Below are 490,604 nucleotides of genomic sequence, written 5' to 3' on the forward strand. Positions count from 1 at the left end.
GCTGGGCTGGGCTCTACATGGGCAAGGTTGATGCCCACAAGATAGAGTTGGCTACTGCAGCCCCGGCACTGGAGGGCACACGAGCTCTCTGCATGTTACAGAGTTCGGGTCTCAACGGTGCGTTGAATGCTGCATCGGCCGGGGGCCCCCATGGCTCTTGGATCACCAGCGATGTGCTACAAACTCAGCGGGCAGAAACACGGGTCCCGGTTGCGTGGTCAATTATGGTTTGGGCCGCTTTTGATAAAACTTGGCGCCGTTCATCTTTTCTAGATCTCTTCGAACTTCCTGCAGCATCCACTTTTATGTGTATTTAGTTCGTGATTTTCTTCCCACCCCTGGTAACACACGGTTTCGTCTGCAGATGTCGTGAACATGTCGACACCATCATCCAGCGCCCCGGATGGCTCGGACGTCTTCTCTAAGGAGTCGCAGAGCGGCACAGTGATCATTGTCTCCGCAGTCTTGACCGGCCTCTCGACTGTTGTGGTCCTGCTGCGGCTCTACACTCGCCAATTCATCCTCAACACGGCTGGTGCAGACGACTGGACGATGGGCCTCGCCCAGCTGTTGAGCATAGCGGCGGGAACCTCGACTATGCTAGGTGCGGGAAACGTATCTCTTTGTGGTTCATGAATAGATCTAATGAGGAACTCAGAGGCACATTACGGCCTTGGTCGCCACATAGGAACGCTAAGCCAGGAAAATATCGTTAGATCTTCAGAAGTACGGGACCCAAATGTCTACAGCTTCCCATAGTTACATCGCCTTTGGCTAATGCGTTACACAGTGCCTCTTCGGTACTATCTTCAGCTACAACTTTGGCATGAACGTCATCAAGGTTTCCTTCCTTCTGCAATACCGCCGTATCTTTCCGAGCCACGGCCTCAAGGTTGTCTGCCTCTGGGGCCTGGTATTTGTTGGGTTTTGGACAGTCATTCAAGGCGTTCTCCTCACTATAACCTGCATTCCTCTGGCAACAATTCAGCCCAGTACCGCATCGTGGTGTCTCAACACCCTCCACATATGGGAGTTCACATCGGCTGTGGGCCTCGTTACCGACTTTGCCATTTTTCTGCTTCCAATGCCGAGTATATGGAAACTGCCAATATCCTCACGACAGAGGATAGTCCTATTCGCCATTTTCGGTCTTGGGTTTTTGTAAGTGTAAAGGATCTCCTGTGCGTTTTGCGTCGCATTTAACTGCGATTTCTGATTCGCCGAGCAGTGTGTGCATAGTGTCGATAATCCGCATCCCCACTCTCCGAGCAGCATCGATGGCAACAGACCCGACATGGAACAACGTATCAGCCGGCCTCTGGACACTGACCGAGCTCAATGTTGCTATTCTATGCTCCAGCCTACCGGTCCTGAGGCCACTAGTCTTCAAGTCATCCGGGCGCGGCAGCAAGAAGACGATCACGGGCGACGCCGCGAAGAACCCCTCCAAGCAAAATTCAAGGGGCGACGCGTTGGAGCTGACGACAACGTCGCGGAGGAAGACGACGAGGTCGGTGATATCGGGGCCTAATGAGAGCTCGGACGAATTGGTGCATAGCACCATCGACGAGATGATATATGGGACCGGCGAGCCTGGGAGCAGAGCCGGGGCGGGTTATAATACTGCAGTTCTCACGGATGATAACGCAGCGGAGTTGGGGCAGGGGCAACAAGTCAAGACTTGGGTTTACAGCGACAAAAGGGATGGTTGATTGGAGGGTGTTGCTGGAACACCTATTAATGACTTCAGCTTTAGTTCCCGTACAGCTAATTCCAGCGCTTCCTTCCCAGCAAAGATTCAGACAGTTCCGGTTCGTGGCGTAGCAATGTTTCGCTACGAATCGACTAGTCTTCCGAACGCCTCGCTAGTTTTCTGGCTTTTTAACCGGATTCACCCACGGTATCTTGCCTTCAAATGGCTCCTCGCCTTCCACAAAGTCCAGACACAGAGCCTTGCTGATCGAAGGCGAGCCCTTGAACTTCATGAGAAGCTTGTTGAAATTGGGAATGGCGGGGATCACATATTGGTCCACAAGCCAGTACGTCGTGTTCGGCCAGGCACATAACCTGGTCAAGTGTGCTGAGAATTTGTAATCGTCCAGGACCCCCTCCCTGCGGGCATCTTGGTACCGGTAGAACAGCGCACCCAGGTCGGTCTCACTGGGCGCGACGTCCTTGTCGCTGGGCTCGAGCAGGCGGTGTAGCTCGTTCACGAGCGCGACGATGTCCTGCAGGGCATTGTTAAATCCGAGCCCGGCGTTTGGCGTAAATTTGTGGCAGGCATCGCCGGCGAGGACGATGCGGCCGCCGCTCCAGTGCTTCAGGATCCCCTCCTCGAGGTTCGCCATGCCGGCGCTCGTCCTGTGGGGGAAGACGTCCTGGACCTTGAGGCGGTCGCCGATCTTCATGTCGGCGTGCTTGGCGGCGAACTCCTCCATGTCCTCCTCGGTGAACGCCACCCGCTCCGTGGTCGGCGTATCGAGCTTCTCGTAGACGAACAGCCAAGCGCGGTGGTGGGCGTTCAGCATCTGGAGGGAGGCTTTGTTGCCGTGAGTGATACAGTGGTCGCCGGGTGCGTATTCCCAACGCCTCGGGAATGAGCACCACATGGTCTTGTACAGATGCTGGAAGGGCTCGGTGTCGTTGACGTCGGCGTCTGGGGATTTCTCCAGGGCCAGTTCCCGCATGAGCCTCCTTGTCTGGCTGTGCACTCCATCGGCACCGAGGACGATGGACCCTTCGTAGGTTGATCCATCGGCACAAGTGACGACTACACCGTCATCCGTGTCCTCAATGTTCTCAAGTTTCTTGCCCGTGTGGATTCGCCCCTTGTCCTCTTCGCTGAGACCATCATGAATGGCTCCGATAAGCTCTGCTCGGTGAAACATGAACGAGTACGAGCCGTGGCTGAGCAATTTTAGTTAGCCAATGCTTGTCGACCATGTCCACTTAGGGTAGCACGCACTTCTCTCTTATCGTATGCGTGTGCCAGCTTTCCATATACATGCCCAGGGTCGTGTAGTCTGCCCAGCGCAGAACCTCGTGGCCTATGTTTTGCAGCTTCTCCAGGAGCCCGAATTGGGCAAATACCCGCATGTTGTACGGGAACAAAACAAGAGACGCCCCGACATCCTCGACAATCTGCGGCCTTCGCTCAAGCACGACGAAATCGATCCCTGCCTTTGACAGCGCATGGGCTGCTGTCAAGCCCGTGGGGCCGGCCCCTATGATGATTACTTTGAAGTCCGACATGGAGGCTAGTTGGTGATGTGAGGGAAATGTGGTGGCGTGAGGCCCAGGAATCCGTAGGAAGATGCCAGTTAATAGGGGCCCATAGAGCTTTTAACGCACAGATATCGTGCCGTGGACCCGACGGAGTGGATGAGGCTTGTCCTCCTGGCTCCACATGTCACCAAAAGGATTGTGGATCAGGCCACAAGTCATCTCAGGGTTTGGTCCCAGACAGAGCGTCGCGGCCCATCATTTATGATCCGACGCCTCGACCTACAAAAATGGGCAGGCAAGGAGTAAAAAGAGATAAGGCGGCGATACCGGAAATACATGCAGAAAATTTCTCTAGACAATTGAGCCATCGCATAAGTTTGCATGTACCCAATGAAGGTATTGAGATGAGCCCGCTCATCTCTGCCAAATCCGACGCACATACACTTCCACACTAAGACCGACCTTCATAATCTCAAAGGCCCACGATTGTGGCTGAGCGAGGTGAATTCAGTAACGGGTCCAAAGAAGTCTCTTGCATCAGGGGTATTTGCATGTGAACAAGGAGCAGCGGTCAATCTGGCCAGCGTGTTGCGGGTAAAACGCGGGACAAAAGCGCACGCAGATCGAGACAATCACAGCGGCCAATTGAGCTCTGGCCATCCCTCGGGCATCTCCCAAGGCTGCAGCTTGTGGCTTTCGACTGCAAATGCGTTTCCGCTATTGACCTTTGAACAGGAAAGCCAGCCCTGCAGAGATTCTGACCTTCGGACTTTGGTATTCCTTCTTGTCAACCATAAAAGTGGCAATGCCTTTGTAAAGTTTTGTCTTGTAAGAAGAAATGGTGCTCAAGCCATTGGAGGTGATTATGCCAGCGACTCGAAGCGGGAAGACTCCACAGAATGGGCAATTTTATGCACCATTGTTTCCATGTGTACCGTTTCACTTGTGCCCCTCAAAAGCTTTCGCATCGGTAGTCATGTATTGAGTGTACGAAACTGACTTGGGCAACCCTGATGCAGGTATAAAAAGTGTTGGATAATACCACCTGACTTGTGATTCTTGCAATGGTGGGCTCAGCCTCATTCGTGATTCCATTTTCTGTCTGACCACAGACTGGGAAGACATGTTCAACGATGCATACAGTTTAGTACTGCCATTTATCCACCAGAAGGGAATGCGGGTTTATTGACACCGATTTACGAGGGCCTTGTTCGACGCAGCCATTCATGAGGATTGACGACTCGAGAAATGCGCAAGGTTAGATTTGTCTGATGTAATTATGCAGACTGTAGATACCTTTGCTTGACTTTACCAGTGAATCTCCGGTGCAGGGGCCATTGTCACAAAAATCCATCCGAAAGTGAAAGTAAATTCGTGCAGGTTTTGCCCGCTCGCAACGGTCTCGCAGTTGCATTGTTCCGCATTTCCACGTTCTGACCTGAAGGTACCTGCCTGTCTCCGAGGGAGCTCTCAAATACGTCTTCCCGCTCAGTGGTATGCCTAGAGGAGGTTGCCAGGAGAAAGAGAGTGCTATTGGGTGCCAGAAACGCTCTTGAATTTCTCTCCGATTCGGAATACTTCCCAATGTCGAATGATAATTTACTGATGATAATTTACCGACACACTGTGATCCAAGTTGTCCCCAGATCGGTGTGATCGAATCCTGGGTTGAAGTTTGGGAGGCGTGCCAGATAGTTCCTGCATATCTGCATGCTTGCGTCAGCTTCTGTCGAGTTTCAAACATTGGAGTGGCTCGTCTTACATAAATGGCTGACACACGCTGCAAGATGTGAAAAGGGGATGAGATCTGTGCCCATTGATGTGTGTCGTTTGTACCGATAACTTCAAATTAAAATTTGCACAGAAGATTCTCTTCAGGGTGTCAGAGCGTTCTGTCACAAAATATAGGTTAGCCAGTGTACTGCACACTGGCAGTTGTTTTGCGCGTCACACGTTCCTATTACGTCCATGTTCCCACCGCCGTGGCGATTATGCCCGAAGGCCTCCTTCACTATGCAACACGTCTCAGGAATTGTTCCCGGTTGCGAAGAGATGGAAAAACTGGAGGTAAGATGCCTTTCATCTACAAGGGTTGGTACGGCTGAAGTACTAGCTCATCTAGTGGAAGGAAAAGCCACCTTGAAAACCACCACACAGCTACATACCGCATTCTCCTTGTATTCAAAGGCTTTGTAGCCACAATACATTCTCAAAGTCTGAGGTGTGGCTGATGCACCTCAGCTGCAAAGGGAGTCTGTTGCCATTCTCCTCTGCAAATACCACACGACGTCCAAAAACGACAGTAGCTAGATATGAATCTCGGAACGATCTCAACAGTACCGACTCCTGGTCTTCTTCCTTTTGTCTCTAGCCTTTGCCGACAGATTTTGGGAGTCTGTCATGGACTCGACTGGTCTTCATTACTCCTCTGTTCGTAGGACTGGCCATGAAGATGACTGTTCATTACTGTTCTTGATCCGATGGTCATAGGTCAAACCTAAGTCCAACCAGGTCAGTCGAGGCGATAAAAGATCAAGCTTGAATCGTTCAATCGTCGGTTACCGCGAAATAACAATTCCGTAAATCGAAGGAAGGCGGCGAGGGGCTGCCGTGACGTTTCACCGCAGTAGGTCCGTGGAGCGTCAACTCGCTTCTTTATTCCAACTCCGGCCAGAGTTCTCAGATGCAGCGCCCGCTACCCATACCTACCTATTTTGGTATGCGCCTCGGAGAAATTCTGAGCGTGTTTGGCGTCCATCGGAAAGAGATCCGTCCGTCGTGACAAGTTCTCGTGGTCATCATAAGTCATCATGCTCATGGGAGCGGGACAGAGTCGCTTCCTTCCGCCAGGGTTACACCGGGAGCAAGTAATGGCAGGGAAGCTGCGTAAGAAGATGGATGGGACGGTTCGGCCGTTGGCTGTCAGCTGGTGGAATCGACACCGCTCTGTGGTTGACACATAGCGTCAGCCTTGGTAGGCACCGGTGACCGCCTCGCTCGGGTGTCAGGTGCCGCAGATAAAGGCAAGCTGGTCGAAAATTCGGCAGGATGTTGGCAGTCGTCGCTTGATCAAACACACGACTCCCGCCGCGTCATGGGTGTCGTGTTGCTCAAGTTGCTCGGGGGGTGGCCTATTTGGGCTAGAGGTGGGAGGACCAGCTGGGCAGCGTGCCTTTTAGGCATGGGCGGCGACGCTAGGAGTCAACGTCGTTCTAGTGCAGGGGAAGGTTGAAACACGGTGACAGCGTGTGGGGAGCCAATGAATGTGGTGAGTGGTGAGAGGTGTTTGGCTGGTGGTGTTCCCTGCTTTGTTTGACACGCACCGGTTGACAAGCTGCAGGGGGAACTGCAAGGGGCGAGCCCCACTTACAGCCACACCCCTGCTACCCGCTGGGCGGCTCTGAGCCAACCAAGCTTGGACCAGAGCTTCCATCTTAGACACACCCTATCGACAGCAAGCTCTTGGGCTCGAATGCAAACCATTGCATTGTGGATTGAGAGCCATTGTTTGTGGTTTTTGCATGGGTTGACGTCGCTCTTTGTCCGTGTCTCCTATTCACCCATTCACCAGCCAGTCAGTCGCACAACCAAGGCACCCACTGATCTGGATTGTTCTCTGTGTCGCCTCGATTTCTTCGATTCTTTTCCCCATATTTAATCCCTACACCTCGCACCCATCTCTTGGCATTCCCTTCTCGTCGTTCTCTCGTCGATCGTCAAGACATAACATCAGCGACAGCTGCCTTTCTCTCAACCCAGAGCCATAGCTCGGTTTTTTTTTTCGTTCGGTTCGCGTTTTCATCGTCAGTGTCGGCGACCCTTTGCCAAGAGGCCGGAACTCTTCTCTTCTACCTTCCCCGTTGTCCATTCTCCATTCTCCATTCTCCATTCTCCGTTCTCCGTTCTCCGTTCTTCTCTTTCGACAGCGACACTCTTTTCCAAATTCGTCAAAATGTCTTCTCCGTCCGGCCGCAGTTCTGCGAGAATGATCGCCCTCCTGGTCGCCGTGATGGCCGCCGCCGTCGAGCCCCACATGATCATGGCGACTCCCAAGCCGTATGGCAACCCCGACAACTCTCCTCTGACTTCAAGCAACTACCCCTGCAAGGTCACTAGCGACCCGGCCACTTTCTACAAGACCGATGGTATCATCGACCAGAACACCATGGTCGCTGGTGAGAACCAGACCCTGTCCTTTACTGTAAGTAATGGCCCCAATATGAACACTCTTTCTTCTCGCGTTCGAGGCAGTCACGCGTCTTGTTCACCTTGGTCCCCTACCATCATACCCCATTGAAAAGTAAATATGTAGCTAACTTGAGAAAAGGGTTCTGCCGTCCACGGAGGAGGTTCTTGTCAGCTGGCCATTACTTCTGACATGCAGCCATCTGCGGAGACCTCTTGGAGGGTCCTGATGAGCATCGAATCCGGCTGTCCGTCCAAGGACGGCAGCGGTCCTAGCACCTATGACTATACGATACCAGCCGATCTGACTCCGGGGCAATACAGCTTCGCCTGGACCTGGTAAGTCGTTCACTTTTGTAACCCCCCCTGATAAAATTGGAATCTTACGACAGAATGCTAACCACCTACCTCGTAGGATCTCCAAGCTGGCAGGTCAGCCCGAGTACATGAACTGTGCCCCCATCACCGTCACCGCTGCCAAGGCCAAGCGCGACAACGAGGGTGTCTCCCTGCTCCCCCGAGATGATTCCTACCCGGAGCTCTTCGTAGGCAACCTCGCCGACATCAACTCTTGCAAGTCCACGCCAAGCACAGACCCCGAGTATCCCGACCCAGGAACGAACGTCGAAAAGCTAGGCGCGTCCCCTTCTTTTGCATCAATCTCGGGCAGCGGTTGCGTCCCCAAGGGACTGAAAGAAGGCGCTGGCTCCCTCCCTACTGCTACCGCCGGAAACTCGGGCGGGGCTGCAACGGGAAACACCCAGGCCGCGAGCGCGAGCGCGACCCCTTCCTCAGCCGCCGGGCAGCAGAGCTCCAGCGCCGGTGCCGGGTCTCCCTCAGGCGGCGTCTTTGCGACCACTGGCGGTGGAGCCGCGGGTAGTGCGGCCTCGCCCACCACGCTGGTGACCAGCACCTCACCCCCTCGAGCGAGCTCCGTCTATGTTAGCCCCGTGACGCCCGCCCCGGTGGCATCCTCGACCTCGTCCTCGGACGACTACAGCTCTGCGACCGACTCCGCTTCCGTATCTGCGCCTCCCGCCGCTACCGACTCATCTTCTGCTTCCGCGCCTGCGTCCACCTCGGCAGAGACATCAGCGGCCGCGCCCTCGACAACCAAGCCCGCCCCGTCCGCGACCCTCTCCCCCACGGGCGGCGGCTCGGGCTCGGGCGGCAACTCGACCGGCTCGGACGGCGGCTCCTCCTCCGGCAAGTCGGGCCCCTGCACGTCCGAGGGCATGTTCAACTGCATCGGCACACAGTACCAGCAGTGCGCGTCCGGCGCGTGGACCGCGATGAAGGCCCTGCCCGGCGGCACGACCTGCCAACAGGGCGAGTCGGAGAACCTATGGGCGCGCGACACCACTCGCCCCAACCGTGTGCGCAAGCTGCGCTGGGGTGGCAAGCGGTGGATGACCCAGGGCGTTTAAATTCCGTGGCTGGTAGTCAGGAAAGTCTCGTCGGTGGATAGTTCATAGGGCTGCATGTAGATAGCAACCGAGGCACGGGACGTTTACGGTAGTCGGTGTTTGCCCGGGTAGATAAGGTCCCTTTAGACATTCGCCGGTCGGTGTCTTTTCCTTGTTCATAATTTGATTCTGGCGTTTCGGCCCGGAAGGAATGGACCTGGCATGATAAAGGAAGAATCGATACCCCTTTTGAACAACTCGTGAAACCTGGTATTAGTTGGACACATCCCAGTGATGTTATGCTCTGCACATCTTTGACAGGTGTTTCTTCATGAACGCCTCAGCATGGCTTCCTCATTTTAGTCACATCCAAACTCATGGACCTCAGACTACTGACACAAGATCCGCCGAAAATGTAATTTTTCCGGAAAGATCGAATCAGGTCCGAACATAGGAGATAATTTTTTTCGAATCATATTCTTCGCATGATGTTGTCTGCCATCGTGTCATCCCTGTTGTCTCTATCGTGGGCAGGCAATTGTCTGCGGTCTGGCACGAATACCGACCTTCCGCATTCATCAGATTGAACTGACTGCTGACAACTCAGAAACTGGGGAATTTCCCTGAAAGATACCCAAATGGAGGTACTGGTATACGAGAAGGGTTACATTGTGTATGCAGAGTTCAGGCGGTACATCTGAGCTCCGCCAAATCACCCGGCTGTCTGGTCTCGTCTACACACCGCATCATCCGCCTATTGGACAAAGACAGGGGCATTGAACTTGCCCGCTTCTTTCTCCCTTGACTGTGTTTGACAGTCTGGTAAGCTTGGCAATTCAGTATATGGAAGGATCGTCAAGGCCGAAGCCTCAAGTGCTGATGTGGATCACCAATAAACCGAGTGTGACCCCTCTGGCGATGGCAGTTAACAGGTAGCCAAACATCCTGTATGCGCGAGACACCAAAGATTGTGCTGACGCAACCAACTTCCCCGCCTCATATAAGCTGTGCAACGCGAATGCTGACATGCGGGCCAAGATACTCGCAGGTTGTATTGATGGTTGTCAGGTAGCAGGCGAGTTTGGCCCAAAGCTAAGCATGCCGACGTCGTACAGATTCAACACATAGAATCGGATGTACCTCGGTGTCCAGCATGTATATATGCCGGCAAGTTGTACATGCCTGGGTCAGAAATTTTGCTGTTGCTCTGGCAAAGATTCCATGGCATTGTAGAAGTGGATTCCCAAAGATATTAAAGATGGACGCCCAAAACGGAAAACATGCATCAGTCGCTGAAGAGAAGGCAACAAGTCAAGGGCTTGAGCAGTGGCTCACAGCAACCACTGGACATGAGATCGTTTCAGATACCACCAGTCTCAGTGACAAAGATGAAGCTTTCGAATTCTTGCAGAACAATCCCCGGCGCGAGGAACTATTGGCAGAAGGCCAAGCTATACTCAATGACCCCATCAAGTATAGGAGACTCCTCCGCAAGATCGACTTCACCATCATACCCCTCTTGGCACTCACGTATTTTCTGCAAGCACTGGACAAGACAACACTCGAGGTAAGCCCCTCTTCAGAGCCCGAAATCAAGTGTCTAGTACCTTACATTCTAATAGTACACCGCGGTAATGGGCATCCGCGAGGACACCCACCTAGTAGGGCAGCAATACTCCTATCTAGGCATGTTCTTCTGGGCTGGCTACCTCGCCCTCGAGCTCCCCACTCAGTTGATGGCACAACACATCTCCCGGCTTGGCCTGTACCTAGGGGTCAACATCATCCTGTGGGGTATTGCTGTCGCCTGCCACGCCGCGTGCAATACTTTTGCTGGGTTGGCTGTGTGCCGCAGCTTGCTGGGCGCATTCGAGTCCTGCGTCGCACCAATCCTTGTGTTCATTGTTGCTATGGTACGCTGCCTATACTTGCTGTTATACTTGCCCTAGAAATCACACTCACGAGATTTCAGTGGTATAAAAAGGCAGAGCAGGGCCGAAGAGTGTCATGGCACCACGTCATGGCCAATTTCAGCATGATGGTGGGAGGCTCCGTATCCTACGGTGTTTCCTTCATCGAGAGCAGGTTTGCGGTGTGGAGGATTTTCTATCTCGTCATTGGGCTTCTGACCATCTGTTCCGGCGTGATCATATGCCTGTTCCTACCGGATTCTCCAGTCAGGGCGAGACGCTTTACCGAGGCTGAAAAGGCGGCTGTCTTGCTGCGGATCAGGGACAACCAAAGTGGCACCCAGAATGCGAAGATCAAGAAGCCGCAGGTCGTCGAGGCTCTGAAGGATGGCCGTGTCCTCCTGGTCGGCTTCGCCACGCTTCTCATTGCCATACCTGGTGGAGGTCTAAGTACATGTAAGTGAACGTTGTGAACGTTTTGCGCTTGTCCGTGTTCTCTATGCCATTATAAATGTAGAGAAAATATGTCCATCAACATTCGTCACCTGACGAACACTTTTTGTTCGACAAGTGCTAACTCTTATTCTCACAGTTGGCACTATTCTCACAGTATCTTTTGGTTATACTCATCAGCAAGCATTGATCTTCGCAGTTCCAATGGGAGCCATCGGTTTGTGTGTCGTTCTCCTAAACGGATATCTGTCCGACAAGGTACGTGAACACATGTCGCCCCATTGCCACAAATATGGCTACACAAAACTGCTGCTATTAATTACCACACAATTGAGCCTTTCTGTGGACGAGATCAAGCCTTGGTGACGTGCGATTGAAAGGAAACAAGCAGTTTCCCCTCTCTCTCGCATTCCCTTTGAAGTCTCTCCCGGCACATACTCCAGCGTCACTGCTAACTTTGAGCTCTATTCGAAGTTTAATGACCGATCAACGCAAGTCTCCCCACTTCATCAAATTCTCCTTTGCACAAATTGATCTTTCTAATATCATGAAACAGACTCATCATTGGATGCGCGCTTCCCGCAATAATGTCAGCCAGTCTCATGATCGGATTTGACCCAAACGGTGTCCCTCTGAATAAGCCAGGGCTGCTTGCCGCAAGACTTATTGGCGTCACTGCTAACTGCACTCTGCCGATCCTGCTCTCTTGGAATGCCTCGTAAGGCCCGCCCACCGTGTTCAGACTGATTGGGAACTTGAAATGCTAACCAACCAATGCCCAGGAACATTGCTGGTCACACAAAGAAGGTTACGGCAAATGTTCTGACTCTCATGCTTTGGGCCACTGGTGTGAGTTTCCCACTCTATATGCTTGTTTTGTTTCTATCGGCCGCCATGTATTAACGAAACTCCCAGAATATCCTCGGCACTCAAGCATTCAGGGCGACAGAAGCACCTGCATATACATCAGGGAAGATCACCATAATCGCATGCCTGTCAGCGACGTGCTTTGTCGTTCTGCTTCTGAGACACTGGAACAACCATCTCAACAGAAAGAACACCAAGATGGTGGCGGGGCTTTCGGAGGTTGAGAGCGAAGACTTGCGTGCCAAGCTGGCATTTGCCGATGCTTCTGATCGCCAGAACCCGTTCTTTGTTTACACACGGTAGGTTCATGTCAGATCAATAATCGAGCTCTAGTTCGGAGTTGCGAGCATCATTTGCACTGGCGCAACGTCATAAGTCTTGACGACGGACGTTGGGGAAGGACTGGCAAGACTCAGTGATGGTAGCGTGAAGAGATCGTATAATGACATCAGAAAATACGAGCCATCAGGGGCCAGGCCTGTCCAATCTGCTACCAAATTACATGCACACATAGATCTGTCGATGGGGGCATGGAGTGCCCAAGTCAAATCAGCAATGGCGATTGTTTATTGACCTTGAATGCCGAAAGCACGCAACTTTGTGAGTGTAGAAAAGAATAAATTCGAGCCAAACAAGACACTGTTGTTGACATTTCTCAAAGGCGACAGGTCCCCAGTAGAGCTAAAGACGACGTATGTTCCTCCCTCCGCTGCTGATCGAGTCGACCGCGGCCTGGATTGCGGCACGGTAGTCTGAGCCCGTGTAGACTGTGCTTGAGCCCCTGCCAGTGGTGGCAGTGAAGGAGCTGCCTGAACCAGTTACTCTAGCATCGGGAGTACCGGAGCCACATTGAGCGTGGACGAGGGAGATCAGTGCGAGGACTGCCGTAAGGATGAGGAACCGAGCCATGGTGATGTTGTCTTTGCGTCCCTTGAAGTGGAAGACTCAAACTGGGGTGGTCTTTCTGCCCCATATCGAGGAGCTGAATCGCTGAAGACAAGATCTTATATATACATTCAGCCAGATGTAGACCGCTACGGTGTATCCGCGTACTACAACGTGGGGCGCCACCCACAGCCAAGAACTTCTACAGAATTATTGTAGGATAAACTATCTATGCCGGAACCGATGATCCGTAGCCTGCCATTGACGTTCTGTGGCCAAGCATTCGTACCGGATTTCTATTGTTTGACTTCGGTGTAAACCAAACCTGCAACGTCCGCCTCGCCCAAGCAACTCCACCGCCAAGGAGCTTCGTGTTGGGTGTCCAGCCGCTCTTATATACTTGATGCTCGCTAATCGGGACAGGTCACCCCGGACAGGTCACCCCGGACAGGTCACCTCGTCGGGCGACTATCCTTGCATCTCCGCTAGCTCGTGTTGGCACTGCTAATGCTCGGAGCGCGTATTTTAAAAATACTGACCGATCACAGGTGGAGTTTTAACTCAAATACATACCGTTGCCTTTCGCTGTCCAAAAGTGAATCTACAACTGCTCTGTTCGGTAAGACGTTGCATACTACAGTTGAGCTTTTGCGCTGTGCTCTGCACGTCTTGCATGCTTCGGTACTAGCTGTTGCAGAAGCCGGCAGTGAGGTGCATCGAGGAGATGCCAAGCGCGGGATAAGCTCTCCTCCCCTGAAATACCTACTAGTAGTAGGCGAAAGCCAAGACAAAAGTCAAATGAAGCTCACTTGACTCGGATGGCCTAACATCGGCTCCGTGCCTCCTTTGTCTAGACACCGCGATGTGGCGTTTTGATCTGCGTCTAGACACAAGACACACATGGGCACGTTCATGATATCTTCTGGTCCATCGTCTCGACCATGACGCCAAGTGCTCGGAATATCGTCCCGAAGTACGAGGCCCACATCTCTAGCTTTCTGTTCTCTATGATCTAGATCTTCGCTATCATCCTGGCAACCCCTTTTTGACATGCCATCAACAGACTCATGTCAAGGTGAGCTAGGTCCTCTGGATTGCGTCAGCTTTAAACAGGTGGGGCATGTCCAAAATTGGCGTAACATCAGCGTAGTCAGTAATGGTGAAATCCATCTTCTCTAAGTCTGTAACGTACTGATTACGAGCCCGTAGCTTTAGCTTCTGTCTCTGAGTATACAAAGAGCCGTTCGACAAAGAATGATGCAAGTTACTCTCCGGTTGAAGCCCAGACCAGAGCAGGGGGAGAGCAGGAGCAGGAGGAGAGCAAGGGCAGGGGGAGTATGAGCAGAACCTGAGGGTGAGAGACAGCCACGCAAAGCCAGAGCTACCTCGTGTTCAGGGCAATATTCAATGCCGGTCTGATGGGAAGACTTGAATCAATCTTCTACCAGATAAGATTGTAGTTACAGTCAGGGCGGGCTTGCGGAAAGTCTTCATAGTACTAGCTTTTGCTTCCCACCGCATGATATCAGTTTCGTTCACGTAATAGACAACTCCGTCCGCATGAAAACAAGTGGCTCATGATTTGAAGTCCTGGAAATGAGTATAGAGAAGGAAGGGGGAGAAATTCACAACGCTTCCTTCCCAAGAATTTCCTTAGCCCGATCAAGCTCAGCATCCCCACCATCCTGCTCATACTCTCAGACGTCCATTGTGATCGACCATCCCTTCACTTTTGATCCAGGTTTGAGGCATGAGTCAAAGTCATAAAGTCCAGAATCAAATTCACCGCAGTTCCCAAAATTGTCGTTCAGCAGATTCGAATGTGAGGAATACATATTGCAGCCGCCAACCGTTTCCAAGACGCACTCCCTCTCCATGTCCAACTTCCGCAGGCGAAAGTTGGCCAAACAGGTACCAGTGTCTATGGACCTGGGAATGAAATAAGAGGTCACGACTGTGGTAGAAGGATGACCACCTCTGTCTCAGACATTGGCTGAACTATACGACGAACACTTTGGGTCACCCAACTCTATGGACTATGGGCTGCCCGCCCGCGCAATACTCATTAAGCTGACACCAATTAAAAGAATTCCTTTGAGAGACACTTCATACTCTGTACTTTCTGACGGGACATTGAAGATTATAGGATCAGAGAGCTGAATTGTGGGAAAAAAGGTTCGAAGGTGCCCAGCGAATTCCGTTGCTAGACGATACTCAGGGGTCTCCGAGGGTCACAGGATCAGAGGACTAGATTGCCACAGAGCAATAACGACCTAGTTGCAAGATTCCATAAAGGAGGACATTGGAAGTTGGAGGAGAGGAGAATACTTTGTTTTGCTTATGATATAATGTGAAGGCAGTGTACTGAGCGGGATAAGAGAAGCCGCTGGGTCGACAAGCTCTGTCTGATTTAAGGAGATCGCTAATTGGGCCTACTATGGTGGTAGACTGACACGTTGTCTAGTAAGGTGATGCTGTCAACAGCGCAGCGAGACTGGCCGGTGTGCCCTTAGCTCCGTCATCGATGGCACCGCTCGACACGGGCCAACAATTAGATCATGGCACCATGTGTTTTGATTATGATTTACTCGAGTCCCTTGCTTGATTGGATATTTTGCTTCTTCGACGACGTCATGCTAACAGGACAGTTGTATGCAAGTACTCGGATCCACAGCTAGATAGGGGGGACGATCCTCGCCAACGTTCTATGACCGTATGGGATACTACCCGGGAGTTTACCATGCTCACAGAACTGTGCAGTAAGCATAGAGGGCGATAATATTCATAAATCTTTATACAGGGAGGCTGACGAGTCAACTAGATATACGTACACATGATTGGGGCAAGTGAGACAGGCACAGAAGGACACGGCACGGAAAGCCGGGCATTCCAGGCATTTGGGGCAGGTGCACAACCACGGGTCTAATAGACAAGGCACTCGGCCTACTTGGCGGGTACTGCACAGCCCCCTCCGAATATGGGTGAGATTGTAAGAATTACCATTGCAAGCCGCAGTCCAAGCCCGTCCCAAGGAGGCCCCAGAGCCCCCAAGCGACAGTCGTGCCAGGTTCCCGCGCTATCGTGCATCTGATAACCCCGCCGAGATCTTGGCTGGCCACACGCCGCCAACCAGCGAGGCGCAAGAGGCTCAACAACCCAGTCGGCCAAGCCGCCCGCGTGATCTCTCGTTGGGTCGCCATGCCGTTCAAGACCGCTCGACAAGTGCAAGAAGCGGGGTGCCGCTTGCGGGTGGCCCAAGGCGATGCCTACGGAATGGGGCCAGCCCTATAAAGCACCGGGCCGTCCACGTTGTTCGCGCGGGTGGGAGAAGGAGTCCCGCCTCCGGCTGTACGGTCAAAACGTCTTGACGACGACAGACTCCTACACGTGAATGGGCAACGAAGACACTGCAGTCGAGGGGCAAACTGAGCCCCCTATATGTGGCTTCAAGGGGCCTCCATCAATCCAACCTGCCGAACCAGATTCGGACAAGTCGACCGTCTGCACAAAGACCCCGTCGATTTCAGAGTTCTCTGCTGATTCCGCCCACGTCTTCGGGGCGGCCCAGATCTGTGGATACCTCAACACTGACATCAAGTGAGCGCAACGCCCACTTTCCGTGCATGCATGTGGCACAGCCCAAGCGTGCTGCATGCCTCCATAACCACAGTGTTGAACTGACATGTTGCCTCCAGCGATGGCCTCACCGGTGCCGAAGCTGCAGCTCGCCTACAGCAGAATGGCCCGAACAAGGTTGAGGGAGCTAAGGGGATATCGCTTTGGACGATTCTGCTAAGGCAGGTGTCCAACTCCCTGACCCTCGTCCTCGTTATCACGGCAGTCCTGTCGTTCGCCATCAATGACCACATTGAAGGGGCGATCATCTGCGCGGTCATCTTGCTCAACATTGTCGTAGGGTGAGCAACACATGGCATCTTGACCTGGCTCAATGAGAACAAACACGCGGGTCCCCGTGCAGACTGACAGAACATGGCGGCAGATTCATCCAAGACTACCGCGCAGAGCAAACCATCCAGGCGCTCTATGCCCTTTCTGCACCAACCTGTAAGGTCATCCGAGATGGCCAGATAGAAACCATCAAGGCGGAAGGCCTCGTCGTCGGGGACATCGTGCTGCTCAACGTGGGCGATGTCATCCCGGCAGACCTCCGCCTAGGTGACAGCATTAATCTCTCTGCCGATGAGGCCCTCCTGACCGGCGAGTCCCTGCCCATCAGCAAGCATGCTGACAGGGTCCTTGCCGACCAGGACGTGCCTCTCGGGGACCGTGTCAACATGGCCTACTCGGCAAGCACAATAACACGCGGCCGAGCCACTGGTATCGTCACTGCCGTCGGCATGGCTACGGAGGTCGGCAAGATTGCCGGCCTGCTGAGACAGGCCAAGAAGAGCTCCGAAGGGAAGGAGGGCATCGCGAAAATGACCCACCTGACCAAGGAAAAGATCCGCGTGCTCCTCGGGCTCGACGGCACCCCCCTCCAGGTGTCGTTGAGCAAGTTCGCCTTGCTGTTGTTCGCCCTCGCCATCACGCTTGCCATCATTGTCTTCTCGGTCAGCCGTTTCAACGTCGACGATGAGGTCCTCATCTACGGTATCTGTGTCGCAGTAGCTGTAATCCCAGAGTCCCTGATCGCCGTCCTGACCATCTCCACCGCGCTCGGCACCAAGGCCATGGCCAAGGGCAACGTGATTGTCCGCAAATTGGCTGCGCTGGAAGCGGTGGGCGGCGTGACGAACATTTGTTCCGACAAGACGGGCACGCTGACGCAGGGCAAGATGCTGGCCAAACGAGTCTGGCTGGCAGATGGCACCGAGGTCTCGGTCCGCGAAACCACGCATCCCTTCGACCCGAGCAGCGGCACTGTCCAGTACAACGGGAACGAGCTGGCCCCGGCCAAGATGAAAGTCACAGGCCGGGAGGCGGCTAACCTTAGAGGGCTCCTGGAAACAGTTGCGCTCTGCAACAACGCTGCAGTCACGCAGCGAGAGACGTGGACCGCCCTTGGCGAGCCCACCGAGATCGCCCTGCAGGTGCTGGCCATGCGCTTCGGAATGGGCAAGCCAGATCTGCTGTCCGACGAGAAGACGACCCTGGTCTCCGAGTTCCCGTTCGATTCGACCTGCAAGAGAATGACAGTCGTCTACGACACCGGCGACCAGGAGGGCCTCCTCACCGCGTACACCAAGGGTGCCGTAGAGGCGATCCTGCCACTTCTCCAGATCACCGACGCCAGGCAGCGCGAGATCTCCGCCATGGCAGACACTCTGGCCGCCGAGGGCCTCCGCGTTCTTTGCGTCGCCAAGCGGGCCGCCACGCCGACGGAGCTGTCGAAGCGCGAGACGGCCGAGGCGCAGCTCGACTTCGTCGGCCTGGTAGGGCTCTACGACCCGCCGCGCGTGGAGAGCGCCCCCGCGGTGCTCAAGTGCCAGCGGGCGGGCATCACGGTGCACATGCTGACGGGCGACCACGTCAAGACGGCGACCGCGATCGCGAGGGAGGTCGGCATCCTGCCCCCCGCGGCGGCCGGCGCGCCGGTCGACCCGCAGGCCATCATGCAGGCGAGCGCGTTCGACGCCCTCAGCAACGCGCAGGTCGACGCCATGGACAGGCTGCCGCTGGTCCTGGCCAGGTGCAGCCCGTCGACAAAGGTGCGCATGGTCGAGGCCATGCACCGCCGCCGTGCGTTCTGCGTCATGACTGGCGACGGTGTGAATGACTCCCCCGCGCTCAAGAAGTCTGATGTTGGCATAGCCATGGGCATGAATGGGAGTGATGTCGCCAAGGAGGCGGCTGATATGGTGCTGACTGACGACAATTTTGCCTCGATCGTCACGGCGGTCGAGGAAGGCCGGAGGCTGTTCGACAATATTCAGAAGGTAAGACCAGACGTGTTCCACCCCAGACCCCGTGCGCCTCCATTTGACTGACCATGCGCACACACACAGTTCCTCCTCCACCTCCTCATATCCAATATCGCCCAAGTAATCCTCCTCCTAGTAGGCCTCGCCTTCCGCGACGCCTCAGGCGCCTCCGTCTTCCCTCTCTCCCCAATCGAGATCCTCTGGGCCAACCTCGTAACCTCGTCCTTCCTCGCCCTGGGCCTGGGGCTGGAGGAAGCCCAGCCGGACGTGATGCAGCGGGCGCCGCACGACCTGCGCGTCGGCGTGTTCACGCGCGAGCTCATCGTCGACAAGTTCGTCTACGGCACGGCCATGGGCCTCATCTGCCTGGGCGTCTTCGCGACGGTCGCGTTCGGCGGCGTGTCTCAGGCCGGGTATACCCTCGGCGACGGCTGCAACGCGGGCTACAACGGCTCGTGCGACGTCGTCTTCCGCGCCCGCGCCGCCACCTACGCCGTCCTCACGTTCCTGCTGCTCGTCACCGCGTGGGAGGCCAAGCACTTCACCCGCAGCCTGTTCGACATGCACCCGGAGAAGTACCGCGGCCCGCTGTCCGTCTTCAAGACCGTCTGGGCCAACCAGTTCCTCTTCTGGGCGGCTGTGGCCGGCTTCGTGCTGACGTTCCCGCTGGTGTACCTGCCTGTGATCAATGAAGTCGTCTTCAAGCACATGGGCATCGGCTGGGAGTGGGGCATTGTCGCGGCTGGAATCGTGGTCTACTTGTGTGTGGTGGAGAGTTGGAAGGCTGTGAAGCGTAGATTCGGCATTGGTAGTGTCAGGAAGACAGTCGACGGGTTCGGAGCAGCCAGTGACGACGGGAGTGTCGTCTAAGTGCTTCGGTACACACTCGTCTGCCGGTGTCTGGCAGGAGTGACAGTGGTGTTGGGTTCAACAATGGGGAGATGAAACATGGTGGAAGCTCATTCAACATGAGGTTCAATACTTGTGTGTTTTGTTTGGATGTATTTCCAGCCTGTCTTTCCCTTGGAACATTAAAGCAGGGACCACTTCCCGCGTCCACTCTTTTGGGATCGTCGTGGTAATCGGTCATTTGGGCATCACGTCAAATACGTAAACGATTATCCGGTTACATGAATTCTATTACTGTCTATGTCTACGTTCTAAATCTTTCTGTCGACCTGGTATCATGCTGCCGTCTCTATCATCCCTCATCAACTCCATAAAAAAAGACCCCATTCCAGAACGCCGATCAAAATGCAAGATCAACTGCTTAAAGAAGTGCGGATGACCCGTATTTGTCCGAAGCGGAACCTCGTCCCACATCTGAACGTGAAAGAATCGGCTTGTTGTATCAACCTTCAGTCGATGAGATGATTTGCATGGTCGCTTCACTCCCCAGGACCGCACTTGCCCACACCCTCTACTCCCTTTGGGCTGCCAATGTCAAATCTCTTTTACTTCCTCATTTTCATGTGTGAGACCTCTATGGTGCCGGGCCGGTGGCCAAAGGCGGCGCCGCACTGTTCCGAGTGGTCCCGAGCACCGCGCCAGCCTCGACACCCTCTGCCTTCTTGATCTGGTTCTCCTCGTCACTAGTCCCAGCAGCAGTCTTGTCGTCATCGTCGCCAGCGTATGCGTACTTGCTCCTGGCGCGAATCCTGGCGCCGTACTTCCAGAACAGGAACGGGATGCCGCAGCAGGCCAGGGCCATGAAGAAGAGGATCATGCTGGCCCACTGGTAGCCGCAGCCGGCGTACATCTGCTGCGTGAAGAGCACGACGGCGGCGCCCCAGAAGCTGCGGATGAAGGTCTTGGCCGCGAGGGCGGACGCCGCCTGGTGCTGGTACGAGTCGACGAGGTAGTTGTTGGCGGCGTTGTACAGGAAGATGAAGCCGAACCCGACCCAGAAGCCGCCGAAGGCAGGGCCGAACCAGTGCAAGCGCGGGTATGACGTCCAGGCGAAGATGATCAGGCCCAGGGGGATGAACCAGCAGGAGCACATCATCGGGATGAGTCGGTACTCGGCTGGAGGGCTGCCGTTGAAGCGTTGAGAGATCTTCAGGTAGTGCTTATTCACGATCGGGGCGCCGGCTGCTGAAGCGATGACACCGAGGGCCAGTGGGATCTATAATTTGGATCCGTGTCAGTGGTCTGGAGACGGACATAGAATAATGAATAAGTGGGGAAGTAGGTAAGACTTACAAACATCAGACCCGTGCTGCCTGCGCTCCATCCTTTACCCTCCTGGTAAATGATAGGGAATGCCACGAAGAACATGTACAACAATCCGTACAGTACAGACATGTATAGGGAGATGAGGAACACAATCAGCTCTCCAAAGAGCAACTGCAGAGGTCGAACCAGGAAGATGACCAATCTCTCCGTGAATGGCCTCACATCGAGATCCTGCTCAGTGACATGTTCGTTGCTGCCAGTCTCCTTGCGTAGCTTCTTAGCGCGACGGGCAAGGATTGTCGGCGCATACGTCTCGGGCACAGTGAAGGTAATCAGAATCCACACCACGAAGGCGAAGATGAGCTGAATCCAGTACAGCCAGCGCCAGCCCGTCGCATCAGACAGGTAACCACCGATGAGGGGTCCAATAGCAGGGCCGATGAAGGGTGCGGCGGAGAAGGCGGCCATGGGTACACCCCGCTCCTCGTTCTTCCACAGGTCGGCCAGCGTGCCGCCCACGAGGGTCATGGGCGCGGAGAAGGCGATGCCGTCGATGGCGCGGCAGACGAGCAGCGTACCGATATTCTTGGCCACGGCGCAGGGGATGATGAAAACGACGGCGATGAGCAGGGTGGACCCGTAGATGATCCTCCGGCCGTAGATCTCCGAAAGGGGTGCGAAGACGACGGGGCCGACACCGAAGCCAATGACGAAGAGGGTGATGGTGAGGAGCGCGACCTCCTCGCTGACACCGAATGATTCCTCGACACCGATCAGGTCGGCCGTCACGACGGACGAGGCGAACGCGACGACGAAGCAAGTGATGGCGACAACCATGGTGCAATACCATTTGTATGCTTTGCTCCAGTTCTTGGGGTTCTCCGGGTCACCTGGAGTGAAGGTGACCAGCTTGTATTGCGTCTTTGCCCGAAGGCTCGCGCACCACAGGGCCCTTGATTTCTCCCGATTGGTGTTCGGTAGTGTACTCATCGAAGTTGGCATCTTGGGAGAGGGTACGGTAAGGGAGAGAGTCGGGGTCGAGATTCGGATCACGACGGGTCTCCTTGGTGGACTGCCGCGTGAGCTGACGGTTCAGGGAACCGGATCGCCGAAGGCCAGAGCTGCGGCGGTTATGGTTTGACTTGATGGGTGCAAAGCCCACGCCAGCACTATCTTCGCTGTCGGTGCCACTGCCTGCCATGGTTGGGCTGGAGGACCGGGGTGGTATTTGGGATTCTTGACTTGAAGGTGGTGAAGCCATTATTGTATATAATATGAAATACAAGGAAAAGAGAGACCCAAAGGAATTAAAACATGCACGACAATATCAAAACATAAACAAAACCATTTAACAGATAAGGGAAGTCACTTATATATAAATGCAAAGGCCAAAACATGACGACCAGAGCGGCTCGCGCTTCGACTGAGAGCTCGCGGCGCGAGCATACAGTTTAAGTGGGTCCTGGGATGGGAATGCCTTCAGCCCATCGAGTTCCCACGCCGAACCCGGGATGCACGAACCCTAGATTGGAGCATGAACCATATGTACAACGCATCATGATTGGTTACTCTTGTGCTTTGGCCACTTGAAGAGACAGCAGGAGCCTGTAAAAGATGAGGATCGGCCCACGGTCGGAGCTTATGACGGGAGGGTTGAGAGCTTCACCTGTGATCAGGGATTTTCCACACGGCAGCAGGGATTCTTGGCAGGACCTGCGGGCCCTTGATCACCTCTCAGAATGCTCCAGAGAGGTTCTTCTGCAGCCTTGGTGATCATTCGAACATTGTGCCCTCATTTGGACGGTTCAAGAACGACAAACTGCTTCACTATGATACTTTGACCACGGTGACGAAAGTGTGAGAACACAGAGACGTCGGTGATGTGACAAGTGGCGGCCGTCGAGGCCCGGGATCGACGCCGACCTTCCGTCCGTCCGCTGCCGAGTCGACCCGGAAGGGGCCGCATAGGGCTTGTTAGCGCCAGAAGCTTATTTGGGGAGGGTCTTGAGCATGGTGAACCACGAGGCAGTGGGGCAGGCAGGCGGCGTCTGGAGTCTGGATTGGGCCCATTCCTGGAAAGATGGGCCTTGTGGACAGCAGTCGTCAGACTGTCGTGAAGCTTCTCGCCATTTCGGGTTGATTTCTTCGCAGATTGCAAGTTGCCGGTGGAACCCCAGGGGAAAAGTCTTAAAATCTTTGAAATTGCTTGAGATGCTCGTTGTCATTGCCCACAGTTCTCCTTTTCTGAGTCTCGATCCATACACTTCGGCGGGTTGCTCAACATGCTATGCTGACAGGTTTCGAGGGATGGACGTGTTCGCCGGCGCAACGAGGCAGCGTCCGCCAGGCGTAGCAGTGTCCAAAACGCAGGATGTCTAGTCCATGGCGTTCTGTCTGTGTGCCAAGCTGCCAAGCTGCCAAGACGACAGGGGAGGGAGACTGATAAAGACTGAGGTCGTCCTCGCCTCGAGCAAGAGCCTCCAAAAGACGCGAGGCCGCTATCTGGCCCGTTGGCTCGGACGGCCATGTCTAGCATCATCCTGCAGGCTGCAGTTCCCACGAGATTTTTAGTGGGGGCCTCGTCCGAAACCACCGGGGGTCATCAACCTTCAGGTATCGCGATCGCGACTGAATCATATACATCGCCACTGACGTTTTGGTCTGCCCGGTCGAAAGAAAGCCACTGATGAGAGCATCCAGCACTGCCAACCCGGACTGCGAGGAATGGATTCCTCGCAACAAGTAACGTGTTCCTGGGCCGAGTGAGGAATGGCAGGCCAGGCCAGGCCAGGCGCAGGCCAATGGCGTGATAAAGCCGACGTCCGCGTTGGAAGCCACGAGACGGGAAGCGAAGAGCCGCATCCAACGACACGGCCAATCCAGATCAATCCCAATCCAACCAGGGGCACATGCTCGCAGATCGAGCCGACAGCGCCAATTGGGAAGCGTACTTTACATGTGTGCGCGACGCTGACGTCACACACCTCTCCCAGTCTCCCAATCTGCCAGTCTTGTCGTCGTATGCGTCCTGCATCTGTGCAGATGCAGATCGTGCACAACTGCAGTCCGACTGTACAACGCAGGATTGGACAGGCACAGGGTGTGACACGCGTCTCGGTCCAGTCCAAGAGACTGGGCACTCGGCCATGTCGTCTCTTTGCTGGGCCGTGATGGACTGGATCTGGACGGCTTGATCGGGTGGGTCAGCGCCCAGGGCCGCCGTCGAAACATGGTGGTAGTACGGCAAGACAGTCTCATACAAAGGACGAACAGCTGCCAGCTAATGATGCGCAGCCGCAGCTGGGCTGGCTGGGCTGTGCACCTGGGCGGCTTGGGGGCTTCCCTGGGCGGTGTTGCAGCCGGGATGCTGGAGACGGGATGATCGAGGCCGAGAAGAGGTCTGAATGAGTCGGCCTCCTTTGGATGACGGGGGAGTTTCAGCGACACCACACAAAGAGCAGCGAGTAGCACATGCATCCATCCATCCGTTCGTATTCAGTTCCTGATGCGCTGGCACGCTGCCGTGTGGTCAATCTTGGAAGGTGGAGCTGTGCACTGCCAAACCCCCCAGGGCCAAGTCCAATGCATCCGAGGTCACAGATTGGATTTCAGATGCGCAATCATCAGTCTCGACCAGAGCGGACCAGACTCTTTGCTGTTTACGAGACAAGGCAGACACGTTCTAGGCACTTGCTGGTGTGCTCCTTCCCTCCCAAAAAGACCTCCGCCACCATTTTCATCTCATATATGTGGGTCTTGCAAATCCCACGCTGACTAGACTGCAGGGGCCAGACACCTCGAGCTCAGCAGCAGCAATCAACCAGCAACTTGCGTATCCAGTCAATACAATCAATTGGTCCCCCCATCTGCGTTGCCCTTTTTCCAGTCCCTTTCTCTCTCTATCTCGTGTCACCGTCTGTCGTACATTCATCAACTTCGTGCCATCCTCGGTCCAGTCTACAGTGAATCACTCGACATCGCCTCTGGACCCTCGCCCCTGACCAATCTTGCGACGCCACAGCGACCAAACCAGCTCCACCAGACAGCCTTCCAGTCCTCACTGTGCACATTGCAGTACCATCGTCTAGAAGATCAACACCACAGCACACTCGCCCAACATGCAGATCACAACCTTCTTCACCACCGCCGCGATCTCTATCGCCTCGGCTGCCGCCCAGTCGGCCACCACCACCGGCTCCGCACCGACCTCGACCTCCAGCGGCGGCGATCTGAATAGCATCGTTAGCCAGGTGCCCCAGTGTGCCCTTACCTGCCTCGACTCCACCGCGACCAGCATCGGCTGCAGCGCCTCCGACCTCACCTGCCTGTGCTCTAAGTCCGACCAGCTGATCTCCTCAATCGGCCCCTGCATCCTCCTCCAGAGCCAGTGCTCCTCAGAGGAGCAGAGTCGTAAGTGCCCCACCGAAACCACTCGTTACCCCCGGCCCGTGTGCCCCTGAAAACCCCCCTTTCCCACTTCAGGGTTTCGGGAGTATAATATCACATACAGCATATTGTACCTACAGCTGTAATGGACCAAGCTAACCTGGCCCTCGCCCCTGCTACAGAAATCCAATCCGTCGCAGGCAATCTGTGCAGCGACGTCGGCTCCGCCAACTCGGCCGAGCTCGCCTCCGCGTCCAACGCCATCAACTCCGCGCTGGCGACCGGAACGACAGGCACTGGCACCGCAGCCGCGGGCAGCACCGCCACCAGCGCGAGCGGAAACGCCGCCGCCCGGACGGACTCGCCCCTCGCCAACATGGGAGCTATGGGCGCCGCTGCCGCGCTTGCTGTGCTTGCTCTCTAGGTGGGAGTATACTGGGTTCTGTGAGCCTTTCTTTCTGCGCAGGGGATGGACGAATGATTGAAGGCCTTTCGGCGTTTTGGGTTGATGGCAGGATGGATGTGTGTCATGTCACCACAAAAGAAGGATACGGACATACAGGGTTGGCGTTCGCGGCTTGCTTGTTTGATATCTCCCATGATGGACTTGCGTCTGACAGTAGGCTAGAGGTTAGGGCACATTTGGCAGGAGACTGCACATCCCACGGCAGCCCTGACGGGCTCATTGAGCTTGATTGATGAGAAATTGATATTTTTCATGAGAACAACAATCCGGCCCTGGGCAATCTGACGCGTCCAGTGACTGGGAAGAATGATGACGACTTCCTCATTAGGCTCTAGTGATCCAACCCGCACGGGGGTATCGTTATCGAAGACGCAAGCTGGATGACGAGGGGCAAAAGACAAACAACCGGCAGCAAACTGAATTCTCCGTATTCTCCGTACAGCTATCCACAACCCTTTCAAAACGCGACCCACCCAAGCAGGCCGGCCCCCAGCGCAACAACCAGCGCAACCCTGGAAGAGCCACCGTCCCCGAAAGCCGCACCCTCCGACGCGGTCGTAGTCGCCGAGGCCGACGCCCCCGTGCCGGTACCGGTGGCGGTGCCAGCGCCGCCCGAGACGCCCGTCGGCTCGCTGGGGTGCAGCGCCGAGGTGGTCGTCGACTCGGAGCTGAGACTGCTGTCTGTCGTCGTCGACGCGGTTTCGGTGGCGGTGGAGGTGTCCGTGACGGAGGTGGACGTGAAGGTCAGGATCGGGCCGCCAGGGTTGGTGTTGCTCACGGTCAGGGAGAGCGAGTCGGTCGTCAGTGGCTCCGAGACGGCTTTTGCCTGGACTGCGACGGCGGCTGACGGGGCGAGGAGGAGGGGTAGGAGGTAGCTGAGGGGCTTCATTTTGGGGTAATTGGCAAGACAGTCAATCGGCTGTATGTATTTGATCAATGTAGTGAGATATGATTGTCGATAGCTAGGCGAGCTCTTGGCGCTGTTTTTTTTTGGTGTTCGCCGAATGGAGACAAGAAGGACTTGGCAACAAAAGAGCCCCAGCGGCTGAGACCTACACGCCTTTTTAATAAGGCACACCTTACGCCCTCACGCACGCTTGTGCCCGGGGAGATCGCGAGATGCCCACTGGAGCTGTGTTCCCAGTCTTGGCAGGGATCTTCGAGAGAGGGGACGTCACCCCAGTAGCTGATGATTCTTTTCACTGTCCTCCTTCCGCCTTAGGTACCGACGTTGCACGGTGCGGGGTCATTTGTGTCAAACAGGAACAAGCTTTCCGGGGAAACGCATCGGGGGTGGGCGATTGGCCCTGTGGGGGGTGCGGGTGGTGGCGAGGCGCGGCACTGGGCAAGCAAGCGCCAATCCATTCTCACCTTGCGTAGCTGCTCCGAAGTGCTTTTCAGACAAGCTTGCCCTGGCCCCTGAGTTCATCCTTTCGACCTTCTCCATTGGGTAATAACAGGACATGTCGCGACCTGGCGCTATCCTGACGCTTGCCTGCAAAACAGCCGTTATCTCGCCGCCGCGGTCGATCAGTGGCATCAGTGGCGCTGGCTAGTTCAGACGAGAAGGCTGGCAGGCTGGCAGCAGAGTTGTGGGTATACAATAGACAAGACTGACATTGAAAAAGAATAAATATAACAACACCACTAGCCTTAATCTCGTGAGACTCTTGTCTGCAAAGCAAATAGCGCATAGCTGCACCACCACTTTCGATGATCGTCTTCACTCAACTCTACACATGGCAATGCGCGTGCCTGAGAGAATAATCAGGAGCGCGACCAACAAAAGCCGGGCAACATGGACTCTCTTCATATGGTAATCGTCGAAGTAGGAACTTGTCAGAAAGCTCGTGACACTGTCCACCCGTTTATTTCATTCTGTCCATATTGAGTTGGTCTGTCGAGGCGAGTCTGCTGAGGTTGAGGCTGATGTTGAGATTGAGGCTGAGGCTGAGGTGCAGGTGCAGGTGCAGGTGGAATCAGGAGGCCCTTTGGGTGGGGGAATCAGGAGGCCCTTTGGGTGTGGGGGGGGGGGGGGGACAACGTATTATGCACAAAGCAAAACGGCGTATTCGAATCTCCAATACGCACCCCCTGAAATCGGGCTTTTTGGTGGGAAACGGTTGTGCGTGAGGGGGTGTGTGCGTGAGTGGGTATTCGTACTTATACACAGGAGGCGGAATGTTGACGCAGGCCAAGTCTGCCGACGACGTCAAGCTTGGAGAAAACATCATTATCGTCGGACTCTTCATTCAGATCCTCTTCTTTGGCTTTTTCATGATGGTCGCCCTGGTCTTTCACCGCCGCATATCGAACCGTCCGACGAGGGGGGCCTTGATGATTGTCTCCCCTTGGCAACAACTCATTTATGCCCTGTACCTTTCGAGCGGCTTGATCATGGTACGATCAGTCTATCGTGTGGCAGAGTATGTAATGGGCTCCGATGGAGTGTTGATGTCCAAGGAGTTCTATCTTTACTGTTTGGACGCTCTTCCGATGCTGCTTGTCGCCTTTTCCTACAATTATTTTCACCCGGGCCGCGTCATCAGTAAGGATTCCCAAGATAGGCGTCTCTCTGTTCGAGTCTGGAAGTCCTTGGCGGAAACCATCATTAATAGAGCTGCGAATAGAGCGTACTTGGACAGAGTAAAATTGAAGAGGCAACTCGACTATTCTGTTTTCCTTTGTTCTCTGAAAGACAAGAATGTACATACAAAGCAAAGGATTGCCAATGCCGTATTCCTTTGAAACCTGAAGTCAACTTAGATGTCACGCAGTTTCCGGCCAGGCCGATTTGAGGAATGTTTCGTAGGCAGAGGATGGCTTGTAAATCTCATTTCGATGAGATCAGCCTTAAAATCATAGGAAATTGCCTTGATCTCTACATTGAAGATGAATCCTATAATACACAGCTGCAGAGTGACATATATCACCAGATTGTATGACCTCTCCAGGACTATATTGAGACATACAGTGAGAGCACTACTGCATCATCCAGGGTTCCACGCATGCCCTCACCACTCCCTGAACAACGCTGAATCCAAGTGATTGAGCGTTTCCCCCTGCTGCTCGTGTACTGCAGGCAAGCTTCGCAATCTAGACATTCTTGCTAGGCTGTGCCTCCAACTAAGTAACCCTTCGCCAAGGATCCCTTCCTGGTAATTGCCCTTGTGATGCAAGACCTTGGCTGTGCGACAGGACGCCAAGCCAAGTCCCCGCTCTTCAAATGGCGTCCACGTCCGCTGCATTTTATCCCTAGATTTATCGTGCTCTCCTGCGTGGCACTTCTTGTTCGCGTTGAATGTCTCATAACGCCTCAATTGGGTCGCATCTACCATACAAAGATAATCGTCGCCTCTCTTGGAGACCTTGCCATGATGACCCCTCAGACGGCGCATGTCCATGTCCCACCGAGGGCATCCGACAACGACCATCCTGTTTCAAGGGCCGAGATACAGAACCTTACCGACAGTCTCCGGTCAATGCTGGAAATATCAGAAGATTTTCCTTCTAAAGCCTCTTCTTCTGGTCCTACTGGTCTTCTCACATGTCTGAGGGATCGTCCTACAAAGGCCAACGACTTTAATGCTGAGATTGAGGGCTTGAGCTCCGTCATCAAAAAGGCGAAGTGGGAAGATTGTACGAGGTTCCTTAGCTTTATGTTCTCTTGAAAGGGACCATACTGATTGTGACCAGTTCTCAAGTTCATGACTTTGAAAGAAAAGAAACAGCCATACCCTAGATACCTTTACCGAGCTCATGTTCATGGAAAACTCTTCCCCCGATTCATAGATGGAGGCGACTATTGTGATAGCTTTGGGTCTGACCTACATCGCTGGGTAGAATGGGATGCAGAAACGGAAATTTACTATCCCATGAGCAGTCCAACCGAGCATCTTTTGCTCAAGGAACTTTTTGGGGAGCTGAATGATCACATTAACAAGACCCAAATCAACCTGAAACGAGAGGAATGTGGCGAGGCTTTATTTTTATCTTCGTTCGTCTCCCTGAGTGGAACTTTCGCTGGACAGCGCAGAGAATTTGTCAGGACGGTAGGACGGCCCCTGAAGATCAGATCCCTGGCTTGGCTCTGTTCGAAACCTCGGTGATCCAAGACATCGGCGTCCATATCTGGCGAGTGAAAGACATGCTCACATTCCTCGACAACTCAAAATTGAGTGAAAGTGCCAATATTTCAGCGAAACTCCGGAACTGGGCTAGGAACGCCGACGAATACGTCTGCTGGGAGGTTATACCTCGGGACGCACTACTTGCGTTCGTCTCTTTACCCGATCTGACCCACGATCTGACCAATGGCCGCGAGATGGCTTTTCTAAGAAAAGAATTTGTGAACTCCACTTATTTCGCTGGTTTCAGAAAGTGCTCGTTGGAGAGGCTTTCTCTCGACGAGTATACAAAACGGTTATCAATGTTTCTGTTGAAAATCATCACAAACTTTTCTTCCGGCACACAAATGAAACATTTTGATATGAATAGTTTCATTAATCGTTTTTTGAGGCCCTTTCTTTGGGGCTATGATGTTACTGGTTCGGCTGAGGATCTAGAGAAAAGCTTGCGGTCTATTGGGGCGAAGTATAGCAGGGCTGTCGAGTGAAGTTGGGTCAAGTGTGACTGGACAGAGAGGTCAGAGAGGGCATTTCGAGAAATTGTTAAATTGATAGAATGAGGGAGATCTTGTAATTCTATTTCTCTTCCGATATATCTCAGCCTACATAATGTATCGTCATACCAACAATTGATCTGCCGCGTCAGAAACCCCATGGACTTCAGATGGTCAGTCACTTGCCGCCCCTCTGATCGCCTTATGACGCGTGTAGGGCGACCAAGCTGGGTTAAAGGAAGACAAACGCACGATACGCTGTGGATGTTGCGCACCAGCTGGAATCACTCGATACAATTACCAAGTCACCATATGTACGACCTAGTTTCGGAATTGTCCCTGGCCATAGTATGTCCATTCACTCACGTAAACTGGTGTGCTTCCATTTCCCCCGTTAGCAGTAGAATATACCCCGACCAGTGCACCTACCTCTCTGTCAGTAACGAGGCACTTCAACAAGGCCGTGTCTTTGCCTCACCTGTGAACGTTGTTCTTAAAGAACCAGCAGACATGTGTGCAATGGTCTGTTCCTGGGACTGATACTGGCTGGGAGCAGCTGAAAATGCGTAATGAGTGCCGTTGATTGACTTGATCTGCATGCGTGTTGGCTATTGGCTCCACTCATCGGGGGCAGCAACGAGGGTTTCCCCTATTCTGGTGACCTCGCTCTGACCGTGAAGGCGGAGATATGGCTTCAATGACGAGTTGGATATGGGACCTAATCCTAGGTCGACGTGGTCATCTTGAGAAACATATAATGTGACACCAGCTTCCTCTCCCAGTTCCTTCGGCTGAAAGTCAAAAACTGCTGAGAAGCTAAACAGCGTATCCGTTTGTCGCCGAGCAAGAAAGATTGGGCCCTTCGGCGGTACAGTCCCAGACTGCCCGGTAAGATTTTGGGGGGACGGTATCAGGCGAAGAGTATTCTCATGGCCACTGGGGGACACTGCGTATGAATCATTGTCAGGAAAGCGTTGGTGTATGAAGTGCGCTGGGATCGCCGAGCCAGGGGGGAAATCAACGATATCGGGTGCTGAGACAGGTGCACTGTTTGGAATTGGGCTTGCAATCGGCGCTGGTAGTGACCATCCAGACATGACACCTCGGACTTGAGACGCCACAGGCCAACCCTCGCTCGTCCACGTGACGGGGTATAGGACAGTCTCCCTACCCATTGACACGGCAAAGTTAACCAAATCAGGTCTCATGGCAAACGCCACTCCCCACCAATTACCATTGGCATCCGGGAACAAGTCTGCATGCCCAACCGCCTGAAAATACTCTGTTGTGTTTACGTTGGTAAGAAAAGGATTCGCGTGGTTTGATTCATAGGGACCCATGAGTGTCTTGGACCGAGCAATGGTGGCCATGTGATCCAAATATGTTCCACCCTCCGCGATCACCAAGTAATAGTACCCATCCTTTTTGAATGCACGAGGTCCTTCGGGGGCAACAACACCTGTGCCGTTTCACACAGTTTCTTGCTTGCCGACCTCACCAGTCTCCAGGTTCAAAGGTGCCAGGTCAATACCAGGCCGGATCTGCCAAGGGTGTGAACCAACCACATAGGCTTGTCCGTTGTCGTCCCAGAAGAGGCCTGGGTCGTAGCCATCAAAGTTAAAGTGAGTCGGATCGGACCATGAACTGGAGTCGTAGGGGTTGCCAGTTGTGAATATGACATTGTCCCATCGCGATGTATCCGATATGTTCTTGGCATCATCGACAAGCGTAGTGGTCACGTAGAATGTGTCACCTCGATACCGGATATTAGGTGCCCATATTCCGCTGGTTTGTGCGATTTCCGTAGCGAGCGCTGGGAGCTGAGAGGGCCGGTTGAACACACTGCTTATTAGCGTCCATGTCTGAAGATCCTGCCTGGCGTATATGGGTATGCCAGGAAATGCCAGGAAGGTAGACGTAGCACAGAAAAAGGTTTGATTCCAGGATTCAACGAAGATGCAACTAGGGTCCGAGTGAAAGCCTGGTAGAATCGGATTAGCATACGTAGAATTCGTGGCGCAGACTCGCAAGGCGCACAGAGCCCAAGAGAGTGCCGCGGTCAAATATGGATTCATGGCTGCGGACTTCGAGATGGATTGACAAGCAATCTGCGCCTCTGAAGGACCGTATGATTGGCCTGATATAGGACGATCTAAATCCGAGCCACATGTTCGTCGTTTCTTTTCCGAATGCTGTAAACAAGATTAGCCATCTGCAAAGTTGACAGAATTTGGGATGAACGTCCGCCAATCGTCTGCAGCGCACAAATAAATGCGAAAAATGCGAAGAATGCGAGGATTGCGAATTGTCTCCGGGACTCGGTTGGATACCAACTAGAACTATAAAAGTGGGCCCAGAGGCTGAATGCCGTCCTATGGCATGGCGAACATTACGTCGTACCCTCGTACCGACCCGTATCTGGATCACCATGTCTCGGTGTTCCTGAACCTGACTTTGTTGAGTGGCCCAACCGTGAACACCACTGAGCTGATTTAAATGCAGGCTGATTATGTATCAATCCACTCTTCCATCTTTGGACCTATCCGTCCTCGGCAAACCCTTGTATGATGTGCGCAGTTCGTCTCAGACCACGTCCGGCCACAGAAAGGGCACCTGCATTGATAGGTCGGCGGGGTGAATGACCTTCTTCCGTCTACTCTGTGCCATGTACTCGGGTCCGCTGTAGCGTTGAATTCAAACTATTTTCGGCTTCTTCAAATTGGGACCCATCGCATTTCTGATGAGTAGTCTCTTACAATTATAGCATTTGCAAAGGTGCCCGGGGACATCCAATTCCGACGGGCCGCCGAATGGACCATTGGCGAGAACAAACTGTGACTGTCCAGTTCATCTTGGAGGAACCGGAGTCAGCGATAAAACCAACACGACTCAAGAGGATCAAGTACTTCTGTAACTTGGAACCCAGCCTGTCTCTTCTATTGGCCACCTAATCCAACACCTGTAGCTGTCGTTGAGCCGAGAGTATATGCACTCGATTAGGTGTAAGCCCCAACCTTCCATCCACCACAAAAAGTCTAGACGTCGCATTAGAACGCAAAAGTATGCAAGGATACAGAGAGCTTCGCCATGGCCTTCACCGACCAGAGCTATAAACTCGTTGCTGATTTTGAAGAGCCAAATAAAGATCCCGCGGACCTTGTCGTCGTCCGTCTGGGGCTTTGATTCGGGACCTCCATAAAATATTGCTTAGCTCCTCTTCAAATCATCCATTGCTTGCATCATTGCATCCAATTTCTCCGGCTCATCTTTCAAAGTATCCCGGATGTTCGCCTCGAGCGCTCTCAGAATCTCGTTCTCGAATGTATGCGACATCCAGTATTCATGCATTGCGAAGCCCGTCTCGAACATAGCCGCACGGGGGAACGGCGTATGACATCGATCTCGGTCTCCATGACAGCACGAACACCGCGGAACAGCGTCAACCATTCGGGCAACGCGCCCTGTCTGGTGAGGAGAAAGGTATCCGGCTCTCTCGGCTTCCCAAATGCGAAGTAGTTGGTAATGGTGCTGAATAAGAAGTGCTCCACGCAATTTTCGGCGGTGATTGCCAGGATAAGCCGCGACACCAAACTCACAGCTGCGTTGTGCTGAGAGAGAGCCGCGGCAAGGTAGAAGTCTTTGCGTTCCGGCCTGAATTTGGCCAAATGCAGAGCAGAAAGCGAGAGCAAGCCCTTCAGGACGTACGGCGTGGTGAATCCTATCTGGGGAACATTTACCCGCCAGAAGTTGCGAACCATCGGGTCCGTGGAAAAGGTGAGGCATGCTGACGTTGTGTAATGATGAAGCAACTCAAGGTCGTTGAGTGTGAACTCCCCAGAGGACTCATGGTTGCAGAGACTCATCTGGGTTGAAGAACTTGTTAAGCCCGGGTTGCTTGGTGCCGGAATGATCAAATCACACTAAACGCCATGCTTTACACAGTTCCGGCACGCGGGACGGCCCTCATCGCACTGCCAGCGCGACGTTAGCAGCTCATCCGTCAGTCGCTTGGCTTTAGGCAGGAAGCCGCACTTTGACCTTTCGCTTCTTACAGGTTCGACAACCAGTCTTGGACTTGGGTAGCCTTCTCCGGCTTCCTTCTGCTGGCCGGGGGGATTGCGACATGATGTGAGGCGACAGAAATCTTACCCGGCAGCTGGTTCTGAAGTTTGGGGTCCCTTCGCATTCTTCGCACACGGCTTCAGGTAAGTAAGGAGCCACGTCGGGTTCTCTACGACTGTAGGAGACGACCCGCCTAAAAGATTTCTGTTGTCCCGCAAATTCCCCTCGGGTTACTCGGGTTCAGGGGGCCGAGCCAGGGCGGAGTGTCATTTATCTCGGGCAACCTCGGCTTCGATCGTTGTTGAGCAAGATGTCCGCCACACCACTGTCGAGCTATGGCGAGGTTGATGATGTAATTTAATACTGACCGGGCGACGAGAAACGATTCTCGCCGTCCCTGAAAGGCTCCCGGCATTCTGCATGTGACAGGTCTCTGCGTATCAATAATGCGAGCGACTGCCTTCAACTATTAAAAGAGTGGCTGGTGACAGCCTCTCCTGAGGGTTTGGACATAGAAATGAACATGCACCAAGTTCTTGGATCTTAGCAACGGGCAGGATTAATTTGACAACTGATTGATTGATCACCTCGCAGACTGCAGAATAAGAAGTGCGAGCCTTGGATAGATTGGTCACTCAAAGTGCCATGAGGACAGTGGCGGCTCCGATTGAGTGCAACTCACTTTGAACAGGCGTAGTTCCCGAGTCGATAGATACATTCGATTACATTCCACGGTAAGTGCATGTAACAACATGAAACACTGGGATCCCTATGTGCACTTGTAATAGGTTATGCTCGATTTTGGTTGTTGCTTCGCTCAATTAGCCGGCGTGATGAGCGTCCGCTACCAGACTGGGACAGGTTAATCACGATGCAGTGCTACCTTCGTATTCTATGGCTTGACCTTTTGCGGCATAATTGAGGTTGTTCCATTGGATACCACCTCAGCAGCCTTCTCCCCGCAACATGGTGAATGATCAGGCGCGAGAGGCCAGCTCAAGAGGACTCGGGGGTAATCGATGTGCTTGGGAGATACGGTTGGAATTAACTCGGCATCAAAGGGTGTCGTCATGGAGTGTCCAACTGTCTCTTCGAATTATAGACTCTCAACACCGCCCAACTGCTCACAACGCAGGCCACTCGGTACCGATTTTCTTCGTACTCGGCGTTGTTTTAGGACTTGAAAATCACCCGTTGGTCTACAGCCCCTTGCTATGCACTTTGTTTCATGTCAACACCCTTGGTCCCGTGGTTCAGCTGCCTTGCCTCTGTCTGGTCGGCTACGGGAAACTCCCGTCCGCCAGCAAGGTCTTCAGCTTGTCGTCCAGCCATTCTAAGTCTACCTTGCTCGTCCCTGGCCCACCAGCCCTTTGCATGGATGTCAGCAAGCTTTATGATCGGTCAGCTGCAAGGACAGGTAAGGAGGTTCTCACCAATGCCCCCATATCGAGGGAAACGGAATCAGCTTTCCAACCCCTTCGTTCATGCATTGTACTTCATACTCCGAATCCTCAGGAGGAAAGTACAGGTCGGTCTTGCCGGGCAGGACAAGAGTCTTTGCCTTGATACCCTTCATGGCCAGCTCAAAATCGCCGTTATAGGGTTCTTGTGCTGACGCATCTCCAGCTTGCCACGTGTGAAGCATGACAAGCAAGTTCTCCGGATCTGGAAGTGGCCGTTAGTAAGGAACTTGACCAGCGCAGCAAGTGTTGAACGCGGAAAGACGCACCTTTAGACAACGCCCATGTCTCCCAGAATCTGACCATGAAGTCCTCCAAATCCTTGTACCCAAGTTCCTCGTAGACCCTCTCCCGGTAAAACGCCTGGCTGAACCCCCAGCCAGCATACACCCTCCCCAGGGCCTTCAGGCCCGTCTCCCGCTCCCCAGCCGTCCAGTTCCTGTACCCACCGCCGCCACCCGTCGTCTCCCCGGCGCAGATCCCGCCGGACGCAGCCCCCTTCGCCGCCAGCAGCGCCGTCTTGGCGCCCTCGAGGAACACCTGGTTGTGCAGGCTGGTCTTGGCGCTGCCGCAGAAGGGGACGCCCAGGTCCACGAAGCCGGGGAACTGCGTCAGCCACTGGTACGTCTGGCCCGCGCCCATGCTCCAGCCGAGGACCATGCGGGCGTGGCTCACGCCCAGCCCGTCCGTCACCAGCCGGTGCTGCGCCGTCACGTTGTCGCGGAAGGTGACGTCCGGGAATGGCCTGAGGTCCGGGGGCAGGTGCGGCATGTTGGTCGGGGAGGACGACTGGCCGTTGCCCAGGAGCGCGGGGATGATGATGAAGTACTTGTCCGGGTTGAGTGCCTTGTCACGGCCGATGAGCCATTCGTTATCTGCTATGAGGCCCGAGAACCATGTTGGGTATATTATCGCTGGGTTGGAGGGGGACCCGAATGTCTTGTAGGCGATGAAGGCCTGCGGCAGCACCACGCCGGAGGCGAGGGAAAAGTCCCCTAGCTTGTAAAGCTTGACTTCTGGGTCGGCCATGGTCGACTGGGTGCTTGTCCCTGTAGGCGAGATGTTTGGATTTAGACGGATTTTGATGTGGGAAAATTCTTGCCGAGGCACTGACTTGGACAGTGGTCGGTATTTCTGCGCAACATGATACTCTTGGTCCTCTCACTTATACCGGCTATCAACCCCTGCCGCCACAGATGCGGGGCAGATAAGCAGCAGGTCCGCTAATATTTACATGTCTAGATGGCGGATAGGTCATGCGGCACGACGGAGCGAATGAGATGTTGCCGGCATTACTAGTCGCGGCCCCATTAGGTAAAGAAAGACCCTGCAATGTCTTCATGGCTTCAAAAGCTGTGCTAAGATATGATCAAAGGTACTAAGACAAGGCAAATCTCCGGCTCAAGCGCCAGCAGTGCAACAGTTGATCCTGCAGTGGCATCGTTTGAACAGACACACGCTCCATTGAGCAAACGAGTGCCAAGGTTGGGTGGATCAACAGCAAGTCCCCCGCCGTGTGCCTCCGTTCGGCTATATAATTGTCCCTCAAAAACCTGTTCTCATTCTCCAAGTTGGGTTGCAATGGTAAAGTTGAACAAGTGCTTGAATCGTAGACTTGGTTGAAAGTTTCGCCGCCGCATGCATTCAAGGAATTTCCCGAGGAGCGGTCCAAGTCCGTCTGGGTGTTCCTCGGCAGAACCATTCCCATATTATATCATGAGCCCTCTTGAACACAGTCGCTGCACTCATCTCAATTCTGAAGAAAGATATACATGGGCCACATTTGGAATCCTCTCAGCTCCTGGAAATGTACTTCTTATTCCAGCCTCACAAACATAAAGTACTGCTCATCAGATGATATGCTCCAATACGTTGTGCTGCCGCAAGTCTCAGGGGTCCGTCTATAGTGGTCCCAACGTCTCTCTCTACCTCATGCTTGGAAGGGAAGGACACAAACAAGCGAAAATATATCCTGCGAGAGACGACCGATGCTGTGTATTTCGAAGAGCTTTTGAATAGCTTTCTAATATCGTGGACTTTCAACTTGTCCAATCCGTTTCATGAGTGCAAATAAAAATTTATATAAAGCGGCAATACTGATACTGACGGAACAAAATACTGCAGAGACACTCCAGTCCTTGATTGCAATCTCAATAGGTTTCATTGCCAGGTACACAAGTATTTAAAGAGAGGCTGTCTGGTGATAATGTGTATGCAGCCCTCAATTGCCTCTTCCAAACCACATAGCGCACTAACTCCTACTAGCTTATAATACGAGAGTGAAAGTGAAGATCTGTCTGTTAGCTTTAGCCCTTGGGATTATTGTTTGTACAGTGTCTCATCGAGATTGTGTATCACTTTATAGATTCTGCACTTTTGCTTGAGAAATGGCCGGACTCAGATCAGCGAGTGAAAACGATAATCATAGCTTCCAAGGCATCTTTGAAAACCTTCTTATTACTACTACGTTGCACCAAATGATTTCTTGACAAGTATTTCCTGTTGAAATGGTTGATAGAATATTCGGGGAATCAATGCAATTTGATATAGCTGATATGGACTCGTTCATCTATAAATGGTGTTCAACATCTTCAAATATGCTATCTCAAGACCATGTATACTTCCTAGTTGAACACGATTTCCTCGCAATCTTGTGTCACTTGAGCAGGTTCAGCTGGCCATCACGATTCTGTGATAGGTCAGGGCACTGGTGCAGAATTCGGCTGTGATCGCCGCAGAGAGCCGGGTGTTTGAGAGCTGGGCGCTCCTCCAAACGGATTGGTTGGAGTAGATTTTGCCGAAGCACGCTATTGCTTTTAGGTTTGTCTGATGGGGCATGATACTTTGAGGAGAAAGTATGCAACGTGTGTCACCACTCGAAGGCAATCGGCTGTCAGAGTCCTGAATATGGGATGATCTTCCTGGTTAGCCTGGCAGGTCGATGCTGAATATTGTGCCTTGCATTGAGCTTGGCAGGACTAGCCACAGAGCTTCATGAAGCCACAGGCTCACAAGCAGACAGCTCGGTGTAAGATATGCCCATGATCGTCCGAGCCTATTGTGGCAGGGCGAGATCGTTGAACTGGAAATCCCAATTGGGAATGTTGATGAGAGAGAGTGGGTGGGGCTAAGCCTAGGGCGAGCCTGTGAGTGCCGTTGTTGGTGGGTTGTGGTGTGGTGAAACAAAGGCCATGTCCAGTCTGCCTGGTTCGTCTTATCTCTCTGGCGAGTGGCTTCACCTGGGCTTCACCTGGGCTTCTGAGCTCTAGCAGAGCAGAATGGCACTAGAAGTAGAGTGAGGTGGCGAGTACTGTAAAGAATAGATTAGCCAGACGCAAGTGCAACTGCAGGCACACACACCTGCAGTAGGCTGCTCACACCTTACATCCCTGCAGTCGTTCTTTCCAGGCAGAGGCCAGGGGACAGCTGCCGGGACAGCCCGTGGGTCTGCCTCTTTCAGGTTGGGGAATCCCTGACGCACGTCCACCTGCAAGGAACAGCCTGCCGAAATTGGGGGTCCTTCTATGCTCTGTCCTTCCTGTTCTGGTGTTCAGGTTGAACCTCCATCCTTGCCGGTTGCACTGCAATTTTCCAATTCGTCTTCCTGTACAGGCACAATGTAACATCTAGACTGTGATGACTGGTGGCCAATTTTTCTGGTGACTTGGGTTCAAGGCATGGCTAAAGTTCTTCTCTATTCACGGCCTGAGAATTTTATTCTCTGCCGAATGCCGTCGAGCCTCATATGCATGTAGCCTATTTACGTGTCTGAAGCTCCATCCTTCATCAGTCTGATTGCCCTTGTCAGACCCAGCTGCAACCCCACCAGCGAAGTTTAATTTGTTTTACTGGCTGATTGACTGGGATCGTGGGGGGCTGGAGCAGCCGCGTGGAAGCAAGCCTGGGGGTGAAGAGCGAGAATTTAGATGGGCGTACAAGAGGATGAGAAGCAATAAAAGGAATGCCCAAGCCTGAGCCTGATCCCCAATATGGAAGTGATAGCCTACTGGGAGTTCACCCGTAACTCCCGAACCGTTGGCGCTGCATCTGGGGTCCTGCTGCCGTAGGCACTGGTGCTGGCTCTGGTGCTGATGGCATGGTCAAGAGGAGCCGGCCGATCGTCTGTGCACTCCGGAGATTAATTCACAGACCTGCAGTTGATCCTCTCTTTTCTTCTGCTGGCCTTCTACTGGGCTTCTGCTGTGTTTCTTCTGATGCAGTCTGTGCAAAACAAATCAAAAGAAATGAGATAGGTCAGTCAAGTTGCACCACCGTCCTCCTTTCATTACTCGGGCCAGCAACACCTACACGACCCCGAGAGCTCAGAGCAGCTCAGAACTGACGTTGTCCCGCGAACACCTGCAGACGCGCTCCCGCTCCCGCTCCCGTTCCCGCCGCAACGCCACTCTTCGCCGTTGCTCACCCGTTGCTCACCCGTTGTTCACCACCCGAATCCGTCACCCACCACCCTCGCCGCCTGCTAAGCCTGTGATGCATCCACCCACTGGCTGAGCAGTGCTAGCTAGACTATGGAAGACAACACGCTTCAAGCTGGCAGGAGCGCCCTCCCCCGACCGACCTCCCGACTGCCCATGCCAAGGTCCACGGGCATTCCCACTGCACTTCGACCATCACAATCAAGAGACAACCTGGCTGCCGCACCCGAGATTGTATCCTCCCGTTTGCGCCCCGCTGCTTCTAGGGAACGGCTTGCGCCCCCTGCCTCTGCCTCAGGAATAAGCAATATCACCAATCAACCATCGCCCACAGCCTCCAAGAGCTCAATCTCTTCACGGGGCCTTCCAAGACCTCGTCCGACCTCGAGCCTACCGACCTTCAGCCCCCTTCCCAAGCCTTCAAAGGCTACCGGCAATGGAAATGGTAATGGCAATGGGCTGTCACGGATCCCTCCACCTCGAGATCGCATGGCATCGCTGCCTGAGGATGGTCACTCGCCTCGGGAACCCCACACCTCAAAGCTGCCGGGCCCCGGGCTGAGAAGAAAGTCGTCGGCACAATGGATCCCTGCGTCACAGTCCGCGTCGGCCAGGCAAAGGAGCACTAGTACCTCGACTTTGTCAAATGGTTACGCGTCCAGTGACTCATTCTCCCAGAACAGCCCTATAGACGAGGATAACGGTATTACGGGCGACGACACCATACGGGCCAAGACCTTGAAACCACGGCCGTCATTGGCGGAACGGACGGTACAGACTCTCTCACGGTTGCCCTCGTCACCCGCCTTGAGAGGGAGGACCTCAAATTCGAACTTCTTCGAGCCGGAACCGTCCAGGTCGGCTTCCAGACCTGCTAGCCGCAACTCTCGCCCCGGGTCGAGCCTCAGAAACGACAGCGCAAACCCGGTCAAGCCTCGACCTTCGCTTAGCAGGCCTGGGTCCAGTTCTGGCCCTCTTCAAGACTTGTCGAACCCCTTCAACCCGCAAGTGCCGCCTCTTGACAGTTCGCCGGCGCGTGGACGAGGGCTTGGCACTTTGCGGACACCCTCTACGTCGGGCTTGCGAGAACGCTCGAGATCAAAGATTGCATCTGTACCAGGCTTACAACGGCCTCGTTCGACTACACCGAGTACAGAGGTGCCAGTTCTGGCCCCCGAATCTCCCTTGAATGGGCCCAAAACTTTGTCTACACGGACAATTCAACAAAGGCCTTCTGTGAATGGACTCTTCAAGAAGCCGGCCCTGCCAGCTGCGAAGAAACCGGCATCAATATCCTCAGTTCCTAGCAAAGCCAAGACTGCACCCCTAAAGTCTCCAGCAACCGTGTCAGATCGAAGCACGAACCTGTCTGCTGCATCGACCACCTCAACGAAGTCAACAAGTGTTGGAGGAGACTCGCCGCCGCCTTTCAAAAAGTCGTCGGCAGCACTGCGTGACCAAATTGCCAGGGCCAAAGCGGCTAAGCGTTCAGTAGCAGCCAAGAAGCCGCCGGTAGCAGATGAGCCAGGCCAGGCAGCTGCTTGGGGCGAGTCACCCGTGGTCCCCACGGACGATACATTCGACTTTGGCTTGTCGGACGACCCGTTCAATCTCAATCGTGATGCCAATTCGACCTCCAAGATCGTCAAGTCACGTGTCACAACTGCCAGGTCAAGTGGCAGGCTTAACATTGCGGCCTTGGGCCTGAAAGAGATCCCGAAAGAGGTTTTAGACATGTACAGCTTGGAGTCCATTGGCAAGTATGACGGCAGTTGGGCAGAGAGCGTAGATCTCACGAGATTCGTTGCTGCGGACAACGAGCTGGAGATAATAGATGAGAGTGTGTTTCCGGACATTGACCCCGAGGAGCTGGCAGAAGACGAAGATGCTCAAGGCAGCATCTTCGCTGGGCTCGAGACGCTTGATCTGCATGGGAATGTGCTAATCGCACTGCCTGCTGGGCTGCGACGCCTTACCTTGCTGACGTCGTTGAACCTGGTATGTTATCGCGTGTCATCTTGCTGTGGAATCCTGCTAATGTGGAACAGTCCTCCAATCGCCTTGCCAATAATTGCCTTGAGCCCATATCTCAGGTCATATCCCTGCGAGATGTCAAGCTTGGTGGAAACCTGTTCTGGGGCACTCTCGAACCATGCTTTGGCCGACTTATCAACCTTGAAGTCCTCGACCTGCATGGGAATAGCCTTCAGGCACTTCCCCCCAGTTTTGCTGAGCTGCACCGTCTCCGCGTGCTCAACATCAGCGAAAATAGCTTTGAGTCTTTGCCATTCGATATTCTGTCGGAACTGCCCCTGACGGAGCTGAATGCGCGCAAAAACAAACTTACTGGGACTCTGTTGGACGAGGGGGTGGAGGTACTCCCAGCCTTGCAAAATCTTGATGTCTCATCGAACCAGCTTACAAGTCTTGCTCGGGCGAATACGGTACTTGCCATGCCGGCACTGAGCCAGCTTTGTGTGTCGATGAACCGGCTCCAGGCATTGCCAGACGTCACCTCCTGGTTTGAGCTTATCAACTTGGCCGCCGATGAGAATAATATCAAAGCGTTCCCCGATGGCTTCACAAGCCTGCAGAAGCTGAGGAGTGCCGACTTCTCGAGTAACGATATCAGAACTGTCCCAGCCGAAATTGCTCATATGGACAACTTGAATTTGCTGAGGTTGAGCGGGAACCCCCTCAGAGACAAGAAGTTTGTGTCGGCCACCATCGAAGAGCTCAAAGACGCACTCTCAGCACGGATAGCGCCGCCGCCGACAGACTCGGACGAGTATGACGGCGGCAATGGGCCGATTGCGGAGGCTTTGACCAGCAACGAAGTCAGCCCCTTGGACAATGTGTTTGAGGATGCACATTCGTCGTCTTCTCAAGCAGTCCGTACCCACGGAGAGCACGACGAAGAAAACAGAACCGACACCGATGATTTTGCGACACCGCCGACGTCTTTACCCACTTCCCCTATACGAACACGTTCCGCGCAGAGTTCCGCTCTCGTCTGGCCGGTGAAGGCTGGGGGCGTCCTGGACAGATCCAACACACAATCGTCGTCTCTTCATCCTGTCGCTTGCTCCAAAGTGGCAATGAACAATGTGATCCGTGAGGTACAGCTGCACCACAATCTTTTCACTGCGCTGCCAGAGTCCCTCAGCTTCTTCGTCGACTCGCTGACCATACTTTCGCTGGCTCACAATCAGCTGGTTGGTGAAAGCTACCTCAACGTTGGCGAAGGCCTCGACCTCCCTTCTCTCAAGGAGCTCAACCTGTCGTCAAACCACATCACCGGACTGGCGCCCCTGGTCAACCGCCTCCAAGCGCCCAGCCTTGAGAAGCTTGACGTCAGCGTTAACCGACTCGCGTCGATACCTTCCAGCAGTGATAGGGAGAAGGGAGGCAAGCTCCTGCGGGATGTCTTCCCGAACCTGGCAGTTCTTCTCATCGCGAACAATCACCTTGCGGACCTGGACCCGGAGAGCATCCGAGGCGTCAAGGTCGTAGACGCCTCGAACAACGACATCTCACACCTGAACCCGCGGATCGGACTGCTCGGTGGCGCTGGGGGCCTCGAGAAGCTGATAGTAACTGGCAATCGATTCAGGGTACCAAGATGGAATGTGCTCGACAGGGGCACGGAGGCGACGCTGAGGTTCTTGAGGGGCCGTGTTCCTGTTGCGGACATGGCTGCCTGGAGGGCCGAGAAGGGAATGCCAGTGGACGAGGAGGTCAGCGACGTGGACTGAGCTCCATCAACCTTTCTGAGTGGTGTTCGCCAGTAGCTGAGGCTCAATTTCACTGGATGAGGGCAGTGCTGCTGCTGCTGCTACTCCTTGGACGGATTCTGGATGCGCTACTTTGATTTGCTTTTTTTTTTAATTCCCCTTTTTGCCTTCCTGGCCTTGCTGACACCTTGGCGGAGATACCATATTCATTGCTTATAGCTTGCTGCGGCTGCACGAAAGTGTAGTATCATGATCGGTCGACTGGGGATGCCGGGGAAGCTTCAAGGGATTAAGCTTCGGGCGTACTGTACAAATCAGGGTGAACACAGGCAATAGGTACAAAGAGGCGGTGGGCCGGAAGGAAGGAGTCGCTGGTTTAAGCAAACACTCAATAGGAGGCGGGACGGTAAAGACTAGTACATCATTGTAATCCATTAGGGCTTATCACCGGCACTCAATTATACCACCACAACACATAGTCTAGTCTCACCAGGCCACGCAATCTGAACGCCAGCGCACAAGCACGTGCGCCGACGCCAAGCACGGGCTGGGCCACGTTTTGGCCAGCCCGTGCTCCCGTCATCGCCAATGCATGTGGTCATCCCGAAGATCTCGGGCGCGGCGCAGCCCCCTCCGGTCCCGAGGCGAGCGCACCCGTCCCCGAAGCCGTGTCTTGGCTGAAGCCTGTCTGTCTGTCTCTACGTACCTCTCCAGCTTATTTCTCGCTTGCTCGCGCTTGTTGAGATGCTGAAACGTTGACGGTTGCAGTAGTGCGCTCGGGGTGGCTTGCGGTAGGGCAGAAGTGTTGCAGACTCAGCAGGCCGTGCAGATCGACGGTGAGCTGTCTTGTCATCGTCTGTGCGACTACCTTTACTAGGTTTGGCTCCGAGTTTTGAACGTCAGACTGCGTGCCTGCCCAACCCGGAGCCTCAGCTGCCCGCAACATCCCCAACTGCTTGTCCGACCGGTCGACCCTGTCGGGCCGGTGGTACGCAAGGGGCGTTCAAACCTGGGCGACTGGCTGCATGGGCATGCGTGCTCTGTCGGGCGATGGGCTGGTTACGCAAGTTTAAAACTGATCGGATTGATATGACTTAGTCGTCCCTCTCGCGCCCGTTTTCTTGACAGATTTGGATCTCTTGATTACTTTTCTGCAACTGGAGTATTATTTACTGCTTGTACTACGTGTTCTACTGGAGCTTCATAAAAGCAATATAGATAATGAATAGTGTAACACAGACCGTGTTGGCGATAGGTGAGCCCGGCTCCTCTTGAACAATAACAACCCGCACCAGGAGTCGCAAACTAACAACGAGCCCACCAGCCACGCTCGCCCATCCAGCTCTCGCCCAGTTTGGCGGCTGGGGAGGCGGCGGTTGGAACGGTGGAAATTCCGGCAGCGGGTACTCTGGCTACGGCGGCAGCAGTAGCAGCAGCGATGGCGATGGCGACGGCGACGGCAGCTTTGGGTTTGGATACGGGGCGGGCTTCGACTACAACACGGCCATGCGGCGCCGATCCGCCCACGGTATCGTAGCGACCGCCGCCTTCGTGATCCTGTTCCCGCTCGGGGCAATCCTCCTGCGCATCATCCCGGGCCGGCTGTCCGTGTGGATCCACTTCGTCGTCCAGATCCTCGCCTGGCTGCTCTACATTGCCGGGTTCGCCTTGGGGGTCGTGCTGCTGCGGATGTTGCCATCGGGAGCAGGCCAGAGCCTGGTGAGTGCTTGCCTTGGGGCCTTTGTTTTGGCTGCCTTTTATGGTAAAACGCGGTCGTGTGTTGGGAGGATTCAGGCTGACACAGGACGTTGAAACAGCTGTCGAGCTCGCCAGCCAATGCCCACCCCATCATTGGCATCGTGGTCTTCGCCATGCTCCTGATTCAGCCTCTTTTGGGCTACATTCACCACCGCCAGTTCAAGCGGTACCAGAGGCGCAAGGTGGCCTCCCACCTTCACCTCTGGGACGGCAGGATTGCCATTGTCCTGGGCATTGTCAATGGCGGGCTGGGCCTGAGGCTGGCCGGCGCCAGTGAGACGCTGAAGCTGGCATACACGATTGTCGCAGCCATCACTGGTGGGGCGTGGGTCATTTTGGCCTTGTTGAGTGAGTGCAGGAGAGGTCGAAAGAAAGTCGACACAAGCCGTGGGGAGGAGGCAATTTCGGTCAAGATGATACGGGTCCAAAAATCACCAAGGCACGGTAGCAGTGACTCAGAGAGGTCGAGACATTAAAATGGGACTTGCATGCTTTCTTGGGAAGGAAGAAAGCTTTGTGCCTTGAGCGTGAATGGTGCTTCAGCTTGAACCAAAGGAGTCGGAAGAATTGTGATGTCGGTCCACAAAGAGGGATAATCAACGACGGCCTTTTGCGTTTCAATTTGCCTACGTGTGGAAGTCTTACACAGAGCCCACGAGACTATGACACAGTTTGATCAGGCCTGCACATGCGACTTTGAACAATGTCTGTCTGTGATTAATTCATCAGCAAAGCTCTAGCAACACTTGTCTCACTTACATCTTGTGATGGGAGTTGACCTCAGAAACAGGTTCGAAGCATGCCAGGCTTTCAAATCCCGAGCGACCGTCCGCCTTTTAAATGACTGCTGTCCCGTGCGAAAGGAACAGGTCCAATACCATCTCGCTCTCTGACTCACTTGGACCCCCGGTAACAATCTTCACACCTGACATCCGGCCCAAGAGATCATAGTGAAGCTGTCAAAATGGATTCTCGATACGTAGAGATGACTCGAGATGGAGGACCAACACGGCCATCCACACCAACAGGGCCTTCGTTCGATACCCGTTGGGACGATTCTTCAACCCTGACAGTGAGCCCCGACACGCCGTTGTCACCTGTGGTGATGGCAGACTACTGTGACTTCGAGCAGCCGGATGCCGAGTCTCAGCCGGCCTTCAAACCACAGACCAGATCGTATGAGCTCGATTCCACCCTCCCGTCCCGAAACGTCCCCAATTCGAGTTTCACAGCGTTCCGGCCTGGCGATACTCCTCGAGGCTCTTTCGACAGACCACGCAATCCACGCAACGGGCAGGCTGATAGCCTCCCCAGTCATTCAACGGCTCGTCCGAAGCTGGCCAAAGACGTGGAAGCCACTCCTGCAACAGCAATCCACCATTCAAAGGCCTCGGGCGCGATGAAGAAGAAGAGACGCAGTACCAACAAGGAAACCGGGGATGATCCATTCCTGGGCACAGGAAAACCCATGAGACGCTCAAGCATCAACATTGCCACCACGAGGACGACTGAAAACCCACCCAGTCCCAGTCCTGCGCGCCTGCGGAGCAGCCAGCTCGGCGGCACCCCCGGGCTCCTGAGCCTACACGACGCCCACGACGAGGTCCTCTCGCTCCTCAACACACTAAAGACCACGCACAGGAATCAGACGAAGAACGAGGTGGACGCTGCCCTGGAGGAATTCCAGGAAGACCTGAAGGCGCGGGCCAAAGACAAGAACATCGGAACGGCGGAGTCCAACATCTTGGACCGCGAGGCCGCAAGGATTGGCCGCGCGCGGGACGAGGCGAGCAAGCAGGCCCCAGAGGCTGATGGTGCAGACAGTCTGGGGAAGGATGCAGCGTTCGAAGAGAGCCTTCGCCTGGCACTGGTCAGGCTCATCGAAGATGCGCGAGCCGCGCTGGAGGCTGTTGCTCAGGCGAAGAGCCAGGCTGCGTCTGCCTCACGGGCGACAAGTGGCTACATTCCCTATCGTGCCGGGGAGAATTTTCGCCTAACGGCATTGAATTTTGAGAACCAGACTCTGAGTGGAAAGGTGAAGCGCCTCCAGGCAGAGAAGGAGCAGTGTCTCAGGGAGAACGTGGACCTACAGAGGAGGCTGGATGAGCTCCTGGATGAGGTCAAGGCGCGTCGCCGGGATCAGCCGTTTGAGGCCAAGCTGGGCCCCTGGGGAAAGGACTGGAACATTGATAGCAGGAGAGGTGGCTGAGATGCGTGGCAGGACGGGAGATGAGATTTGTGCAAATGATCTCGCAAGATTGCAGCAACCAAGAGTGGCCTGTGATGGAGGACGATGGTGGCAAAGCAGAGTGGCAGTGTCTGAGCATTGGCAGTGTACGAGGGCAACATTTGAAGGTGGACACCAGGATGGATCAGCAGAGAATACTCTTCGATGGCTACATTTGCTTCGAAAAAAATGCATACATGCAATGATTGCTAGCGTTGAAGAGAAGCAGTTTCTCGGTTAACATAACACGTGAACACACATCTGTTCTTAAGGGTGAAGTTCAGCTTGATACTGTGTATGTTGCTATCGATCGCAACTGAAGATGGACGACGTTAGGGTGCTTACCTCAGCCTCCAAAGACCCCCAAGCACCGGACAGGGGGTTCCCCCATGCCCCACCTTTGGCCGGCGGGCGACCATGCAGCAGCTGATCGTGTCCTCAAAACGACATTCGCCTGAAGTTCGTCCCTAGCCAGCGCATATCACCGCCCTCGCCCATTGACAACCACTCCTCCATTCGCGTCGCTCCTTTCCAAAGCCCACTTTTCCTTTCCAGAGGCAACCATTCAATCCCAAACCACGCGCCCAATCGACCAATAATTCCTCCTTTCAAGCAGCCACCACACATCGACGAACAAGATGACGCGCGCCCAGCAGACCATCTCCATCGCCCTCCTTGTGAGCTCGGTACGTCTTCGCCCACCGCCTCGGTAGCCCACCCGGACACACATATGGACCAGGGACCACCACCAGGCCATAGCCAAGACATGTGTTGCTGGCAAGAGAGACTAATACAAAAACAACAGGCCTACCTAGCCCTCTACCTCAACCTGATCCCCCTCCCCGCCGTCGTCCAGTCCGAGATCGTGCCCATCCTGCCCTTCTGGGCCCTCGTCTCCCTCGGCGCCTACCTGCTCGTCCGCCTCGGCTGGGGTGTCCTGACCTTCAACGACGTCCCCGAGGCGCACGACGAGCTGATGAGCGAAATAGAGGTCGCCAAGGTGGAGCTGCGGAAGCTGGGCGTCACCGTGGATTAAGGGGGACAAGGACAAAAAGGAGGATGCAACGTGGAGAGATCACATCGCACGCGACACCTACTTCCGAGCTGTGGAGCTGTGGTATGGCCCTGGGAATAGGAGCAACTTGGAGTAGCGATATACGAGGCAGGGAAGACGCAGTCCTTTCTGGCGTCTGGGCTCGCACACACCGAGAGATTCAGATGTGCTCCTCGGTCGCAAGTGCATATTAAACATCGCTGATGCTGGGGCAAAATACCTTTGGACGGACGTCACATGTCTGGCTATACCTTCCAAGATACAAAGTAATAATCTTACGAGACGCGCGCGCGTTCTTGCGCTGCGAATCTCGAACTAGCTTCTTGAAGCGACTTGATCCCATGGGATGTGCCACACGATCGTTCGCTGGTCCACGTTCAACCTTAGAGACCCAACGTCGGGTTTACATATGGCCTTCGAACACCATGGACTAAAAACTGCCGTCATACTGCACAACTATAGCAGATACCTCAATTTCAAGACGCTGGCTCGCCCGCCAGCAGAGCAACTACCGTCTTGACGCCCGTCAGCGGGTCCTCGCCGCCTTGTACGAGCCTGTCAAACAACGTGGGTATCCCAGTAATACTTTTGCGATCATCAGACGCTTGCCCTGTCGAGAAGTACATGTGAGTTCAGGTGCTGCATTGAGGAGAATAGGGGCACTTACACTTTCCCGGAACGCCGACCTCCACACCAAGCTTGCTCCTCGCCTCGCCAGTCCAGTCAAATTCGATGCCCCAGCTGACACGCAACTCCGACGACGTCCTGACTCCCTCATCAGCGAGACAGGGAATGCTCAGGTCCATGGTTGACCTGCCCATGTGCGGCAGCAGGTCCGCCTTTGAAAGCAGCATGCCATCAAGGGACCCGCCCGCCGAGTCGGCGGACTCAAAACTGCCACCGACGTCGTCCACTTCTCCCCGCGCTCGCCTCTTCCGCCTCTTCCTCGTCCTCATGACCCTCACAACGTCAGAAAGACCATCTTTGCCCTCCGGCCCGAGCTGTTTCTCCAGCGAGTGCCAGAACTTGGCCCTCTTTAGCGCGACGCGGTACCACTCGCTCATAGCCCACGCAAGGACGCTGATGTTCCGTGTAAGCGCGCTGTGTGGTGGCTTCCAGCTACTGGTGATGTTGTCGATGAACGGCTGAAGTTCCCTTCTAGCGGCCGGGTCGAGCTTGGGCACGGCGAGGGACGACACTGCAAGGGTGCGGGTGTTGACTGTCATTTCCATTCCGGCGACGAAAAGGTCGGGCGGTGTGGCAGATCCGATGCGGATTGAGAGCTTTTTCAGCATGGGCTCTCCATGGTCAGAGGGGGCGGAGATGGTGGTGGACTTCGAGGTGAAGGTTAGGGGCGTAAAGACTTGCAGATAGGGAAGTTCTTCTGCGGCGGACATTGGGATTGGATGGTGCGAGGTGGGAGGTCGCTCCGGTTCTTCCTCCTGTTGTGGTATAGGTGGTGGGAGAAAAGCCGACGAGGACCCGTTGAATCCTAACATCGCTATGGGATTCATCGCTGTCTCCAGCCATTTTGTAGTTGAGTCGGGCTCCTCGTCCATCTGGGCTGGGAGAAGGTGACGGCGAAAGAGATCCAAGACGTCACTGCTGTCCGCGAGTGAAGACACACCCTGGGCTGCGGCTTGATTTTCCCTGGTAGCTAGTTCAAGATCTGCCTCTAGTTGCGCCACCTCGCGCAACAATGCATCGCGCTGTCTCTGCTTTTCCGCGAGCGGGTTAAGTCTTATGCTCCGACGCGGATGTGTTCCCGGCGCAAACTCGCTCGTCGGCTTCTCATCCTGTTCTCTGGATTCCTGTGCCGTGGGCAACTCCTGTTCGACGATTCGTACCGGACTCCCGCGTCTAGCGACGCGAAACACCCTGGGTTTCTGTGACTCTTTCTGCGGTAGGCCATGATTGTCTTGTGAAGCCCCTTTGGACGGTGATTCCTGTCGCGCAAGACGCCCAGCATTTCCCTGGCGACGTCTCTTGGACGGCGTATGATGGATCCCCGACGGTGGAGTGCTAACCACGGGATCGAGATGGTGGGGCGTGGGGGGCAGTTCGGGCTCTTGGGGGACAGCGACAGGCAGCACGCCTGTGTTGAGCGGCGAGCGTTGAAGAGCCCGCCCAATGAAGGGGTTGAACAGGTCTTCCTCGTTCTCGGGCGCGGGAGGTGGTAGCGGTCTTGGTTGCGGCCGACTGGGCGAGCGCCGGGCTGGTTGTGCGCCGAGGGTCGCGCCGCCCGCCCTCCTCACTGGTGATCGCGACCCCGACCTCTCTTGACTCGTGCCGGCGTCGGATGGCGCGCTGTAAGCCGTTGTAGCTGCATCTTGTGGCCGGGAGGTTGGAGACGACGCGGTGCCGTCTCCTTCGGAATGGTGCTCGAGCTGTGCCGTGAGGGCGTTCGAGACGTCGGCGGCGTCGTCATCGGGGGAGTCTGGTTGTGATGCAGGTAGATCCTCGGCTCGGCTCGACGCGATCTGGTGCCTGGGTCCGCTTGACCTCGTGGGGGATTCTGTTGTTGGTTGCAGTTCTGGTGGCTGCTGATGTGGTGGAGGATCTGGCGGGGTGGTGGACTCGACGGGGACAGAAGATGTTGGAGATGTCTTGCGCCTCTTGGGCGCCGATGACTCCATCACTGGACAATTATGCTAGACATGAGATCTTCAGGAACATTATAGCAGGGCTTTGACGCGCTTGAACGGCTGCGACGCGTGTCAATGGGAGATGTCGCAGCTGTTGAGGGTGCTCGGCGCGTGTTTTCGGGAGCTTTCAGGATAGGAATTCCCCAACTGGGTTACTGTTTACTTTGGGGTCAGGATGGGCCCCCACAATCTGCAGAGCTCGGGCCAATAGATCTTGCATCCACCCTGGGCCTGGTCATGTTTTGGGAGAACTTCAAGGACCCATGATGTTGGCTCTCTCGTGGACAAGGTTATTAGAGTGTTATTGAGTTGCGCCTCAATACCATACCTGCTTCAACCACTGGAGCCGATTCTAAATAATGCCAGTGCTGCCGTCGCATGATTGTCGATTCTGTTTGCCTCTACACTCTTCAACCGGGACCACGCTGCGCCTATCTGCTGTCCTACTGCACCGTATTGCTATTCCCGGTTTAGTCCCACCATGACGTTTTGTGCCGGTCGAGAATTTTGAGCTGGGGACTGCTTGGCCCCTGTTTTTTCCTGCTCCTTCTCCCGACTTCACCCCGTCGGCTGCGACAGACTAGATTTGACGACATCCCATTCTTCTCCTGTCTTGCGCACCTTTCACATAGACTACACCGTTGCGCGCATAGATTTCTTTCCTTGCATAACAGTCCTTCTACCACGCTGCTCCCGATCCACAGCAGCCATGTCATCCTCCGTCAGGACAATGCTGTTCAACCCCCGGCCTTTGCGGTCGCTGGTTGCGACAAGTCGAGCCCGTCGCACGTACGCGACTATCCCCACCAAGAACCCAACCCCCTCGCCGCCAAAGGAGGACTCCAACGAGCAGGCGATGCCCATCGGACGCTTTTACGAGGCCATCCTCAACACGCCCCAGCCCATCCCCGACGTCAAGCCCGAGGAGCCCGCCAGCTCTGTCAAGGCCGCCCAGGAGGAGGAGGCCTCCAAGGAGCCAGCCAAGCGTGGTCGCAAGCCCAAGGCAAAGACTGAGCCAGCTGCCACTGCCACTGCCGGCACCACACCCAAGGCCTCACCAGCAGCCAACATCAAGGAGACAGCCAAGGAAGTCGCCGCCAAGACCTCTTCCGCCTCTTCTCCGTCTTCTTCTTCCCCACCCCCTTCGGTAAGAAAACCTGGACCCAAGTGACCTAGCGTCTGTGCCACCAGGGCTCACCAGATTTTCGGCCATAGTAGATAGGGACATCGCCGCCCGTCCCCACGCCGCCCCCGACCCAATCAAGCACAGAGGACAAGGCCAAGGTGATATTCGGGTCGCGCCTGGCCGGCCCGGCCGAGCGCGCAGAGCAGCTAGCGAAGCTGCGCGCGAAGAGCACGGTCATCGCGGGCGTCGTGGTGCCGCCGAAGCCAGAGGAGCCGGATAATTGCTGTATGAGCGGGTGTGTCAACTGCGTCTGGGACCGATACCGCGACGAGATGGAGGACTGGGCGCTTGCGGATGCGGAGGCGACGAGGAAGCTAGCTGCGGAGAGGGAAGCTGACGCAGGGACTGGTGCGGGTGCGGGTGTGAGTGCGGATGCGGATGCGAATTCGGCGAAGCGGCCACCGACGACTTCTGGGACAGATCATATTGCTGTCAGCATGGACGACAACGGGGCCGGATCGGATACCAACTGGGATACTCCACCGGCTTCTTCTTCTCCCAAAATTGCTAAGGACTTTTGGGACGATGATCTGTATAAGAACGTGCCGGTTGGCATCAGGGAATTTATGAAGCAGGAGAAACGATTGAAAGAGAAGCATTCTCGCGAAGGTACTTCAGGGGGTTGATATTATATACCACGCTAATAGATGGTTTTTCAGGGCGAGTTTACATGTGCTATTTCTAGCACGTATATGGCTGGTGTCAGGTCTGCTGTGTGCTTGAATCGAGTTCCCATACCTGGGACGGCCGTCTTTTCTACTTCCCTTTTTCGTGGGTTTCGTCCCGTGTCTGTCATATCCTTCCGTCCTTTGCTGATTCTTCGCTGAATCTTGGAGTGCTGCTGCTGTACCCGACCCATTCGTTAGGCAGCGGAGTGTTCAGGCACACCATTCTCATGGTCAATTTGGACCGAAGACAATGCAAATCGCTCAAGTGACGGGTTACTGGCACTGTGGGTCATGGCAGCCCGGTCAAGATGCGACGAAATGGTCCAAGCTAGACGGTCCGAGTCGGGTTCCGTCCCAAGCATTAAGGATGATGGCCAGTCTAGCATGTTGGTTTTGCGGCAGGTGACTCGATAGCGGAGGATAAACCCCCTACGATAACATGTTCACCAGCTTTTTGAAGGTTGCTGCTGCTGCATGTGATGTCGTCTGTGGCCTAAGTCGTCTAGCATCCAGTGGGCAGTCACGGCTAGCAAAGCAGGATGTCTTGTCGTGACCGTGCATTCTTTTGGCTGGAGGATCTACCATCTCAAGGTCGTGGTGCGAGACGGGCAAGTCTTGGGGCTGTCTCCTGCCCATCGGCTGCCAGGTGAGAGCCATCACGGTGTGCTTTGGCGGCTGGCGATAGGGTATCTATCATGTGACCAGTTCTGGCTCTGGACAGAGCTACCTATCAACTTTTGTTCGGTTGGTCTCGCAGGCTGTGGTGTTCTTTTAGCGGTAAGGCGATCTCGGTCGGACGACCCGGCGTCTGCACTGAAGGGGGGGGGGGGCACGCCCTACCCGTTTCCCTCTCTTTTCTGCCCACCTACCCACCCCAGTGCTTAGGTACCCTCACCTCAACGCTTCTGGGTTTTTTAAGCAGCCGTCTGTCTGCCTCTGTAACCCGGCCCAAGTACCTGTACTCCTCGTCTCTCAGGCACGCAGTGAATGACACGAGAGAGGTCACCGCCGACCTTCCCGTGGCAGTTCCCTCCTTCTCCTTCACTCCCGTGTCACCTCCACACCACCGTCTGGTCTTTGAAACTTTTATCCCCATAACCATTTCACATCTTTCCTCATCCCCTGACCACTACTTTCTCGGACGCATTTATCCTACGAACAGCAGTTAATCAACCTTTCTGTTCGAATTGCGCCCGTTCGCTCGTCGTCCCCGTCCTAATGCTTTGTGGTTTTGCAACTCTCCCAATCGCGACCGAAGGCCCGACTCAATTCCTCTGATTCACGAACCACACAAGTCGCTATGGCTGGCTTGAGTCACAGGCTCTCGCCGCAAAAGGACGGCAACCATTCAAGCCTCAGCATCAACAATATGAGCTCGAGCGACGCCATGACCGATTCTGCGGCGAATCTGGATGTCACAGTCCACCCATTCACCACAGGCAATGACAACCGCGGTCCATCAAGCAGCTCCCGCATTGCGAGCGTATCTACTGTCCAAAGTCCAATTAATGGAGTCTCCAGTCCTAGCATGCCTAGCGATTCAACACATCACGGTAAACACGCGATACCAGACGTCCAACGCGACAATCAACGACCCACGCCAAATCGAATGGCGATCGACTTCATTCTCAACAGCAATCCAACAAGCCTCGACGGCGCTCCAAAGGCTACGGCAGCCAATCGCGACTCCACTGCCCATGTTCATCAGAGCAAATCTAGCACAAGTGGAGGTGAGAAAATGACCGTACTATCCCAGTCTCAATTGACTACTTCGCTTACAGGATTTGCGCAGTTCATCAAACGTCTTCGTGTCCGTGTGATCCGTCAGGTCGGATATTGGGAAATCTCAACATTATCCTCGCGCTACACCGGAAGCAGAACGAGATCAATGAGAAATGGATCAGGGAAATTGAAGCGCGTGGGTCACGCAGGACATCAGCCGACCAATCGATCAAATCGTCAACTGAGCCAATCGACGCATTGATGGAGAAAGATAACATAATCTTACAGACTTTGAGGTCTGAAATTCAGCAAGCGAACAACAGAAGTGCTCAAATCATTCAGCACCAAGAGCAGGCTGCTGAGGCAGAAAAGAAAGCAAAGAGGAAGCCGCTCAAATTCATTACGGATGGAACTGAGTCAGAAGTTTATGGTATTCCAGAGAGCTTCGGCAAGCTCGTCGTCCTAGTCGGTCGGCGGGCAGTCATCATACAAGAGCTACTCAACATTCTTCGTGTTACAAAAGCGTCTGAGAAGTTGAGTCCTTCAATTTGGAACGAATCAAGGCCACGCTGGCTCAGACCGTTGCTCTTTCCCAACGTCAAAGAAGTTGTCCCGACAGGTTGGGTGGAAGATGTTTTCCCTGGCCTTGTCAGACCTTGCGAGAACCTCGATCCACGCATCCCTGGGGTTTACGACGCAGATGGCAACCGCATGCCTGTCGATTCCAATGAGCATATTGGGATTGTACTGAGTCGGATTAGAAACTTGGAAGATGACGATCGCAGAGAGATTCTTCAGAGATGCTACGGCCTCGAAGATACAGAGGTGGAGAATGTCTTGGACGCGAATGAGCATTGCCTCATCCGCATTTACCTTGGTAGGAGCTCCGACGACGACGAGTTGGACTATGCCAGGGACTCTGTCTCGGACTCCATCATGGAAGATGCCACGGAGGAGGCCGCGATTACCATCTTCGACAATGTGAATCTCTCCGGATACCTCGACCATATCATCAACGCCCGCGAAGGGATTGAAGCGAAACACGCGCTGAAAGCCTTTGCGCGAGAGATCGCATTCGGCTACGCCTTACTCCACTGGGGAGCTCGCCTGGATGGTAGGGGAGTAAAATTCCTCTTGGGCTCGTCTCCAACTGGAGTTGGAAAGCGATTGTACATGCTCGACTTCAAGGACTGCCGTCCGATCGGAGAATTGACCGCTCGATGTGTCCTAGATCAGCTTATCCCTGCGGCGTTTGAAAACGATCCATATATTCCGCGGGCTACCACTTGGGGCGACATCAATGAAAAAGTATGGTGCATGAGATCCAGGAAGCGTGTCTTCACTTACAGAAGCCACCAAGCGTGCGCCTGGAAGGCCTTTATGGGGTATTACCTTCAGGCCAGCGCTAAAATCTGGGAGGCCTCTGATCGTGATTTTGACCCTTGTTTGCCCGGAATTTTCATCAAAGAACTCAAGATGGGGTTTTTCGAGCAGGATGCTGAGAGGTATGTGGATGGTGTTTCTGATCGCCACCTCGCGTCAGAGGACGGGACCCATCATCAGACAGAGGGCTATTCTGCGGAGTCTGAGCAGGGAGAAAGCGGCAGCGAACAAGACCCTGAGTATTATGACGATGACGAGGATGACCTGAGCCAGGATGACCAGAGCCAGCTTGACCGTGAGTCCTTTGATAACGACCAGTATGGAGACGACGGGTACGATTCGGATGCAATGGACATCGATGACTCGTCGGAGGGAGAAGAAGACAGCGACGAGGATGACGACGACTACGATGATGTGGACTAGGAGACCCACAATCTGTTCTGGTTCGGCACCCGCGAGCTTACCTTCACCCCCCTCCCGCCCTTGAAACCCATTTTGAAGAAATCAGCACCCGGCGACACTCCCTTGGACACATCACAGAAGCTCGCCAGTGAGTCGGGCAAGCGCAAGGTCACTTTCTTCCATCACCTGCCATCCTACAGATGGGAGAAGCCGGCGAATGCCCCACATTGGAAACGAGCGAGGTCGCGTTCGCCAATCCTCCTGGGATTTCACTAGACCGTCTCGTCAGGACCGGCGTCCGCCGCTCATCGAAAATTTGAAGAAAGAGGCGTTTGGTTTTGAATTGCGATGAAAAGTTCTGGAATTTCACTGGAGCATCTGGTGTCGATGACCAATGTCTAGCCCGAGTTGGAAATTTGCGAAACGATCGGTTCATCCTCCAATTGCGATGCCACTAAGTGGTAAGAAGCTAGCTGAGAGTTTGGATGGACTGCTTGCGGATTGGAAAATGATTCATCACGCCCGAGAAAGCCTCTCAGTCAGACTCGTCGTGGTGGTGAAGGGCCTGGGGTTTCACAGTTGCCTTCCGCCCGTCCAACGATTCTGAGGCAGTATTTCGGTTGCGATCGGGCGTGTCTGTTTTGTGGATGATTTCGTGGATTGGTTTATTTCCTTTGCAGAATCAAGAACGAGAAACCTCTCAATGGTGCTCTTCTGTTGCTGTGTGCTTTTTCTTCGTACTTTTGCTGAAGTCATTCGTGTCTGTTTGTGACTACCGAGGTCATTATGGGACCTGATATTTACTTCACAGAACGAATAACCGAACTAATCACTCTCAGTCAAACGTGCTGTTTGTACTTTAACAATGCAACACTCCAATGCTGCCAATGGAGACATGCCGACATGATACCCACTCGACGCGCCGCACTGTAGGCCGCCCACCGCAGCAAAGTCAACCTGGAAATAGCCTCCGGAGCACAATACACTGGGGGCCCAATGGGAGACCTGATAGTGCTGTACTACCTAGGTACTGTGGAGATAAAACAACCGCGTCCAAGTTTCGGTACTGTATACCAGCACCGGCGCTTGGGGTCAACCTGAGAGCGGTGCGATTCACCCGATGCGGAACCAAGTTCAGCTCGAAGACGCTATGGCTTTCGCCCTGCTGTCAGAAAAGTACGCAACATCACGCTGGACTGAATATGACCACATAATTCTGGGGGGGGGGGGGCAAAGTTCAGAAAATGTTTCTTTAACTCTCTTGTCATTTGATTCTAGGTCAGCAGTGCGACCCGTGAGTCGCCTCTTCAGCTCTGTCTTGTTTTCACCCCTTGCGGTTACCCAATCCCACATCGCTATGCAACCCGTCCCAGGTCCCATGATGGACTATCGCCTTGCTGCGTTCAAAAGCCCATTCAGTTGCTCAAGCAGACTGCCTTCCTCTTATGTATGCTAGCCAATATTTGGTAGAAAAGTTGAACCACGCCTGCCTCAAACGCTTGGTAGCGCCTCGGGAATGACTGGGGGTTTTCAGGAGAATAGGCGCCCATCTATTTCCAAGATAGACGTAAAACAAATATGCGCGCGTCTCGCAGCCGGGTTGGTGGGTGCCGGCTGGCAGGCCGCATATATGGCCCCAGCCGCCAACGTACGTCTGCGCCGTCTCGACCGCTCAGTCGCTCATCGCTCGCTCGCTCGGTCAGCGGGCCTTGTCCTCACGAGGACCCGTTGGCCTGCTTCGCCTTCATCTGCCTAGCAAGCTCGTCGTGCTCCTCGATGTCCTCGGCCTCCCAGGGGTAGCAGATCCACTCGTCGCCGACGGTGCGCGCGGCCAGGTAGCGGCCGCCCCGGATCATGTCGGTGGGGAGGGTTCCCTTCTTTTGCTTGTCCTTGTTCTGTGATTACCCGAACCAAAAGGCTCCCCCGTTAGCCCTTGCCTGCGAGACACAGTAAACGCGCTCGGGTGGGGAGGAGATGTTGGCGACTCACGTGCAGCACAAAGATGCTAAACTCGGTCTTGGCGTGCTCGCCCTCGAGCCCCAGCTTCTGCCTGGCGGCCTCGACGTCCTTCTCCAGCTCCTTGACGGCGTACTCGAGGGTGGTGCGGGTGTCGTCGACCTCGTCGACGATGAGGATCTTCTTGCCTATGAGGTTCTTCATCTCGCCGAGGCTGGTCAGGTCGAGCCACTGGGTGCGGGTGACCTGCTTGCCGGGCTCCTCGACGACGCCGTCCGTGCCGCCGAGGGCCTCGTAGAGCGACAGGCCGATGGCCTGGATGGGGATGTTGGGGCTCCCGGGCTTCTTGAGGAAGGACCGCAGGATGCGCGCGGGCACGTAGCCCCCGCCGCCTATGGCGATCATGAGGTGGGGCTTGAAGTTGTCGAGGATGTGGGAGGCGGACTCCTGACAGAGCTTGTGGACCTGGAAGTGGGAGGCAGACAGGAGTCAGAAACGCGCATCTTGGGGGCGTGTGCGGGTGTGCTCGCGCCGGGGCTCATGGTGGGAGGCACCATTTGGTGCTGGGGTGTTTGGATGTTTTGGTTGGGAGGCGTGCGCCTTGGACGCCTAGGGAGTATACGAGATACACACATCATTGTAGGTGACGTAGAGCTTCTCAACCATGCTGGGCGGTGGGTTGCTGCAGGTAGCGAGCCGTGGTCGAGTCGGGTGTATGCAGATGTCTCGGCCGCGTGCAAATGCAACGGGACGACGTGCGGAGAATAAGCAAAGCGTGTGGGTTGGTGGGTGGGTTGTCGTGCAAAGGGGACGTGCAGCAAGGAGGAACAAGAGACTATGCGATGGAGAGATGGGAGTATGAAAAAGAAACAAGAGGAAGTAGGGAAGGAAATCAACAGCCCAAGAAAATCTCCAGCAACAAAAAAATTCCAAGGGTTCCATCCATCCATCGCCTGGCTCGCTCATGGGAAAATTTGCCTGGCGCCAGTTCCAGTTCCAGCCCAGCCTAGTCAGTCCGCCGCCCAGGTCCGGCTGCTGGGTCTCCAAGCCAAGGCGTCGCGTGGGCAGGTACAGTCCGTTACCCCACGTGTGCTCTTGGGCCTTCATGCACGCAATGCAATGCAAGACTCAGACTCGGTTGAAGAACCCCGCAGCTGAGCAGTCCTGCCTGCCTAGGTAGGTGCCTAGGTACCTAGGTGCCCAGTCTAAGTGGGTGCAGCAGGCGAGTCTCACCAGCCACTACCTGGGTGCCTACCTAGGGAGGCATACTGGCCCGTCCTCTCTTGCGATCAGCAAGCGGTTTCATCTGCTACTGACATGATCCGAGGGGACTCTATGCTTCTTGACGACTTGAAGGAGAGGCCAATCGCCAGCCTGAAATCCATTAAGGTCCTCTAAATCGAGAGCGGCCAGTTATAGTGCTCGTCCATCTCCCGAAGGCCAATCCTCTCACACGCTATCAGCCAGACTCAATGACGGCGGCCAATGGGGCTCTCCTCACACTATTATGCCCGTCTGACCACCTGGGGCCTGGTTCTTTGATCGTCCGTCTCCCCGACATCGTGTATACCCTTGGAAACTTTTCTGTCGGCGACCCTTGGAGCCCTTGAAGCCGCCTTTGCCCACAGGTATCCGCCCACGACCCCACACACCACGGAGGCGGCCGCCCTCCGAACCGTATCGGAAGTCCCCAGCCCAGTCGAGCCCTCCTCGCTCTCGGAGCCGCATTCGCTGTGCGGACCGGGCATTGTGACCCACTCATATCACACACACTTCCGTATCCCAAGTCGCACAAGGGCCCGCCGCGGACAATGGACGGCGAGGACCAGGCCTCCTCCTCCGTCCCGGAGAACCTCAAGTCCCGCCTCCGGGACTCGTACGACGCCATCGCGGAGGAATACACCTCCTGGTCCACAAAGGGCGCCGCCATCCGCCTCTCGTACCTGGACAGGCTCCTCGACCTGCTCTCCCCGTCCCACAGGGACATCCTCGAGGTGGGATGCGGCGCCGGGATCCCCACGACCGAGAAGCTGCTGGCCAATGATCCCCGGTTCCGCATCACCGCCAACGACCTGTCCTCGGCGCAGATCGAGCTGGGGAAGAAGCGCCTGGGACTGGCATGCAGTGGTGATGCGGACCGGGTGACCTGGGTCCAGGGCGACATGATGGACCTTAAATTCCCGGCCGTGGCCTTTGACGTGATCCTCGGCTTCTATTGCATCCAGCACCTACCACGGGATGAGCAGGTTGTCATGATTCGCAAGGTCGCAGCGTGGCTTAGGCCTGGGGGCTACATGCTCTTCAATTTCCCCGCCGAGGAGAGTGAAAATGTGGTCATGACGGGGTGGATGGGTGAGAAAGGCTGGGTCTACCACAGCGGCTGGGACGCTGATAAGTACAGGCAGCTGGTCAGGGAGGCCGGCCTGCAACTAGTCTTGGACGAAGTGAAGCAGGATAATGTCAAAGCAGAGTTCCTGTGGGTTATTGCCAAGAGACCCGAGGCTGGAATAACTTAGCTTTTCGACCTAGATTGTATAGGCTTAATATCTGAGGCGAGATTGCCCCAACTGATTCTAATCCAGTTGAACAGTGAAGATAAAAGGAGAAAAACGCAGAATATTGATCAAGGCCAGCAAATTCTACAGGTAAAATGACGAAGTCTTATTCATTGGGCGAATACGGCCTATAGAGCAAGTCTATGCTTGGGATCTAGCTTGGACAGCCGGTCCTTCAGTCCGCATCAATCCCTCTCATCCTCTATGCCTCCATTCTGCAGCCGATTACTAGAAAAATGCAGTCTAAGTCATTCTGGAAATTTCTAGGAGCTCCTGCTTCCAAAACCTCCCACTATCAGAGACCATTTCGAGGGTGTCGTCACCCTCGTCGTCAATCAGCTGTCCCATACCGAGCTTTTCTTCGGAAGTCCTCAAACGCTGGTCGAGCCAATGAGTTTCATCAATCCGTCGGCCACCGTTCCTCAAGTCAGCGCCCACTACACCTTGCTCATTTTTGCTTGAGAAATTTGGTCCCATCACTGTGGAGACTCGATTTCGAACATCCACCACCCGGAGAGAGCCTGCACAGTATCGCGGATCGGCCCTTCCTGGCCAGCCCCCGGGTCAGACTTGTCTAGGTCCATCCTTTCGCCATTGGAAGTGACGTCTTCATCTTCGTCAGCCTCAAGAGGCGGGATGTTTTCGTTCAGGTTGGCAAACTCACTTTGCATGGCGGGCTTCAACCCGATGGTGAGGGTGTCCTGTGCCCCGTCAGAAGTCCCTGGATTGTGAGAGGTAGTGGCAAGAATGCCGACTGATCCCGCAACCATTGTCGCCTTGTACTCGTGACCGTTATCGTCGACCGAAACAGGGACAGAGGCAAAACCTGCGGGCACTTTGTCCACATCGACGGTAGGATATGCGACGCCTTCCAAGACCGGGTGACGGGCCGCCTTTGCTTTCCCCTTTTCATCCCAGAAGCAAAACGCCGTCAGCCAGCCCGAGAGATAGTCTGTGCCGCTGCCCAACCTGTTCCTGTGCACAATAGTATTCCAGAAATCTAGGGTTTCCGTACTAGACGGATCTGAGAAAGACCGGACCATGCGACGCAAGATTGGCCGAAGCATCGCGGCGAATCGCTTTGGTTCATCCCCAAAAAGGTCCAGCTTGTCGAGCCGACTCAGGATGTTCTCCCAATCTTCCACACAGCCAAGTAGCGTCACGGATGGGAGACCGCAGAAAACCGTCATGGAGTAAGAGAAGTATTTCTGCATGGCGCCCATGAATAATATGGATCCGACTACTCTGTCAGAATCTGTTGTAGTTGAGAACGCAGGCAAGACCCAGTCCTTCAGTTCGGGGTCGAGGACGTTCTCGCCGATTCTGTCGCCCATCTGGACGGCCAGGAAAGCAAAGTCGGCGACATGGTGGACGGCCTTCAGCTCCTTCTTGCCCTCATGGGCGACGAACAAAGACCGCAGGTCTTCGGCGTGCGCGTTGATATAGAAGCTTATCTGCGTCAGGATCGCGAACCAGATATCCTCCGGGCGGATGCACAGGTGGTGATGGTGGCTGTAAGCATGATATGCCGCCCAGACAAAACCGTTTTCGGATGGCGTGATGTGATCATCTCGGAACTGACTGTCGACGAAAGATGATTGCACGAGGCTTTTGCAGCTCCGATGCTGCCTTGGTGCGGCCCCTCGCAAGAGATCCTCGGCTGAAGAGCTCTTGGGCTTGTCCCAAGCTGTGGCGGGATGATCGACAATCCTAAGACGGGCATTTCGATTCTGAACTTGGAGAGCACTGCTGTGTGTAAAAGGGAACTGAGTGCTTGTATGCGTCAATGTGAGCGAGTCACTTCGAGAGAAAGAAACCCGAGAAGGCTTCGAGAACCAATTCAAGTTGTGACATATGAGTTGGTCGCAGTGCTTCACCGGTCGAAATGCAGTTGAACACTTGGGGGTGGCTGTGCACTCATATTTGTAGAAACACTGTCTCTCGTATGGTGACTGTGCAACGTTGATGTGTCTTGGCTTACTTTGCTGCCCAAGTCTCCATGATCCACCTTGATAATCCACGATGCCCCCGGTTGCCTGGACATCGACCGGTTGATGAGTCACCATAAATGATAACACGATGCTAACAAGATCTGCCATACAAATTTCGGAAATGGCCATCGGGGTGGTGGAGACCGTAGCGCATGCATATGTGCCGTATAATTAGTTGGCAGGAAGCTTCAAATCTGACTACGAGTGCAGCCTTCACGAGATATCTTTGAGGGTAACATCTCATATCAGAGATGAGACCCATGTCGAGATCAAAGGTACACATCGAAGCGATAGTTTTAAACTATGTGATCGACCTGCGTCTAGACAAAGCCGCCCTCACCGAGGGATTCTGCCGCCGATGGAGGTCGAGCAATGTTTGTGTCTCCTACGAGTATATCGAGATCTGAAGCCTTCTTTCAAACGCGCACAGCAGAGACTTCGAGCCCGGCTGGATCCATGATTCCGCTCGCTGTCACGTCTGCGGCCTCTGCTGCCTTCTGACGTATGTTTGAAGACAGCGGGGTGGACATTGCCCATCTCAACGCAGCGAGTAGGCCGTTTGTTGTGCTCCCCACCATCGAGGTGGTCACTCGCCTCCCACTGCTGAGACGTGATAGACCATACGAGCTGCAAGGTCCCCTCATAGGTACTCGGACCCGCTGGCTACACGGGGAGGTGAACATCCGCCCGCTGGCTTACTCGGCACAGCTCATTCCCCCGGGTTCCATGCAAGCAAGATGCCAAGGGTGCGGTTCGTGACATTGGAGAAAGATTTCTGTATGTAGATACTCAACGTATCACCCAAGATGATCCCAGTCTACGGGTTAAATCCTAGATCTCCGCCTTCCAGTTAACTTGAATTGCCTGGAAAGATCAGTCCCCGAGGCTTACCGTGGGCGCCAGTGGAGAGGACCTTTCTCATTCTTCTCGGTAACCGTCCTCTTTACATGTAAAACTTGATACTGAATTGATGGTCGCTCTCAACCACAAATTGAAGTTCGCAGTCTTACTGTTCTCAAGCAAGAACTCGTGGGGTCAGTCCGTAAGTCCTCAAATGCAGGAGAATCAAACTATTGGCATTGGGGAAAGTTGTAGCAATGAGTTCCCACTGGCATGTGCACGCTTATTATTTGGGATGAGGATTGTGCATGTGATAGAATACGGCTTTGTTCTACTGCACACCTAGTTCAAGTGGATGCTACTGCACTGGACACCATTCCTTTGTCCTGAGCACAGTCCCTTCCACTGGCTTCTCTGGCAAAGTTCACTGTGACTGAAGCATTTTCAGACCCCATCTTCTCTGCAATATGAAAAGGAAAATGGTTCTAATCTGTAGGCCATATGGAAGCCCGCCATAACGCTTGGACATCTTCCAACTGTCACGGCAGAGCAAAACTTGAAGACGTTCGGTTGCCTCCTCCTCCTTCAGACCCAGACCTTTCCTGGGCATACTCCCATGATGCCTCCTTCTCCGATCCAGTCAACCTCGCGCGGATGACCAGAACCGCCGCCCCGAGTGGACCCATCGCACTTGCTCCGGAAAACATTCGACCCGAAGGCGGCTTCGTGACGGCTCTCAGCAATGCCCCAATCAGCGGCAGCGACGAAACAAAGATCATATACACCCTCCGCCACGGAAACACCCCCCACAACGAGGACTCCCAGACCTGGGGCAAGCCCGTGGCCTGGCGGTACCTATCCGGCCTGGCGAAGAACTTCGACCCGCCAATTACAGCGGACGGGGTCTCCAACACCGATTTGGCCGCCCGATATCTGAGCGAAGCGATGCACGCTGAGGCAGCCCCGCGACCCCTGGCGATCTACTCGTCGCCGCTGCGGCGGTGCATTCAGACGGCTGTGCACATGATTAAGCAGGCCGGTCTGCACTACCCGAGGCCCGATGGCCGTTTGCCTCCTATCACGCTGCACGTCAAGGAAGGTTTACGCGAGTGGATGGGATATGGCCATAATCACCAGTCCGACCACAAGGGAAGCAGGGCAGAGATCCAGGCGCTTGTCGAGCAGCTGAGTTCCGAGCTGGGTATTTATGTCGCCTACGAGTTGGACGTGACGGAGCAGGAGGACTTCCATGACGAAGTCTACATCAATGTGGACCAGCGCGTGCGTGGCGTCCTGGACGACATCTTCAGCAACCCCAACTCGGGAGACTGCGTGATGCTGGTGCTGCACAGCCGCTGCAACAAGTCGTTCCTGCGCGTCATGGGCCACCCGCCAGCGGCTGTCGACAACTTCGAGATGGCAAACTGCGCCGTGCTCCCGTACCGCGTCACCAGGCGCATGTTGGACGACGAAGAGGTCGCTCAGCGTGTGGAGTACGAGTATGACCAGTGGCAAAGGGATCAGAGCGAGGCTGAGGCTAGCAAGAGCGCGAGACACTGGCAGGCCGTCGAGGACGTCAGGGCCTGGGAGAATGACCCGGGATCTTGGCACCGGCTGGAGAGCTTGCGGGACCTTTTGAGATTTTACCAGGGCCACAACGATCCAGCGGCAGGCGATGCCCTTGACTTGCTGGAGGAAGATCTACACCCATCACAGACTTGAGGGAGATACTCCTTTTTCGCAGTTACGGTCGATTGTCATCCTCTTCTCCATCCAGCAGTGGTTTCTCGCTCATGTATCGGAAGAATGCAGGGGGCGTTGTGAGGAGGAAATGGACTTAGAGAGACAAGGCCCAGTGCCTACAAAGCTTAAAAGCTGACGGAGTAAAGCGAGGGCATGGTACAGAATTCCTAGACATAACATCGGACTTGCCTTGAAGCTTTGTCTGATGATTCTCAGATGGAACACCTTGCAAGATACTCAAGACTTGAACTCCCACGGAAACGGTGGGTTACGTGGACACTAATACGAATAAAAGACTACACCTATGCCATTGTTCCTCGCTGGTCCATAAAGCCACCGTCACTTGTTAAAAGCAAGACCAGCATTGGAAATGTTCATATCGACATTATACTTACACTATGGCGGCGTGAACAGAAGTCGGTGAGCTGCGAATACAGCGTTTCATGGCCAGAAATAACTCCCAATCGGCTCATCTTACTCCAGATGAAAGATTTAGAAGGGAAGGCATGATCTTCGTACCCGCAGACATCCCAATCCCAGCCCCAAAAGAACACCAAATGTGAGCCTTTCTCGTCAGTTGCCGTGGTGGCAAACATGAGCCTAAACCCGCCACCGGCCACGCATCACGGAATGACTTGAAGTGATGTTCGAGTCACAAATCAGGAAACGATAGCAAAGAAGCAAAGTACAAAGCAAAGAGAACAGATCAACCAGTGCTCCCACCGCTGCACATTTGTTTCCAGTCAGATCTTTTTGACTCCGACACCCGTCCAATCCGCTGTTCCTCGTCAGGACTAGATGAACTCCACAAGATCCCGGAATTCATCAGTGAACCCTGGCTCAAACCCGTCCCATTCTGGATCCTGTTGCAACTTCATGGACAGATCATCATCCTTCGTGGAAGAGGAGTCAAGTTCCGCTGACTTGCGGACAGCACTCGCGTCAGCATTGTGTGCCAAATGCCTTCCATCTGACACAGGGGGCAGGATGACACTGCCTTCGCCAAAGCTGTCCCTAGGTGGTGGCAGTACACATTTATCTGAGAAGATGTAATTCTCATCTTCGAATTCTTTTGCCTCCGTCGCTGTGTCAGGTCCTTGCTGTAAAGGGGCATGACGCGTGGTGGAGGGCATGGTTGGCGAAGTGAAACCATCGTTTCCCGCCCCACTTGCCATTTCGGAATGATCGGAGGATTGACGCACAACGTTCGCTCGGGATACATCAACATACCTCGCCATGGTTGGCGGAGCGTCTAAGGATGACTCTTCCCAGCTGGATTCATTTTCACGGCCCTCATGCAAGGGGACGTTGGCGAAATTCCCACGCCGCTTCTTTGGGACGCCCATGGTACCCACCAGGGAACTGTGTGGACGGAATGGTTCTTCATTGCACTCATCTGTGGTCACACCGTCAAAGACCGATTCACCTGAAAAGTTGTCGGTACTGTTGCTTTGGGTTTTCAGGAGTTCAGCCTGCAGGGGATTCGTCCTCTCGCCAACATCAAAGCTCCGATCTTTGCCAGTGTCTCTGTTTTCAACTGGCAAGGCGAAATCATCCTGCAACGCATCATCGGAGAGACTTGCGAACAGATTGTCTTCTTTTTCATAAGATCCGTCATTAGTGATGGGTTCCTTGGCTCTGTACAGGCTGCGGTACGAGCTCTGACGATCGTCAACATGAGCGCCTTCGACTTGAGTCAGATCGAACAAGCCATCCCCATCCAAGTCGAAGTCGTCGAGATCCATCAGAGGGCGGTCCTGCCTGTTTGCAGTAGCAGATTCCAGTGGCTCCCGCGTCAAGTTTTGGATGGACGGTCTGCCCTTTGGTATGGTTGTTTTGACTTTCTTGGTCGTTGACTTTGAGGTCAGCTTCGAAGCTGGATCAGCGACGACGATCTCCTTAAGGCCTGCTTTTTCTCTTCAAACTCGGGCCTTTTGGCTTTCTGGGCACATCAAGACCTTCTCGGCAGCACCGATGCGCACAAGCTTTGCCGTTGCCATTTTTCAGCCCGGCATCAGCGCAGCGATGATTGCATTTGAATTTGCCGTTCGGGAGTTGAACCGGCTGCCATGGGATAGTCTCCTTTCCGCTGTCCTGGGAAGATGCAAAATCGTCTTTTTGTTTCGGGCCCCGGTCGTCGATGCGATTCTTCCTGTCTCGATTCATCATAGGCCATTGAAAGTCGACGTCTGAGTCTTCCGAGATGACAAGGCATGCTTCGCTTTGATTCCCTCCCTCTTTTGCGATATCCAACAAGTCATTGTCGCCAATATCATCATCCATCAAGGATGCCGCAGATCTACCAGTCGTTTGCGAAAGCTGTGGTGTTGGCTCCCTCCTTGACGGAAAAGCAGATGCTGGTAGGCCGTGCTCCAATCTTCTGGTGACAACGGTGCCGACGATGTCCTCGCACGCGAAGTAGCAAATGACCTCATCCTTGACGCTGCTGAGATCCACCTCAAATTGCAGAGACAACTTGTGCTCATCCTCCTCCTTGAACTTCTTCATCGAGCCTCTCCACCAATGCGCCAGGACACCCTCCGAGGTTTCGGCCATGAATGTGACAGAAGGAATCTTGCCACGCCATTTTGGCTTCCCTAAAGAATTGGAAAAACCAAGAATAGCATCGATGCGAGCTACGGGCTGCTTGCCCGAGTTGAAAGTCCGTGGAAGCTCTGCCGAAATACGTGCTTCAAGGGTTAGGCGTGGAAAGTGTGCCAACTCATCAGTCATTTTCTTGCCGAATGGGGGATTTCGGCTCAGAATTCTTTCGATGTTGCTGGCGCCAGCTTCTGCCAAATCGTGCACTGTTGTGATGCCAGAAGCAACAAACTTTCGCATGAAAACTGGGCCGAGTTGAGGTACCTGCATTAGTTGCATGGACTTGCCCTCCCAAGCCCTGGCTGCCATGGACCGTGCAAGATCGAGAGCTACCCGACAAGTGACTCCATCTAAATCACTAGCTTTGCATTCAACGACCGCGCGTACGAGGCGGTGCATCCTCTCGAATAGAAGACCCGTGTCCAACGTAATCTGCCTTCGAACAACTTCTGGTACGTCGGCCAAGTCCACACAACCCAAAGCCGCTTGCAGGAGAAGCGACGCCTTGTGTGCCATTGTGTTTACTGTCTCTTTGATTGGGTAAGCGATGAAGGGGTTTTTATTGAGTTCGCGGAACACATCACGTTCGTGTGTTCGCCAGCGAAAATCCCTGAATTCGTCTGCTTCACACACAGCTGTCAACTGCTTTCATCAGCCTCAGTCGAAAGAAAAGTGGCCTGAGAACTTACGACTTGCTCCATTTTGGCTGCTTGAGGGATCTGCAGGATCTTTTGCATAGACTTGAATCGAATGACGTATCTCGACATTGCCCGGCCATAATCAGTTGAATGAAACGTAGCTTCGTCCGTGACAAGCCCGGTCTGTTGCAATTTGGTTATGTCTGTTTCACAAATCTTTTCAAGCCTGTCATCAAGCGGATCGGTGAGGAAACCTGTCTGTTCAAGTTTGTAGTAAGCTGGGTGGCGATGGAGCCGAACAGCCAGAAATGTTCCTTTCAACCACTCCTTTGCCTTCGATACATCCTGAAAGGTACCAAGGTTGATCTCGGAATTTAGGTGCTCGATCAAGTTCTGGTGAAGAGTACTTTCTAGAATCTGCTGACCAGATCCCATGTCTTGATAGTGCTGCTTATTTCGTGCTCTGGTGAGAATCACAGCAACGCCGCTGTTGCCGAATTGTGGCCTGCCGGCACGCCCCAGCATCTGCATGACTTCCAGGTCGCTGAGCTCGGCAATTGAATTCTCTTGATACGAAGTGGTACCTTTGAGCACTACCATGTGGCATGGCAGGTTCAAGCCCATGGCCAGTGTGGAGGTGGAGCAAATGACACTGAGACGGCCATCAAGGAAGGCTTGCTCAACAGCTCGCCTGTCTTGGGTATCGAGACCAGCATGATGAAACGCAACTCCGTACCTCACAATTTCCTGCAGTTCAGGGCTGATAACCGGAATCCGTTTGGTGGGTTCTGACCACGGCCTTGCTTGAGGTTGGCGCTCATTCCACTCCTCAGCCAATTTCTTTGCTGAGCTCTGACAACTCTTACGGGTCTGACAGAACACCAGTATTGGTTTTCGCTGGGAATGTTTGGCGATATGAGGATACAATTGTTCGGTCAAGAAGGTGTCGAACTGGTAATCGTTCGTCCTGCTGTCGAACCCGTACACGAACTTTTGTAGCTTCACAGGACGGAAGTCTTCTCCGAACGTCGCTCGGCGAGCTGGGATCTCTGTTCTGGTGTGATCTCTACCGAGCCATTGGGCAACATCATCAGAATTTGGAACGGTTGCGCTCAGAGCGACGAAGCGGACATTCGCGCCGCGGGTCTTCATGCGGGATACAACCGCCTCAAGGGTTGATCCGCGTGGCTCTTTGAGAAGATGTACCTCGTCGATGAGGAATAGTTCGACCAAGTCAAGCAGCTTGCGATGATCTGACCAGCTTCTGGTGACAGAATCCCATTTCTCTGGGGTTGTAATGATGATTGTGGCCTGGCGGACTCGTCTCATTTCAGCTTGCGAAGTGTCTCCCGTGAGCTCCGCAACTTCAATAGACAAAAGTCCAAATTTCTGTCTCCAGTCATTGGATCTCTCTGTGCAGAGTGCTTTCAGTGGGCATAGGTAGACGACCTTGAAACCTTCGTTCCCTCTCATGTGCGCAAGTCTGCAGATTGCAAGCTCGAGTATTGCTGTCTTTCCGCTGCCAGTTGGCGCTGAAACGACAAGATTGTCGTTCGTCTGATACGCGTCCTGGAAGCATCTCGATTGGACGGCGTTGAAGAGATCATAGGGGTAAATTTCCCGGAATCTGTCTGGGAGGACATCTCGGGGGCTGATCAAGTTGATGCCATTGGCGATGGGAGGCGCATGGGCAAGCTCTAGAGACTGAGAGTTCTTGGCCGACGGTGAAGGAAGGGTAGGCACTCTCAATGATCCTGGAAGGTTTTGTGGCAATTGACGGCGGAGGCCTGCTTCCGCTGCGGGACTTGATGATGGTCCCACGGCTGCTGGGGAAGAGGAACTCGTCGCTGTGATACTATGCGCCGTCGAGCCGGGATTTGCTACGCATACCAAACATTAGCAATCACATTGACAGTTGACAAGAATAACAGCTACTTGCAGTGATGTCGAGGTGCAAATTTCTGCTTCACCAGAAATGATTCCCGAGACTTGGACCTTTGCAATTCCCGGGATGGCTGTCTGGAAGCCTGCAACGACGCCGAGTGACTCGAGGAAGGTGACGCGTTTGTTTGCACCGTCTCATGGAATTTCCACGCGGCAGGCTGAGGCTCCATTGCTGGGGAATAGAGTGTTCGGGTCGGAGCAGCCCTGACATCCGGGTTTGTAAGGCTTGAGGGAAGAGTCAGTCTAGATGACGACATGGTCGGCGCAGTCGAGAACGCAGCTGATGACAAAGAGCTAGATGGTGGAGGTGGAAACCGCTCTGCTGCGAAAGGCAATACAGCCGGTATTGGCGACACATAATAGTCGGATGCCATATATGAGCCTCGCACTTGTGATGGCTCATGGCCTGCTAGAAGTTGACGATCTGCAGATTTGTCAATCTAACATGTCTAACCTTTCCCACAGCCTCTGATAGCAATGAATGTGACTCTAGAGCTTACCAAAATCGTCCAGGTCCATTTCTGTCGGTTGTTGAACTGCCACTTGATGCTGCCAACTATTTGGAAGGGTGCGGTGCTGTGTGTTGCTGCCAGGCGGACCTGCGGCAGACTCGAGGGAAGCTGGCCGTTGGATCATTTCCCGACCAGGTCCAGATAGGATTCCCGCTGGCATTCCCAAATGAGAGGAAGATGCCGTGGGTTGCGTCTGTTGTTGATCTTGCTGCGAAGCAGCAAGCTGTCTCAGCAGTTTTTGGACGTCTGGGCCCAATCCAGATATGTCTTCCGCGGAAAGCCGTAGATTGACCTCGCCTTGGCCATCATGGATGGGGGGCATTCTATTTGCCGACATTATCTTCCATCTATTGCTCACTTTAAGCGTCTTCTGGAGGTGCGTGTAGTCGTAGAACGATGTTGGACTGCTTGCGCACCAGTTTGTACCGCGACTGGATTCCCGCGCACCAAGAACGAGTGGAATACTGGCGGATTGCTTCCTTGCGAACGACGAACGATGCTTCTCTGCACGCGACGTGAAATTGCAATTCAAACAGGAAAAGATAATGACGGCCGAGTCGGCCGAGGCAGCTGTATCGTAATTGAAACGGCGAGAGGATGCAGCTGGCCTGGCCTGCACGGACTGGCAACTGGTCTCGAAGGAGGACAAGGGACTGCGGTCCCACCAGGAAGACCAAGAAAGTCAACTCTTCGAAAAAAAAGGTTGGCTTGAGGTACTTGTCCAAGTCATACACAATGGTAAGTGTTTTACAAGAAGGAATAAGACGGTATGTGCAGTCCTCGATACTCGGTGCCTAAGGAGAGAGCGAAATTGATCGCGGGAGAGACATCAGCAGTCTAGAACGGCCGGAAAGGGGGCGACGAGGTGGCGGATGGCTGCAGGAGTCATTGCTCAAGCTGATAATTCCGAAGTGTCGTGCACTTGATTTCGAAATCAGGCAGCCAGAGGTTCCTGGTCATTGATACTGCTCCGGCCGGCCTCGGAAGGAGACAAGGCGGGAAGGTGCTGCTACGGTGTGGTCGTGAGGAAGGAACGTCACTACCCTAGCTACTCTGACGGTCCTAAAAGGCCTTGCTGACGGTGGGGTCAGTTGACTATCAGAACAAATGCAATGAATTGTGGTAAGTGTTGTCTTGATAGACATCAATTGTAGTGACGGCTCGATCATCTCGCGGCTGGTGTTGTCTAGCCACGTATCTTCCGATGGATGATGGTTCAGTGCTGCCTCTGCCTGTCGCACGACCGAGTGTCTGATTTGCCCTCCACCTCACCTACCCGAATATTCGTCCTTCGAATTGATCTGCCCCTGAGTTTGGAATAGTTGTGAGGTCAGAGTTTGACTGCGCTTATGGTGAAAGGGCGTGAACCTAAGAGATTTCCTGAGTGAGCTCTAGAGGCTTGGCTCGGTTAAACTTGCCCGGCGCACAGAGACACCATGTATCGGGATATGCCAGCAGCCCGGATCCTGAGACCATTCGACCAGACTACAGGCTAGATAACCAAGCCGAGGGTCGAGTTAGCCCTAATGTTACTCACAATGATTGTAATGCCCGGGATGCAGTCCGAGTTTCCATTTTCATAGTCAGCTGCTCCCGGACTGCGGCAGGAGACGACTGGGGTCTGATGATTGCGATTGTTTGTATTCGAAGTGGGCGTATGGCTAACTTTGTGGACGAGTGGCCCCCCATTCACGTGATCCCAGTGACTGCCATACCGACGAGTAGCCACCTGCTAATGCAACCTATCTTGCGATGGATCCGACAGGGCCTCTTCTCTCTTCTTCAGCGCTCGTTCTGACCTGATTCGCTCCTGTGTTTCAAGGTCCCATGTTTTTGCCTGATGTTTCCGGCTTCGTTCAAGTCTCTTCAGCTTTTTCTTCTCAGCTTTGGTCGGAGGAAGTTCCTTCTTTGGTATCTCAGAGTATCCGATTTCCTCCAACTTCTTCAGCCTCTGTTGGTATTTTGGCCCCAATTCAATTGTTATGCTCTTTGACACCAGTAACAGTAGGCAACGTAAAGTAAAGTGTGCATCGTTACCAGCTGAATGGAGGTTGTTATATGTGCATTTGAGTTCTTCAAGAACAGTACGAAGCGACCAACGAAGCTTAGAGGAAAAGACCTGAGAAGTGATTGCCATAGTATCGATAATACCAATTACTGATTTTGGTAAGTCGAAATGTAGGTATTGCAAAACTCGTAGGTCATTTGCAATGTCATGGCCAATAAGGATCGTAGGTCTTGCCTCTGGAATATAGGACTTGATCGTAGAAACTATATCCGAGGAAGATATCTGGGTTGTCTCTCCAAATAAGAACTTGATTGCGGCCGAGCTGAAATATCGTGATTGCGATGGTCCCGTGGCAAAATTGAATGTTGAGATGATGTCTTTTGGGCGAACTGTAGAAAGGTCCTGGGTATCAAGAGTAGCAACGCCGAGTTGAACTGGAATGCTAGGGCCTGAGTCCACGAACTGGCTGGCGTTCTCGAAATCGATAGATACAAACACCACTGGCACGCTCGGGCCGCTTGTAGAATCAGGTGCAGCGTCTGGGAACGGAAGTTCGAAACACTCTCTGGCTAGGCGTAGCCCATCCGGGGCGATGGTGTATGGAGAACGCATATGAAATGTAGCTTGAGAAGCGGTGGAAGTATGCCACAAGTAGAAAGTGGTATCAAATGAGCTACCGGTCGGAGGTCCTTCAGACCTTATCAATAGAAAAACTTTATCGATAAGAAGGTCTTATCGATAAGGGGGCCTGCTGACAGGTTGTGCCCCTTGACAATAGTCGTCGCTGAAGTGTGTGGGATTGGTGGTGCCAGGCGTTGCAAATTGACTGTATGCGAGATGACCGGAAGTTTGTCGATCACGATCGGGTCTTTCTATCGAAGTGTGCCCGTACCTATTCCGCGCTTGTGATTGTTACGACGTGTACCGCAGTCTGAACGCGTGGGTGGATGGGTTGTTGTTGAAGGAGAGAAACCTCGTGGTTGGCGGGGCCGGCTAGGCAGTTGTCTGGGGGCTTACCTAAGCTAGTCCACAGGATCCAGTTGGGATGTAACGTGAATGTATATTGAAGTGCTCGGCAGCCCCTTTTATTAAAAAAAAGAAAAAAATTGGTGACTTGACAGCAGGCTGCAAACAAATCCTTGATGGGAAGATGTGGAGGAATGGTGACAGAACAAAAGAGATGAAAAAAAGAAGAAACGACACCTACGGGATTCGAACCCGTGCGGGCGGGTGATCAACCCACCCACCGGACACACTAGGAGGTCAGCCCACTGCCAGTACCCTGGCTCGTCAAAGGGACGCAGCAAACTGGGTATCTATTTATCGTGACTTGTTCACACTCTTTGTGCCCATTTCCCCCTTTTAACATGCCCAAGATCAGTATACGATCCTAACCGTGGCGGCGAGCCCATGCCCCCTTTTCTTTTCCCGCCCCGTTTTGTTTCGTCCACTCGTAATCGTCCACCATTGTCGGTGGTCCACCATCAGTATTGACGTATAGTAATCTCGATCTCGTCTGTTCGACTCTATTCGTCTCGCGCCTTGCCTCTAGCAGATGGGACCCTCGCGTGGTGTCCCAGAGGCGTCGAGGGTCTAGAAGTCGACAGACCGAGAGACGAAGCGGAATCCATCGGGTTGAGCAACTTCGTGTCCTCCGGTGACTGCAGTCTTGGAGTTGAAGCGATGACTGTCTTCTCGTAGCCGACGATGCTGATAGGTGGGGGCCGGCCGCGCTTCCTGTCAGGGCCACTGTACAGCCAGGTCGAGAAGATCACCAAGGCGGTTCCCAGGATAAACTGCGGGGTGTTAGAGATCTGTCCTGGGTATTCCCCTGGGGGAATCGAAGGTGGGAGGGGGCTGTGGAGGCTGCCTTACCATTGTCGAGACCTGGAAGCCAAAGAACCAGAGGCTGAATATAAAGCTGACCACGATGCTGATGCTTGTAGCGAAGTTCTTGGCGATGTTGTCCGCGTAGTTGATGCAGAGGCTTGTCAATACACCCCCAATGGCCTGGAAGACGATCGCTGTCCAGACGATGGAGTTGTAGCCCTCGAAGAACCCGTGCTTGGCGATGTCGTCTCCGTCCTTCATGATCACCCCGAAGAAAAGGGCAGGAAAGAGGCTGTAGAATGATAGCTGAATGTTCCGCGTCCACACGGAGACAGGCGAGCTCGATTCCTTGAGCACCTTCTCAAAGTACACCCCCGTCAGCCCAGACAGTACGGCTGCAACGAGAACCGCGGACAATCCAAGGGAATAGTTCATCTTGGGGCCCAGGTCAAGGTCTTCCTCAATGCCTTCATATGTGGCTGATCGCTTGTACAGACTTGTCGCGCCTTCGGCAAAACCGTCCACGGCTCTCTTCGAAAGGTGCCGGGCCACATCGACCGCACCACCGGCAGCTTGCCCGAGCTCGTGCATCGATCGCGGGAAGAAGTGGTCGCTGTAGTCGTGGATAGATATATTGAAGGTTCTTTCGGGTCGGTGGGCAAGGAGACAATAGCGACGCCGATGGTGAGGAGGATGACAGCTGTCCAGCGCTTGCCACTAAGGGGTCGGCCGAGGAGGAGAACGGTGAAGACTGCCGTGGTGAGAATCTAGGTCTTGTCAGCTACTTTGCGCCCGCGCGGCCACGTGGGGACTTGCGACGCACCTTCAGCTGGTACAAGACCTGAAAATGTACTGGATCCAGGTTACCCAGAGCCACGTACTGCAGCGTGTTCTCGAAGGTGTACAGTGTTGCCGGGATCGCCAGTTTCCACCCATCGCCGCTGAATGCCGACCGATATATCTGCTCGAAAAGTACTGTGGCAGGAGTTTGGGGCGCAAGGCTCCTCGAGACGTCGTAGAGGGCAAAAGTGGCGGAGATGGCGAGCTTGATGACCTCATTGAGGAAGACTGCCGTGCTGGTGAAGTATCTGTGGTCTCCCGAGGGTTGCATTATCCGACTGTAATGCATGATCTGTGTAGGGAGACATGTTTAGCCAAAGGACGTGTATGCACAACTCCGTTGCCGGTCGCTGTCGGGCTCGGAGCACGAAGGGGCGTAACGCACAAGGATGAGGGCTGAATTTTGGAAGGTCAACTGTAGCAAAGTTCATCAGCATTTGCTCCCAAGCAGATACGGTGCTTGCGGAAGTGCCTGCTCACAGTAATGAGCGATGCCTGCTTCATGGGCACCCCAAAGAGCGTCGGACCCCCCTTCAAGGCGCCTCTGGCCTGGGGGGCATCGAGTAGAGCCATGATGGATCCAGGCAATGATAGGCACTGGGTGGCACGTGCAATGATGATTCGAATTCTGATGTCGTTGTGCAATGCGATCTCTTCGGGTCCTCGCGACAAGAAGGGCGTCTGGGAATGGTAGAGAGGGAACTGGTGGTGAAGAGGCTCAGTCCAAGAGATGTGCCCTGATATTGTGGGCCAGCAGGTGGGCAGGTCGACGTCAAGATCGGCCTTGGAAGGTGGGCAGCGCAGCACAGCTCGAAGCGGCAAAAAAAAGAGAAGAGGGTCCCGTTGTTTGGCCCGACCCTCCAGACCCTTCGACCCCAGGTCCTGATTCCAGATTTGGAGCTGGCAACGGCAGGGCAGAGGCCAGGCAGGGGCCAATGCGGGCTTACCCCTGATCCTACCCAAGGATTTCGACCTCGGGAGATACACCCTTGGCTGCTGATCAGATGTGACCGCAGCAGTTGTGACTTGTGATGGTGGATGGATCGTGTCGCCCCACTGACGGTGTCTGCTCAACCTGAAACTTTCGCAGGAGACAGGACGATATCAAGACACTATATGGCGTTTGTATTATGAACACGGTGAGTGACACAGCTGAGGTCAGGAATGGAAGATTCCAAGGGGCGCTAGCAAGAAACACGTAGCACAGCTCACTGGGCTGGACCTTGACAGGCAAGCATCGATCAAGAGCCGGCCAGTGACTCTAGCAGCGGGACTAGAGCTGATCTGTCGACCATCACGTCAACAGCGGCAGCCGGGCCGCTTGTCACTCCTGATCGATGATGGATTTTGCGGGACAGAGAGGCTGGTGATGCTAAGCAATGAATGAGCCGTCATGGCTGGGCCCAGCCAAGTCGGCAGACGGCCTCTCAGCCCAGCTTGACTTCCACGTAGGATTAGGAAAAGTGCTGCTGCAGAGCAAGGTCAGGTGGCCCAGCAAGGACTGGCGGTTCCCAATCAATCCAATTTCTTCTGCACTTCATTTCAATTCTGCTGGTGGTTGTTTGCTTTTGGCTGCTGTATGACGAAAGAGGCTGCAGGCCCCCAGGGGCAGACTGCATTTGGAGGGCCTCCGTACACCCATGCGCGTCTGAAAAAGTTAACCAGCGTCTGGGGACAGTATCAGAAAGTAGGCACACAGGAGCCGAAAACTGTTAGCCATTCGCGCTAGTCCTATCATGCACGAGTGGATCGCAGGGAACCTCTGCCCTCCTGCCCACCCGTTCAGCCCCAGCCGTGACCACCACCAGCATTTTTACACGAGCCGCTACAATCCAGCCAGCAGCACAACAATCTCGATTGATGTAAAATGCTGAGGCATGACTTCTTTTGGCTTCCTTAGACGCTCCTCATTCCCATTGATTCTAACTCCACCAGCATACGTCCAGAACTGGGACAGCCCGGCCTGGGCTCACCGCAATGTTTTCAAGTCTAAAGGATCGAAGCCGGGTGTCGAACGGCGCGTAGTCCACCATGTAACCACCCTTTTCCCCCTTCTCGGGTCCGGCCAGCGGGCTTAGCCCCAATCGGCACCTCGACCACACCCATAGGAAGGTCATGCGAGCCTCATCATGCACGCCATTCGAGAGACTAGCATTTGCAGTGCGGTACACTACCGAGAGTAGTGGGCCTCTCTCCCGCAGACAAAGGAGTTCATCACGGCATACCCCATCATAGCTCTCAGAATCATCGAGCTCGACCCCCGGGCCAGACGACCAGACGCTGGGCCTCGTCTAGGGGTCTGGCCGATGTCACCCCCTACGTCCGGAGGGAGGCCAGAGCTGGTTGGCCGTCGCCTCTGGCCCTGAAACCTGGCGAGCGCTCCCGTGACCGGGTCCGTCTCACCATGTGCGGGAGATCCACAGCATCCGAGAGGCGGCCTTCACCCACCAACCAGCGCGCCCACCTTCTCGGCGCGGCAGTTTGCGGAGCGCGGAGAATCGCGGCGACCGGAGATGTCGGCGTCCTGTAACCTCGAGATGGCGCAAATTTGGCCCTGGTGCTCGTCTCTTGTGGGTTGAACAGATCGCGAGTTCGAAAAGTGATGAAGCAGGTCAAATGATTTTGGTTCAGCGACCACGTCCAAGAATATTCATTAGCTCTCAGTAACTATCTGGGTCACCCATTCCCCAGTCCCTCTGGTTTGTCTGTGAATCAACATTGCCAGCCATGGTATCTCATCCTCTGTCCTCAACAGGTCGTCATTACTAGCCCCTGGCTATCGTCGAAAACACTGTCCAACTGAAGTCCCGAATCACAGATCCGGCAACTGGTACCCGTCGGTCCCTGGTCCGCCCGTTTGGCTGCATCTAAGCAGCCGTGATGGCACCGTCGAACTGAACGTTGGTCGAGGCGTTTCCAGCCTCAGCCTCGTCCTGGGAGATGTTGTTGTCGAGCTTCTTCTGCTCCTCGGCAAGCTTGTCGGCGACATCCTCTCCTTGCGCGGCCTGAGCCTCCAGCTTCTTGATGGTCGCGGTCAGCTTGAGGACCTTGTTCTTGATCTTGCCGATCTGTTGTCACCGGTGACAATTAGTATCGTTACACTCATTCGGGAATGCGCTTTGTGGCCAGCTAGGACCCGCAGAGTCTACTCACCTGAAGGGAGTCGGCCTCGGCTCCGGTCGCCGCCTCAATGGCAGGGTTGAAAGCCTCCTTCTCAGCATCGTTTGCAACCTGGTTCACCGAGTTGAGGAAGTCGAGATCCGACTGCTCAACCGTGCTCAGGTCGGCAGGGAGGCCAGACAGCGCCTGCTCGGCCTCAGCCTGAGCGTTGCCAGCGGTGCCTCCCGAGATGGAGATGTCGTTGAAGGTGGTGTCAGCGAAGACGGCGCGCTTGCCAATGGGGCTAGCAGAGGCGACGGCGGCCAGGACGGTTGCGAGGATGCTGAAGGACTTCATTTTGAATGAGGGTATTAAAGTTCGTTGTTTTGAAAGATTGGATGGATGGAACAGTGAATGGAAGACTGAAATATCACAGCGCAGCTGGAAGAGAATGGGATGAACGGTGTTCTTGGACTGGTGTGATGATGGATAGGACGAGAACTATGATCCGTCAAGCGAGCGATCACGAGGATCTTATAGAAGCTTCGCAGTCTTGTCGGCCTCGCCCATAATTCTGGGACGACCGATACGAGAGGCTGAGAATTCATGGCGTGCACTGCAGTGGTTGCATACGGAAACAAGATCGGGGGCTGATAGATCTTGGCTGCGAATCCGAGACGAAGTTGAGGCGAACTCACGACAAGGGTAAGGGGGGTAAGGGCAACTCCTCGACTCCTTCAACCTGAAAGCCATTTGCTCGCTTACACGGCTCGGTTGGTCCCGTTCAGTCGTCGGCTCCGACTTCCACATGGAATGCACGCTCAATATGCTTGATTGCAGTTAGCTTTATCCACTAATTCTTGGCGAGTTTGCGGGATCGCATTCTCGTCACCAGATGGTGCACTACTATCGCCATACGGGCGGCATTGGAAAGCCCCAATACTGGCGGTGTTGTTCTGTTCTGAGATCGCCGTCAATGTTTTGGTACAGTCATTTGGGAAACCCGCCCCAGATTTCCCTTGCCGTGGTGATCACTTCATTGAAACCACGAACTTTTTTGTCGCGGAGGGTTCGGAGGCGCGGTACCGAATTATTCGAAGGTGTGGCGTTCAAGCGAGAAAGATCCACATTTAGATATCGTGCTCGACGAGACCGTCCTGTTACAATATGGGGCGCTTGGCTTTGCTTGGCTTTCAAAGTCTCCTAGCCTGTTGAGCCTCAAGCGCCCACTAGAAAGGGATGACATCGCTTGGCGTCTGAACCACTTTTCCCCAGAGCGTAATTCTGGGGCCTCATCCGTTAAAAATCAGGATGATTGGAGGAAACTTTCATGCATGTCAGCCTGCCATGCCCCTCTTTCGGGAAGTATAGCTGCTCTTCACGAAGGCGCGGTTTGGCCCCTGGTTCCAGGCGTAGCTCGGAATATCTCCGCTCAGTTTGGAGCTCTCCTGACATCAGGGCTGTGAGACTGGTAGTGACTGACTTGGCTACACCAGAATGCGCGCGGAAAATTGACCTCGCGTCAGGAGCCGTGGATGTCTTTGAACGAGCCCCTTCGCCTTTTCGGTCGACGATCCGCTTTCCCGACCGAAGGCACTGGCTCCTCCACCAGACACAACCAAGGTCCGAGCTGTTGGCCGTTCCTAGGCTCCATGGCCAAGGGTAAGATATCTGCCGGTGAACTCCTCAGCCGATCCCTGGCGGCTAGGGGAAGTTGCATGTGCTCAAGAATTGCTGCTCGACAGTGTCGTTTCCTGATGCGCTGGACCTCCTTGTGAGAGCAGGCGCCGCAACAATGAGCTGTTCACGCATGGAATCCAGAGGTGTCGGACAGCACATACTGTCATTGGCGGTTACCTCTCTGAACTACAACAGCTCTACCGGCTAGAATTGAAACGTAAGGACTGCCCGTCCCACCCCTAATTGCTGGGTTATATTTATAGCCGGCTGGTCCTCGTGCATGATTGATCCGACACCAGAGGGCTCAAAAGCCACTTTTCCAGGTTCATCTTAAACATTGAGTCCTTAATAAATTAATTCTGAGGAATGTAGCTTTCAACCTTCTGTAGATAGAGCCTGCTTGCCTGGGTACGGTCCTCAGTGAGAAGGACAAGGATGTCCGTAAAAGACTCTCTTGAGTCGCGAAAGCACCCGTCGAGCTCTGCTCTTGTCCAAGACGCGTGACTCTACTAATTCCTTTTCCAAAGGCGGCTCGAACTTAACATTATCCAAGCGAGAATCAAAAGGATGTCGCCAAGACAGTGCCCCGGGCGTCCAAGCCACTCGGACATGTTGCGGTCTCAGGTTCTTACGAAGGACTGCAAAGCTATGGCTTATAAAGTGAAGTCGTCAGTCTTCCTTTTCCGCCCTATGATGAGCTAGTCTGACCATTTACCCACCAAGGTCCTCTGCGCCAGGCAGACCCACACGGCGTGACTTCGGGAAAAGTGAGCTCTGCTAGATGAACTCTATCAGACAGCATCGAGATCTTTCAGCTTATTGCAATGACAAATCCATACCACGGAACTAAGAGATGTGAATGAGTGTCCCTGGCAATACAAGGACAGGTTCAAGTACGGTATAGCAAATGCACAGAGCGCAAAGATCGAAGTGATGGAGTGGAGACCTTGACACCAGCCTTACATTTCGTTTTGGGAGAAAAAGAAAACATGTTCGCTAAAACAGCAGTACGCAGGGGACTCGACGTATTCACAACTAAGAATGCAAGATTCAGCGAGCCAGCTTCACAAGCGAGATATATTAGGTTAGAACATTAATGTTAGGGCTAATTTGAGCCGGTAACGCATTCAGAACACAACTATTTTCCTATCCTCGAACAATCCATCTGCTGGGTGCTGGGTACCCAAGACCTTTCCGAAACGTCGCTCCTTTGCCGCTACTTGGAAGTAACCTCCAACACACCAACTCCTGATATAGTATTCTCATCAGCGGCTTTGACCTTGGTCCCATCAGCAGTGCTCAGCACGACATAGACCTGTCCAGTAGGAGGTAGCAGTCCCTTTGTGGCGTTCCCGGCGGGGATGCAACTAATCTGGTACTGCAAAGTGTCCGAGTCAGCTTAATCCTGAGATTTCGGACAAATAACAAACAGGGTAGGAATTTCTTCAACTTACGTCCTTGCCACCCGGTGCGATTGTCGCAGGCACATAATATGTGTCCAAGCCGGAGTAGAACACGGCGTATACGGGCGTCTTCTCCTGTGCCAACCCAGCACCCTTCGCATTGGCGTACGCACCAGTAAAAGTCACGGGCGACTTGCCCGCTACGTACGCCTTCTTGCTCGGCTGGACTGTCAGTGGCGGGAACGCCTTGAACGGCAGCGCCGGCGTTCCCGGCGCGAAGCCGGTGATGAACCCAGCGGCCAGGCTGTAGACCGCGTTGAAGTCCAGCGGTGTGTCAAACGGCTTGGGGAAGGGTGCTTGGCCAAGGGCATCTCTGACGTAGGACGAGTGACGCGATTCAACAGTCAGGATCGAGCCTGCTGCAGTCAAGTAGGCCTTATTGGCGATAGCCGCTGCCGCACCGAGATATGCAGAAACGCCGACGCCTTCGAGGACTGAGGCAAGCTGCGCAAATGATTTGGCATCCTTGCTGGGGAAGGCAAAAGTGGGCTCCTTGATGGCGGCAGAACCGAGAGCACCTGCGAGGAATGAGACATGTGTCTACGGAGTATCAGCAAAGCACCTAACCTGCAGGGTATTGCAATCTGGGGACTTGGCACAGCGGCGGCTTACCTGTTCATCAAAGTATATCTCCTTCAGGTTCTTATAGAACTCGCGAGAGAACCCAGCCTTGCGGAAGTCGCCTTCGGTGTAGTTCGCTAGACCTTGCTGATAGAACTTTCTCTCGAGATACTCGAGTGTCAAGGCATAGTTGAGGATGGTAACGTCACCTCCTGGAGGCGCATCAAAGTTGGCCCGTGGCTCGAGGGGAGCGGAGACAGAGGGCGATGACAAGGTCGCGAGGACCATGAGCGCTGTGGGGAAGTGCATGATGAATTACTGTGTTGATCTGAACTGCACTACTCTGCAAGTACTATCAAGTAGTTGCTCCGACTCTCCAAGCCCAGTTCCATACCAGAAACGGCGACCTCTTATAGAAAAATGAGCTCGAGGATCAACAGTCAGAGTTCCTCAAGCGAACAGCATGGGACTCTCACGGGACAGGCAGCTTGTCGGGCTCGGATGCAGCGCTATCCAGCTTGTAGCTTCTCCGCAATAGGCATCAATCCGTCATAGAGACTATGATGCCATACAAGGCTACGTTGAACGACAGAAAGTCGAACCACTCATGAAAGGTCTTGGCCGAGGAGTTGCTGAAGTGCGCTTTGCCCCAGGCTTAGCGGCACGGGCGGCTCACACCGCAGGTAATTACATCGCAGACTGAAGGTCATTTCACGGTCATGATCGTCGGAAGCATCACGACGAGCCTCCCATGGATGGAAGCTGATGGCGTTCGTATTTTCTCGTGGCGTGGAGCCAATGCCGGAAGCAACTTCATCCATCAATAGTCAGAACCATACAGATCATAGGCGATCGCTCCCTTTTTAACCAGGAGGGGCGGCAGATGGGTGAAGCTTTCGTGTCGGTACCCAGGCGAAGCTACCAGTGGTGCTTCAGTTGCAAATTTGGACACTTTGTCGGGATCGGCGCACTGCCAATTCTTTCCCTCGTCTTCTTTGACGGGAAAAGAGCTTTAGTTGGAGCTAGCTCTGGGGTACGCACCGGCCTGCTACTCATCCGCCGGATCTGTCACTAGCCGGGTGATTTAGCCTTCCACAACAAGTTCGCGTCCACAAGCAATATGACACGTGCAGATCACCCGCCTATCATCTCACACCCAGCAGGTTGTTGCAGGGTGAGAGAAGTAAGCTGTCTCGTAGCGAATACGTAACAGTGTTGGAGTTACAAATGCATCATGAGAATTTGCAAGTGCATCTGCTTAGTCAGGACAAAGGAAAGTTTCAACGCCTTCAGTGAAAATAGTTGGATGATCTTAGGCCCAGGAATCATCTCTTCATCTGCCGATTTATGTTAAAATTCGAGAATCCTTCGATTCAAGACTTGGCCTAATTGATCCAAAAATGATGATTATGCGCTAGGAAGAAGTGATTGAATATATGGCACGAACTTCTAAAGTTACATCGGACACACTTCCTCCTGAGTAGATGGGAGTATATTCCCTATATTCAAACTGATTTGCTTCCTCGTTATTACAATTTGGTTTATAACAGCTTTGAACACGGTGACAGCCATGTCAGAGGAACTGGATACACAAAGCAAAAAGATTTCACAGCATCTGGCGGCATGTCAATTGCACAAAGGGGATTTAATGTGATGCCGAAGGCAGATTGAACTCTGCAATTGAGAGTCAAGAACGTAGCTTTTCATTTCAACTACTTCTTGCTCTCTACAGATCCCGCATTATTGAGTGAATGAAATGGCTTCTTCAGCTGGGTGATCACAGGCCGAGACTGAACGGAACACTACTCGTGATCGGCCAAATCTCGTGTGCTGAGACCAGTATCGAGCCTGGCTCTTGTTGATCTAACACGTTGAGAGAACTATATCTTTTCGAAGCTTAAAATCCATCTCCTGGTCAGACTAGTGGGAAATGGCAGCTGCAATCGGCGTCGTATCGGGTTTTCGTCTTTTTTCTTACTGGGCTGCCAGGTGGAACTGTCCCATTGCAAGATCTCTTGCGGCAGTCTCGTCTCTTGATAGTGGTAGTCTCCAGCGTGGTGCCACAGCTATCACAATTCCATTCGATGTAGTACCAAAAGCACATGGTGGATTTGCTTCTTCTGAAATAGAGGCTTGTGTTGTATCAGTGAAGTTGAGAGATTCTTCTTTTTCTGAAGACATCTCAGACAACGTGCTTTTTATATCTCTTAATTTGCAGTGTGGTCACATTAGACTGTGATGGAGGAATACCTGGAAACGGTGACACTGGAGAATGACTTGCTCTGATGGACAGATTCACCTGGAACGGTCATTTCAGAATTGTGACTGATGGATTAGTAGCTTTGTATTCACTCGTTACTCCAATTCACATGGGAATAGTGAACTGTTGCACAGTAATACATATAGTAAGGTATGAAGACCTTCTCACGTTACTGAAGTAGTGATTGCTATTGTATTGTTCAACCAGATAAACCTGCGCGTATTACCACAAGCTAGAACTGACACTGTCGTTTATGCCAGTGGGAAAACGTTGAGATAAGACTGCGGCTCCGGCCAAGGCTGGCTTGACTCTCAAATGCCACGAGTCAATTCAGTAGCACGGTTGCTTGATCGGACTCAATGCTTTCGTCCCAAAGATGCCTCATACCATCTTTGGCCATGCAGTAGCCATAGCCTGAACGGTGCATCTCCCAACATGAAGATCAAAACTTCGCAGCACAATTGCTTATCTCTTTCCAGCCAGATAAATTAGGCATCTACAATACTTGTGCCATATAGGTATCCGAGTGTTGTTTTGTGGCGATTTTACCTTAGAGGCAGATGAAACACTGCGCGGCATGTTGAGACCTGCCTTTGTTCCTTTGACGCTTTCGGTTCAATAAGGCTTGGCGCAAATATGCCAAATCCAAGATTGATGCATCCAGAGGCTCTTCACCTTTGCACTTACAGCATTAGGAGTTACAGTCTGCTTCGGCCATTTCCCCATACCATTCAACACACAAAAATGGCGCGGACGATGGTAACCATACCGAAGTCAGACTGGGCAAAAAAAAAGGGCAGCTGCCGCCGCCGAACGGGCGAAAGCAGAAGATGCTCAGTCCAGAGTTCCCAAGAACGGGATCAGCAAGACCAAAGGGCCGAAATCTAAACCTCCTCCCAAGCGCACGATGTACCAGCTTCGGTCAAAGCTCATCAAGAGGCTGGATGGACAAGACCAGGAAGAGCTAGAGCAGCAGCAATCACGACTCCTCCGCCGAGCTTCCATCGCCCTGGCTGAAGACGGGCTCGAGCTCCCGGTCGTTCTCGACGCCGCAGCGGTCACAATGCCCGACCCCGACAAGCCACGACCGACTCACAACATCAAATCGAGAGACGGCCGCCGAGGCCGATTTGCGAAGCGGTATATCAACGCAGCGGAATTCCTCGAACCTGACGAGAACGACGAGTTGGGGTTGTCGGACCGCCACATCCCTCAGATCGGCGCGCGACGGCGGGTCGGCAAGAAGCCCGCAAAAGTACCATTCGGTATCTGGATGGCTTACAAGCAGCTGGATGACTTTGTGTATCGGCACTCGCTGTCGGTGGAAGAAGTTGCCGCTCTTCCCACCGATGACGAGGCGTTTGATTTTCAGGGTGGCGGTGGTGAGGAACCGAGCCTCCCGCCTGGCTTTATTTGGGGCGATGCGAAGAGACTTGTTGACCGACGGCAGTGGGCTGATAGTTGATGACAACTGGAAAATGGGAGGGGGCTGTCAGCCGGACCTACTGAGTTTCCCAAGCAGAGAGAATGACTGAGCAAGGGTTAAACAGTGGTTCACACGTATTTCATCCTGCAACGAGCAAGTAGAGACATTGAATAATACTCAGTCCTCGTGCTGGCAGCGGTGGTCTGGCTAGGACCAAAGTAACTCATCCGAACTCGGCGTCTGTCTGCCAAAAGGCATAGCATTTAGTATTTTCTGTCAGCCTGAGCACGGTGACCTTCGTTTCAATGGCCGTGTAACTAGATAGGCTGGCTGGCCTTCACTGCGAAAGAAAGTTCGTCGATTGACATCGGGTCGAAAATGACACAGCCACGGGATGACTGTCCTGCCATGTGAGACTATCTGGTCCGTGAACAACACCTAGATAGCGCACACTGTAGATTTTGGGTAAAGTGACATTAACTCTTGAATGACTCGCAGAATTGGCTGGTCATTTTACACCAGCGAATGGGCTGGCCTGCTCGAAGGCTCAGTGTCCAAAAGTGGCAGTTAATCTCCTGCCGAGTCGTACTGAACCGACCGATCTGGCAATGCGGAGTAGGCTATTGTCGTAGCACTGTGTCGCCCGGAGTGCTCGTCCACATCCGCACACCGCGAGGGGCACGCCTGCTCCCTTCAAGTAGATATGGACGCCGTCATTCCGAGACCGTTCTTTTGGTGCCTGTTGAACGGCATCGGGCCTAGATGCGACACTGTTCCGATCGTTCGTGATGCGTACTGCTTCGGCTTTAGCTGTCGGCCTCCTGGCGCCCCTCGGAATTGCCTGGCCCCTGTCATTTAATGGCATTATCAAGAAACGCGCGGCAGACTTCACGCCCCTGCGCTTCGCCAGTGATGGGACCTTTCAGATTTCTGTCTTCAACGACCTTCACTATGGCGAGGGTGAGCGAGACCTGGCACCCCGTGTGCGTTGTCTTTCGAGAATGGTTGTTAACAGGCCATGTACACAGGGCAAGGCACGGTCTCCGGCTGGTGGCAGGATTTCCTCTCCGATACGGTTATGAATCTGGTCTTTTTCTACGAGGACCCACAGCTGGTTGTGCTGAATGGCGATCTTCTGACGGGCGAGAATGCCGAGTCCGTCGAGACCGCGACCGACAAATTCGAACAGATCGCGGGCCGCGTTCAGGCCGCCAACCTACCCTGGGCAAGCACATACGGCAACCATGATTCGGACTATTATTTGAGCCGAGATAACTTGTTTGCGAAGGAGAAGACTTATTCAAACAGTCTGACCCAGAACATGCTGGCGGACTCGGCTGCGACTGCTGATGTTGGAGTGACAAACTACTACCTGGAGGTGTTCGGCAGTGACGAGAGTGACAAGACGCCAAAGTTGATCCTCTGGTTCTTCGATAGTCGTGGGGGGTGAGTTACGTTCGCTATCGGGTTGTGTTGCACCACTTGGACGTTGCGCGATTCTTCTGTGCGTAAAAGAACTGACAGCAGCAGAAACTACTTTCAGCAGCAAGACTCAAATGGTCTACCTGTAGGGCAACCCAACTGGGTCGATCCCGCAGTTGCATCGTGGCTCACCACGACTGCCGCCAACATCACGAGCACCTACGGTGTCACGATCCCCTCCCTTGCCTTCGTACACATTCCTGTCCAGGCTTTCCTCAAGTTCCAAAGTGCTGGCGTCGACGCAAATCAAGAACCGGGCATCAACGACGACAACCCGTTGAGCCCGCAGGTACGTTAAATCCGAAACATTTCGAGAACGGGCTACGATCGCGGTTTGCTGACCAGGCTTCTTGTAGGGTGTCGCATCCGGCCAAGGCGGCACCAAGACCGTGTACACCTACTCCAACCAGGACGTGGCGTTCATGCAGGCCCTCCTCGAGCTCGAAGGACTGCAAACGGTGTTCAGCGGTCACGATCATGGCAATGACTGGTGCTTCAAGTGGGATCCTCAGCTCTCGGGAATGACGCTGGCGGGCAACGGTCTCAACCTCTGCTTCGGGCGCAAGAGCGGTCACGGCGGGTATGGCGGTTGGACTCCCGGTGCGCGGCAGGTCAAGGTCGGCCTCGGTAGCGACGGGGCCATCCAGCCGGTTGAAACTTGGATGCGCCAGGAGGGCAGCACGGTCAGCGGTAGGGTGACGTTGAACTCGACGTTCGGGACGGACAGCTATCCAACGGTTGCCAATACGGACTCGTGGGTAAGGTAATCAGGTCCGCGGTGCCGGAGCTGGTGGCCGATGCAAAGTGGTGGACCTGTGTAACGATCCGTCCAATGGAAAGCGTCATGAGCTACACATGGCATCAGTTAGATCGCAAGGGTGTAATCGATGCGCCACGATCTGGCTTGATTCCCGAGAATAGTCGGGCCAAGCCTTGAGCAACCACACCCTTACCACTACTACTGCTTGGGTAAGGTATGCATGCACATATGTCGATGCAAGTTGTTATTTGTTCATTTACAAGCGAATCTATACAAATCTCAGATTCTGAAGAGGAAGTCATCTTATCTAGACTCCACTCCATCTGGCTCTAGTTTATGCTAAAGTAGGACGGGGGAGCCTGACAAACCTTGAGGCTGTTTGAAAATATCAATTGTTTTCCCCAGCAGTTGATCTCCTCCCGGAGTGCGCCGGCAGTCATATCTATCTCGCATTCCCCCTCAACATGGGTCTTTTTCAGCTTATACGCCTCCGCTTGAGTCGACCTTGTTCTTCCTCTGTGAACAGGTGTCCGTGCATGTCTGCGATTCCCGAGTCATCCATTGCGTCCAGTAGTTCGGCATCTACTTGATCGTCTTCTGTTGTTGTCTGAAGACCACCAGTTTTGTTTGCCTCTAGCTGTTCCTGTCGATCGAGGTACTGAAGTGCTAACACAATCCCCGTCTGCTCTTCCCTGGCTCGCTTCATTCCAGCGATAGGCCGCCCCTCGACTTCGTCTATCGCCGAACGGGTATCGTTCCTGAGGTCCTCATTGACAGAGAGAATATTGAGCCAGGTTCGTATGATTCTTTGAACTTTTCGGTCAGAAATCTGCGAATACGCTCGCAAAGCCGCTCGCTGTAGGTTTGTGCTTTCCCGTATCTCACGTCTTACAAGCGGAACTGACGCGAGTGGGCCGCGTTTATTGGGCCTTCCACCAGCCATAGGACCACGAAACAGTTGGATTACCATATCAAGGGCTGTGACCTCGGCGAGAATACGGCCGTACATTGTTTGACATTCCTCTGCCATTTCAGCGAAGCGAAAAGATGTGTCCGTCGCCATATTGTGCTTCATATCTCTCAGCCTTTCCAGGACAAGACTAGCACGCTGGTGAGTAGTCTGCAGAAATTCTCGTAAAATACCAATAGATCTGTAAAGCAAGCTAGGATTATCCACGGTCCTTATCAGGCACTCTGCTGCCAAGCATTGTGAATATCTGACCTCGTATCCAAGAAGGCGATGAACTTCGACGAGATCCTGTCGTAATAAAGTATTCACTCGTTCTGTAAGTTGTTCAAAATTTCTAGCAGAAGTGTCCGATAGGATGCGTCGAAGACCATGGCCAATTGTTTCAAAGTCCCGAGTAATATTCTGACATAAGTCCTGGATCTTTCCATACTTGTGCGGCCATGTCCTTCTTTCGTAATGGAGTCTCAATTTTATTATCTTTAGGCTCGCCGTATCAAAGGTAATTCTTTGTAACCAGTGTAGAAGAAGGTACTGCTGTTGGGCTCGTAGGATATCTGGTGCAGTCTCAAAGAGGAAAATATACACGTGCTTGCTCCTGACAAGAGGAACTATGTAACCATTAGCAGTTGCCTATTACCAATATTATCATTTCGTCGGAACCTGTTGCTGGAAATCGATGGCAAGTAGTGGGTGTTGCTTACTGAGCAAAGATTCGAAATTGTTATATCGACTGGTGAGTGTGGCTTGAAGCGGGTAAGACTGGATGGGGCGGCTTGGTACACTTGTGATCTTCAATGCTTGGTGTCCGTACTTCTTGTGATCATTGTCCCACCACGAAGACTGCAAAAGATGAGCATAGTTCATCACCGGCAATGGCGTCCGTGAATTATACACAGGAGCAGGAGGCGAGAGTAGATACGTGGTATAGGATCCCTGGGCATAATCGGTGTATGATCCCGATTCAACAGCCATCTGACTTTGAAGGTAAACTTGGGGGTGTGACCATGGCCAACCCATTGCTTGCAAAATTGGCATGAAAGAAGATGGATTGCTTGGTAAACGCGGAGTTAAATTAATGTCTGAGCCCCAAAGCTGGCAGTAAAACATCAGTTACTGCAGACTTCAAGGCCAGATGATCACCAAGAAATTTACCTGATTGTCAAAGGCCTTTCCTTCTTCGAGGAAAACCTCATCTCGAAAACTATCTTGCCTTAGTATGTTGTGGCCTCATGCGCTGTATGCTAATCCCCGCAATGACACTTACAAATATTGACTACTAGAGCTCCAACGATGTTGAGAGCCAATAGACTCCTCTCCCAAGTTGATCAAGCACTGTTTCATTCTAGCGGTGACTCTAAGACCGGGAATGTTATCTAAGACCAACGTCGGGTATTGCATCATCTCAGAGTGGGCAACTGCAGGCAAAGGGTCAGTTAGCCCTAGCATAGGCTTGCAAAATTCAAAGGCTTTATATGAGAATACTTCGAGAATTATGAATTATGTATTTGTCGTTACATGAAAATATTGGGACCAGAAAGTAATCAGAGTTGCGGATGATACAACTCACAATTGCAGGCATGCTGACCCCAGCTGTAAGTTAGCAGCGTAGCAAGATACTGGGGTAAAACAAGCACATACAGCGAGTTCGTGAAGGATCACCATTGCTATCTTGACTCGATAGCCGATCTTCTCACTCTCAGTGTACTGATCCACAAGAAGTGGCCAGATGAGGTTCACACTAAGACAAAGACGATATGAGAAGTTGGTTGTGCCCTGGTTCAGTTCCCATATCGCTTTCCCATTGAGCTCTGGAATACTTTCGAAGATAGACCATCTCAACTCTAGTTGAATATAATTGCATTAGCTAGAGATGTCCGATCCTGAGACAACTAGGCAGTCAAGGGTCAAGTGTGCGTACTTCCACCTCGCGTCAAGATCCCCAGGGTCGCTCTAGCAGCCTCAAATCGGAGGTCGTATAGTCGCCTGGCGGAAGCGTACATTTTATTTCGATCCATATCAGGCCACAGCGAGCGGTATTCGCGATAATCAGGTTGTTGCTTCTGTTCGTCGGTACGCCCATCCTTTTCTCGTGGTACCTTGCGCATATGATAGATCGCAGCCAGGAGCATCCTCCAGTGAGGGTGGTTTGACCTGATAACTCTTGAGGCCAGCTTTATGGAGGGTTGCAAGGCGTCCCATAGTTGATCGTTGTCCTGGTCCAACGCGGTTAGATGAAAAGGATTGCCGGGAATCAGTAACAAAATTGCGGATTCTCACCTTCACATCGTATTTACGTTCCGTACCAGCAAGATCGTACCTTAGATCGAAATTACTGTACTTCCCTTTCCAATTGTTTCTTTGTTGGGGAGGCAGCGGCTCTTGCGTCCACTTGTCTCGGTACAATAAGCTGCGAATAGTGAGCCAAACCCACGACTGCTTCGGCAGAGCACAGCACCAACCGATGAATATCGCTTCTTGGCAGGTCTGATACAGGGACATCGAGATCTGGAGAGTATGCGCCCAAATTGATCAACTATATTTGAAGTGTTAATAGAGCACGCCCTAAACTCCATTGTAAAAGCGTGGGCGATGATGTGGGGCTGATATACAAGCGATTAATCTCGACACACCTCTTGAGTCGTATATCCCTCAAACCAGAAAGACTGAAAACCTTGCGTCCACTCCTCAGTAGTCCCTGGGCCCACAGTATCCAGCGACGTAGTGGTTCCGCCAGTGATTGGTGTCAAGCCCGATCTCGACTCCCCGATTGAACCTTTGGGCACGGATGGGTTTATTCCCCATCGCCTGCATTGCATGAATTTGTGTGTCTATAAAAGTTCCAATTTGGATGTTGAGGTTGATATCGAACGTACCGAGTGTAGCTTGTGCGGGTCATGCCCTCGTCGGCCGGTAATATTGCTGGCCGCATGGTCGCCCGCGCATCGCCTCTAGCAGCTCTTATCTTTGTCCCGTCAACTGTGATTTCAAAATTGGGGTCCCACGCTGGACTTGTCCAATACGGTACGAAGCGTTTCCACCAGAACTTGTCCACGTTCGATCTCTCTTTCCACCCCAGCTCTAGAAGTCTTCTTTCGTCCTCGAGGCTCCACGGGCCAGGGAAAATCCGTGAATAATCAGTACATGTTCCGTCAGGTAACTTGTCTTCGTCAAAGGAGACATGGCTCTCTGTGTCAGACGGGTCATCGTCAGCAGGTGCGCCAGGCACAGACATGATGGAAGCACTTGAGGAGCCCTGAGTTTTTCCAATCGCAATGACCGCGCTAAGATTCTGGTGTGTAATAGGTGAGGCTCTAAATCGTCAAATTTGTTTTTAAATTTTGGTTTAACACAAGACGTAATGTTCAAGTTAGCATGAATGGCCCTGTAGACAAAGCGACATTAGGGTTGTTCGAAACAAGGCAGTGAAAAGGCAATGAGACCAATACCGGATGCAGCTCAACGCACGTGGGAGCGGAATAGAGTCCATTCAAAAACATACAACAAAAAGTAATGCGTCATCAAGCATTCGAACTCTCTCATGTCTACCAAGTTCTCAAGCCACCATCTATTGCTGCGGTGCGGTGGCCTACAATAACGCGAAGCGCAACGAGTGGGGGAAATCTATAAATTCTTTGCCTATACCTAGGTACTGAAGGTGTGGTAGAGGTTAGCGCCATGAAATGGGAGTATGGCAAGGGCAATTTCTCGTCAGACATTCTCAAGTGCTGTACCAGTCAGTACCTTGGACCGACATCGTCTTGATGAATTCCGAGTCGCTTGTTCACAGCTTCCTTCTGTCTGAATTACGCCCAGCCTTGACTGTAGGAGCCCCAGACGCCTTCCACGATTCTCGCATTTGTCACTGCGTAGTCCGCTTTCGATAAAGCTCGCACAGTGATACACAACAAGTGGACGAATCCGAAGGCGGTGGTCAGCTCGTGGTCCGCTCGACGGGTAAATGCGACTCCTATGGTGACATGATCAAATCATAGGTCTCGGCAGCAGCGGAAACGGACGTCGGACCGTCTCCCTGTCGCTCTTGCCATGGCCAACATTGGTGCCCGGGGCCAGGGTGATTGGTGTGCTCCCGACCTCGTCGCGGTGATCGGCCCCATGTGAAAGCATTGTGAGGACCAGGCGAGATAATACACTACCTAGTAAGGTATGGTCCGGACGCAGTTCTTGTTTTGACGAAACCTTAGCGACCGTCTTGGTTGGCCTTGGGTGACCAAAGTCCTGCGCAAATACTCAGATGGCGTTGTCAAATCCCTGCACCGCCACATCATACCCAAGTGTCAGCCGGTGGCGATCGGGGAAGCGATCGGCAAAGACGTCAACCTGTGAGGTCATCAGCCACACCCACCTCCACACCTTGGAAGGGCGCTGCAGGGGCCATACAGTATGTCTGCGCCGACATTACATCACTCCCTCCTTGCAGGAGCCTGGTTGTATTTATTCTGAGGGTTGGAAGACGCATTCATATGTTTTGTTTTCTTTCGTTCAGTCGTTCAGTCCCTCATCAACCTCTCATCTGATCAATACGAGACAAATCCATTCCAGTTTACCTCGCCCAAAAAAAAAAAAAAAAAACAATCAACATGTCTGGCCTTCTCGGAAACGACAAGAAGCAGCAGGAGGGTGGCATCGCTGACGGTGCAACCGGTGTAGCGAAGACCGGCACTGGCAGTCAGTCCATCCCAATCTCCGTTTAGCAGCCCCCCTCATTCCTCCGAAAGTCACTGACATTCTGTCACAGTTCTCGGCAACACCCTGTCCGGAGTTACTAATACTGTGGGCGGCGTTGTCGGTATGTCATGATTATTTCCAGTCCTCCCACCAGCGGGGCGAAGATCCCCATTTCCAAATATCACGATGGCTAACCTTTTAATCTACAGGCGGAGCCTCTCGAGGTTTAGGAGAGACTGTCAATGCAGTCACTGGTGATGTGGGCAAGCCCCTAGGTGATGGAGTCTCCAACGTTGGCACCAGTGTCGAGGGTACAGGCCAGGATGTGGCCAAGTCGGCGCGCGACGCCGGCCAGTGGAAGACCAACTAAGTGCTTGGAGGAGTTCTGATTTCCTGTGTGATTTCATCATGGCAGTCCCCCGATTCCCAGGAGAAGACGAAGGATCATCACTTATCAAAGTGCAACGAATGAGATAGATACCCTTAATACAGATTGATTCCATCGATGACCTGAGTGAATCTTCAATCATGCATGTTCCCGTGCTCCGAAATTCGAAAGTGACCGTACAACACTACCGTATCACATCATCCTCCCTCTTGTCGTTCCATGATTTCCTAAAGAAGCTCCCGCTCTTCCTAGACTTCGGTTTTGTAAAGTCCTCTCTCGCAGCCGGCACGTCTAACTTCACCGTTGGTACTCCCCGGGCCTTCCACAACAGCCCTATCAAGCTCGTCAAAACCACAGTCTCTGGATCTGCATCCATGACCCTGCTCGCTGGCAGGAGCAGCACACCCTCGCTGAACGGTTGCACCAGCGACGTTCCTACTCCGACGTTGTGGTAGATGGCCTTGATGCGGTGCTGGTTCTCCGGCTCAACAGCCGATGCGTCTTGGTCAGGCGATGGCAGCTCGACGAGGGTATACCGCAGCGGCCCGTGCTCGACGGGGTGGATCTGCCACTGATACGATGTAGGCGACTCGGTCGATGTGATGGTGAACCATGGGGCTGGGCACGCTTCGGTGGTTGCTGGGGTGGTGATATGGGGAACATTATGAGACATCGTGGCAGTGTGCGCCTCAGCTGATGGTGGTGTCGTGAATTTGAAAACTGCATCCGAATCATTGATAGGTAGTGACCTAAGTTAGTTGAAGAGCAGACAGTCAGTCGCTAGGTTATCTAAATCGGCCTCAAATATGCTTGAGGATACTTGCAGTGTGGTGGCCCCGTGAGTTGCACCTAGGCTTCTCTTCCTCACGTTGATCACCTGCTTTTCAGCAGCATTGTTGAACTCTTCCACATCCACCAAGTACGCAACTTCCGCACCGTCTTTCCCATCCCCTTGAGGCTTCCTCATCAAGCCCAGTGTATATCTCCACTTGTCGCTCCCAATGTTCTCGTCCCGGAGCTTGTCACTATAGCCCTGGGTGAAGTCATAAACCGGTAGCACGCCCTTCATATTGCCGTTGTGCTTAGGAATGTACAGAGCGCGGCATGAACCCACACGCATTTGGTCAGGAGCCGGGACGCCTTCGCGATTCTTGACTTTGGCACCGCCTGTGGCGCCGTACATGTTGGGGGTGAACCGTGGATTTCAGCATGTTCTCCAGCACCGGACATCAATATCAGACCGGTTGCTGAAACAGTGACACTGCCTGCTTTGGAAAGGAAGGATTTCTTCTTCGTCGTCTTTTCGCCTTCCTCTGCCATCATGGTCTGAATGTGGTGTGATGTCGTGAGCGTAGCTTCGGGGCAACATGGGGTGCAATTACAGGTAAAGAGTCCTCAACGGGGTGGAATTCAAGCGCCAACGGGTCTTTTGTGAGTTTATGGCCGTGAATTGAGATGGTTTTGGTAAGTAAGGACATCTCGCATGGGATTCTGCCTTGCGGCAGGTTGGCGGTAACGATGGCGCTATGCCGGAGGCGGAGCACCGGAAGCTCTCTTGGCACAGGAAGACATCGTCTAACATTGAGGAATCACCAGACAGCTTTTCATGCCCCGTCTTACCCGGAATGGAAGTCTGGGACAAAATAGCGTCCTATTGCGATGGCAGTGTAGTCGCAGTCCATCTTCCTTCGCTTGATTTCAGCCCCGCTTGTTACGGCCAAGCCAAAAAGACACAAGCAGCAAATGTTATGTCCCTTTCAATCAAAGCGTATTGCTTAGGTTCCTGCAGGCTTGCCGGACCGGTACCTGAATGTGATTGCAATTTGCAGTAAGTCTCAATTTCCTGCTGCGTCAACCAACACTGTCAACATATTGCTACATTTCTGTCCAAGGCGTGATCCTCAAATTTGAAGTTTAGTCTTGCCATGGTCAAGTCTGGGATGCTTTGAGCCATGGATAGCCAGAACCCTATTGAGTTAATCTATGAACGAAGCCGTGATGCTTTGCTTGCCCGATGCTTCAGCGCTCAATACCTAGGTATCCATGATCATCCACGCAAAGTCACAAGGCTTTTGGTTCCAAATCAAGCTTGGTCTAAGCTACCTGACCATACCCCAGTTCTACTTCTACTATTATTTACCAAAAGGTTGCAGAGAGAAGCTTGATTGCCAGTGAAATATTGTTATTTTTGAGTCTCTTTAAACACCAATCAAGCAGTAAATGCAGTCTCATGATGCCAGCAGCATTAGAGAGAAATGAGCAGGGCGATACAGTATGGGAATTCTGAGTTTTTAGTACCTGCAAATGAGACAAAACTGTTCGTACTTACACCGTCATCTGATCTTTGCTACAGCTCGCCAGACGCCCCTTTTTGTGAATGAAGTTGTAATGCAATTCCGTGCACGTCCAGCACCTGCTTCCCCAGTAAGAGTGTTGCAAGGCTCTTTCCAAGTGAGTATTTAATCACGTGTCGAGGTTTCCTGATCAAGAGCTCTTCGGGGCCCTTCTCATCTTGATGCTCCACGCTAGCCACCACTCCAACATCAACTTTCCCACCCATCTTACACCACCAGAAATTGCAAACAAACAAACATTAAAAAGTAGCAAAAGACATGTCTCACCACTCGCAGAGCCCTCCACCTTCTGCAAACCGGACAGGACTCCCAACCAGAGTGATGACAACAACAGTGATAAATCATCGGAGCAGTATCCCTCGGTAAGTGGCACCTTGACACCCGCTGACGCGAAGTGTGAAAGCTCTGGGTGCTTTCAAGTCTACACTGTTCACAGCAAGACCATGACATGGATGGTTCTACCACGTTCCTGATACGTCAACCCCTCAAACTGCGAATGAAGCTGACCGCATGTAATGCAGTGCCACAGGTGCGACGATGATATCTACCCACCGAATGACGTGCTCCTCACTTGTGGACACACGTGGTGCAAGTTTTGCCTGAAAGACAAAGTCCTTGGCAGCCTTTAGAATCGGAACCGGTGGCCCCCACGTTGTTGCACCCCGTTGTTGCACCCCGATGGGAATCAACATAAGCAATCTGAGATCTAGTCTCGATGCAGGCGTGGTTCAGCGCATGGATGAGACCATAGAGGTGTTTCAGTCAGACAACCCCGTCTTCTGCCATGTTCCTCAGTGCAGCAAGTTCATCCCCGTCAATGCAGGCAGCGACCAAGGCCAGTTCGTTCGCTGCCCGAAGTGCGAAGAGCTTACCTGTGTGGAATGCAAGGCTGCAAAGGACAAACACATCAGGGCACACGAGTGTCCAGATTTGATCTCAAAGGAGGACAAAGAGCTTGTTGATAAGGAGGGTTGGAAGCAGTGCCCGAACAAGAGATGCCAAAACATACTTGAAAAATCTGAAGGCTGCGAAATGATGACATGCATATGCGGCACGATATTTCGCTTTGAGTGTGGTGGTCTGATTGACCATGGGAAATGTGCTTGTCCGCCATCAGCTCAAGGAGATGAAGGCGACAGCATACCTGAAACGGAGGCAAGCATTGAACAGGAGAACTTGGAGCGAAATTCGCATCATGGCAACCCGATTGAAGCCATTCCTGATCCCGAGATCCCAGAGGAATCCAGGCGGCACGGTTTTGATCGTGACAATGAAGGACACCGATGACCTGTACCCCTGAATGACACATAAGATGGACATGAAGGGGGTCACCGAGTTCTTTCATTTGGCATCTGTGTTAATAAGGCCTGCACTGGCAGATGTTCTCACTTGGTGGATTGCAAGGGCTTGGGAGAAAGGATGGCTGGAAGGTCAAAGATGTATGTCAACACGGGGATTCTGCAACGGCACACAGCCTAAGAATTAGCCTTCTAGTGTGCACATTGCATGCTGTAGGACAGCGGAAATAAAAAGAGCGGTAATCTTTCGAACAGGACCTCTTTGGGTCTTTTTTTTTTCAACCATCCCAGCCTGATGTCAGCCGCTGAAACTTTAGAAGCATGAGCAAGGGATACAATATTTGTTGACATCCACATTTCCGTGCTTACTGGACCGTAAATACTCTTCTCCTACGTGTATAAGAATATTCCAATTTTCATCAGAATAATAAGAGCATAACAGCAGTACACTGGCATTGAGTCTGCCCTCAATAGGCCTCAAGATTGCTGTTCTCAGACACGTATAGGTCAGGCACCCATCCAAAGGTTTCTACAGGTAGAATTAGATACGTTTTAGGATCCATTACTAATTGTGTTGAATCAGTCGTCATACATTGTTTGATGCTTCAAAACATCGAAGGAGGAAAACATCTTCCAATGCTGGTTGGACCTGTGAATCCAGCTCCAAGCCCATTGTCCCTTCACGACCGGTAAATCCAAGCACTGAAACCAACGATGGGAACCAATACTGTTGTGATCACGATTGCTGCAGCCTTTTTGAAAGAAGGGCCCAGGAGCCTCATCGTGAGGTCGTTAAACTCCTTCGGTGCATTGCCTCGAGGGTACTGTTGGTCTGGGATTGGCTTGCCAAGATGAGGGCAGATCTGTTCCCATCCAAAACCATTTTCCAACGAGAAATAGCACAGGTTATCCTTCGGAACAAGTCTCTTCACTTGATGAGTCCTACAAATCCTGGTCAGTTCCTGTTTGCTGTAGATATGTCGGGCGGACAATCTTGAGACTCACAGTGCCAAGTAATCATCCTTCATCATTTTCCTGCCCACCGGGTCGCTGGTTTTGCGCTCGTGGTACAGGACACGCAGGAGCATGACATGCAAAGAGAGGTATCTTCGAATAAACAGATCATATGTAGCCATGAGCTTCATCGATATCGCGTCAAGAAGCGGTTCCACGGTTCCCAGGATGTTTGTCACAGAAGTTGCCCACTTGTCGACATCGCGATCGACATGGATGAAGGTCGCGTTGGGGTAAGCTGCAATGATCTCTTCGACGAAGAACGCCGGGATCTCCACAAGTGTCTGGAGTGATTGTCAGTCAATATATCCCGGCCATCGAAAATTTGCCGGGGAGGAGGCCAAACATCGTAGTCAGCAAACCATTTGTCGAACTCTGCTTTGCCGTACGGCTTGCCAACACCAAAATATTTCGCGTTCAGTGCCTCTTCGAAGATTCCCATATGTGCTGTCGATTGAACAACCTCGTACATGTGATACGGTCGATACCCCAGCATCTGGAGGGCTTGGTACAAGGAAAAGGTTCCGGAACTGTATCCTGGTGGTCAGCGGCCTAAACAAGAAAACGACCTGGAACAGCCACTAACCGACTCCTGCTCGTCACGATGACTTTCTTCTCCCGCACATAGGCCGGTTCTGGCAGCAGGTCAATGAGTCGAGACATTGCTCCTGGATCTCGACCCTAGTTGTGATGTGCGATTTCTTAGTTGAGGGCTCGACAGGAGAGCGTCCTTTAGGAACCGTATGATCCACTTAGAGAGCTGTGGTAGGTGCATCAGTAACAAGAAACATGCGATGAAACTGTGTCAGTCTCCGAGATTGGACCTTTATACATTGCGTACTAAAATCCACCGGATGCGCTTTGCTTTCTTAAGGTTGTGGCTGGTGCCTCCGATATCCTATCCTTGACCGCATTACTGATGAGAGGAAGATGGCCGAGACCCGCTGGAACTCAGCTAATCCTTCCCAGAGGCTTTGCTCAGCTTACGCGCTGGTTGGTCAATCCTCCCAACACTCACAGCAGTGCTCCACCGGTGCACACCCTCTCTGCCAGCTGTCAAAGGCCAAGGAAAATTAAAAGGAACGAGACCTATTTTTATGAACCATGCTGTATCTACTACTTCGGCGCTGAGGAACAATCCAAGACTATATAAGCCTGGCGTCGTGAGAATTTGGTGCCAACTGCGGTCCTTGACAATCCGCCAACAACACATTGCGACCCTTGAAACCAATCTCGGGTATCGGCGCTGCTCTCGGACTTGTGCGTCGGATCGGGACCACGCGGGTATCGGTAGACTAGTTCTCAGCATGACCGGACCCTGTAGTGCGGCCGAGGACTTCCTGTTCGTTTGTTCCAATGCAATGTTAGCCTGATGCTGACACAGTTATAGCTTGAATAGCTTCGCACCATTAGCAAAAGAGGTTAGCAGAACCGCCCCATTTAGGAAGAAGGATCACCATATGAGATTCGAATAGGACTAAAACCGATTTACGAGGTGGAAGAATCAAGATTGCGTTCCATGAAGGATCACCCACTACCTTGGAGTCAGCTACACTGCATAAGAACCAGTACTTTGAATACACAGAGAGGGACCGATCTTACTTCAAGCTCAATGTACCGCTCAAGCCAGGGCCAGTCATTGACACTTGATGCCTGCTTAGCCCAGGAATCTGGGCCTCATCCCAGGGCGACCGAGCATATCGTTTTTCCGGAAACACGGACATTCAGCCATCACTGGCGCTTCCGATACCGAAAGTTGCCATTTAGCAAATGACAGCACATTGAGAATTAAGGACCAGGGGGCAGAGAGATGAGAATCAATTTGGTCACAATTTTGGTTCTGGCAAACCCATCCGCTCAGTGTCAAACCCAGGCCAACAGTGCAAGTTCATGCAATTTTCTCGCTTTCCTTACCGGCATTTGATGACTTAGACCTCATTTGCAATCTCAAATCCCATTACATCACTTTCTTGTGCCGTGGACATGATCCACAAACTCCACTATGTCCTGCCAAAGAACGTCGGGCACCTCCAGTGCCGCAAAGTGTCCTCCCTGAAAAGAGTCTATCGTCAGTCATTTTCCGGAGAGAAGGGGCTGTTCAGTAGTATTACCTTGTCGTGTGCCTTGAAAAAGGAAACCTTTCCAGTTGCTTCAGCCCAGCTCTTCGGGACGCTAGCCAGCTCGAGTGGGAACCACGAAGAGCCGAATGGCTTCTTGACCTTGTCCATGCTGCCCGATACGGCACGGTCCTTGGCGGTTGGGCCTGCAAGCTTAATGAGGCGCAAAAATTGTTGTTAGTGCTATGAATATTTCATCATCGGAAAGGGTGTCACCAACCTCGCGGTAGGGATAGATTGAAGATGGGTAGCATCCCGTGAACCAGTACAGGGAGACGTTGCCGAGGATAGTCTCGATGGAAGGTGTCTCGTCCGACCATTCAATCATCTTCTCGCCGATCCTGATGGTAAACCATGTCAGCGCCTCAGTTGCTCCAACGGCGAGCCTCGCAGAGCCCTTGGTTCTCTGGGATGGAAAGAAAATATAATTACCATGCCAACAAGGAAACAGGGCTGGCCCCAACCGCAAAACTAGCCGTGGCCGGCCTGGTGCCATGCAGCATTGCATAGGCCATGCCCGATTCCAAGAACTTTGCACCACGGTCAAGAGCGCGCTGCTCAATCTCCGTGGGCGGGGCGATGCCCTCACCCTGAGGCGGGTTCAACATCAGCATGTTGACGTGGCCGGCTGGAAAGAAGAGAAATGTCAGCTTCCTTGTCTCTTCAAGAAAGGGTTGACCGCTGTGAATAGGCTTCAAGGTGCCATGGGCAACTCACCGATACACTCGTCATACTCCTCCACGACCGTCTTCGTGATCATGGAGCCAATATCGCCTCCTTGGGCGATATACTGCTTGAATCCGAGTTTCACCATCAGCTTGTTCAAGATGCGGGAGGCATCAAACATTGTCATGTTCTTCCTGGTGGAGATTTTGGTGAAACCGTAGCCCGGCACTGAGGGAACGATGAGGTGGTATGGCAGCGACGCCGGGTCAGAAGCGTATTGCTTCTGGACCTTGCTCAGGATGGGCAGGAACTCCAGGAACGAGCCTGGGGCTGTTAGTACGGGCATGTCCGCTGTAGAGCATCTCACCATGGAATGGAGCTTACCAGGCCAGCCGTGACTCAGAAGAAGGGGGGTTGCATCCTTCTTCTGAGAGAACAGGCCCGCAAAGTGGACGTCGTACGTCTCACCGTCGTCCTCTACTGGGACCTTGAAGTTGGGAATGGCGTTGATGCTCTCCTGGTACTTGTGCCTGGACTACTGGTCAGTCTCGCTTCAAAGAACCAACACTGAATTCTCTTGCCAGTCATATGCCTGCCACTGAGAAATGGCATTGGCAACCCAGTCACGGCTGACACCGAAGCGGCCATCTTGTTGGCTGTTCTCCCAGGTGGCTATTGGGAGAGGGCGCTTGAGGAGTGTGTTGAGGGCGTCTATCTCCTCTTTCGGAATAGAGAAGGTGAACGGGACGAGGCCGTCGACCTTGTTCGGGGCTTGGGAGAAGTTGCTCATGATGCTGGTTGAGATTTCAATGATCAAACGAACGAGGTATTGGTGTCGCAGTGGCAGGAGATGTTGATGCCAAAACAAGTGTTGAGCAATAATGCGGGTTGTTGAAATTAGTATTTATGTCCAGGAGCGGGGGGCGGACGTACGGTTTGACTTGGGCTCCGAGCGGTCCGTCACGCTGATCCGCATGTTAATGATGGACACAAGTGAATGGCGGAAGAGGTGGGACTGGTGTAGCTGCTCCACGATTAACTCCGTCTATGCTACAGTATTCACCGGCGGCGTTGCACTGGTCTTCATGCATCAATCCTTCTTCTGCTGGTCTCTCACCTTGGCACTGCTGCAGGCAATTGATACGTGCTAGTGATTTCTGCTTTTCCATGCGGCACAAGCAGACTGCTGGACAGTTCGCTTAACAATGCATAAGTGGAGTCCTTGGTCTAGCATGCCCTTGCAATGTGACGCGTTGCGGAGCACAATCACATTTCCGGACTTAACGCTTGCCTAACCAGTACTTAAGGTTTCGGATCGGTGATGTTAGGAAGCACCGATATACCCGCTGCATGTGTAAATCGCACGCATGTTCACCATTATAAATAATGTCATTAGATACACCATGAGATGAATAACCGTGATTGTCAATATCGTCTCCCTCTCAGATCTATGGATTCGTTATTTCTTGCTTGTTCTGAGACTAAGGTTCAGCCCGGCTTCCTCCAACAGGTACAAGTGAAAATCTGTCCGCCCTTCAAGGGAAAATATTTGCTGCTCTCACACGACATGTGTGCTACTTCACTTGTACGTTTAGTAACTACCTGTGAGGTGTAACATCCAAGTAGCACGGGAGATGTGAATTCGCTGTGTTCTTGACTACGTAGTATTCTGTTTAACTGTTGGAGTCTTCATACAGTATTATTGAAGGGCTGATCAAGAAATTCTAGACTGCAATCACTGTCTTAAGAAACCACCATTTTTTGCTTCGGAGCACTAATCGACATCGCTCATCTTCGTCGAGCTCTCTGTTGGCGCTCTCATGACATACTACCAGACATCATGCGATATATCATCATCATGTATCTCTGAGCATAAGGGGCCCTACGTAGAATCCTCAAGATTGCAGGCTACTGAACAAACTCGCTCAATGTTTATTTGGTCGCATGTTGAAGTGGCTACCATAGTGGCTTAGCTATGAGAGGTCGACTATACTCAGGTAAATATATATTCATTGGGGGGTCGAGCTAGTAAGGCATTGAACTTAGCTTGATGGGAGCACTAGAAGTGAGAGATCGCGTGGTTCTAAGTTCTAGACAGATGCCCTAGGGTGTATCTATATCAAAGAATTTCCTAGAATTTAACTTTTTTGAGGAATGTTTGTGTGCAAATTGCGTGGCTAGTTTGATTCGACTGCATATATCATAATATCAATCATAGTGCACTCGCAAGCAGTAGTGACGAATGCTCAAATTACCACGGGTGCGGTTTGGCACTGGTTTGCGGTTAGAGCATAGTCGCACTGCTTCCAGCCGCACTGGCTTTCATGCATGTGCCGTCCATACCTAGCTTTTCCCAACCAGTCGGGTGTGCTTTCTCTAGCAGTAACAAGTATGTTGCGGGTGAAGCACCGGTCAGCACTCTCAACCTCTTACGTCTTTGTGTCACCCTCCAAGACTCGCACCTGAGGTATGCCCAGACTGACTGCTGTCCTTGATTCCGCAAGTGCGAGCTCTCCCTCATTGAATTTCTTCCCTGTTCTGCCGTCAGACCACGTCCATTCTGCTCACACGGGCAATGCACCCGAGATAGCCGTAACAATATCTACAAAACAGACAATCGTTGTGTAAATAGATCCCTTATCAATCTTCAGCCTCACAGGCAACATTACGCAGTTCTCATCGATCGGGAACAGAATCCTGAGCTCGTGCCGATGCGTAAGGCCAGTAAGGATGTTGGCCGACGACGTGAAGCTGCCGGTTCGAACGACATAAAAAAATTTGAAACTGCCCACAGCGGAGAGGGCAGAGCCTTGCAGGATAATTATTTCAAAGGAGTGCGCCAAGCTCTCAGTTGAGGTCCTCGGTCAGATTGCAAAACTGCGCATAAACGGCCAGGAGTTGCTGCTCAAATTGCGCACATTACGTGTCTCAGCAAAATTTTGGTGCCAGGAGAAAGAAACCGATGAGATGCTAGCGAGCCTCATAGCTTATGAGGCTCGTCTTCGTGCCTGGTGGTTTCCCACAGGTATTTATCAGCATAGCTACGCTTAATCACCAGCCAGAACGACGCGATATTTGCTATCCGGACTGATCTCGACCAAATAAGAAGGGAAGCAAACAGGCTCTAAATGGGTCAATCCATGCTTTCAGGGTGAGAGGCCGAGTTGACTCAAATCATGACAAATCGAATCTCTAGATAACTTGAACGGCTGTGAGATATCCGTCCGCAGAGTTATCCTCGAGGACATTGCTTAGAATTCTCGCACCTACTAAAACGAAACAAGCCAGTTGAAGCGCCATAATCGTGTCCTAGAAGTTTCCATATTTTACTGCGTTTATAGCCGGGAGAATAAGATCAAACTTGCTCACACCAAAACTCCACGCCAAAACTATACGCCAAAACTCTTGAGAAGCTATGCAATAGTACAAAAACGAATTTCCGCGCGTTGCTAGAGATGGGAAGGGGTGTATACTAAATACCTGCCAGTTTTCAGGTTGCTAAGCACGCTGCTCATGTCTTTTCACGACAGGCAGGCAGTGGCAAGTCTCCGGCCTTGAAACACGTCGCATCTCATCCAGAAGCGAGATATGGCCAAAAGAAGCGGGCTGGCGACCAAGAGATGGTCATTGCGAGCCACTATCTCTGGAATACTGGCTCCCAGGCGCAGAAATCGCACGAGGCCTTGTTCCAGACCCTGCTGTTCCATGTTCTTCGGAAGACACCTAAATTCAGCGATGCGTCATTGCCTGTAAAACTTGGTCTCCAACGAACCCTCAGCTTGAGCCAACCGAAAGCACTTGTCAGTAAGCTCCAAGGAGGGGATCTCGAATGCTGCTTCTGCTTCTTCATTGATAGGCTGAACGAGTACCACGGGTGCCGAAGAGGACATCATTCGGGTCATTAAAGACCTGCATACCCTCCAATCAAGATCTGCGTATCCAGCCGTCCATAGTCGGCGTTCTTGGCTGAATGGAATTCAAGCCCACATTCGCTTCGCAAGCAGGACTTCACAGGAGACGACATAAGTGCACATTTTCATGAGAAGGCAGGCACCGATGTCAAGCTCCAGGTAGCCTCGATTAAGGATCCTGAGTGGCTCGACCAGCCGCAGACGGTCGCCGACAGAGCCGAAGGCACTTGGATCTGGGTGCACTTCGTGGTCCGCGACCTCGTGCGAAATATTAGGGACAACAAACCATTCGAACAATTCCACAAGCGGATCGACTCTTATCTGAACAACGCCAAGAAACGGCCTGGTCTCTCCTGGACTGCTGCTTCTGCGGGGCTCACGCGCTACGAGGGAAGATCCTGGGGATCAACCAAGGCACCGCCCACGTGTCAATGTTGCTGCAATCTTCGGTGGGGTGCGTGATCCTGATGTTGATTCAACCACAGGGGGCTGTGCAATGCCTGTGTTCGTACGAAACATCAACACAATACGGCTCTTGCTCATGACCGAAGTTGCTCAATCAACAGGTCTATGAGTCCATTGGTATGCTTTCTACGGCATTTGTCTCAAAATTGGACGAAATGTAATGCGCAATCAAAACAGATCGCCTTGTATATTATTTGTGAGCTGGTCTAGCGTGGAATACATATCTGCATCCAAGACCAAGAGGACCACTTGGGTACAAAGTCAATCGTCGGGTTCGTTCGCAACAAGCCCGGAGAACCTATAACTGCTTCCTCAAGTGGAGGTTGAAAGAGATAGTTCAAAGGTGTCAGGAAGGAAAAGGGAGACATTCTCAATTTCTCGAAGCCACCAAAAATACGAGAACATGAGGCCCGGTTTGCAAGATTGCTAGCTTGGGCGAGATGGTAGTCCATGTAATATGCAAAACAGGGATCAACTCGTCCTTGTTGACAGCGGTCTACATCAATGAATTACGGTAAATGTTTACGTATTCTTCTAAGTGATTATCAGCAAATGTCCTCATCGCCAGAACTGGTGTCTGTGGATCACAGGCGGTTCAGGATTAACAACGCATACACTATGACGCACCCCAGATCGAGGGTCACGGCGGTTTCGCACAAATAACAGGACTGAAACTAAGCAGGCACACTGCGTGAATATTTCCCGCAATTGATGTGAGGTGCCATCTCCAAATCGTAGCCGTTCGCTCGGCACACCTCAACACGTTGTTCAATTTATTTGTTTTGGTTTCGTCACGTTGGTTCTCACCAACCTGCCGAGCGCACTGTTCATCCTGGAGCCCAGTCAGAACTGATATTCCCGCTTGGAATATGCCAACACGGATTCTGCCATTGAAACAGCCGAACCTTAATGCTGCTTCGGTCCTCCTAACCCAATGTGTGGATTTAGCGAGCGCACACTTTCCATTCGTCACTAGCCAAAGGTCTCAGGCAGGCTTGCACAACGGCTGACCACCACAGGGCACCAATTATCCTGGTCTTTCCGAGACTGTCACACTTATTACGTGCTTGCTTCCGAAAAGCTGCGGCAGTTACATTTTGTACTTTACTGAACACTGTGACTGGAAGACGGTAAATTCGGAATGATCTGTTGAAGAGCGTGGTGGGACCCACTTGTTTCCAGAGAGGAACATGCGATCCAAACCTAAGGACTGAAAAACAACTTGTTGTGAAATGTACAAAGTACCACACATTCCCCGGCTTTCCCCCCTCAAAGCAGGGCTAGAATTCCAACGTTACACTTACGAAATAAGGTTAATTCTAGTGTACGGAGTAGAAATGTTCTCGGATGGAGTTTGCACTCTGGGGGGACGGGGAGACACGGGGTAAAAGTCTGGGGATTCAGATCCGATTCCTTCCGAGCCCGACTAGATCCGTTAAACTTCACGTGTTCTGGGGTAGCCAGGGGTCCCTGAGGCCGTGTTAGAGAAAGAATACAACTTTGTAAATTTCGAGAATTTGCGCCAGTGTTGCACTAGGAACGGTAGTGCACGTATGGTCTAGAAAATATTTCTCAGACGAATCCAACGTCCGAGCCTGATCTGCAGCTCTGTCATGCAGTCGAACCCGTGGGCCACGTACTAGAGCCGGAGCAGGGAAGATACCTGATGTGCGCATGCTCAGCGATCACGGTATAGCATGGCACATGAGCCTCTGCTGCCCTCTTTTTTTCTGCAACAATGCTCCCACACTGCTGTAAGAAACTGCCGTTGATTGTCCAAGTGACCTTGGACGATCGTGCCTGATACATCAGAGGCCAGGGGGTGGTTGGCGTTGGTTGACGGGATCCTGCGCTCGTTTCCATCGCGGGAATTGCGGATTCATCTTGGCGTGGTGGTCGCGTCTAATCTTTCCCGACCAGAAGCTGGCCATCCAAGCCATGTAACATGGTCGTAGCCGAGCCGTCGTATCGATCGCTGCTGACTGCAGCACCGCATCGCCTGACCGCGTGGTTGACGAGTGCTTGGCGGCGACCCTATGGCACTACTTCGGACAAAAGTCGTTGCACGAAACGAGATGACGGTTCATTTTCTTTTGATGCGCTGGGCCCAATGGCTGTGGATGCGAAGTGTCATCGCACCGCGGGGACATCAGGCGGGCTAAACTTTGCTTTTATCACAGCGAGGGCTGTCCTATCAATGGGATCTGTCTCTATCTGGGGATGTCGTCAGCCCCGGAAGAGTCAGTCACCTGTTGGGCAGGCTGATGGCTATCAATTACCACAATAATAATAATAAGCCCCAGGGGGTGTCCAAAAAGCCGCACCCGGGATGTGGCAGGCTGCAGATCACGGTTGTCACTTGGCCTCGGCGGGCGGGCGCTATGACGGACAGGGCATATCCTACTGGCTGGTGGCTTGAACAAGCTCTGCGGCTCTCTCGTCTCGCGCCGGCATTTCTGGCGTCGTCGGAAGCTGACGTGGCCAGTAGAAGCAGCACCGCGACGGGAGAAACGGGGGGGGGGGGTGTCGAGCAACACACCATCCGGACACACCGCTGGATGCAGGAGATCCGTAAACGGGATATAAATCATGACTGTTGCATCGCCCCCCAGACAGATCTGGGGCCGCGGCACCGTGACAGCATTGCAGGCCCAGGGAAGGTTGGGGAGGCACCGCGGGCGCCTGGTGGAAGATTAGCTGCTTTCCTGGAAAGTAAGGCCGAGTGACATCGGTCTGTGCTGTGCCACGGATCACCGCGTTCCCAGCAAAAAAAAAAAAGCAAGCTTGGAAACCTGGACATTGCGAGAGCGAGTCCGTCTGCGCAGGTGCCATGGCCGACCGAATGGTTGGCCGACACCGCCCTTGGGCCTCCTCGGCTCGTCTGTCTGTTCGTTGGGCTCTGCGTCACCGGGGGCCCGGTCTGCGGGACGAGGGCGAGGTGATTCTGATGTCAAATGCCTGGGCGTTTACGAGAAGAGAATTGGCAACAAGTGGGCAGTTTTTCTGGTCTGGCGTCGTGGAGTCGCATGCAAGGCCGGGCCGTGGCGGTCGACACCGTCAGACCGTTGGGGCGCGAAACAGGCGAGCATGGGCGCGGCTCGTCGGTCTCGACTTAGGAAATGTGCCGACGGGATTGGTGAGCCCCACCCGGCGGCCAACATCTGCCCTCGCGTGCCCTCGGAGTTTGGCCGACAGTTGCAGGTCGCCTCCCAGGATCTTCCTGCGCGGTTGGGTTCGAATGTTCTCATCCCCCCCCCCCCACAGAATCTAGATGGGAGCCCTTGAGAGTCTGGAGTTCCTCCACCCGGGCGCAACATGCCCCGGGCACAGCGCAGACGGCTGGGCCAACCATGTGCCAGGCGTGATTGCGAAAATGGAGACGGTCCCGGCTGGATGGTGTGGGGAGACAAGCATTGCTTGGCTGCTTGGCCCCGCCGTGCCAAGGTCGCAGACAGCCTCGGGCCCTTTTGGGCGCTTGGAGCCCGCAGAGCCCCTGGCAGGTGGCAGGTGGCAGCCCTTTGGACAGGCAATCCCTATTGTGGGGAGGCGAGACCTGGGGAACTGTTGGTGAGCCCTCGAGGGATTGTCGGCTGGACCTGACTGCTCTGGGGTGGATTCCGCTGACATGTAGCTTGCCTGACCCTGGCTGGCCCCGGCTTGTTGGAAAAATGACGCGGGCATTGCAAGCATTGCAAGCATTGCAAGCATTGCAAGCATTGCAAGCATTGCAACCGAGCTCGGCGGTATTCCTATCCTGCAGCCAACACTAGATAATCACGTATTTACTTGATGAAGCTATCTGTGTACCTATGTACCTGTCTGTATCATGTACAGTACGTACCTGCCTCCCGACGAAGACAGGGCATATTCCCACGATCCACACATGTAGTAGTAGTGTGTACAGTAGCAGCACTCACACGGCAGGGTCCAACAGATCCGATCTCGTGTCATTTGTAGGTGTTTATATAGAGTAGTTCCATCTGCTCCTTCCTCTCGAAAAAGGCCCCCCCCCCCTTCCCTCGGTTATGCCTGGTTTCGCTCCTCGACGCCTCTCCAGTCATCGGCCTCGAAACAAACAACAAAAAGGTTGCTCTTTCCCTTGACTGTCGCAAGGAGCACCACGACTTCAGCCATCTCATCCTCAACCAAACCGGAAGCTTCTACGCTGCGCTTTCGTCTGGTGGGCTGATTGTTTGTTTGTATCCATCTGGCTTTTTTCATCCCTCTTCAGGCCACGCCACAGTTTAAGCATTACGAAGTTTGCAACACCAAGAGAACACACGAGAGCAACAAGTATACCCGCCAATTACCGAAACAAACTACACACAAAACATAAAAAAAAAAAAAAAAAAAGACAACATGGTTCTCGAAAAAGACACAGAGCAGGCCACGAGCCCCGAGACTGCCACGCCCCCTGCGGATGTGGCCAGCTCAGACGGCAGCGCCACCACCGGGCGGCCCGTCAAGTTCATGGGCGCCATGGGCCACAAGCTCACGGTGATGCAGACACTCTTCATCGTGATGCCGTCCTTCATCTGCTTCGGATACAACCAGGCTGGCTTGGGTGGGCTGATCACCATGGAGGACTGGGCCAAGACGTTCCCTCAGATCGACACCATCAACGTCACGGGCAGCGAGAAGAGCGCCCACTCGACGCTTCAGGGCTTCGTCGTCGCAACCTTTGTCATTGGCGCCATGATCGGCGCCCTGTCCTGCTCCTGGTCGGGCGACAAGTTCGGCCGCCGAAATGTTATCTTCGTCGCCGGTGTTGCCTCGCTCATCGGCATCATCCTGGAGGCGACCGCCTTCTCCCTCGCACAGCTCATCGTCGGCCGTATCCTGGTGGGCTTCGGCGTCGGCCAGCTCAGCTCCATCGTCCCCGTCTGGCAGAGTGAGACCGCGGGAGCCAGCAACCGTGGCCGTCACGTCGTCATCGACGGGCTCTTCATCTGCATGGGTTACACTCTCGAGTCGTGGATCAACCTTGGCTTCTTTGAGTTCAAGACCGGCCCCGTCACCTGGCGCCCACCGATCGCCATCGCTGTTGTCTTCTCGGCAGTCATCATTGCTTGCATCTACCTCCTGCCCGAGTCGCCGCGATGGCTCGTGATGAAGAACAGGACCGAGGAGGCCCGCCGTGTCATTGCTGCCTTCAGGGCCAAGCCACTGGATGCCATTGAGGTCCAGACCGAGCTCCAGGGGATCGAATACTCGCTCGAGGAGAAGACCGGACACAAGGTTAAGTTGACCGACATGCTCTCTATGGGAGAGGACAAGCTTCTTTACCGGTTCGGTCTTTGCATGCTGCTGCAATTCTACCAGCAGATGTCGTAAGTATTCCTCGTTTCCAAGACATATAATGTGACACCATGCTGACTTTGACACCTCCCAGGGGTACCAACCTCATCTCTGTGTACGCAACCATCATCTTCCAGTCCAACCTGGGAATGTCCTCGGAGAACGCCCGCGCCCTTACTGGAGGCGCGCTGACCTGGAAGTTCCTGTCGTCCTTCATCGCCTTCTTCACCATCGACCGCCTCGGGCGCCGTGCCGTCTTCATGATCTCTGGAGCGGGCATGTGCGCCTGCATGATTGCCCTGGCCATCACCACGTCCATGGGCTCCGAGAACCAGCCGGCCCAGATCGCCGCCGGTGTCTTCATCTATCTCTTCAACACATTCGTGCCCATCGGCTTCCTCGGCGCCAACTTCCTGTACTGTACCGAGGTTGCGCCCATCCGCCTGCGCATGGCCATGTCTTCCATCTCCACGGCGAACCACTGGCTCTGGTGAGTGCAAAGTCTCCAATCTGCTTTTGTAAACACAGAAACAAAAGAATCCTAACAAATGACATAGGAACTTTGTCATCGTCATGATAACCCCAGTCGCGATTGACACCATCGGGTGGCAGTACTATATCGTTTTTGCCGTCATCGGCTTCTGCATCCCCGTCACCGTGTACTTCTTCTACCCCGAGACGATGGGCCGCAACCTCGAGGAGATCGACATGATGTTCAAGGACTCGCCCTCCATCTGGGCCACCGTCAAGTTCGCAAAGACCAGGCCCATCGGCATGCCGACAGAGTTCGTCCAGGACAAGTCGAAGCACGCTACGGACCATGTCGAATAGACAAGACCTTGCTTGTGCATTGTGGCGTTTTACTTTTTGGGTTGTTTTTTTTTTTTCACATAGAGAGCACACACACGAATGAATGTGGAAAAATTGCATGCGCAGGATAAACAAGTTGGGCCTTTATAAACCAATCTGAGATACCTGACAGGCAGTATGATACACACGATCGGCACGGGCCCACGGGTCAGTCGATGTCCCATAGACAAAAAAGGAATATTTAGAAAGACTACCTTCTTGCCAGACGGTGAAATATCAACGCTTAATCATCCATAACACCATGAACAGACCAAAACACCCCCCTATCCTCGTGACACCCGCGGATTTGCCTCCCACCCCATGCCCGAAATGGCCGACGTCCGAGGATACGGCATCCCGCTCCCCGTGGAGCTCAGCGGGCTCACTTCCTCATTGACGCTCAGCCCGCGGCTCACCCTGGCCACATCCCGCCGCGGAGGCCGTTCTAACCGTCGCCCCTGTCCCAGTCCCTGGCCCTGGTCCTCCGGATCTCGCGCCGGGGCCGGCGTCCACTGCGGCCGGTGGACCTGGACCACGGGGACCTGGTGCGCGTGCCCGCGGTCCTCGTACGGGCTGCCGAGGTCCTCGTAGCCCGGCGCTGGCACCGGCGATGAGACTGGCACTCCGTGGCCTCCAGGGTAGTAATACCCCTGGTTTCCGTGTGAGCGGCCGACAAAGTCCACTTGGCTGTCATCGTACGATGACCATCCACCACCCCAGGCCGCAGTCCGGGTCCCAGCCCACGCGCCAGCGTTCACGCCCGCGCCCCAGTCCGACCTGGACCGGTAGGTCTGCTGCTGGGCGCCTCTCCTGGGGGCGGGATGATGGTCTCTATGATCGGCGGCGGCAGGGGCGAAATCGGCCGCGCTCACGGGGGCCGTCTCCGGGGCGTTGAAGTCAAAGGGCGGCGCCCGCGCGTACCGGAGGCGCCGCTGGCGCCGGTAGACGCACGCCGTGAGGAGCGCGACGGCGAGCACGACGAGCGGGATGGCCAGGCCCAGGCCGAGCTTGGTGGCCAGGGAGGACGTTGCGGCCTCGGGGGAGGGGGACGCGTCTGATGATGCCCCGTCTGGGAAGATGGGAACGACTGTGGGCACTGAGGGTGATATGCTGGCCGATGTTGAGGATGAGGGTGATGATGAGGAAGAGCGGATAAGGGAGGATGCTATGATCGATATGGTTGTTGTCATTGGTGTTTCTGTGGATGGTATGCTTGGACTGGTGATAGTGCCGGGCTGTGAGGTTGTCGCCGACTTCGAGAGCTCCTCCGTGCCGCCCGTAGTCTTCTCCGACCAGTCTCCACTCCATGTCGGCGGCGTCAACGGGGTGGTCAACGGGACCGACTCCACGGATGAGCTAGTCCTCACCCACGAACTATAATGGCCCGTGAACATGTCAGAAGAACCTGCCTCAGTCGATATGACACCCTGAGAAACCGTCTTCGAAGCGTGATGGAGCCGGGCTTGCTTAGGTCTGACCGGATACGAAGTCGTTTTTGAGAAACGGGCTGCCCGCCTGCCGAGAATCATCTGGGTCTCTTCTGCCTCCCCCAGGGTTACCTCGGCGACGTTACTCGAGCAGATGCAGCTTCCCGGCGCGTTACCGCCTGCGCAACAATCCCGCTCCCCTCCGCCGTCACCGACTGGATGACAGCCTGCTCCCCCTGTCGCATCTTCCGAGTCTGGTGACACTTCACGTTAGAAACGACACTTGCTTCGACTCGTCTCCTCCACACCGGGCACGGCGACGCAAAGGCGACACCGGTGGAAGGGGAATACAGCAAGGGGTGGGCAGGTGGTCTTACCCAAGCAGTTGCCGCCGCAGGAATTCCCGTTCCACCGCGGCTCTGTGCAGGCGCCCCTTGAAACTGTGCCTGGAGCCGAATCCGGCTGCCCGAGGGACGACGGGGTCGTCAAGACGCACAAGGCGTTGCCCGAACAGGTGTACCCTGACGGACAGCAAGATGACACGGGCGATTTCACGTCGCATGTGTGATAGCCCTCAGCCTGGTCGCCATTCGCGAAGTAGCAGGGCGCACTCGCCTCGTCGACGACATCCAGAGCAGTCGGGGTGGCCAGGAGGGTGTGAGGTGAAAACTTCATGCCAGAGTAGGCAACCGACCGACCATCTGAGGCCGGTCCAAAAACAAGCAGGTAGATGAGGCCAGGCGCTTGTCCGGAAGAGAGTCGAATGCCAGCTGAATTGGATCCATGACCGCGACCACGGCGTCTCCGAGGATGTGTCCCAAGAGTGGCAAATGCATTCCATATAAATCAGATCTGATTATTAGCCCACTAGGCCACACGCACAAGAAACCCATTTTACACATTATCCAAAGCCAAAAGTGCACGATAAGGGGTCACGGTTGATGTTCTCGACAGGCTGCAGACCAGTCCCGCCGGCCCGCATCCGGCCTCCTCCTCGACCGCGTGCATGGCGCCCCGATTTCCCCATTCCGCGGGTGCGACGTTCGAACCCGGCCGTGCGGCCGGGGCCACGGGCCGGTGTGGGGGATTTCGAGCACTGATGCCTTGGGAGAGAACAACTCGTGCCTGCGCGTGTTACAGCACGCGTTACATTGAGGAATCCGGGCGCCGTGCAGAGGGGGGCTTTTCGCTGGTCCCGGCCATGGCGCACTGTGAGGATTCCGAGAGGCAGCCGTGGAGTCGGTTCTTGTTGACGTATAGATTTGGTCCCTCAAGACCATTCTCCCATGCAATCGACGGAGGATTTCATTCCCTTGGATGATGCAACAGAATGCCAAGTCCCAAGCCTCGCAGGTGAATTCGGTCACATGCATACATACCCAAGCCCCAAAGGTAGCAGACAAAACGATCACAATGACCTTACCCAAGTTGCCCATATCGATGAATTGCCCTTCCCACCCTCGCCGGAAATGCAAGACACATGCCGCGCAATGCACCCAAAGCGCCAGCCAGAAATCCAAACCACCTTCCCAAGTACCCGAACACGCAACTCGATGATCGCAAATGACGTTCTCAACCCTGGTATTATAAGTTCCCACAAAACCGAGCATCACAGCCCATGGGGCCATCGTCGCCCGTCGAAAGCCTTCTCCCTGGCAGCATCCCTGGCAGCCCTCAACTCCCCCGCCAACTTCTGCTCCAGCTTCTCCAAGATCCACTCGGCCTCCTCCTGGCTCCCCATAAGTGGGCTTCGGCTGCCAACCCAACTCCACTGCAACTTCTCGGGCTCATCTCTTGCGCCGCCCTCGGCTCCCTGGCCCTGGTCCTTGCCCTTCCTCTTGCTCCTCGGAACTGCCTTCTTGTGCGTGTCCGCGCTGCTCTCGTCCTCGCCGATGAGCTTCAGGTACCAGGCCCACTCGTGGAAGTCGTACTTGCGTGGGGGCTTGGACTTGAGGTGCTGCGTCACTCGGCTGATTTCGTCAATCAGCAGCAGGTGGTAGTCGTGGGGGTCCATAGGTACGTCTCGGGGGATCTCGGCTGATGTCCGCGGCATGGACACTGCGCGGCTCATCTTGAGGGTTTGTGACCTGATGTCATTCTGATCCCTCTTGCTGTTCAAATTCACAGAGCGCTCTAAGCCGGAGCTGCCGTTCTTGGACGACGATGGACGGCCTGGCGGCTCCTTGAAGCTTAGGTGGCCCTTGCTGGTGGGAGCAGGGACTGGTGTCGTGGATGCACGGCGCATGTCGTACTTGGGTTGATCCGTGTCCTCAGTGGGGGAGCCACCCGCCGTAAGCGGGCCTTGCTTTTCACCCGTGTCTCTACCTTCTTTGCCGTCGGAAAGTGTCTGTGTTCCATCATCACTGACCGGATCTTTCCGTGTGCCGGTGTCAGTGACGTTCTCGGCTCGCCTGTCTAACGACCGCGTAGACTTGTCGCTGGTGCCTTCTTCCTCATCAGTCTCACCGTCATGCTCTTCTGCGAAGCCGAGACCTCCCGGTGGGCTTTCCTCAACATCGCTGTCGTCACCAAAGACTTGACCCAAGGATAATGGCCCTATCATCTCCTTCAAGGCCTTTTTGAACCCTTTCTCGTCTGGTAGAATTGTAACGGTTCCCAGCTTGTCTGTTGCCTCCCGAACGAATTTGACAACGGTGTCGCCCGCGTTGGAAATGAGCACGGTCATGGTAGGCAATGCTAGCAAGGACCAGATGACAAAGAACGACTTCCCGGCGGGCGAGATTGGAGTGACATCACCATATCCAATGGTGGTCAGACTGACGAATGCAAAGTAGAAACCGTCAAAGTAGGTCCACCCTTGGTATCGAAGCTCAGATTGCTGGAAGATTGCAGCACCGACGAGCCAGAGTAGGAGCCATACGGTTGTCGAGATCCCCATGGCCATCCATCGCCTTCGGTGCTCTGCTCGCATCTGTATCTTCCTCATCAGTTCAAACTCTCTCTTCCGGCGCTGGTACTCGGAAAGGCTGGTGGTGCTCCTCTCCGGGTCGTCGTCGTCTCCTTCTTCTGTGACGGGGATGAGTATATCATCTTTGCCACGTCGCACCATCCGCCTTAGTGTTCTTTTGCGCTTCTTCTCCATTAATCTTGCGCTCAATTGGCGCTGGCCACGCTCTAGCACAAGGGACCGGATGGAGCCGACGACCAGACCGAGGCTGATGACGCCAATTAGGGCATAGGGAAAGAGAAGAGCGCGGCCGAGGGGAGTTGCTGCTGAAAAGTCACCAAATCCGACAGTAAAGAGTGTAACGTCGGCCCAATATACAGCATCTAGATACGGCCAGCCTTCGATCGTGGAGAAGACAAGGGCGCCGACGAGGAGGTACATGAGAAACATGATTGTTTGTAGCATAAGTGTGCGCTGGCTATTCGTCAACTGAAAGTCTTTGGAGTAATGGCCCTTCATCGCTCCCCAAAAGGTCACCACCATGAGCGAGGAGCAGACGAAGTAGAGGCAGGCAGCATAGATGCCATAGTAAAAAGCCTGCGACCAGATGTATATATCTTCAGGCTGTTCTACAAGTGGACCAGCGGCTGTTGCGTTGAGTGCCACAAGACAGATGGAGGATATATACCTAGGTCATGTTAGGGGCTTGATGCGTGCTTGGGGCAAAGACACAAAAGTTTCCATGATGGCAGCTCTTACCAGGTGACTATAGTAATTGGCTGTGCTACTGAGAACCTTATCTTCCTGGCCATATTGAGTAGAAGAACCAGATTCGCTATGACGGCCATGGCCACTTGAATCGCATTTATGACGGTGAGCCTTGAGAGGGATATCAGCATCCTCGTACCTAAACGCGACAGAGTGGGTGGGACAACGCACCAGATGGGATCTGTGACAAACTGAGCCTTGTCGAGGTCAGACCCCGGAGGAAACTTCTGCCTCCAGGGTCGGACCAGCGCGCATATGCTGAAGGCATTGGCGACAGGCCCGAGTGTCCCAGCGATGAGTGGAAAAGCGGAGCTGGCGAACCACCACCGGCTGGGATCGAGATGAGCCTCATCGTTGTGGATTGGATCCCCTCCGGACGCTTGCTGCGGCTTGTCCTGCTTTGTTGCCTGTGACTCCTGGCTGTCGAAGGCCTCGACGTGGTCCTCGACCCGGTCACCACTATCGGCCATCATCTTGGCCCCGGGTGTGGCTGTGCGAGCCAGACGCCTTGTCGATCCGTCACGAGGTGGATGTTCTGGTGTGGAGCAAAGGCCTTGTCACCGAGACGACAAGCGACGGCATCACTGTTGGGCGTGCCACACTGGAGGATTCGGCGGGTTGACGGCGAGGGACTGAAAGGGGCGACAGTGTTGGAGGGCCTTAGTCAGTTCCTCTTGGCAGGTTGACGATTTCGAACCTTATTTATGGCAGTGATCCCTGGTTGCATTCTGCAGTGAGCTGTGCGAATGTCACCCGAGAACACAGGAGCAGGAGGTGTGGGAGAGCTGGGTTGAGAAAGTCATTGTCCTTGGGACATGAAGCCCACATGCAGATACGATGGCGCTTCCAGGAAATTGGTAGTCCAGTGACCGAGAAACGGCCCTTATCTTTGTAGCGCAGGAAATGACGTCGATAGCCGGTTCATGCGGAATGGGGAAGCACAACCACCAGCACGTAGTTTAGCTGTTGTTGTTTGGGGTATTTCAGGTGGAGGGCGTTAGCAGTTCGCCATCGCGAAGCACAGGGGGCCCTTGCCCAGCCCCGAGATGCAGGTCAGCTCCTTGACAGCCCAGTGGACTAGCCCTGTCTGGGCCACACAGCTGCAGTGGACCCTCACCAAGATCGTCACCCCACAAAGCTTGTCTTGTCTCTCGGTCGCATCTCGCAGCCTTCAGAGACAACCCTCTCCAGGCCCACGTTTGACTGCATTGCCCCAGCCCGAGCCCGATGTTCCGGACGGCAGCCTCGCAGTCTCGCCGAATTGTCAGCGTATCATAACAAGCCTTGTCGCGCGCTCAAGGCAACACAACATAGACAGCCTCGACGTCAAGAAGGCTCGTCCTGGCTGAAGACGATGCCAGTATGGCCTCCGTCGCCGACGTGTCTCATCAGGTCCTCTCTCAAGGCCGTACGGCTGAACGGATTGAGGTGCCTCAGTAGCACAGCTAGACTTAGGACACCTCACACCGACCACTTCCGGGTCCCTTGCGCCTCGGCTGGCCATGTCATCGTCAGGTCTGCCAGCTTGTTTCTCTCTTTCTTCTCCTCGTGCCTGTCCTCTTCTCGCTCGTCCAACGCTGACATGGTCTCAGCCTCCACAATGTCATGAAACATCCAGTCTCATCCCCTCTGATCATCAACTTGCCGCCTTTTCCGGTCCAAGACATCGACCATGTAGACAGCTACCTGCCCGGCTTCCTACACCGCTTCCCAAGTGCTACTATCCACTACCGGTGGACGAACTCGCAAGAGGACTCCACGCCTCATGTCGAAGCCAACGAGCCCGCCACCGAAGCCGAGTCGGCTGAGCTCTTGTCCAGGTTGACCCCTCTCCACTGGCCTACGCCCATCCATGATACCCTGTTTGCATACGAGTTCCTCATTGAACATTTGTCCCCGCCCCCCGACGAAACCACCGGAAGCAGGTTGCAGCGCCGGCCTGTATATGTCTACGGCTCATATTTAGGTGCCAGCCTGGCTTCCTCGCTGGCCCTGACCGAGTCTCACACACACCAGCCCATGGCTATACGAGGCCTGTTGGCGTTCAATGGAATCTTCAACTGGACTACCCTTCTCCCGGACCACCCCAACAACAAGCTCATGCTGGACGAGCTGCTCGACATAGACAATTTGGATGGGAATGATACAGACATCCGCTTCATGAAAGACCTCATGCCATCACACTTCGACCAGCCCGTCAACCTCTTCGACCCCTTCGCCAGCCCTGTGCTCTTTTTCCACACGGCAGGCATGCTGGTCCCCACGAGCTTCACAGAGCGTTCATCGCCAAACATGCCCCAAGGGTTCATTGACGCCGTGGACCAGCTCTCCGGACTGACCAGCACATCGAGCGCCGAAGACCCGTACGACCAGGCCTACGTCTACTCCGACCCCGAAGACCCGCCGCCGCCGACACCCTACGAGGACATAGAAACAGACCTAGGAATAGACACGGGGACAGAGGACACAAACACAGACACCAGCTCCTCGGCCGACAGCAGCCTCGCGCCCGACCCCAAGCCCCCGCGCAGGGGCTACGTGGCCTTCCCCCCGCGCGCATCCTCCCTGAAAATACCAGACACCCTCCTCATGCACACCACGCCCCCGCCGGGCCCGACGGTCCCGGGCTCCGTCCAGGGTCAGCGGCGGCGCCTGGCGCTGTGGAAGCGGCTCAAGGGCGCCGAGAACAACTTCGGGGCCCAGGCGCTGGGGCTGGCCGGCCTCATGCGCCGCAGCGTCAACCTGTACGAGCTGCGCGAGCGCGCAAAGTGGGACGTCGAGTTCGCCGGCTGGGACACCGAGGCTCTGAGGAGGGTGCAGGTCCACGACGTTGGGGCTGGTGAGAAGGCAGCAGGCGGGTTCGGCCTGGGCGGGCAGGGCGAGGAGATCGCGGCGCGCTGGTTGGGGAGTAGGTTGGGCTGATCCGGGGAGCACATGCGTCGAGATTCCATCACGACGATAGATACTTTCCTTGAGAAGTTAAGCTAGCAGCATGAGCTAATACCTTGTTATGAGGTTAACAGCCTGACCGAAAGCTGAACCCATCCAACTCGTCTGCTCGTCGCACATTGTCGGCTTTTCTGCCACTAAATGAAGAGCATTTATCAAATTCATTTACTCGGCCACATTGCACAACAATCGTAAATTCTAAGCTCAGCGACTTTCTGGGGGTATCGAATGTATATAATTGAAACATCTGTCTGAAGCTGGCTTTCCCCGACAGGGCATCGCAGCAACCACCAAAACCATCCCGTATGATCACTCGATCAGAGATCCATCTTCGTCCATATACATCTCCTCCGTGACATCGCTAGGGGCATCGTCCAGATCAGTGTCCTCGCCGCTACCTTGTTGGCGCCGTTCCGCCGCATCACGCACGTCAGCCGGGCCATCGTGCTTTTGCGCTGTCGCCGCCTCAGCGCTGGCGGTGTCAAGAACAGCTCCATGATCCTCATCTACCTCAGAGCCGCCCGGTCCGGCGTCTTGTTGCACAGCCTCGACGACAGCCTCGCTAGCAGCTGTCACGGCCTCAGTTTCCTCCGTCGGCGGAGGAGGACCCGGCACAGCTGGGTCGATCTCGAAGCCGCCTGGTTCGGCGGCCGGTGATCTTGGGGGTGTGTTGGTGTCGCCGGGCTGTGTTTCCTCCGCTGGTGTCTCCGTGTTCTGCTCGTGTTCCCCATCCTCGTCATCGCTTTCCAGCACGCGTCTCCTTACACGTTGCCTGCGGGGGACATTCCCGTTGTCCTCAGACATCTGCACTGAATAATGTCCGGGACCAGTATCTGTGGCCCTGCCTTTACCCTTGACGTCGACGCTGGAGCCATCAGGCTCGAACCCGCCGGGCTCAAACCCACTTGACTCGAAACCTCCTGGTTCAAATCCACCTGGTTCAAATCCACCTGGCTCAAAGCCACCCGGCTCAAAGCCGCCTGCCTCGAAACTACCGGGCTCAAAGCCACCTGCCTGCTGGTAATCAGGTTCAAATCCCCCAGCATATTGATCCGAATCGTCATCGCCCATCTCCTCATCCACAGGGAAGTCTTCCAAGGGAATGGACTCATCAAATACATCCTCGTCCCCGAAGACGCTCTTCCGGATCCGCAGCCCCCTCAGCAGCCTCTTCCATGTCGCCAGGGCCCTTCGGCTCCTCTTCTCCTCCTCCAGCATCACCTCAAGGTCCTCGAACCCATCAATGACAGCTCTCACGCCCTCCTCCGCCTCGGCAGGTACGACGACACCGTTGTACACAGCCGTGCCCTTCCGGCCCCTCCAGTCAAACCCCATCAGCGCGGGCGCGTAGTCCACGCCCAGGATGTGGGCAGCGTGTCCCGCGCGTGGATGGGAGACATGCGCGCCGCCGGCAGGCACCATGCTAGGCACGTAGAGATCGAGGTTCCCGAACTTGTTCTTTGGGATGCGGCCGGCGACCACGGGCGGCGGGACGTAGAGCGACGTCTGGTCAAAGGTGAAGATCGGTATGCCCTTGGACGGGCTGGGCCCGAGGACAGGGTCGTCGCTGCTGCTGTCGTCCTGATCGTCATCAACTGCCCTCCTGCCCCCTCTCTGGGGCCTTTTCCGCCTTGGCAGGACCTTGACCGGTTCCTCCCCAGGCTTGATCTCCCTGCCCAGGCGGTACCATTTGTCAACGCTCTTCGCGGCGCGTACATCCCGCCGCCGGTAGATCTTTTCCAGGGGGCCTTTGCTGCCCGCTCCGACCGTACCGACGACCGGTGCGTCTGGCGCGAGGACTTCGTGCCGCCGCATGTGCCGTTCGAGCGCATACACGGGATGGTTCTTGAAGTCCGCCACGTTACGCGGCATCGGCTCCCTTGCCTCCATGCCGCTGAGCTCGTTGTTCTCGATCTGATCTAGATCGCTTCGAGCTCCGGGCTGCTTGTAGCGGCGCATGACTTTGCGCCACCACTTCTTCCCATCGTCTTCGGGAACCAACGGTCCATCGACACGCAAGCGTCTTGTTTTGGCATTGTATGCCTTGGCGTATCGTCGCGTCACGTCTTTTCCGGAACCGTCCTCTTCAAAGGCAACAACGTAGCTAAGGCAGTTTCCACGGTCCGCGGCGGGTGGTTCAAGTTTGTTAGCGCGAAACATGGTGTATGTTACGAGGGCATCCACGGGCTGCCATTTTTGATGGGCTGCGTCAAGTACCTCGACCCAGTACACCGGATATTCAGATTCACGGAGGGTTGCAGGTTGCCTCGGTGGGGTTCGGGGCGGGACAGTCGTTGGGGGTGCGGAAATCTCCGGGACGATATATGCGGCAGCGTTTGGATGGCCAAGACGAGCACGAGGGGACGGAATCGCGGCAGATGGAGTTGGCTCTGTTCGTGTAGCCTCAACCCTGGCCGGGGTTGGTCTGGAAGGTGTTTTGGCCTGGCGAGGTTTTGGCAATGTAGGGCCGCCGGTGACAAAGGACAGAGGCTGCAGCGAGCAGACAAGGCGGGTCTCTACGCCAGCAGCCCTCAGCAGCGCGCAAAACAGTTGAGAGCCGACATCTCTCGAGCCGTTCATGCGTTTGGCAGCCTTGCGGAAGTCGGACTTTTCCAGACAAGTATCTATCTCATCAGGGAGTCCATACTGTGGGTTGGGTCAGCATGCCGACTGGAACGCAAATATCACAGACCGTAGAACAGGCACACACACATTTTCCAGCTGCTTCTCGTCTTCGGCCCATAGAGCCCTTCGCAGGCCGATTTCATTGATTGTAAACCTCTGCTGAAACTTCTCCATAATCATCTGCAGGCCTTTTTTGAGGGACTCGGTCCGGCCAAACTGAGTCAAATGCGGCTCTGGATTGAGCCAGTGTACAATCTTGGCCGTGAGTAGAGGCCGTAGGTTTTCCTGCACCACTGGGTCGTTGCACCAGTGATTTCTCTTCTCGACATGTGCTAGCAGACACAGTATGTGTGCTTTATGTATTTCAACACGTTGTTCCTTCTCTTCCTTGGTAATAGGTTTCCTGCGATCCGCGGCGCGCCTCGAGGGAGCCAGGGCCTCCTTGGCCGCAGTGAGGTTGAGCTCAAGCGTCTTCTCTTGTTGTTCAGGAGCCTGATCATTGTTCGCAAAGACTGCACTGAAGTCTACATCCTCGAACTGGGCGTCCTCTTCGGATTCTTCGTCACTCGACTCGCGATAGGTGGTCTGCACGGTCGGCTTGGGTATATCGACATCCTCAAACTCGATGTCTTCGTCGTCGTCGTCTTCGCTCTTAAGCTCTTCGACAATCGACTTGATATTCGCTCGCCCAGTCGGGGAACCGCCGACCACACGTCGATCGGCCTTGTGATCCTGAGACGTGGGGCTTTCTGGGGCAGTCTGTCGACCGGTGCGCCGCCTTTTCAGAGGCCGCTCGGCGTCTTCTGACGTCATGCGGTTGGGCAGGGCCCCAGACTCGCGCAGCATCTGCCTGTAGACGCCAGGGACGAGGGCGTCGCCGTCGGGCTGGTTCATTGATGATCGAGTACTCCTAGTAGTTCGAGGCGATGCGCGGGCCGCTCTCTGCGCAGCTTCGGCTCGGCGGGCGACGCCCGTGGACGCTGCCCCTCGACGTCTAGCCATCGCGTCGGCGCAGGGCGGTTTCGCAGGCCAGAGCAAAGACTTATCAATAGTGATCAATCAACATGGGAGGCAAGCATGAAAAGGATCAGTATAAGAGCGCTCCATGATTGCGCCAGTAAGCAACGGCTCGCTCCATCACGGCCAAGCAGCGATACCGTGTATCGAGTGGAAGGGACGGGCATACATCATCGGCGCGCTTCGCGTCCGCACGTGGGCACCACTTCGATGACAAATCATGCAGGTACATAGGTACTTCCCAATACACCCCATCTACTCTCGAGTCTCAACACTCATTCCAGCAGAAGGGGACCTCTCCTCGGATTGGGAATGAGACGACGTATTTAGACATGTAGAGCCTACTCAATCGAGCCGGAGTTCAGGGTTTGTCCGTCACATCTAGTGGCAGGTACTCGCTTCGTCCAGTCTCACCAAGACTCGCCCCTCTTCGGCTCAACGTCTCCCCACTCTGACCACACGGTCCTTGCCGATGTGCTCTAGGCAATCGCATAAATAGAGGAGGCAAAGGATATCCAGTCTCACCACCCGAGCAGTCTAACTTCATTTGTGCTTCAGGCAGCAGAGTCTCGACCACATATATCTTGGGATAGTCACGACTCACACGAGATTTCTTAGGCTAAAACAACCTAGCCCGACTCTTCTACGTTCACTCTCTCTCAATACCTCGCTTCTACCGAACCATCCAAGTTCGCTACCACAATTCAACATGGTCGTCACAGAGGCAGGATGCAGTATTGTCAAGCCGGGAATTGATGTCATGGATGACAGCACCCCGGAAGGCCAGATTCTGCTGTCGATATGGAAGGGCGTAACTAGCCAGCCGACTGGCCCATACAGGGTGTTCTGGGGCACCGAAGTTGAAAACCCTGCCAATCTCTGGGGTTTCTTCGACTTTGCCTCGGTGGAAGAGCACGAGAAGTTCGCTGAAGAGTAGGTGCCACAGGGCCCGTGCAGATGCCCTGGAGTGCTCGTCGCTGACCATGGGCACCCAGATTTGGAAAGGACATCGTCAAGGATTTCCCCAAGATCCTCGGCGGTCACCATTTCACAAAGCACCTCAACCTGTCACCCTACCCACACACTGCCCTGAGGGCCCCTGTGACCGAGGTCCTCCTGGTCTGGTTGCCGTCGGACATATCGCAGGAGGCCTATGACGCGGCCGCCAAGCAGCTCCAGCAGTTTGCAGACGTCCTCAGCGAGCATCCTGTCATCCAGGCTGTCAACGTCGGCCGGGGCGTTGAGAATGACTTCCCCGTCCGTGATGGCGAAGAGGGCCATGAGGGAAGCCTCCTGAACTTGATGATCGGATGGCCGAGCATTGATGCTCATATGCAGTTCCGAGAGACTGACACATTTAAGAACAACATACACTTGCTAAGGGGAATGGAGGGTGTCATCAAGATGACCATGTTCCACATCAAGAGCCGTGTCATGGAAAATGAGAATAGAAAGGAGTAGGTCGGCGGGAGTAAGAGAGCTCTATAGAATCGGTCACACTACTCATCTTTTCAGTTTCCACGCGTTAAGGATTCCTCAACTAGAGGACTACTATCACAAAGAGCGACTTCGTGTGAATTAAAGGTCTCCATGACCCAGCACACAGCAATTGTTATGCGCTCAGTACCAAGTGATTACCACCCGTCCGAAAGTCCAGCTGCGTTGGTCCACAGGCGATTATAAATCAAATTTGCTCCTTGTCTCGTCCACCTGCGTGACAGCCAAGCTTGTGTTGGTCACTATCTTCTGAAGAAAGCAAGCACCTGCAAAGAAAAGCCTGACTGAGCATGTCGGCACGCAAACGGTGGTCACTTCGACTATCCTGTCAGACACGAAATAGACCTATATAAAGGAGGCTCAAGTCCCGGACTGGTTTCCTGCTTGCTCCCTATCGACAAATTTGACATCCACAAACTTGAAACCAGCAGAATTGATCATACAAGAATCAAACGTATCCTCAAAGACAAACATAATGCCTGGCCAAGAACCCAAAGAGACATCCGAGGTCCCGGAAACGTAAGTCTCCCAGCGACATCTCAGAGCATAGACGTGAGGCTGAATGCTGTAAACAGCCCGCAGACCGACACCGTACCCAAGATAGTCACCAGCGACCATAGTGGAAAGGAGACTGAGAAGAAGGAGAATGAGGAGAAGAAGTGATGAGAAGCTAGGACCTGCAACGATGCTGCGTGGGCGCTGTTGACACTCTCCTGGAGGCGGATGTTGACAGGGGGCTGGGGTCAGGAAACACGAAAGATTTCAGCCAGGCCGACGAAGATGGGCTGGAGTCCCCCCACCAGTTATCATGTCACTGCGGTCTTTTTACGGGCTGATCGAGAGGCTTGTTTTGACGCTACCAATCTGCTACGCATGGCAAGGGTTAAGTGAATAGCAGGATTGTAATGTGACGATAGCGAAGTGACTCAGGCAGCATGCTACCACAATTGACAGGACCATCACTTGAAAGAGGCACTTGCAGTTCGTATGTGAGATTCTCTGATTGACCGAGCCCTGAAGACTCTATGCGAATTGTACAAGGCAAGAATGCCTATTTACACATGATATGTGCAGTTTTAGGTCCTCCCGATCGTGAGAAAGGACATGCCAGCCCCTCTAACGTGCCATAGCTTGCTATCTAGCTCTATCCGAGCAATGCCGTGTGCAATGCCATGCCATATCCATGCAATGTGATCCATGCTCGCCATCATGATGCCGTCTCGTAAAAGTCAACCGCAATGTGTCCGACTCCCTTCCCTATCAGTACATCGTAACCATAATTGTACAACAGCACTCGAGTGCCGTCAGGGTGTGCCCTTTCGCTAGGCTAACCTGCCCTTGCGTCTTCAATGCCACGCATATTACTCGTCTGCAGACGCGATCGTGGGCCCTTGCATGTAGGCAGACCTCTTCGCCCACATGTCTTCTCAAAATTCGATCTCGTCAGTATCGTGCTCGGAACACACTTCGCCGTGCCCATAAATCCCATAAACCAGGCTGACCCATTCATCCAAGGCCTTCGGGCAGATCACATCTCTCTCCCTAATTTCCTTCGCACCTTGCATTACTCGCCCACAGCTATCGCTGCCCAGTCGAGTCACAGCAGAGCTAGAGCTTAGTACGTGGCCCCGACCCAGTCGAGAAGGGCCACCAAGGCCCTCACTGTCCACGCCCCAAACCTGTAAATCCCCACGACCACCGTGACCATCCACATTGCCACCACGACGCTGAACATACAGACCGCAGCGACAGTCGCTCGCAGCGCAAATCCGCAGCTCACGCCGAGGACGCCGCCAAACCGCAGCTCGTCGAATCCGACGGCGCGGGACGCAGCTAGCCCGACTCTCGCAATGCCACGCTGTAGCAGCTCGCGTCTCCGGAGGCGCGTTGCCTTGTTGTCAGCGGTGGTACTGGCGGTACCAGAAGATGTCTTGGGCGCATTTGAAGACGTTGTCGCCCAGGTCGCGGGGCCGCCGACTAGTCAATGTCCACCGCCCACGCCGGAGCTCGACAGGGAGAGCAGCTTCCGGGTTCTTCTTAATCACCTGGTTCAGGCTCTTCTCCATCTTCTCGGCCTCCTTCTTGGCGAGCGTGAACGCCTGCTCCATGTCCTCGACGCTCATCATCGGGAAGTTGGCTAGCGCGCTCGACGACCCGCCCACGTTACCGCTCTTGCCTGCCACCGATGACGCCAGCGACGGCATCGATGGCGTCGCTGTCATGGTGTTCGCCATGCCCGAGAACTCATCTGCCGGGTCGAGCTTCGCCAGGCTTGAGCCCGCAGACTGGCCCGTGAGCTCGGCAGCCAGCGCGGCAGTGGACGATGGCGACCCGGAGGATGCGAAATTGAGAATCAACGGAGCAAGCGAGTTGAGTGCGTTGGTTGCGTTGGCCAGATCCTGCTTGGACAAAGGCGGGGTCTGAGGGGCATTGTTGTTCTGACCTGCGCCAGGTGAAGTGTTGAGGGAATGCTTGGGATCAGTGACGGCCGCGAGCGTGTTCAAATTTGCCGTGCCAAGGTTGAGACGCGGCAGGATCGACTGGTTGATGTTGGCGAGGGCCTCCTCGCGGGTCATCTTCTGCATTGGGTCTGAGACCGCAGGTAGACGCAGACCGTCAGCAGTAGCGGTTCCTGGCCCTTGAGGGAAGTAGCTCGGCGTGCCATTGGCGACGGCGCGACCCTTAACCACGCTGAAGCCGTTGCCGGCTTCGTGACGTGTGTGAACATACGTTGCCGGATCACCGACCTTCGCAGCGAGTTCCGCCAGCAATTCGAGGTAGCGTTGCTCCTCGGCGGCAGTCAGGTTGCGCACGCAGTTGCCGTTGGGTGTAAGCAAAACGCGCGAGCCATCGATAATTTTGTGCACGGGCTTGCCAGAGAGGAGGGCCTGCTGGTCCTCGTCACTAAGCATAGACTTGATCTCGGTCAAGCCATCCTTGGGCACGACAGGCGTGTACTGCTCAGAGCGGTGAGAGGTGCTTGTGATGCCCTTCAAAAGGCCAAGCGCGTCAACATCTGAGATCCAGCCAGCAGATGCGAGCTCATGGAGAATAGCAGCCGGTGGAGGAATCGGCCTGTCTGTCACTGGTTTCGAGACCTCGCCAGTGGAAGAGGCATTACCTTCCTTCCGCCTTGATCGAGGGATCAGCGGCTCTTCCAAGCTCATAGATTCGTTAACGGCCTGGCGATAGGTAGAAACTTTCTCCTCGGCTGCGAGCTTGCCCTCCTTCTCGACGGGCCTTTCTGCTGGGCCAGGTGACTGAGGGCGACTCTCCACTGGCGGGGTCGCGTCCTTGGTCAACGTCTGTGTTTTGGCTGCTTCTTCTGCTTCTTCTTGCGACCAACGATGGGTGCAATCACAACTTCCGGTTCCGGCTTCGTCTGGACTGATATCGCAGCCGCTTCTTTCTTTGTCGCATCTTTCCTCGCTTTGCGTTGCTGACTCTTGGTTGTGTTTCGAACAGCGGCTGAGCCGACTCGCGAAGGACCAGGCGGTGGAGAGTTCGTCCGAGAAGCGGATGCCGATGCTGATAGAATGGACGCCGTATCTGAGACATCTGCACTGCCTGGAGTCTCTGGCCGCTGCAAAGTGCTGAAAGCATGACGGAGAGACACAGGCGCAGCAGCCCCGGCGGACATAGACGGAGGCGTCTCTGCCTTCGGCGTCGAGACAACTCGCAAAGTTTTCGGCACTCGGGTAGCAGGCGAGGATACGGAGACCGAACTTGGCGTTGGCAACGCCGGGAACGCTGATTCGTCCGCTTTCTCCACGGCCGATGTCACAGCGGAGGGAGGATTGGACTTTGCCGCAGCTGCTTTGGTCGCGGCCGCAATATTTAGAACCCCCGGCACAACCTTCCTCTCAGCCTTCCTCTCGACCTTCGGCGCAGATGCAAGCTGGGTGGGAGTCTCGCTTGCAGCAGGTGTTGTAGCAGACTTTGGGGTCTCGGCTTGGACCTTTTTCGCAACCATCGGAGTCTTGATAGAGGGGGCCTTCGCTGGCGCAGGTGTCGAGGTTCGAGACACAGGCTTAGCAGATTCTAAAGCCGGGAAGTCCTCATCCTGAAGCACTGGTTTCTTGCCCTTGGCGGACGTGCTCGCCTGGGAAGCAATCTCCATAGACAAGCCACTGTCGAGGGCGAGTGCCTTGATGTTCTTCTTGGCCTGAGCTCCCGTGGCCGGCTCAGCTCCTTTCTTGCTCGCACTCGCGGAGCCAGCAGCCGAAGCAGGAGATGCAGATGCTGGCTTGAGCGGAACAACAGGGCTAGGGGTGTTGTTGGAGAGCAGGCCCCCAGGTGGGGCAATTGCAGGGCCAACAAGTCCCGGGGGCGCTTGTAGGGGCGTCGCGGTTCGCGGAGGATGACCGTGAGCCATGAAGCCCAAGCCAGGAGGCGGGACGGCCGGAGCTGTGGGCACAACGAACGTCTGGAACGCATCCGCTGTTGCCGAAGTCTCTTCGTCAACCGGATCATCGGACACGAGGGCGTCGACGATGTTGGTGGCGTCGTTCAGGAACGGATCGTCCTCATCTATAAGAGAAGGGCAGTTAGCACATGGCTTCCCCTCTCTGTCTATTCTGAATCATATGGCGGGGTGAGGCAGCGAAAGGAACGCCACAAGGCAGCACGACGACACCCCCAAGAGTAATTATATACAAGAAGGCTCAAGGTTGGTCACGGCTTCCATCTAGGCGATCCCGGCAGGTTCTTGAGAAGCAAGTGAGGCACGTTATTGTTGGCAAAGAAGATTTTCTCTATTATCCCCAGGAATTCATGCCGCATCAGCCCCGGAGTTGTGGACCGGAAACTGGGCACGTGATGTTAACGTACATAGGTGACCTTGAGGAGGACGAGATGGCTTGCCTGACGTAACCCTGAGCTCGAAGTATGTGGAAGTTGTGTGTAGGGTGCCAATCCTGTGAGATAACGCCTTTCGAGGATAGGTCTCCTTGGAGACTGCCTTCAACTCCTCTTGTTTTTTCCAAATGCAACGTGACGCCTTTGCAAATCCCGCCGGCCTGCGACCCGTGAGCGGCCGGCGTTTCGCGATGCTCGCTCAAACTCAGAAAGCAGTCAAAACCGCACTGTCCATGGTCCGTCGTGCTGCCCTGTGCCCGTTCCCTTGCAAGCCGAAAACGCCTGCATTACAAAGCGTACAGAATATCGTTCCAGACATTGAAAGAGGAAAAAGGAAAAGGTTTCGTGCATGACCGAGGCGAAGAGGAAGACGGGAACGTGTCCCGCCTACCAACCCCGATATTGCGGCTGCGAGTTGTACAACATGTTGGGGTTGTACCCACCTTGGGCCTGGCCTCCAAACAGCCCCGATCCGACCCCGGCATTGCTCTGTTGATGATGCTGGATTCTCGCCCTGCAGGATGCTCGGGTCCGCAAGATCTACTAAGCCACTCCCCCCAGAGGAGGAAGTGTTAGCGTGCCTGTGCTTCTTCCCCTTCTTCTTCTGCTTGGCACCGAGATCTTGGTATGCTCCGTTATAGAGCGCTCCCATGAAGCCGGCGGTAGCAGGAGCTGGGGTGGAGGAGGAGGAAGGTGGGTACTGGTTGGGAAATGAAGGAAATATGTACTCACGCTTGTTAGCATCATGGCCCTGGCCGACTCCACCAGCTCGAGTCCTAATCAGATTTTGAAGAACCTCGTTAGAGTCCTTCGCGCCGAATCCAGAGCTGCCAAACGCGTTGCCCTGGCCAAACATGCTCGGGGGTGTTCCCGTGGACTTGAGCCCTGGTGGAGGACCAGGCATAGAGGATGAGGAGTAGTACTGGCCGCTCGGCTGCGAGTGGAAAGTTGAGGGCATCATGGAAGCCTGCTGCTGCGCCATGAGACGAGGGTTCGTAGCAAGCTTCACGGTGTTGGCCGAGGGTTGATTTTCGTTGGCGAAGCTATAGCGCGATGTCTGCCGGCTATGGCCCTGACCCTGTCCCTGGAACAGCGCTGACTGAGAGGCGTTGATACCAGGTGGCATGCTATCCGCAAAGCTGGCTTGCGGGCGCATGTAGGTTTGCTGCTGTGGAGTCAAGGTGCGGTTGCCGATTGTGGCAACGTTGGCTGCACCTTGGGTGAAACTGGAGCCAACATTGGGGCCAAACAAGCCTTCCGTATTGGTACGCTGGATAGGTACCTGGGCGATCGACCGACGCTGCTCAAAAGTATGCGTTTCGCGACTCTGATCGCGCTCCTCCGGCTCACCCCCCAAAGCCAAGCTTCCGCTTTCGGGCTCTCCCTCGGGCTCGAGTGGTTCCACTGGTTCAATTTGCTGTTGCTCTTGCTCTCCATTAAGTTGGCGCTCCTCCTCGTCTCGCATTGCCAGCCGTCGCTCGCCTCCTCGAGGGTCAAATAGAGGCGGTATGGTGTTGTCGGGCGTGACAGGTCGCAGCTTGAGCTCTGCGCCACCCAAGGACTTCAAGATTCCAACAAGTGCGGTATCCCAGGGGTTCTTCGGCTCTGGCGGCTCGGCAACCAGAGAATCATTCGATGCTTCTGCGGCAGGAGGTTCGGGCTGTGCTTCCGGATGCTCCTGGGGCGGCTCTTGAGGCGCAGCTTCCACGGCCTCCACCTCGGTCGCTTCGGTTGTTGCGGGCAACGACATGGACACGGCCGGGCTCGACGCTGCACCGCTGGTTGCATGACTGCCGCGCCGGCTACGCTGCTGTTGGCTGCGGGCCCAGTTCGCTGAGGCTGGCAAAGCCGGAGCATCCCCGCTCTCTGATCCGTCTTTGCTAGAGGTGCGAACCATAGGCTGAGGTACTTGATGCGACTGTGAAGGGGGCCCTTGTTGTCGAGACGCTGACCGTGAAGAGTTGCCGCCGCCATACGGTCTCTGCGTCTGCATGCTATTCAACGACGAAAGATCCTGTCTGGTATAGCTATCTTCCTCGTCGCCGAGTTCGTGCAAAAACATGCATTGACGGTTGTTGCACTGCTCGTATCGAAGCCAAGCGGAACAGTACTTGGTCGTGCCGAGCTGGGCCTTGAGGATTCGTTCGCCGTTCTGGGAGCCGTTGACTGCTTGGATACAGCGCTGGGCATCCTCCTTTTTCTCGAAAGTGACATAGATTCCCAGGGACTGGTTGTGGCCGTCTTGAGTCTTCCGGTTGCTAATCGAAATCTTCTGAATGTTGCCATACTGCCCAAAGAATTGGGGTTGTCGAAGGGTCTTGAGTAGCTCGTCCTCTCGTACGGTAGGGGTCAGGCCGGTGACGTAGACAAGGTTCTTTTGAACGACGCGTATGCCGACCAGGTTCTTGCGCGCATCCTTCTCGGTATCGCGCCTTTGTATCTCTTTTTGGCCTTGTAATTCGGCGCGTTTCTTTTTGCTTGTCTGTTGCCTGGCGCGGAACTCGGCTTGCCTGTGTACTGTCAGTAAAGCACCGTGGTAGGAAAGATGCGCTGTGCGACCAACTCTTCGGCTGTGACGGCCTTGTACTGTATTGTTTTCTCGTCGTAAGGTCGTCGGCAGGCGGGGCAGAGACCGTTTATATTGTTTTTGATGTTGTGAAAGCAGAACTGGCACACCTAGATGCGGAGAAGTTGAGTCAGCCAGAGGAACCCAACGCCGTGAGGACCTGACAGCTAAAGCTCACCTGGTATCCACAGGGACAAGGTCGAAAGTTCTTGTCAGAGAGGTCAAACTCCTCGATGCAGAGAGGGCTAAGGCATGTTAATAAGTGCAAGAAGATGGGCCCAGCTTGGTGGACAGTATCTTGCAGCACAGGTTGGAGGGAAGGGCGAATGGGATGGGATGTCTGGCGAAAAGGTGCTTACCAGGTCTCCTCCTCATCATCGAGGTACTGATCTTGAGGTGCCATGACTGATAATCAGAGCCACAGCAAGTGTTTGGCTGTGTCGATCGTTGCTGGGATTGCAAGACGACGGCGTTGCGCGACGAAAGGGTCGTTTGTAGTGAAGGCGAGGATGCCAGGGCTGTCACAGTGACGAGACAGAACGCAACGCAACTCGGGTAAAGGTCGGCAGGGGGTTGCCTAAGCCAGGTCTCGAGAGGCAGTCCAAATCAGACGATTAAATGCAATGATTAAGACGGGTCAGATGGACCGTGTGTAAATGTCGAGTGTGGCAGCTGCAACGACGCGCCTGGAGAGGAAGAGAGGGAGGGGGCGGGTTGATACTGATGGGATGGCTGATGAAGAGGAAAAGCAGTAGCAGGAAGTTCAGTCGTGGTTGGCATCAAAGCCTTCCACGCCACGGGCCAAGGTGGAAGGAGCACAGACGGTCGGAAGGGCGCTAGTGCCCAGCCAGGACTAGCCTCACCCCAGTTCCAAGGAACCAATGAGCAGGTTGCACCGGAGACGAGAGGCCAGAGTACAGTGTTGTGGCACAGTCCCAGGGGACGGTACGGTGCGGCACGGTACAGTCAGCAACGTTTCGGTGCCCAGCCAGGACCGATCCCCTGCCTGGAAACCGCTGGCTGCTGCAGGAGCGACTCGGCGAACCTGCTGTACTGTACATCCTGCCTCCCTTCTGACGAACAGGTTCCCTACGCCTTTGCAGTAGCCTTCGTAGCTTCGACTATCGAGATTTTAACAGTGGATTTTGTCTTCGTTACCTTAATCCACATCAACGACGCAGCAACAGAGACATTCAACGCCTTGCTGGGTGATACAGTCCAAGCATAGGCCGCACGTGAGAGATCACCTGACTCGCTCGAGCGTCTCTCCGGCTGCAGCGAATTGGCGGCGTTGCTTTAATCATCGCTCCCATTCTCCCAGTCTCGGCCCGTGAACGACATCACCACTCCCCAAGCTCCAGCCAACCCCAGCCCAGCCGCTCGACACCGAGGGGCACATTTGACCAAGCCGGGAAGGTCCTCCAGCCGTCAATTGACCTCCCAACAACCCCCGAACACCGTCCAGAATGGCCAGCAAGCTCTGCAGGAGCCGGGCGTTGGCCCAAGCCCTGCGACCGGCAAAGCCATCCGTCCAGAGCGAAGCTGCTGCTGCGCGATGCTTCTCCGCCACCGCGCGCGCCGGCGTCGGCTCCTACGCCGTCAAGCTCCCCAAAGATGCCAAGAACTTCCGGACAGCAGAACGAGAGAAGCTCGGCTCCCTCGAGGCGCCCATCGTCAACCCTGCCGACAAATACCAGTCCAAGGCCGACAACCTGCACAGATACGGCGCCTGGCTGATGGGCGTCCTGCCCAAGTACATCCAACAGTTCTCCGTCTGGAAGGATGAGTTGACTATCTACATCTCACCGTCCGGCGTCATTCCAGTCTTCTCTTTCCTCAAGTGTATGTCGTCATGCTCAAGTGCTTACTGCTAGTCTGTCGGCGGCGTCGCGGCCCATTGCTAACATTCTCTTCCTTGCCTCTGCAGACAACACCGCCGCCGAGTTCACGCAAGTCAGCGATATCACCGCCGTCGATTTCCCCACGCGAGACCAGCGCTTCGAGGTCGTGTACAATCTGCTCTCGATCCGCCACAACAGCCGGATCCGCGTCAAGACGTATGCCGACGAGGCTTCCCCCGTGCCGTCCATCACGAGCCTGTACGAGGGCGCCAACTGGTACGAGCGCGAGGCATACGATCTTATGGGGGTCTTCTTTGTCGGCCATCCTGATCTGCGGCGCATCATGACCGACTACGGATTCGAGGGTCACCCGCTGAGGAAGGATTTCCCGGTGACGGGATACACGGAGATCCGGTATGACGAGGAGAAGAAGAGAATCGTGACGGAGCCTCTGGAGCTGACACAAGCATTCCGGGACTTTGAGGGCGGCTCGAGCGTGTGGGAGCCGGTGGGGACGGGTATTGACAGAAAGCCCGAGAGCTTCAAGCTCCCGACGCCCAAGCCGGAGGAGAAGAAGGAGGAGCCCAAGAAATAGGCGTTATGCGCAAGGTGGGGTGTACATAACTTGTGTCAATACTATTGCGAGGTTCCTTGGATCAACCGGCCAGAAATAGCATCGGTTTGCTACTTCCTCACGACCGAGCCTACGTCCGGGCTGTTGGAAAATGTGCAGGCCGGTCAGCCTGTTCAGGATCTGCTTAGGCAGTCAACCAAGTTACAGGCCTGTCTATCTTTTCTGAATCGTCGCAGTCTTGTCTTTCCAGGGCTATTTTCACGGATGTGAAAAGGGCCCAGAGGCACTTTCAAGGAGGACTTAGTCCTGTCCCTGGCTCTCCTGTCCCAACATGTGTCTGAGTGTTGACGACCCTCGGGTCTGCTTGAAATACAATCATTTCAGCCCCGCTCTCTTGAGATCGTGCTCCAGGATAGGGACCTAGAACTTTCCGTAGAAATAATGTAATGCTCAGGACGTCAAGATCCATCTTATCTAACCCTACACGTAGCTGCCTTCAGTCTCATGTGTTCTGCAGGGGCTAGAATTGTCTCGTGACGACGACGGATCGTGGGAACAGGTTCGCCTCATCCGGATGACTGTGTCCGACAACTAGGTGACTGCTCCCCGAGCAGGTCTTCAAAGGTAATGCCTGCGCTGCCGCTGGCATAACCAGGTACTGATGCAGTCATGAGGACATGGGTCCTCTGGCTGGCATACATACAATGCATTATCCGAGTAGTGCAAGGTAGTCCCGCGCTCGTGCCCCATTCATCCACCTGCCGCCTTTACCTCGTGCTCGTTAGCCGCTTAACACCATCCGCACCCGTACTTTTCCTCCCTGTTCCTGGCCCAGTCCCAGTCCTAGTCCCTGCTGCTGCTTCCCATCTGCCGTTTCCATTCCCAGTCTCCCACCCGCCACTTTGAGGGCATTCGCCTCAGGCAGAGACACTCGACCACTTCCATCAATTTCGCCCTCCCACCCCGACATTTCATCTCGCATTTTGGCTCGCACGGGCACGGAGACGCCTTTCTTTCATCGTGCTCGACAACCCCGACCACCTGCGACTGGCTTTCCCAACCCCGACTGGAGGGCCATCGGCGGCAACACGCTGGATGACTTTGCCTGGGCCAGCCCTCCCCCACCCTGCGCCTGACTGGTCTTGACTCCGACCCGACAACTCGCTTGGTTGCACTGCACTACGCACTCGTCCCGTCCCAACTCACTTTCACACTCATCCTCAACTCAACCCTCAACCCTCACCCTCACCTTTTCCCCCAACTCAAACCCGCTCGTCTTCTGCTGCCTTGTCAACACACACGCCACACACAGCAGTGAGCCGCACCACATATCTTATGAGGCAGCGCCCTCCCTCGCCCACCATGATGGAGGGTCGAGACTATGCCGAAGACGACGAGGGCCTCTTTCGCTTCGATAACGAGGAAGAAGAGGCTGCCTTTCTCAGCGGCCTGAACGAGGACGAATTGATGGAGCCTCTGACACCGATCGGATCGGCTGAGCCCGTCATCGCCCCAGCCGCACTCCACCACTCCGCCGCCGCCGCCGCATCTGGAAGGCCCCACAATAATAGCAACAACAACAACAACTTCTCCTCTGTCAACGCTTGGCAACACCCGGAGCCTGCGTCGCCGCCGCCCCCGTCTCTGTCGTACTCGCCTTCACCTAGCACTACGCCAGCTACACATTATCACCCTGCAGACCGGCGCCGGCTTTCGTCACGTCGCTCACGACAATCCCAGCTGTCCCATCAGGGCTCAGATCAAAGTCTCGGCCAGCATGCTCACCGCCCACCGACAGTTCCTAAAAGTGTGCACCATGAGGATCTCCAGCAGCTTGACCCTCACACGATGCGCTATGCACATCAACCTCCTGGCCAGTATCAGGTTGATGATGATGGCCTTGCCAGTGATGATGTTGAAGAGCGGACCCACGACCAGGACATGATGACTGAAGATGAGCCTACTAGAGACGAGCTCAGGGAGAACGGCTTCGTCGAAATTGACGCCGACGGTGTCCAAGCCATGTTTAACGGCAACGAGGCGGACCGGGTCACAGCTCAGAAATTTCAGTCCGAGGTTCTGAAAACCATAAAGCAGAACGGCAAGGTGGTCTACATGGTCGGCCAGGCGACCGCTCAGTGGTGGCTGAGTTCAGAGATGCAGAAGCGGCGGAGAGCTGCCGCGCGCCGAATGTTGGACATCGGGGGCGCAGTTGCATCCTCGGCCGGGAACGTCATCATGAACAACACTCCCATCGGCGGAGTCGTGACCACGGTGTCGGATAATGTCACTGCATTCAGAGCTGCGCCATTTCGATACACGATGCAGGGGCTTGGGATCATGAAGAAGGACAGATCTGCAGCTGCGGTCCTCTCACCCACGGCAGCCGATCCCCGTGTGTCGGACAGCGACTTCTTGGGCCCAGGTGACGACAGGCATTTTGCGTCCTCACCTACGATAGTCCAGGATGAGGACGACGACGATATGTTAGGTGTGCTGAATTTTGATGAGGACGAGGACGACATCTAAAAACAATAGGCTCTGGACGACACCATGGCCTTGAAATTGGACCGCACAAGTGCATACTCCTCATCAACCCAGGGAGCTCACTCTGAATCATCGTGCAGCATGGTGGCAGTTCGATTTCACAACCCCCGAATGGCTGTAATGGCAGCCGTCAGCAGACGGAGAGGGGACAACAACCATCGCGAATTTTCCAACACACGTCCTCATAGTCCATCAATCATATGCGTCGGCGTCTTGGTAGGGTTGGCTGGGTCTTCAGCGTTTCGTTTTACTCTCTATTATCTTTGAATTTTCTCTTGAATCACTGACTTGGCAAGGATACCTGGATATGGCAGCCACTTATGTATATGAATGTTCAAACAGCAGCACTGGGACGGACTCTTTGTTTGAGCCGCGCTGCGCTCGGAGGACACAAATGTGCTGACCTTGACTCTGGCGCTACAATTAGACCTGTGGAATGGTTTTCTTTTGGCGCATTGGAAGCATCTGCTGTGATATCATCTAGGGCTAGGATCCAGGACGGGCATCCCTGGGCTTCATGAAGGTGGCTTTTTGATTTGTACGCTGAGTGACTTGAAACCAGCAACAACCCAACCAATGCATACAAGTTCTCAAAATAAATGTCTGAATCATGTTGGTGGATATCTCAGAGGCTTGGCTTGTGCTTCCTACACAGTAGGGTGCACCTGATGTGTGCAAGGTTTCCATCTGAGCCGCCCACGGGATACGAAGCACCGCGACAGCTTCCAGCCGAGTCAATGCGCGCCCCCACGCACCAGCCCACCTCCAGCTGGAGACCCCCCCAAGTTGAGCAGGCCCACTCGCGGAGGTTGTGGGGAGTGGAGAAAACATCACTTCTCCAGACAGCAGCGCACGAACTGGCCAACAAAAGCGAGCTCAATTAAGGAGAGACCGGCCAGTTCTCCACAAGTCAACTGTGATGTACACGCCAACGGATAATCTCCGGGACACATGTGGAAGGAAGCCTGGCAAGCGGGAACGGGCTACTCTGGACTGTCGCCAGCAACTGCAGTGCCTACTTACATGGACCCGCTCCCGGGGCGTCCGGATTCCCGTCTCTTTCGCAAGCCTAGGGCTGTTTAGCTTCCTGTCAAATCGAGGCGAGCTGCAGCTTCGTGGGCCGACCATCGATTGTCGCCCCGAACCCGTCTATAGCCCTCTCCGCCGGTGACTCGACTGCAGGCTCACGGCCGCGATCATGTCGCCGAGTCCAGAGAACGACCTCGGAACACCAAACTCCACTGGTGGTCCGGCACGCTCGTCGAACAAGTCCTCGGCCCGCTCAAGACACGGCTGTCTCACGTGCAAGTAGGCGATCGGAAAACCCGCCGGCGATGGGCCCACAGAGGCAAAGGACCGATCACTGACCATTCGGCAGACGGCGGAAAGTCAAATGCGACGAGCTGAGACCTCGCTGCAGCCACTGCGAGCGTCTCAACCTCGAATGCAAGTGGCCGCTCTCCTTCCCAACCAGCAGCCATAAGCGGCGCTCAAGGCAGAATGCTGGGAGCACCGCAGCCCCAAGCAATGCCGAAGTGTCACGCACTCCCATGCCAGAAATGGAGCCGGCACCCAGCGGGCCACTGTTCCAGACCCCGCCTCTCCATGCCGTCAACCAGCTCTTCGACTACGCCTCCTTCCTGTGGGATTCCGGTACTGGCACGGGTGACATCTGGCAACAGATGAGCCCAGCCGTCACTGCTGGGCAGGGTGTGACGTTCGACGCGCTGGCTCAAAACGGGCATAATCCCGTTGTCCCCGCGGCCACGATCAACTCATCGCCCCAGGCCAGCATCAATGTCTCGATGCAGGGTAGATTGGTACCCAACAGTTATGACAACTCGGAGCCGTCAACAGTTCCAGATACCAGCTGCACCGGCTACGCCGACCAAGACGACCTGCTCGTGCCTTCCGAGACGGTAGCGGTGGAGAACCATCGTCTCATGGATTATTTCGCCCACGCTGTTACGCCTCCCATCCTGGCTGAAGTAGAGACGCAGAAAAACTGGTTTGCTATGCGGCAGGTCTTGGTCGGGATGTCCAACGCATCTCGCATGATACGATGGGCCATCCTGGCCTTCTCTAATCTGATGCTCTGCCGTCGCGATGGGAACTGGCTGGCAAGTCAGCAGAACCACTACGACAACGCCGCCGCCGAGGTGGCAGCGTACGATGAGCACCCGGCTGAGTCATTTCTCAAGCAGAGCATTGACCGTACAAACCTGCTGGCAACCCTATTCTTCCTAAGCTACGTTGACATCCTAGAAGCCAGGATAAAGACTGCTCACACCCATCTCAAGAGGGCCTACAACATCTTCCAGCACGGAGACAAGGCGTCTTTCACCCCGATCGAGAAACAGTTCCTCCTCTGGATACGGCTCCTCGATGGCCGAGCTGTGAGCGCCGGCGGCGACGGCCTCTTCCTCGAGAAAGACGAGGAGCCTCTCCTCGTCGATGTCTCGTCTCCCAACATCCTCAAGACCGCCACCGGCCCCGAGACCAGAGAAGACGAGCTCGCCGACGACGACATTGAGGACACCCTCTTCCAGGTCCTCTACCAGCCGGGTATTCTCTTCTTTCAGAAGGTACAGTCATTTATGGGCAGAATTTCTAAAATCGATCCATGGCACCGGCCCCGCGGCACAGTTGAGGACGAGACGGAGGTTATGAACACGGGGCAGGCAATCGCGGCGGACCTGCGGGCACTATACGAGCAGCGACCACCTTTGATGGATATCGCCGTCGCAGGGCGCCTAACGCCGCCGCACGTCTCCGCACACCTCGCGTCCGTGGTGACGCGGGCCTTCCGCACGTATCTGTCCAACTACTACGCGAGCAAAGTACATCTCCACCGCGTGGCATACAAGGCCTTCCCGCTGACGGCCGAGGCGGGCGACGCGCTCGCGCACATCCGGCGCCTCGCGGGCCTGCTGGCGGAGGGCCTCGACCGCGAGGACGACGCGCTGCCCGTCAACATGCTGTGGCCGCTGCTGATGCTCGGGTCCGAGCAGGAGCCGGACGCGGAGGAGCGCGCGTGGGTCATGAGCCAGATCCTGCGCATGGAGAGGGTCGCGGGCAACGCGAAGATCACGGCGCAGGTGCTGGAGGAGGTCCAGGCGCGGCAGGACGCGGCCAAGGAGAGGGTTGACATCCGGTCCGTCATGCACGCCATCTTCAACCGGTGCTTTGCTATCGTCTAGCATGTTGCTCCTCGGCTGTCTCCGCCTGTCTCCGCCTGTCTCCGCCTGTCTCCGCCTGTCTCCGCCTGTCTCCGCTGTGTCGATTTGCTGTCAGTCCAACCGCGGGCGTCGAGGTCGGCTTATTCAGCACTAGATACCTGACATGGACGGCGTCGTCATGTGCCCAAGAAGCTGCCAACCTCTTATGGAGATATCAAGCCGTCTTGGGCTATAATTAGTTGTTTGTCAGCGAATTGTGCCATCCGCCACTCGATCTACTGAGTTGTAGTCATCTTGGCAATACCCAGATTTGTGCCGGAATTGGAAGTTGATATCACACGGGACCGTCGAGTGGGAAGAATCCTTGGGGCCCTAGCGGCAGTTTCCGTCAACAGGGTCGCGGCCGTGGGATATTAGGCAGTACACTGGCCTGTGAAGATGGTTGCAATCTGTGGTCGCCTCGAACATTGAAGCAATGGGGTTGTGCATTGGCTTCCGTGATTGGCTCCTTTCACGGAACGGTGACCGAGACGCCAGCCTTGGTCACTAGTTGTCTTGCCGGTTGGAACCACCGTTGCCTGCCCACAGGGTGCGCATGAACGTCTGCCTTGCATTAGAGTTCATGTATGAGATCATAGGTGCAGCAATTCTGGCCGCAGGCGCCTCGATCTCATTTAGGTACTTGTCTGGCTAGGTGGGATCGGCAGAACTTTCGCCATATGTCAGGCACAAGTGGCTCGTTGGGCTCACTTCGAGGAGTGACCAGGATGAGCGGATGCTAAGGATTTATTGACCTCACTTTTGGGGTAAGGCCCAACGATTTTCTCTTGAAAACTCACAATGCAAGGCTAATGAGACAAATATGTCCACCGTAGAAGAGGCCTGACGTCTATGTCCTTTACAAGAATGGATCGGCCCACCCGCCGTTCAAATTATAACATCGTATCACTTGTCATTTGCTTGGCGTATTTGGCTAGTTTAATCCTTCACTACATGAGGTGACAAGAATCGTTTCCTTCTGATTGAGGCAGGGGTCCAAGGGGACCGCCGGCAGACTTGGGCAACGGCCGGCCGGCCGGCTTCGAATGCTACCTGTCATCCTGGGGGAGCACAAGCCGTCTGCAGCATATAAAGCATTCGCTTCCTTTTTCCGTCACAAGCAAATACTCAAGAGATTCTCATGCTGTGACTCGCAGAAACGGAGCATTGCGTCTACCCGATCAGCAGGCCTGAATAAACGGCATGGAGTGCTCGAACTCAATTCGTACCAGGACTGGCCCTATTGAGTATAACCTTGTGGAGCATCTCAGAAACTTGGCACCTGTTGGCGTCAGATTGTGCGGAGTCACTGTCCAGGCTTCCTAGTCACGACTGTGGCGTTTGTGGGTTGGAATCTTTGTCACACACGAGCGAACTTGGAATAAAACGAGGCAAAGAGCATTTCGACGCCCGATTTGCAGCACCTGTTTCTCAGCACTTGGACACGACACTCAAGTCCTACGAAGCTCAGTAATGACCGCGGACACAACAATCCAACCCTTGTCTTCGACTAGAGATAGAGCTGAAGACATCACTTTCGCCGTGGAGATCAAGTCCATCGTGCCGCAAAAGCTTAGCAAGACCAACTTTTTGAACGAGGAGATAAGACCATTTGTCCCTCATCGACCGAAAGAGAGCCTGGAGTCCATGACCGAGTCTGAGAAGCAGATCCAAAGGAGCACATACGAAGCGATAGCCACTGCCCTCCATTCCCTCCCCGGAATAAAGGCAACAACATACCATCAAATACAGGGAGATAGACTAGAACGAAGTGACTACTGGAGAACGCATTGGATAGTGTACAAAGCCAACTCTGCCGTTCCAACGTTTGTAAGCTATGAGGAAGGAGACGACGAGCGGCCCTTGATCGACGTGACAGCACCAGACTATAATAAATTTGTGTGGATCCCAGTAGAGTTGTGCTCGCCAAAGCTACGGTGGACCGGAAGGAGAGAGGCAGTAGCCGGCATAGGCTCGGTCTGCAGGACGCTGCAGCACAGCTTCAACACCGTCGCCAACCACTCCACCGAGGTCCACGTCCACGTCGGGCGGCACGACGGGCTCTTCTACTCCCTCAAGAGCATGAAGAAGCTGGCCACGGTGCTGTGGCTGTCCGAGCCCATCCTCCGCGGCCTCAAGGACCCACGGTCCCGCAACTTTGACCACACGTACACGTGGAGCTTCCCCTGGCGACAGCACAGCCGCATCGCGCTGGCCCTGCAGGGCAGGCTGCCGGGCGGGCAGACGCCCGACGACCTCGCCACCGGCCCGGAGGACGAGTTCGACACCTTCCTCGTCAGGACGAACAACGCGCGGCTGACGGGGACCGGCAGCGGCGTCGGCAGCTCGCACGGCGGGGACGACGGCGACACGCTCCGATTCGTCGGGGCGCACCGCCAAGCGCTGCGGGCCATCTGGCGGGCGTCGACGCACGCGGAGCTGGGCAGGATGCTCTGCGGCACGGGCAGGAAGTACCGGCGGCTGGGGTTCAACTTCCACGCGCTGGGGGCCGAGGACGCGCGCGCGAGGGCGAGCCCGCGGACGGTCGAGTTCCGCTTCCTCGAGGGCACCGTCGACGAGGCCGTCGTGTCCGGGTGGGTGCACGTCTGCGTCGCGCTGGCCAAGCTCGCCGCGGACCATATCGAGGACTGGGAGTTCTACGACATGGTCGTGCTGCTGCTGGACATGCCCGCGCACTGGCCGCTCGACGCGCGGTTTGCGGCCATGATGCACGAGCTCGGGGTCTCGAGGGCTGCGTACGAGCCCCTGCGGGCGATCGTGCGGAGGAATTATCCGCCTTCTGGGGCGGCAGAAGAACCATGATGTACAGTAGATACATGTGCATGTTTATCAATGCAGCTAGTTTAATCTCCTAATTCGACATTTACTCACAGTTGCTTCGCAGTGCTAGGCGCTCACATGCGCATCAAAAATCACCCCATGCGGGTTTCCGTTCTTGTCCATATGCATGAATTCCAGAGCCGTGTTGCATGTGCTAATGTATAAGCAAGTTGACCCTTTTGGTCAAGATCACGCGGGGATTTCAACATGCAGCAGGTTTCTCCGGAATGCCGTCCATCAAGCTTTTCCCTTTTCTTGCTTCCTTTTCTTGACCACGTTCCCATCATCGTCCAGCAAGTCGCTCTCACCTTCCAGCCCAGACCACTTTGCAATCCCGTCTCCTTTGAAGTCTACCACTCTCTGGTGGTAGAACATGTGGCATTTAGACTCAAATGCCTTCCTCGCCTCGGGCGTCTCAATGCCCTCGATGAGAGTGGGGTAGAGCAGGATCATGTTCCTCCCCTCGTCCATGATGGGCGTCCGGCAGAAGGCGCACTGCACCTTGCAAGGGAGGTGATGCGTCTGCGTCTTTGCAGTCGGGTCGTACCAGCCCAGGTCGTGATGGCCGTGCGTGAAGTTGATGTCCTTCTTGTGAAAGATGGTGGCCCACTGGAACGGGGCGCCGTGAAGCCGCTGGCACGTGGTGCAGTGACAGTATTTTGAAACCAGGGGCCGCTCACGGCTGAGCTGGTACTTCACGCGCCCGCAGTGGCACCCTCCTCGCCACCTCACGGGGAAGTCTTCGCCGGTTTCGTGGATTTTGTACGGCTCGCGGTGCTTCCACTCGTCCAGGTCGCGGTGGGTGGTCGAGCCGGCTTGGTGCTGGTGTGCCTCACACGCGGGCTGAGGCTCGCTGACCTTTTCCACATGGTCTCCATTCGAAGACATCTTGTGGGTTTGATAATGTCGACAAGCTGCGAACCGGGCGCTTCTCAGTGAAAATGTTGACCGTAGTGGGAGCGCAAGCGTCGCGAGATATCTCATGCTGAAAGTGCAACTTTGCCACAGTTGGCTTTCACAATACTAATGAAGGACCCTGAGAAGACCGCTCCTGCAGCCCTCTTGTGAACCCTTACTTAGACTGGAGTCAGTGACGTTGTGACTTTAGATCGCCCGGGGGACTACTTAGCAACTAATGTATCACCGTTTTGTCGCAGAACGTCTAGACTACGTCACCATTGGCACAGATCAGCGCAGAGACCTCGGACAATTTACTCGGACAACACTGAAATGGATTAAATTGGTATTGAAAAAGAAAGCAAACAAGGACATTATCTGCAATCAAGCAATTGGCATTGTCTGGCGAGTTCATGGCGGCTTGCAGTGAAATATGTACCTCGCCTGGACCTCAACTTTAGCGCCGAGGCTACGGAGACTCGGTAGCACGACAGAGAACGAAAATATTATACATCAAGGGCCTCATTTCATCTGTGACTTCGATCAGGTATATATGAAAAAGGGCATGAGTAGGGAGAGTTAGTGGCATGGGGGTCTTATTTCGAGATTCCTATTAAATCGACATACGATTTGACGGCGTTCTTCCAAGCACGGTGGAGGATTTGTGGCTCCGTGGCGGGAACAGCATAAGGCACAAGGCGTTTGAATTAGCAGTAACTAGTATTTAAGAAATATCCAACCAATCTAACCCAGAATCTCTTCGTGGAAGATCATGCGTACCACGTGGGCTCAGGTACCTCATCAAGGAGCTGGTAGCGTCCCAGTTCTCTATTCTTGTACGACACCGGGTCGTGAAGGGTGTGCGTTCGGATGTCACGCCAGAACCGGTCCAGGCCAACCTTCGTGGCTGTAGCCTTGGCTCCGGTCGCCTCGAAGAGGCCTGACGTGACCTTGAGCCCCGTGTCTGTCGCGACCACCTTGATGCTGGCGACCCACTCGGCGAGCTCGCCGCGTTCACGAGCTGTGACATCGGCCTTGTTTGAGGGGTACTTGGTGTACACAGCGTCTGCAGCTTGACCAGCTTTATCTGCGAGAGCCTCTGCGGCACGGAGATGGGCCAGGAAGTTTCCCTAGGTGGGATGCGTGTCAGCAGATTAATTCAGTGGCGCTGCTTCTTCGAGAGCGGTGGTCTTGCATAGTCGGGCGTTCAAGTGCCGCAGTGAGCAGTGTGCTTGAAAGCATCCCGAGGCAAGCTTGGGAGTGAGTTGCTCCAAGTGCTCAACGGGGCGTTGGAACGAGAAAGGAGAAGGGGACGCACATAGGTAGAGAGAATATAAAACTCATCCGTGGCTTTTTCCTTATTCTGCTCAAAGTGTCAATTCTTGTTCCAACTTTCAGCAGGTGTAATACCGCTGGGGTAGGAATTCACTTACATCCCCACCAAATGGCCAGGCTCGACTGCTTGAGACAGTGTACTTTGAAGCGTACTGAAGTGCACCCAGCGCGATGCCCAAGTAGAAGTTGCTGAACACGAGTTGGATGCTGCCATACAAAATCAGCCGGCGCACTTTCTCTCAAGCTACCTCAGGCCTCATTATTGACTTGGGTTGGAAGAAGCAAACTGGCGAAAGGAATTCCCAGGACTGCTGGGTCGGGGCGCTTAGTCTTCACGTCCCAGCCGAGGGCATCCTCCCATGGGGCAGCCACATCCTCAATCGAGACACCACCGCTTTCGGTCAAGCGAAGACCGACATTGTCCCAGTTGTGAGCGAACTTGATTCCCGCCTGTACAGTTGGTACAATCGCGAAGATGTGGTCCTCGGTCCCTAGCACGCCCTCGAGGACAGTCAAGTCCGAGACAACACCGCCGGTGTTGAAGTGCTTGCGGCCGAAAGTGATCTTGTCGCCGCTGTCTGTGATTCTCAGGTCATTGTCCCTGGGATTCACTGCCCCTCCGATGAAGTAGTTGTTGGAGAGGATGAGCTTCTGCAAGCGATCCGCTTGTTCCAAGCTTCCGACGACATTGGCAGTCGTGCTCCAGAGGAGATGGTATCCGAGGAGCATTCCAATGGAACTAAATATCAAATATTAGTATTTTCTGCATGTTGGGCAGACGTGGTGGCATTTGCAAAGCATTGAACTGACCCGTCAGCTTTTGCGACCTCCCGGATTGCTTTATATCCGACACTCCAGGGCTGCTCGCCACCTCCATACTTCTTTGGGCCGAGGATCTTGGTCAGGCCTGAGTGCTTCAATAGAGATACTTCTGCTCGTGGAGACTTATTCTCCCGTTCACGCGCGCTGGCGTCTTTCTCCAATACAGAGGCTATGTCTTGCGCACGCTTGACCCAACTGTCTGCATCCTGCGGCTGGTCTGCCCATTTGCCGGCGTACTCTTCGTACACGACCGGGTCTGTGGATGGGTAGGTACCGTTTTCGGCCATACTGAGCGTGTACCCTCAAGATAGAGGCCCGAATTGATACAAGATCACAGAGGTGGAATCGGTTGACCTTAATGTCACCAAGAGTGTATGAAAGTCGAGGCTGGCGATTTTGAATTTAAGCGCAGCCGGACTGATCAACAACAAACCAAGGGCAAGTTGAAGTGAGACTCGATGAGATGAAACATGAGCGGACGGCAGGCGCTGGCTTTTACCAAGTTTTGAAGCTGGTGATAGCGCACGATTGTGCATCCTTTCTCCACCCCCGACCCGAATGGTGTGATGGATTGCGCAATCGGGCCCAGGAACGTCGTGTCCTCACCAGCTGCAACTTTCATGTACACTTGATACCGAAGTTCTGGGCCCAGTGATGCGTCCCCCACGTGGTTGCAGCCTAAGGTTCACACTAAGATTTGCACGCAACTTTGACCATGGCGTCAGGTTTGCCAAGGTCGATCGTGCGGAACGGGCAAAAGCGGTGCTCAGGTATCAATACTCGCGGTCGCAGGGGGTCTCGGTTGACAGGCAGTTGTGCGATCGCCAGTGGGTCCATTTGTTGAGGAGTTTGGTGTTGTTCTGCTTACGGGTCTCATGTGAGACTGATGGTCTAGGATCCCTAGTATGATGGCGTGGTACCATGTTTCCTTAAAGGTCCTCAAGGAAGTCAATCCAGAGAACACAAGGTACGAGAATCGGTCACTTTAAGCCCGGATTAAATTAAGGCTCTATAAATTTTGCTCCAGCGCACGTGGCCGCAAACATACAGTGAGGTGCTATTAATATACCTCCAACAATGCGAGTGAGGATCATGCTCCAGTAATGGTAGGCAAGGTGCCCATGGACTGGCTACATTGGGTCATTCCCAAGCAACTTGAATGTCACGCTGACCCCTTTCTCTGAAGGGACTGGCGAGCTTCCTCGACTCCCTCTTCCTATTCTCAGCGAGAAGACAATCTATTTAGAACTCTATAAACTCGAGCAAGACTTGAATATCTCTACGTCCCTCTGGTGACGCTACCTAATGCGTCTATGTTTGCAAGAAGCCTATCTCTTTCCACTTAGCAACATATGACCTCGCTATCTCAGCACTGACCGGCCCTTCCTTAGCCATAATCTCGGAATGCTCCTTTGCATGTTGTGTATCAAGGATCAGTCCCCCACAAGACATGCGCTGGAAGTGGAATTCAAAAAAGTCCACCAGGCGTGCAGCTGGGTTGTCGGTATCAGCCGACAGGGGTGACCGGCGAACGCGCTTAATCCATTCCTTGAATGGAATGATACTGTGTGGGGGTATATCGAGAGCAGCAGCGAGCACTGGCGTCATGGCTTTCCACGGCTGGCCGATGGGGTTATCGATGTGGTAGACGGAATGTGCACCCGCCTTTGGGTCTCCGATCTTGAGGAGGTCGACCATGACACGCGCGCACCTGTCGACGGGAATCCACATGAGCGTCCCGTCCAGATCGGGCCAGACGCGAAGCGCCTGGGCGCTCTTGACAAGGAACGCAAAGTGCTCCACGGGGGTTCCAGAACCCACTCGCGGTCGAGCCCGCGATCTGGCCGGGGCGCGCGACGAAGACGCGAAACAGCTCTGGGTACTGATGCAGCGTCTCGTAGAGCATGCGCTCGCAGGCCCACTTGGCCTCAGGGTAACCTCCCGGCAGCACGCTCGACATGGGGACTCGCTGCTCCAAGGCGCACGGCACGCCCACGTTCCCGACGACGCCGATGGAAGACACGAACTGAAAACCGATCCGGGTTTTGTTGCGGGGGCGGAGGGCCATGCCCCCCGCCAGGCTGAGTAGGTTCCTCAGCGCCTGGAGCTGTGGCTCGAACGCCTTCAGGGGCCGGGTGCCGCTCATCGGCCACGCGTTGTGAATGATGTGGGTGCCGTTCTCTAGCAACCAGTTATACTCCTGAGATGCCAGGCCAAGCTGTGGCCTGGAGGTGTCGGCCTCGAGCACGCGCAGCTTTGCTCGCGCGGAAGGGTACAATTCGATGCCGCGGTAGGAGAAGGCGTCAGCCTGCCGTTCATCAACAGGCTTGCTGCTGGGACGATTGACGCAAACGACCGTTCCAACGCCCTCGTGCTCCACGAGACTTTGCACGATGTGGGCACCGAGACTCCCGGTGGCACCTGTGACCACGACCACGGCAGGACTGTCGCGGGTCGCGGAATCAACTAACTGGCTGCGGGCGGCGTCTAGCTCTGGAGTGGCCCACCCACTCGTATAGAGGGCCACAAGAGCCTCGGCCTCAGCCTCGCGCGCTTTGACATCGCCGCTGTCCAGTCCTATGATATTCCTCACCTCTCCAGGCCCCGTGGCTCCCCCATCATCCTTGGGCAAGCGAGCAGCTTCAGGCGGTCCTGAAGCCAGGGCCATGATAACTTTCTGGAAGGAATTCTCGGGCAAGCTGCCGTCGGTCCAGTCGACATGGCCAAAACCCGCAGAGTGTAGCTCGCGCTCCCAGTGCTCAGCAGTAACAACAGCGTGGTTGCGCCCGTCGTCGAACAGCCACCAGCCCTCAAGTAGGCCGAAGACTAGATCCACGAACGGTACCACCTCAGTCATCTCCAGGATCATGACAAACCCGTCTAGACGTAAAGCCTGACGGATATTACGCGCTGATATAACTAAATCGCGGGTTGCGTGGACGGCGTTACTAGCCAGGATGATATGCTGGCCCTTGTGCTCATCTCTTGGCGGGTTCTCGATATCATGTACTGCAAACCGCATAAATGGGTATTCCTTGCCGAATGAACGCCGAGCGTTTGCGACCATAGATGGGGAGAGATCAGTGAAAGTGTACTCGACGGGAATAGCTAAGGATGCTAGAAAGGGGGCCAGGACCATTGTGGTCCCACCTGTGCCAGCGCCCATCTCGAGGATTTTAAGAGCCTCCTGCTCGTCTGGCCTCCTTCTCTTAATGCGGTCCACCAGACGGCCGATAACATCGCGCATCTGCAAGTAATTCATATAGTTGAAAGTGTGCTCGCAATACATAGCCTGGACAAGCCTGCGGCCTTCAGGCGTGCCGAAGATGACACGGATCCCGTCCGTCTGGCCGCTCATGACGTCGGCCAGGCTCTGTCCGGCGTAGTAAGTCATCCGGTTCGGCACAGCAAATCCAGGTTGTGCGTCGAGCAGTCCCTCGAGTATTTCCTGGCTTGATTGTCGTGGCGTCGCAATGTGCGAGCGCAATAGCTGTCCACTGACAACGTCGTGGTCGATAAGCCGCGCATCTTCCTCGAGGAACCTGTAGACGCACTCTATGAGGCGGCGGTGCTGTGGGAGGAATGCCACGCGCTCGAGCTCCTGGCCCGGGGCAGAGTTACTCAGGGGCATCCCAAGCTTTTCCATCGCCTCGACAACGAGAGCGACGCAGAGGCGGTTGCTGCCTGCGATTTCAGTCTTGTGAAGCGTGTCGAGATGGTGCGCGCGAATGAGCTCATCGGTCAACATCTTGACCTCATGGAAGGACTCCAGGATATCAGATCGGGACAATGTCAGGTTGCTGACGGTGGCGCAAATAGGCTCCACTGCCACCACTGATTTTGGGCTAGGAGTGGCGGGCTTACCGTTGGGAGGCAGGTTTTCCGTGTCTTCCGGAGTGGATACATCAGTGCTCACATTTTCGAGGCGGGATCTGGACTTTGGAACCCCTTCGTCGGCTGAGGAAGAGGATTCGTCGTCTTCATCACTCTCGTCGTCGGTATTGCTACCCATCTTGACGCCATTTCCGGCCCTCTCCAGAGCGTTGGACACGCAAACGACAAACTTGCGAAGGGTCGTGGCCTCCATCTGCTCCGCCTGGTCGATGGTGCACTTGAATACAATGTCAACTTCACGTGCCAGTTCCATGCCCATAAGGGAGTCGATCCCCAGGTCGGCCATCTCCGTATCAAGTGTGAATTCGGTAGCATCTATTCCCGATACGGCCGCTACCAGATCGCGTACTTGATCGGTGATATCCGTCGGCCGTGGTGGTCTCTCCTCGTTGGTGCTGCGTTTCTTCCTTGGAGGCTTGGATGAGACTCCATCAGCCACGTGCCGAGCGCTTGAAACGGGATAACCAGCTGCCATGATCTCATTCGCACTTGCACTGACACTCTTGGTGGCTGCGGTAGCTGGTGCTGAGGCATTCTGCCGTTTGGCCACCTTCAGCAGAACAGACTCGTCCGCCGTCAAGCGCATAAGCATCCTGCTCATGGACTCCTTGCTCACCCGGGAGTACTGTATACCCAGCATGACCTCGTGCATGGTCCCTGTCGCGGCATCAAACACAAACAAATCCGTAGTGAATTCCCTGTCGGACCTGCGGTGGTGCTGCGCAAAGACGTGCCACAGCGCGGGGCCGTTCTCGTGCCCATCCGTTACCGTCTGCACCACTGGTGAGCGCATCGACATCTCGGCCCCTGAGGCGATGTACATGTCGCCGGCTGGCGCGTTGGTCATCAGGTTGACCCACAAGCCACCGACCTGGCTGAACGAATCGCTCAGGGGCACGTCCAGCCAGGTCTGCCCTTGGTGGCGCTTGGCCACGATCCCGGCGCTCTCATTTCCGTGGCCCACCACGGTCCTGACGCCGCGGTACAGCTCCGGGTAGTCAACAATGTCGGCGAAGGCGCGGTACACATTCCGCGACCCACGCAGCACATCAATATCGTCAGCTTGGTCGTTCGCCAGTGCATTGAGCCCTAAGAGCGCCTGGCATCGTGCGTGGCTGACGAGCCGCTGGTACTGCGCGAACTCCTGGGTGAAGGCTGGGTCGCTAAGCGAGCGGAAGTGCAGCCGCCCCTCGACGTGCAGCTGTGTGTCGTTTCCTAAAGAAGAGCTAACGCTGAGCATCTTCAAGCTCCACTGCACCTTTTCCTCGTCAAGCGCGTCCATGTCTATGTAGACAACGCGGGAGTGATTAGCACAAATGGGCGAGTGGTTGACCAGATCACGGACAACAGGGGAGAGACCGGCGGCCCTCCACTCTGGATGCAGGCTAAAGAGCGCCTCGATGGCCATGTCGCTCTCCAGCGTGGCCGGGCAAATGGGCGCCGTTTGGGCGATGATATGGCCTGAGAAATAGTACTGGTACTTTTCCGATGCCGTGTTCACGCGGAATCGCGGTTTCCTGCTTTTCTTGTCACGATATTCGACGAAGCTAAACAGATCCAGGAGACGGGGATCTCGTTGATCTGGAACGACTTTGTAGTCTGTCGCCAGAGCACGGGCTGCCACGATTTCTTCCGCAGCCTTGTTGATCTCCACGCTCGGCGACTTCATTTCGAGCCAGTGGCGGCCCGACTTGTCGAACTGGTAAGGCGGCAGAAGCAGCTGGGCATACTCCTGCGCCTGCCTAGCATGGTGCGGCCAGAATGTGACGCGTAATCCCTGTCTCCACAGACTGATTGTGGCATCGGTTAAAGCGTCCAACCCGCTCTTCTTGCTATTCACGATAGAAATGGCCTGGAAGTGGTGTAAATATGGCGGGCTCGTGGAGAGTTGATCTTGAGCGAGTGCACGCGCCGCCATGACTGTGATGGTCGAAGATGAACCGGCCTCGAGGAAGATAGCTTGCGGGTACCGCTCGGCTAGCCGGTGGACGGCGTGGTCGAAGAAGACCGGCTTGCGCATGTGCGATGACACAAAGTTGCAGTCCAACTCGGAGGCGATACTGCTCTCGGTCGCGTGCTCCAGGTGGATGGCAGGCTTGCAGAACTTCAGCTTCTTGCCGAGATCGCCGAGTCCACCCACGAGCGGATCCACCAGGGCTGAATGGAAAGCATTTGTGACATTGAGATGCTTGTACTTGATGCCTGAGAACTTGGGATCCACAGCCAGCACCTCGGCGGTCACTTCGATGGCTTTGGTCGACCCGGCGAGTGTGAAGCTGGAAGGGCCGTTGTAGCACGCAACAGCGGCTGAGCCGTCGGACAGGCGATTCGACTCTTGCAAGAGTGCCCGTACCAGTGTCGCATCCGCCTCGACTGCCATCATAGCGCCTGGATCTGCACCCCAAGCATCATATACCAATCTGGCCCGACCAGCCACCAACTTGATGGTATCCGCAAGGCTCAGAACGCCAGAAATGCAGAGCGCCGTAATCTCACCGAAACTGTGGCCTACAACGGCTGAAACCTGTCCTTGCAGGCCACAGTCCATCCAGGACTTGGCACAAGCATATTGCATAGCGAAGAGCATAAGTTGCAACTTGACCGTGTCCCGCTGGGGCTCCCGTGAAAATATATCCGGGTAGATGCTACCCAGACCCAGGCCGGCGGACGTGATGGCGGCATCACACTCGGCCAAGTGCCATCGCAAGATGACCACCCTGTCATGGAGGCTGCGGTCTAGCCCCACAAACGTCGACACCTGGCCGCCGAAGCACAGAACGACGGGGCGTCCGGCCTTGGTGGCCACGATCCCTATGGATTCAGCGGTCTCCTTCGTGGCGGATGCCGTCTGCAGCAGCTTGTGCTTTAGATCCGTCAGAGAATCACAGCTAAAGACAAGCCCCTGAGGTAGGGCCCGGTTCGACTGCCGGCTCATTGTGAACGACAAGTCCGCCAGCGTGGCCTCATGGTCGCCACCACGCAGCTGCAGCCACGATGCCAATTTGGCGCTGTACGCAGCAATACTTCTCACATCCAGACCCGTGATCCATAAAGGCAGCCTCGACCATGATCCGTCGGCTTGAATCGTATGCTCCGGTCTTCTGCCTGCCAAATTTGAGGGTGGCTGCATTACCACCATGCTTGCGTTAGACCCGCAGGCGCCATAGTTGTTGATAAGGGCGATCTTGCAATTGTCAAACCAGGGCCGCAGCGACGTCACAATCTCCATCATGTCGTCTGGGTGTGCCTTGATTGCACTGTTGAGCGTTTTGAAGCTTGCCTGGGCTGGAATAAAGCTGTGGCGCATCATCATGATCACCTTGACCAGCGCGATGATTCCTGATGCTCCTTCGGTGTGTCCGACATGACCTGGGCGTCAGATATATCTTTGTCAGTTTACTTCGTACACGGCTAGGGCAATGAGCAAGGAGCTTCACCTTTGACTGAGCCGAATGGCAGCGGCTTGTCACGAATGGGTCCACCTATGGCCGAGCGAATGCTGTCATATTCAGCTGGGTCCCCCACAGGTGTGCCAGTCCCATGCGCCTCGACCAGCGAGATGTCCCTGGCCGTTAAATTGGCCTGCCGTATGACATCTCTGAATAGAAACGAGAGGGAGGGCTCGTTAGGGACAAACAGTGGAGTAATGTTCAGGTTTTGATATACGGCCGTTGCGGGGATAGTTGCTAGAATCGGGTTGCCATCGGCGACGGCATCTGCCATCTTTTTGAGAAAAACAAAGGCCATGCCCTCGGCTCGACAGTAACCGTCGGCCTCATCATCAAACGGCTTGCATTGGCCCGTGTGGCTAATAAAGCTGCCCGCAGCAAGGTTCTGCATCCATAGCATGTTGGTGATGATATTAACACCACCGCACAGCGCCGCAGTGCACTCGCCTGAAAGTAGGTTACGGCATGCCATGTCGATGGCTACTGTTGAGGATGAGCACGCTGTATCAATGGTTATAGAGGGGCCAGTCCAGCCGAAATAGTGCGACAGCCGCCCCACGATGAAGCTTTTAAGCCCCCCGGTCGCTGTGAAGGGTGTGGGCGGGTGGCAAGCTATATTGTGTTCATAATCGACGCCGCAGTTGCCCAGGTACACCCCGACGTTCCATTTGTCCCGGGCAGAGCCCCCAGCGGTGGTTATGCTTTCTCCAAAGTACCCCGACTGCTCAACTGCCTGGTAGGCACCCTCGAGACAGAGCCGGCTCTGTGGATCCATGGCCTGGGACTCACGCGGGCTCTTCTTGAAGAACTTGTGGTCAAAGGCATCCGAGTTTCGCACGAAGTTGGCGTAGAACCTGCGGTCTGGATTGGCATCTGCGTTCTCCCGGTGCAGGATTTCGTGCTGGAGCCTGTCGCGCGTGATGAGCTCATGCTGCGAGTGGCCCATCTTGAGCATGTCCACGAACTCATCCAGGTCGTCCGCACCAGCGACCTTGATTGACATGCCTACTACCGCGATTCTGTCCATTTTGAGGTCAGGATAATTCGAGGTTGCGGTGATTGTGGATCTTGAAGTACCATTAGAAGGCTGTGCGGTCGGCCGAGGCTCGTCTGGATTGACTGTGGACCGCGAAGTGCCATTGGTAGCAGGATGTGCTCCAGTCGGCTGAGGTTCGCCTGGAAGCGATCGCTGCTGATGCTGGTGCTGCTGCACCTCCATATTCAGATGACGCACATGAGGGATACCGGGAGCAGTACTCTTCTCAATGTCCTCCCAATGCTGCTGTCTCGAGCCAAGACGGCGCGCCAATGTGGGCGGGATGCAACGATCCAGTCCGAAAGCCACCAATCGCGCCTCGGCCTTGTCCACGACAATCGTAGACAATGTACCGTACCAGTTGCACTGAAGCATCAGAATCGAGCTCAAGACCACCTTGGTCATATCGCCACGGTCCAACGAGATGGGGACCCCGTCGCCGTGGTTATCATACGTCGGCAGTGCCATCAACGCCGCCTCTGGAAACTGCAGTCCCGGGCTCCGACAGCACAGCTCGACCAGGGAGTTGGTGTGGCGCTTCCGCTCCGGCCCGGGCGCGTGGATGTGGCCCTCGATGCCAATCTCGGCCACCGTGAGCCCTGCCCCCCGGAGTTGGCGCACAAGCGAGGGTGCCGTGCGCTCCGAGGTCGTCACCGTCGCCCGGGCCTTGTCAAACAACACAGAGATATACGCCTCGGGAAACAGCGACGAGACGATACGGGTTAGGTCCTCGTGTTGCTTCCCATCGCGCCACGCGGTCGCGTACGACACTGACTTTCCCTTGCCGAGGCCCTTGTCCCACGCCTCCCGCGCGTCGATCATGGCCCCGATCAGCATGGCTAAGCGCATCGCCACGGCTCCATACTTCTCGAATTCCTGCCGATTGGATGAGCTCGCCACGGCTACGGCCCCGAGTAGGCCCACGCAAAACCCTAGCACCTCGACTCTAGGGCCACGTGACGAGCGTTGCTCCTTCTGCTCCTTCTGCCGGGCCACCAGCTCGGCTTGCAGGTCTTCCTGGCATGACAAGCCTTTGCTGGATCTGTCATGTTGAAGGTAGCGCCAGTACTGGTCGAGTTGGATGGCCACCAACAGCGGGCCAACCACTATGTTGGGCATGCTCTCGTCTTGCCCAGCCTGGTCCGAGCTGCGGTCGAGATGCTTAAGCCACGAACCGAGGTCGGCAAGGTGCTGGCTGCCTGGAATCGTGCTGCCAACCTCGGATATCTCACTGGCCATAATGTCCCAGTAGCCCGGAAGCTCAGCCACCGTGTCATTGATCCACTTTGAATTTGGGCCATCCACCAGTGCCCGCACGAGCTTGTCTAGTGTTCGCTTGGTCTGTGACAATACATGCCCACCGAAGACAAATATTGTCGTTTCTTCGGTCTTAGTTGTCCCGTCCATGCCTGGTACGAATGAGTTTCGAAGGAGGATCTAATATTGGGGGTAAGAGGACATGGGACGAGCAATCAAAGAAACAGGTGATGTTTTGTTCGAGTCAAACCTGAGAGTAAAGTGAGCACAAGTTATACCAAGACGAGTATCAACACGTATCATTTCCAGACAGCACTCTCGCGTTTTCAAGCCTGCCTTATTACCTCTTGTTGGTGGTCGGAGCGGAATCCCTCCTGCATGGGTGGCACGCTCTATCCACGAAGGACGCTTCTTCCACATCGTGTGGATGTGCAAGCGTTCCCAATTCTCTCTTTCACCGTGTGCGTGCCGGTTGTTTCTTGTTCCGACAGGATAAACCTAGCATAGACGGACGTTCTTAGAGGAAAATGCACTTCATCCTACGCTTCGTCAGCGACCAAGCTTCATCTTCCGTATGGGCAACTGCTCATCTGTAAAAAATGACAAGTGACAAGTACAGAACCTCGGCCATCCTTGTTGAGCCGCTGAGGTAACACCATTAGAATCTTTCGCCTGCTATGTCAGCAAGATTACCCCGGCCGCAAATCCAAGATAGGATCTATTATCCAGCTTTACTTCCGTGGAACCCTTCTGGATTGCCTGCAGTCTAGCCATATGGGGATTTAATGTTCCGGTCGCCGGGGACGGGATGGCTAAGCACGAGACTTGCTGAGATCATCCATCTCCGGTTATGCACAATGCATACGCGAAAGGGTGCGATGAGTTCAGTGCTATGTTGTGGGTACAAGACCTGGAAATGAGAAGCGCAGAGACAAGGTCGTCTTGCGAAATTAGTACGACTTCATAGTCACAAACTTCTCAGCGAGCCACCGCACAGGGGATATACGAGGCAAATAACACAGGGAGTTCTACATCTACTTACTTATCTCGTCATCTTGTGCCCAGGTCAGGTTGAGAGATGACTGCCGCGCCAGACGTCAACAAACCGCGCCTGGAGGTGGCCATCGTGGGCGGTGGGATAATTGGTTTAATGACAGCCTTGGGCCTCCTGCGCCGGGGAATGCACGTCAAGATCTACGAGCGAGCTGCAGCGTGGCACGAGATCGGGGCTGGGTTCGGCTTCACGGGGGTCGCGCGCGAGTGCATGCAGCGTCTCGACCCCCGACTCCTCGAGACGCTGAGCGCCATCGCCCAGAAGACGAGCTCCAGCTCGCACACACGGTACTGGGACGCGTTCAACCCGCGGACCAAGCACGAAGCGGCGGACGAGGCAGTCTCGCTGCTGTTCCAGATGCCGGAAAGTAGCCTGAACTTTTGGGGCGCGGTGCGGTCCCATCTCCTGCTGGGAATGGCGGCACTGCTACCCGAGGGCGTAGTGGAGTTTGGGAAGCCGCTCGTGGATTACGAGGATAAGCCTGGAGGGAGTGACGAAGGTGTGGCGCTACGCTTCGCGGATGGGAGCGTTGCCCGTGCCCATGTGCTCATCGGATGCGATGGGATCCACTCGACGACGCGAGAGCTGCTGCTTGGGTCCACCCATCCGGCGGCTCGCCCAATCTTCAGCCATGTCGTGGCCTACCGGACCATGGTGCCGATGGCGGCGGGCATCGCAGCTTTGGGAGAGGACAAGGCCACGAGCGCGTGCATGCACTGCGGGCCAGATGTCAACATGATGTCGTACCCGGTTCGTAAACATACCTGATGTCTACACGTTATTCGGCAGAAGCCAACAGCACGCTACATGTCGCGATAGCTGATGAGTGACGGCGCGCGCAGGTCATGAACGGCGCACTCCTAAACGTGGCCATCTTTGCCCACGAGCCGCGTTACTTCCCCGAAGCAAGCGGTATGACAGCACCGGCCACGCGCGACGAGGTCGAAAGCGCCGTTTCAGCGCTGGGCCCGCACGTGGGTGAGATTGCCAAGCTGTTCCCGGCGGAGATGGTCAAGTGGGGGATCTTCGACATGTACGAGCATCCGGCGCCGACATACGCGCGGGGGCTGGTGTGCATCGCGGGGGACGCGGCGCACGCCAGCAGCCCGCACCAGGGTGTGGGAGCCTGCATGGGCGTGGAGGACGCGCTCGTGCTGTGTGAGGTGCTCGACACGGCACAGACCGAGATTGCTCTGCACGTAGGCGACCGGGAGCACAAGGACGAGGGTCAGGGCCAGGGCAAGGTCGCAGGCGCGCGGCGGCTGACGGTCGAGAGAGCATTGCGTGCCTTCTCTCGGTCGAGGAAGGATCGCAGCCAGTGGCTGGTGAGCAGCTCGCGGGAGATGGGCGACATGTACCAGTGGCGGCTTGGGTCGACGGGCAGGGACCCCGACCGATGCCACTCCAAGCTGGATCAGGCCTCGCGGAAGCTCTGGGATTTCAGTGTTGATGCAATGGTGGCTGGGGCCAAGGAGGACGCCGCTGCCGCTGCCTAGCACCATAGTGTATAGGTAGACAGACGATCTAGACGATGATCCGAGGGACCCTCAACTTTGCAAACGCTCTCACTAATTTAATAACACAAGGATTGCCAGCGAGGCCGTTGGCAGTGCAGTGTCCTTATCATGTCAATCTGCTTATTAATCTGCTTATTAATCTGCTTATTAATAACCAACTTATCTTTATCAGCTTTAACAGCTCGTAATAAGTAATATGATTCCTATTTTTAAAATCTCTTTTATATTTGTTTACGTAAATCTGTAATACTTCTAACTAAACACATTTAATATTTATATAAATTTCAGAGCGGTTTAAGGAGCAGATTTCTTAGTAGAATGGCTAGCAACTGTCTCTTTAAAAGGCGGCCTTTGCAACGCGATCACTGAGGCCCGTTGACTTGGCCTGTTTACTATAGGTTTATCGGAATTAGCAGTGTACGAGATTTTTACGTAGGATCTTTCCTGGCGTATGTGCGGAGTAAAGTTCTTTTAGGGACTCTTAAGACAGAGGAAAAGATGTTCCGTTCCCAAGACAAGAGTATACGGAGTGTTCATTGGTGGTCAAAAGTTCTAGAGCCCCGTGTTATTCATAGTCCGCTTCTGACTGTCGATGGTCGCTCGCTTGAGAGAGTAACTAGGCGGCACGTCGCTTGGAGTGGCCCAAATTGTATAAGTACGATACATGCCAATCCATTTTGCGCATCCCTCCAGAAACAAACCGAAATCTTTAAGAGGTGACTTGGAGAACACAACGCACGAAGTTGACCAGTCTACGGAACTTTCGCCCAGCATGCGTGCTTCCACTATTGCACCCGCTATGCTCGCCACCACGGTCCTGACAGTGGCTAACGACACTAGCTGCGATGTTGAGCCACATCCACCCAGTTTAGCGTATCTCCTCACAGTCTTCGCTACAGAGACACCACCAATAATTATTGGCAACTCTGGATATGGAAACCGGATTTTTATTCCAATCACAGGCGGGTCGTTTTCAGGGCCCAAGCTAGAAGGTAGGTGACTGCGTCATACACATGGTCCATGACAAGCACTTCTGATTGGGGACATAACAGGCAGGGTCATTGGTGCCGGAGGAGACTGGGGCAACTACGATACTACCGGTACCGTTTTCTCTCCCGATGCGAAAATCGTCTTGGAGACCAACGATGGCGCCAATATCCTCATTTCCGGCCGCGGAAGGTCACCGTACATCACATTTGACTTTGAGACGGGCAGCAAGGAATATGGCTGGTTGAACGCAGTTGTTGGCGTTGGATCAATTCAAGTCGGGGACAACAATATTACGGCTCAACTGTTCCAGGTAAGTGAGATCACAATGGATTCGCGGGTGGGTCTGCTGCTGACTTCAGTGACAAAGGTTTTGTGATACAAAGAACGCCATCGGTGTGTGTCAATCTGACATCTCCGAGAGTGGAGGGACACGATATTTGCGCGCTGGGCGTCCTCTCATTATTATTCCTAGATAGATCGGAGGTAAATAGAACTCATAACATACCGCGCGGGACACGCTCGGAAGATTCCCTGGTCGCTTACGGGACCCAATGAGTACCTATGTACTTATTACCAGGATGGGACAATCAAAGTTCCGGGGGGATTTGGGCTGGGCCTCCGGGACTAATACACTCCGATTCCTGCACAAGAGCCTTGAATGTATCGGCCCAACAAATCCTCCGCAAATTCGATTTGGCGGAAGCGATGCCGCTGTCAGCAACGCCACTTGTATACTCTGCAGAAACTCGCAAAACAAACACAATGGCTCCCAGGTCCCAGCCCAACACGAGAATGAATCTGTATATAGTGTGATTTCTAGCCCAGAGAGAGCTCTGCCTCATCAGCACAATCTTCAATCGGCTGACTCAAAACCACATTGTCGTTGCTCTGCTCCCAAATCGTGGCCTGTATTATCACCCAGATCATTTCCAGTCATTATGGGCAATACTACAACCTGTGTAAGACTGCCTCTGACATTGGAAACATGATGAGTATCAAATCTAATCAGACTAACATCCATTCTGGATAGTGCTTTGCCCTTGTGGTTGATTTAGCCAGCAAGATATCTTTTCCTGGAAGCCATGGGTACAATGACTCACTGACTTCGTATTATTCGGCACAGGAGGCTGCCGTGTATCCCTCTTGTATCGTCTCGCCCACCTCATCCATAGATGTGTCAGGAGCTGTTACAACTTTGACAGAGTTGAACTGCAGCTTCGCCATTCGATCTGGCGGTCATTCCACTTGGGCCGGCAATGCCAACATTGCCAATGGTGTCACGATAGACATGCAAGCCTTAGATGCCATCAGCGTCAGCGACGACAGGTCAGTTGTCTCCGTCAGCCCAGGTGCCAGATGGGGCGAGGTTTACAAGGCACTTGCCCCTCACAACCTGATCGTCGCAGGCGGTCGGGTTGGTACTGTGGGGGTCGGAGGGCTCACGCTCGGGGGTGGTATCTCGTCCTTCGGGCCCCGATACGGCTGGACCTGCGACTCGGTGGTCAACTTGGAGCTCGTTCTCGCCAACGGTGCGGTGATCAATGCCAACGAGACGCACCACAAAGACCTGCTACACGCCTTCCGCGGCGGCTCCAACAACTTCGGCGTTGTCACCCGCATAGATTTCCGGGCCCACGAGCAAGGCGACATCTGGGGCGGCGTGGTCAACTACAACTTCGATACAGTGCCCCAACAGCTGGCCGCGTCCTCGGGCCTGGCCTCCGCAGACCCGTACGACGAGTACGCGAACTTGGTCCAGGGCTTTCTCTATGTCACGGGCGCGGGCCGCAGTGTCGTTAACACTCTGCATTATACCAAGGCTTTCGAGTATCCGGATTTTTTTAAGCCCTTTACAGACATCCCTAGAGTGAGCGACACGCTGCGCACAGCGAGCTTTTCCAACTTTGCAGATGAGGGCACAGCCAACAATCCGAATGGGTATCGGTACGTGACCCTCAATTTCTATGATTTTTGTGCACTCCATACACTTGAGACCAGATCGAAGGCTAACGTCGGCCCGGTCTCCTTGGCTTTTCAGATCGCTTCTTGCCACAACTTCGATCGGCTCCAGCCTAGAGATGCTGAGCGCAGCATTCGCGGCATGGAACCACAGTGTTGCATCCTTTGATGGAGTAGTTGGCCTCGCCAGCGAGCTCTTGATCGAGCCCATTCCAAAAATTGCATACCAAGCCGCAGCGCCGAGAACAAACGTCCTCGGCCTCGATGACGAACAAGGAGGCTTGGTGGTCTTGGGTTTGGCCGTGGGGTGGTTGAATGAGGACGACGATACCCTTGTGACTGAAGTCGCACAAGAGATCATTGCCGAAATCGACGCGCAGGCAAAGGAGCTCGGCGAGCACTTTGAATTCAAATATTTGAACTACGCCATGGATTGGCAGGATGTTATTGCAAGCTACGGCGCCGAAAATGTGGCTAAACTGGAGAAAGTCAGCCGGACTTATGATCCAAAGGGAGTATTTCAAAAAAACGTCCCAGGTGGGTTCAAGCTTTTCTAGAATTCAGAAAGTATAGATTATGCAGGCTTCTTGTGAACAAAAATTGTTTTCCGGGGTATGATACGCTTTGATTCGATGTGTTTATTGAAGGCCTCTTAAATTTAAATTTGTCTTTTCAATCGAAACATTCTAAATACCACTTTGAGTATCACAACTTACCAGCGCATGGCTTTTAAACAAACCCTTATAGATTACAGGGATGTATGAGGTGACTGCTTTTATCTGTTCAGTCTCTAGTAATCACCTATTGCAATCTAGTCACCTCGAAATGTACAAGGACTTCAAAGCAGTACCTCCAAATATCTATATGGCGCGTAATGTTCACTACATAGCCCTCGAGCGTCTCATCTTGACGACTGACTGGAAACCTTGTTTTTGCGAAGGCTTCTCACTGCAGAGCATAGCCCTTTCCGAACAGGTTCTCGGGGTCCCACTTAGCCTTGAGTTCTCGTAGCTTCGGCAAGTTCGCCTCGGACCACCAAGCCGCTGGACCCTCGTCGCCAATGGCATAGTTGACATAGATGTGCTCATCAGTGAAGCCGCTGGTGGCATGAAACTTGTCGCGTTGGGACACGGACCAGTCGTCGACGGCAGTCAATAGGGAATCGTCCAGGATGATATTCTCGAGGAGCCTAAGAGCGCCAATGCGTCGTGAATTAGCATACAATTCTTTACTTCATGTGGCTGGAGAAAGAAACGCCACTCACCACCATGCTTGAACGTCTCGCCAGGGGAAAACAGTCGCGTCGTTCGGGGTCTGCAAGTTGACGCCGTTACTGTACCACTGCATGAATGACTGGCCAAAGTAGTAGGGATTGGCCCGGGAGAAGGCCACATAGTCAGCGAAATGGGACTCGAGGGTGTCGGGGTCGGTGCGCCCAACGCCCATCGTGTAGGCAGTGAGCGTGTGGCCTGTCTCACAGACACCCCTTGTGACGGACTGGTAGTACACTTCAACCTGCGTCAAGTTAAGCATCTCCGTCGCGAACGGCTCTAGAGCGGTGAACTGGTCCAGGTACGGCTGTGCCTCGTCGAGGCTACCAATGTACCAGGCCGCCAACCAGATACTGGCCGTGCCGGTCGTGGCATTGTATAGCATGGCGGTTTGCAGCGACAGCTTGGCAGGCAGCACGTCATCGAAGGTCGTAATCAGCTCCCACAGCGATCGGTTCTGGGCCGCCGTGTAATAGAAGTTCGCCTCGGTGACGAACCCCCCGTTGGTCTGGTCGTGCACGGTGTAGGTCGCCTCGGTGACGATGCCAAAGTTCTGGCCCGCGCCGCGGATCCCCCAGAACAGGTCCGCATTCTCGTCCTTGGAAGCCGTCACCGTATCGCCCGAAGCGGTGAGCAGCTCGACGGACTGTAGATTGTCGATCATGAGCCCGTGTAGGCCCATCAGCATGCCGATGCCGCCACCGAGGGTCACACCGATCCCACCTGGGCACCACGAATTTCCTGTTTCTACATTTTTGCCGGGTCAGCAACAAAATATGGCATTTGAGTCGATGCGGCGGGAATTGCATACGTATCTCCTTTCCAGCAGAGAACACCTCAGTCACCATGTCCCCCAAAGTAGCTCCGGGCCCCAGTGTCAAACGGTTGCTGACTGTGTCGACACTGGCCGTGTTGAAGTTTTGGAGGTTGATGTTGAGACCGTCAAACGCGCTGAGGCCAGCTTTGGCTCCGTGTCCGCCATTGGTTGCAATGAAGGGGATATTATTCCTTGCCGCAATTTGCACCTATTTTGGCATCTTTAGCATCATTTCCCCTGTCTTCGGAGAAGCTCTACTAACAATCTGCTTGAGATCGGATACCAGGGCGGGTTTGATTGCGCCAGACCAAGCAGGAGATTCCCAGGTCGACCATCGGGGGCCGACTATGGTCGAAAATTCGGCCTCGTATGACGATGCTATCTCGGTACCAGGTGACACATGAGGGCCGAATAGAGCCTCGAGACTCCGGTTTCCTCCGCAGGATGCATGGGTGGCGGCGGCGTAGGCCAGAGCCAGGACAGGCGAAAGTTGCAATAGCATCATTTCAACTAGTAAAACGGGACGAATGACCACTGAGAAGAAACACGTTCGTGCAACGGATCAAGCCTCCCCAGGAAGGATGGCTGCCGCTTATCGTAAGGACGTAACTCGATTGGAGATCTCTGGCTTGAGTGACTAAATATTTGGGCATGGCGATCGTTGCATTTGCCCACGTCGATCCGGGAAGACTACCACACGTCAGCAGGAACAGCGTGACAAGCCGGCTAATGCATATCATATTCCTGCGGCTCATTACATCCTCCGCCCGCTTATGTCATTCCAGGTTGCACGCAAGGCTAGCCAAAAGTTTAAAGTTCCGGTTGGATGGCGCACATATTTACTTCCACCGGGCCCTATCCTCTGGGTTGCACAGAATTAATTCCGAAATTACGCCCCTCGCCTGATGGAACAGATGTTGGCCGGTAGGAGCTGTAGGCAGGAGACCGGCGCATTTTTATCCCAGTGAATCGGGATTACGGCTCGATGGAAACCAGAATCAGCGCTACAGGGAATTGTTGTAAGTTACAGTTGAATTCCAAAAAAAAAAAAAAACCCAAAAAAAACCTCATTTTCGGACGACGGGCCGGCCTCTCAAATTTTCAAGTCAACAAATTCACGACATTCATTGAGTGTGAGTGCGCTCAAGCTCGGAAGAAACCTTGCACACTTGATTTGCGTGACTGGCCATATCCTTGCACACGAAGTCCTCTTCACGGTTTATAGATCGCTGCTTTCGATTTGCAAGGTTGCCAATTCACAGTCGGATAGTGTAGTAGATATGCCTTCAATTTGTAGCCTCAGTTACCGGAATCACCCTTGAAACAACTGGTCCATCCAGAACCTGCTGGAAGGACCCTGAGTATTCAGGTGCCCCTGCAGAGGCTGAACCTCATTGCTGCCACCGCAGCCCGACACCTCGTTCGGGCTCGGCCGCGAAAGCTCGACCAGGGAGCCCTGTATGCGTGAGCGGAATGCCCGCATGCCCGCCGCGAGCTGCGTGAATACGCCACCGGGCGGGCCTAAGCCTTGTTCGCCCGCGTGGGCCGCCGTCAGTTCGAGCTTCTCAGCGATGCGATCCAGGAGCAACGGAAGGTCGATGACGCTGCGGGCGTGTGCACGGTTGATGCGCGAGTCCTCCAGACCCTCAAGCTGGCTCAGCACCACAACGCAGCCTGCCAGTTGTCCCCACTGCAGGAAGGCGATACCGAGAAAGTCGGACGCCTGGAGGCTCAGCAGGCCCGAGGTGCAGGCGCTGATGGCAAGCACGGATTGCCACATGTATGATAGGTCGCTGTAGCCAGGCGTAGTGGGCTCCTGCATGGGACTGGAGCGGACGGTGGCGGCGTTGGTGGTCTCAGGAGCGTCGAGACGCGAAAGGATCAAGGTGGATGCACGTATGGCCTCTAGAATAAGCAGTTCCACGTAATGGGTGTGCGCTAGCTGAACTATGATTTTCCGAGTTAATTTGGGTCAGCAAATGATCCTGCGTCTGCACAGATAATCGGCGAGACCTTGGCGGGTGGAGTACTCACGCTGGTGATGCCGACAAGACCAGGAGGGTTGTCTACGAAGTTCCTGTAGCTGGCTATGGAGCACCTCAGCATCCGCGAAAATTGTGGCTGCCGATGTTTTTGGTTGGGCGTCATGATTTGGCTGCTGCTGGAGCACTCGACGAAGATGTACAGCCTTGGTGAAGAGCAGCTGGAGGCGGACTTGACAGACTAGGTCTGTGTCAGATGGGCACGCCTTTGCCGTACTTGTGTCATTGAGAATTTTGTCCAATTGCGGCGTCCATGCCAGGGGATCCATATTGCCAAGGTATTCAGAGACGACGGAGCTGAGCACAAAACAGCCCAGCACAGCGCGCTGGGCCTCGGCGGAGGGCTGTGGAGGGCTGAGTGAGCCCCGAGACGCCACGGGAGCCAAAAGGCTGTCCGCGTAGTGGCCGTCAAGGGCGGGCCTGTCGAGTCGCATCTCGCCAACCAGCGACATGCACAACATGACCAGGTGCGAAAGGCTGCCGCGGTTGTGCACGTGATCCCAGCCCCAGGCAACGTAGGTCATGAGGCCCAACAACAAGTCGAGCACGGGGTCGACGCCGCAAGACTGGTTCATGTCAGCGCGCCTCTGCCGCAGAAAAGCGGCCTCGCAAAGGGTTCGTTTCAGCTCGACCGCGCGCGCTTCTTTCTCCTCGGGATATGGCCATGTGACGCAGACAATGGCCTGGAAGAGTAGGGGCCTGTCGCGATGAAGCTGCTCGGCTGTCAGGGTTTGCGCGAGGTATACGACAGGGAAGTGAAGCAGCATGAGCGTGCGGAAGGTGTCGAGACACGCCACATGCACGTCGTCAGTCGGCTCGAGTGAGACAGAAGTGGACACCGGGAGGGGGTTGTGGTGGTTAGGAATTGTTTGCACAGCAACAGAACCGGATAAGACGGTGGTCTCGATTTGCGGCAGGCCATTGCTGTCACGGCCATGATCGACACCAAATTCGACGTCGGTATCGGATTCGGTATTTGCATCGGCAGGCCCAACCAGAATGTGGCTATTCGACGATGGTGAATCGGGCGTGAAGGGGATGTGTCGAGACTGCTCATCGTCGGGAACAAGGTCGTGGCTGCCGTTCCCATCAGCGCGGGCCTTCAAAAGCGAGACAAGAGTGTCGAGTCTGCCCTCCAACTGGGCAAATCGGTCGTCCGAGTCTTGGCTGTTGTTGGCAGCACGCTGGCTGGCAGTTTCGTGCGGGCGACACTGTTTGCTGAGGCGGTTACATCTCTCACAGCCCTTGCCGTCGGATCGACCCACACAGCGGCATTTTGCCTTTACACAGAGCATGCACGCCTGGCCATACTGAGCCGAACGAGGTACAGCCCTTCGTCTCATGGTCCATGCAGATGTTGACGTCAACCGGGATGTGGACGGTGCTCAACAAGTCAAGTCAGGTGGGCTGGAGCCTGGGAGGATGTTGCGGATGGAGTAGTCTACAAAGCCGCAGCTAGTCCGCCGTCCGCCGTCAGCTGCTGGACAAAGGAGTCAGCCAGCCTCTCGCTGATGGGCGCACAAAATTTGTCAGCAACTTACATTGCATGTCGTATTCCTTGCTGTTCAGCTAGTCGGTCGCCGGAGGAATGGAGGGGATGGAGGGGCAGTCACACAGGCTCGGTGTCTTGTCTCAGATTAAAATAACGTGGTCTTATTATTCTCTGATAATAATAAATAAATCATTAAGACAATTTCTATATTACTACTAAGGAGTTTCAAAGGAAATTATATTATTATAATATCTAAAATAAAATAAAACAAACTAGAGAAATCTAAAAAAAGTTAAAAATAATGAATAAAAAAATTTAAAAAATAAAAATATTAATAACCTTTATTTATTAATATATTTAAATTAAATTTTAATTAATTTAATATTCTTAAAATATATAAGTTTTAAAATATATTAATATTTAGAAAGTAATATAAATTATTAAGGTATGTGTTAAATGTAGTGTAGGGAACATTATGTTAATGATAAGTGGCACGGACATACATAGTGACGTATGGGAGATAGCATTTCAGATAGCTGTACCTAATGTAAGTTCTAACAATAAACTTATACGCCAACCAAAGGGACTCCAAGCAACCCATGGCCCTAAACGATGTCCACAGAGGGACGCCTTATGCGTTCCTGGTCTTTTGCAATTCTGCGACCTTGGCCAACTCTCCAGAGACCTTGAGAAAACCGTCAAGGGCCATGTTCTTTGTTCATTATGGTCAGTCAGATATCCTCCAAGTTCAATGCCATTGTGGACAAAACTTACAAATATCGACTGTGGCAACCACTTCGACGCCCAGCGGTTCATTCCAGCATCCTTACCCACCCATATCTCCCCCGTCGTTCCCTTGGTGATCTCCCCCACCACCTTAAGGCCATATGTCCTCGTGTCGGGGGCGCCCTCCTGGAGGCGGCCGTCGGCGAGGCGCTCAAGGTAGTCATGGATTACGTAATAACGTGACTGTTCGGGGATCTTGGGCTTGGGAATGTTGTCGAAGGCCGGGGTCTTAACACTGGTTGTGACGAGTGTCAGGGTCCGGACGCCCAGGGGCTCGAGCTCACGGGCCCAGATGCCACTTGCCATGGTCAAGGCAGCTTTGGAGCTGTTGTACATGCCTGTGAGTGGAGAACACAAATCTCGTCAGTTTGATGCTTCTAGGTTGCAGATAGTTACGGGGCAGGAAAGTAGACACATCATTGCTGGACTGACTTCCGAAAGGCATCGGCACATAGCCAGCAGCAGACGACTGGTTGACAATGTAGCCCTTGGCCTCAATGATTAGAGGAATGAAGGCCTGGATCATTGCCAGCGGAGCGAAGAAATTGAGGTCGAAAAGCTTGCGGCCGTTCTCAATGTCGATATCCAGGGCGGGCAAGATGAAGTTTTGGCCGCTGTTGTTGACGAGGACATCAAGTCGACCGCCAGTCTCTTTGGTCACACTCTTGACTGCGGCGGCGATGGATTCCGAGGACAGCACGTCGAGTGTCAGGGGCGTGACATGAGATACATTGTTGAGACTTGCAGGAAGTTTTGCTGGGTTCCGTAGAGTTGCGAAAACGTGATATCCCTTTTCCCGGAAAACTTCGGCCAGACCCGCACCGATGCCTCCGGCCGAACAGCCGGTAACGAGGGCAAATTTCTTGAGGGGAGACATTGTATAATTTCGTGTATCGTCTCTGCGTGGTCTCTATGAGGCTTGGTGCCGTAATTGAGAAGCTAGGCGAGCTTGATATAAGCTCCAACACTAATAAAGCAGTCTGTTGGAGTTTGGGATTTGGCACCACTGATTCGAGCAGGGGGCCGCGACGGAAGCAATGAGATTCGAGTTGCATAGCACATCGTCTCTGAACGGAATTCAAATCCGCTCCTGCATATGCAACCGCTGTTCTTCATGGCGGTACAAAGAGGCGGGCGCACGCTATGCTTCAAGCGGTTCACAGTGAAAGCTTGGCGTAAGACGGAATGTCTCGCACGGTCACTCTCCGTTCAGGGCGACGGGCCAACATCATCCCATGGATACTCCCAGTAAGACATATTGCAGTGCCAAGAGATTATCGCCGACTTGCGGGATGCCGTTCGTAACCAACCAACGCGGAGGATTTGAATCGCCGAGGCGCAGGCTGAAATGGATTTCTCCGCCGACCGGTGCGATCCAGAGACCAGGAGAGGAGATCCCAGGTCCAGCTACAACAACACATCAACGCACGCCGGCCGCCTTAGTATACGCCTATGCTTTGTCGAATTTCCCAGTGACGTCTAACTTTCTAGGCTTACGGTCGTGGCACGAGGCTCGTAGGTATTATGTTGTCATTGGCTATGCAAGATTTCAATCCTAACCCTTGTCCTTGGATCTCGGATCCTACTGGGTGTATGACAATGTGTACTGTCTGAAGCGAAATGCTACCTGACCTGCAAATTGAATTTATCTTGCATACACTTATAGATTTAGGTTATAATAGCTTTCATGCTGATCTTTATACTTAGCTTGCTTGGCAAGACTGGTTGGCTGATTCTATACTGGCTTTCACCTATTGTATCATCCCTTAGCGTCGAAAAGTTAGACTCATCTGCCGTGACTCATTTTCAACATTTCGAAGCTACCTCTAGGATGGCTTCTGTCGTTTTATTCCTAGGTATTTGAGTAGCAGTATGGCGGCGTAATACGCTACAAAGGAACACCGTAACCTATGGAGTAAAGACCTTCAAAGAACTGAATGAAATTTTGAATCTGCTGATGCAACTGTCGATGTGAGAAAACCAGGAAGCAATGGAGAGAACATATACGACTCAATGTCTTCTCAAATTCTAGTCTGAATATTGGAGTGCGAATTATTGCTTCAACAGCGACCAACATATAGTGTCCTCGCAGCAAAACACTTCCAAAGTCAACAGTGAAATCCCTCAAGCGATATACTAATAACTGTTCAGATATCATACATCTAGAGTCTCATATTTAATCTTAATACTTGAGATCTTCAAACTGTCTATCAATGGTTGCCTTTGCTTATCATCGCATATCAATGCCAAGTCTCGTCTAAAGTCGAGCAAATGTCAAATGCCAGGCTGTTCACATCCCGCAGGTCTCTGAGCAGTTGGAGTAGGACCTCGGCTCCAGGCTGACCGTCACTGACAACAGTCTGGGTATTCAGATATGCCAAAGCAGAACCAAGCAAATTGGGCAAGAAAGGGTGAGCCTTGAAGCGGCTGAGCGAGGGCGATGCCTTGACGAGGCGCGCCATCTCAAGGGCGGCACGAGAGGCGTGCTGCTCGTACACCAGCACAACACCCCTGGTGCTGTGCTGATGCTCGGCCGCCTGCCAAGGCATCTGGAGCAACGTGGTGCCGAGATAGACGATGGCGCTGTGCGCCAGCATTCGGGTGAAGAAGAGCATTGGGTCGCGCTCGACAGTAGGGGCTGCGGGTATCTGTGCGAGTGTAGCCACGCGGCGCTCGACGGCTGAGGCCAGCCGTTCGTGGCGGGCCCAGACTCCACGTGGCTCCTTGCCACTCTCCTTGCAAGACGCCCGACGATGGGCCATACAGCGGCCGTGGAGCGTGACGAGTACAACGCACTCGGCAAAGGGTGACAGCGTGGTCGATACGCCTTTGGTCAGGGCTTCGGAGAGAAAGTCGGTGCTGATCGGCTGGCTGTTCTGGAAGTTGACTTCAGGGGCCGGAAGACGTGTGCTGACCTGGGAAAATGAGTTATTATACTAATCAACCTCCATAATGGGTTTTCGCGGTAGATGAACATGCCATATCTTCATATAGAGTCAGTGGCTGCTCTTTGCGCCAAGACAGAAAGTAATCGAGGTTGTAGGCCACCCAAAACGTGCGCCTCCTCTCCTCCGAGACAGCGAAGCTATCATCCTGATTGGCATTCGGTCTTTTGAGCGCACAAAAGTTCTGCTCATTCGCATCCATTTCGTACAGCCGCGCCATTTGGACAAGGCGGAACGCGCGGCCGGACGTCAGCATGGCCTGTGACTCGTTCATCCGCAAGGACTCATAATGGGCCAGCAGCAGCCAAGCTTGGATGTACTCAATTTGTACGTTGTCTGGATATTTTGATGATTTCTGCATGGATTCTTGAAGCAGGCAGCATGTCTGAGAATAGAGCATGTTGAAGATGCTGCGGTAATGGGCCGACATGGCTGCTGCTAAGGTGCGCATTGCTGACCGAAGGCACTCCTGCGCGTGCGAGATGTTGTCCTGACTTGCCCAGGAAAAATAGCGTTGTTCATTCACCATAGGACAGATGTCATGGGCCCTATCGAAATATAAATCGTCCCTGAAGGGGCTCATTTTGGTCAGCACATTTGATCATAAAGTCCGAAAATTGGGTACGGTGGAAATCAGCGCACAAGTCAACCAGCATTAGATCTGAAATCTCAGAGTTACTACACGTTGAGGCTGTGCTCCCTTCCCCGAGGTCAACGAGATCCTCTGTTAATACACCTGCTGACGGTACGCCGCAAGCCCCGTGATCCAGCCTTCCACTTGCTGGAAGGATCGCACCATCGACATTCAAGTTTGCCGTGGGGGCTGGCCAGTCAAAGTGTGACTCCGTCGGCTCCGCCATTCGTGTCATAAAGGTTTCAGAAGCCATGTTAATATCTGCATAGAACGAGTGGTCAAGTCCAAGTCCAGTGACTGAAGATCCATGCGGGCTCGGCAAGGCTGGCACTGCTGGCACGGCGACATCGACATCAGTTGGTGACACTGACACAGCCCGGGCACTCGACTCGGCCTCCTTCCTGCTTATTTCCCACTCAAGAGCCGCTATTGTGGCAACACTCCGTCAGCAACACCAGAAATACACGTATACACACCGTATGACGTAGCCCAGGTCTCCCAGGCCCCCGGGAGCGGGCCAACACACCGAGGTGTAGAGAACGGAGAATTTGTGGGAAGAAAGTTCCAGCTCGCGCGTATCAAGGCATATAGTACTCACCGATTCGTGATCTCATGATTTGGAGTTGGCCCTTTTTGGGACCTCTTGGGGGTCTCTGGTACACGGTGATGCAGGTCACATCGTTCTCTTCGCAAGAGCCGCAACGCGGCTGTTGGCGATCGCACCGGGCTTTGCGTCGTCGGCATTCTTCGCATGCGAAACCAGAAGGCTTCAGACTTTGTGTCGCTGGCATTGGAATCATTGCCCGACGAGGCGGTGGTGTAATAATACTCAAGTTATCTTGATTTGCGGATGAATCAGGATCTGACGGTAGACAGGTGTCGAACCAAGATTCCTAAAATCGCATTAACATGATGTGACCTATGTTTATATATGCACCCAAGCATTTGTGGATTCTCGATTATTTTCATTGTCATTTGTAACGGGAAAACGTTCCAACCCTTCTCGATCATGCCATTTTCCACCATTTACCGACAAGGAAGGCTTGCATCTGCGCTCTGATCTGCATATAGCCACATCCGGAAGTCGCGTCATGAACATTACCGCGGAGAAACATCTGGACTGGTCTCCTCGTAGCTCCACGCCTCGGTTGCGTTAAGGATTTCAAGGATCCAGCCACAACATTTGAAACGTTGCCACAGTAAAAGGACCTCACCGGCCCTGCTCTCGCCACCCCCCACCCCCATCTTCCCAGCGTCTGAGTCTTCTTGAATGCATTTTCGCGGCACACAGCTTCTTCGGCTACCACCAGCAGCAAAATCGGGGATTACGCCCAGCAGCCACTGAGCGGGGGTGTTTCCATTTCAGGTAATAAAAAGCCGGAAAGGAGTCTGGCTGTCTGCCCGTGGCGTAGAAGTAAGGCTCTCGGCCCGTCCTGTAAGCGCTATTAAATTAGAGCTGCGGCTGTTGGGCAGCCACACTCGGCTTAACCGGCTCCTTCAGGACGCCCCAACTCTAATGTTAAGTACACCGCTAAGATTCTGAAATACCTGTTCTCTTAATCAGCAGAAACGGTACCGAGATCCTGAAAAGCTACACCGTATTTTGAAAACTGAAATATTGTTTGGATTGAAGTAATATTTTGAGATTATAAAAGGCGAGAGGGGGTGGAAAGCGCCCTAGGAGCCCAGAGGGCTTTAGAGGGTGCAGAGGGTGCAGAGGGTGCAGAGGGTGCAGAGGGTGCAAAGCACAGTAGAAGAACTAAGGGAAACAAGAAGCTTAGTTCTCTTGGCAATTTGCTGAGGACAAGATATACTAGGTAGGCGATCTGGGTGGGTCGGCCGTGGCTGGATGATGGGGTTCGTAGGTGGTGGATGCACTTAGCCCTTCGAGGTGGTGTGTAGGCAGATGGGACGAAGAATGATCTCCGATGGTTCCAATGAGTGAAAACATTTAGCATGAGACGTGCGGAACCCCCAGAAGAAGAGAAAGGAAACGGCCCACTGCAATGGCCGGGGGCCTGAGCGTTTCAAAACATCACTGGCATGTATTTAATATTTCTACATGCGTAGATACTACATTGTGCAGAGATGATTTGTGCCACTGTGCCTTCACCCTTGGTGTTTTTTTTTTTTTTTTTTTTTTTTTCTTTCCTTCTGTCCTTCAGACTCGCCAATATGCGCGAGCGGGTTTGGATTCCGCACATGGGCCGACGGTCGGCTTGTCTTTGAAGCCGTGCCCACACGCCCAATTTCACGGTGCAACATTCCGTTCACATTCCGTATGTACCTCAAAAAAATCCCGAGACATCCCGTGGATGCCTTACAGAACTCAGCCAGTTACATGTAAACATCCGGTCTTTGCGGACAAGAGCCCTTCAGCCTTTACCCAAGGGCCAAAGCTATGTCGGATTGAACCTGAGAGTTTCAACAATCTTTTAAGCCCAGCATCGATTGATCGTCCGACTCACTCGGTGTTCTTGATGCCTTGGGTAATAAGATCGAGCATACAACAAGCCGCAGCACGAGTTGAGGGCAACCATCATGAGCGAGACGCGAGCCCCCAGGAGGAGTGGAAACCCGGCCGAAGACGTGGAAAAGAACGCCGGAGATCCAAAGCAAAGTGATCAAAACGGCGAGACCGAAGACTACGAGAGGCACTATGTGACCGGCATTGCAAGATGGCTCATTCTTGGCCCCGTGACTCTGACCTACTTCACCTTTTTCCTCGACCTAGCCGTCTTGTCCACGGCAGCACCTGCAATCACGACTGAATTTAACTCCTTGATAGATATTGGGTGGTAAGTTAGCCTCGCCCTGCCAGAACTGCCTCTTACATCAAGCTCATCCTGCCTTATTGCTTACCGGGATATTGAAATACAGGTATGGAGGTGCATACCAGCTTGGCAGTGCAGCTTTCCAGCCTGTAGGTGGCTTTCAGAGCTCGTGAAATACTGCCTGTTGCACCTAATATTGAGATTATTTCCGAAACGATCACACAGACTCTTCTGAGACAAGCTTGAAATAGAGCCTGGAACCACATATGCCTCGCAAAGGTTTGACTGACTCTGGATGTTGTAGATGACCGGAAAGCTTTTTCGTTACTTCTCAATCAAGGTGAGTGGGCCTTCTTAAACTTCAACCCCAAGGCCATGGGCGGAAGCTTCCAGACAGAATGGTCAAGTACGAGATGTACAATTGCTGACCAAAAAATATAGTGGACATTTCTCTCTTTCTTCTTCGTCTTTGTCGTTGGATCTGCCATATGCGGAGCCGCTCAATCGTCGTCGATGTTCATCGTCGGACGCGCCATCGCAGGCGTGGGATCTTCGGGCATCGGCAATGGAGCATTGACCATCATCTCGGCCATCCTGCCACCTCGGGCGCAGGCACAGGCCATGGGTGTCAACATGGGTCTCGGCCAGCTGGGACTCGCACTGGGGCCAATTGTTGGCGGTTTGTTCACCGAGTACACCACTTGGAGGTGGTGCTTTTACGTCAATCTCCCTATCGGCGCCGTCGTAGGCGTACTGTTGCTGCTCTTCAAGATTCCCGAGCCGGCACCCAAGCCATCAGCGCGTCAGGTCCTGAAGACAGCCATCAAGTCCCTAGATTTGCCCGGGTTCGCACTCATCGGCCCGGCGGCTATCATGTTCCTCCTAGGTATCCAGTATGGTGGCAACGAGTACCCCTGGAACAGCGCGACCGTCATCGGGCTCATGGTTGGGGGGCTGGTCACTTTCGTCTTGTTCCTGGTGCACGAGTACCGCACGGGAGACGAAGCCATGGTGCCGTTCGCCATGCTCAAGCACCGCATCATCTGGTCTGCCGCAGGCAACATGTTCTTCCTACTAGCCACCGTCCTCGTGGCCGACTTCTACCTCGCCATCTACTTTCAGGCTATACACGATGATACGCCCCTCATGAGCGGTGTACATATGCTGCCGACAACCTTAGCCATAGTAATGTTTACCATGATTTCCGGAACTGCGAGTAGGTGTTCTTCCCCATCCTCATCATGGTCCCCTTCACTAACCAGAATGGCGTAACCATAGTCGAGGCATTTGGGTACTACCTTCCTTGGGTTCTCTCGGGAGCTGCGATCTCAGCCATTGGGTACGGTTTGTTTTCCTTGCTGAGTGCCACAACGACTACAGCCCAGTGGATCGGGTACCAGGTCCTTTACGGTGTTGGGGGTGGCTCCATGGCTGCAGGCGTAAGTGACACCTCTCTTGCTCGGATCTTCAATTACGCGTCGTTGACACGTTTTCTTGTTTTTCGCACATGATAGGCCTTCATAGCCGTACAAAACTGCGTCCCAGCGACCCAGATCTCGACCGCAATGTCAATTGTCCTCTTCTGCCAGAATATTGGTGCAGCCGTGGCGCTGCCCGCCGCGAACGCCATCTTCAGCAACACCCTGCGTAGCCAGCTTCAGGACAGAAGAGGAGAGATCGGAATCGACCCCGAGGTCATCATCGACGCCGGTGTTCGCGGTATCCGTGATTTTGTGCGGAGTCAAGAGCTTGCTGCTACGTTGGAAGCCTACAGCGAGAGCATCGATGCTGTAATGTATCTTGGCATCGCTGTTGCCATTGCCGCGTTTGCTTTCGGCTGGGGTCTGGGTTTCAAGGATATTCGAAAGGAGAAGAAGCTTCAGGAGTTACGATCGTCGGACTCGGATGACTGGTGAGCATATTGGCGAGTTTCTCTGTGCGACGATTTGCTTTGCAGTTCAGTCACCACAAAGACCAGAAGCAGAGAGATTTGGTTGTTTGTCGAAGAAGAAGGCGGCTTATGGAAATTAGACTGTAGTATCATCACAAAGCTTATATGATAAGAGTATTCAACATATTAATGTAACGACACCAGACAATCCCAATCATTGGGTACTCTGGTGTCTCGATATTTTCCTCCATCTTGGTCCATTTTCCTTGAAGTCGCCAAGCAATTGCTCATCAGCTACACACAGCAGCCAGCTATACATACTCTTCCCACAGCCTATGCATCAGTAGATACATTAAGCGAACCATTGATATATAGACTAACCTTGTAAGTCCAGTTTGAGTTGAAATCGAGAATAGACTGAAATTATATATTGTGCCTGGGTTTTGCATCGGAGAGTTATATTCCCTGTCGAATGAAACCTCTCGTAGTGATTACTGAAAACATTTAAAACCATATCCATGCGAAGACCTTGGTTGAGACTGTAGATGGAAGAGGATGATGGGTAATGTAATATACGTATTTCTTGATTATAAAATATGGATAGCTGTATTAATTCAACCAAATGTGTGTGTGTGTGTGTGTGTAAATAAGCTCTCGCTACCAAAGAATCAACAACATAGTTCAACGAGAGAACCCAGATGTCGTTTTATTATTGTTCACATTCAGGAAAGGAACAAGACCACAGCTCTCAAAGACTCGATGTTGGCCAAGTAAAACATCGGGTGACTACAGCTAAAGTGAAACAACAATCTTTTGTGCCGACACACCCTTCATCTGGATATCCATCGCCTCCTGAATCTTTTCCAAGCCTGTGCCAACGACCACCGGGTCTGGAGCCGGCACATGCTGGCCCTCGGCCAACGCCCGTGGCAGGTACTCCTTATAGATGCGTGCCACATGCCCCTCGGGCTCTGCTGCATCTTTGAGGTCGATGAATTGGACCTTGACCCCTGTTATGCGCGACGCAAAAGCTTGTTTAAGAATCTTCCATAGCATGCTGATTATGAGGAACACCTTACCGGTCAAGGTCTGCAGCTTGTCTCCCAGGGGCGACCCGCCCGCCATGGCGACGAACTTGTGCGTCGTGTTCTTGTGGCGCGTCATGACGAGGGTGCACACCTCCACAGCGCCGTCGCCGATGGCGTAAGCCCCAGCCAGCGAGCGGCCCTCGAGCGCGACGAGAACATCAGCAGCCAGCGTCTTGCTGTTGTAGTCGAAGACTTGGGCAGCTCCGAGTTTCTTCACAAAGTCAAAGTTCTTGGGAGAGCTAGTAGACAACACCTCGTAGCCCGCGGCGACAGCGAGCTGGATCGCGTTGGCGCCGACGCTGGAGGAACCACCCGTGATTATGACCGCCCGGGGAGCCGACTTTCTGCTGGTGCTAATTGACGGCACATTCGGCATGTCGAGAGCGAGAAAGCTGGGGTGGAAGAGGCCGTACACGGCCGTGGAGAGCGTGAGAGGCATGACGCAGGCCTGCTCGTAGCTGATATGATCGGGCAGCGGTGAGGCCATGTGCTCACGGATGAGGGTGTACCGCTGGAATGCACCCTCGGCCGCATTTCCCGAGACCGGGGCGATGGCGAGGGCGGCAGCAACAACTCGGTCGTTGACTTTGAAGCGCTGGACCCCTGGGCCAACCTCGGTAACTGTTCCAGCTACATCGCCGCCGAGGACGAAAGGGTATTTGATGTAACCCAGCAGGATGTCGCCCAGGATCTGTTTCTGCCAGTCGATGGGGTTGATGGCCACCGCGGCGTTCTTGACCACTATCTCGCCTGGCCCGGGAGCAGTGTAGGGGGCCGGGCCGACCTCGAGAGGCTTGACCTGCTTGGCAGGGAGCCAAGCTGCCTCATTTTTAGGGTGATCGTTGTCGCTCATGTTTGTCGTTGTGTTGAGTTGAGACGGAGAGACAGCATTGGTGATGTGCCTCCTAGCGTTGCCAGATACCGGACAACTCAGGGTGAAAACAAGGATAAAATGAGCCGCTGTGGATGGTAGTGTTGACTTAGAGGTGAAGCCTCTGACACAGAAAAGAACAAAGCAAAACACCGACGGGTGATGCAGTGAAACAATGAAGCAACGCCTACGAATAACTCGATGCCTCCATACCAGTTTCCGGTCCGGAGTATTCTCGCAAGTCGTACTGCACAAGTCTGTAAGTAACCCATGGTAAGTAATTGAGCTACGCATGCAGTGTCCTTTTGACGTACGGTAAGTCCGGAATGTGAATGCCGTTCAACCCTCAGTGCCTCCTAGTCCCGGCCCCCAATTTCGTACCAAAATGACAAGTAACAAATGCACAATGGAGACATTCTTGTACTACAGTACATCGGGCATAGATACGAATTGTGCCTCAACTAGACCAACAGCTCCAGGCACTAGTGATCCCTCTGTCACACTGGTACGGTGACATGTACACCGGAAGTCGCCTGGCTTAGGTCATTTGCTTTTCCTGCAAGTACCTGCAAACGTGAGGACAGGCTTTTCAAAGGGCCCCTCCCCACAGCATTGCATGTGGCAGGATTAGAATGTGTCCGGGGTGATTTTGACGGAAGTTCCATCTTCCGGCATTCATGTCCGCGCGTCTTCTATCATCCTACCCATCTATCAAGTCAGCAAGCTCGGTTCGAGTCGGCCTTTCTTCCCATTAGGGGCACGGATTTGCACCCAGGGGTGAAGCATGTCTGAGAGCGAGGCTAAGGTGGCACGAGACCGCGAGATGCCTTTGAGATTGTCCTCTCAATTCAGCCCGGAGCCTTTTCGACAAAACCTAATGCTTACCGGCAACTGCAATGATGCGGATCAGGCTGCAAGTCGGGAGGCTGTTCACAAAGCATCATCTCGTCTAGCATCCTGAATATATCTGTAGATCAATATGAGTTCTATGAGGAGCATGTCTCGCACCATGACCCAATTCCCATGCGTGGTCTTTTCGCCTTTGGAGATTGATATCATTACTGTCAGCTCTTGATAAGTGATCGAATTCACAGCAAGACCAGCTAAATTGTATTCAAATTCATCGAGTTGTTAATCACCACGATGGGAAGCTTAAGCAATGAGCCAACAAGTGAGCCCATAGCCATCGTCGGACTGAGCTGCAAGCTTGCCGGCAGCGCTCGCAGCCCTGAGAAGCTGTGGGAGATGCTAGCCGAGGGCAGGAGCGCCTGGTCCGAGATTCCGTCGTCCCGATTCAACGTCAAGGGCACGCATCATCCAAATCATGAGAAGATCAACACGGTGACTTGTCCCTCCCGTCAGGTGAACACGAGTTTTGACCTGGATCTGCTGACAGATGGGGGTCTAGACAAACATCAAAGGGGCACATTTCATAGAAGAGGACATCGGACTGTTCGATGCTGCCTTTTTCAACTTCTCGGCCGAAACAGCATCGGCGATCGACCCTCAGTTCCGGCTGCAGCTAGAGTCCGCATACGAAGCACTGGAGAATGGTACATAACTCACCTTATTTGAGCCATCTCACCTCACGGTTTGAAGGAGAGTGCTGATGAAAGCAAACCACAGCCGGTCTGCCCCTCTCCAAGATTGCGGGTTCTAACACGTCCGTATTCGCGGGCGTATTCTCGCACGACTACCACGAGGGAATCCTGCGGGACGAGGAGCAGCTTCCCCGGTTGCTGCCCATCGGCACCTTCTCGGCCATGTCGTCTAACCGCATCTCGCACTTCTTCGACCTCCGGGGAGCGAGCATGACGGTCGACACGGGCTGCAGCACGACGCTTGTGGCGCTACACCAGGCCGTGGCCTCCCTCCGCTCGAGGGAAGCCGACTGCTCCATCGTCAGCGGCGCCAACCTGCTCCTGGGTCCGGATATGTTCAAAGTCTTTGGGTCGATGGGTATGCTTAGTCCTGATGGGCGCTCGTATGCTTTCGACTCGCGGGCGAATGGGTATGGCAGAGGCGAGGGGGTGGCGACTATCGTGATCAAGCGCCTGGATGATGCATTGGCGTGCGGCGATCCCGTCCGTGCTGTGATTCGCGAGACGTGCCTGAACCAAGACGGACGGACAGAGACCATCACAACGCCGTCGCAGTCTGCCCAGGAGGAGCTTATGTATGAGTGCTACCGACGTGCCGGCCTCGACCCGCGCGATACGCAGTATTTTGAGGCCCACGGCACGGGCACACCGACAGGTGGTGAGTAATGAATGACGGGCTGGATTCGAGTCCCCAAAATGTTTCCACGACGATCCGTAAGATACCTTTCTGACAGCGGTCGATGCATGCAGATCCCATAGAAGCTCGTGCCGTCGCCGCTGTTTTTGGCCAGGGACAGCATACATGTTCGTCTCCTGAGAAGCAGCCCCTGCGCATCGGATCTCTCAAAACAAACATCGGACATACAGAGGCAGCCTCAGGGCTGTCCAGCGTGATCAAGGTAGTGCTGGCGCTGGAGAAGGGCCTGATTCCTCCCAGCATCAACTTTAACACGCCTAATCCAAAGCTGGAACTCGACGAGTGGCACCTCAAGGTGCCGACAACCCTCGAGCAGTGGCCTACGACTCACAGACCACAACAGCCGCGCCGCGCGTCCGTCAACAACTTTGGCTACGGAGGCAGCAACGCCCAGTGAGTCATTTTCATGGTTCTTCCCTTCTCTTCTGTTCGTAATTCTGCGACGTTGGTATATGCTAACATTCAAAACAGCGTCATATTGGAAGCCCTGCCTTCAGCGTCGCATCGGACCAATGGTGTGGCCATCGAGCAGACGCACGGCTGTGAGCGTGATAAGAGCACTGTCCTCGTCCTCAGCGCCCGCGACGAGAAGTCATGCCGCCGCATGGTCGCAGACCTCAAGGAGTACCTGCAGGCCCGCAGCGCAGCGCCTGACACAGCGGTAAATCTCATGCAGGACCTGAGCTACACGCTCTGCTCACGCCGCACGCTCTTCTCCTGGGTAGCCGCAAGTCAGGTTAATTTCGGAGGAGACGAGGGCATGCAGCAAATCGTCCAGGAACTCGACTCGCCTAGCTTCATGCCCGTCCGCATCCCCTCTAATCGTCGCCCACGCATCGGCATGGTCTTCACAGGTCAGGGGGCACAGTGGCACGCCATGGGCCGGGAGCTGCTTCAAACCTACCCAGGGTTCCGTTCGTCGATCGAAGAGGCGGACCGCCAACTCCGGACCCTCGGGGCCGAGTGGTCCCTGCTGGAGGAACTGCTCCGGGACGCGCAGACGACTAGGGTCAATACCACGGCACTCAGTATCCCCGTATGCGTCGCCTTGCAGATCGCCCTCGTGCGGCTGCTCGATTCGTGGGGTATTACACCCACCGCCGTCACAGCACACTCGTCGGGCGAGATCGCCGCTGCGTATGCGGCTGGTGCGTTGACACACGGGCAGGCGCTGGCGGTAGCCTATCACCGGGCTGTTTTGGCTGCGGATCTGCAGACAACGACGACGACCCAGGAGAAGGGTGGGATGTTGGCCGTGGGCCTTGGGGCCGCCGCGGCGCAAGAGTTTCTCGATGGGCTTACCTGTTCCCCCGGGAAGGCTGCGGTGGCGTGTATCAATAGCCCGGAAAGCGTCACCATCGCCGGGGACGTGAGTGCAGTGGAGGAAATGGAGAACATGTGCAAGCAGGCAAGCGTCTTCTCGCGCCGCCTCAAGGTCGATACGGGCTATCACTCGCACCATATGTTGCCCATCGCAGAGCCCTATCTTAACCTGTTGCGCAAGGAAGTGAAGCGTTCGTGGGACGAGCAGACCGGCTCTGATGACGAGAATAACGACGACACGCCGGCTGTCATTTTCTCATCGGCCGTGACGGGCGGTCGAATGACCAGCCTGCGCAACATTGCGGCCCCGGAGCACTGGGTCGACAGCCTGACGCAGCCGGTGGAGTTTGTGAGGGCATTCACCGACATGGTCCTGGGCGGACCTGTTCAAGCAAACATAGACTTTCTTCTCGAGGTAGGGCCCCACACAGGCCTGGCAAGCCCGATCCGCGAAATCCTGTCCCTGGCCGAGTTTGAGGGGATGGACGATATCCCCTACCATGGCTGTCTGGTGCGCAACGAGCACGCCGTGGATACGATGCGGTCCGTGGCCGTCAATCTGCTGCGCCAAGGCCTCCCGCTCGACATGCATCAGATCAACTTCCCGGCTAGCCAGGCAGAAGCCGTACGAGTGCTCACAGACCTGCCCTCGTATCCGTGGAACCACAGTAAAAGGCACTGGCAGGAGTCGCGCATCAGTCGGTCGATCCGCGCGCGCGACCAGGAGCCTCACGAGCTGTTGGGAACTCTCGTCCCGGGGACCAATCCAGAGGCCGTTGCCGTGTGGAAGAACGTGTTGCGGGTTGCCGAGGTCCCGTGGCTTCGGGACCATGCCGTGCAGGGAAACATTGTGTATCCGGGCGCCGGCTACGTCTGTTCAGCCATCGAGGCTGCAAAGCAGCTCGTGCACATGGGCATTCATGATGCTTCCGGCATCAACAACATCGAAACGGCAGGATATAGGCTGCGAGACGTGAAGCTGCTGGCGGCCCTGGTGGTGCCGGACGATGCCGACGGTCTCGAGATCCAGACGTCACTGCGGCCCGTCAGCGACAAGACGATCGGCGCCCGCGGCTGGAAACACTGGGAGGTCTCATCCGTAACAATCGAAGGGCGGTGGACCCTCCACGCTAAGGGCTTGGTCATGGCCGACGTTGTCGGGTCGAGTTTGCCGGGCACAACGACCCGTAATCTGACGATACGCCCACTGTCGCAGTACACCCGGAAAGTTGATCCCGAGGACATGTTTGCTAGCCTGCGATCTAAGGGTATCTACCACGGGCCTTTTTTTCAGAACATAACGGCTATCGAGCAAGACGGCAGGGACTCGCGATCTGTCTCTTCTCTGGGAATAGCTGACACGTCGTCCGTGGCCGAGAGCCTGCCCCAGCAACACGTGCTGCACCCGACGACGCTAGACTCGATCATCCTCTCGTGCTACAGCGCTCTCCCGGGAGTAGGAAACCCTGATGGTGGCGACGGAGACGCAAAGTTGCCGTACTCGATCCAGGAGCTGTGGGTGTCGAGCAGCATAAGCCGCGAGGCGGGGCACGTCATGAAGTCCCACACGTCCATATCACACGCAGACTCACAGAACTTCCAGTCCGACGCTGTCGTTGTCGAAGATGACGGGAATAAGCAGACGACAGGACACGTTCTTGAGCTCCACGGTCTCGTCTGTCAGTCCATGGGCGGAGGCAGCAGGCGCAGTGGCGTAACGAGTGAGAAGTGGCAAAAGGAGCTGTGCACCAGGATCGAATGGGCGCCGGACTTGTCCATTGCCCAGCCCAAGGCGCTCGACCAGCTCAAGAAAAGGCTCGGCGGCGTTGCGGAATCAGAAATGGCCATGAGCAGAGAGGTCGTCATCCGGCTGCGGCGTGTGTGCGTGTACTTCTGCCAGGACGCCCTACAGCGCCTCACTACCGAAGACGTAGCCAACCTCGAGCCCCACCACGTCAGATTTCACCGCTGGATGCAGGATCAGGTCTCCCTTGCGGCCTCGGGGGGACAGGGCCCAGGCAGCCAAGGATGGGCGGGGGACAAGCAGCAGGAGCGTGAGCGTGAGATTTCTCTGGCAGCCACGCAGAGCGTCGAGGGCGAGATGGTGTGTCATCTCGGACCGCATCTCGTCAGCATGCTGCGCAAGGAGCGACCACCGCTTGAAGTGATGATGGAGGATCGCTTGCTGTACAGATACTACGCCGACGCTCTCCGTATGGGGCCGTCGCTGGTGCAGCTGGCAAGTCTGCTGCGGGCGGTCGTGCACAAGACTCCCAGAGCCCGCATCCTCGAGATTGGCGGAGGCACTGGTGGTGCGACCCGGCACATGCTCAAGGCGCTCGGCAGCTCAGAGGATGGCGGTTTCCGAGCGGCGAGCTGGCACACCGACATCTCCTCGGGATTCTTCGAGGCGGCCCGCGCCGAGTTTTCTGGGTGGAGTGATGTACTGCAATTCGATAGGCTGGACATTGAGAAGGATCCAGCATCTCAAGGGTTCGAGCTGGCGAGCTATGATATCGTGGTTGCTTGCGAGGTGCTGCATGCGACCAAGAGCATGGCTCGCACCATGGCCCACGTGCATAGCCTGATGAAGCCAGGAGGTACGCTGTTGCTGATGGAGACGACACAGGACCAGGTCGATATCCAGTTTACGTTTGGCTTGCTGGCTGGGTGGTGGCTGAGCGAGGAGCCAGCCCGCCAGTCGAGCCCGTCTCTCACCCTGCCGTTCTGCGACCATGTGCTCAAGGGTGCCGGATTTACCGGGGTCGAGTTCGACGTACCCGACTGTGACAGCCACGACATGTACTCGATTAGTGTCATCATGTCGAGGGTTCAAGCTCCAACACCTGCCCAGCAAGTCTCCACCGATCCGGTCCTTGTCATCAGCAAGAAGGCACCGCCTCCCGCCGTAACCATAGATATGATCAAGGACAGTATAATGGTAGCTACCGGCAGCCCCTCACCATCCGTCGTCTCTCTCGAGGACACGAACACCCAGGGTATTGCATACAGCGGTAAGGTCTGCGTCTTCCTGGGTGAGGCTGTGCAGCCGATTCTGCACAACATGGATGAGCTCTATTTCCAGTCCATTAAGACCATGACCACCAGCTGCAAGGACGTCGTCTGGGTCACTGCCGGTGGTGCTGTTGAGTGCGAGAACCCGGACGCCAGCTTGAGTCGAGGCTTGCTGCGTACCATGCGGAACGAGTACATGGGCCGGCGGTATATCTCTCTCGACCTTCAGGGTCCGCTGACTTCCCATGATGAGTGGTCAGTGTCGAATGTGGAGGCCATCACCAAGATCATTGAATTGGCCTTCGGTCCTGGCGCTCACCCTGATGCGGGCTTCTCACCTGTCGACCTCGAATGGGCCGTGCGGGACGGGGTGCTGCTCGTCCCGCGGCTGTACAAGGACGCGGTGCTCAACGACATGCTGGGGGCTCGGCCGGCTCTGGACTGGCAAAATCCCGACGCAATTCTCAAGGTGGAGCCTTTGTTTCAGCAGGAGCGCTCGCTGCTCTTGGAGGTGGGCATCCCCGGCCTTCTGGACACGCTGGCATTTGGCGATGATGAGAAGGCGGTTGAAGCAGCCTCATCGCCTCTGGCCGCGGACATGGTGGAGATTGAACCACGGGCGTACGGACTCAATTTCCGCGATGTCATGGTCGCCATGGGCCAGCTGAGGGAGCGCGTCATGGGTCTCGAGTGCTCTGGCATCATCACGCGCCTGGGTCCCGAGGCTCAGAAACAAGGCCTTGAGGTTGGTGATCGCGTCATGGCCCTCCTGCTAGGGCCATTTGCCAGTCGCGCCCAGATCTCATGGCACGGCGTCGTGCACATGCCCGAGGGCATGAGCTTTGAGGATGCGGCGTCCTTGCCTATGGTCTTCAGCACTGCCTTCGTCGCGCTCGTCGATGACGCGCGGCTTCGAGAGGGCCAGTCGGTCCTCATCCACGCAGCCGCAGGAGGTGTTGGACAGGCGGCTATTATGCTTGCCAAGCAGTTGGGTGCCGGGAACATCTATGCCACCGTTGGTTCCCAAGAAAAGCGAGACCTACTCGCGCGCGAGTATGGGATTCCGGAAGAGACATATTCAGCAGTCGCAGTGCGTCGTTTGCCCCAGCCGTGTTGGCAGCTACCGGCGGCCGTGGGGTGGACGTTGTGTTGAATTCGCTGGCCGGATCCCTGCTACAGGCGAGCTTTGAGGTCCTCGCGCCCTTTGGCCATCTTGTTGAGATCGGCAAGAAGGATCTCGAAGGTAATAGCCTCCTTGACATGGGCACCTTTTCTCGAGTCGCTTCCTACAGCTCATTGGACATGATGTCGCTACTGCGGCATCGTGGAAAGCACACACATCGCGTCCTGTCTGAAGTTGCCCGGTTGGTCCGGGGGCGGAAACTGACACCAGTCCGGCCAGTTAGTGTGCACTCGATGGGCGAGACAGCCAAGGCTTTCCGCCTCTTGCAGACAGGGAAGCACACTGGCAAGATTGTGCTATCAACCAAACCTGACGAGAAAGTCAAGGTGCGCCCACGCCAGGCGGCCCCCGCTGCCCGACTCAGACCCGATGCCTCATATCTGGTGGTGGGCGGCACAGGTGGGCTCGGGCGCTCCATCGCCCACTGGATGATTGGCCGTGGAGCCAAGAATCTGATCCTCTTGTCGCGAAGCGCCGGGGACGAGAAAAAGAACGGTGCCGTCGTGGCCGAGCTGCGCGAGGCGGGCTGCCGGGTGGTGGCCATCAGCTGTGACGTCTCGATTGCCGGCCACCTAGCCCAGGCGCTTCGTTCCTGCGAGGACCAGGGCCTGCCGCCTGTGCGAGGCGTCATCCAAGGCGCCATGGTCCTGCAGGACTCGGTTCTGGAGCACATGACGCTCGAGGACTGGCAGACGTGCGTTAGGCCAAAGGTGTGCGGCACGCGCAACCTGCACGTGCAGTACTGCGGCCGTCGCGGCCCCAGCTCGCAAGTCGACTTCTTCGTCATGCTTTCGTCCTTCTCGGGAAACCTGGGGATCGTCAGTCAGGCCAACTACGCAGCGGGAGGCGCGTACCAGGACGCGCTCGCCCATTGGCGGTCGTCGCGCGGGTTGCCGGGAGTGGCCATCGACCTGGGCGCTGTCAGGGGCGTCGGGTACGTGGCCGAGACAGCAGGCGTGGCCGGCCGAATGCGCACGACGGGCGAGACGCTGATGCTGACCGAGACAGCCTTGCACAACGCGCTTCAGGCCGCCATTGCTCATCCGACGCAGCACCCACAGATCTTGCTTGGGCTCAACACCGGCCCGGGCCCGCAGTGGGACCCCGACGGGAAATCACAGATGGCCCGTGATCCACGCTTTACTGCGCTCAAGTGGCGGGAGCCTCTTGGCACCGGGGCTGGCATGCAAAAGGATGGCATTGGTGCTGATCGGCGCCAGGCTCAGACGCAGACTCTCGCAGACAGGCTGGCTGGCGCACCGTCGCGCGAAGCCGCGGCCGAGCTCCTGGGGCAAGCCATCACCGCCAAGCTCGCCGCCATCTTCATGCTTCCTGCCGACGAGATCGATCTGACACAGCCGCCGGCCCAGTACGGCGTCGACTCACTTGTCGCCGTCGAGCTGCGGAACATGCTGGTGCTGCAAGCCGGCGCCGAAGTGTCCATCTTCAACATCATGCAGAGCTTGTCGTTGGCGGCCCTAGCACTAGACGTGGCGTCTAAGAGTAGGTACATTAGCGTGTAGATGGCGGCTGATTGAGCCCCCACTACTCGCCCTCTCGGTGCTTCCTTCTGCAGTGCGCCGAGGCCCTCTGAATGCTCTCCTTTTTTGCTGAGAGAGATAGCGCCCACTTACCTTGAATTAACGTGTTTTAAGGCCAGCTGCCATGTTTGTGATCCCTCTCATGGTAAAACTTGGAGATTTTTATTCAGTTTCAAAAACAAATAACGCAAATATTGGCTTTCAAATAACTTCAGAAAGTGGACTCGTTTGACCATCGTTGCAAGTGTTTCTACCAACAGGCTTTCTGTTGTATGTATATGCAATAAAATTACAAATCTAAAGGCGTTTGCTAGATATTTACTAACAACCCTGGTCAGTGTATGCGATGATTTTCATTGATTCTCAGGATCAGTCAGCGCGGCAATCATGATTGATCCATGAGCTTTATTATCACACAACACTTCACTCTGAATATCAACCTTTAGCAAGTCCACACGAAGTAATTATGATTGCATGACTTGGTACACGCAATCCGGTGAGTCTGCTACTGCGCCGAGTATATCCTGGGCGTGACGACACATCTCTTCTGCCTTGAGTGCACACGCTCTACCTATCTGCTCACGTCTTTCGCAGACTCATGCATGTAACTAGAAGCCCTTCCAAGTGTCGAGAACACATAACCACCGGACTATTTGGTTTTCTTGCCGAAATATCGGGACGTGTCACCGAGTGGAATGTCCAACAACGACTCCGCCGTTAAACGATGGAAAGTCAAGTACCTGTGTACGTATCAGCATGCCTTTCGGTCTCAAAGTGGTTCTCCCAACCCAATGAACAGGCAGAAACATACCAGCCTCCTAGTCCAGCCAGAAAGCAAAATACTCCACCGGCCTTTCTAAGATTGACTGAGGCAGTAGCATGACCGTCCGCCGCGGCAAAGTAGCTGCTTGCCACAAACAGGAAACCCAGAACCAGGAAGATGAAGATTACAATAAAAGTGAGGTTAGTGGGGATGACCGCGACCAAGAGAGCGAAAACGAAGACGGTCCATACTACACACACCTTGTCAGCGAGTCTTCTGCTCTCAGAAATCAGGCAAAACCATACATATCATGAAGAACCCAACAGCATTATTACACTGCTGAATGTCGTCGCCGTATGCATCTGCGACTCCGAAGGATGGGGTGATCATTGCTGCATATCCCGCATAGAACAGCCCTTTTCAATGTTAATTTAGCGTTTGTGCTTTGAACAAGGTGGAATCTTGTCAAGAGGGAATCATACCGAAAGCGCTATAGATCGAGTATGCGAGCCCGTTCCCGATGGCCAACTCCCACTGGGCTGTGACCACGAGTCCAAATGCCGCGATGAAAAAGAAGTTCGCTATGTAAACATTGGTAGTCGTGACACCTCGCCATTCCATCAAAGAAAGCGACAGGGTCGTCAGAGTGGTAGCGAAAGCGCCGATCGGCAATATGGACTGCGTCGAGGTCAATTCAGATCTTCGCCCTGATGGTGAAATGTTGACATACGCCAGCTCCCAGTGACTTCTTCTTTATGATAGGCAGAGGTTCGTAGAGAATGAATGGCGCGTTGAGTCGGTTCTCCGGATCTGACCTCGTCACTGACGTCTTCAAGGTCTCCTCCTGGGCCAGCTCAGATGCAGATATGCCAGACATATTGGCTTCGGCAAAGTGGAAATCAATTGATGTGGGCCTTTCTTGGTCTTTGTCAGTGAGACAAAGGTCTGCGAGAATATTGTCTGCGGCGGTATGAGGCGACACTGAAGTGGGCTGGGGACCAAGTACATGCCAAATGCCTTGGATATCGTATCGGATTGGAGATACTGCCGTACCTTCGATTCCCCACACACGTAACACCGAAACATAGGCCCTTGCTTCACTGATGAGCTTAAAATGGTCTCTTTGCATGTTTATCTTGCGCCATGCGGGCTAATGCGGAGCTCGAGCTGGCCAAGCGTATGCCTTCATATTGGACCAATGAGCCAAACTCCACAGCGAGCAAATTGTGAGCCACAGTCGGTACAAGGCCAACCCATGTAGCGTTTCCGAACCATGGTCAATGTCATATTGAGTGTCTGACTTGTTCCTTACATATACCTCCAGCAAGTGGTGTGGTTGGAGGGGCTCAAACGCACAATTCTTCCAGTCCGGAAGCTGAAGAATTTCTCCAGCCCAGAGCTCTGTGATTTTACTTCCGATACATCAGGAATAGAGCCATTCCACTACTGCACCGATTTGTGATGTACTTGAAAAGAGAAATCCCTTGGAAAATAAGCATCTCATAGGTTGATTCGATAATGAGTGACTAAATAGCACGCCAAGGCACATTTCGCATCTAACACACTTGCCGTCCATAAAAGAGTCCCCGAATGGCCGGAGGAGCAAGTTGTGCCTCACAAAGCCAAGTCGGGGTTGAACTTTAGCGCCAGCCACACGCCAATGTTTTCGCCGCTGCCTGCATTCCATTTGTGCCAGGGGTACGAGACGACGTTATTCCTTCCGCGACGGGCGTTCCCAGATGGATCTCGGTGCCAGATGGAGCCATGTTCGTATAGCGGCGGCTGAGGCATGTGTATCCATTTGTCATCAGGGAGCTTCTCCGCTTCGTCTGCGTCTTGTGCGTCGTTCTCGAATGCCTTCTTGAACATGGACATTCCACCAACTTTGGTCCCCAATGACAAGGTGATGTGAATCTCATTGAAGTAGCCGTCGACGTGGTTGTGCGCGCCAGCGTTTACCTTGGTCCGTGTTCAGAGGATCTGTTCATGTCAGCATAGTGCTTTTGACCACCATGTTAAACAGTTAAGATCTGCGAATCTGTAGACGCAGTCCAGCCTGGTTGAATCCCGGGAAGGTTGAGTGCCTTCCTCATAGTGCTTATCTCAACAGCTTTGGCTGGCCGCGAGAGAGATTCGACTCCAGCGGATCCTTCTCAGAATTGCTGCGGGTGTGGCTCAGGCCATCTTGCGACGGTCAACACCAGGCCCGGAAGTCATGATGACGCCCAGTAGCGGTTGTGGGTCATGGGAAGCAAAGAAAGCTGCGAAAAATGTGAGTAGCTCTACTACATGCCACAGGGGCGGCTTCTCATCCCTGTTGTTATTGGGAAACGGAAGGATCATACTGAACGTTCCAAAGTAACATTTTGAACCACAAGAATCTGACCTTGTTGGAGGAACCAAGGCAGGGGATCCGATGGAGAGCCCTTTGATCTCGTCCCCTCACTTCAGGGGACGACTCACACCGGCAAGACAACCAACCAGTGTGTTTTTGCTGGGTCTTGTAGCTCAAATTGATCATTAGGTTTCATTACGGTCGAGCAGGATGGTTGAAGTGTCTATCCTGAAGATCGACCTGACGCCAGCACATCGCGCATTCTACAACATCCTCCTCGGAGCTCGGAGCCTCAGAGGGTAACAGTCCGGTGCCGGTCGATTCTCAAGATGCGCGCAAAGTCATAGAATAGTTAAGCCTGTTCGAGAACGCTCGGAATGAGGGACGACGATCAGCATCCCTTCGGACCAGGCGAAGACCGAGCACCGAAACTCGAGCTTATTTGTGCGAAGATGAGGTTAGTCGACAAGAATAGTGCACTTCTATGATCAATGACGCTGATTCCCTCACCGGTCTCTCCTCGTCGCAATGCCATTACTTTCGGTCCACCGCATTCTGGGATCTCATCAACCAGTGCCTGTAGAACGGGGCCCTGCCTTCGAATCGGTCTCGTCCGTAAGATTGGCAAAGGATTGTCTTATTGCAGATCACCCAGAGAAATTGATCACTTGTCAACACTCATGATCCCCTCGTTTCATAGCCTCGAGACCAGTTGAGAGCCCATGTGGAGCCTCGCTGGACTTAGCCTACGATTCTGAGAGGGCTATGTAAATGCCTTACGTAGTACATATGGTGGTAGCGGCAGCATGGCGCATTAGTATGTCACATTGAATCCTCGAGAAAAGTCCGAAGAGCTGAGTCCGAATAGCTGAAAGCCGCAGCAGGTCTGTCGTTGGTATTGTATTTGTCCCACGAGGGTTCTGCTGACGGTTGGTCAGCTTACGTACAAAGCCAAGCGCATCAAGCCTCGCTCTTCGGATAGTTACAGGCTATGAGGATCGGACCACGCATCGACGACTTAGTCAATGAGCTTCAAATGAGAGAAATAATAGTGATTCTTCCAAGGGCAGAAAGCAATATAAAAGGGAATACAACAGCCACGCAATGTCTGTTGCAATATCTGTTCAACATTCTAAAACAGACGGTCTATATAATAGATTATACGCGGCTTATACGCCGTTATTTAGTTACCTTTAAGCCATAAACTAATAATCAACACGAGGACTCTATTTTGCTAGCTATTTTAGTGAGAATCGGGAGACCAAACCTTAGCCGAATGTTCGTCTATATATGTATGGGTCAAATCTCCCTCCTTCAAATAGCTTGAATGTACTCTATTATCGTCCTGAATTCTTACAAACATCGCATCATCATCATCAGAGCTATCAGCTTTCCCTATCTCAATCATTACCGACCAAATAAATCTAAAAGGTTAAATCTGTCAAAATGCGTTTCTCCGCCATCGTCTCCGTCGCCGTCACTCTGATGGGTTTCGCTGCTGCCAGACCCAGGGAGCGCACCACCGGTATGCACTCTCCACCTACTCGCTCATCTTTGGCGAAACCATTCTGACTAATTGTTTTCTAACAGAAGTCCGTGACACATCCGGCAACTACCTGTTCCGCCGCCAATGTGACTGCAACCGCATTATCAACTGCTGCGTCAATGGCTGCGGTGGTCGTGAGGAGTGCTGCAACACGATATGCATGGACAGGTTCCCCGGCTGCGTCAACGCTTGCTAAGTGTGTCCACCATTTGGGCCGGTGTGACAAGCAAGTCAAAGGTTTCTCGGGACTTTTTGCGGCCTGGGATCACTCGGCTTTGGAACAGACGAGCAGCAGGCAGCAGAGTACTCTGGCGGACAGGGGATACGTAGACTTGAAATAAAAGAGTTTGGTACCACTCACATACAATGACTTCATAACGAGCGCTTTGAAGAGCAAGTACGGAGCTAATGTCTTCAGGACTTCATGAGTGCCTCTTCAACAGCGGCATCGGGCCCATTTCCCTGACCAAACAATAACAGATGATGAATCTATTCTAAACCGGAAATGAGATGTTCAGGGCTCCTCAGTACGATATTTTCTATTGCGATGTCGCCTTTTTTCTGGATCAACTCTTACTGAAGACGTATATATGGAGCGGAATTGACCATGAGTCCTGTATGCTATCTCACAATACCTTTTCCCCTGGGCGTGTTTGTAAGCCAACTCTACTTCAGGCAGTACGCCACCGTAGCCGTGCCCACCATCTCAGCCGGGACCGTAGGGTATTTGGCCTTGAGGTCTGACACCATGAGCGCATGAGTCTGGAGAACCTCCTCGTCCGACATCTGAGATATGACACGTGCAGCCAGTGGCATCTTGGTGATGATAAACCGACAGACCTCGTCGTAGTCCGTGAATGCCCTAGCCCTTCGTTTGCTCTACTTGGATATCCCGAAACCCGATCTGTTGCAGCTGCGTGCGCACGCCGTCAGGTTGCGTCCAGTCGGTGGGTGGCGTGGGCATCACCAGGTCCGGCCTCACTTTCTTCGGGTAGTACATGAGATCCTGCCAGTCGCTGCTCGCCCATGAAGAAAATGCAAGCGCGCCACCTGGAGCGAGCTTTCGTCTCATAGCCTCGACGGCCCTAGCAGGCTCCGGTACCAGGAACACGACAAATCCCGCCAACATGTGGGTGACAGAGTCGTCGGAGAATGCGTCGCAGTCGTGTATGTCTGTTGTGGCTGTCCCCGCACGCACCCAGTACTCTTTCCCTTCTTTGAGCTCGTTCGTCTTGCGAGCGGTATACACCGCAAGCATTTGGGGATTGTTGTCGGCACCGATGACGCTTGCCGCGGTCGGGATCTCTGTGGAATGTTCTCGCAGTATAGCGTCGGTGACTTGTCCGGGTCCGCAACCCATATCAACAACCAGCGTCGCCGTCGAGAAAGGCAGCAATTTGTTGATGTGCTCGACCATGGTATGAGCAGGAGCGACTCCCGGTCCTTGAGCTGCAAGCTGCAAAAACGAGGGGGCAAACGTGCTCCATTCCTCGCGGTTGATCACTAGTTCAGAATGACGATGTTACATGCTGCACCTGTTGTACCCTGAAGCGCTGGCCTGAAGGATACCAGAGAATATAGGGATGGCCTCACTTACGCTTTGCTGAAGTAGCCATTGGGTATTACCTGGACTTCCGAGGATTTTTCTCTGTGGTGCCACGGTCTGTTCAGCTACTGGATTGGAAACAGCTTGAGATCTGGAACGTTTATTCCTCAAGACGTGACGGTGTTGGAAAATATTTATTAGGCGCTGTCATACTGCGGATGCTCGGGACCCATCAGGCGCCCAATTTCAAGTGCACTGTATGGTAAATACTGTGTAAGACGCGCCTGGAATCTGCAACAAAGCCAACGACTGAGACTGTACCCAATGAGAACCTCGCCATTGTTTCCGTAGGTTGAAGGAACAAACGCCTACGAACTAGTTGCAGGATGAGACAAGCCATGGACCTAATCCATGTCGAAGAAGACTAAGAGAGCTGGTCAGCGAGCTGCTTAAGATTTGACTAGAGCTACGATCCTAGGGGCAATTAGTAAGTAGGTGAGCAGCGTGTATAATGGATACAAAGATAACAGGATGCTCCGTTCGGTCGGTGGATATCGAAACTTCAGGAACTGTTTCCGTGACTACGCACGTGAGACATCCCGACCAGATATCACACCTACATCACGAGCTTTGAGGGACCGCTGCGGCTTGCGATTCTGGGCTGGTTTGGCCAGCAATTTGCACTCTTGCTTATACTGGAGGACTGCAAGAGGATTTTTTTTTTTTTTTTTTTTTTCAAAACAAAGAAAAGAAATTACGCCAGGTACATGTTGTGGGGCCCATATAAGAACCTTCCGAGGTCGGGCCGTGTCATCATTCATGTCGAATGCTGTGTATGTACAGAGGCTGACTTGATCAAGTAAAGTACAGTGAAGTCTTTGAATTCTCTGGAATCAGAAAATGGTGATGCATGCTTACTCAACCGTATAGACTCCAGTGGGAACATCGTGATACCCTCTTTGGCCAACCGCATATGTAAGTTCACTACGCCAATCTTCGCCCCGAGAGAGCCTCTCAATTACCGCCTGAAAAGTGAATTGGGGCTCCCAACCCAGCTCCTTCACAGCCTTCGAAGAGTCATATACCCTATCGATCCTGCTCAGGTGTTTCCAACCCTTTTGCGCAAAAACATCACCGCATCCGGACACACACCTCTCCACCAGCGCCGCTATGGCCTCCTCGCCACCGTCACCGTTCAGCAACCCCAGCGTCTCCTCGTCCCTCTGGAACGGCGTCGGTGCGCTGATGATATACCTCCCCCAGCGCACCTCGCCCTCGGCCGCCTTGCTTAGGGCGCACACGCACGCTGCCACCACGTCGGCGACATCGACGCGCCGGTACGCCAGCTCGCAGACCTTGAGGTTATCACCATCCATGGCGGCCCTTCGCGCGTCATCGTCATCTTCCTCAGGGAAGAAGCGGCTGGTGCGGAGCACGATGGCTGGGAGGCCTGTCTGCACGTGAATGAGGCGGCAGATGTCCTCGGCGGCGACCTTTGTCGCGCCGTAGATGTTCTTCGGTACGGGGGCCACGTCCTCGTCGATCCAGGCCGCGGGCTCGCCTGGCGCGGGGCTCAGGGCGGCGCCGAAGGTCGACGTCGTGCTGATGAAGACGAAGGACTTGACCTGGTGTGGGTGACGGGCGGCTGCCTCGAGGAGGATGAGGGTCCCTGTTATGTTTGTTGATATGAAGTCTTCTTTCGTGTGGCTGCCGATGTGTGGTTTGTGGAGGGTTGCAGTGTGGATGATGTGCTCTATGGTCGGCCGGAAGGTGAGGAGCTCGCGGATGAAGGAGCGGTCGGTGATGGAGCCCTGCAGAGTGTCTGCCCTGGTCGAGGGCTTGATGTCTATTCCGAGCGGGGTGTACCCGTATGACTGGAGTGCTAGCATGAGAGCATGCCCTAGGTGACCCGAAGAGCCGGTAACCAGCACGTTAGGAGCTGATGAAGTCATGTTGAGGTGGATCTTTCTCGCCAGTATCTTGGTCTGGAAGCGGAAGATCTCGTTCGACGAAGCGGGGGGCAACGTGAATGGATTGGGACGAATAGCTGACGCTTTCGTGTGAAGATGGTCTTCGGTGTCGGCTTCGAATATTGAAGAAGCTAGGGATGCTTGGCGTGAGTCAACCGGGGAGAAGCCACCATCTGGCTTGGTATACTACCGTGAATGCCCACGGCCGCTTCACCTGTAAGACTTTGCAACTAGTCCAAACCACGTACGATAGAAATCTATTGACTGACTTTCCGAGTCTTTGTTGAGGCCAAACATCATGAGAATATGGGTAACTGAGGAATGGCACATGTCAAGGCGTGCTTCGCATTTCTCTACAGTGCAAGCGATGGCGGTGTTGTTCCCGACAAAAAATATAAGCATGAGAATGGTGTTGTTGGTTTGATTACCATGGTATTTCTTGAGTCTACCAAAACTGTGAGGGACAGTGCTGCCACCAGATTTTCACATTGTAATGTTCACTCACACCGAGCCTTTTGCGGATGAGCAATCCGCTTACAGTTCTGAACCAAGTGCAGCGCGTCCATACATTTTTGCGATAGGCATTGAAGGATAGTCTCCATAGTATTCAAGATGTTGATCACCGAAAACCGTCTTTCTAACCCTCCTAAGGCAGCTGGAAACCATGGGCCGGTGAGGTGAGTGTGGTTTACATAGGTATTTTGCCCACCGAGCAATGCAACGTTTAGCCCCGACATGTTCACAAGATTCACCTTGTCCTCAAGTAGTATACTTGTCTGCGCGGCTAATCACAGATAGAATCGGTTAAATTGCAGCACAATACAGTGCACCGGCTCGTCCGTCTTGGGTGGAGGGTGCCGAGAGACGATAAACTTTTATTTATCCTGCATGTGCCTTGCCCTGAGCTCAGCTCACATGTTGAGGAATGTGGATGGGGTTGTTCTAGAACATTTTACATTGGCATGGGACACCCAGACATGTTCATTATTCACGACTTGCGAAATTATTCCGTGATGCTAAATATACCCAATCTCTTGTTGCTGCCGGGGCTTGGCCGCAAGGATGGGCGCTGAAAAATGATTCCATCCCTCGTCGCTCCCAAGGAGTGACTCGCCGGTAAAGGTGAGGAAGCTGAAGGGTTAGGGGCCTCGGGTCGCCTTTCCGAAGTCGCTTCTCACCACTGTGCCTCTGCCGTTTAGCCGTGCAGCCCACCTGGGCAGTCCGTCAGAGCCGTTAAACCTGGCAACTTGCCCTGATTGCCATCTGTAGGGCTGTGTCCCTGTAATTCTCCGGTGGCATTCTGGGTGGGAACCCTGGCTTTGATAGGTCTGATGGCCATTTGACGTCGTCAAAAAGGCATGGGTGCGCCTCCTGCGAAGCCACAACGTCGACGTCATCGTCCTACAGTATTTCTCGCGGGCCTCGCCTGCTCGCTAATCCCCATCCCAGAGGAGCGAGCCGGCACAGCCACGATCTGTGCCAAGACATATATAAACTCCACCGAGACCGCATGTGGGAATCCCTCACTCTTGTAAGCCATGCGCCCATTACCTACGAGCTTCACCCCATCGTCTCACACCTGCACCTACAGTTAAACTTCCAAATCTCTTGACAGCATCGCTCGGCGGACCTCTGAAACAAACGCCCTCCTGAGTCACACAAACCAGCCAGACCTTCCCAGAACATACCCATCGACAGCAGCAAACATGGCTCGTCCAGCGTCATCAACGACCGATGTCATCGACTACTTCATCGCCATCTTCATCCCTCCTGTTAGTCGCCTCCTTTGCATCGCCTCGCGCGTAAAACCTGAGTAGCTAACGCTTCTTGCAGCTGGCCGTCTTCCTCAAGCGCGGATGCGGCGCCGATCTGCTCATCAACATCGGCCTGACCATCCTGGGCTGGATTCCCGGCCTGATTCATGCTTGGTGGATCATCAGGTATGCTTGTCCCGTTTCTCGACATGTTAAAAGTGGATAGCTAACGTGATTCAACTGTAGCAAACATGAGAGGCCTCGCGTTGCGCATGGCTAATCAAGCCATGATGTGATACGCTTGAGGCGTGGAGGAGAGCATGCGGGGGGCAGGCAACCTTGATGGTTTTGGCGTTGGTGGTTCCTTCTTGCCCGAGATGTCTACACGATGCTCGATGATGCTCTCCTTTTCTTTTGGTTGGATGGATGGACGGAAGCGGCATGATTGTTCTGATACCCAACTCAACTTTCTCCTGGACTAAGTAGTTGAGACCGGTTTCCTTGGTGTGCGATAGTCGGCAGGTTTTGATTGCGCAGTGCGATCCTAACAATTCAAGATATCCTTGCGCTCCCTTCAGTGCTACAATGTGACGATGAGACTGGTTTTTTGTACGCATACTCCATTTGCAATGCAGGTATGGGGTTCACATGCACAACTCGGGTCAGGACGAAGACACGTGCTGGTGTGAGAGATTTCACAATGAGATCGACATGCCGAAAGGAGATGGTTGAGTACGTGTGCGAGGTAGACTAGAACATGGCTATCAAGACAAGGTTGCGGGCCGTGATACGGCGCCAGCTCCCATTGGTGATGTTCCAGAGACGCAGGTCTGCTGCCGGCAGTGATGGTTGCTGGGCGACGGTCACGCGTGTGATGTTGGCATATCCGTCATCTGGGATACGAGATACGGAATCAACATGGCTGCAAGAGATATCATCTACTGGAATGTGCTGCTCGAGCTTCGAGACCCAGCGTGATGTGATGTGATGTGACGCGACCTGAAGCTCTTTATTGAACACGGATGCCAACTTAATCGAGCCCAGCTGTCCGAGCATGTCGCTTCCTAGACTGCCAGTTGATCCACAAATTTGTTGACTACGCATTCTTTGTCCGTGCTGGCGGGGTCATGTCGCTGGTTCCATCAGTAGCGGAACTGGAGATGCATTGATGGCGGGGAACAGCAAGGGGTAATTAATCATGTACTACTGTGTGGTTGAGCTTGGTAGCAAGAGATGCTGTCTTCTGTGCAGGGAGGTGGCACACTTTATAGGCATCTTGGTGGGGTTGGTTTACGATAAGAAGGGAGAGTCATCTGAAGCGTGGACAGATGCGTGTTCACAGCATGGTGATGGTGGTGGTGGTGATGAGGTTGAAATGAAAGCGATGATCGACCCATCTTGCTTGATGCGGAGCGCAGCTTGGCAGACAGTCCGGTTCACACGCTGGCAGCTGACAGCGCCAACGCACCCGCACTAACAGTAACGGCTTCAAGCAAGAGGCCTCTTTTCGGCCTGACAGTCTGACACCTGAAGCTGGGCCCCGGTTCCCTGGTCGCATGAGTGCTCTTGGCTGGTAGCATGAAAGGAGCTGCTGCTTGGGCTGGATAGTTGGTAGGATACTTGCCCCTGGGAATCCTGTGTCCAGCACATGGGATTCAGAATCTCAGTCTCGGTCTCAGTCTCAATTGCAATCCCCATCTCTCTTACCCCAGGAAAAGGAGAGACCAAGAGAACCCAAGACAGCTTGCTTGGAGGAGCGCAAGGACCAGCCCCAGATCTGAGGGTTGCTAGTGGCTGACCTGTCAGTGCAAGTCCAGTCAGTAACAGTTGCTGTTGCATTTGCGGTGGACTCCAACCCGCTCCACCCTGCTCCCCACCGTCTCCTCCCCCTCAAAAGCTTCCTCCGTCAATCACAACTGGCTGGGCACATTGCCGCAGACGCCGACGTCACGACCCAAGAAACATCCGAACTTTGTCCTCCCAAACATACTCCACCAGCACTCCCACAAACACACAGCAGCTACTAGCATTATCGTCATTCACCGCGGCCTTCCAGAGCTGCCGTGTGGACATTGTTGCTTTACCGCACGCGCGCTTGTTCATCCATCAGCTGTCTACGACTTCGAGCGGGTCGTCGCATCGGCTGCCCTTCGGAACAACCACCGCCCAGCTCATCATCACAGAGAGAGGCCCACCTCGCATCCGACAAGGGAGCGTTTCTTCCACGGGTTCTGATAGAACCCGACCACTCCGCCACAACCACCTGGGCGCTCTTAGAGCTTGCCTCTTGGTGCGAGAATGGGTAACACCAACGCCAAAGAGTCGCGCTCTGGCGACGCCGGCGCTTCCACGAGCCATCGCCATCACCGAACCTCCCTTGCCCCCGCCTTCGACCCCTCGGCCACATCCAACGATCGGCCATCGTCAAGTCACAGGTCCAGGAACAGGGCAAGCCGCAATGACCTCGGCACTCTGCTGGGCATCGGCCAGACCTCCTCCTCGAGCTCCCGTCCCGACCCTTCCTACGAACGCCGCGAGACTAAGCAGGAACGCGAGGCACGTCGTCTCGAGCGGGAGAGGATCCAGCGTGTCAAGGAACGCGAGAGGAGCATCAGGGAGGAGCATGTTGACGGCGGATATCTAGTGACAATGGGGGTCTACGTTGGCCCCGAAGACTACAGCAAACAGATGGTCCGCCAGCTACAGGTGCGACGCCCCTCCCTTCATCGCCCAACTGAGGCCAACATCACCTACCAGCCGAGCTCGTTGCTGACAAACATGACCTGCTGCAGATTGAAAGGAAAGTAGCTCCTTTCTGGAGAGGCCTTAATGATTTCGACGACCAGTGGGCTGAACACCAAATCATCGCTGCTGCCCGCGGCCTTCCCATCCCTCCTGCCGGCCAAACACCGCCTGACGAGTTGATCCCTCGGCCACTGTCCTCATCCGCATCTCCCTCCACCTCCACCCAGAACTTGAACAGCCTCACCGTCCCAATGGGCCCCAGGACACAGTCCGTGGCATCCGACAGGAGCGCTTCCAATGTGGGCTCTGCACTGCCGTCGCCGACCGGTCCGACCACCAAGTCATCTGCATCTCCGTTCAAGCCCCGTACCAAGGCACTCGCTGCGGCTCTGAGCCTCGGGTCACGGAATGGCTCGAGTGCAGAGCTAGCTCCAAGAGAAATAAATCTGCCTAACGATCCATTTGTGAATGGACAGCCACTCGAGGTGTTCCTGTACAAAGAGGGCACTGAATGTCCCATCTGCTTCCTCTACTACCCCCCATACCTCAACCACACTCGATGCTGCGACCAGGCTATCTGCAGCGAGTGTTTCGTACAAATCAAGCGCCCCGACCCGCACTTTCCCGAAGGTCATGGTGATGGCGAACAGGAGGAACCAACTCCAAACCCGGAGGAACAGAGCGGCCTCTTGATCTCGGAACCCGCACAATGTCCGTACTGTCAGCAGACTGAGTTTGGTGTCACATACGACCCTCCACCTTTCCGCCGGGGTCTTACCTATGCAATATCACCTGCAGGCCTCGGCACCATGAACACTGCAATGAGTTCTAGTAGCTCCCTGAACTCAGCAGCCTTGTCGCCGACTCCAATGACCTCGCCACCTCCATCTGGTGCTGGCAGGGCGAGAAGACGTACACAGTCACTATCCGCCAATGCGCCGAATGTCATCACAACCGACCGTGTGCGCCCTGACTGGGCAACCAAGCTTGCCGCGCAACGGAACCATCAAGCGCGCCGCGCTGCCGCGGCAACGGCATTGCACACTGCTGCGTTCCTTATGGGGGATTCTGGATCAAGGCCTTTCAGTAGGATGAGCCGATTTAGTAGGAGGAACACCAATAACGAATCCAACAACGCGGCCGACGGCAATGCCGGAGCTGCAGCGGCGTCGGGGGCGGCGTCGGGGACTCCCTCAGGCCCAGAGCCTGGCCCAAGACACAGTTCCGGCCGTGGCCTACTGTCTGGGCCTACGAACGACCGGCGCCAAAGCCATATGGAGAACCTCGAGAACATGATGCTTGCCGAGGCTATCAGACTTTCGCTGGCGGCCGAGGAAGACCGAAAGCGCAAGGCTGAAAAGGAGGAGAAAAAAGATGCAAAGCGGAAAGAAAAGGAAGAGCGCAAGGCTGCTAAGGCAGCTGCTAAGGGGCATCCGTACTCGGGCAGCGGCCAGAGCTCTACGAACGGAAGTACGCTTAGCTTGCCGGGCCTTGGGGCCATTGGACGACGAAGAGGCAACAGCGCTGCATCTAACCTAAGAATGGAGGCCACGACAGCCAATGCAATGGCATCATCCGGGAACTCAAGTAGCGCAGTCAACGCCACGTCAGCCACAGAGACGGGCGACAAGGGAAAGGGTGTTGACCGTGGTCCGGCGCAAACATCGCCTGAGACTGAGGTGGGAAGGGCCAACGTGGATGCTGTTCATCCCGACAAGGCACCGACTTCTACTCCAGCTCCGCCACCTACATCTGCACCGCGTCCCGTTCCTTCACCGCACCAGCACGCCGGGCCGTCCCACCTTCGCCAGATGAGCAATGCATCCTCCGGGTCATCCCAGCCCGATTCCCAGCCAGGAAGCTACCAGAACCAGTCCTACCTACAGGAGGACCCTCATGCTAGTGGCGTGTCTCTTGCTGGCAAAAGCGACGTGAGCGATGAAGGCGGCGCAGGACGATCCGGAGAGAATGAGCACGACGAGACCACCAGCACAGAGCCCATGTTCAACTACCGAAGCTTAGCGCAGATGGTGGGAGTCGAGATGGACGGCATCAACGCAGGCCGCCGGCTGAGCCAGATAGGTGAAAGCCATGCCGAAGACGAGGCTAGTGCGGCTGTTCCAACCGAGGACAAGCGCGACTCGATTCACGAGGCCAGCGCGGAGCACGCGGAAGATGTATCACCACAGCCAAAGACAGAAGAGGATGATAACGACAAAATGTCCAAGAGCGTTGCGACGCTGACACAAGAAATGATGAATGCCGGCCACGACGGTACCCAGGACGCAAATGGCGCAGTGGCAACCCAGTCGAGCGGGCCCGTGAACACGCCGCAACTCATGGTCACGCCCGAGACCCCCGTACCGGACGACGACGACGCGGCCGAGTCGAAACAGCTGGGCTTCCAGGGTACGAGGACGGTGGAGATACCGGGGGAGATGACCCATTGATTCAATATTGACAGCAGCGGGCTTTGAAGCCTGGAGATGTCGGGGCATGTCATGGACGACTGGATGAATGGGTGGATGGGAGGATACGTGGAATAGATCATGATGACGGAGGAAGGCACCCATGGGATAGACTGACTGTGACCACCAAGCAAGCGATGGTTTACTTCATCTTTTTCAATGCATATATTATACAACCTGATTTTTGAAACTCGCGTTTCACGCATTCCTTTCGTTCATTTTCGGTGGCACCACCTCGTGTGTCTGCGAGGTAGCGGTGGTCTTCTCCTGGCGGACGGGTCGTTGGTGGCGTCGGTCCTCGAGCGGGCAATTGCCCGGGTGTCTGAACCTGATGGAGAGAAGCGCTTTGAGGCATTTGGCAATAGATCGCATTGTCTACTTTTGTCACTGTCATATCATGGTCAATTTGCTTCTAGAATGGAATATGGATCCCCACTCATGTGGTCCTTGGCTCGCAACATGGTGCCTTTCACGGCTACTTGGGTACGCTTATGCTCAAGATTGAGCTGCTCCATTTGTTGTTGTAGCTCCTGTGGAACAGACAAATATGGACAGACGGCTTTGATATTCCTGTTTGAAAGATATCTGCTCTCTGTGTGGTAGCTTACGTTGCAATGAGCTTACGAATTCCGAAGGTGCTCGCCGTTGTCTCAGTGGCACATCGACCTGCTGTAGGTATCTGCCTAGGTAGCTGGATAAGCATTGAGCCCCAGTCTGTGGGTACCGTCTAGCGTTGCAATCGTCCGAGATGCCTCGCGCCCGTCTCCAGTCACGAAATGCCGTTATTCGGAGCGCCAAGGGGCGGACTTAGTAATGCAACGACCGGAGCACGTTGGGAATCATTTATGGGGCTTCGGTCAACAAGGCAAGCCTTCGTTTCACCGGTGAGGGGATTCATCGACCAACATCATTACCGTCCAACCACCAAAATCAGCCTGCTACAATGTCAGCCACCAAAGTCTGGAGCCGACGCCCCGACGCCGAGGAGAAGGCTCGGCAGCCGCCCGCGCCGGCTAGGCCCATCGCCGCTCCGCCAAGCGATGTATGATATCCCCCCAAGCCAAGGCCACCGGCTCACAGCCCACTACAGACCCCCTCCCTTTTCAGCCACGCACACCACAGCTGACACACCGCACAGCTCGAGGCGCTCAAGCAGGACGGCGACTCATTCACGCTCGAGTCCTTCACCTTCGACGACGCCTGGGTGCTCGGCAACCTGCTCCGGCGGCGCCTGCTGCCCGTCCCGACGGCGACGGTCATCTCGATCGCGCTCGCCAACAGCGGGCAGGTGCTGTTCCAGACCGTGACGGGGTCCGGGGTGATGCCGGACAACGAGATCTGGGTGCAGCGGAAGCGCAACACGGTGCTGCGGTGGGGGAGCAGCACGTGGCTGCAGCACTGCAAGTACGACGGCGACGAGGCCGCGTTCAGGGCCAAGTTCGGCATGAGCGAGGAGGTCGCGTCGCGGTATGCCATCCACGGCGGGGCGGTGCCCATCCGTGTCAAGGGGGTCGAGGGGGTGGTTGCTGTTGTTGTTGTTAGTGGGTTGAAGCAGCATGAGGATCATGGGGTTATTGTTGAGGTTATCAAGGAGAACTGGCAGTAACTTTTCTGCTGGATGGGAATTGAGTATAGGCAGTCGTCTTGACAGTCAAATGAACTTGCGCTCCTGGGACTTTTGGCTATATCCCGACAAATTGCCTTCATTCGCAAGCTTGTGTTCGCTTACTAGCTGGCTCACGCGAGAGGCTGACACACGATGAAACAAGTCTACGAATTGGGTGGAAGTGGGAGTCATTTGCGTCTACCACTGGTATGCCTGATAGCATAACTGTATATACGATTACTCTTGCCAGGTCATGCTGGAGGACAGGAACATAAGCAGATACAGGACAGTAGAGCAAGCTAGCCACAGACAGTCGATCTCTTATCACAAACTCAACTGAGACCTCAAATAATGACCAATTCCTGCCCATCACAGTCGTCCAGACTACTACCATGATGCTGACACGGGTCAACAGCAGTCAGATGACTAGTGGAGAACACGCCGACTCTTTCGAACTTCGTGGGATCCTTGGGTGACCTTCCCAGTATCAGCCCATGAGTGTCGCGTATCTGTGACATAAAGACCCCTTTCAGTAGCGGTACCATGAACAAGTTAATCTTTTCGCTTTCTTGGACACTCCTGATATAAAAGCTATCCTCCAACTCTTCACGTCGGACTCGTCGCAGCGAGCTTCCCTCATCCGTGTCGAGAGGACACATCTCCACCACTATCAGGGACGTGTCAAAGTAAAGGGCAAAGTCGTTTTCGAGGTAGCCCTTCACCCTCAGCGTGGGATACTTGATTGCACTTTCTGAAGCAAGTTCACGGGCCGTAACCTCAGCTGTCCACAATCTCCCTGAGAGCTTGACGAATCCGGAACACACAGATCCAAATTGATTTAGTGTCGGGACAACTGTGTTGACGTCCAGAACTCTCACTTGTGCTTCGATTTGTGAGTCTGCACAGGTTATTATGTTCCCACTCACGCACGAGAACGGGAGAGAAGCCCAACTCCAGCTCGGAGCAGAATTGTCCGAAGCGTAGCCGATCCTTCCACTAGGACATATCCACAGGAGGCCAAGGATGAGATCATCTTGCCAGATACCTGCACAATATTTCGACCTTGATTTCTTCTGGAAGATTGAGGCTATTGCGGATAGTGCGACCAAGTTATCGGAGGGAACTGTAAGGTCACGTCCGAGATAATGACGAAGGACGCGTCCCCTCCAGAAGACGCCCAGATCCTCAGCTGTCATATCTTGTATGAGCTTCTTGATGTTAATGATCTCGTTTCGCCATATCGATGCAACCCTCCACCATTCACATTCACATGCCGACGAAGTCATGCATGTCCAGGACGTGTCGTGTGATCCAATTGCCAGATATCGGCGAGCCAAGAGGCGCTCCTGGAGGGCCCAGGCCCGGCGGTCTAACGGATCGAGCATCGGTTCCATATCCTTGGGTTGCAGAAGCCTGTACCTCAAATTCAAAGAACTGTCCTTGTTCTGAACGCAGGCAAGTCGTAGAGACGTTTCTCTGTAGCATTTTCGTTCCTTGAGAAAGCCATCTTCTGTTGACGAAGCCCCCGAGGCTGCTAGAACCAGGTCCGCATTTCCGTAAACGAAGGCCATCAGACTCGATTGCTCCTCCCAGTCAGTGGCGTTGTCTTGGATAATGCAAAGAGAGTCAATCCATATGTGGTCAAACCCGAGCAACTTCGTCACTTTTATTGCATCTACAAAAGTAGATGGGAGATCCCGATGTTCAATACCAACCCAGAACCTCTCGATATTCGTGGATAGCGTCTTCAAAGTCGGGCACGAACCCCAGCAATAGCTCAATGCCACATACGGCGGGAGAGCCTCACCGAGCTTCACGGATGTGAGCCTCAACTTCTCCTCGCATATCTCGAGTATGCGGATCCATGAATCAGAGGGTGGTTCTAATATGTGTTGATCCTTTTTGAGGTCTCCGGAGCAGTCTGGATGATCATTTTGGCATGCAGTGAGCCAATGGCGCGCATTATCCAGCGCCTCTGCTGAACCACTATGTCTTGGAATCTCAAAGAAGGGCTCTAGTTGCGTATTGAATATGTCCGGCCCTGTGAGAAATGTGAGCTTTGAGGTCACGCTGGCTAAGTGAGAAAACCAGGACGGGAGACCCAGCCAGCGGCGAAGGTGAAAATGTAATCAAGCTAACGAGGCAGCGTACCGTCAAGATAAATAGTTATGGTGCCCCAGAACTCGTTCTGCTCTTCAGGGTCTACCAGCAGCGGCATCCAGACAAACTCGAGGGCTAAAAGATATCGGTCCGTTGACTCATTGAGTCCCAGGAACACTTGAAAGCCCTTTAACGTGTACTTGCGATCTGGCAAAGCTGAAAGAATCCTACCATAACCATCTGAAATCGAACATCCGTGTTGCTTCCTAGCATCGTCGACGACAGAGACCACGATATTGCAGAAGGAGCAACCCAATTCAGCACCCCGTCTCCATTCACCATGTGCGTGGTTCTTGATATCTGAGGGATTTATTTCGGGCAGGTATGGCCAGTCCAGCTCCAGGTCGGTGCCGCAGAGGAGACAGCGCTTCCAAAATGGGATTGAGCCGTGGTTTGCGGCTTCATCTATCTCGCTGTCATATTCGGAGGCCATTTCTTGGATGAGTTGGATTGAAGAGGGGTTCCTCACCATCTGGCCCACGGGCCATGGTCTTCGTCTTGTCAGCGTGGCGTACCCACTTCCTTCCAATCAAACGTGCAGCCCGAAATGCATTGTGGCCGGCGGTTAATGCTGACGACACCTTTTTTCGCTGCCTGCAAGCTTTCAATAATTGTGATCGTGGCGTTCTACAGCACGAGAAATGCCAAATAGGACGCGAATGACAGGTAGTACTAGGAATACAAGCAGAAACACGGCACTTTCGCAAGTATCAGACACTGGAATAGCTCCTAGTACAATTTAGACACTATGATTAGACTACACCTAGCTTTTCTTCCTCTCAACAATACACCCTCAAGCGTAGCAGCCCTGCGCCGCTCCCCCAGCCAGCATGTAAAGACACACAGGCGTGCCAACCGCGGCCCCGCTGACAGCACACGCCGAGTTCTCAATACAGGCGAAGCCCTCGCCACAGTCTGCGTCACTGGTGCAAGTCTGCTCGGTGCAGCTGAGACACATGTTGCAGTACTCGGTGCCGTCGACGTCTGACTGGCACGACGAGTAGGGCGATGCCGAGTTGCAGGGGCTGTACGGCGTCGCACCCGTGTTGATATTGTACGGCACAATACCCGCTGGGCACTTTTGATCGGAAAAAGAGAGACGGCTCGTTAGAAAAGCTTTTCGCGGGAGTCAACTATGTATCAGGCGGGAGATAAGCGCTCCCGGGGCGGTGGTACTACTCACGTTCGGGAAGAGCCCCGTCTGCGTCGGCACCGGGGGAGCGGTGGACGTGGGCGTGGCGGGGCAGCTGCCGTCCTTGTTGTAGAAGGTGTTGCCCGAGTTCGGGTCGTAGACGTTGACGCCCTCGACGGCGTGGTCGTACAGGATGCACGCCGGCGCGGAGGTGAGGCCAAAGCTCAGGCAGGCCTCGTTGGCTCCGCAGAGCTCCAGACAGCCGCCGTACGAGGACGAGTACGCGTCCGGGTAGAAACCTGGGGCAGAGTCAGCACGGAGAAATTAAACTGTAACGCTTGGCCGGGTCGACGTACCGATGTTGGTGCCCGTGTCCCAGCCGACGAAGCCGGTACACGTCGGCGCCGCGGTGGGAATCGGGCGCGTGGTGGTGCTGATGGTGGTTGGGGTGGGCACTTCAGGGCACACATTGCCCCGGTTGAAGAAGTTGTTGGGGGAGTTCGGGTCGTACACGACATTGCCCTCAACGGCATATTCGTACAGAATACAATTGGGCCCGGCAGTGTTGTAGGAGAAACTCAGGCAGGCCGTGTTGGCATTGCAGAGGGAGTTGCAGGCCGCGTTGGTGGCCGACAGGGGGTCACCGTAAAAGCCGATGTCCACGCCGGTGCCCCAGCCCTTGTACGCGCAGGTGGGAGCAGTCGGGGGCGCCGTCGTCGTGGTGGTCTGCGCGAGGCATGTACCCGCGAGGAAGGGGGCCACGGCCGCGATGTACTTGAACAGCATCTTGATGCGAGTTTGGCGTGCAGGGACTTGGCAGGGGAAGGAGGACTGGTCGTAGGACTGTCACGCAAGGCACATACCCACCGGCCGCTCTATTGCTTCGCATCGCGGGGGGCTTGTTTAAATACCTGGGCATCACCACTTCTGTCCTCACGGCGCGACTTTGCCATCTCGTATTCATGTTATGAGCACCTTCCGGATAAAGGAGGAGATGCGCCAAGCCGAGGGGAGAGTGGCCAGACGCGAACATTTTCTCTGCTCCGCATACCTAGGACCAGTTCCTCTCTGGGGGTCGAAGGCTACCCCGGCCGCTCGGCTCCGCGAGGCATCTCGCGGTTCACTGGGTCATACAATAGTAATCTCGCTGCTCTTTCTGGGTAAAAGCTGGAGCTGCGCCGGCGTACCACGGTAGGGACAGTCGTATGCCCATCACCTTGTGTTCATTTGCCCCGATCGATAGTCTGTTCTGCCCGAGTAGAATCTGCAACGCCGTCCACCAATCAGCGCGGCAGTGCTCCGCATGGTTGCAGTGAAGGATTTTGCATGCATGGGCGTCCCGCGACGGACCTGCATTCTGGGCCGACGCTGGAGGTGGCAGTCGAAATGAAATGCTGAGGTGCGACTCTGCAGAGGCCTATATGAATTCCCCATACGAGCGCCCCCGACGTTCTGCCCGCATTTGACCCGGATATGTCGGCTCTCGTACAACCTGTCTCGTTAGGCCTACACACGCACTTCGACATGCCCCCGGGTCGGACTGTTCCAAAGCACCTCTGATCATGTTGGTGAGACGTAGACTGCGCGTTGAAGCAGAGCTAATTCGTGTAGCTGAGCATCTGTCTTATTGGTACGTACATCAGTTCCCTCGGTGTGTGCCTACTTGAAGGAGGTCGGAGCCGAGCTGGGAGGGAGGGAGCTCCCGCCCAGGCCGGGGATCGCCCGCTGCGGATCGTCCGACATGCATGAATGGCACGTTGCAAGCGACCTCACAACGACTGGCCGAGATCGCCCCCTGAATTTGGAGCTCAATTGATCCTCTTGACCCCAAATGCTCCATGTGTTTGGCTCTGGTAATCAAGCGTCTACTGCACGTGTTTAGCATAAATCACCACCATAGGCTACTACCACCGAGATTCCAACCCGTCTAGTTGTCGGAGAAGATTGAATTGAGGCCGCTTCTGACCGGCGTCCTGACCAGGATTAAGCCGCCCTGTTATGAGTCTAAGGCTGCCCAGCCAGGGAAGGCCGTGAGTGGGTGGGTACAAGGTTTAGCAGGTTTCAGAAGGGGCATCCTGGCCATAACATGCCATGTCTGCGACCAGTCCCCGATTTTGGAGACGTCAAACGTGCAGGCTGAAAAAAAGAAATGCTGAAAAATGCTGAAGAATATATAAGGTTTCGGCGACACTCCGGTCTGCCTACTCCCCTGCCCACCTAGTCGCCTCGCGGAGCAGCCAAGCGGTTTCTTGGAAGGCTTGAGGAGGGATGACGACCAAGGAAAGCAAGAGACTACCTAGATCGGTACCGCATGCGGTACAGGGGATTCAGGGGGTATCAAACTTAGGGTTATTAGCACTTCGGCATATAAGAGTATGCAAAAATAGCTGTTCTGTTCGGCGCAGCTAGGCACACAAAACCAACCTAGAACATTGTGGTAAGTGCAAGCTTGAACGGTAGGCTCAAGTCACACTTTTACATAGATGTACAGAAAGTGTGTGGCTGGTGCCGCTGAGACTGGAAACTCTCAAGCCTGCGAATTAGAAAACCCGTGAGTACATGGTTTTGACTGTTGACGCTAGAGTGTGGCTGCACATATTCTTGCTGGTCTCGGCAGTTTCCGCATTCCATCATCGTACAGACAGGTGAATCCAGCACAGGAACGCCGCCTATTACTATTTAATCCATCTACGTACCTGCAGTGTGAATACTTGGGAAAGACATTCCATCCGAGTGATTTAATCCTCGACGTGTCTCTTTAAGTTGAACACCACAGGACATGCGTGGGAGATGACTACAGGAGGCAAGATCAAGAAATGCTTGTCTTTCCTCTGGAGGGGATGGGAGTTGAAAAAGCCTACATGGAGGACACATAACTTTCAGTTGCCGCTACAAAGCATCAGCGGCGCCCGGGCATCCACGGTGTACGTCACATCCTACAATGTGACTGGCCAAAGGTCGCTGGAAACCCTTGTGGACAACACTCAGCTTGATCTCGATTTGTATAAGAACAAGCTCCTGGCCCCCAGCTGCTAGTTAAAGCAGAAAGGTACATGAGAGGGTTTTCTGAGAAATCAATGAACTGGCAGACAGGTATTTTGCACCAAGCACGCCATTGAAGAGTCGCCCAGCTAGCCTCCTGGTGGGTCCGACGATCCAGCACCGCCAATTTCCGACGCTAAACAAACTCCAACGAAGATGATAATGATGAAACATGCCAGCAGTATCTTTAACTCTGGTTTTGGTGAAATCAAAGCACTAGGGACAGGTCCTGATGTGGTACGATCCCGAGCGAGCCCTGGCAGTTCTGGCAAAAGACCGGATGAGAAAACTCCATTGGCAAACTCGGAGAAGGCCTGGCTGAGAATCTGGAGCAAGAGAGTCCACTGCAGTCGTCCTGTGATCATCTTGATAAGATGATTAACTATCAATGGGACATTACGGATTTTTAAACCTGTCCTGTCAGCGAACGTCCCAAGAATCCATTGCGTTGTGTCAACGGTCTCAACCGCATTGTTGAGAAGTCCTGTGTCTCAAAGTGTATGGTTGCGTCTACAGAAGCATTATCTACAGCATCACCGACCTTGGAAGCTGCGTCTCTGTCTACCGTGCTAGATACCTCACAGTGTCATTGCTAGAATGTTGGAGACACCCTAATAAAGAGCGACTCCCAACTCCCGAATCATGACTCACGACTGGCTTTTTTGGTGCTCGTCCTTCTCCAACGGCAGATGTGGATTTCTGTCCACTCTAGGGCCCACGACCTAATAATCTGACACGCAGAGAAGGCCGATGCAGTGATCTTCGGAGCAACTCAAGCCGGAACCATCAGCAAGTTTATCACCCCTAGTCACGCAGGAGAAATGCACGTGAACCTCCGAGCATGATGTCGTCAGACAAACTTTCAAGAGCGGCATTCAATTTTCTTTCTAAGGACTGAGTGGAAATACATGAGTGCGCAGTGCCCATGCCTACACAGCTTCCTTGCGTCCCGGGGGGAACGGAGGTCCACAGGCGCGTTGCAGCTAGCAGGTCAGCGTATACAACGCCCAAAACATCTCTCTCTTACAATAAAGGGATCACGAGAAGGAGCCAGTAAGCAGACTGCAAGCAACATCACAACCTGTTATCCCGAGGCCGCCACATAAGCTGGCTGAAAACTGCGCCCGGGATTTCAACTATCGTCAGTTTATGCATCGACTCACTTCCACCCTCTCGCCATTCCGGGGCACCTGCAACCTGACCCTGCGACATTAGAGATTACTGTGTGCTTTGTCATAGGGGGTGCATCGTGAGGTAGGCCTTAGACAGAAGGGATATGCGCGTGTCCTTGATATGCGGTCGGGTTATGGGGTGGGGGCCATGCCAAGACGGGGGCGGACGAGTTGGTTTCCAAAGATTCGAAACAACACAAGTCGGTAGGGCCCCAGATGTGGCCCCGACCCTGGATTGAGTTTTGTGATGGTTTCTAGTACGAAGTAGACCACATTAGTGTGCAGAGGGGCTAAGGGGGAGCTGAAATAAACTGAGAGAACCCGGGTATTTGGAATGGCCCTGTAGGCTTGACTGGTGTCGTCCGGTTGATGCATCACAACCGGTTGCCTGGGCCGGCCCTGGGCCCTGGGCCCTGCAATGAATAATGATACCGAGCAGAGCGGACTGCAACGTGGTAGAGCCGCAGTGACATCAGCTGCAAACATGGTGGTACCCCAGACTGTGAAATGACACATGGTCTGTGAGCATGTCCAGACGACAAGAGTCACAGGACTGGACTGGACGAAGTGGACGTGAGTGGACGGGCAGGAAGGAGGCTCAACTCATTCATCCGAAGGGAGTAAGACGGGGAGGCTTACTGTGGGGCGAACTGTGTAAGGGAAGGAGAGGAGGGTATGAAGAGTCTGGAACAAGAATAGAACATCATACCCGGAAGGGCGACGGGGCTGGTGATTGGTCGGCTGTGTGGTTCCCCGTCTTGTGCATGTCCGCCCTGTCCGCCGTGCCTGCTGTGCCTGCCCCTCGCCTGCCCCTCGCTGCCCCTCCTGCAAACGCGGCTGCTTTCGGCTAGCAAGGTTTGATCGGGCCGTCTTATCTTATCGGGCATCCCTGCGACCATCAGCGAAGCGACACCTGGGCAGGAGCTGGGCAGGGAAGGAACCTCGGTACACTGGGCCGATTTTGCCTGCTGAGGCAGTACGTACCCACAAAGCACGGGCAAAGTGATTGACGTAGATCGTCCGCCCTTGTGGCCTCGTGCCTCCTGCATCATATCTACCGACGGAAGGAAGGCCCAAGAGCCAAGTGCTCGGGTTTAAGATGTCCCACCATAGATCTCTGAACTCTGACGACCACCCTGCATCGGAATTAACATCAGTCGTCGTCGTCCCCTCCCCTGCCTCCCCTCGCGCGTTCCGTTTGATATGGACATGGGATTATGGATGAGTTACTGTGTTCCCTGCCCAGCCTGCATTGCACCGAGAGGGCCCATTTTGTCCTGTTGTCCCGCTCCGAACTCCCGCCGAATTCCCGCCAGGCCCCAGTCCAGCCCGGCCTAGCCAGCCCCGGTACATGGTTGTGCTCGGCCGCAGTGCACGTCATAATGTACAGGTGAACCGAGCAGACCTGCCAGAGTACATGGTCTGGGCAGGCTGTCATGTACCCCCGTCTGGGAAGGAACTCTACCGCTCATCACCTCCTGTATGGTATTAATCGTTCGTCCTAATAATTTTTTACACGGCACTGGGCCCATCTCCCGCTCCTCCCCCCCTGGTCAGGCCAGGTCCCTCTCCCTGTCAGTCGTCCCTGTGCATACTTCCCCGTCTGCGCCCCGTCTCACCCTGTTCCCTTGTGCCGAGAGAATGCGGTAAAACTTCCATCGGCGGGCCCACCTCAAGGGTGCGAGACGAGACAGCGCAGAACGCACCAGAGCCCACACCACCGCCCTTGTGATCCCATCGAGTCAAGAATTCCCTACCTTGGCCACCGTTTACACTACAGCGTACCCAATATACGCAGATACTGGCTCATAATCCCCCCCCCCCCCCCACATGGCCCGTCGCATCTGCCCCAGACTTGTCCTCCCTGGTCCCCCCTTCCGAGAAATATCCTTCGGATGCCATCGTGTTACACAGTAACACAGCTGCCAACCACTCATATCTGCCTCTGCCTCTACCTCTGCCTCTCTTTGTTCGCTGGTCTCGCCCTGCCTCGTCTATTCCGCGGAATCTGCCCATCTCGCAGCCTGCCAAACTCATAAGAGCGACGTCCTGCACATAAATCACTCCAAGAAGACTCTGACCAAAGCCACAAACGTCTGCCCGTCTACCCGTTCGCTTGTCGTGATAGCATCAGCCAAAGTCCACATGGGGTCAACCGGCTCGCCGGCGCCCACGCGCCCGCCCATCTCCTCTGTCCTGCCTCCCTTGATACTCGGCACTGCAACATTCAACACCCAATATGTCGATGACCCTGCACAGATGCCATACAAATCCATTGTATCCCGCGCTCTGGAGCTAGGCATTAACGCATTCGACACTTCGCCTTACTACGGCCCATCGGAGATTCTTCTGGGCGATGCTCTCCACCATGCCACTCTCCCCAACAGCGCCAACACCAAGATTCTCGACTCAGACACCCAAAAACACCCCCGCGACAGCTACATGATCCTGACAAAGGCTGGCCGAATATCAGGTAACAGCTTCGACTACAGCCCCCCGTGGATCCGCTACAGCGTCCTGCGCAGCTTGAAGAGGCTGCACACACCGTACCTGGACCTGGTCTACTGCCACGACGTCGAGTTTGTCTCCCCGGCCGAGGTCCTCGCAGCCGTCAAGGAGCTCCGGCGCCTCCGCGATGAGGATGGCGTCATCCGCTACGTCGGCATCAGCGGCTACCCCGTCGACGTGCTCTGCGACCTGGCCGAGATGATCTACCGCGAGACGGGCGAGGGCGTCGACGCCGTCATGAGCTACTGCCACTGCTCCGTCCAGAACCACCGCCTGGTGGAGGGCTTCTTGGAGGACGAGGACGACGAGGGCCAGCCCGCCACGAACGGTGACGCGGGCCACAGCAACCTCCCGCCGCTCGTGCGGCTCAAGAACGCAGGCGTATCCACCGTTCTCAACGCCTCCATGCTCGGGATGGGCCTCCTGACCACGCGCGGCGTGGACCACGGCCCGCAGTCCGCCTGGCATCCTTCGCCGCCGCCGCTGCGCAAGGCCTGTGCCGACATGGCGGTCCGCGCCACCGCCGAGGGCGAGAGGCTGGAGCGGCTGTCGATCCGCTGGAGCTTGGACACGTGGGCGAGGGCCGGGGCGCGGTCCGGGCTGGGCGTCAGCCTCAAGGGCAAGGGGAAGCACGAGAGCCTCAGCGACAGCAACAGCATCGGCGGCAGCGTCATGGGCATCACCACTCTCGCGGAGCTCGAGGAGACGTGGAGCGTGTGGCTGTCGGTACTGGCCGAGAGCGTGCCGGACGTGAAGCTCGGCGGGAGCGGTGGCGAGGAGGACGACGTCGCGCGGGAGGCGTCGCAAGACGTCGTGGTCGTCAACGGCGACAGGGACCTGCAGACCGCATCGTTGAAGCGGTGCGACCAGGTGCGCGGCCTGGTCAGGGACGATCTGTGGCCGCTGCTGGGCGAGTGGCGGAACCACAGCTGGCCCTCGGGCCTGGAGGAGGAGGGATTCCGGAACGAGAGGAGGCCCGAGGACCTCGGGAAGGTGCCTCTGGACGATGGAATTATCGCCGATTACGAGGCGAGGAGATAGCTTCGCGCCATAATGGCGGGATGGTGGTGGAACTTCCGGAACAGTCAAGCGTGCGTACGATATACACGGACGGTGCTGGATTTTCGGGCATTCACGACAACACGTGTATTTTTTACTCAGCGGCATATACATTACACTTGCTGGGTATGAACCAGGCGATAGAGTACATTACACAGAGACGACTTGCTTTTAGCAGACCAGAGAGTCAATGCACGCTTATACTTTCTATGGTTGTTTTGCCTTGCCGAACAGGTCTGAGAGGCACGTTTGTATATCTTTTGAGGCGTTGATAAGTAGGGGGCAGACGGCATATTCACAAGGTAGTCAGATGCGAGATCTCCGGGCTGAACACGAGAAATACGAATACTCGGGAGCTGATGCGGACCGCGGTTCTGTCAAGCTCAAGTGCTGGTTTTACATCTTTCATCCTCCTGGTTTGCCTTCCAGGAACCCTGACCTCACATAATCATCAGTACAAAGTGCTCTAGTCATTGGCAAGGCTATCCGCATCCATTTCCTCCCACGCTTTCCGCGGAGATGACCGACAATCCCTTAAAACCTGCTTTCTTCAGGCAGCAGGTGCCTAATAATTAAGCTCACGACAGAGCCCTCAGGGTGCCCAGGTACTCGGGCATTCGTTGACCCATGAGATGTTGTCCGAACTCGCCACCTCGCTCTCGTTCGTGCCAAGTTGCTTGTGTGTCCTGCGGCCGTGAGGTTGCGTCTCATGTTCCCGTGCAACCCCCGCCCGTCCATGTCGATCGAAGGCGACGGCAGTCCGTCACGGGAGCGTTTGCCTTTAGATCACACAAGGACCGACTTGCCATCCTGATACAACCCGACCTTCTCTCCGTCTGATTCCTAGTCCGAACCTCCATCCGGATCGTCGTCCTCATTCTCAGTCGTCTCCTCGTCCTCCCGATCAACACCACCATCATCCCCCTCTGGATCCCACCCGTTGTCCTCGAATGGCCGCAGTATCCGCTGGAATCCCTCATCCCACACACCGAAGTCCAGGATGTATCCGAGCCCGTCCCAACTCAGGGAGTCTCCCCAATTGACCGCGAGAACGTCCAGATCAGCGCGGCGCCGGAGCCACAACTCCCTGCCCTCGTCACGCGTCAGCCACCAAGCGCGGAGGGCCTGCAGGAAGCTTAGGACGCAGCGGCCGTGATAGACGTAGTCGGGCTCGCCATCATCCTCTGGGACGTCCGCCCCGTACCCGTACTCGTACATGCCCAGGATGTACTCGGCGATGCGGAGGACTCGCAGCGACGGCGGGAGCAGCTTTGCGAGCTCGGTGTCGGGGCTGGCTTCCATGTCGTCCACCCAGTCCCAGAACATGTTCGCGTGGCCGAAGAGGGCTTGCAGGGAGACGGTCAGGTGCGTCAGGTTGGTAAGCTGAGGGAGCTTTATGAGATGCCTCGAGGGGCCGAAGTAGCTTTGTTGGGTGTCGTCTCCCATGCGGTGGTTGCGGTGGTGAACCTCCCAGTCCAGCGACAGGGTGCGGAGGCCGCTGCCCGTCTCCGACAGAAAGCGGTTGAGGTCCCAGTCAACCATGCGAGCAACTTCGCAGGGCATGCTGCATTCGCTGCCCGGACCGTCGAATACCAGGGACTGGAGATAGGATGAGTCGAAGATGGGTCGTTCTAGGGTTATCAGGTGCCACTCTGCGGGGGCAATCTGGGACGTCGCCGCCGTCTTGAGAGACTCGAAGTACTTCATCGGGCATCCGCACTTGTCCGCCTCGCCTTCCCCAGAGACGAGATCGGCCTCCCAGGTACCGGTTGCCGTGCAGACCTCGAGGCGCTGTAGGGCAGGGAAGGCATGGCCGAGGACTTCTGGCCGCAGCCCGATGACCGTGCGAAGGGAATCACAGAAGCTAAACCTCTTGAAAATGTCCTCAGGTGGCGACATAAGGGTGATGCGCAGCGTTGTCAGATTCGGTAAGACGAGGTCATCGATGATCGGTCCCTCGTAGAAGCTGATCTGTGGGATGATGAGGGTTTTCAGGTTTGGCAAAAGAGGCATGAGGTGCTTGAGCACACTACCCTCAATGGCTTCTGAGCATTCGGCAAACATATTCCCATGTGGAAACTCCTCGACCTCGTCGTCCAGCTTCTCGTACTTCAACCAGTCATGGGTGAAGGCGTAATCGAATCGCACAGTGGATCGACCTGCATACGTAGGGATCGAGATATGCTTGACGAGAGGTTGCAGGTCTGGGTGTGCCGTAAGGGTGAGTAGGAGGCTCTCTGGCGATTTGACCGTCGCGAGGTGTGCGCAACGGTAAAGGACGGTCGTGGCGACCGTCTTGAAAGTGCGCGAGACGAGACAGACGTTGCGCAAGTCTTTGCGATCGACGGCACTGCCGAAGCCATCGTTGTCGAGACCGTCCTCGCCGTTGGATTGATCGCTGTAGTGCTTGACTCGCTTGTCTGGGAATCCCGCAGTGAGCAAGGACGGATGAACCAGGTGGCTAAACACCTGGAGGAGCAGCTCTTGTGGCAAGTTTTCGATGGGTGGAATATCATGACGAAGCTCGCTGGAGGAATTGACGAGACCTCCCTCTGAAATCTGACGATCGTGATGCTGCGAAATGGGAATGACGCCAGGGAAGGAAAGGCTTCGTTTGGAAGGACGAGGCGTTGCCTCAACAAGAGCAGCATCGTCAAGCGAGCGCTTTGGCGGTCTGGGACTAGACATGTTCAAAGTAGTTCCTCCTTTGTGTGACGGCAGAGTATATGGTGATTGAGGTTGTCCTTGGTTTGTGGGAACTCTGCACTTTTGTGGACGAGGTTGTTGTGTGGAGATTGCAAGACTTTGATAAGTAAGTCGAAAGTTGTTCGTGACCCCAGGTCTTAGAAGCCTGAGGTCGCGGGTGGCTCAGTGCATTGGTTTCTGGAGTGAATGTTGAGTGACACTGTGCAAACTTTGGGAAGTCAGAGCCACTGCCAGAAGGATGGATGTTGGCCTTGTAGGTTACGTGCATCCATGGAATGCAGCAGTGAAAGACTTCTGACATTGGGCACTCTTCACCCTGCTTTGCTGCGTTCTTCACTTCCAGGTGACTTCATGACTACCTTTCACATCTGGATCAAACGAATCTCTTCACTCTAAATCTAGTCCGTTTCCATACTCTTCGATAGGAATGGTCAGCAAAGATAGGATAACGATTCACACAAGACAAGTGACTTCTATTTGCCTGGACACTTCCACAGTCTCCGTCCAAGAGCCTCCCAGCACACAAACAAAACCCACCGAATTCGCTCAAAGGAGTCGAAGAGGCAAAGCTGTGACGCTCAAGCTCCCCTGGCCAACTCATGGCAAGTGGAGAAGACGACAAAAATCATCCATTGAACCTTGGCTTGTATTCCTAAAGTTAACCCAAGGAGGGTTGCCCTTCTACCTCAGCCAGCACTTTCTAATAGCTTTCGGGTATCAAATCGTTCTATTTTGCTTGTATGTGTAAATCAGACCATCAAGAAACGGCGCTGCCTTTAGCAGGGGCCCAGTTCCTCAGCCACTCTCTCCCCTTGTCCATATTCGGGCCCTCGCCTCAGCAGCAGCAATACACCACTCCAGATCCCAGATACCCTCCGAGGCCAGCACCTCAGCAACCATGCGGCGCTTCTGACCACCCTCATCCACACAGAAGTACATCGGCTTGCTCCGATCGTCCACCTCGGCAACCAGCGGCTTGACCTCCTGTATCAGCCCAGCCGCGCCGCCGGCCGGGGCCTTTGGCTGCGCGCCGAGGTTCTTCCTCCCCGTCTTGCACCACTCGTTGGCACACCAGGGCTTGTTGCACCCGGCCATGAGCTGGGTCAGGTAGCGCCGCTCGATGCGGCGGCGGAGCGCCTTACCGTCCGGGTCGTGCATGGACGCGTACAGCGGGCTAAAGCAGATCGAGCACAAGCCCAGGTCGTTACCGGGGCCCTGGCCCATCCGCGTGCCCGCGCCGATCTGGCCCCTGGGGCCCACGCCATGCAGCGTGCGCCCGCAGAGCTTGTCGCGGCACGTCTGCGGGGCCTCGCGGTACTTCTTGTCGAGTTCGTGGTTCGCCGTGTGCGCCGCCATGTCCCTGAGCCGTATTATCTTGCCGCAGAGGTGGCAGTCCGTCGTACGGGCGCCGTCAGCCCGCTCGTGCGGCGTAAGCCCCGAGATGGCTGTTTCGGCCTCGGAGGCGGGGTCTGTCGGGTCGCCTTCCTGTGGGACTTCGAGGTGGCAGAATTGGCAGAGGATGAGCTTGGATGGGCAGACCGTGGTGTGGTGGCGAGCGAGGAGTGGGAGGGACGGGAAAGTCTGGTCGGGCCCACAGCTTGAGCAAGAATGCGGTGTGTGGAAGATGGAGTCGTGCTTGGATTTGCTTTCCACGGAGCTGCCGTAGCTATCGTCGCGATCGCAGTGCCAATGACTCTGCCATTCTAACGATCGCTTCTGGAAAACGTTCTTGCAGTGTGGGCAGGCCACGTTGTTCCGCAGGCAGAAGTTCTCATGCATGAACATGGTTCGTTTCGGTACCCACTGGAGACAGTTCTTGCACTGCTCGTCTTCTGCTGAGTGCTCTTGCGAAGTTTCGGTCGATTTTGAAGGTGGCTCTTCCGGGGCAGCCCGAACTCTCAAGGTGAAAGGCCTTGGGCTCGTGTTTGGAGTTGCTTGGTCATTAGGCGTATACCCATGGACTGATATTCGCAACCCATCTGCGCCGTCCAGCTCTGCGTTTCTTGAAGACAATACAATCTTCTTAGATCCTTGTTCCGGCGTTGAAAATTCCCCGAAAATGTGCTCGGAGTCGCGAGGTGGAACACGGGAGCGAGCGGACCGAGGACTGACAAACAGATCAATCTCATGTCCGTCCTGTATCCCACTCAATCCTATCTCCAAATCACGGCTCTTATCCCAGGAATCCAACTCGTAATCAACGTAGTCTCCCTCAACAACATGGCCTTGAACCGGTTTCCAAATATCGATCGTTCCACCGATCGAGCTGCCATCGGCAGTCCCAGGAGCTCTTTGTGCCTTTGCCATGATCTGACGCACCGTCTCGCGAGCTTGCTCCTCATTCAGAGCCTCGATATCGACTTGCAGGTCGGTATCGACGACGCATATGCCGTTTCCTTCGGGCTCAAACTTATCCACCAGAAATTGGAATGTCTCGCCTTTTACGCCGCGGACTGATAATATGGCATCCTTGGTCAAGGTCGTGAACGCTCCTCGCATGTGACGTTCCAACAATGCTTTCCAGTCATCTGGGTTGTAGCCGGCTTCCAATGGCCGCAGCCGGACGTAAGTGCCTTTTGGGAGCACTTTGGCCTCGGCCCTGATCTGCGGCCCTCCAGAATTACCATTCGTGCCCGTCAAGTCTATTCCATTTTCCACCTCGTTTCCATCCTTCACGTCTGCCGCATTGATGTCCAATGCTTCCAGCAAGTATGGACTCAGGGCGACTTGGCCTTCCTCAGCTGAGAATTCGCGTATTCCGGCGTAGACCGTGTTCCCGTTGGCCGGATTGACGAGGCGGAACATGAGAGGATTCGGTAACTGCCCAGTGAAACCTGCCAAAGAGTCCGAGTACTCTGGTCTTGCGGCGCGTGCGTAGGGATTCGAAGGATCGTATGCCGAGCCAAGGTTGCTGGCCTGTTTGGTTGACTCGGAAAGGAGGTTTTCGAGGGCGGACTGGGGGAGGCGGATCTTGTCGCCCTCAAGGCCTCTTGACGTGCGCTCGGATGGAGAGGCAACATTGTAGGATGCTGACCACTGGAGGCTGATTGGTTGGTCTGCCATTGCGTGCGGTATGTGTAGAGGAAGAGGTAGGAGGAATGCTCTGCAGCTGAGGTTGTGGTGTTTCTGGAGGCGCAGATGGAGTGACGTTAGAAGAGGTCGAATTCGGTGGCAAGGGGTCGAGGCGGTTGTGGACGGCAAACATGGCCGAGTTAGGTCGAAGAAACGTTGTGCAGACGAGTTATGCCATTTTTCGAGATAACGTCCGAGAGCAAATAAGGTTGGAATGGATTGTGTGCTCGGTCAGCTTTGTTGGACAGACAAATAGACGTTTCTCGAATCTCATCCATCTCCAGTGCCAGACGGCCTAACACGCAGGCAGATCTGCTATCGTCATCTTTCCCCGAGGCGTTGCTGTTCGGCTCCGTGGGGGCAGGCAAACAGTCGGAGCCGACATCGGCAAAAGAGGACGAGCAGTTTCGGTGACATAATCAATTGTGGCTACGAGCCTACTGCTATCTCCGTTACTCCGTACAGGGTCTTCCCTTAATCTTTATCCATGTCGCTACAACCCCCTTTGACGATGCAACGCTATTCCCACTAATCAAAGACCCTTATTTCTTCTTTTTTAAATGTAATCATGGTGTTAATCGCCTCGTTAAAGCGTTTTTCTATGCTTTTATGCCCTGGGGACCTTATTGCTGTTAAACCCCTTATTTCCCCCCTTGTTTTTTAGGGTTAGGGTTGATTTATAGCACTTAAGCCTTATAATTATAAAGCTGCAAACCCTTTGCTTACCTTATATACCCTTTATTACATAACTAACCCTTTTATATTATATAATATTATAATGCATTATTATTTCCCTTTTTTAAAGCGTTATTTACAATTATTACTATTAATTTACCTTATTAATGTTTTTTTTTAATAAGAATCGCTATATATAATGTTGTTTTAAGTAATTTCTTGTTAATTACTTCTTTAACTAACCTTTTAACTCTTTTAATTAATTAATGTAATAATTAATTATATGGCAAGTTAGCTTTAAATTTAATAAATATTAAAGCTAGCTGTTGGCTGGGTTACGTATTGCAATATAATGTTTGGTTGGTATAGTGGTTTATCGTTGTTAACTATAAAAGGGAAGAAGGTAAAAGGCTTAATTATGCTAGCTATTTTATATGCAGTGCTAAGGCTGCTGCCTGCCAGGCATCCCAACGGGTTAAAGCTGCTTAATCCTAAACAGTCCTCCATATAAACGACACCCATTATTCCCACACTAATAGTCTTTATTTTATAAATACATGCTATTTTTAAAAAGTATAAAAGAAAGGAAGATATTAAGTTAAATTAAACTTAAAATTAAGAGGCAATTAATTAATTACATATATAAGTTAAATTATAAATACGCTATTATTCCGCTATATTATATTATTATAAAAGGCAGGTATATAAGAAAGCTTAAGTTATTATTAAGGGGTTAAAAGTTAATTAATTCATTAAAATATGCAATTAATAAGTAAAAGTTAATTAAGTATATATATATATTAAAACGTCCTAATTATATAAAATTAAAAAGCTTAAAGGGTTGTAATTGCTATATAAACATTTTATTTACAATGCATTTTATAAACTCATGCTTTCATTACTTATAGCGCCTAAGTTAAATAAGAATTAAACTAAACCCCTAAATTAATAATATTATTATTTAATCTTTAGCTTATAATATGCCTTAATTTAATTTAGCTTAAGCTTAATTATGCTTAATTTCTATAATTAAATAAAAATTAATTAATTATAAAAAAAAGATGGGCAAAATAAGTTATAAAGATTAATAAATAAGGTATTTAAATAAAGGAAAGAAGTTAAGTATAAGGGATTATTAAGAGATTATTTAATATTAATTAAGTTAATAAATAAAAACATATATAAGATTAATATATAAATATTAAACCGTAAAATTTAATTAAGGACGCTTATTAAATATAAGCTAGCAACTTAAGTGCTTATGAAATAATAATAACCCTTATTACTTAAACCCTTAATGCATAAGCACTATTATAAAAATCTTAAATATAAGGTTTACCTTTAAAAGGAATATAATTTAAAGTTAGCTAATTATATTGCATTATAAGGTAATTTGCAAGCAATTAATAAATATAAACTAAACTTTTACACTTTTACTATGCATTACCTTTAATTAAAAAAGTTATTTTATTACCCCTTATTAAAAACCTTTAGCAATCTTATCTTTATATTTACATAATATGCATATTTAAATTAATTGCATTAATATTAATATAATAACCTTATAATATATAGTATAATAATAATATTTAGGGTTATATTAATGCAATTTGCTAATAAGTTATTAAACTATACTTTAGCGATTTAAGTTTAAGCCTTAATATATTGTAATTTTCTTAACTTTTTACTATATTTAAATAATTACCTTATCTTCTTAGTTGCAATTTATATAACCTTATATCTTAATTATAATGTTATTTATACTTATAAAGCGTTAAAAAGTATTATTAAGGGTATTCTTTATAAAGGCATTAGCTAAGTTGCAATTTTTAGCAATTTAATAAATTTTAAAGATCTTACGCTTCTTATATAATTACTAAAAAACCATAATATTAATTATAAGGCGCTTTTTTTTTATTATGTTAAGCTTAATTAGGCACTTATATAAGAAATATAAATTAATGCATATTATAAGAGAAATTATTATAATATTTAAATATATAATAATTTAGCGTAAAGTAACGGCTAGCACTATAGCTATATTAAAGCTATTAATTATATTATAAATTTCTAAAGTTAAAACGCTTTAAGTTATTCTTTAACACTTTATTAAGGATTAATAAATAATATTACCTTTAATATTTTATTTAAAAGCTTATTAGGTTTATATCTTATTTATAAGTATAATAATAAAGCTAATTTATAAGCTAAGGTTCTTATTATTAGCAAATAAGCTATTAATAAAAACCATTAATTTAGCTTGAGATAAATTTAGGGGTATATATTAAAGTCCACGCTTTAAGTTATTAGCTTGCTATTACAACTAGCAATTTAGCTTATTATAATCCTTATGAAAAGGCTCTTAAATTTAAGCTGCCACTAATAAGTTAAATATTACCTTAAGTTAATAAATAAAAGCGAAATATGCTTTTTATGCATATTATTTCATATATTGTTAAGCATAATTATTAGCCTTATTATTAATAAATATAATCTTCTTACCTTAGCCCTTTTAATAAAGATATAAAGTACCTTTATTAAAAATACTTATTATTATATTATTAAAGATAAGTAATTTATTTATAATAAGTATATTCTTTGGCTTGCATTAAATGCCCGCCTTATTAATCTTTTGCTTTTCTAGTTTTAAAAATGCTAAAGTATTAAGGGATAATGTATTATTAATTTATATAATAATAATAATAAATGCATTTTTTCCTTAATTTATAATTAAAAGATATGAATTGTATATTAAGATAACCATGCTTATATTATTATAATAAAATTTATAATAAGTTGCCTATTAATATATATTAAATTTAATAATGTTATATAATAATTTAATAACTTATATAATAATCTTAAAAGAGTATTTATCTTAAATCTTAAAGGGTAAGTAATATAAAATAAGTTGCTTAAGCTTAAACTTTAATTAAGGATATGCTTAAGTAATATTTTAAAGCTTTATTTAAAAGCCTTATGCTAAAAGGAATAAAGCTAAAGTAATTAAAAGCCTTTAGCTAGCTTTTTAAATAATTAAAAACTATATAAGGATATTATGCTTATCCTTATTACTATATTTAGTGATAATAAGCTATAATTTCTTATATAGCTTCTTAATCTTGCCCTTAATTTTATAAATAATACATAACTTAAAGAGTTAAATACCTTTATATATCTTAGGATTAAAGCATTTAAAGTAAAAAACATTATTATTAATTAACTTTATAATTTCCTTATAATTAAACTCCTTAAATAAATTACCTAAGGTATTAATTATACCATTACATTAAAGCTTTAAAAAGAAATTATAATTCTTAACTTTTCGTTAAGTAAGATATATTTCTTTTAACTTATTCTTTAATCCCTTAAGCTATTTATATTATTAAGGTTATGGCTGTTTTAATATTATTAAGATTAAATTTAGTTTAAATTAAATAAGCTTATTAAGAGCATTATTTAAGTTAAAAACTGGCTAAATATTATTTTTGCCATTTTTATCTTAATAATATAGCTAAATTAATATTAATTAAAAGATTATTAAGTTATTTAAAAGGTTTAATATAAGGTTATGTTTATTAATATTAAGCAACTTATATAATCCTTGCCAACCATGCTTTTCTCGCTATACTTATACATTACTTTATAATAAAAAACTTAATACTTTTATAATATTTAAGCCATTATAAGTATTTAAAGCTATATTAACTTATCGTTTAGCATAAACCTTGTATAGCTCCTTTATAGCTTTTTAAATAACTGCTGCTTTCTTAAAAGTTAAGGGAGTTAATGCAAAATCTTTTATAAGTTTTAAATATGCGTTAAAAATAAGGAGTATTAAAATAATGCTGTTAAGGCTAATTATATTATTTATTGCCTTAATAGCTATTTATAAGATAGCTTTTTTAATATAAGTTTTTAAGAGTTTAATATAAAGAATATTAAAAGCTTATTAAAGCAGAGCATAATACTTTTTAACCTTATTAATAAATTAATATACCTTTATTAACACTTGCTTATAAGTAATGCTTATGATTTATATAATGCTTTAAAATTTTATTAAGATAAAATTAATTTTAGCGTTATAAATAATATAGTTAAAAGGTTTTAAATAAGTATTTATTTAGCATTATTAAATAACCTCTTATATATCCTTTATAAAAAGAAAGATAAGAAATTGCTTAACTTAAAAAAAGGTTGCTAAATTAATAACTTGCAAAATAAGCAAATTAAGTAAATATATAATATTTATAATAATCTTATAATTAAAGTTAATATTATCTTAAAGGTTAAACTTAAAATATTATAATATTATGAAATAAAGTTAATAATAATAATAAAACTTAAAAATTGCTTTTAAAATCAAAGGATTAATATTATTATAATTAGCATTAATAAGAAGGCATAAAAAACGGTTAACTAAAAGGTATTTAAACCTATAATAAAGTTATTAAAGCTTTATTTTTATTAGGAATATTGCTAGCATATTATTGCCTTTTATATTAAGGAAAATCCATAGGTATTCTTACTTTTAGGTAATTAGGAAGGTCTTTTTTAAGTACTTATTTTTTTATTAAACTACCTTATTAATAATATTATAAAAGAAGAAAAAGTTTTTATTTATATCTTAAATATAAAAAAGGAAAGGAATAAGCTTATTTATAATATAAAATATTAATAGCCTTATTAAAGTATTAACTTATATTATACTAAGTAACTTAATAAGTAAGCTTAAGCTAAATTATACTTATGCTTTGCTAACTTATGTAATATTTAAGTATATAAAAAACACTTAACATTGCAAAGCTTAGAATTGCTTATATTTAATTATTAAAAATGTTGTTATACTTATATTTAATATAATGCCTTAATATTATTAATAAGAATATTAATTTTAAATAATAAATATCTTTATTAATAAATAATCTTTAAAATTAATGCAAACATTAAAGCTGCTTATGTTATTAAAAAAGTTATAAAGGAAGGCTTAATTTATTAAAAAGGTATAATAAGTATGCCCCTTCTTATTATTATTAATAATTAAAGTTATTATAATATTAGCAGCTTTAAAGTTAAAACCTTTAAAGTTAATAAAAAATATATTAAACTTATTATTATTAACTTATTATTTAATATTCTTATATATATAAATATATATAACTTTAGCATGCTATTAATCTTTAAGTAAATAATTTATTAATTAATATCCTTCTTTATAATATATAAAATACTTCTTCTTTCTACATTATATATCGCCATTATTACCTTTATTAAGCTGATATTCATTATTATAACCACCTTTATAAAGTTCTTTATTATAGCTATTGCCTTTAAATTAATAAGGCTGGCTTAAGCGGAAATTTAATTAAAAGCCATTACCCTTAAAAAAAAGTTAAGGGTACCTTGCGCGCTAATTATTATTATTATACTGCCTATTAAAATAATATTGCTCTTTAATATTTATAATAATTAAATTATTATTATTTTAATTATTATAACCATTAATATAACCTTATTTATAAGCTTATTAATTATTTCCTGTAATTATATATTATAATATAAGGTTTTAAGCCTTTAATGCTTTAATATATTATTATAAAATAAAGTAAAATTGCTTAATATTTATTAACGCTATTAAGATAATATAATAAAATTTAGGAATATCTTATATTACTTGCAAAATTATATTTTGCAAAGGGCCATCCTTATAAGTAATATACTTAAGTACTTTATAATAAAGCTGCATTTTATTAATAAGCATTTAAAGAATATCTGCATAACTCTTATTTAAGTTTCTTTATTAAAAAATAAAGAAAGTTAAAGTATTTTAATTTATAAAATAATTATAATAATTATTATTTATATTAAATTAATTCTTAAGTTTCTTATACGCTTAAGTAAATAAGTCCTTTTAATTAATAACTTAAGTATAATATATCTTTATTAATTCCTTAAGCATATATAAAAAAGCTACCTTAAACTATTAAGGCTAAATTTATAGGTTATTGCAAGCCTTATAAAAAAGGAAGATCTTATTATTAAGAATATTATATAGTTTTTTAATAAATATCTTATCTTTATAATAATATTTATTTAAGTTAATTACTATATTTAGGTTAAATAGGAAGTTCTTTATTTTTATTAAAGGTAAAAGGGTATAATAATTATATGCTATATAGAAGTTATTAGCTAAAGGAAGGTTGCTGCCTTTTCTTAATAAATCAAGAGGTCCCAAAGGGCCATTATTACCTTCACCGCTACCACTAAATAAGCCGGGCGGTTTAAATGGTCCAGGATTAGGAGAATCATCATCATTAAGTAGTTCCTTAGCTTCTATCAGGGTATAATTAAAGTTAAGAATAATATAAATACTTAAATCATAGCTTTAAATTTAATTAATTTTAAATATAATGCAGTATTTTTGCTTTTAATTTACTAGCCATTTAAGATAATTTAATGCTTTAAGGATATATATTAATTCCCTTAAGGTATTTACTCCTTAAGTATAAATACCCTTAACTTAAAAAGTTTTCTTAATAATGCATAGCAAGTCTTTATTAATTTATATAAACATTAGCTTAATTTAGCCATAAAAGTCCTTAATAAATGCTTTATATACCTTATTACTTAATATATATGCTATAGCTTAAATTTAACCTTAAACATAAGTATTTAAGTATTATTTATTATTAAAAGATCCTAAGGGATTTATTTATATTAAAGGGTTAAGTATCTTAACAATGCTTTTAAATATAAAAATATAATTCATTATAATTAATATTAATAAACTATTTTAGCTAGCAATATTGCTTATTATATTTATTATATTATTATTATTTCTTATTATTTTAATAAAGTAATAATAGGGATATATTTAATTTAAAAAAGGGAGTAATAAAAAGGGGAAATAAGTAGTGTTAAGGGAAAAATAAAGAAGTTAAGGGTTACTTTTATAACTTAGCCATTAAAAGGCAAATTAATTCCTTTCTTTAAGTTTATTTATATAATAAGATATAAGTAAATATATTATTAATAAAAATAAATGTTAATTTAGTTTTTTTAATTATAATTATTAAATTTAAAAGTTATTATTAAGGTTGTTTAAAGCATAATAAATATATATATATTAAGGGTAGGGGAGTCCGCCGTAATTTCTTATTATAATAACTACTTCTTTATATATTAAGTATTATTATTATTGTAAATTGCGTTATGTAAATTTATAATATTAATAATGCTAATTAGCATAATTAAAAGGTTATTTCTTTAAGCTTTATTAATTTATAATTGCCCTTGCAATTATTAATTAATATTAGCTAAGTTATATATTGCAATATAACATTTAGTTAATATAGTGGTTTATTATTATTAATTATAAAAGAAAGGAAGGCAAAAGGCTTAATTATGCTAGCTATTTTATATATAGTGCTAAGGTTGCTACCTGCCAGGCATTTCAATGGGTTAAAGCTGCCTAATCCCAAACAATCCTCCATACAAACAACACCCATTATTCCCACACTAGCCATTCCTTTATATAAATCCTTATTAAAAGTTTAAAGCCTTTAACTCAACCTAAATTAATAATTAAGGTATAACATTATATATTATTTTAATTTTTTAAGAATTAAAAAACTTTTCTTAATTACCTTTTAATTATAAGGATAACTTTCTTAGTAAGTTTATATAAGAAAAATGCTCTTAAAATTATTATTAGCTATAATTAAATAGCAATAAATAAGTTGTAAGCCATGGTAATAAGGGCATAATATTTTTACAATTAGAAAATTTAAGAAAAAATGATAAATAAGTAAATAGGCCCTTTTTATTATTGTAAATTAATACCTATGCATTAAATTATTATTCCTTACATTATTATATTAATTAAGGGTATAAATATATTAATTTTTTTAATTAAATTATTGCTAAAAGGCCTTTAAATTAAGTTTAATTAAATGCAACCTCCTTAATCTTTTAAGTATTTTAAGCTTTTATTATAATAATGCTCTTAATTAAGTAATTAAAGGTCCTTAAAAGCTAATTAATAATACCTTTATTGCCATTATTATTATTTATAAAAAGGCTATAGTTTTATAATAAAGATAAGGTTAAAAATATATTTAAATTAAGCACTTTTTATATTTTAAATTTATTTAATAATTACCTACCCCTTTTTATATAATTACATTATTATAATAATATATACTTTACCTTAAGTAAGCATTTAATTAATGGCTAATTTAGCTATCTTATAAGCACTTCCCTCCTTTATAAATATTATTTATTATAATATTAATGCTTTTTTTAATATTAATAATAATTTTAATAATAATAAGGAAGGTATTAATAAATAGTTAAATAAGGATATTATTAAGTTAATTATATTAATATCTTTACTTGCTTTTATGCTTTAGCAACCCTTAGTTTATATATTGCAAATAAGCTTTTTTATTAAGGGTTTTTATATTAATTATGCTTTAATTTTTAAATCCCTTAAAGCCCCCTTGCTTTTAATAAGCTTTTTTCTTTTAGCATTTAAAGTTAATAAGCCTAATATACCCTTAAGCATTATAAAGCCCTTAACTAATTCTTATATAAAACCTTTTCTTTTTATATATTTTAACTTCCTCTTTTCTTATAAATAGGATTTTTTTTAAATAACCTTATTATTATTAATAATAAAAACTTTAAATATAAAGTAATTTAATTTATATTTTTTTTTAAGATTATATAGTTTTTAGGATATTATTAATATATTATTAATATTATGAAATATAAGTATAATTAATGCTATACCCTTTATTATTATAATTAATTAATTATGCTTGTTATTGCTTATATATTTAATTTAATAATTATATAAGTGTAATATGCCTTTATTATATAAAACTTAATATAGCTTTATAATTATCCTTACATAATTTTATATAATATTATTAATCTTTTCTTTTCCTTAATAAATATATTTAAAAAGATAAAACGCATTATAATATATAAAACTACTTAAAATTTACATTCCTTATTACTTCCTTTTAGCAAAAAGGCTTTATAAAATATTATGCTTATTGCAAGGTATTGCTATATAGTTTAACCAACCTGCTTTTCTTTTTTATTATATATTAAATAAGCTTAACTTGCTTTTGCCTTTTAATAATTTTACTTATTAAATATTAATTAATCTTATTAAATATAAATTAATAAAATATAATTTAATAGCCTTAATGCTTATTATAAATTTATTATAATTAACCTTAGCAAGGATATTAAAGAGTTTTTTAAAGTTAAGTTTAAGCTTAATAATTAAATATTTTAAGGTTATTTTATTAATAATAAGAAGGGTTCCTTAGTTATTTAAGAGAAGAAATAGGGAAAGATTAATAGCAAGTTATATTAATTAAAAATCCTCTTAAAGTTAAAAGCTTTTTAAAGGTTTAATAATTTCTTTATTATTTAATAAAATAACGCTTTAGCATATAAATTAAGATTAATTAAGATTTATTTTAATAAGCACTTTCCTAATGCTTATATTGTTAATTAGCTGGCTTATTTACTAAATCTTAACTTAATTAAGTATATTTAGGCATTTATAAAGAGGTAAATTAATAAATAACTTAAGGAGTAACCTATAGGTAAAAATTTAATAACAGCAATTTCCTTAGCTTAGGAAGCCATTAGCTTAAATATGCTAATACACCTTTATTTAAGCATGCTAAGGCAAATAATAGCGGTTATTATAGTAAATGGGGGCTAAATTGGTATGTAACCCTATAATTAAGTGACTTACTTATATAAGCTATTTTCGCCGTGCAATTTAATATTGATATTATTAATGTGCACTAACCGCCAAGACCGAGAAATCTACGTAATTTATCACTATTAACTTAGGGGACCCCTTGCCAACGTACCGGAAGTCACGAATTAACCTTCTTTAGGGGAAAACCCTGTATAATGCAGCCAGTCAGTCGACTGGAGCGAGTGTGAGTCAAGCAACACCGCAGAACAGCCAACGACAGGCATCTGATGGATGGGTGCGATACATACGATCCCCAGTCTATTCCTGTCTGCTTCTTCCCCACGTCGCCTGGGCGTTTCCAGCCATCTCAGGGTTGCACTCGACGGGCCGTCGTTCCCTTTCCCTTCCCGTGCATTTCGGTCTCGCTCTGTCAGACTGAAAGGGTCCTGCATGAAACAACTTTGAGCAGACATCAGACCAGGGTCCAGTTCCAAGCACTCTCCCATCAGCTCTTGCCACCTGGGCACTCTGCCAGTGAGCACGCACCACTGCAGCAGCTGCAGCTCCAGCTCGACTGCTGCATGGACCACAGGACAGTGCAGTGCACGCACATCGATCCATCTATCTCATCTTCCCCGCATCTTGCCAACGACCGACCTGCGACAAAGGAGGGTATGCCAGATGATGTTGCAGGTGGACCTCAGGTGCTATTCGTCAAACCAGATCTGACTCTTGACATTGTGCGACCAATCCGCCGATTCTGCACCTTGTGCGGGGAATGACAACTCCGAGATGAGGCTGCCCCGACAGAGCTGACGCCGCGCCAAGCTGACCCGTGGAGTATCTGGACAGTCTGGACGCTCTGGATTGAGAAACAGGCTCGACAGGAACAGCAACCCTTTCGGCCCTCTGTTCGGGGGATCGACACTCATCCCTTACCCGGCCAAAACTTCCATTAAGTGCCAAGTCGCTCCCAAGCCCTGCCAAGCTGGAGCTTGACCTCTGCCTCTTCATCCGTTTGGTTGGGAAGCTGTTGAGCCCACTCCAGCAAAACGTCTCACAGACTAAGAGGTGACATCCAGCCTGCATTGCCGTCTTGGGTCGGAGGCGACCAAGCACGGCCTGGACGACAGCTCCTGCAACGCAACACAACACAGCAACTCTGCTGTGCATCTCCATTGACACGACAAATAGGATCTCCACGCGCACCTTTAATATCTCTCACCGCTCTTGCAATCGGTCTCTGGCGCATTCCGTCTTACACCAGACCACCACGCTGCACCATATCCGTACTACTTGAACGCTTGATTCATCCCCCGGGACCTGTCAGCACAATCCCCGAGACACCCTCACATCCGCCGAGCCTCTCCAATATCCTTCAATACCAAGCCCCGGCGCACCTTTGAACGGCTTGTTTGCGACCCAACTGCCCTTTTGGCCCGGCCATTTCAGCTCCTGGATGCCACATATCCGGCGCACCGACCCATCCAACGCGCCCCCATGTATCTGCCTCTCACGGCCACAGCTCTCTGCGAGGCTCGATCGCAACAGAGCACCCACTTGAGCGGCGACTCCGGTGTCAGGCGTATCCTCGCTCCCTTCCTAGAGCTCTTACCGGCGTCCACCAACGGTGGCGTCCGCCTGTTACCGGCTGCATGTAGCGACCCCGACATGGCTCCGATCAGCCATGACCATGATCACGGCGGCGGCGGCGGTCACGTCCTGCCCGACGAGATCCAAGAGGGCACCTTGCTCTTCTTCCTTTCCAACCCCCTGCTTCTCTCCCTGACGGTCGATCATTTGCCGCCATCCGCCACTGTGAGTCTCGCAGCAACCTCCCGGGCCTTTCGGAGCTTGATACATCACACGCCTGGTGTCTTCAGACGGCTTGACCTCACGCAGGTCAAGTCTGCGCAGTTTGATATTGACCCCATCGATCAAGGGGGCGAGGTATGGCGAAACGTGCAGCTTGATGAGAACCTGACAGAAGACGAGTGAGCTTAACCTTGACACCAATCCCGCCCGGCCTTGTACTGATTCTTCATGGATAGCTTCTACTCTGGGCCCCTACGTGGGATATTCGGGGCTCTCCGTCGACAGCAGATTCTTCGAGATGTGTCGACACTAATCTTAGATGGTCTTTCAGTGACTGCTGAGCTGGTTCACGAGATAATCAGCGACCCTTCATACTCCGTCCGCATTCTCTCCTTGCGAGAGGTGAAGAATCTGAACGAGCCGAAGCTACGGGCAGCACTTCAGATGGCAGTCCGTCCCAGCCGGCCGGAAGGTACGCCGCGGCTGAAGGGTCTGTACATCTTTGGCGCTAAGGACCCGCCTTGTTTGACCGGGGATACCGCCGCGATTGGGAATGGAGGCAACGCCACGGCTGCCGGATGGAACCAGCGTTCGCACCAGGCCCTGTCTGACGTCCTACACCAGCCAAGCGACTTGTGGTATGATCGAAAAGGCACAGTCGTCCCACGCCCTGTTCCGACGGAGTGGGCATCCACAATACTAGCCTGCGCAGGATTGATATCCTTCGATGCGGTCTTGTGCAGGGGGCCCAGGCATTTCAACTCACCTGCGTTTGGCCAAGTCAACATTGGCCCGAGCAGTCCTCCATCACCCCAGGTTCCCTCCAGCTGGGCAGTTGCGACGCACGCGTTGGACGGATGCGCTGGTTGTGGGGCAGCACCGGAAGGGTGGACAGTATGGGGCGAATCGGCCGGCACGGACGGAGACGACGACACGTGCCGATTCCCTCTCCTCGCACCGCCGCCGGTGCACAGCAGCAACACCAGGGTGGCTTGCTGTCCGTCAGGGGCGGACGTGAAACCATCGCGGAGCGGCGGATCCAACAGAACCGAACAGAGACGATTCCTTGCCAGGTGCATGGAGTGTCTTCGCGACCGCTATTGCTGGGGCTGCAACAAGTGGTGGTGTGAGAAGTGCTACGTGCCCGGGCAGATGGACTCGCACGTCGATGGACTCTACTACAAGGTACGAGATGGTCTCTGTGACGAGTGCGTGGGAGTAGATGACGAGCTTTTCGGTGGCCGCCTTTCCGACACCCCACGCTCCGAGACGTAGGAACGTGTGGCTGGTGCGGAAACATGCCCTCGGGAGTGCGAGTGTCGACTCCAGAAAAAACAAAACCAACGACCTTCCCTCCTCAGATCGCCCCTCTAACAGTCCTGAGGCCGACGAAATTGTATGCGATGGTTATGCCCCCCTGCTTGCTTCTGCGTGCAGGTACCTTAGTTTCTTGCTTTTTCATTCCAACCCGCTCGACCCTGACGATGTGTCGGAGCCAGTTCATCTCATCCGAGACTTTGCTGACGCGTCTTGCGCCCCAGGCTCGAATGGCGAGGAGTTGCTGGGAATGCGGCTATAACGTGAGTTGCATCGATTACGATGGCCGGCCGAGAATGTGTCCAGGTCCGGGGCTAACGTCTTGGCGATAGTGCTCGACCTGTATCGATCGAACGCAGCGGCAATGCCGCAGCTGTCGTGGCGGGTACTGTATTATCCACAACGAGGGCTCGACAAGCGAAAAATGTGACTGTGAGTTCTGGTCACTTCCTCCCGGTTTCTAGTGTCCAGTTGCTGACTTCTGTTCCCAAAGGGTGCTCGTCCCGCCGCCCTTCGCGTCGTTGAACTCAAGGATCCGAAGAATCGGGCCATGTGTGCGGGCACAGAAGACAGTCATATTCGCCCGGGGGCAGTACTGATCTGCCCGTATATGTTGCGGACCCGACAGCCCACACTTGATAGCCGCGGGGACACAACACCCACCGAGAGTAACTCCTCGGTACCCGCGGACTTTTGGGCCACATCACGGTGATGGAGCCGCAGGAGAACGAAGTGCACCAACTTGGAAATGGAAGAGAGCCTGGTGGTCGTCTGCAGCGGTGAGCAGTGGCCAACCTGACAGATTGATGCAGAAAGGAGTGACCGCGTTTCCCCTAATTTTGGCATATCTATACCCACACAGTCTCTTCACATGTACGTTTCAGGCTCATATGGCATCTCCTCTCGGTCGGCGTCTCATTTGGCAAGCAAGCGAACACCCCTCATGTATCAGCCGGCGTTGCTGTCGTCGCCGGCAAAACTTCTACTCGGCTGTATTAGCATTGCAATCTCCCAATCAAACACCACTCCTGTCCTTGGCCATAGCGGCCCCATATCCCGCCGGGTAGTCTGCCGCTCCCCACAAATTCATTTTCTCAGCGCGCGGCAAGCTCCTTGTTATACTTAAAAGGTACGCACAATAACATTCATGAAGAGGAACGTACGTCACGCGACGAGGACCTTGGACTGTTTGCCGCACTGGTCGTTCACCAAGCCCAACTACTTGCCAGCTCGCTGATGCATGCCATTGTAAGGTTTTTGTCAAGGTTGATGCTTTGACTCGAGCGTTTCTCAGTTTCATGTTTCGTCATGTCTTCGAAACAAACAACATGCAAACGAACAGTTCATTCCAACTTCTTGAACCAGTGAGGCAGCATCGGAGAATAAGGGATGGCGAGGCACAGAGCAAGGGCCTCTCAACGAGGTTCACCCTGTTTCTACAGATTTTGACATGTCTTATCAAACCTCAAAACATCATGACTGGGAAAACAACTGATGCTCCCCCGAGCTGCCGGATTCGTCCACACACGTCGCATTATCATATGTGGATCGCAAGCAAACAACGCCTCCGGCCACGACGGCTCTGTGGGACTCAGACCTTCCCGTCTTTGGCAGTCATGAAGCCCAGCCCATGGCTGGTAGTCGGGACCCCGAGATAATGAAAGGCCACCGACGAATTGCGTCGCCCGGTAGCAGCGCAGATGCACACTTATGACACCCGCCAAGACATGCGGACGCACGCAACAATTTGTTCGCCCAAGCAGGAAGCCAAGACGAGAGCCCTCGCTCACTGGCACTTTGGCCCGCCCGTTGAAATCCTAGGGATGTGGTGGGCGCTGCGCCGTCTATATCCCATTCCTGCGCTGGAGGTGGAGCATTTCGGCGAGCACCTGGGCGCCGCCAAGGTCGGATGCTCTAATTCATAATACGTGATTGGCCTCGCCGCCCAGAAAGCTTACGACGCCCTACCGGGGCCCTGCGCGCATGCGGCTCCAGGAACTCCCCCACTACCCGCATCCTTGCATGCTGGCGCCCAGGGCCGTATGGGGCCCGGTCAGGGAGGTGCAGACGGGGCTCGTCAAATCACATGGTTTCTGATTCTGTTTACGCGTCAATGTTTCATTGTTCATGTAGGGCCTCGTCCACTTTCTCCTTTCCTCCTGGCCTAGTACCGTGGGAATGACGGGAGCTCGCAGCCTCGCTCAGTCTGCTGGCACGAACCCGCCCCAAGTACTGCTCCCTGATTGCTCATCTGCCGGAGCACAGCGCCTAATGAGGAATGTCTGGGGCAGTATGCTTATATTATACATCTGATGGATCTCGGAGTAGTCTAGAACTAGATTTAGGGTCGTAGATTATCCGCAAGGACTCCTGTCAAGTTGTCGAAGGGGCTTGGGCGCATGCTTGGCCGGTGGCCCACAGGACCGTGACCTCTCGTGATGTTGTATCGGCGGACATGGTAATCAAGTGTTGGCCTAGATCATGTCGTGTATATCACCTGCCTCGTAAGGAAAGGCCCTACTGTTTTGAGGCAGTGGGCGTGATATTCCGCCTCCGGGCGCCCAAGTGTCGTCAACTAGCCTGGCCGCACGAGTGATGTCTTGGCAGGAGCGATCAACAGCCATGACGAGGCTAGAAGGGGGGCAGAGGGGATGGATGGTAGTGAATGTATAAAGCTCATGGAGGGAACTGGATGAAGTTTCTTTGGTCCAAGTCTTCATCCTCACCCTCCAGAGGCAAAGTCCCAGTCGTTCTCTCAGCTTCCCACACAGTCTCAACTATACTCCTCGAGCAAGACAGCTTCATCCACCATGCGTTTCTCCTCCGTTATTGCCAGCGCCATGGCGGCGACCATGGCTGCTGCCCACCACAACCACGACATCAAGAGGGAGCAGGCCATGCGCCGCACCCTTCTTGAGCACACCAAGAAGGACTTGAGCCACTGCGTCGCGAAGATCAGGAGGAACGGCCTTGAGGCCCGCAATGTCAAGCGTCGTGCGGACCAAGCTGCTGCTCTCATCGAGAAGAAGGGCCTGATGAAGGGTGGTAAGTAACACTATACTTGGTTGACGTTGCAGAGAGGGTATATTAGAGTTTAAAACTGACGTTACCTAATATAGTCCGTGATCTCTCTGCCCTGAACACTTCTCACCTGTCGGGCGAGGACTACACTCTTGACACCCCCGAGGAGACCATCTTCGCCAGCAACGGCTCTTGCGTTCTCAGCCCCGAGGTCACCGAAGGCCCGTACTACGTCTCCGGAGAGTTCATCCGCGAGAATGTGACCGACGGACAGGCTGGTGTTGACCTGCACCTTGAACTCCAGGTTCTCGATGTCAACACTTGCGAGCCGATCGCCAATGCCTACACTGAGATCTGGGGTGAGCATACTCGATTCTCTGGTCTCCTTCTCAGTGGATAAATCTGATGCTAACCAACATCTCGCAGCCTGCAACTCCACCGGCGTCTACTCTGGCGTCTCTGCCAACGGCAACGGCGACTCAGCCAGCGACACCACCAACCTGGACGCCACCTTTGCCCGCGGCATCCAGCCGACCGACACTGACGGCGTCGCCAGCTTCGACACGCTGTTCCCGGGCCACTACACTGGCCGGACGACGCACATCCACGTGCTGGTGCACCTCAACGCCACGGCGCGCGACAACGCCACGCTGCTGGACACGACGGCCTCGCACGTCGGGCAGGTCTTCTTCGACCAGGACCTCATCTACGAGGTCGAGGCCACCTCCGTCTACGCCGCCAACACGCAGCAGCTCACCATCAACGCGGACGACGGCATCCTCGCCCAGGAGGCCGCCACCAGCGACCCGTTCGTCGAGTACGTCCTGCTCGGCGACACTGTCGAGAGCGGCCTGCTCGGCTGGCTGGCGTTCGGCATCGACCCTACCCTTTCCAAGAGCGTCAACGCTGCTGCTACTTTGTACGAGACTGGTGGTGTCCAGAACAACAACGGTGGTGGTGGTGGTCCCGGTGGTCCTCCTACGATCTAGATCGGCTTGGCGGTCGGGTGCTAGATGATAAGAGGATGGTGAAGGAGATGCTTGGTTTGACTTGATTCTGTCTCTGCAATTTCATTTCTGTTTCTACCCGTTGCTTCTGCGGCGAGTAGAAGCACAGTTCTGTGTCTATACATATTTGAAAAAGGAAAAGTTGTACTTGCCCATCATCAGCCCGACATTGAAATTGTCTCCTAAGTGATTCAGTGCAGTGGCAGTTTCGAAGCGCCCCGCTCTCGATCAATTGTCGACCCTTGTGTCTTCTTGAGAAAAGGAATGCGGCGCGCCCTCCTCTATAACCCGTCCATTCCCCAAGGCGAATATCCTATCAAAACCTGCGATAGACTCGAGGCTATGCGTGACAGCGACAACGGTGTAATCAGCAAAGACTCGCTTGATAACGTCCATCATAGTCTGTTCCGTCTCCCTATCAACACTCGAGGTGACCTCATCCAGAAGCAATATGCCGCCTCTACTGCCATGCTTCTCTCGGAGCCGCGCCCTGATAATAGCAATGGCGAGGCTGAACAGCTGCTTTTGGCCTTGGCTGAATACGTCCTTGGTCATATCTGCCTGAAGTCCTCCAGAATTCTGGATGATGGACCACAATCCGACCTGTTCGAGGGCGAACTGGCATTCCTCGTCGGAGTTGCGGGAGGAGGGATCGAGCGCGGCCTTGAAGCTCTCGCCCCCGGCGAGAAATACCATGACCTGAGGCATGGCAATGATCCTCTGCCGAAGCGTATCTCGGTGGATCCGCCGGAGCGGAGTACCGCCAATGGTGATTTCACCCGCAGTCTCGGATGTCGGCTCAAGCAGACGCAGAAGGAGGAGGATCAAGGACGACTTGCCGCTTCCTGTCCTCCCGATGACCGCCACCTTCTCGCCCGCTTGAACGTTCATCCGAATCCCCTTGAGGACAAGAGTCCTATCCTCGCCGTTATCTCGGTACCTTTCTTCCTCGTATGACGCATCGACACCCCCAATCACAATCTCGCCCCTCTCCGGCCAGCTCTCCGCAGGCCGCAGGCCCTCACCATCCTTGTCCTCACTCCCTGACTTCTCACCAAAATCCTTCAGCCTCTTCACCGCGCCCAGGCTCATTTCAAGGTGTATCCAGCTGTGCACGCACGCGTTCATCATGTTCCCGAGCTCCATGAGCGACACCATCCCCGCGCCGACAAAGCCCGCCCGCCCGAACAACGAAACCACTTGCGTCGCCAGGACCGTAACGGAAATCGCGACCGCGGCGACGACGAGCTTGAGGACGAGCGCGAGCCACACCTGCGTCATCTGCAGGAGGTACGCGGGCCGCAGGCTGTCGTCGACGGACGCGTGGTTCTGCGCCGTGTACTGCTGCACCCAGCCGAAGGCGCGGATGGATGCGATGCCGCGGATCGTGTCCTGGAACTGTGCGTAGAGGGGGCTCTTGTTCTCGAGGTCGAGGAGGCGGAGCTGCCTGGATGTTCTGAGGTAGAACCGCGAGAGGAAGGACAGGAAGGCCAGGAGGACTGGGTAGGCCAGTGCCACGAAGGGGATGCCGACAGCGACCACGACGACCTGGCCCGCCGACGCGAACAAGGCGAGCATGGTGTTCGATAGGGCTTTGGGGAGGAAGAAGCCTATGAGGTTGATATCCTGCGAGAAGAGGTTGACGGTGACACCCTGGTCTGTCTTGGTGAAGTGCTGCAACGGCGCGGCCATCAGGCCTTTGACGGCCTTGAGGTGTAGGACTGATCCGCCCACTTGGGCCATTCTCATGTCAGTGCTGGCAACATAGAGACCCGTGACGATGATACACCGCAGAGTTGGAGTATTGCGTAGATGCCGAGGTAGACATTGTTGACGTGTGATTGAGAGGCGGGAATGTGGAAGCTGTTGTCGGCCCAGTACCTGAGAATGAGTGTGCCAGCGTTCCAGAAGAAACCCCACATCAAGCCCGAGAATAGGACAGCGAAGATGAGAAGGGGGCCGAAGGAGCTGAAATAGTGGGCGTAGACTGAGGTATCGTTGAGATTACGGGTGGGATCTTTTTCGTCTTCATGCTCTGTCTTCGAAGTTGCGTTTATGGAGACTTTGGCATCTGGCACAACATCTTGTTGATTAGGCCTGCCCTGGTCATGTTCTAATGTTGAAACAACTCGCTTGTCACCAAGGACTTCCTCGGGCTGACCCTGGTGCGCCAAGCCACATTCAGCATTGAGGGCGATGACATTCTGGGCAAGGGGCAGATATTTGATCGAGTGAGTACACCACACTATCGTGGCCTTTCTGCGGCGAAGAAACCCGCCAGGACCAAACAAGCATGACACGATCTTGTCTGCAGTAGGCTTGTCGAGGCCCACTGTGCAATCATCCAGGACATAGACGTCAGCGTTGAGGTACAGCGCTCGCGCGAGGCCAACACGCTGTCTTTGGCCGCCCCTGAGGCTGATTCCACCGCTTCCAATAGGCGTTTCATCAGCCCTTGGCAGTGAACGAAGATCATCCTTGAGCATGACAGTCTCCAGAACTTCTTCGTAAAGCTGGCCATCGAACGGCCCGAATCCGATGATATTGGACCGGATAGAGCCATTTGTGAGGAAAGGTGTCTGGTCGCAGTAACCGATGCGAGGCAAGCCCTGATGGAATCTGATTGTTCCCTCCGTGAAAGGAACTTCTCCCAACAGTGCTTTGCATAGGGTTGATTTGCCCGCGGCCACTGGTCCAGTGACAATCGTCAGGCTTGATCTCGGGATGGTCAGATTGAGGTGCTTCAGTTGCCTTCGATCCTCAGTCCAACCTAGGCTTACATGTCGAAATGAAATGGCCACATTTGCTTCCTCCAATGCTGTGGCTGGAGAACCATCGAACCTGCGATACTCCGACTTCGCCTCCATGGTCAAAAAGTCCTGAATCCTGGAGAGGCATGCAAACGAAGCCAGAATATCCGGCACCTTTTGAAACAGCTGGGTCAAAGGGCTTGTAATCAGAGCCACGTACGACAGGCTGGAAAACACTTCAGCCATGCTCAGCTGACGCCCGGCCCAGAAGAAGGTGGCCACCGGCGCAAGGAACATGGGTGTGAAGGCAGAGGTGATAGAGACGACGACAAGAATCCGGTAGGCGCTTCCAATACGCTGTTCGTCCTCTCTGTACTTTTGCAGAAACCCGGCGGTCGACTCGGAGAGCCCAGAAATCTTCAGAGCCTTCATACTTGCCACCACGGCAGTGGTCAACCTGACTCTGGCCTCTGTACGATGGGTCCACTTCGACATGGCGGGGCCTGCGAACTTTGCGATGAAAGAAGTGCTCACGACGCTTGCTGACACCACCAGGATTGGTGCGATGAATGCGGCGCCGAGCTGTCTGTGTAGGAACCAGGACGCCAGGATCACCTCGATGGTGTTTGCCCATATATCATGGATCGGGTACAGCCCTCCCGGAGTGATACGCTCGACGTCCGTGCTCATGAGCGTCAGGATGTTCGTGTCCAGGTGGGTGGAGTTGAGCTCGGTCATCTTCTGAAAGATGGCTGTGACGAGGGCGCTTCTGGCTTTGCTGACTGCGCGAGAGTGAAGCCATAAAAAGGTCGAGTTTGACAACGCTAGCCCAGGGTAGATTAGCAAGCTCGCCAGGATGAGGCCGAGTCCAGTGTTGCGGTTCGAGAGTGGGTCGGACTCCAGGAATCTGATCAGTTCTCCGATGAAGAATGGCTGGCAGAACGAGAACACTACCTTCGCGAGCCGGCTTGGGATAGGCTGAATCAATGACCAGGATATAGACTTGAGAAGGATGACCAACAAATTCCCTTTGGGTGATCGATGTTTGTCTCGCCATTCCCTCTGGAAGTGACCAGACTGGACGTCAGCCGAGAGTTGGGAGTCCAGAGGGTAGAGATCATTCGTTTCTAATATCTTTTTGTTCCCCAGCCTGAGCAGAGGGGTCACCCAAGACATGAACAGTAGGCTGTAGAGACCGCTCGCCTCCTCAGGATTCTTGCCTTGATTTGAAGACTTAAGCCAGCGGCTCTTCGGTATAGCTTCCATGACGACAAGTGCCGCTGACGCAGCTGTGGTGACCGTCAATAGAATGGAGTAAGACTGTTCCTCTTGCAGTAGCCAAGTCGTACGTGTTCTGCCGATGTTGACTATCGTGATGATCAAAAGGTATGGGTTCAGGATGAGCGACGTCCTGAGCGACCGATGATGTTCCAGATACGATAGGTAAGCCATCACAGGTGAAGCAATGGCAGCTAAGATGGCGGAGGCCATCTTAGCCTCACGGGCGCCATCGTTTGTCTGCTTGGAGACAAGAAAGAGCACGCACAGATTTACGACACCGAAAACTGGTATGACAACCTAGGCAGTTCCGTGCTCAGTCTATGTCGGGAAAATAGGGGATACAACGGACGATGCTGGTCGCAGTCACTCACGAGTTTGCGCAAAGACAGTAAGGATCCTCTAATCAGGACCGGCTTCCGGCGAAGGCTCCATATGCGGAATGAAGACAGAACCAAGAAGCAGACTGAAGGCATGACCGACAGAATGACGAGTTCAAAGAGAAAAGTGGAGTCGAAGTCTCCTCGGCAGCCTTCCACAAACGGCTCAAGAGTGTAATCATTGCTGCACGATGTGGCGGCGCTCGTGTTGGTCACAGAGACATGGCCTTCATCCAGTCCGAGGGGGTGCTGAAGGGGCTGCAGAAATATGCGGCCTTCAAATGGCTCCAGTGTCCCCGTGTTGAAAAAAAAGGGCCAATGTGAACAATAACAAATGGGTGGTGAGATCACCAATTCCTGAGACTCTGGCTAGGATTGAGTGCCGGCAACCCGCGCGTCGATTCTGATATTGGAAGTTCGTAGAATCGAACAGGCTGATGCCGTCCGCGCAGTCTCGCCGGCGAGCCAAGCATGGTATCGTCGCCAGGAATGACTCCTTACCGTATCGGGGAAACAGAATAGGAAGGACATATGCACAAGATGACAGGGGCTGTACTGATAGTGGGCGTTTCAGGATAGCAGCAGGATCTAGGCTGCGAATCTGACGCGAATACAGCACTTGAGTCCAGTTAAGCCGCACGCAATCAATTGTTGCCTTGTAACACAGATTAAGTCATGCCACGCGAGCAAATATGTTTCTCGATGGGCTGTTGCTATAAAACTTAACCAGGGGCCAAACATTAAATTCATTATGTTCCCTGGTAAAGCAACATCGATCCATCTCATTCCCATCCACTCAGACTCCAGGGCCTGCTGCCCGTGTCCCACTGAGCCGGCTCGCTACTCATCTGGAACACCAACTCTGATGCAGTCGCCAGCTCGACATGGCTCAGCCAGGCTCTGTCCAGAGGGCTTCCGTCCAAAGTGACGGATTGTGGATAGTAAGACGAAGCAGAGAGGTTGTCAGCTCTAATGGTCAGGACATTCTCAAAAGGAGTGCCTGAGAGCAGCGTCACACGGAGCTCTGGGAAGCGAGGTGCTCCTAGCAGGTACAACGGTTGCCCGACCACTGGGTAGAAGCCGATGAGGTTGAAGACCAGCCATGAGGGGATGGCACCTGCGTCTGTGTTTCCGGGATATCCATTTCGCCGGTCGTTGTCTGCATACGTCTCTGTCAGTATACACAAGACTAAATCTACATAGATGAGGAGCTCACGTACAAAACTCGTCAACTATTGCCCTCGTTTGGTTGGCAGTCTTCCAATGGTAACCAGGGACATAGTTGTACAGAAATGGGATGAGGAAAGAGGGCTCGTTTCCTGGGTTGTAAATTGCAGTGCCAGCATTGTTGTTCTCCCCCCGGTCCGCTCCCAATCCAGGAAGAAACGAGGCGTCAAGGCGTCGGATGAAGGCATCGTCACCGCCCATGGACTCGATGACCTTGCTCATGTCGTGCGGTGCTGCCGAGAATCCAGTCTCCCAAACTGTAGCTTCGTAGATGTCGTCGTTCCAGCTTTGTCTTTGTTAGCTATATCTGTCGCAGTCTAATCTGACAGTTTCATGACATGTAGGCTTTTACGTACCCGCACGACGGAATGCATTGAGATGGATCGTAGTCCGTCGTGTTCCACGTCCCGTCGGCATTTCGCGGCGCCGGGAACCCGATGAAGTCACCCACGCCCTCGAGCGTCTTGTTCGCGTCTATGTTCCACTGGTTCTGCCACCAGTTCGATCGCTCCAGGAGCTCGTCCTGTTCACTGTCGGCCTTGGCCAGGCCCTTGGAGATGGCCCAGATGGAGAAGTCGTTCTGGGAGTACTCAAGACCCCGAGAGATACTCCTGGAGTGGTTGCGGGTGATGTAATTGAGTGAGAGGTAGTCTTCGAGGGCACCGCGGCCATCCTTTGTCGCGCCATCTGAAGTCACAGAGTCGGCGTTGCGATCTGGTAGGACTGTCGCGTCTTTGATGCTGTGTTGGGTCAGCGCGGTCCGTCTATTTTGGGTTGGCATGGGAATACGTACACGGCTCGATATGCCTCTTCCCAGTCAATTTCGCCCAGTTCCCCCAGGCCCTCCTCGCCAGTGGGTGATTGCACGCTCTTGACGAACGCATCCCCCAGGACTATGTCTGCATGTGTGCCTCCCTGGACTCGGCCGTTCCAATTACCGGCACGTCCTGCAGGCAGCCAGCCCTCAAAGGAGAAGATATTGATCAGACCTCTCACGATGCGACTGTAAGTGCCTGTATAGAGAAGGTGGTACATCGGAAGTAGAGACCGATAGGTGTCCCACAATGTCTGTGGATTTGTGTCAGCATATTTTCAAGAGTCCGCTGGCAACGTATAGATGCCTGATGAGATGTTGACTGACATAGTGGTCATCAAAGTAAGGGAACGAATCATTTGAAGTCCAGAGCGGAATCTCGCCCGTTTTGTCGGTGGGCAGGACGGCGGTGTGGTACAAGGCAGTGTAGAGCATTCGCTTCAATGTGTCATTCTGCGCCTCCGGGCTGTCACCCTCGACCACCTCAATGGTGCTGAGAACCTTTGACTCCCATTCCGACCTAGCTTGCTCGACGAGATCATCGAAAGAGGTCGACTCAGGCATTTCGCTAGCAATATAGCTGCAGGCCTGCTCGGCAGATATGTGGGAGACGCCGACCTTGCTCTCAATCACTGCCCCTGAACCATTATTCGGCGCTGTCGGCGACGGCGTCCAGCTGAAAAGAGCGCCGAGGCCCATTCTATTTCCGATCTGCGTGTATGCATCCACGTAGGACCGGACCTCGGGGGCCTCAGTGGGAGGCTCGAATAAGTTGTACTGCCAGAAGAGGGTGCCTGCTCCATCGACTCGGTTGGTTCCAACTGCTCGGACGTATTCATTGCTTGGAACCAAATCGGCTGGTACGGTGAAGTTTCCGCAGAAGTGGATGTCGTAAAGACCAATGTTTGGCCAACCGCCGGCATATGACGCTTTACCATAGTACGATGGCCCTGACGGCCCTGATCGTATGTGTATCTCACCTTGAATATAATTCTGGGAGTAGGTTTGGGTCCCTGGTTGGTAGGCGGGAAGCACGTGTGTCAAATCCACCAGAACATGGGCGTCATTCTCCGTCTGGGTCTGGGAGATATCCGGCGTCGAAGGCAGGGAGAACGTCTGATTCTGGCTTTCCGTGGGAAACGTGTAGCGAACAAGGCTGGTGTGGTTCGAGGCCGCGATCTCGATCTTGACGTCGTTCAGCAGTGTCGTTGTGAAATATCCAACCGATGCAATCTCGCTCTCGAGCGACCGATTCTGCCAGTATGTTCGATTGTCTCCCAAGTTGACACCCGCTAGCGTTCCCAACAGAGGCGTCTGGGACACAATGCCGTCTGTCCAAGCCCGTCAGCCCTGCGTTCTCCCAGGACGGCCCATTGGGTCGTTTGTCTGCTATACAAAGACTCACATGTGGGGTCTCCTCCTGTCCCAGAGACATGCATCATGCTCACTGCTGTGAAGTTCCCGATGGGGCTGTAGCCTCCATTGTGATCGGTCTGGGTCCCGTCCGCAAGCCCCAGATAGCTTGTATCTATTCCGGGCTTCGCCATGCCGTTCGGGAGGCATGGCCCTGGAAAGACATTACCGGACGCGATGTTGCTCAACAGGTTGGGTCCTGCACTACCAATCAAAGGGTCGACATAGTCTGTCAGGCGACCGTGGCCCAGGGTGAAGAGCCCTGTTCCGAGCAATGCGGTGAATCTTGATTCTTTCCACATCATTGTTGGCCGCAGTGTGATCGAGCTGAAGACACGTTATGATGACGGCCTCGGGTTGAGATTGAGTAGGCAGACTCGGGCCAGTCTGAGCGAGGACATAATGGAAATTGGTGCGGAGATTGTGAACCTCCTCTATCCTGGCCAAGCCATGCGGGATCCCGGCATCGCCAGGAAGAGGAGTGATGGTCTGTTGTACCGGATGGAGCGGTCGCTGCAGCCACCCAGAATAAATGCACGCGAAGAATAATGCATGTGCCAATGGTAACACAAGAGCGGAGTTAGAAACCCATCACAGAATATCAAGTAGATGCAGAGCTTCTATTCATGTTCAATTGCCCTCCTCTTGCCTCAGGTGCGTGCCCCGGAAGCGTGAGGGGGTTTGCCAAATTGTGTGGGTGATCGATAGTTCATCCCGAGAGTGATTGCCCCTCGGCGACCGATCGTCTGAAGGCTTAGCTCCAAATGTTATTTCCATTTCAGTCCCACTCGTTGGTACGTAGACCAATTCTCTCAATGCAACCAAAAACATATATCCTGCACAAGGACTTTTACTCTAGCAGATGAGCGCAATATCAGCTGCTTTAGTATAAGACGCGAACTTTAGTTGACGTGGAATTCTGTGCTGGCGGGGCATTTTCGGTACTTCTCATCGAATCGAATAATTGTTCCTGAGCAAGGTCCCTTGATCCTTGGTTTGGGTAAGGCATTCCCCGCGGTTCCATTGCATTTCCCCATACAACGTTACAGGCTGGTCGCAAGTTACAGCTCGCAGGAAACCCAGGCATTCCCTGTCACTGTACTTAGCCTTACCCTGCTGAAAGAGTAAGGCCTTCAGAGTACCTAGGTAATAGGCTGGAAAGTTCACTTATTTCTGAGAGAGTCTCCTCAACACCACGCTGTTCCCTACGACGTTCTCCCGGTGACAATTCTTGCCGAGGGAGACTTATGAATTGAATAGATAATCATATACTGTAGCGCAAGAATATTGTTTAGGGCCCTCATGAATTATAACTGCTACATTGCTGCTGCGGCTGCGGGGCAGCCACTTGTGATATGTACACTAGATTGTCTCCTAACGCCATCTCCATCGAAAGTGCTCACTGAAACACGCCGACCGGGCTGTTTTGAACACTCGACATGCGCCGCGAGGATGGGCGCACATCATCCGACTTATGCATGCCGACAATTACACATTACAGGACCACACCTGCTAGTTGCCACCCTGGAAGCCAGCGTAGGACGGATATGCTGGGAATTCCCAAGCAATGCTCTTTTCCAGCAGTTTCTGATCCAGACCCTGCCCCCCACCACTCATGTACAGAAACTTTGTAAAGGGAACTGTGGCGTGGAAGGTGAAGGACGTATTGGCAGGGACGAATGCCACGTCTCCCTGCAGCAGGCTCGCCGTGTCGAACCCGTCAACCGTGAGGATCAACTGGCCCTCCTGGAGCTCCAGAGCGAAGTGGTGGGGGAGTGTGACGGCCGTGGTCGTCTCGTTATCAAGTTTCGGGGAAAGGATCATGGTGCCCATGGTGAAGTTACCACCGGTCTGCGCGGGAGTGACAAGCGGCTGGATCACCTTGTACCCAATCTCAGTATTGAGGTACGCCGGGCCATAGTTGTGGGCGACGAAGTACGGTTCTGTCGGGTCCTCAGGCAGCGTATTGGGCCCGTCATGCCAGGGCAGGCCGGCGTCGCTCGCAGTCCCGTTGATCATGTCTCTCCGCGGCTTGTACTCCTCGGCCGGCGCGGCGATAAGATCCAGCGCCCGGAGCTGGGCGTCGATCTCGGGGGTGAGCGGGCCGAAGGGCTCCGGGTCCCCCGACAGGGGCACATACGGCGACCCGACGACGGACTCGTAGTCGCCGATGCTGAACTCGTCGAAGAGGTGCTCGAACCCGCCCGGGTGGAAGACGTGGTTCAGCTGGCTGTCCGGGTCGACGAGCTGGAACGTGTGGATGGTGCCCGGCGGAACACTGCCGTAGTCGCCCACCGTCGCGACCCGCGCCTCGTGGCTGGCCCCCGTGACGTTCTTCTGCGCCCAGAGCTCGGCGCGGCCCCGCAGGCAGTAGAAGTGCTCGTGGACGTGCTCGTGGGTGTGTGGCCGGGCGACCGTCCACCCGGAGGACTTGCCGTTGTGCTGGACCATGGAGAAGGCGCCGTCGGACGAGTTGGCCGTGATGGCGAAGCGGATGATGTCCGAGGGCGTGAGCTTAATAGTCCGACCCTTAAATCTAGGTAGGACATATGGCCGGGGATGATCGGGGGCAACGTCGACGAGGAGGCTGCCGGACTGGCGAGGATCCACGGACGCGGCGGCGATAACCCCTATATGGAGGAGGGCAGCAAGGAGACACGACCTCATGATGATTGTTCCATGCAGCAATGCCGAGAAGGGCGGTATTCAAAGATTCTAGGTGTACAGCTTCTTTATGTGCTGGCCAGCCAAGCGGGCAGAAGTTCTCCAACGTCGCATCACCGTTGCTTACTGACCATCATTGCCCCCTGTCGGCAAGGTAGGAAATCCACTACTAGTAGAAAACCCAGCCGGCTGTTCTTAGTTGTCGCAGTATCCATTGCGAAGAGTTCGATTCTTGATCGTCGCATGTTCAGACGAGGTGATTGGCCCTGGTCCCACTTTGGGTCCGGAAGAAGATTATCTTGCAGTGGGAAATGGCCTGTTGAAATGGTACCGACATGCAGGAACCCCGGGCAAGATCTCTGTATAAGTGAGCTCCCCCGGCGAATGTACAAGATCAAAATCCACATCTCGGATCAAGAACCACTTTGCCAATCTGGGCTTAAATAACGGTCGTATGTGAATGGACTGGAGCCCCGTACTGTGGTCACCAGACTACGAGGCCTTTGCTCAGAACCTTCCAAGGCAATGCAGCTCGTGCCGATCGAGATCTTTCCATTAAGCCTCATTGCAAGCAGAGCTCAATTGTAAAAGTTACTCTGTTAATGTCAGTAGACTATCCTTGTTCCTGTAAATATTCATCTGTTTGCAATGTGGTGGTCGGCACCTCGCCGTTTGAACGTGGATGACAAGCCCCAGAGCCAAGCACCGAGCGAGTCGCGACTGACTCGCCGCCCATCAACCATTTCTCTATTTCTTATCCAAATTGGGAACAGCGCTGGGTAATTCGCGAAGACAAAGGTCGATGTTTAGAACAAGTCCCATTCCAAAAGCAGATATGAGGGACCCAATCAGTTGCTGTCAAAGCGTTCATTTCATGACTGGATGCATGCTGCTTGAGAAGCATATGTGTACAGATTGAAAACGAGACCCACCTTTTAGAGTCAAGTCCTTTCTCAAATTGAGAATAATGTTCTTATACCCCCCTAACCCCCCTCCCACTAGGACAATCATTGTCGTTCCAGCTTAGTAGAGGAACTCAAAGAATACAAATAGTCTATACCCCCCTAACCTTGTTGGAGTCCTGGGGCACGTCTGGAAATCATGAGCAACGTTCAAGCGAAAATTGGTTTTTGCAACGTAATACTCGGTTCATGCTTCAAAGATTCTGCTGATATTCTCAGTCTAAGCGAATGGATTGTCAGGTGGACCGCCTCCATATCTCCCGTGGCACCATGGAGAACAGCAAAGAATATTACAAAACCGATTTCCTTGTCCAACACACAACGTATCAACAATGCCTTGATGGGCGCAGCCACCTTCAACGGCCAGCGCCATCGTAGTAGAGACATGATATTTAGTGCTTGCCCTTCTGTGTGATCGATTCCGATTCTCAGTCAGTGCTACAGTGTGGTTGGAATCGAAAGACTTACGCAGCAATCGCACTTGTCACAGGTTGTGCATGTGCACGTATCGCAGCCACAGGAAGCAGGCATGTTGACTTCTGGATGGGATGTTGGTTAAGTTGATGGAATAATAGGGTTTTGTTTTCAAGGAATTTTCTGAATTGCTCAGGACTTGGGAGATGTAAGGATTGGGCCCTTGAGGAGAGGACAGAGATGAGGGGCCTTCTTATACCCACCCAACTCATACCGGTTCTTTGAAGAGGAACAGACTCACTAGCCTGCTCCACGACACGGCCTCGCCTGTCGGTACGGCAGTCGGTTGTATACCAGACTGGTCGTCCATGCGAGGAGACAGACCATCATGCAGAAGTCATGGGACCAATGACATCGACGAGGAGGGCGGGGCAAGCTTTCAGGTATGGCCGTTACGGAGGCTATAGATCAGCTGATGCACTCACGCTGCCTGTGTGAGTTAGAGCAACTGCCCGCCCAGCGTGTTGTCCAGGGACAAGTCTGTCTGGATGATGGTGCTATGACACACTGGCGCCCCGACAAGCGAGCGCATAGAGACGGACTCGATGATATCTCAAAGGGCCTCCACGGAACAGCCGGCTGTGCGATAGCCATTGCTCCTCATCCAATCGCATATGCTCCCAGCCGAGATCCCGCGGCCTATGCCACAGAACCGACTCCCGAGTCGTTTGCTTTGTACTCTCTGGGTGAGTGCTTGAAGCGTAGTGAGTGCAGGGTCGATTTGAAGCACCACGCTTGGGTATCGGGCAGCCCGCTATTGATTGGGTGAATGAGACGTGGGACATGCTCCAGGCATGACGTTGAGCTAGCATGTGGGGGAACAGGGATTATTCGCGGGCGGGGCTGCTGCTGTGCACGAAAAGATCCCTGCCGGCGATCTCGAACTTCTTCTGACTGCTCCCAGCGCGTCGCAGACTGACCTTCCACCAGCAAGGCTGTGAGTGCGTGCTTGGGTTCGACATGCGCCAAACGTAGTGCTGTCTTCACATCGACCACAATGGCACCGCGGAGGTCCAAGCCCGCTCCACCACCCCAGCCAACCCGTACGCTGGTCGTCGACAATGGAGCGCACACCCTAAAAGCCGGTTTCGTCACAGCCGACGCCATCGACGAGCCCACCGTCATCCCAAACTGCATCGCCCGTGACAGGACCAGGAAGACGTACGTCGCATCCGACCTTTCGAAATGCAAGGACTTTGGCGAGGTTTCCTTCCGAAGACCAGTCGACAAGGGATACATTGTCAACTGGGAGGCCCAAAAAGAGATCTGGGACCACGACTTCTTCAACCACGACGCGCCGCAGAAATGTGATCCTGCCGAGACAAGGCTCATCCTGACAGAGCAGCCCAACTCCATCCCTGCCCTGCAGACCAACTGTGATCAGATGGTCTTCGAGGAGTTCGGCTTTGCCAGCTACTATCGTGGCATAGGTAAGCTCCAAACCTGTCTAGGCATCCACTGTCGCCAGAAGAAGAGGTCAAGCCTGCTGACCGTTGCCAGCGCCGGCATTCAATGCATACCACGACGTCCAAGCCATATTCCGAACCCCTGAACGCGACCCAGATGCCATGAGCAAACTGCCCGCCGAGCTGATCCTCCTGATCGATTCTGGTTATTCCTTCACCACCGTCACGCCAGTCTTCCAGGGCCGCCCCTTACAATCCGCCATCCGCCGCCTCGACGTTGGCGGCAAGTTCCTGACCAACTACCTGACCCGCCTACTTTCACTCAGGCACTACGATATGCGAAATGATACCTACATCGTCAACGAGATCAAAGAGAAGGCATGCTACGTCTCGCTGGACTTCAAGGGCGACCTAGAAAAGACCTGGAAAGGAACGCGCGGCGAGAGACGAGAGCCATACGTTACAGGAGCTGGAATAGCAAAGGACTACGTTCTCCCAGACTTCCACACCCGCTCGGCCGGCATCGTGCGCGATTTCGATCCCACAACGACCGCCAAGCAGCGCAAGCTGGCAGCCGCCGCGTCCAACGAGGACATCCTGACCCTGCGCAACGAGCGCTTCGTCATCCCCGAGCTCTTCTTTAACCCATCCGACGTAGGCATGCATGTGCCAGGCCTCGCCGACCTGGTGAAGCAGTGCCTGGACGCGCTGCCCATAGGGCTGTGGCCCGGCCTGCTGGCGAACATAGTTGTGGTGGGCGGCAACGCGCAGTACGACGGCTTCATCCAGCGCCTGCAGAAGGAGATTGTCCAGCGGGTTCCCGACGAGTCCATCGTTAGGGTCGCCAGGCCGGCGGACCCGATCTGCAATACTTGGCTTGGCGCCGCCAACTTTGCGAGGCATGCGCATGTCGAGAGCCTGGCCGTCACGAAGCAGGAGTATGAGGAGAACGGAGCGGCGTGGGTTGCGAGGAAGTTCGCCGTCGGCCTAGGCCAAGACTGAAGACCTTGATGATGGATGCTTCTGCTTCGAAATTCCCCATCCAGTCGCGGTCAAATCCTTGATTGCGGTATGAGTTGTTGAGAAGCCCTTGTTTGGCAGCCTTCGCAAGGGATACATCCTGTCAACCTCACGACAAAGGCTATCCAGTGGACCCATAACAACGTGCAGAGGGGGCTTGGGATTTTGTTGCTGGATGGCACCAAAGTCCCAACGACAAATGATAGTAAGGCCGAACGCCATACCAGCCGGTGCTCACCATACCGCTGTCCTTCGAGTCCTGCACTCTGCACAGACACAACTTCAGCTCTGTCAAAGACGGACTACTCGTATTATTTGCAGCCGGTGGTCATGTCATATTGTTTATCCAGCAGAGATGGATGGGACTGGGATCCACCCTGAGCCTAAGGCCGGGTGTAATGGGAAGGCTGTGTTTTCTGCCACAACCTTTTGGGAGATCGGGATCAATCTGCCCATGACGCCCAATGTTAGTTGGCACGAGTTTCAGTGGGAAAATTGCTTGAAACTGGGCGGCTTGCCAGATGGCTCAATCTAGGACTCGGCAAAAAGACATTGTCACGTTCATTGTCAACTGCAGGAGCGATGCAGGCCAGTGAGAAAAATGGGCATTCCCCTTGGGCGATTCACTTCTACGGGTGAGGACCCCAAGTGTCAGAGGAGATGCATCCTTGGCCTAAGCGACACATTCTCAAGCAGGTTCAAGTGTCGACATATTGAAGCTTTATTCCCTCTGTCCATTGGAGCGGGGATTGACTTTTATATTGAAAGGGGCCTCCTCACGAATACAACACAATTTCTCAAGGTCAACCTCACGCTCTTCTCTAGTGACGACGGATGCTGCAGATCATCTAACAGCCGGCAACACTGCTGACTCTGAGTTCATGTGTCTCTAGTGGCCTATTTGGCTCTTCTGTCCCAACATTTACCAACTCATTGAGGACTAAACAATGATCTCATGCTCCCAACAATGTTATATGGCATCGACTTCGTATGATTAGTATTCGGAAGGGGCTTGAGATCTAGCTTGTGGCCTGTCATGGCTGAGGGCCGGGACACACAGATCCTGGAGATAAGCTGCAGTAGTGGACACCCCCCCCCCCCTTTCAAGACCTGGACATATTTGGCTGAAAACTGGCCTTCACTATCCCTTCATCCGCCAGTTGGAGCCATTCAAGCGACATCGCTTTCCTATGCCGGATCAAATACCGCCCGCCCTATACTATCTCTTTGGCCTCAGACAAGAACGATTCTACAAGTTGTACATCCCGATGTTCACAAGAGGTTACAGGAAACTTTTGGCCTGTCAAACAAAGGGTCGCCCGCGAACTCTTTGAATAGGTTTGAAATCGTCGATTGGGACCCGGATGCGACCATCCATTGTCTTGACAATGTGGAAGCATCGAAGGACACGATTGACAAGCCCTCTTCGAGCCTGGCCTAGCTGCTCAGGGAGATAGGCAACGGGCCGACGACTCCTCGGCACCATGTACCAGACTTGGACGTGCCACGTGCACACCAAGTGGTGAACTCGTGATGAGACAATGGCAGACTTGTTTCTGGCTACATTGTAGGGAGGGCTTCCCGGTGCAGAGCAATTGCTCCTGATTGTAGATTTTCATGGCTTCTGCTAATACTTCATTCCAATGACGGTATTTCTGACATATTTCACAGCCAACCATACAACAGAAAGGAAATAAAATGGCAAATGATCATGCCGTGTGATGGTACCCAACCTCGCATCCATCCAACTACCAAACTCTCACTCCCCTTTCATAAAGTCGGTCAGAATTTTCGGCAAACCACAACTCAGAAGACATGTGAATGGAGAATATCGAGCACCAACTGACTCCCGCACAGCTCACCCCTCACCCTCCGCCACCCAAAGCGCCAGATGATCTTTCAGAGAGCCTCTCGCCACCAGGCCGAGACCTCTCTGCTCAGCATATCAGCGCCCGTCGCATTCCCCGTCGTCGTTGGACCAATGGCTCATGTGTTGAATCCCGCGTGGCCCATTCATGAACTATTGCTCTGTATGCTCATCTTACCGACACTCCTGGTCACGTCCTTGATCCCCCTGCGATCCGCCTTCTGCTTCGGTGTGCTCATGTCGGTAGCCCCTAATCCCGAGAAGTCGAGGGAAGAAGAATCGTCAGGTGGAGTATCGTCAGGTGGAGGGGGTGGAGGGGGTGGAGGGCCGCCGTGTGGATTGTTGTGTCCCCCGACCCTCTTGCGCGAGGTGTCGCCGCCCTGGCCGTCGCCGCCGTCGTCGATCCCGGCGGCCTCGGCCGTGCGCTTGTGGCCGCCGGTCGCGGTGGCGGGTTGGTCCAGGAGGCTCTGCTCGTAAGCGAACCAGCTGTCTTCGTCGACGCCTGGCTGGTTCGGGTCTAACCCCGCTTGGGTACCTGCCGTGGCCGTTGCGGTGGTTGTCCCTACGTCAATAGTTATCTCCTCAATGCTGCTATCGTTTGCGGTTCCTGTTCCCGACTGACTTTGGGTAGGAGTATTGCCAGTCTTTTCGGTCAGCTTTAGCAGCTCTGATAAGTCGATCTCTTCGATCGTAGTGCTATCGTCTGCGGTTTTCGTTCCCGGTGGATCGCCAGTGTTGTCGCCAAGGGCTTCTCTGGTTTCATTGCCGCCACCCGTGGGAGCTTCCGTACCTGGCGGTCTGGTGCCAGGGGGGTTTTTCGGAATCCCGCCATGCGGTTCACCTCCAGAGGGCGGTGGGGCTTCTTTGTCACCATCACCCCGATCACCTTGACCGTCCCCATTATCACCACCGCCGTCATCGTCATCGTCATCATCGTTATGATCACCACCGCCGCCACCACCGCCGCCACCACCACGCGTATCTCGTCGACGCTGCTCGCTCGAGGAAGGTTCCCGGACCGATATGAAAGGAACAGCCGGCATATCATCCTGCCATGCCTCGATGTTGACGTCGTTGGCGTCGAGTTCGAAGTCGACCTCAAACTCGATCCAGTTCATGAATTCCGGGACGGTCGCGCGTGCCGACCCGATGCTTGTGTCCGGGTCGGCCGGTGGGTCCTCCGGACCGCTGAGCTCGATGCGGACCACGCGTGTCGGCGTGTCGCCGGAGGGCCGGTTGACGTACACCCTGCCTGAGAGTAACATGTCCGGCATGTTTCCGAGTTCTGTCGCCAGCGGGATCCAGTAGGTCTGCCTGTGGTTGTCCTGGCCCTGCCGCGGGATGGTCACGCGGACCTGCAGTGCTCGGTGCGGCGTCCCTCGCCCGTTGCGCATGCCGTTCACGGGCAGCGACGTTTGGCCGTTGAGGCAGCCGCAGGCTCTTCTTTCGAGTCTCTCGATGAGCTCCTCCAACTGCGTGATTCCTCTCACCAATTCTTCGTCTGCTTCGTCATCGGCAGGGGGCGGTTGCCCTCCTTCTTCTTGGTCACCGGCAGGGGGCGGTGGCCCTTCTTCTTCTTCTTCTTCGTCTTCTCTGGCACTGCTCCGTTGCACTTCTTCTTCGTCTTCGGCACCGCTCCGTTGCTGTGGCTCCTGATCTCGTCTCCGTTGCGCTTGTGCCCCCCTCAATTCTGCTGCATGTATCACTTGATCGTCTGCTGTCAGCCATCTGACGTACGGTAAGCACTTTCCGCCCTTCGGCATTCTATCTTTCAGTCCTTCGGTGCTCTGTCCTGCCTTCTCCGCGGCTGCTTCTAGTTTTTCTAGCCGCTCAGCTGTCGCCGCCTTCAACGTCTGCAATGCGGCCGCTTCCCAGTTCTGCGGCTTCGTCCGATCGAAGTGGTCTATGAGATTCGCAGCATTTGTGCCTCGATCTGGCTCTATGCCGCCTTCGTCCACACGGGGCCTTCTGCCTGGCGGGTTTTTGCCAAACACGTTCTTGAACGCTACCCTGAACCTTTCGTAGGGCCAAGTTGCAGCATTCTCCAGGTCCTCGGGAGCGTCAGTCTGTTGTGCTTCAGGCGCTCGAGGCCAATTAACGGTAACATCACTAGCATCACTACTGCCGCCATTATCATTTGCGCCGGCGTCTCCGCCCTCGGCCTGTTCTTCACCCCCCGCGACCTCTTGTTCTTCCTCTTCATAATCTTCGAGTTCTTCTTCCCCGGCGCCGCCGCGCATGGAGGCGCGCCCCGCGGTTCGCGTGCTGCTGCCCTCGCCGGAACGTCGCTCCACCGTACGGCTGCCTTGTGGTGTCTCTTGATGACTCCCGCCCCTGCCGGCTTGAGCGCGGGGCCCTCCACAGTTGCAGCGCCCTTGCGGCTGCGGAGCCTCGCCCTGGGTGGCTCCGCGGTGACGGGTAGGCCTGAGCCGTACATTTATCGGCTTATTAGCGTGGGATTCTGCGTTCGTCCGTCTGGTCGCCCGATCTGTCGCAATCTGTTGAAGCGCTCCATTGTCTCTCGCTTCCTGGGCTTCGGTGGCTCGTTGTTCCGCAGCCTCCTGAGCCTCCTGGCGTCTAATCCCTTCACCATCATCATCGTCGTCATTGGAAGAGTCCGGCCGGTCTCTGGTGTAGAACAGCAATCTAGGCCGATGTTTTCTCGCTCCCGGCCCGATGCGGGCAGTGATGTCAGCAAGTCTGACTTTCTCGACGATCTGCTCTCCATTTAACATTTGCCTCCTATTCGGACTGAAATATTGTTTGTTGTCATCGAGGAAGACCCAATTATCGTCCATACCACGGCGGACGTAGCTTATGTAGTGTCCAGATGTACTCCCGTTTGCCCTTTGAGAGCCGATCCAAAGGACTACTGCACGTAGTGTGTATTTCGACAAAGCCTTGTCCTCGTCTCTATCACATAGATTTGATAGATCAAGCGTTTGAGGAAGGTCCACCCACCCCTGCTCAAAGTCTGCCTTGCCGCCAGTTATATAGGCGACATTAACGGTAAATACCTCTGGTAAGTAGTAAAACTTTTTGAAAGAACCAGTGAGCTGGGCGTCGTCCCGGCGACACTGAGGACATGGAGGGTACGATGCATCTCTGATTGCTGGCTCGTACATCCCTCTGGAGATACAGTTGATCAAGGAATTCTCTCCTCTGGGGGCGTTTAATTCAATTGCAAATTTCTCGGGGTTCAGTTCCCTGTGCGGCGGAGGCCTGCTCTTCAAGTGGCAGTTACAAGTGTAAACCCGCCTGTGGACCATCCGGTGCGCAAACACTCGCTTGTACAGGACGCCCGCTGTGGGTGATCTATTAATATTGTGAGTTATTTCATTCCTTTGTGTTTCGCTCCCATTCTATTCTTCACCTTACCCTCGTTGATCGCGGTTCAATTCCGATTCGCAAAGTCGAGACATCAGGTGATCAAATAGAGTACCCACATCCTCCTGGCGGCCTCCGTCATTCGCATCGAACTTCCTATCAGGTTTGCCTTCATTTCGACCTTCTTTAAAAGTCGTCGGATGGGTGTTGGTCATGGTTTTCCAGGCGTTGTTAACTGCCCCTCTAAAGACCGTTTTATCTCCCCCTCGGAACGCAATTGCTGCTCGGAGCAGCTGTCCATAAAGCGGGATAGTATTATTCGTGATGGAACTTCCAGATTCGAGGAGGTTTAGGAAGTAATCAATGCTAAAAAGTGAATGGAGCACCGAATTGCGGTAGCACACCTGGTTTGTGTTCTTCAGAGAATGCAGCTGGGTGGTTGAGTTGAGTCGGGCAGTTGTTCTTTTCTGGAGCAGATGAGTGTTTACCTTTGATTGAGATACCATCAGCATTGCCCGAGCCTTTTTAGTTGCCAAAGGGTAGTATGAATGGGCATGTGTACGAGGAGAGCTCTCTAATCAGGCGGCTTATTCAGGTTGGGCCGCCTGCCCAAAGCTTCACATAGTTGGGACGTCCATGACTTGCAATCTCTGGAAGCGAGTACAGCAGGTGCTCACTTACTGGGTCAATCTGAAGCACTCCATCCTCGAACAGGTCCCCCTGGGGCGGTGGTGTAGTCGCATTCCGCCACTCAATGGTGACCCCATCTGGATACGGATAATCTGGGGCAGATGGCTGTTCTTGTGCCATCTCTACCACGCATTCCAGAGACCAGGAATAGGATACTTGAGCCCTATGACAAGGAAAGATATGTTGGGAAGTCTGATTCAGATGCACACGGTGAGCTTGAAAAGAAATGAAAATGGAATACGCAAAAGAATCTTCTCTTTCCGCGGTACTGTGTCGATTCAGGAGAGCTGACTCTTTTTAGACATATGCAATCCCATTGTCGGTCCAGAGGGGAGGAGTACTGCCAATAAAGCCTCTGCCCGGAATTGGCAACAAAGGAGGATCAAGATTGTTTGCCAATGCCTGGCTGGTATTGTCCGCAAACGGCGGTACCAATTCTGTAAATTTCCAAGGAGGCATTATTCGGGACCGGAAGAGCCCATAGTGAATGTCATATCCTCTGCCCTCCGGGTTTGTATCATGATGAAGTGCAGACATGTAGGCTGGCCAGTTTGCAAAAAATTGTCTTTACAACACTTAATCACTGACCTTGTGTCTTTCTCTCATACTTGTCCCTTTCCTTTCCTTTTTATTCTGATCACAATCTATATGTAAAGATAGATGAGATGGGGCCTGGTACTACCTATATGTGGACATGCAGGCAAATTAAGCATGTTGACTTACCTCCAGGATATTCAGAACAATGTTGCCCAAGATTAAAACATGCCCAGAAGCCACGACTGCTTGTTCCGCTCTTATGATGTCAGCATTTACAGTTGGAACTTGATCCATTGTAGCCCTTAGGTGTTCGGAGCCACATAGGATGTGCTACCATTAATTACTCGCTGAGAACAATACATGCTGAAACGTTGATAATTTCTTAGTTTGGTTCGTCTTCCCTTGTCCGTAGGTATCTTCCATCATGTGCTGCGTAGTCTTCTAAGTCTTGGTCTGATTGTCTGCAGGAATCTAGATCACTGGAGTGCATAGGCATAACTGTATACGAGCCAAAGCATGACTATATACCAATCACTTTTGCAGTCCTTGTTTCATGTGACTTGGGGCGTCATCAGGAAGCTCCAATGCTTCCAAGTGTATGATCACCTGATGTCCTTGAGTACGTTAAGAGTACTTATGTCATGTGATGCTTGTTCAAAAGTTGATTCCTGAAAGCGTATTAATGCAGAGCAACAATGTTCTAGTTTGAGATTTGAAGCCTGCGGGCTTTGTCCCGTAACCATGTACCTAGTGCAGTGCAGCCGCGACCTGCCTTGCTTGATCACAATCCAACCTCAAACCTAATTAGAATCTCTACTGGAAGGCACTTCAAAGTGGCTGTCAATCCTGCGAATATGCATAGTTTTCACCGAATATTAGAACAACTCCAAATTATCATTTAAAAGCCTTATAGGGCTTGATATTGCAGATTTAGTTAGCAGTGTTTATTTCTGAGTGTAAAGAGATTAATCTTGTCTTCAGAGATAATTATTACATATGATTCCGTGCTGAGTGCCCAATAGTCCTTTCCAAGTTTTCACCATAAAACTAAGTATCAGTGGATATAGCAATGATTCTATTTACAAGCCAGGAAAGATTCAGTTGACCATTAAATTGATCACCCGTGACTGCTCTCATGCACTGTCCTGGGCACCTTCCATTTGCATATTCCTGATTACAGCATCCCTAGGGGCAACTGCCAAGTTTTTTCCGTCCAAAAATTGGCAATATACAGGCTTTGAATTAATATCTCAGTTATTTCAACTCAATGGAACTAGTTCCAAGTTGGATAGCATTCTGCCTGTGTTGCCCATACCAACGAGCAGCATAAGTGAGGATGCTCAACCATAGACACACATAGTATTGCGCCAGGAGATTGCCTGTAAAACTATGTTTTGAACATTTCATTAATTGCTGATATGGAACTCTTTGTTCACCTGGAATACAGAAGTATTGGCCACCGATTACTTGGGATGGAATCATCAATACTGTGCAGGTAGTGCTGTGCATCAATAAACTGGGATGCATGTTGCCGGGAATGTTTCTATGCTAAATCTATAAAACCCGGACGCTTTCTAGTCCAATCTGTCTGCAACCGATAAGAGTTGCCATAACTCCAGGTCTTTGTAAAAGTGGCATGTAGAGGCTTGTGACTGAGGACATGTATCTTGGCAATATGCTGTTGTCCTGTGATGGGTAGACAGTATGCCAGGCTGCGCTGTATTAGACCCAGGTACACATGACACATCTTGTACAAAGAGTCTCAGCGATTTTAGCAGCTTTGATCCCATGGTCAGTAAGTAGAGTAGCAGGAGTAATATTCAATGACTTCTATAGACATTGATCCGTTTGGGATCCTTTGCTTTCTTGCATGGTTGTTGACCGGTTTCCAGATCAAGCGAATATAATCATCTATTCTAGACCTGAGATCCATCACGCTTGTCACCCAAGCCTGACTTGCTAATGCTCTCTTTGTGTTTTGTCAAGGATCAGCGTTGTGAGGTGCAATCCAAGGTGGGATGTTTGTGTTCTGTCAGGAAAATACAGTCATTATCATTTATGAAATTGAATGGGTTTTCATGTGCTATGTCTGCCTAGTATAGTGGTTAGTACACTTCGTTGTGGCCGAAGAAACCCATGTTCGATTCATGGGGCAGACAAATCTTCGATTTTTGTCTCTGTCAATCCGGTTGTAGATACAATTTTCAATTAGCGAGACTGGTCAAGAAACGGGACTTGTTGTAAAGAAACAATTGAACCACTCATTTGGGATTGCGTTTTTGTTTCTAAACCTGTATTTGCTCTGTTGGGGACCAGCGCAGTGGAGTCCGCATCCGGCTGCCCTGTCGTACTTGCACAATTACCCGTATTTAGCCGGAGAACCGAGATGGACCATACAGTTACAGTTGGTAGTTCAAGTTCATGGATGTCCTTAGAATTCAAAGTTTCGGAGATGCAACCCCAGATTCGTAGTGATGCTCTGGGCTCAGGGTCCAGACTCGGACAGTCTAAGACAGTGCAGTCCATATTTGGCAGCCGGAACCATACCCGCGAGCTAGGATTGTTCTGGGGAATTAAGCCTAAATTCCACGTTCCCCTGCCGCGGTCCATGCCCAGCTGATGTCTCTATCTCGAGTTGCACCAAAAGGGATGGCAACTGCGAAAAGCCTTGCCACACCTGTGCAATCTCCCATTTGCTTGCTGTGTCTTAACTTTACGAGCCGGTTTACTTCTGGCAAGCCACCTGACGGTCTCCTCAGCCACGTCACATCGCGCTTGTGCAGATGGTGCATGCGAAGACTTGGCGGAAAACAGCAATGTCCTGGCATGCGAATTTTGTCGCAGTGTACCAGAAGGCTAGAGGCGTGCTTGAGATTCAGGCTCATATCTTTCGGTTCAATGGAAAGTATGACAAAGGCGCTGGTGTGGGCTCCATTGGGACGGTGGAGCAATACCGATGTCAGCTGTTCCAAGGTTTGGTCTCGGGTGTCCACGTCGTGGGGTGTGCGGTTGCGTTCGGGACCCAGTTGCCCCAAGCAATATTTAAAGTGATACCAGAAAGAAACAATCACCGGCGGGGAAGTCTTGTCGAGGATATATAGCACCCAAAAGCCCCGTAAGCAGGGCTGGCGAGGCATCACATTGTTCCACGACGATCATAACGCCATAGTACATCAACATCATTTTCGGGGAACCCGCCATCACCATCAAAATGTGGCCCAATCCCAAGACTGCCTACCTCCTGCTCACAGGCTATGGCCTAATGAGCAGTGCCTCGCCCATCGAGGGTGAGGGACTCCTGGAAGAGCGCCAGTCCTGTCCCAGCATCCACATCTTCGGAGCACGCGAGACCACGGCAAGCCCCGGATACGGCAGCTCGGCATCCGTCGTGAACGCGGTTCTCTCAGCCTACCCGGGCTCTACGGCCGAGGCTATCAACTATCCTGCCTGTGGTGGGCAGGCCTCATGCGGCGGAGCCAGCTACTCGAGCTCCGTCCAGCAGGGTATCGCGGCCGCGGCGAGTGCGGTCAACAGCTTCTACACACGGTGCCCCAACACTCAGATCGTGCTGGCTGGGTACTCTCAGGTAAATTGTCTCACCGTTCACTATTATGGCATGCATGCTAAGACCATCCAGGGTGCAGAAATATTTGACGTGGCCTTCTGCGGAGGTGGCGACCCGAACCAGGGATACACGAACACTGCGGTACAGTTCTCTGCTGGCGCGGTCGGGCAGGTCAAAGCAGCAATTTTGATGGGAGCCCCGACGTATGTGTATGGTCTATCGTACGGAGTTGGGACCTGCAGAGCCGGAGGAGTAAGCCACTCCAACCCACATATTAGTCTCAGGAACGATGCACTAACGACTTGGACAGTTCGATGCGCGGTCGTCCAGCTTCCAATGCCCATCTGCCTCGAAGGTTCAGAGCTACTGCGATGGCCCAGATCCCTACTGCTGCAATGGAAACAACGCAGCAATAATGGCTACGGCTCTGAGTACGGATCCCAAGCCCTTGCTTTTGTCAAGAGCAAGCTCAGCAGCAGCGGTGGTGGTTCCTCTGGCACCACAACTTCCGCCCCAGCGACAACACCGACTGCCCCAGGCGGTGGAACAAACTGTGCCTCCCTGTACGGCCAATGTGGTGGTCAGGGGTGGTCTGGCGCGACCTGCTGCTCTTCAGGAACCTGCAAGGCTGCTAACAGCTACTACTCTCAATGCCTGTAAATGGAGCACTCTTGAGGGCGATATGCAATGTAGTGTTTGTCATTTAGATGTATATAATGGGTTCAAAATGTACATATTCTGCCCAAAAGAGCTGATGCTATACATGATACTACTTCCCAATCGACTCGGCATACTCCCTGACCAGGCTCTCTGCGCTCTCATCTCGCTTTAGTCCGAGATCCACAGCGGTCGAATCGTCTATCCTCAAAGGCCAGGTCCTCAGTATTCTCTCCATCTCGACGTCTGTCTCCTCCTTGATATACTTGAGCCGGTCCTGCCCGCCAACCTTTGCCAACGAGTCCAGCAGCTCCTGCACGGTCACCGAGATACCAGGGAAGTTCATCCAGCGGATATGAGGCGGCAGGGAGTCGCTCGGCAGCTTCAGGACCCGCAGCAGGTTCTCGATCAGGGTCCCCGGCCCGGACAGCACCGCCCGGTAGCTCCGGTCCTTGATGGGGACGACGCACTCCTGGTCGTTCATGGGCTCGCGGATGATGCCCGACAGGAACGAGCTCGCCGCCTGCGTCGGCTTGCCCGCGCGGACGGAAACGGTGGGGAAGCGCAGCGAGAAGGCGTCGATGAGGCCCCGGCGGTGCAGGTCGTTGATGAACGCCTCGGTCATGAGCTTGTGCGTGCCGTACACGCCTGCAGGCGTCGGCGTCACCGCGTCCGTGATGACATCGGGTAGCGGCGAGCCGTAGACAGCCTGGCTGGACGCGTAGACGACGCGGACGCCCCTGTTCGTCTCCGACAGCTTGAGCAGCAGCGCACGCGTCGCGTCGAGGTTTACCTTGAGGCTCAGGCTCGGGTCGGCCTCGGAGCCGGAGGACATGATCCCGTGAAAAACAAAGACGGCTTCCAGGGGTTGCGACGCGGCGATCAGACTTGCGAGTGAGGCCGGGTCGCTTAGGTCGGCTTGGATGGGGACTGCTTTGTCTGCATTCTGCATGCCTGGTGGGATGGACGGGGCCACGATGTCTGTGATGACGAGCCGGTATTCGGGGTGTTTGGCGAGGAGAGCAGCCGTGAGGCGCTGGCCGATGAAGCCTGCAGCTCCGGTGATGAGTATTGTCTTGCTCTCGGTGCTCATTGTGATCGTGGTGAGCAGCAGATTTCAATTGATGTGAGTAGGAATTCAATATTGTACTGTCTCTCTTTTGCTCTCTCTCTCTCTCTCTCTCTCTCACAGCCTGTTGCCAGTCTGTCCGAGTCCGGTGCTACGATGGTTGCCCGACAGACATCAGCCCGAGAAGCATGCGGGGTTAGTTCCTAGCCGATCGGGTCCAGACTATTCAATGTTACTACTGTCGGCAGATTCGCCGCCACAGCACGTAAGTGGAGCATCAGCGGTGACTTGGTCTAGTCAATTCCAAACATCACAGATGAAAATACTCCATTGGATCGTTGACATGCCCCAGCCCTGGTGGTGAGCTTCAGTCTTCGATGTCAAATGCCCTTGCGCATTGCTTGGCACCATGCCATAGGCAATTGCTATGCGACGCCACGCCTCGTCGGTCGGCTTCCTGTCCATAGTACATACTATGCTGCTCTTCATGGCAAGTCATTTTTCAAAATTGGGGCTCGATGGGCTATGATATAATCCTGCCAGTTTGATTTCTCGGGGCGGAACTCATTCAGTCTTCCAGTGCTACCGTATGCAAATTAGAATCCATAACCAAGATCTGGTCAACAGGGCAGCATGTAGTTCATAACTGGAAATTAGGCAGAGAACAGGAAAGCTAGCAAACAAGAGGGAGTGAAGCACTGGAAAAAAGCGCAGCGGAATAGAGCTTACCTCGGGAGAGCTAATACAAACGTTCCGCCGTAGATGAGTGGCCATAATGCAGCAGAATTAGGCAATGAGACTTGTTTGAAACTCATGTTGTTGGCATTCAGAATGTGAATGTCGTATAATCTGAGACGGAGTCGTTGAGATTTTCAAGGCGAATTGTGCACCTTCCCTCGGCTGCCAGTAGAAGAGCCTCAATCATCAGACATAATCACCGGCACAGAATCCGGTTGGTAATTGAGAACCAGTGCTGGGGATGAAGCAAGACCATATCATGCCTCAACCCAGCTTTGTCGCAGGAATTGTCACCGACTTAGACTTTTCAAAAGACCAGGTTTTCATCTGATTGCAAGCCCGAATGAGCCAATGGTGGCCGAGCGACTGCTGAGCCCAAGGGGATCTGGGGGCACATCACCGTCGTCCAATTTCGTGTAGCGATGTTTGAGACGAAATCCATGCAGACGTGCTTTAATTCCTGTGATCTTTCAACGTCCTATTACTCTCCACGTGCATGATTTTGTCTCAGGGATGGAAACCAGATTCTGAGGATAACCAGCGGAAAAGTCCGACCTGATTAGCTGGTTCAAATAGGTAGCTTGATCACAAATTTTGCTTCCCTCGACAAGAGCTCTTCTTGTTTTTCTGACTTAGCGACCTTCCAAAGCATATTGTGCTGTATATGGTCTTGAGGAGCAGGAGAAAATCAAATAAGGGTTTCATGTCTTTCCTGGGTTGTCTGTGCCGCGCTGGACCCTCTTCTGCGATTACTGCAGCGTTCATAGAAATTCGGTTGATAATTCCAATTCAAACATTCATCAACAGGCTATATTCATCTGGCGCGCTTGCATTAGCGGGAGCAGCTCGAATATTCTCCGATTTGCTCAGAAGTGAGACGAACGATTGGCGGGTGTGGCGAGTCCTGTGTGATGATCGATCTCTGATCCCGGCACCCGCATGACAGAACCAAGATCTTCGCACGTTGTGCCGATGACTGGACTACCTAGGTACGGCTGGATGATTGGATCACATACCCAATTCTTTGGCAGAGTTTCCAAACAGGAACGCCTGACGTCGTGGCATTGTGTTCTGAGTCTGAGTCAGGTGGCGTCGTACGAGCAGCATTGTCATGCATCTGGTTCTTGGAGTACCAATATCTGACCTGCTTCCGGGAAGCTGAAATGCCGAGTTGACAACACCCTACTTCTGGGTCAGCATGGAAATATTGCATTTCATCCTACGCACGACAACGCCGACCGAGAACATGGACTTTGGGAACATGAATTGGTTTCACAATGATCATCTCCGCAGTGGTGAGCTCTTGAAACGCCAACCAAGATTTCCCATACATACGAGTCCGGCATTAATTTGTGATATTTGTATATCGCACATATATTCGTGGACCCTTGCCACCGCAATTATGAAACCTTGAAACTTGACGCTGAGCCGTCATGCCAAACGTTGACAGGTCTCTGCCTTGTAGGGCGAACATTCGTAATTGGACGGGGATCAGGGTATATTTGCTTATTAATGTCGGCTGTGTTGCCGAGTAAGTACTTTTCTAGGAATTCTCATTAGATATAGAGGGAGTGTATCTGCCACGAACGGGTGGAAAGGCCTGACTTCCGTCCCCTGCAACGCATCTTCTGACCTGGCATCGATCCTGTTGGCAGAAGAGTCTTTCGAATTAATCATGAACAAGAAATAGTGGTAATCCGGGGCATTTGTCCATGGGAACTCCGGTAAGAGTGCATAATTTGCCATCACCCTTTCTAACCAGACTGGAAATTGTGTCAAGACGAGGCATGAAGCCCGAAAACCAATGTGCAAGAATCCTTCTCCAACACAAGGCTCGTATAACAGACATGCAATTCAAATTTCATGTATGCTGTGTTTTTTCAGCTGGACTTTTGGGACTGTTTGCATCGTATGGGTCGATTCATCTCAAGCCACGTCGGGGATCCGGACCGCTTGCAATTGGTTGATAATTGTGCAACACCTGACCTGCTTGTGGACCTGCTTATGTATTGAAGCGACCGTCCAACGCGTCGCGATGTTTTCGTTTCAAATCCAGGCTGGAGGCTGCCAAATCCGAGAATGAAATGCAACATTGAGCCTCCTGTGGCATGCAAAGGAGCGTCTCTTTCCCTTCCGCGTATATAGGGCTATCTACAAGCAACAATTATTGGTACTGTGAAGATGCTGATATTCCCAAGATATCAAATGAACCCAGTCATATACACGCTCTCTGTTACAGGGTCTCGTAGGAATTCCGTGAAGGGGGTTAGCCTCTCGTGCTTCTGTTTCAGCATGGAAGAGCCATCGATGATATGCAGGAGGGCTGCACAGGTTTTGACACATAGCTAGGCAGCACAGGATCAGGGCCGGCCTGCAATAGTTCAATTACAGCCATATATTCGGGAAATTACCACCAATTATGTGTCAATAGAGCTAACACCCTTAGCCGGAGACCGAGCAGCTTTGGGATTATCCGGTCACAGACCGGCAATTCAGGGCCATCTTGGCATGCCGTCGCCGCGCACACGCATGAATGACCTACAAGCATCTGGGGCAGCGGCGCCAAGTCGCAGGCATCGAATCCGACGCCGGCTGCATCCGGAGCTCTGGCAAGGTTGATATCGCATGGAGAATGTGACCCTGGCCCAGCCCCGGTGCGATGCGACACCAAGGGATGCTGTGTGCATGTTTGGGCACCGCCGTGACTGCTTGGGGTTGCTCCCACCTTGACGACCTAAAAGCAGTCCCGCTGACAAGTTGGCAGATGCCTCTACTGGCCTCGATTCCCCTGATTCAGAAAATGAGCTCCAAGTTCACAAAGCCGTCGACAAGCCCGGCGGATTTTGACATGTCCTCAAAACATCACATGCCATGTACTTGAAGCTGGACACACCCGACGCTTCCTTTTCTTGAATCTGACAGCTCTAGGCTTCGGGAAAAGAGTAGCCATGAAGCGCCTCGGCCTTCAGCAAGGGATAGCCTCCCTGATGGCTTTTCTGACTTTCGAATACGTGGGGGCGGAGCAACTGGTTCAACGACAGAATCCTGCATTTATCACCGCGTTGCCGACAGTGGCAGCAACGACTTTGTTGACTTCATCTACCACGCCGTCGTCGATTCTCCCGCCGAGTCCTTCACCAAATGCACCAAACCCTCCTCAGCAACCGGGCCCGATTTTCACGCCGAGTCCCTCGACTATCGCCGTTCCCTCATCGTCAGCTCTGCTCCCACCAGCAGTTTTGCCGTCGTCAATAGAAATCTCATCCACTACTCCACCAGCCACGTCCTTTCGACCTACAACAACTCGTCCGACTCAGGCAGCAGCGAGCGCAGTCGAAATCGCAGAAGATAATTATTTTGGCGGCATCCCGAAACCGAATCCTGATGCAGCTGTCACCGGCATCTTTATGGTACTTTTTGTTATCGGGGCCCTCGTTTATGGGTGGATGTACTGGAAGAATGCCAAGCGACCTACCAAAGGAAGCAATGGAGACAAACTCTCGGCGCTGATGATCGGCTTCTGTCTCGCTGAAGCCTTGTTGTGTGTTTTTCGCAACGCCTGGGCCAGCACAGACATGCCAGTGGTCATTTTTCTTGCCCTGGTTTCCGAGAGCATCGGGTAAGTCTTCTGTGTCTCTGCTAGTGCTCCAATGCGGGTGGTTGTTTGGTTGCCCAAGCTGACGGAGAAAACTTTACAGCAGCGTCAGTTTGTTCACAGTGAACTTTCTCCTCACAAAACGCTTGGTCCGTTTGTTTGACCTGCGCTCTTCGCTCTGGACAAGGAGCATCATTGCCTCCGTCGTCACATATGCTATGGCCATCGCGTGCTCTCTTGTCATACTTCTGCATGTCATCGGGGCTGGCCTGCACGAATTCAACAGAAATGCAGGCGAGATTGAACAGTCAGGAGCAAGACTCTTGGGGGCCAGTACAGGTCTTCTTATGATCACTGGCTTCATCTTTTTGGTTGTCGTCGTGGCAGCTAGCTCCGCCGCCAACCGCTCACGAGTCGAGGAATATACTGCCAGAATGACAGTGTATTTCATCGGCGCCGGAGTATTGACGATGACGAGCCAAATATCACGTTTCGCCTCGACTTTCACCATTTGGCAACCGACGGACCAGGTCTCCACCGGAATATTATCAAGACCCGTGTACTACATCACAGGCTTCGGAATGAGTGTTTCGATCATCGTCCTCTACGCGGCTGCGAGGATTGACTTGCTCTTCGGCAAAATGCCATCCTCGAACGGACGATCATCACCCCAACCATCACAGGCCGAAAAATGGGAGGCGCCGATGACGTTGAAGCCCAAGCTGAGGGAATCGCCGTTGCGTTTGAATCCCATTCTGACACCTACCGGGCATGACGGGCGGTATTACACCAAAAACGATTGGATGGACAGTCGGAGTCCTATGACGGCATCCAGTACTGGGACTTTTCCGCTGGGAAAGACCGGTAATATCGGATCCGCATGATTACACATGCACATCTGGTGATCGCTTTGAGCGGTCAAACCGCCACCACGGGCCTGAACAAACGTTTCCGGACAGATCTTGGGACTGAAAGGCCGAATCCCACCCCACCAATAACCACAATATTAATGCAGCCCTAATGCAGTGCGTCTAGAGGAAGTGGAATTCATCACTTGTGTATTATAGAGGACAGGGACAGGAGCTTAATCATATACCCAACATCACATGCACCCACCAAGTCTTGTCTGCCTTTCATGTGAGCAAAGTTGAAACATTTACCTGCAGAGCTAAGTAACCTGCAAATTGTTTCTGTCGTAAACTAACACCTGGAAACAAGTCCTGGGCCAATGGTCGCTGTAGGGCTCAATTCTCAACGTCTTGTGGATCAGCCTCGACGTTACGACTAAGAAGCCTTTCTGGCACTAGGACTTTGTTTTCCCCTCGGGCCGTTGCTCTCAATAGACTCTGCTCGATTCCTCAGTTTGCGCGCGCGCCGAGGCGGCCTGGATGTTATGCAATGTTGAAATCCATGTCAATGCATGATATGGAGTGTATCACATGTGCCAGGCGGTCACACTACCACCCACCCCAGAGTGCGGGAGCCCCTGGCCGCGGCGTGCGGTCACATCGAGCTTGGCGGAAGGGGACCCGACAACCAGGTCCCCATGTGTTTGGGCAGCCTCCCATCGATCTGCCAACTGCCCGGCCCCCAAGAGGTCTTTTAACTTTTGCGTGACGTGATGGATGGGAGGTGTCTTTGGACTGCCCAGGCTTGTGTCGTTTCTCTTCCTCCACCTGCCGAAACGTTACGTTTCCCTGCCTATGACTCGGCCCTCTCGGCGTTGAGTTTCTGGGGTTTCGAAAACATCTCAGGACGTGTAGCCAAGTAGTGCGAGTCTTATGCCGTGAGCTTCTGCTCGTGCCGATCTGAGACCAGCCACCCCCCCTGCAGCAATAGACCCTTGCTTGCAGCTTACCTGCGGACTCTTCAGGATCCGCAAAGGCAACTTAGAGCCGCATGGTTGCGTTGCAATCATCACATCAGCACACCGGATAGGTAATCGAATCGAGCCCACGTATATCGCCAGATCTTATGATATGTGGCAAGCTGGATCTCATTACCACTGCCTATTCGGGACTCGGAACACTCCGAGATTGCGGGCATATGTGCACAATGGGGATCTCATCACATCACGGTCCACTTTTGTCGTCTCGCCTGATGTCTTCCCATTGCGTTTGCCCAACGTCCAGACGGATGTCCAGATGGACGGTTGCCTCTTTGGGTTACTTTCTGCGAATAAGGCCTAGTCCATCTAATCTCTTCAGACAGAGACCAAGCCCGCTGTTCGTCCTGGATGTCTGATTGTCGTTTGGACAAACGGCGTTTCGCGGCAACTAGTCGGGCGCCATGCTTATCTTGTAGATATTGTCCTTCCGACCCGATCAAGTCCAGACGTGTAGTGAAGCTCTGACCACCATTCACTTCTCACTGCTCTCCGCCATGATGACTGCGTGATATTGGGCGTGCTTTTTTCCCAAATGCCCTCCCATGAGTTCCAGCCCAAATGTTTCTCACCACGTGCCTGCTGCTCGCCGCAACGAGCTGCTGCAACGTCGTAGCCACGACGGGCACTGAACAAGACATGAGACGAGACTTGGGATCGATCCAAGCTTCTCTCGGAGGCGTAAACACCGCCCTCGCGAGCCTAGACAGCGCCATTCTCAACGACCCCGCAAACCCAAAGGTCCTCTTCAGCAGCATCAATGTACTCGAGTCAATCCAGCAGGCAACATCATCTATCAACGCATCGCAGCCACTGGGCCCAGCCGACACGTCCAACCTCAAGGCCACGACCGACAGCCTCGTGTCCAACGTGAACGTCACCGTCACGGACCTCATCAACCAGAAGCCCCTCTTCAACCGCCTCGGCCTGGAGAAGGTTGTTTCACTCCAGCTCCAAAACATCCAGGGCGCCGCCCTGGCCCTCGCGTCTACCCTCGCCAGCAAGGTCGACCCGGGGGCTTCGAGCCTCGCTCTCGAGGGCATCAGCGCACTCAACATGGCGCTCCAGAGGGGAGTCACGGTTTACAATGGGAGCAGCACGAGTACGGGCCCCACGTCGTCATCTGCCCCGGTGGCTTCACCGCCACCGAATCCCGTCCCGTCCATGCCTATGCCGTTGAGTTCACCGTCACCGGCCCCTCCGTCGCTCAATCCTCCGGCGCCGAATCCTCCACCACCGAACGCCCAGCCATCCAACGGTCCTCCACCGAGTCCTCCGCCGCCCAATTCGCCCACAGGGAGCATTGGTCCCGGGCCCTGGAACATGTCAATGCCGATACCTGGCACATTTGAGGCCGGTGTGACCTGTATTTGCATGTGCCCTCCAGTAAAAGCTTGCGGGAGCTCATGACCAGTAGCATTGCTAGAGACAGGCGTGTGGCAGAGCTAGCTATTCAGGCATGGTTGGTTCGGGTCGTCGTTGTTTAGATGAGCTCACCAACACACCTTATATAAGATGTTCAAGCAGGGACTAGGGCAATCTCTAGCCTCCTAATCATTAATCTTATTCGATTTGGGCCTTTCTGCAAGGTATCGGTCAAGACCTTGACCGAGCCCTTGAGTATGGTCAGTTGTCCGCTTGGTTCCGTTGCCCAAACCCAACTGTGATATACGCCAGAAAAATTCCCAGATGGAGAACAACCAAAGCATTACGCTCTGCTGATCCCGCTGAGAGTTATTTTCTTCCCCAATTGGATAATGCAAATACTATCCAGGCGGGGCCTCTTCGTCCTCGGACTCCGTCGCGTCGTAGATATCCCCAAACCTCTCCTTCAAGAAAGCTGCCACTTCAGAATTCACCATGAGCTTGCTCCTCAGGAAATTCCCGTCGCCCTCAATCTTCAGACCGCTGAGGCCTGTCGCCCTCGACAGTGCGACATACACCTGGCCGTCCTCGAACGCCCTGCTGAGGTTCACAATGACGCGGTCGAGCGTCAGGCTCTGGGACTTGTGGATCGTCATGGCCCATGCCGGGGCCAGAGGGATCTGTGTGCGGGCGAGCAGGCCGCACCACGGGCCACTTCTTAACCGGTGCCGACTCGCTCGTGATGAAGTTCTTGACCTCACTCTCCTGGAGGGCAGCGTGGTCGCCCCTGACTACCCTCTGGCCCGGCTGCGGCTCAACCTTCCTCCTGCCGCGGGAGTCGTACGTCTCCTTCATCGGCATCATCTTCGGGTCGTAGTTCTCGAAGCTGCAGATGACGCCTTGCGAACCGTTGCAAAGTCCTGCCTCCAGATCGAGGTTCGTCAGGAGGACTACTAACATGCCTCGTTTGAGCTGGACGCACTTGGCCCAGCGGTGGTCTTCCAGTGCGTACAGGGGCCGCTTCGTCTCGGGCGGAGACGCTATCTCCGATTCGTTGCTCCAGTCACCAGACGTGCCCTTTCGTTGTAGATGAGGGTGGCACTGCCTCCAGAGGAAACTGTCGTGACACCAATACACAGACTTGACGCCTTTGAGTTAGTTGAAGGCCGCTCGATTGACGTCATTTGCTTCTCGGCGGGTTGAGTAGAGCTTTGTGGCCTGCGAGACTCGACACTTGTGGTCCATGAGTAGTGATATTTCTGACTCTTTCATCTTGTGTCCCAACCGACACATTTGCAGCATCCGGATGAACTTTTGGTCGTTCTGGCGATGGATTGTTTTGAGGTGAAAATGCACAAAGTTGCATTCTCCCCAGGCGTTGCTCCTAAAAGCCCACTTGTCCTCGTCTGCATACTCGCCGTGGAGCCTGCAAACATGGGTCAATTTCGCGATGTCGTTAACTTTGGTCGTCATCTCTCTGCCGCATTCAAGGCAATGTTGAAACGGTTTCACAGGCGGTAGCTGGCAAAAATCACCAGTGACGACAATTTGGCAGCCCCCGAAGGCTGGCTGTACAGGCAAGCTCGGGTTGTATCGGGCCGTCTTCATGAGAATGTTGAGTCTTTCGAGATGCAGATTTTCCACCATGCTGATCTCGTCGATGACCAGGACATCAATATTCGTAAGCCGTTCGTACACGCTCTTTCCATGCGCTCCTTGCTTTATCCTGTCTATCGGGAGTTTGTGAGAATTGGGTGTCCAGCCTGCAAAGGTCCACGTGGTAGAACCCCCGACATTAAGTGCCGCCCTGCCGGTAGGAGCTATGATGCGGACATGCTTCCCGCTGTCTTGTAGTCGTTTGACGAAAGCCTTGAGAACAGTGGACTTCCCACAGCCAGCGGAGCCAGTGTAGAAGACATTGTGGCCCTGCTCAATCAGGGACACCAACTCAGCCTGCTCAGGACATAAATCGGGTTCATCTGGGGGCGGCTCTAGCTTCGGTTTACTGGTCTTGCTAGGCTTTGGTTTCTTGGCTTGAGCCTGGGCCGCTTGAGCCGATGTGCTGTACTGCCGGGCAGCAGCTTTTGGGAAGCCTGTGTGAGGATGTGCGACCCCATTCGCCGCCAATTCGCTAGAATACGTATTCTCCTTGTCTCCGCTCGTCAATTTCGCAGGAGAATGCATGAGCTGGGGTGTTTGAGGAGCGTAGGTGGTGACTCAAGGGACATGAAATGCCTGGATCGGTTCATCATCCAACAAGATAGGCCGTTCAGCAGTCCCGTCAACTGGCATCGGGTACACAGGTGAGGTGTAACTGACGAACGTGTTCGTTTGAGCAGGCATATCATAAGCATACCTCGGCTGCCGGGACCACGGCTGCTCTTGAGGCTGCAAGAATGGCTGTCCCCCAGGGTACCAATGCTGGAAAAAGGGGTTCATCGGATACAGGTCAACATTGCTGGGATTCGTCCAAGGGTCCTCTTGCGGATACACAGGTGGCGCTGGGGTGTTCCAGACCGGCTGAAAGGGAGGAGGGGGCACAATGCCAGGTAATGGCGGCTGCCAGCTTTGTTGCCTGTCAGGAGGGTGTGGTGCGGAGGGGGCAACAGCCCAGCCACTTTGAGGGCCATGGTGACTGGTGGTCGGGGGTGGCTCGCAAACTACCTCTGGAGCTTGAGGCCCGGCGGGTGGTGCTGCCTCGGTTTGCCCATTGGCAGCAGCCTTGGCCAGGGCTTTGGCAGGGTTCGAGGCTCGCGGCTTCGACCGCGGAGGGCCGGATGGCCTTTGTTTGACTGGAGACGGACGGGCGTGAGGACCTGCATTTTGCTGCAGCACTGGCGCTGGCTCCGAGTGCTGAGGCTGGCTAGGCTGGCGGTTTGCCAGACCTGGTGTGAGGTCATCACTACTCAACAAGCCAATGACCTCCGGCTCGCCGGCCACAGGGGAGTCTTTGCGTCGCCGTTTTGGCGGGGGTGCAGAAGAGCCGGGCCAGTCATTTTGCTGACAGTCGAACGGCCCGGCTGCGTATGGCTGCACACGGTCAGGCTGAGTCGGCGACGACGAAGGCGGTGTAATTCGAGATACCATGCCGATTCGGGGCTTCCCGAACTGGAAGAATGCAGGCAGTGGCGCTAAATAAAAGGTGAGGCAGGAAGCACATGAGGTCGTCGCTGCCTGCAACCACAAAGCGAAGGACGCGTCGCCTCATCCAAGACGCGCTTGACGGACCAACCGACCAAAGGGTACAAAGTACTTCCGCAAGGGTCCAAGCAGACCCTGAATATTGACAGCACCCCACCCCACCCCCATCTTACACGCGACTCAGAGTGACTGTGATGATCCGGCTCAACCAACAGCTGGCCGGTGAGACTGCCCCAACCACAAATTGATCGTCAGACAGCGAGTACACGGCTAAACGGGATCATATAGGAGGCACACTGTTGAACAGATCTCCTCCCTTGTTCGACCCGAGGGATAGAATCTAGATCGATTTGCCGGCAGCCGGGTCCAATGGCGACATCGCCCGAAATTTTCAGCATGGATCCCCCTCCCCCTCCCCATCATTATCAATCCCCTCCCGGTAGCTGACGGAAACTGAGTTATCGTTGCTTTGCTTATACAAGCATGCAGCATGCACCATGCAAGCGTCAACGAAAACACATTTCCACTGAAAAGCTTCAACGCCTCCTCTTCTCTCAACACCAATTTGCACATCTGAACATGCATTGCCGCACCTGACTGTCTTTGGCGTGCACCCTCAACCGCCATGGACGCCAAAGTCGACGAGGAGACCCCCGTCTCCCGAGCTGCCGTGACCGACGCCGCCGATGACTGCGAGCCCCAGTCGTCCGCCTCAACAATCAGCGATGGCGGCGTGCTTATCGACGACCAGCAGCACCCAGAGCTGGACAAGCGCATCGTGCGCAAGATCGATCTGAGGCTGTGCACCATTGCGGGCATCCTGTGTGCCCTCGACAGCGGCATTATGTCAAGTGCCTCGGCCACCTCCATGCCCCAGGACATCGGCCTGGTCGGCGGCCGCTACTCGACGGCAGTGTGGATCGTCACCCTTGCTCAGGTGGTCTTCAAGCTGCCTGCAACCATAGCGATGCGATTCGTTGGGCCGCCCATCTTCTTCACCTTCGTGACCATCCTCTTCGGGCTCATCACCCTGTGTATGGCATACGTCGCCGACTGGAGGCAGATGATTGCTCTGCGCTTCCTGATGGGCTTGGCCATGTCTGGTATCTATCCTGGACTGGCATATCTGATCGCCTCGTGGTATCCGCGCAAGGAACAGCAGCTTCGCTTTGCCTACCTGCAGTCTGGGCAAGTTATCATCGTGGCCACTGGCAGCATCGTCAACTACGGCCTCAATTTCCTGGATCACTCTCACGGATTAAGAGGGTGGCAGTGGATGTTTATCGTCCAAGGGGCCATTACCATGTTCATTGGTGTCGTGACCTATCTCTGGGTGCCACATTTCCCAGAGAAGATCTCCAAAACACGCTGGTTTCTCACCCAGGCCGAAGCAGACGAAGTTATTGCAACTTTAGACAGGGAAAGCAAAGATGCCGGAGCCCCTGAGCCCTTTACACTCTCAGCGATCCTCAAACCGTTCTTGGATATCAAGATATACGCCTTCAGCATCTTGTTTTTCCTCCAAAATGTTGTCTCGACCGCCTTGTCCTATTTCATTCCCACGATCCTCATCGGAATGGGATTCACATCGAGTACGTCGATCTTGCTGTATGCGCCGCCGTACTACTATGCAGTCATACCGGTCATCATCACATCATTCATCGCCGATCGCATTGCACTTCGCGGCCCGATAATCATCTTCAATGCCGTGTGTCTCATCGTAGGCATGTCCATGCTCGGATTCCCAAGCAATGTCGCCGTGCGCTATGTCGGCGTGCTGTTTGCCACGGGCGCCTACGTGTCAAACTGGGCTGCATTGAACGCTTATCAGATGAACAACATCACAGGCCAGTGGAAGCGCGCCACGGTGGTCGCGACAGTGAGTGGTTGCAATGCACTTGGTGGGATTGCAGGATCATATATATTCAGGGCCTCGGAGGCCCCATGGTACCCGACAGCGATCTGGATCAGTATAGGGAGCCACATTCTGATGATCGCGATTATCGGACTATGCGGTGGCTTGTTCTGGAGGGCGAACAGAAGGGCAAGAGCTGGCAAGGGCATCATCGAGGGTGTTGACGGCTTCAGGTATATTTATTAAAACATGAAGCTGCAGGGCGGCATTGATGTAATGTTAAGAGTCACGTCCCATAAAAAGCGGTCATTTTATAATTATGAAGGAAATATACGAATCCACCAGATACCAAACATGGTTTGTGCCAAAACATGCTCAGCAAAGATGCATTCTAAGTTTCCCCTCTGACGTTGATAACAAGTGAACACATACCTGAGTACAACATCAAACGTCACTTTTGGTTTCTTCTACAACTGAGAAACATTGCTAGATAGCCCCATATGGCCCGGAAAATTGTAGAACAAGGATGCCGTTCCGCCTTGTCAGCACTAAATCTCTCAGCCGCATGCCCCACCAACTCTGGAGTCGACACTGGGCCTTAAGTAAATACTTATACTTCTCTGGTCACAGCTGACTGACTCATGGTGTTCTAGCATCACTTACTTCTGCTTTACGTTTTCCACTCATTGGAGATGGACCACCTACCTCTACCCAAGAACTCTCCCCTGGACCCTGTCGAGGTTCCCTACAGCTGCACAATCGATTACGATGGAGGGCCAATGCTCGAGTATCCGGTTCGCCGTGGCTGGAAGGTCAAATATTCACCATATGGTATCAGATACCTAGACGAGAATGGTGTCAAGCCAACCAACGCCAAACTGGACGCTTTCATCCAGACATGGCTTTACTTCGGTTTCCTGCACGAGCTGTTCGGCGACTTTGCCGACATCAAGTCTTTTGTGACAAAAAGCACCCATGGCAAGCCTGTGGTGACTACCGCCCCTCTACAGAGTTGTGTCGAGGTGCTTTTCAAGCGTTGGAAGGGAGACTCCCCGCCTTATGGATCAGAGGGTTCAGCGGCACTACAGGGCGTCTCCCAGTTGAATCACTTCGTCGGTCAGTACCCTACATGAGATATTCTTTTGTCAGAGACTTCCAAAGTGTGCCTTTGTGAGAGGTGTGCGAGACACAAAAGTTCTATGGCCACATCCACTGCCAATGGGTCTTCAGGTAGAAATGCATGACATCTGTCTACTTACACAACCCTAGGCAAGATCTCACTCAACACCAAGTCGGTCTATCGAAACAAGGAGGTAGATGACCGGATATGGCTTTCTATTGCTATCCTCAGTGAGACACTTAACCGCATACACACAAACCATTTCATCGGAGAAGAAGACGAGGGTATTGACGACCAGAGTGTGACTTGGCGGGCCCAGGGTAACCCTACCTTCAGACAATTTCTAGTGGATGAGATGGCGAAGAAGGGCTGGTGCCCATTCGACATCGACAGAGTCGACAAGTCGGCAACCTCGGCGACATTATTCTACTACATGGCCCATCTGCCGCCTCCTAGGCCAAACATGGACCACTCGCTCTGCACAAAGGACGTCTGTACGTCGATGACTATTGATCCCTCATACCGAACGAGGCATGCTTCCTAGGACTGTCAATGCAGCTCAGAGTTCTCCGACCCTCGAGGTGTCATCAATGCTCTACAGGGCGATGAGATTCCCCTCATCCAAGAAGTGATCCAGCTCGAGATGCTTGAGGGGCCATCAAAAGAATCCGATGGCCCGCACACCACGAGGTTTATAGAGGCTACTGATGTCGAGCCAAAATTTCGAATCATCGAGAGCGGAAAAGGGAGGAATTTCGTCGCCATTTCGCACGTCTGGGCGGAGGGTCTGGGAAACCCCAATGGCAACTCACTTCCATCGTGCGCTCTGAAATGGATCTCCAATACTGTGGACAGGTTCGAATTCCACAGCGACGATGAGTCTGAGGACGACGAACAGCATGAACGGCCATTGGAAGAAGCCAGGAAAGGTAAGACGCCTTTCTGGCTTGACACGATCTGCGTCCCTGTATCCCCGCCCGAGATGTGGACAAGGGCCATGAACCGCCTCCGCAAGCCATACCAGGACGCAGCTCTCGTCCTCGTCCTGGACTCGTACCTCTACACCCAGGACACGAGGGACATCGACGACGTGGAGAAGTGGGCGCGGATCCTCTGCTGCAGTTGGTCTCGCCGCCTGTGGACATTCCAGGAGGGCCGCCTGGCCAGGCCCGGACGCCTATGGGTTCTGTTCAAGGATATAGCGATGTCTATGGAGGACATCTGGCGCGGGTTCAACCAGACCCTCGCCACCGAGGAACTCCTAACCGAGCTCCACCTCAAGTGGCGCGGCAGCAATACCATCCGAGGCCTCGCAGAGACGGGCGGGCCTGTATCCGAGAGCATTCTGGAAAGTTTCAGACCCGAGCCAGACATCTGGGACATGCGCGAGTCGCTTAAGGCGCGCGCGGTGAGCGTGCCCGCGGACGAGGTGCTGTGCCTGTTCTGCAACATGGGGTTGGACATGGAGCTGGTGATGCGCACGCCGCCTGACGACAGGCTCGCTGTCTTCTGGCGGAACGTGAGGAAGATCCCAGTGGGGCTGGTCTTCTCGACGGCGCCGGAGAAGATGACTGTTCCTGGGCTCCGGTGGGCGCCCACGTCGTTTCTGGGGAGCATGGACAAGACGTTCTGGTACATTGAGCAGTCTCTCAAGCCTCGAAGGGATGGCTTTGTTACGCAATATGGGCTGCAGATCCAGGTCCCTGCGTTGCTGTGTGACCCCAAGCTGTTGCTCTGGGAAGAGTCATACGAAACGATATTCGAGAACGGAGAGAGTCATTTTGCCCTGAGGGATGAAGAAGGACACTGGTATTTTGTTGAGACGCGTGCCTTCTGGAACCAGGGCCGAACGGAGCGCCCCAAGGAAGATGAGAGACTGGCCTTTCTACACGTTCAGCATATTGAGGATCTCGACAGGGACTCGACAGGAGCACTGGGACAGACGACTGGCGATCCCTTCGATTTCAAGCTATCTGTACAGGCTGTGCTCGGTATAGTTGAGGACCCGGTTTCATCTGAAGAAGAAGATGGGGAAGGCTGTCGGGGCACTGATGAAGCGGCCAAGGTGCTGGACAGACCGCCTGACACACCTGACCCCAGGAATTTACCTCGCTTCAGGGGCTATCGACATTTGAGCCTGCACAGGTTCTCGGACGCTATGTGCGAATACTATTGCGCTATAGCTGCTACAGTGGAGGTGTTTGTGGCTATTGAGTGCGGATATCAAGTGCGTTGTGTTGACGAGACCGGGAAAGAAGTCGATCTCGTCTCGAAGATATTTCGACAGCAATCTGAGAACGACACAAGCTCTAAGGATGTGGATGTCACTCATGATAGCCACAGCGCACCCATAAATGCGACAGCGACTTTGACTGGTGGAAACGAAACCAATGGAGGCGAAGAACTTGCGCAAGATCTAGAGGACCTAGATCTTGAGGGCAAACCTGAAGACACTGACAGCCCAACAATGACAGAAGGCAATGTCGATTCTGTTGGGCAGGGACAGGAGGTTCCCGTGACGGACGGACAGCATCAGGAGGCAGACTCGGGCAGTGATACCGACGGCCATGAGTCCGACACAGACGACGAAGACGACACAGAAAGCTCCGGAGAGACGCCAGACACATATACTCTCAAGGAGTTTAGTCGCGATCATTGCGAAAGGTTTGCCGACAAGTTCGCTCGCTTCGACAAACGCACTCGTACAATTACACTGGCGGTGGGTGCTAACGCGGGCAGAAACGAAGAGCAAAGCTATGATCACTTCGCAAAATCTGCGCGATTTCAACTGCAGATGAGAAGACGGAATGGCATGAAACGCTTGAAGAGGGACACATGGTGGATCATTGACTGATGGGTCTACGAGCACTCATTTCGGGCAAACCATGGGCCTGGATGCAAGCTGGTGAATGTCATTTGCACTTCATACCAAGGCAGTTGGCACAGCGCAATCTGAACCATATTCAAAAAAAGGGCATGAGACTTTGACCAAGCATACTGACAAGCTTTTTTGTTAAGGCGAAGATTCTCTACCTTGGACCCCATAATTCTCCTAGCTCGTATTGAAACTTTCCGTTTGTTTCTCAAGAGCTACTTTCGGAAAATGACATGAAACTATTGTGCCATACCCCTGTGTTTGCCCTGGGGGATTGATCATTTTAACTCGCCAGTATCCTTGAGCAGAATGAGATTCAAGCTTCTGGATATGCTTCCCGTCCATCTCATGTTCTATTTTCAGTGTTGGACTCCTAGCACGACTTTGATGCTGCATGGTCATGGGACCTCGGGAGACAAGCTCGCCCCTATCATGCACGGCAAAGTTTGGATGAACTGAACTTAAATTGTCCAGGGGCGGGGACAGGCGGTTTGCTGTTAGAATCATGAAGATGCTACCGACTAAGCTGAAAACAAGTCCCAAATATCTTGCCGACAAGAAGGAAAAAAAGCACATCTAGTGTTGCATGCCAGCGTAGTGGGCCCCCGTCAATTGTGTCAAGTATAGGCGCCTACGGCCCTCCGCCTTGGCTCGGGGATTTATCCACCAAACAGGCAGCGGACAGCCAAGCCACGTCGGTTTATTCGTGGCTTCAAGCTCATGCCAAGACCCCATTAGCGTCGTCGTGCTAGTCCCGGTGGGCCTCGCACATTTATACACTCCGCTGCTCACGCTATAGTAGCACCCGAGCAATGGCATGGCAGTCAATTTTGTCTTAAGTAACAGATGAATAACTCTCGCTGGTCAGGTTCCGTTCACAAATGAGTTATACGCAGGCAAATTATCTCCGGAGCACCCGTCCACCAATGGCCAAGAAAGCCACATGCGGAGCCATGGCACCGCAAGAGCCTCCTTCCGTCCACACTGGGCCCCGGGGCCGGTTCTCGTATCACTATATAGCACTCTACCTTCGACTTGGCCGACCCTAACTTCCAATGCTGTGTCAGCCTTCATCCTCTTGACAGCCAGTCGATCGTCTCACAACATGAAGTCACTCTTTGCCTTAGTCTCATGCGCCACCACGGCCTTGGCGGCTAGCCGCACCTCTGCCCCGGCTGGCTGCATCACCGTCGGCTCAGGTGGTTACAGCACAATCCAAGCTGCCGTGAACTCGCTATCGACTTCAGCTTCTGGAACCCAGTGCATCTTCATCAGTCCCGGAACCTACAAGGAACAAGTCCTGGTCTCTGCCCGTAGCGCCCAGCTCACCATCTACGGGTCCACCACGGACACGACCGGCTATGCCGCCAACTCAGTCACCATTACCGGCTCCAAGAGCCAGGCCGACGGTCTGAGCAACGACGAGACGGCCACGCTGCGGGTCAAGGCCGCCAACTTCAAGCTGTACAACGTCAATGTCGCAACACCCATGGCAAGGGCAGCCAGGCCGTCGCGCTTTCTGCGTACGCGGACTCGGGCTACTACGGCTCCGCCTTCACGGGATACCAGGACACCCTGCTGGCAAACACGGGGAAGCAGCTGTACGCCGGCAACCTCATCCAGGGAGCGACCGATTTCATTTTCGGGCAGAACGCAGCTGCGTGGTTTGAGGACAATGACATCAGGGTGGTGTCGGCCAGTCTCGGATACATTACTGGTAGGTCACCCGGATTTCGGACTCGGTCATCATGGCGAATATGGACTGACACGGTCTTACACAGCCAATGGCCGGTCATCCTCGAGCGGCACCTCCTACTACGTGTTCAACAACTGCGACGTGGCAGCTGCGTCCGGCAACAGCGTCAGCAACGGCGCGTACTACCTGGGGAGGCCGTGGGGCGAGTACGCCCGCGTGGTATTCCAGAAGTCCTCGTTGAGCGCCGTCATCAACGGCGCGGGATGGCACATCTGGAACACGGGCGACGAGCGGACCGGCCACGTCACCTTTGGCGAGTACGGGAACACGGGTACGGGAGCCTCTGGCACTAGGGCCAGCTTCGCGAAGAAGCTAAGCTCACCGGTGGCCATTTCGACGATCCTGGGCAGCAACTATGCTTCCTTGGGATTTTATGATGCGGAGTATATGTGAAGCTAGTCAATGGGGCATTGTGGCGGCTGAAGATGGCTGGGTGATTCAAGGCGGACATCGCTGAGTTGTCGTTCTCATACACGACGTGGTCTTGTTCACTTCTCGGGGCTGGGTTGAAATTTATCTTAACGAGAAGGACCTCCACGAATCACCTGGAGGGCCCCGAGCTCTTGGGCCTGACCCTTCCCACAATGACATATCTAAGCCAAAAAGAAAGAAAACTACGGCAAGATTGTCCGGCTGCCAGCCTTTCCTCCTCAGAGTGCACACCAGCTAATCTTGATCCACTCAATTTGGTTGAGTGTGAGGGTTGATGTGACCAACTCCAACTATCACACTGAGGGATCAAGGTCATCCGTTTTCATTCAAATGAATCACTCAGTGGGTTTAATGTGCTTGATCTGAATGAAAGGACGGAGTGGAATCCCACCTTTCAAGGGAGAGACAATTTCCCATGCCTCTCGTCTCCCCCTCTCATCATATACTATCTCATTCCCTCTCGTATCCAGATCAGATTAAATGGGATGTTGATTTCTACGGCTGCCGACTTGATCCTCTATTATACCTAGGTACCGGTTGTGCGCTGGCAAATTATATGTAATCGAAAGGTCCTGCCGTTTAGCTGTATTCTAGTTTTGTCCTTGTGCCTGCCTTGAGATAACCATCGTGTTGATGGTGTTGGACTGTGGATGCGCTAAGTTTTCTGGATCTCCTTAGTGTTTGGTCCGGCATGGTTGCCTCAAGTGTAAATTCGTAAAGACTGTTGACAAAATAGGGATAGTTCGGAAGAGAACCGTAAATCTCAACTTCCTCACTTCTCGTTTCACAAAACTCTGCAGAAATGGTCTCGTCTAGTCGCGAGTGTGCAGTTTGTTGCGCGGAGATTCCTGTTGTTACCCTGCGGAAGGATCATCACCAAGACAGAGCGGAGACCTCGGCAAATACTGAACATGGAACTGGACAGGACCTCCAAAGCTTCCCCCCTGACGAGGCTCTTCAGACGTGTAGCGAGAGTCACCATCTCGACGTATGCTACAGCTGTCTCGATCTTCATATTAGCAGTGCATTGGACACCCGTGGCCCCGCAGCCTGCCAAGCGATCCAGTGCCCTAAACCTACCTGCCATCACACATACACCTTCGACGAGATCAAAACGATCACGAGGCCGACAACTTTCTCGCGTTACGATAATCTCCTCACGCGCAAGGTCACTGGGGAAGACCCAAACTTCCGCTGGTGCCTTCGGCCTGGCTGTGGCTCAGGCGCCAGCTACTATACGGGCGATATCTGGGAAGAGTTGAGCTGCCGCGGCATGGTATTTGACGCGGACGGGCGGCTAACAGAGCCAGGACGGTGGATAAGATGCCCGGATTGCGGGTTCGATATGTGCTTCGAGCACCAGGTTCCCTGTCCGACACGGTTTCGAACCCGGCTTGAACAGCGAAGGGATCCTCATTGGACCCTCTCCGCGCAGGGATGCGCACATTGCCGGCAAGACCTCCTTGGTCGTGGCTCAGAGGACAGCACAGAGGCCTGGATCGCCAAGAACACAAAACGCTGTCCGCGTATTTGGTGCGGAGTCCCGATCGAGAAGAACTCGGGCTGTCCACACATGACGTGTGCATTTTGCCAATTGGAGTTCTGCTGGGACTGCCTGAGTGAATATGACCTCGGCTACGAGTATTGCCGTCGCTGCAGAAGATTGGAGCTAAACGGCGAGGAGAATGGTGAACGCCACCAGAGCAGAGCTACACAGCCACGAGCCTCTGATGGTATACACTCCCGAGCAATAAGGTCTTTCAACTATGACTATAAATCAGTATCGGAAAGGCTCTGGATGCTGGAAGAGCTTGGTGTTGTTGCAGAGAGTCAGACAACACTGGCAGGGCTCTGGGACCAACCGCCACCAACACGCCCACAACCACGGCCACGGCCACAAGCAAATGCACCTGGGGAAAATTTCCAGCAGAGGCAGGATCAACAGAGTCTTACTGCAGACCAACTCGATTATGTCTTGATCCAGAATCGACATCGACAGATGCAGGCCGAACAGATGGCCCGGACCGAGTGGATCGCACGACGCACGATGATAGACACGCCCGTCCCATTCCCATACCGAATCGCCGAGGCCGCCGCCTCACGCGGTGAACACCGGCCTATTCCAGTATCAAATACACCTGGCCCTGCTCCGAATGTCATCCAAGCGATTTACAGCACACCCGAATCCACGTCCTACCACGTGTCCAACTATGCCAATTATCCGGAGCCCCAGTCGGGACCTAGCTCTGCTCCACGCAACCTGTCGATGGGAGGAATGCCCTTTGGTCCATATCAATCGCTGATGATTGGTCCACAGGTTAACTACGCCTATAATGCGTACGGTCCTAGTTGGTATAATGGCAACTTTGGGAACGGAAGCAATGGGTCTTATTATGGGCCGCGGACACCTTCTCCCTTCGGACCTATCGAACCACTCTCCACTCCAAATCCTACTCCTGTACCCTATCGCGGCCTGCAAAGCTTTGCCCATCAAGGCCGGGGATATCAAGGCAATAGAAACCGGGGGAGGAGACGAGGAAATGCTAGAGATCGGCGACGTGAATCGCCGTCGGGGATTCCGAGTATCGCAAGTCTCAACCTCGGCCAACGGTCGACGTCACGAGGTGGGAGCCAGCAGGGCAACAGTCCGTCTCGTGCAACCCAGGCTTGAACTCGGCTCGACCATGAGTTATCCAACCAAATAGTTGGATAGTTGGCAGGCCGGTGGGGTCATCTTGTTGCATGTGAGCCCTGGAGTAGAGATCTTTTGGAAGGAAGAGGTGTGTTCTTGGCTACAGTAAGCATGGAAGGGAGCAATTTCATACCTAGGTATACGCAAATTGATTAATTCTGATGAGACGATTAGCTTAACAATCTTCACTGTAGCTTTGAAGAATGAACATCTTTCACCATAGGTATTAGCAAGAACTAAATTAAGTAGTTGTAGAACAAGAACAATCAAAATCTGTTCCACTCAAGCAGATCCCTCATTCACCACTTTAAGAAGATTTTTATCCGTTAGGGCGTCCCGACTGACTGGCTTGTCCCGGTGTCTTCGCAACTAACATTACTGGACACGAAATCGTCCTGGCGCTCTTCAAATGCAGAGATGTGGCGCAATATTATTCACTCAATAAATCCATGAGGGTGACCCTTCACATATGAAAAACTCTGAATGACATACCTGGATGTGGATTACCCATCATTAAAGGAGTTGAGCAAATATGTCCCATTCTGCGCACGACCCGCCGAAAGGTTGGACATCCAGCTGAGGCCTCTTTGACTTCTCCCGAGACTACTTCTAGTTCTTCTGCAAGACGGAAACCGCAACAACCAGTCTGTGTCAGCACCAACACAACATTCCAGCAAACGAATCTTCCAGACTACAAAAAATAAGATGGCCTTTCCATCATCCTTCCTATACCATCTTTGTTCGCCCGTAGATACGCGAGCTTGAATTCATCCATGGGGCTGTCGTTGCTCAAGCCCAAAAAGATCCAGCGCTTCCCGACAACGCTCCCCGCCCAATGTGACCACCTCTGACTGTGTTTAGTGATATTTCCAGAAGCCGACCATTGTCGAGTAGTTGATTCCGCGAAGCCTTGTGACGAGAGCCCGGTTCTCGGTGTCATGCTGCGTGTTGGCATTCATCATATGGTCCAGGATGTTGTCAATAGCCGCTGACCACTTCTTTCGATCGCGCAGAAACGTAGCAGTATTCTCGAGATTGCTTTCCCGCCAAACTCGTAAGGTCTCAGTGCAATCAACTGGGTTGCCCGGTGATGGAATATGCTCAGGGCTGGCAAATTCCAGTTCGACATACATCTGTATGGACATCTCCCACTCCTTCCTCACAGCTTCCAGTGTTTCCGAAGCACACACCACAGTGTGTTTGGAAAAATAATTTTTGACCCGTGGGAACAGATTGAGAAAGTTGAATCTGGGTTCCATAGCCACGGCCAAAAGGCCGATCATTTCGGGACACAGTGCTCCAATCCCGGCTCGCTCCAAGGCGGTGGTTGGTTTGAAAGCGATATTTTGAACCTGAGCATTCCACTCAAATGGGAAATGAATCACAGTGTCCATGGTTGGTGGCTCGGTAAGGTGGAAGCTGGGCAAAACTGGCCCGAAGCTTTCAATCTTTATTGTTGTGAGCAAAACCACATCCTTGGAAGAGCTGAATCTCATGAAGTTCCCAGCGTGCAACGGAAGCAGGTCAGGGTACTTCAGAACCACCTCATTTCTCGACTCTTGGCAGACGCTTGAAAGAGTGGTGATGGGCATGCGCTGAGCCTTGGTCATGTGGTCGGCGATGAGCGTCAAGGTGGTCTTGGAGAAATCGCCTTCACAGTGTAGGCAGAAGTGGCAAGGTGCAAAGTCGGGCATTGCAGCGTTCCAAATCATGACACGGATGTCTGGAATGAGCCGCACGAGTGGGAATCTGTCCGCAGGTTCGGCGTCGCTGTCAGGCTGTGATACCGAGACTGTCGACGCTGATGGAGCAGTGACCGCTGCCATCGTGGGCGTGGAAAGGAGGGAAGATGGTCTGCCGAGTCGTGTGTTGCGCGGCGAGTACGGGGCTGAGTGGCAGCCTTAGGAGAGTGTGGCAAGATATAGAGCAGAGGCCTTGTCTTTTCTCAACTTGAGGCCGCAGTTCAGAATGGGTCCAGTCGAAGTGGTGGGCAACCAAGAAGGGGGTGTTCGAAGTGCCCTGACGGAGATGACTGGTTTGGAAGTGTTGGGAGGCAGATGAAAACGGATTGGGAGCTGGGTGCTTTCCAAGCAGCGGTAAGTGTTTGGTTCCTTCCTTTGCTAAAACTTCCTGCTGAGGTGTCTCCCATGACCTCTGCCGACCTTGGAAGTGATGACCCACCAAGGTACCTAGGTGGGCAGTCACGGCCGACGTGTACCTGACGGAAACCACAGTTGGCTGCTCAGATGGGCATCAAATTGCAAGACAAAGATTAGGGAGTAGTGTTTGACTCTTCTTGACCGATTTATCCACCCGCCGTTTTGCAGGTATTTACACGCATCTACCCCCTGGAACACAAGGTCACTCAATCCACGCAGCCTGCCAGTGCTCCGTCAACCTACCTAGGAATGGTGATTATGAGTCTCATCAGATTATTTCGAATGTTTGTGGTATTCCTCATAAAACGTATACATCTTGTACCGATATGTCCTTCGTTTCTCAGGTATTTAGGTCTCATCCAAATTGTTGGTGGCAGGAACGCTGTATGCGCCTTCTGACCGAACCTAGGACGAGACTGAACTGCAGCTTAGACGTTCCGCCACCTGAGCGTCGTCTCACCTCCGCGATTTCCTCGACGAGCCCGAATCAGTCCTCCCCACCATGGCTAGCGACCGCAGAGACAGCGTATCGTCTTGGTCCTCGCTGGCCGCTCCACGCCTGAGGTTGCGCAGGCTCTGCAGCCCAGCCCGGTCCATGCCCGGCTTCAACCCCAACTGTGCCTCTCGGGCGGGACTACCTGCTCTTGAGTGGTTCCTCGAACGTGTACTTGAATGCGTCCTTGCCCGTGACGCGGTCCTGGCGGCACGGTGTTCTGCGGTGCGAGGTGGGTGAGAACCACTGGTACTCGGCTGTTCCCGTTCTTCGCTCTCCTCCTTCGCGCCATCACTTGAGCTCTCCTCGGCCTCCCTTTCCGCCGGGTTCGCGACTGCAGGCTGTGGATGTTCCGGCTGCATGTGCTCAGGTTGCACACTTTCTTGCTGGACATCCTCAGGCTGCTTGTCGTGGAGGGGGTCAGCCTCGTCTGGGGCGGGCTGGTCGCCCTCCGGGTGGCTCTGTGCCGTCTTGATAAGCGACGCTGTGCTGTTGCCCCATCCCCTGGTCCCAGCAGCCTGAGACTCGCTTCGCTTGCGCTCGCAGTAGTCGCCCAAGGCGTCCCGCAGAATCTGTCGCATGAACGCCTTGTTCACGTTCTTGCGCACCCGGTCAAAGTATTTGACCACATCACCGACCACCATGACCTGTGCTTCATGATCCACCTCGACAACATCAGCGTAGTTCGCGCGGGAGTCCTCCTTTACTTTGTGACGTCCGCTGTGCAAGTTAATGCCGACGGACGAGTACGGGAGTTGCGAATGGCCACTGTCGTGCTGGCTTGGTGTTTGGGGATCCGCGCTGTCGCGATCTCGGTCCCGGACCCCAGAGGCGTAGACATGCCCTTGCTGTAGCGTGTCGATGCCTGGCTTCGCAAAATTCCTCTTGTTGCCTACTGATATTGGCCTGACAGTTGTTAGTCAGATGCACAGTTGATGATAGAAGCGATTACTGTACGCACACGCAAGCGCAGTGCATAGGGAAGCTATCGGAATGCCGGAGCACGATGAATCTGGTGTACCCCAGACACTTCCACTCGTATTCGAATTCAGGGCAGTCGGCCCAGAGGAACTCGAAGACCTATTTCCGGGTCAGTCGCGCCATGGTGCGGTGCAGGAGCCACCAGCGGCACTCACATCTCCTATCTGCAACTTGGACGCCGGGCCGATCTCATAGCCCTTCCGAGCTGTGAGGCATATCGCGTCAGAGCCCACATCAGCTTGCCAAGATGTCATGCCACTCACCTAGAGGGTGCAGGGAGGAAGACGACCTGTCTGTCGCCTCGTCTCCGCCATACCCGGAGTCACTGCCCGCCACTGTTCGAGAGTAATCGCTTTTCCCCATCCCTTGCGAGATAGTTATCAAGCAAGGGGAGAAGGGTAGAAATGAGGGGACGATCGAGGAGGGCAGCTCCAGTCAAATACACCCACCCGGGGCATCATGATTGCCTCAAATCTGGAACGGCCGCATGCAGGTCCCCATCCTGATGCAGTAGCCCAGACCCACATTTAAGCTGGCTGGACGGAAATGCTGCCCAAGGTCGATTTCGAGGCGGCCGAGTATTCCAGCTGACAAAGCCATTCGAAACCCGATTTGCTCGTCTTGTCACAACACCTCGTCCCTCGGGCTGCAGGTCGTTGCGTGGTGCACGAAGTCATCTCCACACCGAGTCATCGCCACCAATCGCCTTGCCCCTCGACCCTGAACCGTGCAGGTGAGCAGCCAACGGCGATTTCCCGCGCCATTTGCGGCCCTGAGTCCGAGGCAATCCGCCGGTGCTTGGAATTCAATGCGAAGCGCCAAAGTGGGTCTTGCCTCCACGTCAGAGTCCTCCACACCGCCTGGAAATCAGAAGGAAGCTGGACTGTTGGGCTTCCATACAGCCCTCCTTATCGGTCACTCACTCACCTCATGTATCAGTAACAGTCTGGCTGGAACGGCCTTATTGTACAGCACATGTATGATGCAACCGCTCGTGATGAAATCTATTCACTTGGCCTGATTGTTCTACCAGGAGAGTCGATTATCTGTAGCAGATCGGTGCGCCTTACTCGACAGCCCTATTCCCTCACTGAAAGCAGCCACCTTCCGGAAAACTGGGACACCCGTGGACTAATGCATATCACATCACACACTTCTTCATAGTGGTGGCCGCCGTATTCCTCTCACGGGCCTTTTGCCACGGCTCGGGCAAGAATGACTGGTAGGTCCTCGGGACATCACGAGCTCTGGTTTAGTCACTTGGATTCTGTATTCGGGTACTTGAATCTAGGTTAGTAGTTAGGGAACGGCCAAATAGTTGCAGAACGTCGTATGCTAGAACCTAGCATGACCCCAGTCTCATACGTCGACATCCACCCACCACGTGCATCGGGACCAGCCGCTCCCTCGTGGGTCGAGCTTTCTTTGCCTGCTTCTAGACCTTTGAAATGGCCCAGATTGTAATGAAAGTCTTATACACACATCACAAGGTTGCACAAATCCGTCAACGGACCCATTCGCTCCTTCCCCTGGCCCACAATATGCAACGTCAACGCTGGCAACCTCCAGGGTAATCATTGTCCTGTGTTGCTTGACCGGTGACTGAAGAGATCAAAGCGCTGTTGTGTCGACGATTCTATTGTCTGTTTATTTTTGTGCAGCGTCCACAAGAGTCACTCGAGTCAAAATGCAAGGCCGGTCACAGATGTTGACTCTGTCTGATCAATTCCGTGCGGTCCTCTCCGTTATCAGGAAGGCCATGATGATTTTAGCAAGTCCATGCCTGGAGATTTTCTTTCCCGGGAGGAGGCTCTTGTGTTTTAGGGCCACTCTGTGTGCGGTAACCTAGACAAAGCGAGGCCGACCAAATGCGTCTTTGCCGCAGCCAAGCAACAGGCCTGGCATATCAGAAGGGCCCACGAACACAACACTAACAAAATCCAACCAGATCGAATATCTGCATACAAGCACATGCTACACCTATTGCTTTTGCTTCTGCTTCGTGGGCGTCGAAGCTTTCCAAGGTTGCTGCAACGTTTCGGAAAGGCAGAGGAGACATGGTGAAATCGTCACGAGTAGTTAGTATTAGCCCGTTATCATCTTTGTTCACTGGGTTGGGAAAGGAGCCAAGGTTTATACAAAAATGTTTGGCCAGTAGAGCCATAGTACCCAGACTGTCGGTGCTGTGATGGATCAGTTGTGAGACCGAAGCGAGGGTGGGGATGTTTCTTTCACGGACGGTTAGACGGTTAGACCTGCCTGCGACTCGCCGCCAAGGAATACCAAGCAACCTGGAACTCCTGACAGCATGGGTCATAGCTGTCTTATGGCGAGCAGCCTGATGACTTGGGCCGGCATAGAAGGAGCCCTTGCCAGTTTCCAGTCCCGGCCCTCACCGGAGGAAGCGCGTGCCGCATACGAAACACCGTTCCCGCCGCCTGCTGCCCTCGAGGTCGCTATTTTGATCTTCCCCACGGCATCCATCGTCGCACTAGCCTCTGTAGACGCGGCTCTGGGCTGTGAGAGCACCCGTGCCGAGGCACGCTGTGCAGGAATTCTAATTATCCGCACCAAGCTGGTAACCAAGCGACCCGGCGATGCCCTCATACGATGGTGGCACGCAGGAGCTCAGCGCTAGAGAAGGATAGTACTCACCGCGGCAAGGAACCTTTGCCGCCGCTCTCTGCCGCCGGCGTTGGGGTTCTCAATCTGCTGGTTCCTGTGCCCTGTTGCGTCGTTGTCGCCCATAGCTTCCAAGGACTGAGTAGCGATGCTTCGCACTTTCATTGCATAGGGAAGTCGAATATGAGACGGTCCCCTTGCGATGGTTACGGAATTTCACGTATGCATATGTCCCATGATGTAAAAGTGGATATTCCCCAGATTATTTTGTTTGATTCCCCCCATGCATTCTTTCTGAAAGGCGGTACCGCCAAAAGGACCATGGAGACTGGTTTGAAGACCACTGGGGTATGTGGGTTCATCCTGAGTACCGGCTTGTGGATCTTTTAATCAGATGGATCTAATGCTGACGGCATGGGAAATCCATATCTGATCCAGATTGGCAGATGTTTCTGGTGGCGTCACGCTGACCGTCGGCCAACGATGGCCATAGGCCTAGGCCTTGCAGACTGTTGTAGTCGTCCCCAGACTTATCGACAAATCTAAGATGGAATGTGGACACGGCCATTTAGAAACAAGCGAGCCTTGAAGAAGGGTGTCCCCAACGTTGGCCAGGCTTGACTTTCGGACCAGCCCGAGCCACTTTGCTCGTTAAGTCGCTAGTGATCAAGCTGGGCAGACTGTTGGCGCTCCGGGCAGTAGGCAAATGTTGCTAAATACACTGGCAGGGCTGGGCTGTCTCAGATGGATATGCTAGTCTAAACCTTCCTGCTCGCTTTTCGGTTCGGCTTGCATTTGTTTTGTGGCAAGTCGCACCCGAGCGGCTGGAAGCGACCAAAAACCGGACGTGAAGAGTCGGCTGAAGTGGATGAAACAATGATCCCCAACTTGGCTGTGTCTGAATGTCAGCGGTGCGGCCACACAGCTTCGAGCGGGCATCTTGGCATGCCGCTTTTTGGCTGGTGTTTTGCCGAACTTTTGAGGTGCCTTGCTACTTGGCAGCACAACGCCAAGTTCATTGAGACAGTGCACCGGCAAAGATGCCCTCGATCTTCACAACCTTTTGGCCGTATGAGACCAGGCTGGGCAGAATATGTTTGGTCAAGCCGGCACTTGAGTACTTGGGTATTTGTGGCTCACTAATGCCAAAGCCAGTTTTTGATGCAAGCGAGTTGGTATTGGCGAGGCATTCTCGGACGAGGCCACTCCGATAGAATCAGTTGCCATCAGAAGAAAGAAAATGTCATGCAGATCCTCCATTGGAGTCATTCATGGATCTTGCTGATTCCATATTTTGCATTCTAGAATTTCCATTCTTGTCAGTTGACTGTCCTTTTTACGCATTTTGGGCCGGGCCCAAGGAACAGGCTTCCGTGCATGTTAGAAGAAGCCCGGCGCTCACCAGCTTTTACGACACGCTTTACACGACTTTTATCGACGATCTTGATGACTGCGAAGACGACATAGACGGAGACCACTCTAAAGCCTTGCGATGGAGGACATTAATACGTTTGTGCGAGCCGCTGCACTGGGTGTGGCTCCACCGCAGGCCCAGCCCGAGGAACTGTACGATATACTACCGAGACAAGGAAAAGCCAATGGTGGGCAAGCGACGTTCGCCACATCTGGGAGGAGGATCACATTGACGGCTGCGACGAGCCACTTCCCTGGGACGAGGAGACCTCAGCCGACCCCTTCTTCTGTTAGCACCACGAAGTCATCACAGTTGCCAGCCTTGACGACGAGCCTGCCACGGCCAGTTGCCACCACTTCACTGATACCACTTGCCCCGGTACTGCCCACAACAGAGATCAGTTCATCACCGGTAGCAACGACACTACCAACCCTCAGCCCTGTTCCCAATCGACCCAGTCCAGTTCAACCCAGTCCGATACCAAGTCGAGTACCGAGTGAACAAGAACAGAATGGAGCACAGAGCCCATCATCAGCTCCTGTGACGGCCACACCTGGAGGCACTGACGCGGGTGTCATTGTTGGAGCGATACTGCTTGTACTAGGTAAGTCAGGTATGCCATTCTTTTAGAATGGTTTTGTATCCCGTCCGAGGAATAAGCTCCAATACCCATCTCCCACCAAAAAATATTACTTTTCTCTTATAGAAAACTAATTTTATGAGAATATTCTCTGAATTTTTCTCTATATAATGGTTTTGGTTGCATAATTTAAAACCTTAATTTGCTAGAGAAATAAATAAAAATATAAAGGTTAAATGTTAAGAATTAAGATAGCTTTTTATATAAACTCTTAACAATGCCTAAATCTTTAAATTTAATGCTTTTAATTAGCTCTTTTTCCCTGTATGCGGGGTAAGCTAAGATAATGATAAGCAATAAGCAATAAGCAATAAGCAATAAGCGATAAGCGATAAGCAATAAGCGATAAGCGATAAGCGATAAGTAATAAGAAAAAAAGGGAGGGAAATAAAGGGAGGGAGAAAGGGAAATAAAAATAAAAATAAATAAATAAATAAAATAAATAAATAAATAAATAAAAATAAATAAATAAATAAATAAATAAATAAATAAATAAATAAATAAATAAATAAATAAATAAATAAATAAATAAATAAATAAATAAATAAATAAATAAATAAATAAATAAATAAATAAATAAATAAATAAATAAATAAATAATAAATAAATAAATAAATAAATAAATAAATAAATAAATAAAAATAAATAAATAAATAAATAAATAAATAAAAATAAATAAATAAATAAATAAATAAATAAATAAATAAATAAATAAATAAATAAATAAATAAATAAATAAAAATAAATAAATAAATAAATAAATAAATAAATAAATAAAATAAATAAATAAATAAATAAATAAATAAATAAATAAATAAATAAATAAATAAATAAATAAATAATAAATAAATAAATAAATAAATAAATAAATAAATAAATAAATAAATAAATAAATAAATAAATAAATAAATAAATAAATAAATAAATAAATAAATAAATAAATAAATAAATAAATAAATAAATAAATAAATAAATAAATAAATAAATAAATAAATAAATAAATAAATAAATAAATAAATAAATAAATAAATAAATAAATAAATAAATAAATAAATAAATAAATAAATAAATAAATAAATAAATAAATAAATAAATAATTAAATAATTAAATAATTAAATAATTAAATAATTAAATAATTAAATAATTAAATAATTAAATAATTAAATAATTTTTAAAAAACTTTTAATTAATAAAAGATTTAATATTTATTTTCTTTTTTATACTTTTTATATATATATAAAACTTTATAATTAAGTAAATATATTTTTATATTAAAAAATAATATAATTATAATTAATATTTAATATTATTAATTTAGCTTTTATATAATTAATAATAAATAAATAAAGTATATAATTAATTTAACTATAATATAAAGGTTAAATTATAATAAAGTTATAGCTTTTTCTTATTTAATTATAAGTTAATTATAATAATCCATGTATAAGATATATAATTATTAATTAATAGCTAATTAGCATTAATTAATAATTGCTATTAATAAAATTAATTTAAACTTTATATTTTTAAATTTATATATTACTTATAATATACTTATTATATAAGCATATTATATATAATACTTATATATATTATTTTTATATTAATAATCTTTTATATATATATATATATATGCTTTAAAATCATGCTTTTCCTTTAAATTATTATTTAATTAATTAAATTACTTAATTAATATAAATATTTTATTTTTTAAGGGGTTATAAAGGGTTAAATACCTTATAGCTATTGCTTTAAAAGTTTAAATATAAGTATTTAAGTATAAGTATTTAAATATAAGTATTTAAATATAAATATTTAAATATAAGTATATTTAAATGCTTTAAATGCTTAAATTACTTAAATTATTTATTTATTAATACTTTAAAGCTTTAAAGTATTTAAATATTATTTTTTAATTAATTAATTATTACTTTAATAGCTTTTTTCTTTTTATTATTAAGTTAATTAAAGTACTTAAGGGATAAATTATGTTTAAGTTAATAATAATTATTATTATTATATTTCTTAATAAAAAAAAGGTTATTATTATTATAAAAAAGGTTATTATTATAAGGCTTATATTAAGAATATTATTAATTAATAAAAAGGTTATAATTAATAAAGATAAAAAAGTATTAGCTTTTTAATAATTAGCTTTATAATAATTAGCTTTATTTTAATTAATTTAAGCTTCTTTTCTTTAAAAAGCTTTTATTAATATTTATATACTTTTAATTATAAATAAAAGGTTATTATTATAAACTCTTTTTAAGGTTATTAAAGCAATTCTTAATTATTTAATTAAGCTAAAATAATTAATGCCTTTATTATTAATATATAATTATATTTTATATATTTCTTATAATAATAAAATATTTATTTAAGCTTATAAAAAAGCTTTTAATTAATCTTTTAAAAGTATTTCTTTATTTATTTATAAAACTTATATTAAAATTTATTAAAAAGATTTTTATTATAATTTAAATAATTTTTAAAGCTTTTAATTATATTAATAACCTTTTCTTTATTAAAAAAAGAGGTTATTATTAATATAAAAGTTATTATTATTAAGTAAATTTTATAATAATTAATTATAAAATAAAAGGAAAGAAAAGAATATTTTTATATTATATTTATAAATTAATAATTAGCTTTTAAATTATTTACTTATAAGTAATAATATTTAAATATTATTATTACTTAATAAATTAACTTTTATTAACTTTAAGATAATTTATACTTAAAATTTTATTAAAAGGTATTAATAAATAAAGCATTAAAACAAAAGTTATACTTATTAATTAAATATTAATTATTATTAAAAGGTAAATATTTTAAAGGTTTAATTAAGTTATTTATATAATTAAACTTATAATAAATCTTAATTATTTCTTTTAATAATTTTAAGTTAATTAAGTAAATAAAATAATTATATTAATTACTTACTTTTATTAATACTCTTTAAAATATTTAATTAAATATATTAATTAAATATATAAATTAATTAAAAGAAATATTATTTATTAATACTTTAAAGTATTTAAAATGCCTTATATATTATTAAGTGCTTAAGGAGTTTTTAAAAGATTATAAGCCTTAAAAATATTATATAAATACCTTAAAAAGTATTAATTATAAATAAGGGCTTTTTAAAAATATTAATTAAAAGCTTTTTATAATAATTATAAATAAAAGAATTAATAATTAAAAATATCTTATAAAGGGCTTTTAAAAGTATTATAAAGAGGGCTAAAAGTATAAAAATAATATAATTAAAAGTTAAATATTTATTATAAATTAATTAATTTTACTTAAAAATTAAGTATTTATTATAAATTAAATAAAATTAAATAAAGTTTATTATTAATTTAGCTAATAATTAAAGATATTATAAAAAGGCTTTTAATAATTAAAAAAAGTTATAATTATTTAAAGGTATATTAAAAAAGGCTTTTTAATTAAAGCTTATTATAATTATTATTATTAATAATATATATTAATAAATATAATTAAAGATTAAATATTATTATTATAAATTAATTTTTAATGCTTAATTAAGCTTTTTAATAGCTTATAATATTATTATTAATATAAAGTTTCTTAATAAAATTATTATAAGTAAATAAGTTTTTAAAAAATAAAATTTATTTCTTTAATATTTAATTATTTATACTTATTAAATAAATATTAATTAATATTAATTTAGCTTTTATATAATTAATAATAAATAAATAAAGTATATAATTAATTTAATTATAATATAAAAGTTAAGTTATAATAAAGCTATAGCCTTTTTTTATTTAATTATAAGTTAATTATAATAATTTATATATAAGATTTATAATTATTAATTAATAATTAATTAATATTAATTAATAGTTATTATTAATAAAATTAATTTAAATTTTATATTTTTAAATTTATATATTACTTATAATATATTTATTATATAAGTATATTATATATAATGCTTATATATATTATTTTTATAAATATAATAATTTAAAATTAATTATTTAATTTAATATTTAAAAAAAAAAATTTATTTAATAATATTATAATAATAAATCTTAAATTTTTAATTAATATTAAAAATATTAATATTATATAAAAAAAGAAAATAAAATAATTTTAAAAAATAATTTTATAAATTATATATTTTTAAACTTTTATTTAAAGATTTAATATATTAAAAATATTATTAATATTAAGAATTATAAATAAAGTTTTAGCTTTATATTTAATTATTATAAAATTTATATAATATTTATATATATTTAATAATTAAGAATATTTTTAAGTATTTTTAATAATAAAAAAAGAAAACTTTTAATAATAAAAAAATATATTTATAAGAAATATATATATAAATATTTTTAATAATTAAAATATATTAATAATATATATATAATTATATTATTAATTAAATATTTATATTAAAGAAATATATATATATATATATAATACTTTAAATAATAAAATATATATAAATAAATATATTTTATTAATAATATATATATATATATATATATTTATATAATTACTTTAAATAATAAAAAGAATATAAATTTAATTATTTTTAATAATAAAAAATATATATATATAATTAATTTTAATAATTAAAATATATTAATATAAATATTTATTATATTTTATTTTTAATAATTATATAAAATATAAATTTAATAATATTATAATATAATTAAAATATAATAATCTTTATTAAATAAATTTAAATTTATTTATTAAGTTTCTTTATAATAAAGTTTAAAAATTATTTTAATATATTATTAAATATATATTTATTATATTAAAATTATATATTATATTTAAATATAAAATTTAATTAATAATTGCTTTTTAACTTAAATTATAAAAAAATAAATAAAAAATATTATATATATAAACTTAATTATATTATATATTAAACATAATAATAAAAAGTTAATTTCTTTATATTTATATTTAAAGTTTATAATAACTTTTTTAACTTTTTTATATAAATAAAAATCTTAATAAAAGTTTTTTATAAATAATTAATAATAATAAATATTTATTTATTAAGTTATTTAAAAATAAAGTTTAATATTTTATTTTATTATAACTTATTTATATATATATTTATATGTATAATATATATATTATTATAATATTTATTTTAAACTTTATTTTAAAATTAATTAAAACTTATATTTTTTAATTTCTTTATATAAAAATATAATTAATATATTTTTATTATTATTTTTTCTTTTTTTTTCTTTTTTATAATTATTTATTTTTTTTATAAATTAAAATATACTTTTTTATTATTATAAATCTTTATAATTAATACTTTAATATAATAAAATTTATATTAAAAGCTTTATAATTATAAATAAAATAAAAATAGCTTTTAATTTAATATTTCTTTTTATTAATAAAGTTTATAATTTCTTTATTAAAGCTATTAATTAATAAATATATTTTTTAATAAAGCCTTTTTATTTTTATTTAATAAGATATTTTATAAAATAAATTCTTTTTTCTTTTTTTAAAAATATATAAAGTAAATAAATTCTTTTTTACTTTTTTAAATTAATTTAAATTTATTTAAAATCTTTTTATAATTTTATTTAATAAAATTAAAATTAATATTATTATTTATTAAAAAAAAGTAATAATAATTATTTTTCTTTACCTTTTTTTATAAATATTATTTTTATTTATTTAAAATTATTATAATTTTTAATAAAAATATTAATATATTAAAAATAAAATAAAGAAGAAAATAAAATAAGATTTTATAAAAAGAAATTTTATTATTATTAAATATAAAAAAGTATTTAAAAATAAATATAAAAAAGCTATTTATAAAAAGAAATAATATAGAATTTATAAAAATTTATAAAATATTTTTAAGTTAAGGTTTTTTTATTATTTAATTTTAAAATAAATACTTAAGCTTTTTAATAATAAAAATCTTTTATTATTAAATATAATTATATATATATATATATTCTTTTAAAAGTTATTTATTATATATATAATTTTATTTTTAAAAATAACTTTATATAATATAATTTATTAAGTAATAGCTAATATTAAATAATAATTAATCTTTTTTTATATATAAAAGAATTTATATATATTTTTTTATATTTTAATAATATCTTTAAATTAAACTTAATTAAGATATAAATTTAATTTTATATTTATAATTTTAAAATTAAATTAAGTATTTATTTTTAAGCTTATTTTTAAATTTCTTTTAAAAATATTTTTATATAAAGAAATAATATTAAATAATAATATAACTTTTAATATTTATTAATATATTTTCTTTAATATATTTTTTATAAAAAGATAATTAATTATTATTTAATATTAATTATTACTTAATATTAAAATAATATTAAAGCTAATTATATAAAAATATATTAATAAATAAAAATAATTAATCTTATCTTAAGATATTATATAATATTTTCTTATATAATACTTATTTACTTCTTTATTTTATAATTTAAATAAAATAATAAAAATAAAACTTAATTAAATAAATATTATATATATATATATATAAATATAGCTATATAATAAAGGCTATTTAATATTAATTAATAATTATTTAATATAATTATAAATTAATAAAAATAAAAAAATAAGTATTTATATAAATTTTTAAAGGCTTTATTTAATAAAGATTAAATAATAAAGGTAATTAAATTTATATACTTATATTAAAAGCTTAAAAGTTCTTTTTTTTAAGCTATAATATAATAAAAAATAAATATTTATTTAAAAAATAAAGTTTATTTTATTTATATAAATTAAATTTATATTATTTAATAAAAATTAAAAAATAATTATAAATAAAAACATATATAATTAAAATAAATAAAGTATATATGATTATATAATAATTAATAATTAATATAAAATAATATAAAGATTTTATAAAATATTATTTAATATAAACTCCTTTAAGATATTTATTAAATAATAATAAATTATAATTATATATAAAGAAATAATATAAAGAAATATAATTTTAATAATTAAATAAGAAATAATTTATTAATTTTAAGTTTTAAAATAAAAAAGAAATTAATTTTATAATATTATTATTATTTATATAATTTATAATATACTTTATATAAATAATAATTAAGATAATTTAATTTTAATTTTAAAATAATATATTATTAATATTATTAATATTAAACTTTAATAATTAAATTATATATTAATTAAGGAAATAAAAATTAATAAATAAATACTTTTAATTTTAAAGTATATATAAATAATATTTATATAATTTACCTTTTAATAATTATAATAATAATCCTTAAATCCTTATATATAAGAAAAATAATAAAATATATAATAATTATAAGTTAAGAAATAATTAAAAAACTTTTAAAAATATTATTAAAACTTAATATAAAATAATATATAATAATTTTAAGTATAAATAATTAATATTTTTTTTATATAATAAATATTATTAAAAATAAAATATATATAAAAAGTAAATAGCTTTTTATAATAATTAAATGCTATACTTATAATATATTTAATTTATATAAATAATGCTTTATATAACTTATCTTTAATATAAATAATTTATAATAAATTAATTAACTTATAATTAATTTTAAGCTTTTAAAAAAAGTAAAAAAAGGATTAAAATTATATAAAGAAATTATATAACTTATTTTATAATAAAGTATAAATATTTATTAATTATTATTAAAGATTAAAAATTATAAAAAATTAATATTATATTAATTTAAATAAATATTAAAAGGAATAACTTATTAAATATATATTTTAATATTAATATTAATATTAATTATAATTAATATTAAGTAAATTAAATAATAATATTATTTATATAAGTAAAAAGAAAAAATTTAAATAAAATCTTATTAAAAACCTTAAAAATACTTTTAAATAAATTATAGCTTATATAATATATATTAAAAGAAAAATATTAAAAAGAAATTACCATTTATATAATTATTTTATAAGCTTATTAAGTTATATTAAAGCTAAAATATACTTTAATAAATTAAAAATTAATTTATAAAGTATTATTTATAAATGTTTATATAATAATTTAAATTATTATAAAAAGAAATTTAACTTATTAACTTTTTATATATAATAAAATAAATATTAACTTTATAAATAAGTAATATATATTAATTTAAATAATTATTAAAAAAACATATATAATTATTTTAAGTTTTATTAAATATTATATAATTATCTTTATTTTAATAAAGAAAAATTTATATAATAAAAATTTATATAATTTATATTATATATAAGTTAAATCTTTAAAATATAAAAATAATAAAAGTATTTATAATTAAAAAACTTTAAATTATAATATATATTTATAAAAACCTTTATATAAAAATATTATAAAATAAAGATATAATAAAAATTAAGTTTAAATTAAATAAAGTAACTTTCTTTATAAAAATAATAAAAATATTTAATTAACTTAAGGAAATTACTTATTATATTTTAAAAATATTAATATTATTTTTGTTTTTATTATATAATATTAATAAACTTAAAATATATTTTAATAATATAATAAATATAATTATATAAAATAAAATAAAAATCTTTATTATATAAAAATAAAAATATATATTTTTTAATTTAAGCTATATAAAAAATAAAATCTTTCTTATAAAATTAAAGCTTAGGAAATTATATAAATACTTTAATTATTCTTAAATAAAAAAACTTTATAAGCTTTGTAAAAATATTAAATATAATAATATAAAAAAATTAATTTTAAAAAGAATTTAGAAATTTTATTATTATTATTAATTATATAACTTTATTTTAAGGAAATTTAAATTTTTAATTAAGGATAATAATTACTTTAATTATAAAATAATAATTAATATTATATAATTAAGTAAAAAAAATACTTTATATATAATTAATTTAAATATTAATTTTTAAGTAATTATATTTTTAACTTTCTTATTTATAAAAAATGCTTAAAATATATTATATAAGTATTAAATTTATATATATATTAATTCTTAAATTATATTATATATAAATTAAATATAAACTTTATATTTAAGAAATTTAAAAATAATATAAAAATTATAAATATTTTATATAAAGTAATATTTATTAAAGCTTATTAAGCTATTAATAAGATTAAATAATTATATAAATCCTTAAAAATAATATATAATATTTTTAAAAAAAAAATTAAATATTATATAAATAATAAAAAATTATTTTTTAAATAATTATTAAGGCTTTAAATAATATAATTAAGTTAAATAATTTTATATTTATCCTTTTAATATTTAATATATATTCTTAAGTTTTATATAACTTATTATTATTATTAAAGATTATATAAAAAATATTAATAATTTAAAAAATAAAAAAAATACTTTATATAATTAAAGTAAAAATAAAAGTTAATTATATATTAAATATAAGAAATAAGTTAAATATTAAAGTTATATTATCTTTATTTCTTTAAAGTAAAGTTTTTATATAAAAAGAAAATAAAAAATAAAAAATATTATATAAAATTAAGGCTATTAAGGATTATATAATAATAATTAAAATAATAAATAAATTAACTTAATTTAAAGTAATTTATATTAAATTATATTTTTATATAATAAATTTAATATTATATAATAACTTAAATGCCTTTATATTTAAAGCTATATAAAAGCAAGAAATACTTAAAAAATAAAATAAGTTAAAAAAAGCTATTATATAAACATTATTTAAAAAATATAAATAATTAAAAAAGGTAGCTATATAAATATATATAATTTAATAATTAAGCTAAAAAAAGATAATATAATTATACCTTTTAAAAAATTATTTTAAAAATTTAATATCCTTAAATTTAATATATTTATAATTAAAAAAAATATTAAATATATATTATATAATAAAAATCTTTATAAGTATTTTTATATCTTTAAAATAAAAATAATATAAAAAATAAAAAATAAATTAAGAAAATTAATTAAGAAATTTAAAATAATAATTTAAAGTTTTAATAATAAGAAAAAGTATATAATATTAATATAAGCTTTAATAATTTAAAGGATAAGTTAATAAATCTTATTTATATTAAAATTAATATATATTTATTATTTTAAATATTATATAAAATTATAAAATATTATTTAAGCTTATATTTAAATAAAAAATAAGCTTATTTATATAATTATTATATATTTATTATTAAAGCTTAAAAATAAGTTTTCTTTAAATATAATTTTAATTATATATAAGTTATTATATAAACTTATAAAATTAAAATTATATTAATATAAAATATATTATATATATTATATAAAGATATTAAAGATAAAAATATTAATATATAATTTATGCTTTTTATATATAATAAGTAAATTATATAATTTTAAAATTATAAAAGTTATAATAATTAATTAAGAAAAAAAGAAAAGTATAAGGATTAAATAAAAAATTATAATAATTAAAAAGATTAAATAAAGAAAAGCTATAATTAAATATTATATAATTAATTAATTAATTAATTATATATATTATAAAAAAGGGATTATATAATATAAAAAAGAATATTAAATAAAGAAATAAAGAAAATATTATATAATAAAGAAAAAAGAAAAAAGAAAAGAAAGTAAAATAAAGAAAAGAATAATTTAAATATTAATGTTAAAAGTTATTATATATAATTTTCTTTTTAAATAATTAATTAATTATAAAAATTAATAATTTATTAAAAATAGCTTTTTTTTTATTTTTTCTTTATATTTATATAATTAAGTTTATAATTAAAAAAAATAATAAAAAAGTTAAATAAAGAAATATAATAAATTTTTAAATATATAATATTAATTATTATTTAAAAAGTATTAATTAAATAGTTAACTTTATTTATATTATATAAATAAAAAATAATAATATAATTTATAAAAATAAAAAAAATACTTTTTTTTAATAAATAAAAAAAAATATATAAGTAATATAATTTATTTAATATTATTAAGATATTATATAATTTAAAAATAAAAAACTTTTAATATTAAAATAATATTAAAGTTAATTATATAAAGATATATTAATAAATAAAAATAATTAATTTTATTTTAAGATATTATATAATACTTTCTTATATAATATTTATTTACTTTCTTATTTTATAACTTAAATAAAATAATAAAAATAAAATTTAATTAAATAAATATTATATATATATATATATAAATATAATTATATAATAAAGGTTATTTAATACTTAATAAATTAAATTATTTATATATTATTATTAAAAATAATTATATATATATTTTTTATTATTAAATAAATATTTAAGCTTTTTTATAATAAAACTTTTTTAATATTAAAAGTAATTATATATATACTTTTTATTATTAAAAATAATTAATATATATATATAATATAATTAAAAGCTATTAAAATTTATTTAAAAAACCCTTTTTTAATATTAATTATATTTTAATTTTTTTTAATATTACTTTAATTTATTTATTTAAATAATAAGTATATTAAAACTTAATAATATATTATATATTTTTTATTAAAAAAAATAAAGTTTTTATAATTATTTAAGTAATTAATAAATTAAAATAAATAATATAAAACCTTAAAATATTCCTTAAGTAATATAAATTTCTTATATTTTAAAATAAACTTTATATTATAAAATAAAATAATAATTATTTTTTAAAAAAGTATATATTAATAAATATAAACTTAATTAAATTAAAAAATAAATATATATTTAATAAATTATTAAGTAAAATATTTAAGGATTTTCTTTATAAATTTTTAATATAAAAAATATAGCTAACTTATTATTAATATTATGTAATATTAAACTTATTAATAAATATTAAATTTAATACTTTATAAATATATAATTAATTTTAAAAATTAAATTTAATTATTTTTATAATTATTAAAAAGCTTTTTATAAAGATTTAAAAATTATTAAAATTTAATTTTAATTTCTTTATAATATAAAGGCTAAATATAAAATTATTAATAATAATTTATAAAACTTTAATAAAATTAACTTTATAATAAATATAATAATTATATTAATATATATAAAAAGATTAATATAATTTATTATTAAGTAATTTATATTAATAAATAATTTAATTTTATAATATTTATTAACTTATATTAATTTTAGCATTTACTTAATATAATTAATTTAATAAAAGTTAATATTAATTATATTTAATTCCTTATTTTTAATTAATTTTATTAATTTAAAAAAGTTAATATAAATATAATATAATTAATAATTATTAAGGTTTTAAGAAAAGAGTTTTTTTTTTAATATTAATTATATTTTAATTTTTTATATTAATTTTACTTTAATCCTTTTACTTAAATATTTAATATATTAAAAATTAATAAATATAATATATATTCTTTATTAAAAAAAGATAAAGGCTTTTTAATTATTTAAGTTATTAAAAAATTTAAAAATAATTATATAAAACCCCTTAATATAGCTTAAAATATATAAATCTTTAATATTCTTAAAATTACTTTATTTTATAAAATAAAATAATAATAATATTATAAAGATATATATATTAATTAATATAAACTTAATTAAATTAAAAAGTAAATATATATTTAATATATTATTAAATAAAATGCTTAAAAATTCTTATTATATTCTTTTAATATAAAAAATATAATTAATTTATTATTAATATTATAAAATGCTAAATTTATTAATAAATATTAAGCTTAATATTTTATAAATTAATAATTTAGCCTTAAAATTAAGTTTAATTATTTTTATAATTATTAAAAAGCTTTTTATAAAAATTTAAAAGTTATTAAAAATTAATTTAAGCTATTTTATAATATAATAATTAAATATTAAATTATTAGTAATAATTTTTATAATTTTAATAAAATTAACTTTATAATAATATAATAAACTTAAGTTAAAAGCTTAAGCTTTATATAATATAGCTAAATAATTTAAAAAAACTTAAATTATTATATATCTTTTAGCTTAAATAATTAATTAATTATTACTTTTATAGTATTAATGGGTATAAGGAATTATATAAGAAATAATATCGCGTTAAATTCCAGCTAGCTATAAAAAGCTAGCTTTTATGCTTATTTTAAATATTCTTTTAAGAAATTAATTCTTTTCTTTTCTTATATATTTAGTGCTTTAATTAAGCTTTTCTTATTTTTAAAAATTTTTAAAATATTTATCTTTTCCCTTTTTTTAATTTCCTTTTATTCCTATTTTTTCTTTTTATTATATTAAAGCTCTTCCTTAAATTATTCTTAAGAAAATTTAATAAAACCTATCCTTTATTATTTAAATAGCTTATTTTTATTAATAATTTAGCTTAAATATAATTTTAATTTTATATATTTTTAATTAATAATAAGAAAAATAAAAAGTTAATTATAAATTAATTATTTATTAATTTTATCTTTTTTTATTTTTATATTAAATATTACTAAATTATTTTATATATTAACTTAAAGCTTTAATTAAAGCTTATATTTATCTTTAACTTATTATAAAGAAGAATTAAATATAATTAAATTTATAATAATATTATAAATATTTTAAAATTATTTTTTAATCTTAAAATATCTTTTATACTTTTAATATTTAAATAAAATACTATCTTAATTATATATTAATATATTATTAAGCTTTAAACTTATTTTAAGTTTTTTATTAAAAACTATGCTTAAAATATAACGATAATATAAACTTAAAATTAAAATAATATATTTAAACTTTATAAATATTACTTAATATTAATTAAAAATACTTTAAACTTTTAATTAATATTTATTATTATTATTATAATTTTAAGTTTAAAGTAAAAAGAGTTATAATATAAAATTAAAATGCTTACTTTGCTTATTTATAAGTTTAATAAATAGCATTATATTATATATTTTTATATTAATTAAACTATATAAAAAACTTAAACTTAAAATATAACTTTATTTAAGCTTTAATTAAACTTAAATTTAATTTATTAAGAATTTAATATAATATTAATAAGCAAGGCATTAAATATAAATTTAAAAAGCTTTCTTTATTATAGCTTTATAATTTTTATTTCTTAATAAAATATCCTTTTATTAAGTTTCTTTTATTTATTATATTTATTAATATCTTTATTTTTTAAACTTTAATTTAAATATTTTATAATAATATTAAAAATAAATTCCTTAAAAATAATTACTTTAATTAAAAATATTATTGCTTTTAAGTTTTTTTATTTTATTATTATCTTAATAAAAATTATTATAATATATATATTATATTTTTAAGCTTAAAGTCCTTTTAAATTTACTTTTACTTTAAAAATATTTTTAAACCTTAAAAATTATTTATTTTTTTTTATTTAAAGTTAAAAAAGGAATTTTAAAAAACTTATTAAAGAAAAAAGGAAATTTAATTTTATTTATTATTAATTAAAGTATTAACTTTGCTTTAATTAAATTTTATAATTTATTATTAATAATAAATTAAGAACTTAAATTAATATTTTAAAAGTTTTACTTTTTATTAATATAATAATTTTATTATAAATAACTTTATTTATAATTTATAATTTAAATATTTTAAAGTTTAATAAAATTAATATTATTAAGATTTTAAATAACCTTAAAATTATTATTTATTAATTTTCTTATTTAAATAATTAAATTTTAAAATTATTTAAGTAATATTATATTATTTTAAACTTAATAAAAGTAATTAAAAGCATTATTATTAAGTAATTTATTTAAAAAAACTAAAAGGAAAAGCTTTTTATTTTATAAATTTAATAATTAAACTTATTATATAAATTTAATTATAATTATTAAAGATATTATTTATAATAACTTTTATAATAACTTAAAAGTATAAAAAGGGAAAATTATAAAATATAATTAAGAACTTAATAATATAAATAATATCTTTTTTATTATAACTTAGCCTTTTTATAAAATATTTTTATTATATTTAAAAAAATAGCTAATAAGAAAAAGAATTACTTATAAATTAATAAAAAATATTCTTTAGCTAAATTTTAAATATATTTTATTAAAAATTATTAATTAAAAACTTAAGTATTTTAAGTAAAATAAATATTTATTTATATAAAATAATTTTAATTAAAATTTACTTAATTTAAAAAAGTTAAATTTTCTTTAAAAAAGTTAAAATAATTTTAATTTTTTAAATTATCTTTAAAATAAAAACTTATAAGCTTAATAATCTTTATTTAAATTTAATTATATTAATATTATTAAAAGATATAATTAAAATTTATAAAATATAAATAAACTTATTAAAAGGTTTATAAAGTTAAAATTTAACTTAATTAAGTTTAAAAATAAATTTAAATTATTTTAATAAAATATTAAAGCTTTTTTTTATAATAAATAATAAAGTAATCTTAAAATAATTAAGCTAAGAGTTATAAATTTTATTTAATAATCTTTAATAAAACTTAATTAAAGTAATTTTAATAATAATAAAATATAAGCTATAATTTTAATATTTTTTTTTAAAAAAAATAAATTATTTAAAGTTTGCTATAGCTATACTTTTTAAAATTATAATATATATTAATATAATAAGCTTAAGCAACTTTTTTTAAATAGCTTATTAATAACTTTTAAGTTAAAAAAGTTATTAATATTCCTTAACTTATTTAAAAATACTTAAGCTAACTTTTTAAAATATTTAAATTTTACTTATATTTAATTATATTATAATTAAAATAGCTATAATTTAAAAAAATATATTTATAATTAATTAAAGTTTTTATTTAAGAAAAAAAGGTTTAATTTACTTTATATAATTAAATATTGCAAGCTTATTAAGGTAAATTCTTTATTTAAAGAAAAGGCTTTATTAAAAGCTTTAAAAGTAATTTAAAAGCTTAATAATTAAAAAAAAATTAGCTTAATTTTAATATTTATAAATTTTATAAATTATATAATTTATATTAAAAAAAAGCTTATAATTATAAATAATAATAAATTCTCTTAAATAAATATTATTATAATTAAAAAAAAGTATATAGCTAAAAATATTAAAAATTAAAATAAAATTATAAAAATTATAAAGGTTAATTATATTTAATTTAAAAACTTTAAAAAAAATAAAAAATAATTAATTTTAAATTATTAATAATAAATTATAATTAAGGAATAAAAAGAAAGTAAGGAAAAGAAAAAACTTATTTATTAATTAAGATTAAACTTAAAAAAAAAAACGCTAAAATTTTTTATAATAAAAGCAAGCTTAATAAATATAATAAACTTAAAATTAAAAAAGTATATTTAATAACCCTTATTACTTAAGAAAAAAGTAGCTTAAGTAATTTTAATTATAATTATTAAAATAAGTATTATAAATATTTTAATGCTTAGCAATATTAATTTAATCTTAATTAAGTATTTATTAATAATATAATTTAAGGTATATATTTTATTAAAAGTACCTTTTAAATTAATATATTTTAAAAATTATACTAAAGATTTATTTCTTAAAGTTAATATAATTACTTTTTTAAAAGATAATATTAAGGCTAATATTTTAATTAATTTATTATAAATTATTTAATATTAAGTTAATTTTATTATTATATTTATTATAAATATAATTAATTAAGAATATTTTAATTTAATTTATTTAATAATTTATATAAAAATAAATAATTATTTTTTATAACTTACTTTTTTAAATATTAAAGTTAAAATAAATTTCTTACCTTTATTATATTATAAATATAATAAACTTTTATATACTTTACTTAATAATATAAACTTAATAATATATAATAAGGATTTTTTATTTTTAATTAAAATTATAAAAAAGTAAATTTATATTAATTTAAATAAAATTAAAACTATATTTTTTATTATTAATAATAAAGCCCTTAATATTTTATATTATATCTTTTTAAAAATGCTTTTTTTCTTAAATATAAACTTAATATTTAAATAATTAAAGAAATACCTTTATGCCTATTTTATTCTTAATAATAATAAGGTAATATATAATTTAAAAAAAAAATTAAAAGCCCTTTAAAGTAGCTCCTTTTAAAAAAGCTTAGGTTTTTTAAAAATACTTATTAACTTTTAAAAGTATTTCTTTACTTTCTTTAAGCTTTAATTAAAGCTTAATATTAATTAATATATTAATAATGCTAACTTATTTTAATATTAAGATAAAAAAAAATAAAAAGATTTTAAGCATTTTCTTAAATAAAAATATAAAAAATTTAATTCCTATATTTATAAAAAACTTTTAAATTAAAGTTTAAAGAATTTATTAAGCTAAAGGGAAAGGTTAATAAATATTAACTTATATTTATAATGCTTATTTATAAAAAAAGCTATATATATTAGAAAATAAATTAATAAAATTCCTTTTACTTTAATAGCTATTAAATTAATTAATAAAACCTTTTAACCTTTATTTAAAATTCTTTATAAATAAATAAATATTAAAGTTTATCTTATAAATAATTATTCTTTTAATAATATTATTCTTAAGGATATAATTAATTAAAAACTTATTTATAAAAAAAAAGTAAAATTAATTATAAATAAAAATTATAAAAGTAAATATAATGCTTAAATTTAACTTAAGTTTTCTTTAATTAATAAGGAATTAAGATTAATGCTTAATTAATTAAATACTTTTTTATAAAAAAATTATAACTCCTTTTTAAAGTAAAAAAAAAATATTTACTTATTTACTTTTTAATTAAAAAAAATCTTTAATATAAAATTAATTTTATATTGCTTAAATTAATATTAATATAATATTATTATAATTTATTTAAATAATTTCTTATAAGGTATATTAAGTAAAAATAATTTAATTTTTAAAAGCTTTAAGGAAAATAATTATTAAAATACTTAAGGATTAATAAATTAATAAAGTTATTAAGGAATTTTATATTATTTATAAAAATTAATAATTTCTTATAAAAAAGAAAAAAACTTTAATTATTAATTTATTAATAATATTTTAAAAATTAATAAAGTTATAATTAAAAATGCCTTTATTTTATTATTAATAAATAAATTTATTAAGGAATTTGCAATATATAAAATATTATTCTTTTTAACTTTTTTTTAAAATATAATTAAATTAAGCTAAATAAAAAAAGTTAAAATATTATAATCTTCTTTACTTTAATTAAATTATTTTAATAATATAGCTTATTTATAAAAGTTATAAATTTCATTACTTAATTTATATAATATATAATTTAAATCTTTTATAATTTAATTCTTATAATATATAAACTTTTTTTTAATAATATTATAATTAAAAATTTAAAAATAAATTATAAAAATAAAGAAATACTTACTTTATTAAAAGTTTAAAAATATATAATTAAGTATATTAAAAATCTTAATAATATTTTTTATAATTTTAAATTAGCTAAAAAAGTAATTAATATTATTAAATTAAAATAATATAAGTAATAAATTAATATTATTAGCTATATTTATAAAATATTTAATTAATTTTTATTAAATAAAAAAATTATTAAAATTAATAAGTAAAATATTTATAAAAATATAATTAAGCTTAAATCCTTTTTAAGCTTATTAAACTTTTATAAAGTATAAATACCTTTTTATAAGATTATTATTAAGTTATTATTTAATCTTTTAAAAAAAAGTATATCTTATTAATAAATTTTAAATTATTAAAAAGTTATAAATACTTTTAAAGTTATAATTACTTTAAAGCTATATTTAATTAATATTAATTATTTTAATAATAAAATTATTTTTATAATAAATATAAGTTTTAAAAAATAAAGTGCATATTTTATATAAATTAAAGATAAATTATAATATTAATTTAATATAAAAGTAATATTTAAATAAGGGCTAAAAAGCTATATAATGCAATAAAATAAAAATGCAAAGCTATTTTATATATAATTAAGCATTTATGCTTTTATATTTATAGCATTTACTTTACCTTAAAAATAAATTTTAATATTTTAATTTAATAATTAAAAAGATTTACCTTAAATATATTAAATGTTTATATTATAAAATAGCTAATTATAATTAAAATATATAATTTTATTATTTATTATATTAAAGGTTTTAAGAATATTATTATAAATATACTTTTTAAAAAGTTATTAAAGCTATTAAATAAAGTAAATTATAAATTTAAAGGAAATATTAAGGATTAATATAATGCTTTCTTTAATTAATTATTTTAACTTTAATTATTTAATTAAAAACTATTATTACTTAATAATTATTTTTAATTAAAAAAATTATTTAAGATTATTTAATACTTTTATTATAAAACTTATCTTAAAAACTTAATATTATAATAATAATTATTCTTTTATAAAAAAGCTTATTATTTCTTTATTTATAAAGAAACTCTTTAAAAATAACCTAAAAAGAATTTATTATAATAATAAGTTATTAATAACCTTAATTAAAGATAAGAAATTATTAAGAATTATTATACTTCTTTTAAATATATTATAAAAAACGCTACTTATTTTTAAATTCAAGCTATATATTATTAAAAAGAAATATATATTAATATTAAAAAAATTATTATTAGCTATTTTTATTATAATAAGTAAGATATTTAAATTTATAATAATAAAATTATTTTAATTATATTAAATTAATTATTTATTAAAATTTATATTAATATTTAATATTTACCTTTTAATTAAGAATATAATAAGCTAATTAAAGAATAATATAATTTAATAAAATAAATTAAAGCTATGCCTTTTAAAATAATTAACTTAAAAAGCATTAAAAAGTTCTTTATTTAAAAATTCTTTTTTAAATAAGAGCTTTTAATAAAAATAATAGTAAATAAGGGATAAGAAAATATAAGTTAATTTGCTTAATATTTCTTAATAATTAAAATTAAGAAAATTATAATCTTAATATATAATCCTTATATTAATAATATTATTAAATATAAGTATTTTATTATTATAATTATTATTAAAAAGATGCTTAATAAAGAAATTAAAGGCTAAATATAAATCTTACTTTATATTTTCTTTATTAATTAAACTTTATTTAAAAGATTTTATAAAAAAAATCCCTTTTATTTTTTTTATAGCTTTAAATTAATTATTTTAATTAAAATTATTATTCCTATATAATATATTTAAACTTAAACTTTAAATATATTTACTTAAGATGTTTTTAATTTCTAGCTTTAATTACTTTTTAATTTCTTATAAGATATAAATATAGTAATTAAATTAATTTTAAATTATAAAAAGAAAGTTATATAATAAAATATATATTATAGTTTTTCTTAACCTATTCTCTTAAAAAAAGATAACTTAATTTTACTTATTAATAAGCAAAGAAAAGCTAATTATTCCTTATTTTAAAAACTAACTTATTATTAATTTAATCCTTTTATTATTTATAATATTTATTATAATAATATTTATAAACTTTAAATACTTAATAATATTTACTTTTTAAGCATATTTTTATTAAAATAATTAAAAAGATTTATTAATTATTTTAAAATATAAGAACTTAAACTTTATTTATTTTAAAAAATTAATTTTATAGCTATTATAAATAATAACCTTTTTTTAAATATTTTAATAAAATTTAGCTTATTTAACTTTATTTTAAATAATCTTAACTTTAATTATTATTAAAATTAATTAAATATATCTTTATTTATTATTTAAGTATATTAATTATTATGGGCTAGTTTTAAGTTGTTTATTATAAGGTATTTAAATAAGGTTTATATTTAAAGTATAAAGAAGAAGGTTTACTTTTTATTTATATTTATATTAAAGCTTATTTTTATAAAGTTAAAGCTTATTAATTAATTATAATGAGCAAAGCTTAAATTATAATATATTCTTCTTTTTTAAGTTTTTATAGTAAGTTTTAAAAGGTAGTTATATAATAAAAAATAAAGGATATTATAGTTTAATTATAAATTAAATATTGCTTTTTGCTTAGCTATTTAATTATACCTTGGCGCCTTTTAATTATATTAAAGGCTTAACCTATTATTTATAATTAGTATATCTTAGCCCTTATAATTTAATATATTAATTAAAGTAAGCTAATAAAAAATAATTATTTAAATATAAGTTAACAGCTAAGTTAATAGCATTCTTATAATTCTTTAATGCAAGCCTTTTATATAAGCTTTTTTATTTAAAACCTTAGAATTATAAATTTATTATATAATTTATAATTAATTAGCGCTTAATTATAAGTAATTTATTTTATTAATAAGAATTTCTTAAATTTTAAGCGTTTTTATAAGGCTAAATTAATTAATATATAATTAATTTGCTTTAAGTTTAAATTAATATTAAGCTAGCATTGCTTTTAAGCCTTATCTTATAAAAAAAGTTTTATACTCCCTTAAATAAACTCCTTTTCTTTATTAGCCTTAGTTAATAAAAGTTATATCCTTATTTTCTTATAATAATTAAGATAATTATGCTTATAATAATTAAGTTAACTATATATAAAATACTTAACTTTATTTATTAAGATTATTATAATATTAATATTTATTACTTTATTATTTTAAGGTTAAATATTATTCTTTCTTATTATAATATTAAAAATACCTTTATATTATTATAAAATAAAGTAAAAAGCTTTAAATATATTTAGCTATTCCTTATAATTAAGTTAAGCTTTTATTATAAAAATTAAGCTATTAATTATTAATAATATTTTATACTTATTTAGCTAACTTTAAGTTTTTATTATATAAGTTAATTAATTAAATTAAATAAAAAATTTTACTATCCCTTCTTTATAATGCTATTATAATATAATTAAGCTAAGCTTAATATATTTTTGCTTAAAAGGGTTTTTAAGCATAAGGTAAACTTTCTTTAAAAAGCTTTTTAATTACTTTTTAAATATCTTTATAAAATTAACATAAGGTAAAAAGTAATTATAAAAAGTTCTTAATTAATTAAATATATAAAAAAATTAAGCCTTTTTAACGTTAATTACCTTTTTATTTATTATAAACTTAGCCTTTATCTTTATTAATTAAGTTGCTAAGTATTTTTAAAATAAAAGTTTCTTTAAATAAAAAAGGGCTTAATAAATTATTATTATTTTTTTTAAGTTTTGCTATATTAGGTTTTATATAATTGCATTATAAGTTTATAATGCAAGAGGACTTTAAATATATATTATAGGCTAGCCTTAAGTTATTTATTATAAGGTATTTAAATAGGGTTTATATTTAAAGTATAAAGAAGAAGGTTTACTTCTTATTTATACTTATATTAAAGCTTATTTTTATAAGGCTAAAGCCTATTAATTAATTATAATAAGTAAAGCTTAAACCATAATATTAATTATTTATAAACTTAAATTTATTAAATTCTTTAAACTTTAATATTTAAAATATTAAACTTATAATATATTTATATATAAAGCATAGGAACTTAAGAAATAAGTTTTTATAATTTATTAATATTCTTTTACTTTAATTAAATAACTCTTAATATTTTTAATATAATTAACTTAGCAATACTTTTAAATCTTAGCTTAAGTATTTATTTAAAAGGGGGGGGGTTATCTTTTCTTTTTATATATATATATATATATATTTATTATAATATGGATGGAATTTTCTTTTTTTTTTTTTTTTTTTTTTTTTATATATAGTAATTTACTTAATTAGATTTAGCTTTAAGTTTAAATATAAATATTATATTTAAAAAAAATATATTATAAAATTTATTATATACTTATTTATTATTTTTTTATTAAAATTAAAAACTTTCTTTTTCTTTTAATAGCTTAATTTACTTTTTCTTTTTTCCTTTTACTTTAATTATTATTTATACCTTATTAAAAGCTTACTTTTATAATTAGCATAATGAGAATTTTATATTATAAAGTTATAATTATTAACCTTAAATAATGCTAATCTCCTTATTTTAAATAATATTAAAGCTAATTATTCCTTTAAGCTATACCATTTTATTAATAGTAATTATAAAGCTAAGCATACCCTTAAACTTTATTTACTTAATTATTATAGCTTTTTATACCTTCTTTATATTATTATATTTATTAAAGATATAATTAAATCCCTTAATATAATAAATATAATTAATATAAGCATTATTATAAAAACTATATAAAAAATAATAATTAAAAAAGGGATTATAATAAGGATATTTTTATTTATAATTAAAAAGAAGTTATAATTTATATACTTTAAGCAATACTTATAAAAAAAAGCATTTTAATAATTATAAAAGGCTATAAATAAAGTTATTTAATAATAATAATTAAAGTAATTATATATTATTATTATATATTTTTTATAAAAAGCTTTATTATTTTCCTTAATAATAATAATATTTATATAGCTTTTAATTAAATTCTTAATATTATTTAAAAACTATTTTTTTTATAGCTTATTAAAAAACTTATTAAATAATTCCTTAACTATCTTTTTAAAGATAAAATTAATAAGTTATTAAGTAAGATATTAATTTTATTTAATATTAATAATCTTATATATATAAATACTTTTTATAAAGATATTATAAAGAATAATTTTAATAAATTAATTTTTATTAAAAATGCCTTTTAATTTAAAAAAAGTATAAATATTTTTAATTAAAATTTACTTAGCTTATAAATTATAATAAATAATTTAAAAAAGAAAAAGGAAATCCTTTTATATTTAAACTTTTTAACTTTAATTAAAAAGAATTTAATAATAAAAATATTATTATAAAAAGATATTAAAGGATAAGAGAATTATAATATTTTACTTTAATTTTAGCTTAATTTAAAAATTAATTAAAGTTAAGAAAATATTAAAAAAAAAGGAAAAAGAAGAAATTTTAAAAAAAAAAGAAAATTTATATATATAAAGTTACTATAATAAGAAAAAATAAGTAATGCTAATAATAAGCTATCTTATTATTAAAAAAAATAATTTACTACTTTATTTTTAATTAAAATTAATTTATTGCTAAAAAGAAATTACTTATCTTTAATTCTTTATTTATAAAAAAGTTATTTATCTTTTTATTATAAAGAAATTTTAATTAAGTAACTTATTTTAATTTATATTTAATAAACTTATAAATTAAAAGAAAAGTACTTTATAATTAACTATTATTTAAGAAAAATAAAAAATTATATACTTTTTTATTTTAATTATTAATAAAATAATAAATTAATAACTTTTAATAATAATTTATAAGCCTCCTTATTATTCCTTTTTTTTAATTAATATAATTATTTAACTTAAGAGTAATAAATTATTAGCTTTTATTACTTTAATTTATATATATTGCTATACTTATTTATTTATAATTAAGCCCTTTTCTTTTCTTCTTCTTCTTTTTCTTCTTCTTACCTTTATATTATTATTAATTAAAAGTTAAAAGTTAATTATTATTTAACTATTTTAATAATAATATACTTTTAATATATTAATTTTTTTTCTTACTTAATTTTTATTTAAAAATAAGTAATAATTATTTATAAAAGCTATTTTAAGCTATAGCTAAATATTAATTATATCTTTTCTTTATTTTTAACTCTTTTTATCTTAATTATTTATATAATAATTCTTAAAGATATAAAGCTTTTTTTATTATTATACCTTTTCTTTTTATTACTTAACTTTTATTACTTACTTTTTATTTTATTATTTATTTTTTTTATTTTCTTTTTTTATAATTAAAAGCTAAAATATCTTTTAATTAAAAAGATAAAGTAAAAAAGTAATTTTAATTATCTTTATATTATAAGATATTTTAAAATCTTAATGCCTTAATTTTAATAATTAAGCTTATTAATTTAAGAAAGAATAATTTAGCATTAATAATTATAAAACTTTCTTACTTTAATAATTTTAAAAACTTATTTAGCAAAGTATTATAATTTTTAAATATTATAAATATTTAAAATTAATAAAACTTTACTTAAAAAGTAAATATTAACTTTTTTAAAAAATTTTTTAAAATAAAAATTATTATAAATAAAGTTTATTTAAATAATATTTAATAATTTTAAATCCTTAATTAATTATTATTTTTTAATATAAAATAAATAGCATTTAATAATAAGCTTATAAAGATAATATAAAAATATTTCCTAAGTATTAATTTTTACCTTAAGCTAAGAAAATTAACTAAATTAATAAATTTAATAAAATAATATTAAGCCTTTTTTACTCTTAATTTTTTTAATATAAAAAAAATGCTTTATAAATGCAAAAAATTAAAAACTTAATATATTATAGCTTTTATAACTTAGCAATTTTTTAATTTTTAAAATATTATATTCTTACTTAAAAAATCTTTATATTATAATTATACCTTACTTAAGAAATATTAATAGCATAAATTAATAAAAAATTATAAATTTATTATTATGCTTATTTATATATTTAATTATTAAATAATAATAATTTTTAATAAAATAAAAAACTATTACTTATTATAAAATAATTTTATATTAAGAAATAAAAAAAGTAAAATAAATAAAGATATTAAAATGCTTATTTATAAATATTTAATAATTATTTTAAAAAATAAAATATAAAATTTTAATAAGGAATTTATATTAAAATTAAGATAAATTAATAAAATATTTTATAAATAATATATTATTAAGTTTATTAAAAATTACTTTAAGGAAAACTAAGAAAAAAATAATTAAAAGGTATAAGATTAAGTTAAAGCTTTTTTAATTAAAATTATATATTATAAAATGCTTAAAGTTATTATTAATATTATTACTTAAATATTTATTATTTAATTAAAGCTTAATAAAATTAATAAAGCTATTTAAATATTTATATTAATTCTTTTTATTAAGATTAATAATATAAAAGTAATTAAAGTAAAAAATAAGCTTTTATTATAAAGAAATATTATTTAATAGCAGCTATTTAAATTATAATATATTAAGATTATTATTAATTATAAAAAAAATATAAGAAAAATAATACTTTTAAAATAAATTAATTTAATAATTTAATTTTAAATATTTAATATATAATAAGGTATAAACTTTTAAATAACTTAAAATTAGCTAAATATAACTTTAATTAAATAAGTTTTTAGCTTAAGCATTATATTATAAAATATTTTAAAGTTAATAAGAAATGCTTACTTTAATATATATAAAAATCTTTTTTATTTACTTATTTTAATAATAAATATAAATAAAATTTAAAATATATTAATTAACTTAAAATAATTAAAATAATAATAAAGTTTACTTAAAGATAATTTAAAAAGCTTATAAGTAAATTAATTAAGTAATTAAATGCAAGATATAAATATTAAAAATAAAAATATTATAAAAAGTAAAAGTAAAAGTAAAAGCTTTATAAAAAGCAAAAGTAAAAATTAATAAAGCTAATATATTATGCTTAATATAATAATTAAAAGGAAAAATAAATTTATTTTTTATTTTATAAAAGTATTTAAATCTTTAATAATTATATTAATATTAATTATTAAAGTAAATTTTAATAATTAAAAGAATATAATTAATAAATATATTATTAAGCAAATCTTAGGAATATTTAAAGCTTTTATAAAAAAGCAAAAGCTATAATAAAATAAATAAGTAAAAAATTAAAAATAATAATAATAATTAAAATTATAATAAAGTAAATTTTAAAATTTAAAGGCTTAATTAAAAATAATAAAGTTTTATTTTAATAATTTTTATAATATTTATTATAAAGTATTTAAAAAGAAATATATTAATAAGTATAGGAAATTATATAAAAAATAATATTATATTAAATTTTAATTAGCTATAAAAAGCTAGTTTTTATGCTTATTTTAAATATTTTTTTAAAAAATTAACTTTTTTCTTTTTTTATATATTTAATATTTTAATTAAGCTTTTCTTATTTTTAAGAATTTTTAAAATATTTATCTTTTTTCTTTTTTTAATTTTCTTTTATTCTTATTTTCTCTTTTTATTATATTAAAGCTCTTCCTTAAGTTATTTTTAAAAGGGTTTAATAAAACCTATTCTTTATTATTTAAGTAGCTTATTTTTAATAACTTATAAAAAAAGGCATTAATTAGCTTATAACCCTTTTAAGGCTAGCTTATAATAAATAATTTAAGCTTTAAGATTAAGAATTTAAGTTATATTTACTATAAATATAAATATTCCTTTTATAAAGAAAATCCTTAGCTTAAAAGGTAATATTATAAGTAAGCTTTAAAGATAATTATATTATTATATAAGCTAAAAAAAAAAGCTATATAATAAGCTTAAGCTAAAAGCTTAAGCTTTATATAATATAATTAAATAATTTAAGGAAGCTTAAATTATTATATATTTTTTAGCTTAAATAGTTAATTAATTATTGCTTTTATAGCTTATAAAAGAAAGCATTAGCTAGCTTATAGCTTTTTTAAAGCTAGCTTATAATAAATAAATATAATTACCTTAATAATAATTATTATATATATTAATAAATATAAAAAAATTAAATTAATTTAATTTATAAATTAAGAATAAATAATAATTATTAAGTATATTAATATAAATAAGTTATAAATTCTTTTATTTATAATTATTTAAGATACTTATTACCTTATTAATTAAATAATAAAGTTAAATTTTTTAAATAATTAAGTTATTAAGCTTATTTTTAATAAATAAATAAATAATAAATTTAATTTAAAATAAATTTAATATTTTAATAAATATATTAAGTTAAAGAAAAATATTAATTATTAAATATTAATTATAAATAGCTATAAAAGCTATATATTAATTAAATTTAATTAATATTATAAAAATAATAAAATTATTATTATTAATATATTATTATATTTATTTTACTTATTTTAATTATTAAATATTATATTATATTTATTTTTAAAGTATATATATAATAATAAAATTAATCTTTTTATTTAAGTTTTTATTAATTATATTATTAAATTTAAGCTTTTTTTTATATTTAAAGTAATTTATAATAAAACTTTTATAATATAAAATATTAAATTTATATTTAAAAGAATTAAAATTTCTTTTTTAAACCTTAATTTTATAATTTTTAAGCTTAATATATACCTATAAACTTTAATATAATTCCTTTTTATTTCTTTTTAAAAATAAAAATCTTAAATATTATTAAATACTTAATAAATTATTTAATAATTAAGTTTTATTAAAAGTAAAATCTTTACTTATTAAGAAAGCTTTTTTATATTAATTATAAAGATTATTAATTAATTAATAAAGGATATATAAGTAATAATATATTTATTTATTATAATAAATAATTAAATTTATATACTTTAAAATATTAATATAATATTTATTAAATATTAAAGGGTTAAAAGAATTTAAATATAACTTAAAAAAGTATATATTATTAAGGAATTTTAAGCTTTTATTTAAAAAGAATAAAAGAGAAAGTAATTAATTAATAAAATAAGTATTAATATTAAAAAGATAATTTATAATAAATTAATTAAATAATAATATAATAATTATAATAAGATTAAATATAATATAAAAACTTATAAAAAAAATAAAAAAGAATTTAATTAATTAAATTTTAATTATATTATAATAAATTTAGCTTAATTAATATTAATTAATATAAATATAAATATTTTATTAATTTATAATAAATTATATTTTTAATAATATAATTAAGATTAATTAATATTAAATATATATTCTTTATTAAAAGTTAATTTATTTAAATTAATATTATACTTATATTAATGCTTTTAAATTAATAAAATTAATTAAAAATAAAGAATTAAATATAATTAATATTAATTAATGCTAACTTTTTATTAATTTATTTATCTTAATATAATATTATAATTAATAAAAGTTAAATAAAGTTAAAAAGATTTATTACTTAATAATATTTATTACTTAATAATAAATTATATTAATTATATTAAAAATAACTTATATTTAATATAAAATATAAAAATTTTATTTTTATTTAAATAATAATTATATTTTAATAAAATAATTAAATAATTAATTAATTTTTTAATTAATTTAATAATTTAAAAAATAAGCTTAAAATTTTAAATAAGTTTTTTATTTTTATTAACTTTTAATTTATTATTTATTAAATATATTTTATATAAATTTATATTAATTAATTTAAATTTATATTAAATATGTTAATAATATTTATTAAAATATTAATAAAGCTTATAATATAATTAAAAATCTTTTTAAAATTATAATAAATAACTTTAATTTTCTTTAAAAGTATTTATTAATTTTAAAAATCTTTAAAATATTTATTTATTTTATTTATTTATTTTAAAATTAATAATTAATATTATATAGCTTTTATTTTATTTTTTAAATTTATATTTTAAAATAAAGAGCTTAATTTATAAGCATTATTTAAGGCTTATTTAAATTATCATTATAATATAATTTATTATTTAAATAAATACTTTTAATATATTTATTAATTTTAATTTTAATTAATATTATTTATTTAAGGTATAAAAATTAAAAAGAATTTATATTTATTAATTTTTATTACTTTAAATTATTTATTTATATTTAATTATTTTAATTTAAAGTAATTAATATAAATATAATATTAATTTAAAATAAATAACTTTTAATAAAAAATATATATTTAATATTAATTAATATTAATAAGATTAAAAAAACTATAATTTATTTAAAATTTAATTAATTATATTTCTTTATATTTATTTTATATAATTATATATTTTACTTAATTTTATTATAATTATTATATTATTATTTAATTAATTTATTATAAAGTAATTCTTTTATTTATATTTTACTTTATTAATTAATTATTTTATTTTTATTTTCTTTTAATTATTATTTAAAGTTTTATAATATTAAATTCTTTTTTAAATTATAATTAACTTTTTTAAATCCTTTAATATTTAATAAATATTATATTAATATATTTAAATATATAAATTTAAGTTTTAAAATTATAATTTTATATATTATTATTTATAAATATTTTAATAATTAATTAATAATTTAAATAATTAAATTAAATTTTTTTCTTTATATTTAAAATCTTTATTTTTAATAAAATTAAATTATTATATAATTTATTAAATCTTAAATAATTTTAATTCTTAATTTTAAGGGAAAATAAAAATAAAAAGTAATAAAGTTTATAAATAAATATTAAGTTTAATATTCTTTATTATACAAATTTTATTATAAGCTTTTTTAAATATAAAAAAGAATTTAAATTTAATAATATAATTAATTAAAGCTTAAATAAAACATTTAATTTTATTATTATATATATATATTAAAAGTTAATATAATATAATATTTAATAATTAAATAAAATATAATAACTTTAATAATATATTAATAATAATAATAATATTTATTTTAAATTAATTTTATTAATTAATTATTTATTTAAAATAAGCTTAATTATTTAATTCTTTAAATAAATTAACTTTATAACTTAAATTATAAAATAATAAGCTTTTTAAATAATTATAAATATTAAAATTTATTAATTCTTAATATTATTATATTTAATAATTATTATTTACTTTTTATTTATAATATATATTAATTTAATTATTTTATATTTATTAATATATAAAATTATTATTAATATAATTAAAAAACTTCTTATAAAATTAAATTTATTAAAATAATTTAAATTATTTTTTAAAACTTTAAATTTAATTATTATATTATAATATAATTTAAATTAATTTTTATTACTTTTTAAAGTTTTATAAAAAGCTTTTTAATAATTATAAAATTAATTAAATAATCTTTTTAAACTTAATTATATATTTATAAATTAATAAATTTATGGAAATAATATATATAAGCATTATATATAGTGTGCTTATGCAGTAAGTGCGTTATAGGTAATGCATAAATTTAAAGGTATAAGGTTTAGATTAATTTTATTAATAGTAATTGCTAGCCGGTATTAGCTAGCTACTAGCTAATAGTTATATGCCTTATATATAAATTATTATAATTAGCTTATAGCTAAATAAAGGAAGGCTATAGTTTTGCTATAATTTACTCTTTATATTATAGCTAAATTAATTATATACTTTATTTATTTATTATTAATTATATAAAAGCTAAATTAATATTAATTAATGCTTACTTAGTAAGTATAAATAGTTAAATATTAAAAAAATAAATCTTATTTCTTAAAAGCTTATTTGCTTATAATGATTTTATTAAAGGACTTTATATTAATAATAATATTATAAGCCGCTAAAAAGCTTAATTAAGCATTAAAAACTAGTTTATAATAATAATATTTAATCTTTAATTATATTTATTAATATAAATTATTAGCAATAATAATGATAATTATAAAAAGCCTTAATTAAAAAGCCTTCTTTAATATACCCTTAAGTAATTACAACCTTTTTTAATTATTAAAAGTATTTTTATAATACTCTTAATTATTAAATAAATTAGCAATAAGCTTTATTTAATTTTATTTAATTTATAATAAATGCTTAACTTTTAAGTAAGATTAATTAATTTATAGTAAATGCTTAATTTTTAATTATATTATCCTTATATTTTTAGCCCTTTTTATAATACTCTTAAAAGCCCTTTATAAGGCATTTTTAATTATTAACGCCCTTGCTTATAATTACTATAAAAAGCCTTTGCTTAGCACCCTTAAGAAGCCTTTGCTTAGCACCTTTAAGAAGCCCTTACTTAGCACCCTTAAGAAGCCCTTGCTTAGCATTCTTAAAGAAAGCCTTTATTTATAATTAACGCTCTTAAGGCATTAATATAATACCCTTAAGGCTTATTATTCTTTAAAAACCCCTTAAGTACTTAATTAAAGTTATAAATTTATATTTAAATATAAGATATAAATATAAATATAAATATAAATATAAAAAAATCCTAAATATAAATATAAATATAAATATAAATATAAAAAAAATCCTAAATATAAATATAAAATTCTATATTTAAATATAAATATAAATATAAATATAAATATAAATACTATATTAATATTTATATCTATATTTATATTTATATTTAAATATAAATATATAAAAAAGCTAAATATAAATATAAATATAGATATAAAAAAAATACAAATATAAATATAAATATAAATACAATATCTATATTTAAATATAAATATAGATATAGTATTTATATTTAAATACAGATATAGATATAATAAATACAGATATAGTTATAACTTTATACTTAATAAAACCAAAACTTTAAAATATTAATAAATAATGTTTTTTTTAAGCAATTTATATATTTAATTAGCATGCTTAATTAAATATTTTAAAGTATTAATTAGCAAAAATAAGTAATTAATATAATTATTTTATTTATTTAATTAACTTAAAACCATTAAGGAGATTAATTAAGATTTATTATTAATTTAACTATATAAATAACTTAATTAAACCTTTAAGATATTTACCTTTTAATAATAATTAATATTTAATTAATAAGCATAACCTTCTTTTTTTTTAATAACTTTTTTATTAATACTCTTTAATAAACCCTTAAGCATAAATTGCTTTAAAACTAATAAAAGTTAGTTTGCTAAGTAATAATAATATTTAAGTATTATTATTTATAGGTAAATAGTTTAAAAGCTAATTATTAATTTATAAGCGCAGCATAAAAATGTTCTTTTCCTTTCTTTTACCTTATAATTAATTATTATAAGATTTACTTAATGGTAATAATTTCTGCATTAATAATAGTTTCTTTCTTTAATAAAGAGAAGGTTATTAATATATTAAATAGTTATAAGAAATACTTAGCTTATGATTAAGATTTTTTTAAAGATTTTTAATATAAGTTTAATAAATAAATAAAAGAATGCTTTTAAAGGATTAATTAATGGCTTCTTTATAAGCTTAAATAAATGCTTTGCTATTATAAAATTTATATAAAATGTAATTATATATTAATGGTTAAGGTATTAATTGCTTTATTAATTAATAATAAAGATAATTAATTAAAAATGCTTAAATGGCCTTAAGAGGAATTTATAGCAATAACTTTTTACTTATAATTAAAAGCATATAAATATTAATAAAAGCTTTTTAAGGAAAAGAAGCCTAAGTTAATTAAGATAAAGCTAATTATTATAAAATAACTTTCTTTTCCTTTTTATTAATTATAACCTTTTTCTTAGCCGGCAATGCCCTTAATATAAGCTTTATAATAATAGCCTTTTCCATAATAATAATAACCTTTTCCTTATTAAAAGATATAATAGCAATAGCTATTATTAACTTAGGCTTAATTTATCTTTTAAATATTTTAGCTAACTTAATAATAAAAAAAAAGAAATTGCTAAAGTGATAATTAATTAATTAAAGTATGGCATTTAAATACTTTAAAGTTTTAAAATATTAATAATTAAATAATTTAATTAAGCGATTTAAGTATTTAAAATGTTTAAATATACTTACACTTAAATATTTGCACTTAATTCATTAAAGTAATGGCTATAGGGTATTTAGCCCCTTATAGCCTCTTAAAGGATAAGATATTTATGTTAATTAAGCGATTTAATTAACTAAGTAATGATTTAAAAGAAAAGCATGATTTTGAAGTATTTATATATATATATATAAAAGATTGTTAATATGGGAATAATATATATAGGCATTATGTATAGCATGCTTATGTAATAAGTATATTGTAAATAATGCATAAATTTAAAGATGCAAAGTTTAAATTAATCTTATTAATAGTAGCTGCTAGTTAATATTAGCTAGCTGCTAGCTAATAGTTATATGCCTTATGTATAAATTATTATAGCTAGCTTATAGCTAAACGGGGAAAGGCTGTAGCTTTGCTGCAACCTACCCTTTACATTATAGCCAAATTAATTATATACTCTATTTATCTATTACTAACTATATAGAAGCTAAATTAATAAAATTTAATATTTATTAATAAGCTTATTATTATATAATAATAATATAATATTAATTATATTTTTATATTAAAACTTTATATTAAAAACTTTATATATTTTAATTAATAATTTATTAAATAAGGATTTATTTTTTAATTAATTTAAATTTATAATTATTAATATATATCTTTTTATAATAAAATTAATTAATTTCTTTATTTAATAATATATTTTAAAAATTTAAAAAGATTTATATAGCTTTTTATATATTTATAATCTTTTTTTAATTTATTTTAAATTATTTAATTATTTAAAAAGTTAAAATAAATAAATATAATAAGTTTTAATTTTTATTAAATTAAATCTTTTTAAAAAATATTAATAAATAAATAATATAAAGAAATAAGGATATAATTATTATTAAAAGTTAATTTTCTTATTATAACTTCATTATTTTAAGTTATAATATAATATTATTAATAACTTTTAATTAATATAATTAATTTAAAATAAGCATTTAAAAGTAATTAATATTAATTAATATTAATAATTATTAAATATTTTATATTAAATAAATATTAAAGTTAATAAAAGTTAATAAATTAATTAAAAATATTTATTTAAGTAATTTCTTTAATTAAATAATAAATTATATTAATAATAATTATAATTATATTTAACTTATTTTATTAAAATTAAAATTAAAGTTAAATATATAAATATATATAAGTAAAATTATTTATTATTAATTAAAATTAATATTTTTTAATTTTTAAAAATAAATATAAAAATTAAAAAAGAAATTAAAGAAAAGAAATAAAATAATAAAGTAAAAAAATATAAAAAATATAAAAATTAATAAAAAAAGATATTTATATTTATATTAATATTTTCTTATATATCTTATTATTTATAATATTATATATTTTAATATGTATTTTATTATTTATTATATTATATATTTCTTTTATTTTTTTTATATTTTATATATATTTTATATAAATTAAAATTTTAATTTTAATATTTTATTAAATTATTTCTTTATTTCTTTATTTATTAAGTAAATAATTTAAAATTAAAAAAAATTTTATATATAAAAAGTAATTTTAAATATTAATATTAATAATAAATGCTTTAAATTATTATTTATTATATAAAAAATATAATTAAAAAACCTTTTTTTATAAATATAAAATTTAAAAGAATGGCTCTTGTGAGCTTTAAAGAAGCTATCCACACAATATATCGAAACATACATGCCAATACAATCAACTAACATTCATTACAGTCGGCATCGCCATACTGGCCGCTGTCTTCTTCCTCATCAATAAGCGTATCAAGGGCGGAGGAAAACCAAGGGCCACAACGGAGTCATTCGACTTCGAGCCACCCCCAAGGACCAACCCAAACCTCTCCAGGGCCGAGACGGCCGCCATGGCAGAACTCATGCGGATCGCCTACCGGGTTGAGAACGAAGGCGATGGTTCAAGGGTTTCCTATTATCCAGGTCAGCCTCCCATGGAAAAAATGAGGCCCGACTTCCCGAGCGGCCCCGGGGGCGTCGCTGCGGGTGCAGGCACGTTCATCACACCGTATGAAGAGAGCCAGGAAGCTGATAATGACGCGCTCGTGCAGTCGCTCGGCAGTGAGTCCGCTGCCCAGCTCGGGCTGAAGCACCCCGTGGGCCGATGGGTGCACATCCAGAGGCCAGGGGCCGTGGCGGAGAGGACGAGTGCTTATAATGTGCCCGACATGCCTGCCGCACCGGGTCTTCCAGATCGCTACTCGACGTCGAATTTGTACTCCGGGGCGGCTCGGTGAGGTCAGAAGGCTTAGTTGATTGGTTGCGTAGGTGCGTGGCAGCAGGCTCGGAAGGTGGCTTGGGCTGTGTGGGAAGAGGGGCTGAGCAGAATAAATAGCAGCCGCGACCGGTTGACGTCGACGGTGTCACATAGCGAGCTCTTAGCATCATTCACCCAGTTATTCTCAGAAAGCACAACTCATTTGTGGCGGGCTTTATCCTCGTATTACCAATATCCCACGTCAACAAATCCACTTCATTACTTATGTTTACATGAATCATCAATTCAAACCAAAAAATATTACTCTTCCAACGCAAAGAACCCCGGACTCGCAGGCAAAAAGTTTAATCAAGATACTTGTGCGTCAAATCATCACAACTCGTACTCCACCCTGTGGCGATTGCCCTGCTGAATCCGAGAGAACAACCCATCAGGTGGCGTGGCGAGCTGGGGCGAAACCCGAGGCATTGCTTCCCCAGACTGATGAAGTGTTTGGATCCCGCATCATTTATCTAGATTGGTTGGATCCCTAGGTAATATTGGCGGTAATGCATCTGGCGCCATCATTGGTCGTTCCAGCAGGCCCTTGGAAGACAAACTCCGGCGCTGTGGCTGGAGTGTTGAGGTTGAACCTGTAGACCCGACCAACAGTGTTCTCCGTGGCATATAGGTAGCCGTCACTGGTCGGATATATAGCGCCCCAATCTGCTTTACCACCCGTGCCTCCGTTCTCAGTATAATCTTGAACTATGGCCCACACGGGGGGGTCCGCTGTGGTCATAGTAAGAAGATATGACTTGTAGCCTGTGGCGCCTCCTACGCCGCTTTGCCCCGCGATGGTGTAGAGCTTGCCATTGCGATTGGGGGAACCAGTGGTAGGTCCCATAGCTGCCCAGTCATTGATAATCCAATGTTTTGCTTGGCCATTATTATTAGGGGTAGTCAGAATGTTCGTGGAGCCAGTAAGGACCGTTGCGCCGTAGTTCGAAGTACCAGCTTGACTGGTTCTCAAGTCGAGCTTTGCGTACCAGTTGGAGTTGTTCCACGAAACCCAGTAGTAACCATCGGGGTCAATGGTGCCACTGGTTATGGATGTTGTGTTCGCGACGGTCACACCAATTGCCCGGGACACATAATCGGAGCCGATACGAATGACTTGTCCGTTCGCATTGGATTTCTGCGCCACGGCATACAGATAGTCGTCCCCGGAGTGGTAAGCCATTGCGTTGGGGGCGTCAGTGAAAACAGGGTTCTTGACCGAGGTGGTAACTGCGTTGGCAACGAGGTTGAACTTGTAAAGTGTGTTGCTCTGCACTTCGAAAGCTTCTGGACCGCAGGCGAACTTTGGCAACGGGGTGGGAGTAGGAGAAGCGCTGTTTCCGTAAATTAGTGAAACTGGGAAGGTCTCCGGTTCTCAAGGAGTGCCCGACTTACGTCGACGAAGAGGAGCTGGAAGAACTAGTGGAGCTCGACGTAGAGGAGCTGGAAGAACTAGAGGAGCTTGACGTAGATGCGCTTGTAGATTCGGTGGTTGACGCTGTAGTAGATTTTAATGAGCTTGATGACGACGACGTAGAAGAGCTTGAAGGACTAGAAGAACTAGAGGAGCTGGAAGAGCTAGCAGGGGTGGTTGGCTCGGCAGTGGAAGATGAGCTGCTACTACTGCTGCTACTGGATGACAACGAGGCAGAAGAGCTACTGCTGCTTGACGTTGCGGGCTCAGACGAACTGCTGCTACTTGGCGATGTGGACTCAAAAGAGCTGCTGCTGGTATACGTTGTGGAAACAGAAGAACTACTACTGCTCAACGTTGAGGATTCAGAGCTTGAGGGGCCCGAAGTGGTGGTTTCTTCCACGAAACTTGTGGTAGAGGATGGGTACGAAGAGGAGCTTGTTTGGGCCTCGGATGATGAGCTGAGGCTTGATGACGATGATGCCTGGGTAAGGGAGCTTGTGGTAGAGGGAGACGTCTGAGAAGTTTGGTCGGCGGTGCTCGAGTCTGGGCTTGTGTATGAAGAAGATAGTGCCTCGGTTGTTTGGGAAAGGGGACTTGTGCTGGAACCTGTAGACGAGGGTAATGCTTCTGTTGTTTGAGGTGATGGGATTGTGGTGGATTCTGTGGACGAGGATACGGAGGCTTCAGATGTATGCTCTTTGGAGCTTGTAGTTATAGATATGGATGTTTCAGACGTCTGGCTTAGAGTGCTTGACTCTGAGCTTGAGTCTTCTGAGGAAGACAGTGCTTCTGTTGTTTGTGATAGGGGGCTTGTGGTAGAATCGGTTGACAAGGACATGGAGGTTTGTGATGTCTGCTCTGAACTTGGGCTTGTGTATATGGTGCTCGAGTGATCTGTGGATGATGTAGTGGGGCTCTCGGATGACGCCAGCGTGCTGGAGTCGAAGGTAGAGAACGAGGACGAGGACGACGTTTGGGCTGGGGAAAATAGAACCTGAGCTTGACTTCGGAATTGCTTGGGTTATAGAAGACGGACCTGTTTCAGAGGACGACACCGACGTCGACGAGGAGTGATCACTTGTAGACGTAGTCTCTTGCGACGTACTAGACTCCGTCGAAGAAGCACTTGTAGACGTGGTCTCGTGCGATGTACTGGACTCCGTCGACGAAGCACTTGTAGAGGTAGTCTCTTGCGACGTACTGGACTCCGTCGAAGAAGCACTTGTAGAGGTGGTCTCCTGTGACGTACTGGACTCCGTTGACGACGAGTGATCACTTGTCGACGTAGTCTCTTGCGACGTACTGGACTCCGTCGACGAAGCACTTGTAGAGGTGGTCTCTTGCGACGTACTGGACTCCGTTGACGACGAGTGATCACTTGTCGACGTAGTCTCTTGCGACGTACTGGACTCCGTCGATGAAGAGTGATCACTTGTAGACGTAGTCTCGTGCGAGGTGCTCGACTCCGTCGACGATGAAGCAATCTCGCTTGTAGATGAAGTTTCATGTGAGGTAGTCGTAACCTCACTGGAAGAAGCACTAGACGTCTCGCTGGACGACAGGCTCGTGGAAGAGGTGGCTCCGGCGGTAGACGAATGGCTTGAGGAAGAAACGGACTCCGAGCTGGTATGGGACTCACTTGATGACAGACTGGTGGAAAGGCTTGACGTACTTGAGACCCCAGAAGTCGTGAGAGACGCACTGCTGCTGCTGCTCAGGGAAGCACTGCTAGTACTGCTCAGGGAGGCACTGCTACTGCTGCTCAGGGAGGCACTGCTACTGCTGCTCAGGGAAGCACTGCTGCTGCTGCTGCTGAGGGAAGCACTGCTACTGCTGCTGAGAGACGCACTGCTGGTGGTTGGAGACACACTGATGCTGGTGGTCGGAGACACACTAATGCTGGTGGTGCTGGGGGATGTACTGATGCTGCTGGTAGGAGATGTACTAATGCTGCTGGTGGGAGACGCACTAATACTGCTGGTAGGAGACACGCTGCTGCTGCTGCTAGTTGGAGCTCGGGACGATGTCGACAATGATGGGGTGGAGCTGGCGGGTGTCGGTGTCCCCGTGCTGACCGAGCTTGTCGGAGACACACTGCTGCTGGTGGTGGCAGCCCCGGAAGATGTTGACACCAGCGACGTAGACACTGACGAGGACGGTACGAGCGAGGGCACGGAAGTGGTCGGCACAGACGTGGTCGGCACAGACGAGGACAGCGCAGAAGAGGACGATCCCAGCAGACCACTCGTCGATACGGTAGACACGAGCGATGGGGTCTGCTGAGAAGTCGTGGATACGGTGGACGCGAGCGACGATGTCTGTTGAGCACTCGTTGATACACTAGACGCAAGTGACGATGTCTGCTGAGCACTCGTAGACACAGAAGTTGGCAGCACCGGACCACCGCTTGAAGACTGGGAGGTAGCCACTCCCGTTGATGGGATGTTGCTAACACTGCTTGACTGGCTCTGGGGGCCCTGCGAAGTGCTGACTGACTGGCTGGATGCGCTTGATGTTGAGGGTGTTTCCTGAGATGGGCTAACCGACTGGCTGGATGGGCTTGGTGCCGGGGGAGTTGCCTCCGAAGCGCTAACTGATTGAGTGGACGGGCTGACAGACTGGCTGGTCGAACTCGATGCTGGCGGGGTTCCCTGGGATGGGCTTGCTGATGGAGTTCCTTGAGACGGGCTGACTGACTGGCCGGGCGAACTCGACTGGCTGGATGGACTCGACTGGCTTGGTGCACTCGATGCTGGCGAGGTTCCCTGGGTGCTGGGTGATTGAGAGCCCGCGACCGAAGTGCTGGCACCTCGGGAGGATGTTCCAGGAGCGCTCGACAGAGACTGGCCGCCAGGGCTGGACTGAACACCAGCAGATGACGTGGCTCCTGATGTCGGCAGGACGACGTTTGTGGAGCTTTGGATAATCGGTGAAGAAACCGAAGGGACTGAGATCGAAGAGCCCGCCCGGGTGGTTGCTGCTAGCGATGAGCTCTGTCCTGCAGACGTTGGGCTCTGCCCTCCTGATGACGGTGGGATGACCACGGGCGATGTGCCCGACTGGGACGAGACACCGCGCGAGCTTGTTGACTGCCCTGGTGGGAGGGAGGAGCTGAACGATGGCCCGACGACAGATTGGCTGGGCACGAAAGACGACGACGAGGGCGGCGACGATTGCGGAGGGCCTGCTGAGCTCGGGCCTGGGCTCGGGGGCTGAGAGCTTGGGTCTGGTATAAAACCAGACACACTGCTTGTCGGCTCCTGTGACCCGCTGTCCGACGAAGGACCTCCGGTCTCCGATGGCGAGGCGCTCGACTCGGAAGGGTTTGGAGTTGGCTCTGTACTCGTGGGCTCCTGGCCACCGTCGTTGGAGGACGTCGGGCCTTCACCTCCACTACTCGGAGGGAAGACAGGCGTGCTGGGCGAGCCGCTCTCTCCATCGCTGGAGAAGGTCGCCGCGTCAGAAGGCTGGGTCGCTGGGGGTACAGAGCTGTCGCTGCTGCCCCCTTCACCACTCATTGTTGACTGGTTTGGTCCCGATGACACGCCACTTGGCCCAGTCGGCTGGGGAGCTGTCGATCTCGGTGGCTCGCTCGACAACACGGTGGCTGACTGGGTGGTAGAGGAGCTCATCACGGGACGATCGAAAATCTTGACGCTGACAAGCACCGAGTAGGGGAAATACAAGCGCAGCTGCCGGGGCATGATGGCCCTCATGGCCCCTCGCAGGCGTCCGATACTGGCTGAAGGCTCCTGGAGGGAAAGACCATTGACCGTGATGTTCACAGATGATCCAGCTGGTTGGCTCAGAGGAACCTCGCCAGAGACGGACCTGTTTTCGGCATTGAGAACGAGCCAGTCGGCTGCTGGGAATTTCTCGATGGACTCGACCAGATCCTCGGGGGTCTTGAGCAGAGGTCTCAAATCGATTGTCAGTATATCTGCTTGGAAGATCTCAACCTTGGCCGCGTTGGTGAACATCTCGATCTTCGCCAGGATCGTGTACGTGAAGCCATTCGACCGAGACGTGGCAAGGATGGTTATGTTGAGTTCGTTCCCGTCATACCCAGCAGGCACTGTACCGATCAAGGCCGGCGGGGGAGTAGGGCTGAGCTTCACCCAGTCGACAGGCGGGCTGGTAGTGAACTTCACAGTATCGTCATCGCTTCGCAGATAATCCGTAAGATTGATCTGGAAGTCGCCCCCAATGACGACAGGCACTTTTATGTCTTTACCAGCCCCGATTTCGAGACTGAAGTCCTTGTTGTAGGAAGAGTCCAGGCTGGGGTTGAACGCAGTACCGGCGACAGCAACACTGGTGCCAGCTGGAAGGGTGAGCGGAACAATGCCGCCAATGGTCTTGCCGTTGGTCCCAAGGGAGACCCAGTTCGAGACAGGTAGTGTTGAGATGGACGTGAGGTAGTCACCTGGCGGGCTCAACAGAACCGCCCCAATATCAATTCCGAACTGGGCTCCCAGCGTGACGTTGAATTTCAGAACCTCGTTGCTCTGTACCTCCAGGTTGAAGATCTTGGAGTAAGTGGCAGCCTCACTTCCTGGTGTGGCGGCAGATGAAGCATTGACCGTGAGTCTCACGACCGTTCCGGCCACCAGGTCTGGCACTTTTCCACCGACAGTGCTTTTGGCGGGGTCGAAGCTGATCCAGCTTACCTGGGGAACGGTGGTGATGGCTGACAGTCGAACGGATGCGGGGAAGTACTTGGACGTGATGATCGTAAAGTTGTTCGATGCCACGACTGGCACCAGCACGCCGGTGTCGGGCTTGCTGCTGTCCTGGATATAAAGCTCGAGCTGGAAGGAATAATCAAGGCCTTGGGTGAATGAGGTAGCGAGAGCTGTGACTATGACCGAGCTGTTATCCAGAGTCCGTGGTACCGTGCCAGACAAGGTCTTCGGGCCTGGGTTGAAGTTGACCCAAGTAGAATTTGGATTGGTCTTTACAGAAGCGACGACGTCCTCGGACGCAAGAAGGTAAGGTACCAATTGCAACGATAACTGGCCACCCAAAACCAATGGAACCACTGGCACAGGCGCAATGACAAGGCCGAAGTATCGAACGTAGGTTCCTCCTTTCTGGGAATTAACATTGACAGTGATGAGCGTCCTTGGTTCTTTATACCCAGCAGGCACGCGCCCAGCAATGCGCTGAGTCGGGCGGGTGTATCCCAACCACGTCGAATTTGGCTCAGTGGCGATGGTCGCTGCGTCCGCTGAGCTTTCCAGGTATTTGCTCAGGTCGATCGAGAAGTCGTTGTCGGCTGTCACAGGCACTCGGACGACTGGCTCTATCCTTAGATTGAGTACGACCTCGTATGGTGCCCCTTGGGCGTTCGCGGCACGCATCCGGATTATAAGGGTAAACTGTGAGAGAACATCGGGAGCGTTGATGGACAAGTCCGAGCCTGAGAGAACTGCCCAGGAAACCTGTGGGTCTGTTGTTGCGGACAGAAAAGTGTCGGTAGGGGCCCTCAGGTACATTCTGAGGTTGATAATGAAGCTTCTACCGGCCGGTGAGGTTATATCGAGGGCAGGCGCTGGTGTGGGACCAATGATCGAGCCAGAACTCGTAGCCGTGGGGAATGTTGTGAAGTTGCCTTGGCCTGCTGTTCCTGTGCCCTGGCTTGATGCGCCCGTGCCCGTGCCCTGGCCTGCTGTGCCTGTACCCTGGCCTCCTGACCTTGTGCTCTGGCCTGGAAGAGTTGCGGTACCTTGCCTCCCCGTGGTGATGCCTCCACCACCACCGCCGCCGCCGCCGCCACCACCAGGCAAGTTGGAAGCACCACCTGGTGGTAAGTCTGTCCCAGAGCCTGGTCCAGGACCCAATGTAGGCTCTGGACCTGGGAGACCGGTAGGCTGTCTGTCAGAATGGTGAGCTTGTGGTTCGCTATAATCTTCCTGAGAATGAATGTACAAACCCATATGGAGGCAGAGGCCAGTAGTTAGTTGGTGCCCCCACAAGCACCAAATACTCGTAGGTGAATTCAAAGCAGTAAGATGGTTCAGCGGAGTCCACGAAATATTCCTGGATGGCCCGCTCCGAGTTGTCTCTAGTAGCGAGTTCAGCGCCTCTGTGCCTGCCCGTGACGAGCAGGCACCAGAGGGATAGCAGTAACCAGAAGGCCATGCTGCCTCCGAAGTTGTTTCAACGAGTGACTATAGAATTCAGTAACGATTGTGGAACGAAAGACAGTCAGATGATAGAATTTTGCAGATGACAGGGGACGAACACCTGTAGACAGCGGTCTCCATGGTTTTAAGCACAATGTGTATGTAGTTGCCACCAAGGTCCCCAGCGCGTCTGAATGGAATGAGAAAAGTGTTGATATCACCGCGACAAATTCGCCATGTCTCAATGCAGCTGGGTGTGGTTGTGAAAATACACGACGCCACCATTTCCGACTCTGAGTTCATGGGACTGGCCCCGCGTCAACAATCTAGTTACCAATGTGGTTGCGTGCATTACACTCCGCCTCACTAATATAGGCACCCATTGGAGCACTGAGAAGCCAGTCTTGAGTTCAAAGTGAAGCAGAAAGTGATGGTCAAAACTTGAAGAGTCGTGAAAGTGAAATTCATCACGGCATTACCAAGGCCCAATTATAGTGCGGACATATTCCGCGGTTGGCATCAGCCTACGACAATCGAGCCCTTGGAAAGTAGAACGTCGTAGCCAGATCACACATTCCAGGCACGTTCGTATCACGTGGACAATATTTCATTTCGTAAGTGGACGTCTTTTAAAATTTGTTACATGCCGTCCCTTGCCGCCAGCATCCCTTGGGCCTGGGCCCAGCGATGTTGTGGCTTGACCCTTCCGTTCCGACTTCCCCTAGAGCTCACCTTGATTCTGCGGGCTCGATCGACTGAGGGTGGTAAAACAGCTCTTCTGGGTCGTACATCTTCTTTATAAGCCTCAAGCGTTCCAGATTGTCTGCCCAATACAGGGTCTGTGCTGTGCCGCGGTCCAGCTGCGAGTCACTGTAGTTGATGTACATTCCATAGTCACCCTCCTGTAGTGTTGCAGTTGTGGCCTTAATCCAGTTCTGGAGGATGTCAATGCCGCTTGTTGGGTAATACGCATCGTCGTTGTCAGCGAAATGATAAAACTGGATGAGAAAAGTCTTGTCGCGATGCGCGTAAGCCGTGGCCGAGTTTGGGACAGCTGATACTGCAGAGTTGACGCCGCCGTGTATGTCCAGTTGCACGAACCAGCCGCTTGTGCTGAGGGCAACGGCATCCCTGTGCCAATAACGGACGAAACTGGCCAGTGAATCGCCACTGAGGTCCTTCAGCGTGAGACTTGTGGCATAGAAGCTGCCGTGCTCATTGGTGCTGGGAGTCAAACAATTTCTCTCGGCGTAGTGCTCCAGACCTTGGACCCACGTGCCTGGGTGCATCTTCAAAGTACCTCCCAGTTTTTCGAGCAATGGGCTCAAGATTCTGGATAAATTACTCGTGTTCCCGTAGTACACGCCGTCCAGGCCATGGTCTCCCACATCGTGTATCATCACTTGAATAGCCCGTAGTCAGTCATATTGTTCATCAGGAATGGTAGCTGTGACAGGAAACCTTGTAGTTGAGAAAATACCAGACAAACCACAGGGAAATATTGTGACACCACTTACATCGCATGTTCAGATCAGCAGGCATGTCCCGAGCAAACTCGACCAAAGCCGTGACCCCGTCCATCTTCTGACGTTCAGTACCCCAATCCAGCGACACTCTGAACGGAACCGAAACAGCGGGCGCCGCAAAGGTCGCAAGCTCGTACGAAGTGACGATTCCGAAGTTGGAGCCGGCACCCCGGAGCGCCCAGAACAGATCCGAGTTCTCCCTCTGGGAGCAGTGGACGTGCGTTCCGTTCGCGAGCACAACGTCGGCACCGACCATCCAGTCGAGGGTCAGCCCGTGGCTATGCGACGCCCATCCGTAGCCACCGTGCAAGATATGGCCGGACAGGCCGACAGCCGGGCAGCTCCCATGACTGATGGCCCGCCCGCCGTTGTCAAAGAGCTCACGGGCTACGTCTCCGAGACGGGCGCCGGCCCCGATGGTGGCGACGTGGTTGTTTGCATCGACAGAAATACTGTTCATGTGGGTCAGGTCCACGACCAGGTGGCCGTTTTCTCCTCCGAGTCCCAGAGACGTGTATGAATGACCACCGCTGCGGGCACTGACCTTCAGGGCAACTGCCATGCCACACTCAACCGCATCCTGGACATGCTTGACTGTTCGAGCATAGACCAGAAGAGCTGGTGTCGCCGGTAGCCGGAGGTTGTAGGCTGCAGTGTCTGTGGCCCAGGTAGGAGACTGAGCGGAGATGAAGGGGTCTGAGTGATCTTTAAGGTATGTAATGGCGAGCGCTGTCTTGGTCTCGATTGATGCCTGGGAAGGAAACGAATCGCTAGTAATTTCTGAACGGTCTTCGGTTGGGCCGTCTGTCGTCATCATGATTTGGGACATGTTGGTTGGGAGGATGCTTGCGAAGTAAGAGGATGACGAATATCGGGAGACTTAGAAATCTAGTAGCTCCGGGCGGCTGCAGGATCCTTGTATAGAATGGCATAAACCGACGAAGTTTGATTTGACTTGAGTGGTCTGTCTGGCGTTTTGTTTCTTCGAAACAAATTGGCACAAAAGATCATGTTTGGTTCCTAATTCACTGTGGTTCCCACGCCAGCCGGAGCCTGTATGAATTTGGCACAATAAATCAGGCACCCTTTGGAGCTACCAAATTTCAGGCAGCACCGGTGAGAATTTACTCTGTTCGGGGCAGGCACCTTTCTAGATAGTGCGATGTGTCATTATATGCCGTATTCTCCTACAAACACTCCTCGATACGTATTGCCCCTGTCAAAGAGCTAAAGAATATGTGGACTCATCATCGCATCAATCAACAGCACGGAGTATCATTACTTCCAATGGGCCGAAAGCTACTCGAAAGCACATTCCAGTTGTTTGCATACACTAAAGGCATCAGACCACATATGTCTAGATAGTACGTTTGTTGATTGCTGTTGCAGCTCGTTGAGGTCACCACCAGGTGGGTTGTCAACAGCCACCATTGACTCTAGAACAGACTAGGAACAAAGCCATGGGCAGCAATTCTCTGTTTTATGGGATTTGAAACTGAAGTCAAATTGATACTCGTCTGAGAAGCGGCCATGTTCTAAAATGCTGACGTAGAGATAATATACCATTGTCTTTCACCAAACTGGCGGACGGTATCACGGGGACCCTCTCAAAATTACTGTACATACATGTATAGAATCAGGTTTACGAAGACGACGGTGAAGATTTTACTGAGAACCATGGAGTCACATAAATTTCAGCATTTGGAACCTTACATTGCCCGTAGAAGCTACTTATTCCAACATCCCAACCCATGCAGGGCAGCCTGGTCTGCTCGGCAACACAACATTATAATGCATACATACAAGACGACCCGCCACCCAGGCATCAAGACTCAAGGCAATGACAATGATTCAATATCCATGTGCACCATATCCACCATTTTGGGTCGGGCACGCCCCGACTTTTGACCTTAATGATGACGATCACTACCACTACCAACAACGCCGAAACAAGACCCGCGCAACGCTCGTCCCGTGGGGAGACGACTGAGGGATAGCGGCTACTCATGGGACACAACGGGAGGGAAGGAAAAGAGACCACAGACCATCATGTAGTCTCCACAGCCATGGCGTCGTCATCCCCGTCTTGGTCAACGGTGAGTTCGAGCACACGCGCGTACTGCACGGTGAGCCGCTGTAACTCCCTGAACTTGCCTGTTCACGCACCAAGGTTAGCAAGTTGAACATATCATGTATTGGTGACATCATGCGCCAGGCGGTAGAGGGAAAAGTGCAGTGGAAAGTAGACTTACCCAGAATCATGACGACCCCCTTCAGCAGCTCCTTGCGATCCCATCCGCAGATTTCGTCCCCCTTTGGCAAACCAGCCGAAGCCTTCCTCCTTATCCTCCTCGTCCTTCAGGATCCCGCCCATCAGCCCGTTCAGCAGCTCCTCCACCTTGCCCCTGAGCGCCTCGGCCCCGATGCGCTTAGCGTACATGAACAGATACAGCCTGAACTCCTCTCTCGCGCCAAGCTGCAGGGCACCCGCGATGCGGTTCTCGAGATGCGCGATGCTGACGCTGCTCTCGAAGCCCTCGAAGCCCTCCTTCGACAGCAAGGTCTTGATGAGTCGCTGTAGCGTGTACGCGCGGCCCTTGAGTAGGAACTCTGTAGTCGTGTGCCGCTCCAGGAAGGGTATTATTCCCGACGACACGTTGACGCCCTCGTCCGTCTTTTCTTTTGGCTTAGACACGGGCCCGACGGCCGTGGACTGCAGGGCACTGACGGAGCTGTCGTTACTGTTCCAGTATTGAGAGCCCACCGCGAACCAGGACTCTGAAAGGCGTTGCCACGTGTACATCTCGCGAGCGTAGTAGAAACCATCGCCGTTGGTCAATGTCACGACAATATGACCTGTTGAATTGAGGTGTGCGGATGTGATCCCCGGCCCGGGTGTCGCAGCGTGTTGGTGTAGAGAGTGGATGGCGAGTTCGAGAACGGGACCCAGCGACACGGGTGGGTGCGGGGAACTCATGTTCTTGATGTTCCAGACATACGCCAATCCGCAGGCTGTGATGCATAGAAGCCAGTGGTTTCGACTCTCAAGAACGACAGGCTGTGACTCCAGGATCATGGCATTGATCAGGCGGCGACCCGCTGGTGTCCATGCGTACACGCTTCCGTCCTCGCAGGCTACCGACCAGAAGTGCTTGGTCCCAGTCACAAGCAGAACTGCTCGTGCCAGGAAGTCCTGCCACAATACGGCGCCTCTCTTGGAGGCAGTGACGTGCGAGGGGTCTCTTGCCTGCGCCGGATTCTTGGCCTCGAATATTATATTCTCGGGGACCTTGGCAGCTTCCTCCAGGTTGGTCTCGCCTTGTAGTACTCCCCTTTCCAATGGTCGCAGTATATGTGAACGTACTTTTGGAATCGCGAGTCTCACCTGGGAAACTGAGAGAGCGGGACTCATCACCGCAGGCCGCAGGAACTCGGGTGTTGGTACGACGCCGTGGTGTGGTGTTTGCAACGTAGCAGGCTCTACCCCGTCAATGCCATTGGCCATGATGGGCGTTGGGCCTGCTAATCGTTTCGGGGCATGTTCTTCATCTTCCTCCCCTTCGACTGCGACGGCTTTCCGCTTGTTACCCAGAAGCATGGCCGCGATGCCGCCCGGTGGTAAGCCATCAAACGGTTTCGTCAGGTCCATGATCGTTTGTGGTGTGTCGTCCCGTGCTGCAACTGTCTTGGATCCGATAAGCTGTGTTTGTGGTAATGAAGATGTGCCAGTGCCTGAGGAAGATATCAATAGTGGCGCAACTCGCTTCTTGCCGTCCTTCGTTATGGTGACGCGCGATTTGAGCTCCTTGATTCTCTCTGCAGTCTTGTCAGCCTCCACTGGCTTCTCCTTCTCCTTTTCCTTGGCGTTTTCTGCTGTGTCAGAATTCCCATTCGTAGACACACCGTTAGGTGCAGGTGGCGGCTCTCTGTTGGCTGGCTGGAAGTCACCCATCAGGGCACCCATTCTTGACTCGGCGCCTCGCAGCTCGCCGGCTTTGCTGTGATTCTCGAGTGCCAGACCATCCACATCTTCTGCGATGCCCATCGCCTTCCTTCCACCGCCATACTTTTGAAGAGCCTTGTCGTTCTCCTCTGCCGTTGCAACCCACCCGAGCTCGCCCGTATCGAACTTGACAGACACAATGCTGCCATCCAAACTGCACGCGAAGAGACTTTGACCATCGGGTGACCAAGAAAGATCCGATATCGACTTGGAGGCGAGGTCCTGCATAATCACCAGCGGCCGAGACGTATTCGTGTTCCATATGCTGAGAGTCCGGTCCTGCCCTGCCGAAGCAATGACCGTGACCAAGTTCCCACCTCCTTGGCCATTTGTTGAACCATCCGCGGCCGGTGGTTGGGTGTAAAACAAGCGTGGTGAGAACATGCAAACCTCAGTCGGGCCCTCATGGCCGATCAGGTTGATCTCACTGTCCCATCTCGTGCGCTCAATGATCGCTACCGAGCTAACAGGTCCATTCACAGCGTTCGCCGCGGCGATATGGTTGCCATCCGGGGACCAAGAGCATCTCCTGAAGTACGTCGTCAAGGGCGAGCTCTTAAAAGGCGAAGATATCGTCGTCTCCAAGACGAAGTTATTGATCATGTCGTGATGCGTCGCGTTTGGTCCCGGGGAGGTGAATCGGAAGATCTTGATTGTTCGGTCGTCGCTCGCAGTGGCGAAATACTTGTTGGCCGGGTCGAAGGTTATTCCCTTGACGTGGCTTTGGTGTACGGCCAGGGTCTTTAATTTCTCGAACGTGTGCCCTGACCATATCACCACCTTGGAATCCAACCCCACCGAGACCAGCAGGGAGTTGTCGTGGGACCAGGCAAGGTCCTGGACGTCGTTGTCATGGCCGACGAGGCGCTTGTATGTCTTCCAGTTCTCGACTGGTGGAGGTTCATTGGTACCTGTTCAGGCGCACACCAGATCAGCTAAGCTCCTAGCCCCAAACGAACGAGTTGTCCCGGACGCGCATACCAAACGTAGCCGCATGTGACGGAGGACTGGTGTCGAGGTGGTATATGCAGATGATCTTGTCGTCGGCGCCCGAGGCAAGGTAGCGACCGTTGGGGGAGAAGCGGACGGAGTGAATCGTGCCAAGGTGGTGGCTCATGTGGCAGAGCTGGCGCGGTTTGGAGTAGGAGAGGTCGTCGGACTGGTATATCGACTCGGTGGACCAGACTCGGACATGGCCATCTGCGCAGGGTCAGGACTCTGTCTCGGAAAGGAGGGGCGAGAGGGGAATTGGGCGCGCGCATACCACCGCCGGCCGTTGCAAGCCTCGAGCCGTCCGGGGAGACATGGCAGCTGTAAACCTCGAAGTCCTTCTGTTCGCCTGTCGCATCCAGCCAAAACGTCAGTATCCGGAGGAATGCACGCGTCTCTGTGTCTGAGTGTCCTCACCGCTATGGCTCAGCCAGGCAGGCTTGATAAGTTGCATTATTGGGGTGTTGCTAGGGCTTTGGGCGGTGATGGGTTTGCATTGTCAGACGCAGCGGGCAGAGACGTGATGTGATGTTGCAGGTCTGAAATCGCGATTGCGCCGCGCTTGGATCGCGACCCATGAAAGTTCCCAGGCTCCAAGCTTCTGCCTGCCCGCAACGTTTGGGGTAGGTGTAGCAGCTCCTAGCTGCCAGCGCCAACCTGGGAACCTTGGAACTTTAGGAGCTCCAGTGGAACCTTTGGAGCTTATTGGCTCAGCAGGGACCAGCTCCAGCGCCCGCCTGCAGCCCGCGGCTTGGAGCTTTGTGCTGAGCTTATCGTCCCTGCGCCGCTGGCTGGGTATAATTTGGACTACCTATGTAGATAAATATTCTGCTTTGGGCACCTGTGGCACAAAAGTTGATTGTCAAACATTATGCTCCAAAGGCCATCATAGATTATAACCACACCAATGATCACGGGAGTATGCTTCGTTGGCAGCTTACGACCGGGCAGGGCTAAAACCGCGGAGATTAGGTCTGACGAGCAGGTTGGCCTTTCACGGAACCTATATCAACTGCACTGTGTTCGGGAAACGGAAAGTCTCAGAGAATGGCTTCCATCAGATAGACAGCGCAGCTTCGCCGTGGTTCCATGAAATCTGCGAGTAAGGTATCCTATACACAAATGTGCTGCGGCAAAGTAAGAGAGTACACCCCCACCGGACGCGCTGCACCCAAATATTAGATACCAGAACCAGAACTGCCGTGTCCAACTAGCATGTGCTTTCACAAAGTCACAAAACCGAACCCAACGAGCAAACCAGGCGCGCAAAACAGACGGCAAATACAATGCCTCCACGCTCTGACCATGACCAAGAGAAAAGAGACCGGCTGCTAAAGCGGAGGGGAACAATATGTTGCATGTGTACGATGAACCATGGCGCAGTTGCCGACTATTTGGCAACGGCGGCCTTCTTGGTCTTGGGGGCTTTTGTCTTCTGTGTGGGCTGTCAGTTAGGGGGGCTTGACACCGTAGGAGACAACGCGTGTGGCTGGGCAGACATACTGTGTCGGTCTTCTTGGTGGTGGCCTTCTTGACCTTGGCCTCGGTCTTCTTGACAGCAGCCTTGACCTGCGCCACTTTGTCAGCATGTGATTAAATTTTCCAAGGCAACGTGATCTCAGATATGGAGAGGATAAACAGCAGCGCGGCACAACCAGGCCGCAGCGGGCGACGGGAGATCCGCCGGCGCGGCGGCATCCAACAGCGACGTACCTTCTTGACAACACTGCTCTCCTTCTTAGGGGCAGCAGTCTTCTTGGTGACACCCGTGGGCTTCGCGCCGGCCTTCTTGGTCGCAGGCTTCCTCTTGATAGTAGGGGCCGTGTCAACCTGCTGGAAGACGCGCGGTGTGGAGCTGCCAGTAGCAGATCGTGTGCCCTCTCGTGCCATTGCGAACTGATTTGAAATGAAGACCTGGCGCGGAGACGCGTTAGCAATGAGCCCCCGGCTACTCAACACGAGAAGGAAAGTAACAGGTAGGCGCACGCGGAATGCGCCCAGGGAGCGTGGCGGCGCGGTGCGACGGCCGGACGGCACAGAGCTGTGGCGCTGTGATGCGACTCAGATGCGACAGGCGCGGTCGCGCGTGCGGAGACGCTGTCCTGCAGAGCTTACCTGTGTGGGATTTGTTGGGGGATACGGGACAAAAATATGATGATTCGAAATGGGAATGCTTCGCGACAATGATTTCGAGCTTTGCGATGGGAGAACTAAATGGTGTGTTGTGGGAGGAGGAAAAAGATGGACAGGAGAGGAGGGGAGACGGACGGTTGCGATGCGGGTGTGCGGGTGCGGATGCGAAACGAGGGAAAACAACTCGACCCTTCTAAAGCTTGCCAAAATGGGGTTGGGCAGGAGCGGGTGACCGATTGGAGGGGGGTGGCCAGGCTCCTTGCTCTTCTGTTCTCCTGGGCACGCTCGTTCTCACCTCGTTGGGCTATCATGGCCCTGGCAACCAGCGGACGGCGAGTCACAAGCAGCACACCATCTACAGACGAGACTAATACAGCTGACGACTAATCAAACGGTCTAGTAACTGGGCCCTTGAACTCCTACTCTAGGTGGGTAATGACTACAACCTTGAGCGGGAAATGAACAAAACAATAATGTGCTGGCTGGGCGCGATCGCAACAGCTTTCTCGCCGCTGTCCATCACGGCCCCTATCTCTCTCCTGTTGTTTATTTCTCCCGTCTCTTCGTGTTCTACTTGTGTGTGTGGGTGGGTGTAAGTGCGGCTTTGTTTTCACCAGATTATCCGCTGCCATCAAATCCCGGATATTTTTGGCTGCGGCCCAGCCGTGCAATCCACCGACACAGACCGTGTCCCAGGTCAATTGGCAAGCTGGTCGACTGGTCCTCCGGGGTTCTCGTCTCCCATCCTTGCCCCTTCAAAGCGGGTTCCTCGAGCCCTGCGCGCGTCACGCCAGGCCTGCTTGCACTGCGACGTGTTTTTCTCCTCTCGCTTTTTTCTCCTTTGAGCATGCTGTCAACTGCCACTCATCGCCAGGCCTGGTCATCTTATCTTGTTCGCCGATTCTGTAGGACCCTGGAAGTGATGTGCCTCTGACGTGTCTGCCACGACGTCTCAACGGTCGCTTGGCCAACATGCTTGTTCTCCCAGTTTGGAAGCCAATCTGTTTACTCAACAGATCTAAATCTTGGAAAAAGATGTCGACCTTAGGATCACCGCCTCTCTGACATACAGCCACTGATATTCCATCCTTCGTTGGTTCTATTAATGAGCCGTCCCAACCCCGCTACGCCGGCATGGTAGCTAAGACAGTCCGTTTGAACTCGTGGCAGATGCTAGTAGACACAAATGAGCAAATATCCACCCATGCCATGCTTTCCATTAAGGTTATATTCGAGTTGTCGTTGAAAAATTGTACGTCGCATTCCGACAGTGACCACATTTGCGGTAATGTCGAGTCTGACCTGCGATTCCAAACATATCACCTAAGGGGCATTTTGCCCATATTCAGCAGGACACGCCGTGATTATGGCACAGGACAACCACCACTGCCAACCTTTTTAAATTCTACCTTATTTCTCAGCACTTCTTTTGCCTTTCTACACAATGCCCAATACCAGGACGATACCAGAAGATACGACAGAGGCCACTCTGTCTTAGGTACATCCGTCAAACCTGCATAATCAGAAGATCGATGTCACCAAGACCACAGATCGGGCTGGCGAAAGCTGTGTAATGGAGGGGCAAGGCTGCCTGCCTAAACTGCGAACTACCCAGCATATGCTAATAACAGCCGCCTACAACCCAGTCAAGCAGTAGCTTACAAGGGCCCGGCAGAGGAGCCAGACGGAGCAAGACCCTGATCAAGCCCACCCCCGTGAAGCGAGCGGATGCCCCTCCCCCTCTCCAACCTGGAAGGCCGTCTCTCTCCTCCCTTCGCCCGGCGGAATGCCATTCTCATTCGTCGGGCGAGCCACAAACGCATTGACGAAAAGAAAGAAAGAAAGAGCCGCCCGCTGACGCGCGGAACGATTCCCGCCCACGGGGGTTAACTCATGGACCCCGCGGCAATATGCAGACAGATAGGGCTGCCCTCTGTGCCGCCCTTGCCTAGCCACAGCGGTAAGTGGGTGCAACAGGCCGGAGGGCAGGCCCGGGCGATTGGCTGCGCTCGCCTCGCCGTCTGACGGAAGCGGCTTGCCGCCGGATAAGGCCCAGCCCCCGATTCGCCATTCGCGGGGGAGGGGCGGGCGAGACCTGAGGAACGCACTTGGGGGTTCTTATATATCAGGCAGCGGGGCCCAGCTGTTGTGGCCAAGGAGGAGGATTACACGATAGCATTGGCATTCTCATTTTCTTTGTGCATTCTATCAACTCAGCGCCTTCCCGTTCAAACGGACCAAAAAGGGACCGAAACACCTCAAAACCCCCCGGGGTATGATCCAATCCTGAACGCCGTACTTTTCCCGTGGGAAATTCGAAGAAGCCACGCCAACAGGTAAGGAAAACAAAACGCCAGGCCCAGGCAAGAGACGACCGTGACCCTTCCTAACTAGGGAAGTCGAGCCTCTGGCCGGGCGGCATGGGCACATTATACCAGTTCCTATCCTCAGTCCGCGCCTCGACCTGGATCACCTGCATCTCCCGCACCGCGCAGAACATCCCGCTCCGCCCCGTGCGGTTAACCAGCTCCCAGTCGTTGTCGCCAACATTCCATCTCTCCTCGACGAACGGCTCGCCCTCGCGCACTTCGCGGTACGGGTTGTTCCGGGGCAGGCCCGCGAAGTATGAAACGACACGGTGCGGGATGGGGAACAGCCTCTCCCACCGCCTGATTACCGACAGCCACGAGAGGGTCGACTCCTCGTAGGCCACGCGCACGTACGGGTTGACGAAAACCTCCTGCTCGTCCGCGTTGTCCTGGCGTGCCGCCGTCGAGACGTCGGCCAGGAACAGGCAGCACTCGCAAGCGTCGAAGAAAACCTCCGGTTCGTACCGGAACCGCACAGGCGCTTCGACCGGTTCCGGGCTGTCGGGTTTGATCTGGTGGGCGCCAATAGCCTGGAAGTCCGGGGTTGGCAGAGTCTCGTTCAGGTTCTGCACGTATTTGGCCTGCATGGCGACCATTCCACTCCAGCAAGAACTGACCGGGACCGCGTCGCTCTGTGCAATCATGGCTGCCCTTGACGTCCCGTTTCCTGCCGTTGTGAATATCGGGAAAATTGGCACGCCATTAGAGTACCCCTCCGCATCCCTCTGGGCGTACAGGTCATAGAACAGGAACGGGTTTTTGTAGTCGAGAGCACATGCAGACAGGTACTGGGAGCGACCGTCGGGGCCCAGGTTCGTGTTGAACAGCAGCTGCATCGCATCGATGGGGTGGAACGCAACGTCGTTCAGGAACAGTACCTTGTCGAACTCGACCACGCCGGACTCCTCCTTAGTGAACCTATCTAGCGGCCTTAGCGCGCGGTTCCGTATCTCGGACAGGTACGACAGCCTCTTCATCCGCTCAGTGCCGTCGACCAAGGTGATGTTTTCGAAGCCCGTCAGCGGCACGTGTGCCTCGAACACGATCTCGTGCGCGCATGGCACCTTGCTCTTGAACTCCTGCAGCGCCTCCTCGCCGCCTGGGCTGTCATTCTCGTAGATGCTCAGGAAGGTGTGCTCGGGTCCCAGCATCTGTATAAGCTCCAGCACTGTCTCTCCCCAGCGCCCTCCTGCAAGGTGCCCTCCCTTGTCGTATAAGCTAACGGATATAAATATCTTCTCGTGGAACGGGTTCGCACAGCCGGGTCGGGCTTCGGGGTCCTGGCATCGTGCCTGCAGCTCGCTGTAGTGTGGAGGTAGTCGTGTGTAGGAGGGCGCCAGGATCGGGGTTGCGACGAATAGTACGACGACGACGATAATGAGGATCTTCAGGGTCGCGAGCAGCGACTGCAAGGGGTGCCGGAGGACGTGGCGTCGGAAGACGCGTGGCCGTGATCGCAGCCATTTCTTCAAGCGCTGGGGCACTCGCCGGGGCGAGCTAGGGGTCTTTAGGAGGATCTCGTCGAAGGCATCGTCGCTCGACTTGCCATCGAAGGAGGTGTCCTCGAGGAAAGCAATGCGCTCCTCGTCCGATGGCCTGGGGCTCATGACGGCGGGGCGCTGGCGCCGCGAGAAGGGCAATCGGTCCACGATGGGGACTCAATACTCAATTGAGTGACTCGATGTTGGGATCGGAAAGGATAATTAGATGGAAGGGGTTGTTGTTGAAGAAACACCACCACTGTTACGACGCCAGGGACGAAACAAAAGTAGCGCACCGAAGAAGGAGCCGGACTACGAGAATGGACAGAAAAGGAGGGCAGGCCGTGACAGACACGGACGGAAGCCGTAAGTAGTGTTTCGGCGGCGGTGTTGGTCCCAAGGATCCCCCATGTGGATTCGACGACGATGCTGATTGCACAGCTGCACGGGGCAGAAATTGGTGGTCCCAGATTTAATGTGCAATGTTAGGCACTCCAGGCCGGGCTGGGCTTGAGCTGGCTGGGCTGGGGGGCTCAAGGCCCACCCCGGACCTGCATGTGGCTGCTGGCATGTGCATCCGCAGCACGCATACGGTAACGGTTCTGACGGTACGGTGAACGGGTGGACTGGAAGGCTGTCCCAGAGGTTGGATGGGTGGGTCCGGCAGTGCATGCACCCAACTCCCTGCCGCCTCGCGGGATGACGCGCAAGCCGCAGTACGGTTACAGTTTCGCAGTTTCGCGGGATGGTGGACGCCCTTGCGCACTTCCTTCACATGCCGAGCCCCGACGGCCGTGGGCCGGTTGGTGGTGATCTGGTACACATTTTAAACTCCTGAATCCTGCTGGCCGCTCCTCAGCCCCCTTTGCAACACGTCAGACTGTCACGGAGCTCTAAAAGAGGCATTGATGAGACAGGCTACACCGAAGATGTGCACAACAGTTGACCGTCCGACGTCTCACCCTTCAACGTCGTCGGCTGATATGTTGACGGCCACCGGAAGTTTGACTGACGGTGCAAGCTCGCATCTTTGTTCTCCTCTGACGGTAACCACGCCAAGGCTCGCCCAGACTGTCAGAGCAATTCAGATTTGACACTTAAACGGTCGATCCACGCCAGGAGCTGCTTAGTGAGCCTACTGACGCACGAACGTTCACAGACGTTAGACGATTAGTAGTAACATCATACCCGACTTCCGGTGCGTCTCTTGGCAGCTTGAAACGCGTGACCGGATCTTAGCCGTCACTCACAAACATCAATGATGTCTTCCAAGCCTGCTTCTGACCACACTTCATGAGTGCCTTGCGCCCTGCCTTCCACATTGACCAAGCTAGAAAGCCTTAGCTGCCCAGGTATGCAAACCGCAAGCTCGGTGCGGGAACCGGTCTGATTGTGTCTGCTTCGTCCAATGCAACCCAAGTTTTGCATTTCAGGCAACACGACAGTAATCACCGCCCCCTCAATTTGAACAATAGTTCGTCTATAGCAAATCAGCCCTGCCCGTCACGCACACACTTCATCTGCTTGCCTCGCACAACGAGTGACCTGTCTTCCTGAAACTTGCTTCACCTTTGCCCGCCCGACGTACATCCCCCATCTGCGCTGAGCCCCAACGCGCACATATTCGTAGGAGCATTCCGTCGTTGCGCATGTTGCACATCCATACTTATTGTCAGGCAGGAAACTTGACTGTGAATCCGGAACTGATTAACACAAATGCGATGCGCACAAACACAAACGGTCATGCAAACTTACCCGACAATGTGGCCAGTACATCGCGGCTTACGTCTTCTTCCTCATCTCCTCCTCAACTTGGTCGATCACCTCTGACTCCTTGGACTTCCATCCGGATTCCCTCAGGTTGTGGAGCTCTTCTGCCAATGCTTTGATGCAGCTTGGAGTATCTTCCTTTTTGATGAGGCTTTCAATGTTCTCGAAGCAGGCACGCATCTTTTTCCCTTCGCACATGCGGCCAGTGATTTTGAGGAGCTGGTACACAGCGACGAATTCATCCCTTTCCATCATGGGTTTCCACTTGTCGCGGATATAGATGTGAACGTGATAGCCCTGGAAAACGCCGGACTTAGCAAGCTCGCCTATGAAACGCGGGAGGCCAAACGCGAAGTCCTCGGCACTGAGCTTGCTGCTTCCAATCTTGCCCGTCGCCCATGTCCTCTTACATTTTCCCAAGTACCAGCTCGTCACGGGCCCAGGGGCGTTGGTGCTGTCGCCACCCTCAGCTTTCACCTTGGCCCATTTCTTGCTCATCATTAGCTCCCGGATATGAGGTGTGGCACGATCCTGGACGTGCTTGGCCAGTTTAGCCAAAACTTTGGCACGAGTAGTATCACGGCAGGCCGTGAAATAAATCACATCAAGAACTTGGCGAAATATTTTCGTGTCTTCGCCATCCTGCAAGACAACTGCCAAGACTTCGTTTGCAACCTGATGGAAGTCCGTGGTGATCCTGTCGAGTGCCGCCGTGACTTTTGAGGAGATGGCCTTAGGATCAAGCAGATCCTTTGAGAAATGACGAACTTCACCGAGCTCCTCACTTGCCGTAATGTCGCTCGTGTTCACAGCATGGCAGGACGACTCGGCCTCGTTCGGTGCGATTTCGGGGCGTTGGCCTCGGACCAGGTCTCTCACGAAAGCCTTTAGGTCATCCGCAATTTTCACGACTGCATCGTCTCCAACCCCTTCTGCGGCCAATTTATCACGGATACTGTCCCAGATCTGGGCTTTCTCCAGCTCGTGGCAACTCTCCATCTTGCAGTTGCAAGAATTGGCCGAGGTGTCAGGCATTGTCATGGCGAGGTTGGGATGGCGAGATTCGCTCGCAGCAGAAGCTGCTGCCGCCAGTCCTCTCGCGGCTCCAAGTTCTCTTTTGAAAAAGCCCCAGTGCTCAATCATGGACTCGGCCCACTCGCATAAGTTCTGTGCCCTTTCTTGGCCGTCCATGTTTTTATCGGCAAGTATCAGCCTGAGTTGCTGCGTAAAACAAGACAGCTTTTCCGCAAGCCGTTCAAAAGGGTTGTTGATGGCATTTAAAGCCGAGTCCCGTTGCTTGTCGTTAAGCCTCCAGGTTGTCTTGTCGTTGATTCCGTAATACCCACAGGTATTGCGCAAATTGAAGAGATATGCGGCCAAGAGACTCAGGCCAGGGTGCTTGGTTGGGTCAAACTCGAAGGAGTCGGAATCGTGTGGACGCAATACCCTGTTCATTTTCCGTAGGGAGGTACGAAGAGCTCTGCTCTGCCGGCTAAGGTTCTCGAGTTTGGGGGATGGATTTGAGATCGCTCTTGAGCCCTGAGCAGCGCGACATGCAGACTTTGAGCAAGTTTTCCTCGTTCCGAGGGGCCATGGCGCCGTTTCGAGCTCGCGTCGAGACGCACAATGGTGGGTTGGAAGTCAGTTGCCGATGTCATCAACAGGACGTTCTCGCTGTCCGCGGCACTGTTAGCATGGAAGCAACTCACCTCGAGCTCAATGAGACAAGGACCGGACGCGTTGAATGCTTATTTACCTTGGATTCCATGGTCCGCACGGTGAATTGCAGCTCTCCAGAGCGTCAAGACGCGACGCGACTGCGGTGAGAGGGTAGGAATGATGGAGGTTGACCTTTGTTCTGGGTTGGCAAGTACCTGCTCAGGGAAGGGTCATTGCGGGCAGGTACCCATGCACCAAGGAAGCCTGAATGGAAGGAAAGCTCCGACGCCCCATGCAATGCTGGACAGGTAGGACAGACCATTTGGAATCTGTGCCTGTTGAAAAAATAAGAGTGCAATTCAGCACTATTGGTGCTACTGAGTCGTTACACCCCGTCATCCATTGCAGCAGCCTCTGAACCTGCCTCGGACCTGAAAGCCGCTACGGTTTCGCACGAGACACAAATCTGTGTTACGTTCCATGAACTTTAGGTTCTGACCAACCATATCCAATACATAATGATCCAAATGCGCTCACAAGGTCTTCTTGTCTTCCGCATGCTTCAGCATCTCAGATCTAGCTCGAACCTGCGCCTGGGCTGCCTCGTTATCACGAATAATCTGCTCTTTGGCCTTTGGCCAGGCCTTTCTTTTTCCGGTCTCAAACAGTCGCCAGATAGTCGGGGTGAACAGACCATTGGCACATAGATTGTACAACTTCCGGTCATTCCACCAGAAGGACCAAGCCTTGCGGCTGAACCATCCAAAATGGTCGAACACTTCCGTGCCGGCAGTCTCCTCGAGCCATCGCATGTGGTCTGTGAGTGGTTGGGCGACCGTGTAAAATGTGGCCTCACTTTTCTGACGATTAAGAAGGTTCTGGCGCCACACCATGAAGCCACGGTACCAGGTTTTCATGTCACTCAGTGGAGGCAGGCTAGACTTGCCGCACCATATTTGCGAGGTTGCCATGATGATGAGCTCATGCTGGACGAAACCAGGGAAGAAGATCGCGGCGTAGCCAAGGAATACAATCGAGTTTCGGACCTTGGGGTCTTCGTGGAGCGAGAACGTGCCGCGATACAAGTAAGGCGGGCTGCCTGGTGTGACGTGGGGACTGTGTTCCTTGTCGAGGAACGGCGTTGAGAGGTCGTAGCCTGTGGTGTAGATAATAGCATCTATGTCTTCCAAGACGCGGCCGTCCTTCAACTCGACCGTCCTCGGGCCCGTGATCTTGGCCACCGTAGTCACTGGCTCGCAAAACCCCGACTCTAGTAGAGGGTAGATCTCGTCCGCGATCAAAGGCGCTGTTGTGGCGATGGATGGAGCTGGGAAGAAGTTCCATGACTTTGACACTTTGGGGAACGCTGCTTTGGATGCGGCAATCATGAACTTGTCCAGCAGCCAGTTCAGTACATTGGGAAACCACGTCGTCGCAAACAACATGAATTTTGTGAGGTGGAGAGTCAAAGCTGCGTCGAACACAGCGCCTTTGGGGTCATACCGTGGGAGCTGCGCTTCATCAGCGAGGTGCAAAGAACACGCCGGGGCCTTTTCGAAACATACCAAGGTAACACCATTCCTGTGGCTTACATACAACTGTGCAGCATGTCCCAAAAGACTCGAAGCGACGTCTTGTGCGGTAGCATGGAGACCAATAAGCAATACCCGTTGGTCCTTGAAAGTCTCGGGCCGGTGGAAGTTGATCGCGTGCAGAGTCCTTCCCTTGAATTGTTCGATGCCTGGGAGCTTAGGCCATTTAGGTGCCGTGAATGACCCATTTGCGATGGCGACCTTGTCAAAATACTCGCGACGAGGAGATCCATCCTTGACCAGGACCTCAACCGCCCATGTGTCGCCGTCGCGTGTAATGGCCGTCACACGTGTGTTGAGTTGGATGTGCGGCCGCAGCTGGAAATGGTCCGCGTAGCCCTGCAGATATTCCCACATCTGACGCCATGTCGGGAAATCATCCGTGCCGCCGGGAAAGGGGTAGTCTGATACCGCGCTCCTGTATTTGCTGCTATTGAATATTGTGTTTGCAGCCACAGAGAGACTCTCATCCTCAGAATAATTCCATATACTGGGTTTTCAGTGGTAAGAATTTGCTCACAATGGGTAAGACAATGTCAAGCCAGAGGCAATCCAATCATACTGACCCTCCAATCCATGACCTCGCGTCAAAACACGTAACATCCAGTCCATCTTCCTTCATGTTCTTCACAGCCATCTGCAGCATTCCAAGTCAGCTCACAAAGCTCCGAGGAAGTACTTCGACGAGAGGAGCGGGCCCCAGTGTTACCATGGCCTGTCTCGAACCTGCAGCTTACAGAAGCTTTGAGGCAAAGGTACAGCTGGGAGATGGGAGATGGGAGATGGGAGAGGTCACTTCTTGAGGGGGTTAAGATCGTACGAGCTACTTACCAGTCCAAGGGGGCCGGCCCCAATGACTGCAACGCGGGGTGCCATACTGTGAGATGACTGCAATACTGCTATATTCGTATCTGTATGTTCCGAAAGCAGAGATGCAACAGTCTACTATATCGGAGTCACAGGAGAAGCCTTCATATGGCTAACGTGGTCGTTGCAACCGAGGGGATGGGTTGCGCTTAAAACCAATTTAAGAGCTGGGCCAACTGGTAATGCACCCATGAACCCAGTTCGAGCGGAGCGACAAAGTATAGGTGCAGTGCCAAGGGTCCGCAGGTAAGCAAACGTTATTTCACAAGGCGCCTGGGATGAACCAACGTGTGCTAATTCACCATCCCAGAAATCTGGTATGTGAGCCCTACCAGCGGGTGTTGGCGCCAGGAGCCTTTCAATCCCTCTCAGGTAGCTCCATACAAAGGATGGCGATCCTGGCTCAGGCAGCCTTTATTCCTAGCGCTTATGCACGTGCATGAGCCAACAGTGTGTTGAAAAGAAAAAGGAATGGACGGCGAGGCGCGGCGCAGGATTTTTAGCACCTCCCGGGTAAGGTGACTCCCTTCCGCCACAATCTGCAGCTTGGTACACCGGACTGCAACCTCAACGGCAGCCGGCGTTTTTAGGCATACAATATGGCACGGAAGGGAAAACAAGGTCGCATTCTGCACGACAGTTTAACTCTGATGCCCCACCTAGGTGTATGATTGAAACTTTTATGGTCGGCAGAGTATGCTGCCTTTGAATTAACTTACGTCTACACATGAAACAGACATTATGGCGGGCCACCTTATTCAGAGACATAGTAACGCCGGTCAAAAGACCAAATACTATCAACTTCGTCCAAGAACTGCGCGTATCATTGCCGGACGATGACCAAGACCATCGCCCGTCGGGGCAGCGTATCGGAATCACGATCGCCGGAGGTAAAAATAGCATATGATGGAGTATAACCAACAGTTCAGTATCGTCTGGCCGTCAGGGGCTATAGCGTGGGTCTGCGCCGCGGCGCGGCAAAGCATCACAGTTTTGTGGAGCAGGGTAAGTGATGTGATCTGTCTCTGCTCTAAGCAGTTGTTGATGTGCGTTGCGGATGTTCCAGCAAACACTTATGCCATTGACTAGCATTCGATTCATGTAGCTGTACGACTGTAAACGCACCCTCGGTTTTTCAAGTTTTGTGGCAGGCTTTAGGCTGAATTCACAGGCATGTGAGGAAAAGCAGAAGCCTGTTCAAAGTCTATGGGCATTTTTATCCAAAGACAGAGGCTCTGGCTGCACACATCTCAATTATAGCAAAAGGAGATGGGATGGGAGATGCCAGACAGTATGCAATGCCACACGGATGAAGCAGAAGAACATGTATTATCTATTTTCCAGGACGTATGCAGTCACCAGTGGCAGAAAAACCAAGAGATTCTGAAACCTTATTGGCTAAAAACAGTGTCTTGCATTACCAGCTGTGCTCTGATGGATCGGGGGCATTCAATTCACTGTCTTTCATTGTGTATAGAACTGACCTGGATGGAAAATGGGCGAATTGGATATATATTTGTCAGACCTTCGCGTATTGAGACCATGAATTAGGGACATGGGGCTGGAACAAATTCTAGCCACGGAAACGTGCATTCTGGCAGTCAGTACGACGATCCCCGTTATCTTGGGACGTTGCAAATCCATAATTAAAGCAATCATTTGGCCATTGCCACCTCACCCACGTCAAATGCCACTATTCTCAGTTGTCACAGCCACCCTGGTCCAACTCCCCGTACTTATTATTGGTTGCCTTCCAGTATGCCCAGGCAACGCGGCCTGTACTGCAAAGAAGGCTGGTTCTGAACCTCCATTCGATCCCTTCTTTGTATCCAAACGATTGCCCACAGTATGCATCACCATGGACATAGCAGCGGGGCTTGACTGCAGCACTGGAAGTCAGCTACCAAAGCACCACGAAAAATTCCATTCGAACATGGGGAGGGCCATGCCACATTATGTATACAGCCTGTTTTAAAACCTGCAACCTGATAAGGCTTTCGAGGGAGAGGCAATAGATGGGAGGTGTCTGTTCTTAAGACGGCTGAACTATATCTGGAAGCTACTTACATTTCTTTAGTTCCCTCCAGAGTTTTGGACAGACTACGGCCTTATCATCGCCAACATCGGTCAAAGTGATATAGTACGTTTTGCTCCAAACCCATTTGTCAAGGCCGCAAATGCCACGGGGTTCGTCCGCGCCCATAACGCCGGCAAGAGCCACGATGAAGGCGAATGAGAGAGAGGAAATCCTCATTATGAGTGAGTGAGGTGAGGTATGTAGATGTAAGGAGATAGATATCAAGTAAGTGTGCGGTCAATGGTCTAGGGATCGAATGGATTCGAAGGGGATGCAATGCAAGGCTAATGTACGTCAGAACTTGAAGATTCTCTGCATATATGGGGACGAGTCAGTGGTACGAGAAGCTATTTGCCTCGCAGTCCAAGCAATCCCGATAGGAGTCCGCTAAGGCTAAATCGACGCCTCGTTACCCTCAGGGCGTTTGACCTAGACCTATACGAGCAGATGAAAACCATGATTTGTCCACTGAGAGGAGCGGCAAAAGCTGACAATCGCTGGTCCACACTAGGGCAATCTGACCATAACTTCGTGTAGGTGGTTCACACTCGGCCTGGAGCTCACCATCTGGTAGCTGCGAGCACTAATTAAGTGTTAGCATGGTTAAATCTGCGTTCAAATATAGCGGAATGCCGAATTTGATACACCGGCGGCAAGAAATGGAGCGGTTCTTGGGTCTAATGATCTACCTATCTGCTTGGTCTTTATCATGGTCTCCGAAAACCAATGATGGGGAAGTCATCTGCAAGAATGACATTGTTGTTCTTATGACTTCTGATCTCACTCGACATGGCCGAATTCTTCCTCGGAGCATGAGCTCCGCCAGTAGCAGAGCTCTGCTTGAGAAATTCAAGCTTCTGCAGTCAATGGTATCTGGGATCCAATCAGAACAGGGATCATATAAGGCATGGCGTCCCTCAATTCAGGATTCACACGAAGCATGTGGGCTCGTAAGGAGGAAGGTCGCAGGTATCGGAGCATCTGAGTGCACGATGACGAGTACTAGCATATCTTTAATGTCCTTTTAATGCCCGTGCACCATCCTACTGGCTACATCACGTTAATACCCGCCCTTCTCGAATAGTTGGTAACTCCAGAAAGTGTATATTGAGATGATAAATAGTCAGCGCACCCAGTATGCTATTCAAGTACTGCCAGTCCGCGTTTTCTGGACACTATTTTGGTACATGTTTGTCGCAAGGGCTCATGATTTTAAAGGGAAGAGATAAGAGGTTCTGCGATCTCGTGCAGTATAAGACATCCTGCCTAAATGTACTGCAACTGCCGGCGCTGAGGTCTTAATGGGCCACGTGCAAGAACGTGGCTGATCCTTGACAAAGTAGACTACTGCTTACTGAGGCGCATGGAGGCTATGTGATTGACCACACAACTTGGACAGCGCGACGCTTCCTTGCCTCGCTGTCAGACTACCCTATCTATCGTAAAACCCGCTCGTGGTTGAAGCGGTGCTTTTCTCCTTTGCTGTATCGCACCTAGTTTGATCACCCGCAGTCACCTAGCACGATGCCGGTGTGCGATCTATGTCTGACGGTGCCATTTACCGCCTTGCCCCGCTTGCCCCAAGAGCGCCGGGGGCTGACCACAGTCGCGGACAGTGCCGAGAGCATCCAGGTCATGTTCCAGGCAGGAGATGAGATCACGAGCCCGGATGCAGAGCTCCCAGATCAGATCGGGTTCCCCTTCCACGAGGACCTCGAGGCCTTGGCATTGTCGGCGAGGTCATGCCCTGTCTGCAACGTAGCGCAGACTGGCGTGCAAGGCTGGATCGACCGCTGGGAAGATGCCGCAAAGAACAGCAAATCTTTCATCGAGTTTTCACTGCAGAGAGAACCCATCCCCACTGGCCAGCAGCTCTGGCTGACGGCCTGTGACGACGGAGAGCAAGGCTTTTTTCTCTGGGCGAAGAACCCAGCCACGCCCAAGTACTTGTACCTGTTAGCGGCAGTGAGGTTCTATGCTGAAGCCAGTCTGTCCAGGCCCATTCACTCACACTCGAAAATTGATTGTGTCAGCTGAACGAAGTTACTGACTATCACTAGCAAGTCATTTGGCTGAGCAGTTCCTAGTGCGCCCGCTGGAATCACACTCGGCTTCGGATCCCAGCCTAGAATTCGTAGCTTCATGGTTGCAAAAGTGTACGACTGACCATACTTCTGGAAGATGCTCCGATGAAAGCACGGTCTTACCAACAAGGGTGCTTGATGTCGGATCACCTGGGCACGTCATCAGGCTGGTTGATGGTACCCATCAGAGAGGGAAATACGCTTCCCTTTCTTATTGTGTAGGTTTATTAGCCCGATGTAGTGAAAGTCTCCGGAGGCTAAAAAGTGATATTGAATACCTAGTGGGGAAAATCACCACCCTATCTCACTTCACGCGAGAACATGGAAGCCCGACGTGCAGGCATCGACATCCGTGAAACACCTCAGACTTTTATCGATGCAGTTACCATAGCCCGACGACTGGGCCTCCGATACCTGTGGATCGATAGCCTTTGTATCTGTCAAGATGATGCGAGCGACTGGGCTCGTGAGTCGTCCCGAATGGTCGATGTGTATTCGAATGCCCACATCGTCATAGCGGCCAACCGCTCTGATGACTGCAACGGTGGGATCTTCCACAGCCGCACGGCACGCCCGAAGACGGTTTTCAAGCTCCCTGGTGGGGCGGACTATGTACATGCAATGCTGTTGTTTCAGTCAGACCAGCGGGTGGCGTTCACAGCAACCGAGTTCCCCGGCGAGCCACTTACCCGTCGAGGCTGGGCACTGCAGGAACGAGTTCTGGCGAAGCGTATTATTCATTACAATGCCAGACAGATTTACTTCGAATGTGACCAAGGCATCTTCGCCGAGGATGGCTCACACAAGAAAGAGCGGCACTGCAGGTTGAATGACAGGCTTGCTCCCTCCCTGGAGATCTCTACTGGTAATTCATCGGACTCATTGCCCGACTACGAAGCGGACTTACGACTCTGGGACGCACTGGTCTGGGGCTACGGAAGGCGCAAGCTGAGCAAGCCGACCGACAGGCTGCCAGCCATCAGTGGTCTTGCCAGACTGTTTCACAAGAGATTCGGGGGACAGTACGTCGCTGGGATCTGGAGCAAGGCCATGATGGAGGGCCTGGCGTGGCAAGGCCTGGGCGAGAGAGCACCCGCATCCCAAGACGAGTACATCGGGCCAAGCTGGAGCTGGGCAAGTTATGCTGGGATCGGAGCCATGGGACCAAATCCGGGCTGGGTCGATATCGCTGACATCCTGGACTGGCACGTTGACTTGAAGCACGAGGCCAACCCTTTCGGCGAGGTGGAGGATGCCTGGGTGCGGATCCGAGGGCCTGCCATTCAGCTCAGGCACAGCACACTGGAGTCGAATGAGCACGAAGCCAGGCTCGGCCGAGCTGAAATCCGGCCGCTGCCGAGGGTCTGTACGCCTTACTCGGAGTCTGAGAACGGGACGATCATGAAGACGGACCACGCCGATGTCACTGGTACCAGCGAGTGGAAGGAATGGCCAATCGAAGTGCTACTTCTCGGTGGTTATAAGGGGGAACGAGGTCAGGAGTCAGACTCGGCCGACGGCGATGCTGACAAGGCAATGAGCTCGCTCTACGGACTTGTTATCAGGAGTGCAGGAGACGAGCAGACGGGAAAGATGCAGAGAACTGGGTGGATGTTCCTTGATGGTAAAGAAGGGTCCAAGATCCGAGAAGACGAGAAGAATTGGAAGACTGTAACCTTGGTCTGAGCGAGGCGATCATACCTGGATGTATGTATATCTGGAGGCACTTGGTCTGTGGATTGAGCTCTCAAGTATGTGTGCGACCTCTGCACCTTTGGTGCCAGAGACGTGGCGGCGGCGTGGATAGAGTGGGACTCGGCTGAAAAGGGGGACGGGGGAACAGGTGAGCGGGCCGTGATAGAAACCAGTCAAAGATGCATAAACACAGTCCAGAATAGTCAGTCTCTAAATCGAATTTGACCCTGTGCAACGGAACGGCAGTCGCCGTCGTGTGACAACAGCCAGAAACTGAGCTGTACGGTGTTGTGCATGCTGCTGGTCTGCCTTGTTACCAGGGGTGACTGCTGTGCTGCAGTACAGAGTACTGCACAAAGGCCATCAATGCGAGACGCTTACTCGCCAAGATCTTTGGCACTCGGCCGAGTCAGCCGAGACAAGCGATCAATACCTCATCCGTGGGCAGTTGAAGCTGTGTTTGACACGAGCCTCTTCTCTATCAGTCGAGATGGGCGAGTGCAGCAGGTTGTCTGGAGCAAGAAACCATGGAATGCCATCTCTGGAATTGTTTCCGCCCCGCCCCCCATTGAGCTCCTGGTACCCGAAAGGGTGTAGCGCAGCAGCCAGGTTGGAGCTCTTCTAACGCTACCCACAGAGGCCTGGCAGGTACGTATTACGGTACCAGGGTACTTGGCATTTGGCTGCCCAAGGTCCCCAGCTCACTTGGCCGGCATGGACGCATTCCGTAACGAGAGCAAAGCCTCAACCCTGGACCTGCGACATCATTCTGTACATCTTGCTGCCCGGCCGTCCTCGAATATCCCCCATCAGTCAACTTACTAGATGTCCCCCGCCTGCTGAAGCGCCCAGCAACCCATCCCACCGGCTCCAGAGCTCGACGGAGATTGCGAACCGATGGGCTCGCCGCCATGTCCGCCCCAGCCCCAGGCATGAGCCGCGCCGAGCGTTTCGAGGACGAGAAGCGACGCATCATCGAGAGCTGCTTCAGCAAGAGGGACGACGATGGCTCAGGTGCGCCCCGGAACAGGCCATTCCCCTCCAATCTGCACGACTCCGCATGACATGCTGACTGTTGCCTCTCACCCACCACAGTTCTCGAGACCTACATAACACACCTGCGGATACTAGAATTCTCGCAATACCCAACCAGTCCTCCTCCCCCTCAGGCGAGAACGCCCCAGTCAGAAAAGCCGCGTGTCATCATCGTCGCTGTTCGAAAGTCCGGCCGGGTCCGAGTACACAAGACGAAAGAGAATGTCAACGGCTCCTTTTCAATCGGCAAAACCTGGAATCTTGATGATCTGGCCGCGATAGAATCATACACCGGCCCTAATACCCCTCCCGACTTCCGACAATGGGCTGGAGACAACGGCTTTCTTGTCACACTGGGCAAGCCGTATTACTGGGAGGCACAGACTGACAAGGAGAAGAAGTTCTTCATTGCCAGTCTGATCAAGATCTACGGCAAGTACACCGGCGGTCGGGTGCCCTCCTTGTCCAATTTCGACCAGCGCGAGCTCGATCAAGTCCTCGGCGGAGCCGCCAGACGGGGCGCAGCCAGCCAACAGACTCCCAATCAACCCAGTCCCTCCCCGGCCCGGCCGTCCGCATCTCCGGGCAGACCGCAGCCGCCGCCCTCGCCCGCTCGCCCGCTGCTCCCGTCCGCCTCCAACCAGGCGCTAAGCTCGCAGTCCAATGGACTTGATGGCGCCGCCGGCTCAGACTACACGCGAACACCCTCACGAAGTCCCATGCCCCCTAATGGCAACTCGTCGCCGGCCTCGAGTCTTGCCCCTAGTGTCGATTCGAACCGAAACCTACGAAGCCAGGAAGCCCCCCTGAGGCAGAGGCTGGCCACCGGCAACAAGAGCCAGGACTCGGTTGCCAACTCGTATAGGAGCGGCGATGAAAGTCTACGGCCGAGGTCGCGAGGGAGACCGAATGGCGCCCCGCCATTCAACAAGACACCAGATCTCCCTCCGCCTGCCCTAGCTCCCGCCTTCTCCCCGAATCCCAACCAGAGGCCTACAGGAGACAGGCCTATGGGAGGCCGGCCCTCGGGAGAAAGGGAAAGGACCCCTATAGCAGGCCGGCCATCGGGAGAAAGGGAAAGAACCCCAGGAGACAGGCCTGCGGGAGACAGGCCACCAGAGAGAAAACGCCCGCCTATGGACCCGTTGAGGCCCACCGGTCTTCCACCAGATGATGCATTGGTGCCGGCTCCTTTAAGCAATGCGAATCTGCGCCGCGTACCATCTCGAGATGTTATCGAGCCTAGCTCGCCGGTGGTACCGCCACCCAGGAGCATTGAGCGCATGTCTCCGAGGAGACCGTCAGGCCGGCCACAACGTACAGAGCCTCCTTCGGCGATAGACCAGATCGCCGCTGAACCTGTCGAACCTCCGGCACCACCTCAACCTACCGAACCTCTTCCTCCACTTGACACTGCACCTCCGCCCCTATCCGTATCTACAAACGAGGGGAACAATGACAGCCCGACAGTGCCAGCTTCCGCTTCTACACCGGCTGAGAGCCCAATAATTTCTCCAGTCTCACCCGAGGAGCACCGTCCTGGTCTAGGCCCGATGATCAAAGCGAAGAGGTCGCAGAACAAATTAGCAGGAGCTTTGTGGAAAGCAGCGGCAGCGTCTAACGCGTTCAAACCTCGGGCTGGAGGAGCAGGCGAGAAACTGCTGAAGGCTGCTAAGGAGGAACAGGATAACGGTCCAGATGGAATCACGGCGGTCGTTCCCGCACCGCCTCGACCAAAGTCCATTGAGAAGAAGCCGGAGCCGGTACCTGAGGTCACGGTCTCGCAAGCAGAGCCCGCACCACCGGAGACTGCGAAGGTCCAGAAGCCTGAGCCGAAACACGAGCCTAAGAAAATCCCAGAGCCTGAGGTCAAAGACGAGCGCAAGAAGTCTGCTGTGATTGGCAATGACCTCAAGTATCTCACGACGCTTGGTGTTGACCCATCTATATTGGATAACAAGACAGCTCAGTTCACGGAGTGGCTCGATTTCTTCTCCTGGGTACCAGGGGACAAGATGCGGACACTGAATTCTGATGAAATGAAGTTCGACATAGAAAGAGAACTGAACAAGGCACAAGCTGGGGGCTGGCTGGCTCGATTCCAGGAGGAGGACGAACGTGTTGATGCTATCAAAACCGGCATTGACGCAGCAGTCGACGAATGCGACGAACTGGACAATCTCCTGACTTTGTATACCGTCGAACTCTCTGTAAGCCTTTCTTGCTCGGTCCTGCCTTGCTACGCGACTAATTTCTGCCCCAGACCCTCCAAGATGACATTGCATATATCGAGGCTCAAGGCCAAGGTCTGCAGGTCCAGGCAGCGAATCAAAAGCTACTCAAGAAGGAGTTGGAGTCGCTTTTGGAAACTTGTGCGATCACTGCAAATGACCTGCAGGCCTTATCAATGGCCCCTCTCGAAACTGTTAACGGTGTTGAAGAAGTCGAAACGGCACTCGTCACCCTGTACAAGGCCATGATCAAAATTGACCCGAGCATGGGCAGTGCTGACGATGAATCCAAGACCGGAGACGGCAGTAGCGACCAAGCTATTGACTTCAACGGCGACTATGCGAAGATGCGAGTCGTGCAGGAAAAAAGACAGATGTACATGCAAGAAAGCGCCATGTTCATGCAGCGGCTCGTGGACTTCATGGCCAAACAGTTTAATGTTGCAAACGATGAGGTCCGGAGGGCTCTCAAGGGCGCATTGAACAAGAAGATCGACCCTCACAACCACGATATTGGACGAGACATGCTCTGGAAATACGACCCGCTTATGCTCTATACCAGGGATGCGGATCTCGAAGTTTGGAATCGGTTGATACAGATCTACCAGGACGCGGCTCACCCAACGTACAAGATGGAGTTCCGTGATGGTTTGGATTCGTGGAAGAGGAACGCCAGAAAGCCAACTGGGGAGGAGGCGCTCTTGTTTTCTTCTCAGGAGGAGAAGAAGGAAGAGGGTCTTGCTACAGCAGCCCGAAAGCTCACAGTAAAGAGGAGCCAGACGCTCGCTAGGATCCGCTCACCTCTTGGGGAAGGCCCCAACAAATCCGCGAACAGCAGCGCCGTCGACTTATCACGAAGCTCGCCATATGAGATATTCGCAAATGTGCTGGACGATGTCCTGCCATTGGTAGAGATGGAGCAGAATTTCGTCATCGACTTCTTCCATGCCACCACCCTCGAGCAGATCGACTTCCCAGACGCCGTTGCCTCCATCAGTCCTGGGGCTCGCAGGGGTAATGATCTTAAGAGACACAGACTCATGGAGCCGGATCGAGATCTAGCGCGACGAGTGACACGATCGATGGAAGTGATTTTCCCGTTCCTCGAGAAAGATCTGAGCAACATGGTTGACTGGGTCCTGGTACAGAGTCCACTGTAAGTATTGTTGGATTTCCGTGGGCGTTTTAGGCTTCTTGCTAATAATTCTCGATAGGCAAGGTGTTGGGGTCATGGCAAACCTGGAGCGCAAGCTCGCAGATATCCAGCAGTCCAACCAAGACTTTCTGAACAGTGCCTTGCAAAAGGTCCACGGCAACCTACTTGTCAAATTCAAGAGGTTTGTCGAGGAGCAAATACGGGCTATCGAGGACACCAAGGTCAAGATCAACAAGCGAAAAGGCGTCATTTCCTTCATGAAAGTGTTCCCGCCTTTCAGCATGGCCGTGGAAAACATGCTCCTCGGGATCGACCCCAATCTCAATGTCCGCCGGACCGTCGACCGCGAATATGACCGCATCTTAAGGTCTATGTTCGAGTCGCTCAAGGTCATCGCACGCGAGAACCCAGCAGTGGGCGTGACAGCAGCAGGTGCAGGGGCTGACCCGGAGGACAAGGAGGCGCTTAACTACCACATTTTGCTTATCGAGAACATGAACCATTACATCGAAGAGGTGGAGACACGGGACGACGAAACACTCGAGAAATGGAAACGTGCGGCCTCGGACGAGATAAACGAGCATATGACGCGGTACCTCGACGCAGTCATGCGTCGGCCCCTTGGCAAGCTCCTAGACACACTCGAAAACATTGAGGGCCAGCTCAAGTCGGGCAAGGCCCCCGCCGCCATTGCTGCCCAGCCTTCCAACAGCAAGGCGACGTTTGACAAGGTGCTGCTGCATTACGATGCCAAAGAAGTGAGGAAGGGCATCGAGTCACTGAGGAAGCGGGTTGAGAAACACTTTGACGAGAACAACAGCCTGGCTTTGAAGGTGACGAAGTCGTGCGAATCGTACTATAACGAGGTGGAACAGAGGATTGCGAGGGTCGTGTCCGAGCTGTATGGCGGGGAAGTGCTTGTTGAGTGGCCGAGACTGGAGGTGAAGAGCGGGTTCCGGTGATGGGTGAGCAGGTGCTGGCCGGAGGGGACTGTATGCGAGCGACCTACTACTGATGATTCCATGATTAATCTGCATGGCGGAAGGCAGCAATACATACAACGGATTTTCCCAAGGTCCATGGAAGCTGATCAAGCCTTGGGACTCGCTACGCGCCTAACTCATTCTCACTGCGAGTGCTACGCTGGTGAGCTGTGCCATCGGCGCCGCTGCCCATGCCAAGATTGTCGTTCGTGAAGACGACGAGAGACGATCTCGCTCGACTTTGCAGGAACTCAAGTACTCTGCCATTGGTCCCCAGGTCGGATGACCCCTGTCTCCGAACTTTTGACGGAAGTCTGCTTGGCTGGCATGGGGCCTCGGGACTGGAGGCGATCATGAAACGCTTCCCGCCTCGCTCCGACACTTTGGCTTCTAACCTCTGCGAAACCCCCTCACCTCGTCGCCCAACACTTGAAGACAAGCTTGCGAATCGGATGACGCCCGGTCGTGCAATGCACTCACGTTCAAGCGCTTTGCACTGCCTCTATGATTTGGAAACGGGGGCAGCGCATCTCGTCCTCGGTGTTCGATGTGATCATCTTAGCTTTCCCCCTCCCCGTCTGTCAATCGACAATGTGTACACCCGTCCATTTCTCAGGACTCGGATGAGCGGTCATAACATGTGAATTCTGTGTGCCACATGCCGAGCGCACACCTGTGAAATAGACTTTGCTCACTCCTCACCTCACACTAGGAAGCAACTCATCTCGCACACACCACCACGAACATCGCCGACTCGTCGGCCGAAAATCAGGTGCCATGCGCCGCCCAAGCCCGTCGCGGCTCTTGTTACCAGCCCTCCTCCTCATATCATCTCATAACCACTTTGGCCTCGCCGCCCCCGTCTCAGTGTATCATGACGAGAGAGATCTTTCTGGCGCGGTGGGGGATCTGATCGATGACTTTGCCGACCTAGTCAACGACACGGCGAGTCTGCTGTCCCAGTTTGTGGCGGTGATCAAGGAGGTGAAGAACGCCACGAATGAGAACGACCTCGTTGGTTTGCTGGGCGTCAACGTGACTAGCAGTGATAAGGGCGATGACGACGACGATAATGCCGCTGGGGTCAATGGTACGGTCAGCGCCGTTGCTGCGAATGGGACCGTCACGTGTCCGGATATGGCGGTGTTATTTGCCCGCGGTACAGCGGAACTTGGTACGTCTACGATCCTCCTGTTATACATGTGCTCGCTTGCCGTGGTGCCTACCGTCCGGATATGGGACTGATAAGCCACCACATTAGGAAACGTCGGCTTGTACACAGGCCCATCCTTCTTCACAGCGCTACGCAACTACATCAACGGGACGTCGACGATGGCCGTCCAGGGCGTCCCATACCCGGCCTCTATCGGCGGCTTCCTCGCAGGCGGGTCACCGCTCGGCTCGGGCGTGATGGCAGACCTGGCCAACAAGACGGCCTCCGCCTGTCCAAACTCGAAGATCATCATGGCAGGCTACTCCCAGGGCGCACAGGTCGTCCACAACGCCATGGAGAAGGTGGCGGCCATGTCCAACACCACCACTGCCCCGAACAATGTCAATGTCGCCTCCCGTGTTTCCAGTGTCGTCCTCTTCGGCGACCCGCGCAACGGCACCGCCGTCGCTGGAGTCGACCAGGCGAGGGTGCTGAGCCTGTGTAACGCGCAGGATGATATCTGTGCCAAGGGCGGCGACAAGATCACGCTTGACCACCTGACGTATAATAGAAATGCGCCTCAGGCTGCCATGTTTGTCATGCAGAAGAGCGCTTTGGGTCTGATGAGCAACGATGCGATGATGCAGGGTATGGGCAATGTGCCGGTTGTGAAGGCTGGTAAGGGGCAGGATGGGAGCCAGCAGGTCGGAAATGGGTTGGGTCTGCCTGGGATGTGAGGGGATGATGGAGGGTCTTTGTCGATGTATATATTGTGAGGGTGATGTCCTTGAGCCGTGCTGCTATGGGCCCTTTTGTTTCTCAGCATTTGGCGTAACTGAGAACCAGTCTGGAGCCGAGCTCTCAATTCTGCTGTTGGTTTGCACAGAAGCCTTTTGATTTATCTTTTAGACTTGATTCAACTCCTGTTTGGGCATGAACGTAAAGAGCCTCTCAATATTTCGTGGCTTCAAAAGAAACCTGAAGTTTTCTCGAGTAGTCACCGAAATTGGGTCCGGCCCCCCCCCCGGGGGGGGGGGGGTGAGGTCTCCTTGCAAGGCACCATTTTGTCGCGTGTAGGTAGCACTGACTTCCAAGCCAACGTGGGCCGAACTCCGTATGCCTGGACCAATAAGAGGAACTACATCTCCGGCACAACACATGGCGAGCACAGGTATCAGCGGATTTGCGCCCCTAGAACGATATTCGCTTTGGTCCCTCTGTTCTTATTCCTTCATAAAATGGACCAGTTCATCCATACGTGTGCAGTGAACAGTTAGGGCATGGGCTCGCTGTAAACTATCAGCGCCTTATGCAACGTTTAGGACTGTCTATTGAACATGAAAATACATGCCAAACTTCATATGACCTCGATTTACACCAGAATCGCTCAAGTCTCGTCTTATTCTTTTAAATAACAGCCATTGGCCTTTATGTAGATGCCTAGGTCTTAAGTGGGCCGCGTAGGGTTACATTGGGAGTTGGGTAGGCAGCGCTTGTCGGTAGCGCTCAGCCCCAGTAGACTTTCTGTCCCCCTGATGCTTCACTTCTATTCCTGGATTAACTGATCTTACGTAGACGCCTTTTTTATAACCCGCTAATTTGACAAAACAGGATCGCATCTTCAATCGGACGACGCTCGCTTCCTCCAGACCTGATCGGCAATCCTGTGCTCACACCCATCGTGCTTTACGATCCGACGCCTGTGGGTCTCGTGAGACCAGCAAAAGACTCTGACATACTGGGCCTAGTATTTCGAAGTCCGAGGCTCGGAAGGATAGGTCCGAGGCCGAGGGCAGCAATCCTTGAGCGGCCAGTGCAAGTGTATGCATCAGATTTGATGCTATTCACGGTTTTACATCTTCCCTTGGCGACCGGAATCAGCAACCAAACCAGTGAGGCTGACAGCACACGGCCAGAAAGGTGGCTTGATCTGTTTCGACAACAAGCAGGATGTGAGGGTTTATGTCGAGGTGATAGCGACGACGGTCTCGAATAGACCGTTCGTCGTGTAGATGCTCGTGTATAAAGGACCGCGGTTCAACCATCAATCGCTATCGATGTGTCTTATCCATCAGCATCATTTTTACAGAACTTTATTCACTTACTTTTCGAAGCTCGAAAGCCAATCTGATTTAATATTCTTTACTCTTGTTTGAAACAAGACCCGAACCATCCAATAAACCCGCTACACCTTATCTCCTTTCTCACCATGGCCCCATCAGCTCAGAACCCAGTCTCGCCGTCGGCCAACACTTTGCAAGTGCCCATGCGGCAGTGGATCGTCGGCAACCGCAGAGACTTGTACACCTGGGGTCTGTCCGAGTGCAACGTGATCGCGACCTGGACGGCGGAGGGTATCACGACTCTCATGCATGTGACTGGCGCAGACTACAACACGTGCATCACAAACCTCGCCAACCACATCCACAACACCCCCGGCGCAATCTACGTTATCGCCGCCGCCGGGCCCGACAACGCCACCCAGAACTGGTTCGTCGACAGCTGGTACACGCCCCTCAAGACGGCCGTGCTGGCCAGCCACGTCCTGACCCCCGCCGACAAGGCCAGGATCAGGTGGGTCGCCCCGGACTTCAACCTCCTGAGGACGAACGTCGCGGCCGGCCTCAGGGGCACCTTTGCCCTCCTCGAGAACGGCAGGTACGGCCCCAGCAACGCCCCGCCCCGCCCCGCCAGCTCCTCGTCCTCCTCCTCCGGGTCGTCCTTTGGCAACAAGGGCACGCTGTCGGCTGGCCGCCCCAGCCAGAGCCCGCCCAAGGGCGGCTCTCCGGCCGGGCCATCCAGCTCTGGTTCTGGAAAAGGAGCACCCGCTGGAAAGACTGCCGCTCATGCCAAGAAGGTCGCCGCCGCTCCTGTCAAGAAGCGTTAACATGGTGGGGGTTGAGTGGCTCCGGCCGTGGCCATGGTGGTGCCGAGGTCGCTGGACGATTTCGAGACAGCCGGGTATACTTTGATAGTGTGCATCTGGGCTAGATATCTTTGAATGGAAAATGAATCAATCGTTCAATTGCATTTCTTTAGGGTCCAGTGTAATTTTTTTTTAAAAAAAAACGCGGGGTGTTCAAGCGTTTATCACTGTATGAAGGGACTGGATGCGTACTGCTTAAGAAGCATATGTAAACCGATTAAAAACGAGACACCACACTTAGGGTCCAGTCTTGTTTCTAGAACCCTATCCCCACTGCTATAGATGCTGTAGAGAATACACTCGTTCAGCTAGCCGGCAAATTTCGAGATGTGCTGATTTGTGACTGTTTGACTGTTTGAATACCTTCGTGTGCCTTCGACCAGAATACACGAGGCTCGTACCCGGAGATCAAGCTGATACGACCAAGTCCTACTTGAGAGTAAGCAGCTAACATTGAACTTGAATTATTCTGTCTTGTCCTCCAAGCCATCTGAGAATCGAAGTCAACTGGTGCCCACAAACGCCGATAGGTTTCCAACGAATGGCCCCTAATATTTCAAGTCAGCGAACACCACCCTACACTTTTCTCTTTTGAGCACTTACCATATAAACCAGATTCCTCTCCTTAATCAGCCATTGCCCTTGTTCCGAAGGTGTGAGCAAATCCTGATACTGTCCATATGCATAAAGCACCTTTTGGGGAAAGCAATGTCAGCTTATCGAAGCCTCGCGATTCAAACCAAATATGAAAACGACAAGGGACGAAAGAGTTAATAAGAATCCACATACTTGGCCCTCAGCCTCCCCCTTCCCAAAATGAGCTGCAGTGTAGTACGTAACAGCCCTGGCACATGCTCCCTCGTCGTAAACCCGGATCGCCTGCGTGCCATAGTTATGCTGCGTCCCCGCAAACAGTGCCAGCGAGGCCTCGAGCGTGGCGGTGATCTCTGGCAGGCCCGAGATGACGTTGATGGGCTCGGAGTAGTTGGCCACGGCGTCCGGGTGGAAGACGGAGGAGAGGGCGGTGAAGTTCTTGGAGTCGATGGAGAAGGTGTAGGTGGCAAGGGTGTTGCGGATCTGGGACTCTGCGATGGGGTCCGGTGCTGACAGGTCGGCGCCGGGTGCGAAAAGTGAAGGAAGAGAGGGGAAGGGGATCGGGGATGGGAAGGAGGCCATTGCCAGGAGGGCCTGTGGAAGGATTAGAAGCGATTGCATGTTTGGGCAATGGCATAAGATGCAGCAGTGGTTGAGAGGAGAGAGGCGCAATGTGTTGTTGTTCTTAGGACACACCAGGTATCTACTTATCTACGTAGGAAAGTAGTTTGTTGGCTAAGACAAGAGACGCCCGTTGGTGGCTAAGACTACATAACCTAGTGGATCATCGACAAATCCTACCAGCCATGCTGTACAATCTCACGGGTGATATTGATCCTACCCCGAGACACCCCTTGCAGATTTCGTCTGACTGCCTCGAGTAGGACGGGTTCTGGAAACCTTAATAATTAGCGAGCAAAGCACGCCACGGCCGTTCTGCCAAGATTCGGTATAGCGATGTACGCAGGGGTCGGCACCGTCGGCGCAGCCTAAAAGCAGACTTAAGGTGAGGGCAAATTGCCCTCAGAAATCTCACAGTGACAACGGTCCGGTGCAGCAGAGCGAGTCACCGCTGGACATCGATTCCGTGGAATCCATCTTCTCAACTCCATCACCATTGCAGGTGACATCGCCGTTCACACTGGTCCATGAGTCATGTCTCGGAGTACGGCACCTTGGATGAGGCGACTCGGTGGCTTTGCCGTCTTGACTTTGGCATCAGTGGTCCCAAGCCCTTCAAACTGGAGCGACAAGGACTGACCAACCATCACGAGCCATGCATGAGCAGCAACACATCATGAGCAACGGCGAGTCACTCAATGGTGCCTCACCCTCCATGCGCTTGTTGATGAAGCCGCTGTTCAACGACCCTGCCCAAGGATCGACCGGTCGGCCGGAGCCCATCGCCATCAACATCACCATGACTATTCGGGTGCCGAGGCAACGATTCGGACCCGACACGCCTCTGCTCGAGCTTCCTCTAATGATTGCCAAGACCCCCTCAGCTCGTTACGACGACGACAATCCACTTCTTGCCAGTCTAGACGATGGGGACTTCCTGCGGCTGAAGTACCGTGATGAGGATCCTGTTGAAGGGCCGCGGCTGTGGTATCTGGACCAGAATGAGCTTGAGGGGAGGCTGGCAACGAAAGAAACGTCTGTCATAAAGGTCAGGTTCACTGCTCCTTACAGGAGGACAGATGAAAAGACCTTACCCGGACCAAGGGTCGACCTAAGGAGGGACATCACCGGCGGCGGACTGGTCGGCCAGGGTGAGGGGTTCATCCCCGTGCCGCCTCCACCAACACGCAAAGGCAGTGGCAATGAGGACGAAGGCGGCGAGGAGCAAAAAGAACTGTGGCAGGTAGCCGTGGAATGGGACCTCGCCGACGCACCCGAAGGCACCCACGGAGCGTGGTCCCTTGGCGACGATCAGGCCTCCAGCGCCACCGGCACGATGGAATGGACAGTCACCCACGCCATCTTCGCAGTGGGATACTTGCAGCGCTTTCCAGACTGGGGTGTCGATATCGCCGCCGCCCGGGCCGGGGAGAGCGTCTTCGCCATGTACTGGCTCGACCCCTCGCCTTACGACATGGCCGCCCTGGCCCAGTCCACGCGCGCGATCTACGCCCGCATCGCAGCGTACTTTGACGGCTCCACGGACCCCTTCCGCGTCTTCTTCCGCCAGATCGAGGCCAACAGCGGCGGCACGGGCGCCACGCTGAGCTTCATGCTCGAGTACTCGCTGCTGTCGGTGGGCCAGACGGACGAGCACGCACTTGCGGACCTCCTCGCGCACGAGACGGTGCACGAGTTTGCGCTGCTTGACGAGGCGGCGCCCGGGTCAAGCCCGCCTGAGTGGCAGGAAGACGAGGCTTCTTGGTATGTCGAGGGCGTTGCGTCGTATGTTGGCGCGCTGGCTGGGTTGAATGACCCTACCAGGAAGGATTGGATGGTGAAGAGTATGAATAACTACGCGCAGTCGTACTACACTTCGCCTGTGGTAGGTATGCCGTTTGATGATGTCCTGTCAGATTATTGGGGTGACGTGGATATCACCCGTGTCAGCTACTACAGGGGCTTGATGTACCTGGCGGAGCTAGACGGGATGATATGGAAGGAATCGCACGGCAAGAAGTCGATGGATGATGTGATTGTGGACCTGTACAAGCTGAGGAAAGAAGGAAAGCCGTGTGGCTTGGCGACGTTGAAAGAGAAGGTGGCTGATGTGATCGGACAGGAAAGTCTTGACAGGAGCTACGACGCCATGTTCAAGGGCGACTTGATCATCCCATCAGAGGACTGCCTAGAGAGGTACGGACTTAAGCTTGTCAAGATGGAATGGAAGAAGTTCGAACTTGGCTTCGACACACAGTCCATGAGGGAATTCAAGGTTCGAGGCTTGGTATCTGGGTCAGCCGCGGACAAGGCGGGGGTTAAGGAAAAGGGGATGTCATTGTTAGGGGCTTTATGGTGTGGGTCGTCGAAGACGAGTTGGATGTTCCCATGAGATTGATTGTCTTGAGGAACGGGAAAGAAAAGGAATTCGAGTGGTGGGCTAGGAGTGATGAGGTTGTTGAAGCTTACGGATGGGTTGACGTTGAAGAGTCAGGCAGTCCAGATGAGCTATGATGTGTAAATAGTCCCATGTCAAAGGTCACTGTGTAAGCAAAATTCTCAAGCTTTATCAGCCCTATATCCTGTCATCCTAACAAGTTTCAAGTCACTGTAGTCGCTTCAAACATTCGACAGATCGGCATCTGGGTGGTTTTCTTCATTCTAAAGGCGTGTCTACAGGCAATTAAGATAAGTCATACGTGAAGCACAACACGTATTGAAGCGTCTCCTACGAATCGTGAACTTACACCACGAAAACTTAAGGGGTGGCTGTGTTGGAAGTGATCAATTAAACGGATATGTCACAGGGATGGGTACATTACTGTGAGAATTGCCGCCATAGCTATGTATTGACTACTGATACTTGCGCATGATGTTTTTCAATAGCTCCTGATCAATGGCCTCAACCTTGTTGCCCTTGTGGCCAACTGTTGTCTCTGCCATGCATATAGAATTATAGATGGCCTCCTCTGTGGCGTCTGCCGCAGCCTCGAATAAGCCGTTGATGGTCGTGTCATCTACAACCTCAATGCCCAGTGCCCTTGCCTTGAACGGATCAAGTGCCTTGTTGTCGGCAGTGAACTGCTGCACGGGGATCTTGTTGGCCGTCGAGAACGCCAGGAACAAGTCTCCCGAAGGATTGTGACCGTAACCACCGACTCGTGCCAGGCCAACGGTGGCCCGCTTGGCGAGCCGCTGCAGCTGCGTCGGATGCAAGGGCGCATCGGTGGACAGAATAATGATGATGCTGCCGTCCTTCTTGTCCTTGGCCTTTTCGGCGTTGGCGATGTGTATGAGCGTAGGCTTGCCTTCCCTCTCAAGATGTTCCATGACGAGCCTCCCGACCGGAACCCCGGTAACACGGAAGTCCCTGATACGGCCGTAGTTTGACTGAGCCAGCACGCCGACGGTGTAGTCCTTTGCCTGTGCGTTTCCATCCGCACCGGGAACCCCGAGGCCACTCACGACGCGACTGCTGGTGCCCGTGCCGCCCTTGAATCCCTGGCACACCATGCCCGTGCCGCCACCGGTGCAACCCTCAGGCGTCAGGTCGGCAGTAGCCTCGTCAATGCCTGTCACGATGTGCTCGGGCTTGACCGCGAAGGTAGTCATGTCATGCAAATAGCCATCGAACGTCTCGGCAACGACGGGCAGCAGAAACCATCCCACGGCGCCGTCGTTGTTGTGGTGCTTGATGGCGTGCTCATAAATGCCGCGGTAAGCGTCGCCAACGGAGAATGAGCTGGTCAGCACGATGGGCGAGTGCAACAGGCCCGACTCCTCGATCCAGTGCGCGCCGGTCATCTCGCCGCTGCCGTTGAAGCGGAAGATGCCTGCGTAGACGGCTTGGTTGAACCATTTCTTGTGGGGGAGGATCACGGTCGAGCCAGACTTGATGTTGGGGTTGGACGAAGGACGGAGCGTGGTGGTGTGAGTGAGCACACCTGGAACGTCCGTGATGCCATTCAGAGGGCCAGTGGGCCAGTTGCCGATCTTGAGGTCAGGGAGCAGCTCGCGCAGACGTTGGCGCGGCTGGGGCGATGAGGTGGTCGACGATGCCATGGCGAGTCCCGGCTTAGAACAAGGTCCAGTGAAGGAGTGCAGAACTACATGGTTATCTGTTTAGGGACTCCTAGAGTCGAGCAGCCTAGTCGTCTTTATAGTCGAGGACGTGTAGTCGACCGCTCACTACCGTATCTAAGCGGCTCACGTCAACCAATGGGTGCCAAGAAAAGTAAGACGGCCGAACTTCTCCCAGAGCCAGAGGACACACAGGTAGGAGTCAAGATAAGGAGAGATCACGTCTCGAACTCATCAACTCCGCATCGGTGTATCTAGAGGATCACTGGTGTTCACAATCTGCTCTGCATGTCCAGTTATCTGCACGGAGTCAAACTCCGACACGGTGTGACTCCCGGCCGAGTCCGGCTAGGATTGAAAGCCCCGCTATCTCTCGTTCCTGGCGAATCAGCTCGTCTAGGGCATGACCATGGCTGTCGAGATATTATACGTAGGATTCGATGCCGGTTTTCATGTAGTCTAACACGGAAGACCGAGACAGGAAAGGTGGTAAAACGCAGACTAATAACTCTATTTATTAGCTGACCACAAATACGTAACAGACAAGAATGGAGTGCGGGGTCAAAGATGTTCCCCACAAAGTCCAAACCCCAATGTTCTCCAAGTCGGGGTTGAGGACAAGCAAACTACGGTGGGGTGGGTTTGTATGACGACGATCCGGCATCCTGTCCCCGGTCTCCTCATTGCCGCTATCAGTGACTCTCGCGTGAGGGGAGAGCGGCCCGTGGTCTGCAACGGCAACTGGTCTGGAGCGTCAAGACCCAGTGCCTCGGGTAATTGGAGTTGACTTCGTGGTCTCGCCCACATCCCACACACTGCTCCTCGCACCTATACAAGTGACCAAGGAGATGATATTCATAGCCGTATATTGCCCATCATGACAGCTGCAGTAAGAGTCGTTCCAGGGGTGAGACCTTGCCTTGTTCCCGGAACATCTGCCCCGCGAACTTGACTACTGACAGTTCCCTTGACAGGCCGCCACGAGGGCAGTGAATCTGCTCAGGGCCGTCCAGTTCACACATCCGCCTTCGTGTCCCTGCCACTCCAACCCGGGTCACCACCATAACCACAGACACGGCCCACACGCTGCTGTACGCCGCTATGCAACGCCCCAGGACAGCTCGCAGCTCAAGGAGTATGCATTTGAGATGGCTGCCTCCTCCATTCGATTCGGACCTGGCGTAACGCGCGAAGTCGGCATGGACTTCAAGAACATGGGCTCCAAGCGTGTTTGCGTCGTTACCGATCAAACTGTCGACAAATTGACGGCTATGGAACAAGTTCGAGAGGCATTGGCCCACGAGGGCGTCAACTTCAAAGTCTTCAACAAGACAAGAGTCGAGCCAAAGGATAGCTCGTAAGCCCTTGCCCATCTCTCCATCCACGGACACCAGCACTGACACCGCACAATCAGCATCCGCGAGGCCATTGACTGGGCCAAGCCCTTCAACCCGGACGCCTTCCTGGCCGTGGGAGGTGGCTCGGTCATCGACACAGCCAAGCTGATGAACCTGTACACCTCGTACCCGGACGCCGACTTCCTGGACTTCGTCAACGCGCCCCTCGGCAACGGCCGCCCGATCGACAAGCCCCTAAAGCCCCTGGTCGCCGTCCCCACGACCGCGGGCACCGGGTCCGAGACCACCGGCACCGCCATCTTCGACCTCGTCTCCAAGCGCGCCAAGACCGGCATCGCCCACCGCAACCTCAAGCCCACCCTCGGCATCTGCGACCCCCTCAACACGCGCACCATGCCCGCCGCCGTCAAGGCGAGCTCCGGCCTCGACGTGCTGTGCCACTCGCTCGAGAGCTGGACCGCCATTCCTTACAACGAGAGGACGCCACGGCCGCAGAACCCCATCCTTAGACCTGCTTACCAGGGTGCCAACCCGATTAGTGACATCTTCTCGCTGAAGGCGCTGTATGACTGCGTCAAGTATCTGCCTCGCTCTGTCAGGAACCCGGATGATATGGAGGCGCAGAGCCAGATGCTGCTCGCTGCGACGTTGGCAGGTGTCGGATTTGGAAATGCAGGCGTGCATTTGTGTCACGGTCAGTAATTCCAGTTGTAATCTTTTTTCCCCCGCGAATTATGTTTCTTCGCCTCCTTTCTCGAAAAATAGGAAGCGTGAACTGACATCTGAATTCCTGTAGGAATGTCCTATCCGATCTCCGGACAGAACCCAGGCTACCAACACGCCGGCTACGAGGTCGACACCCCCATCATCCCGCACGGCGTCTCCGTGGCGGTCACCTCGCCCGCTGTGTTCAAGTTCACAGCCGCGTCCAACCCCGAACGCCACCTGCAAGCCGCAGAGGCATTCGGCGTGGACATCAGCAACGTGAAGAGGGAGTCCGCCGGTGAGGTCCTGGCAGAGGCTCTGAGGAAATTCCTCGACAGCCTAGGCGATCAGCCCTCGGGACTGAAGCAGCTGGGATTTGGCTCAGAGCATATCGATGACCTGGTGGAAGGCACGATCCCGCAGGCGAGAGTGTTGATGCTGGCTCCGAACTTGGCCAGGGAGTTGCAGACGGAGAGGGAGCAGCTGAGGGGGTTGTTTGAGGAGTCCTTGTGATACTTAGGTCAGAGAGGACATAGGATTTTGGTGAATATCTGTTTTTCGCGTCATAGCTGCATCTGATGGATTCTGGTGCGAAATGTGGAGTCTCAGAAGTTCTCTCAGAGTCATGCATGGCGTGGTATCATGCAACCAAGGCGATGCAGATTTTGCCGTTGCTCAGTCATACGCATGAAACTAGTGTGGTTGTCAATCAAGGGTATTCATCTGTTGCCAAGTATCAGTCATTTCGATTTTGTAGTCAAACGCGAATCCGCATCAACCTCATACGGTCCCATTCGCGAAGTTACCTGCTGTTGGACAGCAACTCTAATGAGCAGCTCCGTTACGTCTGAAATCTTCTATCTGCGTAACATCATCACAGTGCAGTTTCACTCCTCCACCTACACTGAGCTTATTGTAACTTGTGTAAACATAGTACAGTATCTAACTTGTAAATTTGGAGAACTGCAAACATCCAGTCTTTCACAGAATTGGGCGAAATCGAGCTCTTTGCTGCAATCATGGTTCCAAGTAGGGTGTGCTCAGTATTTTGGTGCTAACTTGCTGAGTATTCAGAAGCATCTTTACTTACATTTGCTTATATTTATTTACTTCCCCTAGGCAAACTAATATTTTAAGTTGTGAAATGAAGTTGAATGACAGCACTTGAATACCTGTCCTAGACGTAATAAACATCTAGCATAAATCTGATCTAGCCACTTACACAGAGACATGCAGCGAGAATGAATAAAGATGATATTTGGAGTCTATCACTTATTCATACTAAATCCAACTAGAGAATAGTACAACAGCAACAGCCGCCATCGTCCTGTTTATCTCCTTCCTGCGCTTGGTTTCTTGGCACAGCAGTCTACGAAGACATGTTAATTATGGGGGAGAATACAGTTATATATCAGTCAAAACGACTTACAGCTCTGCGCCCTAGATTGTAGCCACCTTCTGCTTGCTCATGGCCTACTTCAGGAAGCTGATGTAGTTAACATCTTTTCGTACCAATTCAATAACCAAATCTAGTAGTGGTGAAGTCTTGCCTTGAAACCGCCATTGGCATTCGGTCTATAACCAGCCAATGAGGTGCTCTAGTTGGTTTTCTAGTTAGTGACCACAAAATATGTGTACTCTTGATATTAAATGGAATATACTTTCTATTGGACATACCATGTTGTATTATTTGTGGTGAATGTTCAAGTTGTGTTCTTGTCGAAAAGTGTTGCAGAATGAATTTTGGATTCTGTTTTGAGCCAAGATTTCCAAAACGTCTGGATTCAGTCATTTAAATATGGTAGCAGCATATCGCCAATCCTGACTCTATTAAACCCGTTGGGCAAACATTTCCAAGTCAAGCAATCTCCTGTTGACTAAAGTGATGTTCATAGAGTCAAGAACGGCTCGCGTGACTCCACATCAGCGAGCCCATCAGGCACTAAGCCGGCCTTCAGCCGTAATCTTCATTCGAGTTCACTCATTCACCATGAGGGTCCTTTCATATGGGAGAGCCGGTACCCTCAGGGCGAGTTTCAAGCTAACTCCATGTCACAGGGCTTAGTCTCTACACTCATATTATGCTTGAAAGCTACAGGCAGGGGGCTGTTTCCATTTAGGCGACTGTTTATGGCAGAAGTACGTTTCTCATCCATGGCCCTCAATCCAGATTCGTAGAAATTTCCTTTGCAAAGTGATTTTAGCACTAACCGATGATGCCATTACACATCAGATTCCATATCCAGTGGGACATTACGTTTGGGGATCTCAAGAGCTTTCAGCTATTGTGAAATTACAGCTGCTGCACATGTGGCCCTTTTTGTACCCCCATAGTGCAGGCGGAGATCCTTGGCAGACATGCATGTCCACAAGATGACCTGCGAAGCAGCTAACGCTCTGGGAATCACTTAAATGATTCAATAATCCAACAAAAGGTTGTACCAAAGGAGCTAGAGGTCATCCCATAAGAGGTTATCCTACAGGATATTGTGCCATAGAAGGGTATCCCACAGGAGGCCATCCTATGAGATGCTATTGCAGATATTTTATTTTATAAATATTCCCTTACAGGAGACTAAAATGTGGAAACTCTTGTGCTTAGAAGCTGAAAGTTCACTCATTTTCACCAAGTCCAGATATTTACCGGCTGTGCATATTGATTGTCCTGGAACTAAAAGCGCATACATCAAAGAAGAGGAATGGATAGAATCTGTCCGTAATGGCTGCTGATATCAAGAAGTTGAGGGGAATTTGAGGAGCACGTACGTGATACGTGGCGGTGGTACGTTACTTGAAAGATCATATTGTTTCCCGCCTGCCATCCCCCGAGCCGAATGTCAGCCAACCACGCTCTGCTATGCCGAGTTTTGTGCAGTGTCACACAATGCACACTACCGTATCAAGGCAGATACAAGACCCGCCGCTCTATATAAAAGCCTAGCAACCCATTCCATGATACTACGTTAACAGTCCTTTTGGTTCTGTTGATGTTCTAGTGCTACCATCCTCACATCGTTGGCTGAGGCTGTGTACAGGGTCAAATTCAGACGACATGGCATTGCCAACACCAGAGCCTGGCACAAATCAGGAGGACAAGTTGGTTTACTCTGGAATGGAAGTTCATGACGCAAAGGTTTCACTGACAGTTAGTGTGCATAGGACCGGGTTAGAAGAGTTTGCATGTATCGACACCACGTCTGATCCATTGCACTACTCGACATGCAATGGTGGGGTTTCTTCCATTTTCATCACGACTACAGAGCCATGTGAACAAGGAAGCTCATCTTTAAAACATGGAATCTGGCTGATGAAAGTCCATAGTTGCAGATTGTCCACCTGGCTACCCAATGCTCGCCCGATTCACAGCGTCCGCACCTCAGTTCTACGTCTTTCGAGAATTCAGATACTTGCAGTCTCGAACCTTGCTGCACTTGCAGGACGAACTCCGGGCTCTCGAAAATCAGCTGTGGCGGATGGACGAGAAAGATAGGGTGAATAATCCACAGAGTCTACGGTGCCGAGAACTTGATGACACATCCAATGGGAGGAGGAAGATCATGATGGAACGGATTCAACACAGGCTCGTACAGTATGGTAAGTAACCAATGCAACGAGTGCTTGCGACAGCTCCATACTGATAAAACGTGCGGTAGGCGAGCTTCTCTGCTTGTCAAGCAAGCTGGCCGCTCTTGAGAGGCCTTCTACATTCGAGAGGACGAGCGTACTGAACTTCTTCCTCAGTAATCAGCCGATAGCCTCGCAGGAGAACTATATCGGCAACACGCCTGATCTGGTTACTCTCAAGGCCTCCAGAGATGATGCTTGGCTCGACAGGCAAATCTTGCAGCTGCTCGTCAAAACAAATAATCGAGTCCTAAGTGTGAGTTCGGTCTAGCTCGTCATATCAAACTGCTCTTCAGACTTAGCTAACATGACCTGTCGCCTGCAAATAGTGGCTCTTCGCCAACAAGGCGAGTCCATACCGATGTTCAATGCCCTAACTAATGAGCAGCTACTAACTCACCCGCAGCAGCTGAGGGCGAAGAATGATGGCCGCATGGTGATGTATTCCTTAGCACGGATCCACTTCTTGGTGATGTCACTTCTGATCCTGACTATGTTATTCTTGTTCTCGGCGCCTCTTGTGCCGTTGTATGAGTGGTCTCAAGGTGGCATCGACGGCAAGGTACTTGCCAAAATGATGGGCTTCCAAGTAGGGTGCACTCTCATGTTCGGCGGCGTTCTCGCACTCTGCACTCGGGCAAAGAAACACGAAATCTTCGGTGCTTGCGCTGCGTGAGTCAATCCCATCCATCCAGAGTGCGGCTGTGATTATGCTGACTGGAAAAGTTACGTGGCAATATTGGTTGTCTTCGTGGGGCAGAGTGCTGACTAGACCTGACTCGATGCAGGTCATCGTTGGCGCCATCTCTGTTTTAGCTAGGACGTAGAGGTTCACGGCATGTACAATCCCAATGAACGTTCACTTGTCAGATGCTGCGACCACATCCTCAATGCAACCGGTCTTCCAGCTCCTAGCGAAGCTCTGCGAGTCACGAATGTTAACTTGTACCATACGTTGCACGAGTTCAAGCGCTAGCACAAAAGTCCTAGAACTGACCAAGTCAGACTTTGAAGAGATGCTCGTAGAATTGCAAGACTTGGAACAGCGGCTCACCGCAGTCATTGTCTAGTATTCTGGAGTGCACTATTTCAATTCTGCCTTCCAAATCACTACCATTCCTTCGCGTTCGTGCAAAGACTATTACTTATGAGCCTGTGCCCGGGCCTTCCCCTGTTCCGCGAGGGCAGCTTGAACTGATGGCCGAGCCACCAGACGCTTGTGCCAGGCAAAGAAGTTGGGGTACTTATCCTCGGGAAGGATTTGTGCCTGGTCTTCGCCGAAGATCCAGCCTATCCCATTGTCCCAAGGGATGAAAGCAAAGTCGGCATAGGTACTTCAATCGTGTTAGCCAGCTCTCACCCTCAAAACGCCCGGGCATGAATGCGAAGGAAGGTGATCCGTGAGAATGTCTGAAGGCGAGAGAAACACTCACGGTTTGTCTCCAACCAGGTACTGCTTCCCGGCCAGAATCTTATCAAGAACGCCAACAACTCGGACGAGCTGTTCATCATATCTCTTCTTGGCGCTCTCAACCGTCTCTGGATGGAAGTGGCGGAACCAAGCAGTCTGACCAAAGTACGGCCCCTGACCAGACATTTGAAAGTGCAGGTACTGCTTGGTGTGGTACTTCTCTGGGAAAGAGGCGTAGCTGATCTTGTTGTCCTTGTCGTATGTGTCCACCAGGTACTCAAGGATAGCACCAGACTCCCACAAGGTGATGCCCGTGTTTGGGTCTTCAATGGCAGGGGCGCGACCATTGGGGTTGATCTTAGTGTAGGCCTCGCCCTTGACATCACCTATGAGACGCTGTGCCTCGGTGTGTTAGACTATCTGTGAGGTGGGAGTAATCACCCGGATTTCAGATATCACTCACACATTCGTAAGGCACCCCAAGCTCTTCAAGCGCAATCACCACCTTCCAGGGGTTGGGGCCCGGGTGGCCTAGTTCTCGTCAGTACGTCATCTTGTCGAGCTGGTAATGGCCATTCAACTCACTGTGCACAATTATTGGCTTGGACATGTTGACTTGGTTGTGGAATTTGTTGTATGGAGTGTGGTGGACAAGAAGACTGTGGCATACTTCATCCAACTCAACTGCTTGCTGCTTCTGGAAGCAGGTTCTTATAGATGACCGCCAAAGTAAGTATGACGCTCGGGCACTCACGTCTCCAAGCGGTGAAACGAGTGCCTGCAAATCATGAGCCCGAGATGTAACGAAAGCTTAGCTGACCAAGGCTTCTAGCCATTGGGGTACCAATCGCACACTCATGATACCCACATGGTGATCCCCAGGGTTATCATTGATTAATAATGCATTGTCAGCATCATTTGAGTTCCCGCGTTTCGAGAGTTCGGCACTCGGACCCTGTTCTCGGGGGTACCACTACGATATTCGAGTAACGTCGAACACTTCGGCGGATACAAAATGGCAACGAGAACCCGATGGACGCTAAGCCCAGCGCGGCTTGGCACCCGTCAACGATGCATCTTCGTCGAACTCAACCAGCGTTGCAGCCAGTTGTTCCGTTGTACATGATAGTTGAACCTTGAAAATCTCAACGGTTTGCTATCGGAACCCGAAAAACCTTGACACACGGAAATCACACGCAGAAAGAGCATGAGTGGAGGGGATGTGATGTCGGAGTTAGGGCAAGACACCGCTCCGCATGAGTAGACCAGCAGTCACAAGTTCGACGAGCACACATATTGGGCAGACCAAGGAAGCGAACGTGAAGGAGGCACCGTATAACGTTTGTGCTAAAAATGGGCCCTCTTCTTCGTTGCAAATGAAGGAAGTCCATTGAGGGAATGCTTGACATAACTAGACACCTCATCTTGACCATCAATGATGACACTCGGGAATATGATCTGGGCCAACAAGGCACAGTACTAGTAGTGCTTAGCCAGTGTCTAGGAGCAGTGGTCACAGACATCAGGCGACTTGAGAAGCTGGCCCCTATTTGGACACTTTCATACAGTCCTAGAAAACTACTACCCTTCATATGCATGGGCATGATGTCCGCAAGGATGCTATTCAAGAGCAGGTAATCCACGACGAGGTTGTCGTGATAGAAGATGAAGTTTTGGTCTGGACTAGTTGAGTTATTCCAGAATCTTGGAATTCGTTAGAAGTCTGCCTGCGTTCCTCGCTTTGACGCTTGAGAATTCTGGATGGTAGCCGTACCTAGCGCACTAAGAAGAGTCGAGGTACTGGATGTAAATTGACAAACGAAAAGTTCACGCAAGGAAAGAGAGTCAGGGCGTCAACGTAGAGGGTAATCTCGAAAAGACACCATTTGATGTGATCAAGCCGGCATACCATGCCAGATTTCAGATGAAAACGCTTTTAAAGGACACGCCGAAGTAAGATTCTCGGGATGGAAGGCAAGAGAGCTTTCAATACCTACCTTCCCTACCCTCAAGCTCCCACCGCGGCTTTTCCTCGTCTTTCCTGAAATGCCTGGACACATCGACCAGGTCTCTCTAACTTTGAGGTCTCTCAGTACGCGGTGCTGCCTCGCCCTAGGCTACAGACTCCAGTCACCAATCGACACAACCCCCTTTCCAACGTTTACCGTCTTCCAACCCACCCTTCCTGCTAGGAGCATCTGAATCATGGCTTCCAACGGCAAGAACTCCGCTATCCAGGACATACGAGATCATGCTCGCCACAAGCATTGGAAGAAGTTCGACTCCATCATCAGGACCTTGACTGCCATGGATGCTTCACCAACTGACCTTGAAGCGAGGCTGCGGTCAGGTGAGAAATACCCCAAACACGACCCAATAACGTGTTGTACTAAGCGAAAGTGCTGTAGTTTTGAACGGAACTATGGACCAGGGAGGAAAGAACGGCTTAATTGACCCGGACAGTGCCGTTCCAGAGGCCAACGCAGACACTACACTCAAAGGGAAAGCCACCTCGAAGGAGGGCGGCAACGAGCGGATAATCAAAGTTGAAGACGACGAAGAGCAGCCACGAAGCGCCACCAAATACGGTGAGGTCCACGTTCGCAACTCCCCAGCAACTGGAACGGATCGACAGAAATGGAAGGCGACCGAGGACATTGGCACAATGGATCGCAAGGGCAAGCGACTCACCCGAAGCAAGAGCGGAAACCAACCTGCAAGCCAGCAAACCGGCCATGTTGAATCCAAAATTCCCCAGCTTTCTTTCTCCGAGGCACCACCCGATGCGAACAAGAATCCGACCCCAGCTGCTCACATCTTTCGCGATGAGCGAGGTGTCTTCGTCCGGCCCAGAGTTGGCTGGCAGTTTCGCGAGATCAAAGGAATCACCAAGGTATGGTACGACGGGAAGTGGCGACCCTTGATCGAGGATCAGCCAAGCTTCAAAGGAGTGTGTGAGAAAGGCGGTTGGATCCTGCCAATAATGGCTGGATCGAAGGGGGCGTCTCTGGAGCAGAGAAGGAGGTGGGAGCGTCAAGGAATGGTTGAGTTCAACTCTCTGTCTTGAAAGTTGGCCTGACCAACTTACGGTTGGCCATACTCCCTCGTGGCACTGAGACTTGAATACCGATGATGAGGAATTTCGCAATTAGATGAGGGTTGAGGTTCTTTCAAGTTTGCCAGCAGTCGCTGGGAGTATGCCAGGTAGACGTCTAACGAACCACGGGGCCTTACGGGGCTTTGCCGGGTGAAGGGGACAAGTGGCTTGCCCGACGCTTTTAGGCTCGAAAGAATAAATACATTTAAGTCGTTCAGACGTCAATGGAACAAGCACTGATCTTTACACACAAACCCCTTCCGATCCCAACGGATATGACATAATTTGGACTTTTATGGATAACTCTTACTAAATTTTACGCAAGACTAAGTCTGCTTTCAAAACGTCTGATCTTCCCCCCCCCCCCCAAGAAAGTCTTGAGTATGTGTGAAAGCGGTCCAGAATTAAGAGAAAGGAATCAGATATTCGCACCTGCAAAGACGGAGGGTACACCGGTATATTGACTCACACCATAGCTATAGCTAATCAGAGCACATCACCCAGGCCTAATTGGCTCCCATACCCAACACCTATACACCTAAATTCAATAGGCATTTAACTTAGGTGTATAAGTTAGGTATATGGGTGTTAGGCTTATGGGTATTGGGTATATGGGTGTGGGTGTGGGTGTAGGTATTGGGTATGGGTGTTAGGCATAGGTGTTGGGTGTGGGTGTTGGGCGAGGTTGGGATGTACCGGTGTAACCTCCGCTTTTGCAGGTGCGAATCTCCGTATTCAAGAGAAAAGTCTGCGATCGCACGTTGCTATTTCGGGCTGCTTGACGCAAATGTATCTACCTTAAAGCAATATGGCAACGACCACAAGGTGGCAGCGTGTTCGACCATGGCGGTTGACTGGTGCTATTCCAGAAGCCCATGCTAGAATTCTGCACAGTCAACGCAAGCAGTCAGTTACATATTTACTTTCCAAAGAAGAGGAAAGAAATCAAAGCCGCCGCCGAATCCTTACATTGCAGGCGAAATCAAACAGCTGGAAACAGCCTGAATATTGTTTCTTCCAGATCATGACAGGACTCCCCGCGCCAAGGCTGTCGCTGCAGCAATGTTCGCAACCAATATGCAGATCCGCCTCATCTAAGAGCAGACAATCAGATATCATGATGAACACGTGCGCACGTCCGCATTCAAGCGAGCGCATATTAATGTCACAGCCGCTTTTGCCTCGGAGGTCCATTAAGGTTTAAGTAGGCTATCTTCTTTCCCCGTGGGGAAGCTGTTAGTTGCCGAGGCCACGACCTGAGACGACGGCTATCCCCTCTCCTCACTTCGTGAACCCTGCGTGGCGAACATCGATCCGACGCTAGGTAGTTAACAGAGTGTATCATCCGTAGAAGAGGGGTACTACCTGGGCATGTGACCGTGAAAGCGAAGTACTGTTTGGCATTAGAGAAGCAATTTCCGTCCTTGTGGTCCCCGAAATGTCCATTTGTGTTTTCTCTAGAATTCAAGTTTCATAATACCTTCCCACCGCTCTGGATCACTCGATTGGATAAAATGGCGCCAACTACACCATCACCAGCAGACTTTCAAGACCTTTTCAAACCTTATAGCCCATTTGTCACCATTGCTTTACCGGTGACTGCAGCCTTAGCCCTACACGCCGCAGTCCAGATCCGAGAGCCGTACGCACACCACTCTGTGATCTTTCTTGGCCTTGTCTTATTCGGAACTCATTCATTCATCAAACATGCCTGGCAAGTGGATAACATGTCTGCGACGGCGACCGTCGTGGGCATGCTCTGCCTCTTCACAGCAGTGATGGCTGCCTCCATAACCACCTATCGGGTGTTCTTCCATCCATTGAGACACATTCCGGGTCCTCTCTCTTGTAAGATTTCCATGTGGACATGGGTCAATGCCGATTGGAATGGCAAGCGAGCCCAGATTATCCGGGAACTGCACGAAAAATATGGCAGTGTCGTCAGGATTGGTCCTCGCGAAGTCTCATGCGCCAATCCGGCCGCAATTCCACTGGTGTACGGTCCGACTGGACCCTCCAGCAAGTTCATCCGAGGGCCGTGGTATACAGCCCAGAGTACCATGCCAGATGTACATTCCTTGCAGAACGAGCCGACGCTACCAGAACACAGCCGTCGCCGCAGAGACTGGGATCCGGCCTTTTCGATTAAAGCATTGGCTGGTTACAAGAGCAACATACAGCGCAATGCGGAAACGCTCTTGGATCAAGTCGCTAGGCTGTCACGCGACGGTCTGGTCGATATAAGAGAATGTATGATGTGGTTTGGATTCGACGTGATGGGCGAGCTTGGTTTTGGCAGATCATTTGGCACCCTGGAAGCCGCGAAGACGTCTGCTGTAGTGCATCTGGTCGAGCTGGGTGTGCGAAGTAGTAAGCAGCCCCAACAGTCTATCCTATCCACACTTCTTTCGTGTCTACTTGCCAAAACGAGCCATAACACCAGCATTGCTGACAGATCTTGGCAACAGTCAACTCAATAGGGAACGTTCCCTACGTAGCACACGTCATGCGCTTTCTACCAAGCCCCATTCAAAAGTTCGAAGCGTGGCTGTCAGAGGCTCTCGAATGGCGGATGAGCCACCACGGAGAGAAGGAATTCGTCGGCGCAGATGTCTTCGCCTACCTTCTCGGGGAACAGGGTAAACAACGCCGCAAGTTGGACCGGCGAGAGCTGCAGCAGGACTGCATGCTCATGGTCGTCGCAGGCGCTGACACGACGTCAAATGCGATGACCTTCTGCCTTTACGAACTAGCCCGGCACCCCAACGTTATAGCCAGGCTGCGGGACGAGCTTGATCCTCTGGTCTCGGAACATCTCCAGCCGCAAGACTTTGACACTCTTCGTGACAGTGCCCCCCTGCTTAATGCATGCATCAATGAGACGCTCCGCCTTTGGCCTCCAGTCCCATCGGGGCTGCAGCGAACGACAACCGCCGCCTTAGCCTTGCCTGACGATGCCAGAGGCAGTCAAGGCAAGATTGTCTTGCCGCCTGATACTGTCGCGTCGACACACACATGGACGATTCACCACGATCCACAGAACTTCTACGACGCGGATAGCTTCATTCCCGACCGCTGGATGGAGAACGGGGAACGTACAGCGGCACACAACGCCAAGGCATGGGCGCCGTTTGGTTCCGGGTCGACGTCATGCATCGGGAAGAACTTGGGTTACATGGAGATGAGGGCAGTCCTGGCACAGTTCGTCGTCAGATTCGACTTTGCCATCACCCCAGAGAATGATGGGCAGTTCCGGAACTCGGTCCGGGACCAATTCGTCGTGGCTGCTGGGGCTATGAAGCTCCAAGTTGTGCCTCGGAAGAGAGAGTCGTGATCTAAAGACTCAGCCCGAAGCACGAACGTAAGCGTTGAGATTGGGGGAATAGCAGCCATGAACGTCGAACAATGTTGGAAAGTGTGTTGAGACTACTCAGTCCGGAGGATTACGTTGAAATACGGTGCAATGCCTTTAGATCGGCCTGGAAAAAAAGATTGGCCTGGAACCAGTGTATGCCATGGAAGAATAACGGTTCTCCCATGGGCGGATCTAATTAGGCAAAGAAAAAGAGGTGGCTTGGTGATAGCTCTCAGCCAGGTGTGTCAATTAACAAGGACTCGGCGACTGATTATTTGGAACTGGATGGAAATTATTTACAAACGGCTCCTCACTCCTAATCGCAACTCATTCCTACTACCTACTCATCCCTACTCGATGACTATGTGCATTGAATTGAAGCTATTTCAAGACCTAGTCTTGTCTTTCAGCTTGCCCAGCCATCATCACCCCAGACGGGGCCACCAGGAGGGGTGTATGGATTAGTGGCAGAAATGTCACGATACTCCAGGAAGATCTGCATAGGCCGTTGTCAGATTTAAGGTGAGGTGTGATGGGTACATAGAACAAAAAAAGACTAAAAGAGCACGTACAGAAGTGGTGTCATCTGGCTGGTAAGCACCCGGCAAAGCGATCCCCTCTGGCAATTTGGTGGTGCCGCTGCCAGTGACAGTGATTTGGTGGCAGTTAGGATAGAATTGCGCCAGCGAACCGTTTTTATTTGTTCGTTGAAGTCCGAGAATCTCGTGTCTGCGAATGATCGCTGTTATTTACCGTGCAAGTGTGGAAGGCTGAATTGGAGAGTTGATGCTGATTAAGAACATACCTGAGCAGATATTCACCAGGAGCTATCGATGATGGCAGCTTCGCCGTCCATGTGCTGTTCTGCTCCGGCAACCTCTTACTAGCCCATGGGATGGACTCAGATGCATCGTAGCCAGCCTGGTCGATTTTGACCCAGACTTTGCCAGTGCTTCCCGAGAACTTGCTGCATGAGCCACCACAGCTCGCCAGATATGTCATGACTGGACTTATCATCAGCAATTAGAAGTCGATACGGATAGAAACCAGGCACACGTACCGGGGCCAGGATGGTCGCTCTTCCACTCAGTCCACATGAATTTGACGGTGCTGCCTGCAGCAACCTCGGCCGTCTTGTTCGCTGGCACATTGTTCTTGCCGTCAATGCCGATGTTGCATGTAATAGCATCTGTCTACACTTTGGGTCAGCCAGAGGCCATGGTGCGCTCGGTATATCACACATTACTTACAGTGAACAGGCCGTCTGTCACAGGTCCGTTGTCCTTGAACTTGCGGGTGATTTTGTTCACTCCCGACTTCTGGGGGTCCTTGTAGGGATTCCAAGCATCGACGAGATTCTCGCCCAGCCAGATCTGCTGGACATATCCATGGGCAGACGCCAGGGCTGAGAAGCTCAGGAAAGCAGCGGCGAGGGCGGTCCTCATTTTGATAGAACGAGCGGTTGAGATGGCTGACAGAAATATGTTTTTTTCAAACACAAGACATCAACAAACTGAATTGTGTTGAGAATGGAAAAATGCGCAGATATGGAGAATGTAGTCGACACGACTTCCGATATTATATATGCTACAGTTTAGCAGCTTTCAGAAATGTTGATATCAAATTGTAGCAGCATCAGGAGTCGGCAGACTGTGCCAAGACCAAAGTTCGCCAAGGGTGTTCGCTAAGGAGTAGGCACTCCGTAGCAATATATTCGCGGAAAATTATGGAGAAAGTCATCGCACCAATGGCCTGACACTCCTTGACACTTGAGCACAGCGTCTAAAGGTCAACCCAGAACGTCTCTTCGAGTCACGAGAATTTGTCTCTTCACTGGTGGAAACCTTTCGGTACCTCTCTGTACTATATAGGGGTAAAACACGGTACCAGCAGTTTTGACGAGTTGCCCAAGGATGGCTCCGCGGTGCCATCTCCACACTGCATGCCCTCCTTGCCGAAGTGCCTACGTAGTGTAGCACAGAGCACACTTTGAGGGTGCGATGACAAACGCGCACTAATCGTTATTACACGGGGCTTTCAGTGATTCGTCTTGCAGCATACAACAGATATTGCAGGATCTTCCTTACCTCCAGAGTGCTCTACTGTGGGATGCTGCATTGTGGGCCCAACTCGGACGTTTCCACCCGCTTGAAACATTTTTGTCAAGACTGTAACCATTCAGGACCATGCCAAATAACATCCGGCATCGCCCAGCTATGTATCCATGACTCGCTGACTGGAATGCAAAGGACCAGATCAAGAAGTCGCTTCTTGAGCACCTGACCCCCTTTGTTTTAGGCACCCTACTGAGGTACCCAGAAGCAATGTAACACCTCAATATCAACACATCATTTCAAATCTGCCATACCAACAATAATATATCCCTCATCCATTATGATTCTTCACGCTTAATCAATCAGTTGCCAGTGCCTTGCTGCCATTCCTCGCAAGCTCTGTGGCAATAGGAGGTCTGTCACGAGAGGGAATACAGAGACAAGGCAGCTGTCCTTCATACGCCAATTCAAAGCAAGACGGCGCTACCCTCTATGTAAGGAAGAGGTGTGGTGGAAATTGTAGGTGAGGGGTTTTATGCCTGAGGGGTGTGGGGCCCAGAGCCTCAGTGAATGCCAGCAGTCAATGGGGCCAGTTACACACATACTCCCAAGGTCCACAAGGGACACCTAGTGATTGAGTATTGGGCTTTCCATTTTTCCACCACGCTGGGTCAATACAATTTGCTTCCGTTTGTGGCTAATTGAATAGTTTCTATCCCATGTATGAAGTTTCACTATAGGATATATTATAACGTGGTTTACTACTAAGTAGCGGATATTACTAAGTAGCGGATTTTTCTAACTTTACCTAACTTTTATTAATTATAATATTATATTAAAATAAATAAATTAATAAAAAGTTAATATTAATTAATATTAACTATATTTAATTCTTTATTTTTAATTAATTTTATTAATTTAAAAGTATTAATATAAATATAATGCTAATTTAAATAAGTTAACTTTTAATAAAAAACATATATTTAATATTAATTAATACTAATTATATTATTAAAAATATAATTTACTATAAATTAATAAAATAGCTATATTTATATTAATTAATATTAATTAAGCTAAATTTATTATAATATAATTAAAATTTAATTAATTAAACCCTTCTTTATCTTTCTTATAAGTTCTTATATTATGTTTAATTTTATCATAATTATTATATTATTATTTAATTAATTTATTGCAAACCACCTCCTTAATATTATTACTTGTTTCACCAGCTAACTATTTTCCCTTTTATTTTTCTTAAATAAAAGCTTAAGATTCCTTAATAATAAATACTTTTTTAAGCTATACTTAAGTTTTTTTAACCTTTTAACATTTAATAAATATTATATTAGCATTTTAAAATATATAAATTTATTTGCTTATTATAATAAATAAGTATATTATTATTTATATACTTTTCGCTAATTAATTAATAATTAATGCAGTCGCGAAATCTTCCGCTGCGCCAAAAGGGAGAGGAACCCACTGGTTGCCCAGGGGGCTCTTTTACAGGCTTATTAAGGGCATAATAAGCTTACTACGCTAGGCTTCAGGGGCATATTGCATTAAATGCCCCCCGTAGAGCAACTAAGAAGCTGTCCATAGCTAAGTTATATAGCGCGCCTTCTAGGGGGTTGCCCCTATAGCTTATATCTCACTATAGGCCTCCCTATGGCCAGGTCTTTTTACGCCGGATTAAGCTTAAAACGCGCGGGAATCGAACCCGCAGCCTTCGCACTGCCAGTGCGCGGCGCTCTTCTTTATGCAAAAGCTTCTTAGGCGCGGTCCTACTTATTTGATGTAAATGGATAGTTATAGCTACCATTTAATGCAGTCGCGAAATCTTCTGCTGCGCCAAAAGGGAGAGGGACCCATTGGTTGCCTAGGGGGCTCTTTTACAGGCTTATTAGGGGCATAATAAGCCTACCACGCTAGGCTTCAGGGGCATACTGCATTAATAATCTTTATAATTAATATAAAAAAGCTCCCTTAATAAGTAAAGATCCTATTCTTAATAAAACTTAATTATTAAATAATTTATTAAGCATTTAATAATATTTAAAACTTTCATTTTTAAAGAAAAATAAAAAGGAATTATATTAAAGTTTATAAGCGGATATTAAGCTTAAAAATTATAAAATTAAGATTTTAAGGAAAAATTTTAACTCCTTTAAATACAAACTTAATTTTTTTATTATAAAAATCTTATTATAAGCTATCTTAAATATAAAAAGAACTTAAATTTAATAATATAATTAATAAAGACTTAAATAAAGAAATTAATTTTATTATTATATACATGCTTTAAAGATAAATATAATGCAATATTTAATAGTTAAAATAAATAAAATAAATATAATAATATATTAATAATAATAATTTTATTATTTTTATAATATTAATTAAACTTAGCTAATATATAGCTTTTATAGCTATTTATAATTAATATTTAATAATTAATATTTCTTTTTAGCTTAATATATTTATTAAAATATTAAATTTATTTTAAATTAATTTTATTATTTATTTATTTATTAAGAATAAGCTTAATAACTTATTTATTTAAAAAACTTAACTTTATTACTTAGCTAATAAAATAATAAGCACCTTAAATAATTATAAATAATAAAATTTATAACTTATTTATATTAATATATTTAATAATAATTACTTATTTTTAATTATTAAGCTAAATTAATTTAACCTTTTTATGCTTATTAATATAAATAATAATTATTAATAAGGTAATTATATTTATTATAAAACTAATTTTATTAAAATTATAAAGATTATTATTAATAATTTAATACTTAGCTATTATATTATAAAAAAGCTTAAATTAATTCCTAATAATTTTTAAATCTTTATAAAAAGCTCTTTAATAATTATAAAAATAATTAAACTTAATTTTTAAGCTAAGTTATAAATTTATAAAGCATTAAGCTTAATGCTTATTTATAAACTTATTATTTTAAAATATTAATAAAAAGTTAGCTATATCTTTTATATTAAAAAGTTATAAAAGAAATTCTTAAGTATTTTAATTAATAATATATTAAATAAATATTTACTTTTTAATTAAATTAAGTTTATATTATTTAATATATAATTCTTTAAAACTATATTATTAATTTATTTTATAATATAAAGTTATTTTAAAGATATTAAAGATTTTAATAGCTTAAGCTATAAGTAAGGGTTTAATATAATTTTTTTTAAAGTATTAAATAGCTTAAATAGCTAAAAATATTTTATCTTTTTTAAATAAAAAATATATATCTTTATTATTAATTTCTTATGCATTAAATATTTAAATAAATAAATTAATGTAAAATTAATATAAAAATTAAAAATATAATTAATATTAAAAACAGCTTATTTTATTAAAACCTTAATAATTTTTAATTATATTATATTACTTTTAGCCCCTTTAAATTAATAAAATTAATTAAAAATAAGGAATTAAATATAGTTAATATTAATTAATGCTAACTTTTTATTAATTTATTTACTTTAATATAATATTATAATTAATAAAAGATAAGTAAAATTAGAAAAATCCGCTACTTAGTAATATCCGCTACTTAGTGGTAAACCACGTTAATAAAATATGTGTCTCCTTTTGAAGGGTCCTGGCCCAGCACGGCATTCTCTCGAGCTGATACATGTGGCAGAAGCCCCACCTGGCAGGAACTATTCAGCGGAGGCCGCAGTCAGGCTTAAATACCCAGTATTAAAAAAATACAATATTAATAATAATAGGTTTTAAATAAAATTATAGCTTATAGCTAAGAAAATAATAATAGCCTTATAATAGCTGCGTAAATAAGGCTAGCAAGAATTATTTTTAATGGCGCTATAAACCATTAATATAAATTGCTTAAGATTAATTCATTATAACGCTTTAAAATTAAAGTTAAATAATTAATTATATGGCGAAAATCAAAATAATCCTTATAAAATAAATTTTATAAATGCAATCTTAATTAAAAACTTAATCTCTTTTTATTTATATTAATATATATTAAAAACTTAAAAAAAACTATAAGAATAACCTTTTAAAAAAACTTTTACTAAGTAAGTTATTATTATAATTAATATTTAACTTTATAATTATTAACTTTAATAAAAATTAAAATAAAGAAATTTAAAAATATTATATTTTATTAAATTTATTATTTTATTATTAATAATAAAATTACTCTTAAAAAATTAAAAAGGAGTTAAAAAATTAAGGTAAAAAGAAATATTATAATATTCCTTTAAAAAAGAGAACAAAGATATATATTAAACTATATAAAACTTTATGCATAAGCTTTAAAAGGGATAAATAAAAAGCTAAGCAGATAGCAGATAAACTAATGGATAGTTAATTTAAAAAAAACAGTGTGGACAAAGCCGGTAAAAGGTCAGCTGGTTCCAAATTGAATATCACTACTTTTCAGTGTACTAAGCTCTAGTGATCCATTTCGAATTTACTAAACTGCCAGCCAAATTTGGGTCACGCGTAAATACTCTTCTTGTTGCGATAGATGTAAGCAGCTGTTAGGTGAGGTGGATTGCTATTTACACGGGATGGTGCTTTCATCCGGTGCTTTAGTGGAAAAACGATAGAGAACTTCAGATTGAATATGGCTGACTTGCGTGTTAACTCACAGGGTGGTGCCCAATTTCATATCTGGTAAGATACTTGCCACTGCAAGTCACTGTACCCAATGTCATGAGAGAGAATGAAGAACCAGAATGTTCCAGTCAGAGATCTCAGTGACTCGATTAATGTCTTCAAAGGATGCTGCTTGATTCTTTTGGGATCGAATCGAGCACCTTATGAAGAATGCAGAGATTCTCGCCCGCAAAACGGAGGGTATATCGGTAAATCACCACCTCACTCAACACCCACACCCCCAAACCCCATCTCCAACACCCATACCCAACACCTACACCCAACACCCATACACCCCAGAAGTTTTATGCTATGAAACTTTCTCAGGCTGGAAATTGGTTCAATTTTCAAGGACGTTTTTCAAATTGTTTGTATTCTCACTCATCCATAGTACTTCCATGTTCTCACACATAGATGGTCTGCTTGGTTACGTGCTGTAACACACAGTGCTAACATGCGGCAGGTGAGACCCTTTCATACATGGCCACAAGCTGACAGATATTTGTGCAACCGCTCAGCCACTATTGATATCTTGGCCTTCAAAACCACTCTCTTTTCTCACCAAATTCATCATCCTTTTGCAACAGCTATCGAATTCAACTACGGCTGCCAACCAGAGCTCACATATGTCTTGTGGCTGGTCAGTCGGCGATCTCATAGGAGCGGTCCAGCTCCTCCGAAAGGTCGTCATCGCCTTGAAAGACGCCGGTGGCTCTTCTGATGAATATGGAGAGGAGGTGGCTTTTCTCCAGAGCCTCGCGGTCACCCTCAGGCATCTTGACGCCTTACAGTCCGCTCAAATAGATCGCGACGTCTTACTCAATCTGCAAGAACACTGTACGCAGGTGAGGGAGCCAGTGCTGTTATTCTTAAAGTATGTCCAGCGTCGATTTCAAGGACTCCTCGGTCGGAAGACATCGTGGACGAACGTAGTTCCTGCGACTCGCAAAGTGCAGTGGGCACTTTCAATCTCAAAGCGTGTGAACGGACTCCGGCGAAGAATTTCAGGCAATATGGATGCTATTCAGCTTTGTCTCAGTCACCAGACCCCGTAAGCCTATATCCTCTGACAGAGCCTGGTAATTATCAGGTCACCACGAGTAGCTGTGTGTGCAGGTTCTCTATATTGGACACAGTGCTGACACTCATGTAGTCAGCTCGTGCTGAGTCTCCCAGCAGATACTCAGTCTCTTGTAGCCCGAACAATCGATGGGCGGAGAGTAAAGTGACAAGATGCGTGGAAGATATCAAAGATAAGGATGAGGAACTTTCTGTCAAACAGCTGAAGTTATGCGACTTCGTTCGGGAAGGGCTTGAAGGCTTTGACAAGTCCGGATTCCGGCATGCCCGGAAAATGCACAACTTTTCCTTGGACATGAAAAACATTCTTGAGTCCCTAATTCAAACCCATAATGATTCCACAGATGCTATTCTGGAACGAATATCGAACGACCATGTGAAAATCCAGGACTCTCAACAGACAGAATTTCAAGCGCTTTCAGAGTCAACCAAAGAGTCAATGGGCGTGATACTACGAAGTGTGCTACAACAAGAAGCTAGAACTCAGGCTCAGTCGATTCACGTGCACCGCAAGCTTGAAAACATCAGCGGTTTCCTTGAATCCGCTGTAAGAATTCGCGCAGAAGTGCGGAATCAGACCCAAAGCCTGCATTCTTCGGGGTCAAATATCATTTCAAGAGCTCAAACTCTTTTCGTGAGTCTGTGGGTGATGTGGAAGACTTTAAATGACGTGATTAGACAATTTGTGTGAGTGAACCACTATCCCTGACCCAGAGCCAGAATTGTGCTGAAAATTCGTTATCACATAGAATCCTTCTCGGAGTGTGTCTCTTCACCGCATACCGAGCCTTCATACGACCATTGCTACAATCGGTTCCCCAAATACTCGTTGCTTCAATTGAGAACGGCGTTTTTCTTGAGGATGTATTGGGTCGGCAATTTGTCTTGCCCATTGATTGTGTCCAAAGCTGGGAGGTTAGTTATGTCACTCACTGACGTGGTGCCAAGTCATAATTCTGATGTCCCGATTATAGATAATACATTCCACGCTTCAATTCTTCTTTCAGGGCCATTGCGGAAAGGATATTGTTCATACCGGCTTGTGTGTCATGTTGAATGCCCGTCAAGCTGACCAAGTAGTGGGCCAGAGGTCTTGGGAAAAGTTCGTTCGCTGTGGAGTCAAACTTAACATGTTGGTCATCGTTAAGGGTCAGTCTGAGTGGTCTGACTCTCACCCGCGTTGCAGTCGACATCCATACCGTCTCTGCTTAGCCCCAGCCCTGACTTGGTATGTCATTTCATCTTTAAAAGAATATTCCCCTAACAAATGATGAATATTTTTCTTCCAGGCGACTGGCAAAGCTTCAGCAGAGAATGCTGTATGGAGTCTGATATAAGCCAAGCTCAACGACTCAACAAACAACATGGAGGGTTGTTGCGACAATTTGCCATCGAGAGAGAAGTGCGAGAAAGAGCAGCCTTCTTGAGAGTATCTCAAGCAGCTCTTAGGATATCTGCCGCAAATATAGCTATTGCTAACAACGAGAAAGACCACAAGGCCTTCACGCGCGTCAACACCATCAGTCCAAACCAGTTTTGTCTTTTTCCTGGGTACTGGTACTGCTGCATGTGTAAATCCAACAACAGAGGGATACCTTGGATTTTGAACACCACCTATAGATGAGAGGTGTGAAAGCTGTCAAGCGGCTACTTAACAAAGACACGGCCAATACCCCATCCCAGGCTGCAAAGCAAGTGCGCCACCAGGGCAGTTGACTCGGCCATGGAAATTTCGTCGGGAGTCATCTTCAGCTTTACCCTCCAATGTGCATGTTGCAGGTTGTTCCAGCAATGGGTGTTGTAACTAGTGGAGTCACCGGAAAGGCAACTCGCGTTCAAAGGACTTTCTGGCAAAATAAAACCGCAATGACAAGATATCTCAGGAGCACGGCAAAGGCGCCAGAGTTCAAGCTGGGAAAGTGGCGGACCTGATAGTGATGAATGTCAGTGAGGTCTGTTCGGAGCTCAGACAGCCAGGACGGAGATTCGGGAGAGGACACAGCAAGATGAATATGCTGCATCTCTCAAATACATCAGTAGCATGACCGGGGCATATGTCACCAAAGAGACTGGGCCTCGTGATGCATTACATGTCTTAATATGTATATACCCGCAAATTTCTCGATCTACACTAACATTTCACCTTTCTTAGTATCTAGAGCTACGAATAACTGCACGTCTTCCATCTCAACAAACCCCCCCTGGTTTGGTTGATTTCAGATGAAAGAATACCTGGTCGATCAACTTTGGCCCTCACTCGTCCGTATTCTCTGACCGAAGATGCGCAGTAGGAAGAATGGTACGAGAAGAATAATGTTGATGAATGCGAACACCAGCCAAGCGTACTGAAAACCTATGTCTTCCGCAAGGGGAAGACTGGATAAAAGTTAGCACTTGAATGTGCATACTTTATATGACGATGTCACTTACGCGTAGAAAGAGACCAGTGCGCTGAATATGTGTCTGGTAAAGTTGATCACGGTTGACACTTCCGCACTCCGAGATCTATAGCACTGCAAGATTTATGTCAGTAAGTGCATCCACCTTGGAAACTTCTCTCAGCACTTACATCCGTGCAATATGTGTACGTGACGGTTGTGGCGATTTGAAACCCGACACTGGAGATTCCCATTCCGATGGCATTACCGACCCAACTTGTCGTTGCGAAATGAGTGATACACACTCCATTGATGATAGTCCCAATCGGCAGTGTGAGTGCAAGCCAGAGCGCGTCAAGGCGGGCCTCAGGTATCTCAACTCCATCATGCTTCTTTGCATGTCTATACACCAGCCAATCCACAAACCACCCGGCGGTGGCTTCGCCTAACAAGTTGCCAATAAGTAGCGGGATGCTCAAAATCAGACCAATTTGGACTATGTTGAACCCATAGAACGTAGAGTACACTACAGAACCCGTAGTAGCGAATAAGACGGAGCCATACGCGAGACACGTCATGTAGTAAATGTTGGGAACCACAACACACACGTAGCGAGTCATCCTGAATGGGCCAAGGAATTCGCGTGGGTGAAACTCCTTTCGGAACGCGCTTGGTTGCCGTAGGGAGAAGAGGCTGAGAAGCGACCTCTCGGGTACAGACTCAGTGGTGAGGTCAGAGTCTCGTCTGAAGAAACTCTCGGGGAAACTGAAGAGTACCATGAGGAAGACCCCGAGCTGGATATAGCCCTATCAACAGCGTTAGCAAGGCACTCTATCAGCCGAGAAAGTGGTATTTACTGGGATGGCAAGACAGTATCTCCATCCTAGACTCCTAGTGACATAGCCCCCGATCAGGGGCGCAAAATGCGGTCCATTGTTGAGAAATAACGCAAAGATGCCCATGTAGAAGCCACGTTCATGAAGGAAATACATGTCGCAGATGACAGCCGGTCCCAGCGCGACGGTAGCGCCGACGGCAAAGCCGTTGAACGCCCTCGTGACCACGATGCCGGCCCAGGTGGAGCAGTAGCTCGCAATGATGTTGGTGACCGCGGCAAGTAGGGAGCACGACACGACAATGGGCCGGCGACCGGTGGCGCTCGCAAAGGGCATAACGAACAGCGGCCCAACGCCCGAGAACACGAGGTACACGACGAGCTGATACGAGGCCTGGACGGGCGTGATGCCGAACGCGCGGCCGAGGGTAACGAAGGCTGGGTTCGGCGTTGCGGATGCCATGGGCCCGAGGAGCGCCAGGATCGAGACCTGGAGGCAGACTGCCAGCTTCAGGGCTGGGTGCCAGTTCTGACCGAGGTTAGAATTTCGGATGAGCCTGAGTGGGAGGAGGTTGATTTACCAGGGGATCGTCTTTGCGTCCACTTGGCTGAGGAGACAGCGGGAGTCCATGTTTGTCCAACCGAAGGTCAGACGCGTTGGCGTCAGTCTTCGTGGCAACATCTTCTCCCGCCTCACCATGACGGATCTCTAGCTTTGGACTTTGAGGTTCGATTTTGGACGCCATTTTGAGAGTGTTTTGTCCTCTAAGCCACTGCCGGCATGCCAGAAGGACTGTAAGTTTGCAACCAATTCAACCGCGTCTGCTGTGAACATACTTTGGATGTCCTCTACATTGACTTGGTTCAAATTCGGGCCTGGACTCTACGAAAAATAAACACTCGCGATAATCTTGCATCTGCCCCACATACATTTCTTACTAATTCGAATAGTGACTCCAAGATATCTCGGCAGATGATGGAGTGTGGGGAACCCTGTGGCCTTGATAGTGTGAAATCTCAAGTGCTGACATTTTTCTAGGGGTGTTGCCTCCAAGTGTCTGCATTGCTACGACTGCAATTGGTGTAGGCTTCCATGCCCAGACACCCTTGCGGATCAATTGCTGAGAACGGCCAAGGAATTTAGCCGCCAACCACCATCTCTTCTACGGGACCTATAGCTTTTCACATGCATGCTCGTACGTGAGGAAGCCACTTCAGTACCATAAACACGGCCATTGCTCGCCGAGTTCTACAAATGTCATTGCAAAAACTAGCGCCCATACTTTTTCCTCCATCCCTCTTCGCACGCAATTTGAGATGCCACAATCCCCGGTCCCTCCTCCTCTCTCTTCACCTGCCGCACTTGACGTGCTCGTAGTCGGTGGTGGGCTCTGCGGCTTGGCTGTGGCTATCTCCGTGGCACTTTCAGGAAACCGGGCGACCGTTTTTGAGGCTTTCGGGACTATCCACCCGTTCGGCTCTGGACTTCACGTCTCGCCCAACGGAACCAGGTTACTATCGAGGTGGGGCGTGGATGATATCCTGAAGCCGGTGATAACAGCTCCCGGGACATTGCAGATACATGATTTCAATGGTGAACTTCTCGCTAGTCGAGATAATTACGACGAGCAGGTTCTTCATCGCTACCAATTCCCGCTGTGGACGTTGCATCGCGTTGATTTGCAGCGTGGTCTGACTCGCAGAGCTACCGATCTGGGAGTCGAAATACACTACTCTTCTCGCATTACAGACATTGACAGCTCCAAGCCCACCATCACTTTCGAAAATGGCGAGAAGCGGCAGGGGGACCTCGTGGTAGTTGCAGATGGAACCTGGTCGACTCTAAGACGAAAGGTGCTGGGGCAGGAGATTATACCTCAGCCAGCCGGGTACACGGCATACCGCATAACTGTTGACCGGGGACAAGTTCGGGATAGTGATCTCTGGGACTTCATGAGCTCTGCGCAAAACCGACTGTGGGCTGGCCGAGACTCATACGCTCTCTGCTTTCCCATTAGAGGCGGCACCCAACTTAGCCTCTTGCTGACAACACAAAGCAACATCTCTTCAGGGAGTGCAAGCACTAGTGCTGTCATTGAGGAACTGAAGAAGCTTGCAGAGAGCTGGGATCCCCTGTGAGTTTCTGAGAGGTTACGCACGTAGCCATGTACTGATACTTGTTGATGAGTTTAACGGCAATATTCAACGCGGCGCAGCGAGTGAACAAGTGGCAGTTAGTGCATGGTGAGAAGACCCAACTTGGATGCTCTTCGGATGGATGTCGCGCGACTAATGGACAATACACGCACAGTGCCTCCGCCGCCCACCATGATCTCCCCAGAGGCGACATGCGTGCTTGCGGGTGACTGCTGTCATTCACTTCCTCCTTTCCTGGCACAGGGTCTCAACCTTGGGTTGGAAGATGCTGCGACACTTGGCCACCTGCTGAGCCATATAGCGCTTCCAAACCAGCTGTCAAAAGCGCTAGTATTGTACGATCGGCTAAGGAAGGATAGAGTTGAGAGACTTCTCGACGAGACATGCATTCAGATTGACAAGTTGCGTGAGCTTCAAGAACACTCCCATGGGGAGCCCGTGGAAAGTTCAAGTACAGTGCATGATTGGTAAGTGAGTACTAGTCAGGAGCGTATTAGAGATGTACTCGATCAAAACATGTGCTGATAAGCACACAACAGGGTTGGTTCTTTTGAACAGGAATGGATTTGGTCTTACGATGCATATGATGAGACCGAAAAGGCATATGCAGACGAGCCATTCTGATCATCGCCACTGGGACTCTTCAGAATTTCAATAAAGCTCAAGCGGACGTTTTACATGGACCTCGTCGCCGTATGACAACTATTGACTCACCACGATCCGTTCGAGCCGAGATTGGCCCATAGTGTCACTTCTCATGATGTGCTATGACACAAGTCACCTACGACAGCTTCTGACATACGTGGGCGTGATTAGGCTGAGGCAAATTCGCCACCCTCCAATGTATACGGATAACATCCTTTCATATTTGACATTCTTACAACGCAGCTTCTCATGAAATCGGAAGCCCAGTGCGCGATTGGGAATTCTCCATGTCCTTCTTCCACTGATCCACGACCTTGTCCAGCAAGCCCTGCGTGGCCAGTATATCCACCGCCGTTCCAGCCAATGCTTTCCCCGTTCTCAAACACCTCTGGAAAGCCTCTTTCGTCCCTGATGCCTTTTCGAAGCCGGGAGTGTGCGGCCCCCCACCGCCGGGTCCAGGCGGGATAGAGAAACTTGCGTTCAAGCTCGGCATGGCGTGGCTGACATCGCCCTGGTCTGTACTCGCGCCAATGTGAATGTCTTGTTCTACCGATCCTGGATTCGGCGGGTTCAGTACGTTCCAGTACTTTGCGTATGACTTGGCCAGCACTCGGTTCGGGACGTGTTCGGCGTAGGCCTCCTCCACCGTGATCTTGAGTTCGGCCCCCGTCGCTTCCGCCCCGGCCCGGAAACAGGCCTCGACCTTTCTGCGCAGCTCCTCGAGGCGAGAAGGGGTGTCCAGGCCCGAGGGAGCGTTTGCACGCACCACAAAGATCCCAGCGGCGTATCCGGGAATGATCTGTGGTGCCGACCCGCCGTTGGTGATGTACCCTTGGATGATGTCCCCAGGCATCGTTTGTTGGCGAAGCACAGAGATCCCATTGTATGCAATCACCACTGCATCGAGCGCATTTATTCCTAACCACGGGCTAGTAGCTGCATGTGCCTCACGGCCAAAATATTCGGCTTTGAACCGGGTATAACCAGTGGTATGAACGAGTGCACTGTCGTGCAGGATGCCCGGATGGGAAATCAGAGACAGGTCAACCCCGTGGTCTCTATACGCTCCCGCTTCTAGAAGGCGGATCTTGCCGCCTCCTCCTTCTTCTGCTGGCGTTCCGAAGAGAACAATCTTCCCTTTGAGTTGTTTCCGCTGCATTATCTCAGCTGTTGCCAGGCCACCGGCAAGTGACGCAGTCGCGATAAGGTTGTGCCCGCATGCGTGGCCCATGCCGGGCAGGGCATCTGTTCCAGATCAGTCAACGGCGGCAGGGGCAAGGGCACGGGAGAGGCAGGCGCACCCATCTCAACGTTGAAGGATACCACCGGGCCCTTTTCACCACTGTGGTAAACTGCCACCCACGCCGTGTCCATGCCATAGGCAGAAGTAGTGACCTCCCACCCCTTCTTCGATTTTAGGAAGCTCGTCAGTAGTGCGTGAGCCTTGTGCTCCTCGTAGCCGAGCTCCGGATTATCGTGGATATTTCTATTGATCGTCCATAATTCGTTGGAAATATTCTCGATGAAATCGTTGACATCGGCTAGGTACTTGGGTCTCGATTCCATGGTGTCATCTTGGGAATGGTGGAGGCATACAAGCACGTAATCATCTTCCTCCATCGTCTCAATTACTGACACAAGCAAGCAAAAGCATAGACAGGCTCTGCTGTCATCGAAAAAAGTCCTAAAATGAGTACTTCAGACACATCTACTCTGAGGGACGGAACGAGAGGTGCCGCAGGGTCACGGCCCCACCTTGAGCCGTCTTGGGTTGCTGGCGCGGCTATATCAGTATGCAGGTGCATTAACATGCCGGTAAAATGTTGATGTGACGAAATTTGTGACGCAATCTTGAATTGGGAATGCACCTACCAGGGGGGGGGGGGTTTCTGACTGGGTCACGCAATGCATTCATATTTTAACATTCAATCAAAATTTCATAATTCTAGCAAAATATTAATAAAAGGCTATTACAATATTATTAAAAAGAAATTATATTAAAAGCTTTAATTTAAATTTTATTAATTTTAAATTTTGTTTTATTTTTAAGTACTTTTATATTTTTATAAATTCTTTTATAATAAATAATTAAATTAATAAAAATGAATAAGTAATTAAGTTAAAAATAAAAAAAGGGTTTTTTTTACCTTTTATATTAAGATTAACTTTATATTATAATTAATATTATATTATAATATATTAAGAATAACTTTATATGAATAATATATAAATTATATAAGATATATAAAAAAAAAGCATGTTAAAACCTTGATTGCATATCACTATTATGTCACTATTCCATTGACATACTGATGCGATGTTGACAAAAAAACCCCCTCCCCCTGGTAGGCATGGTAGGATGGTAAAAAAGCACATACACACACGCACAGGCGGTTTGAACATGCGCCTCCGATTTTCTTGTGACGAAGGCATATTCTTTACAAATGTGTAGTTGAATCAAGTTCACGAAATGGTATGGCGATCTTGATACAATTTTGTAGTGCAAGCGATGTATTTACTTCTTTCAATGAGACATCTTGTGCCAGAGATCATCGTCTGAGTGTAAACGAGAGGATGCACTCAGATCTGGATGGCCCCTATGGAACTATTTAAGGAGCGACTGGCAGCATCAATTCAATGTTCCATGTGGCATCTGGCAGACACGCAACGGCAGAGCTTCTACGTCTCGACCGAAATCTCCTTGGGGACGCTCGGCGCGGGGGCAGCAACATCCTTGTCCTCCTCCTCCTTCATCCCACCCAGGATCATCGAGGGCGGCACGTCGGCGAGGAGCTCGGGCGGGTTGGTGAAGGCGAAGAACTTCTCGTCGTGCCACTGGCCGGCCGTGATGTACCTGCCCTCGCTGTCGGTGAACATGGTCGAGTCCTCGGCCCGGAGGAAGTACGCGATCGAGTAGCGGTGCTCGGTCGGGTCAAAAGGAACGACCCGGTGGATGCACGATTGCATCTTGTGCCCGCTCGCGAAGCGCAGCGAGTCGCCGACGTTGACGATGGCGCAGCCGTCCTTGGGCTTCACGAACCCGAACTCGCGGGCGCCTGGCGGGCGGATCTGGAGGCCCCACTGCTCGCTGAAGAGCAGGGTCAGCGAGCTGATGTCGGTGTGCTTCTGGTGCCCGATGTTCTGGTCGACAGGGTCGGAAGGAATGTAGTGCATCATGGCCAGGGTGGTGGTGGACGGGCGGTCGTTGCGGTGAGTGTTCTCGAACCGGGCAGCACCAGTGAGCCCGAGCCCCGAAGACAGCGACGACAGGATGGTCTTCGTGATGATGTTGCAGCCCGCAATGGCGTTCTCCAGAATCTTGATGTCCGGGCTGTTCTTGATGTTGCTGGGCAAGTGGGGGCTAGACTTTTGGATTTCGTCTCGAGCGACCTGTTGATAATCGTTTTTTTGTCAGACAAGTGTCTTGTATGGCGTAGGAAGCAAAAGTGTCCACTAACCTTGATCATTTCGTATCCATCCTTGGTGTCCTTGAAAACCCCGGTGCGTGAGCCTACAGGCTCGTAGCTAGTCTCACCAATTGATCAGCACATGTGTAGGAGTAGGCCAAAACGTGTTCTTGATCATCTGTTACGTACCCAAGATGGGGAGAAATAAGACCATACTGGTTCTTAATCTCCAGAGGCGACTCGAAAAACCGGTGCATAAGCTCGAGAGTCTTCTGCTGGTCTTCCAACATCCGTCGGCCGTCAATTCCCTGCAAGTCGAGGTAGAAGAAACCTTCGGTCTCGCAGCAGCGAACGACCTTGTCAAGTTCGGCTGGCTCCTGAGAGAGCAGACGCTCGAAACTGACCGTCTCCATCGGATAGATGGGCGTCTTCTTCCCATTCCACTCAACCGACTCTGGGATTGCTTCCTGGATCGCCATAGTGATAGAGGTTGACAAGGTGTATGCGAGGCAAGTTTACTGCAGTAACTGTCTTGAGAGATGCCGGTCTGTCGTGACTCGGTTGCATCAGGGATGGCTTTGCCCACTTATAAACCAATGCTGGATGCAATGAGGGCAAGCTTGCTCACTCTCCAGCCGAACGGATGCCGATTATGTCTTTATTAATGCTTCCCCTCTTTCACGTTGCAGAGAGGAAATGTCTGAGATGATCTTCCATGTTCCTGCTTTTGCTCATTTGGATATGGCTAAACACAGAGGTCTGGTGGCATATAGGACGAACCAATATTGCTATCTCTTGGCTCTCAATCATTACCAATCCCAGTGCACGCGTGAACGAGCTCCGGCCCCACGAGTAACGCTTATACGAGTGTGTGTAACCATTCCCCTCACTTCGGTACATTGCGACCCTATATGAGCACCGGAGAATCTCTCAGATCACGACGTAGCTATGATCGTCATGAAACGAAGCGCTTGAGGGACCAGCGGGGCGAGTTGCGACCCCAACCTTGCCGTGACATCTGCTTGTCTGCTCGCCTGCCTAACTCAGCAGTCTGGACGACCTCCCGCTGTTCCCGATATTGCACATGATACCGGCTAAATATGGGGAGAGTAACATATTCTGTGGTCAATCCAGGTATATATCAGCGCAATTGAGCATTTCAGCCAGACAAGTTTCGGGAGAATGCTCCAATCTAAGAACGCTCCGCTCCCTCGACTTCGCAACCTCGGTCGTCGGTTGCTCCATCGATCGACTTCCCAAATTGGGGAGAGGGGGGATGTGCATAAATGCTGCTCTACACACCAGCTTGATAAGAGCTACCATCTATTCAATACCTTGCCAAGATCGGCACCCAATCACCAGCGTGCCAAGCTCGGCAGATGTTAATTCCAAGCGACAGGGTATCATCGTCGGAGCACACATGACGGGTATCTTCATCCGTCGACATATCAAGCCGGATGCGAGTTTCGATACGCACTCGCGAACAAAACAAGCAAAATTAATGTGATTTCATACCAACGACTCCAGAACACTCGAGATCACTGCCGGCCTAATGGCGACCGAGACTGCAAACCCTCCAGTCGACTTGTCTGTTTCGTGGGAGCGCTCGAGCCTCAACTCGCAAGAGAGAAAGCATGACGTTGCAAGTGTATTGAACTACTGGGACGACCCCGGTGACGGCTCTAAGCCGACGCCTATTGTTATAGGCAAAGGAAGGATAACAAACGAGCGACCTCATCTGCCTCACAGCGTTGTGGTATCAGATGTCAGCGGAGATGAGGAGCACTACACTCTCGACAGCAACGGGTTCCAGTACTGTCGAAGGCCAAGCAAGGAAAAGGAGTTCATCGACGACAAGAAAATCGAAACTGAGTACTATTCCGAGTGTGAGCAGCTTCTGAAAGACGTTACAGGAGCTAGTCGGGTCCACATCTTCAATCACAAGGTCAGACGGGGCCCAACTCATTGGCATCACCTGGGTCTGAAAAATCTTGCGAACCGCGGGCCAGTCACGAAAACGCACGTGGATCAGTCCTACGACGGAGCAGAGTTGCGACTGAGATGGGAGCTTCCTGAGGAAGCAGAAACCTTGGTGCAGAAGAGATACCAGATCATAAATGTCTGGCGCCCTATCAGGACAATTCAAAAGGACCCCATTGCTGTTGCCGATGCACGGACGGTGCCTGATGCAGACCTCGTGGCGGCGGTGATGGTTGAGGACGACTATCATGGAGAACAATGGGTTGTGCGACATAATCCGGCTCACCGCTGGTATTACAAGCACCTTCTGAGACCCGACGAAGTGCTACTCATCAAATGCTTCGACTCGAATGAGACGGTCGCTAGACGAGCTCTGCATTCAGCATTTGAGGATCCGGTGTATCGGGACAACGAATCTCGTCAGAGTATTGAAGTCCGGTGTTTGGTACTTTATGATACTTAGGCCCTTCTGATGGATCAAGAAAAATAACATAGAACTGGTGGTTTATATGACCTAGCAACAAAGGACTGATCCTGAATTCACGCGACATTCGAACTGAATACAAAGAAGATTGTGATTAAAACAATCATGACATTGCTGAAAGATACAAGCTTGCTGATATACTGCGTAGTCCAGAGTTTGTATTCGCATCCAACGCCTAAGAAGAGTTCATTCAAATGGTTTCCCCTTCTATTAAACCAAAGTTCTGTTTAGTCACTGCACGTAGACGAGTCACAGTCTGGGCAGATAGGGATATTGATCTCCTGCCCAACCTCCAGCGTGGACGGGTCCACACACGGATTCGCTGCCCGGATTGCGTCGACTGTGACATTGTACTCCTGCCCAACTATGAAGAATGTGTCGCCAGCCTGGATCTCATAAGTCGGGTCCGCTCCTTCTTCCTCCGGCACACATGGTCTTGACCCAGGTGGTGTGATGCAACTGTCATTGTCGGGCTCACAGAGGTCGGTCGGGACGGTCAGGACCTGGCCTACCTCAATGAAGTTCGGATTGTCGACACCACTAGCGGCTGCGATGTCACACACGCCACTGTCGAATGTCGCTGCAATCTTTTCAAGAGAATCGCCAGCCACTACGGTGTAGTTTGTGATGGGGCCATCGGTGCAATTTGTGCTCTGTCTTATAGATAAGGCACGCGGGAGGTTGTCCTGCGAGATGCTCAGAGCACCAAGGTTGATCACGTTCCATGAGCAGGAGGGTGTGACTCCGATGGAGGAGTCGTTGAAGTGGAAGAAAACATTGCGAGCCTCGCAGCTTGATCGCTTATAGACAAGGTGTGAATCTGGTGTGGTGTCCACGTTGGAGGCCGCCACTATGCCCATCAGACTGGCCAAGAGTACTTTAGAGCTTGGTGATTGCATCCTTCCGGTGCGAGAGGGAATTTGGGGTTGTGGTGAATGATAGACTTGAGTTAGAGGGACAAACGAAGGGACCGTTGGTTGAAGATATCGAATTTTCATCATCATTCTGGCTAGTATGGAAGACGTCGCTCTTTGTATTCAAATAGCACGACTCGTGGCGCCGTATCGAAGCGTCATTCAACGCCATCTGCTTCTCTCATGGGCAACCACACCTCGTGTTCCAAGGCCCTTGTGAATTTAGTCGTGAACTCTACTAGCAGGTTTTCAGATAATCCCAGTGGCCGCTCTGAATACATTGAATGAGATGGGCTTCGCCAAATTTTTGCTTGGGTGGTGTCTGTAGGTTTTCCGGGCGAACCTTGTTCTCCACGCATAACGGCGGGTTTGGAGACCCGAGAATTCCGGTACGCACTCATCTGACCATTCTGGTAAAAGTAGCTTTCCGAACCGGGAGGAACAGTTCTGTATTGAACACAAAGGAAATTAACGCCCTCCTCAGTAGCTCTTGGTAGCAATATCAAAGCCAACACTGGGGCGGAGTGCTCAGTTGACCAGACACTCGCACTTCTTGGAAAGGCGCGGCGTTTAAAATTACGGACCAAGCTGACTTTGCCATGTCATGGCACCGAACTGATTGCCCGGTAGTTGCCGTGTGTGACCACTGAGCAGACAAGTTTTGGGCTGTGCTGTTAGTTGACGTGTGAAAACATCCTCAACGTTCTGGCGATAGTCCGTAGGCCATTGAACATTGTTTAGGCCACCGATAATCCAGTACGTTGGCATGTCCTGCTCAGCTGTGAAAAGAATCGATTGGTACTGATGGTCCATATGCCTCTGGGATTTGTTTTGTTAAAGTGGATGACCTCGTCGTTGAGGCCATCCAAATTCTAATTGAGTACTGGCATGCTTTGTGCTGCTCAAGTGTCTGATGAGACACCGATCACAATGCGTATCGACATTCAAGTAACGGGGGGTCTCATTAGGCGTTTTAATATAAGGAGAACTCATTTGAAAATTGAATATGTATTTAACTACCAAACGATGTACAAGGACCAATGTCATTGGGCTGCAACCCACGTCTGTGGCGGTCTGTGTTCATAGCCTTCACAACTCTCCTCGACCTCCAAGTACCGCAAAATGCTTTTCAGATATCGTGATCTGATTACTATTCAATCTGAAAGCCTCCATAGAGTCACATTGAATCGTAAAGTATCCAGTCTAGGTGCAATGCATCGAAATGGTTCATTTACCGCCCGAAGGACGAGTGAGGCGGACGCTAGACTTAGGCACATACTGCTGAGAATTGATGACCACCGCGGACTATTATTATATTCAAACTCGATGTCAAGTGCATGCAGCGATAGCAGTGGCAAGCAAGTTGGTCTCACAGTTGGAGGAATTAAAGAAGTCTTTATGTTCCGGATCCTGCTGGCCGCATACCTCTTTGATGATGAGCCTGCCTATGCTCCGTGCTGCAAAATTCAAGGGCACATAAATTGACGGTCTCACAAACATATCGTGCCAGAGCTCTAGACCTAAAATGACACTGCCGGTATGCAAACTCTTTGCCGTCTCATCAGTAGAATACTTGGGAATAAATAGCAGATCCTTGTAATTCTAGAGGATTGCCGGGATTGGGCCGGCCTGGATGTTGGTGCATCTCAACCACCAACACTGTACATTGAACCAATGACAGCTCCACCTATTCATAGATGTAGTGACTTGACCATTACTATGACCTCCTTAGCGGCTAAAGTGGGTGTCGGAAGTGAAAACAAGAAGACCGTCATTGCACCTGAGCGGTTACTGGGACCCCATGGTGAGCAACTCGACGACCACGCCTGACTGTCTAGGAGTTGTGATTCACCAATCGTAAAACGACATGGAGTCTTCGTTGCCGTTCTCCTTGAATCTTCAGGACAAATACATTTAGGAATTTCGGCTCAAAGGGCCGCTGTTTCTTTCTTCTTGAAATGCGCCACGGGGCAAAGCGCTCGAGCCTTGGCCGAGGGCGAGTACCACTCCGCGACAAACGTCAACAGGGTGGTGCCGGGCTGTGGCCCCAAAGCCATCGTATGGGGCAAATATGACGACCAGGGGACGACAACCTACTTCTTCCTGGGCGTGTTCCACGACATGGACTTTTCATCGCCCCCCAAGCCAGACGAGATCATGACTGTCGTAGCAGAGCTCCACAAGCGAGGAACCTCGCCCAACGGAATGTTTGGGTATCCCGTACCGGTTGTTTGCGGTCGCATGGAAAGAACCGTGACTTCGACAGGCAGCTGGGCCGAGTCGTTCACACTCCAGCTCAAGGACGTCATCAAGTATGACAACGATGCGAACGGTCCTTGGCCAGAGTACGATGTCGTTTGCAAGCAGCTTATCGACGCGGTGATTCCACGCCTCCTTGGGGCCCTGCAGTCCGAGGGCAGAGACATCAAGCCGACGCTCGTACATGGAGACCTGTGGGAGAGGAATGTGGGAAGGGATACGGAAACAGGAAAGATCCTCGTCTTCGATCCAGGTTGCACAGATGCGCATAATGAGATGGAATTCGGCACCGTCAGTCCCCGCAATCTGATTTAACCATGTCAAAAGAATCAGCCAAGCTAATTTCTTGAAACTCTAGTGGCGGTGCACATGGGCATCCTATTTCAACTCGCCGGCATACATGCGCATGTATCAGCGCTACATCAAGCCATCCGAGCCAGTCGACGAGTGGGACGATCGAAACCGGTTGTACAGCATGCACCCATACCTGAATGATTCAGCGGGTCACCCTGGAAGCCGATCGCGGCAAATGTCAGTTTGATCCCTCCAAGATAGCTGAAATCTTTACTGAGCCTCACGCCTAGAGCATACAATGACATGGTGTACCTGATCGAGAAGTACGCGCCGTTAGAGGGTCTGGAGAAGTATGACCCTGAGAAAGACATCAGTGTTACCGGCGCTTATACGGATTTCACAATAAAGCAGCTAAAATAAAGAAATCAGAGAGTCGCATCTACGAAAATGGAGAGTACACCAGTACATCAACTCACGCCATAGCTGTAGCTACTCAGAGCGCATCACCCAGGCCTAATTCGCTCACACATACCCAACACCCACACGCTCAAGTCGAATTAGGCGTACAAATTGGGCGTGTGGGTGTTGGGTGTATGGGTGTCGGGTGTGGGTGTGGGTGTGGGTGTGGGTGTGGGTGTGGGTGTGGGTGTGGGTGTGGGTGTTAGGTGTAGGTGTAGGTGTTGGGTATGGGTTTTGGGTGTGGGTGCTGGGTGTGTGAACTTTTACGTGGTTCAGAGGTGGCGATGTACCGGTGTACCCTCCGTTTGTGCACAGGTGCGAATCACCATATTCAAAATATATTTGGACCTCTGGACTACAGATAGAGTGTCATTTCGATCATGGTGAAGGAGGCCCGGGTGGGAACACTGACAAAGCTTTCACGATGCGAAGGAAGTAGTCGCCCAGAGAACACATCAAGAGGCCCGAAGGGACTGTTCTATTCACTGATGATTCCATATCCGTGCATGGGCTTAATGCCTAAGCGCCCCCCGGTTCGAGCAACAGCTAATTTTTCTCGCAGTATGTTACCATCATCGCAAAGTCCAGTATACAGCGCGTTTGTGACTTCGAGCCGACCCGTAATCCATGTTCCCGCTTCAAGTCTTCCATCCCATCATGTCTTCCGGCACCGGATAGGTGCAAGCGACGCCCGGGCATCCCTCATGGCGGTGGTCTCCTCTCTTCAGGTCTGACGTTCGACCCGCGATTCATTCCCCAGCAAGGGGACCGACGTAGCCTCTTCTCCCAGCCGCGGACCGTCGAGACACGTCGATTGTGCCAAGCATGGTCGCCAAAGGGCCGGAAGCCACGTCGCGATGTGGTCAGTTTTCCAACCATGTATGATAAAGATAGTTGCTCAATAGAATTGGCAAGAATCATTTCTCTTTCCCGAACTCGACGGGCAGGTTCATGCCCACCCTCTTCGCGGTCAACCGCACTCGCTCCTCCTCGTCCATTCCCATGCCGGGGTTGTACCTCTCCAGCAGTGTGACGTACGTCCTCTGTGCGCGGATGTATGCGAGGTACTGCTCTGCTTGCGCGACGGCCTGTTCTGGGGCTTTTTCGGGGCGGAAGTGCTCGCGGAGACGCTGGTGGAGCGGCGATGGCGTTTTAGAGAGGATCGGTCGGGGCGGTAGCTCGCGCAGGAACGAGCGGTAGAGGGCGCGAAGCCGTGGTGCTGTTGAGGAGGACATGGCCGTAGAGTATCGTGGAGCGAAGTCGCAGTTTAGCAAGACTCAACCAAACTCAAGGAAGAAGTTGATTATGGCGATAGCTTTGCGCCGGATGAATCCGAAGGTGAAGTCCAAGCGGAGAATTGCACTTACAGGGGTCCCAGCTTTGCCCGCCGGAAGCTCTGCGCAGGAGCTGTCATGCCTGCCGGAGGTCACCCACTGTCGTCACAGGCGAATTTTCTTGGGGCCGTTTCCTCAGAGACATTGACCATCAGCAGACACCATCTCAGCCGCCGCGCTTCCCCCTGAGCTGCACACGTGGTGAAGTCGCATCTCACATGCGAACATGCCCCCACGAGGTATAGCCAGTCTGCTGGCCATGCCACCAGCCCTACGGCCGGTGTTCCTGCAGGCAGTCATGGCTGGGCCCCGATTCGAGTCTGCCGTGCCCCTCTGTACCTGCAGCCGGCGACCCTACTCGAAATCGGCCAAACCATCGCGCCCACCACCACCTCCTCCCTCCCCTCCAACCCACAGCCGCGACGATGCCCCTCCACGCGCCCTCTCCTTCCATCCCTCCCCGGCTCCCGTCCAACCGCCCGTCGCCCACCTCGTCTTCGACACACCACCCTTCGACCTCACACGGTCCGCTTCGCTCTTTAGCAGCCCGAAGTTCCTCTACTCGGCGCCGCGCTTCCTGCACCTGCCGATCAACACGCGCATCCCGGAGGTGTGCGTGCTGGGGCGGTCCAACGTGGGCAAGTCGACGCTGATCAACGCGCTGGCCGGGCTGGGCGGCAAGCGGGCAGGCGCGAGCCACGGGTCCAAGAACAACCGCGCCGGCATCGCCGTCACGAGCGCCAAGGCCGGTTGTACCAAGACTATGAACGCCTACGGCTTCGGCCCGCCGCTTTCCACGAAGCCGCTGACCAGGGCGGAGCAGGAGGCGCGCAAGGAGGGCGGGCGCGGGCGCGCAGAGCGCAGGTCCGCCGAGGGGAAGAGGAGGGAGCCCATGCCCCGGCATAGCTTGGTCATGATAGATATGCCTGGGTACGGGCTCAACTCGCGCGCCGACTGGGGTGAGGAGATCCTGAAGTATCTCAACCGTAGGGAGATCCTACACGGCGCCATCCTGCTCATCGATGCGGTTGCCGGTGTCAAGCAGGGCGACCGCATGGTGCTGGAGGTACTGCGGGACGCGGGGCTCAAGACAAGTGTGGTCCTGACAAAGGCGGATAAGCTGGTGAATGACACAGATGCCTTCGTGTGGGAGAACAGCGGGCCGCTGAGGCAGGCTTGCTTGCATATCTGGCAGGAGATGAGGACGGTGGAGAAGGCGGGCAAGATGGACTGGTTCGAGGGCGACGGCTGGAACCCTGAGATCTTCATCACGGGTGCTGGCGACCCGAAGCTCGGTGGTATGGGCATTGATGGTGCGAGGCTGTCGATATGTAGGCTCGCAGGCCACCTCCCCACTCCCGTGAGGAAGTTCGAGGTGGCGGAGCCGGAAATTGTGCCTTTCGACCAGCTGGTGTTCACCAAGTCGCCGTCCTCAATACCGACGCCTGAAAGCCAGGCCGCTGTCGAGATCCAAGAGCCCGAAGAGCAGGTTCAAGCGCCAGTAGGGCGAGGAAGAGTAAGGCCCTGGAGGGCAAGGCAACGCGTCGACCAAATGGGTCTGATGGAGGCAGCTATGGAGCGGCCCAAGGCGAGGAGGCATCTGGGCCAGGCCTCGTTCTAGGATATTGGGACGATCATGCTCTGCTCCCGCTATCTAAACAATAAAATTAAAAATGCATTTAATCTACCCACTGTTCTGCAAACGCCATATTTGACGGATACCAACTTTTCCACCTCATGATTTCATCCTTTTCATACCGTTCCTTCGAATCAGCTCGCTGACCGGTATTCCGCCACCCGAGAAGCGATACCTCGGCCAGAACACCTCGCGCAGATTCTCCCAGAACCCGAGATCGTACAAATTCTCCACCTCTCGCAGACTCGTCGGGCGCTCCCACTCCCCGACGCCGGGGATGTTAGTGCTGTCCGCCCTGGGTGGGTTCCCGCTCTCGGTCCTGATCATGATCTGCTCCGCCTCGGACGGCCACCTAGTCCACGCGGGCTCGATGCGAAGGTCCTTCTCGCGCGTGAGGCTCATGCGCCGCTTGAAGGCGTAGCCCTCGTCTATCTCGAGCTTCCAGTCCGACCACTTCATGGACTCGTTGGTCGTGGTGCCGGCGTAAACCATGTAGAAGTTGTACACGAAAAGTCCCCACACGAGCGGGGACGTGAGTGCCGTCAACATAGTCACGCTGCCCATGCCAACATTATCCTGCAGCCCCCAGGTCCAGACGACAAAGTACGAGCTCCACGTATAGCCCTTAGCAGAAGGCGGCCAGATGGAGAAGTCCGGGTGACGCGTTTTCATCTTGGCGCTAAGCAGGGACAGGCCGACGTATGAGCCGTAAGCGGTCAACACGGCCGTGCTGAAGAGCAGGAGGATGAACCAGTGCAAGTTGCCCTCGCCGACGCAGCCGTTGATGAAGATGCAGTGGTGGTCCGCCTTCGCGATGCAGTGCTTGCAGATGGCGCAGTGCTTCGACCTCGCGGGTTTGAGGAGCTGGCATGTGCGGCAGTGCGAGCCTGGGTGGAACAGCGCGAAGTCGTAAGGGTAGTGAGCCATCTGCTTCACGTGGTTCTCCGGTGTGATGTAGCCCGGGTCTGATGCTGTAGCGAGGTACAGGAATATATATGGGCAGGCGATGGCTGGGACGGCGAGGGCCTTCTGGAGGGAGCCCAGCTGTGGCCACACGGTGGGCAGGTACATGTATTCGCCACCGACGAGCAGTGATAGAAAGAATATCAGCACGGTCGGATGTCTGTCGTACATCATGTAGTTGCCAAACCGGCGCATGGAAGACGACAGACGGCCGGAGGTGATCTTCCGGTCCAGGGTCAGGAGGGAGTTTGGCAGTGTGATCCACAGAAACCGGTGAAGCCATGCTATGGGGGTGCGTCTGGCAGCAGCAGGTCAGCTACGGTAGCCTAGAATGTCTCACAGCTGTGAGGTATGTGCTATATCTATCCCTACCTGAGGGCTGGGAGACGGCCAAAGAAGGCTACGAATGTCATGAACGAGATAAAGAGCACCAGAAGTGCGATGGTGGTAAAGGTCCCCATAGTGTCGGCTACGTCGGATCCAAAAGAGATGGCACCAGGACCATTGTGTGAGTATGACCGTAAGTGTGAAGACTGCTATCAGCTAAATTTATCCCAGGCACGCCGCCAGGGGAGTAGACGGTGATGACTATGAGCGCTGTCACATGAGGCGGACGACGTTAACAGCTGAAGCAAGCAGCAGGGGAGAGAGGAGTGAAGCGGAGCTGTCAGGCTGGGGGTGCCGGTCTGAATCACACTCTCAGCTGTCGAAAGCACCCATCCGGTCTCAACGCCCGGTGAGTGGGAGGTGTGCAGAGGGTGGCCCCGTTGAAGGGGAGAATCGAATCCTCAGCCAGAAAACAGCATGTGCTGTTCTGGTAGCCTGTCTTCCCGTATGTCTTTAGTCGCACTTTGGCATCAGCTCGCCCCGATACATGCATCTCCTCGGGTAAAAGCGGGGCACGGGCCTCGCGTGAGAGCGCGACACACAGCAGCCTTGTCACGCGTCGCCATCACGCAGGAACCGAGATCGAGGTGTGACTATCTCTGGTGTGCGAAACCCGCGCGAAATCTCGATGACTATGCCACGGTTCATATTTATTGAGCGATGTTGCACGCCATGAAGTGATAGAATGGGAGCGGAAAGTCTTGGTTTTTGAGGGATCCCTCTTTGAACGTGGCAAAACGCACCTTCCCATCGGTACCGGTTCCCAAGTCAACCTTTTCATGTCACAAAGAGAAAGCACCGTCTCATGCACGCCTTTTCCCCGCCGCCTGCTTTCACAATTAAGTTTCACCAACAGCCTACGACTGCTACATTTGTGCTCTCTCCCCCAACATCTCAACATCATCCTGAGGCTTCCCTCTCTTGACACTGAAGACAACATTTCAAACGATATCCGACGTGAAGCAGAATTTCTCCATCACTACCCAGGGTTAGGGTCCCGTCCTGCCCGACAACGAGGACGGCAACAACCACGATGCCCACCGTGTACGACGGCACGAGAGGCAGCAGTCATGGCGACCTGTTCATGGGGATGAAGCTCTTCATCTCTCTTCGTGTGCCTCAACGGGAGAGATGGGTCAACCTTGTCCAGGTAAGATTGAGACGTTTCATCCTGCAGTGGGTGGTGGCCGTTTAACTGACAACCGCAGGGCAACGGAGGCGAGGTGGTCAAGCTGGAGAAGCAGGCCGACATGCTCATTGCCGACCATATCAAGAGGAAAGGTGTTGCTCCACCTTCCGACTCATACTCGTGGCAATGGATCGAATACTCGGTTAAGAATGGCTTCCTGCAGCCCAAGGACGACTACCGAATCGAAGGTGTCCCAGCAGCCGGGGCTTCCGCGCCCGCGAAGGGCAAACAACGTGTTAAGTTCACCAAAGAAGACGACGAAATCTTGGCGAAGTTCGTCTTGAACCACGAGAGACAGGGTAATGCTACCAGGGGCAACGTCATCTTTGAGGATCTCTATAAACAGGTGAGCGCCGCCCACGAAATGTTCAGTCGCTCAGACATTGACGCTTACTGATACCTTCTCAGTATGATCATCACTCAGCGCAGTCCTGGAGGGATCGCTGGGTCAAATACGTCTCCAATCGACCACGTCCAAATCTGCCTCAAGAGGATCCGCAGCTGGATGCCGGAGTGCGAGGCTCACCTGGACATCACCCTAGCTCGGTTGGTGGTCCGCCACAGTCGCAAGCCGGTCCATCAAATGTGCATTCTACACCTACCGGGTCTCCAGCTCCGACGCCCAAAAAGCAGGCGACAGCCCAAGGCAGAAACAAGTTCACCCACGAAGATGACGAAATATTGCTAAGAATGATCCGGGAGAGACGCGAGACTGCCGCGGCTCAAGGCATACGTGAAGATCTCGACGGAAACAAGATATTTCAAGATTTGGAAGCAAAGGCAAGTCTTTGTCCCTGCATCACATGTGTCTATGTCTGCACATATTTGATATCCGACTAACTCGACATTTAGTATCCAAATCGTCATCCATGGAAATCTTGGCGTAACCGGTGGATAAGGCACTTGAATGTTGGCGCCTCGGCCGAGCAAGACGACTTAGGGGTGCAGAACGAAGAAGGAAGAACAGAAGAACCAGCGGAGCGGTCCAAGCAGCAACCAGGGCCATCTCGAGATGTCCCAGCACCTCAGACCCAAGCTAAGAGCACGATGGCTTTGTCATCAGCAGGAGTCTTGTCACCAGCACAGTCCACACCGCAACTACTACGACCGAGGTCCGATGATGAGAGGCTTAAGAGACAGGAACAGAGGAGGAGAAGAGCCCGGGCCGCGCAATTGCTCCAACGAACATGGAGAGGACATGTCGTCAGAAGAGATCGTGCACAGCTTGAGTCCTCTATTGTGCCTCTACAGGCTCTCATGAGGGGTTATCTACTACGAATGAGGAAAGCCGAGGGACTACTTGATTCTCTGGAGGCAAATTCCGAGCCACTTGAGGCCGGTCAGGACGAATACGCCGAACAGTACGAGGACGCCCAGGAGGAATTGAACCCAGAAGTGGACGGGAATGATTCGAGCTTCAGAGATCAGTTTTACGAAGATCTCCAAGATTACCTTGAAGTGAGTGGCGCCGAGATTGAGCGTCACCCTGTCGTCGATGGGCGCGAGGTTGAGCTGTGGGACCTGTTTTCGGTTGCAACACAACAGGACTGTGCGGTCGAGGACCGTGACTGGAAGAAGGTGGCACAGCGGCTTGGCTTCGACTGGACGAGCTCTACAGGATGCGTCAAGGACTTGAAAGAGTGCTACGATCGCAATCTTGCAGAGTTCGAAGAAGCCATCGGCTCCTCCGATGATCAAGATGACACGGCGAGGGGCGAAGAAGAACAAGCGACCTACGACAACGAAGAACAGGGGCTGCCCCAAACATCGGATGCTATGACCGCGCCTAAGGAGCCTTCCCCAGCCCGCTTATCGCCCCCATACCGATCTTCCTCACCGGTCGCAGGCGTGAAACGATCCTTTCAGCAGTCAACTGATCCGCAATCGGAACTTGGTTATCCTTCGGACGGGTCCGGTAAACGGCGACGGCGTGATCGGGGGAAGGCAATTCCGCAAACACCGGACCACAAGCTCGGATTGGAAGCAGGAACCAGCAGTCGCGCCGCGGCGCAAGGCTTTTCCTCGCCTTTGAGGTCTCGAGGAGCTGCTACAGGACGCGACGGCGTGTACTCGGTGGACGATGTAGACGACTTTTTGAACAATGGTATGCATGACATCCAAGAGATCGATGACCTCCCTGATATTCCGCCTCCAAGGAAAAAGAGATTTGTCGAGCCTGAGACTCAGGATTTCGGAGCTGTTGTGGACGGTGACGATGTTCGCCTGTCCACCGAAGAAACCAACACTGGCTACATGACAGACGAAGATGATATTAGCCCCTCACAGCAACTTCAGTCTGAATTTCATGCCTTTTCAAGCCCTGCACATCCTGTCCCAATCAGAGGCAACGGCACTGCGTCTGCAAGTCGACCGCCTTTCGTGGAGACTAGGCCTAGGCCACCGGGAAGGCCGGCCAAGGACACACACACTTCTGCCTCCGGGACCGCAACTACCAATGGGTCTGCCAAAGGCGGCACAGCACACAACCGGGCCTCGACCTTGAAGGCTACGAAGCGGTCACTGCCACAGCAATATCAGGCACAGCCAGCTGTTTCCGCTGCTGCACGCCCTCCTGCTTCAGCACCCATACGAAACGGCGTAGCCGCACCGCCTCTGCAGTCGAGGCCGCCGATTGTAGCTCGACCCACAGCTGTAGCTCCCGTCCACAGCCCTGATGTTGTCATGCAAAGGTCCAGGCAAAGAATGTCTGCAACACCCACACGGCCTGTGCAGTCGTCAGCGCAACCGCGTAACTTGTCAAGAATACCTCCCACCTCTTCAGTGCCAGCCCCAGACCCAGCACGCAACGAAGACAAATCCCTTAGTCCCGATTTCGGCGAGGAGTATGTCGATGCCCAATTTGAGCATTTTTTGGCCTTTGGATATGACACGCGTCACATCGGACAGGCTATGGAAGTGGCCTCTCTCCAGCGTGGCCCCATGACTGTTGCGCTTCAATCACTCGCGGCCGGGAAAGGACTTCCTCAGAACGCGGCAGGGGTGTGGACAGATGAGGACGACGATAAGTTGAGGAAGGTCAGGGCTTACGATCGAAGGCAGAAATCAGGAGCTCCATCCTCGGGTTCTGGTGAAAATAGCGGCGAGAAGGCGCAGGTGGAACGATACAGAAGCTTCTTGCTGACGAAGCATCAGTCGTGGTTTGCTTACAGGTTGGCATTCATGAACTTGATGGATAAGGAGACGGCTGCATAATTTAGGCGCAACGTGGCTTGGAACGGACTCGTGGGCGCACGGCAGCATGTTGTACTTTGTGATGACGCGGGTCTTTCACAACATTGATTTTGCTTTTACGATACCTGGCGGATACCCATGAGCTTCTCATTGTTTTAGGGGATGCCTTCGAGCTTTACTTTAGTACTCAATCAAGTTAATAGCTGGAGCAGATCAGCCTTTACTACGCCTAGGTAGAGCGGTGTGCCTCATGGCAAGCTGTCTTCATGCTCGCACTCTTCTGACCACTGACTACACACTCTCGAATTGGTATTATGGTCACACAAGAGAATTTACTCCTTTTGATGTAACAACATTGCCATCGAAACAGGTGGCCTTAAGGAGGCGACTTGGGTGCTACTCTCGCGGCGGCAGTGGGTTTTAAAGTCATGTTTGGGCACAGATTCGAGAGAAGGGGAGAACTGTGCTTGATGTGCCGGGTCTTCTTGCAGGAGACCTGGAGGCTTATGGTCGTATCCCTAATCATACAGGAAAGGCGTGCATTAATTAACCTGGGTCATCACAGTTGTTTGTCCGGGTACTCCCATACAAATGCTACGGTACACCATAGCGACTGAGATATCATTTGTTCTATTCCCACCACGTCCGACACCTTATATAGAAGAAGAGACCTGCAAGTAGCAGGCAAGGTCTAAATATGTACCCAAGAAGTGAAATGCGTCCGTCCGTGCCTCATAACGTTAAAGCGTAAGGGGGTATCGTGTCAACTCAAAACCCGCCCACCATCCTCCGTCTACTTCTCAGCTCTCCTCAACTCTCCCCTTCCCCCGGCGCCCGCGTGGGCCTGCCCTCTCTTTGTTTTCACAAGGACCCAACTCCCCTCTCCTCCAGGCTCTCGTCCCACCCGCCCGTCTCGAGCAGCCATCCGCCGACGCGCTCCTTGACGTGCGTGACCCTGTCTCCGAGGGCGCTCTTCCACTGGTCCTGCACGATGCGGACCTTCTCCTGCAGGTCGTGCGTCAGCCTGCGGCCCTCCTCCTTCTTCATGCCCTCGACCTCGTCCCTGCCGCGCCCGTCCTCCTCCATCACCCTCGCCTGCGCGGCGACCACGGCCTCCTTGACCTCGTGCAGCAGGCAGAACAGGTTCGTCTGCGACTCGATAAACTGGTACGTCGACTTCTCCGAGTGAAGCAGCAGGCTGAACAAGTACTGCAGCGGGTGGTCGACGTAGCTCGGGTTCTCGACGACTTCGGCCTGCGGGATCTGGATGCGAAAGTCGGCGAGCGTGCGGCCGTCCCACTCTGCTCCCTCCTCATCCTCGCCTCCCGGCCCAGGCCCGAGCGGAACACGATCCAGCAGCCGGCAGAGCGGCGGCGCAATGTCCCAGAACGCCGAAAGCTGCACCTCGACGCCGCGCACGACGTTCTCCTCGACCACGTCGTGGAACTCCTTCGTGCGCTGGAGCACCTCGCTGGCGAAGGCGAGCGCGCGCTTGCCCGCGTCCTCGGCGAAGAAGGCCGACGCGTGCGCCATCTTCTCCTCGTTGCCCGCCAGCCGGTACGGCGTGATGACCATCTCACGGTACCGGTCGTTGCGGTCCGAGAGCAGGTCGTACACGGCGCGGTGCAGCAGCTCGCGCGCCTCGAAGATCCACTTGAGAAGCGTCAGCTTCTCCAGCAGCTCCGGGTGCTCGTCGCCCTCCTCCTGTGGCATGTTGGGGTTCGGCTCCCTCGTCTCCACGAACAGCCGTGACCGGAGCTCGTCGAAGAGCTGCGTGGCTTTTGTTATGCGCGACGTGAGGAGGTCGTTCAGCGGGACCACCACGGCGGTCTGAAACCGGTCGAAGTCCTTCTTCTCGAGTTCCTTGGAGGTCTGCTTCTCGCTCTCGTCAGAGTCTGCCTCGATGGCTGCGGCCTCGCTGTATGTCATCCGCCCTAGCCCGACTTCCTGCTGAAGGTTGGCGCGGAGGGCTTGTCGGCGCTTGGCTGCTGCTGCCTCGGCTTCGTCACGGAGAGCCCGGCTGTCGCGGTTGAAGCGATCCTTGGTTGCGTCAACTTCGGCAAGATCGCTAATGGTGCGCACAGAGGTTCGGATCTCGGCGAGATCTGGGTGACTATTGTTCACGGCTGGGTGGTGGCGTGGGTAAGGCGGTGGAAGCGTGACCAGTCTTGAGATGTCAGAGTAGTTCGGATTTGGAGTGTTGGGCAGGGAAAGAGACTGCTGTTGCAACGAAGTCCGCGTAGGTTGAGGGGTGAATTGTTGGTAGGTCTCATCCGGCTGTTGCTCGTGCCAGCCCTGCTTCTCCGGTGGATATTCGTTCGAGGCCTCTCGCGCGCTGGACTCTCCGGGGCTGTCTAGCCACTGAAGAGCCTCACGGGCTTCCTTCGGCACGCTCATGTACTTGGATTCCCTCTTTGTTCTCTCCCATCTCGTCGATTCTCCAGAAGATGCAGACTCCCACCAGCGGCTCGGGGGACGGCCGCGAGAATCTCCGTCGTGGTTGTCGCTCACACTCATGCTCAGAATGGGGGACAGTGTCGGTCGGTAGTCGGTGTTCCAATTTGGGTTATTCGGCGGTGGACCAGTGGGCGACATTGGGACGGAACTTGCTGAGGGAGGAGCCGAGCTCGACTCTCCTTGCTTCGAGCTCTCACCCTGGAATGCAGACCCTATCGAGCCGCGGTGCGACCTGCTAGGCAGTGATGATTGCGGAGTCCATTCGCTTCCGTGCGAGGTTGTTGACTCACGCCGATTAACCATGGGACGGAATAGATCTCGCGTCAAATCGAATATTTCCGAGCCCATGGCGCCGATGGCTGCGGAGTATCGTTCTCTCCTGATCCTAGACTCATTGACAATGAAGTCGGCGAAGAGACGGACTCTCTCTGCGTCATCGGCTGCTGCCGCTTCCTCCTGGGCGAAGATCTGAAACCTCTCAACCGTCTCGATTGAAAATTGTTCGGGGTTCTGTTTGATCACCGAGTCCCTGTTGATCGATTTCACAGACTTTGGTGTTGCCAACACATGATCAAGTGTCATTCTCGCTTTGGAAGCTGACGCAGATCGGCTATGAGGGGGCGGCGTGGGCAAGGCTTTTGGAGCCACTGATGACGAACTCGTGGGTGCCTGCTGCAACTCCAGCGGTCGGGGGGAGAATGGTGGAGTCGAGATTTGCTTGCTTGATTGTCCCCTGGCCGAGTCATGGGCTCGCGGCGTTGAGCCACTGCTCTCTTCTTCTTTATCCCCCAGCCCTGCACTGCGTGGCGTGGTTTGAGAAAATCCAGCACTTTTCGGAGTCCCTCGGCCGATGGTCATCTTCCTTGAGAGCCCGCCAGATGGTGGTGGGACAACGATGTCATCCATATTAGCAATGGACCCATCAATCGACAAACGTGAGGACCTCGTACGGCTTTCATTACGCCTTTCTCGCAGAGTCTTGTCGCCTCGAACAGCGTTGTTCCTGTTTAAGGCAGCGTTCGGGCTGCTTGAGGACTCAGCTTCCGGGCTGTTATCAACCCTCCGGACCGGATGTGGGTCAATGGATGAAGATCGTTGTCGTACAGGTTCTTGGGGCCGGGGTTGAGGCTCAGGAGCGGTCCGCTCCTCATCCACCCAGTTGGCAGGTGTAGGTGGCACCGGTCCCAGAGCTGTGACACCGCTCGGGGGCGGCCGCCTCGTTGGCGGTGAAGCGACAGGATCGCTACCACTAGTGAAGTTCCTGCTGGTGCTTTGAGACCGAGCCTGGGCAGGCGGAGGGCCAGGCGGCGGCGGTGGCAAGGGAAGACTCTGGTTCCACCTAGTCTGTGAAGCTGATCTCGACCGAGCTGAGGTTGGCGTGTCGATGGCCCCAGTGGAGGCTGCCCTTCGAGAGCCTGGAGGCAAGCCTTGAGACGAGGCATCGCTACCATTCCGCGATGGAAGTCCATGTGGAATCTGAATACTCAGAGGGTTTGGTCTCGAGGATGTGATAGAGAATGGGTGGCGATGGCCTCCGCCGAGTGACTCAGGGGAAGGTGTTGTTTCTGGATCTCTTCTCCTACCGAAAGATGGCAGGCCGAACCGCCTCTCACGAGACGAGCCTCTAGCATTTGGAGGAGGCGGGAATGATTGGCCTGCGGGCTCGGGTGAGGGACGATGAACCGTGGGGAGAGGTGCCCGAGTCAGAGACATGTTGGCAGCAGGAGCCCCATCAAGATACATGCTGGCCGGTCTCTGGCTTCGCGGGGGAGAGTATGGAGGAGGCGGGAGGGGCGAGCCTGCTCTCTCGCGTTAGCTGGTTGACAGTGGTCGGGGTCAATATCGAGGATCAATCATTACCAGTGGAGTCGGGGGAGCTCAACTGGTGGCCCCTATCCGGCCCCGGGCCCGGCATTGGCGAAGGCAGCCACTCTTGCGGGTTGTACGGCTGGATTGCGCTCAATGGGGTCGAGGCGTTGTGAGAGTTGGAGCTGTACGACATGGCGGAGATTGGGGTGTTGCTTTGATGTGAGTAGGGACCGAGAGACGAGGTCAACAAAGGGTTCAGCCTCGGGCGGAGGGCCCTAGGATCGCGGTTGTCGTTCATGACGACTGATCCGGCAAGGCGCGCCTCGACTGTTGGGTCGCTGGCTATATACGTATGCGCATGGGACAGAGGCGAGTGCGACGTGTCCGCGGCCGGTAGCGAAAGTGGATTCAGCAGCGAGGTTCTGGTCAGGAACAGAAGTGAATCAGTCCCTTTCCCGGTGCGGATTGTCCGGCGCAAGGCGAGCGCGCGATGGCCTCGGGAAGTGGTCCTCGAGAGCCCCACGTCCTTGGCAAGCTGCTGCTTGTGTTGTACCGCCTGATGGCGACTCGGTCCACAACAGACAGTGCTGCGTTGGGATTTGCAGACTGAGCGGATGGAGATAGGAACAGAAACAACAGATCCAGCCCGCGAGTGAGGCGGCGGCGGCTGATTGTGTGAGGGTGTGGTGAAGTCCAAGAGGAGCAGCTGCACTAGATTAAAAACAGGCGATTGCCCAAGCCGGTGGTTGACGATCGACAGTCCAAGGGTGTGCAGGGGGCCTGGTCTGTGGTCTCCTGGGAGCGGTACCGAGGCGCAAGTACTCCGTACTGTTGTATGCCCCCCTCCTTGTGAGTGGCCCCAATATCGGCCTGCATAAGGGTTGCAGATGGCCCTTCGCTTGGCCTCCTGACGAAGGTTGTGCTTCGTCCAGGGCCGGGCAGCAGCCTACGCGTGTGTCAAGTAAACTCTGCAACTCGGAGCCCAAGGACAGGAGTTGAGGTTGAGGCAACCCGGTGAGGGACCACAAGGTAGACAAGGGACGTCCCGAACGAGTTGGGTACCGAAGGTAGCACGACACCGAGCAGACTAATGTACTGTGTAATGTACACCGCGGGAGGCCATGCAGGCTCCGGCTCAGGAGCCGGAAGAGGGGAGGGGAGTGATGCGGCAGGCCGAGGAGCCAAGACGACAGACGATGATGGCTGGAGTTGTGTTCTCTCGGCGTTGACGGCGCGATCGGAAGGCCGGCTGGGGGAGGTGCCACAGTTGCTGGAGAGTGCCCGCTTGCCTGCTCGTCGCTGCTACGATGCCATGACCGCTACTTCGCGAGGTGACTCGCACAATGCGACGTCCGGTTCAACGGCGTGGGCAAGGCTCGCAGCGAGAGGAGATGCCCGGCGGCAGAAGGGGGGCCTGGGTGGGGGTTGATTGGGTCGTGCAGGCTGCCAAGGGCATGCCAGCATGCTTGTTGGGTCTATTCTTAGACCACCATCGCCAGGAGACATTGCCGTCTTATTCGCTGGTGGGTGTGTGATGGGGACGATGCCGGCGCTTAAAAATTGTCCATGTCCCGCCAGGGCCTGCTCAGCACCACCTTGTGATTTGGCCCTGTTGGTGTCCATGTGGGGTCTAGCGTCCCCTCCCCTCCCCCTCAACCCCTCCACCCTACATATATCCAGCCCAGATAAGCTTAGTGGGTCTTGAAGCAGGGTCCAGAACATGGAGCTACCATCCCAGTCGACCACGCTGCTGCAGTTTGCAGCTCATGCTGTACTGTAATAATTTCAGCCCGCCTCAGCTCAGGGAAACAGGACCAGCTTGAACATGCACACCACACTACCACTAGGGAAATATTACCCTGCGAGACGACTCTGCTCGGGAGTTCTGTCTTCCATGCTGCAGTGCAACTCCAGGGAACCCAATCAGTGTGCGTTCTCGACGACGACACGATACCCGTCTCACGCATCGAATAGAGCCAAGAGTCTCTAATAGAGTGGCAGCTTCACAAAACGTCGTGGCCCGTCCCGCCCAGCAGGAACTGGCACCGTAGCATCGCATTTGTCAATCGTCTGCCCTGTCCTGGGAAACGTGCTCGTTGCCATGGAGTAATATATAGCCACGGAACACTCGTTTCCCGCTGCACGATGCCTCCCTGGACCTTGACCTCATCGCTCTCCAAAGATCTACTGTGCAGGTCAGCAACTCGTCTCTACTACCTACATACGCACTGTCCGTACAACCAAATGCTATTTGTGGGTGCAAATCGGCCGGGCTTTTCTTTTGCGGGACCAACGAGAACCCAGGTAGTGAGTGACCCAGCTGGGCCCATGCCAGGCCACACGTTTGACCTCGTTGACAGCTCGGCGGACCAGAGATGCTAGGGCTGGTCCCCTCAACGGGTCACCGTCCACAACAAGCATCGCGGGGTCGCTTGGGCCCATTCCCAAAAATAGGCAAATTAAACATCACAGTACACGGTGCACCTCGGAACACACCTTACCCAGCGCATTTCACGGTCAACGCCCGAAGGAAGAACATGGTTGGCCCTCTCTAGCTTGACGGCTCCGTCGCTGGCTCGACATCGGGTCCAATACAAACCATGGAGCCCGCAGTCACGAACCTTGGCTAAAAGCCAACGTAGCCGCGTCATGCACCAGTCAAAGCGGACGTTGCAGCTAAGCATTTGCTGCCATTTGCCCCGTGCGTCTGTCACCTGCAAACACGTACCGGCAGCGTGGACCCGTCGCCCGGTGGCATGTTGGGGCGTTTCTTTATATAGAACATCTGCAGTATTGGGGACCAGAACAGCGCCCTTGTGGATGGGCAGCTTTTGGATTACACCACGTTCTGCGGAGCTTAATAAAAGAATGTGTCTACCACAGGCCTGGCGATCAGCACATAATGAACTGCAGCATTATCGACGCGAACGGGTCAAGGTTTGGTAATCAATTCCCAAATTAGAACTTGGATTGGCCAGAAGGCCCGTATTAGGAAGAATTGGGCCTGCCTGGCTGGAATTCCTACTTCCAATCACAAATGAGCTTTCTACCCGATGCCTTGTAGAGCATTTCGTCTGATTCACTGTGAATGCTCCCGTCTGGTCGGCAAAGATGATTCGAGCAGTGTCAAAAGGATCCGATGGAAGGACAATCACTCCTCGGCATCGTTGGTACACTGACATCAGACGGCTCCAGGATTCACATATCTGGAGGCCTGGCCAAGGCAGCATACAATCCCAAAGTGGTTCTCTTCTACGCAAGGGGCTGCACGTCCAGCTGGGCAAACACACTGTGGCCATTCATCACGTGATGGGTCCCGTTCGCGTCGGCTCAAAGCTCCTCGCAGGTGTTTGACTACTTAGAGAAGGCTCAATGAGCAGCTGCCAACAAGCGCTTATCTTTTAATATCTCGCAGATGGCCCCCGGGGATTGGAAGGCTGTACCAAATCAGATTATCCCATGGGAAGATCTGACCAGGCGGGCCCGCAGCCAATCCAAGGAAGAGTATTCACAACTTCTTCCCACACCAGCTCGTTCCACGCGAGATCATCACACAATGACGGGAGGGAATCCTCTAGGGGCTTATGCCACAGATTGCGGAAGGGTTTCGGTTACTGGTGGAGTCATCACGTTGTGGGGAATGGGAAACATTATCCTGAGAGACCAATGACTGTATTGTGGTATCTGAAACCCGCTCTACCCATCGAGCTTTCCAGGGCTTCCCTGCGTTTGGGCGCTATCAGTTGTGGTCGCCGTTGGCCCAATCCCAAACCATGTCCACGAAGCCACTTCCCCTGCCCATGATGTCCCTGAGCTGCTGGTCGTCACCGCCGTCGAGGCGCTCAGGCTCAATGCCGCCGTCGTCGTAAACGTACACGAGGATGATGTTGGCAAAAGCGTTCTGTGCCTCGCCATGGTCGCCACTCCGCCCAATGATTCGACCGACCATACCGCTGAGTACGCCGTAGGTTAGGTCAGCCAGGCTGTCAATGATGAAGGTTCTGTCCTGGGTCTCTGCTGTGTATCAGCTTTCTGTCATGAAGCCTACCGAGATGCTTCTAACGAGGTTCAAGGTGGAGGACAGAATATAGGAGCATATGGAATGGTAAGCTTACCGCAAAGAGTGTTCTCATCGACCTCGTTTTGCTCGAGGTCCACAATTCCGTTGCAGTTCTCGTGAAACGCAATTATGCGGATGCGGTAGCCAACACCATCTCCACCGCCTGGGTCATCGTCAACGGTAGCAGTGGCAGTACGAAGCTTGATCTTGTTGGTGATGGGCATGGTGTCGATGGTCAGTTCCGATTGATCCGGATTCTGTGTCAAGGAAGTGGACAGGTCCAGCTGGTCAAAGGAATGGTTGAAGGTTGCCAGGTTGGAAGGTTTGGCTGGCTCAGCTGTGAATGCAGGAGAGGTTTGACAGCTGGACTAGCATGTAGACCGCGCAATATAATTCTTGGGGAGGCAGAGAACACTTCCTCTTTCAACTTATATATTTTCCAGATAGCATAATAAATAGCATCTACTGGGAAACAAGTCGACGTATGCTACTCCTCAATTGCATGTTCGGGGTGTAGTAAAAGGATATCCAAAGGGTGATGATGATTTCAGTCATCACTGAATTCAGAAAGGCACTTGCTCATTCTTCTGGATACAAGCCATAACACCAGGAGGCTATCAGCAGTGATCATTGAAGTAATTCTAGCTGCTACTGAATGTCATTGATATTGCCAACCTGACCGGCGAGGCTTGTGATATCCACTACAGGAAGCACCTTACCAAGAAATATGACAGCCGTGACTCTCTGGACCTGCATACCACCCCCGCTCTGGCCGTCTTCAACCTCGATATGAGGATGTTCCATGTTACCAAAAGCTCCAGCGGGGGGTCTACTTCGTTCCTATCTTCAACGATATCGACCAGATGAGCTACAAGAAGGCCTCCCGCAAGTAGCAGGAGGATAGACACCGTGACGCTCACTTCTTTAAGGATATCATCCGTGGCTTCTATACCAATTGGGCCAAAGGACACACCGATGCCTCCGAATAGGATCGACTTTGGAGCATTGATGGGGTGACAGTCTGCATACATTAATTTCAAGCAAAGTTTGCATGTGTGTAGGTGCCTTGTTTTGGGATTTATTGTGATGGCAACACTTGGAGGCATTTATTACATGCCTGCTTCCTACAGTCCAGTGATTGATGTGGTATCTGCAGGCTAAAAACGTCTGACTGATTCTCATCTTATGTCTCTTTTTTGTCTCGTGCTAGGTTTTGTCTCGGGTGTCCTTTCTGTCATGTTCTGCTGCCTTTCGTCCTGTCTGCCTTTCGTCCTATCCTGCCTTGTATCATTTTTTGCTTTGCATCATGTACTGTCTTGATTGTCTTTAGACCAACATGAATAATTAGCGCTTATGCAATACTGTAGTCTAGCATACTTATCATGAGACTTAAGCCCACTAGCACAATCATGGATACCATATCACAAAACGGACTCGGAATGGTCATAGTATGGACCGCAGGAACATCCTCATTACTCAAGGACAAAACAGACAAGCCAACAAGTTCGTCCTGAAGCGCAGATGCTATAATGGGGTTTCCCCATCTACGCCCATATTCAACACCAGCCACGATTTCAGCTGTGTGCATGACTGTTGGGCAAATGCGCAAGACTTTTCTTCTGTCAGCTCCATTAAGTAATGTTGACTTGACTGCCTGCAGTTCAGCTAAGACCAAACTTTCTTCCTATGGATACATCTGTTCGAAGTTGCTGATCGGCCGTTTTCTTGGATGACGAGAACGGGTTGCCTGATGCAATGGGGCCCCTGAGGCCAAGTGAGGTGGCCCTATCTTGTTTCTCAGTTTCGTCATTCACAGTGGCCGTTTAGTGTTAGAATTAGCACCAAGGATGGATAGAGGGCTCGGTAGCAAATGTAATATCGGTTACCTGTGATGCGTCGATAACTACAAACGAGCTCCAGAAGCTGAGCCCCATTCACTTCGAAGGTACGTTACGAATTCACTAAACCTACACAGAATGTATCAAACCCCTCCCTCCACAATTTCCCAAGACTTGGCAAATCCAAGACTGGTCAAACTCAAGACTGAGCTGACCAAATTCGATGCTGGTCAAAGTCAGGACTGGTCTGTCAAACGCGCCTCGCTTAGCCACTACAAACTACCCAGGTATATCTCTAGAACATCCATCAGTCTCGAGCTACCCATTCAAGCTGACCAAACCTTCAAGCCCTGGAACAGCAACGAAAATGGTATTCCATCGATTTCAACAGCTCCCAGCCGAGCTGCGTCTACAAATCTGGGAGTTCGCCATTGACGAATCACTCCTCATCGACGGCCTCGTCACCGACGGACAGAAGCCCATCTGTCGCATTGTTGCACCCCAGGCTGAGTCCGAGTCCCCAAGGGCTCCCTTCAAGCTAGTCGTTCCGGAGGATCTCACAATAGGACACGTCTGCTGCGAGTCACGGGAGGTCTTGCGTCGCTGCGGCCGACTCAACAGCTCACGCAGCTATATTCCTACAACTGACGTGGTCTACATCGACGATTACAATGACTGGGTGAGGCTGGGCAGCAGCTCGCTGCGCCAGGTCCGCCACATCGCCATCTCGGCTCAATTCTGCTATGACCTGTTGGAGATACAAGGCCCGTCGCCCACGGCCCTTGCACAGCTTGGCTGGCGCAGGAACCTCCCCAGAACCTACAATTCAGACTTCTTTGAGCATGTGCTTGTATGCTGCCGTGAGATCGAAAGCATCACGATCGTCCTTCCACCGCTCGAGGAGGACATGCCACACTACGCCGACCATTTGCCTCAGGCAATGCGCCCTGCTTTCCTGAGGATCGTGCCTTACTCGGAGGTCCAGAGGATTCGGATCGCGGGGCCCCATTCCTACACGACATGGTTGAGAGGATCTTCCAACGCCAAGCGCCGGTATCTTGGGCCATTCATCAAAGACGTCACCGAGGTTTGGGAAAAGCACCTTACTCTCCTCTTTGTCCCTGAAGACCAGCGCCGAGCCGTCACTGTACAGGCTGGAGTTTTCCAGTACCTCGAGGGACCGTTCAAGGGCGCAATGAGGTTGTCTTCGATCTACAAAGATACAGGAGAGATGGAAGAGGAGAATCAGCCTGCAGATCAGGATGAGATCAGTTCTTGAACCCAATGGGTTTCTTCAAGACCACACGGTACCTAGGTACGATTCATGCTCGCACTGCCTTGTCTTTCTGCGAAGCTAACCTTAGGAAGCCACGGGACCGTTCATGGATTATTGGGACGCTCAGCGTGCGGCGCGAAATGGAATACAGATGGATCGGTTTCGAGAGTGTCAGGATGTATGAAAGCATCACCTTGGCCTTCAGTGGCTGAATGCGGGGATGTGTGGGAGCTGTTGGCTGGGTACTTGGGAGACATAGTTGATTGCAACAACGGCTGGTGGCACACGCAAGCCAACTGAACCTGGGCATGCACAATGCATTCAGGCACGAATGGAATGGACGGATTTTGATTCGAGACAAGAGGAACACACAGCATCGGCAGGCAGAGACGATAGGTCAGGTACACCGGAGGAATTCCGCTTCTCGAGGGCTGCTCGGCTAGGAGGAAATAGGAGCACATTCCTTCCTACAAATGTACATTCCGCTGCCTTACTGCCTTGAATGAACGGCCAGGCTGAGTGCCTGCTCCCTGTCTTTTCTGGCACAGAAAGTTGATCCAAGAAAACAAACGACGCCATACGACCACACAAAGGGGATTTCCCCGGGCATGCTCCAGGGCAGGTGTATTGTCCTGGAGTCTGAATGGTCTTGCGAGATAATTCTTTGTAAGCCTCGAGTCAAGTGAACTTGACGAAGGTGTATTGTAAATGTGTTGAGCTGTTCACACAATGGCCTGCACCCCAATGTTTGCTATTATGCTACGATGCTCGAATAGACCCAACCAGACGCCATTGGCCAATGGGTGGGTTCAGCTGGTACCTAGAGTACCTAGACGGGCGGACGTTTCCGGACCCTGTCCTTGTTCCCGTCCCTCGCTAGGCTTAAAACGGTGAGCTTCAGGCCGATCCAGGGTCGCGATGCTCTTTTGTTTTGTTACCGCATCCAGAACGTCCCCAAGCTCCCAGCTCCCAGATACCACTTCCCCAAGGGCCTGCACTCGCCTCTTTTTCTTTGAACAAACAGACTGCATGACACAAACCACTGCTCTCAGCTGACAGACGGTGATGACACATCCCCAAACGACACCATCAGTCACTCATTTTCTCCCAGTAAAGACAACCCCACCCAACTGCTTGAGATGGGGCCCCCAAAGAAGGGTGCGCCCAAGGCGAACGAGGACAAGAAGCCGGCCACCAAGGCCGCAGCACCAAAGTTGACCGCCAGGAGGACAGCCACCAAAGCCTCGCCTGCCGACAACGACACCCCGGCGAAGCAGACCACCAAGCAGACGCCCAGCAAGAAGGCCCAGAAGGCAGAGGCTACTGCGAAGGCCGCAGCGTCCTCTGCCACCAAAGCACCAACTGCGCCATTGGACCGGCCTACGTTGCCAGGCGAGACGCCGCCCAGCCAAAGGGCCAAGAGGCAAGCAACCACCGCGAAAGCGAAAGGTACCCCGGCTCCTCCTAAAGCACCAACTGCGCCTCTGGATCGGCCTACATTGCCAGGCGAGGAGCCGCCTAGCCAAAGGGCCAAGAGGAACGAAGCTGCTGCGACAGCCACAGGCACTGCCGCCCCGAAAGCAACAAAAGCGCCTCCGGTCAGGCCTAAGCAGCCAGCCGAGACGCCTCAGCAACGCGCCAATACCTCCCGAAAGCGCAGGTCGTCGTCCATCGACGAGGAGGAGGAGGAAGAGGTTGAACCCGTTGCCACCCGCACTGCCAGCAAGAAGATCAAGACGGGCTCTAGCAACTCTAAGCGGAAGGCTACTGCTGATGCTAACAAGCGACCCTTAAAGGTCGCGAAAGTAGAACAAGACGAGCAAGAGTATGACCCGGTCGATTCCGCGAACCCCAGGCGCAAGCCCGCTGCCAAGAAGGCCGCCAACAGCAAAGCGAAGACTCCAGCTTCGAGGGCCACCGGCACTGCTAATGCGACCGGTCGCAAGCCCGCGGCCTCGAAGGTCGAAAAAGTCGGAAAGGTCAAAAAGGCGCCGGCTGCGAAGTTGCAGACTGGTGTCCAGATCAACTTTGCACCAACCCAACCTCTCGATATCTTCGTCTTTGGCTCTGGCGAGTCTGGCGAGCTCGGCCTAGGCAACAAGAAGATCGACGGAAAGAAGCCTGTCAACGTGAAGCGACCCAGAATCCACCCTTTCCTGTCTGCCGAAGCTGTTGGTGTCGTTCAGATCGCCTGCGGCGGAATGCACTCTGTCGCCCTTACTAAGGACAACAAGATCCTTACCTGGGGCGTCAATGACCAAGGCGCACTCGGCCGCAATACTGCCTGGGACGGCGGCCTTCGTGATGCGGACGCCGAGGACGACGACGACGACGGAGATGACTTCGAGGCGCTGAACCCTATCGAATGCACCCCTGCAGAGGTCAGCACAAAGAACATTGTTAACGGTACTAAGTTCGTCAAGGTCGTCGCGAGTGACAGCGCCTCATTTGCCTTGACCGAGGACGGTCGCCTCTACGGATGGGGTACTTTCCGCGTAAGTTCTTGACATTTCCGTTCATTGTCAACAAATCGACTTACACTATGCAGTCATCCGATGGTATTCTGGGGTTCACCAAGGATACCCTGGTTCAATATGAGCCTGTTTTCCTTCCGGACTGCAAGAAGATTGTGGACATCGCTGTCGGCAACAACCACGTCATGACTCTTGACAACAAGGGCAAGGTCGAGACATGGGGCGCTCCTGAGATGAACCAGCTGGGCCGCCGCGTGGTCCAGCGCGACATGAAGGCCTCTGCCCTGCGACCTGGCGGTCTCTCGTTCAAGCGCGGCATCAAGATTGTCAAGATCGCCTGTGGCTCCTACCACAGCTTCGCCATTGACGACCTTGGGCGTCTCTACGCATGGGGTCTGAACAACTACGGAGAGCTTGGCCTTGACGAAAACGTCGGCGAGGACGCGGCCGCCGTCCTTGAGCCCACCCTCATCGAGTCCCTCACTGATTACGGCATCGCCGAGGTCGCTGGCGGCGAGCACCACTCCATCGCCTGCACCGAGGACGGCAAGCTCCTGGTCTGGGGCCGCATCGACGGCAAGCAGACCGGCCTGACTGCGGACAAGTTCAACAACGACAATGCCATCTACGACGACCATGAGAAGCCCCGCATCCTGACGGTCCCCACGGTCCACGAGGGCTTCCCCTCTGTCGTCTCTGTCGCCTGCGGGACGGACAATTCCTTCGCCATCACCCAGGACGGCAAGGCCTATTCCTGGGGCTTCTCTGCCAACTACCAGACCGGCCAGGGAGAGCAGGATGACGACGTCGAGGTCCCCACACTGATTGACAACTCTGCCGTCCACGACAGGAAGATCCTGTCTGCCGGGGCCGGAGGACAGTTTTCGGTGCTGACAAGCATCCACCAGAATGCCTGAAGGGGCACAGGTATCATTTCTATTCTTACTATGCGCCTATCTTTGGTGCGTCAACGAGAATGCCTCAAGGCATCTTGGCATCTCGACTTTTACGACTCTTTTGTCTAATGGAAGCAAGGAAATATGTGGTTTCTTTCGCATTGTATGAGTATTTAGCGGCAGAAAAAGATTCTCCCACGCTGTGGACAGTGGGCATTTGCGTCTCAAATCGGACGCAGGGAAAGGGTATCACAAGGGAACGGATTTGGTAACCACATTTGATAGTAAATGAACGGAAGGCAAGGGAGGGTTCGACGGCAATGGACCGGGAGGCGAAGGACGGGACGAGAGGAATCACGGTGTTCAGGTGTGTATTTGATGAACATGGTCTACATTCGGACCAACCAAGGCCGCTGCTGTCTAGAGTACAAGTTGAAAATGGGACAGCTCATGAAACACCGCCAGCCACGATCTTTGCCATATTCCCACTGCCCCCTGATTTGTGTGTTAGCATAGAGTAATGTATGCAATCTGGAACATTCCAAAGCACAATAGACGGGGAACTGTGATAGGGAAAGACTAATGCTTACGACTGGAGAAGATGCTCATGATGCCAAAGCCGACGTAGAAGAGCGCCAGGGGATACGCCACGAGGCCCCTCATGCCGCGCATCCTGCCGACGGCGCAGAAAATGCCCGAGGCGCTGTACGTGCACCACATGATAGCGGCGGAGGTCATGACGATGCCCAGGGGCGTGTCCATGGGCATGACGATCCCGAGCAGGCTGGTTGCGGTCAGGGGCAGCAGGCAGTAGCCCAGGACGGAGGCGCTGCGGAAGTACGTGAGGGTGGAGGACAGCTCGTTGGGGTGGGCCATTCCCCCGTGGGCCGAAGGGGGCTGGCCCGGCTGGTGGCCGCCGTAGGGGGTGGCCTGGGAGGCGCCGTCGCCGTCCTCGAGGGGCGTCATGAGCGAGATGATGAAGTGCAGCGATATCGAGCCCAGCGCCGCGAGGCCGTAGATGTAGCCGAAGTGCAGGTTGCCCGAGAAGAGGAGGAAGAAGCCGAACAGGCCCGCGAACAGGATCGGCCCGCCCAGGTCGCTGTCGTCCATCAGGTGCTGGTCGATGCGGCGGAAGGGGTTGAGCACGGCGAGTGTCTGAAAAGAGAGAAAGGATTAGTTGATCTGCCACTAGCTTTCAAGACCACAAGACGCATCGCATTGCCGCCGCAAGACACGAGAGACGCGGCGCAATGGAAACACCACATGAACGCACCTTGGCCTGTATGTGCGAGAAGTTGACGCCCAACTCCTCCAGCAGCGGCGGCTCGCCCTCGTAGCCCTCGGTGGAGAAGGCGGCGATCCAGCCCGTCCTGAGCCCGCCCTGCTCGCCCATGCGCCCGGAGACCCCCGCGGCGGGCGCGCCGAAGCCGTAGTTAGCGGCGCCGGCGGGTGCGCCATAGCCGCCGTACGAGGCCTGTGAAGGTGTCGCGTGGCCCGAGACGTCGGCGGGTGCGTATTGTGATGGGTAGAACTGGAGGTTCTGGGCGGACTGCGGGGCGTAGGCTGGGTTGCCCTGGGGCTGTGCCCCGTAGCCGAACTGGGACATGTTTTTATGAGGCCCGTTGACGAATGCTGGCCGGAGGGAGCAGGAGATCGAGGAGCTGTCGACGTCGGTTCGAGTGGGACGGGAGGCTCCCTGGTTGTTGTATATGCGGTTTGGTGTTCTAAGGAGGGCTCAATGAGGGAGCTATTGCAGTAAAGACAGATTTGTAGAGGTGGCGCGAGTGGTGACGGTCGGATTCGGTCGTGCTGCGATGTTGATGTTGTCGTGGAACCACGAGGAGCAAATGCGAGATGATGCAGGCTTCCAAAATGTTTCCTTGTTCGTCAGGGGCCAGCTGGCTTTGGTGGGCATGGACAGCTGTTCCTTGTTCCCCCAGACCAGGCCACTACCGGAACAAGGCAGACAAGGTGCTGGGAGCTTGAGCTGCGGGCTGGCTGGCATCCCGCCCGCGGCAGGCAAGGCAGGACCAAAATCAATCAACGGCCCGATGATCGGCAAAATTTCCACTCCCTGTCGCCTCCGGGACTAGACCAGCGAGAGAGCTTCGAGTCCGTCTTAGTTCCCGTCAGCGAATTTTCCTGAAGCGCGTTCCCGCCGTCCATGACACCACGATCCGCCTTTTGAATCCCGCATCTTCCTCGCACTATCAAGCCCAAAGTGCTGCGAATATCCGAGGCACGACGAAGCGGGAGGGCAGTCAGCATCGTGGTTTCTAGAGAACAGACCAGCGCCGAGCCAGGTCGTTGTTCAAGATGGTGAGCATCGCCGAGATCTAAACTGTCGCATGATCGTCGGGCCATACCATGGTCGCTGCACCTACCCGTGGAGGACACTACCACTGATAAACTTTCCTCTGCCAGGCCTACCGCCTCATAACCCAGGTCATATTCATCGGCAGCCGAGTGGTCGGGCGCGCCTTCGCCGAAGCCTACAAGCAAGCCTCCGCCTCGTCAAGCTACCAAAGGGCACAGCAAAAAGCGGGAGGCTCGGCCGCCGGCCGCGCCAACATCTCCTCGGGCATGACGCTTGAGGAGGCCGTCAAGATCCTCAACGTGAAACCGCCGCAGGGCGGCAAGGCCGATGTGGAGGAGATCACGGAGCGCTTCAAGCGCCTGTTCGACGCCAACGACCCGCAGAAGGGCGGCAGCTTCTACCTGCAGAGCAAGATCCTGAGGGCGCGCGAGCGCCTCGAGGCAGAGATTAAGCCCGCGCAGGAGAATATGGCCCACGAGCAAGAGGTCAAGGAGGGGTGGAAGCCGAACATTTACAAGGATAAATGATAACGGAGGAGGCCCAGGGATGGCTTCGGAGGGGCCGGGGGTGCGGTCTGCGTCGTGGAGCGTGCATGGAGGCCGTGACGCTCCGCCCTGAGGGAGTGGCATCTCAACGCCTCTAAGATACTCGCTCCGCGAGAGGCACGCGGTTCCTCTCCCATCAGCGACGATTCCAGCCACACCTCGACCCAATATCCAATGGAACAGGGTGCTCAAAAAGACCTTTCGGGGGCGAATCCGGGCACACCCACGCTTCCCACTTCTCAGCGCTAGCGGATACTCCGCTGGCATATGCTGCATATACCACACATCTTCACTCGACATTGCAAGGCGTTTATTTGGGTGTGGGTTTCCGGCGCGTGCGAGGGGGGTCGATTTGTCGGCACCCAGGGCAAGCCAGTTGTGCTATCCATGTGTCATAGAATTTTGTGTATACTACGAGTCCCCAAGGCGGGGGTTACAGGAGAGAAGCTTTGGAATTGAGGCATCATCAGGTGGCGCATCATTGCCATGCCCTTTATGCGTGTGCGCGGAGCTATTTTGACTGTCAGACTATGCGCCAGTGCTCGATCGATCCCCCGGATCTCTATTCGACAGGAGGGCCAGTGAAATGGCAAACCAAGCATCATCCAGCTGAGCACAGGAAGTTGTGGAGTATATCGGCTTTCTTGAGACCTCCAATTAACTAATTTTCTAATTAGACCTCGGCTACTTTCTTCGAGACGTTTTGGACCAAATACTGTAACAAAAGCCTGCAAAGTTAAGAGCATGTCCACAGAGCGGCAGTCTTCTACGGTCCTGCCGAGATAATAGACTGCCCAGATACACCCCTCTTTTTGACCTTCTTGCTTGACCACATTCGCAGGACTCTCTTCTTGGAGAACATCGCCCTTCTCGATAACCCTTTTAGGAACTTGACAAGTTCAGGGTCAACAGATATATGAGGTTCATCAAGAGTCCCTGGTTGAGAATTCCTGGCCTCTTCCACGTAAGCCAACAGCGAGTCCTGTTCTTGGTCGACAATCTGGGGCCCATGGCAGGCGACCTGGCTCTGGACGAAATATCGGAGCTGCAGGGAGGCGGCAAAGGACAAGAAGGTCGTCCTCGATCGCGGGCTGAACTCAAAGCACAGCTTCGACCAGTGTGAAGGACATTTCGCGGTGTGTGTGCTTTTACATAACAAGCAGATATGCTTTTTCCCGCTGCCGTCGTTCGGCCGCGATCGTACATCGACCTTGTTGACCTGGATTTCCATCACCCTGTCCAGCTCAAGTAGCAGTGCTGGCGAGGCCTGCTCCGTCAGGTGCTCTGCCTCAAGTGCTCGGTACCCGGCGTAGAGAGCCATTGATCTGATGATTCCGACCGACTCCATGGTCTTGTCGAAGTGGAGTCTTTTCAATGTATGAATCGCGGAGCAGAGCAACGCAAGGGATGGCTCAAAAGATGCATCCTTCCAGTTCGTGATGTGCTGGGACCAAGTCTCCGGCCGGCTATTGTTCCCTCAGGTGGAGTTCAGCATTTATTCTGTAGAAGAGGGAAAGGACCGGAGATGGCACGCAAGGCTCGTTGTAGGGTAGCCGAGTGTAATTGGGAAATTTAAACCCCAGAAATGAACTAGGAAAACACGTACCGGAGGAAGTCAACTGCTGAGCGGTGTATGAATCGGACAGCGCTCTTTTGCTTGCTTCTTGTATCGAATGTGTCTGGACCATGTGCCAGCCATATAGTGTCCAAATGCACCACTTCCACAAAGCCCAGACAGCGACTTTGGATGATTCTCTCCATGGATTCAAAAACCCAGTCTAGCTCTTCCGGCGGCCATGGCTCAATCGGGGCTCTCAGCACTTCTTCCTCACCCAACTCGAATGCGTAATGAAGTCCGAAGAGGCTCAGCTTCCATTTATCTCGAGTTCCGTAGTAGACCAGTTCCAGCAGCTTGGAAGTCTGGCGCCGATACGAATCCGGAACTCGTTTTAGCATCACCCGGTACAGCTCGTCCAAGTCGGTTGGGAGGTCGCGGAGGCGGAGTTGCATGTCAGAAACGCCATCTCTGTTCACAAGGCCTTCCATTAGGCTCTGAACCACGAGACGGACCCAGAGAAAAACGCCTGCAGATGCTTCGACAATCTCTTCCATCAATGCCTTCGACTCCTCTGGATGGAATTTCAGAAGCCGTCGCATCCGGTGATCATGCTCCATTTTGTCGCTCACGTAGAAGCTGATGTCATCGTGAGTGAGTTGGTGGAGCCGCAGTCTTGGGCTGGCGGCGAAGGCGTCCTCGAATACGGCCCAGGGCCGGCTGGAGATCACAGCCTTAACATTCTCTCGCTGGCAGATTGACTTGAGGATCTCAGCCAAGTCGCTCATCTCGGCGCTCTCAGCGTCGTATTCGTCAAGCCCGTCGATCGAGAGGAAGAACCGTGCGTCGGGCGAGTGCTGAAAGATTCTGTTCAGCGCCATCAGCAGCTCGTTGCGGCTCGGCTCGAACGAAGCCGGCCGCTTCGATGATAGCTGCATTGATTCAAAGCGCTCCGGAAACGCAACTTTGATACGCTCTGTGTTTAATGCGAGATTCTGCGATCCGAGATGAGTGAAAAACCTCTGCTCCTCGCCTCTCCAAAACATGGGTTCCGGCTTCTGGTGCGTGCTCAGCAATTCGAGAACCAGAGACCTCAGAAGTCCCATTTCCGACTTCTGCATTTCTGTGCCGAGGTAGTCAAAGTAGAAGGAGGCTTTGAATATTTCGCGTCCCGCCGCCCATTCCGATAGGGCAACATCCAGCTTTGGGTTGGTGTTGATGTACTTCATGAGCGTGCTCTTCCCAGACCCTGCCTTGCCCGTGATCCAATGTGTGCCGCAGCCTTTTGTCACGAAATGATTGAAATCATCCCACGGCACTGTCTTTTCCGCCGGACTGTTCTGGAATACCCAGTCCAGAGTGCCCTTGTGAGGAGACCAGATACCTTGTTGTCGCTCCTCCATGGTCGGATACCACAGCGAGCTCCGGAATGCGCGGTCCATATTCCAGAGCAGCTGTCTAGAATTTGTTTCACTAGTAATAATGGGGTCTAGGTCTTCGAGCTCGCCTTTGCCCAGGCTGGCCATGATCTCCTGGTGCCGCCTCGCAGTGACAGGAGGCACCCCTTAGAAGCAGGCTATCTGGAGATGTTGCCTGAGAAGATTTGTGAAACCATGTGCTAGCAGGTGGAGTGAGCAGATAGGTGCACAGTAAGTGGAAGGACAGCGACAGCTAGAAGAATGTAGCCATAAGGAAGACAAGCGACGTGTGCTGTTCCCGTCCGCTAGTCCTGCAGGCGGCAAATAGTTGCCAGTCACAGCTGCGTGGCAGTGCCGCGACATGCATCGGTGAGCTGACAGGCTAGGGGGGTATATGTATTTCCACTTGTAATTGGCTCACGTATCACGGTGTGTTACCACAAGCCACAAAATATTGACCGTTTTAATGCACTACGACAATCACAGGGCGCAGTAAATGATGTTCACCTAATTAGAAGGAGGCAAAGGGGAATACTTCTTAATGATGAAATAGCCTTGCCAAGTCAACCGTGAAGTCAGCAAGCAACGGACGCGTAAATTGTACCACTTCTACCTCTTCTCAATTATGTATATCTGAATCTTCCGGTAATAACATCGCGCCTCTACAGCCTGGGCTTGCAATCCATCTTTTGTCACCCACACTACAAACTTCAGTGCCCATGAACCAGAAATGATTGAGACCTCCGGATGGGAACACTCCTCAATACTTGACATGGCGGAAATGCCTATTGTAGGGTATGAGACTAGTCTCCTGCAGTATGAGAGCAGAATGTATGATACTGGCTTGGAAATGGAAATTGGTGAGCAAATTTGAGGGAACAAGGGACCAAGATGTCCTCGTGAGTATCTATATACCAAATTTGGAGACAATACCAAGGATATGCGACCCTTAGTCAATGAGCTCTTATTCTCACATTATATTCAGCTCTAGTAAAAATACTTTATTGCGTGCAACATGTCCTGAGGTCCGCGGCTGTGTTCTGTGGCTATCAATTATAGTCAATGGCACCAGTAAGGGAACTGAATCGCTTCACTGTGGAAAGTGCGTCACCGGCCGGGGCGTAGTATGCTTGATGAGGACCTGGCAGTATCAATTGGGAAGGCATGCGCTGTAGTAAAGTTGGAGGGCAAACCGGGGAAAAGTTTGCAATTGCCCCCTGTCAAATGAAGCCTAGCGGTTGATTCTTATTATTTTATTATTGGATTTCTAAGCCAGAGTAGAACCTGCTATCTGCGGGATCGATCAGACCACCTTAATGATATTGGCGTGCCGGATCGCTGAACTTTTCCTTTGTGCTGCGCTTTGTCTTCCGCGCCCCACAAAGCTGCTTCAGGAAGTTCCACCAGAAGACGCACTCCGCCACAAACTCCTCCACCTTGAGCGAGATGGCCACGAGGGCCATGATGATGAAAGCGGCCCAGGACATCCACTTGAGCTTTGAGCTCGACGACACGGTGATGTCGACGACGCCAACTCCAAGACCGACGACATAGGCGACGAGAGCAATCACTGTCAGTATGACGCTCCCCAGCAGCAGAAAGAAGGCAGCGCAGGCGGCGATGCCGCCGCACAGGCCAAACACCTTGGACGGCAGGCCCTCGCGCGGGTCGTCGTTGCGCGACCTGAAGCTCACCGCGGTGGCGGCGAGCAGCACCAGCAGCAGCAGGCAGGTGAAGAAGGCGGCGAGCGCGTACATGGCGACGATGGGGATGAAGAGCAGGTTGACGGTCCAGGCGGACAGGTCGGCGCCGGCCTCGTGCACCAGCCGGTCGACCGTGTTGACGGCGCCGTCGACGGGCTCGCGGATGGCGAGCTGCGCGCCCTCGGGCACGTAGAAGACGCCCAGCGCGCGCGCGAGGACCGCGCCGGGCTGGAAGCCGAAGATGGTGCCGTTGTTGGCGGTCGAGTTGAAGGAGGTCTCGCCGCTCGAGAAGAGGCGGGTGCACGACATGGAGCCGGAAGCAGCGGTGGCGGTTGTGGAGTTGGAGTCGGACTCGCTCGTCGTCGAGTTCATGGTGGCGTTTCCGCTGCAGTACGTCGTCAGGTGCAGTGACATTGTCCTCGGGATGTCGATGTCGTCGAGGGCGCCGGCGGCCTCCTGGAGCCACTTGTTCAGGGCGTCCTGGATGGTGCCGAGGACCTTGTCCATGAGGCCCATGACGGCGTTCTCGATGTCGTCGAGCTTGTCGCCGATCTCGTCGATGATCTTGTCAGCCTCGGCCTCGGCGGCGGTGGCGACGGCCCCGGCCGCTGACTCGACGGCCGACGCGGCGCCCGACGCAAAGGTTTCGACCGAGTCGGCGGCATCGCTCGCCTTGCCTGCGACGTCGCTCACGAAGGATCCGAGGCCCCTTCGAGTCTTGGTGGCCTCGGTGGTGTTGTCGACGAGGGTGATTACTGGCGGGTTGAAACGGGCAAAGTTGCTCATGTCGATCTGTCGTGATGTTAGCAAGGGGCCTCACGTAAATAGTTCACACTGCTTATATATCCACCGTCGGTACCGTTAGTACTTACTGTTATCAGCGAAAGGTCACTGCTTCCATCGCCATGTCTCCCAGCAACGAGGATGATGAGCGTAAGGACCAGGACGGCGATTGTGAGTGCTATCGTAGCGCCGAGCCGGAACACCCTCCAGATAAATCTTTTGGACGTGTTGGAGGGCTGTGAATCGGGTCTCGTCTTCTCCGGGTAGGACTCGTGAGTTGAGCCCTCTGGATTCCAGCCGTTACGGGGCGGGTAGCCCTGTCCTTGGTGCATGCTGTCCATTTTGAAGGTTGATAGGCCGGCTATCAAAGTAGATGTGTGTATTAGAAAAGATGAGGGTATCGAGAATGAAAAGAAGGATTTTGCCGAAACGGAAAGGTCGGTTTTTGCTTGGTTGTCTAAACTCTGAAGTTGATTGAAGTGTATGCCGGCAGAGGCGTGTAAGCCTTCAAATACGAAGGAGGAGCAGAACACCCTTTCAAGATGAACCACCAACAAAGCACTGAAACGGACCAGGTGTAATTATTTGTAGAAGATGCAGGCACAGGGACCCCAAGCCCGACAATGGGGTCCCAAGGCCTCTTGAACAAAGATATCAAAGAAGCAGCACAATCGGAACGGAAAAGCGCGGGACTGTAGCAGTTCGCAAGGTTCGCAAGTCCATTGGCTGTCGATGTCTCGCCCTACGGTGACAATACGCGCCAACTGGGGGGTCGTCAAGGGTGCACCAGGGCCCACCCGCCAGGGCGGCCCCGCACCTGCAGCGGCTCCGGGGTCTCGGCCTCATGCCAAACACATTGTGGCCAATGGCACAATCGTTTCTGTTTCAATCGCGTGAGCCGCCCACCAATCAACCGGCCGAGGTAACTGACTGTTCGCGCCTACCGACTTGAAACTGACGACGACTTCGACGTCGCCAGTCACCAGACACTCTCTCAGCCATCCCACCCTCAGCTTGCCAGCGGGCAGTGCATCTGCAGTATCAGGATCATGGGGGCAGGAAAGGGGCAAATGGCATGGCTGCATGCATGCAGGCACGAAGGAAGCTGCAGCTGCGACAGCTGAAGATCATCAGTGCCTCCCTTGTGGACTGTTCTACCCCTGGCAGTCAGTCCAGATGCGCAGCCCAGGCAGAGCCCAAAGTGCCTAGGGACATCCCGAGTTCCCCTGCTCTTGGAATCAGTGGTGCAGCAGTGCAGCAGTGCAGCAGTGCAGAGGTGCAGAGGTGCAGAGGTGCAAAAGGACCTTGAGCATAGATTTCCCATGTATTGGTATGGACGACGCTTGCTAGCAGCACGTTGTTGTCCCATCCTCGGCCGATTTCAATGCCTTGTACCACCAATGCTACATTGCTTTTAGCCAAGATCTTTCTCTCAGCCACTCCATGGCAGATAATCATGGTCTGGGATGGCTGCATGTCTTTTCATTACCACAGCCTATATGGCCATTTGTTATGTGATATTAACCCTGTATAGCTACCATATATTTGTACCCTTGTACCTCTGACTTCCTTTCCATCTGTTCAAATAGGACCAAGCACCAACCAGATAAACCTATCAAACCTAGAATTATTAAACAAGACTGGCTAATTTTCTTCTGCAGCCAATATTTGAGTGAACTTTGGGTTCCGACATATAATCATTCACCCCGCAACGTGAACTCCGCCATCGCTATGAACGAAATATCACACCATCCAGGACCCCGCCAGGCTCCGAACCTAGTTGAGCTCATCTCCTATCTGACGAGCTAGCTTGGGAAACGCCAGCAGCACCTCGTCCTCAGGCGTCGAAAATACGAAGCTCTCCCCCCAGCTCGTCCCCAGGCCCTGCCCGTCCCCCCTGGAAAACGTGTAGGGCGGCGGCCGAGGGAAGTTCGCCAGCGTGCTACGCAGCCCCGACGCGTCCGTCGTCCCGCTGGCGCGCTGCGTCGTGCCCCGTGACGTCCGCGCCCCGATCGTCACGTACTCGGCAAAGTCGAACGTGGCGTCGGAGCTGTACACGCTGCTGGTGGTCACCGTCGTGCGCCTGCTCCTGCTTCCCCCGCTGCCGGCGGCCGGCTGCTGCTTGCGGGCCCCCGCCTGCCAGGGTCGGCTCCGTGCCAGGCTCGCCACCCTGCCCGCGCGCCTCAGGGGCCGCGGCAGCAGGACCGTGTCGCGGATGACCGGGTTGAGGTAATCCGACAGCCGGATGCTGGCCGTGGGTGTCACCGGGAGGCTCGGGTACCGGCTGACTAGGCGCCGGGACGGCCGGAAGCAAATCGGCACTTGCTCGGATGTGCGGTCCCCTGGCGTGGCCTCGACGGCTGCCGGGTCTGGTAGTTGTGGTTCGTCGGTTGCGAAGCTCTCGGCGGCACTGGCGGTCTTGTCCTCTGAGCCGAACAGGCCCCCGTGGGCGACCATGCCACGCTCCGCGGCATCCGGCGTGGAGCTCGAGTCGGACAGGCTCAGGGAGCCCCTTCTATTCCGTATCCTCCGCCGTGCACGCCTGTAGCAGAACAGTGTCAGGACGGCCACTATCAAGACGGCGCCGACTGTGCCGCCAGCGATGCCTCCTTTTTGTCCAGCGTCTGATATGGGAATTGAGTGCCGTGCCATGGGTTGGAGTGCCCGTGCAGTTGTCGGGTTCGATGTAGACTGTCGTCGTCTCCCTTATTGTGGTCGGCGGGCGTGAAGTCGCGGTGGCATTGCTCGGGGTACCTCTACGCAATTGCGTTCTCGAAAAGGGTGTTTCCGTGGCCTTAGCGGCTGCTGAGCCGTCTTCCACAAGGTCCAGTGCGTGGACAACTGGGGTTGGTGTGGGAATCGTCGTGAGTGTGCTGGACGGGAGGAGTGTTGCCACTTTGGCGCTTGAGATCACTTCCTTTGAAAGCGGTGGCGGCAAGAGTGCTGCTTGTATAGGAAGCACATTTCTGAATTCCCTCTGACTGTCATGAAGCACCACTTTACTGCCTGTACGGCGTTGTCCAACACTTCCTCTCCCTCCTGTAATCGTATTCGGTTGAGATGTGCTTCCGCGCAAAATTTCTGAGGACGCTGACGGGTTGCTGGTCACGCATAAAGCAACACGAAGACAGGCTGTGAAGGCGTAGAACACGGGAAGACGATCTAACGTACGGAGAGTGAAACAGCCCCGGTGGCGAACAGCAGGTGTTAGGGGAACGTGAGCATCGTGTCACAGACATGTAAGTGACATCTGGACTGTCACAGTCACGACCGAGGTTTATGGTCAGACTCAATCGAGAAAATCAAACAAGCCATCGCCCAAATGTTGGGACGGAAACATGCAGATGCGAAGAGTGGTGGTGTGAAGTAAGCGGAGCGGCCTTTCAAAGGCGCCGGCTGATCCAGCTTGAACGAGAAATGCGAATTGCCGCTTTAGTGACAGCGCGCGATCGAGAAAGAACTTCTCCATGTGGGAATTGATGGGAACAATGCCCAACATCAGACCAACCTCGGGTTCTCGCAAGGGCCCGACTTCGATGTTCACCTTGGCAGTATCCAGACGGTCGTCTGTGCTTGGCCCAGAGTTCAACAGCCCTGGTCGGGTGTGGCTCGCAACGTGCTGCCCGGCCTCCTTGATATCTTCAGCCGCACCGGTCCCTCCCCGGCGCCTAGGAAAGTTTATCGTGGCAGCTGCAGTCGCGACGCATTGTCGGGACAAGTCGTCTTTCTCTAATTCCTGAAGTCGCCGCCCCGGCCGACCCGGCCTCTACCGCCAGCAAAGGTTGCATCTGGCGCCGCACTTTGCACCGGTTGCTGGAATCGCCCATGAAAGTCCAGTTGCTAAGAACCTCGACCGCGATGTTGTCCTCTGTTGGCTCTAGACCGTGGCTGTATGGTGCCAAAGCGCGTCTAGCGCGCGCTCGACTTGAGGCAACGCTCTGAGGGACTAAGGGGGATTTTCCTGGACCTGCGTTGTGTCAGATCCCGTCACAGTCTGTGTTGGTGCATGGCGCCCGTAAAGCAAAGCTCGGCAGTGTACAAGGCCCAAATCAGGGCGGCAGGACCAAAGTTGGAGCAGCATGTTGGCCCGGGTGCCATGAAACAAATCAGCACGGTTGACATGAGCAGAGTTCAGGACTTCGGGGCGACGTCGAGAATAAGTTCGGGTTCGTTTGGGGGGCTGACTAAGCCCTGGGCGATAAACCACTGGGCCCGGCTTTGTTCGTCTCCTCTCAATTCGTCCTCGTTTGACGATAAGTGCGTGGAAGCAAATGCCCCGAAAGTCTTCCCGAGCGAGCTGGCGTCTTCATCAATGGTTTGTGCTGGGGCCTAGGCAACGCGGACTCAACCACTTGTGACAGTTTATTAAGCTTTCATGGCCTCTGACATTTGACTGGCGCACTTGTGGTGATGCCAGTTGTGGGCCGCTTTCCAACGCACAGCCTTCTAGCCCCTTCGACTGGCCTCCGCAATTGTGGTGTCTTGCCGATTGATCGCCCGACCTTCCCGGCTGCTTCCCCATGTCCGGCCCGAAAGAGGTGACCACTGGGGCTCGGTGGTCGGATCCACTACACACTGACCGTGACGGCGAGTTTTGATGGCACGCTGCACATGTCATGAAGTTTGAATCTTTAGTACACAACTCTGTTCTCACTACTCTGTTCTCACTACTCTGTTCTCACTACTCTGTTCTCACTACTCTGTTCTCACTACTCTGTTCTCACTACTCTGTTCTCACTACTCTGTTCTCACTACTCTGTTCTCACTACTCTGTTCACGGCTTTTTTTCTCATTCCTATACAAGCTTACTAATATCTCCAAAGTCAACCGAGTCGCTGTAGAAAACGTGTGAAAAAGTAGCAAGGCCGAATTCGATTTCTTAGGTACTGTTTTTCTTCGTTGTCTCGCAGCAGGACCATTTCACAAGGAGGATATGCTTAGTGAGCCCGAACAAGTTAGCTCCTGAGACCAAATGGTATTGAAATGCCACGCAAACCATACAGCAATGGATTTGCAATCGGTCTAAGTAATTCTTGAAGTTTTACCAAAGTCCGCGGATTTCATGACAATCGTGTAGATTTCCCTGCACAATGGACCTACCACTAAATACCCTACCTAGATGGAAACGCACCCATGAATGTGCGATGAAGTGCGCGACTGTCGTCCCCAGTCAACGTCGGAATCTGCCGAGAGTCGGAACGTTCCGTTGGTAGCCTTGAGTTGCTACTGCTTTCACGTCAACATTTAATTGATTTTCGCGAACTATAATATGACCCCCAAAAGCACAGAGGACCCGAGGGTGTGGTTGAGGATGAAAATAGGAGCATCGCATTCTGCCCACTCCGAATGACATCGAGGCATGAGCTATTCTTGTCAGTTGGGGTTTGACGATTATTAGACAGTACAGTGTCCAGGGTCCAGCGAGAAAATTATGGACAAGGAAGCCACGATAAGATTCCTATGCCGCAAAGTCATGAGTCGCCGCATAGTTAGTGGCGCCTCTGCCCCCATGCAGTGCTCAGGGAGCCGAGATGCAGCCCACATGGGTTGGCACATGGGTTGGAAATGGGCAGGATACTATTTGCCGCTAGCCGCGGGAGCAATGCCCCCTTTTGGTCCTCGCGCCCATGACAATGGCACCCTGAGCATACGTGATCTTCCGGCGACGCAAAGCTTGGCATTGTCCCCACGGGGCTGATCTATCATCTTCGGACTGACGACTGAATGAGTGCAGGGCTGTGGATCAATGCGACATGGATCGCGGGTCCCAACGAACGAACGCCTGGATGAAGGACGCCGTGGTTCATGGGCAGTAGCGAGTTCGCCATGGAGTATAAGATGACAGCTTCTCGGCGGGTCTTTGAACGCATCTCCTGTCTTCATCACTGTCTCCCCAACTTTCGTTAATTGTTTTCTCCTATTTCCAGCTCTTGCTGTACATAATTCATCATGCCTTCGTTCAAGACGTTATGCCTCACCACGGCAGCCGCACTCATTCCCTTCAGCGCTGCTCTGGACGAGGCGACATATCCATTCCAACCGCCAACAGACACAGACGTCCGAGCACCCTGCCCGGGTCTCAACGCCCTTGCCAACCACGGAATGCTACCCCGTGACGGCAAAGGCATCGACATCGAGATGCTCACGGACGCAGCGTACAAGGGCTTCACCATCGCCGGCGACGCCACGCAGGTGTTCGGAAGCTTGGCCTTCCAGACGTCCACGACTGGCAACGCATCGACGTTCAATCTGGACGATCTCAAGCAGCACAACCCACACGTCCTCGAGCACGATGGGTCAATGTCGAGAAATGACTCGTACTGGGGCGACAACCTCTCGTTCAATGACCAGGCTTGGGCAAGGACTCTGGAGAACTGGGGAGACAATGACGTTATCACCGTGAGTCGGTTTCTGTGATTAAGGGGTTCTGGATCTATGCTAACAATGTTGGGTGGTTAGTTCGCAGTAGCCGCGGCTGAAAGGACAGCACGCTTTGCATATGGCGCCGCCACGAATCCTGAGTTCGATGCTAGCTCTGCCCAGACGACCTCGCTGCTGGAGTACTCGTTGATCCTGTCTGCATTTGGGGACTTGGTCGAAGGCAACGCAAACGCCACGTTCATCAAGTACCTCTTTGAGAAGGAAAGACTGCCAATTGAGCTTGGATGGCAGCCACCAACTTCCAACATGACGATTGCCGGTGCGCAGGCCATGGCGGCCAAAATAGCTGTGTTGCTGTAAGAAGGCGCGGACGATTGTTTAAAAGACGGATAACGCATAATTAATTAACATGATACCCGTGCGTGGTCGAAATCTCTGATGATGACAAGATTACCGTAGCAGCAGAGCCTTGTTGTCTAGCATAGACAATATGAATCTCTCCAGACAGCACCCCATAGAAGTGATTCCACACGATTCAAAAGACTTGACGCCTTGTGGTACTTTGACGCGGTCCATGCCCACGTGAACGTGCAATGATCCTCTGACAGCACGTTGTATGAATCAGAGGCCTCCATTTTCAAGTGCGACCTCAATTGAGTGCAAGTAGTGTCAGTAAGCTCTTGCTTCTTAGTTTCTTCGGACTCGAAGGCTCTCCTGCATATCGAATTGCTTTTCCTATGATGATGAGCACAAAGTTTCGAAGGGTGTGGGTGTGACGTAAGAACGCTTGGGCCGGCAGGTAAGAGCAATTTCATTGACCTCGTAGTATTCAGAATGGATTCAATACCGCCTCTTTCGAACCAGATGTCTGGCATCTGCCAAACTTTTCTCTGCTCGCATTTGACTTTCTCCCATTCCTTCTTCGAAACGCTAAGGTGGAGAACACTGTCTCAAAGGCTCACTCCATGACAGTCAAAGTGTGCACAAATCTCAATTTCCCCCCTTCAACCCGGAACTCATGACTGTCCGGGTTTGACACGAAGCTCAAGAAGACATCCACCTCTCCGACCTCCTCATCGATGATGTATCTCCTGTCAGTCAAGTTAATGTTGTTTGGCACGCCGACATTGCAGGAATCCGTGGCAGCCCCCTTGCCGGTGTACGCGCCACCCTCCAGTCTGGCACAGGGCGTGCCCCACGGCACGACCACGCTCTTGTCCCTGAAGTAGTCGAGGTACGCGTCCGCGGCAACCTGAATTGTCTTCCTTGAATCTCTCTTGTCGGCCGCGATAGGGCCCCAGTCCTCCCGGGATGCCCAGTACAGGGTCCCCGTGGCGTTGAAGAGCCAGTCACCCTGGTCTGTCACGATGGTGTCGATCTTGGAAATGGTCTGCGGAGTGGTGTTGGACAGGTACAGCTGAGTGCCGATGACGTACTGGTGCGCTGAGTTGGCAACGATCAGCTCGGCATACGAGGCGCATTGAGTTGTGTCGAGCGTAGTGCGGTTGTGGTCGATTTTCAGGGCCTGGCTGAGGATTCCGCTCGAAATGGTGGCGGCCTTGAAGTTTTCCCTGTAATTGGTGCCATTGATAAGGCCAGCTATTGGGGTAAGAGACCCGGATGTCTGCGCTGCAATGTAGCCATTGGTGACATTCTGAAGGGTGGCACGGTCGCAGGCTGCTGAAGCAGGCTCAATGGTACCGATGAGCAGGGCCGCAACGTGAAGGTAAGACCAAGTCTGCATAATGATTATATGTGAGTGTGTAAATACTTGAAGAATTGCCAAGTATTCACAAAAGCCATGATGAGGAACTTCCCCGGGTTTATATCACCGAGAGTCAACCCATCCACCGGACTGAAGTCATTGGGCAATCTCCAATCCGCTCTGCCTTCAAGCCTGTCGAGCATGGCACTTGGGGGAGGTTTCTGGCTAAATGAGTGCGGGCTGTATGTAACTATAATATCAATAAATTCCGTTGTTCTTGTTTGGGATCGGCAGTTCTCTGCAGCCATTCATAGGTTGTTCTGACATGGAGATCATCCGCGTGTTTTGAGATTGCTTTCAACTGGGCACCTATCGCAATATTCAATATCCAATGTAAAAGCTCCTATTGAACTATGTCGTAATCAATGTACTGGGAATTTATCGTGGTATCCGGCCATTTACTGCGCCTAGATGTGTTTGCAATCGACTGCGTGCTCGACGCTTTGTTGCTTCGTTCGGTCAAATGACGTGTTAATGTGTTACCACCACTTTGGAGTGCTGAAAATTTCGGTAGTCCCAGCCCAGTTTATATGAGAAATGATGCAACGGTTTCGGCTCTTGTCTAAAGAGTGCTGCTTGCAGAGTCCGTGTTACTGCATCGCAGATCTGGCCTCCGAGCCCCCTCAACCACGCCACTCCGATTGGCCATCCTTGGCCCTGCTGCGCTGGTATAATTGCAACAACATCCTGCCTGTGCAGTCTTCAGATTGCTCATGCGCTTCGTGCTGGCTTTCGTTAGATGGCGCTGCATGGGCTGATACGACGACTGGCGTGGAATGAAAAGCACTTGGTTTCAAAGGACAATGTAGTTAGCACTTGTGGGTATGAACTGTAGCCTTGACCCTTGATACCTGGGAATCTCGCACAGTCTACACTCTGCGGGACACCTAGATTGAGCAAAACAAAACGTGACACAGACGGAAGCATGGCGGTTAAGGCGAGGACTGAAAAGTTCAACTTCGCACTGGTTGGCATCCAACAGGCAGCACTGCAATGGCCACTCGCAGAAACTGAAATTTCCAGCAGGCCGACTTGGCTCAAATGATCGAGGGTCAACAAGTGGCAGTTGGTTGTCATCCCACGTGGAACTAACAGGCAGCCGAACTCAAGTGGACCAACACGTCAGACGTACAGGCTTCAAGTTCAGCCTAGAGCTGAGTCCACGTCAACCTGATATATTACGTTTTCATCTTGGTAATGTAACTTGGCGGTGAGTTCTGATCATTTTACCGCATAGATCTTAGATGAATGTTTTTTTTTTATATAGACAGTCCAACGGCCGGCCTCATGTTTGACATGAAAATTCACTTTCTATGGCCTATGGCTGCAGAAACTTTCGAAACAAGGCTTCGAGCCCAACAGTGAAACAACCAAGCTCGAGGACTTGATTACTCTCACTATTCAGTCACGAGCTCTGAAAGTCAACTGTCACAGAAGGGCATAGATTTCTTTAATATAACCTCTGTATTTGCCATCCTGAAGTCGGCAGAATATCCCAAAACTTTGTCATGGTCATTGCTTCTTTAATCACGATACATCAGGTCACATCGCAGACAGTGTGCCATAATCACACAAACAACATCAAATTACCAACGGTCTGTGTGAACTTTGTCACTATTTCAATTAAGGCTTACACAAAAAAAACAGAATCCACATCATGTCTCCGATTTCTACTAAGAGCGAACGCCAAATAGCTACAAAAGAATACCGAAAGCAGGACCAGCTTTTCATCATCAACTTGATCAAGGACCTTTCCGTTGAGGAGAACCCCGACAGGAAGCCACCAAACTTTCGCAGGGTGAATTCATGAAAAGATTTAATGACTTGGATGATGAGAGTAGGCGGCTAATGTACTCTGTGGTACGTAATTCTGTTCTGCTTCAAGTCAAACATTGTTGCTGTCTCTAACAGTTTGAAATTGTCTAGCGTGGTACATCAGAGCAATGTAGTGGGCCGGTTAGTGTTGTAGAATTGCTTCCCTTGGCTGCTCTGGCTGGGACGCTCCAAGGACTAAATTTTTGTCCCTTCATTTTAGATGCCAAGTCCAACTTCAGAGTCAGCGTACGCCCACCCAGCTTCCACAGTACGCCCACCCAGCTTCCAGCGTTGGCCCACCCAGTACAAGGAAATTGGCTGCACACGCTATAAAATATTGGTATTGTGGGGTTACTGATAAAGCATAGCTATAGCTATCCTAGAGGGGTCTTATAGCTACCCCTTTATTTGCAACTTAAAAGTTACTTCTACCCTTCTACCCTTCTACCCTCTGCCCCCTCGGCGCCCTCGCCCGCCCTCGCCGCCCTCGCCGCCCTCGCCGCCCTCGCCCGCCCTCTGCGCCCTCGCCGCCCTCGCCGCCCTCGCCGCCCTCGGCGCCCTGGGGCCCTCTGGGCGCCCTTGGGGGCTCTGGGCGCCCTGGGGGCTCTGGGCGCTCTGGGGCCCTCTGGGCGCTCTGGGGCCCTCTGGGCGCTCTGGGGGCTCTGGGGGCTCTGGGGGCTTCTGGGGGCTCTGGGCTTTTTAGGCTTGTATTTTTAAAGTATTGCTTAAATTAGAAAATAGCTACCCTAGCTTCTTATATGCGGGGTAAACTTAGAGAAAAGTACCTAGTCTTATTAATATAATACTAAGAAAAGGAAGTACTGGGTGGGCCAACGCTGGAAGCTGGGTGGGCGTACTGTGGAAGCTGGGTGGGCGTACGCTGACTCCCAACTTCGTGCCAAGTACTACAAATGGTCAGATACACTCCGCTCAAACCAAGCCTTCCTCTCGATTCCCATGTCTAAAAGTGCCTTCGGCGCTACGTATTCCTATCCCTTTCCCTGAACTGCACCCAAGGCCCATGCTTCTCTGCCCCGAAACAATCAATAATCGCGTAATTCCCCACCTCATCAACCCCCTGCTCCTCCCGTCCAGGCATCAGCCTCATGTCATAGCTCCAAAGCAACGAGCACAGCGCAAGCGTGATCTCGAGATACGCCAACTTCATCCCAATGCACTGCCTTGCACCAATACTGAAAGGACAAAACGCCGACTGCGCCTTCTTCACCGCCTCAGCGCCAACACTGTCCACCAGCCACCGCTCGGGCTTGTACGCCAGCGGATCGGGGTAGTATTCCTTGTTCCGATGGATAGCGTACGGCGAGACAGCAAGCTCGACGCCTGCAGGGAAGGTCTGTCCGTCTGTCTCCAGGCCGCCGGGCCGGACCTGGCGCATGAGCGGTGCGGGCGCGGGCGGTGCGAGGCGGATGGCCTCGTCGATGCAGGCGCGGAGGTACTTGGACTCTTCGAGCCTCGGGCCGGGGACAATCTCACCCGCGCTGGCGAACATGGACCGGATCTCCGCCTTTGCGCGGTCCAGACAGCGGGCGTTGTGCGCAAGGAAGAAGGTGGTGGCCGCGATGGCGGTGCCGGTGCTGTCGCCGCCCGCGTTGACCAGCAGGCTCGACTCGGACGCCAGCGTGCGGGCGTCGACGGGGCCGCCGGTCTGGGCATCTGGCGCGTCGAGGATGAAGCGGAAGAAGTCGTGCAGCGTCTTGTCGTCTTGCCGGTCGACACGGCGCTGCAGCATGGCACTGGAAAAGGCGCGGATGCGGGCACGCCACTGGTCGAGCTGCGGGTAGAGCCAGCGGTCGATGCCGGAGGTGAGCAGCCATGGTTCGAAGCAGCAGGCGTAGCGGAGACGGGTGGACAGAGGGACTGCTTGGAGGATCCAGCGGTGCTCGTCCGAGGTGGAGAGACCGAATGGGTTGCTGAAAGACAACGTGCCCATGACATCGTTGGTCAAATAGACAGCCCAGTCGGCCATGTCGCGAGGTGCGCTCCAGCCATCTTCGGAATCGGTGGCCTCTACTAGATTTGGCATCCAGGTATGGAGGACGTTGAGGATCTTGGGCTCGAGGTGCTTCATAGAGGCGGAGGTGAAGCCCCTGTTCAGGACCGCTCGTTTTCGCTTGTGGTCGTCACTGTCGATGACTGTGTTCGTGGCGGGATGCTGAGGGTCTGCGGAGAAGTAGTAGTACCATTCTGCCTTGATGGTATTGCAGCCAAAGCCATAGATCTGATCAAGCGCCCCTGCCGAGTTTGTGGACAGACGATTGGGGCCAAATCGCACGAAAGTTCCTGCTTGACATGTCAGCGTAGGAGCGTAGGAATTTGTTGCTTAAAGAATTCGCAGCATACCATGTTTCTCATGCAAGGCTGCCAAAGTGTGGGAAAGGTCGCCTCTCACGGCATGATATGCCACCCAAAGATCAGTGTGTCGTGCCAAGAATGGCCCTGGGTATTTTGCCAGTGGATGTCGCCGGGCCAGGACCACGAAGCGCACCACCAGCACTATGACCGCGAGCCCAGCAGCGAGGGTAGGCAGCATGTGTGTCATGGTGTTGGATATAACAACTGTACTCCATGAGGACGACCGAGGCATCTGAGGTCTCAACACCTCAGTTAGCATTGGCGGAAGCTGGGCGCCGGACAGGTGAGTGTCCCGAGTGCCGACCCATCCAGGGTCGTGCCAAAGTCAGGTCCATTCCGCAGCGATGCTCATCACATCTCAGCACAATGCTGATCAGCCAATGACCTGACGACAGCTCTACCCTCCCCGGCCTCTATGACGATGGTGAGAGCTGTGCAAAAGGCCTAGGATGGAAGAGGAAGGCAGGTGAATGCAGCACAAGTAATGTCCACGGCACGGAGAAGAGTCGGGCGTTGCAGCGCCGATCGCGTGTTCGCGCTAGGCAGTTGTCAACGCTTCTATCTTTAGTTGCCTAGACGAGCCTTACGGGGCAGCCATGCAAGGTATCATTGCCAATTTGGTCTTGCTGCTGCTGTCTATGCTGTCTTCTCTACAAGACGTATCTGAACGTGGTATTTTCCCGGTCCGTCATATCCTCCCAATTCTCACGGGCCTCGGCCTCGTTCCTTTCGCCGTTCACGCCGTTCGCGCCGTATTCCCTGTCACGCCTTGCATTCTCCCACCTGTAATAAAGCATGAGGACGACGGAGACAAGGGCACCGGAGCAGACGGTGGCCATGATGGTGATCTTGGCGGGGATATACTGCGGCGCATCGCGAGCCTGGAAAGTCTGAGGCCCGATGACATTGCCAAGATTAAAAGCACAGGCGGCGAGAGCTGTGACGATGGGCCGCTTCGTGTTGCCAGCAATATTTGCGGCCACCCAGCTGTACATGATAGGTGTCACGGCGACGTTGAACTGGATCAGCAGGACGCCTGCAAGGACACCGGACTTGGTGCGGACGAAAGACATGAGAGCCCCAGCTAGGGCAGACGGGATGGCTGCGATGCAGATGAAGAGCCAGCGCTGCTTGATGAAGCGGGCTCCGATGCCTGCGAGGAGAACGGCGGCGATGGTGATGCAGCCGGAGGGGACGTTAAGGATGGTAGACTGCTTTGAGCTGTAGCCGATGTTCCTGAGCAGCGTTGCGGAAAAGCTGGTGCCGACGCCAGCATTGACAACAAGCTACGTGCGGTATAAGCAGTGTCCTGAAAGGGCCAAATAGGGTTCGAACTCACCGCAACCTCCATAACGAAGAGTAAGTACACTTGTGGGTCAAGGAAGACCTCAAGCACTTGCGATGCTTTGAACTGGTGATTGACCACACCGGTCTTGTTGCCTGCCACATGCTCCAGAAGAGCGACCTTCTCCGACTTCGAGATCCACTTGGCCGTCATTGGGTTCTCTGGCAAGAAGATGTAGGTCGCAACGCCGACAATGACAGTGCACAGTCCCAGGGCGATAAACATGATCCGCCAATTTGCTATGGAAACCGTGTTGTTTCTAACGAACTGGAAGCCGAAGGAAGTGAGTGCGCCGATGATCTGACCAACTCCTACGCCGCAGTACCAGATGCTGAACCGCAGGGGCTGCTCCTGCCTCGAGTACCATTGACTGCTAATGAGGATCAAGCAAGGCCCAACGGCAGCTTCGAAGATACCGAGGAAGATTCTCGCGACCAAGAGAGTGTGGTAATCGTGTACTCCTGCTACGGCAGCAGTCGCGATGCCCCACAGGAATACATTGGCCGACAGCCACTTGGTGGCAGAGACTTTGCTGAGGACAAGTCCTGTGACACACGTCAGTGGGCTGGAGGAGGAACTCGCACGGGTCCTTACCAGTGGGAACCTCAGCTACGAGCAGAGCAACGTAGGTAAAGGTGTTGGCATTGGCAAAGTCGTTGCCCTTGAGCCCAAGGTCGTGGTTTAGACTCATGACAGCAGCATAGTTGAGCAGCACCTTGTCAAGAAACTGCGCGACAAAACACATGAACATGATTGGGACGATGTGCATGTCGACTCGTCGTCGCAACGCTTTCAGGTCGACATTGGAGGCCTCGGGCTCGGCCTCTCGGTTTTGTGCAATGAAAACGAAGGCCTTGTCCATTCCTGAATTCGAGGCACCAATGGTCTTCTCCATAGGCGGCGGGGAGCCCAGAGGCTTCTCCATGTTGGTGTTGATTCACGAGCACGGTGCGCAAGAGGATGTTGAGAGCGAGGGTGATGCCTCAAGTAAACACAATTGTGTCCGCCCCATCTGCAAACTGCCGCAAACCCGTGTCATGCCGCCACGCGCATCGGTCTTTGAGATTGGCAACTTCGCCCAAGTCTAAGCTTGTGGCAGAAGTCGATGATGCCACGAGTGAGAATTTCGGACTTTGCAGGAAGTCCCTCCCGCTGTGGTGTGTCCGACAAGGGGTCAATCTCGTTCGTGGCAGATCGACAGGGTGCGCAGCCAATGTAGAGGGGCGTAAGCAAGCCGTGTTCTTCAACAGACATTTAGTGCGGCACGGTGACGATCGCCGAGACGAATGTGCTGGGCTGATATAGGGTACTACCCTCCATTATACCGCGCCCCTCGCTTCCTGCTCTAGCCAAGTGGTCTTCGAGCTTCTTCTGCTTCCTCAGACCTGCGATACCGGTAGCCATCTGGGTCTTCCATTGCCGCTGGGAAAGACAGCTGCTGAGTAATATGGTCTCGCAGGCATGTCATCGCAAGAGGAACGGGAGTGATATATACTGCAGTGGTTACGAGCGGGGTTTCAGCTTATCATCAGAGAATTGGGAACGGCGCCTTCGAGTGGTTTTCAAGAGGAGGAATTGCTGACACATTATGCGAGAGAATCCCAGCCCTTTGCAATTCTTTAAGTGGGCTACAAAATGGATTGACTTTGGTGCGGTGTTCCTGTTTGGGCTGTATACAATTGATTCAGTTGGTTTTGGTTTTGGATCCAGGGGCTACGCAGTCCGGAGCAGCTGCCACAGAATCAGTCCCGCGTCTGCCATCTCATTACTGTCTTCATATCTGCAGCCGGTCAGCCGGTGTGTCCCTTTGACCGCAGGAAATGCATGAGGGTGCGTACCGGACAAAAACCTCGGCCCAGACCGATACCCAAATCACGAGAGGAGCACATATTGTAACGAGAGGCTGATATAGGTATGAGACTTGTGTCGGTGTTATCCGGCTCACTGGGTTCGATCTCAAGGAGATGTTCTCGGTATACTCTAAGTTGTACCAGAAGCTGCTGTTGATGAAAGTGTCTATGTTGACGTTTTCCTAAGATACCTCGTGCGATGTCTCCGAGAAACTCTACCGTTCGGGTGTTGTACATTTTCCCAGAGACAAACACACTCACATAAATCTCAGTCCCTCACGATTAGCTTCACCACAACAGATGGGCCTAAGTCTTCCTCTTCACCAAGCCCTTCCAGAAGTCAAAGCTATTCTCATCACTCTGCAGCGTCCACACGCGCCCGGTGACCCTCCCGTCCAGCCCGATCTCCTGCGCCCTCAGCAGGCCCCAGTCCCTCGTGATGCCGACGACCCTGGCCCGCACCCCGCCCTCGGCCTCGAGCGTGACCTCCTGGCCCGAGTGCAGCCACGCGCCGTAGTACCGCTCCTCCATCTCCCTGGTGAACCCGGCGCGGACGAACTCGCGGTACAGGGTCTCGAGCCTGGTGACGATGCGGGCGAGCAGCCGCTCGATGCGGAAGGGCGGTAGGTTGTGCCGCTTGGAGAAGGCCGTCAGGATGTGGTCGAGCGAGGTGGTCGGCTTCCCGTTGGTGGTGTTGATGCCGATGCCCACCACCATCTGGTAGTTGCCGTTGCTGTATGCGCAGTTGGTCAGGATGCCACCGATCTTGACATAGTTCGCCTTCAGCCCGTCCTTTCCGCCTGAGGCGCCGCCAGCGGTGGTGCTGTACGGGTCCGCCGGGTCCTGCGCGTAGATGTCGTTGGGCCACTTGAGCTTGACGGGCAGGTCGGCGTACTGGCCGTTCGGGTTGCCGTCGTAGCTGCGGACCGCCTCGGCAATGGCGATGGCCGCCAGGTACTGGATGAAGACCACGGGACGGTTGGCGCTGATGTGCGCCGGGTGGTTGATGACGGTCGAGAAGATCATGCAGCCCGGCGGGGCGATCCACACGTTGGTGCCGCGCCCGCGCCCCGCGACCTGCGTCGTCGCCGCCAGGGTGAAGCCCGTCGGCAGCTTGGAGAGGAGCTTCGGGTTCTTCTCGAGCAGTGTGTTGGTGCTGGTGACGACCTCGCCGTACATGAGGGAATCGCCCCACTCGTAGGACTCGGTCTCACGGCGCCGGAATTCTTGCAGCGAAGAGTAGTAATCGTGGTGGTTGAAGTATGGCGTCTCCTTGGGCTCCGGCCAGGAGGTCTCATGTGGAACGATGGTCTTGAGCACCTTGTTGTAGTCGATAAGGCCATCAATTCCAGTTGCCCTGGCAGGATCGTATTTGGCTGCATTACCGTCTTTGTCATCGACGTGGGCTGATTGGAGTGCGTCACGAAGATCATTTACAGACCAACGGGAGTCTGGATGCTCAATGTGGAAGGTGTCGTTTCCATCCTTAATTATTTCCTCGTTCTTTTCGTCTTTGGTGATTATATCGCTGAACGAGGTGACAAGACCGGCCGCCTCTTGAGGGTCCAGGGCCGAAAGGTGAAGTTTGGACAGGGACGGCACCGACGAGCCCTCATGGCTGACCTGGAGACCGAGCTTGGTCAGGCAAGCCTTGAGAAAATTGGTCCGATGGTCGTCGTCCTCGGCCAAAGACTTGATTAGCTCATCATAGCCGTCAATATCGGGGTGTTGTTCGAGATTAACCGCTGCGAACTCCGGGTGAGGCCCAGTGAGAATGATGCCTCCATTCCCAATCTTGCGGTAGACAACAGCAGCCTTCCCTGCGCCCCCGTCCACGTCCAGGTCGTCTTCGAAGCTGGCCAAGACCTCCACGCCCTCGTCCTTCATGGTGGCAGCACCGACAAAGACACCGCCGCCGTTGTAATACGACCTGAAGGTCTCGGGCGACTCGCCTGCGCCAGCAAGAGCATCCTTGTGGACTCTGACCCTGACTGACCTCGCGCCGCTCTCACTGGCATACTTGAAGCCCTTGAATGCGCCACCCCTGCAGGTCCCCGGGAAAAACTTGAGCTCCCGGCTGCCAATGACCTCCATGGCCTTGTCCGGGTGGCCGACCTCGAACTCGCAGCGGGCGCAGCCGTAGTAGCCGCCGGCGCAGAAGCCGAGGTAAGCTCCGCCGAGGCGACGGACAAAGTCAGTGATGACGCGGTTACCAGGGCCATTGAGCACGCGGCAGTAGTTGAGGTCTGCACCGCCAGGGATGACTAGGAGGGCTGCAGTGGGCGGCCATGGCTCCTTGAGGAGGGCGGACTCGGTCAGGGCGATGACTGCATAGTTGGGGGACAGCAGGCGGCGCAGGGTGTAGATACACTGCCTGACCGAGGCGACGGTTGTGCCGGTGCCTGGGGAATACGTCAGTTCTGAGATGATGGTGATGACCATGCAAGAAAGTAAAGAGTGGGCATCAAACCTGTGTAGACCAGGACGTTCAGTTTCCGTTGTGGTGCCATGGTCGGGTTCCCCTCGGGTTAGGTCAAGGGAGTGAGTGACTGGTCTGACCTGCGCTGAGAGATGATCTCCTCTGACTGTGGCACCACCAAAAATCGAGACACAATTCCTCTCTCAACACACTAATACACTCCGACCTCAGGATGGGCAGCAACACGTCAAAAGAGGAGGCCAATGCTGCCGTGGAGCAGCCAATGGAGGAAGACGATGAGCCAGATGAGTGGTGAGTCAAGTTTATCCTTTCAACGAGGCCTGCTGAGGCATTTCTTCAGACGGAGGCCAAGCCGTCCACCAGCCGGACTTTTGGAATCTCGCGTCTCTCTCTCAGACGATCCCTATGGCGATCCAATCCCAACTGCCGCGAAAATTCCACTAACATTCAGCCTTGCTGCAGGGACAAGCGCATATTCAGCACAGGCTGTGCAGGTAATCACGATTCGTCCCTTTCGGAAGCAATGCCGAAGAGTACCATTTGTCCGGAAGGCTGACACAGACGGACCCATTGGCAGACGAAAACATGAAGATGACCGACTGCTACTTTGAGAAGAAGGACTGGAGGCAATGCAAGGACGAAGCAAGTTGACCCCATAGTATTATCGTCGCGAAGAGATGATTTGCTAACCTCGTTCCACGTTGAATTGCTTCAGATGGAGACCTTCAAACGCTGTTGGAAAGCCCACGGCAACGACCAGAGGACGTCGACGCAGGATGCTGACAAGACTGCCAAATAAACTAAGACATGAACCAGTTTGCCAGATGCAAACCAAATGCAAATAATCAAATCTCCTCTCACAACGTCATATTCTCTTAATTCTTTCCCAAATCACCAACGCAAGAACGTGCAAGAGTGACCAGAAACCTCATGCAGATGAAGCCAAAGCCCGGTCAACCATTGCAAAAACGGGTCGATGATGCGCCAGATCCCCTGATCCCCTGCACGCTCTGGACCTCAGGACCCCTGCTGCCTGGCCAGCCGCTGCGTCCAAGCTCCCACGTCGCCTCCACTCTGCACCAACCTCCAAAAACTTCCCGTCGTCTCGAGACCTCCCGTCTTCCTCTATCTATCACGCCTACCCTACCTAGGCACTTAGTCCTGTAGGCCACCATCTCTCTTCCAGCACCACAGATCCCATCCGCCATGACACGAATAATATCATCGGCCATGCGCCCACTACGGCTCAATGGCAGCCGTGCCCTCCGCCTAGGCGCCACAGCAGAGCCCGCACATGCGCTGCCGTTCGAGGCACGCAGAGCCGCCACCACATCCACAAGGTCGACAGCAGCCCCAGCCTCGAAGCCCCCACCGACCCAGTCACCCTATAAGCGATCAGCGACAACGACGGCAAGCAGCAGCAGTAGTAACAGCTCGGCAGCAAAGCCCAGCGCCTCCTCCTCCCCAGCCGCCAAGAACACCAACACACCCTTCGCTGAGTCCCAGACCAATCCTGTCCCGTCTGCGCCATACTCGCGGCCCCAGGGCGTGAACCCCATTCCCGAGGCCTCGACGGCCTTCTCGCAGACGGCCAACGGCGGCGCGAGCGACCTCGCCTTCGCCTCGCCCCCGGGCGGCGGCAACGGCATCGACTGGTCCAGCTCGTTCCACGGGCTGTCCACGATCCCCTTCTCCCCCGAGGTCGCCGCCGTGCTCATGAAGCCCATCCCCTTCGAGGACGTCGAGATAAAGCCCGACGGCATCATCTACCTGCCCGAGATCAAGTACCGCCGCATCCTGAACCAGGCCTTCGGCCCGGGCGGCTGGGGCATGGCGCCCCGGGGTGAGCTGATGGTCGGCGAGAGGGTCGTCACGAGGGAGTACGCGCTGCTTGTGCACGGGCGGTAAGTGAACACCCTTAAATTCAGATGTCCCCCGGCCCCGCGCTCCAGGGGCAAAATATACCCCAAATTCACAGACACGAGGGCTGACGTTCGACCTTGTCACTTCCAGATTCATAGCACAGGCCCGCGGCGAGTGCCAGTTCTTCGCCGACGACGGAATAGCCACCGCCGGCGAGGGCTGCAAGTCCAACGCCCTGATGCGCTGCTGCAAGGACCTGGGCATCGCGTCCGAGCTATGGGACCCTCGTTACATCCGCGACTTCAAGAAGAAGTGGGCGCAGGAGATCTGGGTCGAGCACGTCGTCACCAAGAAGAAGAGGCAGACCTGGGTGCGCAAGGGTGACGACCCGGCATATCCCTTTAAGAGGAGCTAAGTGAGGATGTTGGGTTGGTATATCAGTCCTTTGGGGTGGGAATCTTGGAAGAACATCGCTGGGCAGAGGGATGGCCTGCGCGCCAGTCAATTCTGAGACATGAGTGTTGGCAAAGTGTGGCACGTTGTCGGAAGATACCCTGCGCAAAGCGAGCACACGTAGAGAAGAGATGTAAGGGACCAGAGTGCAGAAGTTGGTCGGTCCTCTTTGTACAAAACAGACAGTGCGGTGGAGCAGCAGTAAACTGGGGCCTCCGATATACGCCCCTCTAGAGACGAACGGTAAAATCAGGATGAAGACCACAGATGTGGTCAGCATGCAGCAAGTCTCAGAATCGAGACCCAACAGTTGCAATGGGTGGGTTGCCTTGCTAAAGTCTACCGGATGATCATGTTATATCGTAAACCGGATCCCTCTTCCTGTACAATAAAAACCCCACAGAACGCCACAAACTGATAGCACAGAGCTGTCTACTCAGACTTATTCTTCCCAGCGTCCGACGACGACGCGCTCCACGCCCAGGGCAACCAAGACCCGCCCGATGGAGCCGGCGTCGCCTGTGCCGAATCCTGCGTGTTGTTGTCCTCGGCGCCGCTCTCGGCGTCGATCTTCTCAAAGTCAACCTCGCTACGGCTCTTGCTCAGGCCGCCCGTGCTCTTCCCGCTAGACGACGTCGTCGGCCTTTCGATGCTGGCGCCGCCGGGCTGAAGCCCCTCGAGGTTGATCTCCTGCTCGCCGGCCGGAGTCGTCGCTGTCCCGGACTTCAGCTGCGCGGCCTCGCGGTCGAGCGCGCTGAGGACGTAGTTCAGCCTCTCGCGCTGCGCGGCGAGGAAGCTCATCTTGTCTGCGTTGCCCTGGATGCTGGGCGGCACGAGCGTCCCGGACGCGGAGAGGTCGCCCGTGGGGAACGCCCCGACGCCGGGTCCCCTCGACGCGGAGGCCGCCTTCCTGCCCGTGTCCGCTGCACTGCTGTCCGATGCGACGACGGCCGCCGTGGCCGCGTTGACGGCGTTCGAGAGGAAGTTGTAGAAGTCCTGACCCGTGGTGCTGCCGGCGTTACCGGACCACTGGGCCTGCGGGAGCTGGAACCTGTCGAGCAGGGCCTGGGTGTAGCTGCGCGGGCGCTGCGACGCGGGTACGTTGCTCTCGGCCTGCTGGGCGGCCGGGTTCGGCGGCAGCCCGAGGACTTGGGTCCTAAAAGCCTCGATGGCACGCTTGAGGTAGGCGATTCCGGCGGCCTTCATCTTGTCGTGGGTGTTGGCGATAAGCTCCTCGATCTGGGTTTCATTTTCCTCTAGGTACGGGTGGATGTAGGTTGTGTATATGACGCGCGCGCCTTGGGTCTGGGGGAGTACGAGGTAGAGGAGGAAAAGCAGGCGGATGTAGGAGTACAGTGGGATCCTGTGCACAACAGCCTGTTAGAATCTCTCAAATCACTACAAGGGGTCTCCAAGTCTTCCAGGGCACGCACCATACGAGGAACCATTCTGTCCAGCTCTCAACAAGGAGGGCGCATGCCAGCACGACCCAGTACATGAGCCATGGCGTCAGCTGGGCCGGATCGGAGGTCTTGAGCGCCTTGTAGGAGGCGAAGAGGGGGAAGAGGAAGGAGGTGATGGACGACAGGAGTTTCGCGAATATGTCGAACATGGTCACTGATCATGAACGCCAGTGATGGGGCTATAGGATGGTCTCCAGATGCGAGTCGATGTCGAGGGGAGCGACGGAGGGGAGATAGATCAACAATCCAAAGGGACCCCAAACGGGTGGAGGGGCGCGTTCATGGGACGTGGGGCTCGTCCACGGACCCGTCAGCGGCACGAGGACAAAGCAGCTGCCCTGGACCCTGCCTGCAGCTCGTGGAACGCGGGGGACGTGGGCCGCCTGAAGCCGTTTTCTGTTATTTGTGTGCTGTGTTTCTGTTGATTCTCTTTCCCAGACAAATAGTCTATGCTTCTGTCTCAGTTTTCATGGTCAGCGCACACTGGCTTGCTCTGTAGATCCTGTTGACTGTCATGCTTGCAGTCATCATAACATCTGGCGCACGGATAACATCAAGTGGAAAGAGATGGGGTCTCACCTGCATCCGGCGAATCCCACTTAGCGCGTGCCTTCCCGCCTGTGCTGGGAGCAATCGATAAGCCCAGGTACGTCATGCGTCGTGTGCCCGGCTCACCCGCAGGTCCATTCGTCGTGCTGAGACAGGGATCTTAATTGCCTTATACGTGCTTCTGTCACCAGGAGGACTAGAGAGTCATGAACTTTGGTTGAACAATCCCATCTGGAAGACAACGAATGATTGCTGAGAATTTATCCTCGGCCATCTCATGAGGACACATCTCCCCGGCTGTCCATCAATGCCTTTAATGACGCGTCTTGTCACTGGTTGAAGTAGCGCCTGGCCCGGGCTTCTCCCCAGGCACCGAGCAAATATCAATGACAAGCAGGCACCGCACAAGCGCAACTGGACGTGGCCTCCGAGCTTACTTGCAAGGCAGCAATAATTACGTGTTCTTCTTTATGATAAATCCCGCGGTATTCAGGTGCTTACTGCCATGGAAAGCCATTATCCCGCTCACTTGTTTTGGGCAAAGTGCCTCGTGTCTGCCAGTCTTGTGATGGTGGTGAAAAATCAACAGACGAGAGGCACTTTGCGAATCGTTCTGGGTTGAGTAACATGAAGAGAGCATTTCGCGAAACGAAGAGAAAAGGCATGAGGTGGCAATGTACAACTCTGGGTGACTGGTCAGAGCCGCATGGCACACTGAGACTCCATTTAAGTCGACTCACTTTGCAGAACCCATGGTGACATATATCCTCTGTATACTGCTAATACCTTCACGGAGATATGTATATAGAGCTTCTAAGCACCAATTTGGTGAGGCCAGACTCGTGTCTAGCCCCCGGCATTGCCATGAGAGGCACCCATTTCCATGGTAAGCTCAACTCACGAGTTGATCATTCTGTTTCACCAAGTAGAGACGATCTTGTTGGTAGGTCTCTCGTACGTACGGTATTCGTATGGGTAAGCAATCGTTTATTGGTGTTGTTCTGGCTAAGTTCTGAGAGGCTACGTGCCTCGTAGGGGATAACTAAAGTAGCCATTCTAGTACGAGGGTCGTACTTGCCAACAGATCTGAAAAAGTGTGCTTGAGCGGACAGGAGCCGCAGTTGAGCCCTAGTTAAGGACAATCCCTATGGCTGATGTGAGAGACCTGTGCCCTCGGCTTTGCCTTTTGGAAGGATAAGACCAAACAACATGAAAACCATACACCAGACCCAATATTCCCGCCCTTCCTACCTCATAACAACATGGAACCGTATCTAGGTTCGGCCTCGATTGCGTTTGCGAACGCGAGACTGGCAGAGTGTCCAAATAACTCTATGTGAACAAGCCCATTCTCTCGTGATGTAATCTCCACCGTCTACGAATGAAGGTTTCCTGCAAAACTCGATCGGGCCGAGATTTTGCGGTGAATATTGGTAAACATATAAAGGCCTCCAGCGAAATCGACCCAGAGAGCCGAGAGAAGTAGAACCCCCTGGTAGATTTGTCCATTTTCGGTGAAACTCCGCAAACCTATCAATAGCCGTCTCCATATCTTCGGCTGGGATCTCGAACGTAAAGCTGCAGTCTCCCAGAAGGTCGCACGATGGACCGCTGTGGGGAGGTCCGTGGAAGGGCTCTGCGAAGTGTACTGTGAGGCTGCGGATGTGTAGGAAGAACCGCAGGATCGGGTGTTTATAAGAAGGGCATTCGTAGACTTTGCCCCAGGAAAGCAGCCACCGGACCGTGTATTGTCCCTCGCTGTCAGCCTTCATGCCTGTTTCAGCGCTCCGGGGCTCCTGCTTATACCACTTTAACGCCACGGACTGGTAACTATCAACAGCGATGTTCTGAATCATGTTGAGGCCGTCGAGGTCCTCCAGGGCGAATGAAAGAGGTCCAAGGAGGCAGTGGTGGTCCACAAGAAACACGTCGTCTTCTGCATTCCACCAGAAGCCACCATCGTTCCCATTCTTGAAGACGAATGCTCCGCAGCGAAGTATGAAATTCCGACTCTCTTGGCAAATCTGTGACAGGATCGGCTGCCTTGGTTGACCCTCCAATGCGAGGCGAGGATCGCTTCCGTTTCTGGTTCGTACACTGAGAACTCTCCGACCAGGGAGCAGCAGTTGCCAGATCATGAGGCGGATCTCGGGTGGCAGACTGAAAAGACTGATAGGCGCCTCCGCGCCCGTGCCGACGAAACTTTCGCGATTCGAGGTTGCTGTGTCGCTCGGGGCCGAGGCTCTCTGGTCCCCGGAAGGGGTGGCTGTATCAGTGTAGCCGCTCGCCATTGTTTAGGGAGGGCGAGGGAGGTACTTCAAGACAACCAAGTGTGATCTTCAGTTAACGAATACGTGAGATTGAAGCTCTCGAAAGTGAATACTGGTGATGGGCAGGAAACGCGTTACAGTGAAGATGGTTGCCTGCATGTGTCAGACGAGAGGTCCGCGACAGGGATATTGAAGGTTGCCTGATTGGTGGGGCATTAGACACAGTGTGGCGCTCTCACATATTCTCACTCCGAATGGAAAGTAAAGACGTGTCTGGCCGCTCAGATCTAAGTCTGCAAGAATGAAAACACTGGAAGAATGACAGTGCAGAGACGGTGCCATACATATATCAACAGTGAAGCTGGCTTGAAGAATTGTACCTTGCCGCCCAGAGAGGCTACAGTGCTCAGGGTGACTGGTCGAGGCTGAAGCAGTCTCCTGATCATCTTCTGGATATCACTCGAGTTCACGGAATATTAGGCCTGTGATCAACAGGCGACAAGTTAATGATGGTTTTTTATTGCGGCGGTCATGCAGACTGCTATCTGCCAGAGTGACTGTGTCTCATTGGAAGACGGCCAAGCATTAATTACCAGTCTAACATCACGATGATGACGATGAACTGAAGCGTTGTGATCAGTGCGGAGCCTCGTTGGCTGTAGACGGAGGCTTCTTTTCTCTGGAAGCTCTAAACCAGATATCGAACCCCGCCTTTGAAAGCTTTCAAACGAGAATTCGAACCCCGACTTGAAAGCAGTAGCCAATTCCAACGAAGGTACAAGGCATGACGGGTGGCCCCTGGCATCGTTCCCAGGTTTCCGACTGCGCTCGAAGCTCATTGAGCCTCACCCATCTGTGGTAGTTCCTTCAGTCCACCCAGGCACTCATGTGAACGACATCTGATGGGCTCGTTCTGGTTCTCCTCCTCCTCCCTCTCCTCTCTCCGCCGGCGACGGGTAAATATCCCTTGGGCGCTCATGAGTATGAGACCGTTGACCGTAATGCTTGATTTGTTTCCCTGCCCCAACGACATAGGGCCAAGCTCTCTTGACTGGCGATGATGTGTGTCGATTTCTTGTGCTGCAAGGGGAACATTGACGGGGAGGGTGTACAATAACATGCTAGTGACTATGTCGGGACGCAGGACAGTGGGCACCCGCTAGTCATGTGCCGCGTAATGGTGCACAAGGAGAGCGAGACGGCTGGTCCATCTCGTCTCCATCGGCTTGGACAGCTGTCGACTCTTCAACCCCTTATTTCTTGGTGGTGAAGTCGATCTCGTTGGGGTTGTATCCACCATCAGCGGCCTTCTCGCAGGTACAGGCACCTAGAATTGGTCAGCCACCTGTTGCCTAGCCATGTTGTCCGCCTGGGGAATTGAACTCACCAGCAGGTCGCGAGCCACAAGCACAGCTGGCGTCGGGCTTCACGTTCTCGGTGGAGGCCCTGTCGCAGGTGCACTCGCCGGCGGGACGGGCACGGCAGGAGCAGCGGGGGCCGGAGACGGTGTTCTCCTTGGAGGCTTTGTCGCAGGAGCAGTGCAGAGCGGACTGCTTTCCGCAGGAGCACTTAGCTTGTTGGGCTGCGTGTTGATGTCAGAACATGGTCGTTGGACGAGGGGGTCCGTCGAGCATTGGACTGTGAGTGTTGACTTACCACAGACACAAGTGTCGCCCTTGCCGCAGCAGGTGGAAGACTTGGCAGCTTCGGTGGCCATTGTTGAGATGAGAGTGGTAAGATGGAGGGAAGGGGTGTGGTTGTTTAGTTGACAGGTTTGTTGAGGCAATTGAGTCACAGAAGGTGAAGGTTGACTTGATATTTGTGGATGTGGGATGGCTTCTTCAACTTGTGCACAGGAAGGAACTGGGAAGGCAGGCCAATGTATTTATATCGGACTGTCATGACATGCAGTGGCCTTGCAGGTGGCCAGTGTGTGGAACGTTCTGCAGGGACCTGCCCAAGGCCGTGGGCCCACAGCTGCCAGAGCTGACATACAGCTCGACGCTGATTGGCTCAGATCAAGCTCCTGCCAATCGGCAGGACTCCATCTCGCATCATCAAGCCATTCACCCTCGGAAAGCCACGACCTGACAGAGCCTCATCTTCTTTGCCGTCTGCCTCATTGGTCGTATGGGACCACGGCTTGCCCGACACCGCATCGAACAATGCTTTCGAGGCTACGCGACATGGTTTCCCCTACCGCACGCAGGCAGCTTGTCAAGTCCATCTTCTGTTCTGTCTCGTCTGTCCAAGATCTGATCAGGAGCCTCTACTGGAGGACGTCGAGGTCGCGCCCACCGAGATACGAGAGGCATGACCGGCTCTCCTTCTCGAACCCACGCGTGAATCGGTATGAGGAGGTCTTGCTTGGATGGAACACGGCGAGGCTTTGCTTTGTAGTCCTCTGTATTGGTCTCATCGCAGCTTCCTGCGCTTGGATGCAGACGGTGTAGGTGCTCGGCCATCAGACGGCTGCGCAGAGTCCTTCCCGAACAGATAGATCTCAACCGTCTGCTCCTCCAAGCCGAGCACAGGTAACGGTTGGCTGGCACTCTCCAGTATCCTCCAGCCGTCCTCATCCATCAGGCCAAACAGTGCCTTCTCGGATGAATGCCGTGGCTTAGTTGCCAGCATGACTCTGGAGCTCTTGCTGTCCCGGTCCATCGAGAGCTTGTGCAGCTCAGAGATAGTCTTCACCAGCGCAGATAGCATGTCTACGTTGTACGTGCAGTCGCTGATGATGATGAGGTCCCAGCTCGACGCCTTCGCCTTTGGGCCAAACACGCCCGTCTTTCCCTCGTCCCAGTCGAGGCTCTCGAAAGCTGTCTCTACACTCGACTTCCCTGAGAGGACAGGCTCCCTAGCCAGCTTCTCATCGGCAATATTCCGCACTGCCACTTCCTCGGCGTCGGTCAGGTCAGTCAGGAGAATACTGCTGGGTGACTGTGTAAAATCTTCAGGGTCCCATGACGAAGACATGCGCCGGTACAGAGCAGCCGCCAGCCCTACGCCCAGGATCCCAACACCGCAACCCAGCTCAATAACGTTGAGAGAGCACTTAGGTGTTACATTGCATAGGAGCTCTTTCAGCAGTGGCGTCGTGTCCCACGTGTGTTCCGAGCCCCCGTCCTGGCACAGGTTCAAAAGCACACCAGTGGTGACTACACCGGCATCCCAAACGTGACGGTCAATGCTCTCACCAATCCTTTCGTCCACGCGCAAAAAGCCCCCTTCGGCAAGTGCGAATCGCCTCAAAGACTCGAAGGTCTGCTGCCCATCTGAAGGGTAGGGAAACCCAGATTCAAGGGCTATAATCCGGCCTTCTGCATCGAACGGGATGTCTGCAGCCTTGGGTGGGTCCTCAAGGTTGTGTGAGGCGACAATGCAAATGGCGGGCACTGGCCTTATCTGTGACGATGCTTTTTTGATGCTCTTGAAAGCTTTGTCAGGCACTGGCAGCTCCAGCTTTAGGATCCTCATGCCCGCTTTCCAGAGAGTACCGCTTTTGCCGGCTGTCCTGGGAGTGAGGCAAAATGTTTCGTTTTGGTCTTCGTCGGTACCTGCAACGGGCCTCCCAGTGATGTACACCGAGATAGGCACAGGATCATCTGGACAGAGGAACGAGTCACCCAGATCCGTCGTTATGGTGAGGACAAGCTTCAGCTTCTGTTGCTTATCGAGGCTCGGTGGCCTCATAAGGCGGATATAATGCATTTCGCGGACGTATATGAAAGGCCCTGTTTGTTGAGTGAGTTGTGGAAGGGCAAAGTTTAGGGTTTCGAGGTTGAGTTTATTTCCACGGTTTCTGGCCCGAAGCTTCAGTTCCTGGGCCCGACCGCACGGAAGCCCCACTAAGGCGTCCACCGGGCGGGCCGCTCCGGCTCAGGTTTTACAGGCACCCACTGGACGTGACACAAAACCAACACATCCCCATGCTTTCAACGCGAACCTACGGCAGGCTCATGTCGGATAGATCTATCCTGAAGACTATGATCCGTCGACCGAGTCCAAATTCCTGAGTGATAGTCTGAAGCACGGGTCAAAGTACTATGGGACAGCTGTGAACGGCCGGCCGCGGACTCGGAGGTCGCCGGGAATCCCAACGCCGCTACGACATCTCTACGGCCGACGCCCTGATATCAGGCCGGATCGGTGCTCATTATCGTCCTACGAATGACACCTTGGAGATATAAGGTTTTACAAATACCACCCTCGCGGAAGATTTTTGGTCCCATTTTCTCTGCTCGTAATCCTGCCCAGAAGTTCCTGTTTCCTTTCGTACCTCCTACTAGCGGTACAACAGCTCCTAGTCCCAGTACACTGCACATCATGACGAAAACCGCTCACTCGCCCACAGAGCTCCTGTCCGCAATCCTCACGACCACAGAGAAGGACATCATCCCCCTCACAGCGGCAGGGGTCAAGTCAGGATGCAAGCTCTTCGGCGCCGCGATCCTGACGCGCCCGGGGCTCGAGGCGCACACGGTGGCGACCAACAACGAGCGGGCGTCCCCGCTGCTGCACGGGGAAATCAATTGCATCCAGGAGTTCTTCAAGGAGGGGGCCGACGGGTCCTCCGCCCTGCCGCCGACCCGGGACTGCGTCTTCTTCGCGACGCACGAGCCGTGCTCGCTGTGCCTCAGCGGCATCACGTGGGCCGGGTTCAGGGAGTTCTACTACCTATTCACATATGAGGACTCGCGGGATTTGTTTTCCATCCCGTACGACATCGACATCCTCCAGGAGGTGTTTCGCGTGCGCGCGCCGGGCGATTCGGACGAGAGCCTCGCCGCGGCCGCTCTACAACAGGGCCAACAAGTTCTTTACGGGGAGGAGCCTGGCGGAGGTGGTGGAGGGGATTGAGGACCCCGGGAGAGAGGGAGAGGTGGGTAGGTGAGATCGATAGGGTGAAGAAGCTCTATAATGGCTTGTCGGAGACGTATCAGGAGGGGAAGAAGAAGGGGGTTGAGACTGCGAGTGTTTGGCAGTGAGTGAAGGGTATTTCTCCAAAGGCAAGGAGCGTTTGAAGTGTTGGCTAGGATGTATGGCATGAAGCAGTACTCGAGCAGCTACCTCAATGGCTCTGACCCTCGTGAACGGTGGGCATGCGGTCTTGAGGGCTACCTAGATAGGCAATGGCACGAACTAATTGTCTTGACCCACAGATTAGGATTTGAACAGCTATTATACCTCCAAGCTAGAACTATTGAGGGGTCCCGATATCTATATCACTTCAAAACCGATATTTTGGTTGCATCAATTTGGAATAGTTCTAAGGAAATATGTTTTATGTCAACTTTCCGACTTCTACAACTGTGCCAAAGTGCGTTTTACTAGTTGAGATTTCAAGGAATACATTTATATACCGGTCTACCTCAATTATGATTTAACTAGAAAAGGTAACATAACCAGTGTTGGTGCGCAAGGGCTGATTGTCGTACGGCGCATTGATACCCACGCTATATCTACCGAAAGGTCAAGCTGGCGAGACAGTCCCTTTGTACCTCCTGAGCTTGACCATGCTGCGCTACCATATCGCAGGCAAACTGCGACGCCCTGCTCCGATGCTCGCCGTTCTCACGCAGATGAGGCTCAAGCTGAAGATGAAGCATCAGCGTCGAGAACGGCGCGGTAAGAGCGATGCAGTCCGACGCACCATGCAGCAGGCCACTAGGCTCATCAGCTCAGAACACTCCCCAGGTCAGTCTATACAGCATTCCGAGGGCGGGGAGCTACATAGCATCACGAGGCTTGTGGCTTCGTAATCGTGTGGGATATGTCCAGTAAGTCGACAAGGTTCACACGGGTTAGCCACCAGGCCTGTGCTCCCAACAATGTCAGCGCGAACATGTCGATTGCCGGCCCCAAGCCTTTCTGTCAGAACTGTGATCTTAGCCCGGCCACCTCCATAGACCTACATCTGTGACATAATATTTGAGCGCGGTCACTTGACGGTGTGCGGTCAGACTTTCAGCCTGGCGTCGTTGTACTACCATAGTCGTACGAGTCTGAAGCCATGTCTTTGTGACAGGGGCATGGAAACCACACAGGAGTTTCGGGCGGCGTGGCTCTTCAGGTACATGTCGAATCTCTAGTGACCGGCAATCTTCACTTTCTAGACACGATAATATCTGTCTTGATATTAGACAGAGGCTCTCGTCGTCAATACCGTCTTCCTAGAGCCACGCCTGTCGCAAGACTTGCTGCAGCAGCAATCGGAGCGCATTTCAGCCTGGGCGTATGCAAATGTCGATGTAATCCTCCTTGTGACACAGCCAGAAAGGTGGGGTGTGTATCCCAAAAAAGGACCCTCGGTTGTGTATCTGCATCAGCACTGTGGCACGGCATGGCGGAAGGGAAGGCGTATGTGTATGTAGGTACACACAGCCTCTCCCTGGGCCGCGTGAAGGTCGCACGTTGTGCTGACTGCGGGACCTACTGTACTGCATCCTGCAAATCTGCAAGGTGTGTCCCGAGATGCCCTGGCGATTGGTCCATGGGGTGATAGTGGGCGCCACACTCTGTCAGCCCAAAGACAGGACATTGCGTGGTGTAACCCACCCACCCCCCATGATAATCATGTTCGGCTGGTTGCTTGCATGGGGTGTTGGCTGTATCTGGAAAGTGCGGAGAGACAAGGGCGGCCATGGGTATTAAGCCGTAGGATTCTGCATCGAGAAAGGATCGAAGGGGGCGGCAGAGGCAAGGTGGTGTTGGTGTCTTTTGTTGTGGGCGTTCTTCCTGCCTCTCAAGCCTCTTCGGCCCGTCTCCTGCGCTACCTTACCAAGGTAGGCTCGCCGTCGAAGGATGCAAATCATCATCAGCTGACTCATCACCACTACAGCGAACACAGATGTGCACGACGCATTGCGAAGGGGCACAAGGTGAGTGTCTCTGGCAAGAGACGGCTGCCTTGCAACAAAATGATGTGAGAACTCAACCACAGCGGGCTCTAACTCCCTGTGTAGTGTAGTTCGCAGTGAGTAGTCTAGATAGACATCTGATGAGGACGAACGGACACCGGCGTGGCCCTAGCTCCCAGGTGTCCCCAAGACTCCCCCCGCGGCGGGGCAGGCCACAGGTGATTGGGCCCAAGAGACAGCCTTCTAAGCGCCTGGCGGCCACCCACATGCCCAATTCGGGTGCTTTTCTCCTCCATGACTGCATCTCTGCATGCTGCTGTGCGAAAAGGTGCGCCGGTGTGCAACCAACCCATCCCAATGTTGCAACCCTCGTGGCCTTCCACACTCCCAGGGTTGTCGGGTCGAGGTTCCCTCTCTCATTCGAGGAACAACATCCGACAATGGCCCACTGGTCTGGACGGCCAGTCACCTGGACGCCCGGATATCTGGACATCTGACTTCTGGACATCTGCTTGCGCTGGTCGAGTCACGACAAGACTCGACTCATCTTCGATCCCAGATCTCTGCTAGCCTTAAGCAAGGCTCCGATGCTACCAATGGACCACGCAGCCGCCGCGAAGTTTGTTCGACCACACCGGTGATGTGGTGCTGACTGTCGCAAAGGGAAGTGGTGCCCTCATCTGACCAACGACTGGGTGAGCAACGGAAAGGCAACCACATGATAATCATCGTCCATCATCCACCGTCATGGTAGGGCTGTCCGAACCCCATCGAAGGGCGCAACACAAGGCCTGCAGAAGCCGCAGTACCCGCAGCCATGCGTCATGCAGTGGACTACAGTGGACTACCCTCTCACTGTCACTCTTCCATCGCATTCATCTAGGTGCTAAAGCGGGCCAATCTGGCCCCCAATTATAGAAACTGCACCTTTTCGACTCCCATCCATATGCTCGCTCCTCCCCCATGGCGCAGGCACGACACCTGCAGTGACAGTAAGCAAAGGGATGGCGTCGCATGAAGGGGGGAGTGCATCTAGGACAACATGTATCTCCTCACAAGAATGCCACAGCCTCGAGCCACTCGGCTGCCATGATGCTCGTCCAAGACATCATGGACATGTTGAGCCGCATGATAAACATGTATCAGATGCCACGCATCTCGCCCAAGACAGCCTCGACAAGGGCAGCCCTACGGCCGGCCCATCAAGCGGCCACCGGGCCCCAACCCTCGCCCATCAGACGCATGTTTCCACCTCGTCTCTCTTCAGGTATCTGTTAGATCTCGCGGGGCCTCTCAGATCCGGCCTCTCAGATCCGGCCCCCATAAGGCTGCTGCTATCAGATGGAATGTTATAGACCAGCAACACACACTGACGTGCCACATGTGTGCCGGGGAATGTTGGCAGAGGGCCCTGTCTCGCCAGGACATCCTCCTATGCAGGCGCTTAATTTTGGGTTTAGACTCCAGACCACGGCAGAGCCAGTGTCACAACGGCCCCCAAGAAAATTTTACCTAGGCGCTGAGACCAATGATCTCTTCACGAGCGTCAACCAACGCCCACTGCAACACACACACACACACACCATCGACACTATTACTCTGCTGCTGCCCTGAAGGATCCCTTGTGTACCGCCGTGCATCCGATCCTCCTGCACCAACAGCATCCATCTGGTGGTGTAGATAGCCTCTGCCTCGACGGCGCGTCCGATGACAAATTAAGGGTATATAGATTTACTTTGTGCTAGATGCGACGGAATACCACTAGCCGGCGCGGGCGAGACGAACACAGGGAGAGCCCGTAAACCAGGCGCAACGGGCACGGGAGACGGGCGATCCGGGCCCTTCCTGCCCGTCTAGCTCGCTATGCATGCATCCCCATTCTCTCCTCGCCAGAATTGACCACCCGTGGCAGCATTTGGAATTGGGCAGTGGGGAGCCTTCTGAAGATGACCCGAATTATATGTTGCACACCATCGCGATAATGTTGTCTATCCTCGCTTGCATCGAAGGAGCAGTTGCTTACCTCCCACCATCCCACCGAACTAACTGCATCCTCGCGGCACAGCAGGGAGGATAAAGGGGAGCGGCGCGGCAAAATGTTGGTGTGTATACTACATGACAGTGGCGTGGAAGTATCTGAGAAACAGTTTCAGAAAAGCACGTAGGGGGTGGTTTCTTACTGCGCTCACTCCCCTCCTCCCCCTACCTTTCCTCGTCCAGTCTCACCAGCCACAACCAGCATCAGTTTTGATATTCAGCACACTGTGCCCTGTTTTCCTCAGGCTTTTCGTGAAGATAAACGCGGAGGCGGCTGTCAGTGCGAGGGAAAGCACAGAGACAGATCGCTTGGATGCAAGGGATCGTCACAGAACCTACACCGAGCAACGGGCTGGCCGCGTGCCCGGCTTGTTCAGCCGTGGCGACACAGGGATACAACAGCAATTGCAGTATAAACACAAAAGCACATCTTCACCTGTCAATGTGCACGCACATCGAAACTTTAGAGGCTTTGGGACCGAGTGACGTGTGTGCTTGGGCCCGGGGGCAGTAACGAATGAATGCCACGATGAGACGGTATCCGTGCCCAAGTGTGCCGGCCGTGCCGTCGAGATTGCCATCTGCCGGATGTGGCGACGATGAGACCAGCCGAGACAGCTCGCGGACGAGAGGAACTGACAGCGGCCGTTGGTGAACGATGGAGGACTCGAGAGGCTGAGAGGACATGTCTCAGCGACAGACCATCCTCCTGAGACTACCGCTGCTGTGTTCCCTCACCTTCAGCTCCTGCTCGCATATGGACAGGTGTTACACGCGGTGCGGCTGGAACCCATGCTTCACGACAACACCACCACAATCAAGAAAGAGAAAAAAAAAAAAAAAAATTCAATGGACATGGGTCAACAAACACCAAAACCTCAAAAGTTCGCCCATGCAACCCACACCCTACCGGTGACGCAGAACTTGGGACGAAAGGGACTGACCGACGCAGGCTCACGTTTCGTCTCGTCTCCCCCCCCGGAGCAGCGCAGGGCTGAGTTATGGGTTCCGAGCGCGGCGCCGCGCACACGCGTATCCTCGCAAAAGCGTGCCCACGAATCAAGCGCATCGGCGGCGCCGCACAAGCCAGGGGAGTAAAGTGAGAGAAAAAAAAGGGCATAATAGAGAAGATAATGTGGTGAAGAGAGAGGAGGGATTCTTGCCCCCCAATGCGCCGACAATTAACCAGCCCACTGCACGGCTGAACCGAGAGGGCAGGCTAGAAAAGAAACTCCTGATCGACAGCACGCCGAAACATGCGGTGCACCCCTCTCGGATCCAACTCTCACCCGTGCCACCACCGTCGAGATCTTGCTTCTTGTACATCATTCGACATGAGAAGAAGGAAGGAAGGGGAGGGTGAGAAAAAATCTTGCTCGTTCCTGGGTGGCTTGCAGGGTGCAGGGTCGCAGGAAGGAAAATGAGTCGCTGGCCAGTCCGTGTCCCCTTTCAAGGTCAAGGTCAAGGTCAAGGTCAAGGTCAAGGTCAAGGTCAAGGGGGGAGGTGAAGGAGGGTGGCACAAGCACGGATTAGGGTTTCCCTCCTTGTTTTCTGATTATTGGCAAAGCCACAATATTAAAAATGGACATATGAAAAAAAAAAAAAATTGGCATTGGATCAATTGAAACAGACAAAACAAAACATTGCTTGGGTGTTTACTCTCGTTCCCCCGGTCTCGTAATCTCCTTTTTTTGTCCTTCCGTGCGTGATGGATGACCAGCACAGGCGTTGGGCAGGGGCGGGATTGCAGCCCAACCGTCTCGTCTCAGCGCCGCACGAGAGGGAAATAAGAAAAACAACAAATGTGACAAGATGCAAAATGAAAACTCAATCGGGGGGGTGAGGGCGGACGGGACAGGGGGGGGGGAACACGGAGATCGGCACAGTCACACAGCGATTTACTTTCTCAACCTGTCAACTGCCATGATGTTGCACATGAAGGAGAGGTTCAGGGGGTTTGGTGATTGATGACGCTGAGCTGTCCAACTGATTACGCCCGGCCTGCCTGTGAGAGAATGACAACCTTAGACGGCCAGGCAACGCCCCATCTGCAACCGCTCGAGATGCCAGCGTGATGTTTGACTGTCACGCATGCGTAGCAACTGCAATTGAGGCCCGTGGACCCAGCCCTGGAATGTACTCAGCCCCTGGCACTGGCGTGACGGAGCAGCCCTTCTACTCGTGTTGTTTATCACATGTCATGTCAAATCATATCATCACGCTTCGTCAGGGCCATTTCACTAGGCAGGCACGAATATATGCAAGTGTGTTGCTGCTCAAAATCCAGATTCTGTAATTTGTTCACGCCCATCCTAATCTTTACACGTCCTCTGTTTGCTAATAAACAATATCGAGAGTAAGGGAATGGGGGTATCTCCTCCATCTTTGCCACACACCCGTGGCGGCCTGGAAAAATGAAGAACAGAAACCAGAAAGCACCGTAAACAGCCACGCGCTCGTGTAATCGCAACAGTGATCCTGATCGAGAAACAGAACAGCACGATGTGCGCCTAGGATGTTCCCCTTTTTTCCCCCTCCAGAAACAAACACGCGGTCAACGAGAGATATTAACCCAACATCCAGTCCATTACAATTTCGCATTCGCTTCGTGTCGTTGCCTTGCCGCACATTCCCATCCAAGTAACCAAAAATATCCCGTGATCCCCTTTGTCAGTCGTCGCGCTCGAGTGGTGACATTATCCTTGAAAAATAACTTTTATGTGCCGCCAGACAAAGAGAGCGTTCAACGGTGTCTCGTTGACTCATGTCGTCCTTGCTGTTGTCTGCCTGTGTTTAGGCCCTTCCTCCGGGGAGGAAATGAAGCCAAATATGATAACATCCCTGGGTATCATTGAAAAGACCAGAAAGATGACAGCCGCCCCTTGAGACGTGAGTCTCTAGACAGTGTAGATGAGACCGAAATGGTAAAAAAAGTCCCGTAAAGAAAATCCTCGCTGATCTGTGAACATAATCGTACAGTGATCCGTGTATGGTTTTCTCGTCTTTTTTTTTCTGGTTTTCTTTATCTCCGTGTCGAGCACATTGTTAGTTCGGGATGTGCTGACACGCGCTTGGGCGTTCGTCGCGAGGCCGCCGAGGAGTGCAGTTGTGTTGATTTATTTTGTAGGTTGCCTGAGCACCTCCTCGCAGTTGGCGTCAAACCGCATGTTCCACAGGCGCACCTGTTGCATGAAGCGCTCCGACTTCTCCAGCTCGCGCTCCCGCCCGAAGAGCGTCTCGACAAACTCGATGCCCGAGTTCCTGCCAAGCTGCTCCTTCTTCTTGCTCGCCTTGAGCATAGGCTGCTCGCACGTCTTGAGCAGCTTGCGAAGCTTGTCCGTGATGCGCTCGCCCGACTCGATGAAGTCCTCAACCATCTCCCGGCTGTCGATCGCCCGGATCCTCGGCACGCACTCCTTGGACCTCTTGATCTTTCCGGCAAGCTGGATGAGCAACAACCACATTTCGCCCGCCATCTCGGAGATCGGGGTCGAGGGGCCGTGTGTGTAAACCGTCCAGTCGTAGATCCACTTGCCGAGGCTGTTGGCATCGAACACGGAGCCAAGCAGAAGGATCGGCTCCTCAGTCGGATCCCAGTTCTTTAATGAGTACCCTGGAGGGATGCGATACTTCTTGGCATCGGACTCGGTCGCCTTCCTGGTTGTCGGCGGTGGAGCCTTGTGGTGGGAGCTGGCGGGCCGAGTTGTCTGAGGCCGCTGGGGAACCGAGTGAGAAGCACGTCTGGTGTGTGCAGACGAGCGACGGGGCGCCTCCTCGTAGTAAATGTCGTACCTGTCAAAGTCATTGGCCTGACGGCGGGATGAGGCCTGTGCATAGTGGTGGCGATCAGTTGCATGCCCATCAACATATCCAGAATAGTAGAGACCCTCGTCCTGCCTGCTGTGGCGCTTCGTCCTCGACCGCGCGGGTATCACGTAGGTGATACCGTCGACCTCGACGTATTCGTCCTCGTCGGATTCCCCATGAGAGTCAGAGGCCCGATAGTAGGAATATGAAGTCCGGCGCTCGCGCTTGGGGCGCGTCGTCCCAGAAAATGATTGTTTCCGCGATGATCGCGTTGCACTCACATTAGCAGTTGCGGCGTTGGTCGAGTAGAGCCCATCGCTGTTGTACCGCGGCGAGAATGCTGCCGGGCGCGGACTCGGATAGTCGTTCATGCCGCTGCTCATGTGCCGGAAGTGCGCTCGCGTCGCAGGCCGTTGTGGGGTGGTGTAGTATGATGGCCCCCGGGGAGATGGAGTCGGCGATGGAGTTGCGAATTCGTCCCTGTAGTAATATCCCGCGCCGGGGCTGGGGCCGTACGGAGAGTGCCCGTTCATTTTCCCAAACTCTTGCGATGCCTCGCTGACACCCGACTCAGAAAAAGATTGCTGCCCAGTTATCCCCTCGTGCTGTGGTATGAAGATGCTGTTGTGTTTTCGATGTGATTTTTCCCCGTCTCAATTTCAAAAGTGGCGCCTATGTCGGGACGCATGGGAAAGTGAAGCTTGTCACCTTGGTATATGGTCGGTTGGAAGAGGAGAGGAAAACCGTCTTCTGTTCGCGAACATGTCCAAGGTTGTTGGTGATTTCAAACCGTTCGCAAGAACGAGTTGGGCATATGGCATCAAAGTACGTCGCAAAACGCCTCTGATGGTGACTTCTGGAACAGACTGGAACACTCGACGAGTCCAGTCACTTGAGTAGCGTGGTTGATTATGTGAGAATGCGCTGGTGAAGATTGGTCTGGACGGTGAGGTTGGCGAAAGCCAAGGTGGCAGGAGAAGGACACACTAAATCGTGTGGTTGGAGATTGGGTACCACGGGTCTATTAAGAATCAATTCGGCCAAGACCCCAGGCGCGGAGGAGTGTGCGAAAACAGGCGGGTGGGAGGGTCGATGGTTGCGCAGGGATAGACCTAGCCGTCCCCTGTGCGACGCTAGACCGGGTTGAAGGATGAGTTCAAATGAGTTCCGTGCCTCGTGGAAACCTGGTGATGGAGGGGGCGTGGCGATAGGAGCCAAGTACCAGGGAACCTGACCACCTTATTAGTCACCCCTGCGAGAACCAGCCACAATGTTCCACACGGTCAAGAGCCTGTCTTTTTCGCACTGCCGTCCGTGGCTCACTCTCGTTGGTCTGCGTGGTGTCTGAACACTGTTCAATCGTTCAGTGCTGAGCCAGCGAGCAGCCCAATCACCCAAGACCTGTTGCACTCGCAGCGCTAGAAGTCTAGGCTCAGCTGCAGTGAAGCCTCCTGAAAATAGAAGGAAAGAGGGGCTGCGCAATCCTCAACTGCGCTGCGGCATCGCAAAACGGCTGAAATTGAGACCGATCATTGACTTCCTGTCTCTGCAGTTCAAGCCGTCGTCGCACCCTTTGTTTCTAGGTGAGCAGGATTCGCAGACAATCCTCGGTGAGCTCACCCTGGTCCGAGCCCTGGTCCTGGCCCCGATGCAGAATTTTCGAAGGTGAAGAACTGATACTGGGTTGGTTCAACGGTGTGTGAACACAGCTTTAATTTGGACCACTGGGTAAGCGAGATTGGATTTGCACAACGGCCGGGATGGTCCCCAATGTCGCGGCTCCGGATGTCAGGTTCCAAGACCGGGCTCCGTGAAAAATCTTCCTTGTCGTCACGTCCAGAAGTGCAAATTCGATGTCGAGAGACCCTGTTCTCCGTGGCTGCTGGTGAATGTGATGTCGACTGCAAGGTTTCGTCTCGTCGCGGCAGCGTGGATACGATGCTAGTCTATGGTAGGACTCGGGAGAGGTGGATAGTGGGTTCAGATGGGAGGAGGCCCGCATTCAATCCTTCCTCCGCAGACCTAAGCGTTCCGGAAGGTCGGGAAGGTTCCAAAAGACGGAGGCACCCCTGTCGACGTGGTGTCTTCGAGCCACAACAAGACGACAAATACGAGGGCGGTCAAGGTGACTCGAGTCGGCCGATGTTTTCTAACGCGCGTGGACCGTTGAGCCGGGCGGGCCTGGGCGGCCTCAGGGTGCACTTCCCCGGGAGGTCGAAGCCCTCGTCTGGGTATCGGGAAGGGAGGGAGACTGGCTGCGTGGCAAGGGGCGAAGACCGACGTGGGTCTAGAACGAGACAGCAAGAGGAGGACGGTCGCTTTATTGACTAACGTGCGGCGTTGGCCAGCATAGACTCTGTGCGTCTAGGCGATGGTTCGTGGTCTGCAACAGCTGGAGAAGGCCGGCTCGTCCTTCGTATCGTAGGTCGCCCAGAGTCATTAACAGCTGCGGTTGTGATAGTGTCACAGCTGCGGGATGGTGCAGGTTGTGCGCGAGTGCGAGACACAAAGCCGCTCCGGACAAGAGATGAAGTCGTGGTCTTGGACCCTAGACCTCTGGCCGTGTTGGTAGAGCAGAGCAAGAGTCCCCGCCCGCAGGATCAAGACCGGACTGTAGGTGATTGGTCGGCACTAAATAGATTGCTGGCGATGACAGGTGACCAGACTTGGAGGCAGGGCGTCGGTTGCCCTGCTTTTCCCCTCCGTGAACAAGTGAAGCACCCGTGAGCAACAGATAGGAAGAATCAGACGAAGTGTCTAGGCGGCGACGGGGATGACAGAAGCGCACATGTCTGACGATGACTCCGGCGAGGGGCGTGGGCTGCCTGTACCTGCCGCGCGTGGTGGGAGCAATGTCCCAGTCGCAATCACCAAAGGCGATGACTCTGGTGACGGTGACGTTTCAGGGAGAGACGAAGGGACGAGGAGGGTTCCGGGTTGAGGGGCGAGGGGAGGAAGGGATTGTTGAGCATGACGACAGCATTTGACGAGTGCAACTGCGTGAATTCGTTAACATTCTCTGCACGTCGAACCCCTCCTCATGGCCCCTTCCTCCCTTCCCCTCTACAGCATCGACAACCTTGAGGCAAGTGCAGCAGTACTTGGGTGACTACCTGCCTACTGCGTCTGTGCGGATGTACCCCTCCTTCCGGTCTCACGGTCCGCCTGATCTGACCACCTGGGAACACCGCAAGCCCGAGCCGTGCGACCACAGCGTTGTGAAGGGCTATCGCAAAGGCCAACAACCCCCACAGTGTCTGCCAGGTCCGATCCAATCGACCCGGGCTCGCAATACTAATCACATGAAGAGCCAGGACAAGTGATGCGTGGGCGAGTGGCTGGCAACTGTCGACCTCTGAATCCTCTCAGTCTTATCTTGCCCTGTGCAGGCATCACAGTCATCGTCGTCATCTCACAACGGTGCACCTCACATGCACAACTCTGCCTCCGCCTTCTTTCTTGCTAGCCACGCTCTGGCAATCAGACAGTTTAGACTCCCATCCTAAGCTGGGCGGGCCGGTGAATTGATATGCACGAGATCCTCCTACTCCTGCAGCAAGCCAGCGCCAGCCTCATGGACGGGCTCCAGATCTGATGTCGCTGTATGGGTCCGTTAATGATCGATCGGCACCGAGGTCCTGCGAACGGTCATTCCTGCAGCTCGATGCCAGGTACTGCTGGACCAGACTCAGAAGCGGGGTTCACTACTGCAGGCAATGGCGATGATGCACAGCGGAATCGCAGTCTGACACCCTGATGACAAGCTGCGCTCCTTCAACTGTCATTGAAACCCCAACTCGTCTCGTCGTACCCAGAGGATCCAAACACTCCTTAGACGACGACATTCCACGAGTATTGCTGGTGCAAGGGAGGGAGGATGAAGGCCAAGGCCTCCCGGCCAACAAATCACCAGAACGGAGTTTAGCCCAGCAGCTCCCGTCCAGCACGGCGAACCCAGTGGCAAACCTCGCCCTCACTGCCGGGTTCATCGCAAATCCCAGCCGCCCCTAATGTAGGGGTTTGCAGGATATTAACCACCAGGGAAGGCCCGAGCACAGTTACACTACCCAGACGACCCACGATCCCTGGCGCAACTTTTCACGAGGGCGTTCATGCACGACAGCCGGCGAATGGGAGAAATTCCTTGTCCTCCAAGGCCCGTTCCCCCCCGTCTTTTCCAGCTCGCCCAGGATCCAGACAAAATCAGTCTAGTCCAGCGCCAGTTTGGTCGGCAGACGCGGACATCAGACGCGTTCAGCTGGCCCCCAAAAGTCAGCCTCTTCCAACTCTCGTTGATGGAACCCCTCATTGCGATGCAGGCAGTGGCCGCCTGGCCATTGACCGTGTGTCTCTCTTGCTCCTCCCACCAACCAAGGGGACGGAAATGCACGCCCCAACGGCCTAGGCAGGCGGCCGCAGGTGTGATCCTCTTCGCGGCCGTTTATCAAGCCCACCGGCCCACTGGCCACCAGGCCAAACTCAATTCAATTCACTCGTATAAGCCACACGACTCTGGTCTGGTGGGATCATCCTGGGGTGATCAATATATCCACATTACACTCTCGGCTGTCCTCCTCTGACTCGACTCAATATGGCTCATGGTTCACATGCAGGGACAGGTCCGTCACAATGTTGTGCAGGAGTAAATTGTTTCTCATACGACGTGCATCAGGGCCTGCTCGATGAACAAGAGCCCTGCCGAGCGCGCCGGACCCGGAACCTCCGCCCCCCGAGCTCGTTTTCGGCCGGGTATGCTAGATTGAAAGCCGGAGACCGCGCTCGCAGCGTGCAGGCAGTCGACCACTAACAAGGAATTGTCCGTTCAGGTTTGAGCACTGGCGTCGCGAGAACCAATCCTCCTCTGGAGACATGACGACATCGTTGGCGTAAAGTCGGTGCGTTCCTCGACTCGACCCGTACAGTATGCTCTGCACGGCCACGTCGGCCGGGCAAAAAAAGCAGCAGCCACACAAGGCCCGGTCGAGTGGCCTCGAACATCGTGAGCTTCGCACACGCCCCAGAGTCCACTGGTGTGTGCATACACGGCCCGGCCCCATTTATCCACCCCTCGTCGGCGCTTCCCTCATCGTGCAGACAATGGTCGGTCATTATCGAATCCCTGCAGAGTGACCCGCGCAGGCGTCTCAAGTCTATGCACGAATCCACATTCCCACTTCTTCTTCCGCTATCAATGCCCACTCTTTTTGGCTTCCATATCCCCGGTCACGGCCCAGTCTGGCCAGTGCAGCTGTCATCTTGATTTCACTGCGTCAGGGTGCCCCGCCTCTTCTCTCGGGCCGCATCATTCTAGAAAAACCACAGGCCAGGGGCCTTCACCTTTGACTTTGCGGTGAGACGGCACTGACCGACCGGGATTGCTCGTTCCCTGAACGTCGTCATTTGTTTACATACGGTGTAAAAATTTTCCACCATGTCAGGGCGGTCGTCCCAGATTAGCACGTCAGAAACAGCAGAAGCAGCAGAAGCCGTGAGTCACCAGCTGCACACCCCAAGAAAGCGTCACGGGGTGACGCAAATTTGAGTGGTGTGTCTTTGGCGTGGCATGTTGCGATTATGCGTTGAAGCCCAATTTTGCAGGGCAACACTCGCCCACCCGCAAGACTCCACGCAAGGGTTGGCAGAGGTGCAGTCAAATGCGCTCTTGCTTCGTGCTAGAAAGCAAAAGACCGCTCCAGGTTTGGCTG

The 490,604-nt window shown here is 50.1% G+C and overlaps 137 protein-coding genes and 1 non-coding gene across 138 annotated transcripts; 62 read left to right on the forward strand and 76 right to left on the reverse strand.

Annotated features, from left to right (window-relative positions):
- Positions 1–375: 375 nt before the first annotated feature.
- Positions 376–1,531, forward strand: INS49_009926 (uncharacterized protein; the record flags this gene model as incomplete). The annotated part of the gene is made up of 4 exons (XM_043170653.1): positions 376–604; positions 659–726; positions 791–892; positions 1,361–1,531. The coding sequence occupies 4 exons, from the start codon at positions 376–378 to the stop codon at positions 1,529–1,531; spliced, it is 570 nt and encodes a 189-aa protein (XP_043025218.1).
- A 334-nt stretch (positions 1,532–1,865) lies between these two features.
- Positions 1,866–3,252, reverse strand: INS49_009927 (uncharacterized protein; the record flags this gene model as incomplete). Its single annotated transcript, XM_043170654.1, has 2 exons — positions 1,866–2,907; positions 2,966–3,252. The coding sequence occupies 2 exons, from the start codon at positions 3,250–3,252 to the stop codon at positions 1,866–1,868; spliced, it is 1,329 nt and encodes a 442-aa protein (XP_043025219.1).
- Positions 3,253–7,177: 3,925 nt separating this feature from the next.
- INS49_009928 (uncharacterized protein) lies at positions 7,178–8,837 on the forward strand (the record flags this gene model as incomplete). The annotated part of the gene is made up of 3 exons (XM_043170655.1): positions 7,178–7,426; positions 7,610–7,749; positions 7,826–8,837. 3 exons carry the CDS (start codon positions 7,178–7,180, stop codon positions 8,835–8,837), a joined length of 1,401 nt encoding a protein of 466 aa, XP_043025220.1.
- A 1,237-nt stretch (positions 8,838–10,074) lies between these two features.
- INS49_009929 (uncharacterized protein) lies at positions 10,075–12,349 on the forward strand (the record flags this gene model as incomplete). Its single annotated transcript, XM_043170656.1, has 7 exons — positions 10,075–10,383; positions 10,439–10,729; positions 10,789–11,182; positions 11,319–11,400; positions 11,736–11,897; positions 11,962–12,028; positions 12,095–12,349. The coding sequence occupies 7 exons, from the start codon at positions 10,075–10,077 to the stop codon at positions 12,347–12,349; spliced, it is 1,560 nt and encodes a 519-aa protein (XP_043025221.1).
- Positions 12,350–16,322: 3,973 nt separating this feature from the next.
- On the forward strand, positions 16,323–19,683 carry INS49_009930 (uncharacterized protein; the record flags this gene model as incomplete). Its single annotated transcript, XM_043170657.1, has 4 exons — positions 16,323–16,528; positions 16,627–16,848; positions 16,932–18,828; positions 18,898–19,683. 4 exons carry the CDS (start codon positions 16,323–16,325, stop codon positions 19,681–19,683), a joined length of 3,111 nt encoding a protein of 1,036 aa, XP_043025222.1.
- Positions 19,684–20,296: 613 nt separating this feature from the next.
- On the reverse strand, positions 20,297–22,189 carry INS49_009931 (uncharacterized protein; the record flags this gene model as incomplete). Its single annotated transcript, XM_043170658.1, has 3 exons — positions 20,297–20,938; positions 21,016–21,878; positions 22,006–22,189. The coding sequence occupies 3 exons, from the start codon at positions 22,187–22,189 to the stop codon at positions 20,297–20,299; spliced, it is 1,689 nt and encodes a 562-aa protein (XP_043025223.1).
- Positions 22,190–25,106: 2,917 nt separating this feature from the next.
- INS49_009932 (uncharacterized protein) lies at positions 25,107–25,798 on the forward strand (the record flags this gene model as incomplete). The annotated part of the gene is made up of 2 exons (XM_043170659.1): positions 25,107–25,398; positions 25,557–25,798. The coding sequence occupies 2 exons, from the start codon at positions 25,107–25,109 to the stop codon at positions 25,796–25,798; spliced, it is 534 nt and encodes a 177-aa protein (XP_043025224.1).
- Positions 25,799–26,297: 499 nt separating this feature from the next.
- Positions 26,298–26,729, reverse strand: INS49_009933 (uncharacterized protein; the record flags this gene model as incomplete). Its single annotated transcript, XM_043170660.1, has 1 exon — positions 26,298–26,729. One exon carries the CDS (start codon positions 26,727–26,729, stop codon positions 26,298–26,300), a length of 432 nt encoding a protein of 143 aa, XP_043025225.1.
- Positions 26,730–31,930: 5,201 nt separating this feature from the next.
- On the reverse strand, positions 31,931–34,324 carry INS49_009934 (uncharacterized protein; the record flags this gene model as incomplete). The annotated part of the gene is made up of 2 exons (XM_043170661.1): positions 31,931–32,442; positions 33,829–34,324. The coding sequence occupies 2 exons, from the start codon at positions 34,322–34,324 to the stop codon at positions 31,931–31,933; spliced, it is 1,008 nt and encodes a 335-aa protein (XP_043025226.1).
- A 1,411-nt stretch (positions 34,325–35,735) lies between these two features.
- On the reverse strand, positions 35,736–37,012 carry INS49_009935 (uncharacterized protein; the record flags this gene model as incomplete). Its single annotated transcript, XM_043170662.1, has 4 exons — positions 35,736–35,742; positions 35,808–35,891; positions 35,957–36,188; positions 36,253–37,012. The coding sequence occupies 4 exons, from the start codon at positions 37,010–37,012 to the stop codon at positions 35,736–35,738; spliced, it is 1,083 nt and encodes a 360-aa protein (XP_043025227.1).
- A 3,500-nt stretch (positions 37,013–40,512) lies between these two features.
- On the forward strand, positions 40,513–44,174 carry INS49_009936 (uncharacterized protein; the record flags this gene model as incomplete). The annotated part of the gene is made up of 2 exons (XM_043170663.1): positions 40,513–42,417; positions 42,468–44,174. The coding sequence occupies 2 exons, from the start codon at positions 40,513–40,515 to the stop codon at positions 44,172–44,174; spliced, it is 3,612 nt and encodes a 1,203-aa protein (XP_043025228.1).
- Positions 44,175–45,374: 1,200 nt separating this feature from the next.
- On the forward strand, positions 45,375–48,120 carry INS49_009937 (uncharacterized protein; the record flags this gene model as incomplete). Its single annotated transcript, XM_043170664.1, has 5 exons — positions 45,375–45,408; positions 45,478–45,872; positions 45,971–46,259; positions 46,985–47,087; positions 47,226–48,120. The coding sequence occupies 5 exons, from the start codon at positions 45,375–45,377 to the stop codon at positions 48,118–48,120; spliced, it is 1,716 nt and encodes a 571-aa protein (XP_043025229.1).
- A 656-nt stretch (positions 48,121–48,776) lies between these two features.
- On the forward strand, positions 48,777–49,174 carry INS49_009938 (uncharacterized protein; the record flags this gene model as incomplete). The annotated part of the gene is made up of 2 exons (XM_043170665.1): positions 48,777–48,824; positions 48,944–49,174. 2 exons carry the CDS (start codon positions 48,777–48,779, stop codon positions 49,172–49,174), a joined length of 279 nt encoding a protein of 92 aa, XP_043025230.1.
- Positions 49,175–49,668: 494 nt separating this feature from the next.
- On the reverse strand, positions 49,669–51,828 carry INS49_009939 (uncharacterized protein; the record flags this gene model as incomplete). The annotated part of the gene is made up of 2 exons (XM_043170666.1): positions 49,669–49,802; positions 49,860–51,828. 2 exons carry the CDS (start codon positions 51,826–51,828, stop codon positions 49,669–49,671), a joined length of 2,103 nt encoding a protein of 700 aa, XP_043025231.1.
- A 718-nt stretch (positions 51,829–52,546) lies between these two features.
- Positions 52,547–53,649, forward strand: INS49_009940 (uncharacterized protein; the record flags this gene model as incomplete). Its single annotated transcript, XM_043170667.1, has 2 exons — positions 52,547–52,984; positions 53,110–53,649. 2 exons carry the CDS (start codon positions 52,547–52,549, stop codon positions 53,647–53,649), a joined length of 978 nt encoding a protein of 325 aa, XP_043025232.1.
- Positions 53,650–56,124: 2,475 nt separating this feature from the next.
- On the forward strand, positions 56,125–57,219 carry INS49_009941 (uncharacterized protein; the record flags this gene model as incomplete). The annotated part of the gene is made up of 1 exon (XM_043170668.1): positions 56,125–57,219. The coding sequence occupies one exon, from the start codon at positions 56,125–56,127 to the stop codon at positions 57,217–57,219; it is 1,095 nt and encodes a 364-aa protein (XP_043025233.1).
- Positions 57,220–58,913: 1,694 nt separating this feature from the next.
- INS49_009942 (uncharacterized protein) lies at positions 58,914–59,820 on the reverse strand (the record flags this gene model as incomplete). Its single annotated transcript, XM_043170669.1, has 3 exons — positions 58,914–59,093; positions 59,188–59,619; positions 59,788–59,820. 3 exons carry the CDS (start codon positions 59,818–59,820, stop codon positions 58,914–58,916), a joined length of 645 nt encoding a protein of 214 aa, XP_043025234.1.
- A 1,145-nt stretch (positions 59,821–60,965) lies between these two features.
- On the forward strand, positions 60,966–61,670 carry INS49_009943 (uncharacterized protein; the record flags this gene model as incomplete). Its single annotated transcript, XM_043170670.1, has 1 exon — positions 60,966–61,670. The coding sequence occupies one exon, from the start codon at positions 60,966–60,968 to the stop codon at positions 61,668–61,670; it is 705 nt and encodes a 234-aa protein (XP_043025235.1).
- A 515-nt stretch (positions 61,671–62,185) lies between these two features.
- On the reverse strand, positions 62,186–63,753 carry INS49_009944 (uncharacterized protein; the record flags this gene model as incomplete). Its single annotated transcript, XM_043170671.1, has 2 exons — positions 62,186–63,439; positions 63,691–63,753. 2 exons carry the CDS (start codon positions 63,751–63,753, stop codon positions 62,186–62,188), a joined length of 1,317 nt encoding a protein of 438 aa, XP_043025236.1.
- Positions 63,754–65,194: 1,441 nt separating this feature from the next.
- INS49_009945 (uncharacterized protein) lies at positions 65,195–66,262 on the forward strand (the record flags this gene model as incomplete). Its single annotated transcript, XM_043170672.1, has 1 exon — positions 65,195–66,262. The coding sequence occupies one exon, from the start codon at positions 65,195–65,197 to the stop codon at positions 66,260–66,262; it is 1,068 nt and encodes a 355-aa protein (XP_043025237.1).
- Positions 66,263–67,077: 815 nt separating this feature from the next.
- INS49_009946 (uncharacterized protein) lies at positions 67,078–71,985 on the reverse strand (the record flags this gene model as incomplete). The annotated part of the gene is made up of 4 exons (XM_043170673.1): positions 67,078–68,189; positions 68,266–69,526; positions 69,574–71,402; positions 71,967–71,985. 4 exons carry the CDS (start codon positions 71,983–71,985, stop codon positions 67,078–67,080), a joined length of 4,221 nt encoding a protein of 1,406 aa, XP_043025238.1.
- Positions 71,986–75,512: 3,527 nt separating this feature from the next.
- On the reverse strand, positions 75,513–76,407 carry INS49_009947 (uncharacterized protein; the record flags this gene model as incomplete). The annotated part of the gene is made up of 2 exons (XM_043170674.1): positions 75,513–75,782; positions 75,862–76,407. The coding sequence occupies 2 exons, from the start codon at positions 76,405–76,407 to the stop codon at positions 75,513–75,515; spliced, it is 816 nt and encodes a 271-aa protein (XP_043025239.1).
- A 190-nt stretch (positions 76,408–76,597) lies between these two features.
- On the reverse strand, positions 76,598–77,229 carry INS49_009948 (uncharacterized protein; the record flags this gene model as incomplete). The annotated part of the gene is made up of 3 exons (XM_043170675.1): positions 76,598–76,948; positions 77,042–77,071; positions 77,137–77,229. The coding sequence occupies 3 exons, from the start codon at positions 77,227–77,229 to the stop codon at positions 76,598–76,600; spliced, it is 474 nt and encodes a 157-aa protein (XP_043025240.1).
- Positions 77,230–79,523: 2,294 nt separating this feature from the next.
- On the reverse strand, positions 79,524–80,112 carry INS49_009949 (uncharacterized protein; the record flags this gene model as incomplete). The annotated part of the gene is made up of 2 exons (XM_043170676.1): positions 79,524–79,724; positions 79,810–80,112. The coding sequence occupies 2 exons, from the start codon at positions 80,110–80,112 to the stop codon at positions 79,524–79,526; spliced, it is 504 nt and encodes a 167-aa protein (XP_043025241.1).
- A 2,539-nt stretch (positions 80,113–82,651) lies between these two features.
- On the reverse strand, positions 82,652–83,768 carry INS49_009950 (uncharacterized protein; the record flags this gene model as incomplete). Its single annotated transcript, XM_043170677.1, has 3 exons — positions 82,652–82,813; positions 82,890–83,438; positions 83,511–83,768. The coding sequence occupies 3 exons, from the start codon at positions 83,766–83,768 to the stop codon at positions 82,652–82,654; spliced, it is 969 nt and encodes a 322-aa protein (XP_043025242.1).
- Positions 83,769–86,626: 2,858 nt separating this feature from the next.
- INS49_009951 (uncharacterized protein) lies at positions 86,627–89,394 on the forward strand (the record flags this gene model as incomplete). The annotated part of the gene is made up of 5 exons (XM_043170678.1): positions 86,627–87,101; positions 87,956–88,105; positions 88,174–88,591; positions 88,676–88,916; positions 88,984–89,394. 5 exons carry the CDS (start codon positions 86,627–86,629, stop codon positions 89,392–89,394), a joined length of 1,695 nt encoding a protein of 564 aa, XP_043025243.1.
- Positions 89,395–89,862: 468 nt separating this feature from the next.
- INS49_009952 (uncharacterized protein) lies at positions 89,863–93,589 on the reverse strand (the record flags this gene model as incomplete). Its single annotated transcript, XM_043170679.1, has 8 exons — positions 89,863–90,193; positions 91,925–91,947; positions 91,996–92,198; positions 92,276–92,570; positions 92,635–92,764; positions 92,817–92,890; positions 92,988–93,162; positions 93,231–93,589. The coding sequence occupies 8 exons, from the start codon at positions 93,587–93,589 to the stop codon at positions 89,863–89,865; spliced, it is 1,590 nt and encodes a 529-aa protein (XP_043025244.1).
- A 1,366-nt stretch (positions 93,590–94,955) lies between these two features.
- On the forward strand, positions 94,956–95,413 carry INS49_009953 (uncharacterized protein; the record flags this gene model as incomplete). Its single annotated transcript, XM_043170680.1, has 3 exons — positions 94,956–95,043; positions 95,114–95,164; positions 95,253–95,413. The coding sequence occupies 3 exons, from the start codon at positions 94,956–94,958 to the stop codon at positions 95,411–95,413; spliced, it is 300 nt and encodes a 99-aa protein (XP_043025245.1).
- Positions 95,414–95,615: 202 nt separating this feature from the next.
- INS49_009954 (uncharacterized protein) lies at positions 95,616–96,614 on the reverse strand (the record flags this gene model as incomplete). Its single annotated transcript, XM_043170681.1, has 2 exons — positions 95,616–96,002; positions 96,300–96,614. The coding sequence occupies 2 exons, from the start codon at positions 96,612–96,614 to the stop codon at positions 95,616–95,618; spliced, it is 702 nt and encodes a 233-aa protein (XP_043025246.1).
- Positions 96,615–99,763: 3,149 nt separating this feature from the next.
- On the reverse strand, positions 99,764–100,760 carry INS49_009955 (uncharacterized protein; the record flags this gene model as incomplete). Its single annotated transcript, XM_043170682.1, has 4 exons — positions 99,764–100,025; positions 100,089–100,381; positions 100,444–100,627; positions 100,684–100,760. 4 exons carry the CDS (start codon positions 100,758–100,760, stop codon positions 99,764–99,766), a joined length of 816 nt encoding a protein of 271 aa, XP_043025247.1.
- A 1,406-nt stretch (positions 100,761–102,166) lies between these two features.
- On the reverse strand, positions 102,167–103,670 carry INS49_009956 (uncharacterized protein; the record flags this gene model as incomplete). The annotated part of the gene is made up of 6 exons (XM_043170683.1): positions 102,167–102,367; positions 102,435–102,555; positions 102,656–102,842; positions 102,932–103,204; positions 103,265–103,410; positions 103,480–103,670. The coding sequence occupies 6 exons, from the start codon at positions 103,668–103,670 to the stop codon at positions 102,167–102,169; spliced, it is 1,119 nt and encodes a 372-aa protein (XP_043025248.1).
- A 2,830-nt stretch (positions 103,671–106,500) lies between these two features.
- On the forward strand, positions 106,501–107,253 carry INS49_009957 (uncharacterized protein; the record flags this gene model as incomplete). Its single annotated transcript, XM_043170684.1, has 2 exons — positions 106,501–106,754; positions 106,863–107,253. 2 exons carry the CDS (start codon positions 106,501–106,503, stop codon positions 107,251–107,253), a joined length of 645 nt encoding a protein of 214 aa, XP_043025249.1.
- A 4,362-nt stretch (positions 107,254–111,615) lies between these two features.
- INS49_009958 (uncharacterized protein) lies at positions 111,616–113,385 on the forward strand (the record flags this gene model as incomplete). The annotated part of the gene is made up of 3 exons (XM_043170685.1): positions 111,616–112,586; positions 112,649–113,044; positions 113,112–113,385. 3 exons carry the CDS (start codon positions 111,616–111,618, stop codon positions 113,383–113,385), a joined length of 1,641 nt encoding a protein of 546 aa, XP_043025250.1.
- A 302-nt stretch (positions 113,386–113,687) lies between these two features.
- Positions 113,688–115,505, reverse strand: INS49_009959 (uncharacterized protein; the record flags this gene model as incomplete). Its single annotated transcript, XM_043170686.1, has 2 exons — positions 113,688–115,084; positions 115,208–115,505. The coding sequence occupies 2 exons, from the start codon at positions 115,503–115,505 to the stop codon at positions 113,688–113,690; spliced, it is 1,695 nt and encodes a 564-aa protein (XP_043025251.1).
- A 934-nt stretch (positions 115,506–116,439) lies between these two features.
- Positions 116,440–118,979, reverse strand: INS49_009960 (uncharacterized protein; the record flags this gene model as incomplete). Its single annotated transcript, XM_043170687.1, has 3 exons — positions 116,440–118,426; positions 118,498–118,617; positions 118,678–118,979. 3 exons carry the CDS (start codon positions 118,977–118,979, stop codon positions 116,440–116,442), a joined length of 2,409 nt encoding a protein of 802 aa, XP_043025252.1.
- A 1,132-nt stretch (positions 118,980–120,111) lies between these two features.
- On the forward strand, positions 120,112–121,428 carry INS49_009961 (uncharacterized protein; the record flags this gene model as incomplete). The annotated part of the gene is made up of 1 exon (XM_043170688.1): positions 120,112–121,428. One exon carries the CDS (start codon positions 120,112–120,114, stop codon positions 121,426–121,428), a length of 1,317 nt encoding a protein of 438 aa, XP_043025253.1.
- Positions 121,429–121,764: 336 nt separating this feature from the next.
- On the reverse strand, positions 121,765–125,082 carry INS49_009962 (uncharacterized protein; the record flags this gene model as incomplete). Its single annotated transcript, XM_043170689.1, has 2 exons — positions 121,765–124,101; positions 124,168–125,082. 2 exons carry the CDS (start codon positions 125,080–125,082, stop codon positions 121,765–121,767), a joined length of 3,252 nt encoding a protein of 1,083 aa, XP_043025254.1.
- Positions 125,083–125,806: 724 nt separating this feature from the next.
- Positions 125,807–126,558, forward strand: INS49_009963 (uncharacterized protein; the record flags this gene model as incomplete). The annotated part of the gene is made up of 2 exons (XM_043170690.1): positions 125,807–126,030; positions 126,093–126,558. The coding sequence occupies 2 exons, from the start codon at positions 125,807–125,809 to the stop codon at positions 126,556–126,558; spliced, it is 690 nt and encodes a 229-aa protein (XP_043025255.1).
- A 1,651-nt stretch (positions 126,559–128,209) lies between these two features.
- Positions 128,210–134,420, reverse strand: INS49_009964 (uncharacterized protein; the record flags this gene model as incomplete). Its single annotated transcript, XM_043170691.1, has 7 exons — positions 128,210–128,571; positions 128,594–129,887; positions 129,941–131,124; positions 131,929–133,961; positions 134,015–134,127; positions 134,196–134,262; positions 134,377–134,420. 7 exons carry the CDS (start codon positions 134,418–134,420, stop codon positions 128,210–128,212), a joined length of 5,097 nt encoding a protein of 1,698 aa, XP_043025256.1.
- A 1,063-nt stretch (positions 134,421–135,483) lies between these two features.
- INS49_009965 (uncharacterized protein) lies at positions 135,484–136,453 on the forward strand (the record flags this gene model as incomplete). Its single annotated transcript, XM_043170692.1, has 2 exons — positions 135,484–135,859; positions 135,945–136,453. The coding sequence occupies 2 exons, from the start codon at positions 135,484–135,486 to the stop codon at positions 136,451–136,453; spliced, it is 885 nt and encodes a 294-aa protein (XP_043025257.1).
- A 1,341-nt stretch (positions 136,454–137,794) lies between these two features.
- Positions 137,795–138,961, forward strand: INS49_009966 (uncharacterized protein; the record flags this gene model as incomplete). The annotated part of the gene is made up of 1 exon (XM_043170693.1): positions 137,795–138,961. The coding sequence occupies one exon, from the start codon at positions 137,795–137,797 to the stop codon at positions 138,959–138,961; it is 1,167 nt and encodes a 388-aa protein (XP_043025258.1).
- Positions 138,962–140,538: 1,577 nt separating this feature from the next.
- Positions 140,539–142,179, forward strand: INS49_009967 (uncharacterized protein; the record flags this gene model as incomplete). Its single annotated transcript, XM_043170694.1, has 1 exon — positions 140,539–142,179. One exon carries the CDS (start codon positions 140,539–140,541, stop codon positions 142,177–142,179), a length of 1,641 nt encoding a protein of 546 aa, XP_043025259.1.
- Positions 142,180–143,670: 1,491 nt separating this feature from the next.
- On the forward strand, positions 143,671–145,020 carry INS49_009968 (uncharacterized protein; the record flags this gene model as incomplete). Its single annotated transcript, XM_043170695.1, has 1 exon — positions 143,671–145,020. The coding sequence occupies one exon, from the start codon at positions 143,671–143,673 to the stop codon at positions 145,018–145,020; it is 1,350 nt and encodes a 449-aa protein (XP_043025260.1).
- Positions 145,021–145,275: 255 nt separating this feature from the next.
- Positions 145,276–145,926, reverse strand: INS49_009969 (uncharacterized protein; the record flags this gene model as incomplete). Its single annotated transcript, XM_043170696.1, has 1 exon — positions 145,276–145,926. The coding sequence occupies one exon, from the start codon at positions 145,924–145,926 to the stop codon at positions 145,276–145,278; it is 651 nt and encodes a 216-aa protein (XP_043025261.1).
- Positions 145,927–146,705: 779 nt separating this feature from the next.
- Positions 146,706–148,379, reverse strand: INS49_009970 (uncharacterized protein; the record flags this gene model as incomplete). Its single annotated transcript, XM_043170697.1, has 4 exons — positions 146,706–147,065; positions 147,369–147,502; positions 147,558–148,009; positions 148,081–148,379. 4 exons carry the CDS (start codon positions 148,377–148,379, stop codon positions 146,706–146,708), a joined length of 1,245 nt encoding a protein of 414 aa, XP_043025262.1.
- A 1,024-nt stretch (positions 148,380–149,403) lies between these two features.
- On the reverse strand, positions 149,404–157,878 carry INS49_009971 (uncharacterized protein; the record flags this gene model as incomplete). Its single annotated transcript, XM_043170698.1, has 3 exons — positions 149,404–149,803; positions 149,910–155,355; positions 155,424–157,878. The coding sequence occupies 3 exons, from the start codon at positions 157,876–157,878 to the stop codon at positions 149,404–149,406; spliced, it is 8,301 nt and encodes a 2,766-aa protein (XP_043025263.1).
- A 928-nt stretch (positions 157,879–158,806) lies between these two features.
- On the forward strand, positions 158,807–160,278 carry INS49_009972 (uncharacterized protein; the record flags this gene model as incomplete). The annotated part of the gene is made up of 2 exons (XM_043170699.1): positions 158,807–159,532; positions 159,625–160,278. 2 exons carry the CDS (start codon positions 158,807–158,809, stop codon positions 160,276–160,278), a joined length of 1,380 nt encoding a protein of 459 aa, XP_043025264.1.
- Positions 160,279–161,071: 793 nt separating this feature from the next.
- Positions 161,072–163,805, forward strand: INS49_009973 (uncharacterized protein; the record flags this gene model as incomplete). Its single annotated transcript, XM_043170700.1, has 4 exons — positions 161,072–161,291; positions 161,352–161,599; positions 162,413–163,233; positions 163,328–163,805. The coding sequence occupies 4 exons, from the start codon at positions 161,072–161,074 to the stop codon at positions 163,803–163,805; spliced, it is 1,767 nt and encodes a 588-aa protein (XP_043025265.1).
- A 388-nt stretch (positions 163,806–164,193) lies between these two features.
- On the reverse strand, positions 164,194–165,841 carry INS49_009974 (uncharacterized protein; the record flags this gene model as incomplete). The annotated part of the gene is made up of 4 exons (XM_043170701.1): positions 164,194–164,437; positions 164,513–165,266; positions 165,331–165,544; positions 165,599–165,841. The coding sequence occupies 4 exons, from the start codon at positions 165,839–165,841 to the stop codon at positions 164,194–164,196; spliced, it is 1,455 nt and encodes a 484-aa protein (XP_043025266.1).
- An 807-nt stretch (positions 165,842–166,648) lies between these two features.
- Positions 166,649–168,721, reverse strand: INS49_009975 (uncharacterized protein; the record flags this gene model as incomplete). Its single annotated transcript, XM_043170702.1, has 3 exons — positions 166,649–167,278; positions 167,371–167,423; positions 167,596–168,721. The coding sequence occupies 3 exons, from the start codon at positions 168,719–168,721 to the stop codon at positions 166,649–166,651; spliced, it is 1,809 nt and encodes a 602-aa protein (XP_043025267.1).
- A 780-nt stretch (positions 168,722–169,501) lies between these two features.
- Positions 169,502–170,533, reverse strand: INS49_009976 (uncharacterized protein; the record flags this gene model as incomplete). Its single annotated transcript, XM_043170703.1, has 3 exons — positions 169,502–169,582; positions 169,645–169,994; positions 170,089–170,533. 3 exons carry the CDS (start codon positions 170,531–170,533, stop codon positions 169,502–169,504), a joined length of 876 nt encoding a protein of 291 aa, XP_043025268.1.
- Positions 170,534–171,896: 1,363 nt separating this feature from the next.
- On the reverse strand, positions 171,897–173,031 carry INS49_009977 (uncharacterized protein; the record flags this gene model as incomplete). Its single annotated transcript, XM_043170704.1, has 2 exons — positions 171,897–172,571; positions 172,705–173,031. The coding sequence occupies 2 exons, from the start codon at positions 173,029–173,031 to the stop codon at positions 171,897–171,899; spliced, it is 1,002 nt and encodes a 333-aa protein (XP_043025269.1).
- A 2,745-nt stretch (positions 173,032–175,776) lies between these two features.
- INS49_009978 (uncharacterized protein) lies at positions 175,777–177,925 on the forward strand (the record flags this gene model as incomplete). Its single annotated transcript, XM_043170705.1, has 6 exons — positions 175,777–176,033; positions 176,116–176,158; positions 176,314–176,349; positions 176,451–177,225; positions 177,390–177,448; positions 177,524–177,925. The coding sequence occupies 6 exons, from the start codon at positions 175,777–175,779 to the stop codon at positions 177,923–177,925; spliced, it is 1,572 nt and encodes a 523-aa protein (XP_043025270.1).
- Positions 177,926–178,692: 767 nt separating this feature from the next.
- INS49_009979 (uncharacterized protein) lies at positions 178,693–179,841 on the reverse strand (the record flags this gene model as incomplete). The annotated part of the gene is made up of 1 exon (XM_043170706.1): positions 178,693–179,841. One exon carries the CDS (start codon positions 179,839–179,841, stop codon positions 178,693–178,695), a length of 1,149 nt encoding a protein of 382 aa, XP_043025271.1.
- Positions 179,842–181,002: 1,161 nt separating this feature from the next.
- On the forward strand, positions 181,003–189,201 carry INS49_009980 (uncharacterized protein; the record flags this gene model as incomplete). The annotated part of the gene is made up of 7 exons (XM_043170707.1): positions 181,003–181,221; positions 181,268–181,412; positions 181,486–182,118; positions 182,328–182,550; positions 182,629–187,585; positions 187,675–187,738; positions 187,898–189,201. The coding sequence occupies 7 exons, from the start codon at positions 181,003–181,005 to the stop codon at positions 189,199–189,201; spliced, it is 7,545 nt and encodes a 2,514-aa protein (XP_043025272.1).
- Positions 189,202–189,868: 667 nt separating this feature from the next.
- INS49_009981 (uncharacterized protein) lies at positions 189,869–190,859 on the reverse strand (the record flags this gene model as incomplete). The annotated part of the gene is made up of 5 exons (XM_043170708.1): positions 189,869–189,959; positions 190,031–190,232; positions 190,288–190,398; positions 190,465–190,660; positions 190,713–190,859. 5 exons carry the CDS (start codon positions 190,857–190,859, stop codon positions 189,869–189,871), a joined length of 747 nt encoding a protein of 248 aa, XP_043025273.1.
- Positions 190,860–191,596: 737 nt separating this feature from the next.
- Positions 191,597–192,075, reverse strand: INS49_009982 (uncharacterized protein; the record flags this gene model as incomplete). Its single annotated transcript, XM_043170709.1, has 2 exons — positions 191,597–191,941; positions 192,004–192,075. 2 exons carry the CDS (start codon positions 192,073–192,075, stop codon positions 191,597–191,599), a joined length of 417 nt encoding a protein of 138 aa, XP_043025274.1.
- Positions 192,076–193,763: 1,688 nt separating this feature from the next.
- On the forward strand, positions 193,764–194,059 carry INS49_009983 (uncharacterized protein; the record flags this gene model as incomplete). Its single annotated transcript, XM_043170710.1, has 2 exons — positions 193,764–193,842; positions 193,908–194,059. The coding sequence occupies 2 exons, from the start codon at positions 193,764–193,766 to the stop codon at positions 194,057–194,059; spliced, it is 231 nt and encodes a 76-aa protein (XP_043025275.1).
- A 470-nt stretch (positions 194,060–194,529) lies between these two features.
- INS49_009984 (uncharacterized protein) lies at positions 194,530–195,479 on the reverse strand (the record flags this gene model as incomplete). The annotated part of the gene is made up of 3 exons (XM_043170711.1): positions 194,530–194,725; positions 194,763–195,366; positions 195,461–195,479. The coding sequence occupies 3 exons, from the start codon at positions 195,477–195,479 to the stop codon at positions 194,530–194,532; spliced, it is 819 nt and encodes a 272-aa protein (XP_043025276.1).
- Positions 195,480–196,323: 844 nt separating this feature from the next.
- INS49_009985 (uncharacterized protein) lies at positions 196,324–197,676 on the reverse strand (the record flags this gene model as incomplete). The annotated part of the gene is made up of 2 exons (XM_043170712.1): positions 196,324–197,510; positions 197,628–197,676. The coding sequence occupies 2 exons, from the start codon at positions 197,674–197,676 to the stop codon at positions 196,324–196,326; spliced, it is 1,236 nt and encodes a 411-aa protein (XP_043025277.1).
- Positions 197,677–199,085: 1,409 nt separating this feature from the next.
- Positions 199,086–199,413, forward strand: INS49_009986 (uncharacterized protein; the record flags this gene model as incomplete). The annotated part of the gene is made up of 3 exons (XM_043170713.1): positions 199,086–199,151; positions 199,213–199,319; positions 199,380–199,413. The coding sequence occupies 3 exons, from the start codon at positions 199,086–199,088 to the stop codon at positions 199,411–199,413; spliced, it is 207 nt and encodes a 68-aa protein (XP_043025278.1).
- A 2,018-nt stretch (positions 199,414–201,431) lies between these two features.
- INS49_009987 (uncharacterized protein) lies at positions 201,432–204,328 on the forward strand (the record flags this gene model as incomplete). The annotated part of the gene is made up of 2 exons (XM_043170714.1): positions 201,432–201,839; positions 201,926–204,328. 2 exons carry the CDS (start codon positions 201,432–201,434, stop codon positions 204,326–204,328), a joined length of 2,811 nt encoding a protein of 936 aa, XP_043025279.1.
- A 961-nt stretch (positions 204,329–205,289) lies between these two features.
- On the forward strand, positions 205,290–205,952 carry INS49_009988 (uncharacterized protein; the record flags this gene model as incomplete). The annotated part of the gene is made up of 2 exons (XM_043170715.1): positions 205,290–205,388; positions 205,485–205,952. The coding sequence occupies 2 exons, from the start codon at positions 205,290–205,292 to the stop codon at positions 205,950–205,952; spliced, it is 567 nt and encodes a 188-aa protein (XP_043025280.1).
- A 344-nt stretch (positions 205,953–206,296) lies between these two features.
- On the reverse strand, positions 206,297–208,545 carry INS49_009989 (uncharacterized protein; the record flags this gene model as incomplete). The annotated part of the gene is made up of 2 exons (XM_043170716.1): positions 206,297–207,993; positions 208,104–208,545. The coding sequence occupies 2 exons, from the start codon at positions 208,543–208,545 to the stop codon at positions 206,297–206,299; spliced, it is 2,139 nt and encodes a 712-aa protein (XP_043025281.1).
- A 360-nt stretch (positions 208,546–208,905) lies between these two features.
- On the reverse strand, positions 208,906–210,030 carry INS49_009990 (uncharacterized protein; the record flags this gene model as incomplete). Its single annotated transcript, XM_043170717.1, has 3 exons — positions 208,906–209,190; positions 209,296–209,543; positions 209,601–210,030. 3 exons carry the CDS (start codon positions 210,028–210,030, stop codon positions 208,906–208,908), a joined length of 963 nt encoding a protein of 320 aa, XP_043025282.1.
- A 5,573-nt stretch (positions 210,031–215,603) lies between these two features.
- INS49_009991 (uncharacterized protein) lies at positions 215,604–217,007 on the forward strand (the record flags this gene model as incomplete). The annotated part of the gene is made up of 1 exon (XM_043170718.1): positions 215,604–217,007. One exon carries the CDS (start codon positions 215,604–215,606, stop codon positions 217,005–217,007), a length of 1,404 nt encoding a protein of 467 aa, XP_043025283.1.
- Positions 217,008–217,868: 861 nt separating this feature from the next.
- INS49_009992 (uncharacterized protein) lies at positions 217,869–219,713 on the reverse strand (the record flags this gene model as incomplete). The annotated part of the gene is made up of 1 exon (XM_043170719.1): positions 217,869–219,713. One exon carries the CDS (start codon positions 219,711–219,713, stop codon positions 217,869–217,871), a length of 1,845 nt encoding a protein of 614 aa, XP_043025284.1.
- Positions 219,714–220,526: 813 nt separating this feature from the next.
- INS49_009993 (uncharacterized protein) lies at positions 220,527–222,794 on the reverse strand (the record flags this gene model as incomplete). The annotated part of the gene is made up of 1 exon (XM_043170720.1): positions 220,527–222,794. The coding sequence occupies one exon, from the start codon at positions 222,792–222,794 to the stop codon at positions 220,527–220,529; it is 2,268 nt and encodes a 755-aa protein (XP_043025285.1).
- An 11,914-nt stretch (positions 222,795–234,708) lies between these two features.
- INS49_009994 (uncharacterized protein) lies at positions 234,709–237,052 on the forward strand (the record flags this gene model as incomplete). Its single annotated transcript, XM_043170721.1, has 6 exons — positions 234,709–235,026; positions 235,111–235,202; positions 235,260–236,294; positions 236,565–236,603; positions 236,673–236,772; positions 236,834–237,052. The coding sequence occupies 6 exons, from the start codon at positions 234,709–234,711 to the stop codon at positions 237,050–237,052; spliced, it is 1,803 nt and encodes a 600-aa protein (XP_043025286.1).
- A 2,098-nt stretch (positions 237,053–239,150) lies between these two features.
- On the forward strand, positions 239,151–240,350 carry INS49_009995 (uncharacterized protein; the record flags this gene model as incomplete). The annotated part of the gene is made up of 3 exons (XM_043170722.1): positions 239,151–239,385; positions 239,460–239,720; positions 239,788–240,350. 3 exons carry the CDS (start codon positions 239,151–239,153, stop codon positions 240,348–240,350), a joined length of 1,059 nt encoding a protein of 352 aa, XP_043025287.1.
- Positions 240,351–240,596: 246 nt separating this feature from the next.
- Positions 240,597–244,609, reverse strand: INS49_009996 (uncharacterized protein; the record flags this gene model as incomplete). The annotated part of the gene is made up of 3 exons (XM_043170723.1): positions 240,597–242,101; positions 242,158–244,407; positions 244,468–244,609. 3 exons carry the CDS (start codon positions 244,607–244,609, stop codon positions 240,597–240,599), a joined length of 3,897 nt encoding a protein of 1,298 aa, XP_043025288.1.
- Positions 244,610–245,558: 949 nt separating this feature from the next.
- On the reverse strand, positions 245,559–248,535 carry INS49_009997 (uncharacterized protein; the record flags this gene model as incomplete). The annotated part of the gene is made up of 6 exons (XM_043170724.1): positions 245,559–245,935; positions 245,997–246,289; positions 246,360–246,743; positions 246,797–247,071; positions 247,145–248,148; positions 248,223–248,535. The coding sequence occupies 6 exons, from the start codon at positions 248,533–248,535 to the stop codon at positions 245,559–245,561; spliced, it is 2,646 nt and encodes an 881-aa protein (XP_043025289.1).
- Positions 248,536–249,742: 1,207 nt separating this feature from the next.
- INS49_009998 (uncharacterized protein) lies at positions 249,743–250,897 on the reverse strand (the record flags this gene model as incomplete). Its single annotated transcript, XM_043170725.1, has 1 exon — positions 249,743–250,897. The coding sequence occupies one exon, from the start codon at positions 250,895–250,897 to the stop codon at positions 249,743–249,745; it is 1,155 nt and encodes a 384-aa protein (XP_043025290.1).
- A 2,430-nt stretch (positions 250,898–253,327) lies between these two features.
- Positions 253,328–254,738, forward strand: INS49_009999 (uncharacterized protein; the record flags this gene model as incomplete). The annotated part of the gene is made up of 2 exons (XM_043170726.1): positions 253,328–253,760; positions 253,831–254,738. The coding sequence occupies 2 exons, from the start codon at positions 253,328–253,330 to the stop codon at positions 254,736–254,738; spliced, it is 1,341 nt and encodes a 446-aa protein (XP_043025291.1).
- A 2,031-nt stretch (positions 254,739–256,769) lies between these two features.
- On the reverse strand, positions 256,770–260,760 carry INS49_010000 (uncharacterized protein; the record flags this gene model as incomplete). The annotated part of the gene is made up of 2 exons (XM_043170727.1): positions 256,770–259,927; positions 260,628–260,760. 2 exons carry the CDS (start codon positions 260,758–260,760, stop codon positions 256,770–256,772), a joined length of 3,291 nt encoding a protein of 1,096 aa, XP_043025292.1.
- A 2,504-nt stretch (positions 260,761–263,264) lies between these two features.
- On the forward strand, positions 263,265–263,336 carry INS49_010001. The gene has a single exon. It is a non-coding gene; the product is annotated as a tRNA-His (tRNA).
- Positions 263,337–264,388: 1,052 nt separating this feature from the next.
- Positions 264,389–265,402, forward strand: INS49_010002 (uncharacterized protein; the record flags this gene model as incomplete). Its single annotated transcript, XM_043170728.1, has 3 exons — positions 264,389–264,763; positions 264,815–264,945; positions 265,153–265,402. The coding sequence occupies 3 exons, from the start codon at positions 264,389–264,391 to the stop codon at positions 265,400–265,402; spliced, it is 756 nt and encodes a 251-aa protein (XP_043025293.1).
- Positions 265,403–265,511: 109 nt separating this feature from the next.
- Positions 265,512–266,492, reverse strand: INS49_010003 (uncharacterized protein; the record flags this gene model as incomplete). The annotated part of the gene is made up of 1 exon (XM_043170729.1): positions 265,512–266,492. The coding sequence occupies one exon, from the start codon at positions 266,490–266,492 to the stop codon at positions 265,512–265,514; it is 981 nt and encodes a 326-aa protein (XP_043025294.1).
- A 3,514-nt stretch (positions 266,493–270,006) lies between these two features.
- INS49_010004 (uncharacterized protein) lies at positions 270,007–271,685 on the forward strand (the record flags this gene model as incomplete). Its single annotated transcript, XM_043170730.1, has 3 exons — positions 270,007–270,079; positions 270,135–270,825; positions 270,905–271,685. 3 exons carry the CDS (start codon positions 270,007–270,009, stop codon positions 271,683–271,685), a joined length of 1,545 nt encoding a protein of 514 aa, XP_043025295.1.
- Positions 271,686–273,247: 1,562 nt separating this feature from the next.
- INS49_010005 (uncharacterized protein) lies at positions 273,248–274,038 on the forward strand (the record flags this gene model as incomplete). The annotated part of the gene is made up of 2 exons (XM_043170731.1): positions 273,248–273,766; positions 273,868–274,038. 2 exons carry the CDS (start codon positions 273,248–273,250, stop codon positions 274,036–274,038), a joined length of 690 nt encoding a protein of 229 aa, XP_043025296.1.
- A 2,230-nt stretch (positions 274,039–276,268) lies between these two features.
- On the reverse strand, positions 276,269–277,138 carry INS49_010006 (uncharacterized protein; the record flags this gene model as incomplete). The annotated part of the gene is made up of 1 exon (XM_043170732.1): positions 276,269–277,138. One exon carries the CDS (start codon positions 277,136–277,138, stop codon positions 276,269–276,271), a length of 870 nt encoding a protein of 289 aa, XP_043025297.1.
- Positions 277,139–277,817: 679 nt separating this feature from the next.
- Positions 277,818–283,021, forward strand: INS49_010007 (uncharacterized protein; the record flags this gene model as incomplete). Its single annotated transcript, XM_043170733.1, has 5 exons — positions 277,818–279,071; positions 279,701–280,163; positions 280,317–280,665; positions 280,726–282,831; positions 282,907–283,021. The coding sequence occupies 5 exons, from the start codon at positions 277,818–277,820 to the stop codon at positions 283,019–283,021; spliced, it is 4,287 nt and encodes a 1,428-aa protein (XP_043025298.1).
- A 1,126-nt stretch (positions 283,022–284,147) lies between these two features.
- INS49_010008 (uncharacterized protein) lies at positions 284,148–285,191 on the forward strand (the record flags this gene model as incomplete). The annotated part of the gene is made up of 3 exons (XM_043170734.1): positions 284,148–284,513; positions 284,540–284,759; positions 284,824–285,191. The coding sequence occupies 3 exons, from the start codon at positions 284,148–284,150 to the stop codon at positions 285,189–285,191; spliced, it is 954 nt and encodes a 317-aa protein (XP_043025299.1).
- Positions 285,192–288,779: 3,588 nt separating this feature from the next.
- Positions 288,780–289,748, reverse strand: INS49_010009 (uncharacterized protein; the record flags this gene model as incomplete). The annotated part of the gene is made up of 1 exon (XM_043170735.1): positions 288,780–289,748. One exon carries the CDS (start codon positions 289,746–289,748, stop codon positions 288,780–288,782), a length of 969 nt encoding a protein of 322 aa, XP_043025300.1.
- A 789-nt stretch (positions 289,749–290,537) lies between these two features.
- On the reverse strand, positions 290,538–291,918 carry INS49_010010 (uncharacterized protein; the record flags this gene model as incomplete). The annotated part of the gene is made up of 4 exons (XM_043170736.1): positions 290,538–291,480; positions 291,536–291,654; positions 291,711–291,760; positions 291,819–291,918. 4 exons carry the CDS (start codon positions 291,916–291,918, stop codon positions 290,538–290,540), a joined length of 1,212 nt encoding a protein of 403 aa, XP_043025301.1.
- Positions 291,919–293,863: 1,945 nt separating this feature from the next.
- On the forward strand, positions 293,864–294,193 carry INS49_010011 (uncharacterized protein; the record flags this gene model as incomplete). Its single annotated transcript, XM_043170737.1, has 1 exon — positions 293,864–294,193. The coding sequence occupies one exon, from the start codon at positions 293,864–293,866 to the stop codon at positions 294,191–294,193; it is 330 nt and encodes a 109-aa protein (XP_043025302.1).
- A 35,830-nt stretch (positions 294,194–330,023) lies between these two features.
- Positions 330,024–332,041, forward strand: INS49_010012 (uncharacterized protein; the record flags this gene model as incomplete). Its single annotated transcript, XM_043170738.1, has 2 exons — positions 330,024–330,030; positions 331,509–332,041. The coding sequence occupies 2 exons, from the start codon at positions 330,024–330,026 to the stop codon at positions 332,039–332,041; spliced, it is 540 nt and encodes a 179-aa protein (XP_043025303.1).
- A 510-nt stretch (positions 332,042–332,551) lies between these two features.
- INS49_010013 (uncharacterized protein) lies at positions 332,552–339,622 on the reverse strand (the record flags this gene model as incomplete). The annotated part of the gene is made up of 10 exons (XM_043170739.1): positions 332,552–333,395; positions 333,515–333,612; positions 334,213–334,456; positions 334,584–334,716; positions 334,782–334,966; positions 335,118–335,203; positions 335,510–335,796; positions 336,094–336,690; positions 336,726–339,355; positions 339,414–339,622. 10 exons carry the CDS (start codon positions 339,620–339,622, stop codon positions 332,552–332,554), a joined length of 5,313 nt encoding a protein of 1,770 aa, XP_043025304.1.
- Positions 339,623–340,334: 712 nt separating this feature from the next.
- On the reverse strand, positions 340,335–341,961 carry INS49_010014 (uncharacterized protein; the record flags this gene model as incomplete). Its single annotated transcript, XM_043170740.1, has 2 exons — positions 340,335–341,008; positions 341,124–341,961. 2 exons carry the CDS (start codon positions 341,959–341,961, stop codon positions 340,335–340,337), a joined length of 1,512 nt encoding a protein of 503 aa, XP_043025305.1.
- Positions 341,962–343,179: 1,218 nt separating this feature from the next.
- INS49_010015 (uncharacterized protein) lies at positions 343,180–346,579 on the reverse strand (the record flags this gene model as incomplete). The annotated part of the gene is made up of 6 exons (XM_043170741.1): positions 343,180–343,286; positions 343,401–344,445; positions 344,518–346,046; positions 346,117–346,335; positions 346,400–346,474; positions 346,543–346,579. The coding sequence occupies 6 exons, from the start codon at positions 346,577–346,579 to the stop codon at positions 343,180–343,182; spliced, it is 3,012 nt and encodes a 1,003-aa protein (XP_043025306.1).
- Positions 346,580–347,515: 936 nt separating this feature from the next.
- On the reverse strand, positions 347,516–348,015 carry INS49_010016 (uncharacterized protein; the record flags this gene model as incomplete). The annotated part of the gene is made up of 3 exons (XM_043170742.1): positions 347,516–347,560; positions 347,629–347,694; positions 347,839–348,015. 3 exons carry the CDS (start codon positions 348,013–348,015, stop codon positions 347,516–347,518), a joined length of 288 nt encoding a protein of 95 aa, XP_043025307.1.
- A 2,629-nt stretch (positions 348,016–350,644) lies between these two features.
- Positions 350,645–352,234, reverse strand: INS49_010017 (uncharacterized protein; the record flags this gene model as incomplete). The annotated part of the gene is made up of 1 exon (XM_043170743.1): positions 350,645–352,234. One exon carries the CDS (start codon positions 352,232–352,234, stop codon positions 350,645–350,647), a length of 1,590 nt encoding a protein of 529 aa, XP_043025308.1.
- A 1,656-nt stretch (positions 352,235–353,890) lies between these two features.
- Positions 353,891–355,333, reverse strand: INS49_010018 (uncharacterized protein; the record flags this gene model as incomplete). Its single annotated transcript, XM_043170744.1, has 1 exon — positions 353,891–355,333. One exon carries the CDS (start codon positions 355,331–355,333, stop codon positions 353,891–353,893), a length of 1,443 nt encoding a protein of 480 aa, XP_043025309.1.
- A 737-nt stretch (positions 355,334–356,070) lies between these two features.
- Positions 356,071–358,005, reverse strand: INS49_010019 (uncharacterized protein; the record flags this gene model as incomplete). Its single annotated transcript, XM_043170745.1, has 4 exons — positions 356,071–357,048; positions 357,103–357,619; positions 357,696–357,766; positions 357,961–358,005. 4 exons carry the CDS (start codon positions 358,003–358,005, stop codon positions 356,071–356,073), a joined length of 1,611 nt encoding a protein of 536 aa, XP_043025310.1.
- A 3,592-nt stretch (positions 358,006–361,597) lies between these two features.
- INS49_010020 (uncharacterized protein) lies at positions 361,598–363,843 on the forward strand (the record flags this gene model as incomplete). The annotated part of the gene is made up of 2 exons (XM_043170746.1): positions 361,598–362,060; positions 362,498–363,843. The coding sequence occupies 2 exons, from the start codon at positions 361,598–361,600 to the stop codon at positions 363,841–363,843; spliced, it is 1,809 nt and encodes a 602-aa protein (XP_043025311.1).
- Positions 363,844–364,784: 941 nt separating this feature from the next.
- Positions 364,785–369,236, forward strand: INS49_010021 (uncharacterized protein; the record flags this gene model as incomplete). The annotated part of the gene is made up of 4 exons (XM_043170747.1): positions 364,785–364,866; positions 364,948–367,097; positions 367,151–368,274; positions 368,333–369,236. The coding sequence occupies 4 exons, from the start codon at positions 364,785–364,787 to the stop codon at positions 369,234–369,236; spliced, it is 4,260 nt and encodes a 1,419-aa protein (XP_043025312.1).
- Positions 369,237–370,034: 798 nt separating this feature from the next.
- On the forward strand, positions 370,035–373,297 carry INS49_010022 (uncharacterized protein; the record flags this gene model as incomplete). The annotated part of the gene is made up of 4 exons (XM_043170748.1): positions 370,035–370,347; positions 370,423–370,431; positions 370,519–371,088; positions 372,633–373,297. 4 exons carry the CDS (start codon positions 370,035–370,037, stop codon positions 373,295–373,297), a joined length of 1,557 nt encoding a protein of 518 aa, XP_043025313.1.
- Positions 373,298–373,839: 542 nt separating this feature from the next.
- On the reverse strand, positions 373,840–374,512 carry INS49_010023 (uncharacterized protein; the record flags this gene model as incomplete). The annotated part of the gene is made up of 3 exons (XM_043170749.1): positions 373,840–373,884; positions 373,940–374,029; positions 374,126–374,512. 3 exons carry the CDS (start codon positions 374,510–374,512, stop codon positions 373,840–373,842), a joined length of 522 nt encoding a protein of 173 aa, XP_043025314.1.
- A 694-nt stretch (positions 374,513–375,206) lies between these two features.
- Positions 375,207–376,943, forward strand: INS49_010024 (uncharacterized protein; the record flags this gene model as incomplete). The annotated part of the gene is made up of 1 exon (XM_043170750.1): positions 375,207–376,943. The coding sequence occupies one exon, from the start codon at positions 375,207–375,209 to the stop codon at positions 376,941–376,943; it is 1,737 nt and encodes a 578-aa protein (XP_043025315.1).
- Positions 376,944–377,404: 461 nt separating this feature from the next.
- On the reverse strand, positions 377,405–378,613 carry INS49_010025 (uncharacterized protein; the record flags this gene model as incomplete). Its single annotated transcript, XM_043170751.1, has 1 exon — positions 377,405–378,613. One exon carries the CDS (start codon positions 378,611–378,613, stop codon positions 377,405–377,407), a length of 1,209 nt encoding a protein of 402 aa, XP_043025316.1.
- Positions 378,614–378,769: 156 nt separating this feature from the next.
- Positions 378,770–381,207, forward strand: INS49_010026 (uncharacterized protein; the record flags this gene model as incomplete). The annotated part of the gene is made up of 4 exons (XM_043170752.1): positions 378,770–378,826; positions 379,747–379,988; positions 380,046–380,683; positions 380,786–381,207. 4 exons carry the CDS (start codon positions 378,770–378,772, stop codon positions 381,205–381,207), a joined length of 1,359 nt encoding a protein of 452 aa, XP_043025317.1.
- A 2,834-nt stretch (positions 381,208–384,041) lies between these two features.
- Positions 384,042–385,134, forward strand: INS49_010027 (uncharacterized protein; the record flags this gene model as incomplete). The annotated part of the gene is made up of 4 exons (XM_043170753.1): positions 384,042–384,288; positions 384,348–384,574; positions 384,725–384,990; positions 385,107–385,134. 4 exons carry the CDS (start codon positions 384,042–384,044, stop codon positions 385,132–385,134), a joined length of 768 nt encoding a protein of 255 aa, XP_043025318.1.
- A 325-nt stretch (positions 385,135–385,459) lies between these two features.
- INS49_010028 (uncharacterized protein) lies at positions 385,460–386,339 on the reverse strand (the record flags this gene model as incomplete). The annotated part of the gene is made up of 4 exons (XM_043170754.1): positions 385,460–385,652; positions 385,752–386,125; positions 386,193–386,260; positions 386,315–386,339. The coding sequence occupies 4 exons, from the start codon at positions 386,337–386,339 to the stop codon at positions 385,460–385,462; spliced, it is 660 nt and encodes a 219-aa protein (XP_043025319.1).
- A 1,595-nt stretch (positions 386,340–387,934) lies between these two features.
- INS49_010029 (uncharacterized protein) lies at positions 387,935–388,796 on the forward strand (the record flags this gene model as incomplete). The annotated part of the gene is made up of 2 exons (XM_043170755.1): positions 387,935–388,079; positions 388,138–388,796. The coding sequence occupies 2 exons, from the start codon at positions 387,935–387,937 to the stop codon at positions 388,794–388,796; spliced, it is 804 nt and encodes a 267-aa protein (XP_043025320.1).
- A 2,536-nt stretch (positions 388,797–391,332) lies between these two features.
- Positions 391,333–392,160, forward strand: INS49_010030 (uncharacterized protein; the record flags this gene model as incomplete). Its single annotated transcript, XM_043170756.1, has 1 exon — positions 391,333–392,160. The coding sequence occupies one exon, from the start codon at positions 391,333–391,335 to the stop codon at positions 392,158–392,160; it is 828 nt and encodes a 275-aa protein (XP_043025321.1).
- A 427-nt stretch (positions 392,161–392,587) lies between these two features.
- On the reverse strand, positions 392,588–393,626 carry INS49_010031 (uncharacterized protein; the record flags this gene model as incomplete). Its single annotated transcript, XM_043170757.1, has 5 exons — positions 392,588–392,677; positions 392,754–392,910; positions 392,987–393,185; positions 393,242–393,374; positions 393,432–393,626. 5 exons carry the CDS (start codon positions 393,624–393,626, stop codon positions 392,588–392,590), a joined length of 774 nt encoding a protein of 257 aa, XP_043025322.1.
- Positions 393,627–403,177: 9,551 nt separating this feature from the next.
- INS49_010032 (uncharacterized protein) lies at positions 403,178–403,940 on the reverse strand (the record flags this gene model as incomplete). Its single annotated transcript, XM_043170758.1, has 2 exons — positions 403,178–403,751; positions 403,837–403,940. The coding sequence occupies 2 exons, from the start codon at positions 403,938–403,940 to the stop codon at positions 403,178–403,180; spliced, it is 678 nt and encodes a 225-aa protein (XP_043025323.1).
- A 571-nt stretch (positions 403,941–404,511) lies between these two features.
- INS49_010033 (uncharacterized protein) lies at positions 404,512–405,975 on the forward strand (the record flags this gene model as incomplete). Its single annotated transcript, XM_043170759.1, has 5 exons — positions 404,512–405,170; positions 405,252–405,329; positions 405,383–405,438; positions 405,506–405,818; positions 405,891–405,975. 5 exons carry the CDS (start codon positions 404,512–404,514, stop codon positions 405,973–405,975), a joined length of 1,191 nt encoding a protein of 396 aa, XP_043025324.1.
- Positions 405,976–406,243: 268 nt separating this feature from the next.
- INS49_010034 (uncharacterized protein) lies at positions 406,244–407,562 on the reverse strand (the record flags this gene model as incomplete). Its single annotated transcript, XM_043170760.1, has 2 exons — positions 406,244–407,241; positions 407,298–407,562. 2 exons carry the CDS (start codon positions 407,560–407,562, stop codon positions 406,244–406,246), a joined length of 1,263 nt encoding a protein of 420 aa, XP_043025325.1.
- Positions 407,563–408,675: 1,113 nt separating this feature from the next.
- Positions 408,676–409,882, reverse strand: INS49_010035 (uncharacterized protein; the record flags this gene model as incomplete). Its single annotated transcript, XM_043170761.1, has 3 exons — positions 408,676–409,386; positions 409,455–409,521; positions 409,593–409,882. 3 exons carry the CDS (start codon positions 409,880–409,882, stop codon positions 408,676–408,678), a joined length of 1,068 nt encoding a protein of 355 aa, XP_043025326.1.
- Positions 409,883–410,955: 1,073 nt separating this feature from the next.
- On the forward strand, positions 410,956–411,846 carry INS49_010036 (uncharacterized protein; the record flags this gene model as incomplete). Its single annotated transcript, XM_043170762.1, has 1 exon — positions 410,956–411,846. The coding sequence occupies one exon, from the start codon at positions 410,956–410,958 to the stop codon at positions 411,844–411,846; it is 891 nt and encodes a 296-aa protein (XP_043025327.1).
- A 248-nt stretch (positions 411,847–412,094) lies between these two features.
- INS49_010037 (uncharacterized protein) lies at positions 412,095–412,766 on the reverse strand (the record flags this gene model as incomplete). The annotated part of the gene is made up of 1 exon (XM_043170763.1): positions 412,095–412,766. One exon carries the CDS (start codon positions 412,764–412,766, stop codon positions 412,095–412,097), a length of 672 nt encoding a protein of 223 aa, XP_043025328.1.
- A 1,734-nt stretch (positions 412,767–414,500) lies between these two features.
- On the forward strand, positions 414,501–415,754 carry INS49_010038 (uncharacterized protein; the record flags this gene model as incomplete). Its single annotated transcript, XM_043170764.1, has 4 exons — positions 414,501–414,585; positions 414,700–415,331; positions 415,399–415,571; positions 415,625–415,754. The coding sequence occupies 4 exons, from the start codon at positions 414,501–414,503 to the stop codon at positions 415,752–415,754; spliced, it is 1,020 nt and encodes a 339-aa protein (XP_043025329.1).
- A 956-nt stretch (positions 415,755–416,710) lies between these two features.
- INS49_010039 (uncharacterized protein) lies at positions 416,711–417,028 on the reverse strand (the record flags this gene model as incomplete). Its single annotated transcript, XM_043170765.1, has 1 exon — positions 416,711–417,028. The coding sequence occupies one exon, from the start codon at positions 417,026–417,028 to the stop codon at positions 416,711–416,713; it is 318 nt and encodes a 105-aa protein (XP_043025330.1).
- Positions 417,029–417,353: 325 nt separating this feature from the next.
- INS49_010040 (uncharacterized protein) lies at positions 417,354–418,748 on the forward strand (the record flags this gene model as incomplete). Its single annotated transcript, XM_043170766.1, has 1 exon — positions 417,354–418,748. The coding sequence occupies one exon, from the start codon at positions 417,354–417,356 to the stop codon at positions 418,746–418,748; it is 1,395 nt and encodes a 464-aa protein (XP_043025331.1).
- A 114-nt stretch (positions 418,749–418,862) lies between these two features.
- Positions 418,863–420,187, reverse strand: INS49_010041 (uncharacterized protein; the record flags this gene model as incomplete). The annotated part of the gene is made up of 2 exons (XM_043170767.1): positions 418,863–420,024; positions 420,099–420,187. The coding sequence occupies 2 exons, from the start codon at positions 420,185–420,187 to the stop codon at positions 418,863–418,865; spliced, it is 1,251 nt and encodes a 416-aa protein (XP_043025332.1).
- A 959-nt stretch (positions 420,188–421,146) lies between these two features.
- INS49_010042 (uncharacterized protein) lies at positions 421,147–424,515 on the forward strand (the record flags this gene model as incomplete). The annotated part of the gene is made up of 5 exons (XM_043170768.1): positions 421,147–421,263; positions 421,322–421,648; positions 421,711–421,848; positions 422,554–424,058; positions 424,128–424,515. The coding sequence occupies 5 exons, from the start codon at positions 421,147–421,149 to the stop codon at positions 424,513–424,515; spliced, it is 2,475 nt and encodes an 824-aa protein (XP_043025333.1).
- An 840-nt stretch (positions 424,516–425,355) lies between these two features.
- On the reverse strand, positions 425,356–429,058 carry INS49_010043 (uncharacterized protein; the record flags this gene model as incomplete). Its single annotated transcript, XM_043170769.1, has 2 exons — positions 425,356–428,750; positions 428,812–429,058. 2 exons carry the CDS (start codon positions 429,056–429,058, stop codon positions 425,356–425,358), a joined length of 3,642 nt encoding a protein of 1,213 aa, XP_043025334.1.
- Positions 429,059–432,499: 3,441 nt separating this feature from the next.
- On the reverse strand, positions 432,500–433,624 carry INS49_010044 (uncharacterized protein; the record flags this gene model as incomplete). Its single annotated transcript, XM_043170770.1, has 3 exons — positions 432,500–432,777; positions 432,876–433,157; positions 433,540–433,624. 3 exons carry the CDS (start codon positions 433,622–433,624, stop codon positions 432,500–432,502), a joined length of 645 nt encoding a protein of 214 aa, XP_043025335.1.
- Positions 433,625–435,025: 1,401 nt separating this feature from the next.
- On the forward strand, positions 435,026–435,937 carry INS49_010045 (uncharacterized protein; the record flags this gene model as incomplete). The annotated part of the gene is made up of 1 exon (XM_043170771.1): positions 435,026–435,937. The coding sequence occupies one exon, from the start codon at positions 435,026–435,028 to the stop codon at positions 435,935–435,937; it is 912 nt and encodes a 303-aa protein (XP_043025336.1).
- Positions 435,938–437,073: 1,136 nt separating this feature from the next.
- On the forward strand, positions 437,074–439,325 carry INS49_010046 (uncharacterized protein; the record flags this gene model as incomplete). Its single annotated transcript, XM_043170772.1, has 2 exons — positions 437,074–438,429; positions 438,483–439,325. The coding sequence occupies 2 exons, from the start codon at positions 437,074–437,076 to the stop codon at positions 439,323–439,325; spliced, it is 2,199 nt and encodes a 732-aa protein (XP_043025337.1).
- A 427-nt stretch (positions 439,326–439,752) lies between these two features.
- INS49_010047 (uncharacterized protein) lies at positions 439,753–440,910 on the reverse strand (the record flags this gene model as incomplete). The annotated part of the gene is made up of 3 exons (XM_043170773.1): positions 439,753–439,799; positions 439,895–440,459; positions 440,578–440,910. The coding sequence occupies 3 exons, from the start codon at positions 440,908–440,910 to the stop codon at positions 439,753–439,755; spliced, it is 945 nt and encodes a 314-aa protein (XP_043025338.1).
- A 710-nt stretch (positions 440,911–441,620) lies between these two features.
- Positions 441,621–442,148, forward strand: INS49_010048 (uncharacterized protein; the record flags this gene model as incomplete). The annotated part of the gene is made up of 2 exons (XM_043170774.1): positions 441,621–441,623; positions 441,729–442,148. 2 exons carry the CDS (start codon positions 441,621–441,623, stop codon positions 442,146–442,148), a joined length of 423 nt encoding a protein of 140 aa, XP_043025339.1.
- A 784-nt stretch (positions 442,149–442,932) lies between these two features.
- INS49_010049 (uncharacterized protein) lies at positions 442,933–445,247 on the reverse strand (the record flags this gene model as incomplete). Its single annotated transcript, XM_043170775.1, has 2 exons — positions 442,933–443,632; positions 443,773–445,247. The coding sequence occupies 2 exons, from the start codon at positions 445,245–445,247 to the stop codon at positions 442,933–442,935; spliced, it is 2,175 nt and encodes a 724-aa protein (XP_043025340.1).
- A 1,205-nt stretch (positions 445,248–446,452) lies between these two features.
- INS49_010050 (uncharacterized protein) lies at positions 446,453–447,966 on the reverse strand (the record flags this gene model as incomplete). Its single annotated transcript, XM_043170776.1, has 2 exons — positions 446,453–447,634; positions 447,715–447,966. The coding sequence occupies 2 exons, from the start codon at positions 447,964–447,966 to the stop codon at positions 446,453–446,455; spliced, it is 1,434 nt and encodes a 477-aa protein (XP_043025341.1).
- Positions 447,967–449,401: 1,435 nt separating this feature from the next.
- On the reverse strand, positions 449,402–450,277 carry INS49_010051 (uncharacterized protein; the record flags this gene model as incomplete). Its single annotated transcript, XM_043170777.1, has 1 exon — positions 449,402–450,277. The coding sequence occupies one exon, from the start codon at positions 450,275–450,277 to the stop codon at positions 449,402–449,404; it is 876 nt and encodes a 291-aa protein (XP_043025342.1).
- Positions 450,278–453,574: 3,297 nt separating this feature from the next.
- On the forward strand, positions 453,575–454,366 carry INS49_010052 (uncharacterized protein; the record flags this gene model as incomplete). Its single annotated transcript, XM_043170778.1, has 2 exons — positions 453,575–454,024; positions 454,085–454,366. 2 exons carry the CDS (start codon positions 453,575–453,577, stop codon positions 454,364–454,366), a joined length of 732 nt encoding a protein of 243 aa, XP_043025343.1.
- Positions 454,367–454,964: 598 nt separating this feature from the next.
- INS49_010053 (uncharacterized protein) lies at positions 454,965–455,750 on the reverse strand (the record flags this gene model as incomplete). The annotated part of the gene is made up of 1 exon (XM_043170779.1): positions 454,965–455,750. One exon carries the CDS (start codon positions 455,748–455,750, stop codon positions 454,965–454,967), a length of 786 nt encoding a protein of 261 aa, XP_043025344.1.
- Positions 455,751–458,030: 2,280 nt separating this feature from the next.
- Positions 458,031–460,146, reverse strand: INS49_010054 (uncharacterized protein; the record flags this gene model as incomplete). The annotated part of the gene is made up of 3 exons (XM_043170780.1): positions 458,031–458,276; positions 458,653–459,887; positions 459,948–460,146. 3 exons carry the CDS (start codon positions 460,144–460,146, stop codon positions 458,031–458,033), a joined length of 1,680 nt encoding a protein of 559 aa, XP_043025345.1.
- A 463-nt stretch (positions 460,147–460,609) lies between these two features.
- Positions 460,610–462,229, reverse strand: INS49_010055 (uncharacterized protein; the record flags this gene model as incomplete). The annotated part of the gene is made up of 3 exons (XM_043170781.1): positions 460,610–461,245; positions 461,299–461,849; positions 461,899–462,229. 3 exons carry the CDS (start codon positions 462,227–462,229, stop codon positions 460,610–460,612), a joined length of 1,518 nt encoding a protein of 505 aa, XP_043025346.1.
- Positions 462,230–463,460: 1,231 nt separating this feature from the next.
- INS49_010056 (uncharacterized protein) lies at positions 463,461–465,664 on the reverse strand (the record flags this gene model as incomplete). Its single annotated transcript, XM_043170782.1, has 2 exons — positions 463,461–465,556; positions 465,625–465,664. The coding sequence occupies 2 exons, from the start codon at positions 465,662–465,664 to the stop codon at positions 463,461–463,463; spliced, it is 2,136 nt and encodes a 711-aa protein (XP_043025347.1).
- A 141-nt stretch (positions 465,665–465,805) lies between these two features.
- On the forward strand, positions 465,806–466,245 carry INS49_010057 (uncharacterized protein; the record flags this gene model as incomplete). Its single annotated transcript, XM_043170783.1, has 3 exons — positions 465,806–465,885; positions 466,057–466,088; positions 466,172–466,245. The coding sequence occupies 3 exons, from the start codon at positions 465,806–465,808 to the stop codon at positions 466,243–466,245; spliced, it is 186 nt and encodes a 61-aa protein (XP_043025348.1).
- Positions 466,246–466,800: 555 nt separating this feature from the next.
- Positions 466,801–467,872, forward strand: INS49_010058 (uncharacterized protein; the record flags this gene model as incomplete). The annotated part of the gene is made up of 2 exons (XM_043170784.1): positions 466,801–467,498; positions 467,608–467,872. The coding sequence occupies 2 exons, from the start codon at positions 466,801–466,803 to the stop codon at positions 467,870–467,872; spliced, it is 963 nt and encodes a 320-aa protein (XP_043025349.1).
- Positions 467,873–468,342: 470 nt separating this feature from the next.
- On the reverse strand, positions 468,343–472,213 carry INS49_010059 (uncharacterized protein; the record flags this gene model as incomplete). The annotated part of the gene is made up of 3 exons (XM_043170785.1): positions 468,343–469,273; positions 469,344–469,527; positions 471,412–472,213. The coding sequence occupies 3 exons, from the start codon at positions 472,211–472,213 to the stop codon at positions 468,343–468,345; spliced, it is 1,917 nt and encodes a 638-aa protein (XP_043025350.1).
- Positions 472,214–473,445: 1,232 nt separating this feature from the next.
- On the reverse strand, positions 473,446–473,909 carry INS49_010060 (uncharacterized protein; the record flags this gene model as incomplete). Its single annotated transcript, XM_043170786.1, has 3 exons — positions 473,446–473,519; positions 473,580–473,774; positions 473,849–473,909. The coding sequence occupies 3 exons, from the start codon at positions 473,907–473,909 to the stop codon at positions 473,446–473,448; spliced, it is 330 nt and encodes a 109-aa protein (XP_043025351.1).
- Positions 473,910–474,607: 698 nt separating this feature from the next.
- Positions 474,608–475,906, reverse strand: INS49_010061 (uncharacterized protein; the record flags this gene model as incomplete). The annotated part of the gene is made up of 1 exon (XM_043170787.1): positions 474,608–475,906. One exon carries the CDS (start codon positions 475,904–475,906, stop codon positions 474,608–474,610), a length of 1,299 nt encoding a protein of 432 aa, XP_043025352.1.
- A 615-nt stretch (positions 475,907–476,521) lies between these two features.
- On the forward strand, positions 476,522–477,055 carry INS49_010062 (uncharacterized protein; the record flags this gene model as incomplete). Its single annotated transcript, XM_043170788.1, has 1 exon — positions 476,522–477,055. The coding sequence occupies one exon, from the start codon at positions 476,522–476,524 to the stop codon at positions 477,053–477,055; it is 534 nt and encodes a 177-aa protein (XP_043025353.1).
- Positions 477,056–484,208: 7,153 nt separating this feature from the next.
- On the reverse strand, positions 484,209–485,432 carry INS49_010063 (uncharacterized protein; the record flags this gene model as incomplete). The annotated part of the gene is made up of 1 exon (XM_043170789.1): positions 484,209–485,432. One exon carries the CDS (start codon positions 485,430–485,432, stop codon positions 484,209–484,211), a length of 1,224 nt encoding a protein of 407 aa, XP_043025354.1.
- Between the last annotated feature and the right edge of the window lie 5,172 nt (positions 485,433–490,604).

The sequence above is a fragment of the Diaporthe citri genome (genome assembly GCF_014595645.1).
Source record: "Diaporthe citri strain NFHF-8-4 chromosome Unknown scaffold_4, whole genome shotgun sequence".
NCBI classification, from domain to species: Eukaryota; Fungi; Ascomycota; class Sordariomycetes; order Diaporthales; family Diaporthaceae; genus Diaporthe; species Diaporthe citri.